The 562116-nt window shown below is 34.5% G+C and overlaps 14 protein-coding genes and 3 long non-coding RNA genes across 28 annotated transcripts; 8 read left to right on the forward strand and 9 right to left on the reverse strand.

Moving 5' to 3' along the window:
• Window positions 1–1127: 1127 nt before the first annotated feature.
• Window positions 1128–26128, reverse strand: Rab3 (RAS oncogene family member Rab3). 2 transcript variants are annotated; one of them, XM_036370134.2, is made up of 6 exons: window positions 25019–26128; window positions 22087–22486; window positions 6754–6978; window positions 3561–3679; window positions 2699–2870; window positions 1128–2635 (listed from the first exon to the last, which is right to left on the reverse strand). In XM_036370134.2, the coding sequence occupies exons 3-6, from the start codon at window positions 6976–6978 to the stop codon at window positions 2489–2491; spliced, it is 663 nt and encodes a 220-aa protein (XP_036226027.1). In that variant the 5' UTR covers window positions 22087–22486; window positions 25019–26128; the 3' UTR covers window positions 1128–2488. The 2 variants fall into 2 exon arrangements, with proteins under 2 accessions (XP_036226027.1, XP_014086127.1); XM_014230652.3 differs by lacking the exon at window positions 22087–22486.
• A 4105-nt stretch (window positions 26129–30233) lies between these two features.
• On the forward strand, window positions 30234–32571 carry Daao1 (D-amino acid oxidase 1). The gene is made up of 5 exons (XM_014230648.3): window positions 30234–30550; window positions 30611–30734; window positions 30957–31102; window positions 31752–32142; window positions 32219–32571. The coding sequence occupies exons 1-5, from the start codon at window positions 30363–30365 to the stop codon at window positions 32378–32380; spliced, it is 1011 nt and encodes a 336-aa protein (XP_014086123.1). The 5' UTR covers window positions 30234–30362; the 3' UTR covers window positions 32381–32571.
• An 819-nt stretch (window positions 32572–33390) lies between these two features.
• Window positions 33391–73576, forward strand: LOC106614780 (ubiquitin-conjugating enzyme E2 W). 4 transcript variants are annotated; one of them, XM_014230684.3, is made up of 6 exons: window positions 46805–46948; window positions 66744–67111; window positions 70178–70269; window positions 70366–70468; window positions 70571–70802; window positions 71601–73576. In XM_014230684.3, exons 2-6 carry the CDS (start codon window positions 66980–66982, stop codon window positions 71612–71614), a joined length of 573 nt encoding a protein of 190 aa, XP_014086159.1. In that variant the 5' UTR covers window positions 46805–46948; window positions 66744–66979; the 3' UTR covers window positions 71615–73576. The 4 variants fall into 4 exon arrangements, with proteins under 4 accessions (XP_014086160.1, XP_014086159.1, XP_036226033.1 ...); XM_036370140.2 differs by lacking the exon at window positions 46805–46948 and adding an exon at window positions 66001–66148; XM_014230685.3 differs by lacking the exons at window positions 46805–46948; window positions 66744–67111 and adding an exon at window positions 33391–33584.
• LOC138856948 (uncharacterized) lies at window positions 40228–45991 on the reverse strand. The gene is made up of 3 exons (XR_011395910.1): window positions 44511–45991; window positions 40997–41202; window positions 40228–40763 (listed from the first exon to the last, which is right to left on the reverse strand). It is a non-coding gene; the product is annotated as an uncharacterized lncRNA (long non-coding RNA).
• A 1067-nt stretch (window positions 73577–74643) lies between the features above and the next one.
• Mat1 (CDK-activating kinase assembly factor) lies at window positions 74644–75983 on the reverse strand. The gene has a single exon (XM_014230646.3). The coding sequence runs from the start codon at window positions 75834–75836 to the stop codon at window positions 74886–74888; it is 951 nt and encodes a 316-aa protein (XP_014086121.2). The 5' UTR covers window positions 75837–75983; the 3' UTR covers window positions 74644–74885.
• Window positions 75984–78644: 2661 nt separating this feature from the next.
• LOC106614761 (streptococcal hemagglutinin) lies at window positions 78645–335485 on the reverse strand. Of its 4 annotated transcripts, none has more exons than XM_036370143.2 (9): window positions 334820–335485; window positions 185153–185205; window positions 159962–161681; window positions 156722–159016; window positions 84344–84506; window positions 83999–84228; window positions 83697–83900; window positions 81995–82245; window positions 78645–81841 (listed from the first exon to the last, which is right to left on the reverse strand). In XM_036370143.2, exons 3-9 carry the CDS (start codon window positions 161549–161551, stop codon window positions 81835–81837), a joined length of 4740 nt encoding a protein of 1579 aa, XP_036226036.2. In that variant the 5' UTR covers window positions 161552–161681; window positions 185153–185205; window positions 334820–335485; the 3' UTR covers window positions 78645–81834. The 4 variants fall into 4 exon arrangements, with proteins under 4 accessions (XP_036226036.2, XP_014086136.2, XP_036226035.2 ...); XM_014230661.3 differs by lacking the exon at window positions 334820–335485 and adding an exon at window positions 282678–284960; XM_036370142.2 differs by lacking the exons at window positions 185153–185205; window positions 334820–335485 and adding an exon at window positions 163213–163671.
• Window positions 326133–335566, forward strand: LOC118682227 (uncharacterized). Of its 2 annotated transcripts, none has more exons than XR_004977975.2 (3): window positions 326133–326318; window positions 327624–327829; window positions 335480–335566. It is a non-coding gene; the product is annotated as an uncharacterized lncRNA (long non-coding RNA). The 2 variants fall into 2 exon arrangements; XR_004977973.2 differs by lacking the exon at window positions 335480–335566 and adding an exon at window positions 327923–328250.
• Window positions 335567–353476: 17910 nt separating this feature from the next.
• On the reverse strand, window positions 353477–368780 carry wde (Fibronectin-III type domain-containing protein windei). 3 transcript variants are annotated; one of them, XM_014230669.3, is made up of 4 exons: window positions 368549–368780; window positions 358632–358820; window positions 355123–358090; window positions 353477–355021 (listed from the first exon to the last, which is right to left on the reverse strand). In XM_014230669.3, exons 2-4 carry the CDS (start codon window positions 358768–358770, stop codon window positions 354163–354165), a joined length of 3966 nt encoding a protein of 1321 aa, XP_014086144.2. In that variant the 5' UTR covers window positions 358771–358820; window positions 368549–368780; the 3' UTR covers window positions 353477–354162. The 3 variants fall into 3 exon arrangements, with proteins under 3 accessions (XP_014086144.2, XP_014086145.2, XP_036226043.2); XM_014230670.3 differs by lacking the exon at window positions 368549–368780 and adding an exon at window positions 359478–359681; XM_036370150.2 differs by lacking the exon at window positions 368549–368780 and adding an exon at window positions 358942–359076.
• Window positions 368781–369083: 303 nt separating this feature from the next.
• Window positions 369084–370267, forward strand: LOC106614771 (transmembrane protein 223). The gene is made up of 2 exons (XM_014230674.3): window positions 369084–369819; window positions 369877–370267. Exons 1-2 carry the CDS (start codon window positions 369375–369377, stop codon window positions 370170–370172), a joined length of 741 nt encoding a protein of 246 aa, XP_014086149.1. The 5' UTR covers window positions 369084–369374; the 3' UTR covers window positions 370173–370267.
• Window positions 370194–370587, reverse strand: Nop10 (Nop10 ribonucleoprotein). Its single transcript, XM_014230678.3, has 2 exons — window positions 370534–370587; window positions 370194–370470 (listed from the first exon to the last, which is right to left on the reverse strand). Exons 1-2 carry the CDS (start codon window positions 370585–370587, stop codon window positions 370330–370332), a joined length of 195 nt encoding a protein of 64 aa, XP_014086153.1. The 3' UTR covers window positions 370194–370329.
• A 1802-nt stretch (window positions 370588–372389) lies between these two features.
• On the forward strand, window positions 372390–374058 carry LOC106614772 (transmembrane protein 170B). Its single transcript, XM_014230677.3, has one exon. It carries the CDS (start codon window positions 372390–372392, stop codon window positions 372780–372782), a length of 393 nt encoding a protein of 130 aa, XP_014086152.1. The 3' UTR covers window positions 372783–374058.
• Window positions 373974–375696, reverse strand: mms4 (Methyl methanesulfonate sensitivity 4). Its single transcript, XM_014230647.3, has one exon. It carries the CDS (start codon window positions 375592–375594, stop codon window positions 374668–374670), a length of 927 nt encoding a protein of 308 aa, XP_014086122.2. The 5' UTR covers window positions 375595–375696; the 3' UTR covers window positions 373974–374667.
• A 283-nt stretch (window positions 375697–375979) lies between these two features.
• Yeti (yeti) lies at window positions 375980–377761 on the forward strand. The gene is made up of 3 exons (XM_014230637.3): window positions 375980–376186; window positions 376246–377159; window positions 377258–377761. Exons 1-3 carry the CDS (start codon window positions 376172–376174, stop codon window positions 377346–377348), a joined length of 1020 nt encoding a protein of 339 aa, XP_014086112.2. The 5' UTR covers window positions 375980–376171; the 3' UTR covers window positions 377349–377761.
• A 220-nt stretch (window positions 377762–377981) lies between these two features.
• Window positions 377982–408714, forward strand: Ugt50B3 (UDP-glycosyltransferase family 50 member B3). Of its 2 annotated transcripts, XM_014230642.3 has the most exons (8): window positions 377982–378622; window positions 378865–379310; window positions 403189–403339; window positions 403901–404084; window positions 406353–406649; window positions 406710–407374; window positions 407434–407556; window positions 407850–408714. In XM_014230642.3, exons 3-8 carry the CDS (start codon window positions 403197–403199, stop codon window positions 407998–408000), a joined length of 1563 nt encoding a protein of 520 aa, XP_014086117.1. In that variant the 5' UTR covers window positions 377982–378622; window positions 378865–379310; window positions 403189–403196; the 3' UTR covers window positions 408001–408714. The 2 variants fall into 2 exon arrangements, with proteins under 2 accessions (XP_014086117.1, XP_069964188.1); XM_070108087.1 differs by lacking the exon at window positions 378865–379310.
• Window positions 408715–410537: 1823 nt separating this feature from the next.
• Window positions 410538–414485, reverse strand: LOC106614755 (sensory neuron membrane protein 1). The gene is made up of 8 exons (XM_014230650.3): window positions 414296–414485; window positions 412531–412688; window positions 412311–412452; window positions 411982–412236; window positions 411609–411905; window positions 411358–411561; window positions 410904–411082; window positions 410538–410845 (listed from the first exon to the last, which is right to left on the reverse strand). Exons 1-8 carry the CDS (start codon window positions 414395–414397, stop codon window positions 410692–410694), a joined length of 1491 nt encoding a protein of 496 aa, XP_014086125.1. The 5' UTR covers window positions 414398–414485; the 3' UTR covers window positions 410538–410691.
• A 3229-nt stretch (window positions 414486–417714) lies between these two features.
• LOC106614748 (uncharacterized) lies at window positions 417715–462144 on the reverse strand. The gene is made up of 4 exons (XM_014230645.3): window positions 460243–462144; window positions 420765–421280; window positions 420577–420654; window positions 417715–419314 (listed from the first exon to the last, which is right to left on the reverse strand). The coding sequence occupies exons 1-4, from the start codon at window positions 461541–461543 to the stop codon at window positions 419014–419016; spliced, it is 2196 nt and encodes a 731-aa protein (XP_014086120.2). The 5' UTR covers window positions 461544–462144; the 3' UTR covers window positions 417715–419013.
• Window positions 462145–516738: 54594 nt separating this feature from the next.
• On the forward strand, window positions 516739–518659 carry LOC118682236 (uncharacterized). Its single transcript, XR_011396006.1, has 2 exons — window positions 516739–516963; window positions 517036–518659. It is a non-coding gene; the product is annotated as an uncharacterized lncRNA (long non-coding RNA).
• The last annotated feature ends 43457 nt before the right edge of the window (window positions 518660–562116 follow it).

Here is a 562116-nt window from a genome sequence, read left to right on the forward strand (position 1 = left end):
AGGTCGGTAGGTTTTTTATTCATTTAAATCTCTACTTTCTTATATTATATTATTATTCTTATAAAAAATATATAAACTTCTTTGGTAAGTAAGGAAAATACAGCAAAGACCACTTTGTCGTATACATTTTTTGTATCGGTTTCATAGTTCTGCCGAAAATCGTTTTTGACCCTTAAAAATTCAACCATACCCCTTTTCCTCTTCCCGACCACAGATCGCACGTAAATTATTTATTTGTTTCATTTTTAATATATTATATTATATTTTTATTCCGATGTATACCCTGGTCTATACATGTGGGTACATTCGTTTTTTTTACGCATATACATTTTGCATTTTTTACTACAGAAACTTGTTTGCATTTCATGACAATTTATGGTGCGAGTTTAGATATGGCAGCACTGTAAAGCCATTTCGTACTTACGGTACTTACGACTAGGCATACATCGCGCTTAGAAAATGATAACGCAACTTTTATCTTGTTTTTTCTGACATATCATAACTGTATTTCTTCAATAGTCATAATAATTTCATTTATATATATGTTTTGTTTTTTTTTTTGTTTTCTTTTGAATTTATTTTTGTTTATTATGATCATATATATATTTACTACAATAAAACATGCAATGATAATAAGTTAAGCGTATGTTTATATGTATGTATTATGTAAATGTAAACGTGTATGTGTGTGTGTTTGGAATTTAATTTTTATATATTTGAATTAATTGCCTAGTAAATACTGCATTTTTGAGTATGAGATTTTCATTTCTGCTATCGATTACATATATAAGTGGGTATTTTCAGCAAATTTCTGTATGTTAGAGCTTCAAGGCAGCCAATTGCGTTTAAGCAAAATGAATTCTCCATTGAAATGTAAATTTTTTTGTTGACTATTTCTATTTGTTTACATACATTTTTCAGCTGCTAATGATTTTTTTTTTTGCTTTGCAGACTGAAAGTATGCTATTTTAGTTACTAACACATGGCAACAATGAAATAATACCTTTGAACCATTTCAATACTTCATTTTTGTTAAAAACATATGTATATAATTACAATGCTTGTTTATTGAACGCTGCGAGTTATGTTGCTTAGCTGTTCGACTCAGTAATTTTATTTTACTTGTATTGTATTTATTTAGTTTTTAGTAAAAAAGTGTCATTTGCGGCTAATACTTTTAGTTACATAGTGACTGCTCATTCAGCTATGCAGTTTGTGTGGGTAGATCAGTGTGGTGATGTGTGTTTGTTTGGTTGTGTAAGTCTAAGTATTTGTTTGGTGTAATGTTGTTGTTTGTGTATGCTTGTCTTTAACAATATAAACAAATTACAACTAAATTATTTAAATCTTTTTTTCAATGATATTACTTTTATTATATTTTATTTTTATTTTTTTATTTTTTTTTTTTTGTAAAAAGTGTAGCTTCTTTTGTGTTATTGTTGTACAAGTTCAGAATTTTCTTATAGTTGTATTTTTATTTTGCTTTTGTAGATAGCCTTTTAACAGCGTAACTGTAATTTTTATGGTAATAATATTTTAGTAATTGTTGTATTTGTTGTAATTTATAAACGCCTTTACATAGTCAGGTTGTTTTTCGCGAATTTTAGCTGAAATTACAATTTATATTTTATTTAATATTTTACTGAATTTCACCAAAATTTGCTGCACCTACACACACATGCGCATAATTTCAACATTTTTATACATGTTAGTATATTTGTTTGTGTGTGTGTGTGTGTGTGCTATTAAGTGTAATTACATTACTGTTAAATACATTCTAGTCATATAATATTCATGGAAACATACACAAATAACGATCTTCTGCGGCGGCACCACTACGAGTACATATGTATTTCAACATTTCAAATTAATTCGCATATAAGTTGCACATTATATCCAATACAATTTGTTAGTTAATTTCATAATTTTTTTTTTTTAATTTTTTTAATTTCATTAATATTATTAATGTCATTAATTTTTTTAATTATTATTATTTTAAATTTAATTTTTTTTAAATTAATTTTTCCTTTACTTTTTATTTTTATTTATAAATTATTAGCCATTACCTTCGTAATGTTTCGTTTGTAGGCTTGTAAATATTGTATATCTGGTAACCTTCTTGGTTTTCATTATTGTTGCGCCTTTTTTCACAATATTTTTTGCACAAATTATTAGATTTTCAACAGCATAAACGGCTTTTTCATAATAATTTCTTACTTTTTGCCTCAGCACATTTACATGCAACACGCTTTAATTACATCTATTCTTCTGCGTCTTCTTCAAAAACACTAAAAACTGAGACAACAAAAATCTGATAACATAAGTCAACAGCATTACTCCTTTAATGTATGTTACTGCATCACTTAGTTAATATAGTTTTACATTTATTTATTTATTTAAGTATATTTGTGTCTACATGTGTCTATTTATGTATATATATGTCTATGTATGTGTTTAAGTATGTATGTGTATATGTGTATGTTTGTGTTTAACAATTACAATTCGCATTGGGCGTGCCTTGAGGTTGATCTGTCAGTCGTTGTCCCTTTTGCCCAGCGCCCACTAACGTCGGATCCGAGTCTAAACTCTCTGACATTTTGTCGCAAATTATATCCACCAGTCGTTCGAAGACAGCCTGTAATAAATATTTGCCAAATTTAAATAATTCAATTTCTTGCTTTAATTATAATTTACTTACCTTCACATTCACATTCTCTTTGGCTGAAGTTTCGAAGAACTCCACACCCAGCTGATCGGCCAACTGTCGGCCTCTCTCGAATGAGATCACTCGTTGATCTTCCATGTCGCATTTGTTGCCGACAAGTATCACTTGTGCGTTATCCCATGAATATGTCTTAATTTGAGTCACCCTATTAGCGAAAAAAGTGGAGGAGAGAGAGAGAGAGAGAGAGAGAGTGAAAAATTATAATTACTTCAAAAAAATAAATAAATCACTGTACTCTATTAAATAAAAAATTAATAAAAAAAAAAGAAATAAATATTTGTTCCACATATTGCTCTATTAATAGATTGTGACCTGCTACCTGAAGAAACTAAGGAGTCTCTCGCACAATTTCTTCAAAAGTTTACGAAAATGTTTTTTGACAATCAGGGTAACTATGTTTTAGATGGAGCTTTATAGTAGTCGCCATAGTACAGTTATAACTTCCGCTGTAATAATCAGGCCAAGATTCTCTACTAAAGGTAGGCATATTGGTGTAGGTCTCAATTAGCTTTGATCATAATTACCTTACCGTAATTCACTGAAGCTACTAACAAAAAGATTTTGGTCTTGAAGCAAAGAATTCGTTGTACAAAATATTTCTAAACTTCAGATATCAGAACTTAAAATCACAGATCACTAAAAAGTTTCCCACTTCAACACCTACATTTTAGTATGTAGGTGAGTTATAATCTTAAATTTTTTTTATATACGAGTAAGGTTTAGTTACTTTCAGAACAATTTATGTCATTTTCCCAAAACGACATTTTAAATTTCCAATTTTTCTACTTAAACAGCCATCTTCTCTATTGTTTCACCCTGCACTTCAATTACTTACCAATCTTGTACGGAATTGAAACTCTCCTCATTTGTGACATCGTACATCAGAATGAAACCCATGGCGCCACGATAATATGCCGTGGTTATTGTTCTGTAGCGTTCTTGGCCCGCTGTATCCTGTTAAAGAGAGAGAGCAAGTAAAAGTAGGAGAAAATTAGTACCGTTGAGCGTCTAACAATAAATTTAATTGCATCTCAATAAATTTCTGTGCATTAACACTTTTATTGGCGGCAAGTTGCAGTTTTTATAGTCACCAGCGGAGGGTAAAAAAATTTCTATAGAGTTGTGTGGGTAAATTTCACTCAATATTTATGTGGGTAATGGAACGCTAATGATTTTCAATTAATTGGTGACAGCATAGTTGGGGTAGAGACGAATTTTGAGATTAGATTAGATGAAGTTTTGACGGAACTGATAGGAATTAGTTTAACGGATCAAAAATTCACTGCAGACGAAAGGAGGAATAAGTTGGGACAGGTTTGAGTATCTCCCGTTAAAGGAATTATAATTATGTTTTTTTTTTAATATTTCGAGATTTCTATCATAATTCATAATTATCAGAATAATCGTTTATTGATTCTATATAGTATAGGTAAAATTATGGTCCGATTTTCTTCAATTTCAAATTCAGGCAAGTTTACTAAGAGCGTAAGTTAGTATTTAGCATTTGTAGGAGCTTGTTTAGCTTGTATTAGTAGTAACAAAGGCCGATGAATATGAGGAATTATAAAAGATTTCCCCAAGGGTTAACAAAGAAGATGCACTGTAAGTCATACGATTTTGGTTTGAATTTACATCAATAGGAGCGTATTTGGTCAGAGTACTGAGATAACTCTTACGATTTTCCGCGGTATAACACTAAACTTGGGCACTCTATGAATCTCGGACTTAATCGGTGAGAACAAACTACTATACAAAAAAGCTGCATTACAAACTGACCGATCCACATGAAGTTCTGGCATGGAAAACTTTTTTATTTAATCCGATTCTAATGTTCATATCGGACCACTATAGCATATACAAATTCATCAATCCTTTTATGCTCTACGAAATGCACCTGAGAAGCGTATTACAGTTTTGGTTGTTATTGTTGTTATTATTATATAACCATAAAAAACTGTGCATTGATAAAGATGAAAAAACTGCGAATGCACACTAGCTCAGATACTAGATAACGGTCATATATAATAATCATCCGTGCATTTTATTGCCAATAATAGAGTTAAGAGATAATAGACATGTAGCAACAAAACAGTTACAAACACCTATGCACTTCTAATATCTTCAAATTGAAAGGCATTTAGGATATATTATATTATACAAAAGAAAGATAACAAAAGTGGTTATTTATAAAAAGATTGGTTGTATGTGTGAGTTATGTTACCACCCACCTGTTGTTATATGATTAAAAGTATGTATGTGTGTACAAAGCCAAGCACAACTACAATCACAAGTGAAAATTACACACAGTTAATATTCTGCATTAACTATGAGTGTGGGTATTTATTTTCATTTTCCATTTTCTTTTCTTTCCACTTGAACGTATGTAAATGCTGCGGTGGCGCGGAGTGTACAGTAACTGATAAGTAAAAGTCAATAGGACAAGGTTAACTGAGTGCGACCGCAACCACGGAGGCTATAAGCACATCCTTACAAAGCTCTAAGTACATACTCATTTCTGTATGCAAATTTTAGCGGCTCATAGAGAGTTGCTAACCAAAGTGAATAAATATCCTTGCGGGAATATAATGTAATCAACATTAAAAGACAGTGTCACTACTGCTTACCTGCCACTACTTGGCCGTAATTTTTAGAGAGTTGTATATGAATCGAACGCTCCATTATTTGCTAAAACGGCTCACATAAACTGATTTACTACAATTTCGTGTTCATTAATCAATGGCTGAAAGTTTTTTCTCTTCGTACTAGTTCGAACTATGTAAAGTGTATACAGAAGGTTTCAGTTGACACTTTCTGGTGTATTGCAATGTTAAACTCGCTAACGACTCTTGTGGAAAAGAGAAAGAATGCTAACTAGTATTAGCAAAAGAAATGGTTTCGTGCCAGTGCATTTCTCTGCAGGGTAATTGAAGCTTATAATATAAATATTTAAAGAGTTATTAAGGCAGTTATTGCATGAGAACCTTGCCAGATGCCTTTGATATGAAATTTTAATCCAAACGATTGCAAAATTAAAATAGAAAATGGTGTAGCATACATATATCATCGCTATAGCATATAGCTGCCATACAAAATGGACGAAATTTTCTTTTTTTGTCTAGATATCTTCACGAAATTTGGCATGTATTATTGTCTAAGACAACGGTACAAAATCTAAATAAATTGTTCAGATCAAGTGACTATAGCATATAGCTGCCATACAATTTTGTCATGAAGGGTATCAGCCGAAGTTAACGTTTTTTGTTTTTTGTTTATGAAATTGCTTTGTACTGTATACTTTTTAAATATTTCTTCCCTTTCTTAAATTTTTAAAATAGGTAGTCAACCAAATTTTTCATTGGAGCACTGTCTCTCACTAGGCATCTTTTCTTAATTGCATTGATTTCTTTCAGCAAAGTTCCTTTAAAAAACGTATTTTTTAATGACATCAAATATTATCAGCATAACCCCCCCTAGTGAAACTACTCTGGTGTCTATATTAAGTCGCTGCGTAACTGGTCACGGTCATAAATGATATGCCATTAAATGGAAATAGTTGATTACAAAGAGGTCCGTGGCTAAGCAACTTGATGCATATTTATATTTTTTCTGTACCCCTGTCTTTATCTATACAGCTGCGTGTAGAATATAAAACTTATTCATGCATAATGGTTAGTTCTTTGTGATATTTTCTCGCTGCCAGTGTCCATTAATAAAAATGTTCACAACACAAACAAAAACAAAATTTTCAATTAATAAAAAATGTAGCTTTGTAGAGACTCATTTTTCATTCGCTACAGAGAAAGGGAGAGTTTTTAAATTATTTACGCTCGTATTTTCACAATTAATCACGTGCATGCCCCGTCTACACTTCGTTTCTTACCCTTTCCTACTTGCAATTTAAGAAACATTTCTCATTCTTTGCTTCTACTTCTTTTTATGCACCTTCTTCTTATATGACTTCTACTTTTGCCACACTTATTCTACTTCTTCTCCCGTCTTTCCTTTGCCTTCTTTGCTTTGCTACTCACCCAGATCTGCAGCTTAACGCGTTTGTCATGTCGAAACACGGTTTTCACTTTGAAATCGATGCCGACCGTCGATACAAAAGCTGAGGTGAAACTGTCATCGGCATAACGAAAAAGGAAACTTGTCTTGCCCACACTTGAGTTGCCGATTATAAGCAATTTGAACATATAGTCGAAATTTTGATCGGCTGCATCCTTCTGCCACTTGGGGTCCCCACCACCAGCCATCTGCAAGTAGGATGTTCGAAAAATTAATATTTTTTTGCCAAAAGAAATTAATTATTAATTAGAAATAATAAGGGGAAAAGTATAATAAAGAAAACATATAATTATTTAGCATGCCCTAAAAAAGTAGAATAGAATAGAAAGATTATGGATTTTGTTACAGTAGCTTTCGCTCTAAATGAACTTTCTCACTTGCTCTGAGGCACACTCTAGTACAAACACAATTACTCCTCATTTGTTTTAATATTTTAGTGGCTTACATACCCATCTACATATATGTATATGTGTCAAGGATAAACGTCGTATAAATGTCGTATCACCCACACACACACAGACACTTACACCAATATTCGTTCATTAAACATTCCTGTACGCATTTCTAAGTTGCCACAAGTATGCCTGCTCTTAAGCGTTTACTTACCTACTTCCTTATGTATTAGTTAAGTATATAAGTAAATTGCATTTCTCATACCCTCAACCGCTCGAATATAGCAAAGTGTAGGCTTACGCTTGATTATCTGTGGCCTCTATGTGTAAACCTGTTGCTTGCTTTCCGTCTTGCAAATGCATACTAAGGCATTGAATACATATATATAGATATGTATGTGTATAGGTAAATACTTAAATTTATACCAGTTGCTGGGGAACTGCGTCTCATTATTAACTAGAAATTGTATAGCGGACTGAAAATTGCTGCAAATGAGACGTAAAGTGCATGAAGTGAATTAGAAACTCTACCTCCTTCTTCGCGGATTCGTGGACTATTTATACATTGACGTCTGGTCTAAAGTCTTTTGCACTATTTAACTCCAACATTCAATACCACACACAAGAAATTGATCAGATATTACTCTTAATTACTAGCAATCTAACAATTCTAAAATTTTAAAAATTTCCAGTTTAAAAATCATGCTTGCTCGACAATTCTCGGCGTTACATGTTAATTAAGATTAAAATATTTGGGTTCGAAAATCTTTCAAATCAAGCTGAATGTCTTAAAAACCCATACAACGTTAAATTTGGCTGCACCGAAACTATTATACCCTTCACAGCTACATTTCGTATAGCATAAGATGGTATAAAAAGATTTGTAACTTGTTTTTGATCGTTTAGTTTGTATGGCAGCTATATGCTATTATGATCCGATCTGAATAATTTGCTTGACTTTTCCATACAAGAACATCATTTTGATAGTTCAGTTTGTATGGCAATTATATGCTATAGTAATCTAATATCATCGATTACAACAAATGACTAGCTTCTTAGAAAGTAAAAAACGTGTACAAAATTTGAGATCGTTATCTCAAAAACTGAAGGATTAAGACGCCTTCTCAGCCTGTCACGCTGATAATTTATACATATACTTTTCCGTTTTCCTTTTTCCGTTTTTTACGTTATAGGAACACTTCCTTCTGGATGCTACAATCTTCGTAACAAACTTAACTTATACCCTGTTAAAGATATAAATATACAATTATATTCAGTTTTCCCAAAAGGAGCTCCACTTGTTTTTTTGACGTTAATTTTTTAGCCTTATAAAAAATTTGATAGCACTAATGTGGACTAGTATCAACCAAAAAAATACCAGCTTTATGATAATCTTAACCTAAGCTATGCTACCACACACTTTACTTTTATATTATCTCACACACACTACGATCTCAAAATATTTTTATCTACATATTTCCTGTTTATATATTTTCAAGTATGCCTTGCAAGTGGATTAAGTAGTCTCGTGCGCTCAATTCACCGCATACTTTGGCTTAAGCATATATGTTTACAGTTACACTGGTTAACGGTTGGTAAAGCAGATATACTACACTTAAAATTTCCTGTTTTCTGGCTTCAAGTGTGGCATTGCGCACAAGTTTAGTTAACCGCAGCTAAAGAGGTTAGACGGTAACGAAAGAAAGTAAACTTTTAAAAGTGAAAGGCAAAACTTGGGAGGGTATTAAAAATTCACTTAGAACTTATATTAGAAAAATGTTTAAAGCAGAACATAATTTAGAAGTGATTATATTATATTCTGATGTTAACAATTTCAGTGCTCAGTTGGTGAAACCTAATGCAATAGACTAAAGACTCCTTTATTATAATGTTAAAATAATTTCCAGCCGAACTTAAAACTTCAATTCTTATGGAAATTTAACACCGAGTAGCTTTACTCTAAAACACTTGCACTATGTATAATATATGCGTCAATTGGTTATTATCTGGAGTTATACTTGTAGATGTTATTAGCTTTCAGTAATATACCTCACTAATTGCCTAAGAAATAAACTTTTAAGCCCACAGGGCGATAGAAACTTATTATATTTTGGAATATGAGGACTAGGTGAAGATAAGAACGAGCTTCACTCAATACATAAATAAATAAAAGTAGTTCCCAAATCTTAGGTATTCCAATATCATGAGTTTGAAGGGAATCACTGCCGCAAAATTTATGCATAACGGATAATAACCTCTGCGAGTAGATAAGCTTCTCTGCTTCGATTCATTTCAATTCAATTAAATTCACTTCCATTTGCTCGTAAAAATATTTGGTATGAGTTTTTACGCCAACACTTTCAGCAGATGATCTCACGCAAGAAATAAATTCATTTCCCCACAGTCAACTACGCTGAAACCTAATGCAAAGTTAAGCACACACACACACGCAGGCTAACAAAACAGGCACAACACTTAAACGATTTACGAGACCAGCTGCGAATGCTTACATTTTGTTTTACCGAATTTCGTAAGTAAGAGAGTGTGTTTGTGTGCTTGTGCAGCGCAGTGAGTCAAGAAATGCATTAGTCCATTGTTATGCGTACACAATGAAAATTTGTTGCTCATACGCCCCCGTGCCGCCGAAGAACATCGAAGAACATTGCAAATGCGCATCAAGGCGCAGCCGAGAAAATAAAGCCAATCGGAGGAATGTTGAGCAAACACGAAGAACAAATAGTCAACGTTGTGCAGCAATGTACCGTTTTGTTTATTTTTTCTTGTTCATTTCCCGGAAAAGCAAGCAATCGCTTGGTGTGTACGGTATATACCACGCGTATTAATGTAGAAATGTGTACTACATGGCTTTGCGTGGGTAACTCTTTTCTTTCACTACTCGATTTTTTATTTTTTTAATCTCTACTCCTACGAAGTTCGAAACGAAGTGAAGCGTGTAGGTAGCGCTTGACAAATTGCTGGCGGCAGAAAACTTTATTTCTTTTTTTTCTCTTGTATCAAAGTCCATTTCATAACTTGTGGTTGTGGTAGCACGAAAAGTGTAATGAACGAAGGTCACAATGTCGACAAATCGCGTCATTCACACCGCCCTTGATTTGCTTACCAACAAGGCATACAATGTTGCTCATACGCCATGACCAACACCATTCGCATCACATGCTTGGCCTCCGCTTCCAAAGCAACAGCTCAAGGATGTTATTAAATGTGAGTGTGTGTACATGTGACTTCATGTATATATATTGTAGCGTTATGCTTAACTGTGCGCCCGGCTGTCTGCGTACTTCTGAGATATTCTCGCTTTTGTTTATGCCAGAATTGCCACCACCTTGAGGACATCTTCCGCGCACTTAATACGCCAGAAATGTCTAAGCGTTTTTCGTATCGTAGGCGGGTGGCTCTAACTATGGGTCACTGCCATTGTACGCGACCTTTGCCAGCGCATCATCGAGATTAATTGTGCGCCTTTCAGGCACTAAAATTTCAACTTGATGCTTATATCATTTTTACCAGGCCCTTCTTTGCTTGTCGCTGTTCTGCAAGATTGAGTTTTTACACAAATTACTTTACTGCTGGTGTCCTGAAGAGTCCTTGAAAGTGTCTGCTTACTTTTCATGCTTCACTTTCATCCCCTATTTAGCTCGATATCACCACATTTTCTTCACTCATCATTACTCTAAGTTTATCTTTTCACAACTTTTTTGCTCTCCAGCAGCTGATGTCATTCCAAGTCGCTTGATAATTTTTTCTCTCTTGTTTTCTTTTTCTAAAAACACACATTCATGCTAACACTACTGACCACAGAAATGCGGCTATTTGGACCACCACTCGTTGCTATCCCACTGAAATGTATCGAATTTCCTGCTTCTGCTTTTTGCTTCCTGCGCAGTTTACATTAAATTGGTTTCTCTATATGTTCATACATAAGGGGTGCTCAGTTCAGTGCCTCCAGCATGAAGCATGTAAGTATTATGAAAATAATATTCCAAATCTTTCAAGACGATGGCTACATGACTAACCGCACTATTCGCGTATATACAAAGAGACGAACACAGCTTGTCACGCTGATCATTTATTATAGTTACTTTATAGGGAATCCGTTGTTTCCTTCTGGGTGTTACAAACTTCGTGGCGAACTTAATATACCCTATTCAGGCTATCAATATGACTGTTGTATATCAGCGAATCCATGTCCCAAAAAGAAAACGATTATATTACTTTTCAACCTTCAGTTTTATGCTTCTCAATAAATGAACTTTTGAAAAATGTAAGCACACCTTAATATAAAATACGCTTACACATTTTTCCAGAAGACTGAAGAGCTTTCCTGTTATCAGCATTATGAAAAATATTTAGAAGCAAAATAAAAACAACAACAAGTTAGGTAGTTTTGCATGGCAGTTATGTTTTTTTTTCTCAGAAACTACAGTTTAGCTACCAGCATTTTTCTTGATATCCACAACACTAACGAGAATTTAAGAGGAAATTACATAAGCAAAGAAAAATAACTCTATCCATGGGAGCAAAAATCAAATGCAGGATAAGTAAATACTGACAGCTAAAAATACTTGGAAAAATGGAATTGAGGAAAATTCTGAACAGCAGTAAAGAAATTGCGCAATGTTTGATGTTAGTAACTTAACAGTTATACCAAATATGGTATTTAATTATTTTATTATAAGTATATTTGATTTTTAAATTTTTGACATGATGAAATATGTAGGAGTTTATATGCTATATTGAGAGTTGAAGACATGCTAGGAGAGACTCTTCAAAATACATATTTTTTTGTTGTAATGTAAAAGACAATTAAGGGACGCCTCGTCTTAAAATTTAAAAAAAAAAAATCTGAAATAATTTTTTTTTTCAAATTTGACTCGGACGATAACGTCGAAAAAAGGTAAAGAAAAAGTACTCGAAAATCATCTGAAAGATAGCATAGAATCTCAACATCTCTTATGAATCGAACCATAACGTATTCGTTAATTTTTTGGATATGAATGGTGATGACCTGAATCTTTTGCGAAAACGTGTAAAGGTCGCAAACGAGATGCTTGCCAAAGTAGCTGAAGATCACACCTTCGTCAAACGCATTTATTAATATGTTGTCGAAACTGTCTAACAATCTGGCGAATGGCGCTCCAAAAATGAGCTGAATCCGAAAAAACCAAAATTCGCTGAAGACATTCAAGGACTTCCCCGCCGAAGCTCAGAGCTTGTATATTGGATTAAGCGTACTCAAATTGGCTAAAGAGCATATTTTGAAGGCGATCAAACCAATTTTTATTAAGATACATGAAATTGTAGGTATTTTTTCTAACTGGGTCAAATTTGATGTATTTGTTGTGTAACGAAAAAATATAAAATATATAGCATTGAATTGTCTTATCTTATCTGGGAAAAATAAATTGAATACCTTGGCCACGTCTCGACTTTGTAAAATTTCAAAGATATCTCAAAGTTGTTTGGTGTATCACTCTGACTCTATATCTAATAGTTCAACTTTAGATTCTACTAAGGAGTACAGAGTAATAATAAAAAAAGTCTAAACTCACTTTCGAAAGCTCTGATACGCATGTCGATATTAGATAGCAACTAAGAATTTAAAAGTAATGAATTTTTTATATTAAAGAATTAAATAAATCGAAAAAGCACTTTCTTATCCTTTCTCTTATTTTCTGAGGTAAAAGCGCAGTACAGCAAAAATCACCTAAAACTAAATATTTTTCCGAAAATATATACATATAATATATGGTACACATGGCCTTCTATACACTACCAAAGTCCTACCGCAAATTTTAATGAATTCTTAACGTGCACCTTTCGTAGTGGTGATACACATCTGACAAAAGTAATGCGAAATATCACTTGAAATGCATTCATGCCACGACCCACTTCATCCGCCTGTCATAGCCTGGATGCCCACTTGTTTCCGGTCATTATTCCACCTCTGCACCTCACGGCAGCGCAACCAGCACGCATTCGTCGGTTTTGTTGTTGTTGTTTATTTGTTACTTCGTGGTGTGGCATTATTGCACTGGCTTTGATGGCGGCAGCAAACACACACATATACATGGCATAGTGTAGCATACACACAGGCGCAGGCAATGAGCGACCAAAAATAAATAAAGGCAAATGCAAATTCATTTACGTGTGTGTGTTTGCGCTTTTGCTGAATGCTCATGTATTCGGTTGATGTCATCAGCGTCGCTTGCAGCAAGCAGGGAAGCGTTATTTGGGTTGACTCTCGGCAAAGTGAAGAACACTCATACACACACGCATGTACATATGTGATTACTTATAGCAAGAACGCTCGTACATTTGTATACAAGGAAGCGCGTCTCATAGCACGTCTCTTATATAAGAAGAAACATGTAGGCGTCTCGATTTTGCATAACAAATGTGTATGTATGTGTGCGCTTGCAAAAACTTTTTCCTTTAGTTCATTCGAAGATACACGCAACAGAAGCGAGATGTGCAAGAACGCACGTTCATGCATGCATTCGTTCAAGCACATACAGACACGAGTGTAGGTTTGTATGTATCTGCTTACACATGAGTTTCAGCCAGCCTCTCGGCACGTGTGATCTTTTGGTTTACTGATATTTTAACTTTCCAAGCACACTTGAACTGTTTCAAATGTAATTAGATTTATTTAGTTGCATCAAACGAGTTTGTGAATGGAATTTCGTTTTCAAATTCGCTCAAAACTTTCAATATCATCTTAAGCATTTTATTTAAAGATAGTTTAAATATTTACCAAAGGACTTTTAACGGCTTTTGCAATGAATTATTTGCTTGCACGTAATGAGTTTGTAAAGAGTTAATGTCAATTTAGATCTTATAGCGCAAAAGAGTATAATATAAATAACCCACATATTCAAGAAAAAACAGCCTCCAAAGCATCGATAGAAATTTTTGTTGCGTATACGCAGCGCCGTACGCAATACAATCCAAAGAGCACCCAACGGCGTTTCGCAATAAATTAGGAATTATTGTTTCTTCCACAAAGCTTCAAGCGAAAAATTATACGCACGAGCGTAATAAGCATAAAACATCAAATAAAACAGACATTTGCATGCAGAAGCTCAGCCGTTAATACACAAATGCGCACACATACATATAGGGATATGTAAGCTATTATAAACGCTGACAACCAAACGCTGCTCGTGTTTCTTTATTCACATTTCAGAATGCCTTGACAATGCGTAGTGGCTTTGGAAATATGAGCAGTTCATATGGCTTAAGTTCATAAGCTACCAACTAACTGACCCAATTCTCATTTCTGCCACAAGCAGCTTCACATACACTTATGTACTCAGATGTTTGTATGCAAATAAAAGAGTACTTAGGCGGCTGCTAAGTAGAAGAAATTGCAACTATTTATTTGTGTGTGCAATGTCGCTTGGTTGAATTGCCAAGAAGTAATTGTATGAATAATAATCCCGATAGATGTCCTTGTGTTGGCTTTGAAAACCAGTAACTGTGGTTAGCAGTAATCAACAGGCATGCCCTCTTTATGTACATGGGTTATAATATACAGGTTATAAGGAGAACATATAATTTCAAAATATTTGAATATATTATTTGATAGCCAAGTTTTTGTTTTACCAAACTTCTTTAGAGAAAGAAAAATAGTATTATTTCTTATATCAAATTGTTGATTGTTGATCTTTTATTAAAATAAATAAAGAAGAAAAAAAAATTAATTTCATTATTGGTCTCTCAGAAGACGTTCAAAAATGTTGGTTTATACTCTTTTCCATTTTGATACAGCCAAGTACTCAACCCATTCGTATACTTCAAATGTGAAAATATTCATTTGGTTAATTTTAAGCCAGAATTTAATGGTCGGAATTTTTTACTGTTATTTTTTTTTGTTAACATAATTTCAAAACAAGGGAAATAAAACTTAAAGTTGCAGTGTCAAAAATGACTTTTAAAAACGATAGTGTAGATTATTATCCATTTTGATACAGTCAGGTTTCAAACCCACAGCTTAAATGCCGTTGCCAAGTACTCAACCTATCCGACTGCTAAAAGTTTTAATATTTGCAAATTTATTATCGTCATAAAGAAAAGAAAGCTGTAAATCCAAGTTGAGATGATTTAAATACAGACACTGATCCACCAAAAAATATTACGAAATAAAATCTTTACAATTAAGTCAAAAATATATTTAAAATTGCCTTCTCAGTAATGACGTATGAGTGACAGTTTATATTACCATACCCTTTGACATAGCCGAGATTACAACCTTTAACCCAAATGACGTAGCCAAGTACTCAACCCTCACCAATATACGAGTATATTTTTGTATATTATGAGGACTTCAAAATATATATTGAAGATTTTGAAAACTACGACGACGTTTTAACTTTACTATAGCAATTCTCTGCTTAGAGGAAGGGTTTCATTAAAACTTTCAGCATATAAACATTTCTCAATTTTAAAACCCAACATACTTTTACGTTAACCAGCAGAACTTTGCTCATAAAAGTATTTCTTTTACTCAAAACCAAATCAGAGTAGTCTTATTAACCACTTCCTTCAAATATTATATATAATATAAAACTAGAAATTCCAATTAGTGGCATTCCGACAGCCGTCAAAAGGAAGAAATCAAAATAATGCAACCAAAATTGTTTGCTCAGGGCATACATGACTGGACTCAAAGGATATCAGATAAAAACAACAATACAAGCCACTTCAAATACTCGTACATATCCACAACGCCACAAACAGTTATGCATACAATTTTACATATCAACTTTTTGTGCTGCTTTCAAATGCGATTATTTTTGTAACTGACCTCATGGATTGTGATTTATACAAACAAGATAAGCGATGACAAATTATCCCCAAAAACAACATAATCGAAATTGATAAACACACAAAAGTATTAAAAACTGTCATGATGGCATCAAGTGGAGCAAGACGAGCGAGAGGAAAACGAGCGGAGATCACACAAGAGTGTGGTTTTAAATTTCAATTTATGTAATTTTGTGTATAAAAGAAAACGGTAAATGGAGTGATTAATCAAATTCCGTTATTCTTAATTTATATTGACCCTGCTCTGTGTTTTTTTTATGTCAACTGAGCTGTCATAAAGGATAACCAGTCATGTGCATATCACCAGGCTGAGTCAATGTAGGGTTTGAGTAAAATCTATAAAATGATTACACGCTATTAGCTAACAACAAGAAAGTCCCAGACAGCACAATACAATCAACGTGCTGCTATGTGGCCCTAGACTTAGATGATCGCTGGTTTGCTTATATTGTTTTTGTCTTTTTAGGCGAGCAATTATTATATGCCTTAGAAATTCGCAGAAAATATCGATTGCCTAATTTCTGCTATTGTCTTTATATACATACAAATATGTAAGAATGTGTATGAGAGCAGATATTTTTATTATGACCGACTACCAAATTTTTACCTTCTTATTTATACTTTACGAAGGGACAAACATATACATACATATATCACAAATATCTATACAAAAGCAATAATATTTCACTGACGATATATCACAGAACACCGGCATCCACAAGATATCGAACTTACACTTTGTTGTAAAAGAGGAGAAATATTCTCCGAAATTTAAGTTGATCCGGCCAATAGTTTCGGAGATATGAGCGAATTTGTGAGAATTTTTTTTAATTTTGTGTCATCAACTCGATATCACTGTTTTCAGATACGGTGAGGAAACTTTCTTCGAAATGGCTGGACCGATCGACTTGAAATTGTCACACGATCTACTTAGATTAATGTCAGGCAATGATCAAATGAATTAGATTTTTGATATTAGTTTCTTTCTAACAGGCGCTCTGAAGTTCGAAGAATTAATTGAACATTTAAACAGATTTAATTAGTTCTAATAGTTTGGGAACCCCTGTCATATCCTAGGAACAAAATATTAGTACACCAGTAAGCTGCAAAACTCAAGAGCTCAGACTACTACAATCTTAAAGCTGTCTCCTCTACTACAAACTATTTGGAGATGAATCTGAATATGTTCCTCTACCGCAAGCATTGGACGAAAGTGGAGATATTTCCAAACTACTGTCTTATTTGGGCTGTTTCCTTAGGCCGACTATATATTTACACATTTATATATTTATGCATTTTTTGACGCAAACTCACCTCGATTGTCGTGTGTGAGCCACTTTTCATCACCCTTTTCAGAAATGGATTGCAATTCAGCAGCGATATGCGGATGGAAATTCGGACTATCAGGTCTTTTGTGTTAACTCGCGTGTCACCCATACATGGCGCTTCTTTTTATATCCACCCTTATATAAGTGGCGCCAAATGTTCTTTTGTGCCATGTTTAGCTCACTGGCAATCGAGTCAGCGCCGATCGTCATGTCAGCCTCGAGGATTTTCATTGTTTTATTGATATTTTACCCAATTGATTTTCCAGAGCGCTATGCATCTTTGACATCAAAATTACTGCAATGAAATCGACGACACATGATTGACACCTACAGTATTAGGACCGTAAACACCGTTTACATTTTCAGCTTTTTGGATTGCGTTTTCGCTTTTATTTTTTTGTACTGTTTTTTGGTGCCGCGTCTCTAAACAATATTGAGTCCAGTTATCACAAAACTATTTAAAAAATTTTAGTATGAAATATTGTCTTTTGAATGCCATATTGTGCAACTCTATTGCATTTATATAACGCGAGATACAAATTACTTAAGCCATGTATTGAGAAATTTATTGGATTTCTTTTCGCTAGACCTAATATTTCCTACAGAGAAGTCTTTTTTACTATACTTAATATCTGAAAATATCTGTATCTCGTTATGTGTTTGTTAATTTCCAACAACACTTTGCAGCTGTTTTCTCGAGTTTGTTTAATTTACTATAGGTTTTGTTAACTTTCCCCCTCTGTAGCTTTTCTCCTTTCATTCTTGTTGTTTCATTGTTGTATTTTCCACTTTTCTGTATTGAAACTCGTGTCCTCCTACCTCAACTCGAAACTCTTTCCACTGGCAGCGCACAGTTTCGCTTAATGTTGCGTCAGCAGTTATGTATGCAGCTCAGCTCGCTCTAACACATACATACATATATACATACATAACTGCATTGTATAAGCGTGTGTCTGTGCTTTGACGGCGCAATTTGGGGATTTTACTGTTGTCACTGTCACATTAAGTGTGCTCTACAGCTATGTATGCGCCTTTGTTGTTGCTGCTGTTGCTGTTGGCGTGCTAATTTATTGTTGTTTTAACGCACGTTGCTGTTATTGTGACAGTCCTGCTTTTTGGTATGTGACAATTTGTCGTTCCATTTTCCTCTCGTGAACAGTGAACAGTTAACCGAGCAACGGTTTACTTACAAATATTTGTATATGTATGTATATATAATATATACTGAGCGAATTTGTGAGAATCTTTTAATTTTGTGTTATCAACTCGATATCACTGTTTTCAGATACGGTATATATCTATATATATAATATATAGTATGTGTATATGAATGTATGTATATATCTGTTTACGGTTTCAAAAAATACAGCAACTCCACCCTCAGCTCCCCTAGTACTGTATCTTAACTATTTCACCTGTTTGTGGTTACTGCTTTTCAGCTCAGGAGATAAATTTCTTGCTGCTCGTTGTGGTGTTTGCGGGATTTTCGTGATATTTTGGTTGTATAATTGTCAATGCGGTACTTTCTGCAGAGTTGCAAATACATATGTATATATTCGTGAACATATGCCGTTATCTGGGTTACGCATATTTCTATATACATTAATACTTAAGCACAGGGGTTAATTAATACCCAGAAGTGTCATTGTTCGAAGACAAATGCCGTTGATGAGGGAAGTTGACATTTCACTGCGCTCTTTCATCTGTCAAAGTAACGAACGGACTAATTAAGAGAGCGAGTCATGAGTTGATTTTTATTTGACGGACAAACTTATTGGAAGTAACTGTTCTGATTAGCATGATAAAATGTGTATCTAAATTGTAATTATTGCTTTGTAATTATATCTTAGATGCAAAGTTTGAGTAGAAGTTAAGTGAGGTTAATAAATGAATTAAAATTTACCCTATCTGTGAGAGCAGTGTCCTACAGAACTGCTAGAAATTTAGTACTTGGAAAAAACTACCATTATTTTCGAAAATCTCAGTTGGTGTAGCTCCATCTACGTAAGTATAGCTCCATCTTCATTTCTCCTTAAGAGTTAGAGAAGTGAACTCAAAATAGCTAATTTAAAAACCCAATTAGCTCAAAGCAATATATCTGAAGACTGTTGACTAGACAGTATATGATTAAGAGTCTGGTATTTGACACATAATAACTCCCGAGCAATTTATTATAGGCTTCGCGTAGCCTTCATTATTGCCTTAATTGACTTTAAGACATTCTCTGGAGCGATATTCGAGTTTCACAGAGAGCCAAGTCGAGCGAATATAGTCAACGGAAGCTGATTTTTGTCCCGAGATTTGTCAGAAATTAATTCAATGGGGAATAATTTGATTCTTTAAAAAAAATATTTGGTTAAACACACCACTGTAAGTCATGTAAACGATTATTGCCGGCTTGCTTTCGATCAATTTGGACGTATTTTTTCGACTCCATTGTATTTTTTGCGTACCATTTAATAGTTCGTTGCATTTCACAGGTCATATTTGCAACTACATGTTTTCTCACTGATATTAAAGCGCCTTATCTATGTTCAGTTAGCAACTGCGTTGACTAACATCCATTTTATGACTTTACTGAGAATTAATTTTGAGAAAGATTTACACATTTTAGAACGAATTTGAGAATTACGCCATTAATAATGGCGATGACCATCGAGACACTGTATGCTTTGTGGCTCCAAACTAATGTAAGTCTAAGGTAGTAAAAAAACTGTAAAAAGTTGAACACATATGTATGTATATTCATTCTGTATTTATACGATAATTATAATATTTCCTAAAAATTAATGAAGGAGAATCTGGACATGACAACATTAAAGTAATATCTTATATCATATGTACATATTAGATATTTTAAGTCAATATCCGAAAGCTGTGCAACTAATAAAAGAAGGAAGTTAAAGTACTCCAGTAAAATATTGAGAAAACAGGACAACTGGGCGCGACAGTGTTCAGTTCAAGCCATCAAGCCATACTCACTCAAAATTAATATGATTTTTTATGCAATCCTAAAGTAATATAACTCTCAGGAATATATCTGTATGACAGTTTTTGTTTAGCAATATAGGTATAAAGTAGTAGTAGTAAGTATTCTCATAAATTGAATATATAATGAAATTCAAGGTACTTACGAAAAGCTTAGCATGAATAACTACATACATTTATTAAAAAGATTGCGAGTAAAAATACATAATAAACTATTCTTAAAAGCTGATGTGTTTGCCCAAAATTACTCGGTATTCTAAGAATAATTAAAAATGCGAAAATTGTCTATGCAATCAGAGTTAGAAAACCGAGAAAGCAGCGATCGGTGGTATAAAATACGGTCAAATAGGAGCGGTTGTGATGTGATTCGTGGGAATAATCTAAATTTTGTGGAATACAATACACAATCAAAGCTTCTCATCAACAGAGAGTGGAACTCTTATGCAATATTGTTAATCCACACAACCGAAAAGGAAGTCGTTATTAGTAGAAGAGCATTTAATTTAGTATTTAGAAAATTCTGTTTGAACTTCCCTTCAGACTCAGAGTCATGCAGTTTAAGAATACTCAACGTAGCTGAGTTGTGGCTTTCTGCGCTTGTGCTCGCCGCTTTATTTGCCTTGCACCAATTAAGCGAAATCAATTAGCTGAAGATAAATGTTAGATGGTGTCACATACACATAAGCATGTGTTGGTATGTATGTGTGACATGTAATTTACTATTCAGCGGCTAATTATTTGCCCTGCAGGCGCTTTACCAGAAGGGCTTCAGCTTCATTAAACACACACGCACACCAACACATGCGCAGCAAATGTTAATGGTTTCTATGACGCTCGCTCATTTTCCAGTCAAGCGACACAAATGTAATGACAATACGGCGCGCACCAGGCTCATTAATATCATGAAAATACACCAATTCATAACCAAACAACTTGTAATAGTACACACAAATACTTGCACACATACACAAGAAACTGTTCGTAGCATTAGTGCCAAAAACCACGTATAAGAAATAACTGTATAGGAAGCGTTATGAGTAAATAGATTTGAATTAAAATTGCGGCGAAAAATACTCAACCAACTATGTGGGTGTGTTTGTATTTGTTTAACTGCTTTAATTGACAAATAAAGTGAAAACAAAATAAAACGTTAGCTTCGGCTGCACCGAAGCTATAATACCCCTCAAAAAAAACAAAAATTGCATTACAAGAACTTGAGTTTGATCGGTTAGTTTGTATGACAGCTACATATATGCTATAGTGACCCGATCTGAACAATTTGATCAGTGATTGTGGCGTTTCTTTGAACAATAATTCATGCCAAATTTGGTGAAAATATCTCAACAAATAAAAAAGTTTTCCATACAATAACTTGGTTTTGAGGTCTTGATTTTGATCGTTCATTTCATATGGCAACTATATGCGATATTGACGATTCCGTCAAAATGAGTAGCTGTGTGAAATTTTACATCGATATATCAAAAGCTGAGAGACTAGTTAGCGTATATACAGACGTACAGACAGACAGACGGACATGGCGACTCTGCTCATTACGCTGAACATTTATATAAATGTTACAAATTTCGTGGCAAACTTAAAATACGCTAATGAGGGTATAATAACACTTAAGTACAAATAAATAAATGTGTGTTTTGTATTAATTAATATTTAGTTAACATTATTACAATACATAATATTTAGTACAAATGGCTAGTTAGCACTTGCTTGGCGCACTACTTACATTCGTTTGTATGTGTATTTTGAGGCCGCTGAAGCAAATTGGGCGAAAAAATAAAGTTCAAGCTGCTTCTAGCGCTTAAGTTGTTTATGCAAAAGCTGAGCGTGTTTGACTTGCGGAGTGTAGTCTTTATCACCTTAGCGCAGTCTTGCTTAAGCGTATGTATGCTAAGTGTCTGCTAATGTATTGTATTATATATTTATTTATGTATTCATATATTTGTATATGTTTATGGAAGCGTAAATTTATGCACGCTCACGGCTTTTAATGACGATTCTGATGACGCTGATGCGAGCGTGTTTGCAAGCAAAGTGACAAAGTACGAAAAAGTGTTGAATGCTTTCAGGCGCTTATGGGTTATGGGTTGCTTGCGTATGCCACATGGAGGTGCGAATTCAGTCAACTGAAATAAGAATATGAAACACCTTACTACTTACTAACAAAACAAATGCCAAAAGTGCAAAAGTGTCATTGATGCGATGATGAATGAGTGGGTGAATGGGAAATTGAGTTAGGAATTGGCGAACAAAAGTGGCGTGAATAAAACTCGTTGGTGTTTGCACGAGTGCCTTTACCTTAGTAGTAGTATACTATATATATTCAGACATAATTTGTAAATTTTTTTACATAACTCTAAATATCTGTATGAAAGGTTTCAAAATAAATTGTTTTAAAATTTTGCAATAATTTTTTTTTATAAAAACGAGAGTAGCTTTTAAGTGAATATATAATCATTGGTTCGGTTTAAGGTAAGTTCTTTTATGCATAATGTACAAATTTATTATTCGGTAAATAATGTAGCATCTGATCAAATTTAACCCAACAGGTTTATTTAAACCGCCCACGCAATTCGAATCGATACAACTTTTTCTAATTTTAGATTGGTATCATTTTTTTATGTTCGTGTAAAGTTGGATCTCTATATGTCAATTAGTGTGTGTTTACCAACTGCTTTTTCACGACTTGAGTTTGCTTGAAATTTTGTGTTTCCAATGGCATCACGGCTACGGAATCGTTATCTGAGTGTTTGGGGAGTCTACTTTAAAAACAATTTGTTTTTTGCAGTCCGAGTCAAATTTGATCAGAGGATATAGTATATATCCAATACTAAAATTTAGCTTAATTTTATCTCACAAATTGATTTATATTTTCAGTAAAATCTCTGCCACTGTCTACGGTCCACTATTCGGTATGTGGCGGCTTGAAAAGTTATAATCCGATTTCGAAAAATTTTTATTTTAAAATTTCGGAATTCAGAAACAACAATAAATATCAAAATATACTAGTATAGTACCGTCTTATCTGTATATACGTGGCTAAAGAAACTGATCGTCAGAATTTTATTTCGAGTACAAGTATATATAGAAATATGTTTAGGGTTGCCTGCGACCTAAACTCTATGGTGCCTTATGAATATAGTTTAATAAATTTTCACTAACAGTATTTAAAGGTGTGATTCTTGCGTTGCAAATCATATCCTTTAATTCACTGACCTTGAAATGGTTGAAATATTTAAGTTGTTGAACAAGCGCACAGCGAACATAACCTCAACAACTAAATGTGCCGCAGCTATTATGACAAAATCTTACATTGTATTAATGACTTCTTAATCATCCAAATTTAATTATTTTTCATTTTAAGCTAAACTGAAAATTAAATGTTTAAATTTGGAAAATTGAAAGAATCAAACCAAATGGCTATAAGGACATAACGAAACAGAAAACTATTGTTTTTAGATTACTTTCTCGATACAGAATTAATTTTTTTTACGAAAAATGTGTCTATTATTAATTTGTAAATTTAGGTTATACAAATTATATGATAAAATTAAATTAACTCTTATATTTATCTACACTTCCATGCAAACATGCAAATTCTCCTAAGATTTATTTCTCAAATGTTAACAGTACTTATGGGATATCTTTGCTTCAAAACATTCCAAAACTTTAACGCCTTTTAACTTGCAATCTTTTGCATTGCGTTTTCTTATTGCATATTCCTAGGCGCCCAATGCAAAACTTTTATAATTTCACATATATGCGTATATGTATGTGTGTGCATGTTGCGCTGAAATTCATCTAGTCTGGTCAGCCGCACTGACTCAACCGCGTTGCATTGCTATAAATAAAACAAATGCGTCGCAAATGCCTAGGCAGCGCACAGCTGCGCGCAAAACATACGGTACAGTACTTAGCGCACATGCACATACAATTATAAACCGTTATTTATATGAAAATTACTTTTTGTCGATATACAATGATTTCAAGACATCTTCATTTTTTACTGTCTCACTATTACTTCTTGTGTGCGCGATTTCGCTCCAACAGCACACCCATGTACATACACACACACATGTACATAGACACTTGATATGGCAGCCACTTGCTTACAAACAAATCGATAATTTTTTTCTTCAGCTAAAAATAGCGAAAAGGAAGTCAGGCAGCTATGCAGCCTGGCAGGTGTATGGGTTGGCCGCAGCGCGGCTGGCTGGACAGCGCGCAGGATTTGGGTTGGGTATAGGCATAGATGAGTATGAGTGCGAGTGTTTGTGTGTATCTGCAGCTGCAGCTATTATAAGCTATTATAACTCTCTATATCTATAAAAAATTAAACGAATATTTATATATATATATATGTATGTATGAGCGTATGTGTATGTGTTATGTTTGCGTGTTCTGCATGCGCTGGCATTTCTACTCTACTCAGCTGTCTGTGTCTACATATGATTACGTTTATACTTATATTGCCTCGAACTGTCTATTCGTCCATTCATCACTCGGTCTGCCAGTCCAATTGTCTATTTGCAACACTACTTTCTCTTTTTATGTGTGTGTGTGTGTTGTTGCATTGTAACACTGTGTTTTGCACTAATAAATCGCACCTGCCTCTACGATCTGTGTTTATTTATAAGCTTACTATTTACTTGCGTTACCTTTTTAGTTTTATTACTGCGCTTTCAGGCTGGCCTAATTGCTAGCTGGCGCTGGTGCTTGTGCCCGTGTTGGTTGTTGTTGCTGTTGCTGTTGCTTTTTGGTTTTTCTTTTAGCTGTGGTTGAGAAGTGGCAGCTGGCGTTGCGCGATTAGTGTTCTCAATTGAATTCAATTTGTTGCGATTCCAAGAAACGCATACACACACATGCATACACCGACACACATGCACATATGTACAGACTTGTAATCAACTTTTAGCGTTTTAATGTTTAGTCGCTCGTAATTGGCAGCTGCTACAAATACACATACGCGCACACACACACACACACAATTGTGCTGGTATACTTATTTTTTGACGCTTTGTGGTCGAAAGCGAGTTTGGCGTCTGAGTTTTTTTTTCGCTTACACTGCAGCAACCTATTTCGCAAGCTTTGTGGCCTGTTCAACTACTTTTGCAATTTATTTTGGAAATTTCAAAATTTTTTCCACACACCTACACTTAATGTTAAAAGAAGCTGCGCGTTTTTTCACAGTGTTTTACTTGCGCTTGCACAAATTTTTGCTACAACACTGTATATGCTTTGATTCAGCTACTTTGCTTTGGCTCCGCACGCTCGTTTATTGCCACTTTTTGCGTTGACTACTGCTTTTTTCACGTCTGTAAGGATACTAAAGGAAAATTCGTTTCGCCACTGTGGCTGACTGTGACTGTTTCGCTGCTGAGGCACTGAGCAGCAAGCGTATATGGCGTATACGGCAAATTGTGCGTTTGTTGTATGTGTTTGCTTCTTCGTTTCGTTTTTCGCTGCGCTTCTCTGCTATTTCGCTTTGGTGGCGAGTTGGTTTGTGCGTCTCACCTCCAATGCCTCCCCTCGCTATGTGTTCGGTGCAATGTAAGCGTTTGTAAAACTAAATTAACAGCTTCTTTTCAACAACTTTATAACAGTATCTGGTAGCGATGCGTATACGCAACTTTTGTGTATCTTTTCCGTTGTCTACACTGATTTTTCTTAACGACCCACTTTATTTGTAGCGTTGCAAGTGAAATATGCCATTACACTTTGTCCGGTTACTTGTGAAAATCGATGATACGCTCGAAAAGGTACCTCAAACAATGAAAACTAGCAAGCTTTAGTTCGCCGAATTTGCAGCGAATTTGTAAGCTTCATGGAGACTACACACTCGTTTATAAAATAAATATATTTGACGCATGCGCTGAGTTATCGGACGTTTCCCAAGGAATGAATGGGAGCATTGAATAAAAATTTTGTGTGTGTGTGAAAATATACAGTTAAAAATGTGCACATGTATGTGTGTAGACCCGTGAACAGATAATAATTTATATTCACACAATTTTTACATGTATTTTATTGCGTATATGGTACAGTGGTTTCTACCACTCTATTATTAAAGAGAATGTGCGTTGAAGTAAATCGTAAAAATTTAAAATTAATATAAAAAGATCTTAATCTGACTTTTTATCGTTCAGTTTGTATGGCTGCTAAATACTACAGTTGTCCGATCTGAATAATTTGTTCGAAGATTATAGCGTGGCTTTAGATAATAATCAGTGCCAAATTTCGTGAAGACATCTTTTCAAATCAAAAATTTTACCATACAAGAATTTCATGTTTTATCGGTCGGTTTGCTTAGCAGATATATGCTTTAGTGTTTTAATCTTAACAATATCTACGGAGATTGTACTTTTGACTAGGACAATAATCCGTGCTAAATTTCTTGAAGATATCTCGACAAATAAAAATGTTTTCCATATAAAGAGATAGATTTGGTTGGTCCGTTTGTATCGTAGCTATATGTTATAGTAATCCGATCTAAAAAAAAATTTGGAAAATTATAGCATTGCCTTGGATTATAATCCATGTAAAATGTCGTGAAAATATTTCGACAAATAAAAATGTTTTCCATACACGGCCATACTTTTGATCGTTCAGTTTGTATGACAGCTATGTGCTATAGTGATCCGATATTTTTGGTTCCGACAAATGAGCAGCTTCTTGGGGAGAAAAGAACGTATGCATTATTAAAGATAAATACCTCGAAAACTGAGGGACTAATTCTCCTATATACAGACAAACGAACAGACAGATAGACGTGTCTAAATCGACTTAGCTAATCATGCTGATCTTTTTTATATAATTGATCAAATATCGCTAAAAAATCGTATGCATTTTCTTTAACTCTGCTAAGTCCTGTAGTCAAGTGGTAGACCATTAGTTCATAGTCCATTGTTTCATTGACAATATATTCACAATATTCTTTCGAAAAAATAGAATTCAATATTTTAAAATTTCAATCTAGCGAACGTGAGCATATCTTTATTTCATCTTTTGAAAAAATAATTACCGAGGTTTAGGAAGATAATTTCTAAAACTCATATTTTATTCAAAAATCATAAAATTGTGTGTTTCTAAAACATTTTTGAGCAATACTTGTAAAAGCAACCACCAGTGCACTGTGTCAGACAATAAGCCATAGCAAGTTTTATCTGTATAACATATAAACACGAATATACATATATAGACACACATACGACTATATATATTATATAATATACTGACGTTTACACGTACATGTTCAAAGAATGAAGAGGTGATTCTTATCACTATCAGCCACATTTGACATCAAGCAAGTTTCAGCGCTCATTCGCGCTGCCACTCTCTCCCCAGCTCTGCGCATGAAGCTTGCAGCTTTACGCCCACACACAATATGGCGAAATGTGCGTAAGTTTTCGCTTCAACTACGTGTGCGTGCAATTGACAAGCAAACTGTGGTTATATGAGCGCACTCTCTGGCTGGCTGACAAATATAATAGTTGGCAGTGTGCTTATGACAAGTCGTCACTTACGCTACTAACTGCTCACAACTAACGGTAATGTGCTGGTATATGTGCATGCAGTTGTGTTATTTTATGTATGCCTGTGTATGGATATGTTTATTGTTTTACATTATCTTACGCGCCATTAATTCATCAGACTAGTGCACAACGCCTGATAGTAGGCTTTGCCTTTCCATTCAGGCACATATGCCTACCTACCTAAACCTAGTATAACTATAGCTAACAGCAAAGCAGCTGGCCACATATGGCTGATTAATACAGGCATTTGACAACCGTACTCAAACAGCTGTCAAATACGGTGCTTCACTCCGCACCTTACTGTACACTGCTCATGTGTGTGTGTCGTCCGCAGGCTGCTCATGTGTGTGTGTGCAGGCTTTGTCAAAAAGTAAAGAATTGGAGCGTTAAGTCCGTTTGGTTTTCGTAGTGAAAAGTGCCACATTTGATTACAAAGGTAAACAGAAAATATCTATCCAAGTTTTTTTCGTGCAGCGCTTGCTGTATTTGTATGTGTAAGCGAATACGCATGATCTAAAAAGTGTGTAAAGGCATTTACCCACAGCTTCAAGTTATATAATTTTGTGAATTTATTTATATATATATATATATATTTGTAGTAAATATGTGTTAACATTTTTTCGTTGCTTTTTCCTAAGCACATCTATACATATATTTGTTTAGATGCCTTTCAGTTCACAAATAACAATATATTCCGATATGCATTATTTTGTGTGGGCGTTCAAGTGTAGCTGATGGTATAATGATGACGAATTATAATGAAGAGCTACGCTGAAGGGCTTCAATCAAAGTTGAAGTACATTGAAGGAAATCCGATACACGTTAACTACAAGTGGGCATAGACAGACAAACATGCATACATATACATAGCTATGTATAGGTACATCCATGTAATAGCATAAAAAAATGCTCATGCGAAAAATTTATATAACATTAAAATTGTGTTTGTATTGACGGCTACACGAACAGAGTATATGTGGAACAAGAAAATATCCGATTTATGTTAGAAAAGTCGTTGAAAGGTAAACAGAAAACATTTAGGACAAAGAGGAAATTGCAGCTCACACCTTAAAAGCTTTTGAGCAGTACACCATATTTGGTTAAAGCTATAATATCCTTCACAAGTGCATTTCTTATAACATAAGAGGGTATAAGAAGTTCTTTATTTTGGTCCTGATCAGTCATTATTTTTTTATATTTAGATATGACAGCTATATGGTATAATGATATTAGCTAAGCAATATATTCGGAGATGGTAACCTTGCCCATGCCATCTCGTCAAATAAAAACGGTTTTGATACAAGGTCTTGAGTTTGACCAATCAGTTTTATTGACAGCTATATGCTATAGTGGTCCGATATCGGAAATGCTGACAAATAAGTTGGTTCTTACAGAGAAAAGAGTGTGTGCGAAATTTCGGGTTGATATCTTAAAATATGAAACTAGTTCGCATATATATAAAGAGGGCTCGTCTCGCTGTACATTTATATATAAGTATATTTTAAAACATTCTCGACGTTTCCCTATACTTAATATGCCTTGTTCAGGGTATAAAAATGAGTATGAGGGATATATGCCTGTATCTCATAGATATCTTAAATATTTGCATAAAAAGCCATTCCAGTTCACACCCCTAAAGGCAGCTAGAGTATTTTATTTGATGTGATGTTAATAGGCGTATATTTCAGGGTTGCCGCAGTTGCAATCTGATACGAAAATAGTCGCTAATGGCGCACAATGAAGCCGTGTAAATATCTTTATTCTTTCCATAAACTTCAAATAGAAACTGCTACTCTAATTATTGGCCGAGACAAGATAATTCAAATACAATTTGTCAACCGGGTATATGACGTTCATAATGACTTTAATAAAATAATACTTTCATCCTGAATTGAAAAGGCGAGCCTTTCTATTTCATAACGCTGTGAAATCATCAAGAATTTAAATATAGGTCTGCCAGCAATCTTAAAATTCGCAGTGATACTTCAAAGACTATCAAAGCACTAATTGGTTTACAGTGTCTATAAATATTTAGTAGCTCATTAGTTATAATAAGCATGTTAATGAATTAGTAGTCACTTTTGGTTCTACATGTCTGAATAGTATAAGCTTGAAGTCCCTAACGATTTGTTGTGATAAGACTGAAAAAAAAAATCAAGTGGCGGATAAGCAAAAAACAAAAACAACAAACAGAGCTGAGAACAGCGCTTGAGTGGTGCTCAACTGAATTCCTACTCACGCATACACACACAAGAGCACACAGAGTGCAAGAGCATAATCAATTTAAATTTCAAAACGAATTGTGACAATAAATGATAACCAAACCGAGTATGATGTGAATATTTATTTCACGCTCAGTTGGGGATCATCAGTATAGTCGCTATCATTGAGTGTGGCGCGTTGATCGTTGATCATTTTCACTTTATATTTTGCACGGTGAACTTAATTGTGGTAATTACAAGTATTCAAAATGCATTTTGGCATCTTGGGCAGTGGTGTTGTGGGCCTGACAACCGCTTTGGAATTGCAGCAGAATTATCCAAATGCGCAGATCACAATACTCGCCGATCGTTTCAACGAGGAGACAACCAGTCATGTAGCGGCTGGCATTTTTAGACCAGGCACAAGCTTTGCGGGACCAACCAGGCAGATTACACAGTAAATTATTGCCAAGTATTGGTTGTGAAAATATATTTCTTATATTATGCATTTACGCAGACAATGGATTGCGGACGCCTTCCGTTACTGGGACGACATACGGCGCTCCAAGGAGGCACCGCTCGCAGGCGTTTGTCAGCTCTCAGGCTATATTTACTCTTCCACCTCACCGAAGATCGTGCAGGTATGCTAAATTTTATTTAATCCGATTTATTACTTTAGGTAAATAAAATATATTATTGTAATCGACTTCTCTCATTTGGTATTCTAACTGTTGTCATTGCAATTAAGATTTTTAAAACCTTGTAAATTGATTACATTTCTCTTCATTGCTTATCAATATTTACTGTGCTGATAGCGCTTCTTCTGTTATAATCAATTTATAATTTAATTTCTTTGTCATTAGAACGCGTTCATCGAGAAGTTATTACCGGTTTACCGACAAGCCACTGAGGAGGAATTGAAGCTGTGTCAGGGTGATTGGAAATATGGGTCTTTCTTTACAACTTGTCTCACCGAATGCCGACTCTTCCTGCCATATGCAACAAAGAAGTAAAATTTACAAAAATTTTCTATATATTATATCTTCATCTCTTAGATATATCCTAAAACCCGCGGTAAAAATATGTGGTCCTTAAAATATGGTAACTGCAATGTGGAAATCTTTACATTTCTATATATTTCAAGAGCTATTCTGTGCAAAAGTATTTTATTTTCCCCTGCTCAAAGTTATCGAACTGGATCAAGAAATCTGTTATATCGAAAGATTAAGATATACCAAGTTTTTTGGATTGAAGATTCTCCATATTTTATTCGTTAAATTCGTTTTAGTATGGATATCCCCACATTACTGACAATATGTGCCAATAAGTTTAGGTTCTAATATTACGGATAACCGGTGACATTACTTGGGGTTCAAAGCAGATATGTGTTCCGCACCCAGATCGAAAGAAACTATCTATTTTTACGATTGTGGAGTCATAATCTGTTCAGCTCAGCTGAAGATATCTTGCACAAGTAAATTACACTCTAAACCTTAAATCTTAGATTTAAGGTCTAACCTCCTACAACGGCTTACATGAAATATTCTTAGTAGAAAGGTTCATTGAGAACCTAGACAACTTACGTAAATCGGTTAGATCTACTAGTCTTACAGAAATATTCAGATTACCATAATATTATATAACTATAATTTTACCAGATTTATTGCGGCTGGAGGCCAAGTCACGCGCCAACGTGTTAACGCATTCTCGGACGTGTCACAACAAAACTTCGATGTACTCTTCAATTGCACTGGCTTGGGAGCAAAAGAACTGTGCAAAGATGCTCAACTAGTACCGCTGCGTGGTCAGGTTGTGAAAGTGCGCGCACCATGGGTCAAGCTGGCTTTCTATGGCGACTACGACACTTACATTCTGCCGGGCTTCGAGGCGGTCACACTTGGCGGCTGTCGTCAATATGACAGCTTCAATTTGAATGTCTGCAAATACGATTCGATGGCGATCAAGGAGCGTTGCTATGGCATGCTGCCAAGCTTGAAGCGAGCCGAGGTGGTGCGCGAGGCTGTTGGATTGCGACCACATCGCGCTGTGGTGAGTTTCAGTTCTACAGTTTTTATGTTCAAAAACGTGTGTTTATACACTAACAAATGTTTTTTTGTCCGTGTAGGTGCGCGTCGAAAGTGAGATCCTTCGTTTGGCTAATGGACGCACCCAGAAAGTTGTGCATAATTACGGTCATGGTGGCTATGGCGTTACTACCTCACCTGGCACCGCGAAGTATGCTGTGAAAATCGCTCGCGATCTTTTGGCGGGTAACAGTAAATTGTAATGGCAAAACCATGAGATTACTTCGTAAATATATGTAGGTGAAATATGTACACACTTATGTAAGATGTCTGTTATGACGATATATATGTTTTTATATGTCTATGCATATATAAAATATGTGTGCATATTATTACATATAACAACTTCTGTATAATATATTATATAAACTTTGTTTTTAACAGTAAAAATCTAGACCCGTTTTTAAATTGGGAATATATGTTAAAACAGCTGTTCTGCTGTCAGTTAATAAAATAAGAATATTAATGCGGGGTGTCTGCGTTAGTATTTCTGGTACCTTGTCCAACAACAATAATTATTAGTACCACTACTACTTTTTTTCTATACGACAACGGCAGCACTGTTTCCTGAATCTTTCTATTGTTTTGCTATCAACCGCTAGATGGCGGCATGTATATTTGCAACAGCTGTCACTTTAATAAATAGCAAAATTATTAATTTTTTAACTCTCTCTAGTTTTCTTAAGGTAGAAATTATCATTACATTACTTATTGGTAATATTTTACAGTTTCATGATTTCAACAAATGACTCACTTTAAATATCTAACGGAACTGCAACTTGTTATCGATAAAATATGCCTTTTTTCTAATTTTATATGTCAAAAGTTAAAGATAACTGTTAGGCCAAACTAATTTAGGTATTCATTTGTATCTTGCATTCTGTTTTACGAATATGAGGTAGAATGCGAAATGACGTTTTATCATTATTTACAAAAATTAGTATATTCTGTCGTTTCATAAAAAGTTTCTTTGGAATTTCAATATACAACAATCGAACTTGTCGCCGACGTCGTTATTTATATTGTATTTACTGGCATGCAAGAAACAATATTACGGAATACTAGTTAGTATATCTTCATTATTTGCATAAGTAAACAATTACTTAGTTTCAAAAAAAGTTTTTATTTTTCGAAATTTCCATGTACAACAATCGAACTTGCATTTAGTAATATTTACACATCTCTAGCAATGACAATCAGTAGAATAAAGCAAATTGTCAAATGGGAAATTTTTCGTGATTGTCAACAATTAAAATAGACTTAAGAAATTTTTATTACAAACCAACATAAAAATACGAAAAAATAATTTTAAAACACATTTGCAAAATCGGAAAGATCAATCCATAGATTAGCAGTTAAAAAATATAGGTTTAAAACGTGAAGATGTCATCAATGTCACCATCTGAGGTAAGTTTTGAAAGAGCGTTGTCGGAATATATCTATTTTTTGTTGTTTTGCGTTTTGTGTATGTGGATTTCAACGACTTCATATGAAAATCAATGGACAAAGCAAACAGCTGGCTGCTGGACAAAGGCTGCAAATGTCTATATAGTGAAGGTTAATACAAAAAAAAAAAAAACGAATGGAGTATCGCAGTACTCAAACCAGCCAACGATATGGTTCATTAATTTAAAGAAACGTAGACATATTCTAGAGTCCGTTTAATCGGCCGCGACACCACCAACTTTGTATTCGTTAAAAAATATTGTTTGTGGTGCCGTTTTTTATTTTCTAAATTCTGATATGTTTCTGTTATCAATTAAAAGAAATTTAGTAATTAAAGTAAATGTAAGAGCTTGGATCGAAACATGCTCACTTAAACTTAGAATATACGTGACTACCTTCTAAACTATTCAGATTTACTAACATACACTTTATATATATTTATTTCTTACAATGTGTACTAAATATTGCATTAATTTGTCAAATGCTAATCCAACTTCCTCAAGTGTACTCTATATACATATATACAAATGTAAAAATTTTATATTGCTTATTTTCATGGTTTCAGATTGAACGACATGAATTAAGCGTATATTTTAAAAGATATTGTTTTTGAATGCGCACTGCCTCCTACTTTCATGTGCACATACATACATACTTTCCTAAATGTGTTGGCAGTATTTATATACGGAATGCCGGTGATAAGAAACCTGATAATAAATTAAAGGGTGTTGTTTCAGAGATATAATTTATTATTTCAAATACAGTGTGGTTCACGAATCGTGCTACAAAAACAAACCGTAATAATTTTTTTTTTATCAATGCATTACATTTTGTTTTTATTGCATGTTATTTCATATAATAAATTATTTTTAAAATGATGGACCATTAATGACCTCCATGCTCAGCCAAGCATATGCGACACCTAATTGGAAAATTATTCATTGCGGCCAGGTCAGGTGATCTTGGGGGCCACCGGAGAGTGGAGTTTCTTGATATTAAGTTGTTTTCAATTTTCGTTGGAGCTCCGCCAACCAAAAGCTATTGTAAGGGATATGTCTTCGGCGCAATTCTGGTTACAAAACGCATTCAACATCTTTATATAACAGTGCCCATACATACTGACCGATATAATCAAGTTCTTGTATGGAAACTTTGTAATTCAAATAGAGATGAAAAGTTAAACCGAATCTCAATGCGACATAATATGATTGTGTACAGTAACTACACAAATAAATGAGTCTTAACGTATTTTAAATAAGTTATAAATGCTTAAGGAGTACTTGCTTGTCATCACGTCCATTATTTATTTTCTACATCCGATTTGTTGCGAAAATAATATGTATGTATGTATGTACTAATGCATTTCTAATATTCCTGAAAGCTAATCGATTCAACATTTGTACGCCGCTGAACCTAGCGCCATTTAACAGCGTGTCTCGACATGTTATTTGTGTCATATTTCTATGAAATTAATTATTTTTTAAATTATTATCACATGCCTATTAAGAAATATTTGTAGCTATTTATTGCTTCATTTCAACCGAATTATTTTACTGCTATTTTTGTACAATTATAGTACAAAAAACAAATTTGTTCATACCAATACTTGCTGACACATTTAATGCATTCTAAAAATAATTTACCACTTCCATTAATGGCGCTATGAGCATTTTGTGTTCATTCACATCTCAAGTGATCTGATCACGCACATACATACATACATACATACATACATACACTCAAACAATGTTTTTTTTTTTTTATTTTTTTTTATTATTTTTCTTTTTTATGTTTGTTTGTTTGTTTAAAAACGTGCTTGTTTTGGTATATATTATGTTTTACTTATTCCCTCAGTTGCTAAGTTTTTTTGATATTCCAAATCTCTTGCTTCATCTCTCGAATGCATAGTAACACAAAAGTTCAACGGAATATTATCAATAAAAACATTAAAAATTTTAAAATTTGCATGCAACTGAAAAAAAATACTCATATTACAAAGTGAAAAATAGCCGCTATTTTGTGGAACCGAAGCTGATAATCTTACACTATGCTCACACATGACTGATTAAAAATTTGTTAATGATTTTATTTTACATTTTAATCGGTTATGCAACTGTTGCTGGTGGGCTTTAATCGTCTATAATATGCGTCTAATTGGTTCGAGATTAAATAGAGGTGACATACGAAATATATAATTTATTAAAAACAAGAAAAAATGTTAACTTCGGTTGCACGGAAGCTATAATACCCTTCACAGGTACAAAGGTTCCTTATAATAACTTCATTCAGATCTAATTTCGTGAATCGGCAATAAAAAATAAAATTTTTTTCCAAGCAGGCACTTTACTCCCATCGTTCAGTTTATATGATAGCTGTATGACATAGCCATTCGATCAAAACAATTTCTTCGGGAATTATGTTGTTACCTTAAATAATAATACATGCCAAATTTCGTGAAGATACCTCGTGAAATGAAAGAGTTCTCCATACTAGCACTTGATTCCGATTGTTCAGTTTGTATGGCAGCTATATGTTATAGTGGTCCGATATCGGCCGTACCGACAAATGAGCAGCTTCTTAGTGAGAAAAGGACAGGTGCAAAGTTTTAGATCGATAGCTTAAAAACTGAGGGACTAGTTTGTATATATACAGACAGACGGACAGACAGACAGACGGACAGACAGACAGACGGACATGGCTAAATCAACTCAGCTTATCGTACTGATCATTTATGTGTTTATTTTATAGGTTCTCCGACGTTTCCTTCTGGGTGTTACAAACTGCATGGCAAACTTAATATACCTTGTTCAGGGTATAAATATTGATTTAATTTTTATGATGCTACGTTAATATGTACATATATATTTACTTATAGAAATTTAAAATAATAAAATTATTAATAAATAGCTCATGAGACACACCTTTTTTTCGTGGGTGCTCTTGGAGATCAGCTACGGTATCAAGGAAATCAAAAAAATTTCAAAATAACGTGCCGAGTCTATCCATGTATATATACGCCATCTTGTCCCGCAGTTTTTCAGTTATTGATCTGAAATTTTGTACACATCCTATGTTCGCCCAAAAAGCTGTTCATTTATCCGCCGCTATCGAACTACTATGGCATATATGTAGCTGCCATACAAACTGAACGATCGCAAACAAGTCATGGTATAACAAACTTTTTTTATTTAACAAATTATCTTTACGATATTTTGCATATATCATTATCGAGGGCAGCGCTACAATCTCCATACAAATTGTTCAGATCAGACCCTTATGACATAGAGCTGGCTACATACCGACCGATCAAAATCAAGATAAAGATCATTTTTACCCTTTTATGGTATGAGAAATGCACATGTGAAGGGTATTACAAGTATAGCTTCGATGCAATCATAGTTAACGGTTTGTCTTGTTATATTTTATATTCATTATATAAAATGTTTCTTCCAAAAATTCACAAAATCTCGTTTTTTCTGGCTTTCAAGTGGATATAACCTCTTAAAAAAATTGTTTTTAATGTTTGTTTTTTGTTTTTATATGTATATAAAAACAATATTTATATATGTATAAGGGTGGATCGAAAAAAAAATTTTTTTCTTAGCCTGATGATCAACTTTGTAGATTATAAAAAAGGAAAATTTTTTTAACATCTAGACATCTTTTTTTTTCACTTCACCCTAATATGTATATACAAGTTAATTTAGCTGTTTATGTAACATTTCTGGGGCAAATAAATATCCTACATGGCCGTTGGCGTGTTGCATGCGATTTTTGTGTTGCATTTCACATCACAGCTGTGAACACTATCACAGCTATTTACTATGCTATGTACGGCCAGAGCGCATACAATGTATGTCCCAAATGTGTTGCATAAACATCTTTCTTTTGCGTGTAAGTGGGAAGCACGTGACTGTCATTAAATATCTACCAGGTAGCAAGTTTGCGCAATATTTAAGCTACACGCGGAAATGTTGATAGTAGGCGATAAAATCTATTTTAAATCTATAAGAAGCACCTTGATTTGCCTAATTGAAGATTATTCGTTAAATCCTACTGATTTTTGCTATTATTGCTAAAAACTTTTTTTGTCTCAAATTAATGTCCCTAGTAACCAAATTTCAACATGAATTATTCGCAATTTGTCTTTTACAAGGCGTAAAAGTGTTGCCACAAAATCCAATATTGCTTGCCACATACATAAATAAAATATAGTTAAAATTTCGTCGAAACACTTTATATGTAAGCACATCAGCAAAACACTAGAAGCCCCTATCACTGTTCCGCAGTTAATCACGTATACGCCATGTTGTACCACAAACCAAAGCCATAGTATCACTCACTGCCTTGTTGTTGTCAGCATAAAGCAATTAATTATTTATTGCCATGGACCACTGATCGCCATTCCAATTTATTGCTTTACTTCGTTACTTACACAGACACACAGATGACTCAACGCTGTTCTGTTTGAGTTGTGTTGTTGGCAGCGCCCACTCAGCGAAGTTTTGTTTTATGCTGAAACTTGTTTGCAGTTTTCTACGAACTTTTATTTCTCACATTTGGCATTTACAAGTACACACATGACCGGCTAATCAAGTGGCTGTCTGGTCAGCATGTTGTCCAGCTGTTCTCGCAACCAGTTTGCTAGCCGATTTCAAAACTAGTGGACAGTTGACGTGATTTTATCTCGCGCGCTGTAATTAAACAGTGTAACGAATGTGCCATTTGTAAAAGCGATGGAAATTTTTAAAATTAATTTTCCCAATTTTTTCCAATCAATATGGAGAATCGAGCAAATATTTAATTTTTTTCTCACAGCTTGGTTTAGTATACCATGAACGGCGTTAAGTTTGTTTCGAAGTGTGAAACGTCGCAGACTCTATAAAGTATATATAGAGCTGAGTTTATTTAATTATTATTTAAATTAAATTAGTTTGAATACCATGCCATTTTGCCACACTGTACTGTACTGCCATGCCGCTTGCTGTCGTTTGTTTTAGCCTGTTATTCGTCACTGCCGGTTGTGGTAAGCTTTATTAATACTATTTTTTTTTTGCTTTTTTTTTTGTGAATGTGGTTGTGGCTAAACGTGCGCGTTGTTGTGGCAAGCTGAGGCGGCTGGTGTTTCTACACGATTGGCATCAGTTGTGGTTGGCACGCGAATTCGCCAAGTGTACTAAATAAACTTTGCTCTATATATAAAAGGAAAATAAGTTGCAATAAAAAATATCTAAAAACAAAGAAATATTTTGCAAATATTTTTAATATATGCACTGATTTCAACATTAAACATTAAACAAAATTCATGCGTTAAAATGTGTTCCAAGTGTGTGCCAAATTGTTGGTGTTGAAATGCTTATGTTATTTTTGTGAAAATATTTATTGCTTGTTACTAAGGAAATAAAAAGCAATGCTTGTGTGTGAAAGCGTATAAAATATACTACAACATAAAATAATATATATATGGTAAAAAACAAACAAATTATATAAAAATAAAATCATTTAAATCCCATTTAAGTCGCAAACGCTGATAACGATTTGACCAAAACCAAAAAAAAAATTAATAAATAAATAAAAATAAAATTATTTTAACAACTTATAAATAAAACCAAAACTATTATATTTTCTTATGCTTAAATTAAATAATATATTTAGTGTATATTTGATGCTCGCTGTAACTTTTTAATTTTTTTTTATTGTTTTATTATTTAAAACTTTTTACTTGTTGCAAAAATATGGCAATTTGTTCTGATTATATATTATTTGTTTGATATTCAACGTGCATGAATCATTTCTAAGCACATTTTAATATAAGAAATGCGTTAAAACTGCGAGGTTAAAAAATTTAGTATCGTTTAATGCTCTGTATGAATTAAAATTTAGATACTATTTTTGTTTTGTTTATGTAATTGCGAAAATCTTAATTTAAAGTAATTTTCAAATTTTTTGTAACACATACCGAATTGAAAAATTAAAAATTAATTTTTAATCTCAAATACCGGAAAAAAATTAATCTCAAAAACCGGATTGAATAACAAAAAATATGATATCTCAAATAGCGGATTAAAAATTAAAGAAATTTGAATCCGAACTTAATAATTAAATTAAAACAAAAATTATTTTAGGCTAGAGTGAGCAGAGAGCCATCATTTTCTATACTATAGATCAGTGTTCGGCAAACTTACACATTTAAACGTTTTATATTTTACCAATTCGTAATTCTGATTTCGCGACTAAAAAGTAAATTTTTAATCCCAAAATAAGGATGAAATCTAATTTTAAATGCAAAAGTTTTAACTCAAATTTTAAACCCAGTTTGAAAATCTAATTTTTCTCTCAAAATTTAAATTAAAACTTAAGAATCTGATTTTTAATTCAAAATTTTTTAATTCAAAATCTTTTAATCAAAAAAAATTTGCAACCCTTTGTAGAGCATTTTTCAAACCCTAATTTTTTTTCTCTTCAATCATATTATCACAAAAACCTTGAACTAAAAATTTGCAGCAGGCGGCAACGGCCGTTTCGTTGCAATTTTGTTGTTTAGGCTATTAGTTATTTCTGCATAGATAAACAACCGTTACTGCAGTGCAAGGCGCTACAGAATAAGGAAATACATTTTTATTTTTTCTATTTTATTTTGTTTTAAGTATTTACTAATTATTTAGCCAGGAAATAGTCGAACTTTAATATAATGTGTGCCAAATTTTATGCGAATTTCGCGTAATAAATTATTTGAATGTACTCGTACGCTTTGGTGGCAACATGATTGTTCTGGTTTGGTGACTTTTGCCTGACGCATTCGTGATTTTTTAATCTTCTACTATTTGCATTGAATCACAACTATTTCATGTCAGAAATATACATATGTACATACCCAAATATAGAGGCAGATATATTTTAAAAATTAAATTATTTTTAAAAAATGTCTTACTAGCCCGCGATAAGAAACGGGCATTCCAGATTATAATACATAAATACATATGTATATATAGATCTATAAGTAAGTTCTAAAAAGTGTTTGCTCGAATTTTGTAACTACGCTTCGAATGATTAGACTGGCACCTAGACTATGTTGATCACTTCACTTTCATTTGTGGCTGTTAGACATGTCAAATGCTATTTAAATTATGAGACACTGATCTAGGGTCCGGGCATCACGAGTTTAAGACAAACAAAAAAATAAAAAAATAAATAAAAGATTAAAAAAGAAAAGCCCAAAAAATAAAAACAAAAACAGAAAGAAAAAAAAGCAACGGTAAAACCAAAAAAGATTTAAAAAACAAAAAAGTAATAAATATAATAAAGTAATAATATATATTATCTGGTAACACGCCAACATCTATGGCTCGTCTGTTACCAACTCAACTTTTTACCTGTTACTCATCGGCGTTTGGCGGCTACGACAAGCGTTTATTGGTTGCTACACGCTTAAATTCATGAGATTTTCAAAATAAAATCTTTTTATTTCGCATCACTGCGAATTCTTGTATACGCGTCATAATTAGCGGGCCGAGCATTGCTTATGCTGGTTAATAAACGCGCACACACATGCCTACATACAAACGAAAAATAAGTGTGGCTGCGTATTAATTTGGCCACGCGCCAAAACAATTACTAAAACATATAGAAACAATAAAAAGTGATTTTGAAAAATAAATGCAAAGCACATACACACAGATATGTACACATGTATTGAGATATTGATATATTCATATGGTCATGCAAATAAATGTGCTATAAACACGCTTCTTCTGTGCTGCACCACACTCATTTATGGTCAGTTTATGTATAAACATCATTTGCTTGAAACCCTAAGAACCGACAATATATTTTGTGGGGTATTTTTTCTTTTTGTGGCAGTTTAAAAGTTTTTAAAAGTTTTTAAAAGTTTTTAAATTTGTTTGCAGAACATATCATTTACGCATACATGCAAACACGAACCAAGTGTATCGTATCTTGTTTTTATACAAAAAATAATATATATTGAAAAAAAAAACAAATGTTGTCTATTTAGTATAAATATTTAACAACATACATACATAAATATGTATGTAAATATGTATGCATTTTCGTGTGCTTGGCGGTTTGACTCATAATATTGTTGTTGCTGCTTGTTTTGCGTGTTTAAAATGCCAAACAAACAGTTAGGTGTGTTAAAAATTCGTATACATAATTATTCATGTACATATGTATTTAGCCAAAAGGTAGAATAGTTTGCAACAATTTTATTAAATTTTGAAGAATATTATTTGCGTTGTACATATTTTATACAAACAAATATTGTTTGAAAAGATTTACATTCAGGAGTAAAAATTATTAAATAAGTAAATTTTTGGTATAATACTTATTTGTGAAAGAAAACTGAAACTGAACTTTTGTAAAAAAAATAATATTTAAAAAAATTTCAAATTATTAAAAATATTTTTTAAATTTCTACTAAAATATATACATATATATTTTTATTTTAACTGAAGTATAATTTTTTTTTATATTTCTCAATTTAAAAAATTAAATTTTTCTACTAAAATAGTTATATTTCTTTCCTCAATTACAATTTTGTTCAAATAAGTTTTTTCTACTAAATAAAAAGTTTTTAAAAATTTAAGCAAATTTATATACAATATAATTTGAAATATTTTTTTTTTTTATATTCTTATTCAATTTAAATTTTTTTTTCTACATTTAAAAAATTATAATTTTTCTTCTAAAATAGTTATTTTTTATATTAAATTACAATTTTTTGTCGAATGACTTTTTTCTACCAACTAAAAAGGTTTTACAAATTTTAACCTAATTATAAACAATATAATGTGTAAATATTTACTAAAATAAATTTTTTTTGTATTCTTACTGACGTATAAATTTTTTGTTTATATTTTTACAATAATTTTTTTTTGTGTATTTCTACAATTTAAAAAATTTAAATTTTTCTACTTAAAGAGATATTTTATTTACCAAATAAAAAATAAAATTAAATAAAATAAAACTAATTAAATTTGTTTTACAAATGTACTTATAATATAATTTGGAAAAAATATAATTTAGTATATTTTTTTTTAATTTTTGCGAAAATATAATTTTTTTTTATTTTTTGCGAAAATATATATTTTTTTTTTTTTTTGCGAAAATATAATTTTTTTGTTTTTGAATTCTGCTACAATATTTTTTTTACTACTAAAACAAAATTTCAAATTCATACTAAATTTTTCTAATAAGTAGAACGTTTTTCAATTAATAGTTTTTATTATTTTTTATACTTAAATTTATTTTTTTGTTAATTTTTAATCGATAAAATTAAAAAACATTCCTAATTGTTTGTTCTATGCGTTCCAATCATTTCCGAAGCAAATTCTCACTCATAAGTATTTTATTAATTTCTAGCATTTTTTCTACCAATTCAATCCAGTTTTTAACATAACAAGTCTTTGCACGTCCAAAACTGTTTTCGGTTCCCACCAAAGCATTTTTTTATCAACTCGGCTAATTCCAAAGTACAAACACGCTTACAGAGCATAAATAAGCAAATGCGAATTTTATTCTGTGTCTTACAAGTTGAAGAAAACGTAAATAAATCAATCGTAAAACCAAGTCCGCGAGACTCTTCAGGCTTGTTAAGATGCGCAAACGATATGGTTTGTTTTAAAAAAAATAGTAAATAGCATACTGATCCATTTGTTTTTGCAAAAAACAGGTGGGGACGAATGCTAATTGTGGAATATTATTTTATTTTTTTGGGTACATTAATTAAAATTTTAAAACTTATTCTATTTCGAGTTGTATGCAATTAGATTACTCGTTAAATATAGCTTGGTGTTGTATCTTGCATCAAATATATGTATTTTTTAATTGTGCTTATTATTTATCCTTAGTAGGTCATAAAATGGAGGTCAATTTGTTAAAAAATCAAAATTTATAATGAACGTAGTTGTTTTTGTTATTGTTGTAGCCAATTAAGTTTCGAAAATGCTGTCGGATGCAGCATTAGCGGTTAGTCTCAGACTGGATATAAACCCGGTTCTGTTTCTAACATTTTGTGAATGAGAACCTCGAGCTTTAAGATTTCACCCAAACTAATTCAAAACTATTTCAAAAAGTAGAAAGAAATCTCACGATTTCAACATATTGCACATAGTATTTACACCAAAAATGTAAGGTTATGAATTTTTAGCTTGAAAGTGGAAAGAGACTTAATACGAATTTCGGGTAGTTGAAAAAAATAAATAAATATAACATTTTCTCTGAAAAATATTTTTTCTCAAGTTCAGTTTTCGCTCATCAAATATGTTTATTCTAACAAAAGAAATTTGTTTTAAAAAATCATCGCAATACTAAATTACCTGTAATCATTGCTCTTCATATTTACCGTTAAATGTACTGTCATTTATTATATTGTAGTGCATTTAACAAAAAGTTGTATTGCCAACTTTCACCACCAACCCACTTTTCGATGCTTCAAAAGAGATCTAGCGCAATCAACACCTTTTGCCGCACAATTAGAGCAAAACATGTTGCAGTTTTAGAAATACATTTTTCTTTTTAATTAACTTAATTTCGACCCAATTCATTTAATTTCGCAATTATTTTTAAAATTTGCAGGCAATCATTTGAACTAACCACTTTATTCTATATATACACATCTACATATGTACATGCGTGTACATGTAAATATTTGCCACCAAGTTCAGTTATCTGTCACTATTAAAAGCTCGTAAGTCATTTGTGTAAACTGCGAGTCGCTGGAAATGTTGAAACATTTTTTGTAAACAAAATAAGCGAGCACAAGCGAAAATGACCCGTTTTATATGAATAATAAACAAAAATAAATAAATAATAAAACAACAACAACTCCAGTCAACAATATTTACACACACACAACTGTTTACCCACCGTGTCTGCACAAAAAGTCGCAAAAACAACAACGAACGCGCAACCAATTTGTCTAGCTTGAGGTGAACGACTTTCGTCCACCGCCTGCCGTTCGCCAACGACTTTTGCTCTTTTCGGCAACTACTTTACTTCTTCTTATGCCTTCTGAGTTTCGCCAAGCTTTAAGCTAATGTCTTTGAAACGCTATCGACAAAGCTAAGCGTGTGCGCACGTGTACGTGAGCCACAGCATTTAGGTATTTCCAGTTCAATTGCGTCTTAATATTAACACAATTAATAAACTCGAAATTCTCTTGGCAAACTCAAGTGTTCATCAGCAGTCGGTTGAAGTGTTGATCGCAGAAACCGCACAATACTTAAGCTTGAAGAGTGTTTACTCATGCCGACTGTGATCAATTATGAACAGAAGTTATTATTCGTTTATTATAATGGGATTTTCAATAGGTGCATATCGGTAGCAAAACGATGCAAAATTTTAACTTCGGTGGCAGCGAAGCTATAATACCCTTCACAGCTACATTTCTTATCGCATAAAAGTGGATAAATTTGTACCTTTATTCGAAGATTGTAGCATTGCCTTGGCAAAAAAGTTTTTCATACAAGAACTTGATTTTAATCGGGCAGTTTTTATGGCAGCTACATGTTGTAGTGGACCGATATAAACAATTTGTCTGGAGATTGTACCGTTGCTGTGGACAATAATACATGCCAAATTTCGTGAATATATCTCATCAAATGGCAAAAAGCAACTATGAATAACTAATTATGCTCTGTCCATCAGAACTTCATATGCTAGCTATTGTTGAAATATCCATTCATCCAAAAATATTCGTGGTGTTCATTAACAATAGGAATCTACATTACGCACGTTGTTCTCTTTGGTAACAACAGCTGAGGCAAACATTGAAAAAATATATGATCCCTGTAGCAGCCCATATCTACCAGCCCCGAAATTAAGCACGCTGTATATTGATATTTGTTTAATTTTTTTCTTGCATTTTAGTTTATTGTTTATTGTTTTTTTTGTAGAGACTTTTCATGCTCGTGTCGCTCTTAGATTAAAGCTGCCAAATTAGAAATTCCAAGACAAATGTTGCTTCCAACACCCTCGGGGGAACAATTACACTTAAATAGGAGTTCTTCTATAATTATTGTAATTATGTGCTCGTTAACAAGGGTTCAGTCGACTGAGCTAATGGATAGCTAAATTGGTCGTTGTAAGGTTCATCGTTAGCAGAATGCCAGCAAAAACCTTTTAGAATATTTCAGAATAACTGATTTTATCATATATTATATAATAATAATTTTGAACCCACAATATTTTATTATCTAACAATATGAGAGCATTTCGAATTCTGTTTGGTACTTTACCTTTAAAAAACCCCATGAAATTAAATCCATTTTATTCGCGGTAGCAGTCTAAGGGACGTTCGCTACCTTTAAAACAATTTTTTATAGTTTTTTAAATGAAAATAATTCTGAACGATTTTTTTTTAACCCGCCCATTATATTCCTCATATTGCGGCAAATAAACACATGTTGCCAGATTTAACGATTTTTATTTTTTTATTTAGTTGAAAACATGCCTCCAAGCGGTTTGTTTTTTTTTTTTGGTTTTCTTTTGCATTAACCAGTTTTTAATTGTTTCACCGAAATTCCATAAAAGTCATTACACTTAATTTTGGTGATAAATCATTTCCATATCTGTAGTAAGCATTATTTATTTAGTCTTACTCCGGCCTTATGTCATCGCATGGGAACACTTCCTAGTACGCGCTTTTGTATTTGCATGAATGAGTGATTAATGAAGCGCGCTTTCATTAGATTCGTTTGAAGTAATTAAAAATTAATGTAATTCACATTTCATTTTATGGATGCAACACAACTACAACGACAAAGCTACATTGACAGTGATTCATATGAAATTCCCATCAGCAAGTACTCACAGCGCCAAAGCCAATTATTTGCATTTGCTTAAATGGCAACTCACCAGCAAACAAATATGACATGACAGATTTTCTCTCGTGTCACGACATCAGCCAAATGTCAAGTTTTAGAGAAAAATCCTAAGAAATCAGCGAACGATTTGATACAACTCCCAAGCAAAAGCTTTCTCGCCGCGCTGACTTCGCTTACACGCATACATATGTATGTTTGTCTGTTTGTATGTGGGAGAGTCCAAACTGCACACTGTAATTCTCTGATAAATCCGTGAAAATTGCTGCAGTGATATACCTAGACGGTAGTGCAGTGCAATAGATTGGACCGAATGGTTTGCAAACTCGTCAACGCTGGCAAAGGCAAAATGTGTAAATATTTTATATACAAAAAAAAAAAACAAAACATGACTTGAAAATAAGTGAAAAATAACAGCAAATCTAAAAATGTGCAACACAAACATAATCGCATAGAGCGAAAATAATATTTTTTGCAAGTTTTGTAAGTTCAACGTGAGAAGGTGCACATACTCGTACATAATGCGCGATTAAGCGCTTAGACGCTGACCGGTTTCGCCGGCTATTAACACTTGCTCTTTCGCATATTACATACATTCGTTTATTTGTGTGCATTTTGTTTGTGCGTGTGTATTTGTTTGGTGGCGATTTGTTTTCTACTCCGCGTGCATGCGCGTTTCACGTGCTTTCTAGCGCTTTAGTTAGCAGCTTGCTAGTTGGCTGCAAGCTTCACTGCGATTTCGCTTTGTGCTCTCCCCTTTTTTTTTTGCTTTTGTATTGCAGTCCTCTTTTCTAATATTGCACGCGTCAACTACACGCCATTTCTGCCATTGCAATTGGCTTTTGTTGTGTGGAATAAAAGTAAAGCAGAAAAGTGTATAAAGCTAAAGCATAAAGAGATAGCACGAATGACGCAAATTTAAACAATTTTATATAAAAAAATAGAATTTCTTATTAAGATTAAATTTTTATATCAAATTTTAATTTTTTACGAGTATGTAATTTATATTCCTTATATTGTTTTGTTTACATTTTTTTATACCATGCACATCATCTACATGCTTTTGTAGGTTAGGTCTAACTGCCATATGAACTAAGAAGAGTAACTGTTGTAGATTAGCCATACTTTTTAATTTATATAGTATACAGTTTGGAATACTATAGTTTGCCTTGCTGTTGATAATGATTAATGGTTCCCTCTGTCGATAAAGCAAACTAAATAGTGACTTTTTGGGAATGTAACGGCGTTTCAGCAATGGCTTGTAGATTATCATCACCTCAAATGCGACAATTTTGTATATGAACTGAGCTTCATCGCTGAACGAAAATGAAAAAAATTGCGTCGCGCGAACCGAACCTTTATGTGTTGGTAAAAAATTTGCACGAGTTGCAAACGTTATTGCGGAGAAAGTCCGTTCATAATGAAATGCCAAACCAAATTGAGTATAAATCAAGTAACAGCTGTCAAAAAGAAAACCATGCGTCTAAAAAACCACCCTGTATATTTTTTTCGCACCATCAGAAAGTAGAGATTTCAACGTAGAAAAAGCCCAACTTTTTCAAAAAATCAGATATTTTGACGTGAGAATTTCGCATTAAAAGTTAGAGTTTTTTTCCGATATTAAGTATTTTAACTTAAGGGTAAAAAAAATAAATTTAAAAAATTACGATGTGGTACATAAAAATAAATATAGGTTAAAAATAAAAAACCTAAAACTTGGTTATTTTGATTTTTCGCACAAATTTTGAGGTTATGTGCAAAAGGCTTAATACAAACTTTTGAGATTTTTTTTATTATCTACAACTTTTTGCCCCATATAACTCGTAGTTTTGCCGGAAATTGAGAAAAGCCTTAAAAAATCAAACACTCCCCGCACTTACTCTTCTCGACTTTAGATCGCCCGAAAAATATTTTTCCATTCATTTACGTAATTTTATCTTCCATTTGCAGTGGGATTCATAACAATATGATTTTTTTGGCTTTCAAAAACTATCGACCTTGGTCTAATTATTTTTTTTAATCAATAAAACCATTACCCAATTTTTTTAAGATCGTGTTATAGAAAAATTTTTATACGAAAAAACACAAAAAAAAATAAAAAATAAAAATTAGAACAATTTCTTCCACTTCTAAGTATCAAAACAATAAATTATATAACAAATCAAATCAAATTCGATTTTAATTTTGAAACTAAAAACTTTCTTTAATTTCTTTGAGTCATCGTTTCTGTGTCACGATTGCGAAACCAACAACTGCACGTCTCTCTATTTGTTGTACTCTATTTTGACTAAGTCCAATGCAGTCAGCTGCTCGGAACATGACTTGAACGTGGCTTTATGCACAAAACAACAATAACAATAAATAAAATAGCAATAATAATGAAGATATTAAAAAGCAATATTACAAAAATTGTAAAACAAAACAACAACAACGTGAAACAAAGCCAATCAAAACGCTACAACACAAATAAATACATACTTATGTAAATACATACATATTCCATTTGCCAATGTATGCCGAAAACAAACGTACACGCGGTGTACATTTTCAAGAACACAGGAACTGCAAGCACCGATGACGTATACGCTGACAGCCAATCCGTCAGCATCGACTTTGGTACGATTATTGCACAGTAGCGCAAGTGTCACGGCCAGTTGTACATACTTATTGTAGACAGATACATATGTATATACATCCATATATCTATATACATATGTTAGTTAACGTCACTGTGGTAATGCGCTTATAATTAACGTTGAGCGTTTTGCATACATCAACGTCACGCTTTGGCCAACGAACATAAAATCGATTGCATTTTTCGTCTGTCGCATTTTTTCGCTCTTTTGCTACTGCTTTTTCGTTTATTCCTCTACTTTAGTCTGTGTCTTTGTTTTCGCTCAAGTTTAAGGTGGCGGCAGCAATGCACAGAACTTTCGCTGCAAATTGACCTTACATAAGTACTTACATATATACACACATATATTTACATACATATATAAAAGAAAAGCCACCGTAGGTGTGGCCTTTAACGAGTTCACGGTAAATGTTGTTTGCCTCAATCTCTGTTTTCAAATTGCTGGCAATTTCTTCGACTGCCCACTTAAGCTATTGCTTTTCTGTTGCTTTTACTGTTAGACAGTGCATTGCTTTCGCACGCTTTATGCTGATTTGCTTTTGTTATTGTCGCCCAAATGTGTTGCTAATTGGATTATTGCCATGTGTTAGCCAAGCAATTGACATTCACCTTTATCGCCGCTACATCCCATCGCTTATTGGAAATCTGCTATATACAAACATAGGTATGCATTGATAATTGTTTTTTGTTTTCCTTAAGTAAATTAGCTGAACATTGCTTAATGCATATTAAATAGTTTCTATTATTAAATTAAGCCACTTAGGTACCTTAGTATAGTGCATTGTTCTAGCATATTGCCAATATATTAATAAGCCATCTCTTAAAATAGAGTCCCTTGTTTATAATCAGTGAAAGCCAGTGTTTTTCTCTAAGAACACTTTTGACTAGAGTTTTCTGGATTGGTTTGGTGTTCTTTCAGCGTCCCGTACTTACCCCAGGTAGTGTTCTGATCAGTGGTTAGAGCTTTTAGGGCTCCAGATGCAGATAAAATTAGCAGTCGAGATTTCTATGTCGTACATATTTTATGGTTTTGGTAAGAATTCGACTTAGGTGCTCCCTTTTTTCTTTTCTCCTTCCTTTTTCTTGCCAATATATACCATATAAAACCGCCATATAACTCAACTCGAACTAGAAATACGATTTTTGATCGTAATTCGACCTGGGGCCACATGGCGGCACATTTTTCTGCAACTACTACAACCCTGCTTTGTTTTATTTATGGATTGGGTCTATAACTATATTGGTGCGAATTTTATAGACCCAATTGCTTACTTGGATGCGAGGGATAATTCTTAGAAATGTCATACATAGCAAATAACTTTGTGGGCTATTTTCAAAATTATTTGAACTACCTGATCAATAACCGCAAACATATCAATTACCTTCGGTTTTAAGTATAAAGCTATTTTTAATTTTTATAAGCTACAATAAAAATGTTATAGACTCATTTTACTATTTGCTCATTAATTCCCCAGAGATGTGTGTGTGTTAATTCAATTGTATTAATTCATTCACTATCTCCACTGTTCTGTCCCACCTTCATGAGCGTATAAAATTGAAAAGCAGAGGTCATAAACTTGCTTTAAACGTAGAAGATATCGTTATGTCTAAGCAGAAATCAGTTAGGGAAATTAGTCTCCAAATGAAAAAACTTCTAGTGATTAAGAGGATTTATGGGATTTTTTTTATATAATATATTGTAGTAGTTTATATAGTACATATTGTCGTTTTAACTACAAAATAATGTAACAGTACTTTTCATATGAATATAATAGAAGGAAAACATGATATCAAACGGAAACTACTCGTATTGAAACAAAATTCGAATTTAGGTTATAAATTGGTTATATCGGTTAGTAGTCTAGTGCAGATGGCTTTGTAAATGGTAAGAAAAAGAAGTGGTTGAATTTTTAAGGATTAAAAACGGTTTATCACGATTTCCGGCAAAACCACAATTCATATGGAAAAATGTTGTGTGGCACCGTTGTAGTTGTTGTAAAGAGCTACAACGTTAGTATTAACACCTTATTTACATAATCTCAAAATGTTTGCAAAAAATTAAAATAACCGAATTTTTGGATTTTTATCTTTTACAAAAAAAAAAAAAAACACGATATTTTGAGTAAACGGACTTGATTTAATATCGGAAAAATTTCTTTTCAATAGCAAATTCTCTCGTCCAAAAATTTTTTTGTTTTTCAGTGGTAGGCTTTTTCTTAATTGCAATCCCGACTTCTTGATAGTATAAAAAATATGTACATGAATATGGTAAATTTTGTAAAAAAATACAAATCGTAGTAGTTAAGCGTGGTCTTTATTATTATTTAATTATTTTTTTTTTTTTTTTTGATTTTTGGTGACGTATATACCATGTATGTACATATGTATTTAGGTAAATTGCTTTATAATTTAATTAGCATAATTTTGTATAATAAAAATGTCATTTTGTGAAACTGTCAATTGCGACACATTTGGACTCACTTTCCATTTAAGCAAATGTAATAAACATTAATAACAGTAATATTTGCGCAATGCAATTAACGCAATTAACAGATAACAATGAGTAGAGTGTATTTAAATGAGACATTGTTACAAAAGGAAACATACACATATACACACATATATTTTGACAATGTTTGCATTTTTTTGTGAAACCATATTCACTTTCATTCAATCCGTCAACGACATCAAGCTTTTTCGCCAAAATACGGTGACTCATACGCACCGGTGTGCGTTTGCGGTGCCGGCGCGGCTGCCGGCGTTTCTCACCTATTAACATATTTTCAGTGCTTGTTTTTTAGCTGTCTCTATGCATGTGTATGTGTATAATTGATGCTTACTTGCTTAAATGTTGTATTAACACTTCTATATTTATCGGCTGTCGATTTGGTGCGATTTGTTTGGAATTTGCGTGAATTGCTGCGGTTGAACTTTCATTGGCCGCACTTAGCATTTCCAGAGCTGCTGAGAGGGCAACGAGCCACAATGAGCGATCTGCATACAATATAGGTATATATATGTATGTATGTACAAGTATGTATGCATAATTTGTGTGATTGCGAGTTGACCGTACTGTGTGTTAATGCGCAATGAACGCGCTCACCTGCCTGTGGTGTTGAAACATTTTCGTAAACATCGGCAACGACTGCTGTTTACACGCATTTTTTAATGTTTTCGCTTATATGTATAATATATTATCATGTATTTACTACGAGGTAGCGATTTTCCAGTAAACGATTGGTGTCGATTAAAATAGAAAAAAAGAAATGTTAAGCAAATGTTAGCTGTAAATGAACTGCAGCGCCTATTGAACTGTACATTAATTTAGAAATTTAATTTCTAGTATTTCTTGATAATTGCTAATTGCATAGGTGTAAACAAAGCAATTATTTTTATATGGTATTCGACGTTTTTAGTGGTTGTACCAAACCTTTTAATATTTTATAGATCTCATTGAATTCGAACATTTACTATAAAATCCTCTTATTAATGTAAATAAACTCTTCTTCGATTCACCAATAAAAAACAAAATTCATACTTGATTTTGATCGATCAATTTGTATGACAGCTATATGATATAGTGGTGCGATCTGAACAATTTGTTCGGAGATTTTAGCGTTACCTGGGACAATAATCTGTTATAATTTTCGTGAAGATAATTCATCAAATAAAAAGTTTTTTCCATACAAGGACTTCTTTTTGTTTGATCAGTTTGTATGGCAGCTATATCTTATAGTTATCCGATTTAGGCGGTTCCGACAAATGAGCAGCCTCTTGAGAAGAAAAGAACGTGTGCAAAGTTTCAGAACGGTATCTCAAAAACTGAGTGACTACTAGTTCACGTATGTACAGACAGAGAGACGACATTGTAAACGGTTTATCACGCATTAATTTATATACGATATATTTTATAGGATCTCCGACATTGCCTTTAAAAATGCTTAAAATTTAGGAGTATAAATTTAGATAGCGCCCTAATGTATACTTCAATTTAACACTATTGCATTCAGTAGAAATTTTTGCTTTGTAGACACTTCAGTTAAGATCTGCATTCGAACTTCTGTTTAGTTGTGTAAATACCAACTTATTTTGTTTCTATCCCGAAAAGTCATTTTGTGACGCAATTCCTCTGATATTAATTACTTACTGCAGTCATGTGACTGTCATTGAATGAAATTATAAAATAATTAATGCAGTCTCTATTGTTTCTCACGAAAACAGTTAAACTTTTTCTTTAAAAATCTCTCTGCTTTATAAATATCACACTCAATACAAAAATATCGGAAATGTGTTATATTGTATCGACAAAGACAAATCTTTCCATTGATGGCGTCATTTCACTCACAGTTATGACCGCACTAAATTACTTAATTTGCCCATAATTTACGCACAAACAATGAATAAGCGCTAAAAATGCATTTTATAACTTTCAAAAGTTGAATTCAGGGTGTGTGTTGTTTGACACTGCGTAAATGCATTTGCTTTGTTTTATAAAAAAAAAAAACAAAATAAAAAGTAGAAATAAAGCAGTCTTGTATGACACAACCTTTTCGCATGACAGCCGTGAATGATTATATTACGTTTTTTAGAAAGTACAAAGCCGCTGTCAGACTAAAGTACGAGTGTGTCCGCAGACAAGCGCATCGTTTCTTTGTTTTAATGAATGTGCTGGCACACTACAATTTGTAAAAGAATTTTCCTTATTTGTTATTTACAATATTATTTGCTGCGCAATATCAATAATATCAACTTTCGATAGATACCATTTGGTTCAAAAGTCCACCGTTGAGCGCAAATACACATATATTTATGAATTGCAATAAGAAAGCGTTCTAAAAGCTACTACTTTACGAGTGTATACACAGGAAATTGATTTTCTGAAAACAAATTACTTTCAAAAAGCACTTTTGCTTGTCGTGTTTGTAGACACCCTAAGCTTTTTTAAAATTGCCATAGTTTTGAGCAAATTAAGCAAGTGATTTTGTGATAACCACGAGGATGTAAAAAGAGATTTTCATACATCTATTTATGTATGCAGAGTTGCCATTTTTAGTACTAAAATTATTATATTAAACCTCGTATATATTCCGAAACACATTTTCTGACGTAGTTGTCTCGACATTAATTACTTTCTGCAGTCATTAAATCAGAATAAAAAATAAGTAATGTCTTTACGGATTTTATGCGCACGAAAGCAGTTAAATTTTCGATCAAAAACAGTTATGCACTTTTTACAGTTAGTACAAAAATAAATTTATAAAGTTCAGTAAAAGAAAACAAACGATCTTTTATGACGAAGCGGGTTTTCTGCACGTATAACATACAAATGGTTTTTGATGGCGTGTATAATAATTAATGTATTTTTTATTTCATACAAAAGTGATCTGTTCGAGCAAAAAAAATAAAAAGAAGGCTTGCCATTAAAGGCGTTGTTGGGACCGGTTCTTGCCGCCTCTTCGCCGCCAAACATGTGCGACTTGCTTATTGCGTATGTGTGTGTGCTTAGCCGAGGGCAATGCATATTTGGGCTTCTTACACAATCTTGCACGTTAAACGTTTTTCAAATCTTTCGTTGAAACTCACTATTTATAAAAAATCAGTCTTAAATACTGGGCAAAGAACCTTTGTATATGTAATTTCGAATTTAAAACAAATGTGGCAACCCTAATTCTTAAAAACCCCTTAATCTGCGTATATGAGTACATATGTATGGCAACGCTAATTCATATTTGTTGCTCGATTCTTCGACTGCTCACTCATTTGCTTATTCCTAATAACATTTCGCTTGACATTGTAACTTTTAACCCCCGACCGCGTTTCTTTTAAATTCCATGTGCCTTTGGCTGTTAGCCATTTTTCAGCTATGCGCTTTAGCTGCCGTTGCCCAGCGCATACCGGTGCTCAGTGTGCATGCGCGCCAGTGCTGATCGAAACACAATCGTTTCTTTAACCAATTGAAGAATGCAATTGAAAGTGATTCTGACAATTGACAGCCAACTAACCGCTTCACACTCGATCACCATTTATTGTTTGCTAATGGTTGCCGCTGTAAATTACCTTATGTAATGCCTCGCTGAGACTGTTGTGGCGTGTGGGGATCACTATGTTAATAGATATTTCCTTTGTGGCTGTTGATTATTGCAAGCTTTTCGCGATCGTTCAATTTATGTCAGCATAGTCTATATATAAATAAGTGGGTCTATTAGGTCAGATATGCACATTTCATGCTTGCGCAATAAAAACGCAATACAGTTATCTAGTCATACAGTTTTATGCATTGCTAATGAGAATTAGACATTGAGTTAATTGGGAAGTCACCATTGAGCGCTGACAGAACTCAAGCATTTACGGTTTAGTACAATTAATTTATTTATTTTCGATACACTTGAGTCTCAAAAATAAATTTTAAACCTACGTTAGGTTATAAAATATTAGTTGAGAGTAAAACCTTACTTGAAGTATTTAACGTAAAAACTTTTACAATTGATTTTCAAATTATGAACGAATTAAAATAGTTAAAAAATTGTCTTGCTAAATATTGAAAACTCTTTACTATGAAATATTCATAAGCAAAACAGGTGGCAACTCTAATAAAAAAAATAATTTGTTATATATCTAATTAAATACTTGAGCCGTTTTGAAACTATTAGTCCCTTTAAAAATAAGTGGCAGCATTTTCCAAAATTGTTTTTAAACATTTTTCGAATTTTTTTTTTGCATATTTCAATCTAATGGCAAATTAAAAACTAAGTGGCAACATTACCCAAAATTATTAAAAAAATATTTATGAAATTTTTTCTAACATATTTCAATCTAAATGACAATATTCAATATATTAATATTGAAAATAAATCATATTATTTATTAATTCGGATTAAAGAGATATTAGTCAACTCTCTTCCAAAAATTTGCAAATTCGTGCATGACTTTTGATCAATACAAAACTTCAGGTTTAAAATAAGACAGACAAACGAACATGGCTAAATCGACTCAGCTCGTCACACTTATCACTTATATTTACCTATACTTTATAGAGTCTGCAATAAAATTTTTGTTTTTTCGGACTAGTTCGGGTCTAGTTTCCTATTTCTCATAAATATAATCATCAGGTCAAAACATACCTAATATATTTTATCCAAAAGCATATGCATATGTCCACAACCCTAATATCTACATGTACATATATATAATATTATTTTTATATGCTGTTTATTTCTGTCACATTCATTCAGTTTGTGTTTATCTAATATTTATAGACATATCTATGTATATATGTACACACGATTTTATTTTAGACTTTGATACCTTTGCTCTCGCGACTTCAATCAACTAATTGCTTATTAATTTTTACTTTCCTGCGATAAGCTTTGTATTTGCTGTACAAATATCGCAATAATTTGCAATGAATTTTGTCTCGCTTCCTCTCGTTAAACTGCCTTGAGGATCTTATTACAATTGAGCTTTGACTCTCAGCATTCACATTAATTTATTGCCACCTTCATTTAGCGCAATCTGCCGTTACACCCACCCATTTAACGTGGGCAGACATTGTGTCTCACACTGCCTTTTTAATTTCTCATAAGCGAGCTTGGAAGATAAATTGCTGGTAAACAACAGCAAGCTGTGTTAATTGAATTTTTTTCTATTTTTTTTTTTAATATCGAACATTTAAAGCGAATATTTTTACATAAACAAGTTTCTTTGTATTTTCACAAACAATTTCTTACCAAAAGTATTATTATTATATATTTTCTTATCGATATCTTAGCTTGTAAATAGGTTGGCTTATATTATTGCCTTGCTGAGTACACCGACCGTATCTTATCAGCCGATTTGCGCATTTTATTTTGATAAGAACGCTGTAAGCGTGTGTGTTCGATAAAATCGTGGGCAACAACTTGCCATAAGGTCGATAAGATTGTCGCAAACTAAAGCGGGTGAGCGCATTCCAACTCATTGTTTTGGAACAAAGTGGTCACAATTTTCAGTTCGTGGTTTTCTGGAAGGCAATAACTTTCAATGAACATATTATTAGTTACGGAAAAAAGAACATGTTCTTTTCAACAAAGATGCGGCGAATGTGGTTTCTGATTTATTATTAATTATTTTTCTTTTTTACGTATTTATTTTTCTGTTTATTCGCAACTTTTTGTGAGGGCTCGAGAAATTTGTTTTTGAAAAAAAGTTTATATGAAACCTTTTTTTTAATAAAAATTTAAGTTTAATTGTCTCTTAAAAAATTAACTATTTTTTATCGAAATTATAATCCTAACAGCTTTTCTAAAAATATTCTCACATTTTAATAGAATTATTATTTTATAGCTAATACAAAAACTAGCTGTCAGGGTTAACTGCTCGAATTGTAAATTAATTCCATTTGCGTTTCCCAAATACAAGGTGTTTCATATGATTACTCGTTTCAAATATCCCAGGCCAACCACAAATTAAAATTTTTATGATTGAGTGAAGAACCAGACATCTAGCTCCACTCACGCATGGCTTGTCGCCTTCAAATTTCCTATCAAAAAACAGACTAGGGTCCTCAACACAAGTTCAACAAAGCTTAATCGGTATATCCCAAAGAAATTAACGATATGCTTAGGTTGGTTTAGGCCGCACATTTTGAGCTTTTCGTCGCTACTCGAATGCAGCCCAGTAGCTTTTCCACTTGTACATCATTATAGACTATAACAGTTATTAAATTCAATGGGCTTTTACATAATAATTGCTGATATAAATACATACAAGTAAATGATTCATTTAAGGTTAACCGCCTAACTCAGCCTTGACCAAGTGATCTGCGGCACCGATTTCATGCATATTAAAAAAAAATTATTTATTTCGATTGTCGAAGCCGGAGTTGTCAAGTAGTGTTAATTGTTCGACAATGAATTGAGCTGAATGCAAAAACAAAATTTTGCACGTACAATCATATATATATGTATATTTAAGATTGTATGTAAATAACCAGGTTCAGGGGCATTCGGCTATGTGAAATGTACAAATGCGCATATTTTTAAGTGTAGAATGTTTTTAAGTAAAAAACTTATTTCTGCTTGTTTGCTTAAGATATAAAGGTTATCGCAAAAATTGACTATCAATATTATTCCAATTGATTTATAAATATTGTTATTGTATTTTGAATTGTTTACCACATAAAAACTAAAATACAACAACAAGTATTTTCTCTGAAAAATAATTCAAATATACATATTCGATCAATTTTAGTGTCCAATACGAGTATAATAGTGGCAATCGAAAGTGATATTCTAATTAAAACGTTCTTAGAACTTCCGACACAATGTTTGTAAAGCGATTGGGATTTATCTCTGAATAGTACTCAGTCTCGGCGATTTCTTTCCACATATTATACCATTGTCTTAAGGGCTGAGAACAGGAAATTTCGCTGGAGCTGCGTATGCAATTCCAAGTAAAATTCATGTAATTTTGCTATTTAGTTTTTAGTAATTTTTGAATCGCTTGATTGTCAGCTCGCACATAATCTACTGTCCGAAAGCTCTGAAATTTATTCACGTATCTTTTAATGGTTAAAGTTAAACCAAAAAATTTAGTTCTTGAAAACGATACAAACTGTCCGTCGAGATATAGAAATTGTTCATCTTTATTATAATTTTTAACACTCTTTGCAATAATAACACTGTAACACTCGGCTGGGCATTGAATCAAACCAATTTTTTCGACATATTTTAAAGACGAGCCAGTATTTTTGCAATCTATTTTCTTTTTTCTTTTCGAAAATCTAATTTTAAACTTTTATAGCATCTGTCATATGAACTTTACCGAAAACTGTTTTACACCATTGAAAAAAAAGGAAAACGTGGATGAGACCCATATTTTTACTTTCTTAGTAACTTGCATAGCGTTATAATTAATAATAATGTTGTCAATTTCGAACTTTGGAGGCTAATTTCGAAAAACGGAAAAATTACTTTCGTACTCGCGTCGTTCGTGTGAATGAGCAATGAGCAAGCGACGCCAAAAAAGAATTTACCGATAATGAGCGACAAAAAGAGGCGTGTGAACGCAGTCTTAAAACTCAATCACTCGAAAAAATATTGCTTTGGTCCAATACGCTGAAAACAAGAGTGTGTTGTTTTTTGAAACCACAATAAATGATCAACCTACTGATTGTAGGCAGCTCAATTGACAGCTCAAAAGCCTCAATATTCATATTTTTGTTAAAATATGCTAAAAAATAAATAAAATATTCGAAAACAAAAACAAATATTTGACCAGGATTCGAAAACGAACATCGTTCGAACCTTGAATTAGTATTTATCAGCCGCGCTATATAAGGTATGCAAATTTTGCCTGCTTAATTGTTGTTTCATTATCTATAGAAGAAGATGCTGAAGTGAAGAGATTGGTTGGATGTCGTTGTTGTTCTCATGATGCTTGGAATTTTCGTTGGATTTTACCTAGAAGTGTACATTTGTATAAAGTTTTTAAATTAAAAGCAACTTTCAAAATTGTATTCATATTTTCGATAAGTTGTTAAGTCCGTTTAGCGAAAGAGATATTTACTAGTAAAAGACGAATGTTTTCCCCGTTATTCAGCACATTTTACACTCTGGCGACTTTCTATATTTGTGTGAGCAGATTTTGTTTCGCAATCAGTGTGGAAAAGTAATGATGAGCCAACCATTTTTTTTTATCATGAAAGCAATTAGCTTTGAAAAGTGATTAGTATTCAGCTAGTTGCAGTCAGACTATGAAAGTTTAGCTTTCGCAATTGATTACTAAATTTATGAAAAGTGGTTTTCGGAACTACTTTACGAGTGTATACACAGGAAATTGATTTTCTGAAAACAAATTACTTTCAAAAAGCACTTTTGCTTGCCTTGTTTGTAGACACCCTAAGCTTTTTTAAAATTGCCATAGTTTGGAGCAAATTAAGCAAGTGATTTTTTGAATAACAACGAGGTTTTTAGTACTAAAATTATTATATTAAACCTCATATATCTATTCCGAAACACATTTTCTGACGTAGTTGTCTCGACATTAATTACTTTCTGCAGTCATTAAATCAAAATAAAAAATAAATAATGTCTTAACTGATTTTAAAACAGTGATGCACTTTTTACAGTTAGTACAAAAATAAATTTATAAAGTTCAGTAAAAGAAAACAAACGATCTTTTATGACGAAGCGAGTTTTCTGCACGTATAACATACAAATGTTTTTTGATGGCGTGTATAATAATTAATGTATTTTTTATTTCACACAAAAGTACTCCGTTCGAGCAAAAAAAATAAAAAGAAGGCTTGCCATTAAAGGCGTTGTTGGGACCGGTTCTTGCCGCCTCTTCGCCGCCAAACATGTGCGACTTGCTTATTGCGTATGTGTGTGTGCTTAGCCGAGGGCAATGCATATTTGGGCTTCTTACACAATCTTGCACGTTAAACGTTTTTCAAATCTTTCGTTGAAACTCACTATTTATAAAAAATCAGTCTTAAATACTGGGCAAAGAACCTTAGTATATGTAATTTCGAATTTAAAACAAATGTGGCAACTCTAATTCTTAAAAACCCCTTAATCTGCGTATATGAGTACATATGTATGGCAACGCTAATTCATATTTGTTGCTCGAATCTTCGACTGCTCACTCATTTGCTTATTCCTAATAACATTTCGCTTGACACTGTAACTTTTAACCCCCGACCGCGTTTCTTTTAAATTCCATGTGCCTTTGGCTGTTAGCCATTTTTCAGCTATGCGCTTTAGCTGCCGTTGCCCAGCGCATACCGGTGCTCAGTGTGCATGCGCGCCAGTGCTGATCGAAATACAATCGTTTCTTTAACCAATTGAAGAATGCAATTGAAAGTGATTCTGACAATTGACAGCCAACTAACCGCTTCACACTCGATCACCATTTATTGTTTGCTAATGGTTGCCGCTGTAAATTACCTTATGTAATGCCTCGCTGAGACTGTTGTGGCGTGTGGGGATCACTATGTTAATAGATATTTCCTCTGTTGCTGTTGATTATTGCAAGCTTTTCGCGATTGTTCAATTTATGTCAGCATAGTCTATATATAAATAAGTGGGTCTATTAGGTCAGATATGCACATTTCATGCTTGCGCAATAAAAATGCAATACAGTTATCTAGTCATACAGTTTTATGCATTGCTTATGAGAATTAGACATTGAGTTAATTGGGAATACACCGTTGAGCGCTGACAGAACTCAAGCATTTACAGTTTAGTACAATTAAATAATTAATTTTCAATGCACTTGAGTCTCAAAAATAAATCTTAAACCTACTTTAGGTTATAAAATATTAGTTGAGAGTAAAACCTTACTTGAAGTATTTAACGTAAAAACTTTTACAATTGATTTTCAAATTAGGTAAATTCAAAACAGGTGGCAACTCTTATAAAAATTATTTGTAATATATCTAATTAAATACTAGAGCCGTTTTGAAACTATTAGTCCCTTTGAAAATAAGTGGCAGCATTTTCCAAAATTGTTTTTAAACATTTCTCGAATTTTTTTTTTGCATATTTCAATCTAATGACTTGATCATTCAGTTTGTGTGACAGCAATATGCTATAGTGATCCGATATCGGTGGTCCCGACAAATGAGCAGCTTCTTGCGTAGAAAAAGATGTGTGTAAAATCTCCGATCGATATCTCAAAAATTCAACGAATAGTTCGCATGTATACAAGGAGACAGACAAACGAACATGACTAAATCGACTCAGCTCGTCACACTTATCACTTATATATACCTATAATTTATAGGGTATGCAATAAAATTTTTGTTTTTTCGGACTAGTTCGGGTCTAGTTTCCTATTTCTCATAAATATAATCATCAGGTCAAAACATAAATAATATATTTTATCCAAAAGCATATGCATATGTCCACAACCGTAATATATACATGTACATATATATAATATTATTTTTATATGCTGTTTATTTCTGTCACATTCATTCAATTTGTGTTTATCTAATATTTATAGACATATCTATGTATATATGTACACACGATTTTATTTTAGACTTTGATACCTTTGCTCTCGCGACATCAATCAACTAATTGCTTATTAATTTTTACTTTCCTGCGATAAGCTTTGTATTTGCTGTACAAATATCGCAATAATTTGCAATGAATTTTGTCTCGCTTCCTCTCGTTAAACTGCCTTGAGGATCTTATTACAATTGAGCTTTGACTCTCAGCATTCACATTAATTTATTGCCACCTTCATTTAGCGCAATCTGCCGTTACACCCACCCATTTAACGGGGGTAGACATTGTGTCTCACACTGCCTTTTTAATTTCTCATAAGCGAGCTTGGAAGATAAATTGCTGGTAAACAACAGCAAGCTGTGTTAATTGGATTTATTTCTATTTTTTTTTTAAATTCGAACATTTAAAGCAAATATTTTTACATAAATAAGTTTCTTTGTATTTTCACAAACAATTTCTTACCAAAAGTATTATTATTATATATTTTCTTATCGATATCTTAGCTTGTAAATATGTTGGCTTATATTATTGCCTTGCTGAGTACACCTACCGTATCTTATCAGCCGATTTGCGCATTTTATTTTGATAAGAACACTGTAAGCGTGTGTGTTCGATAAAATCGTGGGCAACAACTTGCAATAAGGTCGATAAGATTGTCGCAAACTAAAGCGGGTGAGCGCATTCCAACTCATTGTTTTGGAACAAAGTGGTCACATTTTTCAGTTCGTGGTTTTCTGGAAGGCAATAACTTTCAATGAACATATTATTAGTTACGGAGAAAAGAACATGTTCTTTTCAACAAAGATGCGGCGAATGTGGCTTCTGATTTTTTATTACTTTTTGTTTACGTATTTATTTTTCTGTTTAATCGTAACTTTTTGTGAGAGCTCGAGAAATTTGTTTTTGAAAAAAAGTTTATATGAAACATTTTTAATAAAAAGTTAAGTTTAACTATTTTGTATCGAAATTATAATCCTAACAGCTTTTCTAAAAATATTCTCACATTTTAATAGAATTATTATTTTATAGCTAATACAAAAACTATCTGCCACGGTTAACGACTCGAATTGTAAATTAATTCCATTTGCGTTTCCCAAATACAAGGTGTTTCATATGATTACTCGTTTCAAATTTCCCAGGCCAACCACAAATTAAAATTTTTAGGATTGAGTGAAGAACTAGACATCTAGCTCCACTCACGCATGGCTTGTCGCCTTCAAATTTCCTATCAAAAACAGACTAGGGTCCTCAACACAAGTTCAACAAAGCTTAATCGGTATATCCTAAAGAAATTAACGATATGCTTAGGTTGGTTTAGGCCGCACATTTTGAGCTTTTCGTCGCTACTCGAATGCAGTCCAGTAGCTTTCCAACTTGTACATCACTATACACTATAACAGTTAATAAATTCAATGGGCTTTTACATAATAATTGCTGATATAAATACATACAAGTAAATGATTCATTTAAGGTTAACCGCCTAACTCAGCCTTGACCAAGTGATCTGCGGCACCGATTTCATGCATATTAAAAAAAAATTATTTATTTCGATTGTCGAAGCCGGAGTTGTCAAGTAGTGTTAATTGTTCGACAATGAATTGAGCTGAATGCAAAAACAATATTTTGCACGTACAATCATATATATATGTATATTTAAGATTGTATGTAAATAACCAGGTTCAGGGGCATTCGGCTATGTGAAATGTACAAATGCGCATATTTTTAAGTGTAGAATGTTTTTAAGTAAAAAACTTATTTCTGCTTGTTTGCTTAAGATATAAATATTATCGCAAAAATTGACTATCAATATTATTCCAATTGATTTATTAACTCTTATTGTATTTTGAATTGTTTACCACATAAAAACTAAAATACAACAACAAGTATTTTCTCTGAAAAATAATTCAAATATACATATTTGATCAATTTTAGTGTGCAATACGAGTATAATAGTGGCAATCGAAAGTGATATTCTAAAGCGTTCTTAGAACTTGTTTGTAAAGCGATTGGGATTTATCTCTGAATAGTACTCAGTCTCGGCGATTTCTTTCCACATATTATACCATTGACTTAAGGACTGAGAACAGGAAATTTCGCTGGAGCTGCGTATGCAATTCCAAGTAAAATTCATGTAATTTTGCTATTTAGTTTTTAGTAATTTTTGAATCGCTTGATTGTCAGCTCGCACATAATCTACTGTCCGAAAGCTCTGAAATTTATTCACGTATCTTTTAATGGTTAAAGTTAAACCAAAAAATTTAGTTCTTGAAAACGATACAAACTGTCCGTCGAGATATAGAAATTGTTCATCTTTATTATAATTTTTAACACTCTTTGCAATAATAACACTGTAACACTCGGCTGGGCATTGAATCAAACCAATTTTTTTCGACATATTTTAAAGACGAGCCAGTATTTTTGCAATCTATTTTCTTTTTTCTTTTCGAAAATCTAATTTTAAACTTTTATAGCATCTGTCATATGAACTTTACCGAAAACTGTTTTACACCATTGAAAAAAAAGGAAAACGTGGATGAGACCCATATTTTTACTTTCTTAGTAACTTGCATAGCGTTATAATTAATAATAATGTTGTCAATTTCGAACTTTGGAGGCTAATTTCGAAAAACGGAAAAATTACTTTCGTACTCGCGTCGTTCGTGTGAATGAGCAATGAGCAAGCGACGCCAAAAAAGAATTTACCGATAATGAGCGACAAAAAGAGGCGTGTGAACGCAGTCTTAAAACTCAATCACTCGAAAAAATATTGCTTTGGTCCAATACGCTGAAAACAAGAGTGTGTTGTTTTTTGAAACCACAATAAATGATCAACCTACTGATTGTAGGCAGCTCAATTGACAGCTCAAAAGCCTCAATATTCATATTTTTGTTAAAATATGCTAAAAAATAAATAAAATATTCGAAAACAAAAACAAATATTTGACCAGGATTCGAAAACGAACATCGTTCGAACCTTGAATTAGTATTTATCAGCCGCGCTATATAAGGTATGCAAATTTTGCCTGCTTAATTGTTGTTTCATTATCTATAGAAGAAGATGCTGAAGTGAAGAGATTGGTTGGATGTCGTTGTTGTTCTCATGATGCTTGGAATTTTCGTTGGATTTTACCTAGAAGTGTACATTTGTATAAAGTTTGTCCGCATATGAGTGTTGTAATGCAACATGCCACATGCCGCAGCTGGACGATAAAATTTGAGATGATAGATAAAAAGTTTTACTTTTAAAAGTCGGTTTTGCCATATAGTGTAATGAATTGAGGGCAAAATTAATTTGATAACTTTTCACACACAAAATCATAGATCACAAATTGGCAACGCCAAAAAGGCGGATCAAGCAATCGCAAATTACGACTGGAACGTAGATAAAATAGTTGCTCACACCACACCACAGTAGTTATGCAGACAGTCAGGAAGGCTGCAAAAGCCTGTTTGGATCTTTTAATATCAAGCGCTATCAGCGTTTTCAATCTCATTTGCAGTGAAACTGCATTGTATATATATGTACATAGGTATAAGTAATTTTTTGTGCGATCAAACAGGCAAGCGATGACAATAAGTAAAGCATAAGAAGGGGGTATTGATAACGTACCTAAAAAAAAAAAAATTAAAAACACACGAAAGCGAGCACACAATAAAAAATCATAGTCACACACACAGGAAGGTGAATTGCAATCGAAGCAAAATATTGAGCCACACTAAACCAGCGTGTGTTTAAATTGCTATGGCTGTGGCTGATAGCATTACTTTTTCATTACGTTTTATTTCACTTTTTTACACATTTATTTTTCGATTTGTTTTTCTTTTTGCTTGCTCGCTCGCTTGTTTTCGTACCTCTGGTGCTGCTATTAGCGATTTCCTTGAGTCACAAGCAAATATTCGTATTTGGTACGTGGAAGTGCTCGCAGCGTTCGTGCGGAGTATTTTGCAAAGCAACAAAAAAAATTTATAAAACATAAAGTTGAGATAAAATAAATAATAATATTTTTTTAGTTTAATCGAATGAGTATTCGAAAGAAGTAATTATTACTTGTGGTTAGTTGAGAAAGTTTTGGAGTGGCAAGTCACTTACAAAGTAATTAAAAATCAATAAAAGAAAAAAAAAAACAATAACTACAAAACATATTTATAAATATGTTAAATAAGTATGCCGCGTTGTTGCCGTAACGCCAACCAAACCGAAAGCAGCGTTGTGTGACGCCGTTGCGCCATTATCGGGACGTGCAACGTATGCAGGGGTGGCAAAATTAATTGCAATTCGCCTACAAGATTTGTGCAATAATTGTGGCATTTCTGTGTGCCCATGAGTGTGTGTGTGTGTGTGTAGTTGTGTTTGTGGCAGCCTATAAACCAATTTGTCGTGCAAATGCCGCTAAATAGCCAATACATTGACTAAAGTGTTTTACAAAAACAAAAGAGCTTAAAATTACAACAAAATGCATATTATCTAATAGAAACTGGTTCGCCTGCATTATTCAGTCACAGCGAGTTGGTCAAAGTCAGTGCGCTGACACAGCAGCAGCAGAAATTCGAATTCAAGCGCCGAGTACCTCAGTGTTTGCGACTTAATTAACCGTTAATTGAATTACAAACTCAAATTAAATAAACACATTTTGTTTTCGTAATCTAGAAATATTACATCAGCGCCGCAAAATTACATAAAAAGAATAAGACTTTATTACTGACGCCGTGTACGCGGTCTGTGCTACCAGATATCTACCAGATTTCGGTAGGAAAAAAACAAAATAAAAATAAATAAAAAGGGAATATTAATATATTTCGTACTGTAATTTGTTGTTACGAAAATAATATATAAAAATAAAAACAGCAACACAGGCAAGTGTTATTAAATTGCACGACGACAAAATGTTGAAAATATTCAAGAGCAAGAAAGACAAGTTGCCAAAATCGGAAATCATCACTTGTGAACCGCAGGTGACCAAAGAGCCGCGCACGAAATGCGGCAAACCGCTGGTGTTGGACAACACACGATGGGAGGCAAGTATTGACAGACGTCTAAGGTTTTATAGTAGCAAAAAATAGAAAAATTAATAATTATAAACAATTTAATAAAAGTGGTTCAAAATAATTGAACATAATTATATAAATGCAGCAAAAAAATGTTGACAAATAAGAGTGCTGCATAAATATAAATATAATTGCGCACCAATAATAATTTTTGTTTGCAAATCGATGAAAATTTTAATTAATAAATTTTGAAATAATAATTAGATTTACACTTTTTAATTCCACTTTTGGGGTTTTAATAATGTTTTCTTTTTTTTCAAACATTTTGGAATTTAGTCTTTAACCCGAAAGCTTAAAATTTTGTAAATTAATTTTTCATTTTTCAAGATTTTGATTTGACAATTAATGGATAATATGATATATTACCATGGATTTCTAGACATTTTCAAACCGTGGAGTTACAGAAACACAAGTCGTCTATAGCACTTGTATGGGTTAATTAAGGTATGACTAATGATGTCATAGATAGATATACAATAACTTAATACTTTCCCGTCAGATAATTTTTTTTTGTTTTGACAAGTGACATATTTGATCCTTTGCGTAAAAATTAACTATTTTATAATATATATTATTAATCAGCCTAGCTTGATTTTGACCAAAGAGGTTAGAAAGCAAGTGTTTGAACTAGAACATTTGGAAAGATCATTTAAACAAGAAAAAATGTTAATTTCGACTGCACCGAAGTTATAATGCCCTTCACAAATAAAAAGTTTTTGTGTATAACCTCTTGATTCTGATCGTTCAGTTTCTATGGCAGCTGGTAGTGATCCGCTCCAAACAAATTTTCAGAGCCTATGCCGTTGGAATAATTCGTGCCAAAATTCGTGAAGATATGTTATCAAATAAAAAGGCTTTTCATACAAGGGTTTGATTCTGATCGTTCAGTTTGTATGGCAGCTATATGCTATAGTGGTCCGATATCGGTGATTCCGACAAATGAACAGTTTTTTGTAGAGAAAAGGAGATGTGCGAAATTACTGATCGATACCTCAAAAACTGAGGGATTTGCTTACGTCTATACAGACAGATGGACAAACGGGCATGGCTAAATCGACTCAGCTTAGGAGCTCTTTCAAACTAAATTTTCTCGAATAACTTAGTGTTGCTTTTTAATTACAATATTTATATACAACCTTTTCTAAAATATTTGTTTAATATTCAAACATATGTTACGTGGCAGAGTAGAAAAACATAAAAAATACAAGATAGTGTGCTATTTTCGGTAAAATAAATAAATAAAATTATAATTATTATTATTTACAAATGTGTGAAACAGAAGGCGATGTTGAAGCAGAAAAGTTTAACAGTTACATAAACTACCAGTCAAGTTTGGGTACCAGGCGAAAAAAACAACAAAAATTAGTTAAAAATATATAAATAACGTTCTTTAGCGAGAAAAAAAAACTTTTCATTTACATTTTATTACAGATAATATTAAAGCTTTTTTAATTTGCTTAGCACCCTAAAATTCTTTAATATGTGTGCATTTAAGTTCCTACTACCTTATAATCTTTCATATACCATATGTACGTCTATTTATTCATACTAACTGAAAAACCTCTGCTTAAGTCACTTTGCAATATTTCATTGTCATTTCATAGGCTTCGAGTATGCAGTACTCACTACTACTCACCACACCATCTTCAAGTGCATATTTTTTACCGTTAATCGATATTAATTAATTTATTTCCGCTATCTTATCATTACTTCAACGATAACACTGTTGACTAAGAAACATCTCATTAATTGGGTTTTGTTTTTTGCTAATATCTAATATAAATAATACTCATCATTACTACGGTTATAAAGAATACATACATGCATTTATCTAAAGTACACACAATAAACAAATATTTACCAAATTCAATTGTCGAAAAAATAAGATGTTGTTTTCTTTATTTATATATATGTCTATATACATATATATATTAATATTTGTGCTATATGCAAATATCACATGCCAATATAATTATGTTTGTGTATAATTACTCAAGCATTGCTGAAAAATTAAGTTATCTTATCGGTAATTAGACGCTATAAAAGCTTATTGACGTATTTGCGTCAAAAGGCTGTTATATTTACGTATTTAGATACATAAACATACTTACTCCTATGTGTACATATATGTATATAAAACTAAATTTATTTGTATACATGTCTCAGCTTTTTCTACTTTTCACTTTATGTCAATAATTGCATCCATTTCACAAGCTGGATGGATACTGTCAAAGTTTCTCAAGATATTGCAATTAATTCGTTTGATATGTTTTAAAAATTTCATCATCGCATTTGAAAAGCCTCAAAAGTATGAAATTTATGGAAAACCAAAACCAATCATAATAACGGTATATCAAATTTCTTTCTTTTAGCGCTAATTCTCGAGCTTTAAGCATTTAAAATAGTTTTCAACAGAAACAAGTAAAAAAGGTTTACTTTGTTTGCACCGAAGCTATAATACCCTACACAGCTGCATTTCTTATAGCATAAAAAAGATTTTCATCTTGATTTAAATATCTCGTCAAAAAAAAAGTTTTCCATACAAGAACTTGCTTTTGGTTGTTCAGTTTGTATGGCAGCTATATGTTATAGTGTACCGATATTGACGATACCGACAAATGAGCAGCTTCTTGGTGAGAAAAATACGTATGCAAAATTTCAGATCGATATTTTAAAAACTAAGGGATTAGTTCGCGTGTATATAGACAGTCGAAAATGACTAAATCGACTCAACTCGTCACGCTGATCATTTATATAGCATACATACTTGTATATGCTTTATAGGGCCTCCGACATTTCATTCTGGCTAAAACAAATTTCGTAACAAACTCAATATACCCTGTTCAGGGTATAAAAAGCTTTCAGTGGAACCTTAACGCTTACCAATTTATGCGCCATTTTACTTTTATTATCAACTGTTGACATTTTATAATAAGAGCGTTTGTCATATAAATATTGCTACATTTTAGTTGTAAACTGTGACTTCATTGTTGCTGTTTTTTCTAACAATTTGCCGATCTCTTTAACTATTTACAGAGAAGATTACACAAAGAGTTGATGTCGCTGATAAAGGAACCGCCACCAGGTGTTACCGTCGATACCGATAGTATAGGACAAAACTTATCAGAGTAAGTTGCCACATACACACATACAAACATGGTTGCAATTTTATTAATTATACATTTATATATCTAATTTTAATTGATTTCTTTTTTTTTTTTTAGATGGAAAATAAATATTGCCGGTTTCGAGGGCACTCTGTATGAGGGTGAAAACTTTCAGCTGCTCTTCAAATTCAACAATAAATATCCCTTCGATTCGCCAGAGGTAACCACACACACACACACTTAATTTTGTACAGATATACAAATATCTTTATGACGCTGCTTTACTACAACAAAATTGTGTTTTTTTATTTATTTATCGCAGGTGACGTTTATTGGCAACAATATACCTGTGCATCCGCACGTCTACTCTAATGGACATATCTGCCTTTCCATATTGACAGAAGATTGGTCGCCAGCGCTATCTGTACAATCTGTCTGTCTGAGCATAGCATCGATGCTTAGTAGTTGCCGTGAAAAGAAGCGTCCACCAGATAACACGTTATACGTAAAAACCTGCAATAAGAATCCGAAAAAGACCAAATGGTGGTATCATGGTGAGTTCCCAAAACAAACAAAAAAAAACGTTGCAATGATAATCAAATCAAGACCCATTATAGAAGAGATCCATTCATAGAAATAATTTAACTAATACCACTACTTCATTATATACTTCCCAAATATGGTTTGTGGAACGCCCCCGTCTCTTAACTACATACCACTTCGAGTCGCGACAATCAGTAAAACCCACAACAAAGACTATGAAAATAAAATCCAAACCTTACGCTTTCTTTGTTTTTATAATTTAAACCGTTAATGCATCTTTCGAACTTACCCGAAACGTCAGAGAAACTATAAAGTATATATATAAACGATCAGCGTAACGAGCTGAGTAGAGTTAGCCATGACCATTTCATTATCGGACCACTATAACTTATAGCTTCCATACAAACTGAACGATCGCAAACAAATCATGGTATGAAAAAATTTTTTTATTTGCCAAATTATCTTCACGAATTTTGGCCTGGATTATTAACCAAAGCAACGGTACAGGTTACAAATAAATTGTTTAGATCAGACCAGTCCAGGCAATGTAGTGTGCAGCTACAACAACAAAATTCACTCTAAAATCCTTTTTTCCTTTCCCACTCAAGCCATCTCTTCTAACACTTTCTGGTCTTACCGTTATTTGACGTCGATAACAATTCCTAGAATCCCTTTCAAACAAACAGGGTTTAGATAAGCGTTACAACCAAAACCTTTACAGTTCTAATAGCTTAATGTTCTTTAGATTATTTACATCTTTTATTTTCACAAACAAAATGTAGTAATCCGCAACCCTTTTATTTTTACAGACGATTCTGTCTAGTGGAAGTTGAATACCGCTACCTACCGGTACACAAATAAGCTGTTCGCTGCACTGACAAACTCATTGCTGGTACTTAGTATGGAACTACAACAACAAATTACGCAAATATACACTGAGAGTAAATTGTCTGTGAAAAAAATACGCCGACGTATAAAACTCAAACGTAAACGCGCATCCACAAACACACACACATAACTAATCAACTGTAAATTGCAAACAAACAAACAAAAACTAAAACATAAAACAGCTAAAAAATATATAATATAACAGCTGTTTGGAGTGGGAGGAGAACGTTTGAGCAGAGGGCAGCCTGTGATGTGACTTTGCGCAGGCGTATGCGTGAAAAAAGAAATATCGTATTTTAAATTTACATATACATACACACATACATATATTTTAATTATTACATACTTTTTACTTTAACTTAGCGCGTCAACAACAAAAATAAAAGCGAACTTATAATAATTATAAATTTAATAAAGGCAAAGGAAGAAGAAAAATAACATTTTTGAGACGCAAACATGCATTATACACATACATACATCTATACAACAATGCACACATAAAAATAAAATGATTTAAAACAAGCAAACAACGTAAAATGGAAAAGTGTCTAAATTTTCGAAAATAACAAAAAATAAAAATCATAAATTATAACATATACGTTATGCGTGTATGATATTTAGGCTAGCGTGTTTGAAAAGACATTTTTTCTAAAGTTGGTATAGCTCTGAAAACAGCAGTAAAATTACAACGAACCGTAATTTTATAAAAACAAAGAACAAACGTAATTAACAGTTATTTGTTGCTGCTTATTTTTATGTTATTTTTTGTTTTTTTTATGTGCTTTGTTTTAGCTGCTCTTTAAAAATAACAAAAAAAAGTATTATTAGAAACTCAAAAAGCAAGAAAATATATGCAAATACAATTAATCAAGCAAAAAGTTCGAAAAAATATAACAATAATTATCAAAAATAATGTTAGAAAAGATGCAAACTCTTCTGAAATGCAACAACAACATTCCACACTGTGCTTGCTGAAAGTGCAACAGAAGCAGCACAGTTATAAGCTAAATTTCTTCACAAAACAAATAGTTTTCAACAAAAAAAATTTATATAACGCCGCTGCATATATTCAAAAATAACTTCTGCTTCATTTACAGCAAAAAAGAGTAACGCAAATGTTGAGTAAATATGAAATGTAAAAATTTAAATGCGTCAACTTATAGCAAGCGATAAAAATATATCAAATTTTTCACTAGCACACCGCATAGCTTTCTTTGCGCTTTATAACTGTATATACTTAATTTGCCTGATACAATTTTCTTGTAAACTCGTTGTATGCTTGTTTGTTTTTCGCTTTGTTAGCTTGTAGTCCTAACGATTTGGTGCAATTCGTTTGTATCGTTTATATTTTTAGCTTTGAGTTGTCAACTGTATTGTAGACATGTCAGTAAACGTGTGATTTCCTTTCTCATATGATCTGCATATGATATATTATTAATTAATTAATTACGTTTTCCTTATAAATTCAGTAATTGCCAATTCTTTACACGTACATATATACCTTAATTAATATTTATGTAAAAAAAAATGCATATATATACACATAAATACATATTTACTTGTATTTTAGAATGCGGTATGTAGGTATACCGTTAAAGCATTATGATAATTTTACATTTACACCTCACCCCCCTCCTTAATAATAACTTTGTAATATTGTGTTTGTCTTTAAAGTGTACTTTTATTGATCCGTTTATTATATTCATATAATACATACATACGTATAGTTACATAAGTGTCGATTTATGTGTAAGTCAAGTATGAAGTAAAATAAGTATATGAAATGCTATACGCAGTTAAAACAATCTTAATTATAACAATAAATGCGTGTCATTCTCAAGTATTCAATAAAAAAAAAACACTTATGATTATAATGAAAACATACATATTAAATGAAGTCGGAATGTTTTATTTATATAAAGGTAAAAAAGAAATAAAATGGTAACTTCAATTTTCCAAATAAAAAAACTTTTCATACAAGGGCTTGATTTTGAACGTTAATTTTATATAGCAGCTGTATGCTGTACTGGTCCGATTTGAATAATATACTCAAATATTGCACCACTGTTTTAGACAATAATTTATGCCAACTTTCGTAAAGATATCTTGTCAATTAAAAAAGTTTTCCACACAAATACTTGATTTTATTCGAACAGTTTGTATGACAGCTATATGCTATAGTGAGCCGATAATGGCGGTTGCGACAAACGAACAACTTCTTGTTGAGAAAACTTCAAATTGATATCAGCTTATCACGTTAATCATTTATATACATTTAGGATATCCGTCGTTTCCTTCTGGTTGTTACAAACTGCGTGGCAAACTTAATATACCCTGCTCAGTAATAACAATGAAATAGTAGTTCTATAATAGCTTCCACAAATTTGCTGGGAACCAGGAATAGTTTCTTATATATTTTTGTTGTACTTCCGCAAAGATTTTACCATATTTCATGTATATGGAAGTATGTATGTATATATTTTGTTGTGGTGGCGGGAATGATTAACAATGTGAGGCTTTAAACAATGGAATCCATCAGTTGATTACAATTGAAGACACGATCCAAAATCGGAAACCGTGCTCTTTGCTGGTGGAAACCTTTTGGAGAACGTATTATATACGGCAACAATAAAAATTTCTTCATTCTGCAATGCTGTCTGGTCTACATAACCGTTATAGATCCGTATTTATTTGCTAGCATTCCACAAAATTACGTATTTTTTGACATTCTAAGAACTATGTTGTAATTTTATTGATGTTCTTGCCGTGTGGCTCCTGAGTTAAATATTTTAGTCATCGCTACTGTAGAGTATTGTCATCAATGTAGCTTTTCCCAAATAGTTTGGATTATATCAGAAAAACGGCAATCAAGTGTGTACCAAATTGTTAATCCGCCTAAGGATTTTCATACTTATAGCCAATAGAAAAAAGTAACTAAAAAAATATTAAAATGCTTTAAATAAATAGATTTCAACTTTGCATATTATTTTACGGCTGTTATTTAAGGAAACATTTCAGTGTAGCAGGTTTTGTAAACCTATTATAAATTACTTAATTAAATATATCTATATAACTATAGTGAACAGTATATGCTATAATTTGTTAAATTAAACTGTGAAATTCTTTTATTTGGTTTACAAAAAAAAAAACAGCACCTAATCGCTGCTTTGCAAATGCTTTTCGTTTATGTTATTTTCAACTTCTTGTCAATTAATCATCGGAGCACCATAATATAGACCCATCAATGCCTCTTGCAATGCACGTTGACAAGCTAAGTTCGCTTTATAGCCACCGGCACGTTCAGCGCTATTTTCCGGCCTTATGTGCGCAATGAAACCTTTGCTTTCGATATCGGCGTTAGCCGGCGCAGCTGGGCCTTCCGTATAAAGCGTGGGCACTTTATGCACATACAGTGGTCCCTCTTCTGCCTTTGGTAACGGTAAGAACATTTGGTCCGCTGTGCGTCCAAATTTTATTCCTGTCGAGAATTGTGTAGCTGGTTTGGGTGGTGGCAATTTCTTCTCTTCTTCGCGCAATTTTTCTACCTTTTCGGCGAATTCATTAACAATCTCAGCAGCATCTTTACCACTGCACATTAGTTCATCGATAAGCGCTTCCTTCTCGCGCGCTTTCTTTTTCTTTTGTTCAGTTTCAAGTTCTGCCAACTCCTGTTTACGCGCTTCTTCTTGTGCACGCTCCAACTCAAGCATTTCCTCCAATTCGTACTCTTCTCGTCCCATACGCGTTTTATTCCTTTGTATGACATCACGATTCTCACGCCTATATGCTTCGATGCGTTTATTCGTGCCGATTATATCAATGTTGTTGCAGAGATTGTAGATAATAGTTTCGATTTCTTCCAAGTAATCATTGTATTCTTGCAGCGTAGCGAAATCGTCCTCCTTTTTGTTGTAATCGCGTAGTACACGTTTTCGTATATCTACCTCCTTTTCCACCATAGGATCTTCGAAGAGTTGCACACGGTAGTTGTTGCGTCGCAATGGCACCATACATTCCGGACAGGACCCCGAACCCTTGAGAAACAGCAAATCTACACAGGATTCACAAAGTGTGTGGCCACAAACGTTGACCATCAATTTAAGTGAGGGATTGCGGTACTTTGTTGTTTTGCAGCGCGGGCATGCCTGGTCCTCCATGTTGAACACTAAATGGAATAAGTTTCGAACGCGGCTATGCAAAAAGTTAATTTTAAAAAGAAAAATTTCTTTTGTTATGTTATATTTGACCGGTGTGTTTCCAAATTGGCTTATCAAAAACAAAATTAAAGATAAATGAGGTGAAAGCAGAGCAACGTATAAGATACGTTCTCTGATGAAAGAGAGAGACAAACAAAATCAGCTGTTGTGGCCAGAGAACGTATAGAGTCAGAGAGAGTTCTCTCACGTACAGAGAACGTATATTCTCTGACCAGAGTCAGAGAACGTATGATATATCTGCAGAGAACGTATATGATAGAGAAGCAGAGATCGTATACGATATACGTTCTCTGATATCTGTCTATAATATACGTTCTCTGGTTTGGGATGCAACTCTGAAATTGTCGGAAAAGCAGTGCAATTAAATTTTGTTTTTTTCCGATAAGGTTTAAAAATTTAGTTGCCTTTATTGGTAAAATATTAAAAAATCGTACATATATTATATATTTTGATATATGTTTGCTATAGAATAAATGTAACTATATGTTACATTTCCATTTTACGCATTATTCATATATTTCATCGTACTAGTGTATTGTCATTTGACCAACGATTTGCATATTTTTCATATTTCCAAGAGCTTTATAAATTTTCTTTTTATTTATATAACCATTTTTGTCTGCGTTGGCGTTTAAATATTAGAATCACCTTTAATAGATATAAAACAAAAACATTTTAACACCGCACTGCCATACCGGCCTAAAAATTTGTAGAGTACTCATACGCCGTGGGTACCCGACTGTTGCTTTACATTAGTTACGGTTGGTATTGAAAATTTTTATACTTCGTACAGTGTGCGTTAAGTTTGCCACGAAGTTTGTAACATCTAGACGGAATCTTTGCAGACCCAATGAAATGTATACATGTATAAGTGATCAGTGTGACGCGCTGAGTCGATATATGTCCGTCTGTGTGTATGTAAAAACGCGAACTAGTCCCTCATTTTTTTGAGATATAGACCTGAAATTTTGCATACGTCCTTTTCTCTCAAAGAAGCGGCTCCTTCGTCGGAACCGCTGATATCGGACGGCTATATCATATAGCTGCCATACAAACTGATCGAATAAAATCAAGTCCTTGCAAAGAAAACTTTTTTTATTTGATGAGGTTTATTCACAAAATTTGAAAAAATATATATTAGCCAAGGCATTGCTATAATATCTGAACAAATTGTTCAGATCGGACCACTACAGCATATAGCGGGCATACAAACTGACCGTTAAAAATACATTTTTCTTTATTTTAGATATATTCATTTATAAATCTGCAAAAATGCTTACCTTTGTTCACATGCTTCGTTTACAAAAATGAAAATACCAATTTTTTCATCCACATTTTTTGTGTATTCTTTATTTTAAATTTCAATTTTGTTATATATGTAAATTTTTACATGTATATACTATATATATTTATATATAATTTATTTAGTTAAATACATTTACAATTCTAAATAAGTATTTCCGTAATTAAGATCGGCTAAATCGAGAACAATACAATCAATCAATCAATCATCGGTATTAGTGTCTAATAGTAGCTGAACTTGTGTACATACAATAATGATCATTAAAAACTAAACAAACTTATATATATATATAATTTTCTAATTACAGAAATTCATTAAGCAAATACAATGCAGTATTTGTTGACACACACATTGTTGTTGTTGCTTCGCAATTTTTTTGCCATGAGGCGAGTACAAACAATTCAAACAGCGACTCAAACCACATACAAGCATACAATATCTAACTTTAGCATACTTTCAACAACTTTTAAACACGCATGTACATACATACACTCCTCCATATGCATTTACACGCATACATACCTACATATACACATGCAGATGCATAATTTTCAGTTTTCTCATCTGTCTATAATAAATTTTGTTCTTTGCTATACGAATTGATTATATGTAAATTAATTAACTACATACATATGCTATATATATATAAATATGTGTTTACGCCGTATACATATTTATATACGTCTGTTTATGTATTATATCATACACTTCATATGCATTTCGAAATATTTATTTATTATTTTATGCTAATAATAATATTTTATTAAATATATCTTCATATATAACTGATTGTGTTTACATATTTACTTGTATATGAGCGTGGCTAGCTATAATTTCATTTAAATAAGCTAATTGCTAGGCTATGTAACTATGTATATAAGCTTAGTATATAATTATTTTTATAGTATATACTATATTATAGTATTAATAAGTTTTAAGTGAAATATTTTCGTTAAATGTCTTTAATTTTTATTTTTTTTATCGATTTTGTTTTTACCTTTTATTTTTAGCTTAATAAATTATATACATATATGTATATTGTTTTAGCTGCAGTGCTATATATTTGCGCTTATATTTTAGTAGTGCTATTATATTGATATACATATAGAACAACGTATATGCGCTGTCGAAATATTAACGGTTATAATAAAATAAAATTACATTTCAGAGTATGTGTAGTTTTGTAATACTTTATAGTTTATAGTTAGTTAGATGTAGGGCAATTTAATAATATTTTTAAATTTCAAAATTATTATGTCGTTATTTACATATATAGTATATGTATGTACGTATATTAGGGTGTCTGTTATTAGCCAAGAAGTTTCCCTGAAGTTTCAGTTTTTGTCTTAAAAAATCATAAATGTAAATAACTTCTTTATTTTCAATTTAAACCATGCCAAAATCCTTTTACCTTTTCCATGTATTTTATATAGGATTTTTAAATATTTTGTAAGTAAACCTACAACCTTGAAGAGAGAATATTCTAACACAAAATTTAGCGCATTAAATAAAGTTCGTGATGCATTTTTTCGCTACTTTAAAAGTTCTAAGCAGTTAAAATTATACATCAAGTGTACTGATCATGCATAGGGTACCATGGCGTATGAGCAACACAGAATTTCATTCACTTGTATGAATGCTCAGTACATTTGATGCATAACTTTAAGAAGGTATAACTTTTATACGAATGTTTTTATGAAAAAGTCATCAAAACCTTTTTTGCAGAGCGGAAAATTTTGTATTGGAATATTCTCTTTTCAGAGTTGTAAGTGCATTTTTTTTTAGAGATAAATATATAAACAAAAAAATTTAAGATATGGGAAAGGTAAATTGATTCAGACACGGTTTAAATTGAAAATATAAAACTTGTTTCTGTTGTATAATTTTTTAAGGCAAAAACTGAAACTTCGGTGACATTTGCAAAAAAAAAAAATCAACTGAGAAAGTAACGGACACCCTAATGTATATACAGTTGCTCTAATAAATAACGGTTGAAAATGAAGTCGAAAGTAGTTATATACTATATATATATATATATATACATTTCTTTGTTATATACAATCAACAAATCAAAAAAGCTTTCATTTAGTAATATTTAATATAAATACTTGAATCGTTTGTTCATTAAATGCTAATTTATTATTAATTTTTTTGTTTCATATAAAAAATGAGTGCTTTCTATACAATTGTGTAACATTAAACTGCTTTTAACACACATAATTTTTTAAATTTATTTTTTCACTTATAAAACATTTGCAAAGTTTGGCAAAGCATTTTTGTAGAAAATTATTGCAAGCTTGGGTTGTACTAAGGGTTTTTCTGCACACAAGTTGCTTGTGTTTGACATTTTTCCATTTACTTTTCAAATAACAGACACGTATTTCATAAACTGTTTATCAATACATTCTTTGTTTTTGTTTGTGTTTCTCATTAACAAAGCAAACCATATTTTCACGTTTTTTTAACTTTATTTTAGCTATCGATTTGCTTAAAATAATAAAAAAAACATTCATTACAAATCAAATCACTGTAAATATCACAATTTAGTTAACGCATAATGCATACTTAACGTACAATACATACATAAGTATATATGGATATACAAGCATTGTACATACATATGTACATGGATATAATCATACACTATAGTATACATGTAACACCCTAATGTCTAATTTGATTTTCTGCGCTCAACACTATCGCTGTAATGATAATAATCGCTTATTTGCACTCTTTTGTAGAGTACCGTTAGCGCATACCTCAAAGAATAACTCATTCAACATAGAAGTTGCCTCAACAATAAAGAGCGCGCTTGTTGAGCTCAAATGTGTGGGTCGCTGAGGGTACACTGAGAATATTAATTTTTTTATTTTTATTTTTATAAATTGTTTCGCTTGTATTCATATCGACTAATTGATTACATATTTTAGTTTTCAATAAGATTTTTCACAATTTCTTGAAATTAATTACTTTTCACGAAATTCAGCGTGGAACTAACTAACTCCCAAATATATCGGTCGGTGAGCGTACTTTGCAAAAAAAAAACATATATTTTATTTCTACAACTTTTTAACGCATTTTCGCGACTATTTGACATATTTTAGTTTCAAATAACTACTTTGTAATTAAAAAAAAAATTTTTTTTCGAATACTTTCAAATACGTGAAAAAATTACTTCAAGGAATACATAAAAATGTTAGGGTGACTCTTAAATATAAGAAGTACAGTTTTGCAACAAATTCTTTTTACACTTTCATATACACTACAAGTCAATTCTATTACATATATTCGAAGGTATAATTTAAGGCTCAATTATATATAATTAGGGTAATCCGAATTTTTACATTCCTTTGCTACATCTGAATCGATTTAATTTAAAACATAACATATAAATTCTTCAACCAAATTAGTGTTAGTACTGATTAAGTACGAGAGCCCGAATAATTCATTCCTATTATTTTCAAGGCCACCCTAATGTACATAAGCCCTATGGAAATTATGTAATGTAATAAAAATGTTGATGTGCAGACTTTTTGATGCTTCGATAGTTCCAGCAAAAAATAAAATTTTTAAGAAAAATTAGCAAAATATCGATAAAAGCTAAAAATCCAATTTTTACGTCGAAAAAATGAAAAAAAGCAGAGCTTTTAAAAATGTAAACAATATCTGTGTTCAAAATTTTATGTTTAAAAAAGTAATTGCTTCTTCTTTAGTCATAAGATATTAGGACTGCTTAGTTTTTCCTTTTTGTTAAAAAGTTGTAAGCCTATTTTAAGGTGTTGCCACTTTGTTGTAAGAATATGAGAATAATTTTTATGAAAAAAATTTTTTGGAAGCGATATAATTTTCATATTAAATATTATATATTTTCGTTTTAATAATTTTTTAAATTAAAATTTCCAATTACTTTTCGAATTAGTACGAAATTTATTTCAACTAAAAAAAGGTTTAACTAAAATGCATGCCTAGCAAAAAAACGAAGTAGTAAAATATTCATAAAAAAAAATTTATTAAAATTTCATGGTAAACCAAAAAAAGCAATAAAAAAAATCCATGTAAAAAATAAAATTTTGTATAAACTTCTTTAAAATCCAGTATACCTTTTACATATTTAAAAAATATGTGTGTAACAAATAAGTCTTCTCATGTGCATATATTTGTAAAAATTCGTTAATTACTTGTATGTAATGCATGAAAATAAAAAGCCAATCAGTATTGATTCCTCCACAAATCCCTCGTCATTCAACATGCAGTTAATATTTGTGTTTGTTGTTGTTTATTGCATATCGGAAGTGAAAAATATTGTTTTACGTTTTTTGGGATTTCGCATTTTTACACTTCGCAACATATTTATAATTTTAAACAAATAACTTTGTTAAGTCGGTTAAGGCTTTTGCTTATTCTGTGTACTCGTTTTTTACTTTTAGCTAACTATACATACACATCGATACATATGTACTGATATTAATATTGTGATACATATTATATAAAATCATCAAATAAGTGGTTCGCAAGTGACTTTTTTACTTTAAACATTTCCCGTTATGTTATGAATAGAACTTCAGAATTGCCTGTTAGTTGGATGGTGTCTTACATTTTTGGTCCAAATTCGGGTTTTCGATGCGTCGAAGCCTTCTAAAGACTGAAAATACGAGAGAATATGAAATTATGTATTATTTATTAGAATTAGAATATATTATATATTACAAGTATATATATGGTATAAAACCATAATAAAAAGTATAATAACTGTATAAAATTCTAAAACAAAAGATATCAGTAGTCAGTTGCTTACCTTTGTAACGCTGTCGCCTCGTCCAGCTCGGCATCTCCCTCATCGATTCTTGCACCGCTACAGCTACGACATTTACAACATATAATACAGGGTGCCGCCAGCAGTAGCAGTGGTGAAGCGACCAATAACAATATACCGAAACCGGCAAAAATGCCAATTACTTGTGCTCTATGCCACACCACAGAGGCACGGGAATGTCCGAGCTTGTTTTTACATGGACCACGATCATAGTGACGCAACAGAAAGTCGTCCTGTAAGGAGGGAAGAGAGAGACAAATATTTTTGAAGAGAAATTGGAAGAGTGAATGCTTAGTAGTATTTATATATAGGTTGAACGTGTAATGTCAAATGTAGAGTCGTGGTAACGAGAGTAGGGCAAACACTTTTTTCAAAGATTTTTTTAAATTAATTTTTTTTCAAAAACCAACCTAATACTTTCATATTTAGCGCATAATTATATAATTATTATATTTTAACAATTTTCACACTATATATATTGTTTCTGGATAGAGGATCAAATCCCTCAGGCTTTACGCTGAACCTAAACACTTAATTCTGAGCGAATGAATTTTCATAATTGAAGTTTTGAATTAGAAAATTTAATTTCGAATATATTAATAATATATTTTCGAATAATAGATCGGAGTATTCGATAACAAAATCACAGAACTTGTAAAAATATGACGGAGATGGTCGAAGAAACTTCATATGTGTAACTTTAGACCTAAGAAATTGGCTATCAATCAGACATGATCCAAGCAGTATATATCAGAACCCACTATCTATCTTAGGCTAGGTTAAGTGGCTGATTCCTCAAGATGGCGGGGGATCACACTTAGACTGCTAAGTACTGTACATTGTGAAGTCAGATAAAAATTGCGGTATTTGAATATTAATTATCGACAAAGCGCCTTGAATCTATCACAAATCTGCTTAGTTACTTTATTTCTATTTCCGCTATTTCACTTGGTTAACAAAAAGTGTTAGATCTGAGGTATTTTAGGCTTGATCTGACAAAGGCGGGACATTTGAGAAAGAAGTGTTGAAATGATCTTCTTCCAAGCAGCTTATGCAACTGACATATGGTATAATTTGCAATCGTACCACATGAATTCCGATCGGGTAGTGTCCAGTTCGAACTCTTATACCTGCTGAAAGTTGAACTGCGCTGAAAACGAGGAGCTCACTATAGATCTTACGATTTTCTTCAGGCCAGAAGGATCTTACGACCGCACAGTATCTAACCGGCGCTAGCCAAGCTCGCCTGAGGCCCATTCGACCAGTAGAGCACCGCAAGTAACCAGTCAAGCTTCTACCCGTTACCTTCTGCGGAAGTATCTAACCTAGCAAGCTCATCAGCATTGCAGTTTCCATCAATTCCACTATGGATTCCACTCAAACCAGTCTAGTCATGAAGTAACTCGATGCCAAAGATAAGGAGTCGAGACATCCTTTCATTCGATTGGAGATTAGTATGTTGGTCGGTCCGCTTCTTGACTTTCATCATCAAAAGCGAAAACTTAAAAAAATGCCGGTCATTATATTCTTAAGTACCGCAATTTAGGCTAAAAACGAACACTTAGAGCCCATAAATTAAATCAACTAATAATGGTTTTTTCACTATCAACTCGGGTCATTTCGAAAATGTTAGCAAAAGTGCTCTACTATTTAAATATTTAACTTTTATTATGGATGTACTCACATCCAAACTGGCCAAACAGTACCAGCAGAAGACGTGCTTGCAACGTTTGCACATCATCTGCGCGCAACCCTCGTCCTTTTCGATGGGCACAGCGCACATGGGACAACACTTGATGAGGTCATTGTCGAAGGGTATGCCAATGTCATCCTGACCGTCCGCCACCAAGCGACGACTGTTCTCCTCGCAAGTCATGTTCGGATGCCACTAAAAAACAGAAAAAGCAACAAAATGTAAAAGGTAAAAATAACAAAATAATGAAAGCACAGTAGTTGGATGCTGAAGCGAGTGTCACAAGTACTTACCGCCTTCTTGCAGGCCGAGCAAAACTCATCTTTGCACGACGGACACTGAACGGCGCAGAGCGACTGTTGTGCGCCTTGACAGTCAGTGAAAGTGGCTGTGTGCGCGCCACCACTGCCACCACCGGTCGAGGTGGATGGTGTGGCATCGGAATGGGGACCCACGCCAACGAGGCAAACCGTTTCGCAGCCAGCGCGCGGACACCAGGTGCGCGTCTTATCCATTTCGATTTCTAAACGAAAGAAGATGCAAAGAACAGAGTTGAATTTAATATTTTTTTAAAATCTTTTTTATATATGGCAGCGGAATTTTTAGGTTAAGACCGCCAATAACAACAAATAAGTCACCTTTATTGAGTCGGTATCGATGGTGCTTCTTCATCAGATTGGTTGTCGTCAAGTTGGCGATTTCGGGTAGTGTCATAATGCCTTGCGCCGGGCATTGGGCATCGGGACACGAGATCTCGTAAGCGCCTTCGGTAATTTCAAAGTCCACATAGGCCTTCATGCACTGTAAAGAGAAAGAGCGACAAAGAGTGATGGAGCAATTATGAAAATTATTTTTTGAAGTGTTGCCAAATTAGTGTTGTCATTATACAAATACAAAACAACAACAATAATAACAAGAGTGTCATTATACAAATACAAAACAACAACAATAATAACAAGAGTGTCCAAATTGAATTGCAAAGTGGCGTCTGCAATTATGCACCAGTGGTGGCCATTACAAATTTAAAAGTTTCAAGTTTCTATGGCTACAAAAAACAACAACAGCAATACCAACAAAATAATAACGCAATCTGTGGACGATAATAAACTAACATACTAATTGCGGTAACGCAAAGGATGGATACAGTTTAGGATGCGTCTTATGCCTGCCACTCGCCACACACACACACACACACACATGAAAAAAGTTATTTCAAAACTTTTGCCGAACGGAAAAGAGAGAAAAAATTTGCTAAAACTTGTAGCTTAAAAAACTAACCACAAACTGGAAATTTCCGCTTCCGTTAGAAAAACTTCAGCTATGGAGCAGCAGCCGTGAGCGCGTGGAGTTGTAGTAGGTAAGTCTGGGCATATATCGAAGGAGAGGCGCTATATTGTTGCATGAAAAGATATTACAACGACATTGTAAAGCAGTAAAAGTTTGTTGCTGAATTTTTAGCCAACAGCAGCAATTTTCAAATGCGATTTCGGCCAACTGCTTACCACACCGAAAAAGAAAAACAAATTCCCTAGCCACACGGGCATTATGTAGCTTCAAGCAGTTGCTTCAGCAACAGAAGGCTTGTTTGATTTTGTATTTAATATTTTATTTATTTGTTTGAATTTTTTTATTTTAATTTTTTACCTTCTAATCTAATGTTCTCTTATCTGCTTACATTTCGAAATATCTAATATAAGGTCCAGCTGATTAATGTAAATTAAAGCATTTTTTGTTTATATTAGTATAGGAGTAAGATATCTTGTCAGTTTTCAGTTGCTAATACTCTCTCAAATATTGAGTTCCATTCGGTTTCCATCTCCTCTCCAAAATCTCATTGGCTTATTGATTGCATAGTTGAACCGTCAATTAAGGAAGTCATGGAAGCAGTTCGTTTTTTCAGCTTTTCAGGAGGTTGCAAATATTGCCTTAGAAATGCGTTCACACACCATCATTTTTGTTGCTGGTGGAAAGACAAATGGACTGAGTCGCTGATTCCTTTCCATTTTGAAAAATATTCCAAGGTGGCAATTGCGATCGGTTTTAAATGAATATTTACATTATGTTCGAAAATTCTAATTTTGTAATCTATATTTTGCATATTGTTTTTAAATATGCATAATATAATAAAACTATTTTAGAAAATGATGTTTAAGAAAAACAAAAATTTGCTAATGGAAAATATTTTGCGCACCGCACACTTGAAGCGTACAAGAATTTGAGAATGTGATATGAAAGGGAGTTCAGGAAGTGGTGCGAATTATGTTGCCGGTCTCGTGTCGCTCATGTGAATGTAGTGGGCAATACTAACAAAAACGAATTTATGCAAAAATTCGCAACAAAAATTCGCAACAAAAATGAGCAACAAAAATTAACAACAAAAATGAGCAACAAAATTCTTCCTGTGTAAAAGTGGTCTTATTAATTACCGGTGAGCAAATCTTAAAACTGAACAATGCTACTTCAAGCTAGATTCGTGTGTAAAAGATATCATAGTTTCTATATATATAGAAAGAATCGGTAGAGATTTTAAAATATCTAGATATGAATAATTTCAACACAGTATTTCAATTACTCCTACGAAGCAAACTTACTTTGACTGAACCCAATTGATCCAAATAGGAGCCATACAAATTCAGTATAGTAACGAAGATGATAACAAAATAAACGAAAAATCTTTTTGTTTACAAAAACGAAAAGGCTTCAACAAAACAACACCCGCCCATCAGCAATTACATGAATGGCAGTCGGAATTGCTCCCGAATAGAATTCAGTCCATTATTTGCCTTTATTCACTCTCAACAACTGGATTATCCACACACGTTTGTGAATCACTGCGAAGCGCTTAACTAAACTTTAGTGGCTATTTTTAGTTTCTATAAAAATAAACTGGAAATTGTTGCTTATTTTGGTCGTTGGAAATCAGTTGCTGTGGTGAAAAGTTTTAACCGTACAATGGCAATCAGCACAATGTTGGATTGCGCACTCACACACACACACACACGCATGCACACTCGTTCATGTGTATTGTAATGTAAATTGTGTGTGTGTGTGTGTGGCGTGTGTTTGCTGCACCTCTGCCTCGACACTCCATCACTGTCAGTGGCAAGCAGCGTTGCAACAAAGCAGTGCTAAAACCAATTACAATAATAACAACTGCATTTAAAGCGCTTGCTCGCATGGCGATTGAAAGCTTTTGTAGTTGCAACACCAAAGCTGTGCAGCTACAGTTGCTGTTATTAGTTTTCGCAAATGTTTACGTTTATTTGCAATTGTTGCATTTTATTTGATTGTCATTTTATTTTTATTTCATTATTGTTCGTTTTATTTCGTTTTGTAGCATAAAGCTTTATTTTCGTGCTTTAAAGGTGCTGAGTGAGTAAATGAGCTTCGGTGTGCGTGTAATATATATATATAAATATATTATGGTGAATTTGGTGCTATTATTGACTAATGAACTCACATCGAAATAAGAAAGAATGTAAACTTCGGTTGCACCGAATCTGGTATAGCCTTCACAAATAACGAAGTTTCCATACAAGCACTTGATTTTGATCGTTCCGTTTGTATGACAGCTATATGCTAGAGTGATCCGATCTAGACAATTTCTACAGATATTGTAGCGTTGTTATAAAAAATATTCTATGCCAAATTTCGTTACGAAATTTTGTCAAATGAAAAAGTTTTCCATTCAAGCACTTGATTTTGATTGTTCAGTTTGTATGGCAGCTATATAATATAGTGATCCGATATTGGACGTTTCGACAAATGAGTGTTCTCAAAAACTGAGTGACTATTAGTTGACGTATATACAGAGACAGACGGACGTGGCTTAGTCGACTCAGTTCATCACGCTGTTCATTATACATACATACACCTTAAAGGGTGTCTTTCTGGGTATTACAAACTTCGAGGCGAAATTAATATATCCTATTCAGGACACAATAAATAAGAACTTAGTTAATATGCAACTGGTATGAAACAAAGCTACTCGTATATAGAAATGTAGAAACGATTTTATAGAAGAAATGCAGCAAATTTTTAACTTGAAAGTCTTATATACCAACCGCGAGTCAGAGTATATAGTTTGAATAACTGTATGTTCTCAAGCATAGTTGCTATATTTTTACCTACTTTTTTATTGTTTTTTACAAGAATTCTTTCTTAATAAATATAAATTAAAACAAGATTTCATGCACAATTTGAAAGCCACTGTAGCCGAGTGGCTTGGAAGCTTCAAAAAAGATATTGACTTCACACATAATGTTTCTCAGCAAGCCATATAAAAGCTTTTAGTGCATTTTGGCATGAAAAAGCTTCTCATCAAACCCCTTAACTTTCCACAGGTGGCTTTAAAATCGAGTTAATTTATATATAAAATAATAAAAAGCTCGGTCAAATATAATATTAGTATTCCTTACAAAAAAAAATTTGGCATTTGGAATTAGAAATTTGTAAATTGTTTTCAATCAAGATTTTCGGGTCTACAAAATAAAAATAAAATATTTATGTGACATGACACCATTATAACAAAAAAAAAAAAAAAATTAAAATCCAAAAAAATTACAACCCTAATAGTCAGCGAATATTTACAAGTATAAATGATTTATTAAATTTTTTTCTAGATTCTACGAGTAATCACCACATTTGCTAATTTGCAATTCCCAGCACACTCAAGATTCTATTTATGCGATTTCGCCAACTGCTCAACCTATTAACAAGTTGACAGCTAAGAATTGCAATACTAACAGCGAACCACAGCGCTTGCAATCCAGCATGAAAAAAACTACTATCAGAATAAGGAATATGTAACTAAAAAGTGAACAGAAGAATGGTCAAATGTAAAACAGCCAGCAAAAGGGGGATACAAATCGCAAGCTAAACATATTAAGTACTCACATATGTGCGCACAGCTGTATTTTATTACATGCAACAATTGCAGCAGAGTGCCACAGCGCTAAGTGTGGTTGCAGTGCGTCGCAGTGATGGCGATGAAGGTGAAAAGTGCGCTTGCTAACGACAATATGCACCCCACAGCGAGCCGACCACTGAGGCAATCAGTAAATCCTGACTGACCGGCGAGTGTCGTGCGGCACGTAATATGCGCCTTGCTGACCACGAGCTGAGCTGTTTTTAGTTTTTGCTTTATTTTATTTTTATTATTACTTTTTTTCAACTTTTCTTATGTCTCCGATTGCTGTAGAATGCTAAGCGCGTAGTCGCCGAATGCCCCACTTTGCGCTGGCTGACCGATTTCCCTGGCATAAAGCTAGGCGCACGTCTCACTTGTATGTGTGTGTGTGTGTGTGTGTACACATGCATATTACATAAGACAAAAAAGCAAAGGAAAACAAAATGTGTGGGTTGCACAGCGCTTCGAACCACGGCACCCACCGTCTCTCGCTCATCACTGACCGCTTTCAGTTGTCCTTGCTGTGTGTGTGTGTGTGTGTGTAGCACGTTGCATGTTAAAATAACCATATATGCACCAGTTTTTGCTGCTGCTGCTTCTATCAATTTTTTTCCATGAGTCGCTGCCACGTGTGACTTGCATCTCAATGTGAACGCTGACTCAGTGGAAAATTCATTTATGCACACACATACAAACAAATACAACACATATGTTATATATATGTATATATAGCGCGCCAGCAAACAATATTCTTTCACATTTATTCATCATCCAGCAGCAAAGGGAACTCGCTAGTGAAGCTAGGTCCAACTATTTTTACTTTTGCTTGTTTTACTGTTTTTTTTTTCTTTCCTTCATTGAGGCAAGTAAGGGTCAGGTCAGTAAAAGCGCCCTTTTCTTCGTTTGGCTCGTATTCGCTTCGTTGGCTGATCAACTGAGCTTGCACAAAAACTGTTAAAGAAAATATATTTGCGCCACTTACACACAAAAACAAAAACAGAAATATATATATAAAAAGAAAAGCCACAACAACAGTGAAGTGCTGTAGCTGAAGCCAGTCAAGTTTAGTTGACGAACTGTTTGCATTTTGCATCTGTGCAAATACAAATATATTTATTTTATTTGCTTGCGTTTTTCTTCTCTCTAACAACACTAACGAGTTATTATCGTTGTTTGCGTTTGTAGTTTGTCATTATTTGCCATTCTTGTTGGCCGGCATCCATCTGCTGCGCGACCCTCATGAATACCAAGCAAATGCGTTTGTATGTGTTTGGCGAGCGTGCTTTCGGCTTTTGCGTCCACATACTGCATCACCAAGTCTACTCCATTAACTTGTCTCTACACACACACACATACATACGCATACATAACTGTAAGCTAGTCCTTATGGCTGGCATTGTACTGCATATCTTCATTCATTCTGCCGCTGAATTTGTCCACATGTTTCACTTACATTCTTTATGCTCGGCACGTTTCGCCAGCATTCCATTGTAGTTACGCATATTTTCTGCGTGGAAAAGCACAACATTTATTTATATTATATATAGATTTTAGGCAACAACAACATGGGCATTCAAGCTATTTTTGGCCTTTTTTGTCAAAAGAACAGTATGTAAGTAGTTCGTTGGAGTTTATATTTGACATTACTTACTGTTGTCTCATTATTTGCAAAATGATAAATTTTATTATGTTTTTGCTATTGGATTTTCGTTGGAAAGTTTGTGGGTGTCCTTCAAGAAATTTGTATTTAAGAAAGATCATATGATTTTTTTGCTAAATAATAACACCCGAATACAAATTATGTACACACTTTTGAATAGGAACACAAAGAGGTTTTCGTTTTTGTCCACAGGAGCCTTTCTTTTCTGTAAAATTACAACAACATCATCTTTTTAAGGGGTACATCTAGTGTGAAATAAAAAACAATTTACTTTTTAACATTTCGATAGGTTATACCTTTAAAAATAATATGCTAACATTATAAATCGATATCTCGAATAGTTTTTGAGTGACAGCATTCTAAATTGTAGTTGCAGAGTTCAATCAGTTTATCTTTAAATACGTCATTCTCAAAACATATTGTATTATATATGTAATGTCCAGTTTTTGATTTGATCAAAAATTGAATTGTGGCAGTCCAAAAACGACCAAATTTTTGGATAAAATTTAACTGTTTTTTTTTAAACAGCGCCATTTTGTAATTTTTAAATTTTTTTTGACCGTAGATCATTGTACGGACAATATCTTTTAGTAGAAAATTTGTTGGCTTTTAGGTTTCATCCACGGAGAAGACCTGAAACACTGCAATAGTGTAGGACCTTATTTTTGGTAGCGCCATCGGATATAGTCTGTATTTGGAAAATTATTTAATATTTGCTGCACAAATTTTACTGTGTATTCTTAAAATATGTTTAATTATACCCTTAAAATTTTAAAATAATATATGCAGTAGTTTTTTTAAGGTTTTGCTCCTTAACTAGGTGTGCTCCTGAACACTCTTTCTTTAGGAAAAGGCGAGATCCAATAAAAACATAGCATCAATCGAATGAGCAGTTAATATCTGAATGATATGTATTATATATACGAGTATATAATTATGCAACAGTGCACTGCTTAATAAGCAATTCGATAAACCCGAATTTTGAACAAAAAGGTTATCATACCTCCATTTTCCACATAATGGTTGTTTTAGGTTCACAAATGTAACACATACTATTGTAGAAGGCAGCGTAGGGCAACATATTCTTATTTTGATATAGCTGCTCTCTCACAATTCGACTCTTTATGTGTGGTGCGCCTGTTCTCTTTCGTTTGATATAGCAACAGGCGCATGCGGGCGAGTAGCGAGTGCTATGAGTTTTGAATATTTCGTAGAAACTGTTACACTATGAAATATTCATACAAAAATCCTGCCCATGCAGCTGTGGTCGAAATATTTATAAAAATCATATTTATCCGCCAATTTAGTTAAAACTAGAATTGCATGAACAAAATATTATTGTATATTGATGGAAAAATATTTCTTGAATCTTTTTTCTATATGTTCACAAGTATTATGTTATTATGCATATCCATTACATAGGCTAAAATACTTCTGGACTAATGCGTGGTTCTTTGTATTTATTTTGTAATAATAATAGTACACATATTCGATTAATTTGCTACACAAAACAATAAAAATATTTTTATTTTTATGCAAATTCTTTAATATTCTACAATTATGCCAAAACAAGTTTTCTGCAGTGCAGTGGTAACCCCCTTTATAATGTGATGTGTACAAGGACATTAAATTATTTAAGGATATTGCCCGTGTTATGTTGGGTGTAAATGTTCATACATATTATATATGGCATTGAGCCACGTGATACAGGACACCACAAGCATGAGGCAAGACATTTTTACAAAGCCAAAACAAATTAATTAATAAACGTGAGGAGAAAATGGATAAAATGAAGAAAGATGGCGAAAAGTGGGAGAAAAAAGAAAAGAAAAAATCGAAAACAAATGTTACACATACTTATGAACAGGTGCATAGGTAATTACATTTATGCATGTATCAAAGAACTTACAACCATAGCACATATATGCGTACATATTTACATGTATATGTACAAATATGTATGTATGCACGCCTTTCTTGAAAAGGTTGTCGTTTATGTTGAAATATTTTTGTTACAGATTTCATTTTGTATTTCTTTGCCTTTAATTATATATATTTTTTTTTTTTTTTTTTGTATATAACACAAGTGAGTCAGTCTGGTGTGACAGCGTGACAGTGTCATTAGGAAAGACACGCAGCAATAAAAAGCAGCTATAAAAGTTTAAGCACTTAATAAATGTACATCGAATTGTTGAACATTAAAAGTGGTCATAATTTTGGGTATGAATTGGTGTGCGTAACCAATTTGCATGCACACATACATATATGCATACAGTTATACTTGTATGGTACATATTTGTCAACGTATAATGAAAGGGGTGATTCAACCAACAAAACCCACTATGTATTTTTTGTTGCGATTTGTATAAGTACAATATATAAATATGTTTGCCTAAGCATAGAAAGTTTCATTTTCCAAAGTAAACAAATGTGACATTTAATATCCTTTCATATGCAACATAAAAATATATATACATACTCTTATTTTTGATGGAACACTCGTTAGGTTTCCTATTGTAATATAATAAAAGACCATGGCAATTTTATATTAATAGTCAGCAGTGGTTTTCCTTTATACCACGTAACAAGGTTGAATATTAGGGTCATACATATTTCTTCTCAAAGACAAAAATATGTGAATTTTAAACTTTTGCGTCTGGTCACCTTTGTCTAATATTTAAACAGTATGGACTCAATGTTCTATTTTTTTTAGCAATATATCACTCCGAAAATTTGTTTTTTAAATGTGTATTATATTTTCCAGTTAAAAATAACAATAAGTAAAATGTTGAACAGTAAGCATATTTTTGGACAAAAAAAAATTCTCATTTGGAAAAATCTGGAGTGTGCAAATCGTTGCATTTGACAGTTGTTTTATTACAGTACAGCCAATACTGAAATACATTTTAACATTTTTTTATTGATTCCCATTTTTTAATTATTTGATACAAAAAAAATAAAAAATAAATAAACAGGTTTAATGATATTTCAAACAAATTTTCTTGCTGAAAGTATCAATTAAAACTCAAAGTTCTAAAATTTTATAGTAAATTTCAAAATTTTAAATTTCTAAAAAACTAATATTTCAATACAAATATGAACAGTCCTCACAAAGTCAAACCGATTTGTAAACAAATTAATAAATATGTCTTGCATGCCATAAAAGGGTTTCCTAAATCAATGGTTGGAGGCAATCTATATAAAAGCCGCAGTTTCTGGGTAGCCACTTTGTGTTTCCGTCGCAGTTTGTCAAACATGCTTAAAAATTATTGCCGCTTCCTCTCACCGCTTCCGAAGTTCATGCACACAACTCGTGATTTTGGCTTCGTCTCGCATTCGTCAATTCTACACACTCGCACGTCACTAATGAAATTGAGGCAATCATGTTGAAGGAGTTCAAACACGAGCTCGTTCGTTGTTAGAAATTTGCATAATAGCTCCAAGTTCCGAAAGAAACGAGCACATACGCATTTAATGACCTTAAGGCGCTGCAGAAACATGTGAATATAAATATTATATATACATATATGCGGAATGTGTACATATGGGCATATACCAATATATATATTGACATTTGACTGTACATATGTTTTTCTTCTTGGCACCGTTGCTACAAGACATAGGTCTGCATTAAAATTTACGATTTTTGTGACGAAAGCATGGTTGTTGTATGAAAAATTTGTGTATGCACGTGCGTGAGTACCCTGTATATCATATCTTCGAATCATCCAATACATGAAATAAATGAAAATTTACCCAACGGAAAATCATATTCACTTCGCTTTATTATGGTGCCGATTCGGTTATATTGTGAATGTTGTGAGCTCTTCCTCAAAATAGATTAAAATAAATAAAATTGGCTTTTTGATTGTAATAACCAGCGAAACTACTTTCCTAAGACAGATTCTAGAAAATTGCGACATTTTATGGCCTTTCAATTAGAAACTAAGGGAGTGTCCACATCCAACTGATTTCAATACAAGCGCACACTTACTCACACAGTCACCTATATAAATATATATCTTTCATTTACTCATTCCCCGCTTTCGTGTTTCCACACATAATGTTTATCTTTGTCACCCATTTTCTTGTAGGCAATAAAATTACATTTGCTTTGTGAATTGCATTTATTTTCTTTCTCAAAGTCTGCGAAATTTTTCATTACTTTTCCATTGTTGTTTCATTGTTCCTTGTGTCGTTTTTTGTGTGCTTGTTGATTTTGTACGCTCGGCTCGGTCGGCTGGGTCGGCATTGTTGTCATTGCTGTTATTGCAATTACCTTTGGCTATTGCTAACCCTCTTGTGTTTTTGTCATTTGCTATTTTTTTTATAGTGCGATTACATATGTACATACATGCCCCAAATGTGGCACAATCATTTGGAAGGCTTTGTAAAAACTTAAGGATTTAAGGTGTCAACATAGAGAGTAGGGAAAAATACAATAGAAAAAAATATTTCTCGTTATTACACATATTGGAAAGAAATTATCAATCTGGACTTTTTAAGTATATATAATGTAATAATCTTTCTAATAAAAACAACAAAAACAATATTTCGTTAAGACGTTAGTGGTTGCTGACAGCAGAAAAATATATCAATAGACATAGAAGGGTTTAAAATTTTTAAAACCCTCCGTATCGAAATCAGTAAAGCCAGTGATTTTTTCATATTTCGATAGGTTATACCTTTAAAATTATCATACTAAAATTGATACATCATATAGGGTTTGGTTTACAGCCTTCTAAAATGTGGCCAATCAGTTCAATCAGCTCTGTTACAAAGACTTACCAGATTTTTAACTGAGCAAAAATCGAATTTGGGCAGGCCAAAAACGACCAAAATTTTAGGTTTACGACTATTTAGACCCCAAAAATAGATATATTTCTTATGTAGATTAATATATTTTAGGACTAATATATGCTATTGATATAATTGATAATATTTCTATCTATATCCAATATTTCTCAGATACCGTTGACACCGGTGTGCTTAAATTGAAGCTTTGAAACAGTTGGCAAACATTTTTCAAAAAGTTTTCCGATTTAAATTCAACGCAATCCTATTTAAATTTATATTCCTATTATATATTTTTTTTTGTTTTTTCTGTATTTAGGTATTAAAATATAATGTGAAATTAAGGGTACTGGCTACTTAGGCTTTCGTCCCAGTTATATTCATATTTTAGTTATTAAATTAATTGTTTATTGAGTAATTGTAAACTGGTGGCCACGGTTTTAAAAATATTTTAATGATAATGTATTTTATAATATTTTTTGATTCAAATTTTTTAAACTGTGCGCAACTTTTTAACTGTTTTGTTTGAAGTTATCTAAGAACCGCATTTGTTAGGTGCGTTAAAAAATGGTTTCAATACACTCTTTGCATTTGAGAGCCTCACTGTAGTCCAATGGTGACGGAACACAATTTTTTTTAAGTCGGTAATAAGTTTGTTTGCGGAAGTTTGAAATCAAAACTTATTTATATATTAACCACGAAATTAACAATATGAATGGCGGAGCATTGCTGCAACTTAAGCAGACGTTCGAATACTCTATACATATATTAAATGTGCCCACTATCTCTACCCAGGACCTAGTCGGTTTAGAGCGTCTTACTAACGTCAGCGGACGAACCTTCAAGTATATTTCTGAAAAAAAACTTATAAAGATGATCAGCCTTTTGGAACTATATTTCAACTTTTAGCTCGCCGCATATGGCTAATAAAGCCAACGCAAATAAGCGGAGTACCTCGAGCAAGCTTGTATATATATATGTATAGAAATGATTGAGAAACCAGAGAGCTCCGAAAATATGAAATAATAGTAAGGGTTCAAGTAAAACATGTAAAAACGTGTAATCACAAAAATTAATCAATTTCTAATATCACTTTGCTGAAAAAATGAAGAAACTTTCTCGCAAAAAATCTAAACATCAATCGAAGTATGTACGGCTTATAATGAATAAATGCCAACTGCAGGCAGTACAAGCGACCAAGGTAATGAGAAAAAGGTGTGAACTCATCAAAAATTCCAAAAGTGCTAACACACTCATTATATAACTATACATGTGTCTGCTTGTCTGTTCAACAAAAAAAAAATAAAAAATGTCAACTTTTTATGTTTTGCAGCTGTTAAATCTGTTTGCATATTTTTTTACAAAACTTAAATATTCACGCTTTGTTGCTGGAAAGTTGGAAATTAAAAGCGCAGAAAGCCTACGAAATGGCAACGACCACGAAACAGGAATTTCTCAAACAATGGAAAACCGCTTCGAAGGCAGAGACAGGCTCAAATTTTGCCAGTTTTTTACACGACATTCGTTGGCAGTTGAAAGATATGTATGTATGTGTGTGCTTGAATTTAATTAGGTTAATATTTGGATAATAAAATTAATTTATAACAAAAGCAAGCGGCGTGCACGATTTTTAAAATTATTGGTGTAATAAAAATTCTAAAGAAAGTGCTTCCATGAACGAGGGGCGAAGGGAAAACTGCAAGATAGAGTTAAAGCAAAAGTGATGCAAAAATTATATTTGTGGTAAATTCTTTATTTCCCTAGTTACTTATAGCGGACCAATTTTGAATAACTCTATATTAGTTGTAAATTCTTCTTCTCCGTCTTGATATTTTTTGCCGATGTCACACCACTTAGTTGTTTAACGGATCGAGTGATGTTAATTTCAATTTGTTTTACATTTACCTCTTTTTACTTTATAACTCATCACATCATTTCATGTTACGTCATGGCGAACTATCGCATGTCTCATCATATGACAATGTATTACATATCTGATACATATGACTTATCCTAGCATATAACAGCATTTAACTAAGTCATAACATATCGCATATCGGCACATCATATGACTATGTAATGACATCACATCACAAGACATCATATGACTATATCATAACTTAACACATTAAGTCACATCATATCATATATTCAATCTCTGCATCTGATGTCAGCTGATCACGCCACTTCTCGCCATATTACATAACATCATAACACATCGAATAGCATATATATTCATATCCCATCAAACTAATTATATTGCATTAAACTCATCATATCAAATCATACATTTCGCTCCACATCACGGCAAGTCATGTTATCATATCATAACGACCTTATTATTGTTTTATTTTTAGCATTGTTCTTGCATTATTTTTTTAATTGAAATTTACTTTTGAAAACAATTTCTAACAAAACATTTTCTAGCTTAACTATAGTTTTAAAGAAATATTATATAAGGTTTTCTCTTCCGCTGTAACGAATCTTAAACTGCCAAAAAAAATTCAAACTTTTCTAATGTCGCTTTAGTGCTTGTCAAGCTGGTGTGAATCTGCACTAGACATATGCTAATCTGCCTAGATAAATATCGTGCACCGCACCTTTTCATCAAAGGCTTCACCATGAAACATTTCCTACATATTTCATCACGCTTTGTTGCGTTAAATCGCATCTACGTGTGTTTTTCAACATTTTCAACCAGGGCAAGCCGCAGACATAGTCGCTGTCTTAGCGGCAACCTCAACCTCAACTTCTCTCTCCGCTTTGACCTTCTTCTATTTCTCGCACTTTACGCCTGCACTCTATGGACTTTCTGCCAGTGTCTTCGGTGGAAGGCGGTGAGAAGGTGCTACAAATGGGTTGGCAGAGCCACAGCACAGCTGGCAAGTCAAATATGGCGGCTACTATTTCCACGACAATGGCGACCAAGCTCGGTTAAGGCATTCAAATCCGCTTAATTAAAAGCGCTAAAGCGTGTACGTGCGCCTCAAAGGCGGCTAAAAAGACGACGCTACTGCACGAAAAGCAAGGTAAAAAGTACGAAAAAGTTGAATACGAGTAAGAAGAAGGCTAAGACGACTGTGGCATAAGTCACAGCTCTTTCTCCTGCAATTGCACACACACACACACAAACATAGGAATGCAAATATGCAAATGAGAACGCTGATGACGGTGAGCGCTTTCTTGGTGTCTTGTTGGCGACGCACCGTCTTTACTTTTTGTCTCTTTAATGTCGTTTAATTGCTGCAATAATTTAGCATTTAACTTTGACATAACTATCATTCAACTTGTTACCGCAGCTTACTCGGCCTTTGCTAAAACAAATACAGAAAAACTTCAGCACACAAGCCAGCGACGGCAACTGTGTTGATTGTCCTTGAACAAATAAAAAGTAGCGAATAAAAATGTCGTAAAGGTCTTAAGTGTCTTGGATATGGGCTAGTGGCGATTAAGAACCAAGCCAACGGTTATTTGTTCGGTATTACGGCCTCGTGCGACTATTTAATACCGTATTTGAGTACAATATCATAGAATTGAGAATACCGTTACTTTGTTGTATGTAAATGTTTTCGCTCTGCTTTTGCCTTTGTTGCTTTGTTGGTGTTGTCAACTAGCGCATTAATTGCGGTTAAGCGCTTGGAAAATTAAATTTTATTGCATGCTAAGCTTACGACCTGTTGAATTGTTGGTATATTGTTGTTGCCGTTGTGTGGGTGACAATTGTGTTGCGTTAATTTCGATCATTCAATTTAGTGAAATAGTATAATCGTGTATTGTCCTCGAAATGGCTGGCATAAATAATTGGAGTTCATTATTTCGATTATTTCATTATTTCACTTGTTCAGTTGAATATTAATTGATTTAGTTCATTAGTTTAGTAGAAACCTGTGATCGGGGGAATAAAGCTAAATAAATCGTGATCAATAGACATTAGCTTAAAAATATTGCTATGTGAATTCACAAGTTTTGCTAGAAAACCAAATTTAATTCAATCACGCATACAATTCAAAATAATTTATCAAAGAAGATTTTCATGGAATTTCGGCACAATTTAGATTTAACTTTCATGTATCATTAAATTGGGGCAATTTTCATTCCATTGAGTACAAGTCATCAGTTATGATTTGCTTGTTTCAGCTTAATAAAATTTCTACTATCAATCTGGTAAGAGGACTAATTTGTACCGTTTAGTTCGATAACTTCTTGCCATTTTGAAGATAATTTCATCATGCCACTGTCATAGAAACTCTCGTCCCTATTGGCAATAATATATAAGCTTCTCTTGAGACGAATTTCCCAACGGCAAATTCATTCGCTATAGGCAAGAACAGATAGTTAACACTTGGTGCTTGGTCCAGACTATACGTTGGAGGCATAAGAACCTCTCAACTAAGCTCCTGAAGCTTCTGGCTAGAAGCCTTTGACGTGTGTGACTTCGCCTTATTTTGATGAAACACAGTTCGTTTCTTCTAGCTAGTCTGGCGAATGTTTTCTTAAAACGGTTCCAAATGTTTTTTTGTGAAACAATGCTTATATGACGGTCGGAGTCAATGATTTCAATGTCTTTTTCGATAATTTCGACAATTGCCCTTCCAGGGTATGGTGCATCTGTGACATCCAAATTATAGGAAAGGAATCAAAATTTCAGATTCGCTGTTACAGTATCAGGTTTACAAACGCTGTTTATTTATATTTGTGGCTGGCCGTCTTTGGCGCGTGCATAAACAATACTGAGTCAAACAATCACAAAACTGACTGAAAATTATTTTTTAGTACTAAAACTTATTTTTCTAACGTTGTACTATAGCGGCAACCGATTGCACTAATACATCGCGAGATACAGATTGCTTAAGCCATGTATTGAAAAAATAATTGATATTAAAACATATTTTAAAGCAAATTATGTAAGCAGCATCAAAATATAGAATCTAATACCAATGTAGATTATCCGTGGTTAGAGCATGGCATCATTTAATACTGAAATTTTAAATACCATTAAGCACAGCGACCTTTGAGTAAAAAAAGGCACTGCATTGCGGAAATTCGTCGTCGCATTATAATTTAATGATTACTATTTTTACACACACACACACATACAAAGCGTTCACAGCAGCTCATCCATTTTCGTATCGAAAAATATTCGGTGCTCGGTTTCCGGCTCGTTGGCTATCGTTTTACTTTGACATCTGCAATATTTAAGCAAGTTTCGTGCATTTTGCTTAGCGGAAATGAGCTTTTACACCAATACCCCAGAAATGTGGCTGTGTGTACGAAAACTAACATATGCTCCAGTGCGCAACGCAAACATAAACACACACACTCAAACATGCATATACCGTTATTAATGCCACAAAACATTTTCGATTAAAATGCGCATTTCCGCCGTCCGTCAGCGGCAACGCCACCACAGCGGTCGCCGTTGCGTTACATTTTATTAAGCCAGAATAACACATAGAAATAGACAGCGGCAGCAGGAAGAGACGCATCGCAGCTAACCATTGAATCATCCGTGCCCGCAATCGCCACCACCACCACTTATCCAACGTCAGTCAATTGAATTTTGCTCGCATTTGTTCTCATTTATATGCGCGTGTGTTGGTGTGCATCTGCGCTAGTCCAACTTCACTTCCGTTTCCGGCTGTCAGATATTTTAGAATTCCATTGAAATTCAATTGATTGGAGTTGTACAAATGTAACTGTAAGCATTCGCACGAGCGTGTGGGCATCAGAATGCATGAGGAAAGTGAAGGTACTGGAGCACACACACAAACACACACAAATATGTATAATATACGACATGGATTGTTTTGGCTTCCATTGATGGATTTGATGTGAGTTGCTGTAAGCTTTTATACTCATCCATTGGTTGGTGAAATGTAATAGAGAACTCGGAGTTTTTGTTTTAAATTATCGGCAAAAATTCAATTCAATTCAATATCTGCGGATAGTTGTGCTGAAAATGATGGAGTGGAATACTCGAGTGTAAGGAAGGATAGTAAAGAGGCAAAAATATAGAAAAATGCCAATAATGTTATCGTGACGGACTGCTTGAGTACTCAGAGCATCTGTGTTTTGTTGCATATACCAAAAGGGATTATGGGAATGTTGAGAAATATTTTCCACGATTCAATTATGGGAAATGTGGTAAACGTGAGATTGCAAACTGGCATAAAACACTTTTTTCAGTTTTTTTTTTGTTAATTTGAATTTTAAACTTATATCCTTTAATAGATTATTATATTTTCTTAAAATAAAAGTTCACTTAGAGAACTAATTTGTAATCCTTAAAAGAGACACCCAGAAGGAAATGTCGGAGATCCTATAAAATAGCCGATTTGGTCGTCACCGTCTGTTTGAATATGCGAAAACTAGTATTTTAGTTTTTGAGTAATCGCTCTGAAATGTTGCACACGTTCTTTCCTCTCAATAATGCTACTTATTTGTCGGAACCACCGATATTGCACCACTAAGCATATATCTGCCATTGAAACTGATCGATTAATCTCAAGTCCTTGCATGAAACATTTTTTTATTTCACGAGATGTTCTCACGAAGTTTAGCCTGGAATATTTACCAAAGCAACGGTACAATCTTCGAATAAATAATATTAACTGGCAACGCCTAATTGTAGGCAATGTTTTATTTTACAATTATTTTTAGATTAGTCAATTAACTTTTATAAAACGTGGCAAGAACAGATGTGATTTCATTAACATACTAGGGCATATCTTGAAATAGTATATATAATATATAGGTAAATATGTTTGCTGATATGTAGAAGTAAAATTTGAGCTTAAAGGGACATCGAATGACAACGAGCTGAAATTGAATATAATTTTTTACTGTTTTTAAAGCCACTGTTGACCGTGAAGGCTCTAGCTTTAAGTTTTACAAATCACAAAATGAAAAATTTTACTAAATCACAACAAATCTTGAAAGCATATTTCAACTTTTTGCTTAGCTTTTCCTCCTTTTATCCTTGGAGATGTCTTTATAGGCTATCTTGAATCACTACACAATATGTGATGAAAACCGAATATACCGTATTTTGCATTTCATTTTCTATACAGTTTTTTGCATTTTTTTTCTATGCATTTTTATCCATTTCCTCGCTAAGTATTTTGATTTATGCAAATTTTGTCGCTTCATATTTCATTTATTGTTGTTGCCTGTGAAAATTGGAGTCATAACCCCTTCGAATAGCGCGCCTGTAGCGCTATTTGTGAAGTGAAATGCTTCATAACAAGCAGCATGGTATAAAATAAAAGTAGTCTAGTGTTACAGCATGACAACATAAGCAATAAAAAAGAAAAAAAAAATTATAACCTAAAATTCAGTGCAACTTTGTTGTACTATAGGCGGCATAAAAAATAGTAATCATGGAAATAAAGAAAAGCAAAATATGGCAGACACCATCATCACTATGGCAGAAGCCATTATTTTCAGCTCATAAATTTTAATATACAAATATACAAACAAAAACAAATATAGGCGAGTATGTTTATGGGGTTTTTCATATATTGGCGTTAGCACGCCTCTATCTGGCACCCCTATCATCAGCGCTTCAGTTTCACTCGCTTTTCCGCTTCCTTGTTGTTGTTGTTTATCTCTGCTTCCTTTTTTAAAAGCCAATCCATCCTGAACTAATGCCGCAATGACTTCCTGCATTTTGTGCTGGAAGCCCACACTTGGCAGCCATAAATTATGATGTTTTATTGTACGCTTTTGTTTTGTTGTACTTTAGGCTCATCGCAGCTGCGAATTTTCAATATGTTGCAGCTAATGTTTGCAAAAAAACTGTCCATTTAAATTTCCATTAAAATGTTTTTTTTACAGTTTTTTGTTTTTGCCTTTATGATATATTTATTTTCGATAACCTATATTTGTGTACCGGAAATATACGGTGTGAACATCGAACAAAACATCAAGTATTTATTATAAGTTATAAATTTATCATTTTGAAAGTGAGAAACGCTCAGGTATACTAACCAAATTAAAGTAATATTGGCATGTTGCATAGAAGCTCGGGTCGAAATGAAAAGAGGTCATCAATATGTAAGCATATATCTGCTGCAAAACAATTGAAATGAATGCAGCATTGCTTCCAACAGACCAAACATATAGTATTATTAAAAGATATCTTAAATTGGAATTGCAGGATATAAGTAAGCCTGTGCTGGCTGAGAATGTGACTAGATGTATAACAACTTATATAAATTATTAAATATTAAAGATGAGTATCACCAACATGTTCTAGAAACATTTAATCCATTTCGTATCGATGCTTGAAATTAAACACAAAAGAGAACCCAACAAACCATGCGGAGACGGATTCGTTGATTTTTGTTGTGCCTTCAAAACAAGATTTCGAAACAAACGAAAGTATTTGGTATAGCGAAAATAGTCTATCAGAAAGTATACTCTTCCTCACATAAATGACTTCTCCTAAATTATTATTTTTCCTACATTTGTTAATACTTTTTTAGAGGGTTTTAAGCGGTATAAAATAACGTTATTTCAGTACCAATATTAGTCCTGAGCTTGCCTATGTACCGAAGATTTTTGATTGATTTAAAATAGCGCAATAACAGGAGGCAAATCTGCATACCTGGGTTTGAACCTCGGTCCTTTAGGTAATTTCCGTTGCAGAAACTGAAGAGATCGATTTGTAATGTGATTTGACTTGCCATCGTGTTGATTTCAGAAACCTTTAAATTCATTTGGATCCATTTAAGATCAGACATACTCCTACAACATCTATCGATGTTTTTGGTGAAAAGATATGTTCCAGAATGTAACAATTTGGTGATGCAATGGGTTTTCATGGATCTCAATTAGATTTTATAATCTTCAAATATTGAATTTTTTCTTACTAAAGCTGCCAGATAGTGTGATTGATAAGAAAATGTGAAAATTCTTCAATGTTTGTATGCCGTCATTAAAGATGATGCACCCTGTATATATGTGTATACCCGTAAAAAGGGAAACAAAATAAACCTCGGCTATAATACCCTTCACAGGTGCATTTTAAAGCATTAAAGGGTATAAAAAGATATATATCTTGATTTTGATCGATCAGTTTGTATCACAGCTATATGATATGTCGATCGGTCAATTTGTATGGCAGCTATATGCAATAGTGGTCCAATTTGAACAATACAAGTATGTTTGGAGATTGAAATCATATTTTTGAAAAAAATGCCAAATTTCGTGGCAAAACCTGGTCAATAAAAAAGGTTTCCATAGAAAGACTTGAGTTTGGTCCGTCTGTTGTATCGTAGTTATATATTATACAATACTGAACCGATAGCTGCAGGAGAGAGTTCCGTTTAAATCCATTAACTCAAAACTCCCATTAGACACCAGCACCACAACCAACCACGAACAACCAAACACGCTTTAAAATACTAAATCAAGGCCGACTAAAACTAAATAAACTCTCATATTCACAAGCAAATAAAAAAGCGACTATGCTAAATAGCTAGAAAATAAACAAGAAAGAGAAGAGGGAAAACAGTTAGTGAACCAAGGAAAACTTTTGCTTTGAAGCAAGCAAAATGCGCAAAACTATTCAAAGGATGCAGGCAGTTGGCCAGCGCAGTGTTATTGTTGTTGTTGACTACAGTTGGCCTTAAAGTAAGCAAAAAATGCAGGCCAAAACGATAGGATAGCAGCCAAGGGCCAAGTGTATAAATAAAATCGCTCGACAAATAAAGAAAGCAAGAAATGTGTGAAACTGAGTTGCAGGCGCCATCGCCTTCAGCTGCAGCAAGAAGGATAACAACCCTGTGCTAACACATCGAGAAGAAATAAAACCGAACGAAGTTGAAAAATTGCAGCAGCAAAACTTTCAGCATTCAAAAACAACATCAGCAATAGCAACAACAACAACCAACAAGACAGTAAGTAATAGCCAAATGAAGTGAAATTCGATGAAAGCCAGGACATTTGAGTTATGCGACACAAAGGCGCATCGGTTTTTCGTTGAAATGTACTCGTACTTATTCGTTTTTTTACGATTTTTATTTTTGTGTTTGTAAACAGCTTGAAATGCGATGAGCTGCCAGTTAAGATTTCAATGGAGGGAGTAGATTTGCAGTTAAGCATTTAGGCAGTTGATGAAAAAAGCTGCTGCTAAATGCATATAGCTATAAGCTTATGTGTGTATGTGTATGGATGTGTGTGTGTGTGCATATACGAATTGGCTGACTGGAAATGGCTGTAAGTATGCAAATTTATGCTAAATTGTTTGTAGTGGCTAGCAAGCACTTTGCTCAAGGATTAACTTTCATAGGTGTGTGCATGTGTCTGTGTATGTTTATTTATGTATTTGTTGCGAATCAAGTGAGAGTATGTTAATCGGCTGATGGACTAACGAATTGGCATTTGTGCGTTCATTTTGTTTGTGCAGTCGACCACCGATTGGCATTTGTTTGTTTAGCATAATGGACAATCATGTCACCATTTGCATATTATGCGAATGCACTGTATAAAATATGCATCTGTGTGTGTATGTGTGAATAATAAAATATGCTCTGCTATAATATGCGCGAGTATTTTTTAAAAAGAGTGCACCCGGATTATCGACTTTAAGTAAAGTTTGGTAGGAATTAGTAGTTAACTCATCCTTTTTGTCGATAGCAGCTTTTTAAAAGACCCTTTCGATATAATCAGAGCAAAAATAATTCTACACGACAATAAAATAAGAACAAAACTATATATTTTAGGTTTAATTAACCAAATAAATTAATTTTGTTGCATTCGACGACTCATACCGAGAATAAACTTCAGCGAATATCTATTGAACTTTTACATATTAACCATTCAATCAATCATATATTGGTTCTATTAAAATTTTTGGCGAATCGAACACATAACTGGTATAAATTAAAGAGACTGGCAAAATTAGAAAGAGTCAGCAGAGCAGGTAGGTCTTGCATGACATTCAACTGGATGACCCAGTTATTACTTCCACATGTAAATTTCTTGACAAGAGGACATAATTCAAATATAACAGGAACTTGGTAGTTAATCGAAGACTACTAGTAACATACAATGTGCAGTATTCGTGGAGCATTAGATATTGAACTAAAATTATAATCAAGTTATTTAAAAAATTTTATTAAATGGGTAGACCAACATAATCATCTCTTCTCGGATTCAGCATCAGATTGGAAACGTATATGCGCAACAAATTAGAAGAGCAATTCTTCCTCAACCTAATTTATGTAGAAAAATAATGTTCATTATATTGTACTTCACCTATTGTGGTATACTAGGGGGTTCTTTAAGCTTCAAGACGCTGTTGGATTCTATCAGAAGATTCCACATATTTGTAATGCTCTCTGCTTTCTGATATAAATAAATTTTTTTTCAGATTTTATCTCTGTCTATACTTAAGCTTTCTGCCGAGTGGTAATCATACCTTAACATGATGGGCTTTCCGATATATATGTCGTCTGCCATTTCGTTTTATGGAAGGAATGGAAGTTAATGCTTTCGGTGTGTTTGGTTACTTTTTTATCTAACATAAACTACTAAATATTGGCAATACTTTTTGCGAAATCATAACACAGCAGGGATTGTTTGTCTTCAACCTCTTCTACATCTTCGTTATTAACGTTCTTTTTACCACACTTTCTGACTTGATTCATTTAAAAGAAAAATATTATATATCAATTTAAATCACTTTCAACATTTCACTCAAACATTTGTCGCTCATATGTTCACGCAAAAAGCAATCTCAAGCACTGAAACACAACGAATCGTAGTCCCACGCCATACATGCGCGTAAGCGAAAAACATCATGAACTTAAAGCATTAATTTGAAAATAGTAAATATTTTCATATAAAAATAATTACAACTTTTGTCTGCAAACTAAAGTTGAAAAATAATCGGGTTTAAAACGCTCAATTAGCCCAAGCGCAATCAATTCCAAGTGCCTTCTACTTTATGTAAGCTTTTTTTGAACTTATTTTGCACAGTACCAGCACAGGTAATTACACAAATGCGCAAACAAAAAATGAATACGCATTGTGTGTGATGAGGGTAGGGCAAAAAGACTTAGATGGCTTCAACTGTAATGATATGTAACATATTTCATTGTCAAGCCAAAAAGTTAAAACAACTGACAGCTGAGCAAGGCAGATAAATAAAAAACAACATTTTAAAAATAAAAAAATATCATTTTGTACAAATTTATATATTTTTATCTTTATTTTACTCATTACTAACGCTTACTTTTCCATACTCGTATAACAAACTATGCGTGCGGAATATAAAAGTTCTGAATGCCGAGCTTTTTTATAAGCTCTAATCTGTAATTTCATCTTCCCTCAAGGTGTTTACGCGATATCAGTTCCCCGGAAAACGTGACAGCAACGAATAAATAAAGGATATCATACTAGAGTGTGTAAAGCATGTGTGCAAATGTGTGTGTAAATATGTATTTTACTGTTACTGTTTTGGTAAATAACATTGCGCCAGCGTAAAATTGCATTAAGCATAGATAAGCTAGAATTCATTTGTTGGCAGAGCGTTACAAAACTATGCAACTATGAATATATGTGTGTATGTTTTTACGTGTGTGTGTGGTGTTGCGCAAAAAGTAGCTTCTAATGTTGATTCGTTTCTATGTTTGTATTTATAATCAGCGTATCCGGTACTATGATTTTTCTTCCGTTTCCTAACTTCCGCCACTGTCATGTGACAAAAAAGTTAGACTGAGTACAAAGGTGATAAGCAAAATAAATTCCACGAGCAAATGTAGGGAATTCATAAAACGTTTATGCCTCAAGCAGGTACAGATATATGTCTTTGTATCATCATGCTCATGTAGTCTGCTATTGAAAAATTGTGTATTTTGCAATTCACTACTTAAGATCTAGACATGAATTCGTAAAACATGATTGATCCTTAGGAGTTCTTATGACGCCTTATGAAAAATATTATTGTTCTTTTATTTAATCTTTTCGACTATAATGCGTTCTTAGCACATCAAAATGAAAAGAAACTCTAGAAATTAAATGTTTTCTGAATAGATCACCAGACAAACCAAAATGGTGTGTCTAAAAGATGACATTGGTAGATGTAAAAAATCGGCACTGACTGACTGGCATCTTATAATAGTAATAAATACAAGTAAAAATTTACTGCGGTTGCACGGTCGGTTCGGTTCGGAAGCTAGCTAAAAAAGTTTCCACACAAGAACTTTAAGTTGGTCTAACATTTTATATTGCAACTATACGCAATAGACATTCAATATGGCTGAAATATCTTCTTCTTCGATACGTGTTTTTTTAAATGCTATGTGCTTCCCTAAGCACCATCACTCATCCGCCTAGCACCAACAGGAGCGTGGCTATCCTCTAGAGTTCACCAATATCAAATTTTTTCAACTTTTTATGACATCTCGCGACCGGAGCGTGTAAACTAGGCGGCTCTCAAAAGCTTTGAATTACCTAGTTGCCGCCATCTGCGGTTGTCTCATATCGTTTTCGTTCGACAAATGAGCAGCTTCTTGGAGACAAAACGACTTGTGCAAAATTTCAAATCGATATTTCAAAACCTGAGGGACTAGTTCGCGTATATGCAGACAGACAGACAGACATGGCTAAATCGACTTAGCTCAACACGCTGATCACTTATATGTATATATATTTAATAGGGTCTCCGAGGTTTACTTCTGGGTTAACATAATAATTCGTGGCAAACTTAGTATGTCCTGTTCAGGGTAATAGTGTTATTCCTAGGTAAACTTTAATAATTTATATAAGTTTTTAAATAAATATATGTGGCAGATAAAGTTAGCCTTTTCACTAAACCAATTTGAAAAAACTTTTGACTTTAAAAAGTTAATAGCATTCACGTGCGCAGTTTGCAAGTGCTTGCATGTACATACGTATATTTCCAGTGTGTGAAAGTCTCGTTGTGCGACCAATGTTTGCATAGGTGCAGTAATTTGAGATATAAAAAAATAAAACAAAAATTATAATTGGAAACGTGTAAGAGCCTCAACATTTGCCACGCCCAATTGCCATTTTCATTAGGCATTTATCATTATTTTTGTTTAGCTAAATTTCTACCCTTTGCATTTATTTGCCTTTCACGTGCTTCTGGCTTGCTAATACCTTTTAACAAAATTCAGTTGTTGTTGTTGTTTTAGCAATGTGTATCGCCAACATTTTGTTGTTGTGCCCACACTTTCTGTGCATGTAATTCACCTTTTTTCATTTTGGGTTATGCTACTTGGTGTGACTGATTCAGCAATTTCATTTCCTCTCTTTGATATTCCGGTCTAGACAGGTCCGGCTGACTGTTCGCTGCTTGGCAACTACTACACTTAACGGTGTAATTTCATTTGAATATTTAACTGGTCGTCGTTATGGACGAATGAGTATTGGGGTGGTACAAAAACACCGGGTAATTCAAAGGTAATGTCTGCTGTTTTATGTTAGTTGAGTAATGAATTAGAAAATTACAGCAGTTATAATTGTGTTGGGATAAAGGTTTGATGACCTGTGTGTGTTGGTGTGTAAGATTTTAATTATAATTTTTTTTTTTATTCTGAGAAAAAGTTACGAAGTAGGAGAAGAAAGTAATAATCTTTTGAGTTTCCTTAAATAATTAATAAAATGCTAATAGTAAACATAATTTCTGTGAAATATGTAAGTAGTAAAGCGAAAGTTTTTCTGGTTTGGTTGAAAAGTGGAAACTATAGATGGCGCTCAGGTCGAAACGTTGCTAAAAGCCATATATAAATATATATAAAATATATCAGCCCAACTTTTAATTTTTTTATTTCGCAATTGAGGTCTTCAGCATATCATCTGGTTCATATACACATGTGCAAGAAGAGAAAGGTTATCATTGAGCTTTTCAGTCATTTGATCTACGAAATTTGTATACCGTGATCAGTGTATTTTCTGTTAACCATGATCATTTGTAACATTTAGAAGGAAGAAAATATAATTGCCCAAATACTAATCATTTGTTGGAATCGCCGTTATCGGACTACTATAGGATGTAGCTGCCATACAAACTGATCGATCTAAATCAAGATCAAGATCTTTTTATACACTTTTATGCTATAAAAAGTGCACCTGTGAAGGATATTTGTTTGTTTTACCTTTTTTTGAAATATTTTTGTAAATTTCTTCTTTCTTATTATTATTATATAGAATTTAACCCATCGTTGCATTTGGTCTCAGTTTAATACATTTTATGATATTTTTGTATAAAAAGTTGATTAACTTTTCATAGAAGTTTCGAATTCCAGCATTTTCAGGAATTTCAAAAGCTTTGAGAAGCTGATTTTGGAAATCTTTTGTGCACATCTATATCCTTCTAAAGTAATTTCTCCCAAAATAATTTAATTTAAAATTTAAAAATAAAAGAAAACAATTTCAAACTTACCAACAAAGTAATTTAATAAAGTATATAGAAATGGATATTCACCTGAAAAGAGAAAATGATTTTTTTTTAGAAAATGTGTATAAATATAATGCTATTTAGTTTGGTTGCATATACGCATACATATGGCGCAAAAGGCAAAGAGGACACTCAAAAGCTTTCCCTTAATTTCAGTTTATCTTAACAGTAAAAAAAACTCTGAACAATCAAATATACACATGCAGGCAAGCACTCACGCAATTACTCGAAGCACTTGATTGTGAAAACGCGCATTGCCTTTGAAAAAAGGGGTTGGTGCTGCCTCAGCCTTAGAATTTTATGCGCTTCAATCCACGCATTTGCCATGCAAATGGACTCACATTAATGTAGAGCACGATTTTGCGCGTGTATTTGTGCGTGCATGCAACGCATTTATTGTCTGTGCGCTTAAGCGCGTGCTTAGCCACCGTCATCTAGTGGTCGCTTACGCCGCAAACCACTTCACTGCTCACCACTAAATGGATAAATGTTGGCCGTGCCGCTTTTGCCTGGTTCACTAATGTCAGTTTAGTATTGTTGTCGTTGTTATTGTTTGGTTGCTGTTGTACCTTTTGTCGTTGGCTATTAATTAAAATCGAATTTACACCTAAGTAAGCTGAATTAGTGAAACAGTGCGAACACAAAGACGATTAGCTGCTGAGAGTCAATGAAATTGATGCAGCAGGGGCAAGTGGTGGGAGCGATATTCGTGGTACTATGAGCATTGTGATAGTTGTGGAATAGACGGCTTCATTTTTGTTACCGCCGAGCAGTTCATGCATACTATGTAGTAGTATGAGTAACATTAGCTTGTATTTATCGCTACAAGATATATTAAGTTTATAACGAAGTTTTTAACACTCTGTTTTTGAGGCATCGATCTGATCATCGTTTTCCACATGCCGTTTTCTTCGCAAAATCTGCTTATTTGTCGGAACTGCCGATATCGGACCACTATACAAACTACAGCTACAAACAAACTTATCGAACCAAATCAAGTTCTTGTATGAACATTTTTTTAGTCGACAATATATCTGCACAAAATTTGGCATGGACTATTGTCCACGTCAACAGTATAACATTTTGACAAATTGTTAAAATTGAACTACTATAGCATATAGCTGCCATACAAACTGATCGATCGATCTTAATGAAAATCTTTTCAAGTTCATTTCAATATTCAAGACTGGAACACTGTTTTTTGGGTAAATGATTTGTGACTTTTAGGCATACTCTTATTACCACAGTGAGAGAATTAACTCATATCTCTCGTCCTATGAGCAAATAATGACTATAACCTTATTTTTTAAAAGCTCAAAATTTTTATTAAGGCTTCATCATCACTTTCAAAATTTCTCCACCAGCAACAAAGTATGTGCGAAGTTTTCTAAGCGCAAGTCCTGTAAATGCATTCTTTACAGTTCAATAATTTTCCACATTTCGAATAATATTAGCGGCAAATGAAATTTTCATGAGCGTAAATTTCGCCAGCACTTTGCAAAGGTGTTGAGGATTATATGCAAAAATGACGAAAAAAGTGGGGAAAAATCCGAAATAGTTTGCCACAGTTGGTTGTGCGTCGCTTGAAGCTGCGTCACTGCCAATGGTACAAATTTCAACTGCAGCAAAATGAAATAAGCCAGCGTAGAGCAAACTTACATACAACTGTCACGCATAAGCGTAAGTATACACATGCACCTACTTATATAAAAAGCAGCGTGTATTTACGAGCGCAGATGCAGCAGCACGCGTGCATATGCATACAAATGACGTACTTGCAACAAGCTGCTTGCTGCTTTGTGCGCAAGCAGAGCGCAAAGACATAGTAAATGCAGGTAAGTAATGGTGTATGCATGTGCGTATTTACTCGCACTTGATGCAGTCGTTAATATGTGCGTGCATAAGCAGCTTAGGTTGTATGTTGTACACCTGGGCGTATGCGTGACATGAAATATAATGTAAATTTAGCATATGTTATGAAAAATTGTTTGTACTTGTATTTAAGTTACATTTAAAATTTCGGTCTGAAAAGAATGTACTTTCAAACTCTTTGATATAAATAGCGTTAATTTCTTATTTTTCGCTTGATGCACATAACACTAATGGTATATTCTGTGAAACTTTTAATAGTAACGATGCCTTTTACCAATAGGCATCAGTTTAAGGCTTCACGAAGGTCAAATCAAGGTTATTATGATACCATGTGTCTGTATACTTTTTTCTAGCGAATATACAAATAATCTTGAGTATTACAAAAAAAAAAAAAAAATGTTAACTTCGGTTGCAAATTACCGACCATATATAAAAAAGTTGCCATACATAACCAGAGATTTGATCAGTCAGTTTGTATTACAGCTATTTGCTATAGTGGTCCGATCTGAACAATTTATTCGGAGATCGTACCGTTGCTTTGGCAAATATTCCAGGCTAAACTTCATGAGAACATCTCGTGATATAAAAAAATTTTTCATACAAGGAATTGAGCTTAATCGATCAGTTTGTGTGACAGCTATATATCGTTGGTTGCGACAAATAAGCAGCACCTTTGGGAGGAAAGGACATGTGAAAAATTTCAAATCGATATCTCAAACACTGAAGGACTAGTTCGCATATATGGTATATGGACAAAGAGACAGACACATATTTAATAGGTTCTCCGACGTTTCCTTCTGCGTGTTATAAATTTCGTGGTAAACTTAATATATCCGCCCACTCTGCGCTGTTGCATGCAACATAACCGTAAGAGCTTACGGCTACACTTGCTAGAGTAATTTGTTGTTATTGCGCAAATAAGGTCGAGCATTACATTTTTTTTAACTTTTTGTAAACTGGAATTTTGCACAAATACCAATTTTTCAATGTTGCACATACGCTCTTGCTTTTGGCTACACAAGGTTTGTTGCATTTATTCGCAATTTTTCCAGCATCTTTTACTCGAGGGCGCGTGTGAGTGCGCGTGTATGTGCAGCGCAGTAAATTGAAAAATATTTGCCAATATGAAGCGCAAAATTCGATTTCACAATTTTCCAATACACCGCCGTGCAGTCAACGAATTGGGCCCACGCAACGCGTGGTGCATGATTGATGTTGCACGTGAGCATAGCATGCAATGTAATAGAGATGTAAAAATGTATATTTATGTACATCAGAGGTATTGGAGAAGAAATATGCAATCCGGAGGGTTCAGACAGTAAGTATTTGCGACAACAACAACAAATGCACTTCTAGAGCTGCAGCTGCAAACTTGTGTCAGAATTCACCATTTGACAACTCGAAAATAATGCGCCGTCACTATGGCGAATTGCAAATCGATCTGCTGGGTAGCGAAATGCCATGAATCGATTTGCGCAAACATTTATCTCTGCCTGCCATTTGCTTGCTGCCAATTCCCGAAGTGGTAGCTCAGATTGAACTATTTGAACATGGGTTTATCGCTGACTTGTCGCCGCCGTCGTTTTCGTAATCGTTTAGTGACAAGCTAACAATACCGTAAATTGAATTGGCATAACGATTACGCTTATGCAACGCTGTTATGCTGATAGCTCAACGACAGCCAGAAAATTTTTTGTAATGCATGTTACGTATACGCCATGGTGGTGGCGTTGCAATTCTCGGTGGTATATATGTTAAATGATTGTTGTTGTGCTTCTTTGATGTTTCTAATATATTTTATTTTAAATTTGTATATTTATTTCGAGTTGTTTAGCATTAAGATGGTAGCCCTAGTGTTGCAATTTATTATTTTTTGAATGTTAATTGAAATATAAGCCATGCTAATGGATATTACAATATTTACTAGTAAAGAAAAATTTCTGAAGCAATTTAGTCCAAAAAAAAAAAAAAATTAAACCAAACGATTGTTTATAGCGCGAAATATTCATGAATTTTAAAGAATCATTTACCAAATACCTTTTAGCAGCCTCCCAATTTTTTTTACGTATTTTTAGTCAATAAAGCAATTGCATTCTCGATTAAGTAAACTCATTTGAACCATTTCACAACATTTTGAATGTTAAAAAAGTACAAAAATAAGAAAACACGACAACTTCGGCGGCAACAAAGCTATAATTTTATTGAATTTTGGAATTGAGATAATTTTAAGCAAAAAAAGGCTCTCTTCCTCACCGCCAGACACCTACAGATTTAATAAATTAATTAAGGCTTCTTCAAAAAAATCACGAAAAATACGATTTTTCTGACTTGCAAGTGGATATGACCCCTTTAATCTGTTGATTAAATTTTATAGCCAGAAACTCCAGACTAATTGCTTGAAACAAAGACATTATTATTTGAACGACCAAAAATATAACAACATAAAATTTTCAAAAAAAAAAATCATATCAAAGCACTATCAATTCACGACTTACTTGAATTTTGCTATGAAACTGCAAGCAATCAGTGCGAATGCTTTAACACACATATACACATGCCTTAACGGCTATTACAAATATAATATAATATAAAACTTCGTCATCTAGTTGCGCTCAGAGTAAATCTGTATCTTTGTGTAATTTTGCTAAACATCTTTCAAACTTTTTCGAGCTCAAGAGCTTCGGTTGGAACTTAAAATTCATATCGCAAAGCAAATGGAAGGCGCAAAAGTTCAACAAGAAGTCGTGCAAAGCTTAAAAGTTTACACATATCATATATTTAGTTAGTAATAATACATTTTCTGAGGGCAGATAACAAACTCTTGCATATGCAACACATACATATATACATGGTTACACCCACACACACAATACATGAACGCAGCGAGATGATAAATTCTTAAGTTGGAAGTATTTCCAAGTAACTATGGCTAGGCAACTCTGTGAACTCGGTGCCACACAGCCATGTTGCATACGCAAAATACTTTTAATCTACTTGCAACAAAGTGAGTAACATTACTTAGACTCTAAGGAATTATGCACACGCACACGCCCACACACATACCCCATTGCAAAGACATTCATATTTATTTGCACTTGCCACGTTGGATAGGGTGACAGCAAAAAGTTCGAAAAGCAAAACTTAAATGAACCCAAAACTATGCGCGAGTCACAATTCTCTGGTGTCGATTCGTCGACGCGTCTGCTCGGCATGGCGTTGCGATTCACTGAAATCGACACAAAAAGTACACGATTATTAACAACAAAACGCTTGACGCATTTACATGCCACGCGGGTGTACATGCACGTACACGCACACAGAAACAGAAGATTGCGCGCATCAACATTGGTCCGCAAAAGAGATAAAGCACACATGCTGACTGGCATTCAAGCCCTATGGTAGCGGTAGCGAGTTGCAGCTGCATGAGCTTGTTAACTGCAAACCGACATATACAAATAAATGCATAAGACTTCCAACAAAAACACCAAAGAACAATGGTAATCAGGCAGAAGCAACAAAATTAACACTTCATATGCTGTGCGACGGGTAAACTTTTCGGTTTTTCTGGCGGACTTCTGTGGTAGCGTGGCCGCGTCAGCTATTAGTACTATTAGGGGTGTTCTGATTTTCTATATTTTGTATAAAAAATTAAAAATGTTGAGTGTAACAGGTTGACAAGTGAATTATAATAATGAAATTGTTTATTTTACAAACTTTTACTAAGGTTGTACAGAATATGACCAAAATAAATTAAACATTTTTAAAATAGTTTTTAATTAAAATCAGCAGCATAGTAATATAGAAGAAATTTTTATACTCTCGCAACCTGTTGCTACAGAGTATAATAGTTTTGTTCACCTAACGGTTGTTTGTATCACCTAAAACTAATCGAGTTAGATATACGGTTATGTATATATAAATGATCAGGATGAAGAGACGAGTTGAAATCCCGTTGATTGTCTGATCTGTCCGTCCATGCAAGCTCTAACTTGAGTAAAAATTGATATATCTTTATAAAACTTGGTAGACATGTTTCTTGGTACTGTGAGACGGTTGGTATTGCAGATGGGCGTAATCGGACCACTGCCACACCCACAAAACGCCATTAATCCAAAACGAATAAATTGCCATAACTTAGCTCCGCAATAAGATAGATGTTATTTGGTACACAGGATCACATTAGGGAGGGGCATCTGCAGTTAAATTTTTTTTTTTAAGTGGGCGTGGTCCCGCCCCTAATAGGTTTAATGTGCATATCTCCTAAACCGCTAATGCTATAATAACAAAATTCACTGCAAGCAAATATTTTTAGAACCTCCGCCCACTCCCCATATAACGGTACTGTTAAAAACTACTAAAAGCGCAATAAATTAAGCACGAAACACGCCAGAGACATTAAATTTTATCTCTGGGATGGTATAAGATAACTTTATAGGAACCGCGGCTCAAAATTAGACAGTGGGTGCTATTTAAAGTATGCCACCTTGTGACCAAAAATTGTCTAAATTGAACCAAAACTGTTTAAGCCCCTAAGTAGTAAATATGTGGACCTCAGTGCCTAAGGTTGACCTTCCTATAGTTGACCTTCTACCGAAAATATCAGTCAATCCACAAAGAAATCTCAAATGAGTATACCATTTGACTTTGCGAGAGTATAAAATGTTCGATTACATCCGACCTTAGCCCTTCCTTACTTGTGTATATAGTAAATATGTGTTTGAGAAATAAATGAAGGCAGTCACTAATACTGAGGAGAACAGTAAAATTTTCTCGATCATAAAATTTATGTTCGGAATTTATTTGGAAACGTAAAGCGAAGTCAGAGTATAAGTAAGTGACTTAAGCTAGCTCCAAAATAAATATTCTGAAGTTTAATAAACTCATTAAATAAATAAATACTGCTATAAAAATGAAGCTAATAATTATATAAATTGGTGCAATACAAATGAAAATATGTCGAGATCATACAAAAAAGGCTTTCCCTGAAGATTTATTCAACCAATTTTTATTAAAAGGCTTTGTTTTGAAGAAATAGCTTATTTATAGGATTTTGTGAAAATTTAATACAGTTAGTGGCATAGAAAACATTTACGCTAATATTATATTATGCCTAAACAAAGAAAAAACTTTTTTTACTACTTTTTTCTATAGCAGTAAAAAATTGTCATACAAGCCCAAGATCAAAATATTGTACAATATCTTCACTATATTCTACAACTTAAAATCATTAGTTTTTGATTTTTTTTTAATAACAATTCAATGCATGTCATTCCGTACTCTTTAGAACAACCCTAGTACACAACTCAACTACTGAGTCCACCACAACTACTCCTTCATGGCCACACTTATCACTAACCAACACGCTTTGCTTTCAGCTCGTGCATTATGAACTCACAACTGTCGGTTGGTTTCGTAATTGCTGCTTTGACGCCTGGTAGCTGGCAGCTCGTGGCTGGTGGTTGGTGGCCGTTACATTCATTTGTTGTTGGCAGTAACATTTTACAGTTGGCAGACAGTCAACCACCAACTACCAGCTACCAGTCAGTCACTCGCAGCGGCAATAAGCAAATGTAACTACTGCAACGCCGCGCTTTACTTTGCAGACACAGACGGAGAGGCGCGACTGGGGAGCCATAGAATTCTGTAGCGCATAGCGTTTAGGGACCCGTGTTTTTGGGGGCGCGAGCAAATTGATGTTGTGGGGCACATGTACGAGCAACACGATGCAAGTGTATATATGAATACGTATATATAAAAGTGTATGCGCATACATAATTATATGAGTATGTGTTGGCGTAATTGCTAAGTACGCATAATTAATGTGAGAATGTTGAGGATTTTACAAATGAGCGTGGAGTTTTAGATGCTTTTCGAGATTTTGATGAAAATTTTTGAAAATCTAGGATGCTTATTATAAGAATTTTCTTATTAAGATTTGACAAGACTGTTGGGGTAGGTTTAAAGTTGAAAATACTCTTGAAAAGTTTATTGTTCTCAGTGTTTTATATAATTATTAGCTAAGAGATAGCTAAATGACTGTCAAACATAACATATACTACAACAGCTTAAAATTAAAAAAAACAACTCTGGATCTAAAGCCCTGCATTATATAAATTAAAAGGAAAACAAATCGTAAGGCATAAGTGTATAATCACAAGCAGAATATAAAGTCATATCTATAGTAAGTGCAGATTCCCATTTAGTAAATATAACTACAGTGTAAATTTAAGATCTTAGGCTTATAAATAGCCATGTCTGATTGGCAGAAATTCAGGCAAAATACAGCTTTTAATTTTTTTCAGTTGTTGTAACGCTTCCTCAAGGTCACCAATTCCACTGGAGTATCAGGAATAGCATTTTAAATATTTCGAACGCAAAATATTGAATTATTGACTATAGAATGATGCTAGTAAAATTTTAGAATATTTCTTTTCATTAAACGATCAGTGTTTCTACATTTATTTTTCAGTTTGTGAGACACCATTAAATGTTTGGGCAAAATATATAATAAAAAAGGAGATTAAAGCAGAAATGGTATGGTGGGCTTTTAAGTCCAAAAATACTAGACAGTCAAAAACAGATCAAAATCAATTTTGTGTTTCCAATGGAATCACAACAACGGAATCATGGAAAATGCTTTTGCTAGACACCTAGCAAAAGACCTGAATATTTTGGAAAAACGGTGTAGAGTAGAGGTCGAAAAAGAGATGGTTGACAACGTAGCTGCGGACCCTGTATTCAGCAAACGCATCAATACTGGTGATGAGACCTGGGTGTATGAATACGACCTCGAAACAGCAGCAAGCTAGCGAATGGCGCTACAAAAATCAGTCGAAATCGAAAAAACCAAAAATCGCTGAAGGCACAGAAGGCCAGCCCAGGTAAGGCTTACAACAAGTCTATAGAAAGTTGAATTAAGCGTTAACATGCTTGTATTAGCTCAAAAGAGTGCTATTTTGAAGGCGATAATGAAGTTCTTGTGTCAGTTTGCGTCAAATTTGATCAGATGATATACTTGTAGAGTTATTTATAAAAAATGTTTCATAGATAGTTCTCTTAAAACAAAATGTTGTTAAAAAATATAAACAGAGAAAATTGGAGTAAAAAACAGAAAAGTAAGTTATAGAAATATAACCAAAAGATAATAAAGCAAACTAAAGCTCAAAATCTCTAAGCTTGACTAATTTTTAATACAATTTTCCGCACTTAAGTCCGCTGACAAGTGATTTACTCCACAATTAAATGGAATATGCCATTCAAAGTGCTCAAACCCTAAAAAAATTCGATCAGTTCGCAAACGCGCAATGAATCATAAATGCGAAACTGCTAATGAACTCAAAAGAAATACCAAAGAATAAAGTAAAGTATAAAACTAAAATGTACTATCACACCTTCACACACACACATATAAACACACACACAATTGACAATCCGCCACACGCACATGTCAGCTTACTTATTTATGTACGAAGTCAATAAAGACATACAAAAGATGTGAAGGAAGCAAGAAGAAATCGCTAAGCGGAAGATTGAAATATGAACCAGAGCATAAAGCGAGGAAACGGAAAGAATGGCAACCCGATGCGAGATGAGTAGGCAAATATAATACAATAAAACAAAAATGTCACAAAATAAAGAAGATGCTAGAGTTTCGGTTGGTGAGTGGTGATTTGGAGGTAGAGGGGGCTAAACGTGTATTGAGCTCTGTTTACACACCAAAAATATGTCTGCGATTGAAATTCCGCCTTCATCGCCAAAGTAATGCGGCAGCAAGCAATTTGTGACACCCAACGACAGGCAGCCAATGTAGAAAGAGGATGAGTGATGGAAAGAAGTGGGTGCAAGGAAGTGGAGAGCAATAATATTTCAGGCAAATAGAGCGCGTAGGGGATGCGGTTGGCGTAAAAGTGCAAACAAAAGCTAAACAAACAGCTGCCAGAGGAACCATAAAAGCAAGAAATTTTAAATTTCGCGCGTAGAGAAAAAATGCTTTAATGGAAAAGTAAATAAACAAAGAAAAAAAAAAACGAAAAAATTATAACATTTTTATTGTAAGTAAAAGTGAGTTGCAACAGAAGTAAAAAGCATAGATTGCATTCGCGTTATAAGCTGTTTTTGCCTATTGTTTTTTATTCAGTGGCAAACAGGGCCATATATATATACAAGTATATATGTACATATATATATATATATATACAATATATAATACACTCAGTACAAAAAATTGTAAATAAAAAGGAGCAGGGCTTATAACTCCTTATAAGTAAACAATTTAGCACACACACACCTCCACACGCAGCTTGTAATCAAACATCCACATGCTCATTCTTTGCAGGAATGTGCCGCGCCACGTTTCGCGTCGCAAGTCGAGCGCGGTGTCGCATAAAAGCACGTGACCTGCATTTATATGCAAATCACATGCGAGACATCACGACATGGCTTTGATATGGCCCAAGGCGCTGTTATGCCAAAGCCAAAGCATACTTTGCGCCAGCCGGTGAGCCCCGCCCGAATGGACACAATGGCGAAGTGTCAAAAGGTGAGCGTGAGTATGCGCGAGCGCTTCGAATGCAGCCATTTTGGCGCGACAGTTGTCATGAAGCGACCGAAAAGTGGCAAAGTATGTATAATATACTGACTGAAGTGCACAGACGGCCGAAGTGTCGTGAAGTGAAATGCCTTATGGATGCAATGATGAGGCCATTTAAACCGAACTCAACGACACCACCGCCCGCTAGAGCACCAAAAAGTGCGACGCCGACGTTGAGAACGGCACATAAAGGCAGCAGGAGTGCCGCGTAAGTACTCGTAAAGCCGCACGCAGCGCGTTTATGCTGTTGAATGTGAGAGGGGCTAAAAGCTCACAATACTTATACGTACTACTTTTTCTGTGCGCAACAAAAACAAAAAATCCAAAAACTCAAATACAAAAAAATTGATTACTGCAGGTATTACAGGAAGTCACCGCGACGGGGCGTATGCGTAACAGCTTTAGTACGGCCATAAATGTGAGCCCCTGCGAATGGCCAGTAATGACTTGAAGTGCCAAAATAGCTCGCGAGGTAAGCGCGCTTGTCGGACAATCAGCAATGAAAGGAGTTTTAAGATTTTTTTCGCTTTCATTTTATTTGCCTGTGTCCGTGATATTAAACCGAGCGCTAAGTAGAGGGTATCAGTGAGAGATATGAAAGTTATTTAAGGGCTCAAGAGTCATTACGTGTACTTGCAATAAATTTAGTATCGCGCATCACTGAGGGTTCAAATTTATGCTTTTTAATTTGGCATAAAAACATGGCATGAATCACAAAGTATATGCACTTTTAAGGTGCTGCGTTCTGAGAATACAAAAGTTTTTTAAAACTTATCCAAAGAGGGCAGATAAATGAAATTAAAGAAAGAAATTAATTTCCAATTTAAGATTTATAGATATATAGTTTTTTTATTTGTGATTCATTCGCAAGTCTGCCGAAACTTGTAGGCCTAGATCTCATATAAAGTTAGGGAGAACTGTCTAGTACTTGCACAGTCGCAAAAGATCTTTCTGCTTCAGGATGAATCGCTGGAGCTTCAGGAAGCTTCTTGCATATTGCTATCGATCTACAGAAATTGTTTTAACGCTATGTGCTTACTCAACTGGTATGCAGAACATTTGGACTGATTCCTACTCTCGAAGTTGTCTAGAATATGGTGGGGTGGGATCATCACAGCATGGCCTTCTTAACAGGTCACTTTTTCAATACTAAGGTTTAAGAATTTATAACCACTTATGAATTTGAAAAAATCGATTTTTGTCTTTTGCATACATGTTTCGATATATTTAGCCGTACGGTAGCCAATAATGGCCGACGAAAAAAGATTTTTGATAATAATCTCGTTTTTTTAAGTAAGGAGAAAATAAGTGTAAATTTTTTCACATAAAAGGATTTTTTGAAAGGCCTCTTAAAATGTATTATGTATGCCTCTTAAAAATATAATCGCAAAAAGAGCGTATTTTTTAGCTAGCTCGGATTTTATTCTGTCAGTAATTCAGAAAAATTATCTGACATTGGAATCAGTCAGCTTAGTAATTTTGTGATGATGAAATTTTCACATTAGGTCACATTGGAAAGAAGCGGTCACAAAATATATAAAGATTCGTATACACTACCATAAGAAAAACCTACAAATATTATAATTTAGAGTGGCCTCCAGCAATTTGATTAATATGGTATTTTGATTAACAACCAAAAGTAAGTCATAATTTTTTGCAACCAAATAATAAATTACTACAGTCTCCCAGCACAAAATATTGTAATTTAAAACTAAAGCCAAACAACAGAAAGAAGGCAATGAAAACTTCAGAAAGCCAAGTACGTGAAAAGCGAATTAACCATAGAGCTAGCCCCATAATATGTACACACCACAAAAATTAAATTTATTACGGGTCCGAAAATCAACATAAATGGTAAGGCACAAAAAATAAATTACGACTAAGGCAGCTCATTACTTTTTTCAACATTCTAACTTTTTAGCATCAAAGCCTAAGAATTTTTCTGCCACTCAGTACCCACACTGCAGCAAGTTACTTGCATGCATGTAAATGTTTAAAAAATATTTAATATTATACGTAGTTTCTGTGCATCAGACCTTGAAAGACCATCATTGCTTCGCTTGTGTTAGAGGACAAGTATAATAATATCAATGTGGTACTTAACCTTCACAAAGCTGCCGAAGACACGAAATTCGCCAGCAGCTATAATACATATAATGTGCTAACCGCGAAAAGATTACTAGAACTTGAGCAGTAAGCAAAATAAAGAAAGAAACTGAAAGGAAATGAGAGAGCAAAAAATTTAAAGACACAACAGGGAACTGAAAAGCATTTTTAGTAGTAGCTAAACTGAAAGTAAAGCTGCAGCAGCACTCGGAATTAATGAATTTAGTTCAGATTTTAAAGTTGATGATTTTCTACTTGTACTTGTTAATTTTTCAGACGACAGTTGGACCATATAAAAACCTAGCTCAAAAAAGATATAAGAGAAATGGTTATTCTCACCTGTGGGTGACCTTAATTATGGATAGAATATACCATGACGAAACTACTAGGTGTGAAAGTGCTACTGCCGGTTCGTAAAAGCAGCCAACGATATTGGGATTATATATGTAGTGAAAGTGTAGAGCGAGTTATAATTAGCATAAACAGTCACAGCCTAGAACAGAATATTCTAATTACCTAGATCATATTGCGATTTGATTTGAATAAGAACTTAAATTTGTTTGTAGTTTGGTCCGAGAAGCTTATAAGACAACTATTAACTAAAACGTTTTCGGGTTCCTGAATATATGGTATGTTCAAAAATAAGCTTAAAAAGATCTGTGAAATCCTCAAAGTCTTAACCTACAAGGAAATATATTTCCCAGGGTACCTATTGTTCCCGCTTTAACTTCCCTGGGTTTCTCTTATAAATGACTAAGCGATCTGAAAGCCATATCAATTTTTTCTGACTTTGAACCATCAACTAATATTATAATTTTCTTGCCAAAGAATGCCCTTTAAATCCTTTAAAAAAAGCTACTGTCTCAAGCTGAAAGTTTTCTTATAATATTTGGTTTGTGACTTTGCTAAAACAGCCCAAATGTAGGCAATATTTATTGTTAATATGTTAGTATTTCACATATACATATACTAAAGCAAAATAATAAAAGCGAAGTAAAAGAATATATATTTGTTACAATTAAATTCACAGGTTATTCAAAAAATCATATTATAATCTCTTAAAAGTCAAAAAGGGTTTATATTACATATTGGAAAAAACTTTACCAAAGAACTACTGGGAAAGCAATTCATTCTTCAAAGACACGACTTGTTATTTTTATATTACATTGTACCAGAACCATTCTTCGTCTAAGCATTGATAAATCAACACCCAAACGGCTTAGCTTAAGTTTTATATTGGCTTTTACAACACTCTTCTTTGGTGGTTCACCGTTATTTAGTGGTATTCGCTGAAAAATTAAATTACGACGTGCTTTTGGTTGCGCAGTATTCAGCAAAATACCTAAAATTCAACAATATTTGTTTACCGTCAACAACACGCAGCACCTGCCCCTGCACTCCTCTTGCCCTACTGCTTCACCGCCACCTATGCCAAAGCGCCAATTCAGTACCTAATCTTCTATGCGTCGCGTAAAATTTCCTTTGATTTTCTATTGCTCCCTTTCGTTTTGCTTAAGCTCCAAGCGCGCCAACAAGCATTTGCCAGCAGCAAAAAAAAGTAGCTCATACTTCACGTTACAAGTCATGGCGCTCACCCGCCCATTATTGTTTTCCTGAGTGGAAAATTGCAATTTCCGTAAACTAATTTTTTGCCACTGCGCGCATTTTCGCCGTCGTCATCGCCATCGCCATCACCGTTCACTATAGTTTTTCTTCATCAGTGGAAATTTTCACGCGCTTCGCATTCAGCGCATAGCTGCATGCCCCATGCTCCAGTGCCCAGTAGGGCATAGCGAGGGTATTGGTGTATGATTGTGCGTGTATGTGTCTGTGTGAAGGACAAGTGGACTTTAGCAGCAACTAGCGGATACTCAACCAGACTCTGGGGTTTTACTTTGAAAATAAATGATTATTTGCGCCTTAAAGGTTGCTTTGTTTTTTTTTGCGCATTGTTTTCGGTTAACTGTTGCTGGCGCTGCCATTGACAGTGCTGCCAGATTGTTTGCATGAAATCGCACCAGCGCGATAATCAGCCGCAGCGCGGGGTAGTGTGAAGATGGTGGGAAGAAATGCTTTGTGTTTGTTTGGTTGAGTGCAGTTAAACGCTATGGTTGAAATCCGCGCTCATTGCAAATTTGCATTTCTTTGTTTCGCAAATTGTTTTCGGTTGTTAATGAATTCATTTGCTGTAATTAATCTATTAGGTATTGCAGACTGAGTGTTGAGCGAAATGTTCAAATGTGTAGTGGCTACTTGTTGAAGATGGTTGTAAGGGCGATGAGGGTTCCAATTGCGAATGGTATGAGGGCTGCTGCTAATTTAAGATATTAATAAAGAAGCAAATAGTAATTTAGTTTCCACTAGTTTAGTAGCCATATGCAATAGAATTCTATTATAATAGCTATAGCTTGTGGATCGGTAGCTATGAGTTTGTCGCTTTACCAGACATAATAGGCGTAGTTTGAAATAAGTTATCAAGTTAAACGACGTCGCTTAAAATGGGTTTTCACTGCCACCGTGATACCGATTTTCTCTGTGGATGAAACTCAATAAAAAATTCTCTCCTAGAAGATATTGCCCCTAAGATGACCTGCGGTTTAAAAATAACAAAAATTTAGAAAATTGTCGAGTTTAAAAATCAGATCAAAAAATGTTCAGATAAAAATTTTATAGTAATCGGTTAACTTTAAAAGGCTGTAATTCAAAAACTATTTGAGATATCGTTTTAGTATTGTTATGCTTAAAGGAGTTCTTATGTTATTGAGATGTGAAAGTTTTTTTTTTTCTTAATTTTCACACTATGTCTGCTCCTAGAGAAGAAAATTTCGTACTCAAGTACTGAGTGTTGACTCAAAATTTAAAATATTTTCAACACTTATTGCGAAATCAGGTTAAGTTTTATCTTTAATTGTAATACTGTTGCCACCAAGTATTACACTAATGGCATAATTAATTAAAAATTTACAGTTACTGGCAAGACGTGTAAAGAAAATAAAACATTAAACGAAATTACCATAGCTTTTGGAGACTTAACTAGGACAAGTGCACGCGCGTGTAATGCCATAGATTAAGCATTTTGTAACCAAAAAGCACTCTTGTAACTCTTCTACCAATTTTATGTGAAATTCTGTCCACTGCACGCGCTTACAACAGAGTCTAGCGGGCGTTACATAACCGACGACGATAAGAAATGCAATCATAATTTTAATATTTTAATGTTCTTTCGTCGTGGTTTGTTCCCAAACTCAAGTGCTCCTTAAAGTATAATGTCCTTGACGATGTTGCCAATAAGTAATTTCACTATCACAAGCAGCAGCAGCAGTATCAGCGGCAGCTATTACTATTGGCCACAATGGCGAAGCACTTACTACTGAGCACACACTTGCAAGCAGATATTATAGCTAATGTATGCACACACATGCGCACAACCCTACATACATACATATAGTGAGGCGTATATGCAAGACAACACAAACACTGTGGAAGTAAAACAAAGCAACAAAGTAAGAGCGCGAGTAACCAGAGATAAAGTTGCCACACAATAAACAGGCGGCTGTTGTCATTGTTGCGACAATTTGCAGCATTCACTGCGCCGCAATACATTCAGCATTCACCACTCAGCGCTGAGCATTCAGTATTCACTGTCACAGCCAATTTTGCGAAAACAAACAAAAGTGGCGTAGATTATTGCGAAGAACTTGCGTCAGTTCACACAATCCTATGAGTGGTATAATTTCGAAAATGAATAGACAGTCGCACAATGAGTGAGAATCGACGGCAATAATGTCGCTGCTAATGGCTGAGACAAAAGTGGGTGGCAATTTATGTATTATATGCTATTTGCTACATATAAAGTTTAAAATAAGCGTAAACTAGTACGAATCTGAACTAGTTATCAAGTAAGTACGTTATTACAAACTTATTAAAATTAAAAGTAGTTTTAATTTACCTAGCATTATTAGTTAGAAACTAGTGTCAAATTGACTAGTTACACAATGTACTGAAGAAGAACTAATAATATGTTTTAAATTCGTGGTAAACTTCTTAGCTTCATCTATGGTTCGGTTCTAAGCTAGTTAGAAACGGCTTCCAATTTAAACTAGTTAAAAATTTATCGCAAATACGATTAGTTACAAACTTAAAGGAACAAAAAATTTAGCGCCATATTAGATTTAGATTACTAAAAATTATATTATTTTAGCCGGTTTTTAACAATTTCGATGAAATAAACTAGTATAAAACAAAGTACTTGCAAATTAGCTTAAAAATTAATCACTTGTGAACTAGTACTAAACTAGCTAATCCAACAAAAAATGACGGAAACATTTACTGACTCATTTGCCGTTTTGGGTTGTCGAAAATAGGTTTTGACTGCAGTAGCTGGCAATTTATAGAGCTGAATGCTGTGCAAGGACCAAGTGTGGCCGCTTTGTCAACATATATATATATGTACTTTCGCTTTGTGTGCACTATAAGATGCTATCATTCAGATGGAGAGTAGAAATGGTGCAAACCAAATTTAAAAATGGCCTAAATACACCATTGAAAATGCGGCAAGAGATAGTGAACACCATCTGCCACTACACAATTTCAACTAAGACTTGCAACACTTGCAATAACAGAGTGTTGGCGCCAATTGCAACTGTCAGTAGTGATGTGGTCTACTTTGAGTCGCTGATAGTACTTAGCATTCGTTACAAAGATAAGGAGGAGAGTGCAGTTAGATAATTGAAAATTCAACAGTCAGTTCGAGCGCATTTCGATGAGTGTCAGTGGTTGTAACAGTTCGATATGAACTACAGATAAAACGTCAGGAGTGAGTGCCACTTAAATGGCGAGCCGAGATAAATGGCGAGATTAACGATTAAATGGCGATAGCGCTGGGTTAAAGGGGGCAACAGTAATAAAAAGTACAAAGATTATAATCAGTATATTTAACAGAAAGCCAAACTAGCTACTTTCTCTCAACTATTTTCACTCCAGAACTGTTTTAAACACGACGCCCTCCACAAAGGTCTTACAGCTCATTTCAACAACTAGTTTTTGGTTTGATTTCCTGTCGCCAACTTCTCTGAATTTCTAACTTGTGTCCTTTGTCACAGTATCCGATATCTCTGTCGTTTAGCATATTTTTTGTTTGTGCCACATACATTTAAAATTAGCTGGAAGTAGACACTCAAATAGCAATTTCACGTACCCTCTTTTGCGTTTCGCTTCTGGATGATATCTGATATTAACTTTTTTAGCGCTTTGAGCAAATTTTTTTGTACTTAACATAACAGTTTTTTGGTGTCTCTTCTGCGGCCTGTTTCGCTCAACTTGACTTTGACTGTTTTTGAACGTTCTTTTGGGTAAGTTGAGCGCTGGATAACTTTTGGTTTTTTTGAAGAACTGTGCCTTCGTTGGCAATAAATTGGTAATTTAGAACTTAAGTAGAATTTATAAGGTTGGTAGGAGTTTTTAATGAGATTTTTTTTCAAAAGTCAGATATGTTTTGTGTGCTATATGCATTAATATCAACTGATTTCCTGTTAACAAGAAGACACCGCAAAAGCAAGGAGGCAGAAATGAGTAATAAATGAGAGATGTGACCAGCCCAATTAATTCGAAAGTGAATGAACGGAGTGAAAATATGTCTTGTTTATGTAAAGTTGCGAACATTACGGTCGCAACTTGAGGTGCTGTTCGATGCTTTGTTCAGAAATGAGCTTCTTTAACTTTATTCTCATTTTTTCTTTCTTTCACAATATTTCAATATTTAAAAGAACAACTTAGCTGGATTAGTTGTATAGTGAGTCGCAAACGCAAATGGAATATGATTTTTGATGTATATAATCGATAATATAGATAAACAAAAAAAAAACAAACGTTAACTACGGTTGCACCGAAAGTCTTAATACCTTTCACAAATGCATTTTTTTATAGCATAAAAGGGTATAAAAATATCTTTATCTTGATTTTTATCGGTCAGTTTGGATGGCAGCTATAGGCTACAATGGTCCAATCTGAGCTTTGGAGATTATGGCGAAGGCTTGGATAATAAAATATGCCAAATTTCGTGAAGATACCGCGTCAAATAAATAAGTTTTCCATTAAAAAACTTGATTGTCATAGATCAGTTTGTATGGCAGCTATATCCTATAATGGTCCGATATCGATATCGGCAGCTCCGACAAATAAGCAGCTTCTTGGGGAGAAAATAACGCGTGTAAAATTTTCGATCGACATCTCAAAAACTGCTGAACTAGTTCGCTTATATACAGACGTATTGCGCGTCGCGCTGAGCATTCATATATGTATATATTATTTATTAATTTCTGGGTGTTAGAAACTTAATATAGAATCTGTTTAGGGTACAAATATTCGAACTGAAACTCTCTTATTACAATTGTAATTGAATTTTTAGCTTAAAACTATTTTCTCAAAGCCAAAACAATCTTAAAGGCAAGCAAATAATTTTTAATTATTTCATCAGAATTTTTTATTTTACGCTTAAAATATTTTATTGCGCTTCGGTTGCAACTGCAGCCAACTTCAGCCGCTAACTTGAACACTCCCCTCCGTAGGTTGCATTCAACTAATTGCAAGCTGCAAACTCAAACTTTAACAGCACTCATTCAGTCATTCACTTAGCCAGCGATTCATTCATACGCTCATTCGAGCAAACAAACAGGCAGACATACATATGTACAAATATACAAATAAACCTGCACAAGAATGCAGTGAGTGGGAAAGTACGGCAACGTAGGCAGGCATTCGAGGATTTTCCGAAACTTCCGCCAACCGAGACAATTTATGCATAACACACACACATGCAAATAGAAGTGTGTGTGTATGTATTCGATGCTTGGATTTTGAATGAATGATAGATGCACCGTACACACACACACACACACGCATTAATGTTTCTATGCATGCATACTTGCAACAACACATCGACAGCTATTGTTTATGCCAACACCCCCGGTCCTCAGCCCCTAACTATGCATTCATTGTTGCCACTGTTGCCATTGCTGCACTTGTTGTTGCTGCCATGTATTATGATGAGTGTGTGTTGTGGTGGTGGTTGTTGTTGTTGTTGTTGCTGTTGCTGCTGTTCGCTGTTGATATAATAGTGATTGCAAGTGCTCCACTTATGCACTTCATAGAGTAAGTATTTGCTTGCTGTTTTCACAAATGCAAATTACCAGCGCCAAGGGGTGCGTGTTGCACGTAGGCGTTGCAAGGGAAACCGAAAGTCATTGCAGGCGCCGTCAGACTAGGCGAGCGTTAACAACAACTAGGGCAGCAGCCATAGCCGCATGGCGTTTGCTACAAATATGGCGAATGCATAAATGTATGAGGAGAAATTAAAGTGAAATTTCTCGCCGCATTTAAGCTTCACTGTTGATACACACACACACACACACACGCAAACAAGCACAGTGTAGTGTTAGTTGCTTGTGGCTGAAATGTGCTTAAGTGTGCGCATGGTTGTGTGTGTGTGTGTATTTCGGTGTTTCATATTTGATATTGGCAAGCATTTGTGCCACATTTGCATTTTAAGGCACAGGCAGTTGCGCGCCCACCCAAACACATACACGCTCATGCACTGGCGCACCATGCCTTCATTATACATGCTTCTATCCTTACACACACATACATTTAAATGCAAATATTTATAACTCAATTTCTTTACCTTCTCATGTGTTTGTGTGCGTTTGGTCCTCAGCAATCATTAATTATTTTGGAGAATTTCATTTAATTGGCCTCAAATTAATTTTGCTCACTTGCACTTTGCCCCCGACTCAGCTCATACGATTTGTGGGCAAGTTGTTGTCAGGTTGACATTATTTTAACCTTAGAGCAATTGATTTGTCTGACGTAAATAACGGTGTTGGATACTTGAAGGTCAATTAGGAGCATATTGTTAAGCAGTCTCTATTTTCGAAATTCAAGGCAAGCGGATAATTTCGAATTATACAAGTATGTATGGGTTAAATTGGACTAATAACATTTTAAGTTAAAAACAAATATTAACTTTGACTGCACCGCAGCTATAATATCCTTCCCAGATGTATTTCTTATCGCATAAAAAGGTATAAAAAGAGACTTATCTTGAATTTGATAGGTTAGTTTGAATGGCAGCTATATGCCGTGGCAATCCGATCTGAATAATATGTTCGCAAATTGTAGCGTTGTCTTGAAAAATAAACTATTTATATATTCATGAAGATAAAAAAGTGCCATATAAAAAAGTTGTCCATGCAAAGACTTGATTTTGATCGCTCAGTTTGTATGGCATCGATATGATTTAGTAATAATATATCAGCGGTTCTAACAAATGAGGGTTGGGAAGAAAACGACGTGTGCAAAATTTCACATCGACATCTCAAGAACTGAGGGACTAGTTCGCGTATATACAGACAGACACCGTCACGCTGATCATTTATATACATATATTTTATAGAATCCCCGACGTTGCCTTCTGGCTTTTACGACCTTCGTGACAAGTTTCATTTACTCAGTTCAGGATATAACAATATAAGTGCATACAATTTCGGAATATTATAAGTTCCTCGACTGCGATCTCAGTTGATATTGGAGAAATATACTCAAACACCAAACACTTCCGATTATTGGGATCGCTTACAGAATTTTAGGTTAATTTAAATAGAAAACTACGTGGGCCTAATTAGCTTGCAGAGTTTCGGAAAATTTTCCAAAAATTATGGAAATCAAAAGCGATATTAAAAGTGATATTTGTCTACTTTTGAAGCGTGCTCTCTAAAACTTTGAGCCTCTAGAATACAGCGAAAGTTTGATTAGAGAAGTAGATTAAATGTGCAATGAATCCAAATTTCGAAAACATAAGCCCTGCTGACTTTTTAAAAAAATTTTATGTCTTAAGAATTTTTGATTGAAAGGGCTTTTTCGATATTAGGTCAATATAAGAAGAAATGAAAGAAAAAAAATATTTTAAATAAATGTGTTAGGGACATAAGCAGCAAAGTTTACGACAAATTTCGTAAAAGAAACAAAATTTTGTTCAAGATAAAAATAAAAAACCCAAAAACTTTGATGTTATGTGAAAAAAGCCTGTATACAAGGGTTATAGATCTTTTCATTACCTACAACATTGCTATATAATTTTTTCTATAGTATTCGTAGTTTTCCCCGAAATCATACTCATAAATGATGCTCTCGTTCATAACAGATTTGAACAATAAAAAAAGAATAAGGAGTGAACATGTCGCGCCTAATTATTTTGTACATTTCGTTTTACTTATTCTTGTCAAAATATAGAAAAATAGTTTTCTAGGTAACCTCAAGGTAACGGATTATTGCAGCAGGAGGTTTACATAATGTTTAAGGTTAAATCTACCTGGTTGGTCACTCACTCACTCACTTGTTAGCTATACAGAAGCCGAAACTGCGTAATCACAACACTCTCCGGACGATCAGAAAGAGTGAAACAATTTTCAAACATTAATATACCGATGGACTCGGATTTCGAGTCGACACAAGGGCGATGGAGCAGACGATTTTCTGTCGCGAAATAAAAATGGAAAACGAAGAAACGAGAAGCGTGGAAGAGCAGGGAAACTGGCTAAGGAGCCCTTCGAAACCGCAACGATCGAATACAAAGATGCAGATACCAAAAGGTACAAATGACACAACCATTTCGTATACCAATTTTAAAAAGACTCGGTGGAACAACGCTTCAATCGCGACAATTACGCTGTAAGTGGTCGTGTTTAACAGACAAAGGCTTGACACACACGCTTAGTGGCAAACGGTCGCCCGCATGCATTTATGTAAAACGGCTATTTAAACCGAAACTTAATTCAAGGAAGGTGGACGCCATTCATATTCTGGGTACGAACTCTATTTAATTGTTCCAAGCGAGATATTCGGTTGTCTAATACTATGAAGTGTGCTGACGTGCCGAGAGTTATAAAACGGAAAAGGAAATAGTGGAATTTTATATCGGGTAGTTAATCAGCATTGCACCAAGTGAGTAGTGTAATTAGTTCGGCTATTCGAGTACGTTTGCAAATAGTCATATAATTAAGTTTTGATATATATTTGTTAAAAATGTCGTAAAATAAGTGGCAACTTCACAAACTATTTTTAAATGTATAATCACATTCTGAATTGAAAAAATTTTTGAAATCATGCTACAAGTTCTTAAATGAGAAATGATATTTAGAAAATTAAACTAATGGTGGAAACCCTGTCACAACATTGAAACATTTATAATATTTAAGTTTAGGACTATATTTTAATATATAACTAAATATTTTATCCATACACTGTGGTAGTATCAAAAAGGATTTGTTTAAAAAATAATAATTGACGTGGCAACTCCGCAAAAAGTTTTTAACTGTATATTCACCTTCAAAAAAATTGAACCCCTTTTTAAATTTAAAATGCTTAAATATTAAGAAAATCAAATTAAGGATGGCAACGCTGTCAATTGCAAAGTTAATTTTATATCTGTAATTTAATATGGTACTAAACCTTTTGTATTTGAATTGTAGTAATTCTAAAACAAAGTTTTTGTTTAAAAACAATCAATTGGCAATCCTCTAAACTATTTTTTAATTGTTTTATAGAGATTTGTTAAAAAAATAAAGTGGCAACTTCGCAAAAAAAGATTTAATTGTATATCATACACGTTCGTAAGTATGAAATAATATTATGATTTTATAATAAATATTTAGATAATTAATTGTGATCAACATATTAATGGTATAAATGGCAACCCTGTCACCATACTTAAAATATATTAGTATATTACAAAATTCATATTTGGTATCTATGCTGTGTTTATTTAAAAAAAAAAAGGTTTGTTAAATCAATAAAATCACCTGGCAACCCTGTAAAAAATATTGTATAATATTAACTCATGTTACCTTTAAGTGACAAAAAATATAAATTATATAAATATAATTTGCATGTTTTTATAAAAAATGCAACGCGGCTATATGTGTCCCCGTTAATCACATGCGCACATAATTGCTAGCCAATTTTCCCATTTGAAATATCTCATGCAATTTGCGACAAATGAAGTCTCAACTAAAATGAGACGATAATGGAGTTTTAATTGCTTTTGGCTTGTAAAAGATAATTGCTGGAATTGCAAGCAATTATGTTTGCTGGCACACACCCACGTCTACTTCACCACAAGCACACATGCAGAGTAAATTTGCATAGCACTTCATAAATATGCACACAACGCTTGTATATGTGTGTGTGTGTGTGTGTTGTTGCAGAGGATAACTGTAAAAAAGCATGCAAATGGCATGGAAAGCCGGCGTCTGCTTAACAACATTAATTCACCACACAAATCATAGCGAATTGGTGATTTATGTGAGCAGCAAATGTACAAATACCAACTGCACATACATACATATTTACAAGCATGCATAAACCAGCGCAGCCACACAACATTCACATATACATGAAAAGCGGCATTTACTGTCGATTGTTACATGGCAAGTTAGAAGCTTCTACTTTGTGACAAGCGCTTTGATTGCAGCCATGTTGTTGTTATAGCTATTGTTGATTGTGCTGTTATGACTATGGTTATGAGTGTGTGTGAGTGAGCTGTTGTAAGTTGTTGGCTTTAAATCTGTAGGTGCTTGTTCTCTTCTTCGTGTCAATTGATTGCACAGGCAGAAGTGGAGAGCGGACAAACAGTACAGAGCGCCATTGATTGTCGGAACTTTATGTGTTTGGTAAAGAGACATTTCCCTGCTGCAAAAAAATGTAGATACGAATATATGAAGAACCACCGAAAGCACCATGGACCCATAAAAATTTAAATTATATTTTGTTTAAACCGAAAACGAAAAAGGTCTTCTTTTGCTACTTTAAATTTTAACTAATTTAGATTTTTTCTTTAGTTAACACTACAACATATGGCCAAAGTTCGCTAAGAATATTTTCCAAAAATTTAAACAAATCATGAGACAGTTTACCGCGGAGAGAATTATTGACGAGTCGTGGCGGAATACAAAAACATTCAAAGAAAATTTTGTACTTCAATAATTTGAAAAATTCATTTATTTTGAAAAATTTAGATTCCTTTAATTTCGTAGCTGGTCTTCAGCAGGATCTCCGAAAACAGGCGGTGAGCATGATTTTTCTGCTTTAACTTATTTCAAATCGAAAAACTAAAAAACATATTTTTACAATAGATGAAGTACAAATAATATTCAAAAGAAATATCAAAATATCGTAATTGCCTTTAAATATCTCAAAGAAAGTCTTGTAAAAAATTTAAGTCGATCGGTCCAGCCGTTTCGGAAAAATTTTCCTCACCGACTCTGAAAACAACGTTTCGAGCAAAGCGTGTTTGAAGTTTTGGGAAATATTACACTAAGTAAAAAAATTCTTACAAATACGCTCATATTTCCGAAACTATTTTCAAAATGTCGGAGAAAATTTTTTAAACTTCAAGAGTGTCATCAATACCATTAGCTTCTTCCATTCACTACTTATTATATTGTACCGATAACTTTTAGTGATTAACTGCTCCTATAATCACTAGTACCGCTTTGGTATCTCACTAAACAAACTTTCCTTTGAGCCATGTGTAATACAATTTGTACTTTTGTGTACTTTGTGAATTACCCTTGTCGTGACTCAACTGCAATACACCGACTGCGCTGTCAATTGAATAGGCGTTCGCCTGTTTAGCGTCACACTAATTGATATAAAATGAGTTGCTGCTTGTGCCGGGAAATCTATGCACTCGCTAACTGCTTGTCATTCGCTGTGTGGTTTATTTGCGAGTTGCTCAGATTTCCCATTTTCATTTATTCACGCAATATGTATACATAGTCATATACAAGCGTATATTTGCAAAGCATACATACGTAGATCGCACATATATTGAGCGCGCATTTCCGCTGTCATACAATCGCATTTCCGCTTCCCGTACCTGCAGCTTCATCCTTTCGCTGCAAGCATTAGCGCAATTGTCACTCATTTATTCAAGAGCCAAAATGGCGGAGCGAAGTATTTTACAATCGTTCATTGTTGGAACAGCCCATGGTCGTATTAAAAGTGCTGTACTGCTGCTGTGATTCAAAATAGGTTTGGCCGCAATATTGTTTTGCCTGTAGCCACAGCGTGAGCTAATAACAATTGGTGTTAGCCAGTCCTATTTCTCTGCTCTGCCGCGCAAGTTTTGGGCCTGGCAAAGTTGATAAATAATGTAACATTAGCTGAGCTTTGCCTCGAGCATTTGCGGTTTTGATTCTTTTCGCAGTGATTTGTGTAGTTGACAGCCTGAAGTTGAACTTATAATTGCACTGGATTTGAATTATGAAGGTATATGGAGATGTTAGGCAAATGAGAAAGTAGAATTTAAAAATGCCATTAACGCAAAAAGCTTCTTCTTTAAAAGAAAAAATCTATCCATGACTTTATCAAGTTGCTTATATGACACCCTTACTCTTTATTATATAGTGTTTTTGCTTCAAACTCTTTAGAAAACACATCATTGAGAATGTTTAGTGTTCGCTTACATTACCTGGAAGTTGTTTACTTAAGAAATTTCGGAAACAAAATACTTGATAATAATACCGTAAAAATGTTGATCAGATTACAGCCGAAAACCGTTATTAAATGCGATCATTAAATCAGGTGCAGCACGAACACTGTCGAGTACTCACAACAATGCCATGAGCTCAGATACTGTGAGATAAGTGAATTTCAAAAAATTAATTTATTTTGTATTCTATATCGAATGTACGTACATATTTGAGAACATTTTCCGAATAAATATCCAGCAAATAGTTTGAATTTTTTAACTTAGTTTAATAGGCTTTTTTTCGAAACGATATTTTCAGAGACGGTGAGGAAAACTTCCCTGAAACGGCTGGACCTAAAACTCTCACATAACCTACCTAGATTTATTTGTAAATTTTTATACTCTCGCAACCTGTTGCTACAGAGTATAATAGTTATGTTCACCTAACGGTTGTTTGTATCACCTAAAACTAATCGAGTTAGATATAGGGTTATATATATATAAATGATCAGGATGAAGAGACGAGTTGAAATCCGGGTGACTGTCTGTCCGTCCGTCCGTCTGTCCGTCCGTCTGTCCGTCTGTCCGTCCGTCCGTGCAAGCTCTAACTTGAGTAAAAATTGAGATATCTTTATGAAACTTGGTAGACATGTTTCATGGTACCGTGAGACGGTTGGTATTGCAGATGGGCGTAATCGGACCACTGCCACGCCCACAAAACGCCATTAATCAAAAACAAATAACTTGCCATAACTAAGCTACGCAATAAGATACAAGACTGTTATTTGGTACACAGGATCACATTAGGGAGGGGCATCTGCAGTTAAAATTTTTTTTTAAAAAGTAGGCGTGGTCCCGCCTCTAATAGGTTTAATGTGCATATCTCCTAAACCGCTAATGCTATAATAACAAAATTCACTGGAAGCAAATGTTTTTAGCACTTCTATTGACGGTGTGAAAATAGTTGAAATCGGGTGGCAACTCCGCCCACTCCCCATATAACGGTACTGTTAAAAACTACTAAAACGCGATAAATCAAGCACTAAACACGCCAGAGACATTAAATTTTATCTCTGAGATGGTATAAGATGACTTTATAGGAACCGCGTTCAAAATTAGACAGTGGGCGTGGCACAGCCCACTTTTAGGTGAAAACCCATATCTTGAGATCTGCTTAACCGATTTCAACCAAATTCGGTGCATAACGTTCTTTTCATGTTTCTATGTCACAGTGCGAAAATGGGCGAAATCGGACTACAACCACGCATACTTTCCATATAACACCATTTTAAATTCCATCTGATTATTTCACTTTCCACTATGCAAATCAGGCAACAATGACTGTATCGGGATAAAACTTTGCGTAAATAATGCGATTAAAGTATGCCACCTTGTGGCCAAAAATTGTCTAAATCGAACCAAAACTGTTTAAGCCCCTAAGTACTAAATATGTGGACCCCAGTGCCTATAGTTGACCTTCTACCGAAAATATCAGCCAATCCACAAAGAAATCTCAAACGAGTATACTATTTGACTTTGCGAGAGTATAAAATGTTCGGTTACATCCGAACTTAGCCCTTCCTTACTTGTTTTATAATAATTTCAATTTTTTAAGCCTCTTTGAAATGTAATTTTTTTCACAAAAATCGTTTTTTTTTTGTGGATTTCCGACTATTTCCTTTATTCATCTACTTGTATAGTAATAATAATTTTTTTTGGTTTATGGATTTGAGACACTTTTTTTCGGAGATCCTTCTGCAAGTCGGCTACGAGATCAAAGAAATACAAAACTTTTCAAAGTGAGTAGCCGATTAGTAAAGTACAATAGATACTATAAATGTACATTTTTTTGATTTATATGTATTGACATTTTATTTAGTCTCTCCAAAATATAAATACAAAAAAAAAACGCTTTTTACTTACAAGTGGATATAACCTTTTAAACTACTGGAGGAAGGACTCGGGATATTTCAGCTTTCAAGCGGACAGGAATCTATTAAAAGTTAACCAGACCTTGACTAGAGTATGAAAACTGTCGAATTATAGTAAATACAATGTTTATAACTTGAATTTGAATTAGGTATTTCAGGGTATTTTCAAAATAGTACAGAAAGAAATTTCAGCAAATAATATAAGATCTGAATACAAAATCATTTCACTTAAATCACTAAAAAATTTAAACATATACTCACAAATTTATTTAGAAATTGAAGATGACAATTAGGTGATTGGTTTGTTGAAGAACTTACCTGTAAAAGCGAAAAAATTATTAAATAGTAAATAAAATAAATTGATAGAAAATGTTTGATAAATTTATATAAAACTTTATTTTGTTTTAAAAGTACGATTACACTTTCATATATGTGTAATATTTATATTTTTCTTTCAATTAAGCTTTTAGCTTCACAACCACATTCAAAAAGTATTACAACTGTGCAGAAAATGAAGGCACAGCTATTAAAAGCATTTGCCTCATACAAAACTTATTGCTGCGGCACCACAACTAGCTAAATCCTTAATTGCACAACTTTGTTTATCTGAAATTAAATAAATTTCTGTCTGCGGATGTGTTGAGGCAGGCATAAGTGAGTCAAATGTAATTAGAATTGTAGCTAGATATGTATAAATGTGTGTGTTAGTACAAACAAGAGTGCCTTACATAAAAACTTATGTGTATGGTCTATTCACCAAAGAGTGATTTGAGCTAGTTGAAGACTACCGTAGAACAGATATGACACCTAAGGTTAGTCGACTATATTTTTCGTATAAACAGCTCGTATTTTTAAGATATAATATAAAAGTGTAAGACTATAAGACTAGCCATGCATTTTCTCCCAGAACTCTCCGTGAAATATTTTCGATGTAATCACTACACGACAATTACATATTGGATATATTTTCCTTGGTCTTTGAACATTATACATTTTAAATGAGTTTCAGCGAGTGTAGACAAAGTCTCCAGCACAGCTCGAACGTAAATAGACTTAGAAGGTTGAGATAAGCGTTTAAAGTTTAAAGTCATCATGTTTCTAGCTAATTTTGGGTTGCTAAAACCGAAAATGAGAGTAAAAATTTTCTAACACTTAGGATTTTTTGTGTTGTAGTGAAGGGGTGTAGAGCTCAAACCATTCTCATTTACTAAAATGACAAAAAAAACCTGTACGTGTTAACAATTTTTGTAATAAAAATAGCACATTAATCGCAAATATTTCCTTCAGATTTGTTGAGTATTACAATCGATCACCGAGACCGTTTCAATAATTCAGATTTAAGATCAGAATATAATAATTGTTAGACATAGTCGAAATGACTGGGCAAAGTAAATCATTTTTACACTAGACTAGAACTAGTGATGCTAGCAGACTTAATGAGTTCTCAGATCTATACAAAGTTATATGTAACTGTAATGTCAATGCGTGTAGTGATTATGATTGAATTGGATGCAAGTTAAAGTACTTGGCTGTTTTTTTTTTCGCTCCGTTTTTATAAATCAACGGCGTTTGACGCAGAAACCCTTGTGCAAACGCATGTGCGCACGCGAAAGTTTAACTTTTGTCAACAGAATGCGTGAGTGCATTGAAACTTGCGTTTTCTGATTGCGACGATGGAGTAACTTTTGAATATGGGCCACAGGCAAAAGTAAAAATATAAGGGAAAATAAAACTTTTTATGCGCTTCTTGAAGGGAAATATACGTGTTATGAAGTTATGTAGGGATGCAAGGGAACAGCTGTCACCAATGACTTACATATATTTTTGTTTTAGTAGAGAAGGTATATAGCTTAAAGGTAGTGGTATACGAAAAGTGGAAATGTTAAATCAAAGCCAATATGGTAACCAGCAACAACAAAGGCGGTTAACTTTTCCAATTACTCCAACGTTTCTGATGGATTTTACACGGAAAAGGGCTCTTTATGAGAACTTAAAGGTATGAATTATATTCATACAAATTTATTTGTCATATATCATACCAAAAAAAAACAAGAAAAAAGTTAACTTCGGCTGTACCGAATCTGTAGTATCCTTCACAGGTGCTTTCTTACAGCTTAGAAGGATATGAAAGATCTTTATTTTAATTTTGATCGTTCAGTTTGTATGGCAGCTAAACGCTATAGTCGGCAGTTCCGACAAATGACGAGCTTCTTGGAATGAAACGGTCGTGTGCAATATTTCAAATCGAAATTTCAAAAACTAAGGGATTAGCTTTTCCATGAGAAACTTCTTTTTATGTAGGTCACCTCTACAACACCGTCTCTGTTAATTACAGTATATTTCCTGCACTCAGCTGTCTTCTTATATCCCACCACTCTACTACCTGTTTACATGTATGTAAATATATATCACTATGTTTGTAAATCTAGGTATGCTCAAGCAAGTGAAAAAGTTCTCAAAAGTGTGTCATGCGGAATTGCGTTACATATTCCTTTCCGTCAACGGCGTCATCAGTATTGTCAACAGTCAACAAATCTCTACTTGTTCATTTTGCGTCACTCAATCAACAACCTCATCACTTTCTCGAACCGCTTCATTATTACGCGCGATGTTGCATACAGTTCCGGCAGAGTCGCATGCGGGAGTGGTTGTTTTGTTTTTTGTTGTGTATCTAACTTGTTATAGAAAGGCGGTTATTCTATTCATCTGAGACTGTTAGTCGGTTAGTCAGAGAGTTCATTGACATTACAACAATATTGGTAATCTGGATTTGTTGTTTTTTGTTCATGTTGTTCTTTTCTGGAATTTGATGTAATTTAACGACATATTTACTCAAGAGAGCCATTGGCAAGGACATCTGTTAAATTAATTAATGAATTTGGCTATTTTATAATTTTACAGAAATTTGTCTTGCATTTTAAAAAACTCGTAGGCGGGGAACTTAAGAGGTATTCTAGTGTAGAATTTCAGAAAAATAATTTTTTTTTTCGTTTTTCATATTTTCAAAGTTTAACTATTTAAGAATATGTCTACGAGAGGATTTTTGAAAACTTAAATTATTTTCGGAGATATAGACATTTTACTGAGGCGGCCTCCAAACTGTTTCTGCTGGGTCTAATCGACTAAACGACTTTACGCGAAACTTTAAATGCGTTTTTCTCAGACCAGACTTTTGCAATACGAAACCCACGATTTCTCGATTTCTACTAGACCAATATACTTGACATTTTCAGAGAATCTTCATTATAGCCTCTCTCTGAACTAGCCTTATCCCAAATTTGAAAAAATGGTAAAAAATCGTTTTTTTTTCAAACAGTCGCCATTTTGTAAAAAAATTTTTTATTTTTTTGTTAGTTTATACATTTTCGACATCATTGCAAATTGATAATCTTTTTTTTCATTTCAGACGACTAAGCGTGTTGAAATGATCGGTATGCTTATATGCTAATTTTGTGAGACCCCCACTTCATCAGCTGGCAGTTTTTTTAATTATTAACTTTTTTTGTTTTTCTGATCTTTACAAAAATTTCTTTATTATTTTCAACCAATATTATCACAAACACAAGTACTTGAGTGGCACAAAGCATTCAGCGAAGGTCTTGAATTCATCGAAAACTTACGTCGTGCGAGTCGTTTATCCACCTCTGTTAATGACGATACCATCGAAAAAGTTAAAGAAACAATGTTTGAAAATCGTCGCCTTGGCATCAAAGAGACAGCAGAGGATCGATGTGAACATCTCTTATGGAACCACTCAACATATTTTGGTAAGGTTTGGGGTGTGAAGCGTGTCAATACTAAACTCGTACCAAAAGACCTGCATCTTTTGCAAAACCGACGTTGAGTCAAGATATTCTTTTTGCACATTTGTAGTCAATTATAAAGTTCTCTCCATTAGTTAAGTATACAAAGAGAGGGGCGTGGAAATACTATCTGACAAATTTTGTTCAAAAGACATAAAAGCTTACTTAAAACGAGAGAAATGCGTGGCACGAAGTCTTATTTTCGATCACTAAGTAGGCTTAGTATACTTCATCTTTACATAAATCAATGATTTTTAGGTAGTACCGAATGTGGGCATGGTTATTGTCCCATTTTTACATTTTGTTATATATGTCCGTCTAAAGTAACTTAAAGCTCATTCAAGCACATCCATATGCATTAAACCTTCATTAACTGCTCTTCTCATAGCAAAACCGCTACTTAAAACTGGCAAGAAATTACAAGACATAAAGTGCTCTCCTTAGGAACTAATAGTTCCCCATGTCTGACGAAGTGGCAAAGGAAACAAAAGGTGAAAGGCAAAACAATCGGAGTTGTTGTTTTCCTTTCACCGGAATTTATGTTGTATTAAAAGCAAACGAGGTCAGTATACTAATCACAATATTAATAGCATATGCCACATGCCACATACATACACACGCCTTCAAGTAAAGGTGAAATAAACGGAGAAGTAAGTGAACACGAACAATGGAAACAAGATACTCACAAAACACACACACACACACACATGTCAATAAAATAACACAAGACAAAAGGGAAAGTATAAGTAAGGGCAATGTAAGAAAATCAATGTTGCGGCGCCTTTAAGTAGACAACGAAATATGACACACGAGCAGCTTTGCCGCCGCCGCACACATACACACGTATTGACCGTTGCTGAAAAGTCAAGTAAAAAGTGTTGTCAAGGTAATAAAAGTAGACGTGCAATAAATCAACAACAAAAAAGTGGCGACGACATGCCACTTGCACTATTACCACTGCCGCACACCTACTAACAATGCGTTTCCTCTTCAAGCACCATTGTATAACTCACTTACTCGCTTGCCAGACGGCAAACAACAGCGGAAGAGAGGAGTGGCAGGTGGCAAGGTTTGCATGACACAGAGAATAACAAGCGACAAGTGCGCAACGACATGCATCCGGTGCCCTAAAGGGTTGCTGGGTGTGGCAGGCAAGTTGAGGTGAGTTGCTTGACAGCCAAGCGATTTGAAGTAATCACTTTTAATTCGTGTTTTCTTCTATGTTTCGTCATTTTTCGCAGCTAACAGCAATGAGAGCTCGCAATAACTGTCATAAAGCAATAATTCGAGCGCACAAAAAAAATTCTCAATTACGCAAAAACAATAAAATGAGTGTCACTAGTTGGCAGTTGGTAGTTGTTAGTTGTGTTGCAAGTTGCACAATGTTGTTGTTGTTGGTTTTTTGTTGCCGTTGGCACTATAAGCGTATTTGGGGCACGTTTAATGTGCGGCATCGCAGCAAGTTGGCGAATTTTTCATGCGTGCAATACACTTGGCAACACATGTTACAAAAATACACACACACACACACAAATCGGTATACAAATGTGGCGGCAGGCACACGAGAGCGTGTGCTTCAAAAAAGAAATAACGGTATTTGTGACAAATTGTAGCTCGCAATATAACAACCTAGCAACATTAAACACGCAATAACTGCAACAATGGCACTACAACAACATCGTTAAAATAAAACTAAACACGTCAGGTATAAGCTGCAAAGTGCGCAGCATTCAGAGCGAAGCTAACAAATGACTAGCTGCCGTTTTATACATCGTGCAACATTTACACACACACACACACACACCAATGTTTGTACATATATATGTGTGTGTGTGTATTTGAAGTTGTGGCAATCTGTAAATAAGAATACCGTTAGATTTTTTATAATACCCGTTGGCAATCATGTTTATGTTTCTAAATTAAGTTGTTGCTTTTTTGTGATCTATCCACATTTCATTGAACCTGGTTGGGATTAACTGGCATCAAGCTATCTACGGCAACATTTCGGCATAAAGTTCGTTTATTTTACTTATCTCTGGCGCAAGATCGCCTACCAGTTTAGAAATTAAGTTGGGATTTTTGGCGGAGCATAGTTTCGAAATCATAGAAAATATAACAGAAGTACTTTGTGGAGTCAACTTCATCGTGAACACAAGTATTTGAGTGGCGCAAAGCATTCAATGAAGGTTATGACGTCATCAAAAAGTTGCCTCATGCGAGTCCTTCATCCACTTCTCTTAATAGCGATAACTTCGAAAAAGGAAGATAAACAGTGTTCGAAAACCGTCTTACTGGCATCAGAGAGATAGTATAGGGTTTCAACATCTCTTATGGAACGAGTCAACATATTTTGGTTAATGTAGGCGAGTCAATGTCAGACTCGTAACAAAAGATCTGAATTTTCTGCAAAAACGAGGTTTCTACATTCATCATTACTGATGGCGTATGTTTATTAATTGTATGTTAAAACTGTTTACCAATCTAGCAAAGGACGCTCCAAAAATGAGCTGATACCGACAAAAGAAAAACTCACTGAAGTTCAACCCAGCCGAGGCTTATAACAAGTGTATGGACAATTGAATTTAGGGTGTCAAAAGGAGTAAATTGGGAGTCATCGATATTTATCTTTCCAGCGGGGTTAGTTCTTTGTGTATTTGATGAATGCGGTAGTTTGTAGTCGCTGAGTATGTTTTTAGTTTCCCACGCACGTTCTCATTTCATATTTCCACAGGCAATCGGGGATATTCATAGGTAAATACATACATATATAAAGAAAATCATATTTTTGCGCCACAGACACACATAGAAAGCAAATACGTACACACGTGCAATATTATGATAGTTTATTTGTGAGAATTTATGTTTCGCTTTGACTTCAATTGTTGTTGTTGTTGTTGTTATATTACTTTTTATGCTGAGATTGACAAATTTGTCAAATCAGTGAGTCAAAACATTTTGTTGGAGGCATAGCGCTACAAATTGCTGACAGGCGCAAACGTGCAAACACACACACATGCATATACACATACATACATGCACACAAATATATGTAAATAAAAAAATACAAGCGTATATATTTCAGGGGCCACAGCACTTCCAGCAAATGGATAAAAAAAACTGTCAACTAAATGAAAGCACTGCCAATATCTACAGCAACAACAAAAAATGCAACAAATATTTATGCTGTTAACAGCATTACTAAAATTGACATGATATCCTTCAACAAAAACCAACAAAATAATATTTTTTTAGTGAAATGTTTGCGTGCGGCAAATGAATTGAACGAAGTCCACGGGAGCGTAAGAGCAGTTCGAACGGCAATAATACTGACTATTGGCAAAAAATAAAAAATTAAATAAATAAAAAATAGAAAAATAAAAAAAATTTGTGATTGTTAACGCGAAGAAGGTAGTTGTGTCAAAACTGCTTTGAACAAAATAAAGCAAATACTATGGATGCCAATGCAAGCCTAAACCTCATAATAATTTGGAACACCTTCAATAAGCCGTTAGATAATACAATACCTAAAAGGAGAGTTTCTATTGGCTACAATATACTCGAAAGTTCCTTATGACCCATCGTGCAATCAGCGCGTTTCAAAAAAACGTGTATTTCTCAATTTTCCCTATACTAATGACAAGCCTTTCATCTAGAAATGCCATTGATAAGTTTAAGAAGACTATATGGTACTAAAAGTATGGATGGTTTAAATCTTCGAACGTAGCCATGACGTTCGATACTAAATTGTGTTTCAGACGAGACGAGCGATTTTTTAATCTAATGCTTGAGAAGATAATCCGCGTCGTAGACCTTAATCGTACCGACACTATATTTTTCAAGAGTCACCAATTATACGCCGAAGATACCAACATAGTCGGCCGCAATAACAGCACCGTGTATGTAGCATTCTCAAGCTTAGAAAAAGAAGCGATGCTTCTTGGGGTAGTGAAAAACTCGAAGGCGAAAAAAAGTGCCGGATTCGGTGAAATGATGGGACATATGAGCGATATGGACATACAGCGTGTCGTGGTGGGCAATACACAGACTGGCGAATACTTAGACCGGCACCCGGTTGTAGAGCCACCTGATCATGATGCTGTTGGCAATAACTTTTATCTTTCCATACTGCTTTTAGGAATTGAGGATGGTCCGATAACATCAACTTCCGGAAAAAATGATTGAAGCAAGCATACGAGATTTATTTATAAGTTCCGACTAGAAAGCTGCAGTGGCTAGAACTAGAGAGGCCTCAATAGATGCTATCATCGCCTTGATTCGGTGCATTGAAAATAAAAGAAACTATTTAAAAATTCAAAAAATAGTTCAACATATTGATTTAGTCTTCATTCTCATACCACTCCTTCGCTATGCCACATAAACGGCAATGTTAGTTGAAAACATATTTCCACAAACACTAGAATACCGTTAAGTCTTAACTGACTTTAAAGAAAAGATATGGTGGCATCGAGAAAATGTCTGCAGTCAGCCTTTAGCTAACAAAAAACCAAAATCTTTGGCAAAATTCATTTTCAAGTAAATACCTGAAACACACGAAGAAAGGTGCTCCAAATTTGATTACAGTGTGGCTGCGTCAAACTCAAAATAACGGTACATTTTATTTCAGGCAAAATTCCGACAAATGAACTGACAGAGTAATGAAATTTTCTACTTTCTAATTTGAGGAATATTTGCGCAATTGCGAACGGCTGGCTTATCGGCAAGAAATGCCAGACGAACACGTTCGCAGCTCATTAAATTTCGACGAAAGCAAGATAGTGGCAAATAATTCACGTGGGAATTGCGAATGTACTTAAGTATGTATGTTTGTACATGTGCACGTGTGAGTAATTGTGCGCCAGGTATTTCCTGTGGAATACGAGCGCACCGGAGAAATACTGAGAGGTAAAGGAAATAGCACTACATGTGTAAATAAATACATATATATACACTTATAAACGGATACACACATATATGCGTGTGTACGTGTGCTGGTGTGTGTGTGTGTTGTGGCAGCCACGTGCAGTGCGCCGCCATTCAACTTCATTTCGGCAATGTGCTTAGACTTGAAAGCCCAACAACTCAGCAGGCACGTAGCAAAATATGCCAACATAATACGCTAGTATATTGCAATATACACACACATATACATTTTTACAAGTAGACATTTGAGTAAATGTAGAAAAATGTAGAAGGAAGTGAGTGTGGTAGTAAATCAAATGCTCGGTAACTTGACTATAAGATATCAAGGACTCAGATGCTTCAGAAGACAGTTGAAGGAACGCAAGTGAGAGAAAGGAATAAATGGAAAAGAGTGTGAAATGAAGACGGTGGGTGTGGCATTTAATACTAACAAATCATTTGAAGCAACCGAAGGGTGTTGCTGCGGTGGGCGTGATGCTTAAGCATACAAATCCGATTTGTGGCAATAAATTGTGCAACATTGGTGGGAAATAAAATTTTAAATCCCGCAAGAATTCGAACTCAGAAAAATGGTAAGCAAGGGAAACTAACATGCATGCTGATGCGCATAAGAAGATGGAGAGGAAATAAAATTTAAATATGGTCAGGTCGGGTTAAATAAAAGTCGTATGAGCACAAAGTAAGATAAAACCATAAAAGCTAAGAAAATACTCTCTAATTTAATTAGAAAATCAAAGCTAAAGGCACTCATTTTGTTGGGTAGAATTGCAAAATAAATAGAAAAGAACGTTAACTTCGATCGCAGCGTCACAAATAAAAAAATTTCCATACAAAAATTGATTTTGTTCATTCACTTTGTATAGCAGCTATATGCTATAATGGTCCGATCTGAAAAATTTCTTCGAACATTTTAACGTTGGTTTACACAAAAATATGTGCTGAATTTTATCTTACCTTATACCACTTAAAATAAAAAAGTTGTCCATATAAGAATTTCATTGTGATCGTTCAGTTCGTATGGCAGCAGTATGTTATAGTCGTCCGATCTGTACAATTGTTTCGGATATTGTAGCGTTGCATACGAAATTACAATAGCATTACTTGCAAATAAAAAAGTTTTCCATACAAGAACTCAATTTTGATCGTTCACTTTGTATGGCAGCTTTATTCTATAGTGGTCCGATCTGAAGAGTATAATCGAAAAATATGGCATTGCTTTGGGCAATATACCATGCAATATTTCGTGAACATATTTTATCAGACGAAAAAGTTTTCTATCAAAAGCTTATTTTTGTTTTTCATGGTTTAGTTTTTATGGCAGTTATATCATATAGTGAAGCGATATAGGGGGTTTATATAAATGAGCAGCTTCTTAACTAGAAAGGGATATGGGCAAAATTTCAACTTGATATCTGAAAAGCTCAGGAATTAGTTCGCGTATACACAAACAATTTGACAGACATTGCTAAATCAACTTATCTCGTCACTCTGATGATTTATATATGTATACTTGTATATATAAATATTCTTCGGCGTTTCCTTCTGTGTGTTACAAACTTCGTGGCAAACTTAATATATCTTGTTCAGGGTATAAAAATAAATTAGTAATAATTGATTTACTTAAATGATCTTTAGCATTTGTAAATGAATAAAAGGTTAAATAGAAAAATATAGCAAAAATTTACATTTATATGTACCTTTAATTGAATGATATATTATATCATATTTGTAGTTTCAGAAGCCGTGGCTTTACCTCTATCTCCTTTCATCATTCTGTATTCGTCTCACTCTCTATCACTACATCAATCTCTAACCCGAGCTCTGTCTTTAATTTTAACTTTTTATCCACTTATATCTCTATCCTTATCAATAACCTATCTCTCTTTCTATCTTCATCCCTATATTTAAAATGTATATCTTTGTCTTTATCTCTTTCTCTGTGTATACCGCCATCTCTATCGCTTTCCATATCTATATCTATCTCTTTTCTTATCTAATATTATATCCCTTTAATCCAGTTAGAGAATAATAACATATCAATACTGCCATAAATACATGTCTACCAAATCAGGAGGTCTCTTCACTGAGAGGTTCGTATCACATTGTGATCTAAAATGGCGGCTCTATAAATATGTTTAGGAAGAAACAAACAAGAAACCTAATTTATTATAAAAATAGCACATCTGATGTTCACACACTGTTCTGGCTACTGATAACAAAGCAAATATTAGTGAAAATATGCGTGAGATAATATAATACCAGACATAACGGTAAATATATACCATATGTGGTACAACCATAATTTTTTTGTTCACACTCTCAGCATAAGCACACTGCAGCGTTGCATTCAACTTGCCGCCACACAAATCTAAGCACTCCACACTCAAAACAAACGAAGCTTATGAGCTGGTTGTAAAGTCTAACAACTTTTAAAAAATCTAACAACTTTTACTCACTGCCTAGGTTGGACACCCGCTGAAGCTAACTTGCTTTGGCAGCCTCTTCACTTGCGCTTATTCCTCATAGCTGGCTGGCTTTGGCTGCATTTATTTGAGGTGTTCGTGCACTGCACTTTCCTCTTTTGTGAGTGTTTAACTGGAAATATGCTTCACATTGCTTGCGTGTTGAATATTCTATTGTAGTATCCTGTTTTTTTTTTTTTTTTTTTATTTGCCTTGCTGCAAAACAAAATTTTTTAAAATGCCAAATAAAGGAGTCAACAGTGCATCCGTGTGGCGCTGAAGTGTTAGGGCATAAAAGTTAATATCTCAAATAACTATGTGTGCAGGAATGTTGGGGAATCATGTTTTAGTCTAATATTAATTTTTGCCTTTGTGCAGAGCTAATAAATTTTGGAGCAGTCTCGATTTTCCATTTGCAGTTGTGCATGCAAAATAGCAATTTAAAGTTCGAGCCTATTTTTAGGCGCTGGAAGAATCTGCAACATAATTATGTGGGCTTTGTATTGGTTGAGATGGGATTATTTGATTTTATTGGGAAAGCAATTTAGTTAAATTTAGTCAAATTAATTCTTAAGAAATAAGAAAAAAAAATCTACATATTTTATACAATTATTTGTACGAGATTGGTCCGACTATAGTAAAGCTTTATGGAAACAGCAGCTTTTGGAAACTTATTAGATGTCATTGCATACTTATTAGGGCCCGTAGAACATTATTAAACTGATAGAAAGGTGAAAAAGATTTTCCCAGCAGGTAAAGGCGCTCTTTCCGACGCTGCATTTTTTAACCAGCAGACTATCTTATGAGTTCACTTGAAATTGTATCTGCAGCTTAACAGTAAGCCTATTTAATAGACTACCTGAGATTGTTTGATTAATGCAACTTTTTTTCATAAAAAGTTCAAAATTTAATATATTTAGGAGTCCACGATTACTCAAATTTTTGAGACAAAAATTGTCCCAGCAGTCACCATTTTGTTTCAGAATACTAATACTCAAATATTTTACACACTCCAATGCAAGTTCAATAAAGTCTGAAAGAAAGAGTCCGTGCTCTTTTACTGCCAGAAATATAAAGCTAAATTAGGCCTTCTTTGAGGGCTCTAAACTGGTCTAATCATATCAGTATAGACACTTACAATTGTTTTTCCAATAGATGGCTTTAGTAATATGTATACTGCGTTATATAAAGGATATCGATTTTCGCTAAATGGCACTAAAAATATAAGATTTCTCAGACAGTTACATAATTGCTTCACTCAGTATTGTTAGAGCACGCGTCAAAGACACCAGCAAAGAGAAAATATGCCTTACAGTTTTTCTTCGATAGCAGCCAATCGGCTGAAAATGTCAATCGTGTTTATAGTTCTGATACTGCCACAGCATATCACGCGCAATTTCGGATTCGTTGATTCAGTTACGATAGTTATGATGTCAAAGATTCACCACGCACGTGAAATCCAATTGTCGAAAACTTCGATAAAATAACGGAATCATATGACCACTTCTACACTGAATGCCTATGCCTTTCTTTATGAATGCCCAGCTCCATCACAAACCCGACGTAGAACGTACCAACGTTGAATGTCTATGTAAAAAAAGCATAACGCAGATAAATACCATCATTTAATTGCGGATACCAAATGGTTTGAAACAAGATAGCAATATTTAAAGGTCTTACAAATAGTGTATCAGATGGCGCATCTAGCACATACCTCTGTACCACCACACGTGGATAGTGACTCGCCAGAGGCTCCGGGAGCATTGTTGGGAGGTTCCTATGCATTCGCCTTGTAGTCATAAACTACCACCAAGTGATTACTACCACTTTCTGTATATGGCAAATGATTTTGCTGGTGGGAAATTCTTCTCTAAAGAAGCTTGTAAAAATCGACTGTCCTGGTTTTTTGCCAATAGGATGAGCTGAGGATTTCTTAGAGAATTGTCTTATGAAATTATCCTTAAAATAGCAGCAAGTTTTCAAACGAAACGGTTCATATTTGACCTAAATCGGATTATTTCAGTTCTTAATAATTTCAAACTAGTAAATTGACCTCAGGGTTGCATCTGTATTGCAACAAAGTTGGCACTGAGATATGTGCCCCGACACACACACACACGAAAACATATTTGTATACTTTTCTTTTTTTCTTCATTTCCCATTCGCCGGCAAATATCATAACAGATTTTATGGCAGCATAAAAATAACAATTTAATAAAGGTTGCAACATGTCCCAGGCATGACCACATGCGACATGCCACAAAGCATCATCACATGTGAAGTGAAGTTAAGGGCATTATCAAATGTAAGATATTTATTAGAAATGATATCACGTGAGTGCAAGAGTATGTGTGTGTGTGTGTGCAACTTCGTACTTCGTGCGTGCGTGCAGGCAACGGCATCAACAATAACAGCAGCAATAACTTTTTAACTGCAATGATGTGTTGGCATTGTGTTTGGCTTTCCATTCGTTGGAATTGCGGGAATTGCGTCTTTGATTTTTTCGCTTTCATTTACCGGTTCCCGTTTCTTCCTCACATTGTAATAAAACGACGCGCTTAAGTAGCGTTTTATTGCTGCAATTTCGATTGTGGAATGCATTGAAAGTGTTCACATGCGGCGTTGCAAAGGTAAAGGTTGCTGCCACAGCGTTAGGTAGTGGAAGTGCTTAATAGTGCAAATCAGCTGGTGGAGTGGGTGATTGAGTTCGATTTAGTAATGCCAGGTGCAAGCGTGACTTGACTACTTTGATCGAGTAGCTAACGGTAATGATGATGATGTTGACAATAATGATGATGTAGCATGGAGCTGATGTTTTTGTTGTTGCTGAAGTTGCAGCTGTTGGCTTGCCGTTGTACTTGGTCAGTTTTGCTCACCTAAGCTCTTGCTACTTCTATAATGTTGTTGTTGTTGCTATGGCACTTCTTACTGCTTAGGAATGCAACGTACATTGTGGCAAGTTGATTGCTTTCCCCGATTGCAATTTACGTTAGTAATAAATGATATCGCCATATTGCTAAAGTTTTCTAGGAGAATCAATCAATTTTCGTTTAAATCTTAAAGACTTTAAGTACAGTATAAGTTACAGTTTTAACAAAGAGAGTTGGAAATTGTTATTATAAAAAGTGGGTGTGAGAGAAAAAAAAGTCATTGACATTCACGATAGTATGAAGTGTGGATCCATTAGTTGGATTTCTTTCGTCAGTATCGCTATGAGTGACGACTTCGCATTGAAATTGGTTGTATATTATGTATGCAAAGTCAAATATTTTGTTGTTCTTCTCTCACCCACAACCATGTGATCCATATTCCGAATAATCGCAAAGCGCAAGCGCAAGGTTACTCTTAAAAAGCCCCTATAAATAACTCTTAATTCATCTTACGCAGCCATAAAGTATGCTCACGGTAAATAACATGAGGCTTTTCAGTAAAAAACTAAACCAAATGTTAGGGATATCAGTGAGGTTATGGATGATAAGGTTCAAAGCCGACAATTCTATATAATTGACATCAGCCTAAATGTAGGCAATAGTTTGCTGCAATACAGTGAGAAGTTTTTGGAACCACAGAGTATAATGTAGTATTGGAATATTTCAAAAACTGCGCTATGCTTGACTACTGAAATTCCACATTAATTTATTATTTACTTTTCCATAGTTTTCTGGGTTCTCAAAAAACGTAGCTATACATCTGTTGGTATCAGAGCGATAACCGAGGATCTAGACATCTCTGTTGGATCCTGAACGTATTTTGGCTAATGTTTTGGACATAAAGTGTGTCAATATTAGACTCGTACCAAAAGATCTGAACCTTGTGCAAAAACGATGTCGAGTCGCAAACGAGATGCTTGTCAAATGCATCATTAGTACACGGCGAAACTGTGTGAAACGAATGACGCTCCAAAAATGAGCTGAAACCGAAAAAATTACGTCAAAGTCGATGAGAAATCAAGGAGATGCTATCGCCACGATAGTTCGACGTCACATTTTAGTATGATTGTGACAGTGTAAAAGTCATTCGCTGAAGGTCATCGTAGCCGAGTTTTAAAACAAGTGTATGGAAATTTGGATTAAGCGTTCCTTGTCAAACGCTAATAAAGATTTGTGTCGTATTTGAATATACTTTGATGGTATATTTTAAGCATTTAAATGCAAGCAAGTTAACTTCAGTACCTCACATAAAAAACACATGGGAATGTAATAGGCTAATGAGAAGAACTTGGATCTTGGTCCACATTATAATCCATATTTCTCTCTGCCAAGCTGACAAGAGTGATCCTGAGAGCCAATTTAAGCTCTTTGTTTGAAACTAAAGCCCATTATCTTAAATTGCATTCATAGTGTCTTTTAACTCCCTTATTTGACCTAAAATAAATTTTAGACAACAAAAGTCCATGTTATTTTTTAATTTCTTTCTTCGCTTATGGACATTTCAAGAAAAAGACACACAAGTACCTGCAGTAATAAAATTTAATAATTCTTTGTATTTGTTATAGATTGCTCGAAACAATAATCAAAAATAGTTTTTTAATCTCAATTTTTTTGCTCAAAAATTCGTTCGAGGCTTTCAAAGAGATTTTTGTAGCTAAAACTAAACATCCGAGCAACTACCTTAAAGTAGCGCAGTAATTCCTAACAAAACCTCATTTTAGGTATCGAATTGACTTTTGTGGTTATGTCGTATAGCCACAAATATCTATTTACCACAATATTAACCGGCTTCAATAGCTTATAACAATCACAATAAATTACAACTGTCATACAATAAATTTAATTGAGCACAAAATGACACTCTTAGCCTTCCGTTAAGTCACTCAATCATATACTAACGGTAGTTGCTAAGTAGGACATTTAATGAAACACACTGCTTGCCACATCCACTAAAAATCACATCGACAAAATCCTACAATTCATTTCGAATCCATTGTGTCATTCAAAAGCTATAGAAAGTCATCAAACAAAACGATTTACACGAAATTAGATTGCCAGGAAAACTGCTACAACTGTCAGTTGATGAGTAGTCAGTACAATGAGTACTACATATTTACTTAGACGTAGTGGAGCATAAGCAAATACTTCGCATAGGAAAATCCCCGAAAATGGCGAAACAAGAATGCCGTGTGCTGACTACACAATGAAATTCGTATTTAATTGCACCTTGAAGAGCAATTAATATCACACAAAAGCGGTATTTGTTGTTGTTGTTGCTTTTACTATCGTTGTTGTTGTGGATGATGGGCTAACAGCAGATAGGTAGGGGAAAAAGAGACACGGATGAATTGTCGAAAGACATCATCAATTCACGAGTGCTTAGCAAACGCTGCTGCCACACACACATATACACACATCGTTGCACAAACACACGTATATATAGGGATCAACACACATACATGGATTCAACAGCCATATATGCAAAAGCTTCATGAAATTACAAAATTTCTTTGCTTTGCCTACCCAAATGAGTGTGTGTATGTGTGTGCGCAAAGGTGAATTCCCAATGGCGTTGCCAACTGCAGTTGCAGCGCTCATACAAATAAACAACAATTACTTGCTCGTAATATATGCGATGGAGGTCACACACGAGGCAGCCAACGGGCAAACAAACATACATACATACACATCCATGCAGATATTCAACCATGTTTACAAGTACATACATATACATATATAAATATATACATATGTTTGCATGGAGAATCAGCGAAAATGCAGCTGACAGCTAGTCAGCAGCAGAGCGAAATTTGGCGTTGGCGTTGGCTTATGTTGTTGTGGTTTGAGAGATGTTGTCATTTGCCGCGAGCAGTAGGACGACTGTGGTCAATGAACCGTAGCAAAATCATATGTAAAGGTTAGTTGAGTAAGGTGAGCCTACAGAGGGTGGATAGTTGGGCGGTAAGGATACAGCGAAAAATATGACTGAGTCATCGCCAAAAATCACTAAGCTCTTTGATTGGTTATTCTGAGCGCCATGCAATGTAAGTTTCTTGCTTGCAACCAACTAAGTGAAGCTCGTGGGTTTCCTACCAAAGTATTTTTATTAGACAGTCATAAAGATACAAGAGCAGGCAAATCTTATTTCTGTCGCTGAAATATAGGCAGTGTAGTCACATGTATTAGAAAAAAATATAGCCAATTTTGTATCTAGATGTTGAGAGATCAATTGAAACATATCCCCGATAAAACTAGAAATGGGGCTCTTAGAAAGAAAAATAAATACACACCTGTAATGAAAAGGGAAATTTATATGGACCGGTTGCACCGAAGTTATAATACCGTTCCCAAATAAAAAAGTTTCTGTACAAAAATTTAATTTTCATCATTCAGTTTGTATGGCAGCTATATGCTACATGTGTCCGATATCGGCACTTCCGACAGCAGCTACTTGGGGAGAAAAGGTCGTGCGAGAAATTTCAGATCGGTATCTTAAAAACTAAGTGATTAGTGCGCGTATATACAGACAGATAGACTTAGTCAAATCAATTCAGCTTGTCACATTGATCGTTTATATAACTTAATAATTTAGATTCAGTTTTTGACTGACCTTACCTAAATGACTAGAAATACTTAGAACAGAAATATAGAATTGTTCTATGTCGAAAGTGGCTTGATCTTGCTTGTGAGGTATTCCACAAATGTACAAGCACGATATTCCTTGGAATGACCCGAGTTATACATATGTTTTTAAGTTTTACATATTGTCGAATTGTTAAGATCTTCATATAGATTTTATTGTTCCATATAAACTACTAATAAGAAGTGAACTGCTTCAAAGCAAGGTATGTTGGCCTTAAAATAAAGTTTGATTGAAAGCACTCACAAAATTTTTTTACTTTCGGGGGCACAAATGGGTGTTCAGTGATGAGGTTCAGCTTTTATTTGAATGAATGGGTACGCAAAGAATTCTCAATAATTCCATCAAAAAGGCACTCAAAACTGTATACATGATTCTTATTAAAAAATGTGAGCCTTGGGTAATCGAAGGTATTTGATTCTTATTTTTATTGTTTGTACTCACCTCAGTGCAAAATTCGCAGCCGCATTGCTGCAACGTGGTGGCCTCCTCCTTTGTTTCGACATCTACCAAACACAGTTTGCATGTGAAGGGTTCGAAACGTTTCAACGGTACTGCTGCCGGGACTACATAGTGTCTGCCGTCGAAAACGTCCGTTGTACATTTGCCCGCAGATGAAATTTTTATCGTCAAAGCAGCATCATCGTCATCCGCAACGCCTGTACAGCGTCCGCTAGCATCGCGTGCCATTGTTGTCTTTGACATCGCCAGTAGGGAGGTTATGGTGAATGGATATGTTTGCGATGTTGGCGGCAATGCGTAGGTGGGTGCAGGCGTGGTGGCCGATGAGCAGGAAGCGGAGGTGCATGGTGTGCCAGCCGACGATGCGACCGATGTCGGCGAGGTTGGCGATGAGGGCAGATCGACGAGTATGCCTGAGGTGTTGCTGTTGCTGTTGCTAGTGTTGGCCGTGTACGGAGACATTGCTAACGGTGCTTGCGGGGCGTTGGCGGTGGGTGTGATTACTAGTGTATCTGGTGCGATTACGCAGGCTGCAACTGACGCGCAAGCTGTTGCTGCTGCTACGGGCGTTGTAGGTGTGCTAGCATGCGGCGATGTGATGCTTGAGGTGAGCGTAGCCGTGGTCATATTGGACGGCGGTGTGATGCTGCTCGCGCTGTGCGTACTTGGCGCATCGGCCGAGCTTTTACGGGAACAATTACCACTGCTGCTGTTGCCGGCACCGCTGCCACCGGCATTGTGCTCGACGACAGTGGTATCAGCATTGCGATTACTACTTAATACAATATAATTACTACTATTTAACTGACTACTGCTTACGTTGCTAATTTTACGTTCGCGCTGTTGTTGATGTTGTTGTGAAGAGTGCGGCGGTGGCTTGTAATCAAGCGTCGCTGCCAGCGCTTGCAGCTGTTGTTGTGAAGCAGATGTGGGCATTTGCGTGGCAGTAGCCGGTGCGAAAGCGCCAGCAATGCCTGCATTCGCCGCCACATTGAGTGAATAGCGCGATCCTGAAGCGGCCAGCGACAGTAAACTTGAACATCGCGAGCATGTTGCTGCGGCATTTATGCTCGTAACGCTGTTTCGTAGCCGATTTAATGGGCGTATTTGTTCCACGCCACTTGCACTGAAGATGCCGCTACCAGTGGTGTGTGTGCGCCGCATGCCGTTGCTGCTGCCGCACGCACCACCACCACCACCGGCGCTACAACTATTGTGCCGCGCCACACCACCACCGCCATTACTACCGCTACCATTGTTTCTGCCGCTAGCGCCCACATGTGCCGCCGCGCTGCCACCGAATATTGGTGAGCACAATGAGTTAGTTTGCCGTGTTAGCGCCAATACAGTCTCACACTTGCGCAGGCCGCGGTACTGCACTATCGAGTGCGACTTCTCGTGGTACAAACTAGCCGCGCTGCCCTCACGCCGCATGATATTCCACAATTTCTGTTGCACTACATTCAGTGATGATGTGCTGCCCTGCATTGCACCATTCACGGCTACCTTATCGCCAGCACAATCACTCTTTCGCTGCTCCTGCGCCGCTGCCAACTGTTGCTTATATTGACGCCCGCGTTGCGTAGTATCACGCAATAGCACCATGTTCTGCTCCGAAGGCGTTCGCGTAATCTTTATCTCCGGCGATGAGGGCATAGGCTGTTCCGAGACAATATTTTCTGCGCGATAATTCATGACGTCAACATTGCCACCGTTAATCGAGTTGCCGCTATTGCTGCGCGCGTTGGACGACTTGCGTCCCACCAGCGATTTCAGAAAGTTCTCTAAGCGCCTGCGTGGCGGCAACGTGCCACTCAGCGAGTTCGCCAGCCCAACATCGCTTTCAAATCCGTTCATCGGTACTGTTGTTTGCTCTGTGTAGCCGCTCTCGCCACCGGACATCTCGGCCTGCATAACGGCATTATGTGCGTTCGACAGCGGTAATGTTGAAGGTGCTTGTGGTCCGCCACCATTTTTACGTCTCGCCAGGCCTGAGTTCTTCGTTTCGTATTTGGCGTTGCGTGCAACTGCGATGCCACTTCCAACGCCGATACCGCCACCAACAGCACTGATGCCGATGTCGTCTTTGCCCGCATGGGCGTGGCTGTTGGCCTGCGCATGCAGCTGCGCCTGTATGTTGACTTGGTTGCGCGTCTCTAGCAGCGCAACGGTCTCATTGTCGGCCGCCGTCGAAGAGTTGTGTGAGGACCGTTGCTGTTGATAGTGGTTGAGGTGTTGTTTCTTTGTGTTGGCCAGGTTGTGGATTGGCGAAGAATCCTACGTGTTTGGAACAAAGCAGAAAAAAAGTTTTAATTTTGACATAAAGTTGTATAAATTTCACTGTTGTTTATTTATAATTTTTTCTAAATTTTTGTTTTTATTTTCTCTTCTTTGAAGTTTAATCTCGAAATACAGTGTTAGAAAAATTATGTGCTTCTGGCAAAAGTTTTAACAATTCCTAGTCTAAGCCTCCCGAGAATATTATAGGACATTAGGAATACATCCTTAGTCTACATTAATAGATGTAGACAATATCTCCTCTGGGTGGGCGACATCTGTTCTTCCTGAGTAGAGCCTCATAAGATTTCCCGTAGAGAGTTCAAAACCTTAACATATATTTCATCAAGCGACATCTAAATTTCAGCACTATAAACCGTTTAGCTTCATTATACGTTGATTGGATTCGCTTTCCCTAGACTTCACGCAATTGACGACAGAGTGAGGAGATTATATTCACTTCTCAAAACTCAGAAATGCGCTCATTTGTGAGGTGAAGTTTAATTTGTAGCGATAAATATATCGTATTATGATTTGTTTGTTGAGACTCTATGTTGCATCGAGGCATTATGGGAAAATAGGTATATCAACCGTCGATGGTCCTTGAAATCTAAACCTTTAAGAGAATCAGACCAGCAGTTCAAAAGATTAGACTCTTAACTTACCAATAATTGTCTTTCTCTTTCTATGAGGTCATAGAAACTTCTGACATCTAATCTCCATTAATAATGTACTAGATACTATATTTGGAAATTGAGTAGCCGATATAAGACAAACAAAATCGGCAAACATTTTTACCCGAGCTCTCAGGGAGTCTACTGTCTTTCAAGGTGTTTAAGAATCTTCTCAGTAATGATGTTTAAAACAAATAATTATATAATGGTCAGCCATATATACATATATATAACATATATACATATATGCATATCCCTCCGCACTACTTACCCTAGAATCTTGTTCCAGTTCCTCCTCGAGTGCAGTGTAAACCGGGGCGTACCAAGAGTACGCGTGTTGCTTGCGCGTTGTTGCAGCCGTGTTTGTGTTAATTTGACCAGTTTGTTGTTGTTGTTCTTCTCCTTTTGGCACTGCAGCGTTTATTGCAGCGCTCGGCTGATGATGTTTATGCAAAACAGCACCAACGCTCTTGCTCCCGCCGCCGCCGCCGCCGCCGCTGTTGGCGCTGGGCGCTCTGACACCCTTGCCCGTTGCGTTGCTGCAGTAGTTGTTGTTCGCGCTACAGCACGTGGATGTGGTTACCAGATTGTTGTTGTAATTTAATTGTAAACTACGGCGTTGCTGCTGCAGCTGTTGTTGGTGTGGCTGATGTTGCTGATATGAGGCGGGTAGATGCTTAACGGGTTTGCGCGTGGCGTATTCGTTAGCCGAGCGCAAACTCAGACTTTGATGTAGATGATGTTGTTGTTGTTGTTGTTTGGGTTGATTGCGTTTCGTCTGCTTCGACTGCTGTTGTTTTTGTTGCGTTGCGCAATTATTATTCGTATTGGCAGCTTGGTAAGGTGCCACAGACGCAGTACGTTGCGGCAACAGATCTTTCTTCGTGAATATCAATGAGGCACTACTCTTCGGCAGACGTATAGAGCGCTGCTTATCCACAACTGTGGCCTCGATGTTCGTTAGCAACGGTTCGGTCTCGGAGAGCGGCAAATTTATAACACAATCGTTCTGATTGTGCGACGGTGAGTCTGCGGCTGGAAAGTTGATTATGAAATGCTCGGCCGCGTCGTCGAATGCATGCGCGTTGTTGGCGCGCGTGTAGGAGTTCGAGAAAGGCGCAGCACTAATGCCGCCTATCGAACCGTCCTCGCTCGACGAGGAGCGCGAATATTGGCTGGCGTAGGAGGTGCGATGCGTTGGCACTGGTGCCACACTGGCTGCGGATGCGCGTCGATATGGCGGTGGCACATCTGCTAAAGACCGTTGTGGCAAATACGCCGACACGCTACCTTGCAACGGATAGATTGGCTCATGTGGCGGAGAAGTGCTCAAGTCCAGCAATTGTATGCAATCAAGACTGGCGCCCTGCGGTTGGCGCTGCGCTTGTGGCTGCGCGTGTTGGCGTTGCAATAATTGCTCCTGCCTAGACTTCTCATCGACTACGGGCAGCTTAATGGACGCTGCAGCGCATGTTGCGGAACTTCGGCGCACATTTAAATTCACTGCTTCTTTCGATGACGCTGTTGTTGTGGTTGCAACAAAATTCAACGGTTTATCAACTGTGAACTCGTGTTGTTCAAAGTAGTATTTGTTGCGCGCTAGTTGCGCTGTCGCCGCCGCTGTTGTATCGTAACTGGACTGGTTGAGTAGTGTCAGTGGCGTGGTTTGCGGTTGTTGTTGGTATTGCAGTTGTAGCTGTAGCTGCTGCGGCTGTTGTTGTCGCAAGTGTAGTGGAAGCTGCTGTAGCTGTGCTACGTTTTGTTGTTGTTGCTGCTGTTGTAGTAGACGCTGACGCTGTGTGTCGTTGTGCAACTCAATATTTGGCTGCAACGCGGCTGTTTGCATGGCTGGTGGCCTCATCTTTGAAATTGTAATTAATGACGCTTACGGTCTTGCTGTAGATGGCAGGTGCATATATGTGGCAGGACCCTGGTGTAGCATTTACGCTGTGATCAGCATAATTCCAAATAGACATCTTCATAATGACGGCCTGCAAAGAAAAAATCAGAAACACAATAGATCAGTGAAGGAAATGTGAAAGTTTCGCCAACTATATCGAGTGATTGGTGGAAAGTCAGCAGTTAAGTGATTGATTGTGGTTCATTAGGTTGATTCTTGTGATAATGAGAGAGAGTTAGCATATCTTATAATATATATAATATTCTTTATAATTTGGTTTGGATTACGAATTGAGTTATTATATATATATAATATGTATACAAGTCCAGTAGTGAAATTCAAGAAGTACAAACTTCGTGTCAAGCTTAATATACCCTGTACAGGATACCTAGAGTTTAAGAAATTTCTGATAGTTTCTATGGAATAAAATTTCATATAACATTTTCTGCAGAAGCTTTAGTTAGGCCATATAACTTAAAATAGTTTTTTGTAAAGTATACCTTAAGTACCCATTTTCCAAAAAAAGACAGCATTTTCCTCGCGATTATCGCGAAAGGTTCTCTGCGATGACCCCGTTGAGAACAGAGGTATTAAATGCTTTTACCTTGAGCTTATCTCAAATTCGTTACGGCCTGGTTGGCCTAAAGTGTGGTTCAATCTAGCGAAAGCCGGACAGTGGAGAAGATAATGTCTTAATTTTTCCCCCTCGTTCGCTTTCATACAACACTGAGTGTTGGTGCACATCATTTTTTTTTTTTTGCTTCACCATATGAATACCTGTCCTAGTCCCGTTAGAACTCCTACAATTGCGTCGAGATTTACCTTGCTAAGAGCAGGCCATTCAATGAAGCTTTTGCTGCTGGGTCAGAAGATTTTCGCAACCGCACATATGCCGGATGTTTTGCCATTGATCCAGTACTAGAACGCAAGGGGACAGGCGACACCGACTCGTTCCAAGATTTATAGAATTTGCAAGTTCGTAGGCTTTGCAGTTTCCAGCGATTCCGCGGTGACTACGCATCTAAATAAGTCTAATATCGAAATAGCTTGATGCTATTGCTAATGAAGTCATAGACTTCTTGGCTATTTTTGAGCGCTGAAGATCATTTTCTGTGCTATTGCTTTTTCTCGATACTACAGAGCAGTCCTAAATTGCCCTGTAAAACCTACGAAAGAAATGACCTCTCTAGTGTGAAGTAAATGAACTCATAGTCCAACCTTTGTTTGGTGGACGTTGTTGAAAACCATTACCGGATTGGCTTTCATAAGTTTTACCTAGCAACAGGATTAAAATATTTTTAATACGTTTGTAATGAGGTATCAAAACATCTTCAAGAAATGAGTATATTTTCCTTAACAACAGGCATTGTTTGGGAAGTCAATTATATAATTTCATCCCTCGAAGGAATAATTTTACAACAAATATTAGATTATCTTCCGCTTTGACTAAAACGAGATTCTGTAATGAATTTTATGTTTTTTCTTCTTTGTCTCCACTTTGCATTAAGTGCATACTTAAAAGTACTTAAAAATCCAATTTGCAAAAAAGTGAAATAAAACAACAAAAGGACGCGAGATTGCAAATGGAGCGCAAAAAGCTGACATTTTTTAATCTCACTCACCGTGATAGCAATTCGATATTCCATTTCGGTAAGAGAATTCGAAATTCAATTGAAAACGACAATTCAAATTAATACTGTGGTCGTTTACAAAGCACTGAGCTTATTTTTCATTTCCATTCAGTTTCTAAGCTGTCAATTTACGACTACAATAGCGAGTACAAACGAATATGCAGTGAAACTTTTATTGAACTCTTCAGCACTTTGTTGAATTAGAAGCTGATAAGATCAACAATAGCAACAATGAAAGGAATAAGTGCAAAACACAAAAATAGCAATTTAAATGACAGCAACAGCGAATAACAAAGTTAAAACAAAATACACTTAAAATGAGATGTAAGACAAACAAAAAATGTGAGCGGAAAACTAACGGATGTTAAGAGCGCCACGAATGCATTTCCTTTGTAACTATACTCCAAGCATTTGTTTTTGCTTTAGTTTTTTTTTTTTGTGTGTTTGCTCACTCACACTAATCCCTGTGCGTCTTCTTCTCTTCATTTCATACGACTAATCCATTTATAAGATATTTCAATGTTTGAAAATTATAGCCATTGTCAGCGAGGAAGAGATGCTTCCATCTCTACAAAAGAATTAGGATGGTCCTTAAACGGAATAATGGAAAAATCTCTAACATAATTATGGCCAAAAACTTCGCATCGTACAGAAGACTCAGCTCAGATTACCCAAAACATCCGACAGCGAAGTCCAATTTCATATTTTGTATTGGGTCTCACTCGAAAAAAGTTGAAAACAAAAAAAACCTTAACCAAAGTTTGCATGCTTGATTTTGATCGGTCAGTTTGTATAGAAGCTACATATATGCTGCAGTGGTCTCATCTGAACAGCTTATTCTAAGATTATACCGTACCAAAAAAATAGAGAAAATGAACTTGATTTTTTTCATTCAGTTTGTATGGGAACAATGTGTATACTATATTGATTCGATATCGGCGGTTTCGACAAATGAGCAGCTTATTGGGAAGAAAAGACGTATGCAAAACTTCAGGTCGATATCTCAAAAACTATTGAGAGGGTCTCCGAGGCTCTCTTTTGGATATTGCAAACTTCGTCACAAACTTACTATATCTTGTTCAGGGCATAAAAATAGGTCCAAAAACTACCTGAGAGATGAAATAGAAATATGTTATTCGTTTCTCCATTGAGAGATTTGATTGTAACCCCATATTGAGAGACAGCCTTAACCATATTCAAATACGAGAATACTCGTTAATAGGGAACTAAAAAAACTCCCTTTTTATTAAGTTGATTTCAGACCGCCCTAATGTGTATACATTCATACACTTATTCCAAACTTAAGCTCGCATATCGTATTCTCCGCTCATCACTCACTTATTCATTTTTCAATCAGTCGTAGCATTGTGCGAAAGCTCTAAGCTGGCAATGGCAAAGTAGTGAGCACGACGAAATGGAAATGCGCAGCAATTTCAACTCAATTGCATTAAAGTGATTTCCGCTTTGCACCCAAAAAATGTGCAGCAAACGTCAAGCATTCGAGCGTGGACGAGCGCACAGCGGAAGTATAAACGCAAGACGAAGACGAGCGCACAACGTAGAGGCATGGTATTTCGATACAAGTCGTAAAAATAGTCAAACTCGTAAATGCTGGATGGTGCAACGCGAAGCGGAAGTAAACTAGCGCACACAGCCTTAGCAGAGCTCATCCTGACTGATCCCGCAACGAGCACCGCGACCACGCTGCCTGTAGCCTGTAACTCCCTTATAACAGTCATATCCCTGCCTCCACCACTCTCCGCTACCAATGGTAATGTCCAAATCTACTAAATCTGGCCGTGAGCAATGCAATGTCAAATGGCACTGCCGGCTTTGGAAGCGTATTACAGCTGTCTGCAGTAACGAGAATAATAAATTTTGTGCGAGAGCGGAGCGGGGCGTATGGTGGCGTGGAGTTCACGTAATATGTGCTACTGCTGCGTGGTACAAGCAGTTTAAGACTGCCATTCCAATTGTTGTTTTGATTCCATTTGTTACTGTTGTTGTTGCTATTGTTGTTGTCGCACAATACACTTCTGCTAATTTCACTATTTGTACTATCTTTGCCGCCGGCTATTTGCTGTAGTATTAGTGCTGATAGTCGTGCGGAGTCAGTGCTGCTTGCTGTTGTTGTTGGCACTTTAACGGTGCTACCCGCAAGGCAAATGCCATATCATTCATTTTCATTGTATTCTATGGTAGAAGGACACACGGAAAGACGCATACTTTGTAGACTTTGTAGACTTATAACAAATGTTGCAAATGCAAACGAATTTCACGCTTGAGCTATGCTGGAAACTATGATAAAACGTCGAATTAATGAATCAGTATAGTGGAAATAATGCAAAGCGAAGCCGGCCAAACATTGTTGGCGAGGCACAAAGGAACGGCGATCGGCGAGCGGTAAGCGGCGTGAACAGCAGCGCAAATTTAGTTGATTTGGTGAGTGTGGCGCCAACGGCCATGAGTCAGGTTAAAGTTTTTGCAAAAAAAAATAATAATTAAAATTAAAAAATAAAAGATTACGGCGAGTTTAGTAGACACTACAGGGTTACCACAAAGCAATTAGAAATGTTTATGACTCAACACAAAAGGAACTTTAATAAATTAGTGGACTTAGTTAAATGGGTGCAGGAAATATAAGGTTCACGGGTTCATAAATCAATATTGTAAAAAGTTATAATAACAACTTTTTTTAAATTAGATTCACTTTTAATAAATAATGCAATTTAGAACAACTTGTTGACATTCTCGGTCTCTTATTATACAAGTATATATAATTATAGTATAATTTAAGATTATTACTCAATGGTCACTATTCTATTCACCGCTGAACAGGGTATATTAAGTTTGCCACTCAGAAGGAAACGTCGGAGATCCGCGAAAGTATATTGTATATAAATGATCAACATGATGAGCTGCTCCGTTTAAGATATGTTCGTTTGTATGTCTGTATATACACGAATGAGTTCCTCAGTTTTTGAGATATCGTTTTAAAATTTTGCACACGACTCGTTTTCTACAAGAAGCTGCTCATTTGTCGTCATATAGTTGCCATACAAACAGACCAATCAAAATAAAGGTTTCCATAATAGATCTTTTTTCTTATGAAATAACCTTAAATCTACTTTAAGGTTTTTTATATCAAAGAACTTGGTTTGAAAAATAAGCAAAACGTTTTGGTAGAATGTAAACCGGTGGCCGGTTATGTTTTCAGATTTAGTTCTGTGTGCAGGACCTGTGGAGGGTAAGTAAGTTTATTCGATATATGTATATTAGGGTGGTGTATATTAGGGTGGAGCGAAAAAAAATCACAACTCACTTTTAAAGTAAATTTCGAGTTAAAATTTTTAATTCGTAAAAAATGTTTGATAAGTGTTCTAGAAGCTGAGGAAAGTCCTCTTTTTGGCCAATTAAAAGTTATCAACTTAAAAAAAATAAACATGCTTTCCTTAAGCGCTAAAATAAATTTTGAGTCAAAAACCATCAAATTCGATTGTTTTTATATAAATGTAAAGAGTTTAAACCAAAAAAAAATTTTTATTCCAAAAATTTTATTTATTTATAATCAACAAATTTTACCCTAAGGTTTAAAAAAAAAAAAAAATTTCGCGCCACCCTAATGTATATGCAAACAAAAAAGTGGACTTTCTGAAATTCACAAGTGGATGTAACCATAATCGTGACACCGATACTTTATTCTTCATTATAAATTGTTTACCGCCAATTTTTTCAAGTTTGTCCTGGAACAACTTAAAAACCTAAAAAAAAAATTCTTCAAAGCTTAATGTACAACAATAGTTTATGTGGATTATAAGAGAGGGGAATACAAGACTACATCACAGAAATAAAATAAGTAAAAAATTATCTGATATTGTTACCCAATGTTTGGTCTCTTCAATAACTGAACCTTAAGATGTAGACTTGTTAATAACGAATTTAATAGAGCAGCTGAATACGCTTTAATTCCGACACGTTAATACAAAGGATTCTAATCTAGATCTGACCACATTGTGGAAACTTTTTGAGAAAAAGAATATAACAAACTTTTGAAAATATCTTCGCAGAGCTAGAAGATGGGCTGTACTTTTATTTACCCGATCGCATATAGAGTTCAAGACACTTTAGGTATAATTTGGACATAAAAATAATATGAAAAAGCAGTTAGTTGTGTCAGATTGATTCAAGTTTCCAGTTATACCAATATTTTTTAAAACCTTAATAGAAAATATTAGTTTTTATATTTGATTAAAGAAAAATTCTAAGGTTATAAAAGCCTACAATATGAGTAAAAGAACACAACCATGATTTATTAGCTTAGAAAATTTTAGTGTTCTTACGGCAGACATTGACGCAGTGGACCGTAAGAAATACGCTGAAATCAGAATTCAACTGTAAAATATAAAAATATATTTAAATACAATACAAAAACAAAATAAAAAGGAAAGATATGCATATTTACAGAGCGGAGAGAGTGGCAGAGCAAAAAATAGTGTTAGGGGAGAGAACTAATGGCGCAAGTAGTAAAGTGTCCTTGTGTATTCAATTTTTTACTTTTTAACTGAGAACACACATTCCATCATACACACCGCACCAAGACGGATTTGTCTGGGCCACAAATCGATTTTTATAGACTTCTTCTTTACAGTAAAGTTCGCTACACTTTCTAATCTAAATTTTGTGTGATGATTCCTTCGTGACAGTCACATAAATCTTTAGCATGCTGAAGTGTACCAATTGGTTGGTTGTTGTTGTTGCAACGCCATTGATTTGAATGCCAGAAACAACGATGAATTGATGATGGAAAATTTTAGTTTTATGAGCATGTCTGAGGTGCCAATCCAGTCGTCTCAGCTTGTCCGATTCGCAATGAATTCTATTCATCTTATTCGGCGCTGCCATTCAGTTGCTCACTTCACACGCTGTCCGCGGCGCGCCAAGTAGAGAAAGGTGGTAAGGAAGGCGGATCGTAAAATCTGCTGCAACAGCAATCTACATGCCGCCAGCAGCACCAGCATACTTGCATTGAAAATTCAATTTGTCCAGCTGTCAATTCATGCTTAAATAAATTTCGCTTGTCTACTTCGACAGTTCGCCTTTATGCGAATGCAAAGGATAGCTGGAGCATGAGCGATAATATGCTGGTGTGTGGCTGTCAGCTGGGCGAGTGAATTGACAAGCGACTGCAGACTGAGCAACAATCAACCAACCGACCACTGACATTCAATAGCGTCAAACTTCATAAATTTTTTATTTATTTTATTTTTTTAGTTTTGCCAAAGTTCATTTCTAATACATTAACTTTCTTTCTAGAAGTGTAAATCTGTTCATTCAAGCATCTCGCACCAAAATCTGCTATTTCCCACATTCAAACTTATATGTATACATACCTTAATGTGTCTGCATTCGCTCTAAGTAATCTTTATGACTAATCTTAATAAGTCTGTGCTTTTCACAAAACATTTGTAAAATTTCGACTCATACATTTTGGCTCTCTTAGTTCGTTGCTTTGCTTGAAATTTTCCGCTCACTTCTAATCAAATCTCATAAATGAAAACTTTTACAATTAGACACGCTTGAAAGGAGCACGTGTTAAACTCATACATACATTTGAACAGTGCGTACGACTTGCATGGAGTAAAAATAGAGAACAGTGGCGCACAAATATTTTAGAGTTCCACAACTTTTCGCAATATGAGAATAGCCGTCATCGACTCGCCGTACTCTGTCTTTGTGCTCTCTTCCCAGAAAATGTACAACAAAATAGGTAAGTTGAATGCGATATGAGCGAGTGTGTGGATACCTCACTAAAGTGATATATCCAATTCTACCAAGTTTTTTGTTTACAGATTTAGACAAATTTTACTATTGGGAATGGCTTAAGTGAACAGGTACTGTTAAAATAGCATACAAGATTTGTTATTGTTTAAAATTGAAAACTTATGTTGGCAGACAAAAATAAATATATTTTTTTTTCTAGAAGGTTAGAAACCAATGGCACCTCTGCTGTTTTTGTCACTTAAGTAGAAAAATTTTTGTTTGTTAAAAATAATATTGTATGATAACGGGAAATTATGTAAGACATTATGCTCTTCGAAGACTCTGAATACAATAGCATGTGATATAGCTACTCGTTAAATCATTAGCAAGCGCTCATCCAGATAAATAATTTTATAATCCTGTTGATGAATGTCAGAGAGTACTAACCATCTCCTTTTTCGCTTGCAAATTGCAACAACAGTCTTCGGAAACTGAGAGCGGTCGTGTGCAAAGAACAGTTATTACTACTATATGGCGTACCATTGTTGTTTCTTCATTTTGCTTTTTCTTCTTCGCCGCACAAACCTTTCGCGCAGCTATGTTGTGCTGTATTCAGTCCACTGGAAGATTTTACCGAATATCAAGTAAAATTTCATGCTCAGTTTGAGGAATATTGTTTGTGTATATGGTTTTTATAGTCTTACAAAATGTTGCTATAGAGTATAATAGGTTTGTTCACCTAACGTTTGTTTGTCTCATTGAAAACGAATGGGTATAGATATAGAGTTATTTATATAAACGTATATATGGTAAATGAACAGGGTGATGAAAGGAGTTGAAATCCGGGTGAAATTTCATAACCAGGATGGTAGGCAATGGGTTTATAGGAGCAGGTGTAAAAATTAGTCAATGGGCGAATTCTCTGAGACTAGTTGACCGATTTCGACAACATTTGGCGTGCAAGGTTATCTAATCATTAGTATTATACACTATGGAAATGGGTGAAATCTGTTCGCAATCACGCCTACTTCCCATATAACAAAATTTTAAACTCGATCCGATTTTTTCACTTTACTGTATACAAATCGGTTTTCTACCTATGTAAGATACTTGTAAGTTGCAAAATTATTAAATATTCGGTTGCACCCGAACTTAGCCCTGCATTACTTATTAACTATATGATTTTGTTTTATTGGCTGAAAATTTACTAGTATTGCGGTTTTAAGCGTTCTTTGCTTTCGTCTGCACTTTCGATAATGTTCTTTCTCTACTTTTAGGAGAAACATTTACCATTCGAATTACGGAAACCATTGTAGGTAGTTTATGTATAGTACTTTGCACAATATGTGGATCGATTTCACCCATTTTCGCTTTCAAACTAAAGTATATCCTAGATTTTGCGTTTATTAAATTTACTTAAAATATATTAAAGATTTACCCACATTTTTTACAGAGGTACATTATTTTCAAAAAAAAGAAGCACTATGAATTTAATTGATATACCTCAGAAAAAAAGTTAGACATAGGCATTGAGTTCTACATGCATATTAGCTATCTGTAAGAAGTTTCAACTAAAATATTGTATTATATTTGTAAAAATTATGGTAAAAAGAAAACAATTTCGAATAAAAGCTCGAAAACGTGGATTATCAAACACTCAAAAAACTTGGACAAGAGAAGAAACAGAATTCTAAAAAACTAAAAATTACCACCACTAGAGATTAAACAAGGCAACTCAAGCTGCACCGAAGCTATAATACCTGCACAGGTACATTTCTTAGATCACAAAAGAGTATAAAAGAATTTTGATCTTGATTTTTATGACAGTTATATGCTCTATATTTCAAAAACTGAGTGACTTGTTCGGCTATATTCGGCCAGACGGACAGATGACAGATAGACTAAATCAACTCAGCTTGTCATGCTGATCATTTATACATATATTTTATGCGGGTCTCCGACGTTTATAGTTCTCGAATTTATATGCGATGAACGTTCATTCAACCCAATATTATTTATTAACTTGTGTATTTCTAGTACATATTTTATACAAAACTCCTAAACTTATACTTTGAAAAAAGATTTGCAAAACTGTTTAGATACCAAGAATTTGTTCTGTGGTTCCTGTACCAGAAACATCAGTTAAGTCTTTAGAATAATTTAAAAGGTGTACGATTTTATCTCATTATATTTGTACATGGTATATGTGTTTATTTAAATAATACGAATTAAAATAATAATCAATACAATTAAAAAAAAAAACATATGCTTAAAATTATACAAACTATTTTGTTTTTTTTAAATTTATTTTAAATTTAATTTTTAACATTTTGAATTGGGCTCAACACTATATATAATGAACCAATATAACACATATTTTTAGACACATTAATCTCTTAATTTTAATTTAATTACTACAACTACAATTATACCCACATATAGCATAACATGCAAACATATACATACTTAGTTAAGGTACTAAAACAATTTTCCCAACTTTGACTTGGATAAAGTACTTCTTTTGAACGCTTTTGCAGTATCTGCGCATTTGACAGTTATTATATTACGAATTTCACGTTCGGAAGAATTAAATAATGATTTTATAAAGTATATTACATCCTGTATTTTGCGAGGATCTAATTGATCCTTGGCTGCACGATCCGGAAAAGCAGGCGAGAGTTTACCACTTAGACTTGATGTGCCAAGGGTTTGACGGTCGAACAGTAAAGCCAGAAGCGATCGCGTGGCAGCTGATACTCCCGTCCACCTAATTTTTGCCAAATCCTCTATTGATAATCGTGTTCCATTCGGTCCTATTTCGAAACCATCACCGGATTGGTTGGCATAAGCTCTATCAAGCGCTTGTTGAAGAAACGAAGAGGGTGATGTCTGATGAAGTGATTCCTTTGCATTTAAGGTATTTGATGTATCCAATTTGTCGACTGGCTCCGGTTGAATATCTAATTTTCTGCTAGCACCAAAATCAACATCGCTGATACTCATTTGATAGGGTAACAATGATGCGAAATCTTCGAGGATCGGTTCCTTTTTGATTAAAGAACTTGTTGTGTTTAGCTCATTCTCTCGCTCTTTTTTAATACTTTGCAATTTCAAAAACGAATCAATTATGTCACTTTCTCCTGATTTTAGGACCATTGATGGGTATATCGGTATCTGCACCATTGGGGCTTTTACTTCATTTTGCAAACTCTCTTCTGCAGCTGCTGTTATATCTTCACCTCTTTTCGACCTTTTTACATGCAAGTTGAATTTGGTTTCAAATTCTCTTCGGCGTTTTAGTTGCATATCGGCTATGGATGAACCCTCGTTATCAGGTTGTTGTTGATTTTTGGATTCTGACAATTTATGTATTTCGCTTCGGTCAACACTTTCTTTTGATTCCTCGCCTTGCTGCAAATCATGTGGTCTTTCTGTCAATACAATTTTATAATTTCTTAATGCCATATTATTAGTCGCGGAGTCCATAATTGCGAGTGTTTAAAGTGTTGATGTTTCAGGGTCAATAGTTGGGAATGTTATGATGGTGAGCGAAAAAAATTTGCCATATTTATACCAATTTAATGTTATAGCAAAGCAAGCATAAGTAACTTGTAATATAATTAAAGAAAATTTATATAAAAAAAGTAAAAATAAAATACTACAAAGTAAATCTTAATTAGCACCTTTTAAGTATTTAGAAGTTTGAGAGAATTGCTGTTAATTAGATTTTAGGCGCTCAAAATCATTCCCAAAGACGAATAATACTGATGTTAAATTCTCACTCTCTCGTCAATTTTCACCTCGTTGAACGATATTTGAGAGCACCAACTGCTCTTGTTTGTCTTACAAAAGTCTTCAAAAACTCAGAGCGACTACACGCAGAGAACAGATTTCTACCAACAAACACTTTCCTATTCATCAGGAAGTTAGTAAAGAAAGATGTCAAACAATTTTCATCCTAAAAGAGGAGTTATGTTCTATGACAGCCACTTATGTAGAAATCAGCTACAATGAACACTGAAAATATTAAGTTAATGAAAATATTGCGGGTTTATGGATATATTAAACAGTAATATTTGTACACGATTGAATCATTGTTTATTTATTTAATTTTTCTTGTATCAAATAATTTTTACACAAGATTTTTGAAAGAAACCTTCCATTCATTAATTTTCTATTTTTGTTCCAGTTTTATCTTACGCTTCGCGAATTAAAGAAATAAACAGTTACGAACGAGTGGCGATGCAAACCAGCGCACAGCGTCCAATTTTTTGGTATAATGACTCTCCATAGTTTAAGGCTCGTCTCATTGCTTCTTTGTTTGCTTGCTGACCATAAACAGATTTGTGGGATCTCTGTTTTCTATGTCCCTTTTCCGCTTTACGACCAAAGTTGGTATTGTGGGGTTAACAATTTCTGGACTTTGCAGCTCTCTAAAAATGGACAAATTCATCCTGGCGCTTCGGCATAGTGGAGTAGAACGACTATTATTGCCATCCTCGTCAGTTTTAATGAAATCTACTTCGTGCGGAATATACTTTGATAGATCGATTGCGCTTTCGATAATGTTGAAAAAGTCTTCCTCTTCTTTTAGGAGCGATTTATTTTCTGCTGTGGAGTCCATGGTTGAAAGTTTCCGATTTTTGCGTTGTAGTTGAAGTTTCACTTGCTGAAATCGTTGTGATAACAAAATGAAAATTCTAACGGTTTATATACTATCTTGCGTGAGCACGTGTCTTCAAGTTGAACAGGTAAATATTGCGGCTATTGTTTCGGGGTAAAGGGTTTTACCTGCTTCCGATATTGGGACAAAAATGGTGACTGCTTAACAGAAGCCTTTTGTACTTCTGGTTTTTTTGTTACCGATGTTCTGCGGTATTTCTGCTGTGTGCAAAGTCTGAACCAGTGGGCGTAGATAAGCAAATAATAATACGAATAATTGCATCCTATAATTACAAAGGTCTCTGAGAAGATGATCTGCATCATGCAATTCCCTAACAAAGACAATGTATTATTTCAGTTTATTTTGCCTTCGCTCTCTAAATAATGATTATGGGTAAAAAAAAATTAGGGTAAAACCTCTAAAACTAAAATGGCATCAATGAAAAACATATTTCAGTTATATTACTGTTTATTTATTATTTAAAATATTTTCAAAAATTGCAAAGGATGAAACTATTATCAACGAAGGTCAGAGCAATATTTTTGAAAGAAACAAAAAAACAAATGGTAAATGCAACAACGTCAAAAACACCTGCGAAATCAAACGAAATTGGCAGTGAAGAATATTTCAGAATACGAAATTTTTCAAATTTCCTGAGTAATGGTGATTCAGTTCACGAAATGAAGACATGAAATCTTCACTAACGTTGACTCGAAAGGCATGGTTTTGGCCTTTAGAAAAATGCTTGTTAGAGTTTAAACTGCAATATTATTTGATATCTGAAGAGTACTATTTTCTAGTTCCAAATTAAGCCAATAGTCGAACTTTAGTGCTCCTGTTATTGAGCTTCTTTTAAAATTTGGCAGCTCTTAGCTCTTATATCCTGGAATATTTCTTCAAGTTCTTCACTACAATATTTTAAAATCTCTATTATATAAAAATTTTGAATGTGAACTATTTTATTTGTTCACTATTAGCAACTGTCTCACAACATACTTGTAGATCGTTTATTTCTTCTCTGAGGTCTTGATTTTACTACTAATAATAACTTTACGATTCGTTTCTAATCTGAAATCTTCAATTTTTGCTAACTATTAATAATAAGGCGTGATGATGCCGCCATACTGCAAACCGCACCAAGCGGTAAGTTTGTGGGAATATCATTTTTATTGGTAGACGATGTATATATAATTGTTGAGTATTCTCCAAAGAACTCGTTGCATGCGAAGCAGCATGCTTACAGAGCAGGCAGATCAAGCAATACTGCTCTGTATCAGCTAACCTCAGGGATCGAAGTTCGTTAGATGGGGGTGAGGTGCTGTCCAAAACTACAATCATACCGTTTACCAGGCGCAGGTTACTACCAGGTCTCGGGACTATCCCTTGGCGGCAGGAAGTGGGAGATGGCTTACACGGTCAAGTATCCAGGACTCACGCTGGATTCCACTCTACGGTGGAAGCAGCATGTGGACCTGATCTTAGCCAAAGCTACGAAAGCGCTCATGGTGTGCAATCGACTTGCAGGGAAATCCTGGGGCTGCAACCCGAGAATTATCAGATGGTTGTACACCATGATTGTGAGACCGATCATAACGACTTGCCTGCATCTGCGGGTCGGGCGCGAGGCGTACGTGTCCGACTGCAGCATTGGAAGTAATGCTGGAACTCACACCGTTACATATAGTGATCGAACAGATGGCCAAACAGACCCTGCTTTAAATGACAGCAGAAGGGGTTGGCAAAGGGTAGATAATCTCGTCCCAGCAGATGAAGGCCCTAAGTGATTAAATGCCACTGGCCTTTCTTCCAAGCGACAGCATTACCCCAAAGCTGTAAGCTTCACTAGGAAGTTCAAAGTTACCCTGGGCAGTAAGGCGAAATGGAACGATTCCCCGCTGCACCTACTGCTAAGGGATAGCACTATCAAGTGGTACATCGATGGCTCGAAAACGCCGAAGGGGATTGGTGCAGGGGTCACAGGACCACGCCCCAAACTCTCCCTACCGATGGGAAGTTTTCCTAGCGTTTTCCAGGCGGAAGTATATGCTATAAGTCGGTGTGTAGAGATAAACCTTCAACGCAACTATCGCAATAAAAGTATTGCCATACTCAGCGATAGTCAGGCGGCACTAAACGCGATCTCTGCTTTAGAGGTCAAATCGCTACTAGTGCAGAAGTGCATAGAACGACTGAACAGCCTATCAAACCATAAAAGAATGCACCTTATTTGGATGCCTGGTCACAGGGGTAAATCCAGAAATGAACTGGCTGACGAGTTGGTCAGCTCTGTAGCCTCCACAAAAATGGTAGGACCAGAACCATGCGTAGCGGTTGGTCCACACACCATTAAGGAGCTGCTCCGTAAAGAGGAAAGAGTAGGCAGGGAAAGACATTGGCTACATTGGACTACACTGAAACAAAAGTTTCCAAACCAAAATAAAAATTGTAAAGCAAAGAGGATAATCAGTAAAAAACTTAAATGCAAGGAAAGGGACATATTTTGTCTTAAATAAAAATTCATATTGATTGGTACAATAAATTCGTTCTCGTACATAATTGCTAGTTATTTTAAATGTCGTGGTTTAGGCTTCAGTGCTTCAGAGTGAAATGCGCACAAAAATGCAAAATTAGCCATATTTAAGCTAGGCTGTGTTTATGGAGGCTGTGTTTATTTTTTGGTGATAGGTACAAAACACCTCTATGCTAAAAATTAATATAGACTTTTATTTGTATATGTGGGAGTAGAAAACATACGAAATTTCGCCGTGAAAATTTCTCAGAAAATGCTTTCTTGTGAGTGGAGTATATGCGTCTACGCGGAAAAAGTCAGCCTCATCGCGATTATAGTGAAGCCAAACAGATTAATCAAGACTTATCTGTCGTCTGTAGTGACAGTGCGGCTGTTACGCACATTAATCTAAATTCCAAAACAAATTGCTGATAAATTTACTGCTGCGTCTGCGGGCGTTGAATACTTGCATGCCGTGGTTGTACCAAATCATACATCAACCAGCTTGACTGCTTTATCTTTAGGTAATTTTTTCAGACAAATTCCTACATTTCATTTGCGCTGCTGTTCGCTGTCGTAAAGTTTGGCCTAAAAAAATGTAAATTGATGTCATATTTTACGGCAAACATTTAAAAAGTAGAAATGATGAGGCTGAAAATGTCTGGGAACAACTCTGTGCAAGGCAAGAAAAGCGAAATTACTTTGGGGATAATGACTATAATTTAAAGCGTTGCATACCTTAGGGGGCGGAAAAAGTACGCGGCTTGGCTTTAAAGAGGTAGAAGAAAACAACATTGAAATGAATGTGTATTGAAATTAAAATAAATAAATAAAATAAATTAACTAGAAAAATTAAATTAAATACAGTAAAAAAAAATAAAAAGTAAAACTTAAATAAATTTTGTTTAATTAAAATTTAAATAAAATAGAACAAAGTATATTTTTATAATTAAAGCAAAAAAATTACTTTAACTTCGGCGGCACCGAAGAGTTTAGTTTGTATGTCAGTTATATAATATAGTGGTCCGATCTGAACAATATGTGCAATATACAAACAAGTTCCTCAGTCTTTTAACTATCAATCGGAATTTTGCACACGTGCTTCTCTCCCCAAGAAGCTGCTCATTGGTCGGAACCACCGATATCGGATCACTATAGCAAATAGCTGCCATACAAACTGAACAATCGGAATCGAGTTCTTGTAAGAAGGTCTTATATTTGTGAACGGTATTATAGCTTGGGCAATCGAAGTTAGCGTTTTTTCTTGTTTTTTTATTTTTTATGAAGAACTCTTTAGTAGCAAAATTTTCATTATTAATTTTTAGCTACATTTTAAACGTCTTTTTCTTAATCAATCAATTGTTCCCTGTGAAATTTCAGCAAGCCGTGCGCTTTTCTTCGGTACCGTTCGGTTCGTTACAATCCACCCTCTCTCCGCGGGTGTGCTTATTTGAATGTGCGTGTCATGTTGCCATTGTTATCATAATGAAATTTCCAATCTCATTAATTTTGGCAGCATAATGGCATAGGCAGCTATCAATCATCTTCGGTGGACGAAGACGACAACAGCCTGCTGGTGGAGTTGATCACAATACGAATTATATGTCATCATACACCTCACTCTCCCGCTCATTGACGTTTTTGTTGTTGCTGTCATATGTACAAGCACTTAGTGGGTGACAACTAAGGCGCTCTCAGCAATAGTCTTCAATCGTGTTGTTGTTGTCCATTTTTGCAATATTTTCTTGTCGCTCGACTGCACGCCGGCTGGGCCGAAAATGGTTAATATTGATGATGAAGAAGAAAACAACAACAACTATAAAGCCAAACAGGGACAGAAAGTATTGGCAAATTCTTTTACCAGCAACGAAGCCGCGGAGGGTGAGTAATGTTGAACAGACGGCACTTAATTTTATAGATTGTGTCAATATTTTTTCCAGCGCTTACGTTTTTCATAAATACATTTATATATATATGAATGAAAGTATGAAAATATGTACGTTTATTTATTATTGTTAATGGCTTGTCCGCCACAGTGTTTTCAGCATCATTTGCTGTGCAAATATGCGTTACGCGACGCTGAAATCGAAGTAAAAAAATCTATGCTACGAAGATGACATTCACCACAGTTTGTAATAACTAACCAGGCAGTCGTCGCCAATCGGGCAAGAGCATGCAGCACAGTCGCCAATTGCTGCTACAGTTGCAAAGAGAAGAAATAAATAAATTTTGACAACCATTTATCAAAACAAGTTGATGGCAAAGTGAACAACTACTGTGAACTATTGCGCTCAGCGTGCATATATATATATATATATATATGTGTGTGTGTGTGTGCATGGTGACTGGTATCCATTACCACAAAGTAATTGAGTGATTGAAGTTTGAAGCATTGAGACTGTGGACCGTTAACTGTTGACTGTTCATAATGAGCTGGTTGATTGAACGACACTGCAAATGGCTTGAATTACAAAGAGAACTTGAACGGAGAGCTAAAGAGTGGCATGAAGAGGAGAAACGTGAATTGCCAAATTTAATGAGTAAAAATTGAAAACAGTTTGTGGCATGTTCTGCAAAAGAGGTGCAATTTTTGTTGCTTTCCACTTACAGAACCAAATTTGATTCCTTGTGCTGCTGTGTTGAGGAAAAGATGTGCAGTGGAAACACATAATTTTCGATATACGCCGCATACTAGGATCATACACAGATTAGATTCCAAAATACGCATAAAATCGTCCCGAAAAGGGTCTTACTTCTGTACAAATAGTAGATAATAGGTATAGTGGAGAGTTAAAGACACCTGGTCAAATTTGGCTTGGATTGCTCTTAATACCATAAACTGGGCGCGCAAGCTGAATCGATAAATGTTTATGTCCTAGATTAGTACAACTTTTCTCTTTTTATCATGAAAACAAAATTTAACAACAAATTTGCTTAAAATTTTCTATTTCCAATATAGTCCCTGCGACGGAATCGGCGATAGGCGACCTACAACTGTTGCAAAATGATGTCGGGTAGAGGTCGCCAACGAGGTGCTTGACAACGTTGGTGAGGATCCTACTCGTCTTGTTGGATGTTTTCGACATTTTGGAAATTAAACACCTAAACTTAAAATATAAGTAACCAATAAGAACAACAAGAAAAAAGTGAAGTAAGGCGAAGCAACCTAAAACCTCAAAGAGATTGCCGTAAAATTAATTGAAGTGCTAAGAAAAATCCAATTTGCTGTTTCCCTATTATTCCGTTACATAGATATTAATTACTTTTTTAACTTAAAGAAGTCTTCAGCACAAATCTAAACCAAAAATGCTAAAAAATTCTAAGAAAAACGTAGATGAATGCATGACTTAAAAACTTTCTCAAAACATTTATAACACGATTATAAACAAAACCCTTAAAAAATTATCGCAATCAGTATATTTAAATGCGCAAATACTTATTCAACAAAGAATAATATATAACAAATTTGTAGCAGCAACAAATCGAATAAAATACCAAAAACGACATGAACCCATTTGATTTTCACGTATAAATATATGCAAGTGTGTAGCAACATGATGATGCTGCGCCATGTTGACATATTATCGCACTTTTCACACGGTCATTAATCACAGAACACACACATGCCCGCATGTAGGCCACGCCCCCTCAGCCACATTACTAATTCACAGTCAGCTTGGTTTATAACATCATCGCTCTACACTCTTATGAACAAGAATTAAATGGTGTGAAATCGCGTAAATGACAAATTTCTTTGCAACAATTCTCATGTGGGAGCGAGCGGCAGGCGGGGCGTCGTAGCAATGTAACTTTTATGAATCTGATTTGTAAGTGCACCAGGCACAAGCAAAAAAGATTAAGCTAAATGTCGCTAAAATAAATTTAAACGCGCCTGGCGGTGAAATACCGGGGCGTATACGTAATAGGAGCATGAGAGTAATTTTCCTTGCCTTCAGTGGAGTTGTGGAGCTGTGCTTAAAATCATGCCCACTTACACATATGTTGCGTTAGCTGTTGAATTTATGTCAAACGTTGTGGGTTAACATTGCGCTCATTTTCTTTTCTCAGCTTCGCACTGCAATTTATCATTATTTTATCAAATGTGAGGCCTAGGCGCAGAGTCACTAGCGAGTCGATTATTTGCGTGAATGAAATGTCGATTTGTTTTATTTAACCCAGGCGATTTGTGGGTTGGTCGAGCGAGTAATTTATGAATATGAATGTGTGTTTAAAACCTTATATGAGCGTCAGTAATACTAATTTATATTTGGAGAGTTCTCAGAGTTTTTTGAATTTGCTCCGTAAGATAAGAATATTTTTGATAATTAACTAACTTAAAGAATTCCAATAGATAGTGAAAGTAATGCAACAGTAATTTTTTTAAATGTAGTTCCTTTAATTTTGATTATTATTGCACTGAAGAGATAGGCGCAGTCTGAGATCTGTAGATTCTTGAAGAACGTAGACGATAAGTTTTGAAGGCCGAATACATGTTTTAAGTTTTGATAGCTTTTGGTATAGGTTTTCCCTTTTTGAAGTCAATAATCTCCAAATAGCTATTCAAAGCGCTCAATCAAGCTGGAAGCAACATGATTAAGGCCTTCTAAGATAAAAACTAAGTGACCACAGTAGTCACTGCTTTATGATGTACACAGTATGCAAATAAATATTATTTGAAGGCAAAAGACAATCCTCTAAGCCATGTAAGACTATATTGCACATTGCAAGTTTTGTGAATCCAAGACTCTTTTCAAATTTGATAGTACAAGAAATTGAGCTTTTAAAGAAAAATTGTATACCAAGCTTTTAGCGTGTTTATGGCCCCACTTTCTTTTATATTTTTTTTTACATACTCAAACTGGAGGTCCGATTTTACAATCGTACTGGATTATGATATATTTTTAAAGTAGTAAGAACCTGGTTTACTTCTGATCGAAATGAGACAACTGTTATTATACCAGTTTCATATAAATTGGAACAAACCCGTATAATTTATACCAGTTGCTTAAAAATAAAGGCATTGCTTATAAGAGCAATTTCTTGAAAGGTTTAACAGCTTATTATAATTTATACCAGTTGCTTATAAATTAGACCAAATTTGTATAATTTGTACCAGTTGCTTAATACTAAAGGTATTGCCTTAAAATTATGCTAGTTCCTTAAAAGTAATAGCAGGTGACTGTAAATTATACCAGTTGTTAGAAAATTATACCAAATATGTATAATTTATAACAGTTATTTAAAAAGTAATTGCATACAATATTGTACCCTTTAAAGTTATATTAACTGATTTTAAATTATACCTGTTGTTATAGTTTACAATCAATTCTACTCAGTGCTTAGTTAGTAAACACAACTTATTTGAAAAAAAAAAATATATATATATATATATTTATATATTCACGCTCATTGTAAACTTTATAAACTAATATTGAGTAATCATAGATAACTGTAAATTTCATAATTGATAAATTTATCATTAACAGCAGTTAGCGTTCGCACAGCTGATGGTTACACGGCATATGCTGCGCGTCCAAAATTAATGAAGTGCCAAACTGGGAGTGTGGGAGGGTCAAATTCGCGCGCCGCATGCTGCTGGACCGACAGATATTAATGAACTCTGAAAAACAACCCCATATATACATATATATCAAGTATCTATGTATACACATCTGTACCGGCCACTGACTGGTTGTTTAAGGGACGCAAGAGCGAGCGGAAAACATGTGTTTGCTGGCACCCTCGCCTCCCCCGTTGTGCGAAATTTACAAATTACTTAATCAGCCGCTGCAAAAGCCACTACAAATGCTACATATTCGATTAGTTGCTGTTGCTGCGGCGAACTTTATTTGCAGATACAGTTTATTTGTTGTTGTTGTTTAATATTATTTTAGCGAAGCTGTTTTTTTTGTTTTTGCATCTCGGTCTATTTTGGCCTTTAGCGCTAGCACAATTAAGCCACAGCTAGAAAAAACAATAGCGGTTAATTGTGATTGTGTGTTTAAGCGCATGCGTGTGTGGGTGTGTGAGCGCGGCATTGTCGGCTAAACTCTGGGGCGTTGCATGGACAATCACATTTGATTTATGTTTTGCGGTTTTTTACAATTTGCCAAATTTAAACACTTATCTGCATTGGTGTGCGCGTAAAGGTACTACATGTGTGTGTGTGTGTGTATTTGTTGTTGGCGCTGGCTCCCCGTGGATTTTAAATGAATTTGTCGTTTCATGTTTCCAATTAGTATTAGTAATTTATTAGTGGATAGATGATTACTAAATATACACACATACAGGTATATACAGCGTGTTTTTAATGTTTGGAGTAGCCACACACACACACGCATACACTCACAGGGCAGGCTTTCAATTAATTAGGAATTTTCATATTGTTGACCCCAGTGTGGGGCTGTGTGGTGAAAAGCGATTGGATTTTTGGTTATTTGTTAATGCGTTTTCCACCGCAATGTGTGTTGCCGTTATTCCTGCAGCTGTGGTAATCACCAACACGAACAGTGAATATTATTACAGAAATAAATTGCTAAAATATTGAATTTAACGCCTAAAAGCAGAATTTGTTTGGAAATAATGTAGTGGGCACATCTGAGTAAATGTTAATTGAGTTGCACTTTAATTAATTACCAGTAAATTGGAAAACAAATATTTAATAATTCAATCAAAAAAATTTAATTTAGCATAAGAAGCAACTTGAGAGGTTATGCTGAAGCTATGGCGTAAGTCTTATCGCAATCTGAAAGGTTCTGCGCATTGGGATATTTTAGAAGATATGTGATTTGTGTAGTAGTGACCTGTTTGACATATAAAATATGTATAATATAATACAGAGAGAATTGATTTCAAATAACAGCTATTTCAAGAAACACTTTCAAGAAGGCAAAACACTTTCAAGAAGCCTGGAACAATATTTTAAACAGAGTTGCCACTGCGAATAATTTATTCATTCAATATATATATAAATGGGTAGCAATGAAAATATTGTAGCTCTAGGAAATTTTTCCACCAAATAATTTCTTTGGAAATTAGAAATGAAGAGAGTTGCCATCAAACCATGTTGGTCAAATTAAAAGCTTATCCACTTAAAAGATTCCAGAGATTTGTACACAATATCCTCAAAAACAATGGAACACACAATAACTTTTTTTGTAATGAAGTTGTAATAATACTCTTGACGAATAAAAAAGTTTTCCATACAAGAACTTGCCTTTGATCGGGTATGACAGCTATATGCTATAGTGATACGATGTGAACAATATTTCGGAGATTGTAGAGTTGAATGGAGCAATAATCAAAGCGAAATTTCGTGAAGATTTTTTTCCTTTGTACATTTTTTCAAAAACTACGCGTATGTAGAAAGAGGCGGACTAAATCAACTCATCGTGAGAAAGCACCGCCTTTCTCCTCCAACGAGTCTTTCTCTCCCATGCCCTCCTCGCAGTTATGTGAGGGGTAGGTTCAGCTACCTAGTCATCGATGTAGAGTAAGTTATGATATCAACGTGTACGAGAATTCCAGAGTTTTCAGGCTCGCAGTCATCTAAGTACCCAGATTCGATGAATCTTAGGACAGCTTTCGGGGCCATATACTTTGCGGCTATGTCCACCGGTGTCGCCAATTTTTTCACGACTGTACCCACCGACTACCCCCACCGAGAGTTCCCACATTTTGCCAATGGTACCGGGCTCAAAAAATTCTGTTATCAACTTTTTTGTGTTTTTTTTATTTTTTTTTTTTTATTTTTTTTTTTTGGAAATAGCTGACAATCAAGTCAGTTGTTTGTTTACTGAGTATTACACCATTGATACACACAACTTAATGACATCATTTAAAATGAATAAATTTTCAAAAATAATCAGTTTACATAAACAGCTTTATATTAAAGTTTTTGAAACATAAAACGCGTTTACAACGAAATTTCGATGCCTAATTAGAATACCAAAGATTGCCTAAAATATAACACTGACGTCAATGGGCAGTTAATTGCAGTTATATTTATGGGTTATCAACACTCACTGATATTTTTAGGCCTTGAATGTGAAATTTCATCGCACTTTACTGCGACAAAAAAAGGCATTTTATACAATAATTATATGAGAACATAACATACTTAATTAACTCATTGGCGGCGAGTGAACATTTAAGATTTGACATTTGAATTTATTACGCGTTTATGCACTTTCAACTATGGGTACCCTCGGTTGCGACACGTTTTGCTCCAGTTAAATTACGCTTACAAACATGTCAGTGTTTTATTGCTCTCCCACAAATGTGACTAATGACTGGCGTCTGCTTGAGTCATTTCATTCTGCTGTCCTTCCCACAAATAAGCACAAGAAAGAAATCTCAATTTTAAATTTCGTGCTTTTATTAACAACGAATTTCCAGGGCATTCTATTTTTGCTGTGATTTCAAGCAGTTGCTTGCTTTGTAATTTGTCATTTTGGATATTTTTTCTAAATTTTTTCCTTCTAATTGCCGAAATAACAGCGAGCAACTTGTTTTGGGTATAATAAGGGAAGACTTTCTTAGTTGGCAGAACATTTTTAGCAGCTAATTAACTTGTGATTTTAGAGAACTTAATTAGTTGTTTCCGTTGCTTGCTCTTTTACTTAAGAAAAAAGATAAATAAAGAGAAATGAGAGAACTACAAAAGACACGCCGTGATTTCAGTTGGTAATTATAGTGAGTGACTTCTTACAAGCAAGGGACAAAAGCGTATAGGATATTGTCTTCAAAATAGAGATATAGTGAAACAATACCAAAATGAGAAATAATAAGTAATTTTTATAAAGGTCACTAAGTTTAAATTAACAAATCAGGTCAACGTGAACAAAAATTATTCTCGATTACTTCACTTATCGGAAACTAGGTTTAATTAACAGCATTAAATAAACGTCAATCTCATTAAAATTACTCAAATTACAATCACTCTATCATATAACGGAAACTTATTTAGTTTCAGTTTAGAAAATTTAATTTCAACTCACCATTTTGTTTTGTTGTTAAACCGCAAATCGTGTTAATCGAATTTTCCGTAATTCTGAAAATCAAAACACAAAGTATAAATTAAATTAGTATGAGTACCATATGTAATTATTCAATTAAATTTATTATGTCTATATATAGTACAAGTATTAGTAGCCATTTTAAATATTCAATAAATACGCTTACACATCACTAATTCACTTATACATATGCATACGAGTGAATGCAATTAGGTATTGTTGACGTTAGCAGATATAAATCAAGTGAACTTATTGCACAATTGTCATAACAAATGCAAATGCTGTAAGTAATTAAGTAGTTGAGGCGAATTGAATTTGCAATTAAATTGTTTAAATTTGTTGGATTGAAAGTGTTTGTCGAGTGGCTTTTCAATGTGTTTGTCTGATTTAAGGGAGAAGTTTTATGGGCAAGCAAGTTGATAGCGTGATTGCGTTGTATGGGGCAAAGTTGACAAGATTTATGGCGAATAATAAAACGACATAGTATTTTGAATTGAAATGACAGGAATAGTAATGGTAATTGAAATGGTGATTGTAATTGTAATAGGCTTGTTACTATGGTAGTAATTTTAGTTGTGGTATTAATAACTAAGGAAAATGAAAGGTAATTATGGTGGTAAAGGTATTTCACAGAAATTGTATTGTAATTGTAGTAGAAGTGTTAATGGTAGTCGTAATTTAAATTTACATACATATGTGATAACATATATTGTACTATTTTAGCAATAATAAATAAAGTAATAGCACTTGTGGTAGTATTGGTACTGCTAATTGTAATGGTAATCGTAATTCCTAAAACAAATATGTTGCTTAACGGTTTGGTATTCATTAGTTAGTAAAAGAAAGGTAATTGTGTTAGTAATGGTATTTAATAATAATTTTTACTGTAAATAAAGTAAATATTTTAATGATAATTGTAATATTAATAAAAGTGATAGTAATTATTAGCAGTAAAAAATAAAGTACTGGTAATTGTGTTGGTAATGGTACGGGTAATTGTAGTGATAATTGTAATTCTTAAAAGAAACTAATATTTAAGTAATATTAACAATAGTGGTTGCAGCTGTACTTGTAATAGAGTTGTAATCATAATAGTAATTTAGGTGATGGTACTAATAAATAATTGGAAAGCAATTGTGGTAGTAATGGTATTGATCATTTTAGTAGCAATTGCAATTGTAATTGCCGAAATGAAAATTTTGCAAACCCATTTTGGCATTTATGTTTGGTCAACACACCTTCTTCGTACATATAAAGTAACTTTTGCTTTGCTTGTACTGCATTTTTACCTTTTTGATAGTAAAACAATAAAATAAGCCGAAAATGCTGTTTTCGATCTTCCATCTTCGATAGCGCACCAAAAAAAAACTATACCACAAAATTTTAGAATTTTTTTTTAAAAACAAGCCTTATTATATCAACTGTTCAAATTTATAACAGTAAAGCGGTTAAGTGCGAAATTGGCTGCGACAAAATTAACTAAGATCAGCTGTTGTCATCAAACGAAATTATTCGTTGAACGATTCAATAATACTCAAAGTTTAATGGTTTTATTACTGTAGTCGAAAAATATGTATACTTAAGAAAAAAAACGTGTTACAAACTTCGTGGCAAATTTAGTATACCCTCTTCAGGGTATAAATAAACCCGCTCTTAATATATATTTAACTGGTATAAATTCCCTTAAGGGGTTACATGGGTTTCGCGGCTTCAAAAAATTAAATGATGTTTCTTGTCTTATTTAATTCTATAACTCTATCTAGACTATCTCTTCTATAACTATCTAGAATATTGTAGTAAATTTTCAAGTTGATACCAGTAATACTTTTCGAGATACAGCTTTGAAAAGTTGCGCGCTCGAGTATATATTCACTTAAAACTTTAAATGCGTTTTTTTTCGAAACTGTGTTTTCAAAGTCGTTTGTCAAGATTTTTCGTGAACTACTCCACCGATCTTGAAATTTTATACAGGTGTTGGAGATACAATTTACTAGTGCTTGGACAGCTTTAATTTTTTAAATTTTTTTTTGAAAATCTCAAAAATTATTCTCTAACTGTTTATCTTTAAGACACAAAAAGTTTGAATTAAATAAATGATTTTTTATATAGAAAAAAATTATTGAAAATAGGTATTTTTTTACCTGACGAAACCCAATAGTTTTATAAATAATCAAATTATAATTAGGTGAATCAGTTGCTGTATAAATGCGACTATCAAAGTTTATTCAACCAGTTTGTCAGTTAGTGACTAGCTAGTCGCGTATTTGTGATATTTTATTAGTATATATTTTTTTCGAAAATAAAACAAAGATTACTATATACTAATGTAGCGACTAGTTTAAGCTATAGCGGATTATGTTTGAGACTAATGAGTTTATAAATAACTTCTAACGATAAATTTAATCAGTATATTACAATATAAGTATATAGTCTCACCCACATACTAATCACCAAATATGTTAGAGGGCAACGATTACAAATGGCGTGAGATCTTATCAGTTCCAAAATTTAGTCAAGAGAACAAAGCGAGGTTATCAGCTCAGTGTCAAGCCACTTTGTTTTCAATAGACAATTTATTGCGTTTCTTTTATAATAAATCTTTATGTTTTCATATAATTGAATAAAATACTGAAGTATTAATTATATCAGGTAACATTTTTCAACTGATTATTTTAAATACTTTGTAGCCGCGCATTAATTGTCTGGTAAATGACACTTGATGCAAATTGCACATTTATTGTGTTAAATATTTAATTTAACATGATAAAGCTTGAGCACGCGTCTATTTGTATGCCGACTGCAGGAATTCTTTTGCAATTAAAATGTGGCATGCCACAAAAGTGCCATATCCAATTATTTGCATGTGAAACTACGATTGAAATGAATATTAACGGTGGACAAGCCAGTAACGAGACAAGCAAACTGCTTTCTGTTGTTTAAGCAGTGAATTTTTGAATAGGAAAAGCTCAAAATCAATATGTGCTGATTAAAAAATACTATTTTGAAAATGTAGGCAAATAATTTTATACTACCCTTGTTTCTGAAATAAATTTAACTCTCTTTAACTTAATTTTTTTTTTTGTATTTAATTATTTCTATGATTTGGTTATAAGTTTCAGTGTGTACTACGCCTAAGAAGTAAGCGGAGTTTAGATTATTTGCCAGTATTTTGGTGCAGCGGGATTAAACATTTCCAAAATTGAACTGCCAAAGTGTCAGTCCTTCACTAGATATAGAAATGAGCTCATTCTGGTTACGTTTAATAGATTGTCATGGCGACTTTTATGATTTTGAAGCATTTTGTTAAAAACATAATATTTGAACGAGTCGACTTAGCCAAAAATCATATTAGATCTTTTTTATAGATAGTTAAATTCCATATGAGAAAAAGTATTCGTTTATTTAGGATTTTCTTTTTCGTAATTTCTGACGATATTTTCACGGTATCGAAGGAAAAAAATTTAAAAGTGTTTTTTTTTTTTTGGTCTACTCTATAACATATGATATAAGATAAGAATAGGACTCGATTTTCTTTTCAACAACAATATTATAGATTGTTACTTTTTCAATCAATTACCTTATTCTAGCTAACTAACTTAGAAATTCAATGTAATTTCACTTGACTTTCGTCAAGAGAAACGAGCGTTCACTTGTCGAATGCAGCTTAAATCATAATTTCCAACTTAATACCATTTTCTAACTATGTTCGTGGAATGCAGCGCTACGTCCCCAAAACTTCTCCAGCAGCAAAAGCGCTGCCACCCAACTATAACCGTCAAAATGAAATCGAATTGCAACCACATACTCGTGCAGCACTTGTGTGCAGAATTCCACTTGTAGCTCTCACGTTTTTCCCTTCGTTTGCTTGTACAGAGTTGCTGGCTCGTTAGTACAGAGTCACTCTAATCGCTTTCTCCATATTTGCAGTTTCCACATAATTGATTAGCTGATTAAATTGCAATTGGCAAACTGCATGCTAAAGAATCAATCGTATAACTGTAGATTAGCTGAAATTTGTATGCCAATTAGAGTGATTATAGGAGTTGATGGAAGCGCACTCAAGCTGTTGAAATTTTCGGTTATATTTAAACAGAATGTTGCACAGAAGAAATTAGTTGAAAAAAGCTTTCTTAGATTTCTTTTTCATAATTTAAGCAATTGTAATGTAAACTTACGGGAAATTTGCTTTAGAGTAGTGGATAGCAGTAAGTAGAGCGATTTTAACTAAGAGGAATTCTCTGAGCACCGTACATTCATCAAACGCCTAACTACTGATGACGAAACCCACGTTAAATAACGTCGAAACTATTCAACAGTCTAGCGAATGGCTCCAAAACTGAGCCGAAACCGAAAAACCGAAATTTGCTGAAAGAACTGAAGACAGCAAAATTAGTTATGGAAAATTAGATTTAGCGTTGGCTTAAAAGCAGTCTATTTTGAGGACGATAATAAATATTTGTATTAAAATACGGCAAAAAGTCAGTATTTTTTTGTGAATCCGGGTCTAGTTTGATAAATTGGCTAATTCTATATAAGAAATATCATCCACCGAGCTTAAATCTTGAATTTAAAAAAAGTTTTAGAAGCACTTTCGAAATTATCTCTAATAAAGTGTCATAAAGAGCAAATAAAATAGAGCCCTTTGATATGGGCTATGATATATGATATGAGGAAAGCATATAAAACGCAGTTGACACAACAAAAATAGCATAAAATATTAATAGAAACAAAGCTGTAAATAAAACAATATAAATACCGCAAACCAAACCAACAAAGTGTTTAATTTCGTTTTCAGTTTTCACAAGAACTAGATCTTTCGAGCACAAATGTGGTCAGTTGAGACGAAAAACGAAAATGAGAATAATAATTAAATAAAATATTGAAACAACAAAAAACACTCATAAAGCTTAAATAAAATATAAACAATATAAAACGAGTATAATATTAAAAGAAATTTTCAATTTCACAAAGTAGCGCTGAGACACAACAAAACAATGCAATAGTTTACGGCAAACAAATAATAAGCACACACACACACACACGCAAATAATGGGAAAAGTCTATGCAGATGCTACAAAAAGGATGACCGTATGCAATATTAAAATGTCAGTCACGTGATAAGATGTAATGTGTCCTGCTCTATGTTGCGTCGCTTTTGAGTGTCTCTTATGGTCGGAGCACCGAGGGGGCCATTACTCCGAACGGCAAGGAGACGCAGGAAAGTCAACAATAGTAATGGAAAATGCTGCCACCACTACGACACTGTATGCCGGTTAAAATATAAAGCCTTCATAGTGAGTGTGTGTATGAGTGAGAGCGAAAAAAGGGATGCCAGGACAATGCAAATGGGGCAAAGTGGCAAATAGCGTTAAAAGGAATAATGTGTATACACATTTTAATATATTCATATGTGTGAGCATGCTGGTGCCCACATGCCAGTTGCTGCGACGAAAAATTGAAAACAGAAATATTCACAAAAAAAAACACATAAAAATCAAATGATATAAAATAAAATTGAGTATGATAAAATTAAAAAAAGGATGTTCACAGTTGTGTTGGCTAAAGTGACATTTGGAGTTGTGTCGTGCCAGTGACTGACAGGCGGCAGCTGAAGTAACGGTAATGGCAGCATTTGCTCAAGCTAGCGATAACAGTTATGAAATATTAAAATGAAATAAAATAATATTAAACAAAAACAACAATAGTAGTAGCCACATGCTAGCACTGCGGTTTGGTGACTGCAACTAACTATTCCGGCTATCAACAAATGGCAAACGACAAACGGCAAGCGGTAAGCGACGCAATGTGCTGCTGACCCAGTTTCTAATGGTGATACAAAAATGGAAAAGCAAAAAAGTAACGTAGCCAACCGCTGTGTAAGACAGAAATATGCATTAAGTGTATACAAGTGACACACAGGCCGCTGCCCTGCAGGGAAACATAGGGCGATCAAAATCAAATACTAATGAATTTAGAGCCTAATATATAATTTTTTCTCTATCCTTTTATGTAGCTAAAATTTTCTATATACTATATGTATGTATGTAAGTATATATTGTTTCTGGAGATTACATATTTTAAATCTAATAAACTAGCTTTTTCAATTGGGGACTTTTCAAATGAAAATCCATTTTTAGATGTTTTCAGTGCAGTTGAATCATTTTTTATATACGTGAATTTTGGCATATTACATTAGTAATTTTCGAAGTAATGATTACGCACTTTATATTTTGATCAACTTTTTTCACCCGAATCACTGTACTTTTATTTGTACCGAATCACGATACCTTTATGTTTACCTAAAACAGTAATTTTCAAAGTATTTTATATTCACTTAGTTTTTTGGCAATTTTTTTCTACCGAATTTCGATACTCTAATTCTTACCGAACTACGGTACTATTATAATAACTAAACTAAGCAATTTTCAAAGTAACGTTTACGCACTTGATACTTGGTTAACTTTTTTTTACCGAATCACGGTACATCTAACTCACCTAGTTTCGGAACTGCTAAAATTGCATTTTTGTCTCTAAAGAAACCATGTGATATGATTACTTCAATATTTTAAATATTATATAAGTTCCTTTTCACGCATTTAAAGCTCCAATAGAATAGATATTGTGTTCTTTATTTGACATTAGTATGGTCACAACTTTAGTTCAACTTTTTACATGCATACATATATAAATTATTTTAAGTATGTATGAAACCGAATATATTGTTTACTAAGCCCTCTGAGATAAAACAATATCTTGATTTAAATTAGCTTCGTGAACATGCGTGTGCGTTAACATAAGTTGTAAAACCAGTTATAATTATATTTGTTATACTAATTTTTTTAGTTCACTACATTCCTACAGGGCATTAAAAACAACAAAATAACAAAACATGAAAAACCGCTGCGAAACTTAACTTAATTCAGGATATACGCGACGTATGAGTGACATTCACTGAATGGGGTGTGTATTATCCGTACATAGGCAATGGGATGTAGGTATATGTGTATATGCACTTTTGTGTGTACGTATATGCTATAGAATATACGCAAATATATATATGCAAATATAGGTATATACATACATATATGTACGTATATAAGCGCTTATGGTTTGTACGCAACTTCCTGTTCGACGCATTGTCCCAAAGCGCCGCTCAGCGTTGAATTATTTTTATGAATATTATAAGCATATGCAAATTTCTTTATTGTTTTCTTTCTGTCTTTTAAACTTTTTTCCAACTTTTTTTTTGTTCTTTGTTTTTTTGCACACATTTCAACAGTTGGAGTCACGGGAGTGTCATTTCAACGAAATTTTTCAGCCTCAGCTGCGTTTATGCAAAGCAAGTAATGATGAAGAAAATTAAGCTGGGGAAGAGCGAGATCTTTAATGCAGTAATAAAATTAAGCAGAATAAAACAATTTGCAAATTTTCTTTAGAAAATATTTAGAAAACAAACTTAATTAATAAACGTTTGAGAACTTAGCACATTTCTTAAAGTTATATATCTCAATCTTGCATACATATCTTTATTACGTATTTAGTATTTGAGGCCGTAGAGAGAAATAATTATTAATAACTATTTAATAACCAATAATTGTGGAATTAAATTAGCAAATACTATAGCTTACCATTATAGCTTAAAGCTTAATAGGCGCCTTCTTTTTACTGATTTATGAATTTATGTGAAAGCAATATATGATTGTCAATGCAAAATGTTTAAGCACACACGCATTAAGCATTTATCTAGGACACTCGACTGTCACATTATTTTGTGCACGCACACATTTTCTTACGCCACACATCAACTGTCATCAACATATGCTACAAACACACTTACATTTTCGCATTAAGAGCGGGTGAACAGCAGCACCACATAAACAATTGAGTGAATATTTAACTTTGTCAGCCGTCACAATACTTCGACAATGCTTTTGCAGAACATTTGACAATTGCAAAAACAATACCATTGACAAAAGCTGTCACAGGCAGACACTTTCATGAAAAACAATTGAACGCACGCTGAATGACAATGGCATTAAATCAATGAGCTTTATCAATAATCAAATGAAATGCAAAATGTCACAGCACATTCAAATTATATTTATTACAACAAAAATAATGGCAGCTAAAATCAGAGATTTTCATTGAGAATATTGAAATAATTCTATAAAACAACAACAAATGTTGATGAAAACAAGCAAAAACGTTAACTTCTGCTGCTGTTTTCTAGCTGGATCGAGGCTAAATTGTATGGCTGCTTTATGCTACAGCGGTCCGATCTTAATAATATGTGTGGAGATCGTAACGTTATTTTGGACAATAATCCAAGTAAAATTTTATGAGGATGCATCTTCATATAACAAAGTTTCCCCATGCAAGGACTTGATTTTTATCGATCAGTTTGTATGATAGCTATACCTCATAGTGATACGATCTTAACCATTTGTTCGGAAATCATAGCATTAATGGCAAATTTCATGGAATAATCTTGTCAATTAAAAAAGTTTTCCATACAAGAGCTTGGTTTTATTCGTTAATTTGTATGGCAACTATATGCTATAGTGGTCAGATATCGACGATTTCGACATATGAGCAACTTCTTCGGAAGAAAAGGATGGCCACAAAATTTCAAATCGATATCTCAAACACTGAGAAACTAGTTCGCGTATATACAGACAGACAGGCAGACGGATATGGCTAAATCGATGCAGCACGTCACGCTGATCACGCATATATATACTTTATGGAGTCTCCGATTAATTTTCAGTGTTATAAACTTTGTGGCGAACTCAAAACACTCGGTTCCGGGAATAAACATATAAAATAAGTATGTATATAACAGTTTTCGTTAAAATAATCTTTATTTCTGCATGTTCCGTTATTTACGTCAACTTCTTTATCTGCCTGTTGGTTTATTATTGTATTTCATTTTTATATTTACTTCCTTGATTAAATTTATCTTTTAACTTGAATTAATTGTTTGTGAACCTGGTTATGCACATCATTCATATGAGCAAACACACAAATACACACACACACACATAAATGCCTGCATAGCGATGTATTATGTAGGTTCATTAGTTCCTTTGTGTCTATGACACATATTCATAACACGTAAGTTTTAATTAAAACTACACAGCACACACACATACACGCATACAAATACTTTAATCACGCACAGGTGTTTTTTGCCAGCGGTGACACATTTATGAACTGTCTGCGTGTTAATTGTCAAATGACACGCATACGCCATGGTGTACCCGCAAAACCGCCCACCAATCAACTTAAGACACAAACGCATGCGCACATACACACACATGCATACAAATATATGGGCATCAGACTGTGACGTTTATTTGCTGCGAAATTATAAATTGTGAAAGTTTGTCAGCACGTCGGAAGGCAGGTAGTGGAGGAAACGCGACCAAGTGGCCGTCAATGAAAGGCGTGTAGTGTAATTGATTTGCTAATAATAAATTCTGCTAATATGTCACTAGCTGGAGTTTGAGTTAGACAGCAGCAAGCTGATAAGCAATTGAATGATTCATGCGTTTAGGTAATCTCGATGCGTTTTAGGTAATGGAAACAAATTGCGGTGCATGGTATATATGGGTAAATATACAATTATTATGTATATGAACAAAATAAGTTGTTTAGTCTAAAAAAATTTTTAGAAATTACAAAAAATGTTAGGTTTGTTTGCAGACCTTATTTATTCAGGTTTTTAATTATAATTCAGCTTTTTCAGCACACATTTTGGAGTCAAAGATCAAACGGAGTTAAAGCCAAAATTCGAAATCGAATTCGTCGAAAAGCACTTTTACAATATTATAATAAAATATTTTTTACATCTCTATAATATTGTATATGCAATAAATTACACTCAAATACTATTACACAACATCGTTTTAAGCCTTCTCAAATGCTTTGCCAATAACGAACTGCAAATCCAACAAACTTATCGCACACTAATGAGATTTTAATGTGCTCAGCCATCCAATCCAAGGCATGCAGACACCTTGGGCAAAAGAAAAAATATTAACAAGAAACTGCAAAAATATGGATATACCTATGTATACATAATTTATATGTATACCCTGATAAAGTGATATAATCGCTAGATATTCTACATTTATACCAGTCTGATTTCTGACTATACTAGTTTATTTGATTTATAACAGTTGTTTGTTCGATTCATCACTCTGCAAGTAAGTGCAAAATATATATATAAATGAAAGCGTGATGAGCTGAGTTCATTTATCTGTCTCCTTATCTGCTTGTATATACGAGAACTAGCGCCTCAGTTTGTGAGATACCATGCTGAAACTTTGCACACATCCTCAAGTTGCTGCTCATTCGTCGAAACTGCTTATATCAAACGATTATAACATGTAGTTGCCATACAAACTGATCGATCAAAAGTATTTCTGGAAAAATTGTAAAAATCAGTGATTATCCAACTAAGCTAAGTTCTGCTGCTAAAGAAACACAACTTCATTAAACCCTTGAAGAAAAAAATATTTAAAAAAGTTATAGGAAATGCATCTCCAAGTAGTTGAATTTAAGTTTTTACTTTTTTATTTTCCAACAATATTCTTACTATCAAAGTGCGTGCCAAATTCGACAAAAAAATGCATACTTTTCCTTTTCTGCTTCCTTCCTTATTTTATGTCGTGTCACTCCGTCACGTACAAGTGCCTGTGTCTTTTTTTCATGCGCGCACGGTATTCTTTTTTGCTTATTCGCAATTTCAGTTCTTATTTCCGGTTGTTGATATTTATTTGTTTTTTTTTTTTTTGTTTTTTTTTTTCTACTGAAATAACCGTTATTGCTTGCAATTGCTTGGCGTTGCTAGGAAATGCATTTGTTGCGCAAAGTTCTTGCTTTCTGACATCGTTAGAGAAACTCTTGCTGGCAGCATTGTTTCTTGTTGTCTCATGCTTTGTACTGTGTCGCAGTTGTGTTAGTGAGGAATTCCTCGTTTTTTTGACATTTGCAGTTGCAGTCACTTATCGCAGTTTTTGTCTCAGCACAAAGTTTCCGATACGTGAGAATAAAATGTAAGTGAATTTTGCGAAAGGAATTTTGCATAAGTACAAGTCATTATCGGAAATATGCGCATGTAAATAAATTATATTTTACAAATGCATTTTTGTGCGAAATTCTGTGCAAAATGTATGCAACGACAAATATCACTTATAGCTTTAAATTTCACTCATGTATCTGAATTGAATGAATAGTGAGAAATTTGATTTTAAAGTAAAATTTTTGAGAATATTCTTTGAGAAGAGTTTGTGAGGATATTAAAGGGAAATAAATTGAACATGATGGTAACGACATAAAGTTCAAATATTTTTGGAGAAACTCCATAACTCTGTTTGACTAAACTGATCTACCAATTTTAACAAGTATTTTAGCAGTGAAGTATCGGCTTTCAAGGGCGTAAGGCCTTTAAGATTGCTAGAGGATAATGTATTTTTAGAGCCACCTTTCCAAAATATTTTGCAATAGCTAGAGAGCAAGATAAGCTGTCTACAGCCGAAACCTATGTGAATAAATCCGAGATAAAAACAAATGTTACCCGGAAATATTAATAGAACAACCAAAAAAGGAGTAAGTTTCAAATAGAGGAGACTGATTGTGACCTAAATTTAGACAGTTAAAACCAAGTGTTCGCGAGACAAGATAGACAAAAATGATGCGAAAGAGTCGTTAGTACAAAAACAACTTAGTTCTTCAATATATTTTTTTGAATGGTCTCATGTACAATAAACTGAACTATACTCCAGCTAGTTTTTTCAGCAACCTTTCTACATTAGCTTTTTTAGTTAAAAAAATACATAATATATAAAATCTTACGCTTTTTAGGAGTGTGACTTTGCTAACTCGTTCTATTATTTTATTCTTAAAAGTCACACTTACTGAATTTTGAAAAAATAATTTTTTTATATTTCGATAGCTATACCCTTAAAAATATAATACTAAAGTTTCAAGTTCAATAGTTCAAATAATTTTTGAGTTATAGGCTTCGACAAAGTAACCGCTAAATTCAAAGAGCTTAATCAGTTTATCTTTAAACGCGCTTTTCCCGAAACAGCATTTTCAAATTTTCTACAACTATTGTACTTGTAGACAAATGATACCCTCTACATATATCTATATACAATAACCGGCCAGTTATTTGATCTGATCAAAACGACCAAAATTTTGGGTAAAAGTTAATTTTTTTTTTTACACCATTTTGTGATTTTTTTTTTACTGGAGGCATTTAACTGTACATACAATATCTTCTAGAGTGAAATTTTTGTTTAAGTTTCATCCACGGAGAAGCCCTGCTTCACTGTAGTAGTGGAGGAACTTTTTTAGAATCGTCGAATCTCGAAATATATTTAATTATTTTCTTCAAAAATGCTTAAGGTTCAATATTTTTGTAACTTAAGAAAAGAATTATTTAAAAGGTACCAACGAAGTCGCTTTCAAATAAGCAGAAGAATAGATCAGCCCGTTACACTACAGCTGCCAATGTGGTAAAGCAACATATGGAAGCAAAAAGGACAGAAGCAACAAAATTATACAAACTAACAACATGAATAGACACTGCAGCCACCAAAAGCAACAACCAACAGCATTTCCATAACAGGAGAGCTCCGCTTGCAATTCAAGAAAATATCTCCTTACAAACGAGTATATACATCTTACATCACATATATTTGTATATTCTTGTCTTGCCGCCTCACAAAATTACAAACCGTTGTTTGCCAGCTTTTTGCAGCTTTTGTAAGCAATTGCGGTAGCGGACAGCTGTTCGAATCTTTTGCACAGCTGTGCTGGCTGTTGGGTAATCACATCAACTCAACATCAGGGAAAGAACAACAAAATGGATGTGTAGCATGGGGGAAGGATGTGACGTGATTCATCCACCGGTGCATGCCACAAGAGCGCAAACGCTTGACTGACGCACAAGTGGCACTACAGTGTCGTCTAGACTGATGCGTGCAACACAATGGCGTTGCCGGAAAAATCACGTCTACGCGTGCATGAAGAAGAGGCACAGAAATGTGCGATGGTTCAGCAGCTAAAATGTAAAGAGGGGTAGCAAAGAGCAACCCCCAATGCTGGCCAGTGACAAGCGAGCTTTTAATTAAATCATAAATTTAAAATGTGCGTTTCCGTTTTCCTGCATTTTCCTGTATTTTTATGATTTTTTTTCCAATTTTTTATTTTATTTCGCTGAGTGAGAAATTTTTATCACGTATACGACCGGGCGCACCACATGTCGGCACTAACGCGCAGCTAGTAGCGCGGGGATCTGGTCGCTAAGCACACTCATATATTGAAGTATTTAAAGCTAAAAAAAAAAGTGCTTACAAATCAGATTGTGACTCAGTAATGACCGTAACCGGAAGGAAGGCAGTAAGGAAGTAAATAGGATAATGTAATCGAGAGCGAGGGAGAGCGTCGCAAATGCACGTATGTGTATGTGGCATTTACTAATGTTAAACATGTTTGTTAGTATGTTTTGCATTTTTATGCTTTTAATGCATTTTATAAATGTAAAGTAGATTATGTGATCACTTAGCTTGAAAGAAAGCAGAAACAACATTATTGCAAGAATCCACACATAAATCATTAACAAAATCATTGCGGTTATTTTTAGAAAATATTTTTTTCTTTGCCCTTATTATGGCATTTCCGCTGACGCTAAGAGCTCTTCAAAAATTTCTTGACTCACCGGCTGACTAGCGTAAACATTAAAAGTGGGTGGTTAATTGCATAAGTGTGAGTGATATATCATCAATTGGATATTTTGAATTATCAAAATGGTGAAATAAAGAAATTTGCTGACACACGATTTTTCAAACATTTTTCTTAGTCAGAATTTTGAACTTTTGTACTTCGGTAAACAAATATTGATTCAGTATCTTACATAAAAAATAGAAACACAAAACGTTTCAACTGCTGTTTAGATTACTTAATTTTTCACTTTAGCGACTTTTTAATTTAAAAAAGCGTTGCCACATGTATTTTACAAAGGCATATCAGCAATTACCCAGAATCGATAAGTTCATTTAAAGAAAGATACTTTCATTCTGAGAAACTTGTTAGCAAAAATTTTATTACGGTCCAGAGTTGCCATCTGATTTTCTATATTATAAATTGGAAATAAAATAAGCCAACACTTTGAAATATGACGATTTTAAACAAAAAGAAATTAAAATTTTTTTTTCAATTAATATTTAAGTTAGAACGAGGTTGCCACACTTATTCAATATTTAAATGAATTTAAACTGAAGAAGAAAACAATGATGCGAAATGTTTATATTTCAGTTACAAAGCTGGATAACAGGAGGGTTGATAAAAAGTTAATAGGGTTGCCACGTATTTTAAATTGGAGTAATGTTAATAATACGCAAACTAAAATACATGTTCTAGAAAAACCACTAAAGAAAATGAACTTTAACTAGCTCTATCAGAATTATATTAACTAATGACTAGTTCAAAATATGTAATTAAAATTTTCGAAATATGCCAAAATGTATTTTAAAAACTTACCACTAAGGCCATGGTAACACCTTAGCATACAACAACATACGAGAGCGTAATCACAGCGACGTGAGCGTCAGTAGCGGCACTAAACAATGTATGATTATAACTGATAATTACCGTTATGCTCTGTTCCTACGCATACGCGCACATTCAGTGACATGTGATGTCAGCACACCCACAACAACAACACCCAGAAGTATCAATATATTTCATTGCTTCAGCGTCTGGTTTCCTCGGCCACCCAACTATCGCTGTGACATGCGATTAAAGCGAGCTGTCACATGGTCAAATGAAAACAACAACGTAAGTGTACATGTTGCTAATTAGGTCGAAGGTGAAGATTACCGGAATTGATACCTTCATTATATGAGCATATGTGCGATTCTGTAGTTGTGAGTGTGTTTTTTGTGTGCAATATATATTTAAAGTTACTACTGATTTTTAATTCGTTTTTCGAATTACAACGAAAGAAGGGAAAGAAAATTATTGTGATTCACGTAACTGAGAGGAATTTGTAAATGTTAATTTTCGAAAACAAGCTATTGTATAAAGCTGAAATAATTTTAGAAATACAAGCGAAATATGACTTTGAAAACTCTACACATATATGAATTTAGCGGCAACCCTATTGTGAAATTACAAAAAAAAAAAATATTTGTTGTCACATTTCGATGCATTATTAACTTATTTTAAAAAAAGCGTACACAAATTTTAAATCCATATCTCAAATAGTTTTGAGTTACAGGTTTCGAAAATGTAGCCACTTAATTTAATTACCTTCAACAGTTTATCTATAAACGCGCTTTTTCAAAACAACATTTTTCAAATTTTCTTGCGTGATTAATCGGAAACAAATGATCCGGTGATCTGCATGTACGGTATGGTTATAACTCTCCATACAATGATCAAGCAGGGTTTTGATCAAAAATCAAATAATGGCAGGCCAAAAACGATCAACATTTTAGATTGGGTTAGGTTACACTGACTGGCTTTCACGCCCTATATAGACTTACAGGTCCTTTGTAACGTCAGACGAAAGTGCAAGACGTTAACGCTTTTTGCGAAGTTGAATCGAAACTTGATATCTATTTCTGATACTTCCTCCAATCCCTTTAACTGCGAAGCTCCTAGATAAGCTGTGTTAAAGATAAAGGCGGACATAAGCAAAGGTGTTGTTCCAGCGTCTCTCTCATACCTACTTCCCTGCACTTTCTATGCTTCTTCATGTGTCGTCGTCAATAATACCCTTGTGGCTTGCATATGATGCCAGTAAGTTGTGACCAGTGTATAGGCCAACAACCGTGCTGCTGTCTTTTCGAAACCGTGTGAGTAGAAAGCTTGTTTGTTGGTTGTTTTTCACTCCCTTGCACCTGATCATGGCGATCCTGCATGCCCCTACGCATTCCATCTCACCCTGATCTGGTTGTCAGCCCTTTCGCAAATTTCGTTGTGTATTGTTTTAACGACTTGAGTATTTTCTGATCTGGTTCAGCTTGGCAATCTCATCAGCTATTTTGTTTTCCGGAACGCCCTTGTGCCCTGGAACCCAGTATATATGTAGCCGCTTTTTGGCAGCCACTATATCTTGAAATCGAGAAAATATGATGAAGAATTATCAGTAAAAGAAGCTTAAGGGATAGACTTTTGTTTCATATTAACGTAGTCAGTTAAGAGCTTTTCTAAAGCCGTTTTATTTTCCCGCTGTGTAATTAAATTTTTTATGCCAAAAACGAAGTATGGAAGAACTCAACTATTGGGCACAGTGTCTTTGAAATATTTCTCATATAAAACAACAAAAGTTACAAAATCTTTACAAATCGTGTCAACCAGTGCTATCAACTTTAAACAACTACATTTGTGAGCTTTTTTGACCTAGAAAGGCGTAGAAAAATAGCTTCATTTTGACTTCAAAACGATTTTCGGTCAATCTCATCAAGCATTGTCTCTAGCTACATGGCTTCTGTTACCGAATTTTTTTTTTGTTCATCTTGTGCGCAAAAGCCATGAATTTCCAAACAATTTACAGCATGTTGTATGCTTTTCTGTGCCATGACTCACTTCATTTTGACACAGTATTCCTGTATGGATTGCTAAGCACTTGCCACACCATTTTCTTGTTTCACCTATAAATCTCAATTTTCCGACAAGCAAACACTTACAACACACACACTCACACAGGCGCCAAGGTGCTTGCAACTAGTAAATGAAGGCATATATTTTTAGGTGTCACATATGTGTGAGTGTGTGCGTGTGGCATGCATATTGTAGTCGTCGTGAACATAAGTCAACATTATCAGCATTTGCATGAATTTAAGATCAGAAGCTATAACCAGAGCCATTGCTATAAAGGCGGCAGCTTTCAATTCATTGCTTCGGTGCTTTAGAAAATCCATTGCGCTCTAAAAGCAAAAGTGAAAGGAACTTTTATGAATATCAGATGTAGCTAGCTAACAAGCAGCCTAGCTGCAGCTACGAGCGCTGGCAGATCGAAAACATGAAATCTAAAGCCACAACAAAAGCAAAAATACGAACAAAAAGCCTTAGACGAAGGTGCAACAGCCACAGTTGTACTTGCAACACAAACCCCTTGCCACACACAAGCGCATGGCATTAGTAGCCCGCCGCATACAAATTGTGGAGCAGGCAAATAGGTGAAAAGGAGGTACTAGGATAGTTGAGGGAACAGCTGGCTGCGCGCAGGGAAATCTCTGGAAACAAAAGACTCTGCTTGTTGCTGCTGCTGCTGCAAAATGAGTTTTAGTGTTAAGTAAAACGCGCAGTTGTGCAAAGTAGGTCAATTAATTTTCGGTTATACGGCAAGCGAGAAAGACAGAGGGGGGAGAGAGAGATGGTCGGGTCGTGTCGTCATTATGCTGCGTATTCAGCTCTTCTGGCGTTTCTTTCTCAATAGTGCCACATATAGCTGGCCGGTACATAGCCACTCCAGGTAATTTTTGTTGGTCTTATTAGTGCTATTTACAGCTGCAGAGTATCGCATAAAAAGTGCTTAATTAAAATGTATGCCATGTCCGCATAAAAGTGTAAACTTTGCACCGTTGATGAGACAAAAGTGCAAAATATTGTAATAATATGGAAGAAATTACGTGCAACGCAGGTGCCGTGCGCTGCAACGGGAAATTATTAATTGGATGCTCTCATTTGAAAGTATAAATATAAAAAATAATATTATGATAGCAAGATTGCTAGCGAGCGATGAAGAAGAAGCAGCTAAAAATTCTGAAATTGAGACTCATTTTATTATTAGTCTCTCACTCTCTTTATAGGTTAATTATAAACAATGAGATGCATAAAAATACGAGGAAAAAATTTAATTGCATAAATTTTGCGAATATTTATTTAAAATTCTAATTGGATAATTGTGTTAAGCACTAACGTCATTCTTGTGTGAGCGTGCGTCAAAATAACACTTGTTAAATAAAAATTAACTGCATATAGAATAATAATAACCAAACTCGATTATTTCCCTGCGATGATGTGAATTTATCAAATTTAAATTGGTGGCAACCCTATTCAAAAATGTTTCCTAAATAATAACAACTCTTGTTGGTTGCCAATAGTGCAGTACCGCAGCTATATACCCTTCACAGGCTACAGTGGTCTGATGCTCAGAAAGTAAGGTTGATTTTAATAATACTCTATGCTGAATTTCGTGAAGATGTCTTGTCAAATTAAAAATTTTTTCCATACAAGAACTTCATTTTGATCCGTCAGTTTGTAGGGGAGTTGTGTTATATCATATAGTGGTGGTATCGGCGGTTTCAATCAGTGAATACCTCTTTGAAGAGTAAGGAACGTGTACAAAATTTCAAAACGATATGTAAAACACTGAGAGACTTCGGGACACAGACGGACAGATAAGCAAACAAACAGAACTTAATCGGCTCAGCTCATCACAAATTGGTGACGGAATAAGGTTTTACAAACAACGTCATGTATTCCTTCTTTGTTCAACCTTTCATAACAGGATAGGACATATACTCGTATGCTATAGTTGTCAAGCCACTTGGACAGCCTGTCCGGTCGCTGGTCCGTTGTGGTACCTAGTGCTCATAGTGATCATAAAATACCCTGATACTTCGCTAAAGTCTCTTCTGAGCCGTCAAAAGTATGGATGACGAAATATTTCAAATTCCTCCATAAAGCTTTGACAATTTCTGTCCGATGAGATATTTAGCCTTACCGCAATGTATAGTAAGGGCTCTTACGACTGCGACAAGATGAAGTAGAAGCAGTTCAGTAGATCTACTGCATTCTACTCTAGGCCAAAAAGAACGCACGATTACACAGAAGCTGGTCATCTACCGTGAGCTCACAAACAAGGTACATAGGTCTAATACAAGTACTATAATTCAGGAGAACAACGGGGATTCAGTTTGTTTCCACTCCGACTTATGTAAATGGAACGGGGATGCCGATCTCATCCACAGTTTTCAGTAATTCCGCTAAGACCTGGCACCTAAACGAGTCTGATAATGAACTAGCTTGATGCTACCGATTGTGGATACATACACTCTCGGACTTACTTTGAGCGCACAGTGATCGGAGTCGAAGTGAATACTCACTTACCTGAAAGAGGCAGCACATCGGAGGAATACGTCTCCTGCTGCCTTAACCACTTCTGCTGGAAGTGTTTTCAGTGATCTGGTGGCCAAAAATAAGCTCCATACAGAAAACTCCCCCTCAAAACTTTCAAACATATAGCTACACACAAACGATAAGCACTATGAAGTCTGAAAGGAATCTGTCAAGCTTGTACTTGTATATACTATAATGTTGGAATTGACTTAAAAATTTTCGAAATATTTTGAGTACCAACATAACTACAATTTTTTCGAACCTTTACTTTTATAATAGAAAAAATAATACAGTTTCAATATATTAATATTTTTTAATAATGCCTTTTCCGCTACACTGTAGCTTCCCATCAGCTATTTCGCATGCTCTTCAGTAGAGGAACTTAATATTTTCCAATATTTACATATACATTTAATTAGTGAAAATTAATTTACCTGAAGAGAGAAATATATATAAATTTCAATAAGTAAGAATATTCCTTATAAATTTAAAGAATATCTTATGAGTTTTCTTACAGCATACACGCATATTAATGTAGCCATAAAAACTTAATTATGCACAATAAACTTCAGAATGACAACAAAAACGGAAACAAGCGAATTTAATTAGAGACATCAGCACAAAAAAATCGAATACACGAGAGAGGCAGACACCATAGACACACAGGAGTTTCAACGTACTTGTATATGTATATATATACATATATAAATATATATAAAAAATGTTAGCCTGCAACTGCTGCAGCGATGAGTCATAGCGAGAATGCAATGAGAGAATGTTTTTGTTTGCATTTGAAAATGCTTTTGTATTTATTTCTATAATTTTTTTCTCTTCAATTCCATTCTTTAGTATCTTGTGGCAACACACAAGACAACAAGTCAAGAAATGCCGACAAGGCGACTGGCAAAGATAGCTTCGGCAAACTACCGGTTGTGTGAGCTGCGGTGAGCGGCAGAGTGTAGAAACATGCCATTTGTGGTACTTATGAGTCACATGGCAGACAAGGCGCGCACAGGCTGCCACAGAGCACTACCACACGCATGCAAATCCACAAGCATACATGTATGTGCGTGGGAGAGTGTGGCTGTATGCATATTTATAAAGCACTAAGCTAGGCAGCAAGACAAGCGGGTTACAAGTGGGCTGTTCGCCAAACCGCAACTGCAATTTGAGGCAAGTGGCGCACAGCCGCCCTCAGCTTGCTGCTGCCGCTCCATTGCTGAGACTGGCTTGCTTGCGCAGTACATAATCGTATTGCATTGTGGCAAGGCAGAAGATTTTCTACAAATACTGTTAATACGAGCACACAAATGGTAGAACAGAGCATGTAGTTGCATATGTGTGCATATAAATATGTATGTGTGTGTGTGTGTGTGTGTGTTTGAACGCAAGAATTCGCTTCGAGCCTTGGAAAACAACAGCTGCCGCATGCGTTGCAACATTTGCTGCAACAGTTTGCCAACCACAATGCTTTTTTGTCTCTCACACACATCCTCGCAACGCAAACTTACTTTTTATTGTGTGTGTGTTTGCATAAATGCAAGGCTGTTACGAACTTTGGAACATGTTGCTTCTTAGGAATTTTGTATTCGATGGACGAATAAGAGTAATGCCGCACAACAATCAAAAGCTGCTTAACCAACCGGCAATAACTGATGCAGCTTGCTATCTCGATGGCCAGTAGAGATGAGTCACGCAGTAAAGTTTGAAACTCTGAAGGAAGTTTGAACCTTTATTTCGGCATAAAGTTTTAGAAAGGCGACACTATTACATTAGGAAGCTAAATATTACAATAAGAAATGCCACAAATAAAACATTTTTAAGTTTCAGCATAGCATTTGTTTTTAGAGTTGCCATGTTTACAAAGTTTTCTAAAATTACACTGTTTTCGTAACAGTCAAAAATGTAGCGGTACTTATAGTAACCACATAAATAAAAGCTGTAAAATTTCAAAAGGAAATTAAAATTTTACATTGGAAAATATAAGATAATGAAAAGCTCAAAATTGCTTTTGAAACAAATTAATACTAATTTTGAGCACTGCAGTGAAAATATGTTTCAGCATTTTTTTTTTTTTAATTTAATATTTGAGTATATTTTCTTATACAGTTTTATACATTAAAAATAAAAAATAAATACAACGCAATATTACAATATTTTTAGAGTTGCCATATTATTTTTATATTGAAATATTAAAAATAAGGTAAATATTTACAAATCATGATGTACAACTAATGATACTATTATTATTATTAAAAAATTGAGAAATAAAATTTTAGGGTTGCCACATTACTTTTATATACATAAGTATATTATATGAATATAACGCAATATTACCGCATTCCATCTAAGCTAACACAGTCGATTTCTACCAACTTCATATAATATTTTAGGGTTGCCACATTACTTTTAACAAAGGTAGTTTTTTTATGAAATATGTAAACATAATATCATATAATTATTCTTATTATTACTATTGTTCAAAAATGTAATAACACAATTTTTTAGGGTTGCCACGTTCTTTTTATATACTAAATATCAAAAGAAACTTATTTATTCAAATACAACTGTTAATATTATTACTATAATTAAAAACTTGAGAAGTAAAAATTGTAAAGTCGCCATCGGGCGCTAATATTTTATAAAAATGTTAAGATAAATAACTAAATTGGAAAATTAAGCATTGAAACATTACATTTTTTTTAAATTATTTTATAAATCTATTTTTAAAGTAAAATTAATCAAGTAAAAGATTTTCATTAATATACGCCACAAAGTTCGTATTTCCTACTGGTTTTCACATAACAAAATGAAATAGCAAATTCTTTCTACATTATGGTATGAATACCCAGAACCGAACGCAAAATCCACTTTGTCTGTTCAATTGTTTGCCGCAGCATCTTGGTTATCTCAATGTTCGGTTTGCCTGGTCTGAGGTTTGTACCCAGGCTGCAATTAGAATGCATGCCATTTATAAAAGTCACGTGCTGCCAGACTTAAGGAAAAGGTGCGACTCTTAGTGTTAATAATCTTGGCTGGTTTTAAATAAAAGTTGTGAGAGGAAAATCACAATTAGTCCGCTTTCAAAGTCTCCAAGAGAAGTAATGGCCTCAGCCGGCGTTTGAAGACTGCTTCCTACTATATTTTATCACTATGTTTATCAAGAACTTCTATCTAGGCTCTAATTTGCCGCGTTGTTCCCATTTGCTTTCTCTCTTTTTGCACCTAAATGTTCCACTTTACTTCGGTACAAATGCAACTTCACCATCTCTTTAGTCAAAAGTTAAAAGGTTTCTAACAAAGGCATAACATTACATTTCAAGACGCCGAAAGATAACAAAAAAACTTGGAAGCACATTTTGATGTAGAGTCCCAAGCGTCACAATGCCAAGCGTCTTTAAGGCAACTCCTTTGAGCTCTAGAGTGGTGCTTGTTTGTGCAGGTTGTTGCAACAGCTGTGCTGAATGGAATAAACTCGCAGAATTTAGCTATCTAAGCAACAAAACATATGCATGGTGGCTTACACTTGCCCTATGCCAGGCTGACGTTTAACCCAAAATTCCTTTGTTTACTTAACTTAACTGTCAGTTTGTTGGGCGGCAAGCAGCGAACCGTGAATTATATGCATTGCAAGATTTTGAGGTGCGGTTAAATGCATGTTACTAACTCCAACCTACTAGGATGCAATTTATGATTTGAACTTAGTATGCGTCGCTTTGCGATGTTTTGCAATGTGCTGTTATTTTGTTATGCCATGTTGCACTATTTTGTACAAGGATTTATCCTATTATGGTAAATGGACAATATACGCATATATTATGCGTTTATTATGTTATGTTATGTAATAGATATATATAATGTTTTGTTATATTATCTCGTCTGTCCGGCTGTCTTTATATACGTCCCTCAGTATTTGAGATATCGTTGTGAAATTGTACATACGAATAGCACATCGTTGCCATACAAACTGACCCATCAAAATCAAGTTCTTGTATGGAAACTTTTTTTATTTGTGAAGCTTATTATATCTTTGGGGTTTTCTTGTTTTTAGATTTATTATCCAACGTTATGCTTTGCTGTGTTATGTACTTTGATGTAAAGTGGTATTATATTCGTTTTTTTTTAATTACAGTAAATTATGCTATATTCGATTATTTTACACTTTATAAGTTGCTTCTCGAAATTTGTTTTTTCCAAATAGTATTTCGACCATTTTGGTTCTTTCAACAGATTGCAATTAATTTACAATTTAAAAGTTTCCTTAGAAAAACTTCTGGAAAATTCACTTTTTTCGGTCTTATAACTGTATATAACCCCTTTAGCATAAGCCTGTTATTAATAACTAAGTCTAGTAAAACATCCTAACAGGTTGAGACCGAGGCAGCTTATGAAGGCATTGACCTTAAGCTTGTTATAATATTTTTCCAAAAACATAAATTTACCTAACTGCTTGATTTGAATGCGTTCCAAAAGTCACCTACCATTATATTTAATAAAGCAGACTATTATTGCAATATATTAATATATAGATATAGCATATGGTATTAATATATATACATATATATAATACATACATATGTATATGAGCGAGCTGACGCCTTTGAAAGAACACTCTACCTTTGCCATTATGATAACGTTGATGACGCGTGCTGATTTCGTTCTCGTTCATCGTTCTGCATATAAATACATACAAATTATATTTATGTACGTGTACATTATCTTGTTGCCAAGCATCTGCCGATTCTCAAGTGCACGTTGCAAGCCATTTTTATTGGAAAATATCTCAATTCATATTTATATATATTGTATATATTCATGTGTTAGTAGACATGTATGAAGGAGCATGTTTTACGCTGTCGTGTCTTCTTTCGTCTGGCACCGTATATTCTATATAAGAACAACTATTGTCTGCTCGGAGCCTTGCACTGCATATGCTCCTTTTAGAGTTAAAGGCATCAATGCGCCGCTAAATTTCTTCCACTTATAGACTGTTGTCTCTGGTCTTTGTTTTCATAATTTGCTAAAGGCTTTTAAATGTATATAGACAGATATATGTATATGTATATATATATATATATATATATATATTTATTCACGTGTACATATGTCTGTGAGTATATATAGAATATCTTTACATCCGTACTTCACTGCCTGCTTGTCTGCTTTGCTCTGCGCTGTTAGAATATTCAGTCTGTAGCAGACGCCTCTGTAGTCTCACCTTGCTTAAGCGCCCACACGCTACTAGCCGTGGAAAATGGCTTTCAGTTGCATTGTTGACTTCTCAAGTTTATGTGGAAATTATTTACGCTTTGCTAAAATTGTCCGCCTTCCACACAAGCGCACACATGCATACAGACCTATATAAAAGCATGTGTATGCACAAATACACCTCTTCATAGCTTTGCCCATGCTCATAATTTTTCGGTTTTGCTTTAACAAAATTGCGGTTTCATTTGCTTAAGAATATAATAAAATGAAGAGATAATTTGTAGAATTTCTTTGTGGCAAAATTATTTTGATATAAAGTGCATATATTTATGCGCCTCATAGACCCTGTAGGAAATTTAATAAGCGAAAATATAATGAGGTTTTAATCACACTAGTTTCAATATACCCTGAATAGGGTATATTAATTTAGCCACACCCAAAAGAACACGTCGAAAACCCTATAAAGTTTAAGTAGGAATGATCAACGTGATGAGCTGAATCGATTTCGAAAATTTCTAACAGGTGACAGCCTTTTCCAAAAATATGTCCAGCTGGATTATTTTACAAAACCGTTAAATTTTTCATCCAAATCATAGCAATTGCTTCATTTAATCAATTAGTAAAAAGTAATTTTAAACAAGTGGCAACTCCTTTAAAAGTATTCAACTGTATTCGTTAACCTTTTTGTATTGACACCCATATTGTGATTATATAATTTAGTTTTAACATATTTATACTGAAATTGATATCGGTGGAGTTAAAAAAACAAAATGTGGAAAGACTAGCATATTTCTAAAAAAATTGTAAGAAAAAAAATCGCTAAAACCTTAATTACGCATTAAGTAAGTTAAAAAAGTATATTCATTTAATTTAAATTTTTTTCACTGTCTTATGGAAGGTATGGAAGCTCCCCAAAGTCCAATTAATCTTCAGCTCTTCCAATCTTTATTTTAAGTATTTGCACTCTTTAACTTCAGAGAAGTTCAAGGTGTGTGAATCTATCAAAGGAATGAAGCCAATGCATTAATTGCGAGTAATTAATTGGTATGCCTGGCTTTCAAGCGACCTCAGCACTCAGCATTTCGGACGCCATTCGTCACTTGTCAGCAAGCTTAATTAAACGGACACGTTTCTCGGATTATATTTAGCCAATCCCATCTGTATTGCAAGCGCCGAAAGGATTCACAGTTTTAATGAGCAGCAATTTTTACGCAGCGCCATTAAAAAATACAACAATAAAATATCAGAAATATAAAAGGATAATGGAAACGGATAAAAATGAGACGGATATTCCACAAAAGCATTTAGCTGAGATTATGCAGTTCGTATAATGAAACGGAATGAAATAAAATAAAACGCTGGCTAGCGACCGCCAGCAAAAACAATTATCGAAAAATTATAAATACATTATATGCTCATACTCGTGCATATGCACACATATACATATACCTATGATATACAAATATATATACTACTTATTATCGCATTCTCTTCATATCGTTCAGCCTTTCTGCTTCCCCTTTATATCTTTATACATTCACTGCAACTAAAGGAAATAATTCGAAGCAACTTCAGATAGATTCGATAATTCGTAGAATACAAAATTGGAAAAGAGTCCGAAAGGGTACACATAAACCGTAAGAAAATTAAGAAGATCAAATGTAATCGACGGTATGATGAATGTTCAGTCAGATTCTAAATTACTGACCTGATAAAGCAAGAAACTATCTCCCAAAAATTAGTTAATGAACTGTTAATGAACTCGTGGAGCTAATAAATATCATATGGTCAAGTTTGACACCGACTAGTCCAACTGGGCAAGCAAACCAATAAAAAAAAATTTTCTTATATAGATACAACCTTTTTTGTGTTGGTGTGACGTTTTATTAAGTCAATTAGTGTTGGTTTGGCAACTCTTGGTTAACGGGAAAAGCAGCCTAGTTTGTGACGATTTGTATTGAAATATGTAAAATCTAGTTTTTTTTTTATCAATCCGTCTTATATTTGATCATATAGATAACTCAAAAGAACAGCAAAAACCTTGCAAGAGATTATTGAACTAATCTAACATAATGTTTGGAAAACCACTTTCTGCTGAGACACTGCATGTTCAACATTGCGTATAATTAATAAACGTCACAATATCATTGCTCTCACAAAATGCTTGAATAAGTATGTAGATAATGCATATCGAAAATTTATGTTTACTATTTCCTTGTATTGTACCACATTTTATGAATATTTTGCGTATCGACAACGCAACTACTTGCTATCAGTCTGCCAGACGGTCGCAAGCGCCGGTTCAATGCGCCAAAAATACCACAATTAATATTCATATTCACAATGATTACCATACTTGTATAGCAAAAATCAGCACTACAACACTAGATAAAACAACAACAAAAAAAGGTGGATGTACGTATCTACACGGCTATTGGTCACTTTACAATATAGAAGAGAAGCAAGTGATATATAGAAAACGGCAACTAAAATACCTTATAATACATAGTAGATATCAAAAATAATTGCACAACAACAAGAACAACATAGAATTTGTGTAAAAGAACAATGCCACATAAGTTGGTGAAGCTTTGAAGCTAACAACTGTGTGATGTGCACAACAAATAAGCAAGTCAACAGGCAATGATGCATAAACTATAAGTTCATGACTGACGGCTGATTGTCGTTGGCAGTTTGCTGTGCTAACTGATTGACAATATGGATTAGTGCGGGGGCAGAGGTGGTGAGGCGACTGCTATTGGCGTGCGGTGAGTTTTGGTAGTAGGAAGCATTGATGGGCTACATATAGCAGCACTTCCGCAGCCACTAGCAAGCAATCAATGGTTTACTAACTCATTGACTGAGTGACAGACTGGCGGCGGCTGGCTTATTGTGTTGCTTAGTTGAGTGGGCAACGAACTGTCCAAGTCGGAATTTTTTCACGTTCAGTCTACAGTAAACCCGTTGGACTAGAAAGTCGCTAGGGATATCCTCACCAACAGCTCAGTAAAATTGGCTTTTATATTTACCAAGTTTAAAGCGCCAGGTGCGGACGGAATTTTTCCAGCTTTACTCCAGAGCGGAAGTGAAGTAACTATTTAAACAGAGGAAGGACAGACTGGCGCAGGCTTATATCTATATATCAGATAAGTGGAGAAATGCACTAGTTATCTTCATATCGAAAATAGGATATCCTACAGGCCGATTAGCCTTACTACCTTCCTGATAAAGGCCATGGAGACGCTAGTTGACAAAATTCGAACCAGCACCCATACAAAGCTGGTACTATGCACCTCTTTCGACATAGAAGGAGCTTTTGACAACATTTGCCACTCCAGTGTTACCCGTTCTTCGCGGTGGGCCCCCACACTTTACGAGTGGAGCTATGGTAGGAAAAAAGGGCCAGTAGAAAGCGCTCTAACCCAGAAACAAATAAAGACAGATTGTGACATTTTATATAGGTTACTGCAGGCTGCGGTGTCTTCTGCACAGATTCGAGTACTGTTCCACATGTCAATGTCGTAACGCCGCAAACGTAAGAAGAATAGTCTGGCTATCGGGCAATTAAATTCGGTGAGAGAACACATTACAACCAATAACCTAAGAGCTTTACTAAGCGTTTTTGATTTAACTGGGTTAAACGAAATGTTGTAATAAAGGAGAGAGCACAATAGACCACAGTTCGCAACGCATTCCTTAAATTTCAATATATAATATTTAGCTAAAGCACATTAAAAATACATATTTTAGTTGGCGTCTATATTCTTTTCATAGAAACTCTCAATATCGCCTAAATGTAGGCAACAAAATATGTTGGCCGAAGAATTAAAATCTATTCATGATAGGAAGGGACGATACTGGCTGCAGAAAAGCCATAATTTCGAGGAGATTTAAATTTATATATGGTGTTCATTAAATGAAGATCAAAACAAATAGAGTTATGTGGAAGGACAATAGATTTATGTACTTATATTATCAATAGTGAGTTTAAAACATTTACCGAATTGAGAGATTACGTCGCGTCCCAGATATTTAATATGCTTAAATAGTTCTATTTAAATGGCTAAAATTAACTAAACGTAAAGACATTATTCGTAAAGATATGCTTCGTCACGACCTATTTTTTTAATTATAAAATATTATTGGTCATTACTTTAAGGAAGATTACAGTAGTCTCCAAGTCAAAAAACAACAAATTGGAGAACCATTAGCAATTACACTTGTACAACATAATTTCGGGTAGAGGTAGGTTGACTACGTAGCTGAGAACACAGCATTTATCAAACGCATCATTACAGACAACACGATTACATCATAAAATCATGGCTATGGTGTCGAAACTGTCTAATGAATGGCGCTCGAAAAAACGATCGCAAATCAAGGTGATGCTTATCGTTTTCTTAGATTTTCGCAATGTCGTCCAACATGAATTCGTTTCACTGGGCGAAGATAGGACAATAAGGAATACTACTTGACGATTTTGAATTAACTCGTCGTAAACGACCGGATTTGTGGGTAGAAAATTCACCACGATAATGCGCTGTCACATTTCAACATGACTGTGACTGACCTTATGACCAAGATTTGTATGAGAGAGTATAAGAAAATATAGTCAGTTATGGTCAAATTTGATCAGCTAATATTTAAAGACGATCCATCGCTAATGGAGACATTGGAAGCATGAAATGAAATATTGTAATAAAGATGCAGGAACCGACAGCAATTTCTTCTGCCATCAAAAAAATAACTTAGTGGTAAAACTTTCCGAATGATAGTTTCCGCATTCGATATTTGAAATACACTTCCTCACGCACGAAAGTTGCATGACAGATTGCCTTTTAATTATTAAATGCAAATCGCTTATACTTTATGAATTTCGCACAAAAACTTTCCGACTGCACATTGAAACTTCTAACTACAACAACAAAAGCAGCAACAGACCATACGCTAATGATCGAGCACGAAATGAGAAAATGAAGCTTCGTTTCCTCCAAAGCCCGCTCTCAATGAGCAAAAACCACATGAAACTCAATATGCACCCACTCAAATATGCCATCAGTCATGAATGAATAATTCGCAAAGGCAATCAGCAAAGGCATTCAAACTTTCGATAGGCAGATAAATGCCAAAGTGAAAAACATTCGATGCGCAAATGGAATTTGTAAAAGAAATTGTCTAATTTGCCTGGCAGCCGGCAGACAAAAAGCCGGGCGCCCGAGCAACACAAAGCCACCCGGCGAATTTGCGTTTGTTTAATTTAGTATTTCCACTAAATATGTATGCGTGTGTGTGATGAATATGCATTTGATATTAGCTTTGTGCTTGACTAAAGTGGCAAATTAAATTAGCAAATAAAACAGCAACTACTCAACCAATACACTCTCACACACACATACCAAAATATAGAAGTTGTAGCAGCAATAAAACTTTTTGTTGGCAATATAAGAGACAAGAGTGGTACGAAGAGTCACAATGGTAGCACCAAAATGATTGACTGACGTGCAACGGAAATTAAACGGAGCGCGATTTGTGGTGTTAGGAGGGGATATTGGCGCGTAACTTGAGCGTAGTAGTTGACAGGGAAAGATTAAGCTAGTAAGATTGAGCCTACTTTAAGTAGTCTCGAACAGCAAAGGATCGTACATTATACTAACTTCTTGTAAAGTTTGCGTGATTGTGAATTAACAAATTGAATTTTTCGTAAAACGAGGTCGCAAACAAATTGGCTGCTATATCCTAAACATTTCTCTATAACTGGAAAAAGATTATTTAAGAAACTCAGATTTGCCATATCCGATATTGCTTATTCTAGAAATTACAAAGAGACAAAGAGTCGCCCGCATTACCAGCCTTAAGTATTGTAAATATCGATCGAGCGGTTTCTGAGTTGCAGAAGATAGTTTTTAAAAGAGATTGTAGAGCGATGTTCGAAATAGAATAAAAAGTAGAACTCATATATAACCTAAGGGTCCATTGAAACGTCTAATCTTAGACCCTCGCATATGGTTATGGTTTAGTATATATGTATCTAGTTTGCTTAAAATTTTGTGGTTCGAATTGAATCAATGCTACGGAATCATTGAAAACGTGTCAGAAGTATTTTGGGGCGTCTACTTTGTCACGGACACAAGTGAAGGTCGTGAATTCATCGAAGACTTGCCATTCACAGTTGATAATGACGATATCAGATATTGTATATAGCAGAGAATCTCAACATCTTTTATGGATGGCATATTTAAGGTCATGAAAAATAAACCTTGGGTTTATCACTTCTCTCCTATGTTTGAGTTCTGCTCCCTTCTCAACAAATTTCCATGTACGAGTAAAAGCAATAAAATTTTAAACATTTAAATTCTTTACAAATGAGAGTACCATCTCTAATTCCGATAGCTCTTCGATTTATACCAGATGTTTGTTCAATTCGGCACACCTCAAATCAAGAACTTCTAGGCTTGGCAATATATACGAGTTTGTGGGAAAAATTCTGAAAAAAATATACTATTTTTCTGGTTTATAAAATAAATCAACACTACTGTCAAACTAATTTATTAATTTTTGACATTTGGCTAAATTAGTTTTCAAAATAGCAAATTACATTCAAAAAAGTAGCGTATTTACTAAGTAGTTGCACATATATTATATTTCTATTCCAGATCAAAATTGTAATTGTTCCATAAGTGAATCAAGCTACACCACATCAAAAAAATTTCCATTGTCCAGAAATTTAAAATTAAATAAATTCTAAAGTATTCAGTTCATGTGAGCTTCATCTTTCAAATTATTTATTTCACTCTAGCGGCCACACTAAATGAACGATCGGAATCAAGTTTTTGTAAAGAGCCTTTGTATTTGTGAAGGGTATTATAGCTTCGGTGCAACCGAAGTTAACGTTTTTTTTTTATTTGTTATGTTTTCAAGTAACAAGTCCACTTTTAACATTACATCTGCTTCACTTTCATCAAATTCAAGTAAATTTTGCCAAAGGGTTACATTTGCCCCTCCTGAGCCGACACCCACAGTGGCAAGTAAACAATGCTAGTGAATGAATGGCTTTTGTTTAACAAAAAACAAACGAATTCTTCATAAACAAATACACCAACACGAAAACACTAAAATACACATACCTATGTACAATACATACATATAAAATAATTTTGTGACAGTTTTCATTGCCGACATTGCTTGTGGTCATAATGGTTTTTTTCATGTTCAGCCAAAACATGATACTAAACAAATATTTGGCAAAGTCAACAGCTGACACATTTTTATGCAAATGTGTGTGTGTATGTTTGTGTTTGTACAGTGATATCCGTTGACCGCAATGTGTGTGTGAGCGTTAGAGCGCGATATTTGCACGTGTGCGGTGGGAAATCCAAACAAAACTGGTATGTGAAACAATGCAAGATTAAACGGGACAATGATGGAAAGATGTATATATGTATATGGTACATATTTACGGAATATAACATATAAAGTCAATATAATATACCGTACAGTACAACATACCCTACTATAATTTCAACTGAATCAAAATGGTTCGAAAAGCATGACAGTTAAACCAGTTTTTGTCCAAAGTTGGTTACGAAAAAACAAGTACGGTTATGTCAGCGAATCTGTATTAAAAAAAAACCAATTCTAATTTCAAATTGGGAAGGACAATCCAAATTTTCTTATAACATTACGTATTTGCTTTGAACTAGCAGTTTTCCGATCTGGTATTTTTCTGATCGTAAACTGATAATTGACTTTTCAAGACGTAAAAAGTACCACTTGCTAGTATGGAAAAAAGACAGTCGGATAACTAGTTATTCTCACCATTCACACCAGCTGCAGAGTCCTTTATAGCTAGTTGATCTCACAGCTGGGAATATTTGTATGAGTATATAAACGTACATGCACATATATTTTTATCCGTTATATTTCTAACTATATGTTATATATGTAACATATAGGCATATATACTACTATTTGGGTCATGTTTCCTCTAAATAATAAAATGAACTCTATTTTAATCCATTTTTGACTTATTATTTTTTGGCCATTTACACACATAGGTAAATATTGTGTTAGTTTAGGTGGCTGTTCCACTACTTTTACCGCATGTATTCTGATCGGGCAGTGTCCGGATGGAACTCTTATAACTGTTGAAAGGTAAAATTTGCTGAGGGCGAGGAGCTCACTCAACCTCTAACGATTTACTCTGAGCCAGAAGAACAAAAGAAGAAAAGAAGCGTTTCGAGCTCGCCTGAGGCTCAACCACCAAGTAGTGCACTGCAAGAAGCCATGAGTCTCCTACCCGTTCCTATTTGGCAACTAGTGAAACAGAAGTACGTGACTAGCAAGCTCATCAGCTTTGCAGTTTCTACTATTTCCAGGTACCCAGCACAATCTAGTCATGAAGTAACTCGATACCAGAGATAAGAAGTTACAAGGTAACCAAATAACTAAAAAAAAATATGTGTGGAACTTGGCCAAATCAAGTGAAAAGTATAAGGTTATAATCCAAAAAATGTAAATTGAGGTCAGTGAAGACAAGAGTAAACAAAAGGCTAAAAAATAATAACGGCAATGTGAAACCATACTAAAATAGTTTTACGAACCTGATTGACCTAACCTGCGCTTTGACAAAACGACAAGATCTCTATATCTAGTCACCTAAGTTCTTAGTTTTTACTTAATTAATAATCTAGATCTAATCTAAAACTAATAATATTATAAATAGTTTATAATAAGAGAAAGTTTAAATATCTTCTTTACTACTTTACTAATAGCCGCACCTCTACAAGTATCGAGAGTAGTAGAGCTCACACTCGTCTCGCTTGTTGCCATTTCAAACCACAGCAATAAACGGCAATGACCAAAGCAAACAAATTAGTTTAATTACGAAATTTCTCAACTAAATTGGTTGCGGTTATAGTTGGACAAAATGTACACATGTACACTATAAACGAAAACATATCTATTTCTAAACATTTCTGCTGCAAATACAGTGGATATACATATGTGAGACCAGTTCGTGTGCATATTAAATTATATACTAATAAAAATGCATGTGCGAGTATTATGTGATTGCACTAATATATACATACTCATATCTATATAAATATATATGTACAGTTACAAATAAATAGATGTATATAATAAAGTTTTGTGGTTAAATTTAGTGTCTGTGTGTGGCAAGGCAAATAGTTTTCTGGCCTGTAAATGTTGCAACTAATATTTTTATTGCATATTTAAAGGCGTTGTGACTGCGGCAGTTGGGTGTAGATATACAAGTATGATTTTGTGAATTCTAAATAAATTAAATTTCTTTATTTTTTTATAGCTTTGAAAAGTGATATCTGCAGTCAATAAAAGAAGTCATTAGATATGCTGCTAAAATTTTATTCAGTTGAGTAAACAGTCATAATTGGCAAAGAGCAAATTAAATTTGATTTAATTGAATATCAATGGAAGGAGGTAGTATTTTTGAGTAAACTACGGCAGATTTTCTGAGCTATGAGAAATAGTTAGGTAGTTTTCAAATATTTAGCTCTTTATTGATTATAAATAATTCAAAATTTTAGAGTATACTATTAGGAGCCAATGAAAAACAAGAAGACAATATAAAGTATAAAGGTAAAACAGGATATTCCAATTTGTTTAGAAACTTTTAAAAACTTTGAGGCAAAAGCGAACCTCACTCGAAATTAATTTAATATATAGATCCATTTCGAAAAGGAGAAGGAGGAGTATGGATCAATTTACAAAAAGGTTTCCCAAATTTTTTGAAAAATCTATATCACAAAAGTTTTTTCGAGAGTAAAATATGTAATTTTTAAAAACAGTTTTAAATATATAAAATAATAATTCATAAATATGACAATACAATACACTAAAAAAAACAGCTTTAATTCCCATTTCTGGAACACTAGCCTAAATGTAGGCAACATTTTATTAACTTTCTACGAGAGGCTTTCGTGAGTAAAGTTCTTCTAGCGCATTCTTCAAACCACAAAAAAATTGGTTGAGAAAAACTTTGCGGTTACAAAAGTGAAAAAGAATGGGAAGAAAAATGGATGCCACCATAAGTCCCGTCAAAGTTTGGTATGCGCGAGAAAAACAATGTTCTTTCCCAACGTAAGAAATTTGATATTATCTATTGTCCTTCGAGAACCAATAATATTAATTTGGAGCAAATTTGTATATGATCATAAAATAAAAAAAAACAGGTAACAGAAGTGAAAAAAATTTGTTTATTAGATAACATAGCACAATTTCGATATTAACTAAAAGAATTAAGAAATTCTAAACATTTCACCTTAGAATGAGAACCAGAATATGGGGCTATTGACAATGTCACACCTTTTTTTTCATTTTCAACTATTTAGATACTTTTGATTGACTTACATATATGCTTCTCTTATTCTCCTGACTAATGTATGTAGGTGTTAAACCACTAGAAATTACCGCTGTATGCCCAACAAGGCCTTCGATGGCATTTGCAATTAGACCAGAAGCAGTGACAGTTGCGCTTGCAGCCTTGCCACATTGTGTCACTGTCAATATCGAACATAGCCGCAAATGTAATTTGCATTTTGCACGTGTAATGATGCTGCATGAATGTAACTGTAGATTGTAGCTGCCCACACGCCTAATTGAATTGAGCACAGACACACAAACACATGCACATCGACACAGTCAACACAAACGCATGATATATTTAGAAAAGTATGGAAGTGTGTGTGTGTGGCATGCAGCACACTCGCGTAGCATCATCAAATGTCAATTAAGCAGCGCAACGAGAAATTACGAATGCACTTTAATGCGCAGCAAATGGCATGCCGCGGCAACGGTCTACAAGGATAAAGCGCGGCATTTTTTGCAATAATAAATGAAAACACGATTTTATATCCACGGTAATTTACATCACCATTTTTTCATCTTAAATTGTTTGCTGATTTTTCTGGCCTTTTGTTTTGAATACAGATTTGGCTATTCATTCCAGCCAGGTTGGGCGTTCGTTAGTGTCAACGCTTCCACTTGTGGACTTTAATCAAAACAATTAAACCAGCGACCCGCATGGCTCCGGGCCCGCCAGCACAACCATCGCGCGTCGCATGCGAAATGTGCCAATTGGGATTTGTATGCATGAGCGCACAACTGGGCGGCGAGCCGACGGCGCGGCGGCCCGCGTATGTGCCGCTAAGCCTGCTGGCGGTTTGTTTGGCCCGCTTGCATTGGCTGGGCCTCTGCGCGGTTTGGCTTTAAATCCTCGTTTGGTCCGTTGCGCCATTTAAATGGTTAATTGAATGTTCTTTACGTTTTAATTACGCTGTCCAACTATTTTTACTACTCTCTCATTTTTTATTATTTTAATTTTTTATTCACTTTATTGCCGCGCGCTCGAAATTGGTGAGCATTCACCTCTGCTTTCCAATTTCTGTGGGCTGACCGATGTTTTATATTACTGTAACGACTTACACATGCACATGCATACCACATATTATTGCATGTGTGTGTGTGTGTATGCGCTTTTGCGAGTAAGTGACGCTCAGTCAACAACAAAGGGATTTAATACACATTTAAGGATTTCACGCTCTATTTGCCGCAATGTAAACATGTTGCATGTTTCATATGCTGCATGTGGCACAATATATGCTTTGTGCAGTTACTGCAGCATGTACCGTAAGCTTGCAGAGAGAATTTTTCTATTTTGTAATTAATATGGTTGGCTTTATTTTGGAACGATTTTATTTTGTTAACAAAAGAAGTGTTCCATTAATATACCACATAAACCAGAAAAAAATGTTAATTTTTATTGCACTGAAGCAAGAATAGCCGCCACATATAAAGAAGTTTCTATACCAGAACTTGATTTTAATCTGTAATTTTGTATGGCAGCCATATGCTATAGTAGTCCGATATCGGTGGTTCTGCCAAATGACCAAGGCTTCTTGAAAAAAAAAATGTGTGCAAAATTTGAGATCGTTATCTCAAAAACTGAGGGACTAGTTCGCGTATATAGAGACTGAAGTAAGACCAAACGGAGCGACAGTTGGACATGGTTAAATCGACTCAGCTCGTCACGGTGATAGTTTATATATAATATATACTTTATAGGGTCTCCAACGTTTTCTTTTGGGTGTTATAAACTTCGTGGCTAACAGATCACGTACGAGTATAATAATTTTTGGTTTATCGGTAAGGTTGTGGTACCGCCTACTTCATAAATAATTTTGAGTAACTCAGATAGTGTTCGATCGATCTTGATCTTGAGGCCAGTATTGAGTAAGACTATTTATAATTTTATGCAAATAAGTACTCACAAAACTCAGGATTCAAAATTAATAGATGAATGGAATATATGTATTTACCTGAAAATAATAAAAAAATTAAGTTATATTAGAAGATTTAAATATGTTAGTTCGGAAGGTAAATTAAATCGTATGAAATATTATGAATATAATCGATATTAACCGATATTTATACTTCTTTTAAGTGACACATAAAAAAATTAAAAAAATGTTTGTCAAGTTTTATTATCATTAAGTGTTTTATTACTGGTTTTGAGAAATACTAGTCAACGAAAAAGAAATATGAGCTACAAAAGTCCAGTTGTTTGATCAGTATATTTATAGACATCTACTTATGTATATACAAATATATACAAGTATATAACACTTTTAAATAAATGATATCATTTCATATAGTTCATTGCTTCACATTCGTACATATCTCTACAGTTACGCACACTTTATCGAATGTATCGTACTAACAAATACATACTCCAGTACTTATCACAGCACTTGTAGGTCTGTAGATCGGTTAGGTTAATGGCTTTGAACCTGAACGAAAGTCAGCGTTCAGCATTTCATGACAAAAGCTTGTCTGAGCAAATTCTCAGCCCAGGCTTATCTGTGGAATAACGCAAGCGAGTATATACGAGTATAAAAGCACAAACATACTTATAAATGCCAGTAATCAGAAATAAATGTGGTATTTAAAAATAACTAATTACATTTATATTTAGTATAAATTCATATTAAATGTGTGAATTGGTATTTTGTTATAACTTATTGACTTAGTTTTTATCTTAAACAACTCTAGTTAAAAATTGATAATCCAACTGATTACATATTTTTGGTAATCGAAATGATTAATTTAATTCCTATTCCTAACCTAAGAATCTATGATACTTATAATAACTTAGAATAATCTGCCATTAATAATTTAACTTAATCAAATAATGATAATAATAAAATGAAATAAGTAATTTAATTTAAGTAAAGCGATTACTTTAAATTACGCTTTATTACTTTTATAATAGTTAACAATTTTTTCGTATCATTGTAGAAACAAATTTAATTTATTCAATGGTAATCCCGCTACATTTAAGATTACTATTAGCTTTTTCGTACCAGTGAGAAAATAATGATTACCAAAGAGTGATTTTTTCTCATAATTTGTAAAACAATTCTTTGATTTTCGAATTACACTTGTTTACTTGTATAATAGTTTACCTAATTTTTCATTTTACTTTTGAAAACAATTAAATTTCTTGCATAGTAATCGCATTACTTTGTAGATTACTATTAATTTTTTATATAATTGGATAAATAATGATTACGCTTTGAATTTGGAATTATGTTTTATTTTTAGATATATTTAACCTTCTTTAGATTACTCTTAATTTTTTCTTGTAATTGGTCAAATAATGTTTAGTATTTCATTTTTTAACTACGCTTGATTGTTTTTATAATAATTGATCTACTTTTTCATTTCACTGCAAAAATAAATGCAATCCCTTGAAAGGTGATTGCATTACTCTTTAGATGACTATCTTTTTTCTTATAATTGATAAAATAATGACTAATTTTTGATTACTTCTAATAATAACAGGCATTTGATATTTAAACAGTACACATAATAATGATAAATCATGAGAGTCGGTAAAATTTTTATTGTTATTGGTAATCAACACTATTATGGTAGTAATCATTATTTTAATTAAATTCAAATTATTTGAATCATTTGGTCACACGTATTTTCTTAATCCCACGAAGCTAAACACATTCTTAAGCTCTGTGATGTATTTGTATTCTTTTATGTATAACGGAGTTATTGAAAGTGACTTCAATTTGCGTGAAATGGTTGTTGCATACCACAACAACTACAGTTGCCACCCCGTCGTCATCACCACATCAAAGCCGTTTGATTTGCAATAAACGCATATCTCCACGTAAATAAAAATACCAACGCTTTTATACATTTTTTCGTCTTTCTGATTTCAATTCTATTATTTTTGGATTCGACTGTCTCTCTCTCTCTCGCCTTTCCTCATCTCTGCTCTTGTTTGCTTGCACCGTGTGGCACGTTTGTTTGCCACCAGTTGTATCCGCTGGCGTTGAAATCAAATAATCCACCAGCGGCAAATATTCAAAATCACACACACACACTTACGTTCTCATACGGAATGCAAGAATGTGTGTGTAATGAAGATAGTAACTAAAATACCTCTGTTTGCCTGCACATTTGTTCGACAACTACGTGCCGCCACAGCGTGCTTTGCTGTATGCCACAAATTTTTTTACTGTTTCGATGTTCGTTGGTTTTTGTGTGGAGCTCTTTTGAAATATTCCACTATACCTTACCTATATTTACATTTTTATAAATACCTGTCTATACCGCTAGCGCTTGTTTAGTAAATCGAATAGTTTCCCAAAATTGTTTTGCAAAAACAGCTTTTAGAGGGAAGCACATATTTTATAAGTTTTTTTTTTATTAGTTAAATTTTATTTTTCTATATTTTATACTAATATGTTGTGTGTTCTCTAGTAAACAGCGCTCATATGTGTGCCCTGTTCTTTTTAGTATTTATTTCAATTTTTCCTTTGATACAAATTTTTCTACAATTCACCAAATTTTTTTTTATTTTTCTTGTAAATTTGCCAACAATTTCCATATAAAAAAAACAAACACACTTGCATTTCTAAATTTGATTGTTATTTTCATTCTTCTGGCAAAATAACCAAGTTCATATATGGTATGTATATACATATACATATTCATACAGATATGTATATAGAGAAAATAACAAAGTAATGGAAAATATGCATTTATTTCCAATTGTAGATACTATTCGATAAACATATGCAAATTAATAGAAAACAGCGGAACTATTAAGAATCACAAACTCAAAAAATAAGAGTACTAAGAAATATTGAAGATATTTCACCAGTAAAGTTTTAACCGAATTAAATGAACCGCTGATAAAATTGAAAACACTTATTTGAGTAAATAATTTAACTTATTTTATGATTTAATTTAAATGAAAAATTTTACATGGATGGCAACTACTCCAAAAAAGATTTTAAGCTTCCTTAAAAATCTTTAGATTGATGCCCATATTTTAACAATTATTTTAATCTATCGTTTTTCTATCTTTTATTAAAAATTTTAATAGGTGGCAACATTTTTCAAAAAGTGTGTCCACATAAATTTTTCTCACATCTGTATGTTTTTTATCCAAATTATAATATATTGCTTTTTTACCAAATTGTTTAAAATAGAAATGCAAAGCATGTGGTAACTCTCTTCAATAAATTATTCAATTGTCAAATTTCTTAGACCTCTTCACTTTGATACCCATTATGCAATACTTTGTTTTTCTCATAAAGTTTGTTAAATTCAAATTTTAAGTCAGGTGGCAGCCCTGCTCAACATTATTTTTTCATTAACATAAAACTTTTTTTCTTGGTTATTCATATTGCGATAGTTCACTGTTCTTATAAAACATATTTCACAAAATATTTTGAACTGGTGACAACACTGCCAGAAATATTTTCTGCTGTAAAACTTTTTAAGGCTTCTAATTTTTATACCTAAACTCTCGTGATTTTATATCAACAATCTGGCTACTAAAAATTTGCAAACAGCTGATTAGTTTTCTTGGTTTTCAACCGATTGGTTTCAAACCCATTAAATGTGCAGTAATCATTTCCCATAGCTCGAGTAACCAGAGGTAGTTTCAGGTATTCGAGCATATAAAGCTAGCACTGACTTAAATCGATGAAATTAAATGAGAGAATACTTTTAAGTTGGATTACCTGTCCTCTTTTATCATAAATACTTTGTAACATAGAAGGAAATTTCAAATTTCCTGCAAATGTCACAAAATACCAATCAACGCTAGCCAAAGATTAAAAGAGACACAAATCCAATATTTTCCAAGAAAACTCGTGAAAGATTGAAGGCTTATTGATACACAAACTCCGGCAAAGTCAAAAAGAAAATAAACCAACAAAAAAACCCAGCTGGCAACCCATTTCGTGTCAACGCCAACATTGCGTTTCATTGTTTTTCATTTTGTAATCAGAAAATTCAATTTATTTCTCATATTTCATGCACACTAACATATTGCACCGTATTGCGGTAATGTGGGTGCCGATGCTGTGTCAGCTGTGTGCAACTTGCAGCTTGCAACATGCGACAATATGCCGCGCGAACCGCAAATGCAGCAGAGGGAGAGCAACTAACAGCCGGTTTTCTACAATTTTATTATTGTTTCCAACTTTCTCTTCAAATTTTTGCGCTCTTACTCCGCTGCTGCTGCGGCTGCAACGCGGGCAACATGGTGTTGCACAACTTTATCTTTTCGTTTTTGTGCGCGTTGGCGCAGTTATTGAATTTCAGACGCAGCATAGACCCGAAGCAAGCAACGTAGGGGGAAAAGTACAACGAAGGAGCAAGAGGCTAAAGGCATTGTAGCAGCTACAACCAAGTTGCCACAAAGCGGTGGCAGACTAACAAGAAACTGACTGAAGGAAAGAAAAAACGATGATTAAAGACGAGAAGTCAAAGCGCAACAACTACGTCGACTCGTGGACCACAAAATGGAAAACCTATGATAACAAAAGCAGTTTAGAAAACTAGTTTGCGGTTAAACAAAGGCAAACAGATACGCAGCAGCGCGCCGCTGCTGACAGCGAATGCGCCTGAAGTGCAATCAGCGCAAGGCCAGCGGTCAGTGAGCGGCCGTAATTTGCGCGTTGAAAGCAATTTTTCTTTGGCATGCGCTGCCATTTCGAGCGCTATGAAATTTGGCAAGCGAAAGCGTAGCGAAAAAAATTTGCACAGTTGGAGCCGTTACAAAACATGCCACAAAGTGGTAAAATATGCGCATTTCACCAACTGACAGCGCGCAAGTAACCAAAAGTCGCCCAAAAGCGCCCGACAACAGCTGCTGAATTTTATATTTATGTGCTGGCAGCGCAAAGCGCATAAAAAATAATAAATCGTTAAAGATAACAAAAGGCAGGTGAAATAACAGTAAGCGCCACTATGGCAAGTGCAAGTGCAACAGCAGCGGCGCGACGACAACGGAAGTACGCCAGCAAGGGTAGCGTTAACGGCAACATGTCGAAATAAATTAAAAAGTTTTTTACTTTTGTACGCGCTCACTCCTCATGGCAGCGAGAGTGCAGCGCGCCGCAGCATTTAATTAAGAAATGAACGAATGCACAAATGGAACTCGACGTTTTATTTTTAATATTTCGCACTTCTCAGTAATATTGGCAATTTATGGGCTGCCAAAGGTGGTAGAGCGCACGCCGCCGCCACGGCGTATACGTAACCGCCGTGTATGGCAAATGTGGCAGCAATCGCGTCACATACACGCACACACATATATATACGAGATGGAGCGCGCAAGTTGTTGCTGCGCTTTATTTACAATGTGCAAAGTTGTGCGCGAATCAAGAATATTTCACTTTTGCCGAAAATCAAATTTACGAACTTTCCCTACGCGCTCCGCCAACGCCGCGCCACTTAGCAACTCTGGATAGTGTTTGCGCACGAAACGTGCTGTAGCGTAAATACATTTGTTGTTTGTGTGCGCGCAGAATATAATTGTTGATGTGGAAATATTTGTGTTCAATTGCGATGCGGGGTAAGCGCGAGCGGGAAGGACGAGAAATGCAGAAATGCTTTGAATTTTAGCAGTTTGGCAAGGACTTTGGCACAAAAAGGAAAGTTTTATTCGATTTCGGCACTTTGCGCGCTTATAATTTTACTCTGCATTGTACATTGTTATTGTTTTTGCCATTGCCATTATTCTTTTTTGTTTTTTTTTTTGTTTTGCTCATCACGTTTATTGCGCACGAAATTCAATCAGGCAACCATTACTGAGTGCTTTCGAGAATATTCAAACTGATTTGTTTTCGAATGCAGCGCGTCGGGAGGAATGCGTCGAACACTTAATTTCTTTGAGTTTCGAAATATTTTCAGTTGAGGGGAAAATTAAACAGAATTGTATGGGCAAAATTCCATCAGAGTGGTGAAAAAAGCCACAACTTCCAGCAAATCGGTATTGTTAAATGAAAAAGAATGTACAGGGAGGCTCATAGGTTGTTTTCCACCATGTTTCAACATATTATATCCATCCAAGAGTATTTTCAGTTAGGTAGTAGAAAGCAGAAAGATGAAAAATAGAGCGGATGTGCGCTAAGGTTGATTATTTCTTCCTAAAATAACTCAAACTTTTAATCGATATTTAGGTTTCAGCTACTAGGTGGCGCTGGCGTCGGAAATTCACTAATATGCATATTTGTGGTGCATATTTACTGGATTATCACCATGTTGACAACAGAGGGATGGCAAAGGATCTCAACATCTCTTATGAATCGACTCAATACATTTTGGTTAATGTTTTGGGTATGAAACGTAACAGTGCAAAACTCATACGAAAAGACCTGCAGCTTTTGCAGATACGATGTCGAGTAGGAGTCGCCAAAGAGATGCTTAACAACGTAGCTGAGGACCCTACATTCATCAAACACATCGCTACAGTTGACGAGACGTGGGTTTATGAATATGAAGACGAAACTGCCCATATCTAGCCCTGATGACGCTCGAAAAATTAGCCAAAACCGAAAACACCAAAATGCGCTGAAGACACTGAAGACCATCACAACCGAGGCTTATAACAAGTGATGTATAATTGGATTCAACGTTAGCATGCTAGCATTGGCTCAAAAGCAGCTTATTTTGGAGGTTATAATAAATATTTGTATAAAAATAGGTGAAATTTTAGTTTACATATTTTACCAGTCCGGGTGATATTTGATCAGATGGTAGACATTCATTCATTAAAGAAAATGCTGACAAACAAAACCCCAAAATAGACCTCAGAAATTAGCATATCAGCTTTAAACAAATACTATTGAAACGAATTACCTTCTCAGCACGAAAATCGTTTCTAGAGATGCCTTTGATGTCGAGCTTTCATTTTGAGCAGTTAAAACAAGCTTAAGTATATTAAAAACAGCCTTTATCATAGCAGTAATAGCTTTTGTAGGCGTTAAATGAATTTAAGCTAATTAATTAATTAATTCTAAAAATAAATGAAACCACATGTCGTTAAAATATGAACAATTAACAATTATCTTAACCATAATCTAGAAAATTTAATATATCGAAAATAAGAGAACGTATATATTTTTCGGTTCAGTTTTCAGTTTTAAATTAGCAATTTCAGCACGTCACTATTTGTTTTAATTGTTGGTAAATTTTCAATTCTGTTTTTTGTTTGGTACATGCATGGGATTTTTATATTCGCTTTGTGTTCGTGGTTATAGTAAGCCACAAAAATCAATAAACCAACGAACAGAACATATTGACAAATTTGCGGTGAATTTTTTTTTTTTTGGTAACTTGTTGTTATTTATATTTTTATGTAATTTTTTTTATAACATTTTAGTCGTTTTTAGCAGTTTGCTGCTTTCATTTGCGCCATTTGATATACTGATGAAAAAATGTTTAAAAGTGGCTTTAATATTTGCTTTTCTAGAAAAAACAGTGTTTGCTTTGTGCTGCAACGAATCTGTTAAAAGTTAATGCTGCTGATAGCGTGTGTTTATATTTCATTTTCGTTTTATGCAGCAATTTGGAAAGTGTAAATATTCAGAAAGTATAGTAAATGGCTAATAACTTTTTATTCGTTCAATTGATGGCGAAATTGGCCTATCATTGGATTTTTTTTTTGTATTTTGAAAAAATGTTTAGCCATTGCTAATGCTTTAATATTAATTTTCAATTAATAAATGCAATTTGGAAAGGTATCATTCATTAGATTTATTTAAAAAATTTAAAAATTAAATACCGAAAAAATGTACAGATTCAAAGACAAGCGGTCTACGCTGTCTAGTTTTGAGCTTAGCTCTGATCGCTCTCCGACAATCAACTCTACTGCCACGAATTGAAAAATTTCTAATAGTTCTTTACCTTGACCTGACGCTCACAATGCTCTTTAATAGACTCTCTGCTTCTCATTATTTTATAAATATTCTTTTTAATTGTTTTACCAACACTTTTTTCGTATGCTGGTGATTTGAAAATATTCTCGATCTTCTCTCTTAATTTGCATAGATCCAATCATTTGCATACCAGGTGGAGTTTATTCACCTTACTTGCTCATATTCCAAATAGTAATAGTGATAGTTTTAATTTTAATGAATCCGAAGTAATCATACTTTTGACGTCGCCATTTAAAAAGCCCTGGACAAACTCTGGCTCCCAACTTCTTTAATCATCGATTTTTTGTATAATTTTTCTTTTGGGTTCTTGTTTAAGGAATCAAGATGATAATTAAGTTAGGTAACTATGTTTATATAAATTAAAAAATATATGTATAGTTCGATATGTGGCTTTAAGTTGTCATGAGAAAATACAATTCCTCTCCTAATGGCCAAAGCTGTTCGCTTCTGGGCGAATACTTTCTTCTGACGGTCCAATTATTAACAGTAGGTGATCAGCTCATATTAGATGATTCCTTGCCGATACCAATAAAAACTTAGCAAAACTTTCCTAACCATATCCAGAGACACCATCGCAGAGTTTAGCTCTAATTTTTTTTTTTTTTTTTGTACGAAATCTAATTTTTTGATAGCATATAGAAACTCTTACTTATACAACGAGAAATATAGATTACAAAAGTCGTCTATTGGAAAAATAATGAATTTATTTTTACTAGACACTATATTAATTTTCTAAAAGCTCTTGCTATTATTTTATAAAATTGTTCGATAACTAATTGTAAGTACCAGTTTGAAGTCGCTTTCAATAAAATTTCTGAAATCAAAACTGCCGTCGAAGGTGCCTAGGTTGGGGCTTAAGATTAGATTTACATCGGAAATGAGTCGCCAGAAGCTCAAGCCCCTGATTGTGATGTTCTTATGAATTCAGCGTACAGCCCGCACAAGGGTTTTTATGGGAACGACATTCTGAAACTAATTTCAAAATGGCAATTAGTTATCGAAATAAACGTTGCATATTTTACCTAAAGCGAAACATTCCAACTATGCTAAATAGAACCTCAAGTTTAATGGATTTTTGTTACTAGACCTATATAACTTTTATTCATTTTCATATATCAAAACTTAACATTTCACGTCTATTAGCAGTTCAATTTCAAACCATGGATTTACCGGTAATACAGCTTTAACGTAGCCTACAGTTAGGCGCTATAAATAAATTTTTAGCGTAGTCACATACCTGAGGGTGACAAGAACTTTTCTTTGTTAGTATTAATTTTTTTTAACTCAATATAATTTTTCACAAATAAATAATTAAACATTCTAATAAATATAGTCAAATATTTGAAATAACAAAAACCCCTGAACTCTATTTATTGTACATTTAGCCGGCACAGCATGTATTCCCAAAGGGTCAATGAAATCATTATAGTGCAACAGCAGCCGACATTGAAACTAGTAACAATAGCAACAAAACATAAATAAATACGTGAGCAATCGTGAAAGAACGAAACGACATGGAACAAGTACTCTCAAGCGGGCAATAACATAAGCGCAGCACAAAAAAGAGCCAACAACAATATGAGCATGTGAATGTTAATGAAAACTGTAGCCGAAACAATAAAAAAGTATCGCGATAAAACAGTTTAACAAAAAATTAAATTATATAATAAACAAATAGGTATTAAAATATTTAAGGCATTTAAGCAACGCAGAGCAGAATCCGGAGTAAAAAATGCGTAGCGGCGTTGTGTGCATTTTGCGGCATGCAACATGTATGGGCAAATAAAAAGTTTATGAGTGGATGAATCTACTTTTTTTTAACTGAAATATAGTTTTATTCGTTCGCTCTCATTCCGGTATTGCCAATTATTTATTGAACGTTAGTTCCTATAAAATGTTGTGAATTCTCGTTAGTAATTGTTTTTTGATTGTTGCATGATTGTATGTGAAATGTACCCATACATACACATGAATATATACATGCAAATATATGAAGTTTTATTTATATATACAATACATATGTATATATGTATCTCCGATGCTTACTTATTTATGAATTGCGGATGCAGGCAAGTAAAATACTCCAACTGTTTGCCGCTACTCACCGATAGCTTATATTGCCAACTGTGCGTTTTTATTTATTTACACATTTTTATTCTTCGCTGTATTTTTTGTGTTGTTTTCAGTGTAATCCATTGCAATGGTTGTATACCAATAAAATATTCTGTTGTAATTGATTTCTTTTAATTGCTTCATTCATGCAACAATTTTTTGCTACTAAACTGTCATAAGTGTTTTTTCATTTCGTTCAGCGCTTGATTGGTCTCTGGGCTTATTTGCACTATTTTTCGATAAAAATAATTGAAAGGATTTAAAGCTTTGCTAAAACTTAAATATTAAATATATAAATACAACTCTAGCTTTTACTCATAATATTTCTGTATTTAAGAGAGAGCAATGTATAACAAGAGATAACGGGTTCTCGCTAAAATTGAGTACTACAAAAGCCTAGAACGACGAGTATTACAGTAGTGAAACAAGGTCTAGAAAAATTTTCTACCCAGAACTAAGTACTATGTATTATTAAAGTGGGCCTCAAGAGCTTAACTATCAACGGTCATGTTAATAGTTAACTCAACTACAAATATAAGTAAGAAGTAAGTTACTTTAGTAGAGAAATGTAGTTTGAAGAAGAAACTTTAACAAAGATACAAGGATTTCATGGTCATTCTGGACTAAAAACGGACAGCGACGACTCCATTTTAAATAAAAAGGTAAAACAAAGCATCTTAGTTGATCTACAGAGGCAAAGAACTGCATTTTTAATTTAATGTTAGCCAAGCAGGACTTAAGACCGTTCCCCTTACAATCGAGTCTACTTAAACGGAACGGACTCGGATTCCTATCTGGCTAAGGACTGCCCACTTGGCAATATTCCTCCAAATTACGGCTTACTGCCGCTACAACAACAACGCTATTTAGTACCAAGAGATAACATCTTCCTTGATCCTTTAATACTTAAAATGGTTACTTCGAGAGCAAAAGCAGAAAATTGTTCAACAGACTACGGTGACACTTGCTCAAATCGGTAAATCATCTATAAATAGCCAAAGGCCAAAATGATGCTAATGGATGAAAACTACTTTCATATAAATTGTATACATAATGGTCCATTTGCTCCAGTGACTGAATTTGCTGACAAAAACAATGATATTGAACAATGAAAAATATTTTACTGTTATGCGAGATCTTATGCATGATATCTTTTTAGTATCTTACATTGTTGGCTACTATCCAGTAGTTGGATCGCAAGTACGTTATCATAGTTCTCCAACGATGGTAACGACTACTAGATTCTTCTATTTAATTTTTAGCTCTCGACGGAGGACATCAATTCAAACATAAAAAGGTACAACCACTTTAGGGTAAAAGAAATTTATTTTGAAAGGCTTGAATAACTTTAAAATTTGAATGAGCTGAGCTCCCCAAGGTTTGAGTTCCCTACGACCAGATACTTTAATGAGTCGACTGAAGCAGGATCTTGCCTTTAGGAGCCAATACAGCTGCGCAAACCTTAACCAAAGCTGAGTGCTCTTGATTTTCATGTGGTCTCTCTATGCAGGTACCTATACACAACTTCTATGAACTTATCAGTATTAATGTCAATGTTCAATTTGGTAGGCCAAGGTTCTAGAGCATTTAATTCCGTTTGAAAATTTCTGTAGGCGGCAATAGAATTGCTACTCGACGCCATCATTGTGGAGTCAAAGTTAAAGCCATATAGAGAATGATGAACACAGGCCCAAACAGGTTATCTTGAGGTACACCAACGCGTATGGGTCTCCGATCCGACTCAGCATTACGACACTTGACGTAGAACGTCCGATTATGCAAATATGATTTTATCACCAGGTAGTAAGGTATTAGCAAATTTTCCTTTAACTCATATAATAGGTCAAAGTAGCAGACATCCGAAAAAATATGTAAATTTGAGCTAAAATAATTATAAAACAACTGACAGCGAAATGATAGGTGATTTGACAGTTGACCTACACTTCAAAAGCAGCTTGTCTCATGTAATTTTAGTATACACACAGTCAGATAGAGGTATGTATACCAACTAATATATAAACTTTTGCATTCAGCCAACGAATTGCAAAAATTCAATTTAATGCTCAATATGAGCCTGTACGTAAAAATTTATTTAGCAGTAATCGAAAACATTTGCATGTAAAGGCGAAAACGAAAATACCAAGCCCCTAGTAAAATTGTGCAGTGGCGAGGCAAATGACTAAAATGCTACGTAACAACAACTCACACATACACATCCAAATGAGCAATATCAGTGACGACAACGCTTGTGCGTAAATTAAAATAAAAAGCCAGTATGAGCGATGTCCTGCGTAAAGAGGCGCAGCTTGTTTTTGCAATATTTTTGATTTTTTTATTAGTATTATATTTTTTTACAATCAGCCTGAAATAATATAAAAATAAATGTAAAATTTTATAACATATGTGTAAAATGTTACACATGTACATATACTACATATGGGTGAAGTAGCGCAAAATTCAAAGCTAAATTATTATCAGTATATTTATATATGCATGTATGTAGGTAGCTATTTTCGATATGTAAAAATTACATTAAAAGTAAAATAAAAAACTACAAGCTACATCCATACATATACATACAAACAATACATATGAGAATATGAATATGGATGAAAAATCGTTAACAAGAGCAAAGAAGCTCAATAACTCATTAATACATTAATTAAATCATTAAATCTTTCTTATATTGGTTATTAATTTGCACATATATATTAAATATTTTATATTTTACATTAGCAATTATCGCGAATTTCTTACTGTAATATCTTTCTGATTTTTTGCGCAGTTTTCCTGAGACCTCAATGCGACAAATTTCGAACCGAACTAGGACTTTGACGGCTATCAAATTATTATCAGGTTGTCAGCACAATTCAGCACATGATAGACAAAAAAGCATGGTTATGGATCATAAAGAAGTTCTTCGTCAAAACTACATTTGAAAAGAAAATAGACATTAAATGTTCCAGCTGGTCACGAATTTGCATAGGCTGCTTTAAATATTAATTCACCCGTATTTTTTTAGACAAAAGCTATCTCTCAAAAAGTGAACTTACTCACAACAGAAATGTTAGTATTTAAACCTATTAAGTGTGTTCCACAAATATTTTTTCGGATATGACAAGGTGTTTAGATTTCGAAAACCCGTAAGGGGGGAAATTTTTAGACCTCTTGGCCAATATATTGACAGTCATTAAGCAAATAGAAAGCTTAACGAAACTGAGACTGAAATTAGCGGAGCATACGAGTATACCGTATACGAATCTCATCTCAACCGAAAACAAAATAGAGTGTATGGTCAGAGAGATTTGATGAGCATTTCACACTTAACTTGATGAAATGTTGAATCCACAATGAATAACATTGATATATTATTAAATCTTAATCATTTATTAATTTTCATCTGTTTGCTTAGATATCTTAGGTGGATATAAGTGGTTTTTAGAGATATAGAATTTCCTAGAGGGATAATTGTCAAAATAAGTTTGGAAAATAGGGGAAAATTGCGTATTTGGAGTGTAAACAGTCTTGAAGAGATGCTGATGTAGAAAAATTACTTGATAAGGTATAAGTCTGCAGATTAAGTTGTTTGATGATGAAGTACAAAACATATCGTATTTTATTTATTATCACAGGGGAGCCCGAGAAGTGGACAGCTAACTGTACAACGTTGACGCTTTAGTTATATTGTAGTTAATTAAATCCAGACCAAGTAGAAGCTTTTTATTCGTCTTTTACCAAGCTAACTTAAAAAAAAATTTTCTAAGACCTCCTCAAGAAAACTATTTTATTACGATACCAAAATATTATTTATATCCTAAAAGTTTGCATTAACATTCGACCTATTTTTACTTTTCTCACGCGAAAATAATTTTTATTTATTTTATTTTTCATAGCAAGGAGAATTTTTTAAATAAAATATTATATATTATATATATATATACAATTGAATTGAAAAAAACTAAAAAATTAAAAAGAGCAGAAGTGAGGACGTCAAAAATGTGCGTATAATACTTTACTGTTGAAGGTAAAGGGCATTTCTAAATTTACCTGAATATTTTTGTAAAATTTTGACTTAAGTTTATTTCAAAATAATATAACCCCGAAAATAGCTAATCTCTTTTTGCTTCTGTTTACAGCAGGTAATTTACGATGGAGCTTTCGAAAAGCTTTTGAAAGCTCGTGGTTCGATGAAAATTTTTTAAGACCAATAAAATCGTACAATTCACTTCGTACTCAAACGAACAAAATTTCATGTTGGAGTTATGTAGAATATTTTTTCTCTCAATATTGCTCAAACTTTTTGCGAGAGCATACTTATATTAGCGACTTAGCTATGTTATTGAAACTAACTTTTTCGGTGTACCAAAACGCACCTTGTTCTAAATATCTACATATATGGTATATATATACCCTACATTTTTTATTCCACGAATCTAAAGTTAAATCATACCTGCCTTACTCAAATGAAGGCAAACTACATTTTACCTGCTTGACGCTTTTAAAAAGGCATAAAACCCGAACTTCCTTCGTCTTGCTGGTCACATACTTTCATTACTTGAACTCAACAAAAACTCCAAGAGCTAGTAAAAAAATAATTTTAGAAAACATTGTATTTTAAAAAGATTTTAATGGGTCAAATATTACGGAAAATTTCGAATACTATATTGTCAAGCACTCAGTGCACCACATGCCTGAAACGCAGACGCAAACATCAAATTAAAGATAATATATCCAAAAAACAACGTGTTTCCCATGCGGGCGCTCTAAATTCGGAGTATAATACACATCCAATCGAACAAAATATTAACATCAGTCTAAGGCATACACCGCCTTCGCAACATATATTTGATTATCCAAAATCTAACACTGAGAGAGAGGAAACTACACAAGCGGCACGCACCGAACTCATAACTGTATTCAAGGAAGAACCAGTACAAGATGCAGTAACACCTTCAATTCAGAACCACCAGATAAAGCATGAAAATACAGTGCAAACATATGCTCACGATCAGGTAAAGGAGGAAGCAATTAATATTGAAGATCAATTAGTCAAAGAAGAATCTACTGCCCTCGCCAATGAGATTGACAGAGAAATGCTCTCCGAAAAGTGCTCAACTGAAATAACTGACGATTTCAGCAGTTCGGATATAACCGAGAAGGAAACCGAGGAAGACCCACATATGGTAAAAATAGGACCGAATGGTACAACTGTACCGAAAGCGAAGTACGACAAGATTCGATGGATTAGCAGCTCGTTTGCAACACGAAAACTTCTTTCGTGTGTATTTGGTGCCGATACGCTTGCTACGCACTCTTACAGCGGCAGGATAGCGCCAACGTTCTATAAACTTAAACATACCAGAAAGCCCAGATTGGATCCAGACAAGATAGCTGATATAATTTATTGTGTGCAAAAGCAATTTAATTGCACAGAGCTAAAAATTCGAGCTGCGATCACGTCAAAATGTGTAGACGAAGCAAGATGCAAGAAACTAAAAGCTATGAAAATTTAAAACCTATTGTATCTAGAGTACGAAAATTATATAAGAGAAAAATATATACATTTTGATGAGTAATATTTTTGTTTCCTGTCGGTAATAGGCTTGACCCCAATGTAGTGTTAAGCTCGGTGGTCTGCTTTAAAAAGAAGTAGAATTTTATTTGGAATGGAACTGGCGCTACTCTTTACTCTAAGTTAACTGCATTCACTGCATAAAAAACCCTGGGTCTTTTTTTCTGCTTTGGTAAACAAGTAAAAAGAGTAATCAGCTCGCATGAAATTTCTCAGATCATAGCATTCGTTTGCGGTTCTATCTGCAGCTCTATTTTTAGTCGTTATCACAAAACATGTTAAAAAGCATCTCGTAAAACTATCAATGCATAAAATATATTCAAACAAATTGTCTAAAAATATCATTACATTTGATCCAATATTTACTAAATCCACTGAATCGATTTTGGTAAAGTTTTCATTTAAGCTTCAGTGTTACCGTGAGGTTTAGGTTAACCGCTAGATGGCGCAGCAGTCAACTGTTAGTTCGATTGGGTGAAAGTTAAAGCAGGTGGTCAATGGTAAAAGAGCAAAAATTATAACATAACAGTTATACTAAATTACAATTGTAACAAATTAGTTAGACCTTAAAATCTACTATGTTAATTAAAAAGTGTTCTCTTCCAATTTTTAAATAATCCTCCTATTAGCCCTTTTTTCTTTACAGCTAATTTCCGAACACTTTTGTCTGAACGCCTTACAAGTTTCTTTTTCAGAGCAAATAAATTCATTTTTTACACTATAAATAATATCATTCACCTTGAGTGGATTCAGCTACGGCTAAGCCATATGGCTGTACGGTGGCTTTGGGTGAATATTCTGTATTTCTGTGCTTTACTCTGACTCGTTGGAAAAGCATTTTAAGGACAAATTCTGAATAGTCGTTTGATCTGCAGCCTCATTCTCTTATGCCAGTACTGAGGGAATGTGAAAAATGCTTCTCTCAGAAAAATTATACAAATCTCCTGCCACATTAACTAGAAATAACTCATATAAAAAGTAAGGTTCTAACATTTTTCCATTGATTTTCATATTTCTGAGACCGTTTTGGTAGGCAAACTGTTTTTGAAGCCAAAGGGCAAAGCTTTTTATACCTTTTGTCAAGCGAAAAAGTTTCTCAAAAAAGTAAAAGAAAACAATAAATTTTATACTCTCGTAATATATTGTACGGTTTATAATAGTTTGGTTTACTTTACTGTTGTTTGTAAGAGCTAAAACTAATCGAGATAGATTAATAATTAAATCGTACTACAACCACATTAACTTCACATATAACAAAATATCAAATTCAATCAGACTCACAGATCACTTAAATATATAAATCGAACACCAATGAAGATATTGGTATAAAACTTTGAACAGATAGTGATACCAAGGTATGACGCTTCTCAACCAAAAATGGTAGAAATCTTAATATAACTTTTCGAGGCCTCTAGTTACTGAATATGAGATGCTTCAAACATTTATATGGCTTTATACTGAATAGCTGGATCAATTTACGAGTTATCTTGATAAAATAAATAGTTTTTACAGATAAGCTGGGTTTGAAAATGGATTAAATTGGTTCAGTATTTCTCCTAGTTTCCAGCTAGTTGGTTGTAAGAGATCCATAAGTTCATCGAACAATGCATATTGAATTCACTTTCTTCTTAATACAAAGCCGTTTTGACGCCTGAAAATAATGTCACACCTTTGCGGCTTGCAAATTGCGAAAGTATATAATATTTGGCTACATCCGAATTAAGCATTTTCCGACGTTATTCTATTATATTTTCGCTAGAAGAGACTATGGGTTACCGCTGAAAGATACTATAATTGTCGCATGAGTTGAAATAGTTTTTGGGAAAATTTATTGATAAAAAATTAAATAAAATTGTAAGGTTAATTATTTAAAAATTAAGATTTTAACTAAATTATTACAAAAAATGAGGTCTACGGTTTTAAATAAGTAGAAAAATATTTTACATAATTTTTTAACAATGAAAAATGCAAATCTTGACAAAAAAAATATTAATGTCGAGATTTCTTAACATATGTTTTAAAAAATATCAGTCAATCGTCCTGTTCCTTGAAGAAGTATACTCAGCTGTCTTTCTCAACAGAGAGAATATCATTCATTGTTTGAAAGCCCTCCGTTATTTTCATAGTTTTGAGTTTACTCATAAGTATATCACATTCTCGCTCAAACTTTTTACCGTAGCAATTCTCTGTCTCTCTCCCTTCCATCACACGTCTATCTACCTGTCCAGCTTTTTGTTCGTTAAACGCAGCCTGCAGCCCAGTGTTAGGACACTAAAGCGTTTAATCACATTTAATATGTTTTCTGCTGTTTTCATTTTAACATAACAGTATTTGCAGAAACTTATTAATATTTACGGTCGAGCAATGCGACAGTTTGAGTGAGAAATAAAATAGTAATTTAAGTTTAGGGGTTCGTTGAACCCAGAACTTTTAAAGCGTCGGCGAACAGCAATTGCTTGTAAACGAAACGAATTTTGTCCTCAGAAAATCATATTTTAAGATTGGACAGCGTTTGTCGAGTAATGAAAACTGCTCCAAAATTTTAAAGACCAGTTCAAGATCAGCAGTCATGCGAAATGAAGAACCGAAAGCACGAGAAATGAAATATCTTTCAAATCATATTCATAGTCATATGCACATTACATAAGGGTGACCGACATTGCAGATGGATGCGCGGCCTGTAATATGTCAAATGACAAGTGCGTTAACAGCAACAATTTCTACTGACAAATTGGCTCAAGTTGTAGTGACATATCAAACCAACTTGAGCAACATGCACAAACTTGCCATAAATTGCCATTTTTTCAACTTAATCTTTCATTGAATTTGACGTAGCAAAAGCAAAATATAATTAAGGCAAAGTATCAGTGGGCCTATTTAGAAACTATAAGTTTTCGAACTCAACAATACTTTCGGAGATTATTGTATAGCCTTGGAGAATAATCTACGCACAATTTTGTGAAGATAATTTCTCAAACAAAAAGGTTTTCTACACAGGAACTTTGGTTTGTATGACAGCTATATATTGAACTACTACGATCTGAACAATACATTCGACTATTGTAGCGTTGCCGCGAACAATAATCCGTGCCGAATTTCTTATAGATATCAAGACAAATAAGAAAAACGGATAGGCAGATGTAACTAAATCGACTCAGCTCGTCACGCTGATCATTTACATATATCCGAGGTTTCCGAAGTTTTCCCTGGTTATTAAAAACTGCGTGTCAAAATTAAACCCTTTCAGGGTATAGTAAATCTATTCTTCAAAGCCTTACAATAAGCAGAGATTTAGATAGCGGTTATAAATTTGAGAACGATTATAGCAGAATTTAGACACGTAATCACAACATCCGCACATCAATAACATAGCTAATGGTATACATAAATGTGGTTTTATTTCTCTATTTTGCATTATTTGATTCGATAAAACTCTGTCCATTCGAATACAAGCTCATTGTAAAGTCGGTCAGTCAGGCAGAAAACTCTTATCACAAAGAACTGTATAATCATTGCTGAGCGTCACAGTTCAGTGGTCACAAGCGAAATAAAATTTCCAGTTTGCTTGCGAAATGCCAGCAATTAAAAGAGCTTAATATCATTTGGCCTCGCCTCCCAGTGCGACACAGCGTATGAGTAATATTTTGGGTATGGAGGAAAAAAAGTCCATATCAAAAGCATTTTTAACACACAATTGCTATCTCTTCAATGATTTATGGCCGATTATATGCATTTACAAGCCACAATATAGCCAACAACAACAAGGCGCACAGCTGCAAAAACAAACTTTTCATTGCTGCCACAAAATGCTGCGCACCCGTGGCATTGTGACGGCGCAAATTTGGTATTAGCTGCTTGTTGTTGCTTTCTGCTGGCACTTTGTAGCGAAAGTGTTGCAAAGAAGGCGCAACAATGCAGTTTAATTTCAGTTGCGTATTCGCTTTTCATTTGCGCTCACAAGCGATTGTTTTTCTCGCCTTTTTTGTTGGCTCTACATGCATGAGCTTTGCTTATTTGGCAAACTGTGAATATGTGTGTTTGTGTTTTTTCATGCATTTTCACTATGCGAATTGTTTTGCCGTGAAAGTGGAACAAGTTTTCGTTTGGCTTTTGTTTTTTTGCTTTTTGCCTTTCGTTGGTGGCAACTTTTCGACTTTTAACCATGAACATGCCAATTGCACACGCTACGCACGCACAGACACAGTCGCTTGTGCGCCGTAGCAAACTGCTGGTACCTCTTAACTGCAACTGGCAAAGCGCCGCTTGCGCTCGCTGAAAGTCCCGCTTATCTGTCGCTTGCAATTTATTTATTTGCGCCGCTATTGTGGTTGCTGCTATTGCTAGCTGCCGGTGCTGCAATTGAAATTTATCGCACTTTCTGCAGTTGCCATTGCCGCTGCGGCCGACACATTCGCGCCCCAACACAATTTCAACACCAAATTTGTCGCAGCGCCGCTCGAAACTTTCAAGTACGAATGCTCTTGGCGGCGACTGTTGAATTTTTAAATTTGTATAGTTTTTTACCACGCTGGGTTTCTTTTTGTTGTTTCGATTACTTTTTTCTTCACGCCGCCGCTTCAACCAATGCCTTCTTTTCGTGTCTGCGCACGTGACACAATTATAATTTTGTTATTTTGTTGTTGTTGCATTGCGCTTTCTTTTAATGCGTTTTTTAACGATTTTCGCAGTCAAGTTTTCCCGAAATGTGCATAATGTTTTTGTTTTTTGTGTGTGTGTATCCCCTTCACTTTCTAATCTGCTTGGTAACCGTGAAGAGTTGCCGTTATTTATTGCTTTGACGCAAATTGCATTTATTTGTTATTGTTTTTGTTGTTGGTTTTTTGTTTCTATTGTTATATCTTTTGTTTGTATGCATATATTTTAAGTGAGTTTATTGCTGTGTTTTTGTTTTTTAATTTTTCACAACTTTTTATTCTTTTGTTTTCAGTTTTAGAATATAGTTCGTGCTTACTTATTTCAACATTGGCTTTTTTGTTTTTTTGCATTCTAGTTACCGCGTTTCTTTGCCATGTTGATCGCATGTCGCTCGCAATTTACGGCGTAACTTTACATATTTGTTTACTAAATAAACAATGTGACGCAAACCATCGTCGATTGCTGTTGTTTTAATGCAACGGATTGAAAGTTATGAGCCCATCTACTAACACACTTATCTAAAGTAGGTATGTTTATGCTATAGGGTCCGATATATTATTAAATGAAGAAGTTTTCCATACAAGAACTTGATTTTGATTGTTCAGTTTGTATGGCAGCTATATACCATAGTGGTGCGATCTGAAGAATATGCTCGGATGTAGCACTGCGTTGAACAATAGTCTGTGCCAAATTTCGTGAAGATAATTTGTCAAATTGAAAGGTTTTCCATAAAAGGACTATATTTAAGCAGGTCAGTTTGTATGGGAGCTATATGCCATAGTGATCCGAACAAAACAATTTCTTCGGAGATTGCTTAAAACAATAAACGATGTCAAATTTCGTGCAGATATCTCATCAAATAAAAGAGTTTTCCATACAAGCATTTTAGTCCGATCGTTCAGTATGTATGACAGCTATACGCTATAGAGGTCCGATATCGGTGGTTCCGACAAACGAGCAGCTTTTTGGAAAGAAAATCCCATTTGCAAAATTTCAGATCAATATCTTAAAAACTCAAGGGGTAGTTCACTTATGAAAAGACAGACGAACGTGGCTAAATTAAAAAAGTGCGTCACTCTGATCATTTATATCTGTACTTTATAGGGTCTCCGTTGTTTCCTTGTGGGTATTATAAGCTTCATGGTAAACTTAATATACCCTGGTCAGAACATAAAATACTATCTTATTTTTCAGCCAAAAATTTTAAGATTTAATAGAGAGAAAGTTGTAAATAAATCTACTTTAAGAAAACAAGAGTTCACAGAATTTCGACAGTAAAATTTATTACATAGCAAGGATTCGGAGTTGAGTTTAGAGTGAGCAGATTTCATGGGTGATACTGACCTTATAAAATACTCGGTTTGTTCATAAACTCAATACCAATCTAGAAAGCAATATGAAACGCTTGTTCCAACTTCTCTCAACGATGTACACAGAAGAGTGTTTTCATATTATTACCATACTTCCTAAACTGTATAATAATTTTTCAAAATATATTTTTAGAAATAATTTTTTTTTTAATTGAGATATTATTAATTTTTTTTTTATTCTATCACAATTGAATTGAATTTTTAATTTTCGTTTCTATAACAACTCAAAACTGTACAAATATACATATAAGTATGTATTTACAAATGTATGAGCTTGCCTATGTATGTATGTGTATATTTGAACAGCTTTGTGAAGGTCAATAGTGGATTTGGTGCTTGAACTCTGGCGATAACTCAAGCAGCAGTACAACCGGATTTCTCCATTTAGTCATGCGGCCGCTCCAAGTGTGCTTGTGTTGGATTGCATATATCTGTATATGTACGAGATTTGAGCCACTGTTTATGCTTCAAATATTAACTTTTAATACTATTTTACTCTCCAGTATTTACGTATGTTGCTCTAACTGGGTCAGATTTAATTTTTGTTTTTTTTTTTTCATCACAAAGCTTTTTAGGTATCTATACTTTATAGCTTTATGTATTTATTATTTGTAGCTTTCTCACAATCTGCTATTTATCTACTTTCTTAGCTATAGTAAAACTTTTTTTTTTTAGTTTATGACCGTCTAGACGATTACTCGCCTTGCTGTTTATTTAGTTTTCCGTTTCTGTTATTTGTTTACTTTCATCGAAGTGTAGTATTTTTCAGTTTTCTGTGGAAAGCAAAACAGAATTTGCGAAGAAAATTCTGCGAAACTTACCTGAAACGAGAAAACAGAAGATTGAGGTAAGATATAGGTATGTTTGTATATATGTATGTAAATCTTAACAAAAGAAAATGTTTCGCACAAAATAATCTCCATAAAATATAGTAGTTTATATTAAACTAACTAAAACCAGTTAAGAGGAAGAATTTAAAAGATTCAACATAGTTCCAAAAGCTTTTCAAATTTCACGGTAATGATGAATGATTCATGGATACAAACAATAAATTTACAGTTTACTTTTAACCTAACTGCTTATGAGCATTATACTGTATAGTATTGAAGTTAAGTCGAATATTTTGAGACTTAAGTAACGCTACTCTCAAGCCGTTGCTTTGAAATGTTTTCTTGTTTTCTGTGTGGCAGCAATAGCATTTTTGAAAAATTATGAACCGATAATACTCATTCGATCAAAATATTTAATTTCGCCCAAAAATACTTAGATAAATTCTGAAAAATGATTTCATTATTTCTGAGGGCTGTAGGATACATATAACTGAATACTTCAACACCTAAAGCGAGCTATAATTATGTTTTAATACTATTTCAAATATAACAATACAAGTAGATTGTTTGTTCGACGGACAGTAACTTTTCAGCGTAAGAGATCAAGTAAAGGTATCTCTTCAGTCATTACCACTTCTACTGAGTCCATAACGCTTAGAGCAACAGCTGTACATGCATACAAGTATACCCTCCATAATTAATATTTTTTTATTCCGGTGTTTGTTGCTAGTTCACTGCGTGTGGGAAACCGCTCTATAAAATTACAATACAGCACACCGTGGCCTAATTGTATAGGCTTCGAAAAAGGTATACCTGTGTACGGCTTCTTATGCAATTTCATTGTTACGACGGATGGCACTTCGTACGTGAATAGTTTTCTGTTATTGTTTAAACACCAGACAATAGAAAATATAAACATCGTTAACGAGCGATTTTGTGGGAACTATCCTTCGGGCTACTCAGTGCCCACTTTATTTTTTGTCGAGCTATAAAACACATAAACCCTTCCAATGTTTTACGCAAAATTGAGGAAAGGATAACTCTTTTATTAAAATTAACATTCTGTAAGATTAAGCAATATACTAATAACTCTTCTTTAGATAGTGTCGGCGCAAAATTGGTGTGAAATACAACTAATATTTTAAAGATTGTAAAACCGACGTATTTATTGTACATGGACAGAATGTGGTCGACAGTGAGTGCGAAGGTCACTACTCATCTGTTGATCTACACAACAAAAAATTCAAAACAAAAAGTCATATGAAAGTAGAAAACGCTTCTTCTAAGGACTCTGCCTACTTCTTCTCTGACAGGTGACGATTTTATGAAAAAAATATCGCAAAAATAATGGTAAAGGGATTAAGCGAACTACTCAGTTAACTGACAACAATAATATAATGAAAGGGAAGTGACATATGAGGTATTTTACGGTTTTAGAGCGAGAGTTTAGATATAATATATTTTAGGGCTTGAATTGTGGTAACATCAAAAATTGGGCGTCAAAATTAACGACGCTAAGACGACTGGCAATAATTATAAACAAAATCGAACTCCTAATAAAGGAACTGACGATTATTTAGCTTCGCTCAAAGAAGTTCCAATTCAAGTCGCCAATGAAAAGGATAGTCTATAATTAAACGATGATTTCAAAAAATTAATACATAGTTTGCACAACCATTAAAAAAATTAAAAGATTTAATTGCAACCTCCAAAAAAGAAACGAAAACAAAACATTTGGTTGAATAAAAAAAATAAAACTTATATTTCGTGATGGAGATAGAACGCTCAATAATGCTACTTTAACATCTTGTTCCATATAATAGTTGAAGGTACAGAGAAACTTTTAATTTTTGAATGCTTAAAGAAATTTTGCGGCGAAGAGTTGTCACAGTTTTTGTTGTGTTAAGAATTCGGTCGGGTACCATCGTGACACCATAAGACAACTCTAACGTATTTTCAGCCTGAATATTTTTGTCGATAAGTTTTATTGCTTAACTTCTCTGTATAGATCCTTAGCCAAATCGAAATCTCAAAGCTAAAGCGTATATTTCTAGTATTTAAGTCATACTTGCGTTATTCCCAGGGCCTGCCGCAAGGCGTTCGCGGAATAGTTGCACCGTTGTAGTTCTAGCTATTTACCGCAAGAAAGCCCTACACTGCTTCAATTTTCATATTTTATTCATATTTTTATATGCGAAAATTTTACCGTTTAATTTCGAAATGCATTTTTATACGAAAAACCTTTCGTTAGCTTTTGCGTTTTCACTACAAACCTTTGTGATTACATATTTATGTATGTATGTGTGAGTTAAATTTGTTGTTACTGCTTTTATGTTTATGTTTGCTCTGTGTGATTGTCGTTGTTGGGGCTAGTAGTAGTTGCTCTGCTTGCCTGCCATATTTATGCTTCTGTTGTTTGTTGCATTGTTGTTGTTGTTGCCAGCGGCATTGCCATTTGGACTTGTTGTCGCTGTTGTTTGCTTGTTGTTGGCTTTTACGCTGCAATTGCCTTTGGGTATGCCACTGCGTCCATTTCCCCCCCCTCCTAGCTTATGCGGAAATGTATGTGTGCGTTCAGTTGCCATTTCAGCTTGAAAGCTGCAGCAATTTTTTATCTATGCACACATATACATACACACATATGAATATTATGCAGAAGCGTTCCCCCCGCAAATGCATAAACACGAGTTGGCAGCATCACTTTTTCATATGTCTCTTAAAGTTATGTTTTTGTCTCTATGATTTTGCCTTACGTAGCGGTTAATGACCCATGTATGCGTATGTATATATGTGTGTTTGTGCAAATAAATACTCAAAAGACCACTGAAAGTTGAATATACTCCCACTTTTATTCCATAATGCCATCTAACTGGCGCTTGAGTTAGTTTCTTATTGTTGTTGCATGTGAAGAGATTCTTCCCTTTGGCATAATTTATAAAATTACATATACGAAAAATGGATAGCAAAACGTTATAAATGCGCATAAAGAAGCAAGTTTGCTTTATAATATTTTTATTGCTCCATTTTAATATGCTTTTTAAGGATTCTACTGCTTAAAATCTTGAAGATCACCTCTAAAAGAGAAACGAAAATGTTTTCTCAATTTTCACGGTACGCTTGTTTCAGCGATTATCCAACTTCTTTAAGCTGTTTGAAAAATATATTTTCTGGAATTCTTCAAAGTAGGCCTCCTGGCGGACCTCCTCATCAGACTCAAATTGCAATCAATAGGATAGAACAAGGAGGATGGAGCAGCAGTTCGTAAGTGAATTTGACCAAATTAACCGTGAAGACGGCGAAGGTAGGATAAATCATGCGGGAGGAGCATTTTTCTTCGCCAATAACGATATATTTTCTGGTCTCCGGCGTCGAATCTGTACTATAAGTCGGCATATTAGAACCCTGTGAACGTTTTGTCCTTTCCAGGTAATCGATAGCTGACGTAACGAGGCGGTCTTCGCCTTTTTCAAAGAAGGTTCGCAAGTAAAGCCCACTGTTTTGAATGTTACTTGATCTCTGTATCTATTAATGGAATCATATTTCAGCGGCTCTTTTTCTCCATATTTCTAAAATCCGCGAATACGATTTCTTCAAAATTAAACGAGTTCGATTCGGCTAGCGTTTGATGGTAGTTGCCTGCGGGAATATATTAAGTCTAGTGAAAAGAACTCAATTATTTTTTTCAATTGATGTATAAATGCGATGGGTTACGCTTTATAGCATTAAAATGGTAAACTTTCGTATTAAATAACTTTCGTATAAAAAAAAATAAATTAAATTTTGATGTCAAAGATGCACCACGCTCTGGAAAGCCAATAGTCGAAAATATCGATAAAATATTGAAATCATGTAAGCATTGTTTCGGTTACCCAGGAGTTGAATATTGCACAAAAAAAACACTTGTAAGCATTTAAATAAGGCTGGATACAAAAATAAGCTCTATGTATGGGTGCCACATGACTTACTGGTGATCAAAAATAGGTCAGTTACGACAACGTCAACTGAAAACGGCTATCGAATCGCGTGAGTCAGCGCAAGCGATGGCCAAGCTAGGATTGCCTTTCAAGACGGTTTTGCTATGTGTTTGGTGAGATTGATAAGGAATTATCTACTATGAGCACCTCCCTACGATCAAACTCTTAATTCGAGCCTGTCTTGTCAACAATTGTAACGTCCGATGAAAGCAATCGCCTAGAAGCGGCAAACTTTGGCCAATAGGGGAGAAATTGTGTTCCATAAGGTAAAGCAAGATCACACACGTCAAAAGTGACTTACCAAAAGCTCTGTAAGGTTAGTTGCGAGGTTCTTTTGCATACACCTTATAGTCCGGGCCTCGAACCAAGTGATTACCACCTGTTCCTGTTTATGGCGAAAGATTTTGCTGGTGAAAAATTCGCCTCAAGAAAAGCTTGTGAAACTATCCACTATCCCAGGTTTTTGCCAATAGGCAATGTCTATGAGAGCGACACTCTGAAATTACCTTAAAAATATCAATAAGTATCGAACGAAATGGTGTATAACGGAATGAACGTATCCTCCATGGTGACAGCAGGCCTTGTAACTAACTATCGAAAAATGAAAAAGATCTTGATGGAAAGACGGGAAACTAGGGTTCAGATGACAGATATAATAGAATCCTTAAGAGCCATTTGAAAGCAGAGTAAAAGAGAGCAAACGAAAAAAAGAAAAAAAATTTGTTGTACGATTGCTTAAATCATATACGGAAATAAAGGTATTTAAAACTAAAGGGTACATTAAGATTATAGTAATTACGACAAATGGTATATTCTCTCCGTAATTCTACAGCATCTTACTTAAGCACCTGGGAGGTGTTCCGTCTTAAAAAATCACCAACAAACGTTGACACTTATCTCAAGGCATTCCCCAAACCATAGTACCTGCAGCACTATTATGCGCAAGAGGCTGTATAAAAGCGCTGGCAACAACTTAAAGACAAATTCATAAAAATGCTAATGAAAGACACTTCAAGCAGAAGAGCTCTGAGACTTTCTCCACAAGCACACACACACACACAACTCAAGAATCGTAGACGCCGTCAGAGTACGCTCACGGGAATCATACACAAAATATTGCTGTCTCCCTTGTTGCTGCATAACAACAACAAATGTAAATTTACTAATTACACAAAAGCAACAACAAAAAGCAAAACTAGCGCATGCAGCACAAACCAGAGAATGCACTCAAGTGTTACGTAAAGTTGAGCCGCAAGGAAGAGTGGTGTTTTTAGTGGGCGTGTCTGGCATAACTACTTAATGGTAGACAAGCTGTTTAATTAGTACACACACTGTTGCAACTTTAATGGCGTTTATGCAGCAGCAGTGAAATATGAAGCAGCAACAACAACGGTAAGAGTTCCTGGGGGTCCGCGGATAGCAATAAACTCAAGAAAATGCATCCATGGGTTAAAGAGCAAATGAATGTACACATGAAATATGCAGTGCAGACGAACTAACTGCACCGGTGCAACAACAACTCGGTTTTAGTGACATGGCAACATTAATATTTACGCCATAAATTCAGCGGCACGAAGGGTGAGAGGCAACAACACTTTCAGAAGGTGCAAGCAGCTTAAGAAAACGAGGAACTTCTACACAAGATTTGATGTAAGCAAGAAAATAGACTCACAGGGACAAATGCAAGAGACTACAATTTGAAAATGTTTTTGCATAGCAAGAATAGTTGCTGCAAGTAGTCGGTAATAAAATATATAATAACCACTAGATGGGCCTACTCAATTTTCGGGCTGCCGGCAAAATATTAGCAGAGTAGTGATATGTTCTAGGGTGATATCAACACTGCCAAGGAAATTCTTTAAAAAAATATCTTTTTAGTGACGTTTCTCACAGTTAGTGGCCACACTTTTCCGTCTATTTAAGGGGGCCCAACAATTAGATAAAAGCTTGAATAGTCTTAGAATTATTGATAATATTTTTTAAAAACTTTGAAAACCTGCTAGATATACGTACAATAAAAGATTTGGCGTCCCTTTTAACGAACTTTTGAAAGATTATCCAGGTGCAGGATTTGAACCCGTTACTCACAGAGAAATAGTCGTACACTCTATACACTCGACCGTATTTTCCATGTTTCTCCTTTTTTTTTTTTGGCTCCTTCTTTTTCTTTGTAGTTTCTTTTTCTTAGTTCAACAAACAAACTCGTTGCAGCAAAACTCACAGACTTTTCGCTGCCAGTTTACAAATTGTAGTGAAGTTATTGTTGTCGTTACAGAAGTTTTGTTGTTTTTTAAAATAAGCGAAAAATGCAATTTGCTCTCGGTCAAATATTTCTTGACACCAAATGAGATTTCGCAGCATTTTAATGATGTTACCTTTTCAAGTTCTGATAATTTTTTAAGTTCCTTATGTAATTGTATGTATCAGGTTATACAATTTTATATAACAGCGTAAAGTGAGGTCCAGCAACTATAGCAAGAGAAAATTACCACCGTGTAGCTCTTTCCTGTGGCTGGCTGGTGCCAAACTTTCAGACAACTTCGCACTCAAGTTAATTAATTGGTACGCATCTGAAAAAATCGTATGGGTCATATCATGCAATTAGTAGTATGCTTCAGTAAGCTGTCGACGATATTTTCTTACAACAAGCGCAATTAGGTAGCGAACCTGCTCTGAAGAAGACGAAAACTGTCTTTTTGACCGGAAGGAGTCCACCGTTTTGTTGGATTTAGAATGTGTGATCTATGGTATATCAATTACCTGGAGAGCAGTAGGACGGTCACAGTATTCTACCTAGCGGAATTATTCGATCGAATTTTAGAAAAACAGCTGTATTTAACGAAGAGCTCTTCCAGCATGTCAAGGCATGCCTTAATACATTTGTCGTCCTTCCTGCTAATTTCATCGAATTAGGTTACAAACTACTGCTGCATTATCCAGCGTATTCTCCAGATAAAATCTATATCTTATAAAAAAGGAAGAGAAGAATAAATTTATTTAACTCAACTCAAACCAAATAAGCCTATGTGCTCGTCGGTTTTGTGGGTTAATTACCGTGTATGGACTCACTCCAAATGTATCGGGCTTATCAGAACTGAATTTGCCGAGCTAGCAAATAAAATCAAAGCACAAGGTATTCTATGCCAAGGTGATTTCTACAATTTGGAGGTTAACGTCGTCACTCAGGATGAACTTGACTCTCAAAATGACGAAGATGATAGCATTAATATGCATAAGCTTAAACGTCTGCTTGATGACCAGAGTTCGAAACTTACCACGTCTTTTCAAAGTAAATTTAACGGTTTTAAGTCTGTCATGGAAAGGAACATCATATCATGAAGGATGTCACAAACATAGTCATCACGAAGTTCTCAGAACGCAAAAGTCGTGCGTAGAATGTCGTTCTGCTAAATAATAATGAATCTTAGAAAGCGTGGAAGGGCGCTGGCCCAAAGGATTTGCCAAGCGCCCAAAGCAAACATTATGCTGAAATTGGCGCCTATAGATATAACTCACAAAAGTAACTTTTTTTTGCGATTACAACGCTTTTGACCCGCTTGCATTGCCATGTTGTTGTTGTTTATGACTTCTGATGCAAAAAAACAAAAGACGGCATTAATCATCATTTATTTACAGGCCAATAAGTGAACTTTAAAATGCAGTTGAATATAAAAAAATATTTAATTTTACAGCTCAATAATAGCTCCACATTCAACGCGCTTTTTAACGGTTGCTTACATATTTTTTGTTTATTTTCGCGCAAAAATTCTGGAGAGCGCTATGGAGAAGCTTCATGCCGTTGAATCGAGTCCATTATACCACAATTTTAGCGCATCATTAATGCAACGAATTGCAATGAATTTTCGCCTTAAATATTTCAACAGCTGTAGTTGTGCGTGCGTGCAAAAATAAACCTGCAACAACAACAATAACAGCAGCTGCAAATAAACAAATAAGCTCGCAAACAAATTTTCACACGGCGAGCGGCTGATGGGGCAGGAAACACATACTATATACAACAAAAAACAATGTTTGTATACATGTATGTATGTATTCACTACACAGCATCTTCAACAATTGCTGCTTGTAGGTTGTTTTTAATGTCGTTGATTTTATACCCTGAACAGGGTTTGTCACGAAGTTCGTAACACTCAGAAGTAAATATCGGATAGCATATAGCTGTCATACGAAGTGTACGTTCAAAATTAAAAAGCTGCATAGAAAATTTTTTTGTTTGACAAGATATTTTAACGAAATTTAGCATGTAATATTGTCCAAGGCAACGATATAATCTCCGAACAAATTGTTCAGATCGGACAAATATAGCATATAGCAGTCATACCAGCTGACTGATCAAAATCATGATGACGATCTTCTTATACACATTTAAGCTATAAGAAATGCAGCTGGGAAGGGTATTATAGCTTCGGCATTGTTTTTATCTCTATATGCACATGAGTACATATGTTTATGTACTTACATATATACAATTGTACATATATGCACAAGTTTGCGCTCGCACACTTTTTTCTGCACTTAAATTGCAAATGAGCTTTAAGTAGGTTTATTAACTCGGATTTTTTCCATCATTACTAGCATTTTTTCTTGCTGTTGATTTTCTTCATTATTTACCTGTGTATTCGCTGTTTTTCTTGTTTTTGTTTTTTGTTTTTTTGCGCATTTCAGTCATTTTTGCCACCTTGCACACTCTTTTTTCGCAATTGTCAGGCAGTTTGCATGCAATTCTCGGCGCTTTGTGTTATTTTTCTTTTTGCTTTTTTGCATCTTGCCTTCGTTTTATTTTTCCTCTCGTGATCGCAGTTAATTTCGAGTATTTCGCATTGCATTGCCCTCGATTGTTTGTTGTTGGCTTAAACGCTGCGGCTTTTGATGTTTGTGAAAATATTTACAATTCATTCTCATTATGGAGGAAAATTTTCGCGATTCAACACAGAGATACTTACATGCCGAACTGTATTTTCCTTTACATATAACACACGTATATTTGCATTTTTGCTTAAAAACTTGCAAAAGTCAAGCAACAATGAGAATCGTGCATTGACTTGCGGTTGATGAAAAATGTTTAAATATTTGTGGGAAAAATTATAAATGGAAATTACTATATTTGACAGACATGGAATAATGAGAACTTGAAATATAAACAATTTCAGATTCATTGTACTTGTATATTGTATTCAGTAAGTCATTTTTTTATATTTAGAAAAAAATATTGCATTCGAAATAAATTTGCAGCAAGCAAAAACTTAACTTCGGTCAACCGAAGCTGAACAGTTACACTTTTTTTTACAACTATATGTATAATTAAATCTGAAATCTATATAAACTATAGTGATATAATCTTTCAATATATGCGGAGCTGTTACCGTTGCCTTAAACAATAGTACATGCCAAGTTTCGTGATGATAGCTTGCCAAAATAAAAAGCCTTCCATATAAGTACTTAATTTTGATCGTTCAGTTTCATCTTATAGTGATCCGATATCGGTAATTCCGACCAAAAAAGAAGCTTCTTGTGAGAAAACGGCGTGTGCAAAGTTTCAGATCGATAACTCAAAAACTGAGGAACCAATTGCCGTACATATATATGTACTTACACACATATTTATAGTTTTGGAGCAGACAAATTGTTCGCATTGTAAACTAAGAGCTGCCAGAGACATAATGGATAACAAACTTTACACGAACATTAAAAAAAGTTGTAACAATCTGGGGAAAAATATTTAGCGCAATTTTTGATTGTGCAGTTAAAATGCACCAGTCGGAGTCAAATTTGTTTTTCAGTGGAAAGATTTTTATAGAAATAATTTAGAAAACAACTTCAACTCAACGCTTTAATTTTTGTTTAATTTTAATTATGTTTCTCATCAAAAAATCAGTAGCTAATATTCATGAAATCCACAACAAAGTTGGTAAAATTTATAGAATAAAAAGGCACGACGTGTGAGAAAAATAAATACAAATATATATTTACGTTTTTGTTGTTGTTCTTATCCATATGTATGTGTCAGAATAAATCAGCAATTTTAATTAATTTACATTTCAACGAGTTCGTGCGGTTACGAACATCCCCCGATTGTTGTGATTCAAATTGCCGTTGTTGACATTTGTTTAAATTCAACATTGTATAAAAATTGTATTGCATAATTATTTAACAAGTTTGCTGAATTTCATGGAAAATGTGTATTTATATGGTAAATATGTGACATACAAAATGCTTTGAGAGCCCTTCAGGTCCCGCCTAGTTTAGAAATTTAAAAAAAAAAATCAAAATTTCTGTTTCTTCAAATTTGACCCGGACTGATCCATTTAAACATTAAGAATCGATTAATTTTTAATTCTAGTTTAGTGTGATATTTGATGTTTGTTTGGCATGAGAGACATATGCAATGGAGTCACGGCTACGGAATCATTGAAAATTTTGCAGACGTGTTTTGGGGAGTCTACTATATCACGAACTCAAGTATTTGAGTGGTACAAAGCATTCAATGTAGGTCATGAAGTCATCGAAAACTTACCTCATGCGAGTCTGCGATCCACCTCTGTTAATGACGATAGCATCGAAATATTTAAAGAAACTGTTCTTGAAAATCGAACTGTTAAACCATCTAACGAATGACGCTTGAAAAATTAGTCGAAATCGAAAAATTTTAAATTCGCTGAAGGCACTAAAGGTTCTCACAGCTAAGACTTGTCTATGGAAAATTGGATTCAGCGTTGGCATGCTAGTATTAACTCAAGAGCTCACTTTTAAGAATACATAAAATTTTTCGCAGTTCGGATCAAATTTGATCAGATCGTATGGGTAACGATCTTAAATTTTTTCTTGAGTGTGGGCACAGTTAATAATTATAAAATTTATTTTTCGATAAAAATATTAAATTTATCAAAATCAAAACTAACCTCACTTTTTATATGCTGGTTTACTATTTATTAGTATTCAACTTCCAGCAGGCCCTGCCGTACTTGTTTTCGTTGAATTTTTTGTTCTTCTAGATCGGCAAGAAATAACAATAGTCATTTAAATATTACATGAGAAAATATGCTTTAAACAGCAAATAATTATAAAAATTACTATTTATTCAATTATCTAAGAATTTCATAATTTGCATATTTTGTGAAGTGATTTATTGACCTACATTTCCTTTAAAACAAAAACAAAGCGCTAAAGGTAATTAAATAGTAAAATGGTTTATTGAATACAAAGTTGGTAGAGAAAATGTTATGAGAGACTGATATATATTATTTTGAGACAATAATCGAGAGAAGAGACCTTTCTCTGCATAAAGAGAAATTAAAATTAAAAAAATAATAATTATTAATTTCCAAAAAAAAATGACACTATTTGCTATTTCTTGATTTTGATTAAATTTTTTTTATACCTAAATTCTTCTTCTTCAACTCCTCCAGTCCTAAAGAAATCTCAGATGACATTTCCATACCGACTCCTTTCCCCGCTCTCCCATCCACTCATAGAAGCTTGACACTCACAGAATTCCTGAACGCACTTGCTGTTAGAACTAAAATTCCAGATTCTGCACAAAAAGCAACGCACTGACGATGTTGATAGGAAATATGAGCTTAAGCTGACGCCGCAGTGAATTCCTGCGCTCAGGGAAGGAACACACAACCAACCGTAAGTTTGTCAACAACATCACCAACAGCAAAAATAGCAACAATATTGAAATGAATTGAGCCAGACGATCATCCTTGTTGACACTTAACAACAACAATGGGTGAAATTGATGCCAAGACATGTGCACTTGTCGCGTGAGTCACAAAATACGAAGTGAAAATATTTAATTCCACAAAAACAACAATGCCAGGAATTTTCAACTCAGAAAATAATGAAATTTATATATTATATGTTGGAAGATATATGTATGTGTTCGCACATGGTATATGTAAAATATGGAAATAAATGCTGAAAAATTTTAATGGAAAATTCTACGTACCAACGCTGTGAATAGCCAAGTGAAAAAAGCATGGTGCGAAAATTACTCAGTAAGAAGTTATTTGGCAAATTCTGAACGAATATGGAAAAGAATGCAAAAATGCACTCATTATTCATTATTCAACGTATTGTAAGTTATTATTTTCTCCATGTATATTTGGTGCAATGTGGCTCGAAAATTTCGACACCTCTTTCAAGGAATGAATCTTTACTTCTACTATTTACCGATCCAAAAAGTGTTAGATCGCCGAAATACTACTACTAACCTTTGGCCGAATAAAATCTAAAATTTCAGAGATCTGTTTAGGTTTAATATCGCACGTAATAAAGAAAGAGTATCAACATTTTTAGATCCTGATGTTAACATATTCTTTAAAATTAAAAAATATATACATATTTCGAGGAGATGTCATATAGGTATATTATATTTTAATATTATGTATGAAATCAAAGGTACCAAACATTTATAAAGACAGTACTAGATTTACAAATGTATGACAATTTTATGCTTACTAATAGTTGCCAGTTGAAAATTTTTCAATCAAAAGCGTCATTAATTAACTAAATTTTATCTCGCTAAGGGGGGAAAGCTCCTTATACTGTCAGTACTTAAAAATAATAATCTATGGGACAAACTAATACTATATGAATGGATTCAATTGTAAAAAACTCATAATTCGAACTTACGAAACCTCAGAAAAAATTTGGAATACTGTCGATTGTGGAAAACACAAAAGTGGTTCAAATAATTTCAGTTGCAAAATGACTACATACAATGTGTATATTGGTGAGTAGACGTTAAAAAACGAGAGAATTAAGGTAATTACTTTCCTGCTATCCTTAGCATCACCCTTTTTAGCTCACTTTTCATTCTCCTCGATCAATTAGCGCCATCGTTAGACCTTTATATTCTTGCTATCTCTTTTCATCGTTGCGTATATACGTTATGCTTTTTGTAGACAGCCATTTAAGGTTTCGTAGCTGATGTGTTTGAAGTTTTCTATGAAGAAAACTACGAGTTAAGCATGGTAAACCACTTTACAGAGAAAATGGAAAACTGTTTACTTATTCCCTTTTAGTTTGCAGCTGCGGCAAAAATTGTGTTATGACAGCGTGTGTTCTCTGAATGGCCAATGCATAGTTATAGTCTTATATAGCCGTATTTCTTGTCTTGACATGCTTGCGCCATCACTGTTCCGTTATCTTGCAATTGATTATATATTTCCATCTGTTTTGAGCTATTTGTCAGCCCTTTCTTAATCGTTCCTTGAGGATCCGTCTATAGAGGATCCTAACTTATCCAACAAGTCTGTTTTTTCATGGCCGAAAATGTTCCTGTGACCAAGAACCCTGATTATGTAGTATTGACCTGCCAGTGAGCTTAAAACCTGCGTACAATTGTTGACTACTCTGGAATTTAAATTTGGCGAATACAAGACGAGAAATGTCTATCGTATACTTGTGTATATGGTTGTTTTCTATACAAGCGCAAATTAGTTTTGGGTGAGAGAACAGAAAACTGCATAAATACGAAAATTCGAAAATAAGGATAATATGCCAAAATCGGTATATAAAGCTTACAAAGTACATTTGGTGCAATTCTGCCATACTCTTTCATTTTACTTTCAAAGTGAGGAATTCACACACTTCAGATATAGAAAATCCCATACAGTATATTTACTTACCATAGAGGAATGCGATTCTCGCGAAGATAATTTAAATTACTGGCATAAAAAACATATCAAGTGACGAGAAAACCGCGCGCACAACACTAGTGACGTCAAAGGGTGTGTCAAGTTGGACGCTAACTACTTACATAAACATGCACTGCCAGTTGCGATCGAGAAATGTGAATTTCAAGCGTTCGAAGAAAGCAAAAACAAAAAAGGCGCAATTTGAAATATTTGCATGCCTCAATCATGTGTGAATGCGTCAAGGCAAAGGAGTGGCTTCTCACCCCAATAAGGGGTATAGCGCACCTTTCACGCTTGGGCTTTGTTATTAAAATCTTCTTCACTTTTCCCGCAAGTTGCAGCAACAACAAAGCAAATTGAGCGCTGAGCTTCTACTTTTGGCACATTTTCGTGCCGTGAATGGACGAGTGAAAGCGCTTGAACGGTGCTGCCAGCGCAAGTGGGTCGTAAAGGTCGCCTGCGGTTGAGCACGAGGCAGGAAATTGAATTAAAGCGTCGAGCAAGCAAATGGAAATTTTTACTAGTTGAAATCGTTTAGCGCATTTAACGCCGGCGACGATGCAACACCTCGCTTGAATGCCAGTGTGTGTATATATGTGCTGTATTGCATTTGCTTTGTAACGAAAGCTTATAAATAATAACAACAATAGTGTAAGTAAATATATGTGTATAATTATATATACATGGTTATTGTATAATATGATAGCTCAATAGGTAGCAAGTGGCTGTAGTGTGAGGTGGAGAAAAGTGGGTGGCAACAAAAGGTAAATTAGCATAGTGATATATTGTCTGTGTGCTGGTATGATATATATTTGTATTTAGAAGGAACATATATTTTCGATGATGGAACGTAGATTTCCATAAGGAAATCCTTAAACTTGATGGTAAAAAAAAATTTATAGAAAATGAATACGATTACGTATACAAATCGGTAAACAAAAATCTAATTGAAGATTAAAGTTCTTTTTAACTATAAAATCTGACTAGATTGACCCTGTAACTCTAACCCTGGTCCCTGTTGACCATGAACCAGTAAACTTGACCCGCAAACTATCTCCAACAAATAAAAACATATTAAAATTAAAATTAAATATACAAAATACGAAGGCATATAAATGATTGTACAAGCAGAAAGAATTTACAACAAGTTTCATTTTTACACCAACACTTTACACACTCTTTTTAAAGCTGCTACAATACACTCGTGGTTGTCAGATACAATTACAAAATTCTTCTTAGAAAAATATGAAAAAGCTATTTTTTATGCAGGTAGGGTTGCATTTTTTACATCTTACCTAGTATCTATCAAAAAAATTAAAAAAAAAAAACGTTAACTTCAGCTGCACTGAAGCTCTAATACCCTTCACAGGTGCATTACTTCTAGCATAAAAGGATATAAAAATATCTTTATATAGATTATAGATCTTTTCTACTTCTGGTGTTACAAACTTCGTGACAAATTTAATATATCTTTTTAAAATTTAGAACTAGGAATAAAGTAGGCTATCACAAAGTAATAGTATTTTGTATTGTATATCTATAGCATTTCTACTTGCGTCATATTTTGAAAATATTGTGCAATAATAATTTTTCTTTATAATTTTTTGTTCATTTTATGGCTGACAATAACTGTACGTGTATTGCGTAATATTTGTTTTCTATTGATAATCTTCAAATATGCTTTCTTTCATTATCGTTACGCCTTCGATACTTGCCACACTATCTTTTTTTTTAATTTTTTGTTGCACGATTTTTATTTATTTTTATAAATTCAAAATACTCATTATTCCTAAATTTCATAATCGTAATTATATTTAATAAACCAGCTTACTAAAATTACTATTTCCATCTAACTAAAATTGCGCAATAAAAACTCAATAGGCTTTTCATTCTAATTAAAGCTCGTTTGCTCGCACATGACAAACACACTACACTTGTATATATGTATGTGTGTCTATAATAAAGCAAAACACAAAATAAATCAACAAACAGTTTAATTTCATATTAACATTTGATTACTCAACTCAAGCGACTTCGCCCCAGGCGTTATTTGTTTAGCCAATAATTGCAGGTAACGTATACGCCGCGTGAGGCCATTATGCTTATGTCATATACATGTGCACATATGTACATATCTTTACATACACATATGTATGTATGTTTTGATATGTATTGCTATTTATATGTCTGGAAAGTTTATGTATTTATTCAATTATAACAGTTTGCAAAGCGTTCTGAAAACCCTTAAGCGATATTGCTTATCTTAATATCATAAAATACGCCTTGTTATTTTATAATTCTTTTTTGATAAGATAACAAAGAACCTTAATGATTTTGTGGAAACTTAGGTAAATTTGGCATATCTTGTGATAAACACGAATTATAATTTTAAGTTAATTGCTTTTGATAAAAAAAAATATTTTTAGCTTTCCAATAACTTAATGGCTCTGTGTACTCGTATAATTATATATACACACACCTATATGCATATGCATACATATTTATATTATTATTATTATTATAATTATCATTATTATAAGCATAAATATATGTTTAGTGATTCAAGCACTACTTCCCATTAATGGCCTGAGTACTTTTTAAACAGATAGTGTTCAGAAGAATGTTTAATTGTGTTGGTATAATATTTTACCCCATTTCACAAATACTTATTAATATAAATAACATTAAAAGTGATTTTTTACATACCACTGTTTGTCGCATTAAAAAACTTACCTGAAAATAGAGAAAAGATAATACATTATTTTAAAGTATAAATTATATGTACGAAATTTTAGGTGTTGCAAGAATATTAGTTTCGCTCAGAATAAGTTTTGAGTAAAGTTAATATAAGGAAAATCTTTTCTTTATTTGAAAAAAGTTTTCATTTCAAAGGTAGAAAACTTTTTTAAACCTTGGCCACAAACCCATTTCAACATTGCCAGCAGATGACGCTGGTATCTTGAAAATTTTGCAAATTTTTCAAAACGCTATCTCTGTTTTATAAAATAATCTTGAATTTAATAATTATAATTGATAATATTCAATAGTTTTTTGTATAATAAATAAATTAATCCCTTTATATAAAACATATTTCTCCCGAAACTCGGAAAACAGTCCGATTGATATTACGAAAATGCGATAGATGGCGCAGATCTTTTTAAAATCCCGATTTACTGTACAATTTTCTTTAATTTGGTGGTATATTTTCGATGAAATACAAAAAAAGAAGTTCACCGGACAATAAGAATTTAAAAATGTTTTTCAGTTGACTTTGGTGTAAATGTTTCCAAAAAACTATAAATTTGTGAGAAGTTATTTCAGCGGCTTTTAAACTTATAATTAGCGTTGTTATATTAAAACTAAAAATTATTGAAAGATCGAATACTCCATAGCCCCATAAAGTTAATTAATTTTAAGCTCTGATATCCAGTTATTATTAGCATTATCATATAAGAATATTTCATTTCTGACATTCTATATGCGGGCACCATAAACGATCGCATAACATTTGAACTCACATAATTAAAAAGTGCGCCACCCACACATTTCGCGCAAAATTTGTGTTGATTATTGATAAATAAATGTTTTCTTATTTTCATGAAGATTTGTTGGACGTTAACTACCTGCTATTATTGTTACGTTTATTATAATTAGTTTTGCGAGTGCTGTGTTGCATATAAATGGGTATAATGTTCAATGTACATAACCCACTAAGCTATAGACAATAACTGACGTGAAGCACAATAAAAATTAAAAATTCCACTTATATTTACAGGGTGTGCTAATAGAGGCATCTAGTATTGAACTGTTTACCCGAATAATTCTAATTATTCTATCATTAGATATTAAAAGAACTGTGAATGGCCTGGCTCTTTGAAGTTACACCAAATTTTAGGAACGATAAGGTTTGGGATAAGGATATGAGAGTCTTCGTTACAGAAAGCAGTAAACGCTTTTTGACAACTACAATCGAAGTTCTGAGTTCTTTAAACTAGCGATTTTGATCCTCTTACGCGATATCATTTTGTTAACAAGATCATCCTCAATGTATGGTTGCTACAAAATGACCTCAGATCCACAACAGACATTGTAAAGCTCAAAATAGAGTATAAGAATATATAAAGGAAACCCAACAAAAACAACAAATAAAAAGGTTCTTATTCTAGTCACCATTTGCACTCACGATTACTTACACTTTTTTTATACATATACGTCTTTTAACAATTTCGTTAACAGACATACAATTTCAGTTCCTCAATTCAATCAACTTTTCAGTTTCTGACTAAAAAATTGTCAAAAACATTATTCTTCCTTAAAAAACCACGAGAAATTAACAAAAACAATAGACCAACCAACATTTCTTTTCGTACCGTTCGGATTGTGCTGACAGTAACATTTTAAAAGTTGACAGCTGCAAAGCGCGTTGCGACAAATCGCAAGGCTTAATCGTACACATATCTACATACACACACACAAAGAATAACAAAGTAGTGACACATCAACTCAACAAAAAAAATCTATAACACCAAGAGGCACCACTACATCCACAGCGTGAGCGCAAAGCGTTGCTGTCACGCCTTTTCTACTGACATCTGCAGTTGGCAACTGACAGCTGTCAGTTATTATCACTTTGAAGCAAAATTCTTTTGTTTGCTTTATTTTCTTGATTATTTTTTAGTTGGTTGCACTTTTCATACAGTTCTTGTACAAACTTCATACACAAATTGTAACAAAAGACGACACTAAATAGTTTGTTTGAGATTTCGCGCACGTCGTCGCTGACGGGCATTATGTAATTTTCCGACAGGCATGCATACAAATTAGCAAAATTCTACAGCGTGTATATGAGTGGAATAAATTTATGAACTGAAGATGTAAAAATATTGAGTTGAGATTTATGGGCTAATATTTTTTCATTAAATTTCCGTGCCAATTGCGTTGAAAGCCATATTAGTTTGTGCGCAATTTCTTTGTAAACACTTCAATAATGTTGAAAGTTAAGGGAAGGGCTTACTTTTGTGCTTGAGATGCAAAGCGTGGAGTTACTATTATTACTAATTTTTGTTTTTATATTTTTATTTTTAATTTTTTCTTTTTGTTCATTGTTTTGATTGTATTTCTGTACATTGTGCTCCTACCTTAATGATCAACTGCGTTGCTTACCACCAAAACATTTATTGATGTGAAGTATTTAATGAACGCATTAAGTATACTTACTTAATTAACTGCGTAGAAGATATTATATAAATATAAGTATGTAAATATTATGTGGTATGCACTTTTGAAGGTTAATAGTTGCCATAAAACACCTGCCGGCACTAAAACTTTGATTTACTTGTTATATAGATTTTTTTCTGTTGTAGAATATGATTAATAATATGATATTTAATAGTTTTTAATTTCCAGTAACTAGTATTATGAAGGTTTAGGTCAGTACGGGCATTAATTGAGGCCTTCTGGGTAAGAAAGCGATTGCAGTCAAATTTTTGACAGTTCGTGTAGGAAATTTATTTTGATCAAGTAACGATGATTACTTTAAATTATTTTTGATAATGATCAAAAAACGTAATTAAAGTAAGATCACATGTTTTTGGTGCAAAATTCACAACTCTAATATTCACTTTATTCTACTCTAAGTAAATAAATATTTCTATTGTATAATCCACTTATTCATAAAAGTTCTCAATATAAACCCACTTTCCAATGCGGAGATTAGAAAGTACTTATATCATTTGAAGCGGCTAGGCACTGTGTATAATTGAAAACTGTACTTCTAAAGGGTTTAATTACATTCCAGATAAAAGTGGCCACTCGCTAGCACGTGCTTCAAGTTCCAGTACAGTAATATGTACGAATTTAAGCGAATCAATTAAATTACGAGAGCACTCATACACACTCGTGCGCTCGCTATGGTATTATACAATAACTGTTGAGTCTCAATGAGTGCTCGTATGTAATATCGAGTAAACGAGTTAAGATGGGTAGAGCTCTATGTGTACTTATATATGCATAAGTTCATTTAAACCTTTTAGATAATAAATTTAAGTGAGCATATGAGTAAACATTGGTACAGATATGTACTATTATAGGTTTAAACAAGATAGAAACTAAACGTAACTGGATGTGTGGCAAACATCGAATTCAGTAACTAATATGAATACATATTAATGATTTATAGTTTTTGATATTTTAAATAGACTTTTCTATTAAAAAAAATATATATTCAAATATTTGTCTAATATCTTTCATTTGCTAGCAGTTTTGTAATCTTAAATATATTTCATCAATTTATTTTAATTAAAAATTACAAATAGATGGCAACACTTCATTCATTTTAAAACATACAAGAATATATTTTGCTTGCCTCATAATTTTTATTTTAAAAATATTTTAACAAGTGGCAACCCTCTTGAATGTTTTTTTTTTTGTTTTCTTTTCTTGCATTAAGCTTATTAAAGGCTCTTTAATCCAATACCCATATTGTGATGTTTATTTATTTAATCAATTTTTTTTTTACTTTAAAAGCCTATTAAATAATAACAAATTAAATAAAAAAATACAAACAAAATAAAAAACAATTGCCAACCCTTCTTAAAAATAAAGTCTACAAAAATTATTCTTAAATATTGTTGTTTTGATGTCCTATACTTTCAACTTTCGACTATTTTGACAATATAATTAAATATGAAATATACATGTGGCAACCCTTATTAGACAAAATGTTTGCTGTAAGTATTCTCAAATTCAATTAAATAAAAAATAGCATGTGGGAACTCTTATAAAAAAAATTGCTTTGCAAGCCTAATGGGTATTGCATTATCGCAATTTTTAAGTCAGCTCACTGTTTACATATTGCAAGCTTAAATTTCTTTTTCACACACTTTTTTTGCAGTCAATTGATTTCACGAACTTCTAAAATTAAATTATGAAATTTTCTAATATTTACTATAACAATTCCAAGTCATCATCATTGTACAATCTCGTTAATGGTTGAGTACGTGACTAAACACAAGTTAGCCCACATAAAATTAGATTTCAGCTTTTTTTTTTATACTGTTGAGAAATAAAAGCTGATTTCGCGTTGCAAAGCTTTGAGCAGTATTGATTATCTAAAGGAAATAGTACTCACTGAATATGTATTATACAGTCTATTTTCGTTCTCATACTTCATTCCGAAAATGTCTGTCTAAACTATCTTAAGAAAAAACAAACTAATTAAAATGCTAGTGAGCGTTAGTTGACAAGTCTTTTATAAATGGCAAGCGTTCCTAAGCAAATTGCAGCTGCTGTCAAAGTACTTTTATTATATTTGTGACAACTTTACCAGCAAAATTTACTTTTTATTGTGTGTTTGAGTTATTGATAGCGAATATTTTTTTATAAGTAGAAAAAAACACAGTGGACATTTTCAATTTGGAAATCGGTTAGCAATAGGTGAATGATTCTTATAAGTTTTTATAAAAAATATTTCTTAAGCAACGACAACCACTACCGATTCTTCTCAACAGCCCTTTCTTCAACACTACCGCCTGCCGAATTCAAGTGCTATTAGTTGCATTTCATCATCTTCACAAACACATCAGACCCATCTAAGCTTCAGCAACTAACTATTTACTATTTACTACACGCTGCTTCTAATTCAAACAACAGCTGATTTGAATTAAGGTATTAGCTTAATTATAGCAGCCACTTAATGAAATCGATATTCTATGCAAGTGAGTTAATTAGCTAATGCATACAAAATTCGTTGGAAACAACAACAACAACAAGAATTTACAGCGACAATAACATTACATGGAACGGTAAAACAAGTGTAAGTGTGAGGTGTGTGAATTTCAGACTGCAGTTTATAATATATTAGCGCTAATAGCGAGTGTGCGAGAGTCGCAAGTTTTTTTTTGGGCGTGAACTCGTTTATAGACATACATATGGACTACACATATACACATATCGAGATATATGATATACAAGTGAGTTTTTTAAGTGTCGAGATCTAAACCCGCTCAGCTACAGAAACAAAAATTTTAACAGCTAAGATTTTGAATTACCTTATAATAAATTTTTATTTATTGAGGTAAAACTATATAGTCTCTTAAATGTTGAAAATTAAGTCAGATAAATCAAATGTGCAGGAATGAGAATTAAAAACATTACATATTTCAACAAGATTTTAACAGTAAGTGTATAAACTGCCTCAATAATTGGCTGTTCCATTTAGGAAGGAATATTATGTCAAGCATTTCCCTACAACTAGTGAGTGTAAATCGGGGACAATTTTTCCCGAGTCCAGAGTTTACAGAGGTGCTCGGTGCTCTATTTCTCTCAACGGCGCTAAGTGTATAAAGGAAAACTTAACCTAGAATCCCTTAAATGATTATTAAAAACTTGGCAAAGTATTATATTACCTCGAACCTAAAGAGTTGATTTTATAGTTTCTTTAGTATAGTGTAAATTATATTTAGAACAAAGTAAAGTGTTCAGATCATTACAATAACAGAGATTATGCAAAGAATAATTTCTAATGACCCATAGTGGGTCCTTCGCTAATATGCCTTCACTTAATTGCTGTAATAATGATTTAAATATCTCCTTTGTTATTAAAAGTAAGCGGTTAAGTACTTTTCATTGCTTATCAACCGCACTTTTTTAAACAACTACAGTCAGTCACGATAGTACACATACCAATGAAATATATAAAAAATTATGTTTGAAGCGTTTAACTATTAATCTCAAATCTAATGTGTTTATTTAATTCTAAATAGAAACTTTAAAATAGTTGCATATTAGTATAGTTTAAAAAATCATATATTATATGCTTGCAGAACGATAACTTATCGCATTATAATAAATTGATCACGGAACAGGTTTGCGATAGCAGTTAGCCAGTCCATCATGTCGAGAAAGTCACAAGTAACATGAGCTCACGTGAAACGCTTAATTATTGGGCTTGAATACGACTTCACTACTAACAAATTATTGTAATAAAAATCGTTGCAAACATTGCAGTTAATATAAAATCTAAATTTAAATTTAAAAAATATGCAGGCAATTGTTCAATCCGCTCACAGACATCACGACAACCCATTAATCACAGTATTTTAATAAGTATTGAAACGTGAAGTGCGAAAAAATGCAAGTTGATTTACACAAAGTGCATAAAAACAGAGAAAATTTTAAATTTGCATGTAAATGTGAACTTGTGAAAAGTGGTGCCGAACCACTAGCAATGTGATAAATTAAATTATAACCTGGAATTAAATGTAGAAATGTGTAATTTTGCAAATTGTTGTACTAAAAATAGCAGAGCGTTTCTACTTAGTTGTACTCGTATGAGTTTTAGAACACTTTTTTATTCTATGATTTATATTATTGAATAACAATGCAAGCCAAATTTTGTGAAGATATCTTGTTGAGGACTTGATTTTAATTGGTCAAAGCAACAGCTTCTCGGGGAGAAAAGGAAGTGTGCAAATTTTCAGATCGATACCTCAAAAACTGGAGATTAGTTCGCATTGTATCTATACAGACAGACATGACTAAATCGACTCAGCTCGTCACGCGGATAATTTATATGTTTATTCATAGGATCACCGACGTTTCCCTGTAGGTTTTACAGAGTAGCAAACTTAATATACCCTTATCAGGGTTTCAAAATCTTAAAGTCACAGAATAGTGACATTACTAAAATATAAAATATTTTTATTGTAGGTGAACTGAAGGATAAAATAAAAGGTCATTATAATCAAATAAAAATGTTGCCTACATTTCGGCGCGGAGCAGAAAATTTTACCTAATTTTTATTTTCTGTATAGTCTTTACTTTCAAAGCTTTCCCATACATATGTATTTATTTGATAAAAATTACTAAATTTCGAAAATATATTTAAGGATACTTATTAAGTATAGTGTTACCATATGTGTTTATTATAGTTGAGTGAAAAAGAAAAACAAAAAAGGGCATTTATGTTGTAGTGTGAATCGTGTGTCTTTTGAAACATTATATAGGTATACACATAACATATTATTTATATCAACAGATCATTTCTCATCTGGTATTTACTGTACACAAAGGATTCTCTTAATACCGAAACATGTGGAAAGTTATGAGATATTAGAAGACCTAAAAATTTGTTAACAGATCCACTTAACGTACGTATTTTGTTTGACTGAAGCACTTGAGTATTTCGAAGCGACAAGTAGAGCTCGTGAAAGAGATAATTGACGAAGAAATACAAACAAAAGTGATTGCTCAATAATCTTATTGGCCACATTTGAATTTCTGTGAGAGACTTCTTAAATAAAGTTACTTAGTACATACTCGATCGGTCAACCATCCTAACCACTAACAACTAATAATATCATTATGTTAATATTTTAAGTTACGTTATACGTACTAATTCATTTATATATGCATCAGAAAATGTTATTTAACTTCTATTTTTATCTTAGTAGATATTTTATGAATGTGTTATTATACATACATGTGTGCAAATAAAGTATATATATATATATTATATCTTGAATATATGAGTGAAGTGCATAATAAAAACATGTTATCTATAACTATTTATCTCCATAAACAAACATAATAACGAGTATATAAATAATAAAAGTGAAATAAACGAGTGCCATAAGCAGGCAGGGGTATACCATACAAGTGGGTAAATATTGTCGCAATAAATACAACCTAGCACAATATCTAAATAGTTATAAAGGCTATGAAAAAGTTTTCAAGTGCCCAGAACCTAGCAATTTTTGCCATTTAGGAAAATATAGTGAGATACTATATTTTATTGATAAAATATATACATAAATTTGATATGGAAAACAAATGCATTGCAACTGTTACTACGGAACTGCGCCCCAAAATTTCGAGGAACAGCTGCAACTTCTTGAAGAGCTGAATATATTGATTTAACTTTATAGCTTTCAGTTTAAAAGTTTTTATTTTGTAAAAAATTAACCAAATCGTAAGTTCAAAGTACAAAGTTTCACAAACAAGCCAACTTATAATGACAATATACTAATGAGTTGGCTTAGGCGCTAATTAGCATATATAGCCTAGAACGCTAAACATTTTTATTGACCAAGATAGCTCGTTTAGCAGTTATCAGCAGCAACGCAAACTTAATAAATATTCACAATTAGGTAATATGGGTTGTATAAATACCAATCGGTGCTAACAGCATTATGCTATAATATATACTTATTCAACAACATTTTGTCACAATCTGTGCACATACCTATGTACATATATGATACTAATAAATAGCGAATAAAGTGTGTTTCTACTTGTAATTACGTCCAAATTTAATAGCAGTTTTAGTTATAGCAATCGGAAGTTGTCACAATGTTTGTAACACACAGGAAGGAAAAGTCGGAGACCCTATAAGGTATATATAATATATAAATGATCAGCGTAACGAGCCGAGACGATTCAGCCATGCCGGTCTGTACGAGATATCGATCTGAAAATTTGCACACGTTCTTTTCTCCGCAAGAAGCTGTTCATTTGTCGGAACCGCTGATATCGGACCATTATAGCGTATAGCTATTTTATTTGACAAGATATCTTCAGTAAATTTAAGATATCACATTTATATTATTCATATGCGTATTGTTACAATTTCAATTAATTTTTTGATAAGAATTGTACTATTTAATACACCTGATTATTTTAACAGTATATTAAAATATGATATAATAAGACTTGCACCTAACGCACAAACAAAAATTTTTATATTACAATAATAATTGTAATTTAATAGTAAACGGTCTAGACTCTATATTAAAGTAATAATATGTCCATATATAATAGATATTTAAGTTCGTTGTGTTGCCCGTGTTTATATATATTTTTAGTTATTCCTCAACTAAATTTATTTCCATACGAGTATGCATGAGCCCACATGGAGCTGTATGTTTGTATATGTATTATTAAAATCAGCAGCGCCAATAATATTGACATAACATATTTTATGCAAATTTGTTGTAATTTCTAAGAGTGGGTTGACGAAAAACATATATATACATATATAATTACATAAGTATGTACAAGGAGTTGTATTTATTTACGATGCTCCTTTCATATAAATATATATTTAATTAAAAAAACTATATATGCTTGCTCGATTGCTCTTCTAATTCTCATCTACGAGTATATAGAAACATGCCAATAAATTTTCATTGTAATAATTCATGAGCCATGAATTACCTACACCTATTATGGTGTGCAAAGAACAAAAGTATAAATTAGATTTGCATTTAAAATTATAATTATTTTATTATTCTCACCGCATGCACCGTTTATTTCGTCGTAGTGAAAGGCATTTGTTAAATGCGAAACGGAATAATGTAAACAAAAGTAAAATAATAGAATTTAATTTTATGGAATAGTTTATTATGCAAATATTAGCATTTGTTTACAAACAAAAATATTGATTATTATAAGTAAATAATGAAATTACATGTCACACTGTGGGATAAAATCACGCGTAGATGTTAAAACGCTGGTTAATTACTGCACTGTACTTGAATTGCATGAGAATGGTAAAATATATATATTTTATCAAATTTTTTTTTTTTTGTATTTTTGAAACTTAAGACTTAAAATCAACTATAGTAATTTATAGAAAACAAAAATAAAGTGTTACAGCAACATGTTTCTAAGAAAGAAACATAACACTATTTCGCAGACGTCAGAAGACACCTTACCCTAGGGTTGCACCACAACTGCTGCCCCATTGTTTGTGCATTTGGTATAGTTTATTCTATGCTATTATGATATTCTATAAAGTGTAAATAAATGCGGACTTTGAAAAGTTAAGTAGAACAATCTAATCCTGACCACTATATATATAGTAGGAGAAGTGCCTTGCGACCTATGGTCTCAAGTTATCACAGCGCTTCATTTAACATAGCTGAATAAAAAAGCCTTAGTAAAGCTCCTAGGTTAATGGATGTGATATGTTCTCTCATCTCATCTCATGTCCCGTAAGCCTGACTCTTTATTATTGCAATCAAGGAGTATGCGTTCTGGAGTCTCTGCCTCATGGCCGCAGAACCGATAATGCCAGTACCATGGTTGATTTGTTTAAAACGGACGAGATTGCCTGTAGTGCCGCTTGACAATCACTGAGAATGGCATTACGTTCACCTCTAGAATAATCTTCGCATCACTGAAGTATACTTTATTTTAGAAATAAACCCACAGAAAAATATCGGGAGATGTTAAATCTTAAAAGTGGGCGTATACTCAATGTCAAATCTTTTAGATATCTGATAAACAGGAATTTTTGTATAAATAATGACGTACAGTATACATATTTACAAAATATTTATATATTGTATATACAACATTTAAAAGCATATCATATATAATATTTTTCAGCTTAATCTAATTTTAATAAATATAAATAAAATTATACAAAAAAAGTATTTAATAAAAAAATATTTACAGAATAAAAAAATGTAAAAATAATATATGTATTAATACATATTTTTGGCAATTTATCAGTCGTGGTCCCGCCCACTTTAAATTGAAATAAAAAAGTGTTTCATTATTTATGCATTAATTTAGTTTTTTGCAAACGATGTACTCACTCACATAATTCAATCACATAAATCAATAAAGCGTGACTGATATAACTAAGTAGTTGAAAAAAATATTATAAAAGAGAAAAAATAATAAACATACTAATTAACAAGAAATAAATGGAATTAATGCGTTTAGTAAAAAACATGCGTTTAATGACTATTTTAAAGCAAAAAAAAAATTATTTTATTTAATGATAATATTGCGAATATTTAATGCATTTGAATTATTGCGCTTATTATGGGCTCAAAATTAAATTGAAAAATTAATGATAATATTAAATAAATAATAAAAATATAAGTTTGTTTTGAAATGGATTAAATTAAACTGTATTTTTGACGCAGAAATAACTGAAGACTAGATATCCTACGGTGAAATGTTGAAAAAATGTTTTCTTCAAATAATTAGTGTGAGAGACTAAAATAAGACGATTTTTGTAAATCAAACAAAATTTTTTTTTAAATTTAAGGGTATATTTGAAGATGTTTAAAGAATATACAGTAAAATTTTTGAAGAAAAACGATAAATATTTTTCCGAACAGTTAGAAGATATTGTCCGTACAATGATTAACGGTCGCAAAAACAATCAAAAATTGGCAAAATGGCGGCGTTTTAAAAAAAAAACGGAATTTTACCCAAAATTTTGATCGTTTTTGGTCTGCCAAAATTCGTTTTTTGATCAGACAGACTTTTAAGCAGCTAAATAAGGTAGACAACGGCTAAGTTCATAACAACAATGTAAGAATAAGCACTTCAAGTGCAAATAAACCAAAATCATGTCAGCAAACAAAGTGTCAGACATGCCTTCCCTACATGAGTAAATATATACAAATGTAAGCATGTGTGCATGTGTGTATAACAATAGCGGTCAAAACATAACTTACTGTACTGAATTCTATATTCGCAGTGCATTGTGTTTTCTCACTCACTTATGTACATACTTAAACATATGGTCAATGCTACAACCGAACACCATATATGGTATATAAAATATTTATGTACGTATCTATATATAAATTGAGTGCATTGCTGTTTGATTTGATTCAATTTGAATTTTGATAGTCACGCCGAAATACAATATGTTCGTGCTTCTCTATATGTATATGTATATATATGTGCGGATATATACGTGTGTGTATGTAAATATATGTAGGCTAGACGTTCGCAGCCGTTGCTTAGTGCTTCTGATGACCTTCAACTACTTAACAAAAGCGAAGTAGACAAAGGTATGTGTATGTATGTAAGCATATATTCGCAATCGGACATATGTTTGAGTGTTTATGCGAATATAGGCTTGCAAACACTGTTCAGTGGCCTAATTTAAAGTGAGCGAAAGATTATAAATACACACACAACAACCACGCCAGCTTTGTAGATGCATACATACATACATATGCACACACGTAATAAGTCAATTGTGTTTTAAGTACAAGTGTTCTTAAGTATTCTACATTTGGGCATAAGTTTTTGCAAGTGAGAGGATGTTTTTGTTTTTGTACAGTGAAGATATTTGGCGCGATTTGCCACGCCTATTCGATAAGTGGTACTAGAAAGCGAGAAATAGGAAAGTGTATCGTTGCTATTTTCAAACTGATTTGAATTGTAAATCTCTCTGCTATTCAGCTATTTTTATTCACTCATTTTTCTGTCGAGAATATATTCCTTCACATATTTTATAAATTTTGTTTCCCATCTTGTCATCACATACATAAGTAATAGCTAATATTTCCAAATTCACTGCGAATCGGGACAATACTTTCTTTGACTGCATTTTATTCGCCAATTAAAATTTTTACCATGAACCAATAGTTAGTGTTTATCCGAAAGACTTTAAATAGTTAGGGGTGACATTAAGCAAGTGTCAAAAAATACACACTAAACTGGAAAAACCAGCAAAGCAATAACACATGTTCAACTATGGTATAATATCAAGTCCACTGTGCTTATTTAATAATTAAGAAACAAATAAATTTTGAATGGAAAATTTAGAAATCTAGGGGATTTTTCGTGCGTACTCCAACAACCGAGGCCAACATACAACTACAACTTTTCTCCAGATAAAATATTGTTAGTGTTGTTTAACAAATGCTGGGCAAAAGAGAGCAAACGCTTAATCGATAGTTTCGATTAAAGTCGATAAAAATTAGTACAACGTAAGAAACCAGATGGCATTGAAAGCTATTAAACTTATATACCAAATAATGTATATACAAGTACATTGATATGTTATATTTACGAGTATATTTATTACTAGATCTATGATGCTTCTTGCTAAAAATATTTTAAAATATTTCAGGGGTACACTTAATGTAAAATTAAAAAAAAAAATATCTTTATTTTTTGCATATTTCGCTATTTTATACTTTTAAAAATACCATAGTTAAATTTTAAATGCATAATTGGAATAATTTTTGAGTTATAGGCTTCTAAACTGTAGCCGCTCAGTTCAATCAGCACCATCAGTTTATCTTTAGACGCGTTTCGGCAGGCCAAAAACGTCCAAAATTGGGGAGTATAATTTAACATTTTTTTTACTTAAAGCCGCCATTTTATCAATTTTTGAGTTTATTCTTTTGAGTTTATTAACGCTATACAGGCAATATCTTTTAGGGGAACTGTTGTTAAGATTTCATCTACGGAAAGGCCGTAATAATTGCAGCAGCTGAGGACCTTGTTTTAAACGCCGACGAAGAAAGCGTATTATTTGAAGAATATTTAATTTTTATTTTTCAAAAATGTTATTGTGTATCCTTAAAGCTTAATACATGTTTATTTTTTGCCCTTACAATTTTTAAAAAATTCATAAAGTTGATGTTATTTTTTTTTTACTTCCCAAAACTCACCTGTCACACCAGGTGTGTTCCTTAAATTATTTTAGTATTTTGATAATTTTGTTTTTGATGATTGAATGCGTTTGTCTATTATTATGAAATATACTGAATTAATAATTCGAATAATCACAAGCATATAATCGAGTGCTTTAATGCCTAATCGAACGAAAATTTGTTTAAATCGATTTTGCATCCATCGTGTCTTCACTAGCCATAATTTATAACGTCGTATTAATGCTGAACTGCAGGGCTGTTGCAAATGTGTTCCTAGCACTAACATTATCGCCTCAAAAAGTTTTATTTTTAACTGACCCTCACAACATTTTTAGACGTTGATCTCTAACTCGTACATATGTATAGGTATATCGGTGTTATTCGACAAATAACGAAGTATTCGTTTGAATTTATGTATTTATATAATATTATAGACTTTTTAAGCATTTTAGAAATAAACCACTACCGAATAAAATGTATGATGAAATTGCAAAAGTAAAAGTAAGTTTCAATTCCAAAATTGTCGACTATATTTTGTCGTATTTTATGAGTTTAAATTTTTTTATTTTTTTGAAATATATATTTTAAATTTGTAGTCAAAGAAGACTACGTGCCTTTTGCAACAAACAACAAAACATCACACGACTAATGTAGAATTGAGTATTTAGATTATAAAAAACTTGCTGACACTGTCAGATAAAGCATATCATGTGACGAAACTCAAACAATCATAAAGATATTAGTTGATATTCTTAGAAAGCAATTACGTGCGGTTATTGTGAAAATGTTGGCATGGTTGTGTGACACTTTATTGCAGCAGCAAAAATGCTAACAATTCAAAGTTAAATCGAAAAAGTAAGAGAAAGTTAAAAAATATGGAGGAACACAAAATTAGAACAGATGTTATGAAGACCGAAGGTTTCGATAAGTATTTGATTTATATTAAAGAAGGCTGAAGAAAAAGTGAAATGGCTCTCTCAGATGAAAAAGCATTTATGCATTATTAAGCATTTACTCTTGAGCTATCAGCTCTAAAAATCACAAGTATGAAAGATAAAAGTCGAAAAATATAGCGTAGAAAGACAAAATGTTCTGTGATTGCAAAGTTTTAAGTCGATTTGAACGAAACTTCTTCAACGATGTCAAACGTTATCATCGAAAAGAAATTGAGCGCTTAAATGCAATTGAGTACAACGATCTCCGGTTAGCTCCGGTTTGACCGGCCTGCTTTTGACCTCCACTTTTGGACCAAGCATTAGCCCTAACATGATTTTTTTTAATTACTATATTATGAACTCTGTCGCTAATAATTTTACTGAAATTATAAAATACCACTTATTTACTTGTTTCAAGTTTTTTTAAGCACGATAGCATTAATTTTTTGTTTACGATCTAATTAAAATTTAAACACCGCAAGCCAAGCAATAAAACTAATTAAGTCTGTAGGCAAAAAAATACTGAATTCATTTTTTTTTTTTTCATTTTCGTTTTAAAAGTAAAAAGAACATTCAAATGCATAACCAAACAAGCTTAATTTTTGATTTATTTTTAATTACATTAAACATAATACATATGTACATGCACATGCACACACACTTTATGTGAGCGCAAGTTACTGGTTTGGAAGGGAATAATCAGTTTCGGAGAATGATATGATATGCAGTATGAATTCGACTACAACAACAAACCGTAACAGCAATAAAAATATAATAAAACAAGAAAAAACCTTAATTTCTTTTGCACCGAGCTATAATACTCTTCACAAATAAAAAAATATACCAAAAGAATATAAGGAAATTTATTCCGAACGTTCAGTTTGCTTGGCAGCTATATGCTATAGTGATTCGATCTAAACAATTACTTCGGAGATTGCATCATTGCTTTAGACAATAACCCATGTCAAATTTCGTGCAGATATCTCGTCAAGTAAAAGAGTTTTCCATATAAGCACTTTATTCCGATCGTTCAGTTTGTATCGCCGCTTTATGCTATAGTGCTCCGATATCGGCAGTTGTGACAAATGAAAAAACTGAGGGACTAGTTCGCGTGTAAACAGACAGATAGGACGTGGCTAAACCGACTCAGCTCGTCATGTTGTCATGATCATTTAGATATATATAATATTTTATATTTCCGTTTCCTTCTGTGTGTTACAAACATCGTGGCAAACTTAATTTACGCTGTTCAGGGTATAATAAATCTAGTAGAATCAACCGAGCCATACTTGTATGACAACCAAAACAAACAGAACAATAACAACTACAGCAATAGCAACAAAGTGCTCACTGATATCGACAATGATTTCAATGTCAACGGGTGAATAAAACAGAAATCAGACAGAGATAGGCAACAACAAATGTGCATACATATATACTGTAGATATAGATACATATGTTATTTATATACACAGACACATACATACATATATACATTTGTTTACAATAAAAATGCAAATGCGACGATGACAAAGTAAAATGAGAAAATTTCAAATATTATGCGATAATAATGCAAATTGTGAATACGAATCGGAAAAGTTTAAAAATCTGAAATGCACATTTTAATGTGATAAAAAGCAATTCTTAAATATAAACACTCATTTATATGTAAGCAAGTTATTGATTTTTAAGAAAAGAATAACAAAGACTCTCACGCACACAGGCAATAATTTAGACGCATTCGGTAGCAAAAATTTGCACTACAACAAAAACGTAATACGCCACCGAAATCAATTACTATGAAACAAGCTGCGAACAAAGCTAGCTGTTTTGAGGTGCAACAACGACACACATACTGCATACATACTTGTACATAAAAATATTCGCGTCTCCAAGCGAGTTCAACGAAAATTGCAAATGAATAAGTAAAATAATCGAGCAATGAGCGCAAGAAAGGGGCATAGAAAAAGGCCCACTAAAAGAGGTAAACATAAGACTGTGGTAACATAGCAGACAGGAGTACGCGAAGCTCCACACCTCTACTGTATGTAAGTACAAGTGGACAAGATCGACCCCAAGGTGGCATGAGCTGAAGGGCTGCAGCAACGAGCGCTCTTCATATGTATCATACGCTTGTAGCTCGCGAGAGCAAAAGGGAAAAGTAACCAGCTGATGGTAGGGTTGTTTGTGTTGCAGTTTATTGCTGACAAACATTGCTCTGACACTGACAGCTGTTCATTGACAGTTGCAAATGAGCACGAGAGCGAGAAAGAGCATGAACGGCAGAGCACGCATATAATTGGTGTTCAGGCGATTAAACGCAGGCGCCAGCAAGAGAAAATAAACCAAGTAAAATTAAATGTTAACAACGGCAGCCAGACAATGCATTCAGCTATATATTTACAAACATGAACTTATCGGCTGTTGTGGGTGAAATCGACGTCCATGAAACCGCAGATAAATATCGCGAATGTTACGAATTTCACTTCCCAATGAGGCACATGCACACATATATGTATGTATATATAATGGCAGTGATGTGTTGAGGCGGAGGTTGGAAACGAAGAAGTCTACCATGACACTGCAATTATGGTGCTTTGACATTTAGTCAGTATGAATTACAAAATATGATATTTGCATTTTCTGTTCATGTAACTGCTGGAAGTTAATAATGCCTAGGCAGAGGCAATGTGGTTATTAAAATAACATCACATATTACATATAAAAACTTTGAAGCCACAAACTCAAGCCATAATCTCTCTACCATATTAATACACCCTTGATATTATTTTCGAAACAAGTAAAATATATCTGTAATTCGTCACTTAAGACTTGTGTTGAGATCTTTGATTTCTGTAACCAACAGTTTCAAAAGGTTACTCTACTTCCTTCCTTTTTGAATAGTGATAGCAACAAAATTATTCACGAATCTACAACTGAGAATCGCCACTGCTATTTAGTATGCCCTAAACTGGGTATATTAAGTTTACCATGAAATTTGTGTCACCCAGAAGGAAACGTCGGAGACCCTATAAAATATATGTATACTCGTATATGTATAAATGATCAGAGTCATGAGCTGTGTCGATTTAGTCATGTCCGTCTGTCTGTATAGACGCGAACTAGTCGTTCATTTTGTGAGATATCGCTCTAAAATTTTTCACACCGTCTTACCTTTCAAAGAAGCAACTCATTTGTTAGAATTTATGGTATCGGACCACTATAGCATATAGCTGCCATACAAATTGACAAGATGCCTTCACGAAATTTGGCATGGATTATTGTTCTAGGTAGTGTAGAATTTCAAAAAATCGATTTTTTTTCCTTCATATTTTCAAAGTTTAGCTATTTAAGAATATGTATACGAGAGGATTTTTGAAAATTTTAATTATTTTCGGAGATAAAGACATTTTACTGAGCCGGCCTACAAATTGGTACGGCTGAGTCTAATCGAACAAAAGACTTTACGCGTAACTTTAAATGCGTTTTTTTAGACCAGGCTTTTTCAATACGATACCCACGATTTTCCGAGTTCTACTGAATCCATTTACTTGAATTTTCTGAGAATCTTCTTTATAGACCTTTCTTAAAATAAACTGGTAAAAAAGACGTTTTTTTTTCAAACAGTCGCCATTTTGTCAGAAAATTTTCTTACTTATCCCTAGTTCATACAATTGCGACATCATTGCAGATTGGTAATATTTTTTTTCTTTCATTTCAAATGACTCATGTGCCAATTAGTTGAGACCCCCCACTTCATCAGTTGCCAGTTTTAAAAATTTTTGTTTGTTTTTTAATTTTTTCTATACTCTTGTAACATTAATAAATAACTGATAAAAAATCGATAGTAAAAATATTGGTTGCCTTTTTTTACGACACTTTGAAAATTACCTGAAATTCATGTGTTTAGACTAGAATAGGCAACGTTACAACATTTGATGAACTGTTTTTTCGAACCACTATATTATATAGCTGCCATACAAACTGAACGATCAAAACCAAGTTCTTGGATCTGAACTTCTTTATTTGTGAATGGTATTCTAGCTTCAGTACAACCAAAATTAACGTTTTTTCCATTTTCTATAATGACCTTTCACAGATTTTATATTAAAAAAAGAAGAAAGAAAAAAAATTATTTTCAGTTTTCGCTCAATTACGGTTAGACAGAGGCCTTTCATATGGAATTAGTTTTCACTTAGTATATCAGAAGTTTATAAAGTGACACTTCTTTAAAGTAAAATCTTCTTAATTATCGTAGATAAGTGAGTTAATCCAATTATCTGAATGATCACGTGTTTAAATTTTGGGTCAGAAAATATAAAATAATTTTCTGATAAAAGCGATTTTTACAAAAATATATACATAAGTCTGACCAGTTATCTGGACAGCTTAGTTAAAATGAGAGTCATATATGTATTATGCACACAAAGTGATCACATGCAATTGAATACTTTTTGCGTGAAACGAACGTTTAGGTTGACTGAACGCTGACAACTAAACACCTTTTCAACCTTAGTAAGATTTTTTCACACAACATACCCATATTTGCGAGGCAAATTCGTATATGTACATACAAGAGATTTATAATATGTACCTAAGTAAATGTATATAACCAGTTCCGTTAACGTTTACTTTGCCGTTAAAGTGCTCAATTATTTACACTTAATATAAAAAGAAGCTTAAGTATTTAAATTTGGATTGTGCTTATTTATTATTTCAATTTACGAGGAAATACACCGAAATGCAACATACGCAAAATAAAAACGACTGCATATGACGATCGTTGAAGTATCGCACCAACAACAAACTTGCTGTGTGAATTGGCTGTCGGATTAATGTGATTTGCATGAAATTGTTAATATTTTGTGGAAATATTTCGTAAAATTTATTTATTTACATATCAGTATTTTTTCACTTTCTAAAGTTTGAAAGAGGCGTATTTACTAATGGTGACTTCAAAAGGTTTCTGTTAGCACAATTTTATATTGTGTTAATTTATTACAGGTCAAGAAAGGGTGTAAATTACTAAACTAATTCTTGATCAGTTTCAAGTGAATATTTAGCTATATTGACAAGAGTGAGATTTGTATAATTTAACCAAAGATCTCAATACAAAACCTACATTGCATTTGGATATAATATCTGACATGATACAGTAAACTTTTTTGTGCCATATATTATGTTCGATTTTTAAATAAATATTCTTAATAAATTCCATATACACCCTCGAAGACTATCATTGTGTCATTTCGTCGCTATCGCCGCTCATTAAATATAATATACATATGTATCTCTTTAATTATCAATTAGATTTACCTGGTGTTTAGTTTTTCGGCTAGATGTTCTGTTACTCAACAAATAGATGATCGTACAAATCTTAATCCACCTACAAATAGCATATAGAACCTCTCAGAATGCTTTCGAATTAAAAATATACTACAAAGGTAGCTTTATTGAAAGATCGAAACTTTTAGAAACGATTTTCTAATTTTATTACAAGCTATTGTATCGGCTGTAATTTGAACCCACAAACCACAACTCAGAAAATTCAGAAAAGGAGGTACGTTTCTTTTAAACTCTATTTAAAATAAAATTCCACTTTAGATAATCTTTTGAAAATAAATGAAATCTGCTTCTAACAAGTGTATCATTGTGATAGAAACAAAACAGCAAGGCACGTGGAGCACAATAAACTTGTAATTGACCTCAGGCAAAAGCGATAGAAACAGTGATCAATCATAAAACGGTACATTTGTAGGCTAAATTGACTTTTAAGTAGAAAATCATAACAAATTGTAGATAATTAAATGACTCACTTAGAAACTGAACAGCTATTGTCTTATTCACTGACGACAGTTATAATAGGATTACTAATTGTATCACGTGCACTGAGTCTAAAGTCAAAGCCAAACTGGAAATTTACTAATTCGCAGAAATTACTAGATTTATTTAAAATAAAAGTTATAAATTTACTAAATTACCTTAATTTACTTGATTTCCAGAAGCTAATGTTAAATTATCATAAATCTAGATATTTCGAAACTAGAATTAAACTACAAAACAAAAATAAATAGTAACGCGAACTAGCAACCGAAAATTCCACCATCAAACAAACAAAAATACTACAACAAATTCGAAAAATAATCAACAACCAGTTTTGACGAAACACACATCATCATCAAATATTGAGCGGCACTACTGCTGTTAAGTTAAGACAAACTAGCGGGTCGTCTACATAGTAAGTATACCTATATGAGTTGAAAATGAAAAACATAAAATGTACATTTTTGCATAAAATTCGCCCTTAGGTGAGGTGGCTAGTGACACGGTATATAGTCGAATTTGGAAATGTACTTTTTCGCGAATATTCGTAGACAAGAACAGATAGCGACTGAAACTCAAATTTTGAACAAAAATCAAGTAAAGCATTAAATAAAAAGCAACAGAAAACTAACTGAAATTTTTAAATGTTAACATAAACTTTAGTGGCAAATGGCAAAGAGAACGAATTAGAAATGTCATAATAAAAAAAAAAATAATAAAAAAGATCATCAAACGAGCAGTATACTAAGTGCGAAGTTGGAAATAAAATGAAGCAAAATAAATTAGGAGAGCGAGCAGCAAATGTAAGATACATACATGGTAGACGTATATACATATGTACATAAAAAAGCGCAAAGTTTTGCACAATTCATTTTAACTCCACACGAAAATGTAAGAATGTTGTTAAATTAAGTAGAATTTGGAAGTATTCGTAACCTAAAACTAAAGTAGTATTCGTAACCTAAAAAGTAAAGTAGTAACCGTAAACTAAAACTTCTGTGCTGTGTTCTTTATTTTTCTTTCTGTGGGCTGCTATTCTTGTTTAATTCTCGTTGATGACAAGCATTCTCTGCATAAATATCGGTTTCATCTCAGTTTTTGAGATATCTAGTTGAAATTTCGAAAGCGCACTTTTCTCTCTAAGAAGCTGCTCATTTGTCATCGATCAAATCGATCAAACTTAAATCGTTGTATGGAAAACTTTTTCATTTATCAAGATATATTCACGAAATTCAGCGTGGGTTGATGTACAAGATTAACCCCCGAATAACTTGTTTAGATTGAATCAATTTAGCATATAGCTGTCATGCAAACTGAACGATCAAAATCAAGTTCTTGTATGGAAACCTTTTCATTTGTAGAGGGTATTATATACATATATATATGTATGTATGTATATTAACTTTTTTCTTGTTTTCTTAATTTTTTGTTATTGAAATAGCTATACGTAGTATTTATTTATTTAATATCCTAATCAATTTATAATTAAATATTTGTATGGTCCTACCTTATAAATTAAGAGTTTTAAACCCACGCAGTATTTTTTGCTTCTATAACACGTATTGTTGTCAGGTTTGCGGTGTTTCTATTTCACGTCAAATATATAACACGTTTTTATTCATTTTAATATTTTTTAGAATGCTCACAACTTTTTATAGCCCCCTTGTTTCAAATTTACACTGTTTTTTTAACTTTCTAAACTTTTTTCCACCGTTATACTATTTTTGAAGTATTTTTCGAAATTTATTTGTAATGGATTATCACTTGAAAAATATATATATTTATATATTCAACATTTTCCAAAAGAATTTATATTTTTTTGAACATTTGCTTTTACGGTTTTATAAATTTTTGTAATATATTTTTGTTAACAATTTTCACTTTCATATAAATTTTATGATTAATTTCACTGTTCAATATTAAATACTTGTTGCTATTCCATTGTAATTATGCTGTTTGTTTTGATTATTTGAATATTTAATCATCGTTTATTGGCCTTCAAATTGTATTGCATATTTTATTATATTGCATTGCTTTACATATATATGTGTGTATATGTTTATTATACATCTGCCACTGCAATCTGCCACTACTTATTGCTAACGTTGGCTTTTTAGTTTATATTTGTTGTTTTTTTTTTTTGTATTATTCACGTTATCTGCTTTGATCGCCGCTTCTTGGGTGTTGCAAAAAACGCTTTCTCTCTGCACTTTGCAATGATTTTCACCTCGTTTGCTGAGCACGCGACTTTTTTATTCGATTTTCAACTAACTTTTATTTATGCTTTTGTTTTGTTTGCCACTTTCTTTAAACACACACTCTTTTCATACCGACTTGTTTAGTGTCGCATTCACCTCACTTTCTATATTTTCCATTTTTTTCAATTTTTATATTTTCAAGCTGTATTTCCACTTCAAGTTGTCGGCCGTTTTGTCGATAAAACCGACAACAACAAATTCGAAATACTGTTGACTTGAGGTTGCGCAAAAAACAAAAAACGGCGAGCAACAAACAAATGGTATCTATGAGATACTTTCAAAATGCGAACACGCCAAGCAATAGGTTTTCAACTCGATTTCAGCTTCTATACCTCGCGCGATGAAGCAATACAAAAATTGGGCAATACGATTTTGATACGAGTATGGGTTGGTTGGTTGGTTGGTTACAGCCGTGAGTTGGCTGACTGGTTGCTTGTTTCACTGGTTATTTGCCCGATTTGCCACTTTGCGCTGGCAACTTCTATGCGAACACGAACACAGGCAAACGACGAATTATATACAAACATGTATATTATATATGGATGTGTGTGTGTATAGATATACCATATGTGACTGCGAAATACGCGCGTACACTTGCACCTGTACGCCGCACACACGCACACCAGCGCAGTCACTACTGCTGCTGCCGCGAATAAGAAGAAGCACACTTTTCGTTAACGAATTTTGCGAATATTCGAATATTCGTTGGCGTTGTCGGGCGTTTGACCGCAAATAAATTGTGGTTAATGCTTATTTACTTTCATCACTGCAATTATTTTCATTTTCACTGCATACGCACACACTTACATACACATGTAGATGATATTCTATTGTACAGCAATTTCAAACTTGGATTTCACACTACCTTGCTAATAACTTTTAATAACAAATATATTTTGTTGCTTTTTACTTAACCACAAGCAAAATCTACATACTCGCCAATATACAACGCATTCAATCAGCTAGTCCTCTACGTTCTCTGGTTAAACGAATTGATATAATCGCGCGCAGCACGCTCTCTTCTCGCGCCACTGCTTGAGTAGTATATTTTGTTGGCGGTTCGCGCTCTTCACCACAGCACTTCGCGTACACACGCATTCGCTCACTTCACATATGCGCCCATGTTGTTGTTGCTACTTGGCACACGTATCAAACGACATCGACTTTTCATTACTACACTCGGCTTGCGTGTTGCTGTTGTTATTGGCAAAATTTTGTTGAGATATTTTTTTCATACAACACTTTTGCAAAATCTATTTGCCATACAAATCAGCTCTTGTTGGTTAAAACGAAATCACTTTTCACTGCACCACCTCTTCACTTAAGCGATTGTGCGAGATATTAGTTATAGGAGAAACAACCGTACCGTTCAATATTACACTTAATACGCGTTATAACTATGTGGTCTTATGATTTACTTACGGAGACGGCCGCACACTGAAAGAGTAACTTTTCAACTGAATATTTTCAAGACAGCAGTAATCGCACGGCCAGCGATGAATTTCAACATTGAACGTTGTTGTAATGCGCACGCTGCGTCGCTGCTGTTACTTGCTTTGGTGTTGCTGTTGCTGTTGCTGTTGCTGCTGCCCACTTTGCTACACTCCCACCACTCCCCATTAAACACACACTGTTTACTACCCAGCAACGGCCTTCGGAGCTGCGCTCACTCACTCACTTACTCGCCCATTCGGTTTGTTCGTGCCGTCTATAACGAAAGCGTATGAATAAGTGCGCTCGGCGGTTTGTTGATTCATGGATTTTTCTTCTAACACATAGCGTAGCATTGTTGTTTGCAATTTGACTTTGTGTCTATTAAGCGTTTGTGCGTGTGAATTTGTAAAATTTATTACTCACCGCAGATACTTTGCTCTTAACATCCACTCAACTTTGCTTCGCAACGCACTCAACATATATTTGTATCTTTTTGCGTTCATCTCACTCTCTCTCTTTCTCGCTGCTTTAATTATTTAGATGTAGTTTTGTCATTTCTCTGATTTTAGCATATGCTTTGTTTGGCCTCCGCATCCCTTCAATAAATCAAAACAAAGCGGAATACAATGCCTAATTATTAAGATATTGAATGTGCTCTAACCAGAGAACATTATGAATTTGTAGTAGTGCTCTATATGTTTGCGCCTTCAATGCGCGCTCTCACTACCTATATATATTTTTACTCTCTTTGTAAACATCAGCCGAAATTTTTGTTTATTTATGCTCTACCTTTTTGCCTCGACTTTTCGCAAACATTTCTTAGCTCATATAACAGTTTCGCTTTCCGCAACATCTGGCGATATGTTTCAGCAACATGTTGAGTTGCGAATATTTGCAATAAGCTGTGCAATCTGCTTGCAGAAAGAGACAAAAAGCGTAGATTGTTAACATTTCAAAGTTTTTAAGTCAGAAATGTTCACCTTTATTTAATTAAATAATCCACTTACTGAGCTATATATAGAAACAAAAATCGTCCTATTCGGTTTTGGGAAAGATATCAAAGAAAGATTTTCATCGATTTTGATATCACCTAACAATGCTCTTTAATAACAAAGTATTCTTCGAAAACTCCATTGTCCGCAAAACTAATTGGAGAGAATAGAATAAATTGGAAAGTACCCTCCGTCCGGCGGTCTGTTTTGCCCTACCCTCTTACACAAGGGCTCTCATAGACGCAGAACTTTGATAAATTCCTGGATCTTTCCATTAGCCATTGAGACACTGTGCTCCTTACTTTGTGTTATGATTCCAAAGCCCTTATTTCTGCGTTTGCAGAGCCCTATGCAATCTAGAAGCTCCGGCGATTTCGGCTCCATATCATAGAACCGATAATTTTTAAACGAGGCTATACCCGTGTGCAATAGGTGCTTTTTGAGCCTGCAGTGACCAGCATAAATTTTCAACAGAAAAGGTTTATAATTTGTTCAAACTTTGCGATGTTATAACCTATAACTAACAGCATTGTATGGCGCAGGCTATTAATTAACTGCCAGTATTTATACCTGTCCACTTTCTACTTCTTTTAGAAAAGCTTCTTTATAGTGTGGGACCCACATCAAGGAATGGTTTCGATCCTACCATCCTAGAAACCGCAGCGGAGTGGGCAAATTTGTCAGCAAGTTCATTTCCGGCCACTTCTTTGTTCCCCAACACCTAGACAAGGTGAACCCGGTTGCAGACTTACAGCCTGTTCAGCCATTCTGTGCACTCCTGAACCAGTACCGATTTAATCTCGTACGATGAGATCGCGTTCAACGTCGATTGACTATAGCTAAGTGTGGCAACAAGCTCATAGCGATAGATGTGCTGAATTTTTATTACATCACAACGGCTTGAAAAATGGAGCGAAAACATCCCAGCAATACGGAAAATTGAATTCGCAGACCTGCGATTTCTACACCAATGCACTGGATAGTGCTGTCCCTAAGTAGCATTAAAGAAATGGAAGCAATTTCTGGCTAATGATATCATTCGATTTTCCTCATTTTGGCTACCAAAGTTTGTTTTGATATATTTTGAATAAAGTTTCAATAACTCATTAAAAATACAGAGAAGCTGATGGGATTAAAAACAAGATATTATGAGAGCGTTTTGTTGAACTCACTGGAGTGGTTTGTGTAAAATGAAACCTCACCTGCAAGTAGTTCGTGTTGCATATTAGACCACTATGGGATTCCGCTTAACTAACTTTACATTATGTCACTGAACTGTTTCAAGTTAACGCTCTTTAAGTGTTTTATTAACCAATATTTCAGCGCCCTGTCTGTCTGCTTATGATTAATATAATTTTTATTGCATTGTTAGCACAAATACTTCCGAATTTTATTTTCTATTTTATTGTGTATATGCAAATTCATATTGTAATGCCTTCCCTGTGATTTCAATGCTGTAGCAATCTACTCAGCAATTACTCAGTACACTGAAGTACATATCTATATACAATATTACAATATATATATTTTCGGTATGTTCTTATTTACTTGCTTTTCTGGCCCACACTTGCGGCACTTTATGGCAATTAAGTACAAAATGATTACAGCCCTCTCGATTAGTTATTAATAACTATATTTATACTGCGATTTCCTCACCTCACATTACCACCAATTGACTGGGCTTAAGTGTTCTCAGCCAGAACTTCATATTTTCTCGCGACGAAAACAACAACAAGCACAATGCAATTACGATAAAAAGAATGAAAGCAGCGAAACAATGCGAGCAATAATCATAACCGACAAATTGTGCTGATTAACTTGGCTTAAATGGTTGTTTTTATTATTGTTGATATCGTACTCTTCACTGGCAGAAGTAATCATTAATCAAAGTGAATGAAGAGTCAGCAGAAATGCGTGGTTGAGACGTGAAATTGCGCGAAAAGGTGTGAGGAAAGTAAGGAAATGTTAATCTGGGTAGAGGCAAATAAAGAGGTTGTTTTATATGGAACTGTAGCGGTGCAATAGCTTAAAAAAGAAATGAGCTTACTGTAAAAAAATGTCCTAATCTATCTGTAACCATGCTCTAAAGACTTCGTTTGGGACTAATTAATACTAGAGATATGTGTTGGAGACTAATTCAATCCCAATTTTACCCTATAGATGGTAATCTGGATACACTTCCTTTAAAAATCACTCGGCCAACAGCGGAACAACAAAGCTATGATGAGGAAGTGCTTCTGTAAACAATTCAATCCAAACATATTTAGCTTAATGAGAAGTTGTTATACTTATTTGTTTCGATATAGTTGCCTCTGGGGAGCCATTAACAAGTGTTCATCAACAGCAACACAAACAAATTGATGAACGTTCTACACAAATATACATACATACATATGTACGTAGATAGATAATGAGCGCTGTCGAATTCAAGAGTACACCGGATTATTTGTTAAGAATTGTTTTCAAATACCTGTCGAATAAGCTGTTACTTTATGATACCGACGAGGGATGTAAAGAGTACAGGGTGTCGGGTGAGGTACCGTTAAGGCTCCGTTAAGGCTCGGTCAAGGTTAAGTGGAACCTACTTCATGACAGAGTGATGTGACTCCCATTATCAAAGGCGGTCCTAATTATCGGATACGCTGACGATATTGTGGCAAGTGTAGTAGGAATGGAACTCTACTCTACATAAAAAGTGCTCATTTAATATCGTTGGCTATAACATAAATACCCAGCAGTCGCTAAAGTACTTAAGCATTATGGTATAATAGACACGCGGCTCGACTATAGTACGAACATTGAAAAGCTTAAGAAAAAGCGTTACAAGTAACAGTGACCCTATTGAGAATGATGGCCAATATTGGAAGGCCAAGCCAGAGCAAGCGAGCACTCTTAGCTAAAGTATGTCAGTCGGTACTAATGTACGAGGTGTGTTCAAAGTGAAAGGTGAATTTTGAATTTTTTTTTAAAGTATTTATTTATTCATTAATATCTATTTTGTCCCCATTCAAAGTAATCCCCCTCGTATATAATACACTTGTGCCAACGCTTTTTCCAATCCTCGAAGCAGTTTTGAAATGCGGTTTTCCATCCCATCAATTGTGGCAAAACCTTTTATTGGTTTCTTCAGTTTTGGGAATAGGAAAAAGTCGCAAGGGGCCAAATCTGGTGAATACGGTGGTTGAGGCATGATTACGGTTTTTTTCAACCACTCCTGAGCGATATTAATGCGACATTGCTTTTGCGCAAAATTTAGCAAGTTCGGAACAAACTTCGCTGCCACACGTTTCATGCCAAAAACATTAGAGAAAATTGAATGGCATGAGCCGATTGTGTCAAAAGAGTTTACGACAAATCCAGTAGCATTGGAAGACGTATCACAACAGAAGAGCGAAACGAAGAAAGGCAGAAAAGTATAAATGAGTGGCAGAGGCACTGGGGCAAGGCAGAAAAAGGAAGGTGGACGTATAGGCTAATCGGAAATTTGCAAGACTGCTTGGGGGAAAAGCACGGTGAGACTGAATACGGTGCGATTCCTGACCAAACATGGATGCTTCAGAGAAATTTTTTAAATACGGTCATGATGACAGGACAGATTGTTCTTTCTGCGGTGACGGCAGCGAAAGCGCACAGCACATTTTCTTTTCCTGCTCGAAATACAAAGTAAAGAGAATAGACGAAGAGACTTGTATAAAATGAAGTGTGGCCCCAACGTGTGTTACAATGTAAACTCGTTTGGAATAAAGATAAGATATGGTCCGAAATCGCTCTGCAGACATCAAGAAGAAACGCAATTGCGGATACTGAAGACTTAGCGAAGAGTAGTGTAGAAAGCTGTCCATGAAGAGCCAAACTTGGCTGAACTTGCTTCTGCGAAGAAATAGCTAACGGCGGTCCCGTAGAACCAGTGATCTGTAGTCGGGGTTAAGGGCTTAGTACGTGGAATTTTTGTCACGCAAGTCCAGCATATTATTATAATCCTTACTGGGCGTGATTCCCAAAGAGGTGTATCCTTAGCGTGCAGTACGAATCGTGCATGCCGTCTAGGACTGACGATATCTACAAAAGATTCCCCTTCGAAACAACACTAATGATCATTAATGGCGTATTCAAGCTGCCTTGATTTCTGAAATTTTTCAAACACATATAAATATATTTCCATTTATGATTTAGACAGAAACTTTGGAGACTTGGTAGTTGCAACTGCTAGAATATGGCTATCCTGGGGGTCAGCATGGAGAAGAAAGGATGTCTGCTTTACTATGATTTCAAAGCAGTTTTCATACCTATTTTCCATGCGATATTTTTTCAGCCACATTAATTAAATTTTGAACCTGTTTAGAAAAAAGCACATTCACATATATACCTCAGGTTATATATCGAATCCAAAAAGTTTTTACACACTTTCGTTTTACTGCTTAATTAATTAAATATATCGATTTGCCAATTTGCCAATTTGCTGGCGTTAATATCAATTAAAACTAAATACCGGCTTGCATTTGCCATGCAATAAATTTCACATTTGCAATCACGTTAACAGCCGCTGGCCATCACTCTCCGGTTTACGATCACACGCACACACTCACACTGTCACGTGCAATTTCACAGGTGTTCACTTTCCTTCTTACAAGGATAATTTAATTCCATTACATTTTCTTTGAGTCAATTTCAATTTATTGCGCAATATTTATGCAATATTTAAATGCCAATTTATTACTTTTTATCTGATATTAAAATGCAAATGTGTGCGTGCCCTGAAATTGCCGAGCTGCAGGTTGCGTTGCATTAATATTGCTTATGAATTATGAAAAGGACTATACATATATTTTCTACGTTGAACACCTTGAGGCATTTTATAAGTATTTCTAAGGAATAAAATTTTTGTTGTAAAATTTTAATGTGAAACGGAATGCGATAATCAAGTTATATTTAGTGTATAATTTATCTAAAAATAATTTATGTAATAAGAGATGATTAAGTAATTTGTCAATATTATTCATCAATATATAATATTATATATTAAGAGGCATATACAGTTTGTTATGAATAAATTAATAAGAATATTAAAATCTGAGAACTTATGCAACAATCGTTGAAAATGTTGTAGAACTGTTTTAAGAAGTTTTCGTTATTACAAACACAAGTATTTGAGTGGCCCAAAGCAATCAGTGAAGGTAATAAAGTCATCGAAAACTTGTCTCATAAAAGTCGTCCATCCACCTATGTTAATGATGATAACATCGGAAAAGTTATAAAAAACACTGCATGGGAGAGATATAATAGGATCTCAACATCTTTTATGGATCAGCTGAAAACATTTTGATTAATGAAAGACACGTACCGAATGGACGGAATCTTCTCGACAGAGGTCACAAAAGATATGCTTTACAATGTTGCTGAAGACCCTATATTCATAAAATATTATCACTACTGGTGACGAGACATGGGTTTATGAATATGACGTCAAAACTGTCCAACAATCTAGCAAATGGAGCTCCAAAAATAAGCCAAAACCGAGAAAACCATTAAGGAGCAATTCGTCGTAAATGCTCGGATTTGGTGGCAAGATATTAATGAATTTTGCACCATGATCTGTCACATTCTAACATGATTATGACTGACTTTTTGGCCAAACGAAACGAGAGTCATCGCGCAGCCACCATGTTTTATATATATATTTTTGGAACATAAATAGAAGGTGCTACATGACTAAATCCATTCGTTTTCGATAGCTGGGACCGAACCTTGTTCAACATAGACTTCTAAACACAAATCCCACTGTAATATAAAATTGAAGTTTAAATAGGTTTTCAAATCTAAAAGCTTTGCGCCAAAATGTAGGCAATTTAATTGTTACATCAAGGATCTCTCTTTCAAGAATTTTAAGATACAGGAAAACTACAAATAGTGTTAGGGTTTATAGGGACACAATTTTTTGTTAGGACACCTACAAAACCTTAAAAAAAAATCCCAACGTTTAATTATTTTATTTTTTCTTTAAATGTTTAGAAAGATAAATGAAATATTTGTTTTTAATTTTGACTGAAAATGTTGGAATTTTAAATTTTTTTCTTTTTAAATTTAATTATGAAAGATTTTTAAAAATTTTAAATTTTTCAATGGAAATGATTTTCGAATATATGTCTGTTTTCGCAACAGCTAACATTTTCTACTCATGAAAGCCCTAGTTTATATTTTATGAAAACCTCAATCATAATTTCACTTTTAGTTTATCGTAAACTCCTAATGGCATGCCAATTTACTTCTTGTGAAAAACAACAACAAAATGTTTCTACCTGAGTGTAATATATTGCATGCTAATTTTAATATTCAAATGTGCACCAACCCCGGCAAAACCATACAAAATCAAAGTTTCGCTTCTTCAACAGACCATCTTAGTACATACATAGTAAATACATGTTAATTCTTCACTAGATTGTCTCGCATCATCATCGTAGGCAGAATATATTTGCAGCACGCCCAGTGTTACCACTCATTTGCGAAGATCACCAGGAGAAAATTGGATGGCAGCAAAATATGCAAAAAATATATTGACGTCCACATATACACATGCGTTTAGAATACATTTCGAGATATCTAACCTATACATATACGAATCATTACCTAATTTCGGACTCTGGCGACATATAGCCAGAGGACTGTGGACCGGTGTATTTATCGCCTAAAAATGTGCAACAATTAGAGCTATATAATGTGATACTAGCCGCGGAGTCCGCAACACCCGCCGAAGAATGTGTGGTTTATTTACATAAAATAATCGCGGGATAATATTGAAAAATATGGCATGAGTATAGATGTGTAAGAAAATTTAGTCCGTCTGTCTGTTTGTTGCACACGTTCTTTTCTACTCAAAAAATTGCTCATTTGTCAGAACCGCCGATATCTGACAGCTATATCATATAACTTCCATACAAAATGACTGATCCGAATCAAGATAAAGACCCTTTTATACTCTTTTATGCTAGAAAAAATGAACCTGTAAGCTTTGACCTTTTAGATTCGAAGTTAACGTTTTTTATAACACAAATATTTTTTTGAAGGCAATACAAATTTAAGGCAGTATACAATTTTTTAGCAGGGTCGTCATCTACTTTAGAGATTTCAGAACGCTTACAATTCAAAATTTTCAGCAGGGTTGCCAAACGTTCAAAATTAAAAATCTATGAAATATATTTAAAAAAAAACAATAATACAATGTATATATTTATAAAACTAACGAAGTATGTACAAAAATGTCAAAAGGAAGTATTTTATAACAAAGCTGTCAAATTTATAAAATAAATTAAATTTTAAGAAATGAGTGTCAAACTAATTTGAGAAATATTACATTTTAAAACATATTTTTGGAACGCTTGTCAAGTTATTTTTTTAATAACATTGTGAAAATACATAAAATAACGTAATCTGGGTACCAAATTAAAAAGGTTTTAGATATGTTCCTGGTATGTCAGAAATATTTTGAAGAAATGTTGCCACCAGTTTAGAAAATTAATTCAAACAAATTGATCAAGTATATTAGAATAAACAACAATAACGAGATAAATAATAATAACAAGATGAAACTCATTGCAAAAGGAAAACAATAAAACAAAAATGAAAAAACACAAAAAAATAAACAAGCGATCTGTGTGAACTGGAAGGGTATGGGGGTATTTTTAAGGTTACCTTTTTTAACGTGAGAATTTTGGATTGAGAATTAAAGCCCTTTGCCGATATTATGTTAAGTCCAATTAAGATTAAAAAATACATATTTTAAAGCAAAAAAGTAACAGTGTGTTTGAGACATAAAAAGGTTAGTTTACCTCAAATTTCGTAAAAGAAACAAAATTTTTGTGAAATATAAAAATAAAAAACCAAAGACTTGAATATTTGAGTTTTCCACATTAATTTTGAGGTTATGTGAAAATAGTGTTAACATGAAAGTAGCAAATCTTTTTATCATCTATAACTTTGCCATGTAACTTTTCTCCATAGGGTTCGTAGTTTTTCCGAAAATCCGGATAAACCGTTTTTTAACCTTAAAAGCTCCGCCAGCCTCCTTCCAAATACTTCCCGACCACTGATCACATATATAATACTTGTAGATTATTTTTTCCATCATTTTTGTTATATTATCTTTCCTTTCCAACGTGTTTTATATTACATTATTATTTTTCACTTTTTACCATTTCCAAAGGCGTCAACCAGAGAACGTAAAATATCGAACATTTTGTATGATGCTCGATTGGACAGCTAACAGAGCTGAAAAACACCGAGTAGAGAATTCACCATTTTCTAACATATTCGCTAAAATTTTACGTGCTCTGTTCAGCCCTGGTCTAAAAAATCATTGAAAAGGAATATGATTTTCGAAATAATGAGTAAAACAATTTTTCAATACTGAATTATCAGTAATATTTTTCCTCTCCATATTAAATGGATTTTACAACAAGTTTCACTGCAAGTATAGCTAACTCTTCACACTCAAATTGTTTAGTTTATCTTCACCAAAATTTTTCGAACTTTATAACACACTCTAAAAAGACTATAAAAACTCATGAGAACTCAAAAGTTCACCCATATACCAATATTATTTGTTGCCATTTCGCTCAAAACTCACATATGATATTCGAAAGGCTTGCACGTTTATCCTTGCTCCTTGCCGATTTTTGGTTAACACCCTTCTGTTTTCTATTTTGTGTAAACATTTTTGTTACTTTTCTTTCGTTTCAGCATGTACAATAATGAAATTGCATTAAGTCAAGCAAATCTAATAATAATTTTCCAACATTTAATAAATTCCATTATTCAAATTTGACATATTTCCGACAACTTCCGCCACCAGCTGAAGCCCTGCCACAAGCTGACTCTGACATCGACTATGCCGCATGCAGTGCAGTTCACTTGGACTGCAACAAAATAAGGACTTATGCAAATATTTACATACATACATACATACCGAGAAATACAGCAACAAAGCGCGCAAAATGTCGGAGTGTTCAATTCATAAATATGCATTACCTGCAATGAGAACCAAAAAATAGAAGAAGAAAAGGAAGAGCATGAGAATGAGAACATACAAAACGAAATGAAGTTTGTTGGAAAAAGTTTACTTGTAAATTTACATTTTGTGCTTTTGTTTTTTGTTTTTTTTTTTTTCATTTCAGCATAATGTTTATTTAAAATGTGTTGTTGTTTGTGCAAGCATTACTTGAAGTTAGTTTTTGTTGTTATTTTTGTTAGAGTTACATTTGTGTCGGTGACCGTTAGCCAAAGTGCAGTGCGAGTACTAAAGTTTAATTGAGTCATTGACGCAATGGAGCGAAGCAAGTGGCAAACCCAAAAACAACAACAAAATCAACGAAAGTTGATGAAAATACGGCAATTTGGCAGCAACAATGTGTGCAATAATTGAGCGCACACATTTGCCGGAAAGACAGTCCGCAACAAGCAACAAGCGAAATAAATCTACGACAAACCGATAAATGTCAAAAGACAAACAGCAAAAGAAAGAAAGTGGGCGCTAAATACCATATACGACTTTCAGGATAATATTTCTAAATGCTAACTTAGCTCAGTGGCTATTTTCCTAGAGAGAGACAAAACAGCAAACAGCATTATGTTGTTGTTCTTTCTTACTACTCTTCCGGGAATTTATCCTTTATCCAAGCGCAATGTGGAAGCCCAGCCGGCGAGAGGCCAATCCAATAACCAAGCGGATTTTTAAAAGGAAGCATGCAACAGCTGTTTATTGTGCTTTCCCTCTTACATGTACATACAAAAATAAATAAACGAAAAGATAAATACATTTATCTAGTATAAGATAATAACTAAGAAAATATGTTTTCAAGAACAAATAGCCTAAAAGTGGTCGGTCGCTTTCGTTCACTCCTTTATCTGTTATCAGCAAACTACTCAAAGTGACAAATCGTTTTTAAGTCACTGATCTCATAATTTAAGAAAGTCTCACAAAATAAGTATTGTATTCATTAGGTATCTAAATTTTTATGTAAAGCCTTGGAATATCCAAATTGAGTGATATATTATGATAATCTTGAGAAAAGTGACACTGCTCGCACTCACAATAAACGTACAAAACCCTCTTGGTTTTGAAGAATTAATTGTATAAGAGGCAGGCATTTCGCGCAGTATTAAAAAATTTACTGTACTCGAGAGCTGAAATATGGATTGAAGAAAAAAGAGAATGAATTGAGAGACTGCACTAACCTTGAAGCTCTAGCTGATTGAAATAACATTTAAACTTTTAACAGAAGCAAAAATATATGTTTTGGCGTTGAACTTGAATTGCGATTAAATTACCGTTACTCAAATTGCTAGAGAACAAAATAAAACGTTAACTTCGACGGTATTGAAACTGTAATATACCTAATAGGGGCATTTCTTAATGTATAAAAGGATATAAAAAAGCTTTGTCCTGATTTTGATAGGTCAGTTCGTATAGCAGCTATATGCTATAGTCATGCAATCTGACAAAATGATTGTAGATTGTAGCCTTGCCTTGAACAATAATCTGTGCCAGATTTAGTGAAAATATCTCGTCAAATAAAAAAGTTTTTCATACAAGAACTTAGTTTATGTCGTTCTGTTTGTATGGCAGCTATATGCTATAGTGGTCCGATATCAGCGGTTCCAACAAATGAGCAGCTTCTTAAGGAGAAAAAAACCTCTGTAAAATATCAGAGCGATATCGCAAAAATTGAGAGAATAGTTCTCGCATATACAGATGGACAGGTAGACCGACAGGCAGACTGGCATGGCTAAATCGACTCAATTCGTCCCGCTAATCATTTATAATGCATTTTATATGGTCTCTGACATTTCCTTCTGGGTGTTACAAATTTTGTAGCACCCTGTTCAGAGTATAAAAATAAAGCTGCAGGTGGTTAAATACAGTTATATATGCTACAGATGGAATGCATATAATCTGTCGGTTAGAACTTATATGTACTTCGCTTAATAAACAAAAAACATGGCAATAGAATTGACTTAGAACTTACTTAATCGTCATAAAGACATCGAATTTTGAATTCGAATTTCGAAATCATTAGCTCAAAAACAACAGTTCCGTTATTATATAAAAAATCTAAGCTAATAAGTACATATATAGCTGATCGATGGCAGGACGGATATTACCAAGCAATAAATGATCAGTCAGCCTTAATGAGTTGCTGGAGACAAAATATTATGATATGGAATAGTGGACTTGAATGCATATTCTATGGCGAACAATATCTAAGAGAGAACGGTGCGAGCTTTATAATGAAATGAAGATGTATGTAGTTGACCTCGTTTAAGGTTTCGCATTCAAATAACACAAATAAATCATTAGTGAGTTTGTGGGCTCGACCGAAACCGTTGAAGCCATTATGTCACCATTCAGTAAAAAGAATATACATAAGTTATCAAAAACATGCATTTGGAATAATTTCTACTGTGCAGTTACAACTATATACGAAAGCTAAAAGCAATTAAATTGCAATTAAAATAACAAATAATTCCAAACCGTTTTCCTTGCAGCACTATTTCCCTCACAACTCCCACTTCACTTCAAATAAAAATATGCAATTTTAAGAGAAGCGTCACAAAAAAAAGTCTGGCAACTTTCTCCAGCAATGCGGAAGCGAATGCATTCGTGGCAGACGTGCGAACAGTGAAAATAAAAATACACACAAAATAAAAATAAGAAAAATAAAAGAAAGCCAAAGCATATGAGACAGAGACGTCGAGAAGACAGACAACGGCACATCAAGAACGAGTGTCGGCATGAATGAATGAGTGACTGAATGAATGAATGAATGACTAAGCGCACGTTTGACACAAAGAAAGGACATAGTTGAACGGTACTTTTGTTCACCGCAACGGCAAGGAGCAATGGACGGGTGGGCGTGCAGGCGTGTGAGTGTGCGAAGAAAGTGCAGCGCCTTTGAGGCAGACACTAACTATGCTTGGCTGTTTTATCACTTGGGGGAAATTGCAAAGATTAGTTGAATGGTGAATAAGAGACACATTCTTTTGTTGGCGTTGCCAGTGCTGTTGCAATTGCTTTTGTTGTTGTTGTTCTTGTTCTTGTTGATATTTGTTTGCTTTGTGCGCTTATTTGCTTGGCTTTATATCTGTATTTGTATTTGGTTATTTGCACAAAGTCACACAAATATACATATGTATATACTTCTATGTGGGGATGCTTGTGCAGTTATATGTGCCGCACACAAACATACAAAAATTCAGGAAAATGCAAAAGCTGCAGCAGACATTTGTTGTTATTATCTTTATTCAGGCATAAAAGCAATGAGCATGTTTAATAAGAATACACATACATACATACATACTATATACTTATGTACATAAGGAAGTAAAGTAAGCTAACAGATAAATATATCTTTAGCCTTCGTACACATTTTCACTGCACTGGACTGACCGGCCAGACGGAAGTAGAGCGCACAGCATGCAGCAAAACAACACAAGCAAACATTGGAATAAAACATACAAACCTACATACATATATATTTACTCCTCTATATCGAGTTGCAAGTGTGTGTTGGTGCCACAGCAACTTCTACAGCCATTTGTCGTCGTTGGCTTTTCGATTTGCGCGATAAGCCAAATTTTCAATGGAGAGCAATTTCTAGCTTTTTGTCAGCTTATACGGATTTCTCGATTTCTATCTGCGCATTCTTGCACCCAAACTCACAAACAGCACACAGTACATAAATAGATCTGTATATAGTATGTATGTATGTACAAATGTTTATATAAAGTCATACACGTGTCAATACTCGGATTTTTTGCATTGTTTATTTATTTATTTGTTGTTGTTTGTACGATTCGCCTGGCGTTTCCACCTCAAGGCTAGAGATTCTCATCTAGATTGCGAAACTTGATCTCTTTGTTCGCCGGTTGAAAGGGTTGCAAAGCACAAATGATAAATAAAAATGCATTTGACTTTTGATCACCGAAGCACAAATAGAAAGAAAATAGAAAAATTTATTGGTATTGCGAATTTTTTTTTAAAGAGGAAGAACAGCTAATTTGAGTGTGTATTTGAAGAAAATTGAGACAATCCTAGAGAGATGGCTATAAAAATAATGAGAGATATCTAAACTCGAATATATTGTACTTTCTCACAAGTGGAAGCCCTTGTTCGAATTTTTCATTAAAAAGCAATCAATACATAGATCTTAAAATTGCACGATTAGATCCTCAACAGCCCACACATATTTTATACATGTAGTCTATTTTAAACGGTCTTTGTTTAAAAAAGGTTTGCTAAAAGCAGGTTAGATTAGCGCGGGTCCATTGTAATACTCCTAAGTATTGATCAAAAACGCTTTCAAAAATCGACAAAGCTCTATAAGACTGCTAGAAATATGAAAATATTTCACCTTCACTCGTGTCGAATAGTCGGATCCAGAAAGCTCAACGTTTTCACTTGTGGGTAAGGTTGTTTTCGCAATACACGATACAGTTATATATCTTTGTGAATTTTCTTTCATAATTGTATTTCGGAGTGGTGATCTCTTTTTAGATATGATTCAAAATGAGTATAAGCTTTGAGCGCAGAATTATCAAATTTATTATTGTTTAGCAAAAGAAAATATAAAAAATAAATAATGATTACATTCTGACCTAATACCATAAAACATCTCCATCTACTGCTAGGGACTGATATCTTGACGCGCTTTGTATTTTGATTGCGCTAAACTGAATCCAATTGTCAGCCACTCGAAAAGAAAACGAAGCCAAAATGACTGACCAAAGAAAACGACAAAATTTGGTACATTAAACGTAGTCAACACCTCCGAATTGTCGACACCCGACTAGCAATAGCCATTGACCACAGCAGCGGTAAAAAAAGAAGAAGAAGCAGATGAATCTCTCATAATGAACGAGGCCAAAGTAAAGGCAGTAACTGATAACTACTTCAGTATTGATGCAGTGGTGAGTGCTGAGCACTGATCACCAAATGCGCTGCTTGCAACAATATTTTTTATTATTCCTCCTGCTTGACTTGAAGAGAAATCTGTGGAATAAACGATGGCAATAAAAATAAATTCAGCAAAAGAAATAACGGTTGGTGTGGCTGCTGATTGCCCAGTTAAAAGCATCAACACTTCTACCAACCAACGGGTCATCAGCGATTGGCAACGGTGGAGTGGCTGATAACTCTATAGATGTTGGCGCTGCCACTGAAGATACCGCTGCTGATGATGATGATGAGTGCGCTGAAGAGTCCGTCATTGATAATGATTGCCCTTTTTTATGTGTGTACTATGTTCATCAGCTAGCCAGGATGAAGAAATGGTGTAGAGAGTAAAACATTTTTATCGAGTACAGAGAATTTCACTTCTTCCGCAGCTGCAGCGGGGTTGGTGTTGCGGGCATGCCGAAGTGTTTAATCAACATTTACGCTCAGTGAGCATAGAATAGCGCCGAGCTGAGGAGCGTACAGCACCGTGCAGTGCTAATTCGTAAGGAATGGAGCAGATGATGGATGATGCGGTTGAGGAAATTTGTAGCAAATAAGTGGCGAGTTACATTACATTCTCTTAAGTGGCATGATAAGTGGGAGTGATGTGAGTTAGGTAGAATTGTAGAGCTATAGTAATGTGGGGTGACTACAACATACAAAGTGCCTGTGTGAACAAGTGTTAAAAGGAATATCATAATTATACTTTTCTCAACTGTCGCTAATGATTTGCTGATAGCTCACAAATATCTTGATGGATACTGTCGTTAACAAGTATAGATTGCGAAAAATTGCTTAGCTAAGAAGAAAAGTGTGTTTTATCGCGGTTTGGGTATCAAAATATAAATAATAATAAAATAATTCTTACTGCTTCAGAACTGTTTTAAAGAAATCGAACAATAAAAAGAAGTTCGGTAGATGAGAGGCTTAATAAGGGCATGCAAAATGCTACTTGTTGGTACCGTCACTGACGTGAAATTAATTTGGGAAAAGCTTAATAGGAAGAAGGATAATTCCCAAAATTGGCATTTCTAGGTTTTCGGTATTGATCTGGATTTTATGCTATAAAGCGCCGCTCTTTTGTTAACCTAGCCGTACTGACCTAACCGATAATGTCAAGTTAAGGTCAAATGAAATTTTTAAGGCACTTTGAAGTTTCAAAATAAATCACCGATTTTTAACCGTATATTAAATTCTGTAAATGTGTTAAATAAAATGACTCAAAAAACGGGTTTTTCTGTATTTACTATCCACACTAATGTGGAGGCAGAAATACACCTCATACAAGAATATTACTGTAAATTTTTATTTTCACGCTGTGAATAGAAATTTGAAATAAAATTTCCTTTGACTCATTTTACGCACATATGTACCTATGTATAGCATACATATATTGAACACACCTCACTAATTTTTTCACTCACAAAGGTAAATTGAATGTTTCTTTTGTTTGATCATTGGACTTTATTTATTTTTTAATATTGTGGGTTGGTTTCCTATCAAAATAATTAAATAAATTTGTATCACCATTTTTGCGTAAGCATTTCTTCGTATGTATGTGTATGTCAAGATTTAGGAACAGACATTTTTAGAATAAAGATTATGAACTGTGCACAATTTTCAATCATTTGTATGCAATTTTTAAAATTGTGTGCGCAAAAAGCTCTGCGGTAGGCCTTTAATAGTATGAATTGAAAGTTAAGTTCTCGCAAGAATCCAGTTGTGCTCTAATGACTGCATTCATGTTTTGCATTTCACAAAATGCAAAAATTTCTAAAGGAAAAAAATGCATACACTTTTAATGCCACAACAGAAAAGTACACGTGCTTACATCTTACAAAAATTCTTATGGATAAATATGATATTTGAAAATTTTAAAAATGTTTTTACAAAATTCCACCCACAAGCTAAAATATGTAAGTGTCGAGAAGCGAATTGTAGCCGCATTCCTAAATTAGTGCATTCAAATAGCTCATACCAGCTTGTGTAGATGTATTATATTCGTATTAGAGCCTTGGGTCGCAACAACAACAATTAAAAACGATCGTCAGTGAATTGAAGCAATGCATATATGTATCTATATACCGAAAAATTTGTGTGTATGTATATAATATTTGTTCTCTGTGTTACAGCAGAAATTGCATTCATCTCACATCTGCAATTTATCTCTCACATTTATGTGTATTTGCTTGCAGAAAAAAACTTTTTGTTAGCTACGGCTCAATTATTTACATAAATCCAAAATATGAGCATGTAGAAGACGGTAAACAGGAAGTATTGCACACAAATCGGGGATATCAAGCGTTTGTTGGGATCTTGCGTCTATAACTACGAGGATGGTTTGATAAGTCTGTGTATTTTCTTTCTGTTTGTACTACCATTCGATTTTTTATTTCTAGATTTATAGTTACAGTCTCGAACTCAAGAATTTAGTAGAATACTTACTTGCATCTTAGTATGGATTCACTAGGCAAGAATCGCAATTTGACTGCATCTACTACTGAATCGCCATCAACCAATATTATGATAATGTTAATTATATAATATTTACATTTTACAGTAGAAACGAATGGACCAATGGTTCTGTGATCGAATGAGTGAAGTAGCAGCAGCAGCGGGCTTCTTCTACAGCAATTCTTACGCAAAAGGTGCCAAGTGGGCTTCTGAGATAACCAGCAAGTCCATTGGGCTTCAAGTGCATAGCCAAGTGGCAATTAAGTCTATCCGTTCTGCCGCTACTACAACAACAGCAAGGCTATCCGTAGCGCCTACACTAAATCTCACTGCGTTAAATTATATCAGGAGGCAATGTTCTATTCCTGAATGGCTGGGTATCCATCATATAGGAATAGAAGAAAACGAAAAGACCGTCGAGTTGGCTCGCTTAGAGGCAGCCAGGAACACAGTTCCTCTAAGCCCCCATAGACCTCTCAGCAATGAACTCTGGAAGATAACATAAGGTTTTAAAATACTGCAATAGCAACACAGGCCTTACCACAGAGATAGTTTGGGATAGTGTTGATGGTAAACAGACCAAAAACCATCTACTTTTAGGCAAGAAGGAACTAAATAACTTTGTAGGGGCCACCACAGGGCGCCTACATCTAAAATCCCACTAAATGCAAAGCATGCGCAGAGGATAATGAGACAAAGGAACAGTATTTTGCGAAAGCCCAGCTTTCAACTGGTTGAGACGGGATACTTTCCACGGCTACCAACTTACAAAATGTTGGGCAGATGAAGTGGAAAAAATCAGATCATTCATCAAATCTACAGAGTCGCTGGATAAGTCTTAATTGATTCAAACTTGCAATAAGCGGTCTGGCGCTTCTATGTCTCCCTTTTTAGCCAACAAACCGACTCTTTTGTGTTTGTAAACACTATGCAGGTTATACTAAAATATGAAATCTTAACATCCTTGTTTATATTAACACATTTTGATAATGACAGAGTAAAATAAATAGGTAATATTTTCTTCGTATTTCCTGAATATACTTGTAATAAACATTTAGTAAAGAAAATTACAATCAATAATCATTAGTTGAATCAATACATTGCACAATGAACCAATTGGTGTTTCGAAGAGAAGAATCTGAAAAAAATTAATGAACTGAACCAATATAAAAACAAAGTCATTGAACTCTATTCAATCTCATTTCAATAAAATAATATTTGCTTCACCACCATTCAAACAATAATATCTAATACTGATCTTAAGAAACTTTATGCCTTCAAAATTAAGTACTTCACTAAAAAATCCAGTCATACTAAAACTTTTGCCACCTAAACCTTTGCACTCATTTTACGCATTAAACTACTCAGAATCGTACAAATATCGAGTGCTGTTATAAATCATTCAAACGCTAACTCGTTATATACGCTTTCATTGATTTAGATTCCCGTTTGAGAGGCTACTCAAAATGCACACGACATTTTTATGCAACTACTAAAACGTTTAATTGCAGTTTAAGTGTCACACAATTTGCAAACTACCGCCCACAAGGACACAGTGCAGCACAAAAACCCACACACACATACATATATTCATAGTATGAACTAATGCTTACGTGGGTGTGTAGGGTAGAGCGCATGTGTGAACTCGTGTCGGGCGCACACGTCTGGTACGTGCGCGGGCTTTCATTGCATAAAAATTATATGACAAGCACACTATCGGAGCACTTATCATAATACTGTTTATTTCCAAATGCCATTTTAATGGGTCACATTCCAGGAATATGGCGGCAATGTCGGCCACATAACCGACACAGTAGCGATCGCAGCATAAAAGGACATTCGCATGGCTTGTTGCATATTCCACGAGCATTACTGGCATATACCTATGTTTTTAGCAGGAATATTAGGGTTGAACGAAAAATTTTATATTTAATTAAATAAAGAAGAAACGGTAATTACAATTGCACCGAAGCTATAATACGTTTCACAAATAGAAAAGTTTCCCACACAAGAAATTGATTTTGATCGGTCAGTGTGTTTATCAGCTATATGCTATACTGATCCGATATAAACAGTTTGTTCGGAGATTGAGCTGTTCTTTTATACAAAAATCATGCCAATTTTCGTGAAGATATCTCGTCAGATAAAAAAAAGTTTAAATAATTATCTATGCCAAATTATCAATAAAAAAGTTTTCTTTAGTAGGACTTGATTTTAATTGGTCAGTTTTTACTTAATATATCCTGTTTAGGGTATAAATATATAATTTTTTAAACATATAAAAATAAATCAACACTTCAAACGAAATGGATTATAGCAACCTCATATTCTTGATAAAATCTAAAAAATGAGGTTAGGTAACAATCGATGTTTTAGGAGAGTGGAAATTGTTTCTAATATCACTCGATTTCTTCTTTTTCGCAAGAGTAAACCTAATTAAATAAAACTATTAATTTCAAAAACAGTTTGCATGACATTTAGCGCATCCCTAATGAGTCGCAGGCATAAATATTCACATTAAAACGCTTGCCATTTATTCATATTTAAATGTTTCACCAACTGGCTCCGTTATTCATTCACTGCTGCTACACACGCCGACCACGCATACCTTCCCGCACTTTGTGGTCACGCATAAACTATTCAAATGCCATTTTGAAATACGCAAAATAACCAGCCAAAGTAACCGACCATACCGGAAAATCGTAATGAATATGATTTTCATAGAACGCAAAGAATTATGTTACGAGCATACATGCATTCATGAGCTTGCTCATTCCAGTGTACAGTGGTGTATAAAATAATTCGGACAAAAAAATTTCATAATTTTTTTTCTACAGAAGAGAGCACAAATCAACTAAATTATCTTACAAATAATACCGACAGCATTAAAAGTAAGCAAATCTGGAATAATTATAGTTCGGCAGTAGAATTTGCTAAAGTATAGTAAAGTATACAAATATTAGGATCAAACAAATATGTTTAGAAAGTTTAGATTTTAAAATGTTGATATTAAAAAGTAAGCGGTAAAAATTAGCAGAGCTTATTTACATAAACCTCCTAAAATAGTTGGGTTATACCAGCTAAAGCTTTTTCTTATTAAACTTATGTATGTAAAATCTAATAATTGGTTAGTTCGGTACTTAGGTATTAGTATTAACAGGAAGGAGTGATAAGCTAAAGGACTAAGGAAATCGCAGTGTAGTGTTGGACCGACAAGTTTTATTTTTTGAAGCGCCAATTTAGTCATCATTTTGTAATCTAGCTTGCAAGTTTCGTTGATAGATCTTAAATGGTTTTTAACAGGTTTTAACAGACCTTTCTAAAAAACTATCCGATAAAGAAAGATTGCAGGGTTACCAAAGCATCTCCATATTATTTGAATATCTATTCAATCACATTTTTTTGTACTCTACTGTAACTATGTCTACATATATACCATAGCAATGTATGCGCGTGTCAGGCAACCCGTCATGCAGTTTATCTGCGTGGTAAAATTTTTTTGGCGGCGTTAATTAATATTTAATAACGAAAATTATAATAATTTAAAGTGAATTTGGTTTACGCTCGAAGTTTACATAAAACCTATTTCACATTAATCCGATTTTATATATGTAATTAATTAAACTGGAAAAATGGTTAATATCAGCTTTAAATTGCTTTTATGGAAGATAGCTGTTGGGTTTAAAATGTATATATTTATTTTCCCATAGCGTCTGAACAAACAAATTACATTCAGTTTTATTTCAGGCTAGAAATTTAATTTGTTTCCTAGAATGACCGCTTATTTTTGCTCTGATTCGTGGCATTTTGTGTCAAGCTTTGGCGAGTTGCAACAGTTTCTGTTATATTATACCAAACTAAATGGGTTATACCAGTTGCTAGTTCGATTTAGCATTTTGCCAGCCAGCAAAGGGAAGACAGTTTTCAGGTATTTTTATAATTATTCCATGATATCTAAATAAGTTTAAGCGACTGTGCAGTTTCTAGCTAATTTTTTGTGTTGTAGTCAAGCGGTGGAGAGGTCAAACAACCAGCATTTACTGAAATGACAAAAATAGCTGTACGCGATGGAAAATTTTTGAACACAAATTCGTAATCAGAACACCTTAAATACCCCCGCAGACATCTTAGCACATCAGTCGGAAATTTTTCCTTCAGATTTGTCGAGTAGTGTTATCGAAGATGAACGAACAAATCCGATACAATTATGAACTAAAGAACAAGTATAAAGAGCAATCCCAAAACTGCGAAAGGAAATTCCTCGCACTTAAATAGATACATTAACGAGGAACAAAACATATAAATGCCATAAACAGTATTGTTAACTAATTTTAGGGAGGAGGTGGAGCGACAATGAAGCAAGCAGGTAGAAGGCGCTAGTTCGTTGACGCTCTTAAGGTGGTAAGGAAAACAATGTAAATTAATGTTGAAGAAACAGTAGTATATAATGATATGTATTTAATACACTGAAAACAAAAAACAAATTATCAAAGCCGGCGATGTTAACAGAAGCAAACGGGAAGGTAAGATGCATAAACAAAGAGCCAACAAAGAGGTTAGAGACGACGCGGTGCTTGCAATGTTCATTGTCAATATTGGCGGTGACATTCGGTAATTGTTTCTGGAGACGATGCGAAGCTGCGTAGAAAGCGGATGTGCGCCGAAGTATATTTTTTGACATTGAAAATGGCGTGCGATATAAAGAAATTAATAGTGGGGGACAATATGACGGCTGGTGTCTTTAGAAAATAAGAACGACGATTTATACTTCCATACAAACGTTTCAATGTTGATTATGATTTATGCAAAGGTTTATGGCGTTTTTCGCAAGTTATTTGTGCGTTTTCCGCGCCTTCAAGTTGCTCAACATCTACATTTCGATTATATATATATGTAAATATCATTTATTCACGCTTCTGGCTTCATTTACAGGTGACAGTCAGCATTTTAATTTTTTTCCCCTTGGAGTTTTGCATCATTCTTCTTAATCTTTTGTTTAGCAGTCAAAGTACATAAATTCCGCGTTTTATTACTCGGTTAGCGTTTGTAAACATTTCATGCTGATTTTAATAAATGTCTTCGCTTAGTTAAATATATTGTTTGTGCTGATAGCGCGATTACTTTGTGCATCTTTGGATTTCGGTTCATAATTCAGGAATAAGATTAAGTTTATGATTTATTTCTTTTGTGTTGACTTTGTTAAGCGACGTGAAGTCATAAGTTGGAATTTTATGAAAGCATTTACAAATAAAGTAGTAATAATTTTAATGCAAACTTAAATAGGGAAAGCTTTTAAAATAAAAATAGCTGACTTTTGTACTTTATATCATTTAGCATTGAAATTTTAATTTCAATTCTTAAGCAAGAAATGCAATAATGAAGGATTTGAAGCTGAATCATTTTCAAGCGGAAGTTTAAAAAAAACTTTTCGTCCTCGAACCACAGAAAATAAATAGCGCAAAAAATAAGGATATCCCATTAGTTTTATAAATCATTAAAAACAAATGCTTTTTGTACAGTTTAATCAGCTTTAAAATTATTTTAACGACCTGATTAAAGACTAAATGTCTGGATACAGAAATTTTAATAGTTTAGCAACCCCATCTTTACTGGATAATTGGACTCTCACCTCGTCAATCAATCACCACTCAATCAACTTCATGGCTCGATTTGTATTGGCTCTCTCTCATTCATTGCTAGCTACCATAAATAAGCATAGTTTTGGGCATAAGTTTCAATTTTGACCGCGCATACCTTAGTACCTAAAAGGGGTTATACCTACTAGTTAAATTCAAAATATCGATTTTTTTTCATACATGTATATCGAATGTAGATATTTTTGAAAAAAAATATCCGAAATCTTGAAGTTGATGTGGCAAATATTGTAGTTTCGGAGTTATGAGCGAATTTGAATTGGTTAATTTGATCGACCTAAAATTACACACACCCTTCTTGGATATTTTTTCAAGTAATGATCGAAGGAATAAGATTTTAGCTAAAAATTTCAATTTTTAAAGCTACTCTGAAGAGTAATATTTTTGCAAAAACTGAATTCTTTTAGGAAGCCGCCATTTTGTTAAAATTCAGAATTTTGACAAGCGCTTTGATTTTCATCTACAGTAATAACAAAATTTTTTAGTTTTTAGATTTGAGGTAAATTTAAGAAGAAATTTTTTCCTTCCTGCCAGATAGGTCTTCCTGGAGATCGATTACGGGAGCAAGAAATCCAGGTTTTTCAAAATGAATCATCGATTTTAAAAGCACATTAAATTCTCTAAATGTACATTATTATCATTTATTTATTAAACAAAATGCTCTTTCAAAAACAAGAAACAAAGTAACGCATATTTTCGGACTTGCAAATGGATATAACCCCTTAAAGAAATTTTCTCTTCATCCACATAAAATAATTCGTTAACAAACATCTAAAGCACGCGTTCTACTCTCTAAAAGTAAGTATAATAAATTGATATATTTATATAATCCCCATAACTCCTAAAAGAATCACAGAAATTAGTCCACGTCACTGCAATTTATAATTTCCTTGCGGTCTTCTACGTCAACCACAGCAACACAACTAAGCGCAACCGCAATGCAAATAGCGGGCACTCCAATTCCGCTCCATTTCAGCTAACAAACGATGCACTCCACAGCAGCACTCGTAAGCATGGCAATGGCATACAAAATGCCTCATTATAAATAAAACAAATTGTTACAATGCTAAATGTAATTTAAGTGCTGCAAAAACAAAACGGACCGAGCGAGGTGGTTGGAAGCGGCGTGCGCGGGAAAGGGCATGCGATAATTTCGCCACATTTATGTGTTTTATATTTCTAAATCATCCGCTTTTTTACGATTCAAATAGGATCCGAGTACGCGCCTCGCCTTGTGGACCATACATCATTCGCAGCGCTAACTTTCAACACGCCAGCCAACAATTGACCTCGTATCCACACGCGCAGACACTTGAAATGTACATACATATATTATATAATGTATATGTATTTGCCATCTCATAGTTAGACATTTCGCTTAGCCACATTACAGTGGCTAACAAACTGCGTTCGGCTTAAACACAACCTTCACTTCCGCTCCTGCTATGCGCCATTTGCTCAAGTTAAACTTCCCTTGCGGTTAAATTAACACAATTTATTTGAATTTATCGTCTAATTTTCGCCTCTTCTGCTATACGTCTCTCTCTCTTTATTTGCACTTATCGCTGCTGCTGTATTCGATGTTCAGTGTCACGACCGTTGGTTACAAAACTGTGGCGGCTGCTCTTTCGTCTCCACTTCTCTAAGAACTTAACTCTGTTCTGACCTAATTTCATGGCGGAAATTATGATTCTCCCACTTTAAGTTGTGGGTAAATAGCGATAGTTGAAGAAATGGAGCGGTCAACATGATTTGCATGTTTACTTTATGATATTTTGTGTATCTTTCCTTTGCGCTTGGGCAATATTTTTATTTATATATATATTTATTTTATTGTACTATTTTTGTTTTTGCAGCAACTATTTGCAACAATGTTGAAATATCAAATTTTAACACCCATTTTTATTAATAAAATGGAATCAGTAGCGATTTATTTGCGCTATAAATTTATATATAGCGAGGTTATTCGTAAATATGTATCTACATAAATATATATGTATAATTGTGTATTTCTATGGATAATGGACGCCAATTGTGCATGGAAGCACTAAATTTACACCTTTTGTAAAGATTTTCATTTTACGACCGCACGAACTGACCTTTTTCTTTAATTTTTTCACATTTAAATTTTTTCTTTTGAAATTAAATTAACTTAATCGCTTTTTACTTTCATTAGCACTTAAGAAATTATATCCACTTGTGATTGTCAAAAATATTATTTTGTTTTTGATTATATTTATTGATTTAACATATATAATATAATATTTGAAAGTATTCTCCGTAAGTTTGAAGTCAATCCGAAAAATAGTTTCGTCTTTTTCAGGGAGCCATCACTTTTTCAAAAATCCAAATGTGGACTAGTACTTCGATCGTTGCCAGTATTCATCTATTGTTACAATATTTGTTTTTTATATTTTGAACTTGAGATAATTATAAGCAGAAAAGTCGTCCTCATCGCCAGGCAGCTTTTTTCGGAGGTCCTCCCAGAGGTCGGTTCCGGGATTCGAAAATGTTTCAAATTGCATCTACCGTTATAAAAGTACATTAAATACTGTACATATAGTACTACATGAAAAAAAATCACCAAAAAAACAGTTTTTTTCTAAATTGCAAGTGGATATAACCTCTAAAGTACCACTACCGTAATTACCTCGAATACTTTGGTTTCCCAAACTAAAATATATGCTAACGTATCTTCTTTTCCAGCGCTGGAGGCCAACGTTGACAATTCAAACGCGGTTCGCCACTAACAAATTGAAGTAGACACGTTTAACACTCATAACCTAAATATAATTCAATTATATTGTGTAAAATCTTCAAAAAATTCGTTATTTATTCATATTTAGGATAGTAGCATTTTAACACCGCGCGCCCAAATTTTTCGGAAGCCAAATATTTCAATTATTTGATTTTGATATTTCGCTGTGCACAACAGCTGTTGCAGAGCTGCCATTTGTGCCGGATTGTTAAAATGATAAAATGTTTGTACTGGGATATAAATTCAACTATATAGAACAATATATATATATTTATGTATATATAAATTAATATGTTGTCCCCTGTTTCAAAATTTTAGGTAAAAAATGTATAAAATAATTATATTAAACTACTCTTTTCAAAAACTGTAATTTAATAAGAGTACAGTATTATTGCAATATGGGTGTCAAATAAAAGAGCTTTAAAAGTGCTTATGGTTAAAAAATAATTGAGAAGACCAACTGTTTGAATATTTTCGAATAAATTCAATTTTTGTTGATACCAATAATAAATAGTGTAATAGTTTTAAGAATTTTTTTAATATGAAGAGAGTAGTCAAGTATAATCAAAAATTTAAGTATCGCACTTCAGTTATCATGAACAAGTCATACTTTTCCTAGAGTTCTTAAAATCAAAATAATTAATAAACCTTTTAGAAGGCCTCAACAGTTCGATTTTGAAGTGGCTTGAAGTATAACTCTACTTATATTAGCTGTATCTGACAAATGGAGCACCTTACTACTTTCAAGTAGCCGCTAAACAACTGACTACTTTTAAAATAATATCAGAAATAACTCAAAGGTTTTTACATTGCTTGAGTTTTCAACACATTAGCTAATAATATTGCCACTCCAGCTCCAAGTTAGATAACTATCAGTGAAATGAAAAATGCAAAATTATGCAAATATATTATTAAGATATCATCTCATCTAAATAGCGCCTTCTCAGTTCAATTATCTGTGTAAATCTTACTTGTATAAATCCGAAAGTTCTAAGCTCAAAGCTATCTCACAACAAAGGATAATAAAAAATTATCATTACATATAATCAAACAGATTCGAACGAAACGCAACGCAACAAAAACAACAATGTAATAATATAGGAGAGACTATAAAATAGCATAAACAATAACGAAAGCGATGAAATAATAACGCCAAGAAAGCAACACTTCAGCTAAATGCAAATGTGGCGCTGTGGTGTCAACCGAAGAAACGAGCTGGCTGCCAACCGAGCTGACAAACCGCAAACACCAGCGCATGGAGCACAGCTCTCGGTTGGGTTAGGACTTTAGAAGAATGTTGAAAGCTCCCTTTGTAGAGGTAGCAGGAAAGAGTAGAAGCAGCTGAGTATGAAAATGAGTTTGCTTTTATGATATCTAGAATATGGCGCTTGCGTATCCGCATCCGGATGTCATGGTGGACGCCGACAGCGGCGCGCTTTAATTATAATTATATGCGTCTCAGCTGTGACTGTGTTGGCAGCCAACTGGAGTAATAAAGACTGTGCCATGAAGAGTAACAACAATAAAAACAAAAATCAGATTCAGCCGTAATGAGCAACAAAGCTGTGGTCATATACAGTAAGACAATAAACGCAAGAAACACAGCAGAACGAAAAAAAAACTAGGGCCAACGGCCTTGCTATACAATAACAAAAACAAGAAAAATAAGAACTTTATCCGCACCGAAGCTATAATACCCTTTACAAAAAAAAAAAAAAGTTTCATAGGTCATATATAGATATAGTGGTCCTATCTAAACAATATATTTGGAGATTGTAACCAAGTTTAAGATATCTCGTCAAATAAAACAATTTCAATACAAGAACTTGATTTGAATCGTTCAGTATGCCAGTATGCATGATAGCTATATATTAAAGTGGTCCGATCTGAACTATTGTTGAAGATTGTTGAAAGATTGTTGAAAGATTGCAACGTTGAGCAGCTTCTTGGAGAGATAAGGCGTATTTTTCGCGTATACACACAGATGGCGGTACAGACGGACAGGGCTAAATCGACTCAGCTAAATCGACTCAATCCTAGATGTAATTATTTCATCCACTGATAATTTTATAAACTTTTTATCTAAAGTCTCCGACGTTTAATTCTGAGTGTTAAAAAGTTAATGGCAAACTTAATATACCCTGTTCAGGGTATATAAGTGAGAAGCCCCCACAGCTATATCCAACTATCTACATATTGCATTCATACTTTTACTTGTTTCTTTTTTAATATTGTGCGGCCACTCGCCCTCATAAACACACCCACTTTATGGCTGCCTTTGCTAATGGACATACATATATACACACAAATATAACCAACATGTGCGTTATTATGTTTGTTTTGCGGTCGCGTCAGAGTTTAGTGGTTTCCGCTGCGGTTAACGGCGGCTCCTTTGCCCAGTCAGTCGGCAGCGTGCAACGCTTCATTATGCGCGTGAAATGTCTTCATTAAAAGAAACTTAACTTTGGTCCGTTCGCAACCGCAAAACAGAAGCGCCCGCCTTGGTGTGAAACGTACGAATGGGAGTATAAAAATGAAAGAATGAAAGATGTGCGCAAAAGTAAAAATTTTAACTGGACGCCGCGGACTGAGTCAGCAAGCCTGTATATGTGCGTGTGTGAGTATTGCTAAACACGCAAAGAAAAAACTATTTGAAAGAGTAAAATTAAAATGGCAGCACTTTGCGGTAATATTAAATTACAAGAGTGTGGTGTGTGTGTGTAGGTGTTGGACAGTGAGGATGTGGAAAATATGTCAGGTCACCACGGATGCGACCTGCTAAAAGCTCCGGGCGGTACCGCTTTTTATTAAAGCAGTGTACCAGAGGGGCTGAAAACGGCAGGGTGGTTTATCCCATACAACATATGCAAAAGAAATTAGAGAAACCACTCTATAAAAATAATAGATAATTACTGTTTTCTGAATAAATAAAACTATATCAACAGCAATATCCATACTTCCAGTCAGAAGCAATATAATTTTTGAGAAACGTGGGCATGTTTCATCACGGCACCCAGTGGAGTTTGTGAATTCATCGAAAACTTGCCCCATGTAAGTCATCCATTCACCTCTGTTAATAGCTATAACATCGAAAAATTAAAGAAACAGTGCTTAAATATCGTTATATTGGCATTAGAGAGATAGCTGAGGAGCTCAACATCTCTAATGAATCAACTTAACATTTTGGTTAATGTTTTGGGTATGAAGCGTGTCAATGTTAGAATCATACCAGAAGACCTGAATCTTTTGCAAAAATGAAGTCGAGTAAAGTTCGCAAGTCATCATTACTGATTACAAAGCGTGACGTCGAAATTCTCCAGTTGGCAGTCCTTGGCCGGAATAAATCCGGGTCCGTTCCGGTTACGTAAACCCGACTGTCGTGGGAACGGAAGAGTAGTCGTAGCATTGGCTTATTGAAGTCATGTGACCAAGCGATGACATTGAGAAATTCGCTTGATTTTCCAACCATGAAATAAAGAGAATGGGCAAAATTTATTGATCAGAGCCCTGTTGGATCAAATTGTATGTAAATTGTAGTACAGCTGTAAGTATTCATATCTCTGGTAGTTCCTACTACAAACCAATTAAGGCGCTATAAAAGGTTACCTCAAATTTGATTTTATCATTTTGGTGTTCACTTGCCAGTTTCACGCTTTATTCGATCATTCTCAACCTCTCACTTGACTTTATTTCGTTCACTTAAACGTTCGTTTTGCTGATTTACGCCATAAAAAATACACAACACCCAATTATACGAATGATAAGCTTTTCGGAGCCTTAACGACTTTAGCTGCGTAGCAAGTGGAGGGTTTTTATTATTATTTTAGGCTTTTGTTGTCGAACACCCGCCGCGTTACTTATCTGGCAAATCATAAATTAGCAAGAAACCATATTCAAAAATATTTAAATACCGAAAATAAAAACAACGAAAACAGTAATTCATAAAAAATATACCGACATTTGCGTGTTTGCACGTTTGTCTTCAACTCATTGCCAATACAAAGGGAATGAGCTACAAAAAATACGCGTACGCAGCAAGTACCTTCGGTTTACCCAAAAAATATAAATATGTATTTGTTGCGTCGAGCTCATAATAATTTTTCATGAAGCAGCAATGAACCAAGTCAATAGACCCGAGTGATGAAAACCCAACAATCAACCCGACTTCCTAAAGTACGAGTACGAGTACTTCTACAATGGTTGTTTATGACACCGCCAGCCGCGGTGCACATCCCAGCTGCTCACTCTGCCACACTGCGGCGATCCGCATACACATAATTCTTCATTTGTTGCTGTCGCATTCGCTGCTAAAGTCCTTTGCACAATAATTTTGACTTTAACCGCATCACTCAGTCCTTCGTCACGGACTTTGGCTCTGCCATTACGTATTCATTATGTTTATTAAACATGAAGATGCCGCGTATAAAAAACGTTTACCCGAAAAAGTAAGAAAATCGCTCGTTTATTGCATTTACGGTAACTTAGAAGTATAAATGTAAAGTGAAAAAAAAATTAAACCAAAAGTTATTTAGCTTAAATTGCTCAGAAAAATCGACCGAAAATTTCTGCGATAGAGCGCAACTATGAATTAACAGTGTCGTGTATAGATAAATGTGATCAAATGAAATATTCGCAAGCAGACCTGTCAGACTTATTTCTGAGCTTCCAGTACCAAGTGGTAAACTAGAGGTCCTCTGAAATATTTGCTCTTAGCAAGGTTCATAATGCCGCTATGGCGTTCTGCCTGAATACTGTCCAAGCAGTAAGGTTAAAACCTGCCAAAGCTGAATAGAAGAACGCGAGGTGGAATCATCTAGATACTTTCTTCTCAACCGTTCATACATACTTTCTTCTAAATACATATGTGGTGGGCTCAAAGCGTTTCGTCGATTTATAAGAGTCTACATTCAACAGAAAATATAGAACATTTCTTGAGATGCTATGGAATCTAAATAACTCATTTACGAGAGCTCTTCACGATTCAGAGAAAAATCACGATTAGTGAGAAAGTCGTATCAAACATTGGTCCATCTCCTGTCTGCTGCCTTCTAGTCTTTATATACAGCCTCCGAAATCCAAAAAAAAATGCTTTTCATATGTTTTTTATATTTCGAAATTTTTCATGGTAGAATGAGCCTCCATGAATCCAGGATATAGAAAACCTCTACAGTACATATTTGCGTTAACTAATTATCATACGCCATTTATTAAATATTAAATGTCTGCTCTGCATACATTAAGTTCTCTCATAATTTCACCAATTACTGCCCACTGTGACTCCTTCTCTTCTACTACAACTTAATTAGGAAATAACCCCCAAACACTGCGGCCGACTTCCTTTTTCAAATGCTACCCTTTAAAGCAAAGCCAGAACGGTTCTTTCCGCACCCACCATACCAACTCACTCAACACTTTTCCACAACGATTTCCTTTATGCTGGTAAGCTTGTTGTGCATGAAATTATATTCTCATTAATTTTTGTTTGTTCGCCACTTTTTATTGCCGTTTCTTATGCGAGCGTTCTCCCAAACAAAAACATACTTCTCAAGCACTTTGCCTAAAAACCCGAAATGAGAATTTTTTCCTTCCTATATTTTATGCCCTTATTTAATTTTTATTTGGTGAGCTTTCGAATTCTATTGCTGAAATTATAATTTAGACGAAAATTTTCGGAAAGCACACACAATCAGTAAATTAAAAACGTTGAATACGAGAAATGGCACGTGAAGCAAAATGCGGCTTCGACTTTGGGGTTTCAAATGGTGAACCCATTTTGCTGTTTTTTTGTGACGGCAAGGCTTCCGGTTACTTTTCGGCAAATCTGTATATTAAAAATGCAAACAATTTTGGAATTTTTGTTTGTATTATTTATGTACATGGGTATATGCGTATTTTCCAGCTTGTGACAGCCGCTGCTGTGCTCCTTTTGGTTTGCTGGCGCTTAATCGGAGTGAGTTACTTTCGGTCATTCCTGCTTGGGGTTGAAGTTTGATGAAGTGTGTCTGATGTGGAACAGTTGTTGATTACTTTTTTTGGACTGCATATGCCGCTGCTTTGCGACAATTGGCATTAATTACCGTTAGTCATGAAACACAAAGTATCAAAAATACCAACAGCTGATGTTATGATATGAGCCGAGAGAAAAAGGGAAGTGAGTCTGAATTAGTCACGCGTCCATAACTTACTTCAATGTACTCGTACATCCACACAGACATCGGAATATTAAAGAGACGCACGGCGAAGTTGCATGTCAAACATGTTGGACATGACCCATAAAATGGAGTTGAAGAAGAAATCAAGTAAATAATAAATACCAGACGGGAGGGAAATGGCTCACCTAATGTATAAATTCCTGCAAACAAACTTTGGCAAAAGTAAAATACATAAGAATACGTGATTTCTGGGTTGCATTTGAAACGATTAATAGCGATTGTTCCTTGAGCCGTCTGCCTTTTTTGGCCGTCAAATAAAATAACTCCTTTGTTAATTCATTTTGTCAAAGGGTATACAGTTCTATAACATTTAACAGCTGTCAGCAATTAAAGCGGAAAAGTGGGAGTTCAGAGGTTAAAGCATAGAACTCGCTCTATAATAGTTACCATACCTAAACAAAAACCTCTAAATAATAATGACAAGCTTTACTGAGGCAAAAATTTGACATACAAATATAAATATTCGTAATGGAATTTGGGCGGATCAGAAAGGCGTGCTGTATTATACGCTTCTAAAGCCGAGTGAAACCATTTATGAGGACAGCTACGGACAACGACTCAGCAAACTAAAGCGAGGGATTGCTGAAAAACGCCCGCAGTTTACGACACTAATTTTCCTTTATGACAACACTCGGCCTCATACTGCAAGGCCGGTTTAAAATTATTTGAAAAACAACGGCTGGGAAGTTTTGTCTCACCCACCGCCTAACTTGTCCACACCTTACCTCTTTTCTCTAACAGTTATTCCGGTCGATGCCAAATGCCCTTTCTGGAATACGGTTCACATCAGAACAGTGTGTTGAAATAGGCTTAATACATTCGAAGCTCGCGCAGTTCTATTGAGATGGAGTCCACAAATTACAAGAAAGATCAGAATATGTTATAGCTTTTGATCGGTAATACTTTTTTCGTAAATGAACGACCAAATTTGTAAAAAAAAGACCACTCGAACATACAATAATTATTCATTCATAGATTTGTGTCAATAAAGCTCCTATCTCGTGTCTATTTAGGACAAGACATTTTGCTCTGTGAGTCAAAATAATTGCATTCGTACATATCAGGCTTTTTTTTATTTATTTTTCTTCAGCGATTAAGTCAGCATTCTTTAACAACTTTATAACCTCAACTTTGCAGTAAAGCAGCTTCAAATTCTAACCTGACCTTTTCATCAAGTGCAATAAAATAAAAAGTTAAATAAAAATTTTCTGATTTTATTGAAAAATGTAAGCAACTGATGGGAAAATTGCGAATATGCCCAGACATCAAGCAATAAACTCAAATGTGTACTAATAACACTGGAAGCTCAATGCACTGTACTCAAATGCAAACTCAGGCTGGTCAAAGCAAAAAAATGTTTAATGAAAGCAAAAATGCAACAACAACAACTAACAACTGAGCATAGAATAAATTGAAAAATGGCCAAGCAATCTTACTTGACGCATCAATAAATCGGTAAAATTCAATAAACAGTATTATTACAACAACAGCAAATTTGCAGTTCACTTTGTGATGGAGCACAGCTGCATCCTTGCTGGCGCTCAAAAAGTACTCCCTGGGCGCATATTTACAACTGCTATGATTTATCGCATTTGTATTTTGTATTTCTCCTTCATTTATGCACATGTCTACCTTTCTGCTATTGCGCCATTTTGCCGACAGTGCACACATCATCAGTTCAATTGGCAACAAATCAATTGGAAATATTCGTAGCTTGGCGTGACGGATTTAATTCATACGCATTTACAAGTGACAAAAGTTGTGTTGAGTATGTGTTTGTAAAGCGATTCATGTGCAAATTTCTCAAGAAACTCTTTGTAGACGATTTTCTTTTATGCGAGCGGATTCTTAGCCTGAGAGAGCATGAAGTGTAATGGTGTGTGTTGGTAGTCACATATCACAGTTCAGCATTTGCAATTGCCCTGTTGGAACAGCATGCCATATTTATTTATATTTTCTTAGCGACATCTATGTATGTTGGTTCTGATGAGTGAGGTTATGTGGAAGGTGTTTATTCTTAAATTGGAGTTTTTACTTATAGTACAGAAAATAGGTGTTTTCACAATAATAAACATATTTTGAGAAGTTGGGTATCTATGGATATACAATTTCCAAACTTGAATGATTTCTCTTCACGAAAACTCAAATGTGTCTTACTTAATGGCAATGGCACCTCAAATGCAATTATCACTGATTTGACTCGCAAAACATTGTAAATTTCTATCATTCTCAAAGCATGTCACTTCCACTTGGGTTATTTCAACAGCAAAAAGATTAAAATGCAATCAACACTTTCGACATCGTTGAATGAATTTTTATATTGAACTCTCTACAAGTACATTTTTACTGAGATATGTACATATCAATGCACTCAATTATATTTAAAAAAGAAATTTCAAAAGATTTTTAGCAAATTTATTGAAAATGAAGGGCATGTCAATGAAGTAATAATGAATTAATAATTCAAGCAGAAAGCTACAATTAATTAATTTTAATTGCCTTAAATTTGCCTTAATTTCATTTGAAGTTCACTAACTCTTAAAATTTACAAAAACGAAAAATTCCTACAGAAAAATGCTTTGGAATAGAATTGCCAACTATCGAAAAACTAATAACTGAGGAAAATTACATATAGGCTGCTTTTCAGAAAGTTTTTGAAGAAAGTTAACTAAAACTGCTTTCAAATGAAGTTGCCACCAATGTCAAATGTGGAGTTAACCAAAATATAAAGTTTTTTGAATAGAAATCCAGTATTTTTACATTCAATTAAAGACTTTATTGAGGGTAGTTATAGGTGGTTCTGTTCGATACCTTGTTGATATTCTGAAGGAGATTTTATAATGAAGCTGTCATAGTCGATACTCAAAAGCTTCCCTTTAGGAAAATTTTTCACTAGCAGCATCATTCGCCATCGACGGAAACAGGAAGTAATCACTTGATGTCAGGTCTGTACTATAAGGTGGATGCATAATCACCGACCAAGCCCTCGTTAAGAGTTTACTGGAGTATATTCAAATTAGAATATGTTGTAAAGAGAAAGGAGCTATCGAATCCATAACTCTTTTGTACAGATAAAACCCTAGGTTAAGAAAAGGTCGATTTTTTTCATGCAATTATTTACTACAAATATATTTTTCTCTTCAACTCAAACTTAAAGTAATCGGGAAAGTTTATTGACATCTTGAAATTTCAAAAAAAAAAAAATAAATAAATAAACCAGAATTCATTATTCCACGCAGTTAGATACTGGACGTCAATCTGTCAATCAGCATCTGACTCCGACAAAACTAAATCGAAATATACCGAAATAATTTGAAAAATAAACAGCAACAACAAATACTTAATAGCGTATGGCGAATGTTGTGTCACGTTATCTGATTTACAATTTTATTTATAACTTATTCAGATTACTTTGACAACACTGACGAATAACAGTGAAATGTAACACAACATTTGGATTACCCCTACCATGTAACTATACGTCTACAGAAGCCTTGGCATGCAATGCCGTTGAGGTACGTAAAGGTTAACGAAAACTCGGCGCAGGGTGTGTATGTGCGACGAGCAATACGAACTGATTAAGCCAATTAATCTGCTGCGTTTCACATATTTTCTCATGTTTCAGCGGGAATTAATTTGCACGGCATGACGAAAACAAAAGACGGGAGAGAGCTTGGCATGCAAAATAAAGTGCTTACATACCTACATAAGTAAGTATGTAAGTATGTCTCTACTATGGCAGTATTAAAAAAAGCTCTACTTTAGTTTCTTTTTGCATACAACTTTTTCTATTAGCCAATTGTTAAGTTGGCAACACTTTCCTTATACCTACAATCAGATGTCGTGAAATAAAAAGGCTGAGGCTTTAGAAGCATACCCTGCAAGAAATATTTAGCGATAAAAATATATGGAAAAAAAAATTTTTCCTAACTGCTCCTTTTTCGGAATCGCCAATATTGGAGCTTTACATCAAAATCATGTTTTTGTATGGAAAATTTTGTACTCGTATTTTTGAAAGATATTACAGTTTCGGTGCAACCGAGGTTAACATTTTTTCTTGCTTTTTGATATTTTCAAACCATTATTATTTCAAAAATGTTTTGAATGCTTTCCAATCATATAATGGGGGGTTTCTTATCATTCAGCAATACTCTCACTATCAAAATTGCGGCTATTATAAAATAAAAATAAATTATGAGCCACCATGTACCTAATTTTAAAATATTACTAAAAGATTCGCTTATTTGTATCCCGAAAATATGTTTTATCTATGTAGATTCTTCTGATTTACCTACAAAATCAAAAGTGCTCCACAGGGTGCCTCTTAAGGTAATATTTCTAGTTGTAAAACATCATAGGCTCGCTATTTCTTATTACCGTATATTCGCTTTACACTTGTCATGCTTACTTTTCATATTAATACATGTAGACGTCCAATTTTGTAAATTTGCTACAAAAAATGCATACAAACGCACACATATGTATATACTAATGTAGGTACATAAATATACTAATTTTTGTATATGCCCGTTTCCTGCACAATTTACCCAATAACGCTTGACGAACAAACACTTTCCGGCTCACCATAATATGCTGACTAACGCCAGTTCATTTTCCTCACTACCATTTCCATCATTCTCAAGCAAAACATTACCTTTCTCCTTAACACTAGCAACTCAAATTTTCTCCCACACACGCACATACTTATACAATATATGTGGCTTAACTTCCTTCTGCTCCTCGGTATCCTTCCTTTCCGGATAGATGCTGTTTTCCACTGCCCGTTGGTCTGCCTTTTTGCTGTCATTTGTGGCCATATTTACCTCGTACATGCACGTACATGCACGCACATGCACGCACAGATACACATACACACATCCCGGCGCACTTACACACAGGTTGACGTTTACTCACAGAGTACATATGTATATGTGTGTGTATTTCACTTCATTTATTCCCCGACTTTCCTTTTAGTTGTGTCCTACGTCTGCTGGTTACACATATGCTTTCTGTTTCCTCTTTCGTTTTCGTTTTCTTTTTTTTTTGTAATTTGTTTGCATGTAAAAATGTTAATGACAATCGTGCAAATGCAATGGCACAGCTTACCATAATGGTAATAGGCAACATTTACAAGCTTTCTCTCGGACATTCAATATGGTCATACGTGGCCATATATTGGATTATGTATGCTATGCACTGAGAGAAAATAACGTTTTCGATAATCCAATCATATATTTTATTTTTCACATTTGCCAAATTAATTCTTGATTGAAATTCCACTCATTTTGTTAAACACAAAATTTTGGAAGACTACATATATAGTCTGATATTAGTTTGGAAAAAAGTTACAACAGACATTTCTTTTTTCTCTAGCAAACAAATAAAGCATTGATTATCAATTACATAAATATTTCGAGCCACGAAACTAAATGTTTACTTAAGGGGTAATATTTAGTTGCAATTTAGAAAAAATGCAAATTTTTTGGATTTCATGATGAAGCATTTTATTTTATAAATAAGTTTACAGAATTTATTGTACTTAATGATCGGTGATTCATTTTGGATCCTTAATTTCGTATCTTCTTTTGAAAAAAGATGTCTGACAATGAGGATGATTTTTCTTTCATAACATAAAACCAAAAAAAATTGTGTTTTTAAAATAAATGAATGCTTTTTAACAAAATGGCTTCCCAAAATATGTTGTTATTTGTGAAAAGATTTATACTTCCATCATTAGCTGACAAATATATCTGAAAAGTTCATATAAAATTTTCAAATTGTTTCGAAAAACTCTGGACTTTCGAAAAACCCCTTTAAAAGTTGTGGGATCTGACTATACAAAGTTAAAAAATGTTTTCCAATATTCTGTCGAATCAACTTAAACTTTTTGGGGAATATCTAATATTAAAATGTATGCTACTGTACATAGATATGCAAAAAAAAGGGATTTTTTGAAATTCATATAGAAAAAATTAGTCATTCATTGTAAGTCTATTTAACCGAAATTTTCTGCTACATAATCGAACATATTGCTTAAAATAAAATGTCGTGGGAGTTTTAAATAAGTCGGTCTGAATATTTCCAATTTTTTTCGTTCATTGAAATCGACTTTCTTCCAAGAGATGATTAATATTTATTTTTTGTAAATAAGAACGTTCTTAAATTTCTCATAACCATGTAAAAATGCCGCAGCGACTCTTCCAGATTAGAAATTATATATGCAATTAAATTCATGCACAGATAGAAAGATAGAAAGCCTAGCCAGGCTAAGGTCTATCGTGGCAAAATAATACGTTTCAGAAAAAGACCTCTTCACGAATAAATCACTCATATGGCGTATATATGTACATATATACTTGATAGTTTTCAATAAAAAGTGGAGCAACCGAGAAGAACAAAAGACTCATAAATTATTTGCGAACGATTTTGCTCATAAATTTCAATTAGATATCGATTCCAGTAAGGCGTTTCAGTTTCCTTTGCAATTAGTCGAAAATACATATAATATTAAAAGATATACAACGTTTGTCAAAAATCAATCTAATGCTTAGAAAATGAAAAAAAAAATTAAAATTGCATTTAATTGTCGAAAGAGGTTTAAAGTCTTAAGAACCCTACATTTATTTTGATAAATGGCATCAAAGCAATCCGGACAATTAGAAAGAGGAGGTCATACATGCGACTACAAAGCATTTACCTTAAATTAGAACCAGCTTGGCTATAGAGACTATCGTCGATATTAACGAATGCCTTTTTCATTTAAATTATGTCTCAGAGACAAATTTATGCAGACTGGTTTATGGAAACATTGTCAAAAACAAATGAGAAAAGTTTCTATGATCTCTTTTTCCTCACTTTTACATCTAATAAGGCATAAAATATTCATAACTTGTTGACTAAAATTTAAACATTTTATTTTTTTATTAATTATACTGTTATTAAAATTTAATTTTTCTAAAAATGAAAGAAGCAATCTCCCCTCACTTTTCAGCAGTGTATTCCACACGAAATTTTCCCCACCACAATATTAAGTAATTGTTGAGCGAGAAGGAAATAAAAAAGAGACGTAAATAAGTACATGGAAATTTACTGGCATGCATTCACAACGATAAGCGGATTGAGCTAGCTAAGTATATTACACCACCACTAGCCAGCACCTCTTTCACTTTGCTATCCACAGCAATTCCATTTGATTATCAGCATATCCTATTGCGGACATATTGTATGTGTATGTGTGTAAACGTATGAAAGCATGAGTTGAGGTTCCAGCGTTAGACTGCAGGCGTCAAAGGTCGTTCAATATTAATTTGCAGCAATCGCCAAGTATGGGTTGCTGTTTTTGTTTTTATTTTGACTGAATTGTGTGCGATTTACATATACACGCACCGAGAAACAAAAGTATTAACCGGAGCAAAATTCCGAAAGAAAGTGTCTAAAAAAAAAATGCAAAAAGAAGTGCAAAAAAGCGGCAACACTAAAACCAATTTCCAATTTCCTAATCGACGTCTACATTATGGCAGAGTATTTGCCTAACGGTAAGCAACAACTGCTGACGAGACCACCGAATGGACTTTGTCAGCCTCGCACCCGCATGTGGCGACCTTTAAGCCACGCAAAGAAGAAGAAGCTGAAGAAGCGAAGCAAAGAAAGACCCACGAACTGGAGGCAGATGCCAACTGCTGGTGCCTGCTTGCACCACCAATAATCCTTACGGCAACAAAAATGTCAGCTGCAGAAAATAAAAATAATAAGCTGAAAGGGGAAGGCGGGAGAGAGGAGTGAATAAAACACATTGTAGTGCTGTGCGCGCGACAGCAACATTGACCATGGCACTGACGGTAATTGAAACTAAAAACGACTAAGAGCAATACAAAGGTGATGAAGAAGTGTTAGCAGCGCAATGAATGAGTGGATGAACATAAGACCTGTGAGGGCTGAATTATCGTTTCAAGCATTATATACAACTATAGACTAAATCTCATGCCATATGTGTTTCAGTGAATATGTGTTTAAGTGAATTTTGTATCTTTGCCAGCGCGATGTAATGAAAATCCGCTTTAGTCAAGCGTCTAAGCCATTACCGGGGCGTATACGTAACATTTTAGCGCATTAAATCGTTTCAAATGTTTATGCCACATGTATATATGTATACATATGCCTGTGTATGAGAAGGGCTGACAATAAAGACAGACAACACATAGGAGCCCAACAATTAAAAACAATGACGCAAAATGCTAATTAAAAATGAACATACAAAAACAAAACTACTTGTATATTCAAGTCAGTAAACAATAAAGCGACTTGTATGGTAATCGACAGCTGTTGGTGTACGCACATACACATAAAAAGGCATCTGGTACAACTGGCAAAGATTTATAGGGGAAGGGCGCATATATTTTAAGTTAACTCTGTCTTACTTTCTGATACTACTGATGTGTGGATAAAAGCGCGCTATAATAATATTAGATTTCCACCGGGTAAGGATTGTTTGAGGCTTCGGCTCAGATCAAAACCATTTTTCTACATTTTCAACCCTAAACAGAGTATATTCAGTTTGTCACGATAGTCGCAAAAATTCAACCTGACGAGCTGAGTCGATATAGTCATGTTTGTCGAACTGTACATACGCGAAGTATTCCCTCAGTTTTTGAGATATCGTTCTGAAATTATGTACACGTCCTTTTCTTCCCAAGAAGCTGCTCATTCATTGGAACCGCTGATATCTGACAACTATAGCATACAGCTGCCATACAAACTGAACTGAAAAACTTTTTTATTTGACAAGGTATCTTCCCGAAATTTGGCAGGCATTTTTATCAAAAGCAGCGCAACAATATAATGAGGATAATGATATTTTTATATCTTTTTATGCTATAAAAAATGAACATGTGAAATGTATTATAGTTTCGGTGTAGCCGAAGTTAACGAGTTCCTGGAATCTCCGTCGTCTGTAGAGGCCCTCTTTGAAAAGTTGATTCTAAAGATTGGCCCAATTGCCCCCAATTTCTACAAAATATGAATATAAATGTTCAATAAACATAATTCAATGCCTTTTTTCTTAATCTTAGAACAAATTATGAAAGTTAGACCTTTGTTGAGTACTCTAGACTGGCCCTGATGACTGATCATACAATGAAATCTAATAGAGCAACTGCCATTCATATATCTCCACTAGCAATCATATACAGTGCTGTCAAAGCAAAACTTCACTCATTTCCATAAAAATTATTTCAGTCAGCAGCAGCTTGAATATTTTCACAAAAATGTTACTAATAAATGCTATGGACCGCAGTATATTGGGTGTACGTGCTTTTGCTTCATATAAACTTGCCAAGCAACATTACATTTATTAAGTTTAAGTTAAGTTTTAAGGTTCGTCCTCATTTTCCAAGTAAACAGGTAAGCAAGCGCCAGTCAAGTTCAACTTGAGAGCACTCTCTCTTCTCTTTTTGAGAACAAGGCAAGAGCCGCTCCGGTAACGTAATCACATGCAAAAAGTTACATTGAAGCGAAAAATTACACATATTCTTTCACAAAGTTTCATAAGAAGCCAAGAAAAAAAATTTGCTCCCAAAGCAGCATTAACTCTAACTGACCCTGCTGCATTGGGGCTTCAGTTTGCTTAGTTTACGTTCAAGAAACCTTGGCATACAAGCGCAGGTGTAGGTGTGAGTCAACCAAGCGGCAGTAGTCCACGTCAATGATACTTACACGCACACATTCACCCACACATACTTGCACTTCAGAGGTAATAGCAGCAGTTGTCACCTTTTGTCCTTTCAGCTCGCATAAGCTTATCCATATCCGTTTATTTGAGCACTCATGAACCAACCTCCACCCATATATTATACTTATGTAGTGGTAGGCAGACGAGCACAAATATATTTGCATGTGTATGTGTTTGTGTTAGTTTCTTTTTATTTCATTGCTGCATTGACGCATTCATTTTGCGCCATTTGTTTAACTCTCACGCCTCCCCTCCCCGCCATTCTCCTGCAGCGTCAACATCCACTTACAGTTATATAACACTGTTACATTTCAAAGGTTACTGAGTGAATAATTAATGTGACTGCACGAGCTGAGTGTGTGGGTTGTGCAATTCTTTGCTTTTGTTTTTGTTTTTAGCAGCAATTTTTCTTTGCTAGTTTATGCATTCTCACTTACATGCATAACTTTTTTCCTTTCTTTTGTTTTGCATTTTCAATTTGCTTGCAGCTCTATTAGTTGCATTTAGATGCAATTTTCGAAAGGATTCAAGGTGCTCTGATGCAATACTGGTGTGCTGGCTTAAGCAATGGAGTTTGGCATTCACCCAGTAAACGAAATAATTCGCATTTTAAAAGTGCAAGCCTCTTTACATAGTACTATAAGCCCCTGAATAGTGCAAATTTCCAATAAATATATTTCTGGAGCATTTTAACAATCTAATGGCCCCGAGCCCAATTTTACCATATTTTGGAAAAACTTTCTGAAAATAATTTTGTGAGAAGGCAAAATAGATTTATATGAAAAGCAACCAGTATTACCACCAACAACAAAACTCTACAATAATTAATATGGAGAAAATTTTAAAAAATTAATTTTTAAAGAAAATTTGAATTCAAGTTTAAAACCTGATAATGTATATTACCAGACTTTTATGGTAGGTCATGGTATATATGTCGTATGTAGGAAACACTTTTTATTGCAAAATTATATTTTCAGATATTTATGCCTTAACACAGTTTTTGAGATATCGATCTGAAATTTTGCACATATTCTTTTCTCGCCAAGAAACTGCTTATTAATTGGAATCGCTGAAATCGAACAACTACAACTACTTGTATAGCAGATAGCGGTCATATAAACTGACCGATCAAAATCAAGATAAAGACCTTTTTATACCCGTTTATGATATAGCACCTGTAAAGGTTAGTATAGCCTCCTTCTTTTGTTTCTTTGTTTTTCTTTGTTTGTTCTTTTTCAATTTCATCTTTTTAATTATTTGTAAAAATTACTTAAAGAATGCTTTAATCGATGTTATAACATGGAATTTTTCCTCCGAAATGGCTATTAGAAACTTTTGTATCGTATCACGGTGTCAGTGAGTAGAAAAGGATGAACACGATTCGAAAAAATATTTGTTGCAAATTGTTGGACACATATATATGGTACATATACGTATGTGTCATCGAATATGGTATTATATTTTTTTACACACATTAGTTGTAACGCCGGAAATAATCAAATAAAAAGTTACGGCCTGGCAAGGTCATTCCACACGCCCATAATTTAAGCGCACTTAAACATTACCAACTACAAAAACAACCATAATAAAAACACTTTGGCACAATCAGGCATGCAAATTTATAAATCCTTTTTCCTTTCAGCGATTATTATCACGCTTTTCAATATTATTTTTTTTGGATGTATATTAGTATTAATTTGCATTTGCTGTTGACACAGCTTAATTAAAGTGAACATTTGCTGTTTAACCGGTAGCCTTTCGACCGTAGGTTAATTAACAGCGAATTCCTGGTAACGAACACAGAGATTAATATGCATATTTTTTTATATACGTATAATTGTGTGCATATATATATGTAATTGCGACTTATACCAGAAATAATAATTATGTTTTCTTTGAAGTGGCGTCTAATTTATTTGATTTATGAGTAATTACAAATTTGCAGAAACTGTGAATATTTTTGCATAAAATCGATGTAAATGCACTCTGCTGAAGGAGACTACACATATTTCCGAAATTATTCGGATTATCGATTTTTAACATGAAAAAAAAAATTGAACAACGACTTTGCTCAAAATTTTGTGTTTCTAATAGAATCACGGCTACGGAATCGTTGAAAATAATGCAAAAATGATGTGGCAAGTCTACTTTATCACGAATACAAGCATTGGAGCCGCACAAAACAATTAGTGAAGGTCGTAAAGCCTTCGAAAACTTGACTCATGCGAGTGATAACATCGGAAAAGTTGAGGATAACAGAAGATCTTAGCATCTCTTGTGGATCAACTCAACACATTTTGGTTATGAAACGTGTCAATGCTAGACTCCTACCAAATGACCTGAATCTTTTGGAAAAACGTTGCGAAGTTGAAGTCGGAGAGAGTTGCTTCACAATGTAGCTGAGTACCCTACATTCACCTAACGCAAAATTACTGGTGACAAGATTTGGGTTTATAAATTTTATGTCGAACTGGAGGTTATTTTGAGGGCGATCAAAAAAATTAATATCCGGGAAAATATTTTTTTGGAAGTCCGGATCAGTTTTGATCACTCACACCACATTTTAAACTACCTTATCCACCTTTGCACTATTGTCCTATTGATGTATCTACCCTGGAATAGAAAGGCTGATCAATTTAGTTTAGAGAATTTAGTTTACTTCTTTTGATAAGCCTCATCTTCCTTGAAATAAGATGCATAGATCACTCACACACACACATTAAATGGCAGCATATTTTAATATTTCACATCAGCGCCATCTGTTCCGAGTGCAAGTTTTTATAAAATTGGACTTCAAAAACTCATCACTATGCCATCTGCCTTACACCCGCTACATCGAACACGTTTGTATGTATGTCGTGTTTGCTCAGCGAACTGCTCATGCAAAATCCGCATGTTCCTTTTCTGGCATTTTGCGTTGTGCGCGCTGCATTTTAATGCTGACACATATTATTTTACGGCGCATTTCATTTTTATACAAACCCAAATGCAACCGGCCGACACACACACACTCAAACATGCTCACACGTCTGCGAAAAAAATTCATATGCATGCAAATTAAAAAATGAGAGTATTAAAATGCAAAATGCAATGTGCATTTAACTTTCACCAAATCCAGCTAAGCAGAACATTTGCCATTTTGTGTGAAATTTATGCCGAAGTCATACAAAGTGGCTACAAGTGGAGAATTGCTTTCTTGGCACGAGAATTAGTTATGAGTAGCTGAATATGGATGCACATGTTGCAACAAAGAAACATTTAGATGTGTGCTTTTTTATGAGATATGGGTCGTAGTGATAAAAGCTACTCTTCTTCTGAAAGCTGATATCAAATGCTTAAAAAGGTTCTATGAAGTGGTTTTGCGGTGAATATCTTTCAGAAGAATTTGAAAAGAATTCGATGAGAGCTATTCTTTGGAAAGTTACGAACTTCACGTTATATAATAGTAACACAAAGCAGACAAAATCCTATATTATGATATCAATCACTTCTCTTATTTTAAAGTACCAACTATTAGCGTTCTGTAAATTTAGATACTCCGGGCAGTGTTCGACTGTCTGTTCACAAGCTGTGGTTGCAATCTGAAGTCTGTAAAGAACCTTTATGGCACAAACAGTCATCGACGCAAAACCTTGGACCGAATCAGCTGATACGACCTATCTTATGAGAACGCAATGTAAATGATCAGTCACCACCGCTTCTACCGTCCGCTGCAACAAACCGTACGGTAGGATATTCGCGAAAATTTGATTTTTTTTCCGTAGACACGAGTGAGCTGAGAGTGAGAGAGCAAACTCTTGCAACGCAGGGTTGCCAAAATCGATATTTTGTTGTAATTAAAAAAATAACTTCAACATATTTGAAATATTCTTAAAATAATTCAAAATCACAGTCGAATACACTTATTTATAATAGGCAAACTATTTTTAATAGTTGGAATAAATTGGGTATATTAGCATGCCTAATGCATTAAGGACATATTATAGTTAATTAATATGTTTTAGTTGTGAAGGAAGAGGTCCAAACTTAATAAGACCAAATCTTCTTTCCATACTCCTATTTTACTAGGAGTCAAATGTAGATTAATGTGGGATACGTTGTATTAGGAATACTTATCAATATATATTTTATGATAGTACTGTAAAAAAAAAAACTAGGTAATGAATTGAAGATTATACCAAAGTTATATTCAAACAAAGAAACCGTTAACTTCGGATGCACCGAAGTATAATATCCTTCACAAATACACTTTCGCAAAAAGAACTTGATTTTGATCGATCAGTTTGAATGGGTAAGTTTACCATACAAGGACTGGATTTTGAGAAATCAGTTTGACTGGCAGCTATATGCTATAATGAGGCGATCTAAACAATTTAACTGGAGTTTGTGGTGTTGCCTTGCGCAATAATCCATGCCGAGTTTCAGATCGATTTCTCAAAAACTGAGGGACTTGTTTGCGTATATATATACTCAGATAGACGGACGGACGTGTGCGTCTCACAGCTAAATCGACTCAGCTTATCGGATCTCCGTTACGTTTCCTTCTGCGTATTATAAACTTCAGGGTATAAATATACAAATAAATTCTTCTATAATTGCCATCATCACCTTCACCACTTCTAAATCCTTAAAATATTCATTATGTCAATATTATTAATTATGATATTATTTGCAATAACGAACCTTTATTTTCCTAAAAGTAATGTAATCTCAATTTCTTCGAAAATTTCAGAACTACAGCTACAAGTCAGCCTCATGCCATACTCAAGTTGCTTGGAAGGCTCGAAGAGTTTAAACCATAAATTTCAACACATTAAACGTAGGTAAACGCATTGGCCAAGTATTGGTGAAGAAAATATACATTTACAATTTAAAAACTCCACAGTCACTTTATCCACATTTTGTACTTATGTTTCGCACACCCCACTAGCGTTCCACGCTTGACACCTAAAACACTTTAAATTCTTTCACGCTCACACTCACAGTGGACAGACACTCAAGTGCTGGGCCATTTAACCGGCAGGCTAGCAAAGAGGTTCGACAAACACGAATGAGCGGAAACCAACGAGTGGCATGAGCGCACAATAGAAATGGGCCTGACAACAAACCCAAAACCGACGAAAACAAACAAATTCAAGCCCAAATTCAAATGCAAATGAAAATGAATGAGCGAGCGAGGGAATGAGTGAGTGAAATGGAGCGCAAGCGAAAAGCGGCAGCGCAAAACGTGCACGAAAACTTTAATCCAAGCGAAATAGGAAATTTGCGACATTTGAATTTAAAGCAAACAGTTGACGGGGCTAAGTGAGCTATCGCAGCGCGCCAACAGCTGTTCGAACTTAACAAGTCAGGCCTTTGTACGCCGCAGGGCAATGAAGTTGCCGACTCATCAACGACCCAAAACCGCACACATACACAAGCACTCTATGCTGATACGCAATGATATCAGAAAATATCAAGCAATTTAAGTGAAATGAAAAGTAAATAATTTTTTAAACACCCAATGTCGAAGCGAAGAAACTGAACTCATACATATGTATGTGTTCCAATGTCTAAAAGCATGCTCAGTAAACGTGTTGTTAGTGTGACCCGCCCATCTGCCTTTACGTGTGTAAGTAAATGTTTTTGGTTACTACCACATATGCCTGTCTCCTTTAGAGAGCTAGAAAATCGTGCGTGTATCAAGAATATTTCAAAGATGCTACGCACAGATATCGCCAACGAGGGGAGTTGGTGTGAAAGAAAAGTAGCGCATACCGTGACACCCATCAGCGCAGATAATAAATGTAACCCTTTTTGGGGCAGGCGTGTTATCGACCAGGTGCTTCAGAGCATTGCTTTTGTTTTTTTTGGTGTGTGAAGGTGTGTCGTGGGATATTCCTTCATGCTTAGGCATTTACGTGAAGTACTGATTGGAAATCGGAATTACAAAAATGCATTTGGGCGTAAGTGCTTAAATTAATTAGGGAATGAGGTACTCTCTCTCTTGCATGAAAATGAACACCCTTTTACTATCTAAAAATCTACAGTGAATTCAAATTTATAATTTTCCTTTTGGAATATAAACCTCAATTGTGATATAGTGTATGTTTTGGAAAAACACAAGATGTGCTATTTTTTTTATATATATTTTATATCAACCAGGTGACAGCCAACGAATTGAGCCCTTTGTCCTTGTAGAACAGCCAAGATTTCAGCAAAAATAGCAGCCAGGCTGAAGTTGACATCGTTTCTATAAGAGCTCGCCACCATAATTGAAGCCACATAATGTGTAGTTAGATCATCCGACAACAAGTGCATTTAGATTTTCAGCTTTCGAACAGATTCCATATATCATGTTGAATGAAGGTGATGATTTTAAGCCAAAAAGAAAATGGATGAAACACCTCTGTATCCTTTTCCTCCGGAGAAATAAATTTAATGACAAGACACTATAAGACCTTTTCAACCTGATTGGCTGGTAGGTGTCGTCTGTTCGTTAATAGTATTTCATCCTAAACTGGCTACCATTACTGCCATTAAGGTAGCAGAAGGTCTAATGCTCAGGAGCGCTTCTTCTTTCAGAGTAGTGACCATCCACACCGATAGTTGGGCGACGATACTAACCTTGAGCTCGATGACCATATGCTCGAGACTAGTGAAGAGATCTCTCGCCACCATCATCTCTACCTTGGAGTTACGTCGTAATTAGACTAGTTTAGGTACCTGCACATAACGGAATTACAGGAAAAGCGTAGGTGCTTCACTGGCTTCTTGTGATTCCATACTGTATGGATGGGTCTTAGGTGAGTTCGGCAAGCGCTGATCAGAAACTAGCAACTGCGCAACCGCATGGACCATCTCAAAACTTTCTTCTCGAATGTTCCGCCTTTGCCAAATCAAGGCTGGGATAGCGGAAATAGAAATAAGATACAGATTTGTGATAGGTTCAAGGCGTTTTGTCGAGAATTAGTATCCAAATGCAAGAGTTTTTTCCAGCTTTACAAAAAACTGTATTTGTCAATCTAAGTGTGATTCCCCCGCCATCTTGGGGGTTCAACCCAACCTAACCTGGGATGGAGATAAGCATATGTTATATGTATATACATATGTTGACAAATATATGTATATAAATCTTAATGAGTAGCTCACCATTAAGTCAATCATAGTGTCGACTGATTTTTCGTCAACGGCTATACAATTTACGTAGGCGTACTTCCGATTCAGTGCGTATCTCTTCGAAGTAATGTGTGTGTCAACTGTCAAAGAACTTCCATGAAAAATAGAATAGATGGAAAGACTTTGACAGAAAAAGCTAATCGACCTTGCTCAAAACTTTGGCAGTGAAATATCTGGGGGATGACTGATTCCTAATAATCTTCTAAGATTACCTAAAAACGTATGGACGTCTTTTTCTGTTGAGTAACCTAATTCATAGAATTTTTTATTATCGATTCAGTATATTTGTGAAGTTAGTTGTGTTATGGTAAGTGGTTGAATTCAATTTAAATCCACATTAGTGAGTATAAATTCTGAACATAAAAAACACCAATTAGTATCGAAACCATTATCCTGGTACCTGGGCATAGTCAAACAATGTTCTTTTGGATTGTACAATAAGGAAAAATACCAAAAGTAATATAAATAATAATAATAATAACAGCAACTAAATACCACCAGAGAGTAACTTGATATAATACGAATTGCAAGCAACAAATCCCCAAACGTGTCATGCCAAATTGACTGACACAACAAATAATGGAGAATGAACGCCGCCGCCACCGCCGCCGCCATTGTTGCCAACAGAAAAGCCAACACCGCCAAACCGACACATTGCCGCAACGCTAAAGAAGCGAATGAATATTTTAGGTTCTTGAAGAGTTTCGATGCGATGTGGCATAGTTGATTGAAATGCCTGAAAGGATATCGTTGAGGTGCTGGCTGTCAGTTGAACGAATGGATGGGGTCGTTTGATATTGAAAAATAAAAATACAAATAATAAAGAAAGTAAGAAATAAGTAAAAAGCAAACAACGAGGAATAAAATACAATTCTTAAGGAGGAACGAAGACGACGAGTAATAATGAATTTTCTTTTTGTAAAACCCTCAAATATATGTTTGTAAATAGGTGTAAATATATATGTATATATAGTCTTTCAGTCAGTTATAAAGAGATAAGGACACTGGCACTTACCTTGCCATTGCGATTTATTGTGCGGCACACCTAGCACGTTTTCTTCGAGATGAGCAGGATTCCGTTAAGACGCTGATGATGCAAGGATGCTGCCGCTTGTGCGACACTCAGCCTGCCTTTGTCATAGGCGTAAATCACTCACCAACACACACACATACACCAACCGCTTCAGCGTCAGCGTGTTGATGAAAAATACGTTGCTGAAGTAGCAGGTTTGCTGAGAGTTGGCTGTGTGCCAGTTCGCTCGTTCGGAAGGTCGCTCGGCCTTTCGGTAGTCTATAAGGTTGGTTTTTGTTTATGTGTGTGTTTGCATAGGCTTAAATGCTGACGTTGCTTGGATGAAAGAATATAAAAGCGGCATTTTTACTTCCTCATTTTTTTGGTTGGATCACATATATGTGACTTATTGTATTCACTTTTGTCTCACTTTTTAGCATTGATGTAACTTAGTCACAAAAACTTTTTTCTCGTTTACTTTTACCCTTGCTACTCTTTTGCTTTGTTTTATTACAATAGACGTTGAAAAAAAATTGTTGTTTTTCATAAATGAACTAATGCATGTTTTTGTTTTTCTTTCCGTGTTGTTCTTTTATGATTTCTTCATTGTCTTCAAAACAACTTGTGTTGTTTTTTAAATGTCGGGCACACGCAACACTTCAGTGTTTGTCTTTTGACGTCACAAACCAAATAAGCAATAGCCTTAGATGATGACACAACAATGCAGTTTATAAAAGCTCGAGCAAGGGTTTTTAGAAACGGTGGTTATAGCTATACATCCTATTATGTATTGATGTAGATTATCTCGAGAATTTGCTAAAAGTAAAAAAATAATAATTATTAAATAAATTTATAAATATGAAATATAATAGATAAAAATATAGAAACTGTTATGTCAATCTAGCATCTAAATTAAGATCATAAGAATAATCATCAAAACAAGAAAAAATTTTAACTTCGGCTGCACCAAAGCGGTAATAAAAAGATATTTAACTTGGTTTTGGCTGGTCGCTTTGTATGGCAGTAATATGCCACAGTGGCGGATCCGACAAATGGGCAGCTTCTTGGGAAGAAAGGCACGTCTGCAAAACTTTAGATCGATATCCCAGAAACTGAGAGCATAGTTTGCGTATATACAGACGCACCGACGTTCATTTCAAACTAACTCTTATCAAAAGTGCTGTGCGAGCGAAGAGAATTCATTATGTGAGAATACCATCTAATCAAATTTGACCCGGACGATTAACGTTACGCGCGCAAACTGAATTAACAAAAAATGTTGTCCTGGATTGGTACAACGCTTTTTTATATTTATATGAAGTTTGATCTTTATATGTCAATTGTGTGTGTTTGGTACCTATTTGTTTACGTCGCTAAAAATTTGTCACTGATTTTTACATAGAAAAAAATGTAAAAAGCAGCTCGCTTGACATTTACTTTTCCAAACAAAATCGTAGCTAATATTGCAGAAATAGTCTACTTTAATACAAGAATTTGAGTGGCACAAAGCATTTAGTAGAGGTCATGAAGTCATCGAAAACTTGACACATGCTACTCAACCATCCAACTTTGTTAATGAGTTTTCGTTATCATCGAAAAAGTTAGAGAAACAATGCTAGAAAATCGTTGTGTTGGCCTCACGAAATAGAAGGGGGTTTCAACATCTATTATAAGGAACTTAAATTCTTGACAACGCAGCTGAACACCTTTCATTCATCAAATGCATCATTACCGGATACGGAACATGGGTTTATCAACATGACGTCGAAAGTGGCCAACATTCTAACGAATGGTGATTCATAAATTAGACAGCACTCTGGCAATAACTCCTTTTTAGACTAAGGATACTCGGAAGTGTGGATTACATAACTTTTATAAATATATTTTTGATTTTTAAAATTTTCACAAATTTGAATGCTAACTCGAACACGGCTTCTCAATCAATATCAACATTACAACCGAATTATTGAATCTTTAGCTTTTTCAACTGTTAGCTATCGTTGTAAGGAACAGTCTTAAATTAACGTCTGAGTGGTTACTAAAGCAGTCATCCGCAGCCAGAAAACAGGTCACAGGTTTGGGTACCTTTTTACCTGAATTAGCAATGGGAGGTAAAACTCGGATGCAAATCTGTCAGTAGCTTTTATTGGCATCAGCTAGCGTAATCTACAAGCGTGCCAAAAAATTACTTTACAATTTTTTTTTGCTTTCTATGTATGTATATAAAATAAATTTACAAATACATCGACATAAATTTTTCCAAATTCAATGGTAGCTGAGCCCATAAGTCGCAATAAGTCTACAAAGCTTTAAAATTCCTACATGCCACGAATTCTGCCACAGACGGACTAGCAAATACTTGCACTTGACAACTAGCCAGTGGCCACGGCTTAGTAACGCGAACAACGGCACTAACGAGCAACTCAAGGTTGCCACACGACAAACACACACTCGTATAAAACAGCATGTGTTACATGTGAAGCGTGGCCCGAATGTATGTAGATGTGTGGATGTGTGTGAAAAAATTCCATTTAACTTGTTTACACATATACACACATATATCTACACATGAACGCTTTTTAGTTGGTCTGCAGTCGGTGGCACGTTGTCTGCAGTTTATACACTGATTGACCTGCCAACAACAACTTAACTAACGGTACAACATCGCCTAGCGGCGCAGCTTATCTTTGCGAAAATATTTCGACAGCTTTTGGGTTTTTCCTCGAATACTGCGCAAACAAGTTGACCTTTTTCAGCACTTGCCTATACCGTTATCTATACGAACGACCACAATGCGAAGTTGGTGAAAGGAACATCGGCTGAGCAACAAACTTAATAACTAGGCTTAGCCAGTAAGTAAATGCGAAATGTCTGACACAGTAATATCTAACTTTAGCTTCACAGCCAACAGCCTGCAGAAGACAAATCGCGCTCTCCACACCTTTAGCTGATATGTAAAGGTGCGAATGTGTGCGTTGGTAGTGATTTTTCTTTTGCATTCTTCTCTACCACATTTTTTCTGGCTTTAAGTTAAACTGAGCAATCAATTCTCGAACGTTCACGCAAATATTTCCCTTATTTTAATGCTATAAGCGATTTACTATTACAATTCCCCAGCTCAGCCAAGCTTACACAGTGACCCTACTCCGAGTCGCATGTTGTTGCCACATATACTGCGCAGCTTCGCATTTCTTCCACAGCTTTTCCGTTGTGCTGATTTACTCTGTCATACCTCGTGTTGTTGATTTTTATGCTTCATCTGGAAGTTCTTATCCCGGTTTGCTATCATTTTTGGTCTGTTTGTCCGCATTTTGCGCTACTTTTTACTTGTGAATGTTGTTGTTATTTTATTTATTGTTTTTGTTTTGGTCCCTTTGATTGGGAAACACCTGACTTCAGCATTTTGTTCATTTCATTCCATTTAGCTTCTGCCTTGCTTTGCAATTTATTTCACGAATATTTCGCCACACGCACACAGTAGTAACGGTATGCGTTTATATGTGTGTGTGTGCGTGGGTAAAAATGTATATATAGGAGTACATTTCTTTCATTTTATCGTTTTTTACACGCATACATATGTATGTATAAATGTATATATACACATTGTATGTGTATCAACAAAGTGCGCTGCGTATTTCTACACATACACACACATACATTTATCAGCGCGTACGTGTCACCATAAGCTTCATTAAAATTGTGTTTTTATTTGTGTATCGTTAGGATTTTCCATTTCATTTTCCAACACACACTTCATTTTCCAACACTTTACCCAACATTTTTCAACTTTTTTTATATTAAATTGCGCATATTCGTATGCATGTAAGTATGTAGGTGTAGAACTTTGTGCGATTTTACGAGCTTGTCCTCCACGCCCTTCTCGCCACCGAGAAATGTCTGTATGCTCAGCCTCTACCTGGTCTCGGCGCTTTCATGACATTCTGTAAGTCACAAGGCCGCCTGACAAATGGCATTACATTTTTAATGGGGTATCATCATCGCGCGCATATCCGCTTTCAGAGCGGCATATATTACATACATATATGTACTTACCTATACATATGTATACATGAAGATGAGTTGATAATTGTGGTCAAAAGAGTTAGTTTGAAGAGCTTAGAACCTAGCCCGCAGCTTTTAATATGAAAATATTATATATGTTTTGCACGGCTGAAGAAGCTCTCCCAGAATTGGATAAAAAAGGCAATATGTGTAATATCGAGTTCGTTTCTCTCAACTATAAGCACCTAAGAAGTGCGCAGATAACACCCATGATCAGCTGTATACCTGTTAGATTAATAGTTTTCCATTTGAGGTGATGTGCTTGGTTAAGGTCGTATAGGTTTAATTAATTAGAATATACTTATTAGGGTGTAGCGGAAAAAACAAATTTTCTCTCTCTCTCTCTCGCTCTAATATTAAACATACTTTTAACATAAACCATAATATCATAAAGGTTTTTATTGCTTGCAGCAATTATTTTTTTTCCCCCTCGCTTTTATCAGTATTTTTGTCTTGTTTTTTGGTAAAGCAATTTTTATTTACTCTTTAGTTCCTTTTCTCTCCCTCAAACTCGCTATTTCACTTCTTTTTTTTGCGTGCTTTTTTAAAGCCTGCTTCCGATTTTGATTGATTGCTATTCTCATTCATGTTTTATTATTAATTTGTGCAATAAAATTCATTGGCTTTTAAGCTATAATAATCATAGCAATAAAATGCCATCAGCGACATCAAAGCCAATAGCAACGCCTACGTCATCACATACAACCATGCGTATAACAGGATTTCCTGGTATATCCGCGTAGCTGCGAGGCTCGCATTTGTAGTATTAAAATAGCAGCAATGTAACTGAGAATTTTAAAGCGCTTTCGGGCTTCTCAAGTTGAGCAATGTTTTAAATTGAATTTTAACTTTGAATGATTGAAGGTGAGAAAAATGTTTTATGTAGCGTATTTTGTTCACTAATTGTCTAATATAATTTTTATTTGAGTACTTATTATTTATTGATTATTGATAATTTCAGGAATAATTTTCTTGCTAAAATTAACTTGAACTTAACGTCACATTTGCAAAATATTCGCTATTGCACTTAGTGAGTTTTTCTTGTCAAATTGTAGTAAAATAATAAAGACTATATGAAATTGAAGCGTTTGAATTGCAAAAAGATTTCAATATGCTTTAGAACAAAACTTTAGCAACTTAACCTTACTTTTCCCAAATATTCACAAAGTGCGCATAGGATATTTTCGTGCTAATTTCTATTATAATACTAAATATTTTATGAAATCAAAGCAAAACAATTGGAAAAAAGCTGTTAATATGATCTAGACTGATGTTTTGGCAACTTAACCTCACTTTTTCAAAATGTTCGCTAACGCACTTAATGCATTTTTATACCCTGAACAGGGTATATTAAGTTTGCCACGAAGTTTGTAACACCCAGAAGGAAACGTCGGAGACCTTATAAAATATATATTTAAATGATCAGCATGATGAGCTGAGTTGATTTAGCCATGTCCGTCCGTCCGCCCGTTCGTCTGTATATATACAAACTAGTCCCTCAGTTTTTAAGCTATCGATCTGAAATTTTGTACCTATTCTTTTCTTACTAAGAAGCTGCTCATTTGTCGGAACGGCTGATATCGGACCACTATAGTATATAGCTGCCATACAAACTGAACAATCGGAAGCAAGTGCTTGCATGGAAAACTCTTTCATTTGACGAGGTATCTTCGCGAAATTTGGCATGAGTTATTTTCAAGTAACAATGTAATTCCCGAAGAAATTGTACAGATCGGATGACTATAACACATAGCTGCCATATTAACTGAACGATCGGATTAAAGTCTTTGTATGGAAAACTCTTTCATCTTGACGAAATTTGGCATGAGTTATTTTCTAAGGCAAGAATATAATCTCCGAAAAAATTATTTAGATCGGATCGCTATGTCATACTGCTATCATATAAACTGCACGATCAGAGTAAAGTGCCTGCATGGAAAAAAAATTTATTTTTTATTGCCGATTCACAAAATTAGATCTGAATCAAGTTATTGTAAGAAACCTTTGTATCTGTGAAGGGTATTATAGCCTAGGTGCAACCGAAGTTAACGTTTTTTCTTGTTCTTTTTAATATGTATTAGAATATATCAAATTTAAGCGAATCGAGAAAATATAATATAAAGTGGATGTTAGTGCGCTTTAGAGAGAAATTGCGTATATTTGGTATCTTTTTTAGTGATGTTAAAATAATTTCAAAAGTTGGAGTTGATAGACTAAGCTCTGAGATTTTCTGGAGTTAAAAATCTGCGAAAGTTTTATATATCTGAATTTTAAGGATCTGTAATACGCTATATGCCATCTGATTAAAAATGACACGGACTGATCTATTTCAACTGCAAGCGCAAGCAGAAACAAAAAAAAAAAAACAACGTTCCTACATTGGTACAATCCCTTTTTTATGTTCATTTGAATGTTGATCTCCATTTGTCAATTAGTGTATGTTTGGCAACAAATCGTTTAAAATGCTGTGGGATTGTTTTATTGAGCCTACTTTATCGTGAAAACAAGTATATGATTGTCACAAAGCATTTAGTGAAGGTCATGAAGTCATCGAAAATTTGGCTCTTCGGATTCTTCTATCGATCAGCGAGATAACAGAGGATCTCAACATCTCTTATGAATCGACTCAACATATTTTGGTTATAAATAAAGTTAGTAAGATAATATAGATTTGTATTTAAATACATGAAAAGTAATTTTTTTTCAGTGCGGTTTAAATTTGATCAGAAATTTTCTAACGTTCGACATACATCTCAGCAAGCCTTAAACACCTAACCAGCGAAATAGCTCAATATTGCCGCCTGCTAAAAGCTAGACGGAAGTAGTAAGCAGATATTGAATTTTTTATGATCTGGCATGAAGCACACATAGGCCTAGGCTCTTGGTTTATTAAAAGCAAACGACTTTTTCGCACACAGAAACACTCAATAGCGGCTTGTTACATTTATTTTTATTATTATTATCATGATGTGAAAGGAAAATTGGCTGAATGTTAAATGTGCAGAAAGGTAAAGTGTTTTATGTTAGTATGTGTCGAAGGATAGTGTATAGGAACGACAGAAAATTGTGCGTCAAAGAAAACTTGTTGTAAACTAAATACATATATATATATATATACATATATATATGATATGCGAAACAAAAGGCTGTGGAGGTCATAGGCGGTTATATACAAAAACGTAAAATGTTTAAAAACCCATTTTGTAGGCAATATTATCGCACGGCATAGACATTCATAACAACAGCAGCAACAAAGACAGCTTTCTCCAATCAATAATCGATTTAACAGACATTCACCAGATTTTGTTTTGTGTTACCAAATTGTTGCTACATTGTAGTTCTGAATTTTACAATATGTAACGGTATTTCGTTTAACAGTTGCCTTTATTGTTAGATTCACTTACGCCAGCTTTTATGGTCACACACACACACATGCACACACATAACGGGCTGTGCGCCCACACATTATCATTGTCATTACAATGGGCCTATAATGCTCGACTGCACTTGGCACCCAGCTGAATATATATACATACATATATACATATATCCAAGAGAATGCGGGCGCGCGCGACGTATACGCAACTTTAATGCAATTCACTATTATTAGTGATATATGTATTGTATATACGAGCGCATGGGGTACTAGCTTGTTAAGCAATGCTTTTACGGCGCTCATAAATCCTGCCAGCGACACTAAACGGCTGTATGCCACAGTGTCTAATAAAAGTGTGAGTGCGTCGAGTTGGAAGGTTGGCTATTTTGGAACGCGTGCTGTTGATGTTGTTGTTGTTGCGTTTAGCTAACGCACCCATGATGCGATAATGTCAACTGGCAGATATCCACTAAATTTAACTTTGAAGGCCAATAGGGAGTCGTTGTATGCATGCATATGCGTGTGTGTGTGCTAGTGTGCGGATCCGACCGATTTATGCGCATGTAGTCGAAGCCGCCACTACCTTTATGCCTATCTGTGCTAGTGGATTAAACTACTGTCTGGGAATGTGTTTGAGGCAAAGGAGCTGGTCGTCACATATGTATATGGAAGTGTGTGTATGTGGTAACCAAATTTATGTTTTGCTGACCAACAATAGCTGCATAAACACACACACATACCCCGCGCGCGCGCTTTTGTATGCACACAGAAATGGGAAACCTATTTGCTCCAGCTGAGGAGTGGAGCTTGCTTACTTTGGCATGCATAAATAGGCGAGTGTACACTACACAATACAAGTGGTTATGTTTTTTCATGTAAAGCGATTGTGCACACAACGACGCACACACACACACCACAAATGCTTTTACGCCCAAAACTATGCTTACATACCGGGGAGGCGACATTGCTGTATCTCTCTTCTCGCATAGCGCTGGAGTGTTTATTTATATTTGCGTTTGAGTGGCGCGTGGTAATGGCTTCCGTCTGTTTGTTTATGCGGCCGTGCAACAAGGTGAGGTCGCACAGTCAAACAATGGCAACGCGCGCGACATCATACATACATACCTATATATATGTATGGTGTTTCTGTATACAAATCCAATATAAGGCTGAGACACTTGTATGCAGAGCTCGTTCATATGTATGTATGTGTGTATATGAGCAGTCACTTTTGTGCATGTGAAAGGGTAGTTGACTGCTTGTGTCGCGCAAAAAAACGGCGATTGTCATGTTGCTAATAGCATTAACGCAACCACACCACCACAAACCATTATTGTCGTTATGTTATTTATGTATGTGTGTTTATATTGTACATATGTATGTTTGTATTTTCTTTTCCAGCAAATTTTTATGCTTTCTTTTTAGTGTGTTATGTTTTTTTATATATCTCTTGTTAAACTTTCCATTTGCCTTTATATGCCTCCAGCCATCCCGCGCCCATTCACTAACACAATCAAAATACCTGTTATTGTAATTTTAATTCAATTAATGGGTTGACGTTGACGTTTGACACTTGCAACATCTACGATTACATGTCAAATTATATAAGCAAAAAATACTCACTGCTGTTGGCTTTAAAATAAAAATTGAATTGCAAATCAACGCGCTTTTCTCTATGGAATTGTCTGGAATTGTCTCTTGGACGCAAATTGCCAAAGCTGTATGAAAGAAGGCGAGGTGGAATCATCTACACTCTTTAGCTGTACAACTATAGCTACACAAGTGGGCAGGATCCTGAATTACCTCTGTAACGAGGTTCAGCCTTACGGCCTAACCTAACCTAACCCAGACTATAAAACATACACATGGACCAAATCTGACAAAATCTCACCTCCTGTATTACTTTTTGTACCCTGAACAGGGTATATTAAGTTTGCCACGAAGTTTGTAACACCCCGAAGGAAACGTCGGAGACGGAGACATATGCATACTAGTCCATTAGTTTTGACATATCGATCTGAAATTTTCACCTGTCCTTTTCCCATCAAGAAGCTGCTCAGTTGTCGAAACGGTCGATATTGGAACTCTATAGCATATGGCTGTCTTACAAACCAAACAATCGGTATTAAGTCATTGTATTGAAAAGTTTTTCATTTGACGAGGTATCTTTACGAAGTTCGGAAGCAATTATGCAATATCCGAAGAAATTGTTCAAATCTGAACGCTATAGCATATAGATGCCATACAAACTGAACGTTCGCAATCAAGTTCTTGTAAGAAAAATTTTATATTCGTAAAGCGTATTATAGTTTTGGTGCGACCGAAGTAACGGTTTTTCTTGTTTATGATATCAACGGCCATAGTCTTAGAAGAAATCGTGATAAGTACTAACTGATTCAAGAATATCTATTTATAAAGGAATGCTTGTGCTGAAAGCGGTCAATCCTCAACAATAATATCAAACTAACGAATACATTTCTGGAATGAAAGATATCTGAACGTTTAATCACTAATATTATAAGTTACATAAAATTAAAAATAACTCTCTAAAAGACCCCTATATGTATGCCGTGGTGGTAGCCGCAGAAAACATTTGGCGAAATAAGTTTCAAGAAAGCTTCCGAGTTGACATTCCTTCAAAGAAAATTTTAGATTCATTCCGTTAAAGAAGAGGCGAATTTTTCGGGTCAAACCCCAATAACGTTATAATGATTTATTCATTGAGATGTTTTCATAGAGAATGGATCGCTCTTACTAAGTTGAGATGGCTGTTTTTTTTTTTTTTTTTTTAAATAAAGTCCCATTAGCGTTGTATTAGTATTCTACATAAAAATAATAATAACTCTGAGTTAAAAAATAGAGAAATTTATTATAACTACGTTGTCACTTTATAAATAATCTTACGTTTTTATCATTTCCAAAAATTATGATGAAACAGTTTCCATTTTTCTTATAGTTATTTGCTCACTTATTATGCACTAAAGCTGTGTTACTACAATATTTCACATGTGTTTTTAACAACTGATTCGATTCACTTATTTAATAATAATTTTAAAATCTATTTTAGGTTTTATTTTAGAATTTAATATTAAACTTTTTTAATATCTATATTTTTTTACGAATTCCTATTATTAATAGCACATCGAAACACGAAAATATTATTATTATTTTCTATTACAGTTTTTCTTTTAATTTTCTGGAAATTTTTAACTTCACAAATCTGCACCCATAATCCACTATTTTTTAGAAACCATGCTACAGTACAATTTTACTCTTAAATTCACCCGTCAACTAATTCACTATCTTAATATAATATTCTCGTTTCTTAACACTAACAAATATTCAAATAAATATTCGCGCACCGCTCAAAAGAAACGCTTCCGTTACATTCGCCAGTCATCCCTTAACTAAATTCGAATTGGCTAAGAGCTCATTTGCGTCCACATGGAACAGCAGTACACTACGTTTTCCGATGGAATAACTGTGCATTTGACAGCGTCGAATAGCACTTAGGCTTTAAGTCTTTGATTTCTATAGGATTTACTACTATTTTACTGTTATTGTGGTGAATTCAGGATTTTATCTGCCATTGGCAACCCAAACGCTCAGTGCCCACGCAATTTCACTCACCACGTTCTGCGCAGAATCGCCTTTTGACACATTCCTTACATGCCGATTTCAAAAATCATCTGTGAATGTTTTGCTGATTTATTGTTATTGTAGTTGATATACTATGCAACAGCGCAATTTTACCTTGCCTAAGATTAGGTTGCATCAATTATGTAAGTATTTTGGTAAATATCCCTTTCTGACCTCTTCGTCTTCCTAATTGGCATAAGAGGTTTTGGCCAAGTATATCACTAGGCGATAGTCATTTATTCGTGTCACATGTTGGTTGTTTCAATTTCAAATTTGATTAAATTTTACTTCACTTCGGACAAAATGTTTCAGTCAACGGTGATTTTAGATTTCAATTTCGTGATCTATACTGATGGAGGCTGTAGCATCACAACATAGCTCAACTCTGTAAGACCCGATTTCGTATACAAGCTCATCATACTCTTATGTCAATGTCATTATAACGATCATACAGCTCAGCGTAATTCTTCTCGAAGACTATATCAGATAGAGAAGCCGTAACTAAAATCGCAGTGGCTTAATCCGATAATACGGATCTCAGGGTGATCCACAGGTTAAATGTATGTTTTGGAGCTTTGGATGTTACTACTAATTCCCCGACGTAAAAATATAAAATTGATGCAACGGATAGCCGACCTTTTAAAAACCTAGAAGAACTGCTACGCGGAAACGGTAGCAAAACCAAATCATACCTAAAAAATAAATTTAGGTTATATGTATGGTATATTAGCATATTACAATAATTTTCTACTCAGTACCCCTCATACATATATTTATTTCAAAACAATTTGTCATGAGCCCAAATTGAAAATTAATTGCATAGTATGTGTGTTTTGCAGCCGTGAAAGTTGTCAAGGACTTGCATACATTACCGTTATTATTATTGTTTTTGCGCTATATAACACACGCTATACATATAAAGGTTCGTGAAATAGTACAGCGTTGCAGCAAAGTCAGTCCAAGCCAATCGTGGCCTTGGTATCAAGGCATGGAAGTGATTTGCATTCAAATAGGTATGCACTGACGACAAAAGCAGAAGACACTTCATCTTTCCTGCGCTCACAGTTATGTATTAAGCGTTCGACATTTACAGTTAGGCGAAATAAATAATTCACTATCGATTGACAGCGATATTATGCAAAGCTCGGCAATAACACAATTACAACAAATATAGGTGAATCGAATATGAGCAGCAACGGAGTGGGTGTCATTAGATTTATTTTTCATATAATATGATAAATATAGAAGTATACCTATATAAATATTTGCATACATTGTTCTGTATTAGTAACACTTCCTAGATACATACATATATGTATGGTATATGTATATACTATAGACCCCTCTTCAAATTTTTATTAACATGAGGTAAATTAACTGCTAGCAACACGATGTCTTGTTGTCACGGCTGGCACGTGTTTCCGAAAAAAAAAAATTGTTTACACAACTATGAACTTAGCAATGTGAGTGCGTTCTTCCGCGTTCCACCGCAAGCGCTTCACTCAATTCATCATGCTGCTCACTTACCACTCATTTACGAAAATGTGAAATTCACCACAGCCACTATTCTCCATACACTAAATATAGCGCACGCTTGTTGCAGCGGCTTTGAAAGTCCTTCAGTGGACTTTCAGTAGTTTCTCCTTCACAGAAATGTGTCCGCGTTCAAGGTTTATGCGGCAGAAAAAATCATACAACTGAAATGAAAGTAAGTAAGAAAAAAAAACATAATTAAAATAAAAGTAAACATTAAAAAAATCATAGTAAAAAGATGTATAATAAAAATCAGTCGAAGAGAAAGGTAAAGAGCGGCAAAGCAAATGAAAAAGCTAACAAAACTAAAGCGAAAAGCGATTGCACAAACAACAGTTGACAGCGTATTCCACTGATTGGGTAGGCTTCACGTAACCCACCTCACATTTGCCCCACTTAAGCAAATTTGCTCGCGCCTGCCGCAAACCGCATGTACACCTTAAAGAACTATGATTTTATTGCTTACTTTTCTCATTTGGCGACGCGCCACCATTGTTGCTGCATCTCATCATCACTGCTCTCTGCTAAGTAGGAGTGGTGTGAGTCTGATGGTGTTGGTACCGGTATACGATTTTGTTAGCTTGGTGTGGTGAATCGACCAGTTTGCACAATATTTGCCGACTGGTGGTTGGGAATGTCAAGGTTCTTTGCGAAATGTCTGAGTTTGTCGGTCGTTATTTAAGTCGAAATGTGATGATGACGCCTTGCATTTCAAATGTCGCCGTTGCAATCAATGGCTATCTGGAACTACATACCCACAAGCTGTGTAGAGAAAACTTGCGAACGTTTTAGAATCAATTGTGAAGTAACGCAATTTCCTTGTGGTAAAACTAAAGATATTTGCGGCGAGTGAGGTTAGATTCGTTTAAGAAGCACACCTAGAGTGAAAATTTGAAGAAAACAAAACAAATTTTTTCATATATCGGTAAGTTATAACTTTAAAAATAACATGATGACATTACTTTCGATATCTCAAATAGGTTTTGAGTTACAGCCTTTTAGACTGTAGCCGCTCAGTTCAATCACCACTATCAGTTTAACCATAAACGCATTAGTTCTCTTTACAATGACTTACAAGTTTTTTTATAAGATCAAAAATCGAATTTTGGGACACCGAAAACGATCCGAATTGTGGGTTAAACTCAACTGTTTTTTTAAAACGCCGACATTTTGGTCATTGTACGGACAATAACTTTTAGTGGCGAATTATTTTTTATATTTCATCCACGGAGAAGAACCTTTGTTTAGCGCCGTCGAAGAATTATGAATGCTAGTTACATCTTGCAGACCTGCTTTCAGCATCCTACAAAGTTTTTGGTGGATGCAGCTAATGTATATGAACTTTATTATTATATAATCTTCCAAGTAATAAATTGATTTCTCGCGAGCCTGAACAAGAACCACTACTCTAGCCTACTAACCTTCGGATTTACGAGACTTTCCTTCCGAATTATCAGAAATATTTTTTGTCTCAAAAATAACTGATTACTGCACTGATACATTCTTGATATTCACATGCACGTATTCATAAATGTATGTGTTTAGTCTGCATGTGTGGGAATTTTTAGCAATTGGCGCATTGAACGCGCTCGTTCGCATTTCGTAACGAATTGAATTTGTGTAAACGAACGCTTGAGTACAGCTATTATCTCCGAGTGCAGTTGAAATTGTTTATGTCGTGGTATGTGTGTTTACATCGAGTTAATTTTCAAGGACAGCCAACATGAACTTTTATCCTTGCTTCGTGTTGGCAATGACAATGAGTCAGTTGAGGCACATAATAAATATATATGAAAAAGTTTAGCGGACGTATTTTAAATATCTTCATACCTATAGATTTTGGTTACAGTAACCTCGATTATTAAATTTCCTTTGAATACTCTCTTCTTCACCACAACATTTCCACTTTAGAAAGATAATAATTTAGCCCTTTTCTTTAAGGAGTTATTGTACATGGGTTTCACGGCTTCCAAATAACAAAAAAAATTTACCTTTATATTAAATTTTATAAAATCTCTAGAATATTTTCCTAAACTCACAAAATGGTCCGTAAAATAATTTTTAAGATACAGCCTTGAAAATTTGCGCGCTCGAGGTCTAATATGTATAGTCACTTAAAACTTAAAACGCATTTTTCTCGAAACTTTGTTTTCAAAGTCGTTTGTCAAGATTTCTCGCGAAATACTCAACCGATTTCAATAACATTTTACACATGTCTTCGAGATATAATTTACTACTTGATGGCTAGAACGAAGGATTGTTCGTTCAATTTCAACTATCTAATAAACAAAACACGTCGAGAAATTTTTACAAAAATTTGCATATATTTGTAAAAACGTCTGCCAAAAAAGCAACTTTCAATTTTTTTGTTTTTCCTTCGCCCAATGCCTAATTTCTGGTCCTAATTAAAACACATATTTCTTTCTTTTTACTTGTAATAATCCTGTAAGAAGTTCTGCTGTTAACGCGGAGGCACCTTTTTCCGAGGAAATGTCGTCGGAATGGCCGAGTTTTGAATATGTTCCTTTGAAAAGTTTTCAAAATCTTTGCAAAATATGTATCTTTGGAATAATAAAAAATTATTGAAAATTAACCGTTTTTTGCGCGAGGAAACCCATGTAACTCCTGACGGAAACTTATTCGAGCAATATCTTGCGTGTATATTGCCCAACTCCGTGTAGTTAGCTTAAAGAGTTTATATCAAACATGATAGAGAACCAGATTGCAACACGCTACGTCATAAACGAAAGGAACTGTTAAACTGTCATACTAATTGTAAGCAAAGCATTATCATTCTCTCTAATGACCGTTTCCGATAATTTTGACGATGTAATCGAGTTAAAAAATCTTTAAAGATCTGGAGCGTTTCTGTTAACTCTATTAAAGTTGGGGAGACACTCGAACAAAGTCCTTACAACTTAATCTCACTAAATTTCTGAAATCCCTAAATAAATAGAACTAGTTTCTAGACAAACAGTCGGTAAAAGAGGACTGAAAGAAATATCGTTACACAAATCCCACGACTTCGACAAAGTCACAACGTCAATTATTACTTTTATTGTTTTGAAAATATGTAAGATTTTTTATTTTGGGGATCAAACCTAAAATACCTTACAATCTAAAAATAACCACTTGATTAAAAGGAGCAAATATAATATTATTTTTACTCTAAATCAAATGTTCAATAATATCAGATGACATTTCATGTGACAGCTTTAATTACAAGTTAGTATCCATTAAACGCTTGAATTGTCACAATAAGAGCGCTATTTTTATTTTTCATTGCTTTTACATTGAAGGATATTCTGTAAACCTTTGATTTTGACTTTGAGTCTCATTGACCTCCTTTTCCTCCTTTCAATCTAAGCAAGAGAACGAAAGTTGGAACAAAACAATCATTCACAATATTTGAAATTGTGCCAAAATTAAGTGATTGACGTTTCGTCCATGCATGTAAATACAAATTCCACATATACATATGTACATACATATATTCAACAACAGGGCCTATAGGAACTTAAGAAATAATTGTAAATTTTTAATTATTTTTGAATAAACTCATAATACCAATAAACTAAAGCTTAAATCCGGTTGTTGGTAATAATAGTGCGGAAATGCTGCAGTATTACTTTGACATTTACTTACTTATTCACCTTAGAGACTCTGTCTTCGTTTGTGGAGCATGAACACAATATAGTTTTCGCCGTTCTCGGTAAAAATATTCGGGATCATCGAAGGATGAATCTGCAAGTTTTACTACAAAGATCAGGCGCCTTCGACCGAACTCGATAAAGTTCGTGGGGTGAAAATCAAATCCAATGCCTGTTTCCACTTCATTAAATTTTGCGAAATTTTCAGATTTCCTATTGGGACTATAGACCACATACATACATACATATAAGTACATATTTCGATTAGTTTTCCTTCGTGTGTGAGTGAGGAAATTGTTGGCTTTCGTTTGCAATTAGGTGACCAAACTTGCTCCAATTTTTATTTCCTTGAAATGTTTTTAATGTTTCTCAGCATGATTTTGAATAAAAGATTCCATGGCATAATAGTATATTTGGAAACTAACCAATAATTTGCTTGCCTACAAATTTGAGTGCAACCGTTTAATGAATATGCGGTGAATGTAACGGTTGCATGTCCTCGCAGAGCCTCTACATTAGGTCTAATTTTAATGCCATTTCGTAACTATATAATTTTATAAATTGAAAGTAATTTTTTAAAGTGAAGACCTGGTATCATATAGTTAGTATATGACAGTATAGGGGATAACAAATCAATTCTAACAGAAGAGAATCTCAGCTGAACTCATATTGGGTCGACTTCGATGTAATAAAAGTTGCGATAACCCTGGAGCGCGGAGAGTTTCCGGGGCCCATCCGGCCGAAGTAGCATTGAATATGCTTAATTAATAATAATGACATATGATGTATGGATAGTGTGAAATCTTTTGCTGGTCATATCCATGTATTACTAAAAATAATTGGAAACATTACGCTTTTGAGTCTGAGTCGAGATAAGTCAAAGCTGACTGTTATTGAAAAGTATATACAGACATATGACGATCGAATAAGCCAATGTGGAAAGACATGTTGTGTCTGATTTATTAACTCAAAAAGAGACAAGGACAAGATACAAAACGAGAGACAAGAACAATCAATGGTCGTCAATAATTCAAGAAGGAAGTGGACTGAAATCCTTTTATAAGTCTTGGAGTCCACAGAAGTTGGAGTCCACAACTAGCTAGTAGCATGATTTTCGACTCAGTAAATTCCATTTTCGCCAACGAAAACTTCCATAAGATGTTTTCGACTGCCTCAATTTTTACATGCAACATGTACCGATGTCAGTTCGACTCTCGGTTCCGGACTATGTCACTAGGATGGCATCATTTTAATGGGTCTTAATATGAAAACGTAAAAGTAGCACCGTTTCGAAAATATAAGGTCTAGTGAAGATAAATCCTATATTTTGGCATTAAATTGAATATCTTTTAGCATAGTTGGATTGACCCGTGTTAGGTGAAATATGCACCGTTTTGTTTGATAACTTGTTGCCATTTTGAAGTTAATTTCATAATGCCACTCTCCCTCGCCCCTGGACACTCGATTTACACAAGCTTCTCTGGAGGCATACTTTTTAAAAGCAAAATCACTCGCCAGGTTCGGACTATAAGGTTGATGCATAAGAACCGCCCAACTAGTGCATGTCCGATTAATTAAGTAGGTAGTAGTATTATCCCACCGAAGACATTGCAAAACCATCCTGACCGTCAGTCCTAGCTGGACCAAATGATCACGATTCAACCGCAACCGTTTTCACTTGACGTTGTTGTAAGTGACCTACTTTTTATAACCAGCAACTAACCGTTTCGGCAATGGTTTGATTTTTTTGCGATTCAGCATCGATTCGAAGATGGAAATTTGGTTTATAAAATTTTTTTTCCTTAACTCCTCTATCACCCATACATCGAGTTCCTTTTCGTATTCAGCATTATTTACCCAATATATAGTACCAAACGGTTTTTTGTGCAATCTTCAGCTCTTGGGCAATCAAAATTGGGTGTAATCGGACTCGCCACTATTCACATTTTTTGTTTGCGATTTCGCCTTTATCGTAGAAAAACTGTAAAATATGTCGTATTTTCTCTTTGCTTGTCTCGACCTTTGATGCGATGCAAAACTGTCTGAGAGGGCTTCCAGTTCAAAATCTTATCTTTCTAACGCCATATAGCGTAGCCCGATCGCACACACTTATACAGCTTACTACAGCAATATATTGGAAAAATATAAAAATATTTTTACTTGACCTTCAAGTGTTAATGAAAAGCCGGTTTTACGTTACCAGAATTGACCCGGATTTTAGCCGTGGTCGTAGCGGAATCGCCGGAAACTGTAAAGCCGAAGAGTCCGGATTTCATCCGGTCAAGAGCTGTTATTTCGCTAATCAAACTTGTTTGGATTGGGTTTAGGACCTAAACTGTAGGTACTCGCTACAACAACAACAGCATACATTTCAAAATTATGTAATTGAAAAGTAATCGGTTCTTACATTAATTAAATAAATTTATTCGCTTGTTTTATGTTATTTTGAGTGTAATTTCAATATCTCGCTATTTCTGCTGAACTATGTAACTATGTCATTAAGGTATAATATTAATATTAATAATGATTAAAAATACTTATGTTAAACATATGCTGTAACTATTGTATTATACTCAAATATGCCAATATTTCAATTTTAATTAATATTTATTTTAATTGAGACCTAATTTAAGAATTACGAGTAATTCGTTAGTTCTAGACTACATACATATATCTTCTATTTATTGGGGGTTGGAAATTCGCCGAAACATTATAATATGTGGTGAAAAATAAACAATAACTTATATAACGCAATTTACTTAACGCATGACTGTGATGATGTTGTTGTATAGCTTAGTTTGTGTTTTATTTGTTTTTGTTTTTAGTTCAAAAGAAACTTATCATAACTACAATTATATTTTTTATATTACATAGTCGCACATAACGGTTAATTCTGCTTGCATAAACAATAAATAAGAGGTTGTAAAGCCTGCATATAAAATACTTAAATAATGTGAAAAATATATCTAACAAAATAAAAATGAAATAATAAAAATTAAAATTCATGCGTATATGAATCAGCAATCCTCTCTATTTCGCTATGCTTAACTACTGTGTCTAAAAATTTAAAACTCCTAGCCACATATTTAAGTCCATGTTTTGGGTAAACTAAAGGGTCCCAGACGCTTGTGCTCATCCACCGCACGCACCGCAAAGTAGTAACGTTGACCTTCTTGGAACTGCGTCAGCGTGACGGCCATGGGCAGTAACATCGCTTTCACATCGCCTACATGGCGCCATGAATCAACTGCTGGCGGACCAGATGTCTCTTGGTAGGCATAAATTTGATAGGTGACGCACTCGGCAAAACGTTCCATGGAATCTTCCATGGTCCATGAGATGACAATGCCGTTCTCTAGATTACTGATGCGTATGGTGGGCCGTGGCGGTGGCAACTTCCAGCCCGGATTGTAGGGTTGCGGCGGTGTATTTGGCAGTGGCGCAGGGTGATTGTATTTGCGTGCCGGTGCCGCTGGCATATTCGCTGGACTTATGTGTACACGCGTAATGCTGGTGCCGGGCGGCGTAGTTATATTCGATATAAGTGTACTATTGCTCGCTTTTGACGCAGGCGGCTGACGTAGATTCACCGCTGTCGAACGCACTGTTGTCTGTTGACTATGCGGCATGCGCGTAAGCGGTGGCACTGCACGCGCACTATTCAAGTTCGGTGTATTGGTGTTGACGCCACGTTGCATAGGGGACGTTGTCGTCGCAGCGCTGGCAACCTCATCCTCATCGGTTAGATCAATGACAGCTTTCTCCTTCGGCTTGGCCGAGGTGATTGTCACACTGCCCACTGCTGGTGAGGCCTGGTTCAACTGGTTTATGTAGTGATCCACGGACGTGTTAGGTGCGGTAGGCGTCGCTTCGACCGGACGTCGAAACTGTGTCTGCTGCGTGGGTAAGGGGCCAGCAGTATTAGGCTTTGGAGCCAATTTGCGACTGTAGAATTTTAAAAAATAAATAAATTTGTTTTAATATTTTTTCTCTGAATGAGCAATATTCGGAAACTGTAAAGGAAAACTCACTAAAACTATACTTACATGTTAGCATTTTGCGTTTGTGGGCGCGCGTATTGTTGCTGTTGTTGTAATTGTTGCGCGCGCACTTGCTCATTGGTAGGGAAGCGCACAGTTCGTGGTTGACCCGACGCCACACCTTTGTTCAAAACACGAGGCAAGCCGGCGGCTTGTTGTGACGACACAGCCGCAGTAGCTGTAGTTTGGGAACCCTGTGTCAAGGCCGTTTGTAAAACACCAGGATTTATGCGATATGAAGGTGGGCGTGGGGTTGGCGACATGCCGTTATCTACTGGGCGCTGTGGTGTTACCTTTTGTACGCAACCGCGCCGCGCATTCACAGAGGCTGCCACCGCAGCTGAGGCCAGCGCCGTATTACTCGAGCGCGTTTCAGGCGTGCTGTTCGGCTGACGCGGCGGAGAAGACGGTGGTGGCATTTGACCACGTTGTGGTGATGTGGACAAGTGGGGATGAGTACTGGGTGGAACAACGTCTGAGCCGCGCTTAGTCGGTACGTACACTTGTAGACCTACTGCACGTGTAATTTTGACGGGCATGATGAATTGGGAATTCTTTGTTTCGATATCTTTTAACACACGATTGTGCACCATTTCCAAATCACGAAACTGTTTTGAGATTTCGGCGATTTTCGCTCGATGCGCTGTGATTTGTTTCTCTTGTCTATCGATAGTTTCGCGCATTTCAGCGAATTCGCTTTTGTGCACGATAGCTTCAACTACTTTCTGCAGCACCAACTCTTCCAAATCGGTTTTGGTGAGTTTGTCGAAATTCTTGCGAAACCGTTTGAAGAAGTCCAAACTCAATTTGGGTGCAACGCCGTTTGAGAACTTGGGTGCTGGATAGAGTGGAATTGGAATGTCAGAAGCTATAGCGCGAAGTTGAGGCAATACTTTCCCGAAATCAATTTTTTCATCATCTGATTCAGATTTTACCACTTTGCTTTCTGTTGCAAGTTTTTCATCTATGGCCACATCGCTTTCGTTTACTTTCATTGTTTCCGTTTTTATCGCTTCCTCAATCGTAACAGACTCTTCTATTTTAGTCTTTTTATTTGCCACTTCCTCCAACGAATCGGATTTTGATTCTTCTGCGCTCTTCTGTTCAACTTCATCGTGCGTTCGCTTTGTGCCAACAGCTGTTGACATTCCCAACGACTTTTCACTGTTCTCACCGTCATTACTGTCCTCCGCAATCTTAATGACCTCAAACGGATCATCCTTAGCTGTAGAACCGGTGGACTTATTACTGCTACGCGATTCTTCTTCGGCTTTTAAGCTGTCATCAGCCTCAAGACTCAAGCGTAAGCGTTTGTTCGGTGGCTCAATTGCCTTCTCTTCACCAGCGGTGCGACTATCATCTTCCAATAATTCTATGGCGCTGCTACTCTCGGCATCATCGGCGTCAGCGTCATCTTCATTCTCCGGCTCATCCGCGACATCGCCATCATCGTCGCCAGTGCTACCAGCTGTACCGACCTTATCAATAGTTTGTGTTTCTTGTAACAAATTGCTGCTGCTACTACAATTGCTATTTGTCTCATCGACAGCATCTGAAGACTTGGATTTCGTTTCATCGTCCTTTTGAGATGTTGGCGCTGATTTTACACTTTCAAACTTGTCGCAGGCATTGTCGGAGTTGTCTGACTGTAACGCTGTGTTATCAGCCACACTCTCGCCTTTATCCATTTTTTGTTCAATTGCAGTCTCACCACTGTCTTTAGCTAATTTAGATTTTCTTTCATCTGTTGCACTCTCACTTTTATCAGTTTCAGATGTGACGGCTTTTTCTGTAGTATCAGTGTTTTTTTCCCCAGTCAACGACGCTTCATCATCATCATCGAGCAATAGTACAACATCATCATCGTCGTCGACCACCATCGATTGGGCAACTTGACCGTCAGCTGTTTTGTTTTTATCAACATCGCTTTCCTTCTTTTCCTTCGCTGCCGGCTTTCCTACAAAAAAAATAACGTCGTCATCGGAATCGTCCGCCTCTGCGGATTTACTTTTAGCGTTAATGCTTTGCAACTCGTTAGCAATTGTGCCCGCTTCAGCATTAGTGCCATCGGCATTTATGAACTCTTTGTCTGCAACGTCTCTGTTTACCGTTGATGCTGTTTCCACTTCATCTGTGCGTTTCGCTAATTCTTTAGCTTCCTTTTCGACGTTTTCTATGACTTTAGATTTTTCAGCTGATTCTTCTTCTGCTGTGATACCAACACTTTTTTCTATAATCTCATCAATAACTTGATTACAGTCTTTCTTTGCGCTGTCGCTCTCAGTTTCCTCCTTTTCTACCGTATCTTCTGCATTATTAATTATTTTATCATTCTCTTCATTTATGCTAGCTTTATCACTATTTACATGTTTATCCACTTCTTTATTTTCCTCTCCATCAATATCCCCAACGCTTTTGTCATTTAAGTGTGATGTTTTGACATTTTCCTTATCATCATTAACTTCGGTGTTCTCAACACTGTTACCCGGCGTACTATCTTCTACGGCATTTCCAACTTTCACCACATCTTTCTTCTCCACTGACACTTGCTCTGGCGTTTCTGCAGTTACTTCTGCTTCTGCTGCCTCAGCTGTGACCGCATTTCCGTTCACTGCGTCATCCTTTTCCGAGGACGATGTCTCAATGCAATCTTCTAGATCATTAATTTTCGAGATTAACTTATCCAGATCATCGCCTGTGTTATGCAAACTAGTTGTTACTGTTGTTGTACTATCCTCGACCTTATCAGCCTTTTCACCAAGTACGGCGGCCGCTTTCGGCACCACTTCAGCCAGCAATTTATCAACTACATCTGCACCATTATCATCATCATCATCGTCTTCACGCAGCAACGCATCTTCCAATTCAGGATTGACTGTCTCATTTAAATCAATTAGTTCATCGAGATCCAGACCATCGCCGGCATCGGCGAAACCGTTTGAAACGTCACCGATTAAACCATTTTGTGGCAGATCTAAAAGATTGGTGTTTTTGAGAAGATGCATAACAGTAAATATTTTCTTGATGGAGCTTGGGGTTGAGCGCATATGAAAATTATGGTATTTATACCCTGAACAGTGCATATTTAGTTGGCCACAAAAATTGTAACACACAAAAGGAAACGTCGAAGACCCTATACAATTTTATTTTATTTGACCTTCACCTTAACCTTTTTTAAGGTACCGACATCAAATTGGGCACAAATTATTGTTCAATGCAACGCTATAATCTCCTAGCAAATTTTTCAGATCGGACAATTATAGCATAAAGCTCTCACACAAATTGACCAAAAGCAAGACTAACATTTTTTTATACCTTTTTAACCTTTTTTACCTAATATAGAAAATGCACCTGTGAAGAGTATTATAGCTTTGATGCAGCCGAAGTTAACGTTATCTCTATGGTAGTACTACTAAAGAAGGTTCAATTATATCCAGCTCTTTTGGGGTGTTCTTTTGTGCAACAATTTTCTCAAAGCTCCATCAATGAAAACACAATTACAGCGTTCTATTTACCGTTTGTATTTAATAAATCACTTTTCAGTTTTGTTGTCTCCAATTCTGACATGACATCCAAGTCATCGGGCTTGCCATTACTACTCGCTGTTGAAAGCTTGTTAAAGTCGGTCGGTGCGCTCTGCTTAACTTCCATCATTTTGTGGCTTGTGGTATAAGTATTTACACGGAGCTATGCATTAAAGTTGTCTGAAAGAGATAAATAATAAAATTACATTCAATAATTTGCGGAAAGAAGGCATAAGAATATAGGTTTAAAGAAGGTGTGAGTAATTTCCAACAAAGTGTTTAAATTTGAAGTGTAATTTACTAGTAATTAACACGCCTAAACTAACTGTGCGACAAACATCATTGCGAAGATAGAATAATATACAAAAGGTGGTTTTTCGTATTAAGCCTAGGTTGAAATTACGACTTAATAACTTTAGTAACCCGACAGTGAAAGCCACATGTCATAATTAAGGAATGCAACGAGAGGAGAACGGGAAAGAAAAAGTGCAATAAAATTGCAAAAACAAAACGACGGTAAACTATACAATTTAGATAGAAGACAACAACGCTGCATATAGCAAAAGTATAGAATCAACGCGATTATATGAAACACGCGAAACCATGCCAAACAATGCAGAAAAAAGAGCGCAAGAGAGCGCTACTAACAGTAAACGCCAAAAAAAAAAAAGAGCGTTATCGAGAGAGAAGCAGAGAGCGTGTAAACAATAAGAGCGGACAGAATTAGTAGAAACAACAAACTATTAAAAGAAACTGATTAATTTAAGGGCATACAAAATTATAAAAGTATAAAAATATAAATTTTAAAAAACATATGCAAGTTTTTTGACGACTTACAATTTTTTGTAGAATACAACTTTCGCTTCAGGTCCGTAAAACTGCTGTCTGCTAATGCTGTGGATTCACGAACACACGCATACACAGGCATACAAGAACACACAACAACAAACGCCCAGGCGCAACTTGCAACTGCTAGACGACTGAAACGAAAACACAACCGGCCAATTTCACGTGATACAAAGAACTGAAAATGTAGCGAGCAAACAATTTTGAACGAACTGTCGTCTTTGCTTGAAAACGATAGATAGATAGCTCGTACGATTTCTCGTATGCCGATGAGCACCAGGTAGTTTTTACTTTTTGCTTCTCGGATCAATGTAAAATAGGTCGAGATGTGGACTAATAGGATAATAAAACGAGAGGCTGTTGTCAAAACACGCTATACTAGGGATCTAGAGAGTACTACGCTAATTGACCGATTGTTTATAGGTATGAGGCTGAAATATTTATTTATTTATTTATGTATGATATAGCGACGCATTTTTATGTGCTATGCATTAAGTCATAAATGTCACAAAGTAAGCAACATAGTACGGTATAACATGTGGAACGTATGTGGATCGCAACTGCGTTTAGTCGAGACGAAACGAGTGGTTTGGCAACGGAATAGTGGACTTAGGATGTACGCAGACAACTTTCAGACAAAACACCACAAATATTAGAGTCAATACAACTACATAGTTACATATAAACATACATACATAGATACATATATATGTATACATTTAAATATATATAAATAGAAACATACATACGTGCTTGAAAATTATGCAAAAATTGACTTGATGGCTGAGAAATTCGCGATATTACACAATTAATATAGTTCGGCTGATGACAGCTACAGAAACGCGAAAGCTGTTTTACACCAAAGCACCACTAAAATAAAGCTTTTCGACTAGCACAAAGCTTTCTACTTAATTCAGCAGAAAGATATTAAGATTTAATGAACGTCACATTTAAAAAAAAAACTCAGGCAACTATTTAAAAAAAAATTTGAAAAAATCAAGCATAAATGAAAGCAAAGGCATAGTAGAAAAAAATTATAACCTAAAAAGTAGAAAAAAGTATGAGCGAGTTTGAGTGGTAACGGTTTTTACCATATGTATATAAATGTAATAAATTTTTAAAAACTCTATTTAGTTACATAAAACCGCGCTTATTTAGTTAGAGCTTCAAGCACAAACAAATATAAGTCCATGCACCACGATACCCAATGCAAAACAACAGTTAATGACTTGGCCGGTGGCGCCTCAGCAACAGCAACACAAAATTTGCAAAGCAAACCGACGACTACAGACGAGTTGAACAGAGTTATGTTGCACAAATGCATTTGCCGCAACTACAACAAGAACAAACGCACACAAATACGCAAGCATTGACCTATACACAAACATACGATCCACACCATGCCTCCCAAGCATGTGGATGCTGACTTTATGCGACAATTTAAACTTTTTAACCGATTCTTCGGCACTTCCAACAAGTACAAGAGACAACAGACTTAAAACTGGGTGCATATATCGAAGAAGTAAGAACTATTAGATTATCGTAGATGTCAACACAGCAGTGCGAAGTGATAAACAACGGAGCTTTCAATAAGCATGTTTCGCTTTTCTAATGTTAGGACTTGAGAAATCAAGAATAACCGCTTACAAAGTAAGAAAGGAAAAGTTCAAGAATTTAAAGTCGGAAAAGTAAGTAATTGCAGGTAAAGTACGCGTTAAATCGTAGGTATTAACAGGCCGACGCACATACATTTGCACAAACATAGTGTATAGTTAAGAAATATTCAAAAAGCCACGAACAAAAACGAACGAACATAGCGCCGCTGGAGTTGTGTGAGCGAGATAGTAAGTGATTTTACTGTGACATTTTCAATAAAGGGTCAAAGTTAAAGTAAAACAAAAACAAAAAATATACCAAATATAGCAAATAGACCAGAAATAATTAAAATTAGATAAATAGCAATTATCTTTTCAATATAAAAATTTGTTTTGTTTTGGTTAGTAGTTACATCCAGAATATTTCCGCTTTGAAGACTGCTACATTATAAATAACATGAGGTTATTTTTTTATAAATATACATACGTATGTACCACCAATTCTATTTCTTTAATATTAATTTATGGAAAACAATATGGCGTAGAAAACTTTTACACAGACCAAAAAGCTACAAAGTTGTCAAACAAGCAAAGCCAACGCACGAGCACCCGGAGAGCCAGTCGAAATATACAAGACAACGAGAGCCGAAGCAGCTCGTTTGAATGAAAAACCTACACATATGTAAGTACTTATATAAATAGATGGTTCGGCGACATGTGGATCCAAGGTAGAGGGGGTGAAAGTATAAACATTGTATGCACACGAATCGGTTGGAAGTTGATGTGTATACGACGACGATTTTGTAAAATCGATTCAAGAGTTATGATGAATATTTTTATAAAATAATTTAATCATATATAATAAATTTTTGTTTTTTCGAAAATATCAAAATAAATATAGTGTGGCGACTATTTAGATTTTTATGAATATATAAAATAACTAATATTGTTATTACCTATTTACATAGTATATAGATGCAATACATAAATGATTATAACAAAGAAATACTACTAAAAACAATAACAGCAAGAAAAGTTCAGAAATTCCTCTAAACATAAGCCCAAGACAAGATTCCAGTTCTTATTTCATCAAACAAATTTTTACAGTTATGTACCTCAATCGTACACATGCACTGCAGCTTAGAGAGCGCAGCTAACGAAACACTAACAAAACCGAAGAGCACAAGTAAGCTAACAAAGGATCTCTGCATTAGCGTCGAAGCTGTTTGTAGGTTGGTCGTTTCAATAGTTGCGTTCGATATAACAGCAACATAAGCTACTGTAGAAACTCATGCCGAACAGTGGGGTGCAAACATATAGCAACGCATGGTGCTATAGTATGCACTTATTTCGGTTGTACCGAAGCTATTATAATACCTCTCATAAATAAAAACAAAAAGTCTCCATACAAGAACTTGATTTGGATCGTGCAGTTTGTATGACAGCTATATATTATATTGATCCGATCTAAACAATGTGTTCGGAGATTGTACCGCTGCCTTGAACAATAATCTATGCCAAAATTTCGTGAAGATATGTCGTCAAACAAAAGAGTTTTCTAGGCAAGGACATGATTTTGATTCTTCAGTTGTTTGTATGATGCCTGTCATGCTATAGTGATCTAATATCAGTGGTTCCGATAAATTAGCAGCTTCTTGGGGAGAAAAGGACACACAATTTCAGATCGATATATCAAAAACTGAAGGATTAGTTTGCGTTTGCGACAGACGGACATGACTAAATCAACTCAGCTCGTCATGCTGATTATTTAAATACTTATATTTTTTTTATAGGGTATCCGACGATTCTTTCTGGATGTTATAAACTTCATGGCAAACTTAAAACTAATGCTATAGAATTCTAAAGGAAACTACATTATTGCTTCTATTAAACGTTCAAAAGCATACAAAAATGTTGGGCTATCTAATGGTTTTATTTTATTTGAAGTATTTTTTTTCTATCTAAGGCCGTATAAATTGACCACACTGCCGTTTATTATATCTAAATTAGCTAACTTTTTTTTAATTCGGTGTAGTTGTAGGAAATATTAATGCTTTAATGCGCTACTCCGACAGATATCGATAGAGTACGCTTACCCCAAATTCGACTTTTTAAAATAAGATTTTAAATCAACTACTCATATGCCAAATATCAATCAAACTATGGCTCTTCTGCTACGATATTTTAGTGGAAAACTTTAAAAGTTCTCTCTCTTTCTCTTTCTCTCTCTCTTTCTTTTCTCTCTCTCTCTCTCTGTCTCTCTTATAAACGGATCTGCAGAGCTATGTTAGCGGTGTTGTTGTTGTAACGGTTATCTAACCTTTGATGAACTTCATCAGAAATAAAAAAGGAAGATCAACATTTTCAAGTATATTTATCTTCTTAGAAGTCGATTATTTCTCTTACAAAATTTGAACAAAACAAGAATGTAAACATACAAACACTTAAATATTTAATATAGCAACAACGCTGCTAATTAATAATACATGACTGTAGCCGCAAAAGTGTATATAGTATGTATACCGATGGGGACAACAGAATAGGTGTGGCCAGGGTATAATTTCCAAATATATTATATATGTAGATATATCGTGCATGAATTTTTTAAAAAGGAAGAGTTACACAAAACAGCTCCTATGCTTCTTGATAGCTGATAAGGATGTTCTCAGTTCTTAAAATTCGAAACTACATACATATGTATGTATATGCAGTACAAAAAAAAAAGTAGTCATACCAGGGGATTTAGTGTTAAGTGTAAAAATAATAAATGTTAGATTAAATAAAATACGAAAAATAAGTCGGAAATAGTGAGGACGGACGAACAACATTACTGAGAGCGTAGCACTTACACACCTAAACTCGCCACTATGCATCAATGTGTAGATACACAAAAATGTGGTATCTCTGGCAAGCAATACTTTATTCGCGATTTGGGTAGCTGAGGCCAACCCAAATCATAAAATTTCGTATGTCAGGTGTGTATAGCGAAAACTGCGTTGGTATTATAATATGATTGTATGTACGTACATATATATGAGTGGGCTTGTATTGGCTTCTACATCGATCCATGGTAAACAGATCTAAATAGTCGGACCACAAATTGCTAAATTTTCAAAATCTAAAATTTTAGAGAAAATAATCGAAAAACAATCTTCCATACGAGTAACACTTTAAAAATCACCAGCTTCGTTGTGTAAGAATTTTGTCGCAAAACCTGTTGGACGGAGCGCAAGGCAATCAAAAACAACAAACGCCAATAGCTTTAAGGGGAATAGCGTGAAGAAACGACGCAAACCCAATGTGCGAGTTAATGAATGAATGGACTCATAGAGCGACTTATAGCTGCTGTGAAGTTGTTGCTTTTTATTGTTGTTGTTTGCGATAAGCATGCGGCCGCTAATTAAGGTAGAGACTATGTTACATTGTAAATTTCAACTTTCAAAAATAAAATTTGTATCTGAAAAAGAAATTAAAACAAGAGAGATATTTATGGCATTGTAACTATAGCTTTACGACCGATAACTGACGGCGTGTTTGACCAGCGCCAGTGGGAACGGCAGTTGTTGGCTTCAGCCTGTGCATATGCGTGTGTGTATGTATAAGAGCGTGCGTGAGCGTGCAAAGAGAGCAGCAATTATTGTCTGCTCAAGCAAGTAAAGAGAGCAAAACAAAGCACTAGTTGAGGCACATGCAAATATACTACGTTCATACATATTTTTTCTTATAAAATTAAATTGACAAAATTATTTAATTAAACAATTTTAGGTAATTTACTATTTAAACTGTTATAAAATTATTTTTATTTTTTTTTTTTCAATTTTAATTTTTTATTAAATTGTGTTTTGCCACTTGAAAAAATTGTCAATTGTCAATTTATAATGCAAAATTAAAAATAAAATCGTGAAAAGATGTTGCCACCTCGACAATTATGTTTTTAGTTTTATGAATGTACAAACCTACAATACTTACATACTTGAGTAATATGCACACATGTATAAGTTTGAGTACAATATAAGTATACACATTTACGTAAGTATATATGTATGTATATGTATAATGCCAATCTGATTGTGTATGTATACCGTGACGACCTACACACGCAATCGAAAATAACTAAAGATTACTTACCGATATCCAACTCAGACCTTATTTCAGCCATTTCTGCTCGACGAAATTTCTAAAATGCTCTATTTTTTCGTAAATTTTAAAATTTTCTTCACTAGGGCGCACCTTTTGCACAATTGTAGAAATATTAAGAAATATATTCCTATGTACAGTTGTGTAAGTTACAAACCAACATACGAAAAACCTGAAGGCAAATGAGAGAGTAAAAGAGCACTGAACTCAAAAGCGGAGAGTAAATAAGAGAATTCGAAAAGTAGCTGACATCACTACTTTATTTTATATTTATGGTTTTTAAAAAAAAGATTCGTTGAGTGATTGAAAATTTGATCCAGGATAATCATGGAAATTAATTTCAAGTGTACCAAGGGGAAAGCCAGAGCAAGATGCTAAAGATATGTACATTTGTACATATGTAGATAGCAGCAAGATAAGCGCGCAAACAGCTGCCTGAGTACAACGTGGGTATACACGAAGTTGGCGAAAAGCATGCAAATCACTAAAACCGATGGGTCAAATATTGAAATTTGTGCATACTTTAAGAAAGACAACCTTTTCCACAAAAGTTCTAGTTTAAATGCTAGAGATACAGGTATGCAGCCGAATAGCTAAGCACCTCAGGGACACGAGAGAAACGCTGACGAACAAGCTGACAGATTGAAACGTAGTGTACATTCTTATTGAAAGGCAAGTAAGCGAAAGTGTGTGGTGAGTATTTTGTGGGTTAATTAAATGTAATGTAGAACGCATTCGAATAATAATTTTGAGGGATAATTTAAAAAAACTAATATCTTAAAATAAAAAATAACGAAAAAATTTTAAATAAAAAATATTATAAAATTATTAATTTTTTTGTAAGGACGATTGCATTCGTCGTAAGTCGCAACTTTGCAGCAGTAATTCAGTCGGTCGGTTAGTACTAGCTATTTCCTCGAACTAAATTACCGAGATATATACCAAAAACTGAAAACAGACAAAGTCCAACGCAATAATCACGGGAACAGCAGATTGCGGCGTATATGCACAAACAACCATAGATAGAATCCGAAAAGCAGTGGTATACTCGTATAAAAGCAGAAAGAAGAGCAACGGCTCTTGTCTGCTCAAAACAGCGCTAAATAACCAATAACAACAAATGTGTGTGACTGCGATGGAATGATATGAGAAATATATATATAAATATACATATATGTATGTACAGAGGTGTAGGCACGCATATATACATTTTTCAGAGAGAAATATATCTAGCGATTTATGAAAAGAAATATCCCGATATAGATAACCGATATTTAAAATTTTAAGAAAATATTACATCTAAAACCGTTAGTTGCATTTTTAGATATGAATCAAAATCACAGTAGTTGCAACCATTAAATAACAATATGACAGAGTCGCTTTTTGGTATTAATAACGAGTCGTCGTTTCCCCGTTTAGCGAAAATGTATGGAAAAAACCGAACGCGAATAAAACAAGCGTACACATAAAAGCAGCCGAATGATGGGTTGACGACAAAATAAAAATAATATTAAAATAACTAAGAATATATAGTATTCATTTATTTAATGTTTGATGTGCAACCAAGAGTTTATCTTCTACTTTGGGAATGAGTTTTCTCCGAACTTTTCGATTTTATAGGCTAATCATATTAGTTTGTAAATTTACAGACATAACGTACGTCTTGAAAATATGTATGCATTCAAATATATGCTCCAAAAACAATATCAAAATTAGTAACATGCAATTTAGGTAAATATCATTAATAGTACAAAATATGTATCTATAATCCCGCACCGACCCGCAATATTTGCTATAAGTATACTCTAGTAGATATTATATTCTCTGTTTATAATAGCAGACCAGATAAAATCGACAGTTAATTCCTACATTATTATGGTAATAAAGTCCGAAATAAAGTTATTCGGCCCCTGGCATTTTACTATTAAGTCTTACATACACGAAGTAAATTTATAACGTGCAAACGTATGTCTGATAGTACATAATACAAGTTACGCCACATGTAAGCGAAATGTACGATGTCACGGCACGAGCACCGATGGCAGCCATATTGGTTTCGGTCGAAAATTATTATGCGTAAATTTAAATTGTTTAATTAAATGCATACATTTGTATATTCACATAGCCATACTTATTTATTTGTATCATTTTAAATTATAAATTTATTTCATACACAAATTGTTATTTTCCAAAAATGAACTATTCGACCCGATCTATGGGTCACCTTAACCTTAACATTTATAACCGTAATTCTTACGGCACTATCGAAATCGGTTCAGATTTAAGCATTCCAAATATCATTATCTTCTGCCAACGGTGTCATTTCTCTTTCCTATATTTATGTATGTATGTATCACGGAGTGCTCTTCGATAACTGCTGGTATAGCATTATTTGCGTATATGTGTATGTGCTTCTACATATATAGAGCTTGTTCACATTTTCTCGCTCTGCTTCTTTTTTTCTGTCTCTATAATATCGATTAAAGACATTTTTTAGGTTATGTTTCCCGTAATCGTGGGCAATTACGCAGATATTGTATTTTATCCTGGTATCATTCTATTTATTTTCCAATGTGTTTGTAGTTGCATATGGTCAAAGTTTTGGATCTTATTTTCATTGATCGCTTAATATCACGCATACATATTTACGTGTACTTAATTTGCTTTAGTTTTCTCGAACCAATTAAGTTTCCCTATAGGCATGAATTTTACATTTATTCATAGAATGGGTTAGCTCAAGCTAATTAATAACTTCAGAATACGGTTTTCAGCATATGATATTTTGCTAGGGCGATTATAACCTCAAGCCATGTACATCATTTCTATTAGGGTTGCCAAGCTTTCTGACATCCACATTTGGTGGCGCAATTTAAGCAATTTTCTTTGTATTGTTAATAACAAATTGGGTTCATAGAGAGATTTAAATCTAAACTTCACATGTAAAGAAGTAATACGTTTACGAAAATAAAAAGTTTTCGTTTACAAAGAACAGCGTATTCATCCAACTATTCGGTGAACAGAGACCGGACATGCGATCTATGATAATACATCAATCACATAAAAATATCACAGAGCTAGATTTCCTGATAAACGTGCCATTATTATAAAATCTATTTATAATACTCACTCATATTGTAAATAGAAATTTCAAGTGTTAATTATTGGCAACTCTATTGTATATGTAAAATATATAATTTGTAATGTGTGTAAAAAAATTAATGAATTTAAAGGCGGGAAGCTAGATTTCGTTAGTAACTCAAAATACTAAAGCAAACAATATAATAACGCAAGATAATGAATAATAGAAAGGTAAAATATAATCAAACTCACTCTGAAACTAAAATTCTGTATCCAATGTACCAAAAATTCATAACAATCTCACTGTGTTATGTTTTGTCAATAGAAATTCACAAGAACCAGATACAACTGAATCACTGCGTTATTGCACTGTTAGTAGGCTTTTTTGCAATAATTGTTTACTTTTCAATCGAATTTAATTTTTCCTCAACTGACATTCGATCATCCGCAGCCACACACCTTTAGATTAGCATTCACAAACAACAATAATTGTGGGTTTGTTTAATAGACGGCACAGGCAGAAAAGTGACAGTTGTCAAGCGAATGTACCAAACACCCAGCAGGGTTGTAAATCCACAAAAAATTCAAAACCTAACTCTAATATCTAAAATACTTTTTGCTTTTTTTGCACAAATCATTAACTTTGATCTTTCAACCTTTAATATTATTTTACTTGTAAATATGTATGTATGTATGAGTTATATAATTTTTTCATTTAATGATTTTTTTTTTTTATTGTAAATATTATAACACTTATTATTATTATTGTGAATAATTTAACAACAGCGAAAATTTCAACAAATCAAGGCACTCACAACAATTTGACCATAATTAAATAAAACAAAAATCAAGACAAATATACAACATATTGCAGGCAAACAAACAATTCATGAAAATATTTCAAAAGCCGAAATTTTTAAAATATCAAAAAGTTCTACTCCAGCAATTCTGTTGAGCAAGAGCTCTGGCTGCGTATTAAAACAATCTGCTGAACAGCTGTTCCATCAATAATTTGCTACAAATAAAAATGTTGAGGTTAGCGTAATTATATAGTGCAAAGCAAAAAGTAACTTGCGAAATGAGTAAATTATTACATATCTCCGTAAATGCAACCGCTAATATTTTTCGTACAAACACCTGCCGTTTGCTACATCGTACACCATTTCTTTCACAAAACCTGAAGCAGCCGGTTACTCATAAAGCATTATCACTGTTAAATAAGCCTACAATTCTAGTTAGAGCACCGGCACGTAATCGTTCGTCGCCCGTTTTTGATGTGAATACAAATGTTAGCAAGGATGTGATACTGTTCAAATACGAGAATCCTAAATACTACAATGTCTTGAACATCTTTGGGTTTTGTCAATTTGTGTTTTGGACTTATCTGTCACATTTTGCTTTCACAACACTTAAAGATGCGCCCGTACAGGAAATACCTGGTGAAGAGTTAGCTTGGTATCAACAAATAAATTTGGGCGAAAACAAATATAGAAATGGCATATCAACAATCTGCTTCCTAATAGGTTGTATAGCTAATTATATTGCTGTGCTAAGTGTAAACTAACTATATTTGTTTGTAGGCTATGGTATTCTTTGTGCCACCTGGTTGTTCACTTTACGTTCGGTGCGTTACCTTATACTCCGTAAAGGTGGAAAAGATGTTGCTTTTGTTACCTATGGTCCATTTAATAGAAATCGTATAATGACAGTGCCACTGAAATGTGTTTCTGCACAGGAATCTCGTGAAACAGCACGCAACCAATTGCCTATCAAAGTGAAAAATCGTACACTCTATTATGTGCTTGATATGCGTGGAGAGTTTCGAAATCCTCAATTATTTGATTATACAGCAGGTTTGAAGCGGCGAGTTGATTGAAATAAATTTACTCTGGTACTGTTATTTCTTAGTTAATGTAAAGTGTTTATTTACTCATATTTAAGCCTTAATTATTAAAAAAATATTTATGCATATTTCAATTCTATTTACTAAAAATCTAGCTTATCGAGGTACAGACATCATATAGCCGTTAAAATTAGTAGACGGGTTCTGGTTGTTGTGTGATCAGCAACTTGAAACGTTTTTTGATAGTCAAACGATGACGTGAGTATTTATCTTCCGGCGAAAAACGTGCTGGGTGAGCAGAGATTGTTGGATGTCCATCTTCAGTTCGTTTCTAAAAGAAATATTGATGGCTTCATTAATATATTTAATTTAAACTTAAGAAAATTAATTTTACCTTCAGTGTGTAAACGCGTTCTCCCTTTTCGTTTAAAGTATACATTAGATACATTTTGGTATTAAATTTTTAATAAAACAATTGAAATAAAGCTTATTGTTCACACGTGTTTTACACCGCTTTCAAAAAAAATCAAAGTCAATTTGAGAATGTCAAAGGAATTTGTTTTCCATCTTCCTTGAACGTCAAAATGAAAAGTAGTCAATTGTGAACAGTAATAGAAACAGCTGTTAATAAAAAGCATGTTGCCACTTTAACTAAACTCTTAACCTTAAGTTCTTAAAACAAAGTCAGTAGACCGAAGAACAGTAAAATATTATCAATTTTGAAATATAAATTTTATTTCAAATTTAAGTGATATCAATATGTTTGAGTTATGTGCAAATAAATGGTTTAAGAAAATAGATTGTCTTCACAAAATCTCAACTCTGGTAGCCTCTTTTAACGAGAAGAAGAAGTGGCACAATAATTTTCTTTGTTATGGACTAAGCGATTTTTGCCAGAAATATAATAACTTGAACAGAAAATTAATTTTGGTCACGGATTTTGAAAAAAATAAAGTACTACAACAAATTTTCTACTATAGTGACTGATAAGTATTTGCATACGTAAATAGTGTTAAAGAACTTAAGATGCTTTTGACACAAATCTGAACAAAACGGGCGTTGTACAATAAAGCGAGTGGAAGTAGGGAGTAATGGTTTGCAATTTGCAAATCGATTAATATTTTATGAAAAACTGAATTAAAAATGTGCATTTAAATTATAACTAATAGCAATGTTTAGAAATAAAAACGGATCGGCTAAAGATGTTATTTTCTGGCAACAACGTGGAGATTCACACGCATAAACGTAGGACTAGTTGGATGTGGGAGAGCAGCTGCCGAAGACATTGACTGTGGGGCTGTTTAAAAAGTAAATAAAAATGATTGTAGGGAAAAGTTTTCAAAGAACATTCTAATAAAAGATAACATTTAATAAAAAAAATTCTATACCTCATACATGCATACATATTTACATGTAAAATAAGTTTAAAGGTTTAAAGATCAAAGTTAATGATTTGTGCACAAAAAAGCAAATAGTATACGTATAATACAAAGTAAAGGAAATGCATCTTATCTCTAAAAAAAATGTTTTGACAATGTATTTATTTTGTTTATATGGATGTACATATATATTCATGTGGTATGTTTGTTTGTTGTCTATAAGTTTAGTTATATCTCTTTATACCGATAATTTAATTTTCTTAATTAATTTTTTTAGATTCAATAATGCGATTAAAAATATTCCGCCATGTTAAAACCTTCCATGACATCTTTAATATATCACCACGTTTGCTAACATCGAAATTACGACCTATAAGTGATCGCAAAAAAGTTTACACAAAAATGTTGGCAACCAAGTGAATTAAAGATTATCGACAGCATTGCGATGGAATCATATAAATATACCAGTGATCGCAAGACTTGCACTAGTTAAAAGCGGCACCGCAGAGTGACTTTACCAAATAGCTACATCCATACTTGTACTCCCGCCAAAGTGGTACATCAGCAAATAAGTTTTGTGATATTTTCGTCTATTACACATAAGTACGATTCAAATCGAGTAAAGTAATATTAAATAATAATAAAAAAAACAACAAATACAACCAAGAAAATATACAATTATAAAAAATTAATTAACGACGCCGTATTTCAACATATAACTACTAAATCGAAGTTAATCAAGTACTTTATAAACATAAACAACATCGATCAGTAGCAACCGTTCAACTTTACCTATAAGTACACGCCTCTTACGTTCATTTCTACCTATAACTTCACCACCACCGTCAACACGTCTACCATTCAGCTTGTAATGTTGTCCGACGCTTATGACACCGTTGAGTTGGACACCATTGCCGATGTTATGGGTTTACGCTCACTAAATCGCCTCAATACATTTCGTAAAATGTGGTATCACATATTTCTTTGGGCGCTTTTCTCCTCCATTTTCATACACACGTGCGCTGCTTTAGTTGCTTTTGTGACCCTACGCAAACACAAATTCGGACGCTTCTTCTCTATACTAATTCTAGTAATGGGATTTTTATCGCCTGCCATGAGTGGCATAGTAAATAGCGCAGTGATAGCATTCGTGCATCGGGCCTCCAGTCTGCCAATGTCACCAATATATGCCATGGTGTGGGGTGTAGGTCAAACGATAGTCTCAGCGTGTCTAGGTTTTACACGAATTTTGGCTACACTATAGAAAAGTGGCGCTTAAAACGGGGGGGATTTATGGCAAATTGAGTGAATGACTGACAGACGGACAGTTCCAAATACACATACAGACACACACGTGAAGTCTTAGTGATATTCGCATAGAGTTTAAGTATAAAATAATTATTACGATTGTAAAAAAAAAAATTAAATTAATGTATATTTATAATTACAAGATTACCAGTCCATAAATGTTCATATAATGATAATTTATCTACATGTGTTTATGTAATAAGTTTTCTTACAATAATATGTATTAGTTATCCCTTATTCCCCATATATATATATATACATAACATTTGCTTTACTTTAATATTTGCTTTATTGACTATTTGTCGAAATTATATACACCAACAAACAAATAAATTAATCATAATTACAAGTATTCGTAAAAGCATTCATTCGTTAAAAAAAATACACTTTACATACATCATTAATCAGTAAGCGAAATATGGTGATTCATGAACGCATGCAAACATTGTAAAAATTAGAACTAAATTAATTACTCACTTCATACTAAAATATAACATATATAATTGGGCTTTTTAAATTATAATAAAATACTACAAACTACCGGAGTGAAACCCATGCCATGCTACATGCCAACGAACTTAATTTTAACTGTCTAAAAAATTTGTACAAATTTTCGGCCAATTAGTGTTATATAAATATTTCCTTAAAATGCTATAAAAAAAAGTAAAACATATAAAACTTCGCTTATATGTAAAAAATTGGACGTAGTTTAATGTTTGCATCTACATAACTGTTAATTACATTTCAAGTCAAGCGGTTGGCTCACATATCAAGTTGAAATTATCTCACAATTCTTTTTTATTTGGACAGGTTTCAGAAATTTAACAAACCGGCGAATTAAACCATTTTGACATATTCGTGATTCTAGAAATAGTGATGACTACTTAATAAAGGATATGTTCATGAAATTTATAATTTGGTTGATTAAAAATCAGTTGCAAATTATTTTTATTATGTTTAATGATTATTTTTTAATTTATTCGCATTACAAATACGTTCGTGTGTCGCGTACTTTTCCTGTCTATGTTTATACAATATCGATTCACTTTTGCCAAATAGAAAAGAAATGGCAATTCCAAAAAAAGTAAGAACAATCACAATATTCGCTAAGATTTTAACACTCAATTAATATCGAAATATGTGTACGTAAACTCCATAGAACAGTTAATTTATTCTTTATAAAACTCGTAATTGACAAAAATATAAATAAATAAAGACATTTCTAATTCGGATTATAATTTTAATTAATGCGGGCAAACGCTTAGGGACAAAAGTAAAAAAAAAACTCATAAGAATAAAATTTAGTTGGCGAACCGTCGTGTCCAAAGCGTTTTGAATGTACAATTTGTCAAATTACTTAAACAAATATATACATACCTACAAAAATCATAGGAAAAAATTAGTGAATATTATATAACAAAATTACGGAATATGAAAATATGTGATTTTTAATTATAACTGAATAACAAATACTATTAGCAATTGTGCATAATTATCCAAATAATATTCTAATTTACGATATTATATTTAATAATTATACTTATAAATATTTAGTGCTAGGCCTCACATTAGACCATATAAAATTAATAAACAAATGACTAATTAAACACAAACATATATTGAAAAAGCCTAATTAATGTATAATAATAATAATAATATATAACGTTAAGGAATAAACAATAAACAAGTGGTAAAAAAAAATATTATATAATCAATTGTTCTAATGTAACTTAAACAAAGTAAAATTTTCTATAATTGCAAAATTGGTGTATATATATTCTATTTCATAGCGCTGGTACATGCAAATATCATTTTTTCGAAAACTTGTTGAACATTTATGATTAAATAATTGCATTTGGATCTCTACTATTATACAGCATGTGTAACTTTCCGCTCAATACCTGTCCAATACGTCTATCCGATTGCAATGGCTGTGGGCCACCGCGATTGATCTTTAAATCGGCCATTATCTTTTTCTCTTCATCTGCATCTCGTTTATATGCGTCCAAAAGTTTTTTGGGACATGGATATTGTGCGATTATAGTCTCAGCTACCTCCAAGGTTACTAAAGGCAAACGATTTAAGTGTTGTTGCCAAAGACGCCCTAAACCGTTTTTACCCACGACACGTACACACTGTTTCTTATCGTTCGCTAGGAATTTTTTAAAAGTGCTCAAAGTCTCGGCTTTTTGTTGCTTGAATGGTGCCTCTGCTATGGCCTTTGTGAAACGACGTAACGTAGCAGCAACTTCGCTAGCCACTGGTGCTACTTGTATTGTAGCTACTTGATTTAAGACTTGTAAATCTATGAGCACAGAATTTGTAGTGATTGATTCCGCATTCTTATTTTGATCTGCCAACAATGCTATAGTGGGTTGCTTATCTGGAAAATGCCTTTCCATTGTCTCTGCTATTTTAGTTGCTAGTGTGTTCTTAAGATTTTGTTTAGTAAAAAATTGCACAACTTGATTTTCCGATTCCCACTGTGCGCTCAGCGGCGAATCTAAACACTCATTGGGTAGCAATTCTCGCTGACCCGATTGACGTTCCCAAATTATACAAAATGTAGCAGGTAAATCGCGTACGGTATATTTTATTTGTAGTTGTTCGATTTCTAATTTTAGTTCGTTACCAAGTCCTGGAATACTAGAAAATAGTATACTGCTGTCCAAAACCATGCGCACATATTTCTGGCATTCACCAGGTTTTATACGTTTTTGCTGATCTCGAATTGCCTTTTTTTGTAATTTATCGGCTTTCGTGTCCATTCTTTTTATATTTTTAACAAAATATAGCTTTGTTTTTCAAAATCCTTACCGCCTTTGCGAATATGGTATTTCAAAAATATTGGATTTCACAATGACATTTCATGTGACAGCTAAATATGACGTTTAGCGACATCTATGATGAAAGTAAGTACAACATGTTTTGTCAAAAGCTGTCATTGTCGGATATTTTTTTATATCAAAAAAATGTTTGATATATATATTATATAAGTAAATTTTAACACGTATATACATAATTTATTTAATTTTTTAATTCATTTGCTCATGGGGTAGAGTATCTAAATCTTTGAAACCTGTAATTTTATTTGATGCACATATTAAAATTAATTTAATACTTTAGAACGTAGCCAAATTGTGGCAACCCTAACTTTGGATACCAGCTGGTAATTGCTCACAATTTTGCGCTGACAACGAAAGAGAAGTCTAGTGCGGAATTGGAATAGAAAAGTGATTTTTCGAAAGACACATATGTACACATAAATTTAAAATTGCAACTATCGGAGTGTAGTATTAATTGAAATTATTTTATAAGCCTTTATTACGAGCAACAATTCTCAAAATGAACCCCGAAGTGGTAAGTATTTTATTGTGAGAATTTCGGAATTATTTAATTAAATACGTGTTTGCAATTAGGAATTACATGATAGTGATGAAAGTGACAGTGATTTCTGTCCGGAGAAAGAAGCCGGCATTGAAGTTTCAGAAGAGGCTTCTAGTGAAGTTTCTAGTTGTAGCGATGAAGAGGAAAGTAGCCCCAAAAATACACACAAAAAACCACCTCGTAAAAATTCCGATAGCACTAAAAAACAAGTAAAAAAGGTCAAAAGTAGGAAACGTGCACGTGCCCAAGAGGAGGCACATTCTAGTGATACAGATGATGAGCATACGACAGCCGCCGACTCAGAGCGCAAGCATAACACGCGACAAACAGATGCTGCGAAGCGACTATGTAGTGGTAAAGAAAAGGACACTTTAGAATCGGAAGAAGAGGATAAATCGAGATCTGATGCACTGTGGGCAGATTTCCTTAGCGATGTGAAACCGAAAAATTCCGAACCAACAACAAAAACTACAACACAAGCAAATCACAGTACTGCCGTCGGAAATGGCGTAGTAAAAGCCGGTGTAACTAATGGACTGAATAGTCCAAAAAAGCGCATAATTAAAAGCGAAGAAAAATCTACCTCTGACAAAAAACCAGCAGAAACGAAAAAACCGGATACGGTTACTGTGACCGAAATTTTAGATTTTGCGGGAGAAGAAGTGCGCATAGAAAAAGTTGTTAACGCTGACAGCGTTAAGGAAAACAAAGAGGCAGGGAAACGCCCAGTAGCAGGCACGTCTGCATTGAGAGCCGGTTTGCCAGTAGGCTTAAAAAGACCAATGGCAGGTGGCAGCAGCAGTGGCGGTTTAGGCTCTATACTCAACCAGATAGGCAAAAAGAAGAAAATATCCGTACTAGAGAAGTCGCAATTAGATTGGAAGAGCTTCAAACAGAACGAAGGTATTGAAGAAGAGCTGCAAACATTCAACAAAGGCAAAGATGGGTATGCATTTTTGATTTTATTTATTTAGAAGTTATTTTAAAATGATATATATATATATTAATATATATATATTAATTACATATCTTGTACACTTTCAGCTACTTGGAACGCCAGGATTTCCTACAACGCACCGATTTACGACAGTTTGAAATTGAGAAAAATCTGCGTCAATCACGGCGCAACGACTAAGTCCTACTATAGTTTTATAATTTACTATAATTAATATTAAACAAATTTAATTGACACATTCTGATCTAGTTATGTAATTATTTAAATACATAAGTATCTGGTAAAATATAAAACTACATTTATATCCATAAAACATATTTGCTGATGTTCAACTTGACCAATTGATAACCGCCTATTGTATTCTATATATATAGTAAACTATATAATATTATGATAACAATTAATACAGCATGCATAAAAGATAGCAAAAACTAAAAAGTTAAGGCTTATAAGTAAATACCAACAGCTATATTCTGACATAATTGGATTGTCTATATATGTATCCGTAATTATCAAAAATAGTTATATTTAATAAATTAAATTAATACAATAAATGTATGTGAAATCATCAAATAAAGTGACACTTAGCCAGAGTCGGTAGCCTTTTCTTTTGCTCATTATTCTAAGTTCGTCTGCAAGTTGCTGAAGTTTGCTTGCGTTTAAAGTTTATAAATCAGAATTTTTGCATTAAATAATAAGTATGTTTGCATCAAATCTGTGAATCTTCGCGACGAATTAAAGTTTGCTGCTTAAGTCTTTTGTCGTCACTTTAAAGTTGAAAGGAAAAATCGAAGTTGGAAAATTATTTTCCGTTTTAAATGGCGAAGAAGTGGTGCTCTTTAATTTCGTACTCTTAATCGAAGAGCGACACAAAATTTTTGTTGTAACGCCTCTCTTAACCAGCCAGTAAACGATGTAAAGAAGCGCTTAAAGCAGCTTGGCGTTGCCATATGTATGTATGTGTTTGTAGCGAAAAATTTAGCGCTCATTACCGTCGCTTGACTAAAACTGACTGATTACGAGTTGTAAGTTAGGCAGCTGCCACAATCGCGCTTGCGGCCAAAGTGAGCTTTGCTGATCAGCGCTTGCTATTACTGTTACTTGGCCAAAACCTTGTCGATATTATCAATTTCAGTTAGTTTTCGACTGTTGGCGCGTTTAAGACGTTTTACCACGGCCCGTTGTGGTGTTGCGCGAACGTAAGGAGAATTTTGTGACAAAAATCGAGCGAAAAGAAGTCTTCAAACGCTTCTTTCGATAATAATGATACGCTGTTGTTTGCTACGATAACAAATTACTATAATATTATTTGGCGTTTTTGCTCGCTGCAAAGCGCTTTCTGTTGATAACAAGTGAAGCGTGAAAAAGTGACAACAATTCCGTTGGATTTCCCTTTCTTCGGTGGCGCTACATGTTAAAAAGCAAACAAACAAAACAAACAAAACAAAGAAATTGTAAGCAACTTGCGGTAACTAAAAAAAATTAATATAACAACAACCAATGGAATGAGTCTGCAAGCGCTTGACTTTTTTGTGCTAAAAGTTGTCTGTATACATACATACGTCTTTTTAATTAAAAGATATTTAAGAAAAATTAAATTTTTAAATTACCGTAATAGCTCTACGAAAATTTTTTAAATTTGTTGTAAAAATTTCAAATATTATTATTATTTTTTGTTTTAATTGTGCAACGCCAGTGGTGAAAGTGTGCTGCCGCAACCAAAAAAAAAAGCCTTGATATACATGTATGTATGTATTTGAAAATATTCGCACGTACATATGTATATATATAAAGCGCCAAAAAGTACGAAATCATATATATGAACCAAAAATAAAGTTAAAACAAATGTATAAAGTAGTCAGTGACCGTTTTGAAAGCCTTCAACGAAAAGTGCAGCTGTGTTGCAACTTCTGGTCCCGCTGTGTTGCAAACGAATTGCGCTGATTGGTGTGCTTGGTGAATACTTGCATATAACTGCTATTTAAGGAAAAACGGGACGTTAACTTCCGACAACAGCGGCTGCACGACCGACCAGATCAGAGCACGCGGCCGAATAGAAAGGAAGAAAACTTGTTCGAAGCAAAACGGTTGCGAAAGAAAAAAAAAATATACACAGAAACAATTAAAGGAAAACGCCGAGAGGTAGGAGGAATTGTAAATTGAAAAACATTAATTCAAAGAATTAAATGAAAATTAAAAAATATAAAGTTAAAATAAATTAAATTAAATTAAAAAAAAAAAAAAATATGAAAAAGTTAATAATCAAAAAAAAAAAAAATAAAAAAAAATTAAATTAAAAAATAATAATAACAATGCTAAATTATATAAAATGAAATTAAATTGAATTGTTAGTTTACCAATTTTCATAAAAATAATGAATCCAATTAAAATAATATAAAGAAATTAATGTAAATAACCATAAATAAAATAAAAATAAATTAAATAAGAGTAAATAAACATTTAAAGTAAAATACTGTCAGATGATTTAAAATAATGTGAAACTGAATTAGTTGATTGCCAATTTACATAAAAACAAAAAAATTAAATTTAAAGAAAATTGAACAAATAACATTAATTATAAATAAAGTAAAATAAAAATAATAAATACAAAAAAAAAAAAATTAAATAAACTTGAATAAAATAAAATAAATAAAAATAAAGAAATTAATTGAAAAAAAGTGAATTAATAAATTAAAACAAAAATAAAAATTAGAAAATAAAATAAAATTAAACTTAATAAAAATAAATCAATTTTATAAAGTTATATCAAAAAACTCAAATAATGCAAAATAATTTTGATTAATTTTTAAAATTATATGAAAATATTTGATTAAAACTCTCATAAAAATATTAATTTAATTTAACGAAAATTAAATTAAATAAATTTAAATTATATGAAAAAAAATTAATTGAAGTGAAGAAAATTAAATAAAAACAATAACATAAAAATAATTAAAATAAAATATATAAAATTCGAATAAATTAAATAAATAAAAATATTAATATACCGGCAATAAAATTAAAGTTTAAATAAATAAAATAAAATAATTCAAAAATAAAAAAAAATACATAAAATTCAAATAAATCAATTAATATGAAAAAATATAAAATAATATCATATGGTTCACAATTTACTTTAAATTGTATTATTTAATTGATAATTTTCTTAAAGACACTAATTAAGTTTAATGTAAATTAAATAAATACCCTCAAATATAAAAAAAATTTTATATAAATTTATAAAATAAAGAAAATAAAAATATTTATATACAGATAAAAAAATTTATTTAAAATAAATAAAACCAAATAAATAAAAATAAATTTAAATACATAAAATTCGAATAAATTAAATAAATAAAAATATTAATATAACGATTAAAAATTAAAGTTTAAATAAATAAAATAAAATAATTAAATATATAAATAAATAAATAAAATTCAAATAAATCAATTAAAATGAAAAAATAATGTCAAAATATTTAAAATAACATGAAATTGAACTAACTAAAACAAATTAAAATTAATTTAGCTTACTAAAATACATAATTAATTTATTGAAATAATCTTTTTTTTTGCGCGCCAGCAAAATATTTTATTTTCTACGCAATATACATTTTTTTACAGTACTTATATCTGATTTGATAATAAAAAGTTCTTTATATCTTAAATTATGTTTAAAACTAAAAAGAAAAATTATAAAAAATTATTTTTCTATTTTATAATAACTCGTTTTTGAAAATGTGAGTTTGTATCATTACCATTTACTACCACCGAGCGCTAGCATTTTTTTTCGTAAAAGGTAAGCAGTTTATTTAACGAATTTTGTATAGACACGTTGTAGCGTCAAAACTAAAATTACAACTGCAACTGGGTTACTACACACTACTGCAATACAATACTAATGTACCTACCTGTTGTTTTCCAAATACAATAAGATTTTTTATTTTTTTATATATCATATATGCTGCCGAGCGCATTAAAATCAAGTTTGCCTGCACACAACTTCCAGCGTATTCAATTCAATTACTTAATTACCTGCATTATATTGGTGCATGTGACTGTCCAAAGCCCAAAAGTGAAATATGCAAAAAACCGAAAACGAAAAAAATGGAAAACACTTTGTAAACCAGATTTAAATTTTCCAAATCGATAGCGACGTGTATGTGTGACCCACTAAGCGACAGCGCGCCGCTGGTGTGACGCTCGCTGATAGCTATTAAATGACGTTGGTCAACTGCGAAATTGCTACTCTTGTAACTGGAAGTACCTAAAGCGCTTTAAACTTCTACTTGCAGTGTTGCAAAAATCGTGTAATCGCAGGCAAAGTGCCTTGAGACATTCGTTGCGGCGTTAGAAGTGGCCAATTATAAATTAGCAATTTAGAAAAGAAGTGCTAAAACTAAAATGTGCAAAAATTGTTAGTCAAACTCGTTTGCATAAAAAAATTTTAAAAATTTTCAGCTTAAAATTCTGTAAATTTCAAATTATTTTTTTTTTTTGGTAATTTTTGCAAACAATTTTGCACTTCAGCTTCGAATATTCTAACACTGCTGACTTCACCGGAATTAACCGATCAAAGTTGATCAAAAGCATGGAAAATTTATAAAACAACCCGTTCTGATCCATAGATATGTGTTCAATTCGTTGCAAAGGGCGATAAACAAAAGACTTAAGAAGCGAACTTGTTTCAGTTTTCTTTAGTGTATTCATAACCTTAACCTGTTTTGGCTGTTATCGCCAAGAGCAATTTATAAATTGGCAAAATAGCTAGATTGAAATATTTTTTAATGAGAAACTGACAGTTGTAAGCGCAAGGTCGTACACTGAACCCAGTCGGTGGTACGAGATAATTTAAAATGTCTGATAAAAATGATGTTTTCAGTTGATGAAAAAGGATTTATTGAGCAAAAGTAACAAAAAAAAAAACAAAAACAATTTAATAAGTTCATGTAATAATAAATAAATACGTTTGCGCAAAGAAAGTTTTAGCGTTACTTTTGTAATGAATATATGTCAAGATTTAAGGTCGTAAAGTAATAAGTATTGAAATGGAATATTGCATTATTGAACAATTTTAATAAGGCGAAAATCTAAAAAAAAAGAAGAAATTCTGAAACATTTTATAATTGGAGATATGGAAATTTTCGAAATATGGACTAAAAACACAAAAAAGATAAATATTTTGAGAGTTATTTTAGTTTTTTGTTTAACAAACGCATATTCCTCACTAATACACACTTACATATATGTACATATTACATATTTATAGCCAATCAAAACGACCTCCGTTGAACTAAAAACTCACTGACACAAATCCACCATCAAAATATTTAACAGTGGAGAATCGCATTACAAAAATAAATTTCATCTAATTTTTTTGAAATAAACCTGATTTCGTTTTAAATGCGCGCGCCATGAAGGCGCATCTCATTGACAATAGCTTGATGCTACCACGCCATCCGTCTCGTTTGGCCTATTGTGGTCAAGGTCAGAGGCGTTAATGTCGCAGGGCGGGTGAACTGTCGCATTTATCGCTCTGACAAACAAACAAAAACTAACGGCTAATTGCCGAAAGACTTCATTAACTACAATTACAAGGCTCAAGTATAGTTGAGCTGTAAACGCAAAATAGCAGTACTTAAGTCAACAATTGAAAGTGAGTTAGAAAAAGATGGCTGGCAATTTGGTGTTTTTGCAGTTTAATGATGATTAGTTTTTTAATTTTCTATATTTTTTTTATTAAAATGCCTGTCGAAATTTATTTCTGTCATACAAAAACTACTTTTGCATTGTACTGTTAATTTATTTTAATTATCTATTCCTTGTATATTTTTAAACTTTAATTTAATTTTAATATTATCTTCAGTTTTACTTTTAATTTCAACTTTCATATTAATTTTAATTTTAACTATAATGTTAATTTAATTTAAATTTTGATTTTACTCTAAATTTAATTTTAATTAAAATTTTAATTTAATATTGATTTAAACTTCAATTTTATAATAAAATTTACTTAGTTTAATAAATAAGTTTTAATTTAATTATAACTAAAATTTTTCAACTTACATTTTAATAATAACTAAAATTTGAATATAATTTAAATTTTGATTTTATTATTAATTTAAATTTTAGTTATGATTTTAATTCAAGTTTTCAATTTAATTTGCATTTACTTTCAATTTTAACATTAATTTTAAATTTAATTTAAATTTTAGTTCTTATTTCAATTGTAGTTTTATTATTAGTTTAAACTTAATTTTCATTTAAATTATAATTTTAATTTTAAGTGTGTTCTTAATTTCAATTGTATTTTTATTTTTATTTTTTTTTTTAATTTAAGTTAAGTTTTAATATTGATTTCAATTTCATTCTTCAATATAATTTTTGTTTTAATTTTAATTTAATTTTAATTTTAATTTATTTATTAATTTTAATTTTAATATTAATTCAAATTTCTTTATTAATTTTAGTTTTAATTTTAATAAATTTTTAATATTAGTTTTAATTTAAATTTTATTTTAATTGTATTTTTAATTTCAATTGTAGTTTTTTTTTAGTTTAAGTTGAGTTTTAATTCTGATTTTAAATTTAATTTTCATTTAAATTATAATTTTAATTTTAAATGTGTTCTTAATTTCAATTGATTTTTTTTTTTATTTTTAGTTTAAGTTAAGTTTTAATTTTGATTTTAATTTCAATTTTAATTTCATTCTTCAATATAATTTTTGTTTTAATTTTAATTACTTTAGTAATTTTAATTTTAATCTCAATTTCAATCTCATTTTTAATTTTAATTTCATGCTTCATTTAAATTTTCAATTTTAATTTTATTTTAATTTCATTTTTAATTTTAATTTAGTTTTAATTTTATTTACGATTTTCATAATTTCCACTAAAAATCTTCTAAGGCTAAAGTAATATTTTATAGATTATTTTATAGATTTTCAAATTTTGTTTCAAAATTATGTTTATTAAAAATGACACCATTTTGAAATATTACAGACACCCAATCAACACATTATATATTTAAATATATAAAAATTTAAGAAATTTTGAACAGCAACATCGCAAAATAAAAATATTGATGTGTCTATTAACACACCTGCAGCCTTCATACATTCATACACGTACACACACACACAATAAAAAGTAGTTATATATGTAAACCCGCTATATTTTGCTGTCAAACAAGGAATGCATAAACATTTTTGCACATGCAACAACATCTATTAGTATATTGCTGCTGTTGTTGTTGTTGTTTCTTGAATCACTTCAACTACAAATGTTATTGATTGTAGGCATTGTTTGTGCATTCATATTGTTGTTGTACATAATAACTCATCTCTATGCCAAAGGCTTGCGTTGCGAGCTAAGCAATCGCTAATGATACTGTTACATTGTGAATATATTTATATATATGTATATTATCAATGTGTTTGTGTTTTGTTGTTGTGCATTTGCGTAGTTTTGCGCATGAAATTCTGATTTCTTTGAGTTTTATTGTCAATTTCATTCAATTTCTTGCCTCAGTCGACTATTTACTGCTGCTACACAAAATAATATTTGTGTGTGTGTGCGTGTGCATGAATGTGTATAGGTGTGTGTGTTTATGTTGTCTCTTACACGATGTCGCTTTTTATGGAATTTGCACTTCCCTTTTTGCATTTCAATGCTTTTGCTGTTGATGGCATCACTTGATTCCGCAATATCATTGTTTCTCTCTGTTATTTTAACATTTACCGTTACTTTGTTATAAGTCACTTAGGGTGCATAACAATTGTTAAACATTTTTGATAAATTGATTAGATTTCATGTGACATGCAAATAAAATTCATTGTCAGCTCAAATTAACAAAATATGATAAAACAAAATAAAAGTTAATATAGGTACACATATACATATGGTATGTACATACGATTACATGACTAGTGCGCTTGCCTTCCACACCTTATTATTAAACTGCGAACAAAAATGTGGACAAATGTCTTCGAAAGTCGGTAAATATATAAGAAATTTAGAAAAAGTTTACAAAATGATGGAAAAGTATGCTTTAGATTTATGTTATAATATGTTTGTGTAAAGTAACTAAGTTTTTTGTTTAATTTAGCGGTTTAGAGACTTTCAATAGAACAAGCACTCGCAAAAATATGTGATAGTTCACCGTATTACTCATCAAACCTCTGTTAATTGAGTTAAGTATTTTAACCAGACTTAATGAAGGAACTCCTCTCATAGATATAGAAAAGAATAAAGCTATTACAAATTTTCTTATCTGTAAGTTGTATTTCCATTTTCCTTTAAGTTATTGTATTTATTCGATTCACAACTCCTTAAAAATCAGAACTCGATTTAACTACTCTTTTGATTACAACTGTGAGTAAAGGGCGTATATTAGCTGAATAAGAAGCAAAGAGTAGCAAAAGGCTTTATTGCACCTGGAATTTTAAGTGAAGTCTACTATTGAAATGATCTAATAGCTGGCCAGTGCGCTAATCACTTATGCTGTTACAAAGTCAGTCAAAAATAAATTCTGAAAAAGCCTTTTTTTTGCTTAAGTTTTCAGTACTTTTTTGTCAAAAACCTAATTTCACATCTCTGGCGTCGGTAGTTTAAACGTTGTATACTGATTGGTGCATTGAAACCGCTTATCACGGTAGCTTAGTCGTTAAAAACTTTTATCAAAATTTCAAAAATTGTCTCGATCATAATTTTAACGCACGTTCTTCAGAGATAGTCGCGCCATCTATCCATTGATTACGATGGTCAGTAGCATGGAGTATTTTTTGTACTTATTATAATATCCAATTTATTCTGATAATTGATAAAAAAAAAAGATATAGACCTACTTTTTCCATTTGGAGCAAAAATGAGATTTTAATAATTTCTCATATCTCGTATATCAGTACCATTTACTATTTCCCTTCTTTTCTTCTAGTTATCTGACAATTCAAAGTGGTTGCTATATTTACTCTCATCATTTAAAGGTAGATATGTTAAAAAGATGAACAATCTAGGCTATGATATTTTAATTATGGTTGGGTCAATTAAATCTTATAGTAAATAGGGCCTGTAGTTCTAGTTGTACTCAATCTTACAACGGTTAGACTTATGTATTTGTGGCACCAAACGTATAACATGTATTTGTCTTAGCTCGTTGAATTTCGTAGCGTTCTTTTCAGCCACCAGAAACAAAGTGAAATGCCAAACTTTTTGATATTTGCCTACCACTTTCCTCAAATGTTCTTCTAAAGTTAGACTGCATTCTTTTACCAAGGCATGGGACTGCGAATATAATGCAGTTGTACTTGTTAATCTTACAGTGTTTTCATATGTGGCTTGTTCTATGTTTTCATTGCATATTCTTCGAATCCACAGACTGATTTTGTTATTTTAGTGAATGCTATTGACATTCGAGCTCTTAGACAAGCATAAATTCAGCCCATTTCAATTTCATAAAAACGATCTTGGAACTTTCACGTTCTTAGTTCGGTGTGAACTTCTAAACTACTGAACCGATTTTAGTAAAATTGTGGCGCTGTGCCCAGTTTGATTCAACTTAAAATATAGATAGTTTATATATCAGTTATGTTAAAAGTCAAAACAATTCATAAAAAATATATATTTCTGTGTTCAGAATTCAAAAAAAAATATATACGTATATATATTAATATTGTAATTTTGAATAAAATGACAAATGCCGAGAAAAAAATTAACTATTGTATATTCCAAAATTGATAAAGATTTCCTTTGAAACGTATATTGAGCGCTGCATGTGACGATGGGCGTCAAGTTCGGAAACAGTTTCGCGAAGCGCTTAACTTGCCCAAATTGGACTGCACTGCCGATTGGCAAACAATTAAAATTGAAAAGTCGTCAGTGCATGCGATTCGCTTCGACGAACAAAGAAGGTATTCATGAAAGAATTTGCATAGAAAGTCTTTTCTCAACCATGGAGTTACAACTAACAACAACAACAACAATGGTTGTATGTGTGCGTTACTCTGCCGATATTTTTGCACTTGAATTTCTTTTCATTTAACATTTAAGATCACATTAAACTGTATGTTTAACGGAATGTCGAATTTTATTGGCGATTTGCGCTTGCGCAGCGATATATACAGTGATGTGAAAAACACACTTACAAGTACATACTTGTATATACAATATATAGGGGTATATATCGCTGCACATGATTATATGCAAAATCACCATTTATGTACATATGTAGCAAAAAATACTAATAATAACAACAACATAAAACAATTTTGGGCAACAGCTGAAGAAAAAGGCGGAAAATGCAAAAACAGTGAAGCCAAAAGTGACAAAGTCAGCAACGTCGGTGGCCACGATGTCATCGTTTTGTAAATTTACAGCAAGCTTTAAGACTTGCGAGCGAGCGATAGAGAGGGAGAGAAAGAAGATAATAAATGGTTATGTTAAAAAATCGTATTGTGTCTACGTGAAATTGGCGCAAAGAGTTGTGTAAAAAAAAAACTGTAAAAAAGAAATACGATACAACAATAATAACTGCCAACAAAGTGACGTCTGCAGAGAGCATTCAAGTGGTGCGGTAATTATTGTCGCTGCGCAAGCGTACGCCGCTCGGCTAATAAAGTCATTCACCGGCTAGACAAATCAGCTGATCACTCAGCGAAATACAATATGAACAAATTAAAAAAAAAATATTTTTTTCTTCATATAGTATATGAAATATGATCAAATACATACGTATGTGGTTGTAAGCCTGAACCTTGTTTTTCAAATAATGTCGGACGATGAGGCAATTGTATTTTTAATGAAATGGCATATTTAAGGCATATTTAAAATTTATGAAAATTCATGTAATCGCTACTTATATAGGGCTTTATTTGCTTTTGTATACATATAGACATATATGTAGGTATGTTAAGCGCTTGGCCACTTTGGCGTTCAAGCGTTCGATGGCGAAATTGAAATTCATTGGAGGAACTAAAGAGTAAAAACAATAGCAAAACAACAACAACAACACAATAAATATTTAGTAAAACGACAACTAAAACTGGAACAACACGTCGTCATCGCGGCCGTGGCGTCTCGTGTCGCAAGACACACACACGCATTCACACATTTATGTATGACCACTCACGCACCAATACACGCTACCTTACTTGTACTTTCACTGTCAATGTTAAATATGCATGAGTTGTCGGTAGTTTACACCTACTGTGGCACATACATAAGTAAAGCGGTGGATATGTAAATACATACATATACATATGTATATATTAAATTATAAATTTCGCCATTTGGAATGTTTCCTTTGAATGAATTTCGCAAATCACCGGTTGAACTGGTTTGATGTGTCGTTAAATCCCAACCTAACTAATTAAGAGTTACACTTTTATCTGTTCATCTTTTCCGGTGCCATCTAGATTTTATACCCTGAACAGGATAAGCCAAAAAGAAACGTCGAAGACAACTCTGTTAAGTAAATATGTATATACTAAGTGGTCAGCTTGACAAACTGATATACGTATATACGCGATATATGTTGGAACTCGCTCACTTGTTGGAACCGCCGATATCGAGCTCCTATATAGCTGCCATACAAGTTGTCCGGTAAAAATCAAGTTCTTGTATGGAAAACGTTTTTATTTGACAAGTTCTCTTCATGTAAATTGGCACAGATTATATTCCAAGGCCACTATGTAACCTCCAAGAAAATTTTTCAAAACAAACTGGAATCAAGATAAATATATTTGTATACCCTTTTTTGGTTAATTCCACTTGTGAAGGGTATTATAGCTTCGTTGCAGCCGAAGTTTACGTTTTTTCTTGTTCATAATATATGCCATAAAACTACATATATAAATAGGCTAGATCATTGATAGTCAGCCTACACCTCTCAAATTTAGTGAATTTGTTAATTATTTATTATTGTAGTGTGTTTGAGCCGTTTCAACTTCGTTAACTTAGTCCATTAGCATAGTATGATTTATTGACTCAATTAGGCGATTGTCTGGTACGTTTATTATAGCCACTATAGACTTAATTAAGTAACTGTGTGAAAACATAGCCACCCGAACATTCTGGCAATTACGAGTTTTGCTGTGTGTTGATTATGGCAAATTATCATCGATTCTGATTTGTGCTGGCATCCGTGTTCGCTACACCATCCTCCAACGTAAGTCTGATCGTACCGATTAGGCATATTTGCGGTACCAAATGCTTAGCATGTATGTGTTCAAGGAAGCTGTTGACTTCTTTATTTTCCCCATTGTCATTCATTGCAAACTTCAAATCAATCGGTAACTGAAGATTGTTATCAAAAACTAATCTAACTGAAGTCTGTTCCATCAGAAACAAGTATATATATGGGTAACCCAATCTTTTTGATATGTTATTTGTCTACCACTTTCCTCAAACGTTCTTCTTAAGTTCGATTGAATTATTCTACCATGCCAAAAGACTGCGGTTGTAATGCAACGAATATCCAGTTTCTCACATTGAATTATAGACAAATAGATATCGGTACCTAGTTAGTTGATAAGTATAAACGTTTGCTACAGGTTCAATATCTTGACTAGGAATTGGATATACCTTTGGACATTTGCTGGAATAATTCTTGACTACAAAAATCCATTTGTTTCCTAATTTATTGCTGCCAAATATGCCTTCACGACTAAAATTTCTACAGATATTTCTTCATACCAACGAACTATTACGAACAATAACACGAAGCATGGCGTCCGAGCGACTCGGGCCCTTTGTCTTTCCTCTAAGCTTCAACTAAAGTTGCTGCAGTCTAATGAGCAATGAAACAATAATAAACAATAAATATTGTTTTGTAATGCCTTTTCATCATTTCCTTAATGAACTGCGAATATGTAACATTGCAAATGCAACATGTGTAGGTGTGTATGTATGAATGTGAATGCAATCACGGTATATTAAGCTAATATTATTATTTTCGTACATTTTCGTGTCTGCCTGCATTTTGTGGTGTCGTTTAATGCAATTTCGAGTTTTGTTGTTCGAAAATTACAAGTGCTGAGCATTAAGCAAATATATTTACGGCTACATCTGTATGTATACACCGTAATATAAATAGTAGTGGAATTATTGTATTATAATGTTACCCAGCAAGAAATTAAGAAAAATGGAAATGTAAAGGTTGTTGAAGAAATATAGTAAACAAATCCTAAATTTACTTACATGCGATAGAAATAAAACGAAGCAGCTCGTCTGCTCGAAAGTTCAGCGACCCATAGCTGATGCTGGTAGTTAAGTGCCGATGGCCACACGCGTTGCCCTTGACATAGATATGGAAAAAAGCTAAACACAACAGCTATTGATTCATCACTATAAATTGGAGAAGAAATGTTCGGAGCGAATTTGGTCGATGCGTTTATTTACATATAAAAAGCGACAACAAAATTAATTAATTACACTTTTACGGCGTTCGGTGTAGGCACACCTTTAACTTTTTGGCGTGCGTCTTTAAAAATTCAGAGAAATGGTGACCTTAATATTTTTCATCAATTTAGCAACAATAATAACTTGAGTTCCTATAATATACATACATAATCAGCGTCAGTGATTGTCACTTCCCTAAAAATAAATAAAATTTAAATTATCAATAAAATAATTAACTTGTTATGATATGTTCGCTATAGGAAAACCAACATCTGTCGACAAAACTTTCAGAAACATATAAACTTTTTGAATAAAAAGCGAAATTTCGTACAAAAAAATATTACCAAACATGAATTTCAAACACTGCTGACGAATGATGGTCATGTTTCACACCATTGGGTTATAAGTAGTTGTTTTGAATGCGAATCAGAAAGCACCTACATACATAAGCTCAGTTTCGAAGCCATTGGCGAGGATCTTTTTTGACTTCATCTTCTGCTTTCAATTTGGTGACGGCAAAGTTGGAGATAAACAGTCTAGTACGATGGATATGTATCTTAAAGGTGCTTGATAAAATAATCTACAAAAGCTACATATATAAAGATTTAAATAGTTCCGACAAAGTACTTACGCAATGTGTCATGTTTGTATGTATCGAGTATATCAAAAGAACAAATTAATCAGTGAAAATGAATACATTTTAGAGAAACCTCCGGTTGAATTTACGTATGTTTAAGAAATATAAAAGTCTCTTTGAGTAAAGACCGGATTTTTCACCCTAATGGCAGAATCAGAGCTTAATTTCCTAAAATATATACCAACTACCTATATAATATTTCTGTCCAAACTTTGCACCGTATTGAAGTTCTGGGCCGTACACGTTATCGCATAACCTTAAAGTTGCATTCCGAGTATTTTAATCCAAGCTTAATTTTTGCGCTTTGAAACTTTCAGAATTCCGCCACATTTTTTAACAAGAGCCTTACAATTTGTTGACTGGGCAAAAAACCTGCTCAAATTGCTGGGGAAGAGAAAAAGAAGTGACGAAGAAAGGCTGAAAAGCAGACTTTGTCGTACCCCTAGCTGTTTTTACTTTTACAGTGGCAAAAGTGGCAACAACATATCCGCAAATAATCATTTCAAGATGCAGAGAGGAAAAAAAGAAAAAGAAAAAAAGTGACAGGCAGCTGCCGTTTGCTGCTATGAGTAATTTAATTGCGGCATGCCACGAGCATGTGACGGCACTGCTTCTACGTAATGTAACGTTGGTGTGGCGGTGCCGCCGCAGGTGAGAAAGCAAAGCAAAACAAATGTAAGAAAAAAGTAAAAAAAAAGATAAAAATTCCAAATAAATATCGCGATTGTAAGGCTTTCATTGCATTTTCGTTATCGCTACTGTTATTGTTGTTATTTTATTTACCCGCGCAAGTGCAATTGTGGCCGCACAGCGCCTTGCTGTTACATAAACATGCCGATCAAGACGCTGCGGCTCTGGCGAGCGGCATTAAAGCCAGTAGCTGTGGTCGGCATTGCCGTTATACATATATGGCTTCGCTGTTAGATGCACAAGTATTGGTGCAAGTTTATGTTATGCTTCTCTTTTGGTGCTTTCATTATTTTCTTTAAAGTGAATGCATTTCGCTGTTGGTGAAGGTGTTCAGAGCCGGCTGCACGCCGTTATTGTTGTTGTTGTTGGTGATATTGTTGTTATTTGAACTGGTTTTCCGACTGTTACCTCATGGCACCATAACTAAAGTTTAATCGCAATTTAGTCAAGCTAAATGAGAGTTATATGTATGTGTGTCTGTATGTGTGCGGTTGTATATTCGCACGTGCCGTTATTGCGAAGCAAGTAATGTAATAATGTTTATTCACATAATTATTTTTTTTCACATAAGTATTTAGTACATGTGTATATGTGTACTCATATATACATATGTATATATACCGTGGAAGAGTCACTTTTAGAGCAATTTGAACACAAAATTTATTGTTGCATTAAATTAAATCGATTCAGTGGAATAATTTTGTCTTTCATCTTTTATTGGCGTGTAATAAATTTTTTGATTTCATAAGTTAATAGAATTGATTGCAGACGGAAATGGAGAGCTCATAAAAAATGCTGGGTTTTATATATTCATATTCGATATTATAAATGTGCATGGGTATTAAAGATTTGTCTATTTGATAAAACGGATCGCGGTGAATATACCTACTTACATCGGATCAAATTTGATTCGATTAGTTTCATATGCATTGTCATATTGCGTGCGCAAACCGAATCGATACATTTTTTTTTCTCTAGATTTTTTTTATATTTATGTAAAGCTTGTTCCAAATATGTCAATTAGTGTGTGTTTGGCAGCTGTTTGATTTTGGTTACCTCTTTTAATGACGATAACATCGAAAAAGTTAAATAAACGGTGCTAGAAAATTATTGTATTGGCATCAGAGAGGTAGCAGAGGATCTTAACATCTCTCATCCATAAGACTCAACACATTTTGGTTACTATTTTGGGTACGAAGCGTGCTAGTATGCTAGACTTGCATCAAAAGTCCTGAATCTTTTGCAACAATGACGTCGAGTAGAGCTTGCAAAAGAGCATGCTTGTATTGACTCAGAAGCCAGTTTGGAGGGCGACAATAAAGATTTGTATTAAAATTTGTGGAAAGGTAATTTTTTGTCAGTCCGGGTCAGATCTGATGATATGGTATATAAAAGCGTTTTATGCACCAATAAGTTTTGAATTTATGAAACTTGCTCTTTGATAGCCTCTACAAAACTCTTTTCAACCCACCAAGTCGAAAAGTTTCAGAGTATAATTATCATCCAGTTTGAGCTTTTCTAACAGAGAGTGTCATACAGCGGGCAAAATTTTTTATCAGTTGGTGGCTTCAGGAAAATTTTTGAAAAAATACGCGAATAATACATTTCACATTTTTAATAGCTTTTTCGTTGGTATCGTACGGTTGATAGTTTTCCAATATACATATATAATTTACGAAAAACTTTCAGCTAAATACCTCTATGAATTTTTATTTTTTTCTAAATGCGGATTTAAATAGAATAAAGAAGAGCCTTGGAAATGCCACGCATGTGTGTTGATCATTACTGTCCACCAAACAATCAAGTGTTTTTCTAAACATCACTTGACTTTTAAAGTCTGCACTCTGATTCCGCCGTCTTTCTGCAACGCTCTCGACTCATACTTGAATCGCCACAAGTGGCATAACAATAATACAGGTTTCAAGCCTTTAAAGAACACATGCTTCAGACAAGTACTTTTAAATATACTTAAATAAATATAAGCGTTTGTGAATATGTTTTTAATTTGAAGAAAAAAAAAACAATTGCAAGCAACAAAAGACTTAAGTGAGCAACTTGGAGCGCTGGAAACTTTAGGCTAATAGCCAAATCGCTTGTTGCGCTTGATTGTCATTTACTTAAAATTTTATAACGATGAATCTTGTAATTAGCAAAATGTTATATTATATATATTGTATATGAGCTTTCGTAAATAAATTATGTAAGAGGTGGCAGTTAATTAAAGGCAAGTTTCAAATTATTAACAGCGTCTAAGCTGCTTAAAAATAATAAGTAGACAGCGCAAATGTTAGCAGTCAGGCTACGGAATTACATGTACTTTAATAATCGGTGATTCATTTTTAAAAATTGGTGGATTGTTTTGTTTTGGTAGCCGATCACAAAGTGGACCTCTGAAAAAAGGTGTCTGGCGGCGAAAATTTTTCTACTTAAAATTATCTGCAATTCAAAACACAATATAATTATTAATTTTATAGATGATTACAGTTAATGATCGAAGCATTAGTTGGAACTTTAATGGAAAACGTCGTTTTTTGTCAAAAAATTTACACTTCAGAATGTTTAGAAAAACTAGAATTATTGTTATTATCGTATTACTTACTTTTGGAGACGTTCACACCAAGTCAAAAAATTCTTACAAATATGCTCGTAGCTCTGAAACTAGGTATTTGACGAAGGAAATTTTTGGACAATACTCTAAAAATATATATCCATACGATATATTTGCAAAAAAAAAAAAATAATCGCGTGGAAATAACCGCTTAAAGCGACTTAGTAGTATTTCTGGAGCATGAAATGTGAAAATGAAATTCGCGAAGCTTTATAACTAAATATAGATTCTAAATAAATTTGAGTGAAAGTCTGCTTTCAAGCAATTAAATTGAGTCATTAAACAACACGAATTGATTTTTGGCGGCTACAAAAAGTTACCTTATATTTTATATTACTTTCAGTTTTCGTTATAAACTTTTTACTTAAATACAAATAAATTTTTGTATTAATATTTTTATTATGCTACTCAGCAGCATTTACGTAAGCAATCGACGCCGTGACCAATTATGGCACACTTTACTTATGTCGGTAAGCATTTGTACATGAAGTCTACTTACTAAACAAGCCAAATATAATTGATTACACTTTACGGTTTAGTTCAAGCTGAGTTGCCCTAGCTTTTGGCTATATTGCCGCATCAAAAATGCCAAAGTTTTTTTTTATTGAATATTTCAAAAATACACAACGGCATACATAATAATGAGCGCAACGGAAAGCGAGACCAAAGCAAAAGCAATAAAATTTTGCTAATCAAAATAATAACAATAACAAAAACGATAAAATTATTTTAAATTGAGTGGAAATATACAAAAATATGCTTGTATATATGTATTTGTTAGTATACATATAAGCATACATACATATATACAATATATATAATTAAGATAAAAACTGACGCTGACGTGCAATTCTCAGCTCCGCATTTGCGCTTTGTAATCCCCGTACAACATTACACGCGCACACATAATCCATTTCGGTTTCATTCATTCATTCTTTATTGACTGCTTGTTTGTAATATTTGGCTTACAAACGCTCGTCATTTGGCGCAACGAACGTCAGCGCGCCTGCTCTGACAGTGGCAGTGAAACGCGTTAACTGCTCGCGCATCAATTATTTCGTATTGTTTTTGGTTATTTATGACCACTGTCATATTGGAACTATCGCTCAGTTGTCATAGCGCGTCCAATTTAATGTGTAATATATTGACGTTGTTGCCTCTAAACAGTTTTACATTAGTCCGTGTACTTCCCCACGGTTTGTAGGTCGACATTCGTAGTAAATTTCCAATGGAAGTTGTAAAATAATTAATATTCATATTTGCTTGTAGTTGAGTTGGTCGTCAATTCCATTGGGTTTGTCATTCGTTTTAAAAATATTGTTATATATTTTATAGGTGTTATTAGGTGAAATTTGTTAACCCTTAAGTGCAAATAGTGCACACTGCACTGTTATGCACTCTTACTAGTGGCAATCTGTATTAGTAGATATATTCCTCCCATCAAAGATTTGAGCGATAAAACGTGACATGCTTTTTGATACAAATCTTTCTTATCACATCAAAGTAGATCTTTTTAAAGTCAATACAAGTTGGCCATCAGTTTATTAAATTTTCCATACACTTAATATAGAACGAGTTTCCATAATCTTGTTATATGCCTCGGCCGGTATTGGCTTTAGTTCCTTCAACGAATTTCTTTTCTTAAAGCTGGAGATTATTGAGCCTTGAGTTTTAATTTGTTTGCCTCTAGAGCTTACGACAGTTACTTTTCGTTATTTTTTTTGGAGTGCGTCTGACAGATATACAGCTTTCTATAAAGTCATGCACTAAAGGAAAAATTGTTTTTACAATTACTATGAATGTTTGACAGTTCGTTTTGTTTATGACGTAGTGAATGCAATATTTTACTCTATCTCTATACAATCTCTCTTTACAAATCTTATTATTTAAGATGTATTAAAAATAAATCCATAATTTTTTCAATAGATAGCTTTACTAATTCGTACCACGCGTTGTATAAATACGATCGGCAATTTTCGATAACACAATTGACACCTCCGGGTTTGACCATCGTAAGCACTGTTTCAATTGCCCAGGAGCTAACCATTGCATGAAAAACCATTTGAAATCATTTAAATAAGGCTGGATCCAAAAAAAAAAAAACATAATTGATGGTGGAGGCCTCATGTACCGAATTATCATTTGCGACTCGTTGCTGAAGCGATTAGTGGTGATGAAAACTGAGTTCCTTGGAACAACGTCATGTAATCGAAAACGGTCGTGATCGAATTGCGTTGCTCCGGCGCAAACGGTGGCCCATACAAGATAGACTGACGGTCAGGAAGGTTTTACTATGTGTTTAGTGGAATTGGCAGGGCAACATCTAATATGACCTGCTATAAGATGGCCAAACTCTCAATTGTATTGGTTGGACCTGTATTGGCAAAAATTGGACTGTGTGAAAAAAGCAATCGCCCAGAAGTGGCCAGCTTTGGCCAATGTAAGAGGAATTATGTGGAAGAGAAGCTTGTGAAAATGGACCGAAACGAGTGTTTCTATTAAAGTGGCATTAAGAAGTTACCTTCCAGCAACAAGGCAATAAGTTATCAACCAAAACGGTGATATTTGACTAAAATCGGATCATTCTTACTATGTTAAATTTCGTTTTACTAGACCTTGCTATACATACCTATATATTTTTTATGATATACTTTACGAAATTATTACTAAATTTTATAGTTTATGCATATATTACAGACTAGAGTTTGTATTATACATATACATATTTGTACATATGTATATGATTCCATAAGACTTTTATATTAATTTCAATACTCGATTGTTACAAAAATATGGTTTCTGTAGTTGCTTATTGGCAGTTCATCGTCTTCATCGACCCTAACTAATGTAACTATTATCAGAAGCCCATACATACCTACACTCAAACATATGAAATAAATAAACGACTTTTGCATAAAATTTAAATAATTTTAAATTACAGCCAAATTCCATTATTGGTAGATGAGGTGATTAAAATCGCATTCAAAACACGCGCACTTGACAATTCAAATGCTAATCGATATAATAATGGCGTAAACAAACAAAGCAATCACCCAAATTATCAAACGATTGCGGATATGTTATGAAAAAGCAAAACTTAATAATTACAAATTAAAAAAAAATTATATATTTTAACAAACTTGACAAAACATGAAAGCAGACAAAATGAAGCCAAACACTGCCGAAAAAGAAACATTAAGTAAAGTAAAGTAATTTTATATATTTTAAAATATTAAAGCTAAGAGTAAAAATTGAAAATCTTCAAATGCTACAGAAAAATTTCATAAGAAAATAATAAAATCTGAATGAACTCATTTCAATTATAAAAACTTCAAACAACCACCAGCTGATTATGATCTCGCAGCTTTTTAAAATGCCACTCGTTACAATGTAATGTGCAGCTAAACGCATCCGTTAACTATTTACTCAACTCAAACGTCGTTTACCGCATGCTGACGACGCACTGCTTCGGTTTCATAGTCGCAATAGTGCGTGATTCCACTTGTCACTTTCTCATCATGTAATTGCATTGCCTTACTTCTAGCGTACGAGTATTTGCGGTAATTCACTTTCGGCTCTGCTTCGCTGCGCTAACACGCATCGATGGCATACTTAGTGATGACGCGGCGACGCTTCGATGTAATCGGTGGTGTGCAGGCACGTCACGCGCCATGGCGAAGGCGAAGCTGCCTCCAATGCCCACACATACACGTGCATACATGCCAACGAATGTAATAATAATAATTTTTCTTCACAATCCACTGGTTTTTTGTCATTAATTGCGGTTGCAAAAATCCAAAAATTATGAAATGAACACACAATCGGGTTTTGGGTTAATAAAATTATGATTGATTTGTTAGTGTAGCGTTGTGGTTTTTTGAATATTGTTGAAATTCTAAAAGGAATAGATATGCATATGTGGAAGATTGGAAACGGATAGCGCTTTGCATTATTGAGGTGACCTGGCTTTGAGAGACGACAAAAGATTTCTTCAACATTGGGACATCGTCACTTTTCGGAAGAATATCTTCAAGCATGTGTAGGCAGTGATGCAAATAAAAATAATTTTTGTGACAGATTCCGGTCATTACTTTTTTTTGACTTTTTTTGATGCGTAAAACATTGGAGATATCAAAAACAAAATATTGAGTAAGGCATTGCTTACAAATTGTTATGAAAGTTTGACAGTCCGTTTCGTGGTTTTGTGTTTTTAGCGACAGAAAACTTCCCTGAGTAATTTGGAGGAATGTTACCAAGAGTTGGCAGTTCTTGTCCAAGCAAAAGCCCGTGTTCGTACAGTTTTTGTAGATCCGGCAATCGTGAGAACGGCGCTTCGTTTTCGTTTACGACGTTTGCAGAATAATTCTACAATTGATTTAGGAGACTTAAAAGAGTAGAACGGAACATAAAATATGCCCAGAAAAAGCACAAAAACCAGAAACTTCTATTTTATTCCTGCTAAAGATTTAAATATTATTATTTAATTATAATTATGTAAAGTAGTTACTTAGTAAATCTAATAGTGTACAAGGAGAAAACTTAAATTATCAAGCGTGTTTTTTCGAAATGTTTATTAGTAAATAAACCTAAATATTTGTGGTCAATTAATTTTGTAAATGATAATTGGTTGGTAATTTAAAAAATTATTAACTTTTCTTATTCTAAACAAGTAAGGAAGGGCAAAGTTCGGGTGTAACTTAACATTTTATACTCTCGCAACTTGCAATCATCACATATCGGAATAATTCTTTTCGAATTTCAGTAGTATATCTGACATGTTGACCGATATTTTTGGTAAAAAGTTCGCAGAATGAAGTGAGGTACACATACTCGGCATCTGCGGGCTTGAATAGTTTTAGTCCGACTTGGACAATTTTTAGTCATAAAGTGGCACACCTCAAATGCATTATTCGTGCAAAGTTTTATTTGGATACAATCATTGGTTCTTAATTTGTAAACTGGAAAGCGAAAAAATAACATGGACTTTAAAATGGTGTTATATGGGAAGTAGGCGTGGTTTTTGTCCAATAGGTAGGTACCGAAATATGGGTTTTTAAAGCTCTTTTGTACCATCGCGTGTGTAAAATTGTATGTCTCTGGCGCATTTAAGTAGTTTTTAACAGCAGCGTTCTGTAGAGAATGGGCGGATATTTTTATAATCCAAATTCACCCATTTCCATAGGGTGAGTAGGGATGCCAAAGGAATTTTCCATGAGCGAATTTGGTTATTATAGCTTAAATGGTTTATGAGATAAGACATTGCACTCCGCGACGACCACATTTTAAACATTTTTTCAACCATAAATGCCTCTTGCAAATGTATTTCGTTGTACTATATAATAGCCCTCTATTTTATTGTGAAACTTAGTTGTGGTACTTTATATATTTTTGAATTGTTCCTTTGGTGCCAGGGAACATGTGTACCAAGTTTCATCGATATGTCAATTTTTACTCAAGTTATCGCTTGCACAGACCGACGGACGGACAGACAGACAGTTAGTCGGAATTCAACTCGTCTCGTCATCATTAAACATTTATATATAAAATACATAACCCTATATCTAACTCGATTAGTTTTAGGTGATACAAAAAACCGTTAGGTGAAAAAAAACTATTATACTCTGTAGCAACATGTTGCAAGAGTATAAAAAATATAAATATATATGTTAATAAGTATATGTATGTGTAATTAAGTTTCGACTCGTGTGGTTAAGCTAATGTATGTGTGTATTGTGTATTTATACATTTATACACGTATGAGTATTTTGATGCTTTTCAATCTCTAGAAAATCAAATAGTTTTCGTTGCATTTGAAATTAAATGTATTCAGTGCAGTCGAGTTGCATTTGCAAAACCGTTTCAAACAGCCATGAACCAGCAGCGGCGCGGACAATGACATACGTGTATGTGTGGTAAGGCTACTAACTAGCTTGCAAATACATAACATACATACATAGGTATACATGCGCACACATATGAGTATGTATGATTGCATAATTCAAATATAAACTAAAAAAGTGATCAAGTCATGTAATTGCAACAGCATTTGAACTAGAATGGTCGAATTGAAAACGCCTCGAGCCAGTTCGGCTTTCGTCGGATAAATCATGAAAAATACAGCGTAAACAACTATTGCAGAATTAAAACTACAAAAAATGCTTCAATATGGTCATGGTCGATTTAACATACACATATGCGCAAGCGCTCTAGTATTTTCTAGTGTGGCGCACTGCTAGTAAAAGCTTTCAAATAGTGTAATTCGTGTTAATGGACGAGTGTATTTATACTCTTATTGAGTTTGTACGTTTCGAAGAAATTGTAGTTGTTACAGTTATGCATTATATATTTCAAATACCAGTATCAAACATGCTGCATATTTATACGAAAGCTTTTAATATTGCTGAATATCTCAGTTTCTTTGAAGTAAGTTTTTGTTTGAATTTTCACGAAAATATTAGTTTGTACAGATTTTAATATTTTCGCAATTATATTTACTTTTTCTGATTTTTTTGAGTTTTTAATGTTGTCTGCTTTTCAATTCTGATATGAATCTTCATAATGTCTGCAAATCAGAGTTTTTTATCTGAAATAGTTTCAAAGCAAATAATATACTAGTATAAATATACCATTATTATTTCAAAAAATTTAATTTTTCAATAAATTTCATGAACTACTGATCACATTGAAAACATATTTTGATTTTCTCACAATTTGCAGTTATATGTTTTATATGATGTTTAGTGCGCTATGGCGTATGAGTAATGTTCCATAATAATTGCAGTGATTAAAGTTATTAGTATTGCTATTAAAATTCATATATTATTGTAAAATTTAAAAAATGTGTTATTGAAGAAAAAAAGTTAAATAAAGTTCATAATATGACCTCAGTGGTTATTTGTCTCGAATTATAAAATTATCATATGTTACCTAAATTGCATCTATTTTCTCGAACTTCGTTAATCTGTTATATAATGTTAATAATTGTATTCCATTCCAAATTTACCACTTATTGCAGAAATTTGTTGGACTTTCAATGTGTAATAAAAAACAGGTTGTGGAGACCAATTTTGTTTAGGAAACGATAATCGTATTTCGGTAGTTCGCTAAAACAGCTGACTGGCGAATCGAACAACCAACTAGTATAAATTTAGATTTTATAAACCAATTCTGACACAATAAAAAGGCGTTGCACTACATTAATGAGGAAAACATACATTACCTTATATTAAATTCCAGTGTTGCTTTCATTTATACTTTAATACAATATATTATGACAGACCTAAAAAAAATAGAAAAGTAGTGAAGATCTGTGTTCAGTAAAAAGAAGAGGAGGCACGTGGTGAAAATTTATGGGTTAAAAATGATTTATCTCGATTTACAGAAAATCTGATATTTTGACTTGGGAGTTTTTGATTGCAAAAAAGGGTTTTTTTCCGATATTAACTCAAAATAAAAAGAATATATAAATTTTTAAATAAGAAAAATACAGTGTGTTTGGAACATAATTAGGAAAGTTTACCCCATATTTTCTATAAAGATTTTTTGTTTTGTAAAGGATAAAAATAAAAACCGACAAGCTTGTTTATTTTAACTTTTCACATAAATGTTGAGGTTATGTGAATTGCTAAACCAAAGTTGTAGATCTTTTTATTACCTAAAACTTTGCCATATAATATCTTTCTAAAGAATCCGTAGTTTTGCCGTAAATCAAGTTAAGCCGCTTTTAACGCTTGAAAATTCAACCAAAAACCTTCTCTTCCTCTTCCCGGCCTCAGATGGCCCGTAAATTACTATTCTTTTCATTTTTGTTATCTAATCTTTCGTTTCCAATGGATTTCAATCTATTAATTTTTTTTTTTACACTTTTTACCATTTTCAAAGCTTTCTGCGCTGACCTTAGAAGTTTGTTTGGCATTGTATTTCTCAACTCTTATATGTTAAATGCGCATAACCAGCAGGCCTTTCTAAAAGAACTAATTGTAGAATTTTTTCAATGGAAATTGCAATCAGTACTAACTAAAAGCATAAACGAATATTTCGAAGTCATACAGATTAAGCGAAATATTATTCAAACTCTAGTTTATTTCATAAAAACTACAAACACTTACAATATATGTATATATCTATACATTTTTTTGCAATTTGTCGCTTTTGGCGCAATTCACTGATACATACCAACAAGCTTCGAAATGCGACACATTGAAATGTTGCTTGCGTCAGAAGTCGCTAGGTTGAGTGTTCAATAAAATTCGCCTTTCGCAAATGTATTTACTATTACTATAACCATTACCAGAGTACGGAAGCGTACACAAAGGCAGCACACTGATGTTTGATTGGCTCACATCCAAATATTGCATGTTATCGGCACACCATTGTTAATGTTTTCAGCAGCAGTGTATGCGCGGCAGAAATGTGGCCAAAATTTTTAATGCTTATAAAGAGTGTAATTACAAACGATTTACCATACAACAATTAAATCTATATTGCCACCATTAGCCGCTAGATTAGTATCTAACTCGCTCGACAATCTCTATAAAGGGCGGTGCAGGTGTCGAGCTCTGCATAGTGTGTGTTTGAGTAATTTAGAAATTACTAAAAAAATAATTTATTTTAGACTAAAGAAAAGCGGCACGATTTTTTCAAAAACACTAAATTTTGAAATATATTTTATTTCAACTTGATAATATTAGATTTCAACATGGCAAATCAAGTGTGGTATGGCGTGGCGTTGCTGTTTTTTGCCACCAACATCATGGCTGCCGATATACTAATGGTCACAATGGGCGGTACCAAATCACATAAAATACCCTTTTGGGAGCTGGCGAAAGGACTGATACACAGGTAAGTGTGGTGAAACTATATGAAAATAATAATACTCGTATAGATTTGTGTTAAAATAAAAATTTAGAAAAGCTTCGAAGTTTCTTTATTGTATATAAAAACTTATATTTGGGCCGTTTTAAATTACAGAGCTTTTTGGAAGCTTTCAAACAGATATCTAACTGCACTGAGAAGAAGAAAACAAAACAAATACTCTTTTACGGCTTCTTCATATAATCTTCTAGCACCAGGCATATAAATACTCACATAATAAGCAATATATTATATTTTTAAATTCTCATAGCTAAAATCTTTTGCAAACTTAGAGAAATTGTCCCAATTCATCACGTGTTAGAATTATCTTCATTTTGATTTTTAGTCTCGCGGGTTTCTTTTCGCCAAAAATTTTATTACTCACAAGTGCGGTTAGCCTGTTGCGCAAACAGTTAGTGTTCACGTGTTATACATGGCAGTCAAACACGTATTTAAGATTTTTATGAGCTTTTCGGAACACCTGACTAGAATTATATTTTTATTTGGAAATTCTATTTATAACTATTTTATTCTTTTTCTAACTTTCAGAGGTCACAACATCACATTCCTTAATGGCTTTCCATCGGATTTTCACATTAACGGCTTGCACGAGATCACACCAGCTGGCTTGGTAGAGTACATACAAAATTATACGAATTGGGATTTATTGGGGTCACGTATGTCTGGTGAAATGCCTTTATCGATGTGGGACGCATTTCGATATGCATTTCAGGTGAGTTTCTGAAAATCAATTAAAATTAAGATTAATTTATAGTAACATTTCCTATCTCAAACCCTCTTTGGGAATGAAGAGTTATTGTTACTCAGTAAGTAGAATTTGATCTCTAAAAGGATTCTAGATTTCTAACAGAATAGACACGTAATATATGATTCATCTTTGTTGGTTAATTGCGAAGGTAAAATTAAAAATACACATAAACCAGAGAGTTACACATTTAAGCCAGAAAGTAGTACTGTACAAAAACATATTTTGTAAAACAGTAAAGAACCCTGTCCACCTGACAATAAGACACTTAATAAGAAATGATTGCAATAAACTTGTTATTGATCTCACTCATGTTTGCCTAGGGTTTTCAACATTTTCTTCAAGACAATTTAATATATATCAAAACCTTTGTAAAAATTAAGACTGTCTCAAAACTAAATCGAAAGTTGGTTGGGATCCTGAAATTCAGTCAGCGGTACTCGATAAAGTTTTCGTACGCTTTGTCATGGAGTCTGAATATTCCAAAAGTGGCACCAAATTTATCTTCGGGAGGGCGGATCACAAAAGTATCTCTCCAAACGCTCATAGATAAATACTTAGGCTATGCTGATAATTAGACGAAAATCAGCGTGATGTTAGGGAATATCGTTTTTATGTGAGTCATGGAATTCGACATAAGTCTTCACGAAGCCAATCTGCCGCGCAGTGTCGTATATATATATTAAGCGATGCCATTTTCCCATCTTTCTGGCAATTTGTGGATTCCATACTAAAAGAACTGCGTTGGCTTGTCGGTCAAGAATGAATCAAGCCAATTTTTGATATGTTGTGAACAATTAAATTTTTAATTTTTAATCCAAGATGTTTGGGAAAATATTATTTTTTGATTTGAATGAACGCGAAAAATTCTAAAACAAATTTTGTTTTTAATTCTTAATTATATACTTCTGATTAAAATTTTTGTTTTTTATTTTTTAATCCGGTATGCGCGATAAAAAACTCTTTTTTGATTTTGTTATCTCAAATACGGAATAAAAAAAGAATTTAAACCCGCATACCGATTTAAAAAATATAAACAAAAAAAATTTTAATCCCACGCACTGGATTTAAAAATAAAAAAAATTTAATCCCGCATACCGGATTGAAAAAATTTTAATCTCAAGTATACAATTAAGAATAAAATATTTTGGGATTAAAAAATATAAAAAATATTTAGTTCAAATGTTAATTCAATTATTTTTAATGCATTATTTCTATCCCTGGTTGTGAACCATATTCCACTGAGTGCGTTCGGTATCGGCCGGAACAAATGGTAGCCAGAAGAGGCGAAGAATGAGCGAAAAGAAGGGTGAGGCAAAACTTCCCAACCGCAAAATATATAAATTGTTTTCTTTTTTTACAAGCTCAGCGCTCCAATTTGCATCGCAAGCTATTTGCTTGTAATTGCGAGCATTTATGTAGCGAACCACTTGCTGGAGCACCAACGACAACTTAAACCGGATGTGTGTACCTTTTTCCGACTTCTACTCTTTCGCCGTAACTTAAAGCCTTACAGGAGTTGGCTATAGCAATTTGTACAAGGGTTGCTCTATGCATACACTTAGGTCTGCGGTTTTAAATTGTTGCCTTATTTAATGATGAGCATATCAACACTTGGTAGTGGACACACATAATTTAAAGTCATTGTTTACGGAAATTATAATTATTTATAGATAATGATTACTTTTGTTTAAGAAGCTTAATCTACGTCGAAGTCATAATCGAAAAAAAAAAATTATATATATTTTTTTATAAATATGCTCACACTTGTTTGTGAAGTTAGACTTTACTATTATAAATTTATATTCTGTATGAAAAGCATGTGGAAACATGGACTAGTCTGCTAAGAGTATTGACGCCCCGGCGAACGGCTATCACAGTCGTGCACTAAATTACAAAACGCTCGTACTGTTTATGTTTGCAAATTAATGTAACAACGTAAGTCGCAGCTTAGGGTGTTTGTTGTTATTGTTGCATGTGCGTTTCAAGGTGGGCACGTCCCAAACTAAACGCCTAAGCTTTGCTTAACATTACGTGTGTGGACGTTTCGATATCGATTTTTTCATATTTTATGTGTGAAACGCTGCTAATGGAAATTCATAAGTAATTATATTAGCAATACATAAAATATCAGCATATACTCGTACATATATTGCAGTAACAATAACTTGTTTTTTTTTTAACTTTTAAAATATTTATACAGTGCTTTATCTGAAATTAAATTCTCTATCTCAGTCCTGCGATGCTATGCTGGAGGATGCTGAAACTAAGGAGCTCATGAATCGCAGCTTTGATTTAGCCATTCTGGATGGCGCCTTTCCCGAATGCGCGCTCGGCATGGTCTACCAATACAAAATACCATTCATGTATATGAATACAGTAGGTTTCTACACCGGCAGTTTGGCTAAGTCTGGTAATCCCGGTTCATATGCGATAACGCCGAATTTCTATTCAAGCTTTACGGACACGATGAACATCTTTCAGCGTGCAATGAACACCGGCATACAAGTGTTTCAGGATGTTATGCACAAGGTAAAGTATATAAAACAACTTCCTCATATTTAATACTAAAAGGTCTTTTCATACCAACAGTTAGTCATAGCGTTCGTTTATCGCGTGATGCGCGAACGCATCGATATAAATATACCGCATCCCTATGACATCTCGAAAAATGTTAGCTTTATACTGCAGAATGGCCACGCTGTCGTGTCATATCCACGCGCGCTCAATCCGAATGTCGCTGAGATCGCTTGCATACACTGCAAACCCGCTAAACCGTTGCCTAAAGATCTTGAAGAATTTATTGCTTCCGCGGGCGAATCGGGTTTCATTTATGTCTCCATGGGTTCTTCAGTGAAGGCCGCAAATATGCCGGAGTCGTTGCGTCGCTTGTTGGTGAAAACGTTCGCACGCCTGCCATATCATGTGCTGTGGAAGTATGAGGGTGATGCTTCAGAAATGCATGATATCACGGCTAATGTACGCCTAAGTCGTTGGTTGCCGCAGCAGGATATTTTGGGGCATCACAAACTGCGCGCCTTCGTTACACATGGCGGTTTGTTGAGCATGTTCGAGACGGTATACCATGGTGTGCCAGTTGTGACAATGCCAGTCTTCTGTGATCACGATGTAAACTCTGCTAAGGCGGAGGTGGATGGTTATGCGATTAAATTACAGTTGGAGTCTCTAACTGTTAGTCAGCTTTACAAGACCATAATGAAGGTTATACATGATCCGCAGTATAGAAATGCGGCGAGGTAAAGTAAAGATAGTTATGCATGAAAAAAATACTAAATTGGTTTTGTAAACTTCGCAGATCCCGCCAAAGATTGCTGACAGACCAGCGTAGTACTCCCTTGGAAACATCCATATACTGGACTGAATATGTTTTGCGTCATAAAGGAGCTTACCACTTGCAATCGCCGGCAAGAAATATGAGGTAAGCTCAGCAAAATGACTATATAATTGAGTAATTTGGTTGAGAAATTTGTTTGAAAATATGTTTTGAGTTCAAAGTTTCTAACAAATTTTAACGAGACCATTTAATTATACGAAAAGACGGGTCTTCAAAAGTACAATCATAATTAAAAATTTTATTTCGTACAATTGGAACTCTACTTGTATATTCGTGATTTGTATTCTTAATGCATTAAAGTTTCGCTTTCGTTTGAAAACTATTTTTTCAAGTATCAGTTCTACGTATATCGCATGAAAAATATTTTATCTTTTCAGTTGGATCCAATACTACCTTATCGATGTAGTAACTCTTTACATGGGCGCTATCTACCTAATCTACTATCTGCTGAAACGTTTACTCTCTCGCCCCGAAGTCATACAACATAGCATACGCCATGCTCATCACAGGGTCAAAAAGCTCAACTAATTACTCATTAATAATTAGGAATGCTTGGTGATATTCAATTACGAAAGGGTGTCTAAGTATGTGCAACAAATGCCGCCATATTTTCTCTCTTTCTCTCTCTTCAGCTGTAGTCTGTTCTAGGTAGAGCGCATACTCTCATTTTCATTTTTACAGTGCCTGTGTGCAAATATTTTCGCCTTTTTCTTTTGTGTAGAAAAAGTAATTGTAAATATTGTAACTACATAAACATATTTAATATATATTTAATTATTATGTGTACAAAAGCGTGTGACAACTCTCAAATATATATATTAATGTAATACATAAAAGCTGCCGAAGGAAATTAATTATTTTTAAAATTATGATTCGCGGCTTTATTTGTGTTATTGTAAATTTATTTTTACCATATTAATGTTTTCTTTAAAAAAGTGTTTTGAAAAATATTTAATACAACAAAACCAAAGTCAAGATTAATCTAAAAATATATGTGAAATTTGTTTGATTTATTTAAATATGTTTGTTTCTGAGTTAATTGTCGTTTGGAACTGTATATAAATTCGCTGTTGTTTAAAATTGTATATTAATTATGAATAAAAATAAATTATCGATATTCCGCTAGCTATTACTACAAATTAGCATAGTTTTATAGGTTAAACTAAAATATTTAACAATATAATAAATGTTTACCTCCTCTATTGAATGATGTTTGCATTAGTTTTAACAGCTGTGGTATTATAAATAAAATTATATATAAAATATATTGATAATCTGAAATCCACTTTGCATATTGTTTTTTGTTGAGTAACGGTTTGACGCAGGCAAGATAGAGTACAAGATTGCGACGTCCTATGTCATAAACGAAAGGTTTCTTTGGTTCATGACGTCTCGAGCTACTACATTTCCATGACAAACAAAAAACAAAAGAAGTGGCGGTATGTAACTATCTTGCAAATGAACGAGGAATAAAAGTCTGGGCAGGCATTTCAAAATTTTTTAGATACGAAATCGCTATGATCTTGAAAAACCCTGCAATCAATACGATTGCTGTTATTGTAGAAAAGATAAAAGCGGGAAATTGCGACAGAACATACAAAAGATCCTGATAAAAGACATAACATTTAAGAGTAGAGATTGAGAAAAAAGCATTCAGCATTTAATGGCCTTGCTACACTTCTTTAAAGTTCTTTGCGAAATTAGAAAAATTTGCGCTTTTCGCAGCACTTTGAACAAAAGTTGCGTCATTTTCATATGCTTGGATGTGATATAATAATCAAGTAGAGTTCTACATGCCAATTAGAATGTTCAGCTGATTTTGTTAAGCTATTATTTATTCAACTAACCCAAAACGACGAAGCCAGTAAATTAATAATTTTTAATATTATATATTGGTTCTACAACTATATTCAGGCGGTTTGCCAAGAGATGGCGCAACTTTATTATTATTCCATTTAATTTTACGAACATACGTTCGAATGTTGCTATCCTTGTACATCTTTTTCATTATACCTTATTTACGTGAGTCGTTGAACTTTGTGCCTGAAGTGTTTTTGTGGAAGGTGCTTCTTCATTACTTTAATATGAAGAAAGCCTCAGTTGAAAGTAATTGTATTTTGGCGGAAGTTTATGGTAAACACGCTGTACCTCTGACCGTATGTGCTAAAAGTGGTTTACACGATTCAAAAGTGTTGATTTTGGCTTAGAAGATGAAGAACGTCCAAGAAACGTTAAAATACCGCCTTATAGTCAAACCCTTGCTCCTTCTTACTACCATTCGTTCTGGTTCTGGAATACGGTTCACATCAGAACAGGTTATCAGTTCTTTTGGTAAGGAATTCACAAAGAAGAAGTGATAGGATAATGTTGTAGCTTCAGATGGGTAATAAATCTTTGAATAATACTATTTTAAATATTTTTCTGAAATAAACGTTAAAATTAAAAAAAAAACCGCTAGAATTTTATTATAGACCTTCTAAAACTTCATAACATGTACCTTAATGTACATATTTATGTGTGGAATATAAATTTGTTTGATTGTATTTACATATTAAAAGCACTCTATTAACTATAGGCGGGCCTGGATAAAACCATTCTCTAATCAGTTTCCTATCTTATGCCTTTGATTTTCAGCAACAAGCATACATATGTATGTATGGGGAACCAATTCAAGGTGACCATCCTCAATTCTCTAAAGTTCAATTGCCATACGCAACTAACTAGACATAATAATTTGCCTATGTCTCATTATCTAAACTTGTTAACAGGTGAAAGTCACACTACTTATTACCCTTTTCGAACCTTTGAGTATTCCTAGCGTAATATGTTGGTGAAAATACTCTTAATTGACCCTACAACTTGCCATAAATAATGACAGGCATATTTATGCATGCACGCTATTGGCTCCATAATACCCAATTAGCTTTGAGATATATAAGTGCTGCAAATTATCGTTGTAACACCTAGGTGGTCATTACCAAGCCATCTCATGAGAATCGCAACAACTGTCCGAATGATTGCAAAAATCGTCACATTTCTATTTCAAATTTATTGAATTGCTTTTCTATTACAGGTACAATAAATATATATGTATATATGTATGACGCATTACACACTACAATAACTACAACGAGTCAACACATTAACTAACTTTCAACTAAATTTTCCAACTTATTATCGCCACGTCACTTAAATAGTTTAAATTAGCCGCTAATTTCTTTAATGTTTATCGATCGCATTAACTTCAGTTGTTGGTGTGACATTCGTTGTGGTGATTTGATTTTTACCAAATAGCATATAGAGGCTGATTATTACACCCAATGCTCCGAGAATTGTTGCCATCCATTTAAAGATGTTATTTATTTTAATGACTCTGCGTAGCAATATTTTGGAAAAAGCTCTATTTTCAGCAAATTACCTTTTATACTTACAAGAAAACCTTTTTCTTCAACATATCAGTCCATGTCTTATCCAAACTTGCCGCTTCCTCGACCCAAAAGAGTGGCATGGTGAGTGTACGTAAGTTCTTCATAACCTCTACTTCTGGTACGGGCATCACAGATAGGCTAAATTGCAGACGCTTAGCAGCAGATAGTGGTGTACCGGATATCTTAAGTTAAAAAAATATTATTATAGCATTAAGTGTTTGCAATCGTTTCTTAAAAGAGAAACTAGAATATTTTCGACGAAAGTAAAAGCTTTTTAAAACCAAGAAATTCGTCGTACTCGATGTTCTAATTCCTTATAATGTAAGTTTTTAAGCTTCGAACATCCAATTTAAATAATCTTCTACTTGCTGATTCACTATTAGTCTAACATAAATTATATTTATTTATATCATTGTCGTATTCATTCCTCAAATTCAAGTTGTATATTTCTATTTACCCTTTCGAAAACAATAAAGACGCCATGCTTTTCCTCCTGCGGATCCAAACCATCTACGTCTGTAACCAATTTCGGATCGGCCTTGAAAAAGTGTGGCAACGACACAATCATGGGGGCCTCATTACACAGCGTAAGATCCATGGTACCTTTTGGTGGACAGTTGTCGGGGTAATCCCTGCAGAAACAATGCTTATCTGGATCGTTCTAAAAAGAAGTTTTTCATTATTTCATTTCATTTAAATACGCTTTACCTTTGGATCGCCCAAGTCGAGTGTATAGTAGTATGCTGGTATGCCTGCATAACTGGTCTTTTTCTCGAAATCTGCACCCAAAGAACGACACAGATCAGCAGCAAAAGACCACAGTCCCTCTTCGGGCTGCATTAGTGGAGCAAAAATGGTTGTGTCGGTGCCGCGAAACTGATTACACTCATCACCATCCCAGACACTCAGCTCTTCAGCGTCGTCAAACTCAAGAACGCGTCCAATATCACGACTAACCTTGACGCCTCTCGCGACCTTATAGCGACCGGCGTCAGTGTGATTGGCCTTAGATTACATAACGTTTAAGGTAATCAAATAAACAATTATAATTTAATTATTTGCATTGCATTTGCGCACTCACCCCACCAAAGAGTGAAAATTTAAAATGTGTTGCATTCACTTTTTCTGCTCCTTTGATCGCGCCGGTGTGAAAATTCAAACAAATTGCCTTTGCTGCGAAATGATCGACCGAGCAGTCGACATCGATGCCTCGAAAAAAAATGTCCATAAAAGGTGCACGCACAAATGGAGTAGTGGGCTTAAATAGTGCTTGAATACCCTCGGATATCATGTTGATTAAGGCTTCCTTGTCGCGCTTGACGGCTATAGACATTATCTTGCAACGGGATTTAAGTGTATTTTTCAGTTAAAAAGACAAATACAACAAGTGTGATTGATAATCCGCCTTACTTGTATAAGTGGATGTGGCATCACGATTAAATCCTCACCGCTCAAGCCCAAATCGGGTCTGAAAATGAATGTGTTGCGCATATTGTAGGCCACCGCGTCCTCATCCTCGAAGTCCTCCAAATCGTATTTGTCCTTCCATTCCCTTTATTGCATTTCATTATGTATTTCATATTTATTTGAAGTGTTTTAGAGTATGTGTGTGTGTGTTTGATGCACTTACTCGAATACAAACGGTCCGACTTCTTGCACATGTGGTTTTCCGCCATTTTGCACTTCATCGGGATTTGTTAGGTTGAAGACGTAAATTGAAAAATTCAAGGCGATGGGGAATTTTTCCCACATTTGTCGCGGTTCGCTGCCAGGTTTCAAATTCAATTGCTTTATGGATAAGTTAAATAGGTAGAAAGAAGTATTGTTTCTGATTTTATAAAAATTAAAGAAATATGTAAGTTAATACTATTTTTTTTTACAGTATATAAGAGTGTATAGATATTTCCTCTTTGTAAATGAAATGAACTATTTTTAGAATTTTTCCTCAGAGAAAGTCTTTGCATTATCTGCTGATTTCTTAACCGTACATGCATATATTAGACGTTGGAAACTTTTTCCTTACACAAATTAAATCATTTTATATGGATTAGTTGAAACTTTTTATGTTTATACACATATGTATGTTTATGTGCATATATTTGAGGATATTAATTTAATTATACAATACAAATTTTTCATAAACTTCTTAACTTCTAGCACGTCGCCTGAACCAGATATTCGTGTTCCGAGAATATAAGAGAAAATCCGGATATAGGGATTGAAAGTGATAACACTCTTCATACAAAAAAATAATCGAAAGTTGAAGAAACATCGCTTGAAAAGATCGTATTGGTTTCAGAGATAGCGGAGGATATCTCTTATGAGTCGACTCAACACATTTTGGGTAATCTTTTGGGTATGAAACGTGTCAATGATAGGCTCGCATCAAAATACCTGAATATTTTGCAAAACGGACTTCGAGTAGATGTCGCAAAAGATATGTTTGATAACGTGGTTGAGGATCCTACATTCACCAAACGCGCCATTACTAGTGGCGAGACGTGGAATTATGAAAAGGACGTCGAAACTGTCTTATATATATCGATCTAAAATTTTGCACACATATTTTTCTCCCTAAGAAGCTGCTCAGTTGTCGGAACCTAACTGATTTTGGACCCTTATAGCATAGAGCTGCCATACAAACTGAACGCGCAAAATCAAGTTCTTGTATGGAAAACTTATTGATTAGAAAAACTAACTTCACAAAATTTGGCATAGAATATGTTATTGTTCAAGACAGCGCTATAATCTCAGATTTAGATCGGACCCTTATAATATATAGCAGCCATTTAGACTATCCGATTAAAATCAAGATAAAAATAGTATAGCTGAATGGTTTTATGAAGTTTTGATCACTTTTTTGAAGTTTCATGGGGAAACGGGGAGTGTTATTATGGACATTATTATGTTCTGGTACGAACTTGGTTACTTTAAGTCTTGTTAGATAAGTTTTTAGTGTTTTTCAACAAACACTTAGGTGGTAGCCTTTAATGGCGCTAAAAAGCAACACCATTTAATTTTTTCATTTTATCATTGAAACCAGAATTTTAACTATCGAAAATTATGTAGTTTTGCGAAAAAGAAAAAAGTTGAACTAACTAAATTTTATATTTTTTTGTTGGTGTCATTGTCCGAAAAAAATTTTATTTTTCACTTTAGATTTCGAAATTTTATTTTAGATTTTTCTAAAACCTAATTTTGTTTTCATTTTTCATTTTTCTAAAAAAATATATTTCACTTTAGATTTCGAAATATCATTTTTGGTATTACTTTTGCGGCGCAATGTGCTTTTTAAGTTACTCTATGTTAAGTCCACTTGTTTGTTTTATTAATCCTCTATAAAGTATTTTATCTAAACTTTTGTTTGACTTTTATTAATGTTTACCCTTTCTTACCCCTTTTATCATTTTATTCAACAACTTTGGAAACCCCACAAATCCAACGAAGATTCCTAATGCGAGCGCAATAGCCGAACCGATGAGAATTTTTTTGAACATTTTTAATTTCTATTAAACCTCTTTATATACAACTCTTTAAAAGGAGCAATCTCTTTTTTGAAACACGCGTACCGGATTTGGAAAAGTAACTGTTTGCAACATTTCACCGTTTGCTGATTTTATTCCAACATTGCCGAGGCCCTCGATATATTGATACCTATATACGCGTATATAATTGCAGCAACACACTTTTCTCCCATACTAGCAATTATTTACTCATACTCCGACACATGTATGTATGCATATATTTATAAACGTGTCCTTTCGTTTGTTAATAACTTTTATAAATTTTTAATAAGCCCCTTTCATCGCGCTACTTCTTATAAGTGAGTGTTACAGACATGTGTACATTTCAATAGATTGGTCGGCATTTGTTGGTATCGCATTCTCCATTGATGAGGCGTGGTTTCACTTTTCTCACATTTACAGTCCAAATATTTACGGTATACACACATACCCACTTAGAAAAAACATTTGCCGATGTGTTACATTCCTGTGTGACACTTTGGGACACAGTTATTTTGGTTGTCTCTTGAATTTTAAAATACTTGGCGAAGATTGAGGTCAGGCATAGCCAAATGCATGCAAATGTGTTCTGGCTTGTTTGAGTAAGTAATTCCAGGCGCTTTAAATTACCTAATTTATCACACCCGTTAGACACTTTTTTGTTAATTAAGCAATTCAATTAATTAGTTAATTACGTCTTTCTGTGTATGTGGTATATCTTTCATTGTTTATGGCTGCAATCTATCGTTGAAAGGATTTCAGGTGAGAGAAATCGAAATTCCATTCTTAATTTGTTATTTCTATTTGCAAGGCCGAAAAAGGCCTTTTTTGTGAGGAACTACGACTGCGGGTGTCTGGCGGTGAGGCATATTTTTATGAAATTAAATTATTATCGAAAATCGTACTTCTTTAATCATTACCTGACAAGTATATCTAAGAAAGTCGTGCGAAATTTTAAGTCGTTCGGTCCAGCCATTTCATAGAACTTTTGCATCACCGATTTTGAAAACAGCGTTTCAAGAAAAACGCGATTAAAGTTTTGGTAGCCGATTACACTAAGAAGAAAATTTCAAACAAATACGCTCATATTTCCGAAACTATTTGCGGGATCAACTTTAAGTTTTTGAAGAATATTCTCATATATAAGTAGATTATAATATGCAAAACAAAGAATTGATTTCTTGAAATTCACTAGTGGATATAATACCTTAAACAAGCGAAATTAAAATAGCGAAGATTTTCTTGGGTAACTTTCAAATTTTAGTAATATATTTCTTCCATCTCCCACTATTTCTGAGCCTTAGTTTTATTAACATCAGCGTGCCAATGCTCAATCAACAATATGCTGTTGAAAACTACAATAAAGTAAGAAGTAATAAAAATTGTCTTTGACATTCCGAAACTTTGAGGGGTGCGAATCGAAAATACAACAGGTATAAATTAAATAAAGATAGCTAAAACGAGGTTAAACTTCTTAAAGCGCTTCATGTAAAAAAATATGTTGTTGTTTTCACTTGCAAATCATTTCACAAGAGAGCAGAGCTACTTAGAGAGCTGTTAATGGCGAATAGAAGACTACAGTCTATTCAACCTATAAATGTTTTTTGATAATTTGGCTCAACATTTGGTTAAAGATAGAAGTCACTTTGACTTCAATTATTTAAGACTGATACATATTTTATTAATATTTACATATTACATATTTTAATTAATAAATTTTGTTTGATAACCTTTTGCGTTTACCATGTTTTTGTCTCGCTTTGCTTTACGGATACGATAACACACTTATCAAAGACACAAACCTTAATTTGCCGTCACTGTTGAGTTCGCTTGCATTTGAAAATCTACAGTAGTGGCTAAAAAGTTAATATGATCGAAATTTTTAAACGAAATAAAATCTATGAAATAAAGTATAAATAAAGTTTTACATACTTGTATAATATTTAGGGTACTTATATTTAATTGAATTAACAATTAAAGGGACTTATAATGCATTTTATGCAAATAAAATTTTTATGACAAAAATTATTGCTCAACAATGTCTTAGGCTTTTTTCACAGAAAGCTCGTTAGCAATGCAGTGATAGAGCTCTGACCTTAGGTCTCTTACATTTGTCCAAATGGTCTAGTAAAACAAAAAATCCATTATTTTTCTTTTTAAAACAAGATACAAAAGGAAACTCGATCAAGTACCGAATTCCCATCTGAAATTGAAAGGTACGTTACTTACGACAAAGTTAATCCAAAACGGTCGTGGTCAAAACACAAACGGTGGCTTAGGCAGGATTGATAGCTAGGAAGGTTTTGCTATGTATTTGCTGGGATTGACAGGAATTCATCTACTATCAGCTGCTTCCCTATGCCCAAACTTTAAATCGAACCGGTGCTGTTAACAATCGGATCGTTTGAAGGAAGCAATCTCTTAGAAGCGGTCAGCTGTGGCCAAAAGCGGGGGATTGTGTTCCATCAAGACAATGCCAGGCCATATACATCGATACTCACTCACCAGAAGCTCCAGAAGCTTGTTTGAAAGATTCTTATGCATCCACATTATAGTCCGGATTTGGCACCAAGTGATTACTTCTGTTCCTGTCTATGGCCAATAATTTTGCTAGTGAAAAGTCGAACGGTCTTACTGAGCCTTCTTAATCACGAACACTAGTTTTTGAGTGGCAGTCATCGAAAAATGTTATTGAAAATTATATCGAAAAAGTTAAAGAAACAGTGACTGAAAATCATCGTGTTGGCATCAAAGACATATCAGAGGATCTCAATATTTCTTATGGATCAATTTAATACGTTTTGGTTAATGTTTTGGGTATAAATCCTATTGAACAGTCTCGAAAATAGCGCTCCAAAAACTAGACGAAACAGAAAAACCTATAATAAGCCGAAAGCACCGAAAGCTTATAATAAGTGTACGAAAAATTAGATTAAGCGTTAGCATACTTGCACTGACTATTTTGGAAGGCGATAATAAAGATGTGTGTTAAAATAGCTTTTGTGTGACCGCGTCAAAGTTGGTCAAATGGTATATTACTTTCGGTTAGTTTTCGCAAGCGTAGTTCACCTTTACTTTGTCAAGATCTATCTGCGTGGACATGATTTTTGATAGTTATTCAAACCTGACTCCAACTTTTGGGAACTTAATTAGGAATAACCTCCTCACAAATGTAAATGATAATTTGATGTGATAAATCAGATGCGAAATGAAAAAAAAAATTATCATTATTTTGTACACTAGAATATACTTTTTCCTAGCAATCACCACTATTATTCCAACAGATCCAAGCGTAAGAAAAATAAAAGAAGTTTCATATCATAATAATATCTTTATATTTATTAAAAAATTTGGCATAGAAAAATACTAAAAACAACATTCACGAATAGGTTACAGTGGAAACATATTCCTTTGCGGTTACCTACACATACATATCAATGCATGTGTGTGCATGTAAAACTCACATTTATATATTTGAAATATATAAAACATACGCAAGTGTATATATGTAGGTATGTATGTATATACGATTACATGTGAATTGATAACACTAGGTGTATATATCGGTGTTGCATATATGTATTTGTTGTTGTCTTGCATGCTGTTTAATTTATGTACATTTGGTTGTGTGATTAACACATTTTGTTGCTCTTTCAATTATATACATTTAAAACAATTTTTGTACATATAAATCTGTTATAACTACTAAGTGTTGGTGTGTGTGTGTTTGTGTGTGAATAACTCAATCTTTTGCATATTTTTCTAACTTCTTTAAAGAAAACACATAATTGCATTTACGCATTACGAATATTTATAAATTTATAAGATTTGAAATTCATCAAAAATAAGCCAAAAAGTATTTTTCAACAATACACACGCCTATAAATTATTATTTTTCAACTGTGTTTGTATGCGTGTACTTAAATTTGTATTTGCTAAGGTTAACAGCTTCTTGCACTTGTTGTAAATTTGATTTAAATTTGTTAAACACCTACATACATATGCGCTTGTGTATCTGCTTAGAAATACCCGATAGCCATAGTTAAAACACGCATGCAACTGTTTAGTGTGTGTGTATGTGTGTAGTTGTGTAGTCATATTTTCACAGTTGCATGCAAATCGTGTAAGCGACTTCGTAGCCAGAGATGCAATTTCAGTTCGGTTTGAAGCAGAGCTTAAATCTAAAATATATACTATATCAATTTATTATTTTGCTAATAGCTAAAACTTAAGCACTAAACTCACACAGACACACATTTAAAACTAAATAAATCAGTCAATGGCTGACAGGAGACTGCGCGCACCCGCCCACAATTATGAGCCGCCTGTCGGACATTTTCCATGTAACATGAACACTTTTACATACACACATACTGTGTGTATATTTGTATATATTATATATGTATATGTATGCATGTATAGTTGCTTGTTGTTGCAATCCAGCAGAAAAGCCCTAGTTTGCTTCACTTTTTAGTCACCAGCTGCTACAAGTATTTAGTAATTCACTTTGTCGCTGGCTTCGGCTGAATATCTGCTGCTAACAACCTTCTACGTTATTGTATATGTATTGGTTATAGATTTTTGCCTCGTTTTGCTTTTCCCTTTACTACTTAGTCCAATTCCAGATAATTGATCTCTTTGGTCAGCGCTGGCGGCAGCGCCTGTTGTGTTTGTGTTTGCGTTTGTATTTGTAAATTTTCAATGAGCGCCGTTTGTTCGGGCAGCAGCTCAGCTGCTGTCGTCGCGTTGGGAAGCGCGACAGGTGGCATATAGTTCGGTGGCCCACTTTGTGGCGGCTGATTGTTGTTGCTGTTGTTATTGTTGGGCATGACTGTGGTGGGCGTGAAGGTGGTGGTTTGTGTGTTCGTGGTCAGCGTGTGCGTATTGCTGTTCGAACCGGGCACGAAAACGCTGTAAAGAGTGGCAGCGCAAAAATGGGTCTATTAGTTAAATATATATTCACTGAGGGATTGGGTTAATTTAGATAATTATCTACACAGGTCAACTAATTTTTGCGTGAGTCTAGCATGAGTTAATTATTTTATTATTAGTTTTTATTTCTAGTGGATTTAGTCAAGCAGTCTTATTGACCTAAAATATCTAGATTGTTGCTTCTGCTGTCGAAGAGAAAGTATGATATTCGTATAGAGGCTCAATTTAACGGTTATAAAAAATATTTATATCTTTTTCATTTATTACATTTTAGAATTGATGGTGCTGAATACTTAGGTGAAAATTCGCGTCAGCTTAGTGCTATTTAAAATCTCTTCCGCCAGAATTTTATATTTTAGCTTTAGGATAATTTTTAAACAAATTTTAGTTAAAAATTAAATTTAGTTCTGAACCAAAAAATATTAGCTCGTCTGAAGGACAAGTTTTTAAAACCGAAATGAAGGTAAGATTAGATGTCGGCATTGCCAAAATAAAGCTTTCCATGGACAAATGAAATTTTTAAATATTTTCCTGAATAATTTCTTCTTTTTAGTTTTAATTAAACTCTCTTAAAGTTTGAACTTTGTATATAAAAAGAAATTAAATAATGCTATATTGTCTTTAAGAGCTGAGGAAATGAAAAAAGACTAGTAAAAGAATAACCTCCTCGGGGTTTCAGAACTTATTTACCAAAATAACCCGATCCCAAATTAATAAAAATACCGGAATCTCGAAATTCTTGGTTTTTTATGTTGTCTTTTAGAACTGAGAAAAAAGACAAAAAGCTTAGTAAATAACGTCTTCTAGAACATATTTAAAAAAATAACGGTTTTCGGGATCCCGAAACTCCCGATATTTTATGTTGTCTTTTATATATGACAAAACAGAAAAAACCTAGAAAATGAATAGCTTAACTTGCAACTAAATTACAAAATTCCAGTTTCGGAATCCTGGACTCTTGATTTTTTAGTATATATAAAACTAAATGCACTTAACTAGCTCTTGCATCTCGTTTATTACTATATTATAATACTAAATATAGTAATATAAATTGTTCATATTACAATCAAATATTTTAACTTAACACCAATTTTGGGTTCTTAAATCGATTAACCTTAAAATTCAAGCTGAAAAATTCCAATTATAAACTTTATTTTAGTTACTCCAAATTTTATGTTGACCAGTGTAGTGCATTAAGTAATTAATTTATAACAGTATTATTGCCGACCACGTGCACATACCTTAAAGAGTTCGTGGAACGATATAACGGCGGCGGTGTGTTCATACGTAGACCACTGTAGACAGCGCCGTTAATTAAACTGTAAATGGAAGCATAATTCAAGGCGTTAAAATGGATGTCAGTCAATTTTTGTTTTAATTTTTTTTTTTATTTTTTTGCAATTCATATCTTTATTTTTACACTACTCACCCAATAGCGGCACACTCGTGCAATGACGTCAAGTACGATGGAGGTGGCGGTCGATGCTGGAACTCTGGATACAAGTAACCACCGGGCAGTATACGATTATTACAATAGGGACTATTACAGTTGCGGCAGGTCTCCATCAGGCGATAGCAGGGACACTCATCCGCATCGCTAGGTGTGCACAAGCGCCAAATGATGCCGGCCACAATGAGCAGCGACAGCCCGATGCCGATCATCAGCAGTGAAGCGCTCAAATATTGGGTAGTGTGTTCAATGAGGCCGGTCGCACCGAGCACCACACCGCCCAGCGTGCACGCAGCGCCGCCAAGCGCAAATATACCGATGATAAAGGGCACAATGGGACGTGAGAAGCATTTGCGGAAGGTGGTACTGACGGCGGTGGCAGCACCACCGACCATTGTGCTGTTGGCAGCCGGACTAGCGCCGCCACCAGTCGCTCCACCGACGATAACACCGGTCGGATTGTCCACAACGGCGGCGGGTGTGTCAAGGAAGCGTCTGCAAAGAGGAAGAGATGAAATATAAAAATAAATAAATTATTATTTATGGCTGCTGGCTGAATGTACAATATTTTTTTATCAATATTCATGTATATATGTATGGGTGTGCGTTGTTTGCATTTAATATAGGAAAAAAATATTTATAGTTGACAGCGGGTTACTTTTGAATGGCTGGCGATAAACACATATTATATATAAATAAAGTGAATATTTTTTCTGTGCTACCTGCGCACAATGCAGCTGCCGTTTTTTCTTTCCTTTTTTCATTATGCCACATGCACATAGCAACGAAGAGAGATGACACAGCAAGGCATAAGCAAGAAATTAAAAGAAAAATCCCCAACCAGTATCAACTGCCAGCGCCATTATCAGCAGCGCGCTTTATTGTTGAACAGCATCTTGCATGTTGCATGCCACCGACAGCCAGCACCGCTGCTGGGCAGGTAGAAATTGTGCGTCACACAAAGTCATTAGACGATTGGAAATTCTCACACACACAGAAGTATGCAAGTAAGCAGGAAAGTGGAAAATCTTTGCTGGAATTAATGTGTCTACCTGCACACGCACCCACACACGCATAAGCCGTCGCATGCATGCACAGAGGGAGGGAGCAAACAATAAGCAAAGTGCCTAACAGTGAATCATAGCGTGTTTTTGTCGCTCAAACTCCCTGCTCTTTTATCCACCGTCGCTAGGCAGTATGCAGGTAGAGCAGCTGATGTTGGCAGGGTCACAGGACTTTTGCCGACATTCACCTTTGTCTGCTTGTCACAGCGCCTTTCAGCTCTAATGCTCAGTGTCAGCAAAGTATCACACTGGTCTGTCGCTCCTGGTGCTCCACATGCAAACTGGTTTATACTCAAAATTTTGATCCTTATTTTGTTTTGTGTCTAATTTTGTTTCTTCCTCGGCTTCGTTCGTATTTTTTTTTGCGTTCTTCATCCTATTGACATGCAACACCTGCCTAAATGCCAATGATGCTCAAGCATCTACCTAACTTGTTAAAAAATTTTCTATATGTGTGTATATGTCATCTTAATTCCTTGGTATGTGTGTGTGTGTGTAAGAAATGTGTTTGCCTGTCAGCTGCTCATTTGACTATAATTTATGTCGAGTAAATGGACAGCTGTTTGCTGCCTGCCTTCGTCTTCCACTTTTTTCGAGCACTTCAATTTCTATAATCTCAAAGAAGGATAAGAAAAAAAAATGCATTCAATTTATTAGAATTGATTTCATTTTCATTTATTTCTTTTTTTTGGCTTGGTCAACGCGTCTATTGCGAGATTTATATCCTTTTGCTTGAGAAGGTCAAGGCGAAAAAAAACTAAAGCGTTTATGGCCATTTTGTTTCTAAGCGAATTTCGTTACAATTTTCTACGCCGGTGCTCAGTGATTGCTCAGGTGAGTGAAATTCAGTAATATGAAGGATAATCAGTTGGAAACTCCATAATTTGGTGGAAAAAAAATTGTGGATATAAGTTAGAATTAAAGATTTTATTGCACGTTTTTCCATCGTTATAAAATATTAGGTAATTAGTTTTTATTTATGAAGTCACTTTTAAAATAATTTTGGATAATATATAAGTCAAAGTTATTCAATTGTTTATTTGAACCAGAAAATTTGTAGTGACAGTAAAAATCTGAATGACTAGCCTTTCCAATTGAACACTCATTTACGTAAAGAAAGTAAAGTCGAGTTATATTAAGGTTAAGTTAAGTTATTAGTTAAAGAAAAGTTAAAGTATATTAAGTTGCTTTAAGTTATGCTAATTAATCAAATTAAGTTAAGTTCTGTCAAATTACGTTTTGTTTTGTCAAGTTAAGTTAATTTGTGCTAAGTAAGGATAAGTTAACTTGAAACTCCTAATTTTGTATTTTGCTAAATTAAATTAATTATCAATGATTAAATTATTTGGAAATTAAATTTTCTGACTAAGTTAAGTTAAATTATGCTAAATTAAGTTAAGTTCTGTCAATGTCACTTAAGTTATATCAAGTTAAGATAAGTTGTGTCAAGTTAAGTTAAGTTATGTCGAGTATAGTTGAGTTTACTTGAAGTCCCTTATTAGATTCGCTAAATTAACCAACCCTCTCTGATTAACTCATTTGGAAATTAAATTTTACCACGAATAAATGCTCAATTGACTGTGTTTATTTTTGTAGTGAGTGGCTCAATACGAAACCTTGTAAAAATCCAAACTGAATCTCGAAAACTCTTACTAAATTTGTTTACTTATTTAAGTAAAGTACGTTTTTTCTTAAATCGGGTTAAGTTGACTTAAGTTAAGTTAAGAAAATCAATGTTAAGTTAAGTTATATAAAATTAAGTAAGGTTATTTCAAGTTAAGTTATGTTATGTCAAGTTAAGTTAAGAATAAAAGTTTAAATCAAAACCTCCGAGTTGGTGCCTGTCCTGTAAAAATCACGATTGATATCGATTTAAAATTAAGTTTAAATTCTAGACTTTTAATATTACTATTTTAAATTTATTCTAAATTTGGGCATTAAAAACCAGAGTTCTCTTGTTTTAAGATATTTTGTATTTGTTTTTCGAGGTTAAAAAATTTAGAAATGTCCTTTACAAGAAAACTCAAAGTTCGAGTAAGTGTAATAACTGTATATATGTAGGTGTAGGCCGTTTGTAATTTTTTTTGGTGGCATGGACCTTATTTGAAAAAAATCATTAATATTTAATAAATATTGTATTCTTTTGCAAAGCCTCAAAAGCTCTTGAACTAATGTAATATTGGAAAAGTGAGAAACAAATTTCCAGATTAAAACTCGTTTTGATATTTTACGGCCATTCCATCCCAATCAATTTTAATAGTATTACTCTTTTCCATATATGCCAACAATAAGTTATTTATTTTAAGCTATTTGAAACAAGTAAAAGCTCTTTCAGCGGAATCACATTCAATTTGAAGCACCGAAAATGCTTGGCAAACGATACTGCAAAATTAAAACATCAAACTGTATTGGAATCATTTCGCAACCGTTTTTAATGGCATATTTTCAACAAAAAAAGTTATAGTAAAAAATTAAACGAATTTATTTAATTTCTAACTTTGGAAGGCAACAAACGGGAAATGTGTAAAATTTGCGCTTGTCGTAAAAAAACTGTTGGCTGTGAAAAAATCACTACGAACGAAAGCACGCGCTTTTACAAAAACAAAAATATATGAAATGGAAAATCTAACGATCGAATAAATAAACTAACATACGATACAAATCTAACGGAACAACAACAAAATATATAAAATACGAAAGAACTGGGGCATAAACAAGCCGGCATACAACACAAGTGTCGGAGATTTGTATATATACACATATACATTTTTTAATATATAAATTATGCTGTAAGCAACAGCAGACACTTCCAAAATTTTGTTGCATATCGCACCCTCGTAAATCAAAATAGCAATACATGTAAAACCGAAAAACTAAACAGTCGTGTGAAGTATTTCTGCTGCCGATTTCGATTACATTTGGTGATGGTTTTTCATATGCCGTGTTGTTGTCTAATTGTTGTTGTTTTAGTTGTCGCTGTCATTTCGCTGCTCACGCGCGATGATTAAATGCAGTTGTTAGGAGCACATTTTATTGCCTGAACGCGCTTTTTTCCATAAAATTCGCCTGTCTATGCCACGCCACGTCATTTGATTTCAATTCATCACATTTTGGTTTGATTGGCAGCCCTGTAGGACTCGGGGAGTGCTGAGATGGTACACAAATAGCAAAAAACAGTTATGCGTCAGTAAAAGTACTGGCCTCATGGTATTTGGCACAGAAGTTTGAGTTGCAGTTGAAATCTTGGCTTTTTCGATAAAAGGAGAGAGAGAGAGAGAGAGAGATATTTGCTTGATTATTGGAATCACTTTCCACTCTATTCGCATTTTTTAAGTAAGAATATATGGTATATAATTTTTCCTATGAAGCGCTCAACCAGAGTGTGAGCTGTTATGTAATCTGTTGTAATGCGAGGTAATTTATGAACTTGTGGTACACCTATCGTATAGCAACCGAATGTAATGTTTCGCTTCTAAAGCATTGCATAAATTTGTAGTAACATACTAATGGATCGAAAAAAGAGCTACACATTACCACTTCACTTTCTATGAGGACATTCTTACCGGAGTTTAACGTTTAAAAAAATCTTTTACAACCAATTGTTACACCTATTATTTTAGCTTGTTATTTTCTATGCGCTATAGGGCCTTACACTTGTGCGCTCACGTCTGTACATATAAAATGGCTGTACTCATATATTTTTCAATAAACGAGCATTTGATTTGATCGTCATGCGCTGCATTGCATTTGAAATTATTCTATTCTTTCTGCTTTGTTTTTAAATTTTTTTGTGTATTTGATATTATTTTGTAATCTGTGACAGGCAGTGAACAGCAGGCAGTGGTTGTCAGCTACATTTCATACAAAAACACAACTATTGGCACATTTACTTCATGACTTCATGTATTTTTATATATGAAAGTGTGTGTGTGTGTGTGTGTGGTTGGCAGCCACACTTTAGTGCGACAAGCTGCGGCTGCGAGCGCTTTCAATAAATAACCATAAATATATATATGAAATGACAACAACTAAAGGCGAGCGAGCGCAACATAAATTAGCCAACACCGGCGAGTTGCGTTTGGTGACGCCTCGAACGCCCGAATGTATGCTAACACACAGCCAACTACACACACAGCAAAGCAGTTGCTTTGGATTTTCGGCTGTGCACTACACTTCAGCTTTTGAAGTGTTAAAGCGCCACAAAGCACTTAAGGTTACAAAGTGCGTATGCACACGTAACTTTAGTATATGTAAATTTGTGCGTGTGTGGAACGCTGATAACACATGTGGAACGACGCGGTAACCTCGTACTTCGAGCGTGTCACTCGAAAAATGAGGCGTTGCTTTGAATATAATCTAGAAGCATAATTTACAAGCGCAACCGATTTGTGGCACAATATACATATTTGCTGTTGTTGTTGTTGGCTGTAGCTGGTCGAAGTGCTCGGAGCTACAGCTCGTTAATGCTACAAAAACAAAAAATGGAATACAGCGTAGCAGCAAAAATCAAAAACTTTGGTTTGCATTAGCGTTATGTTGTTGCTTTTGTAAGCAGCTAACGGCAACAATTGCCCAACCTCTTTAGGCCTACACCTAGCACCTCTTACTTTTTATTATAGCCGTGGCATGCCACTGCTTTCCATGCAATCACGACTGTGCTTGCTGTTGGTGTTTTTGTTTTGTAAACTAGCTGACAAACAATAAATTGCTATTATGCGCCTGACAAATGATGCAAATAGCCCGTGCGTGTCGAATCGCAGCACTGCCGCCGCCGCCGCCAGCAGCTCTAAAGCTTAGATTTTTTCAACTTTTCTTTGATTTTCCGCTTTCGGTTTTTATTTTTATCGTGTGTTGCTTCTTCACAAATTAATCGCTGCATGTACGTAAGTGTTGTCAAATTCAAGCTGCTGCAACCTTTACTTGTACAAAAAATAGTTAAGTGTTATTGTTGTTGCTGCCTTTTGTGCTTCTTTGCCCTCAGCCGCTCAGCACTTTCTGAAGTCATTAAAACGCCATATGTTAGGGTCAGTGCATACTCTTTGTAATCTTACTTCACAAACACACACACACGCGCACACACACACACACATAGACATACACTCTCTTACAAAGGCAGCAGCTAGACTTTGCCAGCCATATTTATCCAGCTACCGATCTGTAAGGGGATTAATTGATTGCTTTGTAAATTCAATTTTGTGCTGGGGCTCCATAATTAAAAGAACACATAGGTACCTATATGTGTATGCATATATCGAGAATAGCGTATATAGCTCAAGCACACATGTGGTCTTACTTGCTTGCTATTTTATTGTGTTTAGTAGAGCTAATATTGTTTTATGGCTCTATATTATTTATGGTGTTGAAAATAAATTGAAATTATATAGCGTGTTGTTCTTCTTGTTAATTTAGTGTTATAAAAAAGGCGATATATCTTCTCAGTGAAAGAGCCGAAATCTTTTTTAATGCGACTGCCTGCGTACTAACCCCTTTAAGTGCTATAAAGAGGGAAATAGTGTTTTACACCACTAAACGTCTATTTAATTAATTTTGAGTCATGATAGAATTTATTGTTAATATATAATATTAAAAGCGCCGCTGAAAGCTTTTGCGAAAGATCTAATTTATTAGCTGCATTAGACTTAAAAGCTTTGATTAAACTTTGCTCTGATGGAAGCTTATATTGGAAGCATATTTAATACTAACTGAAAGTTTTCAAAAAGCTTAGGTGAAGATCAAAATTGTAAAGAAAAAGCACTTCAACAAATTTTTAGTAAAGTGTTTGAAATTTACTTATTAGGTTAAGAAATGAAGTAAAAGCATTGATTTTACAAAAAAAAAAAACAAACACAGCTTTCAGTTTCTGTAGATTTTTTATAACAATTCGGCAAATAAAGGAAACCTTATTGATTTTTTATGAAGTACAACGTATTCTACTTACATGCACCTGTCAAAACTTATGTATAAATATTTTACTAACTTTTGTTTTAACCATATTTAAGGCTATTAGCAAATTTAAGCGGACTTGAAAGCTTTATTTTTAGGCTATAAAGTTTTAAAATAATTAACATTTCAAGCCATTCTATATCTTATTTTATTATTACTTTTGAAAATATTATGAAAGCTCTCCTTTTTTTATTAATAAAGTTTTGAGCTTTTAGGCTCATAAGTTCATATTTTGCGAACCTTTTATTCGAAATTTATAAAAATTTAGATCGATAAATATCAAATCAAGGTTAAGAGCTTTTATTTTTTTTGATGCGCTTCAACTTTCATTTATAAATTGTTATTATTAAAATTTTGTTATACATATAAATAGATTTATATAAAATCAAGCTTTGGAGCTTTATTTTTCTTTTTAATATGTTTTTGTTTTCGTTTATAATTTTAGATAGATAGATTAATATTAAATCAATCCTTTGAGCTTTAATGTTTATTTTTGATATGTTTCAGATTTTTCTTAAAAATTTCCTTTCAACTTCTTTGAAAATTTTTATAATTTCTGAAGGTTTTAATCATTCAAAGTTATTTAAAGTTTTTGTTTCCAGAAAGTTGTGAAAACTCTATTAACATAAATTTGTTGGTGACCACAAATACAAAAAAGTGTTCGTGCTACCCGAATGCAAACCACAAGGGTAACTTATGAAAAAAATTAAAAGTTTCCAGTTTCCATACAAATATTTATTTAGTGTAATTTATAATTAAAAAAAAAAGTTTATTAGAAAGTTTTCATCATTTATCAAGGGTTTAATCATTTAAATTATTTAAAGCTTTTGCTTTAAAAAAGTTGTAAAAGCTTTACTTATACAAATTTGTTAGGGATCACATATGCAAGATAGTGTAAAAGGAAAGCAAACCTCTGAGGTATTATGTGAAAAAATTATTAGGGTTTTTTTATAACTATGTTAATTTAATTTATTAATAAAAAAAATGAAATATTGATTAACTATTTCAACTAATGTTCTTTAATATATTTTTGGACTTTTAATCTAACCAATTTAATGCTTAGTTTTATAATTGCTCATAAAAAATCATTAAGACTTTAACGCAATGCCATAAGATCTTTTAACCTTCCCTTCGACTTTCGATTATAAGCGATTTGCAATGCTTTGACTTCACAATTTTGAACATATCAATCAAGCAACACAAAAGCGAGCGCAGTGAACGAAAACTGTTGAAACTTTTACACATTGATAATTTAATGATGCTTTCAATTACGCTATTGCAGCATAATAATAACAAAAAATATTGAACAAAAACAAAAAGCTATAAAAATTGAAAAGTAGAAAACAGAAACCACCAAGAAACGTCCAAAGCATTAACAACTTTGAAAACAAAGGCGCTATGATGCATTTGATGTGCTTTGAAGCTCGCCAGCCTGCAGCAATGTGAAGAATTTATAACAGGCGTACAGACACATGCACACACGCTAACGGTAAACTCAATTAATGGACACAAGCAGACACATACTTACATACCGACACAAACTGGGGCTGCATGCGGTAGTTCTACGAGTATAAATTGTGGTGAGTAATAAAAAAACAATTTTTCCTACTTTTTATTATTGGCACTGTGCGTAAAAAGTCGTTGAAAACCAGCAATTGAAGTTGTAAAAAGGCATTTGATGCAAACGCATTCAAATAACAATTTCAAAGTCCATAAAAAATGCGAGCTGCAAGTCTGCTAGACAAACGATGAGAGAAGAACGGGTTGGCGTCAGTGCTAGGTAGTTTTATGCGCCACAGAAGCGTTTAAGACACTACTATTTACTTATGTAGAATATTAGAGATTTTTGTTGAAAGCCGTGCGTTGTTTAAAAGAATTTTTATGAAGACTTTTGGAAGCAAACTCAGAGCGAATCCCGCTTCCATACGTATAATATATGTGTAGCATTTCTTTTATTCAAAAAATACTTTTGGACCATCAATTTTTTGTTTTACTAATGCCCACATAAATTTTCGGCTATATATTTATTTCTCCAATTTTTCTGTTCTCAATTTATTTTTACGTTAGAATGCAAGAGGGTTGTTGAAAAAAAAACTTTTAATGTGAATTGGCCTGAAGGTGCCATGTGGCATTTAATTATAAGCCTCGGAACGCCCGAGTGACAGAATTGCTTACAATTTGTCTCATAAAATGCCAATAAATTATGACTTGGTGTGAAAAAGCCATCAATTTCGAATTTATCATTCACACTGGCATGCAGATAAAAATAAAGATGAAAAGGAAATCGAAAAATATGTGTGAAAAAGTGTGCCTACAACTCCTCTGCTGCCGTTGCTGTATTTGTGGTTGCCACATATTGATGTGCGCATATGCACCTACCTAAAGCTGGTTGCTTGGTAGCCACTAGACTTGTCGTTAATTGAATTTTCGTTACCTTTCTTAACTGCCATTGCGTAAGCTGCCACTGGACTAAACTAACGGCAGTGTGCAAACTTTGCAGAAATGTTTATGCTACAGTGTGGCAAGTGGCGTAAAGGCGTAGAGAACGCCAAAATTATATAATAACTCTGCTTCAAAAATGTTTTTGTTGTTTTTATTATTATTTTCAGTAATCTGTCTTCTTACGCCGCTGGTGTTGTGTGGTCACTTGCCACATGCCAGCTGCGTACGTAATGTAGCAAGATAGGTTTGAACATATGTATGTGTGTGTACATTAATTATATTTTTTGTAATTACAAATTGAACACGTCTTTGCCACATTTGTTTTAATACCCATTTGTTGGCACACACATGTGCATATTTGTATTTATGTATGTACATTTATTACCGTTACGACATTTTAATACATTTTTATTCCCGAGTGAAACACGCGTTTTTTTATTTTTAAGCGTATTTTTATATTAGCTTCGGCTAATGGCTTTATGGTTGGCATTGTCATTAATTAATTGCCTTTTAATGCTGGATTATATAGCAGTGAAGTAAAAGAGTATTGCTAGCTTATGTATATGTAGTACTGCTTATAAACACTGTTTTTCGGTTAATGAAACGTAGTTACTCCGTGAAAATATTTTTATATGTAATTGTTGTACCGTTGAACATTTTATGGGCTAATTTTTTATTTATGACTGATTTGCTGTAGTGCTTATATGCTTAAAGAAAAGCTCTTTAGCTTATAGAAACTTTTATATGAAGCTTAATTTAGAACTGCCGTTTTCCTCTTTTTTGTCTTTCACCAATTAACAAGAAATGTTTTGTCAAAAATCTAAATGTCATAAGCTTGTGGCTAAGTTGCGAAATTAGCAGAGCTTTCATCGTAGATAAGTTGTAAAAGTTTAAGTGAGTATTTGTGAATTTACAATAAATCCAACATATTAGATTATAATGAAAAAAATTAAAAGATCTTTCGTTTACTAAAAGCTTCAGGGCACTAATCTATGTAAATAGCCTTCACTTTTGAAACAAATAGTTGATAAAACGTGCAGATAATTATTATAAGTATTCTCTAAGGATAAATCGTTTTTATTTATTGCTTGCTCAAATATAATTATTTCCACGAAAGCTCATTTGCAAAAGCTGACGTCATTTCTGATGACTACTCAAAACGCCTTTTTAGGTGAGTATAAATCTGAAATCTTGTTTTTTCTGAAAGGATTTTGATATATACCTCAATTGTGTTAATTAAAAATAGCTTTCAATATTTCATTTGCCGCAATATTACTTTTGAAAAAAAAGTTAAGGCATAAAGCATGTTTCTTTAAAAACATATCTGTTAAAGTCAGAATAAATAGATTTAAGTAACTATATCTTCATAAATACGATATCCGAACGCCAACGCTTCTCTGTTAATTTTAAGTGAAAGCTTAACGGAAAGCTATTTCTAAGAGCTTTATTGAAGTTTTTAAGCACACACTTAGTTCTGAGGCTAGAAGGTATAAATATATTGACTAAATACTATTAATTCGTAGGGGAAAGATCGGAGAGAATTCCTTCTGGATCCGGACTTCTCAGCGGTGCCCTACTTTAAGCAACATGCACTACAATCAATACCGCTTTTAGAAACGTAGAAATCATTTTAATTTATTCACTTCGTAGTACCGCCATTATACATAAAAATTTTGGAAAGCCACACACCTGTTGAGGTATAGCAATATTGTACTATTTCCAATTTAAATATTTACCGCTGCATATGGCAGCAAGAAGAAGAAGTCTGTTGACGATTCAACACCTGAGCGACATTCTGCAGCACAAAAGATTGTCAACCAGAAGAAATGCCGCTACAGCTGACTCTGACTGAAATTGTGAGAATATTGACAATTCACGCAGCTCATTGATATGCGCCGCGCTACGTTGGCGCGCATGCGCAAATGCAACGCCAATGACAAACAAAGCCGCAATGGACAAAAGCGTAAGCGCAAGTGTATATTTGCTTAGTAAAGTAACTTCCTGCGGCACTAAAGAGGAGGATACATTAAAACAAAATGCGTTTGCGTGCCGCCGCAGAGGTGTGAAGAAATGAGACATATGTGAATCGTGCGATACACTCCGTCATATGAAACCCCATAAGCGCGCCCATTAGTGGTCTTTGAATTATATACCTAAATTATAGGCGTACAAAGTGATTTAGCTGCTGAATTGGAAAGTGTGTGCCTGGAAAGTAGTACGACCGACGTAAAGCCAAGAACTCTGACAAAAAGACTGATCGCTTTGAACAGAAAATACGCACATTCAGCGTGCCACATGTGTCTCCACTCGCTGCCACACATGCAAACAATGAAGTGTTTGAAAATCACCGACGCATGCAGCCACACAAAGCCGGACAAAATGAACTAGTAAGTGCTCGCGGGTATTGTGGAAATAATGAAAAGCTTAAAACAATACTTAGAAAATGCGCTTAATGCCTTTCTGACTTTTTTCCACCAACAAATTGAGGGCTGTGAGGCTGAAGTTCACAAACACACACATACAAACAAATAAAGTGCCGTCAATGCGCGCTTTCAAGTTTTTAAGCGCTACTGCTACTTGCTGCTTGACTAGCTAGACTTTTGATTTAATGCGCTGCAACATTACATTACATTACCTCGCAGCGCTTTTGCGCTTTTCTTGCGAAATATTTAATTTTAATGCTGCCATATAACACTTGGTTTTGTCTTCTTGACACTAGCTGCTACTTTTAACGCTGCGTTTAATGTCCAACAGCATGGCAGAGATTTAACGTAGTTAAGCCGGGGTCAAAAGCAGGAAGCCATAGGCGAAGCGTAGGCAAAAGCTGCCGGCAGCGTCAGTCTGCCCATTCAACCCATTTTCGGGTCGACTGTGCGTGAGAAATCTCAGCAGTAATTAAGCGCTTGCAAGTCTCTAATGAAATTCTGTATTGGAGTGTTGGTGTGTTAAGCAGCAACAAAAGCAAAGACAACAACACCAAACACATTAAGAGAAATGAAAGCAGCAAAAAGTTGGCGCTCTCAGCGAAAGAATCGCGGCAAAGTACAAAAGTGTGTAAATTAATGAATGAAAGGGTTGGAGGTGTGGCGCTTGAGGTGGTTGAAGCGGCGAGCGCTAGTTTGTGTGAAATAAATGTGCGAAAAGCGCAGTGAAAATCGGAAATGTGAAAAGTGAGTTGATTTAGAAGCGAACGATTTCATAGCGAAAATATGTAGGTAACAAAACGCAAAGAAACCAAAAGAGCGAAAGTCAGACAGTGAAATACAAAAAGAAATAAAGTGAAATTGTGCAAATATCGAGACTTGTAAAAGAAAATGTGAAAAAATCATGGAAAAATGTGCGCAAAAAGGTTATAATAAAATAATGGAGAAGAAAATATTGCGAATAGTATAACATCTGGGTTATGAGGAAAAGCAATAAGAAGGAGGTTATTAAAATTCGCAGACAAAAATGCGAACACAGCAGAAAAATAGGTAAGAATATGGACTAAAATAATGGGGGCAGATACTATATACTTTTAGTATATATTATATATTATATCTGTGTCCAATTTATATACGTACAAATATACGAGTATGTTGAAAAGAAAAATTAAAGCCAACAACTTGGTGTAAATGCAAATACTAAAATGAGGATGAAACAATTAAGAGCAGAAAATTAGAAAAAAAAAATCTCAAACGAAAAACAATGATAAAGTATAACAATGTTAAATATCCTATTTAAATGTGGAGATAAGCAAATAAGAATAATTTCAACAGCCCAAAAAAGTTTTCGAAATCATTTCAACAAACATTTTTCGACTTTCTAATATTTAAAAAAAATTTAAAATCTATTGTTGGCATTTTTTAATAATTTAAAAATTACTTGATACTATTTTTCACAATCTTTGTATGGTAAATTTTTGACTTTTCTACATTTTAAATTCATTTATATTTTAAAAAATATAACATTTAAAATAAATTTTCGGATTTTTGAAATAAAATATAATATTATAATATTTTTGATTCTATAAGTCGCTTTGTTTGAATGTACATATGTCTAATATTTTTAGACTTTTAAATTTTCGAAATTTTTAAATTAGTTTTAATTTACTTTAATTTTTCAAAATTTGGAAATTTTGGTTTTAAAATTCAAAAAAATGTGCAAAAAGACTTTCCAAATTATGTATTTTTAAATCCTCAAACGAAAACAAATTAATAAAGTGTAAATATGTAAAAATAGTCCAAAAAAGTTTTTAAAATCTAGCAAACATTTATAAGATGCTTTTAGACATACATACATATTTTTTGACGTTTTAAATTTTTTAATATTCTCAAAAATTAAAAAATCACTTTTTTTTTTTAAATTTCGTTGTTAAATAATTAAAAACGTTTTTTAAATTCTTATTTTTTAAATTTTCGAAATTTTTTTGAAAATTTGTATACTTGAAAAGACATTTAAAATCATTTTTCAGTTTTATGACTTTTTTAAAAGTTGGGAAATTTTCGTTTTTAACACTTGTATATGTAATTGTAAAAATATTAAAAAAAAATATTTAAAAAAAAAAAAATTTTGAATAAAATCTAAAAATCAGAAATTCGGAAAAAGTTTTAAAAATATTTTTTCAATTTAAATTGCCAAACATTTTGATTAACTAAATTTTTAAAAATTTTCAAAAAATATTGAAATATTGAAATTATTTTTGTTTCTTTTAAGATTTCCACTACACACGTGCCACGTATCCAACTATTTTCAAATCAAAAGAAAAAAAAAAAATTTTAAATCTGCAAACTTTCGAAAAGAAATTCCGACCTTCGAGAAATATTTATTAAATTTCTTTACAATTTATCAACTTGCTTTTCAGCTCTTATGGTACAAAGTGGACTTTTGTTTGCTGGCTCGTTAAAAAGTATGACTCTAGGTACTCTATTCCTACGCATTTATTTATGCACGCTTTCCGCTCCTGGCGAATGGAAATTAAAAAAGCGCTATGCGCATGAGATACTCCACTCAAATCATAGATACTCATAGCAATTTGTATAATAAAAAGTTGCAGTCACTACAAACATTGCCGTTGAATTACTTAGTTAGTTAGTTAGTTATGAAAGTATGCACATAAATAGGTATGTGTGTGTATGCGTGTGTAGCGCTGTGTAGGCGACTACTGCAAATGAGGTACTCAGCATAATTACAAAAGCAAAATACCATAGCAGCGTTAATTTGAATGGCAATGTTGCAAATAGGGAGCGTTTTTAGGGAGAATATGATATGAGTTAGCAGCTTAACGACAGTAGCCGTACTATGGCAGAATTTGTGCAAAGAAATAATTATCGATTTTGCGTGATTGGAAAAAATTGGTTGAAAATTATGTAGGGGAATTATTTAAAGGTGGGTAACTTATAATAATGCATGGAGAATACCATTGAAAACCAGAATGATATTAATTTTAATTGATGGATTATGGCAAATGGTAACCCTGAAAATACTTCAGTTTTCATCCCTCAACATTTTACTTCCAAAAAATATTTCTTGAGTCAAAAAAGTCGTCAAATACATTAATATGTAAATTACTTACATTAGCTTGTGTTAGTATACTTTTTCGAATTAAATTCATGATAATAGAAAAATAAAAACATTTATTCAAAATTTGTTAGAACTTCTATAAATAACATTAAATTTATTTCACATATTTTCACAGTAGCATTTATTATGTAGAAATATCATTTTCATTTATATGGTGAAACTTAAAACAATATATGAAAAAATATGATAATAATAAGAAAAATTCTAACCTCATTTTAGTATAATGAAAGTATACAAGGAACGCAAATTACAAAAAAATAAAAATTTTCAATTAAAAAATATTAGAGAAACTTGAAAAATATATGGAAAAATAAATAGCTAATGCTCTAACTTCAAAATTATGAAATAAAAACAAAAAATAGTACGAAAATTCTAAACGCGAATTTCTATAAAGAAAATAAATATATGAAGACTTAAGCTGTAGCAAATAAATTTTTCCACGTTTACAATATTAGTAAAACTTAAAGTATGTGTATATATACATATATCAAAATATTTAATCTTGCAATTGAAAAATATATGAAAAAATATATGACAAAAATTCTAACCTCAAATTGCAAAAATTAAATTTTCAAGGGACTCTAATTACAAAACAAACTTCTACTTAAAATTTTCGAAAAATCCTGAAAAACTCAGAGCGAACAATTCTAGCCTCAAAATCATACAATTGTCTTCTTCCTTAGTCTGCTCTCTTCACTGTTATTTATGACCATATGAGCTAAACAAACAGCTACTAAATTAACAGTAATTTTTCATGAAACTAATGTCCAATTATGCGCTGACATACATACATACGGAGATACCGGTGTGTATTAGTTGACAGCGATGACATAGAATGTATAAAATGTGGTGTTGATAATGAGGACTTATGAAAAGTCGCTGATTATTATGATGGTGACGTTAATGAAGACTTGACAAAAGTCAGCAAACTGCGCAAAGCTAGTCATAAACTGTGTTACTCAACTAAGCTTACTGTAAATGTCACACACACACACACCAGCGTACGTCGGACTAGCGGCGATGTGCGCACAAGTTTGAAATCTGTGTGTGTGTTTCACTTCCTGTGCATTTATCTAAGTTGAAATGGCATTGCACTTAGTCACCTACAAACTCACATACATATGCAGGTATGTATGTGTGCGTATATATACACATATGTGCGCATAGGTGGTGTAATAGTAGAATGATAACGAAAAATATTTTTTCCCACAACTTTTTCAGCAGCTTAATGTGAATTTCATATGACTGTTAAAGCTGCTGCTGTGTGGGTATGAGTACTTTGGGAGAAGCTAGAAAAAATTATATGTGCATAAAAAGTAAATAGTTTGAGAAAAAAAAAACCTCTCGCTAAGCGCATTTCGCCCGCATCACTGAAAACGCTCCAATCTCAACAACACCAAAATGCTAACTGCAAGCGGGCATATGTGTGTGTGTGTGAAAGCTTTTATACACATGAAATTCATATATAATATGTACACGCATGTGTATGAGTTTGTGCTGGTGCGCGTATAGAAAAAGGTCATAAAGGTAGCAGCGTGAAACTTTTTAGGCTTTTGCTGCCTTCTAATTAGATTTAGCTGCAGTTACGCGCCAACACATTCACTATTTTCTAGTGTTATGCCATAAAAAGCCGTTACACATATTCTACATTGATGTAGCTATGTATGTGTGTGTGCACATTGGCATATGAATGCCGCACAGCTCCTCATTAAATGCCAACGCGCTTTCATTGCCTTTGTGCGTGCGATCTTAAGTATAATAAATTACGCTTTACTATTCATTTAACTTGCTGCCCTATTTTTTTCCAACATTTCTGCTTTTGTTGTTGCTGTAATATACTTTTGCGCCGTAGCAGCTCCGTCGCTACACGGCATTACCCTTTCACCTCGCCGACCACACATTCAAGCGCACGTATCTCGGCAAGCAGATGTATGTGTTTGTATGTTTGTAAATATATATGTATGTTTCTGTGTTGTTGTATATGCGCTGCATGCACGTACTATCTTTGCTACTGCTCTTTGGTTAATTGTAAGTCCCTTTAAGCTGATTAAAAGTACCTTTATAATTTATTTGCTGCTGCTGAAGCTGAAGCTGCTGCGGCTGCCGTTTCCTTTTCTTTATCTTCTTCTTCTTCGCCGCGTTTTTATTTATTTGAATCTCTGCCATATTTTCCCAGATTTTTCCCCAACGCTTATATGTGTGTTCGCTGCATTTGCTGTTGTCGGAAAATTTCTATCAAACTTTTGTATGCGTGTGACACTCGGCCCCAAAGCGACTGACTGCTACTGTTTTTATTCCTTTGTATGTGTTTTTGTGGCGGTTTGCAGCGTAACTGTTATTTATTTCTTTGCTATTGTGTGGGTAATATATATTTCCGATTGCCAAGTTCTAAGAGCTTAGCGTGCGTTTGTTGAGCGCCTAACTTGTGATCATTTGATTGCTGTAGGATATTTTAGAAGTTCTGAGTTAGTAAGTTCATACCTAGATTTCTGTTTCCTAGATTGAGCTACAAGCCATTTAGCGTACTCATCTATAAAAATTTCGATAAACTAACAAATGCTTAACACGATTTGCTGGATATAAAAATATTATATATTGCTTAAAGGAACCACAGCCTTTAGTACAATACAAGTATATGAAATAGTAGGAGGAGTATAACTTCGAACCAACATTATCTATAGTTGAAAAGACTTAGTGCAATGTCAGTACTTGTCTTTTTCAATAACATGGACTCAACTGTCGTAGAACCGACTTCAGAATCATCAAGAGTATCGATGTAACAACATAATATGAATAGAGTGAAAGCTAAGCAGATCAAGGAGTTTTTTACTGACGAACAGAAAACGTTCCTGTTATATAAACCCGACGCGAGTGGAAACCGAGAAATAGCTGGTAGATTATTCCACTGAGAAGCAGAAAAGCAGAAGTTCAGTATGCTTTTCAACTCAGCACATAATTTTAATTCCAACAAAATAATAGAAACAAAATAATAAAGTACCACTTGGCAGCACTACGCCAGCTATAAGCACATAATTTGTTGCCACCAACATTTTGGGGCATGTCTTATGTACTTAATAGCTAAATTTCGAATGCCGGTGGCGCATCGATAAATATATGATAATAATAAGATTGAGTGCGGCCCGCATGGACCAGTGTGTACACAGAGAAAACGGTAGCAGCTGATGCGCCGTTACTCACACTTTTTTTTATTAATGTGTTTTCTTGTTTTTGTTTGAGCGGCAGTTGTTATAGGGCTCCAGGCAATGCCGCCACCATTGTTATGCCAAATCACTGCCAACTCAATCATTTGCTTTTCGGAATTTTCGCCTCAACGCGAACACTGTGTGTGTGTGTGTGTGCCTACGTGTCGAGGGAGTACAGGAAGAAGCTGAAAAGGCGGTAATTAATGTTTAAACACGGCATAAACGACAGCTGAGCTCGGTGTGCTGGCGGTACGGGTGGCACGGCAGCAGCACAGCAGCCGTGTAGCAAGTGGCAGGATGCGGAAAGTTTGATGAAGTATGTATTTATTTGTGAGTAACCGAAAAATTACAATTATTGTTGTGTAAATTGGCGGCGGCGCTTAAATTTATGCGCTGGTTTCTGACTGAATAAAGCATGTGTGTGTTTGTATTTGTGAGCGCTAATGAATATCTTATTTGTATGTTGCATGCCACAAACCTTTAGCCGCAAAAATCATTTATCAAAATTAAATACGCGCTTTGCTTTGCTACATTTTAGCATTTCATTTCGCCTACTTTTTTGAGTATCTCACTTATATGCGCATTTGTTGTTGCCCATAACAACGGCGCTGTTGTTTTCCTCTGTGTTACTGTCGTCGGTGATAAATTTGAAATTCAAAATAACGAATAAATTTGTGCGCCGCTTATCATTTGTTTGCGGTAAATGTGAAAAAAATTGGTAAACCGCATGCAATATCCGAAAAACCTCAACACAATACAACAAACACACGATAAAGCCACAAAAACAAAAAACAGAAACCGACAAAACAAAGCTGATAAGGGTTGTTGAAGTGGCAGATATAAAACGACGAAAAAGCGGAAATCACCCTGCACGACCGCACACACACACCTTTACAAATGTGCTTTTTTGCTATTGTTGTTATTATTTTGTATGCTTTCTTTCGGTATTTGAACACTAGGCGCGCGGGAGATGGCGTAAGCGCTGTGAGCTGGCGTCAGTGGCAGCGCAAAGTGTCAACTAACGCATGCAACACTCGTTTGTTGCATTAATAAAACCAATTTTCTCATTTTTGTCGCAGCGTTTTTTACCAACTCCACTGCCGTGGCCATTGCATTTGCTATTGTTGCTGTTGTTGCTTTCGTAGCTTGCGGTTGGCAACTTTGTTGGTGTGCAACTTTAACCCACACTTTGGCGTGCGCGTCTGCATGAGAAATGATAAAGCGCACATACTTTTTCGGCGGCATTAAAATTCATTTTCAATTGTTGTGCGCGCGCGGCAAGCGGCCAGCGTCAACAGAGGACGCGCTGGTAACCCCGCTAGCACAGATAGCGGTAAGTCATGCTCAGTGGCTGAGCAGTTAGTGAGCGAGCTCGATTTAGTGCGCCAGCTGCTGTGACACTTCATTTTTCCCCGCATCACCCCCGCTTATCCCCTGCACCCAGCGCGCCCTACTCGCTTGCTAATGTTATTGCTGACATGAAGCCACAACGAGCGGTTATAAGTAACTGTGCTTGTATGTATGTGTGGGTGTGTGCGTGCTACCAGCAACACACACTTTCTGCTGTAACCCAAAAATTACCATAAAATAATGTGAAATATTAAAATAGCAAATTTATTAGATGCTCCTGAGATGCACTGAGCAACAAACACAGCAGCGCTGGGCAACTAGCAAAGGCGCGGGCGAGCCAGGGGCGGGCGCTTGAGCCATAGCTGTAAAAATGGGGTTAAATAAAATTATGTTCATGTTCTTGTTTGATGATGATGATTATGGCAAATGATTTTGTATGCGCGCTAATATTTTATACATAAATATGTGTATGTGTATGTATGTATATATTGCTATACGTGTATGTATGTGGGTGCTGCGCATAATTCTATAATCATCAACCACTTTTTGAAACCCTGCTGCTGTTTGGGTGCTAACTTCACAATAAGTTTATTAAGTTTTATATCCGCTCACATATATACACCCACGCAAACACACAAACATACTCTTAAATATGAAAAGAGATTTGCGCTGCACCCCAAATCCGCAAGGGTTAGTTGCTACTGCATTAAGTAACTTACTTGCGATTTTCGCAATTCATCACCAACGCGTCACATTCCCATCCCGCACCACATCTACTGTCCCTTCGGCAGCACAACTTCTTAACTACTCAGCGTTGAACAGGGAGCGGCGAGCAAAAGAAATATAAAATCTCAAATTGCAAGTTTCAAACTCCTGGCTGTGCTCATTGAAGATGAAAATTCTTTGAACTCCAGCAAATGTGGGGGATTTCCGTGCTTGAAGTGACTGAACTCGTAGCGCAACGAAAAAATGGAAGAAGAGAGAAGACGAAATAGTAATAAAAATGCGAAGAAATGCAGTTTTTTTCGTAGGAAATGCGATACTTCAAAACAAAAAATACAAAAAATTGCAAAAAACACATTACAAAAATAATACAAAATAGCAACAACAACAACTGCATGCTGCATGCTTTTTCGCCAGAGTAAATAAATAAGTGCGCACAAACTGCGCCAGCAAAGGAGTTGAGCTTCAATAATTTTAATCAGTGCAGCTCATTCATGAAAGCCAGCGAGCGCAGAAATGAAGAGAAAACGGTAAAAAAAAGTAAAAAACAAAAAAAAAAAACCAAAAAAGGCAGCAACAGAAAATCACACGAGCAGGGTTGCTTTAATGAGGTTAATGTTGTGTAGAGTAGCTGTTGAGTGAGTTCATTGATAAAAATTTGCAAAATACTTGTGCTCAAATCGAAAAACATGTGTAAACGAATGCTGCTAGTGAATGAAAATGTTTTGTTCGTTATAGTAATAAATGGCGTAACGGAAAGAAGAGAAATGATACAGAGATCTGTACTCAAAGCAAAGGCACTAAACAATGGTTGCTTCTATGGACCACGAGAAATTGGATAGCCATCAATTGAGAGTTAGTTGCACGAGAGTGCTTGATGATGGCAATAACATTTTATTGGCTAAGTTTTGCAAAGTAGCTTACGATGAGTATTGTAAATTTGTATTTGTATTTGCCGCTAGTAAGTTTCTGTATTAAAAGTAGTAAAGTGCGGAAGAGTGACCGAGCAGAAATGCTTTCAAATAGCGCCCCTAAAAGTGCGCAGCGATATTGATCTGAATTGATGTACAGCACAGGGGTTAACGTATTTGTGAGCGTATCTACATATTTGTATATAAAAATTGGTAAAACAAAATAAAAAAATGTCAACAGAAATAACGAAATTAATTAGTATTTCATTTGATATTTTTATATTGATCTCTTACCCAACTTTTTCATGTGCGCCGCAATGTAGGCAACAATTTTACTGCTCTTTTTTGGCATATAGCATTTTTGCTTGTGAGCACAGCTGAATGTTTTCGTCAGCGGGATACCCGTTTTCATACATTTTTTACTTTAAATGCTTTTAATTTGCTACAATTCCATTTCAATGCAATAATAATACTAAATAACCGTATTAATTTATTTGTCAATAACGCCAAAGTTGAAAAGAATATACTGTTAAAACATATAATATATGAAATATGTTGTATAAATACGAATTTTGCTGACTATAGTTAAGATATGAACCAATATTGGAAGAATTTGTATAACAAACATTTTTAAATTTTTAACATTTTTAAATAAAATTTTTGAACTTGTTTGAAAGAAAGTATTCATTTATCTACACTAACGAAATTCTGAGCATATATTCATGATATGGTGGCTATTGTGACCTAGTCTCGTAAAATTGTGACCAAATAAGCGTTACGAGCTGAGTCGATTTAGCCATGTACGTCTGTCTGTCTCTCCGCTGTATATACAGAAATTACTCCCTCAGTTTTTGAGATATCGATCTGAAAATTTGCACACTTCTTTTTCTCCCCAAGAAGCTACTCATTTTAAAGAACCACCGTTAGCGGACCACTATAGTATTATATATAGCTAGCATACAAAGTGATCGATCAAAATAAAATTTTTCTATGGAAGAATTTTTCATTCGATGTTCACGAAATTTGGCACAAAATATTTTCGAAAGCAACGCTACATTCGCCCAATACTTTTTGTTTTTAAATCGGTGCCCTATAGCACATAGCTGTCATACAAAGTGATGGATCAAATCCCAGCCCTTGTATGGAAAACTTTTTTATTTGACAAGGTATCTTCATGAGATTTGGCAGAGCTTACTATCTAAGACAACGCTTTAATTTCCGAACATTTTGTTCGGATCGGTTGATTATAGCATATAGCTGTGATAGAAACTAGCCGTTTAAAATCGAGATAAAGATCTCCATAAAATATCTCTATTCCTTGTTAAGTAAAGTTGCCTTAATATAGTTGCTATAATAAATGCACATGTGAAGGGTATTATAACTATGGTGCAGTCGAAGTTAGCGTTAATTCTTGTTAAATTTAATCTTAAATATTATAAAGGTGCTATGAGATATTATTTTGTATGATTTTCTATTTTGCCACTACACTTACTCTATTATACTCTTTAGTAAGGCTTTTTTTATACCACATAGCAGTTTTTCAACCTTATTTTGTGTTGCATTTTATATGTTTCACAACAAGTTCTATTCAATATGATCAATTCCCATTGGAATAAGACAGTAAATTTTCCATCGAACTTTCTTCATCGAAACATTTGTTACATGAGATTTATTGCTTTTGCTCTGGGACATAACTTTTTGCCATTAAAATAAAGCACACTCACTAAGAGTTTTGTGTGTCTCAACTGATTGTGGGTAATTCCATATATGATGGAGCACCAAGCGCCACTTATTTCATGGCAATCATCAAAAAGAAAAAAGCTTTCAACACAGTGACTAAGTGGCTTAGATAAACCGACGTCATTCAATTTTCATAAAAGCTAGAGAAGTTCTAAGCTTTTTGCGACCCGATGCCACTTAGTGATTCATTAGCGCAATGCCCAAATTTCATGCAACCGCACGCCCAGCACAGAACGTCGTCAACCAGCCAGTCAGCCAGCCAAAAGACGCTCTTGACCATTTTTGCCACCAACTGCGCGTGCAAGAAATTTTTGTGAAAAAGATTTAAACTGAAAGCAGACAACTTAAAATAATCCATTTTGACAGCAAATGGCAAAAAGTCTCAAAATAAATTGCAAACAAAACGCGCAACAACAAAAAAAAAGAAAAAAAAAAAACAGGAAAAACCGGACAAAACAGCATATATAAAAAATGTTGAAAAAAATGAAAAATGCCATAATAAAAAGTTTAAAAGAAACGAGACGCAGACACAGGAGAATGCTAGTTAATGTATCTACGAGTCATGTCAATAGCTAAAACCTGGCTAACCACAAAAAAGACAATGGCAAGAACAACAGCGAGAAAAAATTGCAATAACCACAGTGTACAAGCCAAAAGGCAATAAAAGCAATAACAGCAATGTACTTAGTTAAGAACAAACGCAATGAAAAGTATTGGCAAACAAAAAAACGGTACGAGCATAGCGACAAGGCAATGAAGATAGCCGGTGCTGGACGCAGAGAGGAGAGGAGGAGTGCATGGAGCGGTGCTGGGCGAGATTGGCAGCAGCATGAATGACCACAAGCACCGTACAGAACCGCAAGACATGCATGAAAAATGATATTGATGGACTTCCTTTGCGGTGTCAGATAACCAAAGTTCATGCAGCACAACAGCCGAAACGTACACGGCGGACGGCGGACGGCGAACGGCGAGAGCGCACGGACGGGCGCAGTGCTGCGGTAAAGTACCAATGGAAAAGTGGTGAGCAAAAAATCTGAAAACCAACAATAGCTAAAGCCAAAGCAATTGTGATAGCAACGCATGAAGCCTTAATATCCATACACACACATATAGACATACATGCATAGAAAAAGTTCGTGCGGCTGTGGTTGGGGGCGGACAAGTGTCGGCAGGCAGCCGCGCTGGTCGGCGAGTGGCGGCAACAAATTGTAAGTGGACACCAACTGATTTCTTTTTACCTTTTCTTGCCACACGAACACAAACACATACACACACATACATATGTGCAACAACCTTTTTAGCTAGATAGCTTTTAGCAATTGTTTTTTTTTGTTGTTGGCGTTCGGTGAGTCCGTTGCTGACGCAGGCCAATCAAGTGACACACCATGTGCACGGGGATTTAACTTTTTTAAGTTAAATAAAATAGACAACACACTATATCTGTATACTATAAAGTACGATGTATATAATACTATATATATATTGGGTGTTGGCGGCTTTTGAAGGAGTAACGAAAAAGCACAGGTATATGCGCACGAAAATATTTAAAGATGTGTCGCAGCTAGCAACAGGAGGTGGCAAATGTCAGTTAAGCCAACACTCATGGGCGCACAAATGATGAAAACCGAACGTTTGCTATGTGGATATGGTTTTTATATTTCGTAAAAGAGTTTGGATGAAAATAAAAGTTAAAAATATTTTCTCGTTTCGAGTAAGCAGCGAGGGTTTTTTGTTGGTTATTTGCGGATATTGAAAAAGAATTGCACAAAATTTCGAATTTTCTAGTAAAATTTTTTAAAATAATTGAAATTTTTGGCATTTTTAAATAAAATATTTAATTTGATTGAAGGAAATTATTAAATAATTTAAGCTATCGAAATTCTATATGTTCAGAATAACATCATGATATAGTGGCAGCTATATGCTATAGTGGTCCGATTTGAACAACGTGCTAAGAGAATATAGCGTTATCTGGAACAACAATATATGTAAAATTTTGCGAATTTTTTAATAAAAAAAGGTATTCATTCAATGAATTAATTCTGATCAGTCAGTTTGTATGGCAGCTATATGCTATGGTAGTTTGATCTGAACAATACGCTCAAAAATTATAGCGTTGCCTTGGAAAATAAACTATACAAAATTTTGTGTAGATATATTGTCAATTAAAAAATTTTCCATACAAGGATTTAATCGGGAAGAGACACATTGTATGGCAGCTATATGCTATAGACGTCAGATATCAGCGATACCGACAAATTAGTAGTTTCTTGGTGAGAAAAAGATGTGTGCAAAATTTCAGATCAATATCGCAAAAACTGAGAGACTAGTTCGCGTTCTAATCAATTGTCATCTGTCACTTGTCATTTGTCAAGTATTCTATGATATTTCTGAGTGTTTATACTACTATTATAATGCATTAAATTACTGTAAATGCACTTAGTTGTATGTTTTTGGTTACTTGTTAATTATCAGCTGTCACTTGTCATTATTTATGGCATTTTCATATTTATCAATGCTTGTAGTAGTAAATCTCGTTTATTATTTCTCAGTTGTCATTGTGAGGTGACTCTAAACTTTAAAGTTTACTGGGCAGCATCAAATATACAATGTATATACGAGTATACATAGTTACGAAAGTGATCACTAAATAATATTGTGATTAATCACAGCTGTCAGAATATCAACTCTTCTTAATTTTTTATGGAAATTTCTACCAGCTTTTTAAAATTGACCATTTATTGTGTGTAATTAAGTATATGTATATAGTTACTAAAGTGATCACTAGTTAATATTGTGAATACTGACAGCTGTCAAAATATTGGCTTGGTAAATTTTTCCTAATTTTTTGGAACATCAGCTTAGCTTTTGTATTTCCTAGTTTATAATTACGAAATCTCTACAGAATATTATTTGAATGTGATCTTAATGAGTTATATGTCTTGAATTAGCAATGACAGTGATGACACGTACATACATAGATCTTTTTGCCACAAGATTATTCTTAAAAAAGGGAGAGTAATTAAACTAGGTCGGATATAATCGACCCTAAGAAGTATGACAAAGTACTTAAAATGCATGATGTTTATTGAGGACTCTTCATTAGTGACTGTGGAGCAATAATATAGGCAAATATATATTTCTTCCTAGATTGAGGCGATGCTAAGTCCTTCCATAAATGCTCGTTGGGTATATATATTTAATTCAATATGTCATATACAGACATCTTTTTTCATGCTGTGACATCTTTTTTTTGAGTATTTCTTTGTGATACAATAAGCATAAGTGTGTGTATGTGTGGATGGACGGCTATGAAACTCATATCTCTAACACTTTATGAGCGTTTGTGTGCAACGTGCCGAACCGTTCGTTAGAAATTGTCAAATAAATAAATTTACAAATTTTCTAGTGGCTATTGTTACGTGCCTAAGGCAACGCTACAATAATAACAACAAACAAATTGTAACTATAAAAGGTAATAGCAACAACAAAAACAAAAACAACAGCCATTTATATTTAGTGACGATTTGGAAGGCTGCTCATGCACATATACATATGTATGTACATACATATATGAAAGTATGTCCCTGTAGCTGCTTGTGTGTGTGTTGCTGTTCGAACTCTGCCGAGAATCAAATTAATTTGACGCATTTAATGCATTTCGTACATTTTCTTCTATTGAATTTTCTACAATGTATTTCAGTATGCTCGTCTGCCATATGTACCTATGTACATGTGTATGTGTGCTTGTGCTTGGCTGCCTTAGAATATGCAGCAATTTTGGAGCTGAACAGCTGCCGCTGCTCTTAAGTGCTGTTGCTTTTGTTGTTGTCTTGCCTGCGGCCGAAGTCTGCATGTAAAACATAATAATGGTGTTTGTGTAGCGCTAATGACTTGAGCCAACACTAGCAACTAGCCGTTCAAATGGAGCGCTGGGCTCACTTAGCCGGATCCTATGCGGCGTACGGTCAGTTGAAATGAAGCTGCTGATGAGCGCTGCGTTTGCTTGAGGTAAACTTTTTAAAGAAATATCAATAGAAAGCTATCTGTGAGTATGTGTGTATGTGTGTGTATATATAGAGCTTTGTGCTTGTAAGTGTGTACTTGTTAGTATTTGTTTGTTCAAGCAATTAGTGGCCGTGATATTTATACTCAGTTTGGGCCAATTGTTTGCCAGTTATTTTATGCTTGTTTGTGCTAAGTATCTATGTGTGTGTATGTATGTATATATATGTGTGTGTTTGTATATTTTGTTTGATGAATTTGTAAATGTGGCAATGTAATTAACAGTTGATGCTCGCCAGCACAGTTTGTGTGTTCAATTTAATTTAAGTAAATTTAAAGCCATTTGCGTGCGTGTGTGTATGTCACTGGCATATAGATCTTTGGCATAAATATTTGTGTTAGCCACACAAAGTCACACACACGTATGAACTTCAGCCAACACATGCACAAGCGCAAATGTGCGGCCAACATATGTAGTATACATACACATATATATGTAAGTTTGTAGCAAGTGTGTCTTTGGTTGCATTTGTAAGTGTTACATGGCTGCTACACTGCTTGCTGTTGTTTTTGCAGCCACTCTGCTGCATTGCCAGTTCGATTGCCTACAAGCATGCTTGTAAATCAAGCGCTTGTTTACTTAACAAAGCGACAAGCTGCTTGAGTGCCGGCAAGACAATGTCGCCTATTTGCCTTGTGCTCGTATGCACTTGTAGCTGCAAAGCGCACACACACAAACACATACAAGTGAATATATATGCGAGCATGAGCAATTTTGTGCATGTGTGCAGAAAATATCGAGTTATCTGCCGAGTTACTGTAATACAGCTAAATTGCATTTGAAGCAGCCCACAGTAAGACTTGAGAGCGCTGCATCTTTGCTTGTTCTACAGACTCTCAAGCAAGCTCTTAGCAGCCAAGCACACCTCTAACTATATATATATATATATGTATAATATTCCTTTATATACATGCATACTTACTTGCTCATACATATGCTCGTGTTAATGTAAAATTTAAAGCAAGCATGTAAACAGCTTAAGCTGCTTTTAGCTGTCAATTAGCATATAAATCTGAATCATCTGCCTCTTGGTTCTTTGTTGCAGCAATGCACATGTAAGTAAGTGTATCTGTGTGTGTGTGTGCGTTGATGTAAAGACTGACATACTAACTGACAAAGGCATACTTAAGTACGTTATAAATGTGTACCAGAAAACATTTGCCTGCATATATGTATTAAAGTCCATACAATTTTATATATGAATGTCTACATATACTTAAATATATATACTTTACAAATCGACTGTGGAAACGATGTGAGTATGCTCAATTAGATGATTACTTGAGATTTTCAGGTCATTTTATGTAGTTGGTTTCATTACTTTACGGTGTTCTTGAATATATCCTATGTACAAAGATATGTACATAATAAATATATATTAATAGCAAAATTGCGCATATAAGCACGTACGTGTACATATTTGTTCATTTATATGAAAGCACCACATTTAACTGATCGGTTTGCCATCTGGCATTATCTATAATATATTGTATATACATATGTATGTACATAATATGTATAGATTTATTTTGGATTGTCCAAAAAGTTTCTTTACAATAATTTCCACAATTTTTACAAAATTAAGTAAGATATCGCTTTATGCTATAGTTTTAAACATACATTTCTAATTGATCAATGAGCTGCGTTGATTTAGCCTTGTCCTATATACTCAGATCCCTCCGCTTATGAGATAACGATCTGAAATTTTGCACATCGTCTCACCTTTCAAAGAAGCAACTTATTTATTGGAATTACTGGTATCGGACCACTATAGCATATAGCTGCCATACAAACTGACCGATTCAACTGAAGTTCTTGTATGGAAAACTTTTTTATTTGACAAGGTATCTTTACAAACTTTGACATGAATTAATTTCCAACGCAACGCTACAATCTCCGAACATTTTGTTCAGATTGGACCACTATAGCATACAGCTGCCGTACAAACTGACCGATTCAACTGCTATCTGATCGAAATCAACATAAAGATCTGCTTATACCCTTTTATGCTGTAAGAAATGCACCTGTGAATGATATTAGAGCTTCGCTGCAGCCGAAGTTAACGTTATTCAATATATTTCGTTTTTATAACTTATAGAAATAATGTGCATATTTATTTTTGCTGTCAAATAGTTTCGTATTTTCTTGAAAAATTATTATCAAACATTTCCAGTCACCCATTATTTAAACAAAATCACTCAAATATGTATGCGTATGCTAATTTCAATTCTCTAGTGTGCATTATACACATACACAAAGTTATAATTATGTATGTTTGTGTATACAAACAGAGAGTAAGGCAAGCAAACAAATTTTCCTTCTCGACAAATATAATAATTTTGTGTTAATCAAGATTGCATGGCACTTATTTGTGGCTCATCAGCGGCAGCACTTGGCTGTATCACAATAACAAAGGCACCAGCATAACAGTAGTGGCCTTAAGTATTTACATACATATGCAGGTACATATATATATATATATATATATATATATATATTTATATATTGTACAATCTGATTATGTTAAATGACCGCTACACTCTAATGCAAGTGTCCATCAAATTGATTTGCTGGTGCTGTGCATGGCTGCAGTGAGACATGAATTATCTTTTTGCTTTTGTAGGAGTTGTTGTTATTGTTGTTGTTGCTTGTTATCAATGTTAAAGAGATTTTACACACTTCAGCTGACAAAAGCAATTTAAATTTCAATTGTGCGGAGTATGCGTTTGAAGCTGATTGCGTTCAAGTGTGCGGCACGGCAATGTGATAATCATACGAAAGTATATAAACATGCATACATATATGTGTACATAATTATTTATATACATAGGTATATGTGTGCTTATGGGCTTCAGCGCATAAATATGCATAGATATGCAGTCAAATGTGACATATTGCAACTGCTCTGTATAGATATTGTTAACTAGGCACCCACACATACACCAAACAATTGCATTTACAGTTGCTCTTTGAGTGTGCGTGTGCATGTGCACTTAAAGCTTGCAGCTGATTGCACACAAATTTTAATATTGTACAAATTCTAATTTGTTTGAAAATTTCTCTTATAATATTAAAAACTTGGACTGTGGCATATTTTTAATTAAAATATATATTAATTAATTAATTTGAAAATTGCTTTTGAATTCATTTCACAACCGTATGCGAAGTCAATCGCTAACAAAACAAATATTTTTAGCTTCCCGAAACTGAATAATTACGTATGTATGAATGTGTATTAGAGATTCTATTGTTATTATATAAATTAAAAAGTAGATCCTGTTTTTGACGCTCATAAATAAAGGTATTCGTAATAAAACAAAAATTTTTCTTTTTTAAAAAATTTTTCGTTTTGCTTTGAAATTCAATTTTCTTGGTATTTATATTAAATCTGTTACTGAACTGTGTCGCCAGACTCGTTCTCAAAAAAATTACGTTAGAAATATTAAAGCAAAAAATTAACTATTTATTATATATCTAAAAGCTTTTAATCCCTACTTATGTCAAATAGCTGGAATACATCATATTTCAGACATAATAATACATAACGGTCATATCAGATCACTACCGAAATCATTTTAATTCCGATACAAAGTGATGAGTGCTTGACAGGTGCTGCACCCATATAAGTTGACTGCCACCAAAAATCTATTGAAACATGCTAAGTTCTAAAAAAATATTTTTTAAGTACTTTTTTCTTATATAAATCCACTTTATTAAACGAATACTGGTACTTTTTCATTATTTTCATTGCAAAGGCTAAAATTGATTTATCTGGATTATCTTATTTGAAGTTACAAACAATATCCACTCTAAATGGTAATCTAACATTTATGTGTGCATGTGTGTGTATATGTGCGGCAGTGCAACATAAATTTTATTGCACGCATAACTGTTTGCAGTTATGCAAATTTATTTTTCTGCATAATTAAGTTCACAGAATAAATGTAAATTTTCGCGGTTATCAGAGGATTTGTTAACTAGTTTACTCAGCTCGCTGCATCTGCATATATATATGTATATATAGTTACCAACAAAATTGTAACAAAAATTGTGTGTTGCGAAAATTCCATTTAAACAATAAAACTAATTTAATTACAATAACTAAATGCTTCACAATCATTATTATTTTTTGATGAATTTTTTGTTTCAGAATTAATTTGCATTGGAAAAATATTGAAAAAATATGCACAATACTGAATTGTAGTTGCAGTTTAATTAAATACAGAATATTGTTGTTGCTTTATAAGCCTTTTAATTATACGTTAATAGTAAATGGGTCCGCATTTAGCGTGAAATTTAGTTGTGGTTCGTGAATTCCACATTTAGGTTCAAGGGTTTCATATACAATTTTAGGAATTCCCACTCTAATTTCGAGCTAATTTTATAAGTGTGTTCAAAAGTAATTTCTAGAATTCAATTTTCCGTGTAGCTAATGCAGTCCCATCACATTTATACAGCTGCGTAGGTCATCGGCAGCAGTCGTGTTGCCTGGCGCGCAGGCCTCTGCATAACGAAAATTGTCGAAAATGTCAAAATTGGCATAACTAACAAAAAAGTAACGTAGAAAATGTTTGAATTTTCATCAAATTTTGCTCGCCCATTTCTGCCAACCCGAAATTGGCATTGTACAAATTGCTTGCTTTTTGCTCTACGTACATACTATATACATATTTTTATTTGCATGGAAGAAATGCCTATTGAAACAAAGTATTAACAAAGCGAATATTTATAATCTAATTTTAATTGAATTGCCGTTTTTGTGGAAAACTTTTGGTTTTTTCGGCGCAAACATTTTCGCATACCAACACATACATACTAACACAAACATGTTCAAAAGTGCATGCATTTTTGTAAAAAATTGTTTTTTGTAAATTCGTTATTTTTTTTGTCAATACCTTTGATTGCTCAGATTTTTAATGAGTTAGTGTTGTTTCAGTGTCTGTAGCGGTTTTTTCTGCGATTTATTTGATATTTGATTATAGTTTTTGCAACAAAATTAATTTTCCATTAAATTGTTAGAATTTTACATATTGCATTTTGATTGCGATCAAAGTTATGCTGCACTTTGACATTAATTTTGTGCAGAAAATTATTTATTTAAATTTTTAAAACTATTTTTTGGCAAGCTTTGACTAAATTAACACATAATTTACGGTATTAAGTTATTTTAATTTGATTTCTGTGCAGAAAAAAATTTATGAAAAAATCATTTGTTTTATTTTACAATTCTTAAATATATTTTTTATATATTATATAATATATGTATTTTATACACATATTTTAATATATTTTTTCCATTGTGTCTGTTTGCTTACAATTTGAATTTATTCCTTCCTCTTTCCGATTTTTATTTCACTTTTATCAATGTACTTAAATTAAATACGTTTTGTTAATTCTGTTTGACGGACATTGTGTTGTGATAGTGTGTAATTTATAGACTCTAGAGAGCAAATGAGTGCCATTGTGGTTTAGTCGGTTTGTGGTTTGAAGATGTCAATTTTGATTGCGAAGTGAACGCGAGAAAAAGTGTATTGTAGTACATGGAAAAAGTATTGCAGTTATTTATGTAATATATGGCATTAATTGAAAAAATAATTTGAATGTGAAAAAAGAAAATTAATTTTATTGACAATTTGATTTAATTTATTTGCGGGATTTTATATTGCCGAATTCAATTTAATTTGGCTTTGTTTATGCATCAGTACTTATGGTTTTTATAGCCCTTATTCAAAATTGATTGAATATTTTCAGTATGGTCAACTTGATTTTCTTTTCTTTGTAGTAAAGTAGGCCATAGGTAGGCTCTGAAAATTCCTTCAAAGAAACTTCTGAGACTGAAAAGTGAGAATTATTTAATCCTTTTGTAATTAGAATATGAATATCTTTAAGGTATCCAAAGGGAAGCGAAAAAATGTATATGAAGGCTTTGTCCTAAAAAAAAACAGCTTTATAACATGAATACTAAATATATCAATCCTACGATGACCACTTGTTTGCGCACACTGTCTTCTTCAATGAACCTATGCTCGTCTCGGCCAAGCTCAACAAGGTGGAATATAAAAAATATATTAAAAAACCTTTTACATCAAGTGATGAGTGAAAGCACACAGAAGGCTTTAAGCTTTTGAAGCATAAGACTTCGAAGAAATCTTCATAGTATAATATATAATGATAGAACTGCGATCTTCATCTTCAATGCTATCTAAACTATATTATTATATATTATAGTTCAGTGAGATATGTAAACATTAACTTTAAATAAAGCTTCTGTTGTTTCTAATCTACTCATTTCCATTACTAATTTACAATATTTATCGACCAATTACTCTCTAGTTTACTTTTGAGTTAGCATGAGTAGATATTCTTGTTATGAAAAATATTCTTAGTACTGCGAGAATACTTTGAAGCTCACGTATTCGAAAGCTTTTGGGGTAGAAAGCTTGCAAGTGTCCTATATTTGAACAAAATAATTGAAGAAAAGGGTTGGTTAAACTTTGGCTAGGAGTAAAAAAGTTCGTCTTGAGAACGTAAACAAGCGACAGTGAATTTGAAATTTCGCACACGCCCTTTTCTACTCAAGAATACTATATAAACTGAACGGTCAAAATCAAGTTTTTGTATGGAAAACTCTTTTATTTGACAAGTTATCTTTATGAAATTTGGCATATACTTGTATTATGGTTTGAGGTGGTTTGGTTTGTATATGGTGCAATCGAAGTAAATTTGTTCCTTGTTCTAATTCATTACAGTTAAAATTTTAAGAATTCAACAAACTAGCTCATTCCCCCAGTACTTGCATATATACAGACATAAGCACGTAGGCACGCACAAGCCCAAGATATAGAATTAAATTATTTTCTTCATATTACTGTTGGGAGGACTTTCAGATACAGATTTAATATAAAGTAGCTACCAAATTTCATGCCAAATTATTACCCACACACACCACATACCAACGCATACGTGCTCTAACACATGTATATATATGTATTTATATAATTGGGTCAATTACAACACTTAGTTGGCAGCCCAACGACACTAAGTACCATACAATTATCAACGTACATATCATTAAAGTAATTAATCGTGTTTTTTGTTATTATTGTGTACGCTCTAATTCACAATTCGCATTCGGAGCCAGCTGCCGGTTGCCCGTTGCTGTTGTTGTTGTTGCTGCTGCTGCTGCTGTTGACTGCATCTTTTAGTCAACCCACCTCCCCGCCCTCCCCAAGCATCTTGTGCGACGGCTGGCGGTGTGAAGTAGATTTATGCAAGGGCCACCCATTATGACGGGCGCACGTACAGACGCGGGCATTAATTTCTGTTTCTGTTTCTGTTGCTGTGTATGTTTGAGTAAATGAACTGGTCTACTCAAAGGAGTACAACACACATATTCAGCTGCAACATTGTCTGTGTCAAATACTAAAAAGCAGACATTTCAAAACTTTTTGGCAGCAGCGACATGCAAATGTTTGATGGCTGATGGCAGGAAGAGATAAAAATTAAGTAGCAGGAAAAATAAAAATTACAAAAAGAAAACAAACGCAAATTATAAAAATAAATTGCGGAGAAAAGTCTCCAACGTTTGCTTAGAGTGAGTAAATATAGTAGAAATGACAACTAAATAGCTGTGAAAGAATAACAAAGCATACCAAAAAAATATATGTAAATAAAAAGAAACAGAAATAAAAAAACGGAAAAGAAAAATACAAAATTAAGAAAATAAAAAAATGAATAAAAAACAACGGCAACTACAAATAGTTCGCGCATTGTGTGTTACAAAAGTATAGCGACATTTGTGGAATTTCTATTGGCTTCGCGCGTCAGGCGCTATTTCCTCATAAGCGCGCACACACAAACACACACATAGAAATATATATGGAGAAATGTGTGTATTCAAACTCATACGAAATACGTTTGGCAGTGAATCGGCAGCGACACAAGCATATACCTATAAGTAAGTAAGTAAGTACGTAAGCACAGAAGTTTATGTCTGTCTGTCAGTCTGACTGCCAGCGCTGCTCCAACAATGGCAAGGCAAGCGCAAAGTTTCTCGGTGAGAAAAGATGAAATAAAGTAAAATAAAATAAAGTAGCATAAAATAATAGTAGCAACACAATACAATATACAAATATGAGTGTGTATATTTGCATGTGTTTGTGCGCGTGTGTGCGCGCTCAAAGGGACAAAAATAATAATGAAATGAAATTGTCGACAATGAAGCGCTATAAATGCGTTTCCTCGTCGCGCACGTTTAATATGCCACAAAAGCGTATTAAGGCAGCACTATTGAGCGGTGGCGGCCTCAAGTGCGTGGCGGCGGCGGCGGTGGCGCAGATTGCGGCAACACACAGATACAATGAGTGCGGCAAGCGGCAAGCGACAATCACCAACTTTTATACGCGTACATATTAAACAATACAATAAAACCGAGAAGGCTCCTCGGTAAGCTCCACTCAATGCCCGCGCGCGCCTCTGTGTGTTGCAGCAACCAGCGCGCCACATTACTGCTTGTGGCACATTTGTATGCATGTGCGTTGCATGCGTTAGCGTGACAAGATTTTCGGGCAATGATAAGTGAGCCAACGCGGTAATCGCACCACGACGGTGGTGGGGACGTTTTCGAATAAAATGTACGCAGTGAAGACAAATGTGCGCTGAAAAAATCGTAAAAGTTTGCCTCAGCTTCTGCGCCGCCGCTGCCGCTGCTGCTGGGTGCCCGAAGCTTTGCCGCAGCGCGCTGTTATGAGTGAATTTTTTCTTTGTAAGTTTTTTTCCTACAGTTTTCATTGCCCCCAAATGTTGTACACAATGCGTACGCACATACATACATGGTAGCTTTTTGTGCGCGATTGTTTAAGTCATGCGCTTGTCTGCACGTCGTCCACATAGCGGCACGCACACACACGCGCGCACACATGCTGCGCCGCGTTTACCCAGTCAAGCAGCCAGCCGTCCAGCCAAACAGGCAAGTAGTCAAGAGCAGCCCCATTCAGACATTCATCCGCTTGTCCGTCTGGCCTCTGGCTGTCCGTCCGTCCGTCCATCCATCCATCCCGCATCGTGATGGAGCATGCCAATTACAATTTTAAATGCGCCTGTCAAACTGAAACTTTTTCGAGAGATGCTTGATTTCATTTCCCGCTCCAAACAATATTTCTGATTTTTTCCGTTTTCGTTCTTGTTCTTGTGCTCCGATTTTTTTCATTATATTTTTCATATGCATATGCTTGCTGTGTTCGTTGGACACCAGGTTTGATTTTTTCTCCATTTTTGTTTTATTTTTTTGGGCGCATTTTTTCATTTCGAATAGTTCTGCTTTTGTTTCATTTGTTACACGTATTCCGTCTGCTTCTGGGGTGGTTTTCGACATTTTGGATGACTGGCTTTGATTTAGGAGCCACTTTAACTTCGCATCGCTGCGGTTCGAGTGGACTTTTGGCGCAGCCAACATCAGTAGTGGCACGAAATAGCACAACAAAAAAACAAAGAAACCAAAAAGAACAACAACAAGAATTGGAGCAAGTACATAGTTGTAATGTATGGGATTGTATTGAAAAAGTTCTCGTAGCAATGAAGAAGCCAAAAAACAAATCATCATCAACATAGCGACTGCTTGCCGCCCCGCCCCCGTGTTACTACTTCCCAACGTTGCTTTGTACGCGCATGTGCGTGTGTGTGTGTGTGTAGGGCATGCAATAAAAACGCATGTTACAAGGACGTCGTCCCTTTGTTTTAAGCACCAAAAATAGCTACGCCGCAAGCAACACTGTTCACACTTTGCGCCCGACTTGGCTGCGATTGTGACAGGAATAAAAATGATGGAAATTTGTTGACGCTTTGCTGTGCGCCCTACAAATATCGATACACTTAAAGCGATAAATTTTCATTTGCTCGCAAAACAAATAAATTGGAAAAATGCATATGTATGTATATATGTATGCGTGTGTGTTTTGTGTTTGATTACTTAAATTATGTTGGTTAATGTTGCTATTGATTTGTGGATTTCGTGCGTGATAACTTGATTTTGTCGCAATGCTGGTCTCCGTATGAGTGCCTATGTGTGTTGTGTAAGGACACATTCCTTTATAGCAGCACAATTTCTAAGCAAAAGGCGAGGTTGCGTTGAAAACATGTTCTGTTTGGCTTGAAATCCCTCGCATATGTTGGTGAGAGAAATGAAAGACACGTGACTTTAGAAACTTTTTATAGCTTCTTGGGATACTGCTAAGGCTAGAGGTTATGCTACAGGTCACGCTGTGGCGTGACTTTACGAAACAAGTACTACATTAAATCTGAAGTGTGTTATGGTTTAGCTAAGACGAATGGCAGGAGTATTGGTTTTAAAACGAAAAACTGCTTCTGCTTCTTACTTAATGCACTCTCAATAATTTGAAAGCCTTCCCTACGTTAATTATATGATAGGTGTTTTACGACAAATTGTTAAGGAAATTTAAAAAATTTAAAAAAAGCTATAATACGCTTCACAGGTACATTTCTTATAGCATAAAAGGGTATAAAAAGATCCATATCTTGATTTTGATCCGTAAATTTGTATGACAGCTATACGTTATGGTGGTCTGATCTAAACAATTTGTTCGGAAATTATAGGGTTGCCTTGAAATATATATATATGCCAAATTTTGTGAACATGTCTGGTCAAGTAAAAAAGTTTTCCATAGAAGAACTTGTTTCCGATCGGTCAGTTTGTATGACAGCTATATCTATAGTGGTTCGCTATCGGTGGTTCTTTCCAATGAGCAGCTTCTTGAGAAGAAAATAATGTGAACAAAATTTCAGATCGATATCTCAAACACTGAGGGACTAGTTCGCGTATTGGCTGGACCGCCTCAGTTCGTCACGCTGATAATTTATATACCATATAAACATTTATTTTATAAGGTCTCCGACGTTTCCTTCTGGGTGTTACAAAATTCTTGGCAAACTTAGTATAAACGACCAGTATACCTGTTCAGGGTATAAACGAATACGTGTTTTAGGGCATCTGTTAGGGTTCTGTTCAAAGTTTTCGTACTGTAAAGTGAAGAATTAAGTTAAACGTTTATTTTTCATGACTTAACCTTGAACCTTTGACTAACCAAACATTTCATAACAAGAAACAAGGATGTGTATCAAGTAGTATTATTCTTTAGGGTAAAAAAAGAAGAATATTCTATGTGCAGTAGTTGTTTTTATGTTAACAAAAAATTGAATATACTTTTTGATGGTCCCCATTATTGAAAAAGCTCTACAACATAATCCGAATATAAAACAGTGATCTTCTTTTAACAATGAAACAAAATTTGTTGCAAAAAAATCAAAAAAATTAACTCAAAATATGTAATTATTTAAGTATTATTGTGGAAAATTGCAGTTGAAATCATAGTTGAACATGTAATATGTTGTATAATACAATAGTTCAAGGTTCTAACGAATGTCTAGAAAAAATATTCTCAATGACAAATTTAAAATTGATTCTTTGACATTTCAAAAAAGTTGGGAAGCTTATCCCAACAGAAATATAACTTCAAAATAATAGAAATATTTTCTAAGCAAAAGGATATTTTCAACATTTGTTGAATCTTTAGGATACTGCTTTGTAAACATATATTATAATCTTCAAACGATATTTTGAAACAAAAAAATATTTTCAATAAAGTTCTTCGTTAAACATTTCATTCACGGCGAGACTAGTTCGATTCCCATATACAAGTAATACGAACAGGAACTAGGTGACAACTATGTTTGCAAAGCAACAAAAACTAGATTATTAGTGAGATTAGCTTAAGAGTCATGCTTTGATTGCTCATGCGCTCTCCATACTCTCAAATATCTATCTTAAATCTCGAAAATACGTTGCAAACAGTTCAAATTGAAATCGATCTTAGCAAGGAATAGTCTTTATTTTATTAATATATTAAAATAAAAGAATATTTATACTTTCAAAGTTGATTTTTCTGCAGCTAATGGCTTGTTCACTCCTGCTGCTACAAAAAGTTATGACACGTAACGGCAACATGTCAAGGTTTTTAAGTTTTCTTTAATAAAAAATACCATTAAATGGCATTAACATGTTATGTTTTCAATAAATGACATTTAATGTCATAATATAAACGTGTCCTACTCACTTTCGTGTATACATATGTAAGTATGTATGTGTATAAATATAAGCTTTTAAATGTGATACTTAAAGCTTCATATTAATTATTGGCTTTAAGCTGAAAATTCGCATAAACTCTCTGTGTGTCACCACACTTTCAATTACAGCGGCGTTGAAATTACTCAACAACCAACACATACGTGCGTTAAACGCACACATACGAATATAAAGCGCCTGTATATTGAAAGTATCTTATATATAGCTAATTAAATGAGTAAATAACTTTTATATATAAATCTATAAGTATACATATAGTCTTGTAAACGGTTATGGTATTGCTTTTCACCCACCTGTGGTGCAGATGCCTGCCGAGATGCGCATATGGCGCCGTCGCCGTAGTTATCAGCTGATACGGCTGTTGTTGCAAGTATGCTGCCGCCGTTGCGGCATCCACAATCGGTGCATTCAAGAAGGGCGAACCAGCTGCCGCACTTGCAATCTGTCCCATTGCATTGGCAGCCGCTGTCATATTGCCATGATCTAGAAATATGGCCGCATATTGTGGTGGATAGGTGGCAGCAGCCGCAGCTGCTGCCGCTGTAACAGCACCCTGTGTCGCATTTACAGCCACATTCGCATTCCATTTCGCTTTGCTGCTCGTTTTGTGCGACTTGCGCGTACGTGAGCGTTTGCTGGCACGCGACGATGACTCACGCGAACAGGTGCTCGTGTTCAGCAGCTCGGCCAGTTCGGTTACGCTGGCATTGTTATTGTTATTATTATTGTTGTTGTTCGTGGTGGTAGCGTTGGCGGCATTTGCCGCGCTCATCGGTGGCAGTGGCGGCAACTGCAGTTGAGCGCGTGCGGCCGCCAGTTGACATTGCTGGGCCATTGATGTACCCATGCAACCAACAACGGCAGCATCAGCAGCACCACTACTACCACCGCCCACATACGCAGCGCCCACGCCACTGCCAATACTGAGACTACCGATTGAGGGCGGAAATTGGAGTTCGCTATAAATACTGGACTCGAGTATGTTGCTATCGGAGGTGCTGCGATTGAACAGGAATTGCTCGAATTCATCGTTCGCCACAGCATCGGACGCCTCAACGGCATCCAAATCTACAACGCCATTCATCGTGGCGTTGGTGTTGGTGTTGTCGGTGGAGGAGAGTAGTGCGGTGCTTTCAATGGCGGAATCATCACAATTGCTGGATGAATCGGCCATGTGAGCCTCTGTTTGCTGATATAGCTTTTGTGTCTGTTGTTGTTGGTGGTGTAGATTCTGATGGCTGTTGTAGCTGCCGTTGATTACAATCTCCGGTATGCTGGCAAACTGCCCTTCCGGCTGTTGGTAATAGCTGCTATTCCTATGACTGCTAATGCTGTTGTTGCTGTTGCTGTTGCTGCCACTGCTACAGTTGCTGCTGTAGCTCGTATTGTAGTCGTATACGGCACCCATGATTGTCCCGTTCTCAAAGACAACCGAGCCACTCGAAATGTTGTTGCTGGAAGCGGTGTTGTTGTGATTTTTGTTGTTTGTGTTTTTGTTGCTATTGCTAGCATTGAAGGTGATGGTAGCTTTGGCGTTGGCGTTGGCAGTGGAAGTGATTTGATTTATGGGGGTGGCATTTCTGCTGGCTTCCATGTTGCTAATGATTGCGTTTAGGTAATTTCTTTTATTTATGTTGTTGAATGTTTTATTGCAGCGGAGATTAGTTGCAATTTCTGGGCTTTTTGTGTGCTTAATGACTGCTTTAAGTGCGGAAATGTACGTTTTTACCGTTTGTGTAAGGAAATTATTTTATGGTTTTCTTGTTGTTGTTGCCTACGAGGGTGCATGTAGTCAGCAGTGTTTTCTGTTTGTCAGCTTCTGTACATTTTTCTACTTTAAAACAAATTTGGCACAATTTTATTTTTCTTAACTTTTTTAAATATTAAACAATTTTTTTTGTTTTTGTTGTTAATCTTATTATTTACAATTCACTTTCACTTTATATGGTGTACATCTGTATGCATATCCTTACGCGCACAGGATTCCGGCGCTCCATTCATCAATACAATATATTTCATAGGCGCTTCACTTTCTTCCCTTAATCACGTCGCGCGTCGTGCGTTTACGTTACGTGTTTTAACCCGCTTAAACACACACGCACACACACACAGCCATACGTAAAATTTCGTACACAGGTACACACGCAAACACTTGCATGCGATTTGACCGGTCTGTACCGCTTGGAGTGCCGCCAAAAACTGATTTGAAAAATTCAAATTTTTGTTTACGTCGTCGCACGCTTAGCCATAACCATAATGTAGCTCTTCACCACACTTTCGTGCTCTCATGAGAGTATGTGTATGTGAAGTAACAAATGTGTATCTGCTTGTTTGTTTGTTGGATTGCTTTTGCTTGCTTGCTGGCTGGCTTGCCCGTATTTTGTGTGTGTTTGTGAGAGCGCTTTAGGTATGAAAACAAACAACCACCAAAATCGATCGCCCCTCCAGCATACTGCCGGGTCGTCAACAAATGCATTCTTCGTCCTCTGCCCGGCCGCGGCAATCAATATCGCCTTTGCCTACATTCAAATAAAGCAACGTTGAAAAAAATTTATAAGTATATGAATGATAGCACAGCCGTTGTGTAGAGTTGCCAACATTGTTTACTTGTTTGTTGTTTTCCAGTGAGTTGCTCAGCGAATAGCAATATGTACAATTTCTAGGCAGGCTTGTTCCTAATGATTTCTAATAAATTTTAAATGTAGCGTTTCAATATTACTAACATAATTTTAGGCGCTTAACCATTTTGCAGCTTTATTCGTGCAAAAGCATACTAGTTTTGTTGAATTCTTAATGACGATAGAGTTAAATTCTCTTTTCCAAAAATGGTGGTACATTATAGTACGACATTTAGAAAATTGTATGTGTAAAATTGTCAATAAGAAAATTAAAAAAATGCTACAACAGCAGCAATCATTGGAACCATTCTCGAAAAAAAGTTGGATTGCGGTGCCACTCTTAACCTACTGCTGGATTATCGGAAATCAAAAAATCAAAATACATCCGTTAAATAATAGTTTTCCCTAGGCAACGCCGAAAGGGTATTTGGAAATTTTAGTACATACTTTTTTGGAACACTTTGATAACAAATATTGATACATTTGAAAATAACTCGCCATAGTAACCTCGTAAATTATATACTTGTATGGAAATATTGTTGAGTTTTTACAAAGATTGGTGCAGTAGTTTTCAAGTTGTGAGGGGCACCGTTGTGAAAACGTCGATTTAGCCATGTCCGTCTGTCTGTCTGTATGTACGCGAACTACTCCCTCAGATGTTGAGATATCGATTTGAAATTTTGCATACATTAGTTTCCTCCAAGAAGCTACTCATTCGTTGGAACCACCGATATCGGACCACTTACATCCTTTAGTTACATACAAATTGACCTTTTTTTTATGGAAACTTTTTTATTTGGCAAGATAAATATCTTCTGGAGATTCGGCATGGATTATTGTGGAAGGAGAATTGTTGCTGCATTCCGAACATATCGTTCAGATCTGGCCACTATAGCATATAGCTGTAATTCGAAGTAAACGGTAGCCGGTTACGTTTTTATATTCAATTATACATATAAACTGAGAGTATATTTTGAAATTTTGAGTAGAATGTAAGGTAGTTCGTGTGATTTGCAGAAAGAACCGGTGGTTACTTCTCTGTGATCTGACAACCACTTTATGTAAATAACCGAAACTTTGCTATTAAAAATTATAAGTTCAGCAAGGAAAACATCAGTCCGAAAATCGTTAATGTAAAATTTTTTGGGCTGTTGAAGAAAATATATCAGGGCGACAAGACTGTTAAATTTCGAATATTAAAAAAAACAAAAAATTTTTTTTTTATATAATATTAAGGTTTTGTGAAATTGGGATCTACAACCCGAACATATTTTAATATTATTGTAAAATATAATATTTTTCAAATAAAATAATAATTTGCTTTTGCTTTAAATTTTTAATTGGTTTTATAGAATTTAGACTCTTAAACCAATAAAAAAACTTAATTGGTACCGAATTGGTTTATATATAAAAATATATGACATAAATATTGAACTATTTACTTTAACATTGACCTACTTTTCGAAAAATCAGATCAATTAGAATTGAAGGCTCTTAATTTTGTATGATTGGCATGAAATCTAATATTCTAAAGATCTATTTTTTTTTGAAAAATATCAAAACTTTCAGAAATTCATATATTGCTCTTGTAATTTTATCTAAAACTTAAACTTCTTGTAGAAGCATTTGGAAAATGGAATTACTTCTAGCTCCTGTTGAGGCTTTAAATTGTACAGTTGTAGGTACTAATGCACTGCATTTGGCAACTCTACCATAAACAATAAAGTCATGCACACATATAATCGCACAGAAGCACAGGCACACAAACACTCAAACGCGTATGCTCCAGCCAAACATCAGTTCCTACACGTGCAACGGCGAGGCAATAAACATTCAGAGCATTTACTCTCCGTTTATATTGCCCCGCCGTGCTGTGCACTGTATCTGTGGATTGTTGCTGTTATGCTATTACCTTATTGCTTTGTTGTGCTTCCTGAATCGGCTGAATCGTCCTGTGCTGCGCTTGTTCTTTCGCCTACGCGCTGGCTGCTTGGACGCTTCTGCCTCTTTTATGTTTGCCATTGCCTTTTGCGTGCACGTTTTTATGGCAACATTTCCTTCGTTGCGTTGACTCCACTCCCCATTCTTCTTACGGTTGTTTACTATTTAACATTGCATTGCCAATGTTATTGTTGTTCCTGTCGTCTCTTATGGCTGTGGGTTCTGGTTGTTGTTTATGCTCTCGGCTTTGTTTACGTGCTTCTTTGCATTCACCTTTCGCATTGTTGTTGTTGCAAATTTATTTCTTATTTAAACAGTTTTAGTTTACTCACAAGCTCTAGCACTCTCGCTCTCAATCGCCCGCTCTCTTGTAATCGAAGGCAAGCAAAGTCCTGCTCTCTGTCGTGTTGCCAATTGCCAATATTGGCCGGCGTTGCTGTTGGCAGGATGTGTGGGTGGATGTGTATGTGTGTCTGAGTGTGCGTTTCTTACATACATAGTATAAGCAATTTAGTAAATTCTGTTTGTAGGCTCGTCCTTCGTGTTTTGCTCTTTAGATTTTATTACAGTTTTTTGGTTTGTCTCCAACTTTTGTTCTTGTAATAGTTCCTGCTGTTATTGTTTTCGATCCTTTATTGCCAAAAATGTCTTTGTAGGCACAATGGCAATAAAACACAGTGGCGGTCTGTGGGAAGTAGAGGCCTGTAAGATTCGTTTGGGGTAAATTGTTTTCATTTGTATAAAAATATGTAGGGAGCCTGGGAATGTTGGCTTTTGTTGTACCATAAATTTGGAACTTTGAATAATAGAATGTATTATGTTTGTAATCTTTTGATCAGATAGAGACATTCAAAAAATCATTTGGATGGCTTGAGATGGAGCTTGTTTTGGGATGAGATTGGAAAATAATCTATAATGCCCTAAATCTGTGGAGAAGGATATTGTTGAAACAGTAATGATATTATGTTATTATATTCCTACGAATGAACTCATTCTATGTACTTAAACTAATTTCATTATAGTTTAATCTTACAAAACTTAGCTTGGTTACCTTGTAGACGACGCAGTCAAATTATGATTCGGGATCTTATTCTGAATGTCTAAGAACGCTTCTAAATTTTTCTAGTTTTATATTTCCAGGATGAGTCCATCATCGAATTTTAGTAGCCGCCGCTGATTTAAATTAAGTAAATCTTATTTAAGTTCACCAAATCTTTTCGAATCTTACTTACTGTTTTCTTACCGAAATCCTGCAACCTTTAGCCTACACTAAGATTCCCTTACCATAACTATTTACCTTCTGTAGTCAGTATATGAATACGATGAGCCGTTTAACGTGATATTTCGAATATAAAATGTCGAGAATTCTTAAAATATGAACCTCTTTCATCTCATCTTCATTAATCTTCCAATCGAGCTACTGGCAGCCACTGTAAGAACACCCAACAATACCTTTGTATATCCTCGAAAATTTATTTTTATTTCTTTAAAATGGCCCAGTCCGAGTCAAATTTGATCAGATATTATCGACCCCAATCTCAAGAAGCGAACAAAAACACGCAACTTCATTCACACGTGTGCGGTAAGTAGAACGTCCCTACTTCAGCAATTTGACTTAAAGTGCTTTTATCGCATCGACATTCGCTTTCCTCTCTCTCTCTCTCTCTCTCACAATTTCCGTACACGAACACACACATATAAACACAAACAAGCTGAAAGGAAATAATATTTTCAATAGCATAACAAATAGAAAATCTTTACAAGCTGGAAAATGGGGCAAAGTTAAAAATCGAGAAAAACAATTTGGAGAACACGTATTGGGAAAGAGAGTGAGCGAGAGTGCAAGGAGAAACTGGCAAAGAAAACAAAGCGACAGAAGCAAATGTAAATGCACCGAGGGATTAGAAAACTAACAAAATGTGATTGCTGTTGGTGATAAAACAAACAACCGAGAAGCTAAAGAAAAAATAACAACAAAAACAAAGCAACAACATATTGTTTATGCTTCGAACGCATTGATTGCCATGCAAACGTGCGTATTGCCACATTGTTGTTGTTGGTGGGCACGTTGCCGCTGCTGCAGTTTTTCCACAACAAACGAAGCCAAACAAAATCCGTATGCAACTGCGATAACAACAACAAAAAAACAATAATTATAACAACAATAACTACTGCTTTAAGCAGCGTAGGAAACTATTGAAGCATTTTACGAATGTAAAACCAACAACAACAGCAACCATCTTCAAGCGTACAATCAATAACAACAAGCTGCAGTGGAGCGGCAAAAGCGGATAAAAAAAGCAAACTGCTCGGAAAAAATTCTCGTGAAGCAGCGGCTATGCATTTGGTTTCTATGCATTTGGTATCTATGAGATACACGCGGTCAATGCAGCCATACAAAGAGCTAGCTTCGTTGTGCTATATGGCTGTTGTTGTTGTTGTCTTCGTTAAATTTGCTTTTGATGTTATTTTCAGTGCAGCACTGCGCTATAAGTGCATACGGTGTGCTCGTTTTGTTGTTGTTTGTTTTGGTTTTCTGTTCACATTCTTGTTTGGTATAACATTCTTTCCTCCTTATAGATTTTCTTTGTATACACATTTAAGGTTGGCAGCAAGATGGCTCGGTGTTTGTTATGTAAATTATGCTAAAGGCGTCAAATATCGAGTGATCTTCTGCTTCGCTGCATACAAGCTAGAAAATCACCGACTTACACAGACACATCCTGTAGGAAAATCATTCAAACGCCATTGAAGATATTGGGAGAAAACTTTGAACAAATATTTGAGGGCACTATGATAGATATGACATCATCTCAAAAATGTTCGATATACGGTCATAACTTATCAAACCCCCTAGATACCGAATATATATATATGGGTCTTGTGGGTCTATCGCTGACTTTTTACCAAAAATAACGGTCAATTTGTTAGGTATAACAATGAAACTCAAATAATAACTTTTTAAAGTAATAATATGTTCTGGTGCCAAAATTGCATAAACTTGGGTAAATACTACCCGTAGTCCCTGCATACCGAGTATAAAAATTTTAAACTTCCGGTGGGCTTTATACTATATATGTCGGTCAATATGAGATATAAGTATTACCAATATTAAGCAAACTAAAAATATGGGACATACTACTGCGGAAGTTGTGCGAAATCGCTCCAAGTATTACCTTAGCTCCCGTATACCTATAAATTCTATTTGACTGAATTTATATCACGTATAGTTTTTTTAACACCTGAAAGTATTTATTGAGCTTTGCTCTTTGTATATTATAAGAGTATAAAATATTCAGTTTCATCCGAACTTAGCCCTTCCTTGTTTGTTTATTATTCTCCTGCTATTTGAAGGCATATCCGTTATGTTAATATTCCTCTTTTTAACTCCTTTACAATTAACACCAAAAATCGGTAATTCACATTTCATCAGTACAATTTCACACCCATTGATTTTTCCTACGCGGCACACAGTTTCCAAAGTTAATTTTCTAACACCCTCTACGAGTACATTTTTATTCATTCATGCATGTCCGCTTGCACATATCTACATAAATATATTCAAAGTATGTTTTGTACGTTGCGAAGCGAGTACTTTCCAAGATTGGCTGGTATAATGTTTACATGTGCTCTACGTGCATAAATACATACAAACAATAATGTTTAGATCTATGTCCAACCAACGAAGCAAACACACATGTATTTTATTGAGTCGCATCATGGCGCAGATATCGATCTTCAAGATTGCTGCTCTTGTCAATTGAATGACAAATGCTTCCAATGTGTGAAAAATTCATGCATCGCTGAAGTTGTTGCACTTTTCTAACACTTTATTAAAGCAGCTCTGTTAATGCTGAGGGTCACATCGGAATAACCTCTTCGTGTGGGGAAAGTGCAATTTCTCATATGCACTTGTTGAAAATATTGATCGATGGAAAGAAAAACTTTTGGTTTTGTTTAGAAGTAAACACTTATTAATTTAAAACATATACATATTATATATGCTGTCCTCCTCAGAGAAATTCTTATATGCGTGATGACTGAAGATACACCGATTATAGCGATATTTCAACTTTTTACAATAACTTTTACTTAGAGATAGCCCACATCTATGCTGCTCATAATAGGCCATGCTCTGGAGGTCTGAAAATAGGCAAAAGGCTCGGGTCTAGATCAGAAAACCTGCTGGATTATTTAGCAATTCAAATTAGTTTTTATGCAATTTTTTTTTATCGTTTTCAATGTATTTGATTTTGCCCTTCAAACGATCCAGTTATATTATATAATAATCGGTGTTGATGGTGTTGCCCTCGTTAAAGCAGCCGATAAAAATTATTCTGATGAATATTAAGTCCATTGAGGCTACTCCCACAACGCCGGTTCTACGTTATAGGAATTGACTCGGATTTTATTCGGCAAGGGCTGTTATTTCTACGATCGAATCTTGTTTAAATCGGTAAATATTAAATGCAGTCTTTGTGTTCTATGAATTCGGTTCATGATGTGAACTGTTCTTGGATTACTGCAGCCTGAGTCAAATGATGTAGTCAAGCTGCATGCAATTTCCTAAAAGTGTTTTTGAAGCTACTGAGTACCTTGATGTAACCATTGTGTTGTGTTGTGCTGGAAAAAAAATGTCTGCGGCTTAGTAATACAGTGCTCTGTGTTCACTATTACGGCGCTTCTCTATTTTTCTTCGCAAAAGTATGTGCTTATAATATTTGGTACGGAAAAAGCTGTCTATAGAGAAACTTTGTGCGACTGCAGGTGGGTTTGAAACCTAAATTTAGAATTACTGTAATTTTAAAACTCCCAATTTCACAGGTACACAATTAGGTTGAAAGATATCTGGTTTGTATAAACAGTTCGTAAAACAGGGATCTCTATAACACTTCCTTTTGCAGGTTGAAGCCTATGAGTAACATCTTGAGGTCCGAAATTTCGTGTTATTTTCCTTTTGCTCTAAGTCTTTTAATTTCGTTTTTAGGATAGGAAAAAATTAGTTGCTCAAGAGCCAAGGAATTCTTTTTCCAGTTTTACTAGCAAGCGATTTTGTAAATTGTATTCCCACTAATACAAACTTAAACGAATTTTGTTTTTTTGAGCCTACTCTGTGTTTCCAGTTCAATATGAGGACAATCGTCAAAATTTAAGGGTCATGATTCGATTTCGATTACTCGGTCTAAGAAGCAAAGGTGAACATTTTAAGTAGAGATCTCATAGCATAATGGATGCTCAGCTTTAACTAACACGGCTAGGCGTCTTCTTCTTAGAGTTTTTAGCAATCTTTTTGAGTTTTTTTTTGGAATCTGACACATACGGATTACAAGCACAATATATCCACAAACAGTGTCTCAAATTGATTATTACTTTAGATAACTGGAATAACTCTCAAATTGTTCTTTAGTCGAAAGCAATGATAAGAAACTATACTGAAACTTGATTGGAAAGTATACAGAAAAAATAAAATAAAATCGGCCAGGTTATAAAACAGATAAAAATACTTGCAAAATGTAACAAGCAAGCTGTTTTACTTAAATTAGACATTATTTAAAAGCTAAAATAAAAAATTTTATAGGTAAAATAAAATAAAATTAGAGAGACCGAGAGAGAGAGGGAGAGAGAGAGAGAAAGAGTGAAAGAGAGAAATATTGTGTGATAGAGAGAGGACGTGTTAGGAGGACTTATTTTGCTCAATTGGAGTATTTTGGCTTGTTTTTCTTTGAGAACACTTTATTTTTCTGTTATTTTACGAGAGATTTTCTTACTCTACAGACTAGAGGAGGGTCACTTAATATCTAATTATAATAAAGTCGTTCACTAATTGTTGTGTTTGTTGGGTGAATATAATTTTTTTCGTTTATAATTCGCAATCAATTAGCTGAAGCACTTACTGCAACTCACAGAAGCACACTATTTCCGATTTGATTTCGATTTATATTCCGTATGGCATAATTTAACACTCAAGAAATTGGCACACATGCTGGACTTTTTGTGGATGCCATTTTACACTATGTCGGAGTCAATATGTATGTAGTTCGATTAGCTATTTCGCAAAAGTGTCGAATTTAAAATTGCGACTTTTGCCGATTTTTCCGGCGAATTCATGTGAGTGTGGCAATTTAAAAGTTTCTTGCACCAGTAAAATTAAATAAACTTAAAAGGGGTGCGAACCCTAGTTTACCGATTGCACTTATGTATGTATGTATGTATTTAAATATATCTGTATATATATATATGTGTATGTATTTGTGTAGCCCAAGTAAATATTTAATATGGCGACATTTTCTCTTAATAGCTCGCTCTAGTTGTGGCATATGTGTATGTGTATTTCTGCATATACAAAGTTGCATATTTCCTCTACAATTTTTACAGTTAATTGCATATACAAAGTTGCATATTTCCTCTACAATTTTTACAGTTAATTACACATACTACAGTCATCATCATTAATGCATGCCCGATTCCTCAATTAAATCCACCCTCTTGCTTAATTACAATGCCGCAATGTGCATTCTCATTTTGAACGCCAAAAAACTACTTACTCATGGAAGTACATACGCACATATGCAAGTATGTACCCGGAAATGTATGTATGTGTAAATAGAAGAGCATTTCTTGATATGTACATATATTTATATATATGTATGTATACTTCTTTGCGCTTAGCAAATATGATTCACTGCAAACACCGCTCGTCAGACGGGTATGTGTGTGTGTGCACCTCCTCTGCCCGGCTAATCTGCGAAATTCGTGCGACCATTTTTCATTTCCACTTCCATATGAAAAATCATCAGCCACTTTTGGGGGCGACACAACATGTTGCAGTCTGTGGTTTTTGAGTTCAGCTTAGTCGAGGGTTGCTCAGTTCTTTCAAATGCGTGGTGAAATGCCGCGCTGGGCAGGGGGCGCAGACTGAGTAACCCTCTGCGGAAAGCAGAGCGGTGAACAATAATAGCAATAACAGGCGAGTAGGGAAACAGATAAGTTGCAATTTTAGTTATGGCGTTGACAAGGATATGAGCGAATTGCGTGGACGGGACTGTGTAGTGCAAATATTTGAATGAATATAATGGCGAGTAATACAGCCACAAGCACACACATGTGTACATATGCATATACATGCATACAAATGCGTGACAAGTAGTAAACTGTTGTGCATACATTTCCATTTGCCAGACGCACATTTGTCATGTGCGGGGAGAATGCGAGAATTAGTTGTCACTGCACTGGTGGGGCGCACTGCGTCCTGGTCTTTTAACAAATGTGGCATTTGCTTATTGCTGAAATTTCGTTGGCACCCCTTCATCAGCAGTTTGACTGATACTTTATAGTTTTTTGTGCCTTTGCTTGCTTTTTTTGCTCAAAACCACTCAGAATGCATTGCTTGTGTTATTAGCCGAAATCTTCATCAACATTAACATCATCGCCCCAAACAATATTAACACGACACCCAAGCGATTTGCAACAGACTTTTCCAAAAAGGTGGAGGTTACTAAAGCGTGCTGATTTTGCACATACATTCTATTTTGACAGTCACATAATATGACATATTATCATTTCTACTTGAAGTAGTGTTCAGGATCTCAACATCTCATATCGACAGACTCAAGGCAATCTGGTTAATGTTTTGGGTATAATGTGAGTCAATGCTAAAATCGTACCAATAACGTCGTTGGGTAGAGGTCGCAAAGAGATGCTTGATCACGAAGCTGAAGTCGCTACATTCAGAAATGAGCCGAAACCGAAAAAATCATCATTCGCTGGAGACACTGAAGGTTATCTCAACCGTGCTTTATAACAAGTGTATGGGAAATTGGACTAAGCGTTGGCATGCTTGTATTTACCAAATTTATCAAAAGGAACCTGTTTTGAGGACAATATAAAAGATTTGTATTAAAATATGTAAAAATCTAGTTTGTGTGTCAGTCAGCTGGCATGTATTTTGCTGTATAATTTCTTTCATAAGCAAATTTTCCACAAACGAGCGAAGTTCACACAAAGCGATCAAAGAGTTGTGAATCGAACACTGTAGCGGTAGTAGGTTAGTAAAAATTAATACTTGCTAAAATAAGTAAATATTCTATTGTGAATGGGTCTTTTGAATAAAACATTCAGTAAATGGGCTAAACTAATCCATTTGTACCCAGGTCTCCAATGGTATCTTTCGGTTTCCAACAACATGAATTGACAACAAGATGAAAGACATGATGCTATAAGTGGCAGTTTGAACACTCCATTCCATATATTTTATGGCTTTAATTTTGTTTATATTTAATTTTGAAAGCTTTAAATTTCTTTTCGTGAATACTCACAAGGGGATACTGAGTCTTATAGCTATTATCCCTAATTATAGGTATAACATTTTAGAGCTTATAAGTAGTGGAAAACATGAAAAATGGTAATATACGAGTAGAAGGGAAATAAGTTCCTCAAAATATTGTAGTAAAGCTCCATAAAGGGTTAAAAGTAAGACAAAGCTGCTTTTTAGTCCCGTTTTTAATGAGGAGAAAAACAATTACTTATATGATTATCGAAATTTATTGAATGATTTCAACGATATCAAATACCTGTAATTAGCCTCCCAAGGTAATATACCTATCTAACTGAGAGGCTGTGTTATTTAAAGCCATTACCAATATTGTAGTTAGTATACAAATAATTCAATCGATAATCTATTTCCATTTATATTTTCCCACATTCGGTCTGAGTTCTTATTTTCTCTATGAACTCAGCTTTATATAGACAACCTTAACAAATATGCGTGTTGTTTAAGGTTACGCCTAGTGTAATCGTTTTAATATTTCGCTAGGGTAAACCGTTCAAAATAACCTACTAAAAGTTTTAATAAATATATGAAATATTTTTTGAGTTACAGGCTTCTAACGTGTAAAGTGTTCAGTTCAATCGGCTCTTCAGTATATATTTTAACGGTTTTTTTTCAAAAATACATTCTTCAAATTTGCTGTAGTCATAACTCGGAGACAAGTGATCCGTTCACTATTCAATTTATCTGCATGCTCTGTGTATAGGTTTCCACAAAATAACCTACCAGTTTATTGATCTGATCAAAAGTCGAATTATAGCAGGTCAAAATCGATCAAAATTTTGACTAAAGTTCAACATTTTTATTTTAAAACGGTATCAATTTGTCAAATAAATTTTTTTTTTTCATTTTGTCAGCCACAGGATATTGTACAGAGTAGAGCACTTTTTTCTAAAAGATAAATTTTCTAGGCACTATCCACCTAGAATGTCGGAATCACTGCAAGAGTGCAGCACTTTTTTTTTAGCATATTACTCGATTTTCTGCACTTTTACTTTGCACTCTTAGGGTATGCATAAATATGCCTTTAAAATTTCAATTCCTTAAAATCGTTTTGTAGGCTGTCACACTAGATGTGTCCCTTTAAAGTCTTAAAACGTGCTCCTCTATTCTATCCTCACACTTCCTAAAGCAGCATCAAAAAGTGACTCATTAAAAAATTACAACTTTTTTCTCTAAAAAGGGTTTTCAAGCAGACTAATGTGAGTACTAGCAATAAAACTAACACTAACGATAGTGACACCAACAACAACACGAAAAGCATTGTCATTAAATAAATTATACACGAGTTGTACGATAGCCAACCGCATACTCGTACATACACTTATAACTGTCTACAAATGAGTTATACTTACTCGGCAACAAAACTATGTGCTTGTAAATATATACATAGGTATGTGTGTATATTTGAAGGAAAATGTGTTTTTGCATGACTTTGGAAAACATTCACTGCTGCAAACAGTCAGCTACAAAGTCAATTGAAATACCCTCAAATTTAACAAAATTGCCCGGACGTAGTGTATAATTTCAATTTGCGCAGCGAATATAACATCAACAACAATCAACAGAAACAAAGTCATAAAGACGACTGACAAATAAAATTAAATAAAAATCATGCCGTTACATACCGACAACCAAACAACGGAACAAACAACACGAAAATTTCGAAACATAAAGTTTTAACGCTTTTGGCGTTGGCAAATTGCCCTCCGCCGACTTCTAAAGCAACAGTAACAACAACAACCACTGCTACAGACAAAACAGCGGCGGCAGCACGAGCGCATCCTCACCGGCTGAAATGGTGAACTGACAGCTGGTGCCACACTTTGGGGTGAGTTGCTGGCTGATGCTGCTCAACAGTTGATTGTGTTGTTGGAATTAACAAAAACAAATAACAAAAAACAAGCACAACAACAAAAAGTAACAAATGTGTGTAATAATAATTTTTTTTTCTGGAAGAAAGTAGATGATTTCTTTTTTCGACTAAGAAAATAAGTTTTATATTAAAAAAGAGTTTTATAACTGTCTGCATTATTACCAAGCGCTCATCAGTGGTGGAGTGAGCGAGACCTGCAAGTCGTTTGCCTTGCTGAAGTTACTCGCTTGTCAGTCGTCTGTCAGTCTATCCAATGGGCTGGTTGTCTGCCTGCCTGCCTGTCTGCGTGTCTGTCCAAGTGCATATGCATGCGCCCCTCCCACCGAACACGCACTCATCACGCGGCGCACGAGCTCCGCCACTGTCATAATCTCACAAATTAGACGCTCATCAAAATTTTTTCCGTTACCCCAATACCTTTATGTACGTACGTACGTAAGTATGCTTGTTGGTATGTATGCGATTACCGTACCTCGCCGTCTGGCAGTTTCTTGACAGGCAGCAGCGAACGGGTGTATGTATAAGCTAGCATGCAACGCACATAGCAGCCAACAGTTGACGGCATGCAAGAATCATGTTGCCACACATTTGTATTTTCTTTCTGCCATACATCCAGTCGCACCTATGCCTGTGTGTGTTTGTTTGGCTTTTATGTCCACTTTGATGAATGTTTAGTTGAGTCGAGCTTTTTCAGCGTTGGCCATAACTTTTTTGACCACTTTACTCATATTGTTGTTGGTTTTGTTGCAGCACAATTGTCGTTGTTGTTGTTAGTGGTGATGTCTGCCACGTCTGTGACGACGTCAACGTTCATTGTGGTTTTCGCTTTACAAAATTTTATCTGCTCGTCCATCATAATATCTATTTGTAAACTGTTATCAGTTTACGTTTTTGTATATGTGTGTGTGTGTGCGTATGTCTGCAGTTTGTAAAGTTGCTTTTTGTTTCTACTTTACGAACTTTTCGTTGAATTTTGTTTAATTTTGGGTTGTTGCTGTTAATAATCATGTTGTTTACTATGTTGTTGTTGCTGTTGTTTTTGTTTTTATATAGCTCACTGCTGTATTCTAAATTCATACTGTTGGGTTTTTTGTAAAGTTTGTGCTACATACACACATTTTTTCTGTGTGTTTTCGGTTTCATAATGAAATGAAACTTATGCGGTTGACCACATGTGACGCCCGAAGTTCTCCCCGTCGGTCGGCTTCGTGCTGCGTCTGCCGTGATCCTAACAAAGTATTATGCTGGCGCGCATGCACAGTGTGCTGCAGGCTAATTAAAGAGTTTGGGGTTTATTTTACAAAAACAGTTTTTTTTTTATATTTTTTCCATCATATTTAGGCAAACCGCTTGATGCGGAGCTCAAACATTAATGTAATTAGAAGACTGGCGACTTCAAGCTGGGCATGTGTGTTTGTGTAAAACGCAAACGCGGTTAGGCTTGGAGTTTTGGGATCCTTTCAAAATATGTATATTCAAAATAATGAATTATCATTTGCTGTGGTTTCTATTTATCTCAAATTGATAGGGTTTTAGTAAACAGTAATAAGTAGATTTTAATTACATAAATGCTCCTAAACATCTTTTATCATTTATATTTACTTATCTAATTACAAAGTAAAAAAGTTAAATTTGAAAATAAGTTTGTTGGGGACAAACTACAATTTCGTAATTTATTATTTTTGGGTAAGGAAAATAAAATGTTTTGTCGAATTTTAGTCTTTTTGATTTTGACTCATTTTTGGAGCGTCATTCGCTAGACTGTTAGGCAGTTTCATATTCATAAACCCACGTATTGTCACCAGTAGTGGGCGTTTGATGAATATAGGGTCTTCAGCTACATTTTCAAGCATCTATTTTTGCGAACTCTACTCTACGTCGTCCTTGGAAAAGATTCAGGTCTTTTGGTACAAATCAAGCGTTGCCACGCTTTATACTCGAAACATAAACGAAAATACGAACGACGATCCCTAAGAGATGTTGAGGTCCCATGCTATCTCTCTGATGTCGACACGCCGATTTTCAAGCACTGTTTCCTTAACTTTTCTGGTGTTATCATTAACAGAGGTGGATAGGCGAATAGCATGAGTCAAATTTGCGATAGCTTCTTTACTTTCCTGCATGCCTTGTGTCATCAAATAATTCTTAGTGATACGGTAGACTTCCCAAAACACTTTTGCATTATTTTCAATGTTCCAGTAGTAGTGATTCCAAAAATTTTAGAAAACTCGTTGTTAAATTTTTTTCTATAGTAAAAATAGCTAGGCATACTGTTTACGTTGAAAACCGTCGTTGTGGTCAAAGTTCATATGAAAAAAGGGTTGTATAAATCTAGAAAAGTTTCGATTTGGTTTGCGGGCCTAGTTTAAATGAACCGGTCCACGTCAAATTTGACAAGATGTTTTATATATTTTCCACCAACTGTTGCGTTATGTGGATACCGTATGGAATATAGAAATAGCTTAGTATGCATTTTTTGCTATGACTGAACTATTTTCTCGTTTAAACTGTATATTTATTTGTAATCATTTTCTACCGAAACTAACTTAAGATTCTTGGACGATATCTTAGAAAATTGGAGCATTTCCAATATCAGTTAGGTCACTTATTTGCTATCAGTCTAGCTGCTGACAAGCTGTTCATGAGATACTACTATGTTGTTCAAGCACAATTGCTTAGTAAATGTTATGTTATAAAATGGTTTTCATCTATGCTATTATACTATAGTACTACATTAGCTCACGACTAAACTGCTAAATTCATCCAGGCACAGTTCTTGTCGCATAGTTACGCAGTTGGATGACTCGTTGGATGTAGAAGAGTGCGTTGGTATTGAAAGAATTTCGCAGACTCGTGTCCCACTTAATATTATACTGTTTTTTGGTCTTTGGGTGACTCTAACAAACTGGGTCCAGAAAAATTAGTTTAAAATTGGTTTTTGTATTTCTAAGTAATTTTCTCAATATATTCATCAGATAGCTGTGTCCGGGTTTTATTGCTTTTCCTAAGGCAAAAATTTACTTAGGCTGTTCTTAAGAAAATTGTCAATGTTAATATCTTGGAAGTTATTAAATTTTGAGAGAAAATTTTGTCTTATAATTTTTATCTTGATTTTAAAGACGTAACAGAATTACTATTGCCGAGAAATATAACATATAAAAGATTTTATAAATGTTTTGAGAAGAAAATCTTAGAGCCTTAGAACAAAGATGCCATGAGTCTCCAAAGTTTAAACTGTATTCAGAGTATTAAAAATTAACCTAAATCGAGTTGGGCTGTTATTGTTATTCGCCGACGTATTACCTTAATAATCTCATGATCACACGAATATTTATACATGTTTGAAAGCGCAATAAATTTTCTCTCTTAGGTATTTCTATATTAACTATTTAAATACTAATTAAAACACTTTGCTACTTTATTATATAATTTTATGTAACCGGTTGCGGTAAGATAATGTGTAATCTGCATTCATTACATAACACATCGTTAGAAAAACGCTTTTGTTTCCGAGCATTCTAATCGCTAAATTATATAAAATGATAGACAATGACATTAATTAAAGAATTTGTTAAGCGTCATTCCGTTATGTAAATGTAAATCGTGGCCCATCCATTGACAAATCCGATTAAACGTGTTAAGTTTCGGTTAGCTGCGTGTAACGCTTGTCAAATACACCACTGCCGACTGTTGATTTCCGACTGTTGACTGCTGACCTCGGCGTCGTGCTAATGCGTTACAAATGACACCGCATATTCATGAATTCAAAATGAGAATTACAAATAAATATGCAAGCAAACAAATTGAGAGCTAACGGTAAGCAAGTAAAAAATTAAAATCGAGATCGTTTAGGTTTAAACGAAAAAAGTGTTTGAAGAAGTGTTGTTAAGTATATTTACATAAGATTATAAGCGTTAAGCTGACAGTATCGGAAGAGCTTTATAGCAGTTATCGCTATACTTTAGGTGTGGTTCGAAAAGAAATTTTGTCATGAATACTTTTTATTTCTCTCTGAAGTAAATTTGACAGGCATAGTTCGTTTGAAAATTAAATTGGTATCAACTATGTAAAATGATCTCTTCTGAAATGAAATTCAAATATAATTTGTCAGAAAGTTAATCCAGCTATGGGGACTATAATTTCCCTTTTTATTCGAAAGTGTTTTATTCCTTTATGGTTGAGGTTATTTTAGGGTGATTTTATGTTTTACAGAATTTAATTTTAATTTTTGTAGTAAAATATCTCTTTTCGAATCTTAAATGTCGGATGAACTTAATGAAATAGATTGCCAGTTTTGCTTTAGACTCAAATACAATAGATAAAACTGTAAACTCGTAATTAGAGGAGTTCTATTTCTGGTTTCACAAAGCACTAATCAGAATCAGTCCATGTGCGATTCTGTCTTGGGATCAGCCATATAATCTACCCTAAATTTGTAGAAGAGTGGTTTCAGAACCGCATTAACTAAAAAAGAAATGCATGCCATCAGATTTCACTCATGATTGTGATGTGATATCTTACTTGCTGTCTTATATAGAAAAACCACTTCAACTTGTCCAGTTCACCTTACAATGCAAGACTTTTTATAGTCAAAAACCAATTTTTCGTATGCCATTTGCAAATTTTGAAGTTCTATAGCTAATTCTATTCAAAATTGGAGAAAAATTCAAAATTCATTATATTTTCTAATATTTCATTATTTTTCTGTTTGCTTATGGCTTTTAGATTCATCGAAAATTGTAGCTAGAGCTCTTGAACATTACATCTTAAGACTCGATTTGAATAAATGCTCGAGCTGCGCGTTATGTAATGTGTAGAGGGCATAGTAAATAATAATAAATAGATAATTAATAAAAAAAAAATATTTGAAATTTTCTTAAAGATTGACATATATACACAGAGACATATGAGTGAAATTGATTATCTGAGTTATATAGCAACCGCTGTGAAGCATCAAAATACACAGATAAGCTTGTTCGAATGCACTTAAGAGTCGTTGAGCAGATGCCAAGCACAGCTGGATGTCAAAATGAGTATCGTCAATGAGGCAGACAAAGCACTTGTAACTTTTCAGGCAGCCTCTGAGTGCTGTAAAGTGGTCATTTGAATGATGGCTTATGAATGTCGTGATATTTATTTTAAATATGATACTCTCAAAATAATCGGTACTGATGTCAAGTAGATAAATAATATGTCTAAAAGTTATTATAAAGTGATATGAGCGCTTTTGTGATCTGACCTCTCGTGGTAAACTAATATGCACCCGCTTGGCATGAACCAGAAATTATTTTTGGTTTTGATTTAACTCAACTGAATGTCGTAAATTTCCACGTTAATTATGCTTTGAACAATTCCAAGTGGATATGAAAGCAAGCCTAATATAATATCAAAAGATCTAAGGCACGAACTCGATCGCACCTGTTGCTTTGGCTATCACGATATCTATAGATATTCATTGTTTACAAGATTTGATAATAAATTACAGATAGCTGATAGTACATTCGATTATGTAACTTAATATAAATTATTCTTATTGCTTATTATAGGTTTTTTTTTGTTTTTTAGTCTGTTTTGCTAGTTAAAGGGAAATGTTGAAAAACGGTTGAAAAAAGTTCGATGCACGTGTCTCTTAAACATATGTACAACCAGAAACTTACATAATTTTGTCTTTGTTTGAATGTAGAGAGTGTAAAGCGTTTTAAAAAAGCGATAAAGCTTTTATAATAAAGAAAGAAATAAGAGTTAAAGGCCCTCGAAAGTTTAAGAATTTAATGACTATGAAATATATTTGTTCAAAATCTCCTTATCAAAAAAATAATTGGAAACGATAAGCAGTAATAACACATTACTTGGTAAATATGTGATTATCATCTTTTTCTTTTTGGCACTAGAACGTCTGGTCGGTCTGAACCTAGAATACACAACTTTACCAGTTGCCTCTATTATTTGCGAGGTCACATCAGTAGTACATCCCCAGTTTAGACAGTGCCTTGCTTCCGTTATCCACCCATGAATGCTCTAAGTACTTTCTCATCTCGGTTCATCATCGTTCATGTTTCTGCGCTGTAAATAGAACGGGAATGATACGAGGCTTATAGAGCATAATATTTGTTCGTCGAGAGACGGGTCTGCTTGTAATTATAATAGATATATTTTTTATTTTCAATTGTAAGCCCAAAATTTGTTGTTTAAATGTTGCTGGAGTCGAAATATTATATCTTTGCCTACCATCAGGAAAAATTTGAATTTTTCATGCTTTTTCGAAAATTCCTCTAATTTCTGTAATGAAACCCCAAACGCTTGAAGTATGATTATGACTATCTTTGAATGTGACTAAATGAAATCCACTCTCAAAGTGGTAACTCCTGTAATAGGTAGTAGTCCATCAGGAACATATATATTGTGAGTTTTACTTTCTGAGGTCAAAACATCATATGATGATATTAAGGGAAGATATGAACCAATCTTGTGTATTTTTGATAACAAATCGCATCGGATTAAGTGCAATATTTTCACACAACTTATCATACATAACGTTGGACGTATACCGATTTAAGTTATATGTAAAGATATTTATATATCACATTACAAAGTCAAATAAGCTGACGTAATTCCAAATGCTCCCATTTTTGAACGTATATAGAAAGTGCTGGAGAGATAGAGTGTATTAAATCGGGTTTCAATTAGTCAATTGGATTATGAGTTATGATCATTTTCCAATGTTCAAAAAATTGCTGCTTCTGCTATATATAACAAGAATATAGAAAAGATTGAGTTCCAATTTTTATCCAAACTAACTATAATGAGCATTTAAAGATACAAACAGAAGATATATTTGAGACATATTTAATATTTTATGATATTCATTTAAGAGCTTAAAGATCTTTACGGTGTTTATAACCCGTCGAATATTAAGTTCTCTAATATGAGCTATTTCTGTAGAATTCTCTCTGTATAAATACCTTGAATCGGTTATATTAAGTTTGCCACGAAGCTTGTAACATCTCGAAGAAAACTTCGGAGACCCCATTAAGTATATACTTCTATATAAATGATCAGCGTAATGAGCTGGGTCGACTTTTTTAGTTGAAAAGAAATCTTGAAGAAATTCGGTACTGATTATTATCTAGATTAATGCTACAATATCCGAATAAATTGTACAAATCAAACAACTTTAGCATATAAACTGATCGATCTAAAGCAAGTTCGTGTATGGAAACTTTTTTATTTGTGACGGGTATTCAGGCTTTGGTATTAATGTTTTTCTTATTTCTTGTTATTATTATTTTATTTTATGAAATTTGCAACGGCAAAAAGACTTTGCAGGTAGTTTTATTATTTTATATTTTAAAAATATGTATTATTTGGAAGAAAGGAATGTTAGTAGTAACAACAAGCATTTTACACATCACTACTGTATTCAAACACAATATATGCATATATAAATCGATAAAAAAAAATAAATAGATAAAGTGTTTTATAAAATGCGTTGTGTTTTAGTTTCTTTATGTTTTCAATTTTCTTTGTATTTTCATTACTTTGCGCTTTGTTTTTGTTATCTTTTGCGCTACCGCTGTTCGTTAGTGCCGTTTCAGACAGGGACGCAAAAGAGTCTCAAACCAGTTTATTGTGGGCGAGGGGACGACGAGGAAAGACGAAGGGACCGTGCCACTCGTGTTCGGGTGGCACGCTTTGTGTTCTTTTTCGTAACAGCTCGCTGCTACCCTTTTCAGCATTCCTTTTCACTTTCAAATCCTTTGAATGGTTGCAAGAGCGCTCGGTTTCAAATGAATTCGATCGCAAATTTGAGTTCTGTTATCTATTTTTGTATGTAATATGCAAATACGTATGCATAGAATAATAGAAATATTATGACAAATTGTAAATAAGGAGAAAATTAAGATATAGATTATGGAGTAAAGAAATTATGAGTTTTTAATACTTAAAGATTAGGAAATTGCTATTATAAATTTGGCCTTGAAAATATTAATAGCGGATATTCAATACATTCTTGTGGATTAGGGAATTCCCGTTTTTAGTATTTTTTTGAAACTATTTAGCGGGTAGGTACTTGTATTATGCATATTGTTCTACCATATTCATGGTAATTCATTGCAAGCAAAATGTGTGACCATCATCTCAACATACAAATGAAATACGCAGCATGCAGTGTTGCGCGGTGTTGCGCAGTCGAACCGCACAAATATTTACGAACATTTTGTGAAAAGGAATGCAGAAAAACTAGACTCGAGTTGCTGGACTCTTTTTGGCCGTGTGAATGCCCAGAGCGACACCAAAAGAAAATTTGAAAAACATCAGACTCTTTTGCATCCCTGTCTGAAACGGCACTTATCTGCTTACCGCTTGGCTCTCTTCTGGCATTCGCCAGTATAATAAAGAAACAGTGGCAGGTCTTTGATAGAAAACAAACTTCAATTGGATTCACTGACATCTTAGTTTTACACTTTGCCGATAGAATAAATAAAATATGTAGAAGAAAGCAAAAGAAAATAGCAGAAGCACAGAAATGAGAAAATTGAGTGCATCAAGTGGCTAGAAGGCATTCACAAAATACACAAACACACACACCGACATATTTATAGGAACACTTGTAAATTTGACGGATGTTTACACGCTTTGGCTGCGTAGCGCTTGAATTTAACTATAAGTGTATTTGTGTACGCATCTCTATTTTCCTTCAAGTTGTGTAAAAATTTAAGTAAATAGCAAGGAGACACCAAAAATAGCGGCAATCGCCTGTTTTATATCTCTGCCACAGCAAATGTAATTGGCTGTGTGTGTGTGCAGTTTAGCGCTGCTGCGTCAAAGTGTCGGCGTTTCTATTGTAACCATTTTCCGACATTTTCCCCATAATAAAAATAAATGTGTTTTAATAGCCGTGCTAATAGCTAACAGCCTTTTTACGAGCGGAACTTGTACCTCAATCATATTATTTACTGCCGGCCGTCTTAAAATTCATTGTGTGGGCGTAACTATTATTTTTTCCATTTGTAATTGAATTTTTTTTGTTTTTGTTTGTGGCTTTAAAACCCAACTGACCTTCACTTGATTTCTTTAATTCCACCGCCAATGATATGCCGCAGCTCTTTCATTGTTGTTATTATTTTGCGTTTAGCTTCAAATGTCAGTCGCATTATTTTTTCACTGTTGTCGTTGTATGCTGAATTTATTCAAAATTGTTTTAATATAAATCTCAGCTAATTAAGTTTTTTGTAGCCATTATTAAAAGCGCATTTCAGTAGGCCCTTTTGTTTACATTGCAGCTTTTTTCTGACAGCCGAAATTTTCGTTGGTGTGTGTGTTTGTGGCGTTGAGTTATGGTTTTTTGTCAAATATGGAAAACGTTTCAATTTATTCGAAATACGTATTTAAATGGGGAATTAAAGTTTTTATTTTCGATTACTACAGCCTACACTGTTCTGAAATGAATATGTACTGTACATGAAATATGTGTGAATTTTTATACCCTGAACAGGGTATATTAAGTTTGTCACGAAGTTTGTAGTTTTTAAGGTATCGTCTGAAATTTTGCACCTATCCATCTCACTAGGAAGCTGCTCCTTTATCGGGCCGGCCGATATCAGACCACTATAGCATATAGCTGCCATACAAACTGAACGATCGGAATCAAGTACTTGTATGGAAACTGTTTAATTTGACGAGATATTACGACGTTATGATATGAAATTTGTCATGGATTATTATTTAAGGCAATAATGTATTCCCTGCAGAAATTGTTCAGATCAGATCACTATATCATATAGCTGCCATACAAATTGAAGGATCGGAATTAAGTTGTTGTAAGGAGCTTTTGTATTTTTTCTTGTTTGTTATTTATTATTCATGAGAATAATTGATTTCAATGAAATTTTGGTTTTAACTTAAAAAAAAATTTGATTCTCCCATTTAGAAATAATAAGCTTTTACTTTTTCATCATTTAATCTTTGGTTAATGCAAATTACATTCCACATCAGATCGAAGTTTTAATACTTACTTCGAAAGATTTACGATATTATTGAATCTGCTGAATTCGATTTAATAAACAGAAGCCACTTTTTGGGTTTGCTAAGTCTTCTCAACATTACGTGCTCCAAAAAAAAGCATTTGAAAAGTGAAAGTAGAAATTTTTATGATCATGAAATCAAAATTTTTTTACCTTCTTACTCCACTTTGGAGTATAGTACCGATATTTTTCATTATATTTTGAATCGACCGCGTGGAATCTGAATAGATATTTATTTGTGGAATAATTAAGAAGCATTCTACATCTAAAAATCTGGGAATCCAACAGAAAACCTAAAATGAAATGCTTATTTTTCGTGTTGGAGTTGAAAAGCTTTATAACAATTTTTGAGACACTTGAAACTTTAATATTTTTTTGACTAGGGGACTAGGAATTTTATTCGGTATATCAGATTTCAATACTTTTTAAACCCAACCGACTTTGATTAATATTTTCCCATGCTTTTAAATAGATTGTTATGTTATTCCTTACTTGGAAGTTTTGTTTTGAAAGCAGATCACTTTAAAAATTAAAAAAACTTCACTATACGAGTATATTTCTCTTTCTCTCTTTGAAAATTGCATAGATGCAGGAAAATTGAGTGGCCTGTCTTTTGTAAATAAAAATTAATGGGAGTTAACCTTTCGCGTATCAATTGGTTATCAAAGTATATCCAATAATCCAAAAATATTGGTCTAATTGGAATCGAAAGCATTCCTGGCATCCCATTTTCTTTCAAGAACCTAAGTTTTTAATTTAATGCCCTTTCTATTTGAACTGATAAATGATACACATACCGCTTATAGCGTTGGTGTATTCTTTGAATAACTTCTGATCAAATTTGACCCGCACTGTTCTAAATGTTTTTTTCTAGATTGGTATAACCTTTTTTCAAGTACGTGTGAAAACTTTGTCTGTCAATTTTTATCATAAAAAAAAAAAATTAAAAATAAGTTTGCTTACAATTTTGTGTTTCTAATAGAATCACGGCTACAGAAGTTTTGAAAATGTTGCGGCACAAAGTACTCAGTAAGGGTCGTGAAGACATCGAAAGCCTACCTCAAGCGAGTTGTCCATCTACTTCTATGAATAATATCAGAAAAGTTAAAGTGGCAGTGATTAATAGTCATCGTGTTGTCATCAAAGTGATAGCAGAGGATCTCAACATCTCTAATGGATCGACTCAACCATTTTGTTTGATGTTTTGGTTGTGAAGAGTGTCGATCCTAGAATCGTACCAAAATACCCGATTCTTTTGCAAACACGACGTCGATTAGAGGTCGTAAAAGAGATGCTTGATAATGTAGCTGAGGACCCTACATTCATCCAACGCATCATTACCGGTGACGAGACTGAGGTTTTTGAATATGACATATAGCTACATTTAAAATTACGGCTAATAGAATAACAAGATTCTTAACGGTCAAGGCGCGTTCTAATTCTGAAGCAATTCTTTCGAAGCGTAGTTAGAGATTTGTATGCTAATGTTTTTCTTGTCAACTACCAATGATCATGCTTACGATCGGCTAATTAAAACTGAACTTTAAGAGTATTAAAGAAAACTTTTACACATATTATTAAAACAACAGTAAAATAATAAAAGTGTCTGGTTTTCAAACTCTCATTACTGTTACATATTAAACTCAATTTAACCTTAATTTCCGGGAAAAGGATACATATCTCTCCATTATCAGTTTTTAGTAATTAAATGTTCATCTGTTTTTACATTTTTCAAAATTTAATGAACTCGCAAATTATCAATGCCTCCACATCCGATTTACCAGCATAGGTGGAATTAAATAAAAACGAGCGAAAAATTAACTTTTCTCAAGCCGGGGATGCATGCATGTATGTATGTATGCTTTTGATTGATTTTTAATTAGAAAAGCGAGATAATTCCTCTACCACAAAATTGCGGCATCATCAGCGCTCATCAGTGGCCGTAGCGTGAAATAATCAACTCACACCGCCGGCTGTTCTCATTTACACACACCACACCATGCCGTGCGGCATTTGGAGCAAGCGCGCATTTGTGCTGATTTCGCCGCTGGTGTTACAGTTACGGCAGATTAGGTCGAGCGGAAGTGTAATCAAAAGAATTTCAAGCCGAAATATCATTAGCAGAGCAGGCGAAAAAGTAACATTAGACGTTGGGCATCATTAACAATGCGATTATCAATGCGGGACGCAAAAAATCAAATGTGGCAGCCGCCACTGGCGGAAGATGTGGCACGCGTGGCAGAAGCGTGTGATCTGTAAGATATACATGTGTGTGCTTGGGCATATCAGGTTTTCAAGAGAAGAAGCCAACAGATATTGCACCTTTAAGCAATCTGAATATGTGTGTGTGTGTGTAAGTGTGGTTGCTTTGGAGGTATGCATATATATGTTACATACGATATATACTAGGGTACAGCGGAAAAATTTTTTTTTTTTGGTTTAGAATGAGGGTAAAATTTGTAGATTATAAAAAAAAATTTTTTGGAAAAAAAAATTTTTCTTAACATCTAGAGGCCCACTAACTTTTAAAGTAAATTTCGAGCTAAAATTTTTATTTCAAAAAAAATTTTTTTGTGATCATTATTGGAGTTTTAAAAAAAGTCTTAAACGACAACATGCTTTCCTTAAGCGTAAAAATAAATTTTGAGTAAAAAACCGTCAAACTCGGTAATTTTTATACACATGTAAAGAGTTTAAGCCGAAAAATTTTTTTTTTCCAAAAAATTTCTTTTTTTATTATCTACAAATTTTAATTTCAGGCTAAGAAAAAAAAACATTTTTTTTTCGCTCCACCCTAATATATACAGATGCATATAGTTTTGTATACGAGTATTTGGTCTCAACTGTAACTGCGTTTTATTTAACTGTTTGGTGTCATGTTTGTGCACTCGGATCTAATGCAGCTGTTTTGTGGCTGAAACTGACTACAATCGGTCTGCGTGATTTGCGCTCACCGTCACAGGAATACACATAAATTACTGGTTTACTGGTAGTTAGAAACCACCTAAAGGTGTTAATGCTGTGGTGTTTTGATGTGCGACATCGATTGCAGCTGCACAGGTCAAATTACGATATAGAGGAGATTGCAGTTAATTTGGGGTGGTATGAAAGGTGAAAACTTCACACATTTGCATTGGAGTGACTTTATATATATCTCATTATGTTCATTATTGGTCTTTACAGGGGCTATCTATATCTAATAGATAGCATCAAGGCAACTTGTATCAAAACACATTGGTATCCAATTTCAAAAGCTCCCACCATTCATGTCTTTTTCATTTGGAATGCTTATATACGAAAAACTTTCACCTGAGCTCACGCACGTGTGTCTCACACATCTTTCAGAGCTGCAGATGATCCATAGAACAGAGAAATCCAGATTTTAATCTTTTGGACTGCACATTATGGTCAGAATTGTAGAACATGGTTAGTTGAATACCCCACAGAAATTTGGAGAGTCTCTCTTTGGTTCGAGCAGTCTTGTCAATACCAATACAAAATAGAAACAGGGCGTGTTGCTATTGATCAATAGCCGGATTGCTTGAGGGTTTGTGTAAAAGCAACTGTATTAAAAAAATTGTTTTTAGTTTCATTTTTATAACGGCATGAACTTATAACAGAACTTATGGCAGGACTAAGGATGTACTCGTGTACCACCTAACATGCTGTATTAATAGAGAAAATTTAATTGAATGCCGAATTGAATGATAATTTTATAAAATTAATAAGCTTTTCAAAGCTCAATCATATTGCGCTTTACGCTTGCATTTTAATCACGTGACTTTAACTGACTTATTGGATGCTGCTTTTACACTCATCATTCTTATTCCACTGCCATGAATTTAAAGCCAGCTTAACACAAAAAAATCCGTTGCTCTTCTGACTTATATTCTACTTTTACCGATAGGTTATACCGCGTACATTGCTATAGTATTAGTAAGTGAAGCAGTGTACATTCATTACGGCACACAATACTGCGCAGTCCATTAGTTTAAGCTGATCATCAGCGATGACTTTTTGTTAGAGGTCATTGTGTATGCTATCCATTATACTTTCGACAATTTATGAAGTGAATTGACATTTAATGTTCCAACAATATATTTATATGTGACTGTGTATGTGTATATCAATACATGAATTCAAGTTAAATGTGCTGGAAAGTGTCAGCAAATCGCTGATATCTTAAGTGATGTCAATATTATTGTGCACGCTCTGGACATTTGTATGACTGTCAAAGAATCTTTAGCATTTTTATACCCTGAACAGGGTATATTAAGTTTGCTACGATGTTTGTAACACCCAAAAGGAAACGTCAGAGTTCCTATAAAATATATACATAAATGTATATAATATGTATATAAATAAAGAGTGTGACGAGCTGAGTCGATTTAGCCATGTCTGTTTGTTTGTCCGCCCATCTGGCCGTCCTCAGTTTTTGAGATATCGATTTGAAATTTTGCATCCGTCCTATTCTTAACAAGAAGCTGCTCATAGTCAGAACGCATATAGTTGCCCCTATGTCAAGATTTTTCATTTGACGAGATGTTTTCAAGAAATTCGGCAGGAATTATTATAGCCTACGGCTATGGAGAAATTGTTCAGATCGGATTACTATAGCACATAGCTGCCATACAAACTATCTTTTACATATGTGAAGGGTATTATAGCATCGGTGCAACCGAAGTTAACGCTTTTTCTTGTTTTAAGCTTCAGAAGCTACTAAATGCTAAATACAAGTATATAATAATCCAGTTAAATTCAGTAAAATAGAGTGACAAGTGAGTAAGTTGATACCTCATTAAAGTGGCAGAATTCCATCTTCATTTGATTAAACCAATATATTTGATTTATACCAGTGGTCATTCTTCAAGTTCTAGCTATATTGTTGTCTGTATAATTCAAGGAGCACATCAGGAATTTTTTAAAATTACTGAAAAATGTAAAAAAAGTTTTAAAATAATCGCTTTTATTTTTGATTTACCTAGGGATACCTTTATAATCGCCTTAATTTCTATAATCATTAGTATACGAAATACTTGAGGGTATGTTTTTCTATGGACCTCTCACAAGAAGTCGAAAGATCGTCAAAAGTTGCTGTGACTGCTTATAAGTATCGATTCACACACCGAATTATTTTGTCACTCAAACCGTTTTGTTGTTAGAAATATTTTTGAAAATTTTGAATAAGTATAAAAAGTAGCTAACCAAAATTATTTATGTGATTAAGATTAAGAAACTGTATAAAAGGAAGCTTGAGATAAAAAGAATGAATTAATAACAAAAAAATATAGTCGATTTGGTGTTAATCTTCTCAAAAGGATTTCATTTATATCCTTTATAATAACCCAAAAACTATACATTTTTTAATCTTTTAATACAATTTCTAAAGGTTCAAGGATCATTTTACGTCCAATAATACTTTAAGTATATGCCGGTGTATATTTAAATTTGCAGTTAAGCCTCTTTTTGACCACTTACCAAAGCACACATACATATACTTTGTGTTTGTACAGCTAGTACAACTACCTCGTCGAGTCATGTTGATTGAATTACTTACGCTCCGAGTAAAACAGAATTTGAAAATTCGGTCTTTAGCAATCTCCGCTGTAGTAATCATCAAAGTGGCTGAACCAAATACGAACTGAAATTTTTGTGGTCCTATGTACAAGTAGATGGCTGTGTGTTTGCGTATATGAAAGTGATTTTAATTAATAGCAATTATCCAAATGCTTGCTAAGAGCAGGCAATAAAAGATTGTTTCTTATATGTTACGCATCAGATGTTTGCTTGTGAGTAGGAAATTGTACTGAGTGCATAAAATATCAAAAAAATCGATAAGAACGCCAACAGTAAAAGGAAAAATACCGAAAAATACAATTGCTTTAATAATTGCTTGAGGCATCGAAGACAAGGATTAGTGATCCTTTTAAAAAGGACAGTGGATAGTATGTAAATTGCAGAAAATAAGAAAAAAGTATACGAAACAAGTAAAATTGGTCCAGCTGCCTGCGTGGAAAGGATTGTGCGTTTAGAGATTTTATGTATTTGACAAATGCAATGCAGACTTCTTCCTATTACATATGCTTTTGCCCAGTTTCATAGCTGAAATTTTGTTTCATCGATTTTCGATTTCGTTGCTGCTAAAAGCAAATGAAATTCCTAAATTAGTTACACAAATGCCTATAAAAATTTCATTCATTACTCAATGGTGCCGTTTCAGACAGGGATGCAAAAGAGTCTGATGTTTTTCAAATTTTCTTTTGGTGTCGCTCTGGGCATTCACACGGTCAAAAAGAGTCCAGCAACTCGAGTCTAGTTTTTCTGCATTCCTTTTCACAAAATGTTCGTAAATATTTGTGCGGTTCGACTGCGCAACACCGCGCAACACTGCATGCTGCGTATTTCATTTGTATGTTGAGATGATGGTCACACATTTTGCTTGCAATGAATTACCATGAATATGGTAGAACAATATGCATAATACAAGTACCTACCCGCTAAATAGTTTCAAAAAAATACTAAAGACGGGAATTCCCTAATCCACAAGAATGTATTGAATATCCGCAACTAATATTTTCAAGGCCAAATTTATAATAGCAATTTCCTAATCTTTAAGTATTAACAACTCATAATTTCTTTACTCCGTATTAAAAATTCATAATTTCTTTACTCCATATTCTATATCTTAATTTTCTCCTTATTTACAATTTGTCATAATATTTCTATTATTCTATGGATACGTATTTGCATATTACATACAAAAATAGATAACAGAACTCAAATTTGCGATCGAATTCATTTGAAACCGAGCGCTCTTGCAACCATTCAAAGAATTTGAAAGTGAAAAGGAATGCTGAAAAGGGTAGCAGCGAGCTGTTACGAACAAGAACACAAAGCGTGCCACCCGAACACGAGTGGCACGGTCCCTTCGTCTTTCCTCGTCATCCCCTCACCCACAATAAACTGGTATGAGACTCTTTTGCGTCCCAATGTGAAACGGCACTTACTCAATGCACACCCGTTCATTAAAATCGAGTATTTATGTATGTAACGCAAACACACTTTCATTTAGATCCACACATTCGTGCCCAATGGAAAATGGAGACGACGAATGGTGAAATTTCGTGTTCTGTTCGTTTCACCACTTTTAAATTTACTTTTTTTTGAGCTCTAAACCAGTAGCGGTGTGCGATTTGCTAAATTTTGGAGAGTAGCGAATAGAAGTAGTAACTGCTATAAAACTCAGGAACTCATATAACCTAATAGCGATAGAATAGACAATTTTTTTACAAGAATTGTGAATTGTAAACAGACGGGGAAAGTAAATTTGGTTTGTTGTTGTATCCGAGTAGAGAATAAGTAGAAAGATCTTCTAGCCGAATATATGTACATATTTGTTGGGTCGCATTTCGATAATAAGGATTTACAGGGAACCAATAATGGGCTAAAGACCAGAAACTAAAGAAAAACGGCTGTTTGATGCTTTGTTCATTCAAAAATACATTTGAACAAATCCCTCCAGAGACTTTTAAAAATTGCTGAAAAATTTTCCAACATTTCATTACAAAACAAGGAAAATTTATATTTTATAGTATCGAATTACTTTTTTTTTTGAGTGCTTTTCAACTTCTCTTATAGTTTCGAGATCCGGTACGTAGAGTAAAATTTGCTAGCTAAGCTTATTTAGTTGAAAAGTGTGATAAAACCACATAACCGCAATGCGATCATAAAAATAAATCTGCCTAGAAGTTCAATGTGGTATAACTTATTATGGGACACCAAACAAAAACTGAGGTTAGATTTGCGAAAAAAATCTTTAAATTTATCTTCTAGATGTAGTAGTTCCCTTGATGGAGCAAAATTTAGATGCATAAAGAACGCGGGACACTTTGAATGATTCGAAATATAATTTCGTAAAAACTCTAGTTTTCCTCAGTGTTCTCAAAGCAGTTGTGCACTGTTTGTGTGTTCTAATGATGTGTGTTCTCATTTTGTCGTCTACGAAACCGTTGAAAATGTTCCAGAAGTATTTAGGGGAGTCTACTTTAACACGAACATAAGTATTTCAGTGGCACAAAGCATTCAGTGAAGATCGTGACGTCATCGAAAACTTGCTTCAGTCGCCTATCCACCCCTATTAATGACGACAATATCGAAAAAGTTAAAGAAACTGTGCTTGCAAATCATCACGTTCGCATCAGAGAGCAATTAGCAGCACAAGCTGTTTATACACACGCTTAGCAACAGCAGCATTGCTTGTTCGTTACACTCTGCCGCACCGTCTGCAAAATCAATTTTCGATATTTTGTTTCTTTTCACCTAACAGTGCTACTTGGATAATGGCTCGGTGGCATGCAACAATGCTTGCAGGCTGCATTCGATTAGGAAAAAGAACAGCAGAATGTTTAAGCATTTTTTTGCGGCTTCTCGATGTTCTCTGCATTTGCTCACAATTCATTTGCCATATACATTATACTACATAAATAAAATATAGGGTGCTACATTTGTGTGTGTTTTTGTGTTTCTGTGCGTAAATGTATCTGTGCGTAACTTAGTCCTCTGCTTTGTTATTCCACATTTAACTACACGCTTTTTCTACGGCTCCTTCATTAAACCACTTTGTTGAGCCCATCAACTGCAGCCAAGCCGCTAGCAGCTAACAGCCAATGACCAGTCTTCCAGCAGCCGGCAGATGTTTTTATTCCAAATCACTTTTGCAGCTTCTAATGCATTCCTTTTGTCTTGTCAGTCAATATCTCTTTCTCAATCTCTATTACTTCTTTTTCGCTTTTTTTCTGCATTTTTTGTGCGCTTCTTTTATCACTGCTTAAAGAAATTTGTGATACTTATATTGTTAAGCATCGCCGCTGTTATTGGCCGCATTTGTACAACTAGAAAAAATATTTAGGAGACGAAGAAAAGAACTCGACAAAATGTGCGACTTGTTTTAAGGACCTTTTTAAAGGATAAATGGATTGTCGTTTGCTTGTCGTCTACAATTTTTCTTGCTTCCTAATTTTTTCCCTCTTCCTCTTCAATTTCTGGTTTTTTTATTTTATTTTTATATGTTTTTGTGTGTTTTGTTATTGTTGCCAAGCCATTTCGCTTGGCGGACTTATTTATGTGCGTGATGTGGGTCCTTTAGCCGGGCGACAGAGTGACGTTGATAGTAAATTTGAAATTGTTGCTGATTGCACTTTAAATGACAGTGAGATAGCAGTAATTTGGATTTGTGTGCGTTGGTATGTGTGTGTGTGTATGTGTCACAGTATTCTTTTCAAGGTGGGCAATCAGACAAAAGCAGTTGGTTTTCGTCGGGTGTATTCTCCTGAGATAAGCTTTTTATCTCAAAATAGCTGTAAAATAAAAAAAGGAATGCGCTCGAAACTAACTGCTAAACATTTTGAAGTTGAAAGTGAAAAGGAAATGTTTATCAGCTGCAGAAAGTGTCTTAATAGCTAAATATGGTAAGTATAATTGCGCTAGGTAAGATAATTTGCGGGTTTTGCTTTCTTTCAAAAGGTAACCGTTGTAATAATCATTAAAAAGGTACCATGAGCGGGTTTTGTCTTTTGAAATCTTTAATATGGAAAGTTAAATTTGAAATCTTGCATCAGAAAACTAAGCGGTTTTATCTGCGTTTTCAAGCTACCTGGTTTCAGTAGCCTTTCGCAAAGTAAAACTCTGTTATAGTATCCACCACAAGTATAAAATAACAAATATAGTCCAGCAGTATTTCGGGTATCAATTTATAAAAGGCGAAGTTCTTCGATTTGGTGAAAGTAGATTTGTAACCTAAAAATATGGAATTAGGTAATGAAACACCCGGAACTAGATAATATCACGATCACGAAAGTAGATCAAGAGTACCCTGCTAAATTTATAAGAAAGACACATACTAAATGCCTAAACTCTTTTGGCATCAGTCTGCAACATTTTAAGAAACAACATCAGTTCTGCAGTCAGAATTAGTAAGAACTTATTCTAGTTGGTTGATGCTAAACAAGACTTCAGATATAAACACTCGTTTTCGGGAGATTTATTCAATTCAATGTTTTGGGAATTCTTTTTGTAAAACCGTGCAGCTGCTAGACTGAGCTGTTAACATCGGTATCAAACCTATTTGCGATGCGTTTTGTATCGACCGCAACATATGGTAGTTCGAAGGGGCAAGGTCTGGGAAATAAGACGGGTGAGGCAAAACTTCTCTGCCGCTGGTTTCTAAAAAGTTTTTAACCGGTCTTGCAACATGAGGCCGAGCATTTTCATGACGGAAAATTATTGCCTCGTGACTAATCGAAAATTCCGGGCATTTTTGGCAATCGCTCACGTCAATTTGATGAGTTCAAAATCACCACTTTTACACAAAGCTCGGCATATGTATTATATATGAGTGACATACCATATACTGAAAAAGACTGAAGAGACTATGGGATAATTATCTAGTTATGCCATTTCTCGGTGTCATATACTATGATTATAATTGATTACAGTATCTACTTTTTTGATAGAAGCTTTCTATTGTTTACAAAACGTTGTGTAAGTTTTGTGTGAGCGAGTAAACAATAACCAAACTACTTAAAAGATATATGTCCGCAACTGCAATAACTTTAACTTCCTTCCGCATTTTTTTTTTATCCATACATACTTACTCGTCTGTGGTTTCAATTAAAATGTATGAAATTTTGCTTTTAATCAGCTGTCGTTTTAAGTAAACTTCAACTTCCCCTCACGCAGCTCTTCCGCTCTCAATGACTTTGACTTGCAGCAGTTGATCGCTGATTACATAATTAAGAGCTGTTTGCCATTAAGGCAAAACAAACAAACAAGCAAACGAAAAAATCACTTCCTGCGCAGCATATCCTGCCCGAGCGTAGCGTCCTCACCCCGCGCTTTGGGTACTTAGCTAATTTATGCCAATTTTTTGCATTATTACCTAGTGGCATTTGTCCGCACGCAGGCGAGATTGTAATCGGATACCTCGCTTTTTGACATTTTTTGCCATCGAGGGCCGTTAAAGAATTCATCAATCGCATATACTCGTAAAACAATCAAGTTCTCGCTGTGCTGTGAGCGCTTTGTGTGAAAATTGAGTAACCATTGTCTTTTGGTGCTCTGCTGAATTTGATTAATGTGTGAAAGAAGTGCTTCGCTGATACCGTACGCGCTTGTGTGCATGAGCTTTCCGCCGCTCTCGTGCATGTTTGTGTGTATGCGTGTGTTTATTTGATTGTGCTCGGCATCAATTACTATCCCGCGGCTTTCAGTGGAGCCACCTTTGTTTCACGCGTTGTACCCGAACACAATGGACCTCATATCGAGAATACAATCGCTGACACATGTACACAAGCGTGTAAGTACATTAGTGTTTGTGTGTGTGTGTGTGCTTATTGAAGTGAATAACTATTGTTCACTTGAAATTTATCGCTCAAAATGTATTTACGAACTATTTCTATTTTTCAATTTTTTTTTTCGCTCTGATTGCTCTTTTCGTTATATTCATGCTTTTATGTTTTCCATTTGATTGGCGTCACACTAAATCGTCATATCCTATTCAACACACTTACTTACACGATATCCTTGCGCTTGTGAGGCATCACATTTTCCAGTTTTTATGTTTTATTTCGCAGATATTTTTCACAACTGCTGTCAAGGCAATAATATTATTCTCCAGCCTTGATATATGCAATTTGTGTTATGAAAATATAAAAATTTCTATGGCAATACAAGCACAAGGTCTTGCCGCCTAAACAATGCTTTCTATTTGGAATTTGATTGTTTTCCGCGTCGTCGACTTTATAGTGATCTCATTTCGTGTTTGAACAAAGAATTGTAGATATGCACATACATATACATATATACAGAAATATTCATTGCTGACGATTGTGATAACAGAGCAGTTAAGTACGTAACAAACAATTGAGAATTGCGGGTTCGAATGCAACGAAGCGCTTCAATTGTCAGCAAATATTAGGTTTACTAAAAACCGATCAATTATTTTTATATTATTGAAAGAAAATGATAAGATTTAAGTCAAATATGCACTAATTTCGACGGTAGTTTCATAACGCCTCTCTCATAGAAACCTTTGTCGGTATTGGCAAACAACTGGAACTTTCGATTTTAACAAGCTTTTTTCGATACGAAATTTTCACCAGGAAAGTCTTCGCCTTAAGCACGAACAGATAATGAGCACTTTGTTTCAGATCCAAATTATAAACTGGATGGATATAAAAACCTCTCAACCAAGCTCCCAGAGTTACTGACGAGTCACTATGGATATGTGTTGACAGCACAGGTCCGAGTTAAGAGTTTGGGTCTTAGGACAGCTTCTCATTGTAGATGATTCTTTGCAAATACCATCCGACACATAGCAAAACCTGTGTAAAGCTGGACTAACGGGATAACGCTCTCTGGGAATATCCTTACAAATAATTCATGCAGATCCAAACTATTATAACGTTGTATATATACCAGATATTTTTCCACGGCATAAACTGTTTCTTTCTTGTGTTCATGTTCTAAACCAATATTTTCTCTTTACACATACTTATGCACATATCGCGCTTATCAATTATTTCACATATCGAAAATTAACCGCCTGTTTGCAACAAAACACTTCATAAAAAATCGTGTAATCATTGAAGTTTATCGTTTGAGGCGGTGAAAAAATAAGCACAAGTAATTTCAACAACAACCAAATAATATTTATTGCAACAAACACCGACAATAATTCGAACAACACCATATGGCGATTTATTAAAACCCTTAAACAAGCTAACCCATGTACATTTAAGTCCTTCCCTCACCTCATAATTGATCCGTAAATAAGCGAGTGAAACAAGCAACATATTAATCCCGAAAAAAAAAATAATAAAAAATAAAAACACGGAGCACACTAGAGAGTAAATATTGTACAATATGTTTGTAGGTAGCCGCTGAACTTTGATTGAGTAGCGGATAAACTGCCAAAAGCCGACATGTGTTCGCATTGCCCTTTTCTCGGGTCGAAACGCCCCTCATATTATTTTTCATAAGGATATGGCAGTGGAAATACATAAATACTTTAGAGACACATGTATAAGCCCGTATATAGTATGTATGTGGAAGCATGTGTCTGAGCATAAAATATTTTAAAGCAGTTTTATCCATTTTGTATTGCAAATAAATAAAATTTATATTTTGTATTTCGTTTTCATCGAACATTCGAGACAGATATTGCGGTGAAGGATTATTATGTGTATTACGGCACAAATTTAGTGACTGACATGTGATGGCTTGCCACAAGCTAATATATTATGTTTGAAAATTAAGTGTATATGAAATTGTCTATCCGTCACATGACTGTAAATATGTATATACCTTTTTCATTTACTAAAATTAGATTAGGTAAGGACCATTTCGACCAAAGCGAACGGAAGTAGTTTTAGCATAGTTAGAGCATATGAACAGAAGTTTGTTAAAGAAATAAAAGAGCCCTACGATTAAGTGGGAGGAGTTCTTCATGAATCACTAATAATAAAGCTAAGGAGTTGTCATCTTCACTCGAAAAAGATCAGATCTTAAAAGCTGGGTAGCTCACAAAGAAGTATAAATGCGATTCGAAAAAGATTTTGAAAACTGCAAGGTAATATCTAATAAAATTATAAACAGTTAGAATTTACTCAGTTATTACTATGATCGGCGCAAATGCACAGCCAGAGATGTTATAAGTTAGGTTCGTAATAGATTTCGTTTAGTCAGAGTTGCCTGTTGCTATTGTAACTGCAGAAATTATTGCTCAAATATTTTTAGAGTATACTGCCGATAGACAGTTCTTATGCGGATAAAAATATGAAATCTTTCCGGTTTCCGGAAACCGACTAATTTGGGAACGCAAAAAATGGCTTTATTAAAAATTTTATTTATTTGAGTTGCCACATGATTGAAAAATAGCTTTTTTCGAAATATCAGTTATATAAAAAAGACAATGACTGTGGTGTGAAAACTTTGATTCTCCTATAAGATGTTGTTTAAATATTAACTGGAACACGGTGGCCTTTTTCATATTAAGTTACATTACTTAAAGGTGAAAGTACCTTTTAAGAAAGTACATCTTTTTCAGCTTTTTACTGTTACTTTATTTTTTAATTTTTCATATGCGAGCAGAGGTGCCACAGCAGTTCACTTTCATATTAGTAATTTTATTAATTTTATGCCTTTATTACAAAATTGCCATTCTCACATGTCAAATATTTGATTAAGTTGTTGTTTTTTGTATCTGTTCATAAAGTATTTTAAATCAATTTACATAGAGCTTAATTTTATATTTATCTGAGCAATAAAAGTTTTTGAGCGAGTTGAAAAGCAATTGCTAGCATAAAGTGGACAGTGCATTATCACAACATCAGCGTAATTTCCATAATAATAATAATAATAATAATACATAGTAAGTAGTAGTAGTGGTAGTGATAGTGGCATCAATGTGTGCGTGTGTGTTGTTTTGTAATTGTGTTATTCGGAAATTGGATCGCATACATTATAAAAGCAGCAGCAACAACAGTGGACCACTTTGCATTTGTGCTACTCAATTTCATTATAAATTCCTCCACAATGCGAATCTATGCGCTCGAGTGAATAAATCAAATTGCACAGGTATTTATTGGCTGTTCACTTGTGAACGGATGCACCACATACACATGCACAAGAGCGCATGTATCATCATAATTGTGTGTGTGTGTATGTGTGTGTTAGAGTGGCCGTGTTGCCGGGATTGTATTGTGCGCATAATTATTAAGCCTCGGCTGACACTTCAACACCGTGCGCTGCTTTGGTGATTGCTGTGCATCAGCGGCGCCGCAATCATACACACACACTCACAGCCAAACATACATATATGTATATATATATAAGGACAGGGGAGTTTGTAAGAATATAGACAGTTCATAAATTGGGCGAGCGCCAGCCGTAATGAATGCTTAATAAAACACAGAAATTACTTTGGCATTCAGCTGCAATGCAAATTATTATTAGTGTTGTTGTTCCCATTTATTTAATAGGGGATTAACGGTATTATTTTCTGTTGCGTTTACGCTCCGAACAGTTGTTATCCTGTTGTTATCCCTGCCGTGTTGTGCCATATGGCGTGAACATTGAACAGCGTAGCGCGAACAGCAGCCGCGTTAATAACTTTATGAATGTGCAACGGCACTGTGGCATGCAACTACACAAACATTTAAATGCTTATTTTTATGCCCTGTACAGGGTATATGAAGTTTGTAAGTAGGTTTGCACTACCCGGTAGGTAACGTATATGATCAGCGTGACGAACTGAGTCGGTGTAGCCATGTCCGTCTGTCTGTCTGTACGCATACGTACTTTTCTTCCCAAGAAGCCGTTCATTTGTTGGAAACGTTCATATCGGACCAGTATAGCATATAGCTGCTATACAAACTGACCGATTCAACTCAAGTCCTTGCATGAAAAACTTTTTTATTTGACAAGATATCTTCACAAAATTCGGTATAGATTATTGCTTGGAACATCGGTTTAATCTTTGCCATACGAACTGATAACTGATTAAAATCAAGTCCTTTTATGAACAATTTTTTAACTAACGAGATATCTTTACGAAATTTGGCATGCAATACTTTAGATAGCGGCACAATTCGCAAACGAGTTGTTCAGATCGGATCTATAAGGCATATAGCTGCCATACAAAATGACCGCTCAAAATAAAGTACTCATATGGAAAACTTTTTGAGCTGACAATGTATCTTCACGAAAGCTTATTCTCCAAAGCAATGCCATAATCTCCCAACTTTTGGTTCAAATCGGTGTGCTATAACATATAGCTGACCGTTCGAAATCAAGCTAAGGATCTTGTTAAATCTTTTTATGCTATAAGAAATAGACCTGTGAAGGGTATTATAGCCAAAGTTAAGGATTTTTTTTTGCTTGTGTTATTACTTTTTTGCTCAATGACCGATTTGTTGCGCTGCGCTGGAAAATGTTAAACAGGACATACGGTCGAAGTAGCGCATTTTTACGCACACACACATACAAGCATATGCCACGCATCTCATTTACTTCATTGCTGCCTTTATGTGCGTATCACATTTATCGGCATTCCACTTTATGCACTTTAATTTGAAAATTTCGTTATCCTACATCATCATCTCGCAGTCAGTATCGAGTTTCACTGAGTTTTCGAAAATTAAATATTTGAGGAGTCTGCACTGTGACGCGTAGAATGCAGCCAATGAAAAAAGCAAGTGAATAATTATGAAATTTTCACAACAACAATATTTTCTAAAAAAAAATAAATAATGAAGGGCGGAAAATGATTGAATGCGTGTCGTTGTGAGCAAGAAAGCAGCGTCGGATAGCAACAACAACCATCGGCCAAAAATTGTTGGTGGCATTCGCTGGCTGCGAGCAAAAGGTACTCATTGTTGTATAGATTTGTTGTTGTCGCTAAAGTACTGCTGCTGTTGGCGGCCGAATTTACCCAAATTAAGCAGGGAGAATTAGTCAAAGGTTCACATAAATTATGCCAATTTGTTTGGACTTCAAACGCAAACAGACCGCCAGTGGTGGTTGCGGTGATTAGACGAAATTCTAAACAGCAGTGTCACATATGGCCAGCGGTGCATTCGTAAATACTCGTAAATACAATACAATTGTGTGCCAGCGCATACATACATACATGTACGTAGTGTACCATACATATATATATATACATACAAACATATATGAACTCATATATTCACTCGCAGAAGCCTAAGCAGACAAACATCAATTATTTAATTTATATCTGCTCTCACAGGTATATATATTTATTTGGATGTGTTCACGTGTGTGGCTGCATAAGGACTGGTATAGTGCAGACGTGCAACACGAATAAGGCACATTGCATGCTAATGTGGACACAAACAGGCTTTACAGTTGTATACACATGTGTATCTATATACATATGAATATAATACAGTCTGAGTCAATTAATCCTAAACCACAAAATGCCTTAGTACAGCCACTAACAGTATTGTTTAGATAATTGTTACATTTGGGAAACTAAGGAATGTCAACAAATATTTATTACCTTGCATATATGTACATTACAGTGGTATATATTGTGAATCGATTGCTTAAAATATTATAATAAACACTGCATTTGGTTCGCCAAACTTAGAAGAGTTCCGAAACGAACAAACAACTGGTATAAATCACATAAACTGGCATACATTTGAAAATGATGTCATATCTTTTTGACTAACTTCGAATTAACTTCGAATATTATTAATATGTTTCATTCAATTATTTCAAGTATATCTAGGCTTTATAATTTATAAAGACCAGTAAAGAGATTTTCATTATTTTTGCATAAGTTGAAGGTTTTATTTAGCATAGTTGGCATGTTCCGATTTAGGTCACTGTTGTGCTTGATAACTTGTGGCCACTTTGCAGGTAATTTCGTATTGCCACATTCATAGAAAGTCCCATCCGTATTGGCAAAAAACTGGGACAGTCGGTTTTCTCAAGCTTCTCTTAAGAAGAATTTTTGACTAGCAAAATCATTCGCCAGGAAGAGGTGCCAGGTTTGGACCGTTTCCGCTTGACGTTGTCGTGAGTAAGGTTTTTGTTGTTTGGCACCCATGCATTGAGCTTCGAAATAGTGGTCGGACTGGACGATTACCATTATTTAATCGATACTTTCAACAGAATTACAATGCTGAGTCAAACAGTCACAAAACTGTCTGAGGAGTACGAGATCTTATCCTTCTAACGCCGTATAGCGTAACAACATTTGTCAATATTTTGAAAACTAAGTCAATCAAGTGCCCACCTTTATTTATTAGGTGAGCACAGTAAAAGGAGCCCTTTTTGTTGCTTTTTCATTAGTTTCCGAGCAACTCGAGCGGTTAGCCACGATTTTGCTATGAAAGCTTACCGTGGGCTGGTCAATAGTCTCACAATCTCGGATATATACTTTGCTTTTTAAATAACCCCACAAACAGAGTTCAGGGTGGGTTCCAATCTGAAGATCTTCCTGATCAGTGTAGGCTACATCGTTTAGAAGTGAGATGAAAATTTTAATACGCAATGAGACATGGCACGATGTGTCGCTGAAATCAATAAACGTCAAAACCGAGCATAATATATTAAGAAGTATTCATGTAAATTTATACAGATCTTTCCAGTTTGTAAGTATATTTTGAAATTTGTAGAACTTTAAAAAGAACTTGAAAAATATCAACAGAAATATATTTTCAATTCGCAAAAACGTGGCTCCTACAATTTCTCTTGTCACACAGTCAACTATGGGATTTATTAACGGCAAGAAACAATCTCATGTTACTACGATTCACAGATGACATCTACCATTATTTTTCACTATAGTAATTATCTCATGATTTAACCTAGTCATCTCATCGGAGAAGCTCAATCGACATGAGGTCAGCCTGCAGCTCTCAATGTTACTCATAGCTGGTGATAGTAAAGTATGAGTATTTAATGTTTTGCATTGGCAAAACGTAGTAGAAAAGAATCTGGAGTCATTAATATTTACGACTTGCAAATCTACAAATTCAATTATTAAATAGAAAGCAAGAACTTCTGAGGTATCTGTTGGAGAGCAAGCAATCGCTTATGTTACATAAGATGAAATAATCAGCTGAGAGTTCTTGGTATAATGCCAGTACTGTAGTTAGATCTATTAAAAGGTGCTAAACCTCTAATACGATTATGTTTCATTTGGTGTTTTGCCATTAGAAATATTTTCCACCATATTTTGCTCAGCTACTTAGTTAACACTGTACTTATTTGTGAATTGAAATGAAATGATTATTGTTTTGTGCTGCGTTGTGACCACCGATGAATAACATTTTGCACTAAATTTCATTGACGTCGGCTTGTCATGCAAGTATTGAAAGCACGCGGGAAAGGGAAGCAATAAGCATGAATAATCTAAGGACAAACAGGCATATAAATACATTCAGATATAAGTTTAATGAGTGCGCCCATTGAGCACTAATTATGTGTCCATATAACAAATAAAGCTGTCATAAAGTACCATAAAATTAATTTATTTTCCAGCAATTGCATGTCGTGCAGCGAAATCATTAATAAATGAACCAACAGAGACACGTACACAAAAATGTATACACAGATAAGTAAATCAATACACATGCATACGAGTATGAGTATATTTTAATAAATGAGCAGATTTAAAAGGCGTCATTTTACACTTTTGAATGCCGGCTGTACTATGGCCCAGTCCAAAATGTAAGCTGATAAAATCCAAATTCAATCAGAGCAAATCCAGTCTAAGCCAAAATAGCCGAAAACAAAAAAGTGTCGGCGAGCAAACAAACAAAAAGAGGACAAATTTCAGAAATACAAGTAGAAATTGAGGAAAATTGGAAATATGCCACAAATCCTACAATCTAAGGGCGAGGAAAAAGTGGGGATGGAGAACGCTAAAATCAGCATAGGCAAATATGCACTGATTTTTTTAGCCCGCAGGCATATTTGGCTCACCGACCGACCGAGCGACCGCACGACCTAACGATGGACGAGCTGTGTTAGCTGTGTTGAGCTCAAAACAAAGTAACTGTAACAAATTGCGTTGAATTGGCGCTGGAACGTGTCACACACAAACGTTAGCAGCAGCATGGACGCCGTTGGCCCTGAGCGCTACCGTCCGAACTCACATTGCCAATGCCAATGCCAACTACGTTCAATGGCATTCATAATTGAATTGGTTGGTGAGAAATTATTGAAGTGAGTTGGTAGCATGCAAAACATGCCACTGAATTTTTTAAATGGAACTTTATTGATTTTGCGCACCCTTCCAGCGGCAGCCAAAAAGGATATGCCTTGTTTTTGTGGCCTTACTGGGTGGACATATAATTTTTTCCGCCGTTTCCTGCTCGCATTTGTGCAAATTTGTTTTTTTGCGCTTTGCTTAATAGCGTAAAACATGCCTTTGCAATTTCCGGAACGCCGGTTTAGGTGTGTGAGTGTGTGCGATAGAGTGCGGCATGTGTGGGGGTCTAATCGAAAAAAGGTGTCAAAGGAATCAACGCTGCGGTAGGGGCGATTGCGGCAGCAAGGACACCAACGTCACCAGAGCACTGGCCACGCTTTTGCTGTCAGCTTACATAGGCCAAGCAATCAACTAAACATCCGATCGACCGCTGTGTGCGCACAGGATGTGCGGCAGTTGGTGCTCGCATGTTGGTTATGGCACCTACTCCACACTCTCACATACATACACACTGTCGCATATGTACTTAGCTGCGTACTTTTGCCGTTGGACAGAGATCGACAGCAGTAAAATTGTGCTCAAGGCATATGGCACGCATGCGGGTGGTTCGTAGAGAGCGTGTGTACGTGTGCGGCCTGGTCCTTGCTATTATTTGTGGCATGTCATATAAAAAATTTCACTAACAGGATACAACATGCCATTTCGACGCCTGTAAAAGCGTGCTTACTTTATTTACGCTATTTGCTGAAAAAATTGAATTTTTAAACAAAAAAGTGTCGCAGTCGCATATTTGTTACAGTTTTAACCTCTTCGTACAGGGTGGTCTCTTTATATATATTTATATATAAATAATATATATATTTTCTACTTCATCGGTTCTTCAGAGAGTGAAACGCTGTTGCTATGTATGTATAGTAGAAGTCTGCTTCCCTTATTGGCCTGGCTGGCTTTCCTCCAGTGCATTGTGTTAACGCAGCTTTACAGGTATTTTGTGTGGGGTTCTACCTCTACCCCATAATTGCTCGAAATTCACTTTAGAAATCCATATTCGTTGAACATCCGTTCTTCAAAGCAACTCACAAAAAACTGAACGACGAGGCGGCTTAAAACAAAAATATCAAATTTTTCGTGTAAACGGCAAGTCGCGCAATCCTGATCAAACTAGCGATACTCCTAATCCACTTCTCCAGTTTCTAATCACAAAAAAAATCATTTATCGTATTTCAGTACCGATCACCATTGATCAATATGTTTTTACAAAGACTTTTTCTAATGTTTTTAACTATGCCGCTGACCCAAAATTTTCGAATTGTTTTTTTCTTTATCCTTCTTTTCCTTTTCCTTTATCTCTCTCTTTCTGTTTCATTTTCTCTCTTTCCGCCTATCCTTACTCTTCTCTTTTTTGTCTTACTGAGGATTTATTATCCACGGTCCGTCGCTCACACGGGCCCTGTAAGTATCATTCTCAACAGTATAGTCGTAATGATAAGGGGGTTCTCTCATCCGAGGTTTTGCTTGATTTTTCGTTAGGGCAGGTTTTTTATGTGATAGGTTCCAAAACTTTCCTCATTTGCGTGAACTTCTACACATGGCCCCATCTCCCAATTCGATCTATTGTTTGAGCTTAAATTTAAAAATCAGTATTCCAAAATTAATCAAGCGTCATTTCTACTGACTTGTTCAGGAAAAGAGCAAAATATACCACCCTGTATATGACGTATATATATACGATTTTATTCAACGTTTAGGCTGAGTTTACCAGCCATGCCATCAACATATTACATACGTCCTACGCACCCGGATTCGGTTATGTTTACTTTGAATTCTTTCATGTATTAAATTTCCTCAATATCCCAGTTGAGTAAGCGTCTTTTTCCAATCATTTTTTGCCACTCTATGCTTTTTCCTTTTGACTCCTTTGCCGTTGACACTTTTGTGCCGCCATTTCGATTCGACCGAATTGATTGTGTAGCAAATGATGCTTGCTTCAAGTGTTTAAGGGTATTTAAAATGTAATTCAAAACCACACATCATTTCGTTTGACACTCGGCGGCGGAGTCGTGAACGTCAAACTTGTTGTTGTATCAAATGTAACGAAAAAAAGATGCTCGCTTACGATGCTTACTGCTTACTCAGGCGTTAGGCGGCACTTATGGCACTTGGAAGTCTACATCGTTCTTCCCGATGTCATAGCCAGTTTGTTTGGGTAATGGAAATCAGCTGCTGTCCAGATGATATTTGACAATCATCGAGGCTCCAGCAAACATGTCTATACTTACGGTACATACGTACATACATAGTGCTTACAAATGGGCATGGTTGTTTGCAAGTGGTTTACTTGTGGTTGCCAAGTGTACCCTTGAGTGTATGCTAAGAGCAGGCGAGTAGGTTAATATTTTGGAGTGGGCGCTGTGATAACGGCGGTCTTCGAAAGGGACTGTTGTTTACTTTCTGCTTATTGTCATATTGACTTGGTAACTGATAGAACAAGCAGCTGTTAAATAAAACAATGATACAGATCCAAGTGGTCGAAGATTGATTGAGGTTGTTGAAGCTTGGCTACATTTATGTGATGGATAAACAGATGCTCCAATTAAAGAGGTTAAAGAGAATATGCTTGGAGAGTGATTAAAATAATGCAAAATGATGTGGGTTGAACCAAAAATAAATAAAATCAGGTCAAATAAAATATATATTGCTTAACTTAAGTATTATGCATTACTTATAATATAGAAAGGTTAACAAACGAGGCGAAATTTGTTTACATAAAAGGAAGCTAATTGGAAATATTCAGAGTAAATTGGTATGAAATAATATTAAAATATTAAATAATTAGTTGAAATAAATAAAATTAAAATAATAAGCGAAAAGCTTTTTATTTAATAAAAAATTATTAGAAGGACATATATGAAGCTTCGAGGTTATCGAGTAGGGCCGGCTATATGTTGAAAAAAACTCTACAGCAGATACCCGATTAACAGAACAAGATAATTTATTTAAAAAGTATAGGGGAAAAATATCAGCTATATTAAAACTTTTCGAAGTTATTATCACAAATCAAAAAACTTTTCGATTTCTCCTTTAATTTCATGTTCTCTGCACGGGTTTGGTAAAGGAAAATCTACTCTAATGAATTTTCTTGAATTTGTTTAGCATGTATTAGTGAGTTTGAGTACTAATAAGAATACTGTTGTTTTATACACTGACTTTAGCAAAGCTTTCGATTAGGTAAATCACTCGACTCTCATGCAAACACTTGAGTTTTATTTAAATTTTCATCAATTGAATATCTAACTTTACTTTATTATTCTTCAACCCTCTACCTTGCAGGATAGATATCTTAAAATATAAAAAATTATCTAAGAGTTTAATTTAAATGGGTATAGTTTTTGCATATTTTAAAAGTTTTGACCTTCAAAAACTTTTCCCTAAAATAATTTAAAAACATTTGAATTATTTCCGAAGTTATGACCGTTTTACTTGTAGTGTCGTAGCAACTGGACCGGTTTAGCGCACGACAAAACTGTAATCGCGTTTTTCTCGAAACTCTATTTTTTTAACGCGGTTGACATGATATCGAAAGTTCTACTTAACCGATTCTTTCTTTATTTTAGTAAAGAATTTTTTCAATTTGTTTATTTTAGACTACATGTGTTGGAATCATGCCAACAAAATGCATCGTTTTTTTTGCATGGAACACTTTTTCAATTGACGAGATATCTTTGCGAAATTTGGATCGGATCACTAGTATCTAAGGTAATTATGAACAATCGAAATAAAATTCTGCTAAGGAACCTTTTCTATTTGTGTGTGTGGGTATTATAGCTGCGATGCAACTGAAGTTAACGTTTTTTCTTGTTTGTAAAAATATATATATATTTTTTTTATTTTTAAAATGTCAATAAAAACATATAAAAGAATGGCTGGTAAAAAGTTTTTTCATTTTTTTTTAACTTAGTTTGAAAAATGTCTAAAATTTAGGCGCTTAGACCAGAATACCCATAAGATAGGCGGCAATAATCTCGAAAATCGTTACTTATTCAGTTTGGTGGAAGCACAGGTTTTAAAAAAATAGAAAAATTCGAACAAAGGTATAATAGTTTAAAAAGATATCTTATCATTACTTTCGATCACAGTTGCAAGCCAGATTATTCAGTTGTGGCTATTCCATTTCGTCCTCTTCCGGGGTAATTTAAATTTTTAGTAAAATATCTGCAGGCAAGCACCGTGTTATTTTAGTGTGTACAGTTTGCGACTATGTATTATCGAATAAGTCTCAAACACTGCAACCTCAATTCAAAGCTTTTTCATTTCTAAAATTACATTCCATATTGTTTTCTGTTCATTTAATGACTTCCTCCACTGCAAATACAATTTAAACAAAGCAATTTGGTTAAAATTGAAAATGGCTGCTAAGCCAAGCATTTCATTTCCATTTCGATAGTGCTGGCGACACACGCGCCTGTAATGCAAGATTCCCCTTTGCCCCAACTATATGGTCTGCGGTGCTTTCTTGCCTTTTTCTCACGTATGCAGTATCCATTTGCTACTCCTCCCCAAAATAAATGATTCCCCAAAGGGATTTATGTTGACCCCCACATTGAGGTGTTAAATGTGGCATTTGTCACGCTTCACCTTACAAGCGTTTTTTTGAAGCACCACACTAACGCACACACACATACATAAACACACCGGCATTTACGTGAGTGTAGGTGTGTATACCTATGTGTGCTTTTAAAACCCCATAGCTGAGGTACTTCTGTCTTCTCGGCCCAATAAATGTTTATGGAAATTTCTGCCGGCGATAGTATCACCAAACCAAATACCAAACTAATTGAACGGCCATTTGGTGAACATCACCGATGTCACAGAAACGATTTAATGGAGTTGCTATCATGAAATCTCGAAAATGGAAAACCCCAAAGGCTGCCATTTGAAGTCGGTCTGGGAGGCGAAGAAGAGATGGATGAAGTGTTTTATTGAGCATATCCTAGGAGGGTGAGATCGATCAAAGTGAGATGAGGAAAATATTATAGCGACGTGACAAAAGTGCGATTGTGCAGCTTAAGAAGCCAATGTATTAGTCCAGCATGCTGGAGGGGGGCGGGGGGAGAATGGAGCGCAATGGATTATATTAATGGTGCTGCCGACCAACCCTATTTTCCCAAAGCGATGTGCGGCCTTAAATGCCGATAAAAATTAAAATTGCTCCAAAAGTGTTGATGTGATTGCTTTGAACTTGAACTTTAAGCAAAATACGGAGAAACATTTTTATAACAGTACCATAAAAAAGATTGCTTGAGTGCCACGCATGCACGCACGGCATTCCTCCGAGCGATCCGCAAATACTCCCCAACATCTGTTTGTGTATGAGTGTGTGTTGATAAGCTATTTGCTAGATTTGTTGTAAATTCCATATGTGTGCTTGCTTTGGAATTTTTTTTATTGATATTTCCAAAAATTATTGACTTACGATAATTTTCACTTATCATAAAAGGGAAGTGCGTCATACACATAGCGTATACATATATAAAGATATACTGTACCATACTCGTATCTATGTATGTGTACGCCGAACATAAATGCATTTTAATAATTTCCTGCCTTTTACGAGTATGCGTTATACAAATTTTTATGTGAAAAATAAGCCGCAATTGGAAATTCGTGTGCCCAAGTGCCTTGCAGCTAGAGAGTTTGGTGTTCAAGCCACTTGCCTAAGTGTGTATAGGTGTGTATGTGTGTGGCGGCTGTGCCCCCGAATGGCACTCGATAACACTTATGGGAAATGTTAGGAAATTTGAAAAATTCACATGCATTTCTATTGGCATAAGAACTTTAGCATATGTGAATTTCTACAGTGTAGTTCATAATCATAGACACGTTTGGCGCTTCTTCGACCTTTGAGGCTCTTGTGATTCTATTAGGCCTCTTTATGGTATTTTTGTTTTCCTTTTAGGAATAATTTTGCTAAGCGCTAAAATTAAAAAAAAAATAATATATAAATTAAGTTTACGTATAATTCGATATTAAGTCCATTTCGAAGAAGTTTTTGGGAAACTTCTGTATTTAAAAAATAACGACGGTTTTGCTTGAAATTTTGTGTTTTCAGAGGAATTACAGCTACGGAATCATCAAAAATGTTGCATAACGGAGTCTACCTTATCACGAACACAAGTATTTCAGTGGCACAAAGCCTTCAGTGAAGGTCGTGAAATCATCGAAAACTTGTCTCATGCGAGTCCTCTATTCATCCAACTCTGTTAATGACGATAACATCGAAAAAGTTAAATAAACACTGAAAATCGTTGTGTTGGCATTAGAAAGGTAGCAGATTAGCTCAGAATCTCTTATGGATCGACTCAACTCATTTTGGTAAACGTTTTTGGGTATGAAGCGTGTCAATGCTAGACTCGTACCAACAAATAAATTGTATTTAACAGACCTGAATCTTTTGCAAAAACGACGTCGACTAGACGTCGCAAAATAGACGCTTTACGACGAAGTTGAGGACCCTACATTCAATAAACGCAACATTACTGCTGACTCGAAGTGGGTTTACGAATATGACTTTGAAACTGTCCAACAATCATGCGAATAGCGCCAAAAGTTAGTCGAAACCGAAGAATTCCCTGAAGGTTCTGAAGGTCATTTTAGACGGGTGTATGGAAAATTGTATTAGGCGTTGGCATGTTTGTATGTAGAGTTTTTGTTTTTCAGTCCGGGTAATTTTTGATCAAATTGTTTGTCTCTTTTGATTCAGTATATGGAGTAAAAATCTAAGATATGAACGGGGAAGAGAATATCAGCGTAGTTTTTGTTCTATGTGTTTCTGCAGTTTTTCTGAACACTTAAAATTAATCGACCTACCAAATTTTCCTTTAATCCTGATAACACAAAAATTGTAGTTAATATTAAAATTAAAGAACCGGCTTAGGAGTTATAACATATGATAATAAAATAAGTTATTGCCTTACAAATTTATCCTAGTCCGAAATAATTATTGACATAAGCTCAACAACGTTTGTTTTATTCTGCTATAGTGGTTTCATGAGATAGAGAAAGAGAGAGAGAGAAGAGAGTGAAAAGGGATACTTCACTATCGACTTTATCTAACGGAAAGTTCATGATTTTTTTTTTCGACGAGATTGGATAATACTGACATGGATTTTAGGGACTCATTTACGTTGAAGAATCTTAATGTTATTGAGTTATGTATCGAGTTGTAACCACCCGGCGTGGCGGTTTTGCTTCCCGGTGACTCAAGTACTTTTACATACTTGTCTGTCAATTCAATTGACATATGTCTGGGACCTCAAAATAATCTAATATCATGAAACTTAATGTTTCCAGGGTCTCAGGGGTCAAGTTTACTGAATTTATTGTTACCTTATCTGAGGAACATATGTGCACGTGTTCTCAAAATGAATAAATCTGTTAAATGACATTAACTCAATGAACGCTAAGTAGGAATCTAAAATATTGGTTACATAAAAAACTGTGAGGAGTCTTGTGCAACATATTTAAGACGAACCGAAAGCACTATAAAATAAGGTTAAGGAACTTTTTTAAATTCAAAATACTATTTTGGGGTCTATGAATATTCGCAAAATATTTTTGGTTGTCTTATGTTGTCAACTTCCTTTTCCTCTTCAAGAGCTAACAGATATTTTCAAAGAAAACTAAATTATTTAATTATACTCAAATTAATAGAGTACTCCTATTAATGTGAACAATGCTGTAATTAAGTGTGCACACATAGGCGCTTGCGTGTTTTTACTGTTAGGTTTTGTGTTCAATACTGAAATTTTCGAAATTTTATCTGGTATTGCACTCAATCATACACTCACTTTAATTGTTTTTCGTTGCACTTGACTGATGCCGATACTTTTCATGCATGAACTGGAATTCGTAGTAGGCGAAAAGCAAGTAAAAAAAACACATGGATGAGATTAGAAAAACAACAAGCGAAACATTTCAAGCCGGAAAATGCATTAGGCACTTCAGGCGGCTTGAAGTGGGTGAAATAACAGATACGCCCGATTGGAGTGCCGCTGGCCTGACATGTGCAGCAGCCTGCCGCAGGATCAATGCAACACCCGACCACCAACGGCAATCGGCAAGCACACAGTTTAAGCTTGGAAGTAACAGAATTGTTGTGCCAGCTACATTTTAAATTTGCCAAATATTTACAATTTCGCAACTGAAATTTAAGCTTGAGCCAGAAGTTTTCAAAACTTCCCATTTCCTTTCGCTTCGTTTAAGTGAACGCAAAAATTTATTTTTCTCAGGATATTTATTTTTTCAATTTTCAGATTTTCATTTTCTCTTGTATTTGATATTCGAATTAGTATAAATTACCCTGCACCTCCACGCTTGACTGAGCGCGTTCATATTATTGCTGCGTTTGCTATTTATGCTCTTTCTTTCCCGATTGCTGGCGCTGCTTCTTAATGCAATATCCTTTTGCAACAATTTATTGATTTCCGCCTGTCCTCGCACCCACAATTCATTCAACCATATGCCACGGTCTCTGTGCCAGTCGGCGCTCTTGGCCCCGTGGGCGAGTGCAAGTGCGGAATTCTTTGCTCAAATGGCTTAATAGGATTTCGCTGCAATTTATTTCGTTTGCCTTCAACACGCTCCATAAACTTATGTAAATCTTCTTGAACAGCGTAACGAATCGGACAAACCAATCGATGATTGGACGGGCAAATAACAGTGGGACGTGCTCGATAATTTATGCGAACAAAAATTTATCAGTAAGTATGTGTTTAAACATTAAATCTTATTAAAGAAATTTTTAGGTAAAGATATTGTATATTAAGGAGCGCCGTGCTCTGACCAACTTTTCTGAATCCAAAATTGCGAACTCCATCTCTAGATTCCCAAATTTCACAAACTTGTTCTATGCGCAAATTATCAAATGTAACTAACTTGGTCTGTGAATAGCTGTCGATCCTTATGAGAAATTTCGAGTTATATTATAATCTGGTGAGACATAACAGTTACTTATTTAGGATGCCACAAGTTAAAAGTTTATCAAACAGAATCAGAAAATCAAAGATACAATGAAGTTTTGGAACTGCAAATATAGTCTATACTATATTTGATTGAGGGGTTCCCTACAGGCTAAGCGTTTTAATAAATCATGTTATACGCTTTTCACCTTTTATAAGTTCGTCTAGCTCAGGATTCGACCTTATACGCCACTCGCCGATGCGAATTTTTGGAAGATCCTCGAAATTGAGTTTGAAATAAGCAACTTCTTCATCAAATATATAACTTAAATTTGTTGAAAATCTTATTTTTATTCCATGACGCGTTTGCCCGATTACGAAAAAATCTTAACTCTGTTGTGTGTGTTAGGTTGATGGTCGATCACACTTAGACTATGTGAAGGTCTTTGTGAAGCCAGTTAAAAACTTCTGCAGTTGGATATCAAAGCGACTCCTTCAGCTTTGTGACTATCCGCTCCGATAACAGGGCGGTGATGTTAATCTTGAGCTCGCTGATTGTACGATTAAGACTGGTCTCGGGAAACTGCAAAGCTGATGAGTTTGCTGGGTCACTTAGTTCAGTCTCATTATCTGCAGATTGGACTGAATGGTTGCAAAATCAGTCGCAAAATCCTTCTGGTTCAGGGTAAATCATAAGCAGTCTAGTGAGCTCTTCGCCCTCAACAAAACCCGCCTTTTAATAGTTATATGTAGTGGATTTAGCTATTAGGTTAAGATATCGACATGATTATCATATTAAGCTAAAGACGACTGGCAGTTGCTAACAGATATGAAAAAATGTATACTCTTCCAACTTAAATTCCGTTTCGCACTTTTACAAACAAACTGAAACACTGTGCCGCATACTCTATCGAATCCAGAGAGATCTAATATCGTGTGCCTTTGCCACAGTCCAAAGGATACACTTAAGGGTTGATTCATCCTGAACGTCTTCTGCTGGTCCGCAACGATGGCGACGATATTTTAATGATTTCACTGACACTCAACACTCAATGGATATATTTGGCGGGCATTTCGCACCACTTCATCCACACATCGAAAATTTCGCATTGAATGCACTTCCATTAAATTGCTGGATTTTTATGTTTATCAGCAACTGGGGAGTTGTTAGCCAAACCAAGAGCTTTCCAAAGCATTAGAATAACAACCGACGCTATCGAGAAATTGTGGTTATGTGTGGCAAATAAAATAAAGCCAAAGACCGATAAGCAATGAGTATGTACGACTTTTTTCTGTTTGGTGGGTGAGAGCACTCGGCAAGTTCTCAGTAATAGTGGTGATGGGTAATTTTTAGTTCAGGTCGCAAATTCAAGTCGTATAAATCCGTATGGCTCACAAATGCACGAAATTGCTTTAGTTTCTTATTTAAGCACTGATTCCCAGATGACAAACGTACGTTTCAATTCGATTCGCCCATGTTACCATGTGTGTGTTTGTTTCTACATGCTTATGTGTCTGTGTATAAAGAAGTCTACGTTGAGCCAATTATCGTCACAATTTATCAGCTGACGGGCTGCGTTGAGGTCACACCTAATTATCGTTTTTGTTGCTGTTGCTATTGGTTTTGCTCGGTTCTTGAGTCAGTCAAAGATTGACGGATAATAATTAAAATCTACAAACGAAGATCTCTTTAAGCCCACTTTAAGTAGGTAAATGCACGCACACACTCAAGTACGCACAAAATCGTGTATGTATGTGTGTGTGTTTGGACCACAAGTGCCTACTTCGCATTGAAAGAAACTCGAACTCTATGGTAGAAACGAGCAGAGCAAATACTTCGAAAAGCAAACAACTTCAAAATGCACGAAGATACCTAATTCGTTAACTGTGTTGTTCTTATCTACTCAATCATCGAAGCAATCCCATGCAAAAGCAACAAATATTTACAACAACAAGCGGATAATAAAAATTCTCAACAAGACAAACTAACTTGGGTGGAGACGGTGAGCTGACGACGGTATCACGTTGGAGCAAGGAGCGCCTTACTCACCTATATACGAGTACATACATACATGCATACTTACATATGTTTATACAGTCGTCCATTGATCGGCGTATCAATTGTGGCGCATCGAAAACTCAGTCAAATGAAAATGAAAATCCAAAATGAAAATGACAAAATACTTCATAAAACAACAACGAAAATAGCAATAACAACAAAGTCATGCATAAAAACTATGCCAACAATTTCGGTTAATAATAGCAACACTGCAGGCCACTCATAACAGTAGAACATCTCCAGGTCATTGCAGAGCAGATATTTCATTTTGAAGGCAACACAAACAACAAAGCGCATATACAGGGAATAGAGCAATAAAAGTAGAGGAGAAACCCAATGAATCATTGAAATCGGCTCAATCGTAAGATGCAATATGCGCACAAATACTGGAAAATTGATACAAATTGCAAGGAACCATCTAGGAATTGAGTGTATTGGCATGTTTTCTTTTCTTTTTGTTGTCAGCTGTCAACTTTGTTTGATTTTCTAAACTATTCAAAATGTTTTTTTATTCTTTTCAGTATTTCTCAAGCTTCCGACCCTTTTTGAGGTTCTAAAGGGTTGCTTGAAGTATTGGATTGGAGGACTTTGCTTGAGCTATTTACTTTGATGTTGACCAATATGGCAGCAAGGATCTTATATGAATATCAGTATTCGGGGAATAAGTCTCCGTTGGTACACTCCTCATTATTATTGGTCTATGGTGAGAAAAATATGATGAAATATTATCTCTCGAATCTTGCATAATTTTGAGTCCTAGCAGTATGGATGAGGTTATTAATAACGACTGATATTATAGGTATATCAACTTTGAACTACAAGAACCATCTTATACCTGAATATTTTACGAAAATGACGTCGAGTAGGCAATTCTCTAGTTGAATATCAACTATTGACAAAACGATTCTTTCAGCTTCGTGACAATCCGATAGCAGGGCGGCGATGTTAGCCTCGAGTTCACTGATTGTACACACAAGACTGGTCTGTGGAAACTGCGAGTTTAAAAAGTTTACAAGGTCAGGTACTTCAGTAACACTATCAGCAGATTGGGAACGCTTAGGAGCTCCGTTAGACTCTTGCTGTTCACTACTGAAGGGTTGGGACTTAGACTAGCTCAGTAAGTGTTGGTCAACTACCTGCAACTGTGTAGTCACAAGATCCTTCTGGCTTAGGGTAAATCGTAAGTGGTCTAGTGAGGTCTTAGCCCTCAGTAAAGCTCACCTTACAATGGTTGCAAGAGCTTTTTAACCGTTGATATGTTTGTATTAGCTCAAGAGCCTACTTTGAAGACGATAGCAAAAATTTGAGCTAAATTACGTGAAAATGTTTTTATTGCTGTTAGTCTAGATCCAATCTGATTAGACGATATAAAAACCTTAGGCATTTTTATATGAAAAGCAGATGGATTTCATTACAAATCAATCTTTCCGAGTTGGGAATCAGAGATAACATATCAGGATATGAGGTTTGAAAGATAAAACTGTAAAAAATCGTAAAAAAGCGTCCATAAGTTCCTTACTTAATTATTAATTTCTAGTGGGGATTTACGCAATGGGATAAGCGGTTGTTTGAGTGCACAGACGTACAAATCGAACGTGCAGTAAGTGATTGAGCAGAAGTGGCGACGGAAGAGGAAAATCTGCATACAAATCCGAAATGCAATGGAGTGGATGTGCTCATCTCCATACATATGTATGCATATCTGTGCACGTTCAAGCTGTTGTGCTTGCGAATACAAGTGTATTTACGCATGTAGTTATTGCTTTTGTGGATGAGTATCTACGACGATATTGGGTAAAACGTTGGTAATTCCACTTGAACGCATCGGTTGCAAAAAAACTTTATTTCTACAAATACTTTTATGTCAATTCGGCACGCAAGGGCTAGAAGTCTTAACACGCGTGCACACATTTGGATGTGTATTTATAAGAGTTTTTAGAACAATGCCACGCGACTGAGAACGAAATGAGAACGATGGATGCGCTGTGTTGTGGGTGGAGAAACGGTCGTCGCTTTTACAATTATAGATATTCGTAGCATACTTACAAGTGACGATGCGTATGAGAAAGAGGCACATACCTTTATAGATGCTTACTTTTTTGGACATGTCTGGCTTCGAATCCAACAGAGTTGCCACTAAATTAAGTTTTTGATACCGAAACCCTTTGTAAATGGCTAACGACCGGGGTGAGACCAATTTTTATAATGATATGGCAATGCCTACCATTTTACCGAATTAGAGCGGAGTCGACTCTTGCTGACTGAGTTATGTACCTAGATACCACTCGATAACACCGAATTGGTAACCTTACTGTTGTGGAACTAAAAAAAAAAAACAAGCAAAAACCTCAACTTCGGCTGCACCGAAGCTATTATACCATTCGCAGGTGCATTCCTCATATTATTATAGCTCTTTATATTGATTTTTATCGATCGGTTTGTATAGCAGCTAAGTATATGCTATAGTAGTATCGGAGGTTCCGTTTAATAAGCAGTTTATTGAGAAGCAATTTTTTTGCAAATTTTCAGATCGTTATCTCCAAAACTGAGTGAGTATAGCGTATCCGACGTTTCCTTCTGGGTGTTACTAACTTCGTGGCAAACTTAATATATATTTTTCCGGGTATAAAAATATTCCAGCCACCATTGAACTAGACGCTCACTGATTCCGTCGACTGTTCGCTGATGTTTCGGAACTTAAATTATAATTATGGGGAACTTGTAAGCAAGGAGCTAGGACCTATAGAAAACCTTCTATAGAAATAATAGTAGCAATATAAGACTATTCTAATTACAAATATGCTGTAGAAGGAATATCTAGTTTAATATTCTGTAAACCACTATTTCAGAACTTGTATAACCGGTTATCGTTAGAGCTATCTCTAGCAACATGTGCTGTTATTCCAGATACATCTCTATATGGGGAGAGTTTTCTTTCTCTCTCGGTTCTCAAATTCATTTGGAACTAATTTGACATATTTATCGACGGATCTCGCTGAAGATAATTTTAGCTTAGTTTATACGCCTAAATTTAGGTATTTCTCAAGCTGAGATAAAAACAATTAAAAACATTTTTACCATCCATTTTTTATATGATTTTTATTGACATTTAAAGAATATAAAAAATAAAATTGACGAAATGGCGTCGACTTGAAAAACAATTTATTTACTGCTTTACTTTTGACCAATTCGAATTTTTTAAAAATACTTAAAATTAAAATTTTCCAAAATTCGAGGCAGGCGCAATAGATAGATGTATAACAAAGATTTTTGTCAAATTTCAAAGGAATCAGTTAAGTAGCACTTGAGTTATCATGACAACCACCTAACAGAAGTAGTGAGTGATTCGCTCCGCACGGCTGGCTTAGAGGCCGCTGTATCTCCAAAAATACTTCGAATTTTAAAAAATCCGTTTAAGGGCATATGTTTGAAGGTCTGAAGATTGATAACATGCAAAATGAATCGATTTATTCAAATTTGTAGACCAAAAAATCCCGTTATGTCTTCTTTTATTTTTTTAAAGCGGTTGTTCAACACAAAATGGTGCATTTGATTTATTTCTCAAAGACTTTATTTTCCAGCTTCATAAATGTTTCAAGGATTATGCAAATTTTAATAATTTTTCCTATAAAAGTTGGAATTAAAAAAATCTGCAGAAAGAAAATATTTTTCAAAGTGGCAACACTGGTAAGAGTTGGAAAACGCGCACAAAATTCAAAATATAGAAAATTCACAAGAAATGCTATATATGTATATGTATATATGTACGTATTATATGTAAATAAAGCAAGAAGAGATTGGTGAAAACAAAGCAATTCAATAATATAAAATCCTACAACTTAACTGGCGGCAAAATATTGCCAGCGATTGTCTTGTGTTATTTGAAATTCTGAAACAATATTATTGAATTGAGATGCAAAAACATAGATAAACATATATATGTAAATTCTTAGCATTTCTAGCATATGCAAAAGTGTATTTGTAAAAACACACATGCGCGCATGTATATATACATACATATGTTACATAGACATTTATATTACATGTTATTGTATTATTGTTTTTGCATTCAAATCTGTTTTGTTAGCTTGTGGATTACAGTTTTTGTACCAGAGGGACTTGCGAACACGCACACGCACACACCGCAATAACAAAACTCACACACTTTTGAATAAATATTTTTACACACATACACACACATAAATGCATTATATAGCTGCGCTACAGCGAGCAACTAGGGAAACTAGTTAGCGAAGGTACTAGTTTACAACTAGAATTTTAAACCTTGCTTTAGTAATCTGTAGCTCGCGTTATATAAGTGCGATCGGATTACGCTGTAGAAGATCGATGTAGGGGTAGCACACGAATTAATGCAAAACACACCTCGTGGACCGAATTTCCATCTACGAAACGCTGCTGAGGCGGCTCGAGGGTGCTACAGCGTCTCTCTTATGCCTATTTCCTTGCACTTTCTACATGTATCATCGTTAATAATACCCATACGGGTATTGTGACCTGAGACTAGGTCAACAACCGTCCTGCAGTATTTTCGAGACCGTATGAGCAAAAACCATGCGTTCTTTGCTTTCGTTCCCTTGCGCATGATTTTGTCGATCCTGCATGCCCTTAACGCATTCCATCCCATCCTGATTCATCTGTAAGCCCTTTCGGAAATTTCTTTTCGTTTTTAGAGACTAGTGTATTTCCTGTGGTGGTTCGGTACCCATGGCGCTTTTGGCAATCTCATCGTCTATTTCGTTTTCCGGAATGCCCTTGGGACCCGGAACCCAGTGTATATGCATGCGGCTTCATATGTGTGTATATTGATGTTTTTTGTGTCGTAATTAATAAAAATCCATACAAAAAAATTTAACAGTTATATTTCACTCCGAATTTTGATAAGACAAAACTTATATGACGTCAGGGACGTATAGGGACAGCAGTCCGCCAACTAGTTGCGCTTGTGGTCCATATTAGTGGCAAAGAGGGTAGTTCGTGACTAGTTGTTTGAATTGCAGCGTTACTATGCGGCCTTGCAACGCTATAATCTCTTTCGCACACTCAATTTTATGTGTGTGTGTGTTTGTGTGCGCCACTCGCTTTAGGTTTACATTATTAAATGTGTGCGTGATTGAAAAACTCTATTATTGTTTCAACTGCATAGCACTGTATTTCGGTTTGTGGATTAAATCAATAAAATTGTTTTTCCATCATTCCACTTAGCAATGCAAACACACACACATACATATACATATATACATAAACGCATTTGTAAGTTTATTGTTCGCTATATTCAGCGAAAATATTTTCATATTAAATTTTTGCTATTGTTACGGGTATTTGTTTGCCTACAGTGAATTATTACATGCTTCATGCTCAAGTGCACACACACACATGCATACAAACTCACATAGTCATAGTCCATCTCATATTTACCCACATACCATACATATGCTGGTTTATTTGTGTTTGGCTTTTGCAGCTCATTACGAACCTGCCACAGTGTTTTTTTTTTGGCCCAACAATTGTTATGCTGTGCCACAGTTTGTTTGTTCAACATCTATAAATGGCCACTCAATTCGATGAACGTAATAGGATTCGAGGCAGACGTCGGGCTTGCAATCGTTTTTTTTTAATTTACAATTTTTTTCTTTTTTTGCTTTTGGTTTCGTTGCACACTTTACGGTTTAGTTTGGGCTTAAAATCACCGATAAGTAAATCTGACAGCATGTTGGGATAAATTTGGCAGATGTACGTGAGTGTGTTTGTGTGTGTGAAGGTGTTTCGTTCATGGCGCTTGGCGCTCATAGAACTGCGAGTGTATTGAAATTGGTGTGTGAATACATAAATGTTTTTGTAATAAAATAAAATGCTTTAAATATACACGCTTACCAACATTGACAGACATTAGAAATGAATTATGTAGCATGTGACTAAATATTATATTTATTGATTTAACATAAAGCATACCAGATAATATTTGCATGTGATTTAAAGACTTTCAGTGTTTTATTTATTTAAAATTTTATAGTAAGTTATGTTGAAATGTGTGATATTTTTGGAAAATATGCAACAATATCAACTGGATTGTACACAAATTTTTCTGTCCCAGAGAATTCATATTCTCTATTCCGCCCAATTCGCAATTGGTATAAAATCATTAATTTTTAAATACATAATGTATATTATAGTCTGCAGTTTTTATTCTTACTCTTGCCATAAGTTCTGTTACAAGTTTGGAACCAAAGATTTTTTGAAACGCTTAAAATTTTTGTGTAGTATTCGACAGGGCATGTTCTTCAACTCTGACCACAAACTGTAAACCAATGGATTCATATCTGGACTTTCAGAGAGTCAATCATCTGCAGCTAAGAAAGCAGAAATATTGCTTTAAGCAACTGTCGGTTGATTTTTGCCTAATGTGCTGAGGCCAAATTTTACTGGAACAACCAATGCTCTCTATCGAAGAGAGTATTGCTTCACTGCTTTACCACGCCTTTTATAACATTTTCCTGGTAAAGTTTTGCCCTAACTTTTTCAAAGAAGTGAAGAGGTGTAACGCCTTTACAGGAGACCACCCACCAAACCATTACAGTAGCTGGTTGGTGACCACGTTGAACTCTTGGAATATCAGAGAAGAATAGACTTCCATGACGTGAAAGTAAGCGGGCACTCCTGTGGAAGCTGAGTTCAGATTTTAAAAACATCAGTGTTTTTTTTATTGACTAAAACATTAAATATGGCTAATATATCCAGTTGAGTTCAATACAAAAAAGTGTATGATAACCTCATAAAAGTCATATAAGCTCTTTGTATTATTTGACTCGTCATTTTCCCAATTATTCTAATTTTGTTTAAGCGAAGCGATCTTACAATTCAGACCTCAAAATAAAGTCAAATTCAACCGAGTTATAAAAGCAGAGCAAATACGTCCAACTAAGATTAATTTCATAATTCTTTATTGTTTTATATTTTATTTTTTTGTTATTGAATTGTAAAAAACGGAGACATTTTTGCAATAAAAATCATTCAAGCTTAAAATATTTTTACAGTTATTATAACAGCTCTAGCTTTATTGTCGTCACATGGCACAAGTTTAAATACATTTCCAGGATCTGTTAGCTGTTATAGTCTACACTTGACGGCTGCGTCATCAACATCATTCATTTCATAGCCTAAATTGAAGTAAATATTTCGTCTCAATCTGTCAGCTTATTCAAGCATGCTTAAGCAACTTTCCACACACATGCTTTGTATAATATTTAGCCTTCTATGTATGAAGACCAGCGACATTTCCGTCAATTCCACAAATAACTAACCTTACAAAGAATTTAAGCCGTCGCTTTAACAACTATTGAATATCAGATGGCAATTTTCACACTATTATCCTTTTTATAATCGCCATATACTTGGCAAAATTTATATACTCGTAAGGAAGTTTATTAGTTCTAAATGGCAAGCGACGTAAATGTTTTATAGTAAAACTTGCATTTTGTGCATAAAAAGTTGCCGGCGCTGCTCAAGCTTCCCAAACCTTATCAAATTGGGTCTTGTGTTGGCAGTAGTATATAAATTCGCTTATTATGATGACATAATACACAGTGAGGTTCAAGTGAATAAGTGCGAATAGTTGTTGTTTAGAAGAAATACGAAATATTTTTCGAAGAAAGTCTAGTAAATCAAATCGCCGATACTTGTTAAAAGAAAAACAATTGCGTTAAATGACACTCGAAGCAGTTGGTGAAAGAATTTGGAAGCATATTGGTATTTTACGATCTAAGCAGTGTGCCGTTTATTCGTTCTAATCTCTTGAAGGAGAAAACAATTAGTGATTTACATTTTTTGGTTTTTGTGATTCAAAATTTTGAAAAAGCTTTTTACTAGCTCTACTAGCTTTACTTTTTTTACTTTTTAAGGATCCCTTTGGAATTTAGCGATGTTTTCATCTCGCGGTTAGTCGAATTAGATTGTCCTAATTCGAACTATTGATCTTGAGCATAAGTTTTTTAGATCTGACCACTAAGTACGAAATTACAACAAATAAGTAAAAAAAGGTTTTCTAAGATATGCAATCTTAGCATCATTTTCTAAAATGTGAAATTCTATCTGAAATGTCCTCATAAATTTTTAGTTGAATGTTTCTAGCATTATTCATAAACTGTTAGTTGTTTTATAGTGTACAACGGCGCGAATGATGATTTCCACCGTAAGTCACCACCGATTTTGGATCATATAGCTCAAGTAGTGAATATGTCAACGGAATTGAAGCGCGCTGGTCCATATCAATACCTAAGGCCTGGTAATAGTCCGAAAACTACATAAACATACCTATCATCTGATCAAAATTGACCCAGATTGGTAAAACCTTTTTTATGTTCGTGCGAAGTTTGATATCTATTTGTATGGATTTGGCAGATGTTTATTTTCTACACGCACAGTTTGTCTGCCGACTTTTACTGTCGAAAAAAATTAAGAACATTAATCAAACGCATCATACCTGGTGACAAGATTTGGGTTTATGAATAGGGCATCAAAACTGTACAAAAGTCTAGAGCATGGCGCTCCAAAAATGAGCCGAAATCGAAAGAAACAAAATTCGCTGAGAGCACTGAAGGCCATCCCAGCCGAGGCTTATAAAAAGTGTGTGGAAAATTAAATTAAGCATTGGCATGCTTATATTGGCTCAAAAGGACTCTATTTTGAAGACTATTATAAAAATTTCTAATAAAATATGTGAACATGTATATTTTTCAATCCGGGTTATATTTGATTAGATGGTATTTCATTTGTTATTGCATACTCGTATATTTTTTTCGTTGACCCCCATTTTGGATTTTATAATTTAAGTAGTGAATAAGATATGTGACCTGATTTCTAAGTACATGTATTTTAATTTTTGTCAAAATATTTAAATTTTTACTTAACTTAATGAAATGACAAAATCAGTTTTCTTCGCCATCGGTTTAATGTTGATGTACATAAACGCTTTTTAGATTGTCAGTTATACTCCGAACTTTTAAGGGGTTACATGAGTTTCACGGCTTCAAAAAACATCTCTAGAATATTGTCATAAATGCTCAAGTAATGTTTGCAGATACTGCTTTAAAAAGTTGCGCGCTCGAGCTCAGCTTTATAGTAGAAGGGAGCGAAATTCTTTTTTTAATTTTTATTTTGCTTAGCCTGAGGGTAAAATCTGTAGATTATAAAAAAAAGAAAATTTTTGGACAAAAAAAATTTGTTTTTAACATCTACCGCCTGTACTCAGTTTTACAGAAAATATGGATTTAAAATTTTTTTGGACAAAAAAAAATTATTTTTGGTTTAAACTCTTTACATTTATATAAAAATTACCCAATGTGACGGTTTTTGACTCAAAATTTATTTTAACACTTAAGGGAAGCATGTTGTCGTTTAAGACTTTTTTTAAAATTTTAATAATGACCGCAACAATTTTTTTTAAGTTGATAACTTTTAATTGGCCTGAAAGAGGACTCTCCACAGCTTCTAGAATACTTGTCAAAAATTTTTTACGATTATTAACTTAGTTAAAAAAATTTTTCACTTCAATCTACTATAAAGGTACTTAAAACTTTAAACGCGTTTTTTTGAAACGGTGTTTTCAAAGTCGGTTGTCAAGATTTCTCACGAACTATTCAACCGGTCTTAATGAACATTACACAGTTCTTTGAGATATAATTTACAAGGTCTTGCCGCGGAGAATTTTTTTTGTTAATTACAACATTTGAAAAAACAAAAAACGTCAAGAAATTTTCACCAAAATTTGCATGTTTTTGTAAAAACGTCTGTCAAAAATAGAATTTGCTCTTTTGTTGTTTTTTCTCATCGCAATACCTAGTTAATGGTTTTAATTCAAACACGCATATTTTTCCTTTTTACTTTTGATAATCCTGTAAGAAATTCCGCTGTCAATGTGGAAGCATTTTTTTCCGAGGGACTGCCGGAAATGACGTCGTAAAAACCTTTATCAAATATATATCTACGGAATAATAAAAAGTTTGAATAAAATATTTAATTTTTTATATGAAGAAAAATTATTGAAAATAGGGCGTTTTTTGCTTCGACACGCCTTAATTATCTGTGCAGGTTTTTCGACTACATGTAAACTTTCCATTGACGCCCAGTGTGTCGAATGTTGGCACATACTTATTTGCTCATATAACATGAAACCCTTCTCTTCAATGTACATATGTATGTGTGTACTTATATACTCGTACCGGGAATTACTACTATGTAGTGGTATGTATATGAGAAGTTATATTGCTTGACCATAGAAAATCCCCACTTTAATGCCCACATAACAATTTCAGCATGAAATGCTCTTAACCAACGAACCGTTGTTCATTGCCGTTGCAGAGGCAGCACGGCTAACGGGCATAAGGAGGCATAAACTTGCAAAGCAAACGAGCTTTTTTACTTAGTCTCAGTGTGATATATCTGTGTATATATGTATGTATGGCTTTGTGTATATTGGATAAATTACATGCATGTTCTGTAGTTATGAAAGTGTGTATATGTGTGCGTTTGTAAACATATTCGCATTGTTGCGTAAAAGTATCCTGGGAATTGTAACAATAGCCCGAGGCCGAGATAAAACTCTATCGCACATTTTCCATAAACCAATAAAAATGCTCGCTCGGACAAGGCAATCGAATATGAGTCCACTCTGGGGCGCACTCACTCACATTTATATGGTATGTGTAGATAGAGGCATAAATATAAATGAACACATATATGTGCAGAGGTGTTTACTTTCATCTCAGCGTGCAGATGTGTGTGTGTGTGTGTGCCTGTACAATATTATGACTTCATACAGTTTTCGAGCTGTACAAGCATCCTTGGTTCTCCGGCAAGTATATACATTTGTAAGCGTTCATGCTAATAAACTTCTTGTGGCAGAGAAAAGGTATTACGAATTGCATGTTGCATGTTGTTCGCAGGATAATGAGGATAACTTTATGTTGCACACAAATGGATAATAGTCGAGTGCGAATGTGGTGTGGATTAACTACTTTGCTATAACTGATTCACATACACACACATACCTACTGATTGGGTATTGTCTACGACTTCTTCGCTGGCATTGTCGTTGGTGCGCCTTTGTTTATGCAACGAGCGGCAAGCGGCAAATGCGTCTACGCCGTACACATTTCTATTCGCATCATAAAATTCTGTGCGGAAATGTGTCACATGCAAGAGTAATTCAACAACAAGTACAACAACAACAACATAGCCAATAACTCCGATGTCTCTATAGATTTGTACGCATATACATATGTATGTGTATGTGTGGTAATATGTATGATGTCTGCAACATTTTCCTTTTAACACAACATTGTCTCCTACGTAATTGCTCTGATTCGCCTTTATTTGGAATTTTCATTTTTGCCGTTATTGTGTCCTTTTTTCCAGCAACGCATCACAATGTGTGTCCTCTTTTGCGCGCTGCAAGTTGCAATAATTCATTGCGTACGCACACGATTTTCACACATCACAACACGCATTCCCACACACATACTCATGCATGCAACCAAATGTGCCATTTATTATAAAACCGAAAAACGAGAAAAAATCTCCTGAATGCTGCAACAAACCATTGTATTGTGTTGCAAGCATCGAGACACGCATTTTTGTCTGGCTGTATGTTCCGTTTTTCGCTCTGTGTGTGTTAACTTGCAACAATGTGCGCAGAAGGCGGTCCCCGTACATAATCGTCGGTGCACTAAGCAGCTTTTACGTTTCACATGTTGCCTCGCATTGTTGTTGGGGCTGTTGTTGTTGTAGTTTAGTTTATCCTTTTCCTGTAATCTATTTCTTGTTATTCCACCTTTATGCACATCGCATTATTTCTTTCTTCTATGACGCATTTATTTATGTTTTTTGCCATAAACAATCGACAGCTGGTCAGAAGTGTCAGATAAATATCAAAGTGAGGTGCATTTATGGAGAAACATTAATTAAGTTGACTCTTTAGAAAAAAGAAACATCACAAATCTTTTTTTTTAGATTGATTTATTATGTTAGTGTTCAGAGTAGTTCTGCTGAAAAAGTTGGCTTTTGCTGTAACACAAATTATGAAATTGTTTAAATTAAATTCCATGGAAGTAGTATGTGTCGCTAGAAAAATCTTAACGGTTTAACGGATTAATAATCTTTCGATAAAACTTTTTAAATAAAATATTGCAATAATTCAATTTAAATATGACATTTGAATATTTGGTACATGATTTATAATTTTATATTCGAGAGCATAAGTTTGACATATTCTGTGCTCTGATGCTTTTGAAGAAAAAATCTGCGCACCCTTCGACTGGTATCTTTTTAAACTTTCTGTAAAATTTTTGTTTTGTCAAATAATCGCAAAATATGGCAACACCTATTCATTACCCCATATTCATATATACCATCTGATCAGATTTGACCCGTACTGACAAAACAAAACACAAATCTTTATTACGCCTTCAAAATAGATTTCTGAAACAAAAACAAGCTTAATCCGATTTTCACATGTTATTGAATTTAGGATTTTTCTGAACTAAAATGAAAGAGTTTGTCGCAATAGCTATTCAAGAACTGAGGATGAAATAAAGACAGCGGAGAAGCGTAAGATCAGATGAATAACCCTGCAGGGAGAGCGTGAAGAGCCATTTTTGGCCAGCTTGGTCCTGCGAAGTAGTGCTTAACGGTGGTACCGCAGGCCCAAATACAAGCTAAATAAGGAGTTAAGGGTTTAGTACGTAAGCGTACTCTTTTGCAAGTCCAGTATAGTTAGATATTACTATCGGGGCGTGGTCCCATAGGAGGAGTACCTTTAGCTACCATACATTGTCAAGCATCTCTTTTGCGTCCTCTACTCGACGGCGGTTTTTCGTGTTTTTTTTGGTACGAGTCGAGCATGAACACATATCCAAAATATTAACCAAAGTGTATTCAGATTCTCTGCTATCTATTATTTTGATGCCAATACGATGATTTGCAAGCACTGAGGCAAGTTTTCGATGACCTTCACTGAATACTTTAACCCACGCAAATACATGTGATTCCATTTGAAACAAGGAAATTTCAAGTAAACTTTGACAAATACACACAAATTGACATATGAATATCCAACTCTACACAAACATAAAAAAATTTGTGCCAATCTAGGAAGAAAATTGTATCGATTCGGTTCGCGCGCGCAGTTTATATGGCCCAGTCTGGGTTAAATTTGATTAGATGGCTTATACTATACAATTGTGTATTTTGTTTTAGCACTACTACAATCGGATTCCAACCGAAACTCGAATGAAGTTATATGGTACACGCTTTCATCTATTCTCTATTGGTAGGCTGATTATGGCTGGTCAAAAGATCGTTTAGTAGGTCGTTTAGTGAGATCAAACCAGGTCTGACATTTTGGATGTTAGAGCAAAACTCTTCAAATAATAAGGATACTGCGTGCTACTAGATAACTTTCGTGCCTGAAGCATCCCTCATTTTTCCAAGACAAATTCTACTTCCACAACTTATCAGGCATTAAATGTCGTTGACTAATGATTCCCGAAGTTTGTAAGCTAAAATCTTTATAAATGATCTAAATAAATTGTTGCTTGACATATGCAATATTGGTCGAGAAACTTGGCAAAAGTGAAGAAAAGTGTGTGTTCGAAATACACATACACATACATATGCCTACCCTAATTAATTATAATTTGAGATTTTATTAATTAAATATTATCAATAATTTAAATACTTCCATATCCAGGTTCTGTTGATGGAGAAATGGGACTTCAATCGATCTATGAACTATCTGCAGATTTTAAACCAAGTCCGAAATTCAAAAGAGCAATATAGTTCAACCTTCGTTCGTTTCGTTTATATTAATTTCTATTATTATTATATTATATATATTTAATTGCGCAACAAAATTTTGATGACATAATATTTTTGTATTTGTCCTTATAAAAGTACGATTTCCCTAATTGAAATCCAATACAATACTAATTAACAAAAAACATTCGATTTATTTCAGTAATTTTGTCATTTGCAGCAGACAACTTTCTGTTCTTTCTTCCTTTCCTTTTTCCTATTGCTTGCATGAATTTCCTAGAAAGGACACGAACAAAATTTCAGCTAACCTTTTTACTAAATATAATACTTAAGAAACAAGAATTACAGAACCTTAGCTAATTGCCATGACTGTCGCAGCACTTAAACGAACAAAACATAACCACCTTTTTGCCCCGCTCACTACCAGGAAGTGGTTTTCGTGATAATTCGAAATTCAATTTCCCCTGCAGGATATGAAAGAAGTGAATGTACAATGTACAAATCTATATATATATATATATATACGAAGGTATGCGACACTTTTGCTTAATTGGATGTTTAACTGAAAATACACACTTGACTGCGGCGCCAGAGGAAATGAGTGGAATAAGAAATCTAACTTTTTTAAATTGCAATCAGAACAGCAGATTTTCCATTTAATTTCTTCGACCGCACAATTTAATCTCAGATTTGTGTGTATTATTGTTTTTGGAATGGTGACGCAATTCGTTGCTTTTTCAAGCGTTGAATATAGAAATTGTAAATAATTTTATGTCTTTCAGTCTTCCAAACAATCTTAACCTGAGCGCATTCTTTGATTTAAGGGGTGAGACTAGACGTTTTGGACGAAATTTGGTACTTGTTTTTAAAGAATAAGTACACAGCTTTAGATGTCATGTCGAAGCTGAAGAGATTTGGGTGAATTTATGTTAGTAGATGGAAAAATTGTGTCATTGGAGAGTGTTGCCGAGATTAAATACCAAAATAATTGGAGGCGTATAGAAAGGTATAAGTAAGAGAAGTATGTTACCCAGACATTTTAAAACTACTGACTGTTTTCACATTTATTTTCAATAATTAATATTAGTGGAAGAATCTGTTTCCAAGCTCTTGAAAGCTCAAATATATATATCAACGACAAATTTTTATATAAATCAGCTAAAGACTTATCACCTTTCTGGACATAGACATGGCGCTCAATTATGTGCGGCCGGAGGCGGTGATAAAATCCCTTATGTCTCTCTCCTCTCGGAGGCATACGCCTTTAGCCTATTTACAAGATGAAATACCTGGCCAAACATTGAGGAGAGATTAGAGGAAATCTATTAAACTACTAGCCCTTAGCAAGATTCATTTTGCCGCAATTATAGGAGTTCTTACTGGACGTTGTGCAATAGGCTTTCATGCAAAACTAAAAATCTTACTGACTGCAATCCACACACTTACTCCTCAATTGTCCACCTTTTACAAGACTATGGTTGAAACATCTCGGCAGTCATACTTTTGGTGAACTAGAAAAGATAGTCGAATCCGATATCAACCAACTCAAAATTTTTTTGAAAAAATGTAAGTTGCTCTGCTGAATACTAAAATCGATTTTTTCAAAAAGATTAAAAAAAAAATTATTTTGCTTTAAAACGTTTAAAACTATAAAATCTAATTTTTTCTAATGATAAGAAATTAATTACAACAAACTGTATCAACGAAAGTAAGTGAAAGGCATGCATCAAACTCATTTAAAGTGGAAATCGATATTAAATTCCTTTTATTATTTTAATTTTATCGTTTGTGCATTTGCCGCCTGTCGAACCCACATCAAGGGCGTTTCACTCCTTAAAGTGCCAGCCTGTGCCAGCCTGTCCGGTGTGCGTGTAATTTCATTTCCGCCGAAAAAGATTTTTTTATTCTGCGCCTTGTGAACCTTTTAAATGACAGCTACTGGTCTCGAGTACGCTGAGGTCCTTTTCGCAGTTCCGCTACGCTTCGGCTTATGCGCCCCGCCATATGTGAGTACATGCCCAAATAAAGGCATTTTTTTTCTAATGCAAAGCTATATTTATTGATTTTAAAATTTAAACGGCTTAATTTACAATTTAATTACATTAAACGAGTAAGCCAAGGGTGACTCGAAGTGCAGGTAGAGGAGTAAGAAGGATGAAAGGCATTCCATTTCTCTCTTTTAAGAAGCAAAGTGCGGCGAGAGCAAGCGAATTTGCTAATGCTAAAAATACACTTAACTGAAATAGACTACAATTACGGGATTTCGTTGGGCATTGTTTGGCAGACAGACGCGACGATGCGTCACCAAAATGTGCGCGCGGGCAATGGTAGAGGTAGGCCAGAAGCACTTGCGCATGTGATGTTTAGGGCTGACAGCAGTTGGCTATATCTGCATATGTATATATACAAGTACATATATAATATATGTGTGCCGGTGTGTTCGTGTGCCACTGCCTTTCAAGGTTATCGCGTAGTGGTGGCAACAGACACTGTCATCAACGCCAGCAACGCCAATGCCAACGCTGAAATCGTCAATTTCACTTAAGCGCGACGCAATTCAATTTGCCAGCCTGCTGACAAGCAAACAAAGGATTCAACGCCGCCACGTTCTGATTACTGGGCACTGTACGTAGACATACGCGCGCGATAGCATTAAAAAAGCAACAAAAAAGCAAAAAGGAAGCAAGTAGAATCGACTGCAAAATTGATATAATAGCAGTGTAACACGAAGGACATTAATGCGTGCTGACATGCACACAGTTACACCGTAAGCGTTCCAATATAACGGTGCTTTACAGCCGCTAACTCGGCCAGCGCCAGTCAAAGTCGCCAGTCAATCAGTCACCCTACCGCTACACGGCGCGTACCACATATTTCCAGGCATGCGTGTGTGTGTGTATGTGTGCGCGTGCAGTGAACGTCCTTTGATAGCGTTTGTGACAAATTGCCAGATTCATGCAATTGCATGCAGGAGCGCGCGTATGTGTGGTGCCCCTGCCACTTTGCGGATTTTTTGCATTCACGACTGTTTTTTTATTTGCAGCAATCTCGCGTGCGACGCACCCCGGGCCGCCACGGTTTTACGCTGTCATGCAATTGATAGCGGGATTTGTCACTTGTTTTTTTTTTCTCCGTTGTTTTTGCTGGAGGCAAGCGCTGCATGAAAGCGGGTCCGGTCGGCCAATGTCTTTGACTTAATGCCTCAATGCGGCATGACGGTTATGCTTGATTTTTGCAGTGCACTCTTTTTCCATGCGCTCTGCACTTTCTCCCTCGTCTCAGTTTTCAGTTGGCACTTTGCACTTTCATTTTTTATTCACTGCATGGCACAGCGAAAATCACGGAATAAATGACTTTGCGAAAAATAGTGTGGAACGTAACAAAAAAAAAAAAAAAAGAATGAAAATGATGTTGCAAAGAAACTGCAGGCACCCCGCGGTGTGCAAGCCAGCACAAAAGCCTGACAGGCTAAAAGCCCTAGTCAGCCGCGCGCCAGCGATAAATGTGAAAAATCGAATTTTCCTGTTGCAATGCGGGCCACAAGCTGAGCCCAGGCTATGCTACGCTGCGCTGCGTAGAACAAAGCGCTGTGTGTGGGGGTGCTTGTGGGGGCATAAATAAGGCAAAGCATAAAGCTTTGGCAATATTAAAACATGTTAGCGAGCGTTGCTGCCAGCAGCCGCATAGGTGTGGCAAGAAAATCCGCCTTTAATAGAGAAATATTTCCGTGGATTTTGGCTACGTTGCTAGCGCCGCTGTTGCTATTTGTGGGAAGCGGTGGCAAGTAAGTCAGCAATTATGTTTTTTATATCTTTGCTTTATCTAAAGCCGCAAAGCGTGCGTACACAAAATGATTATGTGCATGCGTATGTGTGTGTTTGCTTTGATAATGGTGGCGGTTTGCCCAGAGCAGGAAATTCTTTGAATTAAACGCGTTTGTAAATTAATGCTAATGACGCACATCCCCTTTGTGTAACGCAAGGTCCTGATAGAGAAAGTTGTCACATTTTCATTTTGATTTTCATTACATCCATATTTATGTGAAACCAATGGAATTATAATATATTTTGATTGATATGCTGAATAAATCAGATTTTTTCAAAAAAATATTAGAAAATCAGCATAGCCCATGTCACTCTGTTTATTGATAAGCTGACATAAGCGTTGTAATTTTGAGGGTGTCACAGCAATTTTTAATTAAAGCTGATCCCTGGCCTTCTGCAGTTAAATTTTATGATTTCATCATCAAACGATATATTCGACGCGTATGAAAGCGATACAAAACTGTGGTTGATCTGTTGGTAAATATATAATAATGTTTGAGGAATTAATTCAGAAAGAGGCGAGTTGTGGTGTGAATGTGAATAGACTCGTAATATCGGTCCTTTAAAGTACATATTTCTATCGGCTATGATTCTTTCTGCAATATAACTATTATCGATACTTGGAAAGGTCCCTACTAAATTTTTCAAATAATACCCCTTGTTACCAATACTAAGTTGACTTATTTAGAAATTTCATTATAACCGCGTATTTCTTAATGGAACGTAATAAATTATATCTTAAGTAGATTTGAAAAGTGGTTCTGGACGAGTTATATTTAGGATTTAAAAAAACCCTAGTTTGGTGACTACTTTGCTCGCATTTAGCATTCAACAACCCAAAATAACGTAATTTATTAATCTTCTTAAAATTCGAATAATAATTCTTGAAAAAAATTTAGCACAAAGGAAAATTAATCTTATGTAGAGTGATTTAAAAAGTTAAAAGTATCCCAAAAACTCAATCTTATTTATATTGTAACCTTTGAATATAGTCTGAAAAAAAGAAAAAATGCACAAAGATTTCTCTAAATCATAAATAAATATTACAAGTGCCTAATATTGGGTCTCCATATTAATATTATATTATTTGATGCTGTTGTATAGCTTCTATCGCGGGCTTCGAGCGCTCGGGCTGAATCAAGAAATTCCGTAACGGAAATAAACCTAACACGATTACAAAGTATGCGCAAAATGTTTGCATACCTTTAGGCGTATTTTCGCATATCTCACAGCGGAACAAATCAATTGAAGAGACAGCATGGAATTTAATAAAAATTTAATTAATAAAAATTAATTATTCAATATTCGGAATCATAGTATTGGTAACATTATTATTATTTTGGCAAATAGCAACCCCAACTTTTGTTACAGTATCTCGTTTGAATTGAACAATACAATTGAAATTATGTATTTTAATCGGTTTATCGATGGTAATAAATTTCCACTTATCTTGGATGGTGATTTCAACATCAACTTCGCTGATCAAATCAGAGCGATTGACAATGAATAATGATCCACAAGAACCCACAACAAAATATGGGACCATTGTCGTGGGATTTTCCTGATATTTAGAGGATATCAAGTCCCAAACTTATATTTCTTATTTCAGATGCCATAAACCTAGAGTTTAAATGATAAAAATTCCTGAATAACCTAAATGTATTGTAAGATAATAAAAATATTTTAAACAATCCGACGAAACAACACGAACTTGGTATAGGCTTAATAGGAAGCCATTAAATTCGCAAACTTTATTTGTACTCTGAATTTTCGCACGGTCGCCAAAATTCACAGAAAGTATAAACAAGGATTGTCAACACTTCGATACCACATAATTAACTTGATACTTAGCGGGAATTCCGAAATCAATGACTTGTCAATGTTAGTGAATAAAGCATGCTGATATCCAGCAGCGAATAAAAGTTACAAAACATAAAACAAGAAAAATTGTAAAACCATAAATATAGAGAAATCATATATTAAGTAGGGTTACCGAAAAATGACAGAAAAATTTAAAAATAGCGTACACAACTGAAAAAAAAAATTGCAAGCGAAAACTGTAACAACTGCTAAACTAACTGACAATAGTCTCAACTTTCAAACTATTCACAAAAAAAAAAATAAATAAATAAAATAAAAAGAGATATATAAATACAATAGAAACGAACAAAAGCCAAAGGCAACGAGTTCAGCATTAAATAGAGAACAGCAACCATACAACAACAAAAAGTAGGTAAAACTGAAAGCAAAACTCCAACTGTTGCGCAGCGCTGTCCGTCCATACCAATGGGCGCTGTCACCAGGGGCCATCGAGTTAAATACACAATAAAACTACAAATACTACAAAATGTGGAATTAAAGTTGCAACATGGAGCAGGATGTGCCGTAGAGTTGCAAGAAATATAATACTTTTGTAACTTATGTGTCATGTATGCACGTAACTATGTGTGCGTGTGTGTGCCTTTGTTAGTTACTTACTATTTGCACTTTGTTGTTTTGTGTATTTTTAAGAAGGTAAATATCTATTCAATATTTGTCAGGTTTTTGTTGCATTTTTGCATTAAAACCATTGTGTGGCAGCTATAATTCCCAAAGTGCATGCACACTTTTATTTACACACTCACATATACATATGTACAATGTATCTGCGCCGCCCGAATAATCGCACACAAATCAAGATAACATTTCGAAGATCCTATCGGCACACTCACACAAATGGACATACACACGTGCAGGATTGTGCAAATGCTGGCATTTTGTTTGCACAAATAAAGGTCTCTCTAATAAAGGCACATACATAGCCACGTTTAAAAGCACCATTTGCAAGTGTGTGTAATGCCTTTTGTTGCAATAACACACAATGAGGCGCTGCTTGCATGTCCTTTGATCCCTCTTTTGCTGCTGCTGCTGCTAAGGCTTATTTGTGAAAATTTGTGAATTCGCTACAATGGCAAATGGATTTCAACCAAGTATTTAGCAACTCCTTCACATGCATTTATATATATGTGTGTGAGTTCATATGACTCAGCAAAAGAAAAAAAAAAACTGTGCAATATTTCGAAGCCAAAATTTCTAGCAATCTTTGTTATACCCTGCACAGTGCTTATTAGATTTACCACGAAGTTTATAAAACTCAGTAGGAAATGTTGGAGACTTTATAACGTACATATTATATTATATATAAATGATCAGCGTGACGAGCTGACTCGATTTAGCCACGTCCGTCTATCCATCTGTATATGCGCGAACCAGTTCTACAGTTTTGCACACGTCCTTTTCTCCTCCAGGAGCTGCTCATTTGTCGAAGCGCCGGTATCGGACCACTATAGCATATATTGGCGATTGATATCTTCACAAAATTTGGCGTGGTGCCAGCCAACGCTATAATCTCCGAATAATCTCCACATTTGCATATATGTATGTAGCTGCCATACAAACTGTACTAACAAAATCAAGTCCTTGTATGGAAAACATTTTATATGACAAGATATCTTCACGAAATTTGGCGCAGATTATTTTCCAAAGCAATGTTACAATCTTCAAAAATATTGTTTGGATTGCACCACTCTAGCATATAGTTGCCATACAAACTGACTGAGAAAATTCAAAATAAAGATCTTTTTATATCCTCTTATGCTATAAGAAATGCAGCTGTGAAGGGTATTATAGTTTCGATGCAGCCGAAGTTGATGATTTTTCTTGTTTTTGTTGTATTATCCTGTTACTAGGTTGCCCTGTGGGTACTAGTGTCGCCTTCAGTGCAATTCCAACTGGCAGGTGTGAGCAGCTACAGTGTCGAGTGAATTATCCTGCTGTGCTAGTGTGTCATTATCGCTGTGTGGGTGTGTGAGTGTATTTATAGAAATTAACAATGTGCTTGAATTGTGAATGTTTAATGCCTCAATTTGCAAAATTTGTGAGATTTGTAGAATTTGTCAGGCCATGCCGCAGCTAACTACCCTGCATAACACACATTGCACTAAATTGTATATTATATGAGTATTAGTGTCTATATAAGCGTATTTGTGTGTGGTTGTGCGCTCACTGTTTATGCATTATAATGGCCACTTTAAAGCAAGTGCGCTGCATTTAATTTTACGAAATTTCCATTTTGCCAAAATTTTCCGAAAACACGCAAACACACACATCAACACATACAAGCGCGCTATCGCGCACACCGCAGCCCAGCAAGCAGTACGCGCATATTTTGCATATTTTCGCAATTGAATTGTGTGTGGTTTGCCCCATTTCGCCCTTACGCCCAAGCAAACCTTTACACCACACGCCTCTCAGCCATCACGTTGGCGTCGGCATTCAGCAAAGCGTCGTCGCGCAGCACATTGCCAATTAGCTGCGTATTTCGCAGGCTATTATGCAAATAATTTGCGTGCATGTTCCGCTGAAACCACAAAATGCACCGCCACTTACTCTTTCGTTTATTACGGTACGTTCACTGCCACGCCTTATACGGCTTGCACCGCTACGATACCGTTGTAAGCATGCTTTTTCTTCCCCCTATTCGGCGCTCTAGGTTTGGCGCGGTCTCTCACTTTTGCTTGGTTGCGGTTGAATTGCAAATTTATTGCAATTTTATTGGCTGCACAAAGGCAAAATAGCAAATTTGCTTGCAACAATGCGGCAATCAGTCGTCGCACAAATGCCACAAAAGCCGCATGTGGCTTTGGGCTGTGCGCTCCTCGCTTGTTCGCATGTTCACTCGCGCAGTCGGCCTCAGACACGCACACACATACACATGCATATGTATTAGCAGGACAATGCATTGCTTGCAACACTCGCCGGCGCACAAAGCCAGAAGTACATCTAAATATATATGTGCATGTGGCGGTGTGCACTCATAGCGGTTATTAGCGAGACCAAGCTGAAACCGAGGAATTATGATTAATGCGAGAATGTGGCAATAGCGAGCGTATTAATGGCGAAACGCAATTGCAACAGCGCCCAGGGGGACAGTAGTTCATTTGTGTACGATTGGTAATTTATCAATGAAAACGGATTATTGAATTTCTTCGTCGAAGCTAGTTCGAGTTAATTTTAAATACCTAAAAATCTGCCTTAAGACAAGAAGCGGCCGCTTTTAGCAGATTGAAGCGACAAATTATTTTTAACGAAAGCGGTGGCTGCGGTGCATTTTGGTTGAAAAACACAAATTACATAACAATTTCAACGACTTCAAGTGCCATAAAAATCGCTATTCTGAGAAGAGTGGATTTATAAGAATTTCAGACTAATAGGAAGATTTGGCCTCAAGTTTTTTAAAATACGGCTTTCCCTAATTATAAATTTAATCTGGCCCACTATTTGGGATCCGAGCGTATCGACAATAAAATCAGACCTTAAATACTAACTTTAGTTGCTTGCCTTCAGTCCGCAAATCTCTAAGCAGCGTTAGTATTGAATCATATTAGAGTTTGTCAAGCTTTCCATCAATCAATATAAGAGCTAATTCATGGGTGCGGACCGGATTTTTATAATGTCGTGATTCTAAGAGCTCCTGAGCTTATACTCACTACGAAAAATATTGTATTTCGCTACGATATTGTCTTTATTAATAAAGTAGCAGCTTTGAGTACCTTCTCCTATAAAACCCTTGTAGATAGAATGTCATTAAGAAAATCTTTGAGCCGTTGATGGTCTTAATATTTAAAATAGGTGTAGTTTTCTGAAGCATATATAATATAATCATAGAAGATATGTTAGATCACAAATCCTGATCAGTTTACATATAGATTTTTAAAAAGAAATTGAACAAGAATAGAACCGCCGTCCCCAAGTGCTTGCAACGAGATCGGCAAATTTAGGACATATATAAATTTCTCTAAACCTCCCCGTCACCTATTTCAGAACATTCTTTCAAGCAATTATCCCAGTACAAATACACAATTTTTTTAAACGACTAGCTGTTGTAATGTGGTAGCTTTTATTTAGATAAAAATATTTCACTATCTTTTCTAGTTTCTAAAATGTTTAAATGCATTCGACATACCTACATGATTATGGTAAAAATTTATTGAAAACATAAATATTATTTGATAGTTTTATCCAGCAGCAGAACACAAAATGCCATAATTGTTCAATTTGTTGGAAATATGTATGCATATCGTACTACTATAAGATATCGCTATCATACAAATTGATCGATCTAACTCAAGTCCTTGTATGGAAAACTTTGTGTAATTGTCCAAGACAACGTTGCAATCTCCTAACAAATTGTTCAGATCATACCACTACAGCATATGGCAGCCATACAAATCTACCGAACAAAATCAAGATAAAGATATTCCATGCTATAAAAAATGCGCCTGTTTTTTTTTTGGTATTTTCAATTAAAATTGTTAAAGACCTGTGACCGTGATGCACCGTTGAGACTTCCAGTTTACTTTCTTCGTAAAGAGCCTACAATATGTGCTGGCTACGCCACACTGTTCAACCCCTCTTAACGCTCGCTATTAATCAGTTTAAATTAATTTGCGGAAAACCAGAGATTTCTGAGATTTATCACAAATTCTCAATTACCACATACAAAGCTTTTATTAGAGCGACTGATTGTTTAATCAGCTTAATCTATATAATTGCATTGCTGCCAAAAGCTCAAAAGTTCACCACTTTGCAACATGTACAATTAAATTAAAACTTAATTTTTTCCGCACAATATTATATAAATTTAATTGTGAAAGTGGTAATACCACTGTCTGCAGTCGGTCAAATGCATTACGTCCGCTTGCGGCGCTTAAATAATGCATCTCCATAGCATTGCCATTGCGGCAGCCACAATTCACTTGCCGCACGAGCAGCTTTGACGCCACTTTCAGCACTCCTGTTCGTGCTAACTATTTAAGCTCAATGCTCCGTATGACAACAATCCACAAGCGCCCAACACCCACCCACACATACAACAGCCAAACAAGCGAGTGGATGCCGACTGCCTGACTGCCTGCCTGCCTGCCATCCTGGCTGGCTGCTTGCTACATACGTGATTGTTTTGCTGCTTTTATTGTTAGCATTGTTGCGTCTGCTATTGCTATTGCTATTGCAACTGCTGTTATTGTTGTTGCTGCTGTCGTTGCAATGCAATCCTTCGCCTATGTTTGGATGCGCAATGTACTTAATTTTTAATTAGCCGGAGCAAAGCACAACCAATGCTCACTCACCGCTGGGTAATTGCAACGCGCTTGTTGCAAGAACAGACACACACACACACAGAGAATGCGCCACAAAGCAAATTTAGTATGTATGCGCACATAAACATACAAATTTACAGTAAATATGTGTGGATTTGTGCGGTGGCTTATTGTGCAACTGCGCCGAGTACTCAGTACTGTGCAGTGAGGACTGAGCGCACAGCGTTGAAACTTCAAGGCTGAAGCTAGAGTGCTTAGTGTAGAGATTGAGCGACACAAATCCTCTAATTTCGGTGGCAGCTTTAGTGGCAAGGGTGCTACTAAGAGCCTTGCTTTGTTGTTGTAAACGCAAATTAGCTTGTTTTTGCTTGTGTGTGCGTGGGTGTTTTTGTTTTCGTTGGAAAACCGCAACTTTCACTTATAATTTTTTCCGCCTACTTTGCATTTTGTTTTTTCAATTTTTTTGTAAGTTTGATAGGTGTCATGCCACCATTCACGTACAGTGTGCTTGTGGCTTCCGTGCTTCAATTTTGACAGACTTTAATTTTCTCCGATCATATTCTTTAATTTACTTCGTGTCAACAACATGAACTCAAGAGGCATACATACACACACACACACTTAAAGCGACATGCGACCATGTAATGAAAAATAGTGGCAAATACAAGCGAACACACACAAACACATTCGTGTCGTACTCGGGGCCTCTCATTAACGCCTGCCGCTCCGCCCAACCGCTGTCCCAATTCCCGGCTGAATGACATGCTTTGCAGACGCTTGTCGTCTTTTCAATTATTTGCATTAATGGCGTCTGGCTCGTTAGTTTACAAATGGAAAATAATAAAAAAAAGAAATAGAAAAAAAAATAAAGTGTGAAAAATTAAATCTAGAAAAAGCGTGCAAAGCAAACTTAAATCGATTTAATTTGTTTCTCACTTTCTGTGGACGCCATTTGGACTACTTGCTGGTCCACTTATCCACACAAACACCAGCTATATATTTTTATAGAAAATTTATGTGTTTGTATCGTTTGCTTGGCTTGGCTTCACCACTTCTTCGGCGCTTCCTTGTTTACTACACGGGTTGTTTAGATGAATGTCTATATGTATGTGTGTATGTTTGCCTGTATATATCGCTGTCTGTATGTATGCCAGTGGGTATGTATGTTTGTTTGTTTGTGCTTCTGCCGGCGCGTGTTCAATGCCCTCCGTGACACGTGACTTTCTAATGAGTGCCTTTGTATGTTCATTTGCATTTCTCATTCATTCACTCAGTTTCTTACCCAAACACACATATACAACGCTCACTAATATACACACAATACTTTTTGTACAATTTGTAAGCTTTGCATTTGTCGATTTGATGTTAAGTGAGTTGTAATGATTTGCCATTAGAAAATTTGTACGCCTTGTCAAGGCTCCCCTTTGTATAAATAAACAACCGAAAGGTTAACGAGCTCTGTAAGAATAAAATTTATCAAAATGTTAGAAATTATGTTTATATTTATTTTTCTCACTTTTTTTTACTAGAACTTTTATTATAACGCCGTTCATGCCAAATAAGTTAAATAAATTCCACACAAATAAACAAAAATATGGCATTATTTATTGAACATCGGACATCTCCCGGCTGTAGTAGATTTGGGCGCCGTTAATGTGCTAATGGGCTGTGAATTATTATAATTTAAATAGCTCTCTCTGCTAATTGCTTTTTAATTTGTTGACTAGTCGTGATTTTTTGTCTTTTGTTACTATGTTGGAAGCTGCCATACGAAATAATTGTTGGATATTAAATTTATGGTTTATCGATTATTTTTATATCTTATTAATTGAGCAACTAAAACAGGTATGTATTCTTAAAATTCAATGCTCTGCTAGAAGATATTGTCCGTATAATGCCTTACGGTCGGAAAAAATAAAAAATTGACAAAATGGCGGCATTTTCAAAAAATGTTGAATTTTACCTAAAATTTTAGACGGGTTGTCTGCTAACTTTCGATTTTTGATCAGATCAAGATACTAGTACGTAATTGTATGTAGTACTATATACAGAACATGTGAAAGAATTTGGAAGTGATCTGATCATTTGTCTTTGAATAATCACTCACTAAAATTTTAGTATATTATCTTTAAAGGGTTAATCTATCGAAAAATTGTTTTTGTTTTGTGTGCCTATTAAGACTCAATTAGTGGTTTAGTGCAAGCTAACTATAGTTTCCTGTGAACCAGAAGTTAACTTCTGAAAAGCGATTCACAAAAAACCTTCCGACTAAATCGCTAATAAGGCGATGGGAATTAGTAAATTAACGTACTTTCGGATCATCTCTTGTCTAACAATTATTTAATTTCAATATACATATGTATTTGATAACTAGTTACAGAGGTGGTCCAATACTACTGATTTGTGTAAATTACTATTTAAATGTTGAACTTGAATTGTATTGTATGTATTTAAATACTGTATAAATATAAATCCTCATACAGTTGTGTTTCAGTAAGTTTTTTGTGGCTTCCACTTAAAAGTCGTTTTCTGATATTTTTCTTTTTTTTTTTTTGGAACTAAAGTGAAAAACGTGATTTGAAATATATAAGCGCTTGATGTATACCGAGTAAGCAAAAGATTTCGTCTTGTTTCTAAGATGTAGCGCTACTGAAGTTAATTTCATATTTTATAGTAAAATCAAAGATTGCACAAAGAGCAGCTAATGCAACAAGAATATTGTCAAAGAACGTGTTTTCGATAGAAAATGTAAAAAATACGCAGTATTAGATACCCTAGCATATTTTCTTTAATCTTATCGCGTATGATATATTGTTAAACCATTTTTTGTTGATCACCATCAATGGAGCCGAATAGCCTTCCAAAATTAAGAATTAAATCACAGACATATAGCTCTCTTTACATTTTCTAAAAACCGCGTAGACGCCTACTTCCACGCGTGGTGCAAATTAATCTCCGAGTCTGATTTGGCTGATTCTTGACAGCCACTGAACTGTCATATGCCAATATTAAGCGTTTTAAGTTCAATGCTGTAGATAGAGATAAGACAAAATAATGTAGCCATATGAATGGGCTTTCGTTGTACTTTTGAAACTTAATTTCTAATATGTATAATCTATAGATATAATCGAACATTTTCTTCTTCCGAATGAACCAAAAATATACAGGAATGTTATTGTTGATCTTTCGAATTTTTTTACACTACCATCTCCATTAAGCTTTGGCCACGGCTGTCTCAAACACTTTTACAAAACTACTCTCTTCTCTCAAAAATCATATGCTCTATGCTACTTTTCAAGGGTACCAGCCTTTCGGCTAACTCTGCGGTAAATTTTAAGCGATTTAAAGTTTTCCAAATGCAGTCTTAAAGTGTAGCAGCTTTAATGGTTTCTAAAAATATACTCTTATATATGTACAGTAATGCAGCATCGTACCCTTTACGTGCCACACATTAAGCACTCACCTCGGACTTACCACACTAGTCCTGGGGCTTATCACCTGTAGGTGTTGTTGCGTATTACGCGCTTAACTACTTTAGTTTTAAGCAAACTTATGCACTTAAATAACGGATATGTTAGCAACACACACACATACATATAGAGTGAATGCTATGAGTGCCTGCAGTTTCTGCTGCTGCTGTAAAACGTCCAAAGCCACTTTCGAATTATTAAAAACTAAAAGCTAGAGAAATTGGCAAAAGTATGGCAATCTCTTCTCTTCGTTTCCACAAGTGCGCGCACTTTAAAAGGGATTTCATGAAACGCAGTGTGTTAAGTACGTGTCCGTAATACATAAGTAATGGCGCTTAAGTGCGCATGTGTGTGTGCAGTGCTTGGCTGATGCATTCTCCGCATCGTTGAATGAAAATAAATTCGATTATACTTTCAAAAGGGACATCGTGACCTGAGCGACGAGAGCTGCTGCTCGGTGGCGCATATACTTACATGGATAACTGTCGTTCAGAGATATTACTATGTGCTAGGTTAGAAGATAGACAGTTATGTGCGGTAGTATATAAGTAAGTATATGTATGTATGAATGTGTGTGTGTGTGTTTGAGCGCCCGACTGCAGCAAGTGCAAGAAGGTAACGAAATTTATTGGCAAACAAACCAAATCAACCTAACCAACTAACCGACCAACTAAACGAGTCAACTAACTGTGCAACCAACCAAGCGGCTAACGAAGCCAAAGTGTTGACAGTCGTACAAGCCAAGCGTACACGGTCAAATAAATTCGCAAGTGTATGCTTGTGTGTGTGTAGTTGTTGTATATCGTAAAACAATAACATGAAAATGGGCATTGAAAATGAAAATAGAATTGAAAAATTTATAAGCTACGTGTTGGGCACACAGCGTGTATATGTAGGTGTGTGTGGAACAATGCGAAATGTTACCAAGCGAGCGCGCCGAGAAGCTATGCTGCCAAAGTCGTAACCATAAATCATTTCAGCGCCACCGGCTAGCGGACCAACTTGCTGGCCTGGTCGCTGCTCGCTGGTTTTGATGGTGCAAAGCCGGGCACACTGCGGCGTTTTGACCTGACGGATTTGAACCGAAAACTCATTTTGGGTCAAAGTGCTTTTAATTTTGATTATTTTTATTATTTTTGCTATTTTATCCTTTCTCACTTTCATTTATTTGGTTTCGCAAGCATCACGTCACTCACTGCTGCAGGATTCCAAACATTCAAGTTTTTTGTAAGACTGTGTGTGTATGAGTGTCTGTGTGCAGTCGGCGGCGTACGCGGAAGTAGCTCGTTAAATCTGTAGCTTCGCTTAAATATGTCGAGCGCGTCTGTTTTGATGTGCTGGCAGCCATATACACACACACACACATACATATCAACAGCACAGGTAGACATGTGGTAACTCATTTGAGGTCTTGAGGTCGCTGCGGTTTTTACGAGCCCGATGACTGGTGAATTCCAATTAAGCCATAGAGTGGCATAAACCTTGACCGCTCAGGCACAATGCAGCAGCGGGTCGTTGGCGCCATTCACTCTCACTGCTTTCATTTCACTGTTGCTGCAACGCGGTTTACCATACACTTGCAACACGCACATACACACTAATTACATATAGCAGTAGAACAAAGTCATTATTTCTGCGTTGACGCAACGTCTTCCGCGTTTTCCTTTTCTTTTTCCGTTTCCCTTTCGATTTCTGTTTCGCATGCACCATTTTAGCACATCGCGCATTATTCACTGTGTACCCCGTTTTTATTATGATATTTGTTTTTGTTTCGCGCTTAAAATTATGAGCATATTTCCAAACGAAGTCAAGCACTTCGTCAGCTGTGTGCCACTTTGCATGGCATGGAACCGACCGGCCAGGCAGCCAGGCAAAGCCAAAGCCAAACCAAACCAAACCGAGCCAAGTCAAACTGAGCCGGGCCAAGTCATCGAGTTGCGGCATTAATTTTCCTGTTGACCTCAACACGCTTTTAAAAAGTCTTAATTGGCGTTCAACGCTTGTCGCTTGTCGCTCCGCAGTTGTCGTTGGTATTTTCAGTGTTTTAGTGTTTCTTCATTTCATTTTTAGAATGCATAAAGTCATTATCCCTGTACGTGTGTATGTTTATGTGTGTGTGTTAGTGTTTGTTTGTATTGCATTTTCCAGCGAAAATTTATTTTTCCTCCGTCAGGCAACACTTGTCGTTTGTAGAAAATTTATAGTTGCACGCTCTGTGCACAGCTAACGGTACATATTTGTTTGTGCCACATATCTAAATATGTATTTGTGTGTGATTGCACTAAGAATGCAGAACGCCTTGCGTGTACATGGTGACCATAAATCAAAGCCCCGCTATTTAGGTTAGGAAAATATTTAATGTGCTATGAAATTTAGGGGCGTTTAATATTGTGCAATAATTGCAGATAGAAATTCATGATTGCTTGCATATGCTTGTATGTCTCTATGTATAATATTTAGCTAAGAATGACGACGCTCATAGTGGGAAAGTGAAAGTGAGCTCATTCATTTTCAGCTCTCTTTGTGGCAGTTGCTGCAATTAGCAGACAAATATTTGCGTCTTCTTCCACAAATTAATTAATTTTTGGATTCTGCTGCAGTTATTAGCTGCGAGATGACGCTATCAAAATGTTTATTTTTAGTGGCATACTTGGCGTGTTTGGGACCTCGTTTCGTTTGCTAAGTGGTTTTCATATTGAAAAAAAACTATGATTTTGAGTCTTAATGGCAATATAAAAGCTTAAAGCGAATATAGTAAAATAGATACAATAGAGATCAAAACAATAAATAAGATATGAAAACGCTTTAAGTTTATAATACCCTTCACAGGTGAATTTTTCATTGCATAAAAGTGTATAAAAAGATCTTTATCTCATTTTCGATCGTTCAGTTTGTATGGCAACTATATCCTATAGTGCTCTGATCTGCATAATTTGTTCGAAGATTGTAGCGTTGCCTTGGGTAAGAATCTATGACAAATATCGTGAAGATATCTTGATATGTTTTCCATACAAGGAATGGATTGTGATCGAACAGTTCGATAAAATGAGCAGTTTCTTAAAGAGCAAAAGATGTGTAGCTAAATTTCAGATCGTTAGCTAAAAAACCGTTGGACTAGTTCGAGTATATACAGATAGACAGACGCACAGACAAACGAATATTGCTATATCGACTCAGCTCGTCACGCTAATCATTTATATATACTTTATGGGTTGCCGATGCTTTCCTTCGGAGTGGTTAGTAAAGTAAGTTGGTTACTTTGGGCCGACAATAGGAGTGGTTAGATTCATGTGGGTTCTTTTCGTATGTAGCACATATTTTTGTAATGTCGTAGTCGATTCGGAATTGGTAATAGCTTAACCTGCTACATCATCTGTAACGAGGTTGCTCATGTGCTGCAATGAGTGCTGATTGAACTCCTGAAGATTAAATGTTCTCCTCACCGTCACTTATTGGAGGTATCAAGAACCCAGAACCCAGAAAATTTTTTGTTTGATGTGTTTTTGTCGACTTACACGAGGACAAAGAAATTTTAATAAGCATTATTTTTGTTCTTCTTTATACAACTAAAACCTTCTTGACTAGATTTTAGTAATCGCTTTAGTTGTAATTTCGTCCCAAAATCAAATATATGTTTATGGTCCTTATATGCCTGGCTTTTACCTACTCTCCTTGCCTTACTCTTAGATCGCTTAATATTCGATGTGGTTGATTAAAGCAGTGTAATTATTATAGTAATAAATATATGCTACCAATTTATATAGGTCCAAAACCACGAAGAAAGATTCTTACCAAATTGTGAGGTCCACTAACGCTAACATTTTTGGTCTCATTTTAAAGTTTAAAAGAAGAGTTCTGATTGGAAATATCCACAAAATACTTAGTTAAGGTATTTGAAATTTTTTCTTTACTTTGAAGTAGCTGTGAGATGGAGGTTTCTTGTACGATATATATAGAAACTATATCTTTAGTTATACGATACGATTCTCGTATGTATATCGCTTGGCCAACCTAGAAGACACTACGAGATTTTAGCTGGTATTGTCTACTCATTACAGACAAGAGAGAAGAAGCTAAGCTCATTCTACTAGGTTTGGATAGGTTAAAAATTCGGTTCAAAAACTAGATAATGGCGAAGAAAGTGTTTGAATGTTGTCACCTCACCTCCTCCGCATAACTTCGACGGCTAGCATCCAAGAAAATGTTCAGCCTTATTGCATACACGCCTATTGGGCAGTGTCGAGTAAGAACTCCTACGTTTGCGGCAAAATAAACCTTACTGATAGTGGGTAATTCAGTGGATCTTCTGCGTTCTGAATTAGCTCAAAAGCATTTCGCAATCGCACAGGAGCTAGTCGTTGATTAGTGTCTGTTAAGCTCACTCGAATAATATTCCAGCCCTAGAACGCAAGCGGAGAACGGAGACTTAACTCGTTCTCACTCCGATTTAATCGGGATAAGGGTGCCCTCTCTTGTGACCGCATCGGCTTTGTAGTTTCCAATATAGTTTCACTATAGCCTGTTGCTTTCGATAGTGAGGATAGACACTCTAAGCTAGTATTGGCGCTCTGCTGTCAAAGTGAATGCTTATCAGTTGATTAAAAGAAGCTGCAATTTGGAGCAATACATCTACTGTGCTGCTTAACAAATGCTAAGTGATCTAGTAGCCTAAAATTATGCTTGAGAACTCGCCCCTCAACCTTCTTTTTAAGCAAGCTTCGACCCATCCGTGAAAAAACTCACTGCGCCTCTTCTTTTCCCTATTTCTTCTAAATGAAAAACAAAATTTTACTAGTTAAAAATCCATAAATCTACCGTAAATTATATTTACAACGGAAAATACTGAGACAAGTTTCTGAGTTTTTAATATTTGAATTCACCGGAAGTCTTGCAAGTCTTTTGTGAGAAACAGTGGAGAATATGGACCTTATTGCGGATCATTGAACACAAAACAATAAATTTTTACTCGGATGATAATTTTTAAGAACTAAAAATCTTTATGCATCGATGTTGTTGTTGCTGCTGCTGTGCTATATTCTCGCACTGACATTTGCTTGGTGCTAAAGCTGTCAGCTCAACTTCCGCTTGCCAGGTTTTCCATTACCATTTTTAATTAACAATTTTGTGGGAAATTCATTTGAATGTGGTGAAGTGAAACTAAATTTTAACGAAGTGCGCACATAAAAGACCCGAAATGCACTTAAGTGCAAACTAAATAATTTCATTAATAAAAGCATCACTTAAAAATTTTGTGGCACTTTAAATTGGTTAAATTGACTTGATGTTGCACAACCGTAAACCGAATATTTAATATGCATGCGCACAGCAACAACAATAGTTATAATAAGTGCACACTCCCACAACGCCGCTGGGTATAGCACTAGCAACAACAACAACATTTGTAGCGCTATGCAAGCGAGATAAGAACTTTTGAAATTGTGTGAAAAATGACTTCCTGATTTTTACATTAACAAAAGCAAATGCAACGCCTCGCCACGAAGGGAGACCGAAAGCAGGCGATATTGTTCTACAAAGACGATAACGATGTTGCTGATGCCATTGCTGCTGCTGTCACCGTTGCCGTTGCCAACGCAGTTGTCGTTGCAATGAGTTTTGAACTTCATCGTAAACGTGTCAACAGCAACTAAAACTAACAACAGCAACCGAGGTGTTGATCCCCTGAGCCGTAATTCTTGTTTGCATTTTTTCATTGTCGTTGTCGTCATCAAAACCCCTGTTGTTGCTGTTGCTGTAATTTTGCAAATTTTGTTGTTATTGCTGTTGCTGCTAGTTACTGCTGTTGCCGTTGCAAGTCATATAGCTTTTGTTGCAACCGCATCCTTGACACAGAAACCGCACCAAAGCCGCAGAAAGTTAAATTGCCTGCGGCAATTGCAGCAACAACGGCGTCGTCAACGCCACCGATGTTGTCAGCGAAAGTGCGGGTAAGCAAATACAACATATGCACGTATATACATAAGAGTATGTATGTATGTATGTGTGTTTGCAGCGGAGTTGAATGGTGAAAGTGTAATGAGCGCGCACCGTGGGCGAAAGGCTTTCGCCGACTGGCTTTAGTGGCTTTTGGGAGATTAGGGGTAGGGCTGGCATTTTAATTACATTCAAATACGAGCGCAACAACGCCGCGCTCAACGACATATAGTGTCAGAGTGCGAGTGATTTTTGTCACCACAATGTCACCGCAACAACAACACAAATGACTTGCCGGCAAGCGAACACACATATTTATATTTACACGCCCGCACTCTGGGAGCAAACATTGCCCTGCGGCCTGCAGCCTGCAGCTTGTACAACTTGTAGCAAACACTGCTATGTACTGTTATGTCGGTGTGTATTTGTATGTGTGCAGAAGTGTAGCGCCTGGGATTTGGCTGTGTCGTTGTCAATGGCGGCAGCTGCTGGCATTCGTAGTTTTAAGGATTTAAATTAATGCAACGCGCATGAGTACCGTTAAATGAGGGCGCCACACACAAACAGCCGCTGTCCGAATGACTGAGTGCCCTGCCAACGCTAACACCTTCGACAATTGCAACCCCCACCCCCGCTACCGTTATCACTCGTACCGTCGGCGCAATCCTTGTCGCACTGAGTGGCTCACTGTGCTCGGGCTTCAATTAAATTAAATGAAATTAAATTGATGGAAAAATATGCGCTTTATTAAAGGCATAAATCTACTTGAGTTTGAGTAAGGGCGCACAAAGAAAAAGAAAAAGAAGAAGAGGAACTCCGTAAAACTTAGCGCTCAAGGGTTGCCCGGCTTGAAGCGCAAATGTCATTCGCCATTTGCCATTCGCCATTTTTTCTTTCGTCGTCGCTGTTGTTTCGTGCATAAAATTCAATTACTTTGCAAATAAAAAAAAAAAAAGTCAAGCAAAAATGCTGCAATAATAACGGCATGCAAGCCAAGCAAAACAAACAAAAGCAAAACTGGCAAAGGCATAATAACCAAAAATAAATAAGTAACAATAATAAAAACATAATTGCAATAACAACAACGGCGGACTTGGCAAGCACAGCTACTATTTCTAAATACAATATTTATTCTTGCGACCCCTCAACCACCGCATTCAGCGCTTGTCGCATTCTTCGTTACGCTCGAATGTCCTTTCGATTGTTTCGCTTGTTTATCCAATTTTTATTCTATTTATATACATATTTATTTATTTTTTCTTCGTCTATTCTATTTCTATTTACGTTTACATTATTTGCCTTTTTCACATTGCACTGCCATCATTCGGTCGGTCGTATTTCATGCAATTGTGCACTCACTTACCCCATTAGAGAAATGCGGGACGACGATCTCACCATTAGACTGAGTTTACACAGGTAGAATTTTGTGACCCAAACTAGAGGTTTTGTAGGCGATCGGGTGACGAGCAAAGACGCGCACACTATGTGTTCCTTGGCATTGCTTTTCATTTTAGAATTCTTTCCATGGTTGCAATTTCAAATGAATATTTACAATATTTTCGGAAATTTTAATTTTAGTATCTATTTTTTGTATATAATATGAAAATATATATGTAAATATGTAAAATAAAAATAAAAATTACCTAATGAAAAATAACGGGTGTTTTTTTAGACGTGTGATTTCAATGAGGCAATACTTTTTGCGGAGTTGGTTTTTTGAACAGCTGTTACTTGATTTACACTCAAATTGGTTTGCCATTTCATAAAGAACAGCCTTACTCCTTACTTACAACGTTTGCAAATTGTGCAAATTCATTACCAAAATAATGGTTCGCTGAGGTAATATTCGGTCGACTTAATCGTACCGCAGCGTCGGCAAATCAAGCAATCATGGATCGGTTTCGCACTGTGGAGTGGTCTTCGTGCGATGTAACACCGCTGGACAATTTTTTTTTTTTTCGTTGAGATGATTGACGCTTTGGAAGAGAATATGCGGCGCGGTATTGTTGACATACGACTCTAATTGCTGCAAAAAGTGGTCGAAAATTGGAACCAAACGGCTGGCTCTCTTATTCGAGCCAGCCGTGTCCCTCACCTGCCCAAAATAATTTTTTGAACATAAGGGCGAACCCATATCTTTATGATAAAGCTAAATTCTTGGTCATAAAATTAATTTTTCGGCGTTTTATTTCTTCTTGAAAACCACATGTAAAAAAAAAAAACACCCTTTATTAGAAATTTTTTAGAAAAGGCCGAATAATACTGAACATTAACTAATGAAAAATCTTTTGGTGATGAAAGGGTATGCAGGTAATTGTCCAACTCGAGTTGACGAACTCGTGTCGCCTGGGTGAATCCAATGGTAATACGATAATACAAAAACGTATCCCGATAGTTAGCGACAAAAGTCTTCGTCTGTAAATCCAGTCTTACTATGTGTATATTACGACTTCGCTCATTCCTTGATTTTACGCTTCAATGAGTTCATTCAAATTGATTGCAGCACTTAAAGCTTTCGAAGTAGGTGAAAGTATGCGTTGTTGTTGTTGTTAATGTTCCAAAATGGGTGCCGCCACTTGTGCAATTAATAAGCGTATACAATTTAATGAAATATGCATGCATCCAAAATAGCAACAAGCCTTTAAGTATTTACTTTATTGAATGAATTATTGGATTTGCATACTTGGAAATTCTAATTAAATTCTGTCAAGAGATCTCACGTACTTGCGCACATGCAATACACACACAAACACATACATAAATACATCAAAATTTGTATGCTTAAACAGCTGTTGGTGTGCATGTGTGTGCTGAATGTGGCTTGTCCTCGCTGCGCTGAGTAACTTGGCTTGTTTACGTTTGTATGTAGGTTTATATATGTATATATATTCATTTACAACTCGTGTTGCAATATTTATATGCATATATACAATAACAAAAAACAATTTGGCATGCAAATAAGTTAGTTAGATAAGTTATAGTTGTTAAACAGTTTTTAGGTACATTTTAGTTGAGCTAAAGTGTAAGCTCCACAGGCGGCTGGAAAAGCAGAACTACTCACACAAGTTAACTGACATTTTGTTTAAAGCTTTAAAGCATTGCAAAAAGTCGGAATTTCCGTCACAACTTTTGTGATAAATAGTTTGAGATTTTCACTTTAATTCGGGTGTAACCGAACATTTTATACTCTGGCAATTTGCAAGGATCAAAGCAGGGAAAATACCTTCAGGTGTTAGAAAAACTTTATTTTAAAAAATGTTGCGAAACAAATCCACATTCATTATTCGACGTAGTCTAGACCAATTTCATTCATATACCCACATAATTTTTAAGAAAACTTGTTCATTAAATTTTATTAAAATATCACACATTTTGTTAGGTGGAATGTCGGATATTATTATACAGGCTATATTAAGGACAGAGATAGGATTCATTGAGTTAATTTTGACTTTGCCGAATTATACTTGAGTGTATATTTTCAAGAAATTTTATAAATATATAAATCACAAAATGAACGATATGTTCGGCATAAGGTTTGTTAGAATAACGAAAATCAAGATAATTAGTATAGTTCCCAAATAATATTTATTCGTAATATTATATATTATTCGTAGAATTAATTATTAATTCGTATTTCGTAGAATAAATTTACATATTTAGGCATTAAACTATAGTATATCCAATATTATACGTGGAACTGTAGTATATTTAATTTTAATCAGTTAATTTTGCTAAGATATCTTACATATTGACAGATATATTATATTATATATGGCAACCGGAAGTTGGAAAATCTTATATTAGGTATATGAGAGATAGCGGTAGTATTGGCCCGATTTTATCCATTTTTGGCTACACAATATACTATTAATATAATAAAATACTCCCTGAGTTTCACTAAACTATCTCACATACCAACACCAACATACTCGTATATGGAGTAAAATCAAGCGGATATTTAAAAATTCTGTGATAAGTGATATAGAGCTATGGGGCTAGGGTAAGTTTTCACCGGACTTTAAGCAAAAAAATGCATCATAACAAGAAAAATATGTTCACTTAATTTTATTAAGATACCCAGCTCACATATTGGCCGTTATATGCGGTATGAAGAAAAACGAAAGTTTGAAAATATATCAATATGGTATAGGGGGCTAAGGGAAGTATTGACCCGATTCAATACATTTCTGATGTACATGCATACTATGATCAGAATGAGATAAAAAGTTATCACCAGACAATGGAGTCTCCATATTCGGCCTAAAGCAGTTATGGTCCGATTTTGACAAATTTTAGACTTGAGAGGGTATATTTCAAAAGAACCATTTGTGCAAAGTTTTGTCCCGATATATTCTTTGGTGCTTGATTTGTATTGGAAAGTGAAGGAATCCTATGAAATTGAAAATTGTATTATTTGGAAAGTAGCCGTAGTTGTAGTCCGATTTCACTCGTATAGTTCAGTTATTGATTTAACGTACTTTTAGTAGTTTTTAACAAATCCGTTATATGGGGATTGGGCAGGGTAATCATCTGTTTTCATACATTTTTACACTGTCGAAGGAAGAGTCAAAAATATTTATTCTGCGCCAATTTGGGTCATATAGCTCGAATGGCTTAGGATATATATACATTAAACTTAAGGGGGTATTCTGGTCTAGAGGCATGCTTTTTAGGTATTGTTTAAAGTGCTGTATAAAATAGGCAATTAATATTTTTACCATCCATTTTTTTTATGTTATTTATTAACCTTTTAAAATTACAGAAAAAAATTAAAAAAATTTTTTTTTTTCAAAATCCAAACTTTTAGCAGCCGATGAAGTGGGAGGTCCCGAAAAATTGGCAGGTGGCCATACCTATGATTTCATCCCTTCCAGTGATCTAAATTGAAAAAAATAAAAAGAATATTAGTCTACATGAATGTCGCAAGGTCATGAACTAGGGACAAGTTAAAAAAAAATTTTTTGATAAAATGGCGACTGTTTGAAAAAAAACATAATTTTTGGACCATTTTTTTGACTTTCTCAAATTTTTTAAAAATACTAAATTTTTGAATTTGGGGATGGGGCTAGTTCATGGCCGAGAGGAGTCTATGAGGAAGATTTCCTGAAAATTTCAAGTCAATCGGTCCAGTAGAACTTGAGATATCATGGGTATCAGGTTGAAAAAGACAGTTTCGAGAAAAACGCGTTTAAAGTTTTGCCCGCCGTTCGTTTCGTTCGAATGCCGCGCCAGCAAAATGCCTATATCTCCGAAAATAGTTCGAATTTTCAAAAATCCTCTCGTACACACATTCTTGAATAGTTAAACTTTGAAAATATGATAAGAAAAAAAATAGATTTCTTGAAATTTCTAGACCAGAATACCCCCTTAGTAAGGGGCGCGCCCATTACCTCTTTAAAAAAAATTTCAACTTTAGATGTCCCTCCCCAATGCATTTCGTTGTAATGACTAACAGCTTTGTATCTTGTTGTGCAGCTTAGTTAAGACAATTTATCGATTTTCGATTAATATAGTTTTGTAGGCGTGACAATGGTTCGATTAGGCCCATCTACAATACCAAATTTTTTGTGGTGCCAAGGAACATGTGTACTAAGTTTCATCAATATATCTTAATTTTTACTCAAATTACAGCATGCACGGACGGACAGATTTCAACTCGTCACGTCATTCTGATTATTTATATATAATATATGTTTATAACGCTATATCCATCTCGATTATATTTAGGTGATACATACAACCGTTAGGTGAACAAAACCTTTATGCTTTGTAACAACATATTGCAAGAGTACATGTCAAAACAACAAATATGAAAATAAACTAAAAATATTTGGATTTTGCCAGCAGTTGTAGTCTATTCTGTTATTTCGCATTATTTCTTCAACTTATCTTTTATATTTTTATGAAATGTTGAATCAGCGTAATAAATTTCGTTCTAATCAAAGCTGATTCACGAAGGAATGCTTGAGCGGAGAGAGATAGAGAAATAGAGAGCGAAAAAATCGAATGAAATCTTTGTTTGCTCTCCACGCGAAAGCTGCTCTCTTTATCTTTTATTTCACCTCAAGCTCGTTTTCATAACTCTCGAGAAGAGCTACATACATGCAGTATAACCAGCTGACATTGTTTATTTAGTTGAAGAGGCACGTTCAGTGTGAAATATTTAAATGCATTTTTTGTTGTTATTGCTATAGTTAACACATTTAAAAGTTACATATCAAAATATATATTTCAAATATTTTTAAGTTACAGCCTTCTAAAGTATAGCCGCTCAAACTAAATTTTTCAAATTTGCTTGAGTTTTTAATCGGAGACAAATGATCCGAGCACTATCAAATTTTCTGCATGTTTTATATACATATGAATTCTTCCATACAATAGCCTACCAGTTTCTGTCAGTTTCTGATTAAAAATCGAATTTCATTTTGGGTAAAATTAAAATTTTGTTAAACACCACTATTTTGTTATTTTTTTTTTTCAAACGTAGGTCATTGTAGTGATAATCTCTTTTAGATAGAGAATTTGCATCATTGCAGCAGTGAAGGTCCTTTTTTGAATATTTAATTTTTCTCTTCAAAAATTGTATTGTGTATTTTTAAAATATGTATACATATATTCTTATTTTATTTATATTTATATTTTGAATCAACTGATACGGTAGGCCACAAAAATTTAAAACTCACTTCAGACGAGATGTGTTGTATGTGTGATGCTTGTAAAAGTCACATATTCAATAAATAATTCTAAAAGTTCATCTAATCATCACAGTAGTGTAGATTGGCGGTTATATACAAGTATACATATAATATGATGAGAAATGAGTCGGACTGTCATTTCCTTCTGTATATTATAAGCAGAGTTCGCAGAGGCCCGATATTCCTTATGGATTAGCTAACAAAAGCAGCGGTACGAGCTGGAATCGTACCAAAAGACCTAATTCTTATATCCTGAACAGGGTATATTAAGTTTGCCCCCAGAAGGAAATGTCGGACTCCCTATAAAGTATATAAATGATGACGAGCTGAGTCAATTTCCAAGTCCGTTTGTTTGTCTGTATATACGCAACGAAGTGCCTCAGTTTTCGAGATATCGATCTGAAATTTAGCATACTGTTAATTTTTCGGAATTGCTGATATCGCACCACTACAGCATATAGCTGCCATACAAACTGAACGATTGAAATCAAGTTTTTATAGTTTCAGTGCAACCGTAGTTAACAATTTTTCTTATTTCTTATTGGTTTGCTTTTTTTTGTTTTTTTTTCTTAAAATTTAAGTTGAAAACCAAAATTTGCTTTTTTTTTATCATTTCGATGAGAAAGAGCGCCTAGAATTAAATTATGTAGTAAGACCTAACCTCCAAAGGACACTTATTCCTACACTTTCTTAACTTAAAAAGTTATCGAACAATTGGCGCATGAGATATATAATTCTGAGTGATGCAAGTTTTGACCTCAGACCACTTATTTGAAGCAAATTAAAAATCTTACTACATCAATAATATCGAAAAGCTGTAAGGTGGTTTTTGTTACTAGGTCACAACCATCGGTGTACATGGCTCGATGGCAACTATGGAAATTCTGATTTTTAACAAAGCTGATGGATTTTGGATGAAGCTAGTTGTAGAAGCTGCTGGTGACCTCTTTAGTTAATGTCAAATTTACCAGTGTTTTTTTTTATTTAGAAAAGCTTGTCGAAAAGCTTGTGTGTCATCAAGTGACTCCCACCTTATCACAATCTCAGCTCACAACAATCTGTAGACTATCAATGGCAAAAACCATTTCATGTAAAAGAAAATGATCAAAATTAAAATCCTTCAATAGCTGAAGTAATTAATTTAAGGAACAGTGATTTCCTTTCCCATCGAATTTTCAATTAAAACTTGATAAGGTGTTTCCTTGACAAAGTGGCATGTAGGTTAAATTGATTTCTTCAAACAAAAGATACTTACATGCTCAATAAGGCTTCACACCGCACCTTGCATTCAAGCGCTTGACGTGTCCTTCGCATTGCTGCATTATCGTACAATGTCTTAATGCCGGTGGCTTATATCTTATTGCCGCATAAATGTCGGGATTTCTGCTGCTGCTGCCTTTCCTGGCTTTCCTGCGTATCTCACTCAGTTCTGCTCGTTTAAAAGCGTGGGTGGACGAGCGTGTGATGAGGGGTGCAACTGCAATTACCACATGGAAATAACCTATCACACATACACACATATATGAATATGCAGATTTGGTTGCTTGTGCGCCTGGTCGTAAGCTGAGAGAGCAATTTCAGCTGATTCAATCATTTAAATCATTTCGATCCTTGAGTGCTTGCGCTTTTCACCACACACAATCGCAGCCGCAGCGTATTTCATATCAACTGATTGCGCTTTTCGTGTGACTGAATAACTGTGTGGATGTGTGCATGCCTGTGGAAGTGTGAGTGCACTTTAATCCTGTTGTTGTTCTGCGCAAATGCGACAGGCTCTTGGCCAAGGACATGGCTGGCAAACGTGTGAGAAGCTTATGCACACACACACACATACCCATACACATGCAATAAATTTATGGCTAGCTTTGTGTGTTTGAGCTGTAAATTGCTCGCGCCCACTTTGTTGCAACACCATTACGACATGCGACGACGACGAGCAGTCTTAGTGCAAAGTGTCAGTGGCAAAGGCAAAGGAGTAACCGAAAAAGTAGCCGAAAAGGAACGCTTATCTGCATGGTGAATTGTCAACATGTGTTCTTGTGGCACGCTTAAGTGCGTCTCGAGTTGGATGAGTGTACATAAACGCACAGGCACACACGTGCACATACTGTGGCAAGTATTTGCACAGTTAAAAGGATTCTGCTGCTCAAGCAGCACTGTTGTTTCAGCTATTCGCCTTGTTGTTGCTGTTGTTTATTCGTTTCACACACCTTTTTAGTTTGCGAAATAAACGGCAGCTATGAAAACACACACATACACATATGGATGTATATATACACAGCAGTGACATGACGTGTGGCAAGTACTCACATTGCAGTCACTGTATCATGTAACCAAATGATGAGTACATTTGTGTGTCACTTACGTTGCATGTTGCTTTTTGTTGTCATCTGTGTCCTCAGCGTCATCATCTTTGTATCTTCGCCGTTATCGCTTGTTCTTTTACCATTTTTTCGTTTTTTTTTTTTTTTTGGTTTTTTTCGCTTCCCCACTGAATTGTCTGCAATAATTTTTGCCACTGCAACAGCTACTTTTGCCACTGGCGGTGTCACTATGTCCCACATACAAATATTGATGCTCCTGCATGTATTTACATGCTTACATATATGTATGTGTGTATGTGTGCACAGATGCTCAGTGCCGGTGTTTACATGGTGAGTACCACTAACTAGTGCGAGTGGTGGCTTGAAGGCATCTTTCCAGTTAACTAAGTGGCTGTGTGCCGTTACCTTACCCTAAGTGGTACGTGTGTCTGTGTTGCGTGTGTGCTAAAACGGCAGAAAAATGGGCGATACGCAACAACCGATGTTGATCGCTTTCTTATTACCTCACTTACTTTTCGATTCATTTGATTTTTATTCCATTTTTGCACTTTGTTAGCTTCCTACATTATTATTGTTTTTGTTGTCGTTGTTGTTGGCACTTTTGTATGCTATCAGCAGTTGCATGCACTACACGAATGAATAAATGTACGACACATGCCTGCGTGAATCTGCGTACGTAGTATACCAACAGACGGTGAAGTGGGAACGCTTAGATATTTTTTTATTTTTTCTTTTTATGAATGGCTTCTACTACTTTTCGCCAATCCGAAGTCGATTTAATATTTGTGATAACGGTTAAATAAAATATTAAAAATATTAATAGTTAACAAGAAGGCTATGAAGTCGAGAATAGCCGACACTCTGGAACATTTACCAGAAATACATAGCTGGAGTTAGCTCTAAGTCTGCAGTAGTTTAGGCCTTCAGGGCAAAACACCCAATCAAATGGGTTAACTATATAAAGCCTCCGGGCCATAATCACATAACACTTTTCCATTTGTGAAGTTCGCGCCAGAGTTGCAACTATGTATATACAAGTCCATATGAAACAAAGAAACAACCGTCCGTTTTCTCTCACCACGAGGTTTTAAATATAAACTGTTTTCTCCTCGTCTTCTTCCATGCAGTTTCTGCAGCTGACATCCGGTAAGATTCGCAACCTTATAACCTGGACGGCAATAGGGAAAGAACACTCCCCCAACCCCAACTAGGGAGATACTAGTCTTACTCAGGGCAAAGAGCTCACATGATCCTTTACGATCGATCTTGGGTCAAAAGCATCTTGCGACAGCGCATAACCCGTTGATGGCGCAGCGCTGTCCAAGCTCCTGCGAAACTCAGCTATCTAATACTAGAATACACGAGGAGAGTGGAGCACCGATCAGTTCCCATTCGACTGATAGCGGGGCTAAGTAACCGTTCCTTGTCATGTCGTCAGCTTTACAGTTACTTGCGAATCTGCTGTGACTTGGGTGAGTGACTGAATGTCATTGACAATGAGGTAAGGTATTCATTAACCAGTGCTGAACGTACGGTAAGTGAACTCAAGGCTAGTATCGCTGCCCTGCTATGAAAGAGGATAGTCACTTCTCTGAGGAAGCTACCTTAATGGCAGCAACCTCGACTTGAACACACTGCAATAGTCAGGAAGTTGGAAGCTGAAGTTGATAGAGAGTTCCTGACAATATACCCCTCCGCCAACCTACCTCCAAGCTTTGACCCTTCCGTAAAGAAGCTCACTACTCTCAAACTGCAGCGTATCCAAAATTCTGCCCGCAGGTGTTCACATATGTCACTTTATAGATGCGTTTGCTGTACGAGCCCATTCAACTCGTTCAACATTCTGCACGACAGCATATGCATGATCATATTTCCTATGCATGCCTGGCATTGTAATCAAACCAAAAAAAAGTAAAAACCTGCAAAGAAATCGTTGCAGAGGAAAAAAAAGCAATTGAAAAATTGAATCAACCGAGCAAGTTGTGAAAACGTGGCTAAAAGGATGTCTACTCCGTTGCATCGCCGTGCTTACACACACGCACACCCGGCTATTTGTGGCATGGCAACAGCCGCCGCTCGCACTCGTCTATGCCTTGCTGATGCAGTAGTCAGCAGTCGGCAGCTCCTGCTGGTAGCTCGACTGCCGGCTGGCTCTTGGCTTTTGGCTGCTGGCCGCAATCGTTGCCACTACCACAACGGCATTTATTCAAAAAATGGTTGCTGGTCTGTGCCGGCAACTGGCAACCGGCTGCGGCAGGCAGCAGCAGGCCACAGCTGATTGCAGCGCATAGATTACGTTCTCATATTTTTTCGGTTGCATTACAAATTTGTTGTTTCACCCGAAATTATTGTAATGAGTACGCAAACATGCTTGTTCGCAGTTGTTGTTGGGTTTGCTCCGTTTTTTCTCTTCACTTCTTTCGTTTTTCACCCAAATGCAAATTTATGTTTTTTTATAATTTTTATTTTTATTTTTTTCTTTCATTTTAGTTCGCATTAAAATGCGCTCCGAAATTGCGTCGTGTGGTCCTGCGGATGCCAGGCGCTGAATGGTCTTACAACGGCGCTCGAGGGGAATGCCATTCATACAACGTTGCCGCTGTAATTGTTGTTGCATACATATGCAATTATGCGAGTGCCCGTGAGTATGATGCATACGTTTTTATTTATTTTATTTATTTATTCTCTCAACATGCAAATTTGTTTTGAGTTCAGGCTGGTCTTGGTCTTATCTCCGGGATGATTCCGGCGTTGGCTTCTGTGTAAGAAGCAGATAAGAAAACATGCAAATATTTTATTTTATTTGCATTCATATATTTCATTGGGGTAAAGTTTATGCATTTTAAAAGCTATCTGTCGCCTATTTATGCCAAAGTCATCGGTATGCATTCCACTTTAGCCATTTAAATTTGATTTTTCAAAGTAGATCTTAATGGTCCTCTCAGTCAAAATTTTGCTATATTTTCATTAAAAAATTGGAATTAAGTTATTATGTTTATTATCTGCAACAAATCCAAAATCATTCTGAGGAGTCGCAATAAACTCTTTGATCCTTTAATGGGTATAGAAGGGGCTTAGATTCTCTCTGATCTTTGCCCATCTAAATCAGAAAATAAAAAAATTAAAAGGTAAATAAAAAAATAAAAGGATGGCGATTATATTTCAAAATATATCTATACTGAAGATTTCTGAAATACTTTTCAATTGAGTATATAGTGTTTTTATTATATTCTCTTAGTTTAGATCGAAAGTAGTGCCTTCGGTTCATCAGTCACACCATTTAATGGTATGTATATTATATCTTGCTCGATTTTAAAATTTATAATGATATAATATAATATTTATTCCGATAAAGGTTTAAAGTGTAATATAGCCCTAAACCTTTCCTCTGTTAAAGTTCTATTTTGT

Source organism: Bactrocera oleae, chromosome 4, assembly GCF_042242935.1.
Source record: "Bactrocera oleae isolate idBacOlea1 chromosome 4, idBacOlea1, whole genome shotgun sequence".
Taxonomy (NCBI): domain Eukaryota; kingdom Metazoa; phylum Arthropoda; class Insecta; order Diptera; family Tephritidae; genus Bactrocera; species Bactrocera oleae.

What these genes read in the sequence shown, in the direction of transcription:
- mms4 (XM_014230647.3), bottom strand. Translation starts at nt 375,594, where the DNA reads ATGGACACGAAAGCCGATAAATTACAAAAAAAGGCAATTCGAGATCAG.
- Nop10 (XM_014230678.3), bottom strand. Translation starts at nt 370,587, where the DNA reads ATGTATCTAATGTATACTTTAAACGAAAAGGGAGAACGCGTTTACACA. An exon ending in AACGCGTTTACACACTGAAG is followed by an intron (nt 370,471 to 370,533) that starts GTAAAATTAATT and finishes TATTTCTTTTAG; the next exon opens with AAACGAACTGAAGATGGACA.
- LOC106614780 (XM_014230684.3), top strand. Translation starts at nt 66,980, where the DNA reads ATGTTGAAAATATTCAAGAGCAAGAAAGACAAGTTGCCAAAATCGGAA. An exon ending in TGGACAACACACGATGGGAG is followed by an intron (nt 67,112 to 70,177) that starts GCAAGTATTGAC and finishes AACTATTTACAG; the next exon opens with AGAAGATTACACAAAGAGTT. An exon ending in ATCCCTTCGATTCGCCAGAG is followed by an intron (nt 70,469 to 70,570) that starts GTAACCACACAC and finishes TATTTATCGCAG; the next exon opens with GTGACGTTTATTGGCAACAA.
- Ugt50B3 (XM_070108087.1), top strand. Translation starts at nt 378,580, where the DNA reads ATGTTAAAAAGCAAACAAACAAAACAAACAAAACAAAGAAATT. An exon ending in GCGAAAGGACTGATACACAG is followed by an intron (nt 403,340 to 403,900) that starts GTAAGTGTGGTG and finishes TCTAACTTTCAG; the next exon opens with AGGTCACAACATCACATTCC. An exon ending in CAGTATAGAAATGCGGCGAG is followed by an intron (nt 407,375 to 407,433) that starts GTAAAGTAAAGA and finishes TAAACTTCGCAG; the next exon opens with ATCCCGCCAAAGATTGCTGA.
- Yeti (XM_014230637.3), top strand. An exon ending in TTCAACAAAGGCAAAGATGG is followed by an intron (nt 377,160 to 377,257) that starts GTATGCATTTTT and finishes GTACACTTTCAG; the next exon opens with CTACTTGGAACGCCAGGATT.
- Rab3 (XM_014230652.3), bottom strand. Translation starts at nt 6,978, where the DNA reads ATGGCTGGTGGTGGGGACCCCAAGTGGCAGAAGGATGCAGCCGATCAA. An exon ending in GCGTTAAGCTGCAGATCTGG is followed by an intron (nt 3,680 to 6,753) that starts GTGAGTAGCAAA and finishes TCTCTTTAACAG; the next exon opens with GATACAGCGGGCCAAGAACG. An exon ending in AAGAGAATGTGAATGTGAAG is followed by an intron (nt 2,636 to 2,698) that starts GTAAGTAAATTA and finishes TATTTATTACAG; the next exon opens with GCTGTCTTCGAACGACTGGT.
- Daao1 (XM_014230648.3), top strand. Translation starts at nt 30,363, where the DNA reads ATGCATTTTGGCATCTTGGGCAGTGGTGTTGTGGGCCTGACAACCGCT. An exon ending in CCTCACCGAAGATCGTGCAG is followed by an intron (nt 30,735 to 30,956) that starts GTATGCTAAATT and finishes CTTTGTCATTAG; the next exon opens with AACGCGTTCATCGAGAAGTT. An exon ending in TGCGACCACATCGCGCTGTG is followed by an intron (nt 32,143 to 32,218) that starts GTGAGTTTCAGT and finishes TTGTCCGTGTAG; the next exon opens with GTGCGCGTCGAAAGTGAGAT.
- LOC106614771 (XM_014230674.3), top strand. Translation starts at nt 369,375, where the DNA reads ATGAGTAAATTATTACATATCTCCGTAAATGCAACCGCTAATATTTTT. An exon ending in AACAATCTGCTTCCTAATAG is followed by an intron (nt 369,820 to 369,876) that starts GTTGTATAGCTA and finishes ATTTGTTTGTAG; the next exon opens with GCTATGGTATTCTTTGTGCC.
- Mat1 (XM_014230646.3), bottom strand. Translation starts at nt 75,836, where the DNA reads ATGGAGGACCAGGCATGCCCGCGCTGCAAAACAACAAAGTACCGCAAT.
- wde (XM_014230669.3), bottom strand. Translation starts at nt 358,770, where the DNA reads ATGATGGAAGTTAAGCAGAGCGCACCGACCGACTTTAACAAGCTTTCA. An exon ending in TGATTTATTAAATACAAACG is followed by an intron (nt 358,091 to 358,631) that starts GTAAATAGAACG and finishes CCAATCTTTTAG; the next exon opens with ATCTGCCACAAAATGGTTTA. An exon ending in CAAACGCAAAATGCTAACAT is followed by an intron (nt 355,022 to 355,122) that starts GTAAGTATAGTT and finishes AAAATTCTACAG; the next exon opens with TCGCAAATTGGCTCCAAAGC.
- LOC106614761 (XM_036370143.2), bottom strand. Translation starts at nt 161,551, where the DNA reads ATGAGGCCACCAGCCATGCAAACAGCCGCGTTGCAGCCAAATATTGAG. An exon ending in AACTGGAACAAGATTCTAGG is followed by an intron (nt 159,017 to 159,961) that starts GTAAGTAGTGCG and finishes CCAAACACGTAG; the next exon opens with GATTCTTCGCCAATCCACAA. An exon ending in TCGATACCGACTCAATAAAG is followed by an intron (nt 84,229 to 84,343) that starts GTGACTTATTTG and finishes TCTTTCGTTTAG; the next exon opens with AAATCGAAATGGATAAGACG.
- LOC106614755 (XM_014230650.3), bottom strand. Translation starts at nt 414,397, where the DNA reads ATGTTCAAAAAAATTCTCATCGGTTCGGCTATTGCGCTCGCATTAGGA. An exon ending in GTCGGACCGTTTGTATTCGA is followed by an intron (nt 412,453 to 412,530) that starts GTAAGTGCATCA and finishes AATGCAATAAAG; the next exon opens with GGAATGGAAGGACAAATACG. An exon ending in TCTTTATTGTTTTCGAAAGG is followed by an intron (nt 411,083 to 411,357) that starts GTAAATAGAAAT and finishes TTTTAACTTAAG; the next exon opens with ATATCCGGTACACCACTATC.
- LOC106614748 (XM_014230645.3), bottom strand. Translation starts at nt 461,543, where the DNA reads ATGGAAGCCAGCAGAAATGCCACCCCCATAAATCAAATCACTTCCACT. An exon ending in GGCAGGCATCTGCACCACAG is followed by an intron (nt 421,281 to 460,242) that starts GTGGGTGAAAAG and finishes TCCTCTTTGCAG; the next exon opens with ACGCTTCCTTGACACACCCG. An exon ending in CACGAGTGTGCCGCTATTGG is followed by an intron (nt 420,655 to 420,764) that starts GTGAGTAGTGTA and finishes TTCCATTTACAG; the next exon opens with TTTAATTAACGGCGCTGTCT.
- LOC106614772 (XM_014230677.3), top strand. Translation starts at nt 372,390, where the DNA reads ATGTTGTCCGACGCTTATGACACCGTTGAGTTGGACACCATTGCCGAT.